This window comes from Lygodium microphyllum, chromosome 21 (assembly GCF_053477565.2).
Source record: "Lygodium microphyllum isolate KBCC chromosome 21, Lygodium_microphyllum_v1.1.10, whole genome shotgun sequence".
Classification (NCBI taxonomy): domain Eukaryota; kingdom Viridiplantae; phylum Streptophyta; class Polypodiopsida; order Schizaeales; family Lygodiaceae; genus Lygodium; species Lygodium microphyllum.
Window position 1 is genome coordinate 131,983,177 of NC_141155.1, and position 555,625 is coordinate 132,538,801.

Here is a 555,625-nt window from a genome sequence, read left to right on the forward strand (position 1 = left end):
TCTGGTTCAAGTCGCTTGGGTGATGGTGGCAGGTCACTTGCTATTGTTGGCATTGGGGATGTACGGCTACACTTCTCTACTGGCAATACTTTTTTGTTACAAGATATACACCATGTACATGCGCTTACATGCAGTCTTATGTCTGCAGGGTAGCTTGATGATGCTAGGTTTCATGTATCATTTGGGGATTTTGCCTGGAAGATCGCATGTGGCAGACTTGTGCTTGCTAGAGGTGCCAAGGCTCGCAGCCTCTATCCTCTTGTAGTTGATAGGTCAACTATTGACCATGTTTTGTCAGTGGGTTCCATCCCACATGTATCTCTTTGGCATGCCCATTTGGGCCATATGTCCTTGAAGGAAATGAAAATGCTTTCTAGTTTGCAGTACTTATCGCCCCTTGACTATGCATATTTTGATTCATGTGAGCATTGTCTTTATGGCAGACAAACTAGGAATACGCATAAGAAGTCTGGTAGGACACGCATGAGTGAGCCCCTGGCATTGGTACATTCAGATGTCTGTGGGCCTATGCCCTATCAATGTATGGTTGGTGCAAAGTATTTTGTGACGTTCATTGATGATTTTTCGTGTAAATTCTAGGCTTATCCCATTAAGCTTAAGTCAGATGTCTGGCCATGTTTTAGAGATGGCTTGCATTGGTTGAGAACCAGACTGGGCATAGGCTGATAAAATGCCTTAGGACTAACAATGGGAGAGAATATGTGTCACGTGCCTTTGAGAAGCTATGTGACGAGAGGAGTATTAAGCATCAGTTGACCGCCCCCTATACCCCACCCCAGAATGGTTTGGTTGAGCGGATGAATAGGACCATCCAAGAGCGTGTATGCAGTATGCTTAGCCATGCATGCCTACCACAGAGCTTTTGGACTGAGGCATTCAGTACAGCTGTGCATGTCATCAATATATCACCTTCCAATGGTTTGGATTTCCAGGTTGTAGAGGAGGTATGGATTGGGAAACCTCCGGTCTTATGCGCATCTATGTGTCTTTGGATGTGAGGCATTCTGTCATGTGCCCAAGGACAAGCGTAGTAAGCTAGATCCTAAGAGTGTCAAATGTATTTTCCTTGGCTATGGAGATGCAAGCGAGATGGGTTACCACCTCTGGGATCCGCAAGCATGGAAAGTCATCTGCAGCCATGATGTTATCTTCCATGAAGACAAGATGCATAAGCAGCCTGAGAAGGTGGTAGAGATATGAAGGGTTATATTCCAAGAGGAGCCACATGCTCCTACATAGCCAGTTGAACAGCGTGCAGCAGCAGTTGGTACACATGGCCAGGGTGTTGGACAAGATGCTAGACATGCAACAAAGCCTGCAGTGAGACAGTTTACTAGAGCTAGACGTCCACTTGATCGATTTGAGCCCTCGATGCATTATGTCTTGGTTACAAATGCAGGAGAGCCTCTCACCTATGATGAGGCTATGCACATGGATGACAATCACTCCTGGGAGAGGGCTATGCAATCTAAGATGGACTCCCTGCATAAGAATATGACTTGGGATTTGGTTACATTGTCTAACGCCAAGAAGGCTTTGCCATGCAAATGGGTGTACAAGCTAAAAAGTACCCTTGGGCACCCCAAGCTGGCTTATAAGGCAAGACTTGTTGCTAAGGGTTTTAAACAGGAGCATGGAGTTGACTTTGATGAAGTATTTTCTCTTGTGGTCAAGATGACCACCCTGCGCTTGGTTTTAGCCTTAGTCACGCAGCTTGACTTGGACATGTATCAGATGGATGTCATGACTACATTCTTGCATGGAGATTTGCATGATGAGATTTACATGGAGCAGGTTAAGGGCTTTGTAGAACCTAGTAGGGAGCACCTAGTGTGCAAGTTGAAGAAAAGTCTTTATGGCTTAAAGCAAGCACCTAGGGAGTGCTATCATAAGTTTGATGCCTTTATGCAATCACAGGGCTACAGCAGGAGCGCTATGGATCCGTGCTTATTTTGGTACTTTTATGTGGATGATATGCTGATAGCAGGGAAAACTCATGATGAGCTGGATGCTCTTAAATCTCAGCTAAAGAAGAGCTTTGAGACGAAGGATTTGGGATAGGCCTCTCACATTCTTGGTATGCGCATTAAGCACGATAGGTATCAGGGACTCCTCTACCTCTCACAGAGTGAGTACATTCATAAAGTCCTTGAGCGTTTCTACATCTAGGATGTGAATCCTATTGGCTATCCATTACCTTCTTATGTGAAGGTTTCATAGGCTGATTGTCCAAAAACAGATGAGAGCAGAGGGCCTAGATGGCCAAGATCATCCCTTATGCATCGGCCATGGGTAGTTTGATGTATGCCATGATAGCCACTCGTCTAGATATTGCCTTTGCAATTGGTGTTTTGGCATGCTATATGGCTACACCTGGCAAGAAATATTGGGATGCCATGAAGGTATCATGAGATACATGAAGGGCACAGCAGATATGTGTATTTGCTATGGCAGTTAGGATATAGGAGTTGTGGGTTACATAGTCTCCGATTATGAAGGGCATGCAAATAGTAGGAAGTCCACTTCTGGTTATGTATTCACCTATGCTAGAGGTGCTGTCTCTTGGATGTCCAAGGTTCAGAAGTGTACGACTCTCTCTACCACTGAGGCCGAGTATGTTGCAGCCACTAAGGCTTGCAAGGAGGCCATATGGTTAGGCCATTTGGTTCATGACCTTGGGATTGATTCTATACCTACACTGCATTCGGATTCTATGAGTGCTATTCAGCTAGCCAAGAATCCAATCTTCCATGCAAAGATGAAACACATTGAGATGAGGTATCACTTCATATGTGGGATTGTGGAGGACAAGTCTGTTGACCTAATCAAGATCTCCACTGACAAAAATCCTACAAATCTACTTGCAAAAAGCCTCACTACTGAGCGCTTTGCCTTCCTTAGGAGATTGATGGTGGGCATTGGATGAGATTATGTTTTTCCTCGTCTTGTTGTACATGTGTACATTGTATTGTCTTTTCTTTTTCTTTTCACTCCTCACTGGGGTAGATTCACCTTTAAGTGGGAGGTTGTTGGGGGTAAAGGCGCCTTTGCCTAGCCACCCGTGTATTACTACACTGACATTACCCACCACTGCACGCTGCAGGTGGTAGTCGCCTATCACTGTCACTTTATTCTTTATTCTTTTAGTGATAGTCTGAATAAAGGAAGGCCCAGTCACACATTGTGACTGTTGGAGTTCCCATTTGGTCTCTCTCTCTTTCTTACTCTTGCTCTCCTGCCATAGCTCTTCCAAGCAAGCATCCATCCTTCTCACCTTTCACTACCTACTTATAAGATCCAACATTCCCAAACAAAGAGCCCTTAGAATGTCCACATTTCTCAAGAGGTGTCCCTATGCTCCAACTTTGTTGCTGCTTATAAGCTCCAACATTCCCAAACAAAGAATTACCTACTTCATAGCTATATTGATGTTGAAAAATATGGCCATAACCAACTTTACCCATCCTTAGAGATGATCTCAAGTTGTGGAGTTTGGAAAATTTTGGAATGCCTCAAAGATTGATAGGCCATTGGCTATCTTCCCTACTGGTTTAGACTGATAAGTTGGTGTACTATTGAGCTAAAAGCTTCTTAGTGAAGGTAACGAAGCTCTTGACATAGTATTAAAGTAGCTACATTCTTATGGATTGTTGGATATCTTAAAGATAGAAAAGGGTGGTTCTTAGGAGGACTTTGCAAGTAGATATTATCTCCTTCTAATTTAGAATGATTTGAAGAACCAAAAGGAAATTGCAAAGAGTAAGTAAATTTCTCTCTATTCCCAATCCAAAGTTTCGTCCTTGAACAAATCATAAATGCAATTTTGGATGCAACAAAGATTGAAGCAAGGCACTTAGAGTTGGAACATAGCCTTTAGGTGCCAAGCTATGCTAAAGAGAGAGGTTCTTTGTCTCAATATCAAGATGAAACAATGCCACAAGCACTTTTTCAAGCAAGTGGTGTCATTTTGCCACAAGTTTTTTTTTTTTTTAGTGTGCTAGCTCCTTTGCCAAAGCTAATGAGATAGCCCAAATGTTTACTCATGAGAGGTTGCTGCAAGATTAGCGTGGTCTCTTGAGTCAATTTGGGAGAGATATGTCTCTAGTTCTAAACCACGTCTATGGGTCTAGTGTGATGAACTAATTAGTATTTGCATTAATGTGCATATGAGATCACAAATATTCCAACAAACAGCTTGAATGAATTTCTTCCTCTAGAAATTTTTTAATTATTGCTCAGTTACCTAGATGCCACATCAAGTAAAGATGGGGCTTCCAAAAGTGTTCATACTATAGATGTATGTTCAACTAGTCTTCCGGCCAATCTTGCATATATGAATGCACAAAACTTCATTCAACTACTAAACTACTGCAAATGCTGCTTCAAGATGTGGGATTGAAACTGTAAAAAGAATATCCTTTACTACTCACAATTCTTTGAAGCATCTTCCTCATGCATAACATACTCATACAAGTCTTAGGAGCTTGAGTTTATCTTCAAACTAGTGATTGCACACTATTAGCTCTAGCATCAATGTGTCAAGAAGAAGCTCTTCAAAACTAAACTTCCTATAGGTACCAAATTTTGAACTAGACAATGTGACAAACAACATGTTGTAGGTTTGCGTTATGGTTTCTAGTTATAAGGTTAAGTTGGTTCAAAGCAAGAACGAACCACATAAGAAGCACATGCCTTACAAACAAAATATCCCTACTCTTAAAACATGCTCCTTATTTTTACTAAAATGAGAGATGTCCACCACATAGATCTTGCATCATAATGGTAATATGTTTCCGCCATTATGGAATGAACTTCTTGTAAAAAGTGGCTCTGGCAATGAGAATCTTCAATTCTTCAGTGGTAGAATAAACTTTACAAGCAGCCATTGAATTCTTCTCCTCTTCACAATGTCATTTTCTTCATTTTCAGCCTCTTCTAATGCTTGTTGATGGCAATATTCCCCGGTTGCGCACCAAAACATGGAGCCCCAAGAGGAACACCAAGAAAATAGGGGATCTACTATAAGAAAATCTATCTTGTATCATTAACATCTATCTTTTTCATATGCTATGTTGATAGATCCAATAGTTTCCACAATACTCTTGATCTTTAATACATAGTAATTGATGGATAGATTCCCTCTTTTAACTTGATTTATCTTTGACTTGAGCTATAGATTTCTAGGCTTTGTGTTTGTCTCACCTGGCTAGATTGTTCCAATTAGTAATAAAGGTTTCATATTCATATAAATAAACCATCATAGTATCTATGACACTCTCATAGATAGCCAATGCGTCACTTTACTCTGTGTTTACTCCCAATCCTACTTAGCCTTTATCTATCTGATAGTAGTAGCATTCTACTAAGGGACTTCACATACCATAGCCATGTCTCCTTCAATGTAATTTCAAATGTCTTTTCCATTTAGAAAAATTTTCATCCTAAACTTCCATTCATGATAAATATTCTTATCAAGCTTCTCATTGATAATCTGGTTAAAATTATCATATAGAAACAATTTCCCCATGGCTTTAACTTGAACCAAATTGATTATGCTTTTCATATTATTCATAGAATTCATCAAGAAACCACAAAGACACAATAAAATACACCACTTTGAATGGAAATCATCACATATTATTCTTCTTTAAAGGTTCCATAGCTTTCTCTTACAATCTCTCACTCACAAATACATTGTTTTGCATAGAATTGACTATCTCTCACTCTCACACTCTCGCATACATTCTCTCTCTCAATTGTATAATGACATAATCAAGAATAATCTTTCAACCCCTATTATGTCGTGGATACCCCTTCCAAGATTTATGTCTAGTATGAAAGGTCACCAAGACCACTATAGTATCCCTTGAGAGCTCACTACTGTCACTTCACTTCAGTCTTTACTTCAAGTCTTCAACAACTACTTCTTTCACTTCTTAGAGCTAATTTGAACTTATATTCATCTCTTCCCAAGATTGAAAAACTTTTCCAAGCTTCACATTCATCCATCATCACACTTACAAAGGCATACAAAACAGAACAAAAACAGAAATAGAGGCTCTACAAAAGCTCAAGAAAGGGTTTACAAAAAGCATCAAAAAGCCTCTAGCTCAACTGAATTCATTCCAAACCATCAAGAATCAATCAAAAAGCTTCCAAACACTCTTAAAATTCATCAATCATCATTCTAGCCCCTCATATAGAAGCAAAATGGAAGGTCAACAAACTCAAATAGAACCAGTTAGACATTAAGAGGACATCAATAGAACATGTCGGAACATAATATCTCCACTATAAAACATCATGAGCTTTCAAAACATAATAAACTTCATCAAAAAAACTCTCAAACACTTCCAAAACAACTAATCACCATTCAAAATCAATCAAAAATCAACCATTCAATCCACAAAAACAACAAAAATCAACCAAAATTCAATCATTTCAACCCTCAACAATTGGGAGCAACCAACATGGTGGCATAATATTCTAGATACTAACAACTATGCATGGTTCACTTTCTTTGGGAAAGCATGAAAGGTACAACTTCTTGAATATACCTAATATCAATACCAAGGACCTAGAGAGTGCCTACCTATTCTAGCCTTGAGACTTGGTCGCTTCCTCCATTGGCTTCGTCAAGACCTTTACTAATTATCCAAATCTAGCCTTTCTCACCCCATGCAACTATATGTGGCTTCTTATTATCCCAATGTGATAAAAGCTCACCTTGTCCAAGAGAAGATTATTACAACTATTGATTGATGTGAAAATCCTAATTGACCCCATAATGCCATGGCTGGGCTCATTCTTTATGCAACATTCTTACCACCATAGTGTTTGTAGTTCTTTAAGGACATGAATGAGAATCACTTTACCTATTACTCTTATCCCTTTCTTCCCCAATCCCCAAACCACGTGCAACTAGCAATCAAATGAGCATATATTGAGTGAGGCCCACCACTCTCAAGTATCACTTCATGAGGACTAAATTGAAAGAAGAAAGAGAAAATGAAAAAAAAAAACACCAAAAGAAAGTAACATCTTAGAATAGGTACATGCAATATCTTTACACATAAGGGTCCTCAAGTTAGGGACTCCTAGTGGCTTTCATTGTGGCAAACTCTACCCGTAAACCCCTAGCATATTCCCCACATTACAATGCAAGGCACATCAATGCAAGATACCCTAGATTTGCATAGAAGACCTATCACATTAGATACCCTTGTAGCACACCCACCTCATATAGCAATTAGTGCCTCAAAGTGTGAAGCATACCTAAGAAGTCTTGGCTCTCCTAGTTAGGCACAATCTCATTTGATACTCTCTCTCTCTCTCTCTCTCTCTCTCTCTCTCTCTCTCTCTCTCTCTCTCTCTCTCTCTCTCTCTCTCTCTCTCTCTCTCTCTCTCTCTCTCTCTCTCTCTCTCTGTGTGTGTGTGTGTGTGTGTGTGTGTGTGTGTGTGTGTGTGTGCGTGCGTGCGTGCGTGTGCGTGTGCATGTGCGTGTGCGTGCGTGCGCGTGCGTGCGTGTGTGTGTGTGTGTGTGCGTGAATCATGCATTGAATGTAATAGCTGCAAGTTTAATTTTTTGTTGTGTTTTGAAGTTCTTCAAATATTGCATAGAATACTTTGTTAGTATATTGGGGTTGATCCCATTAAAAATATTTTTTTACATGCATTTTATCTCATAAAATAGAATATTTTGCTTGGTTGCATATTTATAAGCTAATTAATGTTGGGTTTATTGTTGTCATCTTGGCTATTAAAATATCAATAGAATCTATAGGTTGGTGTGACTCATTTGCTCTAGAACAAAGTCTACAACATTAACATTTACATTTAAAGGCATTGTAAGCAATATAAATCTAGCCAATGCAATTTGTTGATCTAACATGTGTGATCATCACTCTATTTGCATGAAAGGATTATGATCAATTTGGAACCAGAATGTAATCTATTGATGTAATTTGTGTGCTCAGGTTGACACTAATAGATGAATGTTTTGCATATTTGTAATCTATTTGTTGAGGTTAAAGCACTTATAAGTTGGCAAACTTGTTTGCATGGATAAATGCATGCATGCTTCTCCACATGGTTTGTGGTTTCTAAACCTCGTTTGTTGTGCACAAAAAGAAGAAATATGAGAATTCCATCCCATAGAGTGCAACCCCAAATATACTCCAAAAGAAAATGAGTCTTTAGTGGGCCAACAATAAGAGGAACAATGTTTTTACACTGTCTATGCTTATGTGTTTTCCTTTTGAAAGGGTTTGACTAAAGTCTCATGTGTACTAGCTATTATGTCATGCAAGAAGCTAAAAAGAATTTGAGTACCCAAAGGTGAAATGCTTCTATTGCACAAAGGAGGAACTCCATATTGAGAATGGCCTCAACTTAGAGGGAAGCTCTATCAACACATCCATTAGGAAGATGTACCTGAGTTTGAGTGGCTAAATAAAGATCGTTTGATGAATGACTATTTCTTCTATTTGAATATTGTGATGTTAAATTATGTGAATGAACCAAGTGCAATAAGATGTGAATTTTACATGCCACATGGCAAATGGACCAAGGGTTTAATTGTACATGTTGTAATCAAACCTTGTTAAAGATTGCAAATTGTTATACCACATGGTCTATCGAGAACCACCACTGAATAATGAGATCACTTAAAAATGTATAGTATGTTTTTCATATAAGAGATGTAGTGCAACCCAAGCAAACCCCTCTTCCCATGAAATTGCTTGGGTGGTGTTTGAAGAGTTAGTTTTAGAGCATTGTAAGATTGAGTCTAGGGCCATAGAAAGAAATATGGAAACTTGGAGACTTTCAAATGCTCCAACTACAAGTTCATCAATCCACATGTCAAACAAGGAATTAGATAAAACACACAATGTTGGCTAATATCAAAGAAGAGAATGAGAAGTAAGACACAATATCCTTATTGCATAAGGAGATATCCAATGCACAAGTGGCACATGCTACATCATTAGTTGTAAAATCAAAGGTCGATCTTTAAGAATTATTTATGCTCTTTTTTTAAAGAATAGGGTTTTAGGAGAAATGAGATAATGTGTTCAGAAGTGAGGGAGTCTCAAATGTCATTGTAGTACTAGTGTCAAGGATAGAGCTACTTCAAACAAATAAAAAATATCTCTCCTTGGTAGGAGACAAAATGAGAATTGATGCTAAAATCTTTACCTTCCATGAAAACTTGGCTTTATTGGGTGATGGTAGTTCACGAACAAAGCTTGGTATGAAAGTCCTAAAGGTAGAATTTTCATATTATTCATGTTAATTATCATATTATGTAAATCATATTATTCATGCTCATTTTTAAATATAGTGCAAGGTGATGTATAGAGTACTAGGTAGTTGTAAACTATAATGATAGGTAGTAAATGTAGTATTCAAGTAATCCTAGATTGAATTAATAGGTAGTTAAGGTTGAATTTAGGCTAGGTAATGATAGATTGCAATGGAAAGTAGTTAAGTTAGATTTAAGACTAGTTAAGCAATAATAGACCACAATGACTAGTTGTTAACGTAGAATTTAGACTATGTAAGTAACCTCAAACTACATCTGATAACTAGTGCGAGGTAAAATTAACACTATTAGGAAATCAAAAACTACAATGGAGTAATGCAGAATTTAGACTCTACAACAGGCTACCATAGACTATAATGACAAGAAGTTCAAGGTAGAGTTTAGACTACATGGATAATCATAGAATTCCATGACTAATTGTTAACCTAGCACCTATACTACTTTCATATCACATACTACATGGATAATCATAGACTACAATGACAAATTGTTAAGGTAGAATCTACACTACCTTCATATCACAAATACCACAAACTACCGTGACTAGTAGTCAATAGGTGGAAGTTAAGACTACCTAGATATGGAAAAACTACAATGACTAGCACTTAAGGTAGAACCTAGCGTACCTAGGAAATCACAAACTACATTATATGTGGTTAACATAGAATAGGATGCAGACACTTTTCCTTAACTACTTGTCAACAAGTTTGTCCTTACCTTAACAACTTTGTTATTTTACCTTAAGAACTAATCAATGTTTGTCGTTACCTTAACAACTTTTTAATTTTAGTTAGGTACAATAGGATGTGGACAAGTTCCTTTAAGTACTGGTCATTATGTTTTTCCTTACCGTCACAACTTTGTCATTATAGATATAGTAATTTGTGATATACCTATTAAGAAGTAAGATATCCACTTCTCCTTGTATTATCTTGGGGACCTTTTTTTGTGTGTACTTCAATACAACTTAATTATCATAGTTGGGATCTATAGAAATATTCCCTTTTATGAGTTGCAAATACTTATGCTTTTCTTTCTTAATCTACAAGAAGACTTGGAGTCATTGTTGCAAGTAGATCTATCATAATACATGAAGGCTAAATTTTATGATGGCTTGCTAAAAGCAATCTCTATGTATTATCCAATATTAGAAGCTAATTCAATTGATGCAACAGAGAAGCAAAGAAGCTCTTGTAGATCATAGGATGACAATACATGCCATTCAAACTGTGATGATGTGCATTCATTCCTCATGCAAAAAATAGACAAGTACTTAAGGAAACCTGTCCACATGAGACAAGTAGAGCTTTTCCCTATGACGGTGGTACTAGGGGGGGTTCACAACAACACCTTCAAGTGTTCTCAACTGCCTATCTAAGACCAGATGTACCAAGGGGGACCTACCGATCCATTGCGCTGAAGGTTGAAGGAGAAACGAAGGGGATAGTTGAAGTTGAGGAGCAAAGAACGCCACAAGACCTACCGAAATGATTCATAAAGTATAGGAAGAGTGAGAGAGTAGCAATCTTGCTAGGAGCCAAATGACATGGTTAGACGAGTGAACCAATAGAAGGACCAGCCAAAGTCAAGGAGGTTAATCTAGCTAAGGAAGGGGAGATGCCTCGACCTGTCTTTATAGCTGATGACTTGATTGAGGAGGAGAAATCCAGTCTCACTGCTCTCTTACGTTGAGACAAGTAGAGCTTTTCCCTATGAAAGGCTTGATAGAAAGCTAGGAATAGGGAAAAGCTCTATGAAGGTGGGAACCACTATTCACAACAATATCTTCAAATATTCACGAGACTTGTGAAATTGAAAAAGGTTGAAGGGACACCAAGTTATCCTAGCCCAACAAGTATCATACCAAGCACATTTGTTGATGCAAAAGTAGACCTAACGTGCTTAAACTACTATATGTACTACTTGAAGAAAAGAATAATAGTTGCCTTGGAAGTGATTTTGTCAAGCTGATGGAGGAAATCTCATAGCAAGGTGTTGATGTAGTCAACCAAATAAAAAGAGATGTAGAGAATGTATCTCATGAAGGTAGATTCCTTGATACTTTTGAGAGATTTCATAGAAGCTTCAAAGAAACATCAATGTAATGCTCTTAGTGATCAAATTTTCACTTCTATAGCCTATATAAGGATCTCACCATTGTTGAAAAACTATCTATAAGGTACTTTTGGACAAAAAAAGAACAACTTACAAGGTGGTTTTGGACAAAAGAAGAAATTCTGAACAAAACATGAATATATGAAAAATCATGTTACATCTCTCCAAAACTACCTTACATATAGTTTCCTATGTAGAACTACCTAACATATACTTCAATAGCATTACATGTAGTTCCCTTTTGTACAAAATTTCCTATGTGTAGTTCTAGACAAAAGGAGAACTATTTATAAGATAGTTCTATACAGATGAAGAATCATTTTCCTATGTAGAACTGCCTAACATATACTTTTACTACAATACATGTAGTTTTCTTTGGTGTAGAATAGGGAGTTCTTCTTTTGTCTAGAACTACACTATAAATAGTTATTTTGTCCATCTTATATCCAAGACTACCTTATGACAAGTCCTACTTCTATGTAGAAACCTTATATGTACCATTTTTTGTCTAAAACTACATTGTAGGTAGTTCTTATTTCATTCCACCTACCTTATAGGTAGTTCTCATGTCTAGAATCGTCTTATTAGTAGTTCTTTAATAACTATGAAACTTTTATATCTAATTTTTTTCAAATGGAACTATAAGGAAAAATATAGTAAATCAAGGTCTAGTCCAACAGTTTGGGGGAGAAAGTACACCAAACACCAACTCATCAAAATCTAGCAACTACTACCTCATCTTCTACACGAGACATTGGACCTAACAAAGTACTATATTAGATCCTATAGATCATCCCACCCATAACTCTAAGTTTAAAGCTTGCAAAAGTCATAACACTAGCTATATTCTATGCAAAAAATGTAATGGCTAGACTATCTTCTTTCTTACCAAATGTGCCTTCAACGAACTTGTACCCATTTCTAGGTTTCAATCAAATGATATAAAAACAGTGTCATGCATTTATATTTTTGTTTAGATACTATGAACAGTCCCAAAAAAGAAGTCCTACATAACTCAATGTCTTTTTTAAACAAAAAGGAAGAAATCCATGCCACCAATAATTGCAGTCGAGGAGATTAAGATTGAGTGAGTCCCCCCTAAGTATGTCCTCTATTGAAGTTTACTAGAAGGGATAATGTTGCTCAAAATCACCTTATACTAAACATGAATCATGTCTTTACTACTTTCATATAATTGAGAATGCCAACATTTCAACTATAGATACACATGAATATACTGTAATGCATAAATTAGGTTCCAAGTACGTGATGGTTGAATGTGTAGGTGCATGAATTTATGATTTGCAAATATTGTGTATGATCATACTAATTAAAATTTGGGGCTTTTTATGTGTTTGATAAAATGGGAGGTAGGAGGCTCTTTATATGTAATTATGTAATATCATTCTTAGCTTGGATATGCCACTGGGTTGATGTATACATCTCAAGTTCCACCCTATGAAGGAACCTGGAAAAGAGAACATGTGCTTGTTTTGTGAATATTAAGTGGTTGGTTTGGATGAGAATTATGTGAGGTAGTGAATTATGAATTTCAATCCACCAAGCCCATATTTTTTAAAACCCTACATAATTTCCTAGGACTACTTTCACACTACAAGGACGAGGATGTCTTACTTATCAATGTCAATTAGTACACATGCATGTACAATAGAAAAGGAACTTTCATTACACTGTACACTCATTGAGGAGCATCCATGAATAGTGTGACCATGTGACAAAAGACCTAGCACCATGGTTAGAGTAGTTGATGTTGGCAAAGGATCATCATTCTTTCCAGTAAGTTTTTTGAATAGGAAAACCAAATCTGTCAAGGATCAATTTGTGGACAAGTGTATCATGAGGGGGGAACCAAAGTGTCCTATGAATTCTTAATGAAAGCACATCTGCCTTAGGGATACGGCCTTGCATATGAAAGTTTACATCGAATATGAATTCAATGCTATGTATGTTAATACAATGTTAATACCTACTCGTGCTTTCATGAATCACTGTTTTATAATACCCTTGATTTTTTAACTCGAAGATCTTCAAGCCAATAACATATGATACCCTATTGTAATAGGAGTGTAATAGTATCGATGTATTGCATAAAACTTACTATTCTTTATCAAGTTCATATTTAGAATTCTATAGACGTGGATTTTAGTGTGGAGCACAATGTGACTTGAATTAGTTTCATATATATTATTGTAGTGTTAGTAACACTCCTACTGTAGCTTTGAGATAGCAGTACTTTTTTGAATGCTCAAAGAATTTTAATGGATCAAATTAGAAAGGAAAGAAATTACAAGAAGTTTGGATGTGACTATTCCATGTTACTGTATCTATTGTAGCTAACTTTGAAATATGTTTAGAGGTAAAGAACTTCAGTATTGTGAAAATAGTTGTACTTCTTTTAATGTTCAAAGAACTTTAACAAATTGAATTTTAGCCAACCTCTAGTTGAGGCATGATCACCAACTCCATTCTCTCAGCTTATTCTTTCCTTGTCTATCTTCATGGGACTCCCTAGTTGCCTTATTGTAACTCTCTTATCTCATTTCTTTTTAAGATCTCTTTTTGTACTTCTGAGGTTTTAGCATTCTTTTTGGACTACTTTGATTCCATTTTCACTTCAATCTCTTCTTTGAGATCTACCCTTTCCTTAGACTTTCTAGATAACTTCACAATATCCTTGGATTGCCTTAATTCCTTTTCTTGTTGAGAGTTCTCTGGTTCTAACCTCCTAGACTCTCCTCCTTAGGTTCTTCTAGCTTCCTTGAGTTCATTCCTTCTCTAAAGTAGCATTTTGGCCTTAGACCCTAATGTTGGTTTTATTTTTTGCTTTGCTTATTTTGATTCTCTAGCCTCATATGCTAGTTTTTCTTTTTCTTATTGGTGTATTATTCTAACTCCCTTTCTATAGAAATCACCTAAACCTTGGATTTGTGCAACTCCCTCTATATTAGATGATGTGTGAGGGTCCTCGAGAGCATCTCTGATGGGTGCCATCAAGGCTCATTTGGGATATGAATCTTTGGATCCTTAGGTTATCTTTTGTAGCTTGATTACAACCTCATGCCTCCAACAAATAACTATTCAAGTTCCAATTGGCTACAAACTCAATAATTGGTTCCTCTATTGAGCTTTGGGGACTCTCAACATAGTGGCATTGTTGTGCATGCTAGAAAGTACATATATGGAAGACCTGTGGGTTTACCTTGTGTTTGTGATCTTCTATTTTATTGATTAGTGCTTTGATCTACTTCATTTTGACACAACTAAAGTTTGAATTGACCAATGTGGCCTTGCTTTTGATGTATAGTACAAGTTTCTTCCTTATACAAATCACATATTCTTAACTAGCTTTGTCTTCTTTTTTTACCACCTTTAACTTTTTACATTTATTCTTCAAAGATTAGGGTTAACATGCTGATACATGCTTGACTACTAGGCAAAAACCCTCACTAGCGTGCACGGTTGAGGATAATAAGGAGTGTTGGTAGGGTTTAGTGACCTAATGCCTAGGGTTTGATTGACTTGAGCTCTAATGGTCAAAGACTAGTAATAAGAATTGAAGGCTCAATGAGACTAGAATCTGTTATTTGATCAATGTGGGGCAACTTATCCAAGCCTTTATTGCTCTCTATTAGTGGTAGGTTTCCAAAGAATTTGTGTCTCTTCTTGTAGGATTCTTCTTTAGGAGTAAATGGACTTGATCTCAAACCTAAAGTCACAAGCAAAATACAAAGCAAGTAACCATATTTTTCATGGATACAAAGTATGTAACCATATGTTTCCTCAATGTCTTGGAGTCTTAAACAAAGGATTGGCTGGTTCCTTTGCTCGTAGATCTTGAAAACACTTGATTTGTTGTTGGTAATCAAAATTATGTGATCTCAATTCAAGGTTTGCACAAACAATATCCCTTCTCATGCTATAATGGATTCTCCCATCACTTTGTCTTGAAAATATCCATTTCTCCTTTGCACACTCTTTCTTCCATTCTCTTTTTATAGTCTCATGCTTGATCAAGGAGATTCTAACCCTGTAATACAACTTGAGTGGTGACGAGCCTTTGCCCACTCTAGTAAGTCGCAAAGCAAATAAGACATAGGCAAACATTATGGAGGGAGTTAATGTTATCGCTCCTCACTTGGTACTACATATTGTTTTTGTAGGTAGAAGCAGCCGAGGCTATTACAATCACAATAATTGTTCTTGCATTGCACTTTATGATCAATGAGATCACACATTGAATACAATAAACATGTGCTTCTTAGATAATGTGAAGATTGGAGCAATAAAGTTGATCGTCTTTATAATGCATGCATGCATATTGTTGGGGAAGCGTAGGAGAAGCTTGTCATCTTGCTAGAGTTTTTGCCAAGTTAGAACCTCTAAAATTGGGCCCAATGTTCGAATTGCCTTCTTATAAATGGTCTTAGTATTTTAACTTCTCTTCTTCTTTTTAGTTGCTCACGCTCTTCTTTTAATTGGTTTTTTGTACTATTAAGTGTTATTTGACTAACCGTGATGTCTTTCGAGTTAACTCGTGATAAAATCAAAACGTGTATATGGGATTCATGGATTTCAAGGGCTACACTTGAATGAGTGATGGTGTCCTTCAAGCCTATTTGTAGGATATAAATTAACTCTATGATTACATTGCCAAGATTCTAAGTAATTGTGATTGCATACATAAGCCATGTTTTGAACTTTTTAAAAAACAAGTGTTATCTTGAATGGGTTTTCTAAGTCTCTTTGTCTCACCACAATGGCAAACTAAAGTTGAGAGGTAGCTCATGATAGTAATGATTCCATTACCATCATGGATCTTATTACCTATGGATTCTTTGGAGTGAACATTAGGGTGCCAATTGACTTAGTCAGTGTCCACACATTTACTCTGAGTATTTCAATGGGTAATAAACTTCACTTTGGTGATACAAAAGCTCCTCAAACTCCTTTTCAAATTGGTTTGTCATGGAGGAAAGACTCGGAGACATTGTGGTATGTACTAATATGCTCAAGTGCTTGTTCTTGAAGCGCTTCTTCAATCATAGCTTTGGAATGTGACATGTACCTTCTTGAGGTGTAATTGTTAGTCAATCTATGTTGTATTGATAAACTTGATGAATACCACCATGAGACCACCACACATTCAAACCTTACCTGGGTCCATTCTCTATGTACATACCTCCTTGTTCCATTGGGAGTTACCCAGATCATCAAGTGTGTCTTCAATGAGATTGATACACCATTTGTTAAGATTGATTTGTTACATGCCCTTGCAAACATGTGGTCCAAGGAAGATCCAACAACAACATTAGCAAATCAGTGTGAGCACATGGCACATCAACTTCATTAAAGATGACTTGATGGTCTATCATCATGGTTGACAAAGGATGAGCAAAGGCAACTCAACATAGAGGTGGAGGAGTGGAAGCAATAGGAGGTAGTACAAGTATTAGCAGAGGCATGACTAACATCGCATTTTGGGAGTGGTGATTAGAGGTCATTTAAGGCTTACTTCATAAGTAACTTGTATTTTATATCTACTATTTGTTCTTTTCTTGAATATTAGGCTTTGAACAAATGTATTGTTATAAGCAAAATTTAGGAAGCATAAACTGATAAGGATATGACTAATTTGGAGACTATGGAAAGAAATATGGCATTTGCACTCATATAAAGAAGTTATGGTCAAAGGGGGGGGGGGGGGGGGGGGGAAGAGTGGGTGAGGTATGCACATTTGTATACGATCTCAACAATTCAAGATAATTTAATAAGTTACTTGATATGAACTCGACTTGCTTATTGTATTTGTTTTTGTGTGGGATGAAGCCAAGGAGCCACTATGCATGGACAAAAATTCCGATCAAAGATTAGTTGTGGCTTTCTAGTTTAGATTAAAACAACAAAATTTAGGATAACATTGGTCTAGAGTGAAGGAGATTATACCATATGGAATGATATTTCCATCCCAAAAATGGATGGACAAATCATGATGATTTCTTAAGCCTATTAATAACGACAACACATCATGGATTCATCCTCCTTTTGAATAGTTCATTAGTGATGGAGAAAGTATCCCCTGGGTTGGTGGTCATAACGATTGAAAGATCATTGAGAGCAACCCTATCCCAAATTTGCAAAGAGTTCCTTGTTATCGTGAAGTTATTTGATCCCTAAACCCTTGTGATTATAAGTCTTAATGGCAAAAGCTCACATGCAAGGTGAAGACACTTCAGTCACTCTTGTGAATTAAGGATTGTCTGTGGATCGATGGAGCAGCGTCGGATTCCCAGCTCGGAGGAGATCGAGGAGACAGAAGCACACACCGTTTCCCGTCTTTTGGCCACCCCCACCCCAGAAGCTATGGAGGTACGAGAGCGTCTCTCTCTCTCTCTCTCTCTCTCTCTCGCCCCCGCGCCCCCCATATCAATGTTGGAATATTTACATTCGACTTTAGGTCATCCAAACAAAATGGATACAAGTCTCACATCAGGCCTTCTAGCCAGCCATGAAAATCTTGTCAAGCACAAGTCAAAGCTAAAAGGCTACTATAAAATAACACATAAGTCTCGTGTTGGCTGCAGAATTGGAGTAGAGCAAATAATATCTAGCCAAGTAGAAGCCACATTAGGGAGGACACTCTGCTTGTTGAAATCATGGAAGAAATATGCCATAAGGGTGATCCTTGAACACGGGCCATATGACCATGAATACTCGAAGCCAAGTTAAAAATAAAGGCATTATGGATATGCCAAATGTGCCAGAGAGCTGTCCATTTGAGAAATCAGAAAAGGCAGTGGGCAGAATCTCAGTGCAAAGAAGAAAATGAAGACATCCTGCCCAAGACCCAAGAATGGATGGGCTTCTCTTGTTGATGAGTTGCTGATGTCTACACATGGGAAACAAAACTCCAAATCTGTCTCGCCAGAGGGCAAGAGATGAAGAGGTGAATCGGTTTCTCATCACAAGTAGTGCAAAGACACAATGGCCCCGCGAGATCTTGCGGGCACATAGGATATTCGTAGTAGGAAGATCACCGATAAGAAGTCTCCACACAAAAACTTTTCCTTGATAAGGAATCTTGGACCTCCAAAATTGAAGAAATCTATCTTGCCACTTTTCTTTGTCATCTTGGGTATGCCAAACTTTATTTGCTTTCTGAGTGACCCATTGCTTGTCCTCTACCATCTTATGGTAGATCTGATAAGTGGGCCTTTTCTAAAAATTATATGATTTCACAAACATCCAAACTTGCCACGATTAAATAGGTTGAAAAGCAGACAATGGATTATATCATTGAAGCTCGTTTCGTAGGGTCGACTAGATTTGGCTTTAGCCTCTAGGCACCTGAGAATGCTGACATATGCACTAGAAAGAAATAAAGACAGGAGTGCCCAAGAATGACATCATGTATCGATTGTAGCCCCAATTGAGGCATGCGATTAAATTTTCTTTATTTGGCCAATGAAGTAGCTTGGATGTGGCCAATACTTTTGCTTCTAATGAATTAGCCTTCTTTTAGAGATCAAGAGGATACCAAATTGTAAAGTGTAGTCTCTCTTGCTGCCAAGAGGCAATTAAACGAGTCAGAAGAAATGATTGAGACAATTTAAGGGGCCTCGTAGAATTCAACACATGCCATCAAGATGCTCAAATAATTGTGTGACCATAGGAGATACTAGTCTCCTTGATGAAGAATTTTGCAACATCAGTCCAAGGATGAGTTTGGATACAAAGGGCTTGCAAAAGTGCCATTCTCAGAGTTGTTATGTGAAGATTAATATCCAATAAAGCATTTATGTCCAACTGTTTCGGAGTAGTAATGTACTGGCAAGGTATCCACATCTAACCCAAATGATTGTCTTTCTTTTTCCATAACATAAAACAGATAGGTTGCACCAATTCCAAGAGAGACTTCTCGGTCCAAAAGAAAGTAGGAGTAGGAAATAAGAGACAACACTAATCATGATAGATTGTGCCACTTTGAGTTGCACATGAAGAGGCCAGCCCTAAGATTTTTAATAAAAAGGATGGATTGCAACCACACTCTAATATTGGGAATCAAAAGAATGGCTACCCCCTCATGGAAGGCAGCAGTCAGCTGTAATATGATTTTGTCTCCATGATTGCCACCATAGAATCATCATCCAGTAGAGAGCTTGCTTTTCCATCATTTGCATGTGCGTAATCATGCATAAGGTTATTCGCGCTAGCAAGCATATATTGAAGAGTTTGATGTGTTTGCGAGGAAGGGATACACATAGCTTCCTAAGACATGCCACCTTGGTACTTGTCCCCTTGCTCTTGCAAAGGAGGGCAATTGCCCTACTATGGGGGTTCCAAAGCATCCATATCTGTAGGTTCCTTCACTATCTTGCAACGTTTGCTTGCTTCATCACCTCCAGCATCTCTAGGGATGTCATCATCCTGAGATTCCTCATCTGAATCCAAATCATCTTTACCTTCTACCCCAACCAAGTGTTGATCTAGAAAATCCATATCGATACCACAGGAGGTCTCCATCACACACATGCTCTCTCACTCTATGTGTTTTCCTTTGAAGCCGCTTCCTCACTCATTGTGTTGCTTCTCTCTCTCTCTCTCTCTCTCTATCTATCTATTTCTATAGTGCAGGGATTCCAAGACACGCAACAGATAGGTATGCTCCCACAACAATCTTTGTCTCAGAGCTTTTGATGATGGTTTGTGCTGCTATTGTTCTCTCTCTCTCTCTCTCTTTGTGCATACAAGGGCGAGCCAAGAGAAAGGGTATAGATAGCAATTTGATTGCAGGTTTTAGGGCATAGGTACAGTAGATGGGCCGCAGAAATTGGCTTGTAGGTCAGGAGTGGGAGCCTACCCAACTGCAACAGACATACTCTCTCTCTCTCTCTCTCTCTCTCTCTCTCTCTCTCCGTGCAACAATTCTCTCTATTTGTGCATGCAAGGATAGGCCTTTAAGGAGTGCAGATAGCGCATAGGGCACATTATTAAGCGTGTAAGTTAGGACTGGTCGCCCCATAGGTGCAACCTGCAGATGCTCGCGTTTTGTTCTCTGTTGCACTGTGAGGGCTTCATTATAGGGTAGTGTGGCTGCAAATCCGGTTGAATACAGGGCAAGCAGGAAGGCAAAGCGAGTGCGTAGTCTCCATCATCGCTCTCTCTCTCTCTCTCCCCCCCCCCGCAAGTGGTCTCGAGTGGGTTGGTCATTACTATCGGCCATGTGGTTCTGAGTGGTTGGGCTATGAATGTTTCCAAAAGATTAGGTCTTTGGACATTCCAAGTTACTAGATCTTGTGCAGGTTGATATGAAAGTGCACTTTTATTTCTTATGTTTCTGGGGCTGTTGGCACATATGGAATATGAGGAATGCATTCATCTTTGATGCTTCATCAGGAGTGCAAAGTTATATGGTCCGCTTGAAATGACTTCTTCATTGGTAGCTTGACTTGATTGAGTTGGTGGATATTCTTCCTAGATAGGATTCGCTTTCTTGGCATGTTGCAGTTTGTTACGCCCCCCTCTAGCCCATCTATTTCCTTTGTACTTTGATTGTGATGTCTCAAAGAGTATTTGTTGAGTCTAGGCCTAGAGCCATCCAACATCTTGTAATCTTGTACTTTATTCGTGATTAATACAATAAACTATTATGGAGAGAGAGAGAGAGAGAGAGAGAGAGAGAGAGAGAGAGAGAGAGAGAGAGAGAGAGCTGTGGATGCAAAAGGGAGAGCGGCGATCTTGTAGTTTTCCTCTTTATTCATCTTAATTCATCATGAGGCTTGCTTTATGGAATGTGAAAGGGGTTTCGGTGGCTAGCAAGTAGTATAAGCTGTGGAGAACTATCTTCTTTACAAGTCATTGGGATATTTTTTGTGTAGTAGGGCATAAACAGTACTCATTGGCCAGTTCCACCTATGTTTATAAGGACTTTACTATGTTCTTTAGTGGTGGACTCCTCATAAATCCAGAGTTATGTTGGCTGTGCGGTCTTCATTACAGCCTTCTTTGGTCCATTTGGATGTTCGGGGCAGGTTCCTGGCCATGAAGATTATGTATGAGGGGGAGGTCTTGTGGTTGGTAGGTGTGGAGGCTCCCAATACAGCCCGTGATCATTGTCAGCTTTGGGAAGATTTGCAATCCCTTTTCATGGCATGTTAGGGGCTTCTTATGGGTGACTTCAATGTCAATGTGTCTATGGATTAGGCGACTTTGCCAAACTCCGGTATGGATGGTCTTGAGCGTCAAGGATGGGATGCTATGGCTGACTTGGCTTTGAAACAGGACATGTGGTCATGGTCTCATCCTTATGAGTTAGGATTTACATACCGATGTCTTCAACATTCGGAAACCTAGGCTCGTTTGGATAGAATGTACATTTGCCAAAGTGATTCTTTTCTTCCAACTAAGATTGACATGTGGGTGGAGAGGCATCATGTCCTTTCAGATCATTACCCCTTGGTTTTGGAAACGACTCATCAACTCGTACATGCCTTCAAGGCTTTGCTCGCTCGCTTGCCTTTATATTTTAATCAGTCCTTTCTATCGAGTGATTAGCTCCTTGGGTGCATGCAGTAGTTGATTGATGAGTTTACCACACAGGTTTTGTTTGGGGGTATTAATGCATGGCTTGTTTTTAGGGATAATGCTCGAGCTTTGTCCTGATAATATGGTATTCAGAATGCCTCTGCTTTCGTGCTGAATTGCATTATTTACACTCTTTGCTGAAACAATTGGTCAATATACAACAGGTCGGGGATAATTTTGATGACTTGGTCACATGTTCCGAATGGTTGAAATGTAGAGTCTAAGCTCTTTAAGAGGAAGAATATGTTAAGTACAAATTGTTTACTTGTTTGGATGCTTTGCATGATAATAATTGTCAGACTCATCATATTTTTGCTCATCTACACTAGAAATATGCCTAAAAGAATATTGTGCAATTGATGAATGAGTAGGGTGATATGGTTATTGAGCCCACATCTATTATTCAGACGTGTCTTGAATACTATAGATTGTTGCTAGGTCTGCATGAAGTTATTTCCAGTTTTGTTCATTCTCCTCATACATACATTTGTAATATGGTTCGAAATCAGGTAAAGCCTCGAATGGCGAGACTTGATGGAGGTAGATATTACAGAGGAAGAAGTGCTGTCCCATTTTTCATGTAGAAAAAGCTTGGGTTGGGATAGCCTTCCTAATGAGCTGTTCTCGGCCAATGTACAACAACTTAAGGACCCATTGACTTACCTTTGCCAACATGTGTGGAGATCTGGATCAGTGCCTTTGGATTGGAAAATTACAATCATTCGCTTGCTGTCCAAAGTTTCTTCTTTACACACTTTAAAACGGTGGAGACCCATTTCTATTATGGGTTCCTTGTACAAAATATTTTCCAAAGTCATTGCCAAGAGATTGCAAAAAGTGTTTCCATAGCTGATTCATCCACGTCAGTATGGTTTCATTAAGGGATGGAATATCATGCATAATATTTTGAATGTTCAGATGGGGATTGATAATGCCAAAGCTTTTAGCCAACAGGTGATTATGATTTAGTTGGATATTAAAAGGCTTTTGATCATGTTAGCCGGTCTTTCATGTGGCAATTGATGTCTACCATGGGCTTTTGTCCCTACATGAGTTCTCTTATTGACACCATCAACCAGGATGCAGTGGCACATGTTGTGCTTAATGGGGGAGTCATAGATGAAATTGCTTTATCTCGTTTCCTTTGCCAAGGATACCCTCTTAGTCTTTTATTGTTTGCATTGGTCACTCATCCAATTCTCTCTTTGTTGGATCGGTTGGCCAATGATGGGGAGATTGTTGGTTTATCTCTCCCTAGTGGTTCCCAACTTTCGCGTCAATATTTGGCAGATGATTCTTTTATGTTCCTTAAGGTTGACCGAAGCAATGCTAATCGAGCAATGGCTGTTTAGCGTTTGTTTGATTTGGCCTTGGGCCTTCACATTAACACTAAAAAATCTACATTGATCTCTTGTACAAAGAGTGATTTGCAAAAATTGGGTTGATAGGGAGTTGCTATTTCTAAAGGGGATATTACCTGACATTTGGGACATCCCATTGGTGTGGATGTTGCTCCTCGAGCATTGCTTGATTGGATGTTCTCTTGAATCCATGATAGGTTTATGTATTGGAAATCACAAGGTTGGCTTCTTCATGTGCGGTTAAAAGTGGCTTAATCTATCATGATTAATATAGTGTCTTATTTTTTACCCCTGCTTCCCTGGACCAAGAAGTCTGTCTTGGAATTGGTGCAACCTGTTAAGAAGAGTGCTAGGGTTTGCACTGAGGACACACAGAGTGTACGACCATGACGACAGAAACACAAAGACATAGACACAGACACAAAAAGCAAAACTCAAACCTTGAACGCAAAACTCAAAACTCAAATACAAAAACTGTGCAGGTTGGTTGACCTTGGAGATGATGGACAGTAGGCTGAGCAGCAGTCTAGGACAGTTTGGAGTAGTCGCCAGCAGCTGAGAGCCGTCGCCTACAGCAATGGACAGGCTGAAGATGACGTGGCTGCAGTTGATAATGGTTGGACAGTAGATGGAGGCGGGCTGCAGGCTAGAAACTGGGCGCCAACAGCAGCAGAGGGTGTGTGGACTGGTGTAACCTGCAAAACAAGGATGATTGGTGAATGGGGGCAACCTGTCTATTTATCGATGTGGAAGGGCGCCCCAAAAATTAGGGTTTCCACTAAACTTTCTCGAACCGCTCCCCGTTTTAGGGTTTCTACTGAACTCTCTCGAACTGCTCCCCGTTTTAGGGTTTTACTCTAAAAGAGCATTTTTAGTGTGTTTTGGGGCTGTTTAAGAGGCTAATGAGCAAGTAATGCTATAAATGAATGTAAGAAGGCTAAACACAAACATAAGAAGGGAGAGAGAGAACACAACTCTGAAGTGAATGAATGCTGTAAATGAATGTAAGAGTGTACACTGTGCTCAAGGGCAGAGCAATGTCGGAGTGTGACGTCCATCGAAGATGGATCCCAAGTCTGTGACCACGAGTTGGAGTGTAGGAGTGCTGAATAGTGAATGGCAGTAGGCTAGTCACCAAAATGCAGCATTTTGGAGGTTGGAAACTGGTAAATGCAGCAGTGTACCACCAATCGGGGGCTGGAAACTGTGCATATTCTGCTATAAACAACAGGCTGAAACAGTGTTTGAGAGTGTCAGGGCCTGCAATGCTGAAAACGCAGGCTGGCTGACCATGGAGATGATGGACAGCAGGCTGAACAGCAGTTTGGGACAGTTTGGAGTAGTCCCCAGCAGCTGAGAGCCGTCGCCTACAGCAATGGACAGGCTGAAGATGATGTGGTTGCAGTTGATAATGGTTGGACAGCAGATGGAGGCGGGCTGCAGACTGGAAATTGGGCGCCAATAGCAGCAGAGGGTGTGTGGGCTGGTGTAACCTGCAAACAAGGATGATTGGTGAAGGGGGGCAGCCTGTCTATTTATAGATGTGCAAGGGCATCCCAAAAATTAGGGTTTTCACTAAACTTTCTCGAACTGCTCCCCGTTCTAGGGTTTCCACTGAACTCTCGAACCGCTCCCCGTTTTAGGGTTTTACTCTAAAAGAGCATTTTTAGTGTGTTTTGGGGCTGTTTAAGAGGCTAATCAGTAAGTAATGCATATTTTAGCTCAACACAACCCATCTGCTTTATGTTATGGAAAAAGAAAGGTAATCATTTGGGTCAGGTGTGGATATCTTGAGAGCATATTAGTACTCCAAAACGGTTGGGAGGAGCTACTCTATTGGATGTCAATCTTTATATGAAAGCTCTGAGAATGTCACTTTTGCAAGCCCTTTGTTTGTAGTCATCCTTGGACCAATGTTGCAAAATGTTTTATTGTGGAGATTGGCATCTCCCATGGTCACATGGTAATTCGGGCATCTTGGTGGCACGTGCTGAATTCTACACGACCTCTTAAAACATTACAATCATATCTCCTAGCTCATCTGATTGCCTCTTGGCAAGATATTATTCAATTTACATTTTTGTGTCGTCTCGATCTCCAAAAGGAGGCTATTTCGTGACAAACAGAAGTGTTGGCCACTTCAAGGCTGCTTGATTGGCTAGATAAAGAATTACAGAGAAAGAAATTTGATTGGATAGCTAGATTGAGATTACAGACGCTACGTGATGCTATCATTCCTGGGTAGTCTTGTCTTTATTCTTTTTACTGCATATGCTAATACTTTTGATTTTCTAGAGGCTATAGCCAAATCTGGTCGACCCTGCAAGATTTGCTTCAGAGCTATAATCCATTACGTGCTCTTCGATCCACTTTACCTTGGCAATATTGGATGTTTGTGAAACTCGATGATTTTCGGAAAAGGTTGGCTAATCAAATCTACCATAAGAGGGTAGAGATAAGCGATGGGTCATTGTGAACGCTAATACAGTTTGGCATGCTTGGGATAGCGGATAGAAGTGGCGGCACAGATTTCTTCAATTATGGAGGTCCGAGATTCCTTATCAAGGGAAAGTTTTTGAATGGAGGCTACTTTTTGGTGGTCTTCCTACTGGGGATGTCTTGCATGCCTGCAAGATCTCACATGGCCATTGTGTCTTTTGCACTACTTGTGATAGAGACATTGATTCATCTCTTCATTTCATGCCCGTTGGCATGACATATTTGGAGCTTTGTTTCCCGTGTGTGGACCTCAGTGTGTTGGGCAGCAGATGCCCATCCATTCTTGGGTATTGTGCAAGACACCTTTCTCGTTCACTGTGATCGGATCATTCTAGCTCTTCCACTTTCTCAAAGGGACAACTCTCCATCACATTTGGCGTACCTGTAATGTCTTTATTTTTGAGTTGGACTCATGTATTTGTGGTTATGATTTCAGCGGACCTAGTCCTCCCTGATGTGGCTGCTCCTTGGTTGGATATGGTTCACTTTACTCCGATTGTGCTGTCTACATGCTATTTGTATGCTATGTTCTAGTGGCCTTTTGGCATGGCTTGTGTTTGACATGATTTTCATGGCTGCCCAGAAGGCACAGAGAGAGAGAGTTTTTGCTCATGTAGTAGGTTGTTCCGATAGCTTGATGGCTTCGTTAGAGTTGTTTCCATTCCGTTTGGGTTGGCTTGATGTAAATATTTCCATACATTGAAATACACTTATTCATGAGAGAGAGAGAGAGAGAGAGAGAGAGAGAGAGAGAGAGAGAGAGAGAGAGAGAGAGAGAGAGAGAGAGAGAGAGAGAGAGAGAGAGAGAGAGAGAGAGAGAGAGAGAGAGAGAGAGAGAGAGAGAGAGAGAGAGAGAGAGAGAGAGAGAGAGAGAGCGACAGGGACAGAGGATCGTGGAAACGCGCCGCCACCTGACATTTTCCTGACGTGTCTGGCCTTGCCGCTGTCGGGGTCACGTGCCCGTGTCTAGGCCTGCGCTGCGGGGCCTGCTGCTTGTCGCGCGCCCTTTACTGGCCCGACGTCTGTCCTTGCCGTTGCCCCTTGCCGCCTACCCTGCTGCCCGTCCCTCCTGTCGCCTGGATGTGCACTTGTTCCGTCGCCCTGGTCCTTCCCTCCTGTGCCCGTTGATCGCCGTGCTAGCTTGCTGCCCTACTGATTGTCTTTGTCCTCCCTAGCTTCGGCCCTGCACAGTTGCCCGCCCTGATTCGACCCTTTTTTGCCACGACGGGGAAGCGGCCCGTCACACCCAGGTTGCCACACAACGAGCGTGAGAGCGTGAGCCAGCAAGGGAACGAGGCCTTCTTTGCTTGTGGACGTGCCCTCTTTGCACAACGGCCGTCTGTTTCTGCGCGCACGCTTCCTAAGCCCCTTCGTCAGTTCAGTGCAGGGTCCGTTTTGCTTGAGAGAGAGAGAGAGAGAGGCCCGTGTGTTTCTGCCTCTCGTGAGCTCCACTCGGCCTTGGACTAGCATACGTAGTGATTCAATATGGCTGGTCTGGATCTGGCTTTTATAGACCAAACGGTGGCAGCTCTTGGTTCGGACTCTGATACCGAGGAACCAGAGGATATGGTTTTGTGCACAGAGGAGATGCCCCCTGCTCCTGACTTCCAGCCTGCGAGCAAACGCACCAGCATACTTCGAAAGAGACAATGGATCATCAGGATCGTTCCTATGCTCAAGTTGCTTCTGATTCTGTGGACTCTTAGGATGTTGACTGGGAGCATTTGTTGGAGTTTACCAACACTCTGCTTGGCGATTATGTTCAACATAATCAGGAAGTCTTTTCTAACTCTGCAAAGGAAAATGTTCTGGAAGCCACTGTGGACCCGAAAAATGTCTTGCGCTCCTTTTCAGTGTTTTATGAATGTGCTGTGATACTCTTCTTCACTGGTAGGATCCCACTGCTTTCCCGTATTCGCCAGTGGCTGCACAGTCTGCTACAAGGGGAATGTGTTGAAGAGATTTTTGTTGGGCCCCGAGGTTTTTTTGAGGTGCTGTTGAAATCTGAGATGCACCGTGCTGCTCTCTTGTCTAAATTGCCATTGTTCTTTGATCGTTGTTTGGTCCATGTTGTGCCATGGCGCCCAATGGCAGATTTTCAGCCCCTACTGCAACGTGAATGCCCTGTGTGGGTTGAAGTGGAAAACTGTCCGGCTGTCTATTGGCCACTGTTAAAGGACGCCATGGCCGTTGTGGGCACTGTTCTGGTCCCCCCAAGCCTAAGGGCCATGAATCGTAACCGTTTGTGCATGTTATGGGACACTGCTAGGAAAAGGCCTGCTTGGTTACATATTAATTGCTTTCGCATGCATCCTTTACATTTTCGTTTGAAATGGGGCAACTTTGCAGGACATTGCTTTTCGTGTTGAAAATGGGGGCATTTTATGGCTGAATGCCTAGAGAAGCACCACACTTTAGATGCTGAGCATGTTGCGTTGCCCATGGAAGATATGGTGTGTGATGCTCCGTCGTAGGATGCCACCTAGCCACCTGAAGTTCTAGATAAAGGTAAACAATAGGTTTCGGGTTTGGATTCCCATGGTAATGACTGGGTAGATGTACGCGCAAAAAAAGGCAATAAGCTTGTTGTGCTGGCATGGTGGATATTGTGCCTACTACTGCCTCACATGCGTTCTTATATGCGCAGGAAAGAAATGTTGTCTTCAGAGCACTCTGCTCCTGCTATGGTTTCCTCTGCTCCTCGTCAACAGCCCACTAGGAGAGTGTATTCGGATGGTCCAAAGGTCCACATGCTAAGCTGGCTTTTGATACTAGAGGTAACGTCATTACTCCATGGGATCGTTGTTATCCCTGTTCCATCCCCAAGACAGCGGATATGCCGTCTACCTCCAAATCTGGTCGTCAGAACTCTTTTGCCGTGTTAGCTGATTTTTTGGATGAGGGAGTCCTGGACATTCTGGCAGAAAAGGTCAAATTGAGGCAAGCTGTGCCTCATACCTAATTTTCTTTTGAATACACATGAAGATAGCCACGTGGAATGTGCAAGAAATTTGTTCTCGCCATAAGCAACATGCCATGTGGATTGTATTGCATGAGAATCAGTGGGATGTCTTGTGTGCTGTTGAGCACAAGAGTCATGGTGAAGCAGGAAAAGTTGTGGATTGACATGGCTTTCGTTTGTTCTATGCAGGGACACATGCCAGGCAGTATTCTGGTGTGCTCATGATTGTACATGAAAAATATCAGCCTGTTCTTATTAAGAATGATGTACATGGCCGCTTTGTGGTGATTGAAGTTTTATTCGAAGGAGAGATCTTATGGTTACTTGGCCTCTATGCTCCGAATGATCCTTTGTCTCGTCGGGAGCTTTGGCATACTTTGCAGACTTGCTTGTCACTTGGCAGAAGGGGTTTTTTGATGGGGGATTTTAATAGGTGTGTTGATTCTTCATAGTCCACATCAGGGCATTCGGTAATGGATGTGCCAGAAAGTCGTATGTGGCACGAGTTGGCTCTTGCCGTTCTTAAGCAAGATCTTTGGTCTTGGCTGCACCCTTCTTCTACAGGGTTTACTTTCCATTCTGCCCAGTATGCAACAACATGGTCGCGGTTAGACCGCATATACATCATGCAGAATGATGATTTCCTTCCTGAGATGCTCGAAATGAAAGTGTTGCAGCAATATGCCTTGTCAGACCATTTCCCTCTACAGCTTGAGCTGCTTGCACAACCCATTGCAACTTTCAAGCAATTTCTGGATAGACTCCCTTTGCGTTTCAACTTGTCTTATTTGAAACATGCAATCTTTCAGGGCTATATGCAGCAATTGATTGATTGATTCTTATTGGACTTCTCATCTCAGAGCACTGCTTCGTTTGAACAATTGCTCTCTAATGTGCAGTGGGTTGCTCGGCAGTATGGGATCCATCATGCCTCTCTTTGTCAGGGCGTCGACAAGCAGCGGAGGACCTGCTGGCTTTGGTTTGTTCTTTGCTGGTGGACACTTCAGATGATGTATTTCTGCTGTCACTGGCAATGCGTGTGGCTGATCTTATTAAAGAGTTTTAGTTGAAATCTTATCAGCATGTCAAATTGCAACATCTGACGGAGACTTTGCAAGATAGTGCTTGCCAGACTCATAAGTTCTTTCGAGCTCTCCATGCCTCTCCTGCTCGAGAGAATATGACTAGACTCCAGGATGCAGAAGGTCAAATGGTCCTTGATCCGCAGACTACTGTGAATATGTGTAGGAATTATTTCCTCGACCTTCTTGGTTCCACTTCTCCACCTTCAGGCCAACTTACTCATGCTCGTTCAATGTTTTATGATTTGGTCTGCAATCAGGTTCCGCAGGACATGCAAGCTACTCTGGAGGCAGATATTTGTGAGGCGGAGGTTATGGATGTTCTGTTACACTTGCCCAAGGATAAAAGTCCTGGCTGGGATGGTCTCACCAATGAGTTCTTTGAGATTTTTGCCATCCAAATCGCGAACAACTCGCGAAACCATTGACGGCTTTGTTTTAGCAGGTGTGGGAAATGGGGATCATGCCTTCCTCATGGAAAGAAGGTCTTGTTAAACTGCTTCCAAAAGTTCCTTCGCCGTCTATGTTGCAACATTGGCGCCCAATTTCTTTGATGGGTTCTATGTATAAAATCTTTTCTAAAGTAATGGCGAATTGGCTCCATAAGCATCTTCCTGCCATTGTGCATCCTCTCCAGTATGGTTTCATTAAGGGCCGAAACATTCTGCACAATGTATTAAATGCGCAATTGGCGATTGATTATGCAAGGCATTCTAATCAGGAGGTCGTACTGGTTCAATTGGACCTAGAAAAGGCTTTTGATTGTCTGGACTGGTCTTTCATTGCAGAACTTATGTCTACTATGGGCTTTGGTGCTCGGATGTCTTGTTTGATCTACACTATCAGTGTTGCAGCGTCTTTGCGAGTCATGCTGAATGGAGGCGTTACCAAGCCATTTGTCCTTGCCCGCTCTGTCAGACAGGGGTGCCCTTTGAGTCCTCTCTTCTTTGCCCTTGCGACTCATCCAGTTTTTTCGATGTTATCTCATATGGCAGCTTCTACTCAGTTGGCTGGATTGTCGCTTCCCTCTGGACAGCACTTCATTAGTCAATCCTTAGCTGATGATAGCTTTATGATTTTGCGTGCGGACAAGGATAACCTTCGCAAAGCATTAGATGTTTGGGTTCTCTTTGGTCATGCTTCTGGTCTTCACATCAACACTTTGAAATCAGCCATTCTCAGCTACACGGAGTCAGATTTGCAGTCATTGGACTGGTAGGGAATGGTTGTTCCCCGTGGCTCCATTGTCAGATATCTTGGGTACCCTTTGGGTGTTGATGTTTTCCCGAAGCAGCTACTATAGTGGATTTCACAGAAACTGGCGGCTAAGTTTCTGTATTGGAAGTCTCAGGCCTGGCCCTTCCATGTTCGCCTCAAAGTAGCCCAGACAATTATGCTGCCCATGCTCACATATTTCTTGCCATTGCTGCCCTGGACTACTACTACACTGAATGCTCTTACTCAGTCTATTCGTTTCATGTTATGGAAGAAGGATTCCTTGCATGCAGGCATTTCCTGGATTTCTTGGTCGCATGCGTGCACCCCCAAACGCATGGGTGGAGGGGCTATTTTAGATGCCCAAACTCATATGCTGGCACTCCGCTGGTCTCTTTTTTGCGCCATGTGCTCGGATCATCATCCATGGGTCGTTATAACCCGTTATTTTCTTGAGGATCACGGGCTTCTGCATGGTAATACCCAAATCCGGAGTTCTTGGTGGCATGTTCTTAATGCTGATTCTCGGTTCTCCAGTTCTTCTTCATCTCTGCTTGCCCATTTGGTATGTTCCTAGAGACTGGTCCTCTGGAAGGCTTAGTGGCATCCAACGGAGGATCGCTTAGCTACTAATTCCTTTCAATTGGAATTGTTGGCAGTCTCGCGGTTACTTTCGTGGGAAGGTAAACATGAGCTTCAACCAAAATTCAACCGCATGGCACGTTTGGGTTTAACTTCAGTGGCGGATGCCACCCTTGCCAGTCGTAATGTGTTGATATCGTTATGTACAGCCAGGAGGCTTTTCAGGATCCCTCGTAGATACATGCATTTATGGGAACAGCTTTTGATGGTGCTCCAGAGCAGAGAACCCTTTCCTGCCCTTGCTTCGCATCGTCCCTGGTAGGATTGGGACTTTGTAGGCCGGCTGAATTTAGAAAAGGCTTCAGCTAACCAGGTGTATCATATCTTCTGATTAAAGATCATCAATGGCTGGTTACTAAAGCTAATACTCTATGGGGATTGCATAAATCACGGTCATGGTGGAGGGTCAGTGTGATGGAGGGCTGGTTGAACAAGACACCCTTCAAATATAAGGTCTTTCTTTGGAGGGTGATGATTGGTGGTCTTCCGCTTGCTTCAGCTCTTTCCAGGGCGTCGAATCTCCAACGGCAACTGTTTCTTTTGCACCACCAGTGTGGAATCCGCCCGTCATTGTTTTATTTCTTGCCCCCTTGCTAAGAAAATCTGGTCATTCTTGTCAGCCGTTTGGCGAGTGGTGGTTGGTTTCTCGCTATGCCCGTTTGATTGGGTTTTTGTGTAGCCCAAATATCCCACACCGACACAGCCACATATGAAGATCTTGTTTCACTTTCTTCGATATTGGGGCTGTTGGCACAACTGGACCATTCGGAATGCTTTTCTTTTTGATTCCGCCTATAATGTTTAGTGGCATATTGCTAGGCTTAAAGGTCTCTTGTATTGGCAGATAGATCTTCTCCGGCACTCTGACATGCTCTCTTGGGAGGACTTACGTCCCTGGCATATGGCAATTTCCTCTGTGTCTTTGCCATGACTTTGTAACTCTTTGGTCTTCTGGTTCTTGTAGAGAGTCAGTGTGTACACACGATGGGGTAGAGCCATCGTGTATCTTGTAATCATGTAAACTTGTACCTTTTTCGTAATTAATACAATTACCTTTTACGAAAAAAAAAAGAGAGAGAGAGAGGTTTGCTTGAAGGCTAGGATGATTAGATAGATGGTGACTGATTGGATACTCGAATGACTTTTTTATTACATAAGTGTGGTGTGATAATTACTAAATCTGTCATATTCTAAAATGTGTGTGTGTGTGAGAGAGAGAGAGAGAGAGAGAGAGAGAGAGAGAGAGAGAGAGATTCCTAGCGTTGTGACCTGACATGAGCCCCGCCACTTGTATTCCTTGCGTAGCCTGTACTGTGTCCGTAGGTCTGCGCAATCCTACCCTGTCCTGTGCACAGAGATCTAGTGGCAGTCCAGATTGTGCGTCATCACAGGTCCCACTAGTTATCTGTGCAGGTGTCTGGACTCAAGGGCAACTGCAAATTCAATAGCAGCAGGGCAGCATACCAGTGCAGGGGCAAGCGCGGCAGAACAGGCAGATTCATTGACCTGCAGTAGAGAGAGAATGAGATAGACAGAGAGTTTTGTTAATCTGTTACTTCTAGTGTTGTCATTCTGCTATCTCCTAGTTGTGAGCTCCTGTCAGAGTCTGACAGAGACATGGGAGCTCTGGCATTTTAGTGTGCATTCCCCTAGTTCTGTGAGCATTTTTCAGCATCTCCCAGCTTGGGCCACTCTGTCTGACATTGTCCTGTCTCCTTGATTTTGTTGCCACACCAGCTGCATTTTTTTCTGCATTTTTAATGTAGCCGATTGCAGTCAGGGCCAACTGGTGGCTGGTCAGCTAGCATCAGGTCAGCCAGTTTTGGTCCTTTTCTACTATTTATAGCAGGCTGGCTGGCTGGCGCAGATCACGTCTCTTGCAGGCTGCTCCTCCGACTGCAGGCACACTCTATCGTCTTTGGAGCTGTTGCTGCCATAATCATTTCAGGTTAGATTTGGTGCCCTCATTGATGCCTTGGGTTGCGTGCAAGGATTGATCAATCCATCTGTTTGTATTCAACATTTATTTCAGTCAGTCAGATTTCTTTCTTCCTTCATCTTCCTGTTGTCTTCTTTTTCTGTGTTCTAGTTCCTTCTTTTGTTGCGCACTCTCACATGGTATCATCACCAAACAAGAGATCACAGAGGAGCTTTTCATCGTTGCAAAGACCACCTCACAAACGCAACTTTCCAGGCATTAGATGACTACTCTCCCCTGTTTCCAGTCTTCCTTGCTACCGAGGCAACATCATCTGAGCGATAGTCCCTGATTGTAGGCGATAGCTCTCGGACACAAGTGACACCATCTGGTTGCAGGCAACACCATTTGGGTTTATGAGTTTACAAGATTTTGTCTTGGTTCATGTTCGCAGATTGAAGATTGCGGCAGAGGTGTGGAAGAAGCTTGTGTCTCTTTATCATCAAAAGATGTTTGTCCATAGCATCTCTTTGGAGAAGAAGCTTCGAATGCTCGGTATTGATGACTCTCCTTTCATGAAGGATCACATCAACAAACTGGAGGATATGTGAGACGAGCTTTTGTCCCTTGGGAGGATAATATCTTTGGAGGATATGGCTACGATTCTATTGACTCAACTACCATCTCCTAAGTACAATGTCTTCTATACCAGCCTTTTAACTTCAAGGATTTGAGATACTTTTTTTTGGGAGGACCTTTCATCGTTTGTCTTGGAGCATTATGAGCATCTTAGATAGTTGGGAACTAGTGGAGTAAAAAATAATAAAGCCCATGATTAGTCTTAAAAGCCATTTTGATCTCATCACCCTCCCTCATGTGTATTTGATGATAGCTAGAGCGCAGATCAATCTTAGTGAAGAATTGTGCCCCTTTCAACTCATTTAACAAGTCATCAATCCATGGGATGGGATATTGGTTCTTAGCTGTAATCTTGTTCAAGTTCCTATAGTCAATACACATATGGAAAGAGTCATCTTTCTTCTTGACTAGCAAGACTAGAGATGCGTAAGGTGAGGAACTTGGTTCAATAAACCCCATCTCAAGTAACTCTTTGACTTGCTTTGCAACTTCTTCACGTTCACACTTGGAGAGTCTATAAGGTGGCTTGTAAGTACTAGGGGTGGGAAGAAGAAGGGGAAACCATAGGCTAAGAAATAGGAGGACAAAAAGGAATTAGGATGATTCTAAGGATGAGAAGAAGAAGCTCAAGTGGTCACTCTGTGGAAAGGGCACTTATCCTAAGGAGAAGTGTTGGTAGAAGTACCCCCATTTGAAGCCTAAGGAGGGGTTTAAGGATTTGAAGGCTACATCCGCTACCATTGAGTTCGTCCTTGTACACTTGCTTTAGGTGAAGGATACAACTCTTGCTTCTTCTTCTAAGGAGCAACCCCGGATTGTGGATAGTGGGGTCTCTTCCCACATGAATTACCGATAGGATTGGCTTTAGGATATGTGATCTAGAGGAATCTCATTAGTCCCTGTGTGTAGAGTGGGACCCTTCCCTTATTGCCTGATCAGCATTCTTCTCTAACCAAAGTCCTCTATGTACTAGATTTGGGCTTTAACCTTCTGTATGTTTACGGTCTTACAGAGCTAGGTACTCAAGTCATCTTTACCTAAGATGCAATTATGTTGGAGGATGCATGTTTAGGCGTTGCTCTTTGGACAGGTACATAGGACGGTAGACTCTACACACTCATAACCCTTGCTATGGGATCTTCATATGAGCTTGGACTGCTTTGGCATGCTTGTTATGGGCGTTTGAATCTTGATGCTATTCGGCTGTCTTACGTAGCTAGGTATCCAAGTCATCTTCACCCAAGATTCAGTAAGGGTGGAGAATGCATCTTCAAGTGCTGCTCTTTGGATAGGTACACAGGAGGGTGGACTCTACACACTCACAGCCCTTGCTATGCAATCTTCACATGAGCTTGGATTGCTTTGGTATTCTCGTTATGGGCATTTGAATCTTGATGCTATTTGGTGGGCTTCTAGGAGGCAAACGGTTGAGGGACTTCCTGATTTTCCTCTTGTTCACTCACTATGCTCTAGTTACTTGAAGGGCAAGTAGTATAGGCAACTTCATCCATAGGTTGCTACTCGGAGGGCTTCTACACTACTTGAGTTGATACACATCAACCTTTGCGGACCTATGGGCACGGACTTCCTTGGGAAGGCCAAGTACTTTATGTGTGGCCCTATTTCTTGGAGTTCAAGAGCAAGGCATATTCCTGTTTTTGCGAATGGAAGGTGTTTGTGGAGAAGCAAACCTTCTTCAAAGTTTGTAGTGTTCAAGCTGATCATATCGTCGAGTTTTATTCTAATCTATTTTTTGAGTTTTGCAGGGATGAGGATATTCAAGTGGAATATTTTCATTCAAATACACTATTTGAAAATGGTGTGGTGGAACGTGCCAATCGGACCATGTTTGAGATGGCCCATCGATGTTGGAGCATAGGAGTCTTTCCCATTCCTTATTGGGTGAGGTTGTGGCTATTGTGGTTCACATCCGCAATCGGTCACCTACTTCGGCATTGTAGGATATGACTCTCTACCAGGCTTTCTTTGGGAGGAAGCCTTTTGTTTCCCACTTTCACATCTTTGGATATGAGGCATGTGTCCATGTGGACAAGAAGAAAAGGTGGAGCAAACTTGATTCGAAGTTGGAGAAACTTATCTTTGTTGATTATAGTACAACCACAAAGGGCTAGCGGCTCTATGATTTGTCGCCTCGTAAGATTGAGGCCAGTAGGTATGTGATCTTTGATGAGGCTACAGCCTTTGAGGATCTGATTGCTTAAGCTATACATGTGATTCCTTGTCTTCGATTGACCTCTACCCCCCGCGCCCAACAACAACCGAGAAAATACCCAACCGTCAGTCCTTCCCTTCCCTCTAGGTTACCCCTTGGCACCACTCTCGATGATTGAGTGCCCTCATTGACACCTTGGGCTGTGGGCTAGCGCTGATTAGTCCACACTTTTGTATTTAGCATTCATCTTCAATCAGTGCAGATTTCTTTCTTCCTTCTCCTGCTGTCTCTTTTTTCCTCTCTCTCTGTGTTCATGTTTCTCTTCCATTGTGCACTCTCATAGATGCTCCTATTGTTGATGGCCCTCAAGCAAATGAGGCCCCAGTGCGCCCTATTTTGGATAAAGGGAAATGACCTATATAGCCTTTGGATTTGCTTGACCAGGATTGGGTTGATGTCTGTGCCAAAAGAGGGAAAAAGTATGATGTGCGCTCGATAGCAGCTTTGCCAAGCACTTTGCAAGACCCCTTACACACTTTATGTGCATCCCAAGGATAAGATCGTCGGTATCTACTGCTAATGCTGCAGTCTCTATAGGTCCTTAAAACTCTCCGATCCGAAGCCCTTTGTTGACAGCTCTTGGGACCCTCTTGTGTAGCTTGCTTTTAATCCTTGTGGTACAATGATCACCCCTTAGGACTGTCAATACCCAACGGTCGTTCCAAAACAAGGATATGATCTCTCTAGTTCCAAAGTGGAGCGTAGGGACTTTGAACTCATTTGCAGTATTGGTGGTTGACTTTCTAGACAAGCATACTCTTGATATTTTGGTTGTGAAAGTGCAGTCGTGGAAAAATCAGCCTCGATAATGAACTCCTTTAATCATGATATATGAGGATCACCTCTTGGTATGTGAGTGGCATTTGTTGATGCAACTAGTAGCATGATATGTGGCGCATTTTGCATGACAATCAATGGGATGTGCAATGTGCTATTGAGCATAAAAATCATAGTGAAGCTGGAAAACTTGTGGATCGCCATCGCTTCGGTTATTCTATGGAGGGGCTCAGCTCGACGCTATTTAGGTGTGCTTATGGTCGTGAATGGCAAATTTGAGCCGGTCCTTGTCAAGAACGACATCCATGGCCGCTATCGGGTTGTTGAAATCCTATTTGAAGGGGAGGTACTATGGCTGGTAGGCCTTTATGCACCAAATGACTCTTCGTCTCAATGGGATTTGTGGGATTGGCTAACAGCTTGCTTGTCTCTTGATTGTTCGGGAATATTGATGGGAGATTTCAATATGTGCATTCATCATTCATAGTCTACCTCCGAGCACTCAATGATGGATAAATTTGAGAGCCATGTGTGGGATGATTTTGAGATGGTTGTTTTGAAGCAATATATTTGGTCTTGGCTCCACCCATCGGATTCAGGTTTCATTTTTCAATTGGTACAATACTCTGCCACATGGTCTCGCTCTTGGACTGCATGTATGCTATGCATGATGATCCTTTCCTGCCAGAGATTTTGGATATCCAAGTGTTGCAACAATATGTTTTGTTAGGTCATTCCCCTTTGCAATTTGACATGCTTGCCCGCCTTGTTGCACCTTTTGCACAATTCTCGGGAAGACTCCATTGCGCTTTAGTTCATCTTGTCTAAGGCACCCAATCTTTAATGATCATATGGAGTAGTTGGTTGATAGGTTTCCACTTGATTTCCTAGTAGGGGGCAGTGATTCTTTTGAGCAACTGCTCCATAATGTATAGAGGGTTGCCATGCATTATGGTATTCATCATGGCTCTCTTTGCAGGCAGTGTCAGCATGTTGAAGTAATGCTAGCATTTGTCCACTCCTTGTAGATTGGTTCCCCAAATGATCCGTTCTTGCTACCATTGGCCATAAGGTTGACAAATCTCATTCAACGATTCTAGTTGAGATCTTATCAACAAGCCAAGTTGCAAAGCTTGACAAAGAATTTACAAGATGCTTTGTGTCACTTACATCAAATTTTTAAAGGCTTGCATGTCTCTCTTGCTGGAGAAAATATGGTGCACCTCCAACATGCACACAACTGAATGGTTATGGACCCATAATCCATTGTGCGTATGTGTAGAGAATATTTCCTTGACTTTCTTGGTACTTCGTCTGCTCCTACGCAGTAGATCACCAAGGCCCTTTCGACTTTCTATGCCATGGTCAGGGATCAAGTGTCTTGATCATCATCATGATCAAACTATAGATTCTATTGATTGATTCAATTCTTCCTGAAGAGTGATCAAAGTCTTCAATATGTGAGCATGAACCAAGAGAGAATCCTATAAACTCATAAAGAGGAAAGATCAGGCTTTGGAGTTGAGCCGATCCCAAAGGGTTGCATGATCCATCGATGACCCATGGGTAGGGTCCTCCATAAATTGGGGAACAAGGAGAGAGAAACTCCCAAAGGTCAAAGGTGTCAAGAATACACTCCACCTTACATGACCACAGAGAATAATTGGAACCATCCAACTTGTCTTCTTTGGGCAAAGAAGGAAGCACGTGCACTTATACACCGAGTGCCATATAAGACATCTTCAAGCCGAAAGACTGTGCCTTATGAGAAACATATAGGGAGGGAGGAGAAGAGGGGTGCTTTGAATGGGGAGTTCGCATAGGGGACATAGACCTCTGATAATCTTACCGTTGCTCAGAGGAATGATGAGAAGCCTCATCCTTTGAGATAGTAAAACCGAAGAACTGGTGTTGAGACATCCTCAAGAACTTGCAAACACCCCAAAAACTGCATTTGACGAGTAGATAGGAGGAAAATAGGAGAAATGAGCTGTCGCCAGTACCTAGATTGTATCACTTATGTCTAGGAGCAGTCGCCTATTGTGAGGAGCAGTCGCTAGGGGCGGAGGGGCAGAAAAATCTGCTTTTTGTTGCCTGGACTGGAGGGCAGTCATGTGGGCAGCTGAGGGGTCTGAAAGCAAGGGAAAGGAGTCACCTAACCTTGGAAGGCTGTGTTTGCAGCAAATGCAAATCTGGGACGGTGTGCTGGGCAGTTTCGAGGTGGTCTTTGCAATGAAAAGCTCCTATGTGATCTCTCGTTTAGTGATGATATCATATGAGAGTGTGCAATGGAAGAAGGAACTCCAACATAGAGAAAGAGTACATCAGGAAGATGAAGGAAGAAAGAAATCTGCACTGATTGAAATAAATGCTGAATACAAATAGATGGACTGATCAGTCCCTGCACCCAACCCGAGGTGTCAGTGAGCGCACCGGATGTGGCGTGAAATGATGATGGCAGCAGCAGCACCGATGACGGAGGAGTGTGCTTGCAGTCGGAGGAGCAGCCTGCGAAAGAAGTGATCTGCCTCAACCAGCCAGCCTGCTATTTATAGCAGGAAATGACCAGAACTGGCCGACCTGATGCTGGTCTACCAGCTGCCAGCTGGCGGACTGCATTTAATGCAGTTAGCTGCATAAAAAATGTAGAAAATAATATAGTTGACATGGTGAAAATCAGGGGGACAGCAGGACAATGTCTAACAGAGGGGAACAGCCTGGGGAATGCTGAAAGTAATACAATTGACATGATTAAAAATTAGGGGGATAGGGCCATGTCTGACAGAGGGGAACAAGCTGGGAAATGCTGAAAACTGCTCACAGAACTTGGGAAATACACACTAAAATGCAAGAGCTCCCATGTCTCTATAAGATTCTGATAGGAGCTCACAACCAAGAGATGATAGATTGACAACACTAAAAGTGACAGGCTGATAGATTTCATGTGGGAATGTCATGCGGCATCTAGGTAACCTCTTGGGCATTGATGTTCAGCCCAAGGAGTTGTTAGAATGGATTTCTTGGAAATTAGAGGTAAAGTTTATGTATTGGAAACCGCAGGCTTGGCCTCTCCAAGTTCACCTGAAAGTGGCACATTCCATTATGGTTCCTATGCTCACATATTTTTTGCCACTTCTACCTTGGATTGCTTCCACCTTGAGGGTTCTTTGTCACGGGGATGTGAAGTTTTGAGATGCTTTAATCTTGTTGATAACATTTGATTAAGTTACTAATTAGATGTGCAAGGTTGTCTAGCACATGTGATGCACATCGCAGTTATTTCATGGTAATAGGCCAAGGACCCCGAGGATGTAATGGGTGTCAAAGGCAAAAGTTGTGATAAGTCATGCTAGTTGGGCTTTGGTGGTCTGTTGGTGCTAGTTTTACCCTAGGATAGTTGTTTGGCCAATTAGTGTTAGTGGTGAGACTAGGGACTAGCATTAATTAGCTAATTAATTGATGCTAGTCTAAGGCCAACAGAGGTTGGAGACCACTCTAGATTGCAAATAACCTAGTCAATTTAATTATGGATGGGCACATTTAATTTTGGGCAAGGTTAGAAGGGATGAAATTAAATTTCAAAATTATTTAATGTGAGGATAATGCGGTAAATTGGGTTTAGAAGGCTCTCACTTGAAAAAAATACCCATGCCAATTGAGATAACGTTTTTGGGGTTTGGTTTGAGTCATTCAAGGGGTTTTCAGCTTGCATGAGGGAGAGAGAAGGTGTTGCAAATCATAATTTGGATCAATTTTATATCATAATTCGGATGAGTTTTCAGCCATTTTCTGCAGGGGACAGCAGTTGGAGACCCTAGGGGATTAGGTCATAGTAGGAGAAGGCACATGAGGGGCTGGCGATATCATGAGCTAGCTTGCAAGAGCGTTTTGGTGCTCACAGGCTGCAAGTGATTGCATTTCTTGTTGGTTGAAATAGGCAATAGGCAGATTGGAGGTTTCCTCCACGAAGAAACAATGAACTTCTCTCTCTCTCTCTCTCTCTCTCTCTCTCTTGCATCCTCTCACCTCCATTCAATTCTCAGAAGATCTCAACTTATCTCAGCCAGTTGGAGCAAGCCTTAGCCATATTTGGTGGACAACAAAGAGAATGTTGTTGTAAACCCTAAATTTTTGTAGAAAATAGGGTTTACCAGCCACCTGAGACACGTGCCATCAATAGAAGGCTTCATACACTAAATTCAGCATCTGAAATGTGTGGAATTATTGGGGAATTTTGGTGCTAGTTCATCTATTTGGATATGGGGTAGCATTTGGCCAGATGGGGTCCAATTAGAGCAAGTCTTGGGTGGAAGACAAGGGGCAAGTTGCCCAAATTGTATATTGATTTTTGGAACAGCATAGAGCTTTTGGACTAGCCAAGGAGATTGTGGAATCTCGGCTTATAATCAATCCATTAGCAATTGAAGATAAAGAAATACCAAAAGGGGCGCCGTTTTGGGCCCAACAAGGTGTCCACTATCCAAGATTTTGAAGGTAAAGTGTGCATTTTAATTTTTGTTTTTTATTATTTGTTGTAATTAAGTGCTTGATTAGGGAATTATCACCCCTCCACCGAAGGAAGGCTGGTTTCATGGTTCCATTGCCAGGATACCACTCAATCCTTCGATTTGGTAGGCTCGATGTACTTGTTTTCAAGCCAAAGCTTTGTGCTAGTTTTGATTCTTGTGCTCAACTAAGAAATTACAGCAAGATGTCTTCATACAGTGAGATGGAATCAAGCAGTGATGAGGCCTCTTAGTATGGACATTCACTCGAGAATGGAGGAAATGCAATGCCTAATCTTGGACAAGACTCAGACCATGGACAACAAACTGAAAATGTTGTTGTTGGGCAAGATGCATGGATTTCAAGGCATAATGAGGCTGATGACTAGCAAAGTAAGAGGAATTTGATTACCAGTTTAAGAATTGAACGAGGATAGTAGCAAATCTTTTTGTTGAATTGGCAAAGGATCCTCAATTGACCTAATTTTTGAATGCTCGGAAGCAGGATAGCAAGAGCAAGAAGAAGCAGCCATCTTCTGTATCTTTGGGATAGTAAGGTGCACCAAATGTAATGCCAAAGTTTTTACTTGAAGCTTCCAAAGAGGCCAATGAAGCAAAATAATTGGTATCTATGGGGCAAGGAATACAGATGCAAGGTTAACATGGAAGTGCCAATCCGATGGATAATACATGCTATGATAGGGCAGCTAGGATACTTTGGCGGTAGCACGAATTTCTATGCAATGGATGGTCAGGGTTGCATATAGGAATGTATGGCACAAATCCCTATGGTACGTGGCAATCAATGCATGGTGTGCAAGGCCTAATGTATGTGGGTATGACTGGAAATGTGCAAAACCCTATGTATGGCAGCATTGGCTTGATGCTTAGGGCACAAAGTAGCATGTGGCTCATGGAATGAGTGTTGGTCATGCAAATGGTCCATTTGGTGTTGGTTTTGATGTAAATTCAGTAAATGTACCCTTTTTGCAGTAGATAGTGTATGACAACTTGACACCCAAAGAGCCAGTAAAGGATCATGATGAGGGTGGAAATACAGTGAAGTTTGAGTCCTTCAGTGGTGCACAAGATAGCCTTAAAGCTTCGACTTTCATTTAGCAGTTTGATGCTGTATATTCAGGGGGAAACTTCATCGAATCCTTTAAGATTCAAAAGGCAGCCACTTTATTGAAGGGGAATGCATTTCAGTGGTGGTCCATGCCTTTGATGCAAGGTAGAGCACCATCAACATGGGTACAATTTAAGCAAATGTTTGTATCGAATTGGTTAACAAGTACCTTTGTTGTGGACATCATGACGGCTTGGAACAAGCTAGATGTTAAGGAATGTAAAAATTTGGAGCAATACAAAAAAAAATATTGGGATGCATTTTTGCTTGTCACTTCTTATTGCCCTATACCCCTTTATGACCAAGTGGAAAATTATGTATGTGGGCTGCCCAAAGGAATGAGGGATTTTGGCATTAAATCCACCATGTCAAGCATGTCTTAACTCATAGAGATTGCTGCTATAGCAGATGCTTTGTTGCGTGGAAAGGATTCAGGCATCCTAGAAACTTGTTTAAGGTTGAGAAAAGAGGCAGAAATTGAAAATTAGCTTGAAAAGAGGTCAAAACAGCAAAGAAAGGGCTAGAAAACATTGGCAATTGATGGCTGCAAATAAATGATCTATTTTGTGAATAGGAGAGCCACATTGCAAGGGACAATCCCAATAGGTAGCAATGTGGAAAAATAGAAAATTAGGGTGATTCCAAGGAAAATAAGCTTAAAACATCAGTGGGATTGGTGCCCTATGTTGTTAGTGATGAGCCCAATGATGATACTACTGAGTTGTGTATAGAGCATGGGGAAAAATTAGGGATCCACATGCATTGATATTATTTGATAATGGTGCACGAGCCAACTTCATCTCTGTAGACATGGTAGCCCGTCTAGACATTAGAGAAGATGAGATGGGACCCATAGGGGAAGTTAGAATGGTATATAAGGGCCATGCAGAGCCTGTCACACTGCTCATTGGAAAGCTTCAATTGCATACACAGGGATATGTGGACAGCAAATAGTTCTTCATTTCTCCACTTGAGGGTTGTGATGTATTGCTTGGTATACTGTGGTGTCACAATATGCATGTGGTGATTGATTTAGGTGCAAAAGAGATCACTATTGAGCATAAGGGAAAGACTCTTATACTTGATGTAAAGTTAAACGAGAAATTTGTCCCTGTTGTATTTGCAGTTGCTATTTCTAAAGTAATGAAAAATCATCTTTAAGCGTACTTGGTTTTTACTAAGGATAAGGATGATAGCGAGAATGTTGGGAATATGTCTACGTTAGAGAAGGATTGCATGTCATTTCTGAAAATGTATGTTGATTGCTTCTCTCAATCACTGCTAGGCCAACTATTACATGAAAGGCTTGAAGATCATGGCACAGATCTTATCTCTTGTAGTAGGCCACCTAATAAGGCACCCTACAACGTCAGTGATGCTCAACAGGAGATTATGAGTCAACTGAATGAGCTGTTAGAAAAAGGGCTAATTCAGATCAGTTCATCTTCTTTTTTTCTCCAGTGCTTTTGGTGTAGAAGAAGGATGGTTCATGGCGTATGTGCATTGACTATTCTTTGGATCGATGATGTTATGGATAGATTGCAAGGGGCAGTCATTTTCAGCCGTATAGATCTAAAAAGTAGGTATTATCAGATACGCATTAGACTAGGGGATGTGCTTGAGATAGCTTTCAGAATATTTTTTGGGTTGTATGAATTTCTTGTCATACCTTTTGGACTCATGAATGCTCTTGCCACATTTAATCAGATGATGAATTGCATCTTTAGGTGACATAGAGGATTTGTGGGTAATTTCATTGATGACATAATTGACTATTCAAAGAATTAGACAGAGCATAGAAAGCACTTGGACATTGTTGTTAGTAAGCCTTGTAAGAATAGGACAAGAAAAGTGAATTCTTCTTGCATGAGATCCACTTTTTTGGGCATATTGTATCGGCTGGTAGTATTTGTATGGGCCCTACAAAGGTTGAGGTAATATGATCATGGCTACCTTGGAAGAATGTACATGAGATCCGTAGCTTCTTGGGTTTATGTTCTTACTAGAGGAAGTATGTACATGGGTTTGTTGAAATCGCATCTTCATTATATGCTTCACAAAAGAAAAATGTGCCATTTAGATGGATAATAGTAAAAATTTCAGCATTGGAAAAGTTAAATGAAAAGATGACTGCAGATCTTATGCTTGTGTTGCATGATCTAAGAAAGTCATTTGTGGTTTTGTGTGATGTATGTGGTAACAACATTGGGACTTGTTCTTATGCAGGATGGCTGAGTTGTGGCTTATGAGAGCCGAATTCTCCACGGTATAGAGAAGAATTTACAAATCTATGAGAAAGAGCTCTTTGCTATAATTTATGCATTGTCTATGTGTAAACATTACTTGTTGGGGGATTGATTTTACAGCACAGATAGACAGTCAAACTTTGAGGTACTTTTTGACAGAGAGAGTTATTAGAGAAGCATATGAGATCTTAGATGGGGAATTTTTTTCTTTATGGTTCATTTTTAGATTGTACATATTGATGGTACAAAGAATGTTGTGGTTGATGCACTGTCACATAGGCCACAAATTTCAGCCATCAACATGATTTATCACATTGAATTGGATACCATGAAAGAGGAGTACGTTGATGATTCGGACTTTGCTAATGTTTATGATTAGCTTTGCAATGGCCAGAGGCATGAGCACTTTGTACTACCAGATGGATTTTTAATGATGCATAGATGACTGTGTGTCACAAAGCAATTTGAAGCCTAGAGTTATCATTGAAAGTCATGCTTCTATGATGCAGGACATAGAGGTATTGATGCCATAATTAGGGCAGTGGAGCATTTCTTTTATTGGCCAGCTTTGAGGCATGTTGTAGAGCAGTTCCTTAGGACATGCATCATTTGTTAGAAGGTAAAATATGATAGACAAAAGATGTTGAGCTTGTTGTAGTCCTTTTCTATTCCGTATAGACCTTGGTGCATTGCAATGGATTTTGTTTTTGAGCTTTCTAGAACACCTACAAGGAATGATGGAATATGGACTATCATTTGCAGGTTTATCCATTTCATTTTGGTGAGGAAAAAAATAAAGGCTGATCATATGGTATGATTATTTTTGTAGCATATCTTTAAGTATCATGGTATGCTAGAGTCAACTGTTAGTGATTGAGACTCTCAAATGACCAATTTATTTTGGATACGGTTGTTTGAGAATATATGTACCGTGTTGACATTCTCATTATCCTTCCATCCATAGACAAATGGTCAGTCTGAGGAAGCAAATTCCTTAGTGTTGGATCTTTTGAGGTGCCGTGTTTCAGACCACAAGATACAATAGGAGCAATATTTGCCATTGATTGAGTTCGCTTACAACAACACAGTGCATAGTTTCATTAGCAAAGCTCCATTTGAGATGGCGGCAAGAAGGTACCATCTATCTTGTAGACTAAGGATAAGATCTTTGAGGCTAATTGTTATGTGGAAAACTTGGATGTAGCCTATACAAAGATAAAATATACACTTTAGAGGTTACAAGAAAAGCAAAAGAAGGCAACTGATGACATGCTTTGCAGTTTGTAGAGGGTGATTATGTATTACTGGATTTTCAAAAGGCAAGACTGAAAAAGATGAAAGGAAAGAGAGATTGTATTCGAAGTTAAGTAAAACCAGCCTTCCTTCCGTGGATGGGTGGTAAATCCCTGATTACAACTTAATTACAACAACAAACAATAAATGCAAACTTGAAAATACAAATTAACCTACCGATCTTGGACAATGCACACCCGATTGGCCCCAAAATTGGTGCCCCTTTCGGTATTTCTTTAGCTTTATTGAAGAAAAAGTTGATTTACAATGGGATTCTCTCGATCCCCTTCGCAGTCCAAACTCCCCTTACTGTCCAAAGTGATTAACAAGTCTTCAATCTGATTTGCTCTTTAATTCAGGCACTTAATTGACCTTCACCCATTTCATAGACATATAACATTTAATTAAGTTACTAATCAAATATGCAAGGTTGTCTAACACATGTGATGCACATGGTAGTTATTTCATGGTAACAAGCCAAGGACCTCGAGGATGCAATGGGTATCAAAGGCAAAAGTTGTGATAAGTTATGCTAGTTGGGCTTTGCTGGTCAGTTGGTGTTAGTTTTGACCCTAGGACAATTTTTTAACCAGTAAGTGTTAGTGGCGACACTAGGGACTAGCATTAATAAATTAATTAATGTCATTATAAGGTTCAATAGAGATTTGGGGACCACTCCAGGTTGCAAATTGTCTAGCCAATTCAATTATGGATGGGCATATTTAATTTTGGGTAGGGTTAGAAGGGCTGAAATTTAAATTTAGAATTATTCAATTCTGAAAATTAATTTAATGGTTGGATAATGTTGAAAATTGCATTTAGAAGGTTGCCACTTGGCAAAAATACCCATGCAGACTGAGGAAACGTTTTTGGGGCCTGGTTTTAGCCATTTAGGGAGTTTCCAGCTTGTGTGTGAGAGAGAGAAGCTGCTATAGATCAGAATTAAGACTAGTTTTCAGCCATTTGCTATAGGCGATAGCAGCCAGAGGCCCTAGGGGATCAGGCCATAGTAGGAGAAGGCACATTAGGGGCTAGCAATATCATTAGCTGGCTAGCGAGAGCATGCTGGTGCTTGCAGGCTGGAAGTGATTGCATTTCTTGTTGGTTGAAATAGGCAACATGAAGATTGGAGCTGAATTTTCTCTCTTTGGCATTCTCTCACCTCCTTTAGTCAATTCGTAGAAGATCTTAGCTTATCTCAGCCATTTGGAGCAAATCTCAGCCAAATTTGGTGGATAACAGAGGGAATTTTACCATAAATCCTAAATTTCTGCTAAAATTAGGGTTTAGCAGCCACCTCGGGACATATGCCATTCGTAGAAGGCATTGTATACTAAATTCAGTACATGAAATTTATGGAATTATTAGGGAATTCAGATGCCAATCCATCCATTGTGAATTTGAGGTAGCATTTGGCTTGTTGTGGTCTAATTAGAGCAAGTCTTAGGTGAAAAATAAGGGGGAAATTTTCCAATTTGTAGGTTTTGGATCAGCCAAAGAGATTGTGGAATCTTGGCTTGTAATCAATTCATTAGCAATTGAAGATAAAGAAATACTAAAAGGGGTGCCAGTTTTGGGGCCAATAGAGTGTCTATTGTCCAAGATTTTGAAGGTAAAGTGTGCATTTCAATTCATGTTTATGTGTTGTTTGTTGTAATTAAGTGCTTGATTAGGGAATTATCATCCCTCCATTGAAGGAAAACTGGTTTCAGTTCTTATTGGGCATATTCGCTTTATGCTATGGAAAGGGTCACTTTACATGTAGGTGTCTCATGGATCTCTTGGAGCCATGCTTTGCGCTCCTAAAAGTATGGGTGATAGAGCTATTTTGGTTGTACGTCCACATCGCTCGTCGGTGGTCTCTCTTTTGTGCCATTTGCACTGATGTACACCCCCAGGTCTTTGTTGCTTGGTTCTTTTTGGAAGAGCAGGCCGTGGTTCATGGTAACATGAACATTCGTGGTTCGTGGTGGAAAGTTCATAATGTTGACGCCTCCTTTTCGTTATCCTCTTCCTTCTTGCTCTCCTAGCTTGTCTTCTCATGGAAGTTGCTCTGTCAAAATGCCTAGTGGCACCCTGCGGTTTGGCTGCTAAGTCTTTTTAGATGTAAGTGCTGGTAGTATTGAAGCTGATTTTGTGGGATGGGAAGCAAGAGACTCGTCCTAAATTTAATTGCATGGCATGACTAGGTTTATCTTCTATTTTTGATGCCACTCAGGTGACTCACTAGGGGTTGATGTCTTTCTGCATCTCCAGGAGGCTTTTTGGCATCCCTCCAGGTTACAGGGACTTGTGGGACCATCTTGCGAAGATGCTGCAACTAGAGAGCTCTTTCTTGGCCTTGTTCCTAATCGACCATGTTATGATTGGGACCTTGTAGGCTGACTCCAATTGGAAAAGGCTTTGGCTGATGAAGTATACTATCTTATGATTAAGGATGACCATTGATTGGTCACCAAGGCCAATACTGTTTGGGATGTATACAAATCTCGGCATTGGTGGAAAATGACTTTTATTGAGGGTTGGTTCAATAAGACACTATACAAAAGTAAAGTCTTCCTTTGGGGTGTCATGGTTAATGGGCTGTCTCTTGCCCCGACACTTGCAAACCGCCACATCTCAAATGGTGCTTGTTTTTTCTACCTCACCACTCCAGGAAACATCTTGCCACCGTTTTCTTTTGTGCCCTTTGATACAAAAAATCTGGTCCATGTTATTTGCAATTTGTTGGGATGTGGTTGGTATGTTGGTGTACCCTTTTGATTGGGGGGTGTTAGATATGATCAATGCCCCACCCTCATTAGGTGCCACCAATGATCCATGGTGCTCAAAGTTGTAAGGCCCCCATTATGAGGAGAAGCCAAATGTGAGCCCGGACATTGGTTGAGTCCTGACTTTGTATATCAGATGAGGTCTATGTGACCGGATGGCAAAAAGGTGACCGTTGTGGGTCTAATCTTTGGGTTAGATGGAGTGGTTAAGCTGGTAGCAACTCGAGGCATATTGCATCGAGTTGCGGGGTAAGGGAGTTAAAAGGGGCCTCTATTTTGGGGTCCGAGGGCCGCGGAAGCGGCCCTTGGCTTTGGCCCCCCTAGCAGGGGTCCGGGGGCAGCGCCCCCGGTCCGATGGTAAAGGGAATATTCCCTGGCCGACTAGTGGAGGCTTATATGGTAGGTCGGTCAGGCCAACCTTACGGCCTTCGCAGGCTATAAAAGCTAAACCCCTTCATAGCCATCGATCATTCATCTTTCACCCAGTCAAAGGAGTTGTTCCAGCTAGCCTTAAGCTCTTCACCTATCTTCTGTCTAGATCGCCATCTAAGCTTCACACAGTGGAAGCGCACGGGTGGATAGAGCCATATTTGTATCAATTGTTTGGAGCTAAAGAATTTACTGATTCTCCTCTTATCTGTCGTGTACTCTCTATCTCTTTCTCACATTCTGTTCACTGCGCTGTGTAATATTTTACATGGTATCAGAGGCCAGGGGGCTCTAGAGATCGAAGAGTGTGCAAGAGGCAAAGGCTTCAACAGCAAAGAGAAACTATGTCGACTTTCGAAAGCGGCTCTGGCGCATCTGGAAGCGGTGCAGGAGATGGTGCTGTTGTACTGGCTATTCAAACACTGAGGATTTGTCCACCAACCTTCAGCGAAGGCAAGTTAGATGGTACAAACTACACCTTGTGGAAGTTCAAAATTACAACTATCCTTGATTCTTATGAGCTTCTGGAGACTGTGTTGGGGACTGACGCAGAACCACAGCCTACCCCCGACCCATCAAATCCTAGTGTGATGATTTCTCCGAATGCAGATATTCTACGAGCTTGGAAACGAAGGAATGCAGATGCATTGTGTGCCTTAGTTACAAGTTGTTCTGACAGTGTTCTGACTTTGATTCAGCATACAACCAAAGCGTCAGAGGCTTGGAATGTACTAAGGAGTCAGTATGAAACACGAAACCAAACAAGGATTCAAAACTTGGAGAATCAACTAGCAGCGGAGAAGTTTGTTGAAGGAGAGACGGTTGAAGCATTCATCACTCGGATTAAGAATCTGCGCGACCAGATGGCTGGCGTTGGGATACAAAAGACTAGTGAAGAGCTAGCTCGGAGGTGTCTTCGGATTTGTCCACAAAAGTTTGATGGACTAGTAACTGCCCTTAATACTCAGGTGAGACCTCAAGCTTTGACTTTTGAGGAGTTTTGTGCATTATTAATGGAGGAGGAGTTGAGGCTGAAAGCTCGAGAAGGAAGTAACAATGGAGATGCTACATTCTCTGCCAATGCAAAAGGCAAAGGTGGTTCCTCCACCAAAAATGATGGTGACAAAAAGAAGAAGGGTGGCAAGAAGAAGTTTCAAGGAGAGTGCTTCTACTGCAAGAAGAAACGACATGCAATTGCAGATTGTCGTGTCAAGAAGGCAGATGAAAAGAATGGTACCCTTAAAAGTAAAGGAAAAGAGACAGCCAATACGGCTAAAGCAGAGTTGGAATTATTCATGGCGACCATTGAGGAAGTGTGCTCCTCAGCGCAAGAAGAATCTACCATTGACTCATGGGTGTTGGATAGTGGGGCCTCCCGTCACATGACCAACAAGAAAGGTCTATACAGTTCTATGCAGCCTCTACAAGAATCCATCATTGTGACGGTTGGAAATGATGCTAAATGCCCTGCTGCGGGCATAGGTACTATTTCTTTTGTTGCTGCAAATGGTGAAGTCAAAAGGCTTTCAAATGTGTTGTATGTTCCCGAAATCAGGAGAAATCTGTTATCAGTTACTGCCATAACTGATCTTGGTCATGAAGTGAGGTTCAAGAAGACAGGTGCAGAAATTCTTGATAGTGCTGGTACAATTGTTGGCAAAGGAGAAAGAAGGAACAACCTGTATGAGCTAAGTGCTCTTACAGCCACCGCTGGAGTGGGAAAAAGTAAGCTTTGGCATGAAAGGTTTGGACAATCGGATTTGCAGTGTTGAAGGAGATGCAAAAGCAAGGTATGGTTGCTCACCTACCTACAATAACTGAATTGAAGGAACCATGTGAAGCTTGTATGATGGGCAAGCAATAGAGAAAGGCATTTTCACAAGAAAGCAAGAATAGAGCACAGGCTCCTCTAGAGTTGGTGCATGCTGACTTGTGTGGTAAGATGCCTACACAGGCCTTGGGGGGATCTTCTTATTTTATGTTGATTATTGACGACTACAGTAGGAAGATGTGGGTGTACTTCCTTCGTGATAAGGCTCAAGCTTTTGGTAAGTTTAAAGAATGGCTAAAACTTGTTGAGAATGAAACAGGGAAAAGTGTGAAGAAATTTAGAATAGATGGTGGTGGTGAGTTCAACTGAAAGGAGTTTGAAGGCTTTTGCAAGAGCAAAGGGATCAAGCGTCAATTGACGACGCCTCACACACCTCAGCAGAACGGTGTTGTGGAATGTAGGAATCGCACTATTGTTTAGATGGCAAGATGCATGCTAAAGGGCAAGGGATTGCCTAACCATTTTTGGGCTGAAGCTGTTAATACTGCAGTCTACATTCTAAATTGGAGCTACACAAAGGCTCTCAAGGGAAAAACACCTCATGAGGCTTACACTGGTAAGAAACCATCTGTCTCACATTTCAAAATTTTTGGATGTGAATGTTATGCACATGTTCCAGATGAGAAGAAAAACAAGTTAAAACCAAAAAGCAGAAAATGTATCTTCTTGGATTATAGTGATGAGCAGAAGGCTTACAAATTATATGACCAAGAGACAAAGAAGATCATCGCGAGCCGTGATGTGGTGTTCAAGGAGGAGCCGTATACAGTGGAGGAGGAGAAGGCAAGTTCTTCCACTTTATCATCAAGCGAAGAAGTAGTCCACTATGAACCTGTCCCGAGAGCTATTCCTATCCTTAAGGAGGAGGAAGCATTATCTTCAGACGATGAGGAAAAAGTTCACCAACCTGACATCACCCCATTGGAAAAGCCATTGCCGCGCTGGGTGAAGTAGCTCTATGAGCACAATAATCCTATGCCTGCATCTGTTGAGGAGAAGGCAGACGGACCAAGGAGGTCTCAGAGAATAGAGGAGCAAAGGAGGGCTTTTGCTCACATAGTCAATATGGCCTTGATGGTTGAGATTATGAGAGAAGTAAAGGAGCCAACTGACTTAGAAGAAGCACTTGCAGATCCATCATGGAAGGCTGTTATGCAAGCGGAGTATGACAGCATAATGAAGAATGACACTTGGGAGCTAGTGGATGGACCAGCAAAGCGGAAGGTTATTGGCACCAAGTGGATTTGGAAGGTAAAGTACAAGGCTGATGGTACCTTAGAAAAGTACAAAGCTAGACTAGTTGCCCAAGGATTTTCACAAGTTGAAGGGTTTGATTTTCAAGAGTCATTTGCCCCAACTGCCAGAATGACCACTATTCACACGGTACTTGCAGTGGCTGCCCACAAGAAGTGGCTAGTATATCAAATGGATATTAAGTCAGTGTTCTTAAATGGTGACCTCAAGGAGGAGGTGTACGTGGCTCAGCCACCAGGGTTTGAGGTCCCCCATTCTGAGAACAAAGTGTGTAAGTTGAAGAAGGCATTATATGGGCTGAAACAAGCCCCCAGAGCATGGTACCAGCGGATAGATAAGTTCTTTTCAAACCTAAACTTCAAAAGATGTGCCTCAGATGCTAACTTGTATGTTTACAGGGATGGTAAAAAGTCTGTAGTGATTGTCCTATATGTGGACGACCTTCTTATTACAGGTGACTATGAAGATATGATCAACCAAACTCGAAAGGCTTTGAGTTTTGAGTTTGAAATGACAGACTTGGGCTTGCTGCACTATTGTTTGGGGATTGAAGTCTGGCAAGAGCCAAGAAAGATCTTCATCTCTCAGAAGAAGTATGCATGGGAGATCTTGAAGGCATTTGGCATGACCGAGTGCAAGGAGATAGCTACACCTATGGAGGTGAATGCAAAGTTATCCGTCGAGGATACATCAGCACTAGCAGACATTGGGAGGTATAGGAGGTTGGTCGGCAGTCTGATCTACTTGTGTAACACCAGACCAGATATCAGTTTTGCTGTTGATGTTTTGAGCAGGTTCTCAAACAAACCTCATGAGAGTCATTGGAAGGCTGGGATGCGGGTGCTTAGATACTTGAAGGAAACTCTTGACTATGGTATCACATACAGTTTCAAAACTTCTCTTGTGGGGAACTGTGACTCAGATTGGGTAGGAGACAGTGATTCCAGGAAGTTAGTTTTTGGTTATCGTTTCTCTTTGGGTTCAGGAATTTTATCTTGGATTAGTAAGAAGCAGCCAATAGTGGCATTGTCTTCTACCGAAGCAGAGTACAAGGCAGCTTGTTTTGCTGCATGTGAAGCAGTATGGTTGAGAAGGATTCTATGGCATATGGGAGTGCAGGATGAAGAACCAATTGTGCTGAGATATGACAATCAGAGTTGCATCGCCATTGCCAAAAATCTAGTGTTTCATGCACGCACCAAACATATAGAGATCCAGTATCACTATGTGCGTGATTTGATGGAGGATGGGATAGTGGAACTGGTCTACTGTCCAACAGAGGAGAATGGAGCAGATATCTTCACCAAAGCACTTACGAAGGATCTGCTTCAAGTTCATCTTCAGAGACTCGGCATTGGGCCCAGGAGATAGTTCACCTATGGGTGGACATTGAGGGGGGGTGTTAGATATGATCAATGCCCCACCCTCATTAGGTGCTATCAATGATCCATGGTGCTCAAAGTTATAAGGCTCCCATTATGAGGAGAAGCCAAATGTGAGCCCGGACATTGGTTGAGTCCTGACTTTATATATCAGATGAGGTCTATGTGACCGGATGGTACAAAGGTGACCGTTGTGGGTCTAATCTTTGGGTTAGATGGAGTGGTTAAGCTGGTAGCAACTCGAGGCGCATTGCATCAAGTTGCGGGGTAAGGGAGTTAAAAGGGGCCGACTAGTGGAGGCTTATATGGTAGGTCGGTCAGGCCAACCTCACGGCCTTTGCAGGCTATAAAAGCTAAACCCCTTCACAGCCATCGATCATTCATCTTTCACTCAGTCAGAGGAGTTGTTCCAGCTAGCCTTAAGCTCTTTACCTATCTTCTGTCTAGATCGCCATCTAAGCTTCACATAGTGGAAGCGCACGGGTGGACAGAGCCATTTTTGTATCAGTTGTTTGGAGCTAAAGAATTTACTGATTCTCCTCTTATCTGTTGTGTACTCTCTATCTCTTTCTCAGATTCTGTTCGCTGCGCCGTGTAATATTTTACAGGGGGTCCAAATACCATTCTCTGGCATAACCACATATGAAGATTTTGTTTCCATTTCTCTGTTTTTGGGGTTGTTGGTACAATTAGACAACTCGGAATACTTTTATTTTTGATTCCACATTCGGGGTGCAAACTCACCTTGCCAAGTTAAAAGGTCTTCTATTTTGGTAACTTGGCCTTATTCAGTATACTGATCTCCTTTCCAGGGAGGACTTGGTTCCATGGCATACGACAATCTCTATTGCTTCTTTCTTGTGACTTTTGTACTTCTTTAGCTATCTAAACTTTTGTAAAATGAGTTTATACACGATGGCCTAGAGCTATCCTATATCTTGTAATCATGCAATCTTGTACTTTTTTCGTAATTAATACAATTATCTATGATGAAAGAAAAGAGATAGAGAGAGAGAATTGTTAGTAATAGTCCCAAGTCTATTCTAAGCTCATAACAGAAGCTTGTTGGTAAGTGTAATGTGGTGGGTTATTAGTGATATTCCTTAGTCTATTTTATATGCTCATGATTGAAGTTTCTTGGTAATTGAGAGAGAGAGAGAGAGAGAGAGAGAGAGACCCCTTCTGCACCAGCGCCCAGTTGCGGCCTTGTGGTTGCAGCCCTGCAGTGCCCTAGTTTTACAGGTACCTACAATGCCCTGACACTCTGCACCGCCTGTGCCTGATCCCTCGGCGCCTGCCCCGTTGACTGCTCTGCGTCAGCGTGCAGGCCTGCTGCAGCTGCGTGTACGCCTCACCTGTGGTTGACCCGTTGCCCGGCACCCCGGTTCATCTGCGCGTGTTGGTCCGGTTCTCCGTTGCAGTCCGGTTGCTGCATCCGGATGGTGCATTGATTTTGCAGTCCCGCCTCTGATCAGAGAGAAGCATGGTTGGCCTGGATATGGCTTTTATTGAACAAACGGTAGCCGCTCTTGGTACGGATTCTGATGCAGAGGAACTGGAGGATATGGTGCCGTGTACAGAGGAGATGCCGACTGCTCCTGACTTTCAGCCTGCGGGTAAACGCCCCAAGCCTACGCCCGAAGAGATAATCGGTCATCAGGATCGTTTGTATGCTCAGGTGGCCTCTGATTCTGTGGATTCCCAGGAAATTGACTAGGAGCATTTGCTGGAATTTGCCAATACGTTGCTTGGCGACTATGTCCAGCATAATCATGAAGCTTTTTCTGACGCGGGAATTGCAGAGGTTCTGGAGGCAACGGTGGCCCGAAAACGGTCCTGCGCTCTTTTTCAGTGTTTTATGACCGTGCAGTTATACTCTTCTTCACTGGCAGGATCCCAGTGCTTTCCCATATTCGCCAGTGGTTGCACCATTTACTGCAAGGGGAGTGTGTGGAGGAGATTTTTGTTGGACCTCGAGGCTTCTATGAGGTTCTGCTGAACTCGGACTCTGAGCTCCTGTCCAAACTACCATTATTCTTTGATCGCCGCTTGGTTCATATCGTGCCATGGCGCCCTATGGCAGACTTCCAGCGCCTGCTTCAACGTGAATGCCCGGTGTGGGTTGAGGTGGAAAATTGCCCGGCTGTTTATTGGCCATTGTTAAAGGATGCCATGGCCATTGTGGGAACGGTCCTGGTCTCCCCAAGCCTAAGGGCAATGAATAGAAACCGTTTGTGTATGTTATGGGACACTACCAGGAAGAGGCCTGCGTGGCTGCGCCTTAATTGCTCTGGCATGCATCCTTTACATTTTCGCTTGAAATGGGGTATCTTTGCGGGACATTGCTTTTCGTGTGGTAAATTGGGACACTTTATGGCCGAATGCCCAGAGAGGCAACCGTCTTCCGATAATGTACATGTTGTGCCGCCCAAGGATGACATGGTGCTTGATGCTCCCTCACAGGAGGAAACCTAGCCATCCAGTGTTTTGGATAAAGGTAAACAACAGGTTTTGGGTTTGGATTCTCATAACAATGATTGGATAGAGGCACGTCCCAAAAAAGGTAAGAAGTTGGATGTTGCTTTGCCGGATTTTGGGCCTGCTGTGTCACCGGATTCAATGCGCACGTATATGCGCAGGAAAGAAATGTCCTCTTCACAGCATGTTGCGGGTACTATGGCTCCTTTTGCTCCCCGTAATCAGTCTACGAGGAAAGTATATACAGACGGGCCCAAGGGCCCGCCTGCTAAGTTGGCATTTGATTCTAAAGGCAATGTGATTACACCCTGGGATCGTCGTTATCCCCGCGCCACCCCTAAGACAGTGGATATCCCATCTACTTCTAAAGCTGGTCGGCCGAATTCTTTTGCAGTCTTAGCTGATTTTCTGGATGATGGTGTCCTTGACATTTTAGCAGACAAGGTGAAATCGAGGCAAGCGGTGCCTCCTTCCAGATTTTTCTTTTTTCAGATATATGAAGATAGCCACGTGGAATGTGCGAGGCATTTGTTCTCGCCATAAGCAACATGCCATGTGGACTGTCTTGCATGAAAATTAGTGGGATGCCTTGTGTGCGGTGGAGTACAAGAGTCACGATGATGCAGGAAAAGTGGTGGATTGCCATGGTTTTCTCTTATTTTATGCAGGGACACATGCTGTGCATTATTCTGGAGTGCTTATGATTATCCATGAGAAATATCAGCCTATTCTTATTAAAAATGATGTGTAGGGCCGCTTTGTGGTAATTGAAATTTTATTTGAAGGAGAGATCTTATGGTTGCTGGGTCTCTATGCTCCGAATGACCCTTTATCTTGCCGGGATCTTTGGAAGACTTTGCAGAGCTCCATGTCACTTGGCAGAAGGGGTTTCGTGATGGGAGATGTCAATATGTGTGTTGACTCTTCCCAGTCCACTTCCGGGCATTCGGTGATGGATGCTTCGGAAAGCCAGGCGTGGAATGCCTTTGCTCTTGCGGCTCTTAAGCAAGATCTATGGTCTTGGTTACATCCGTCCTCCCCAGGGTTTACTTTTCATTCAACACAGTATGCATCTACATGGTCGCGGTTGGACCGAATGTACATCATGCAGGATGATGACTTTCTTCCTGAGGTGCTGGAAATGAAAGTATTGCAGCAACATGCCTTGTCCGACCATTTCTCTCTCCAACTTGAGATACTGGCACAACCTATTGCACCTTTTATGCAGTTGTTGGATAGACTCCCTTTACGTTTCAAGTCTTCTTATTTGAAGCATTCAATCTTTCAGGGCTATATGCAGCAATTGATTGAGAGATTTTTATTGGACTTTAACTCTGAGGGCACAGTTTCTTTTGAACGTCTAGTCTCTAATGTGCAACGGGTCGCTCGCCAGTATGGGATACATCATGCCTCTCTTTGTCGGCGGCGTCGCCATGCAGCGGAAGGCTTACTGGCTTTGGTTCGTTCGCTTTTGGTGGATACCCCAGATGATGATTTTCTATTATCACTGGCGCAGCGTTTGGCCGATCTTATTAAAGAATTTCAGTTGAAATCCTATCAGCAGGCCAAATTACACAATTTGACTAACAATTTGCAAGATAATGCTTGCCAGACTCATAAGTTCTTTCGCGCCTTGCATGCTTCTCCTGCTCGAGAAAATATGATCAGACTTCAGAATTCAGAAGGTCGCATGGTTACTGATCCGCATACCATTGTCGATATGTGCAGGAATTATTTTTGGGATCTTCTTGGTTCTTCTTTGTTGCCTTCTGACCAGGTTACGTATGCACGTTCAGTTTTCTATGATCTGGTCTGCCATCAGGTTCCACTTGATATGTGAGCTACCTTGGAGGCAGATATTTGTGAGGAGGAGGTTATGGATGTTTTGTTACATCTGCCCAAGGATAAAAGCCCTGGCTGGGATGGCCTCACCAATGAATTCTTTGAGTGCTCGGCTACGCAACTGGTGAAGCCATTAGTGGCTATGTTTCAGCAGGTCTGGGAAACAGGGGTCATGCCTTCCTCTTGGAAAGAAGGCATTATCAAATTGCTTCCAAAGGTTCCTTCGCCGTCAATGTTGCAACAGTGGAGACAAATTTCATTGATGGGCTCGATGTATAAAATCTTTTCCTAAGTCCTGGCGAATAGGCTCCACAAGCACCTTCCAGCTATTGTGCATCCTCTTCAATATGGTTTCATTAAGGGACGCAACATTCTGGATAATATCTTAAATGTGCAAATGGCCATTGACTATGCAAGGCACTCTAGCCAGAAAGTGGTATTGATTCAGTTGGATCTGGAAAAGGCCTTTGACTATTTAGATTGGTCTTTCATTGCTGAACTTATGTCCGCTATGGGTTTTGGGGCGCGGATGTCCCGATTGATTTACACAATTAGTGCTGAGGCTTCTTCGCGTGTTATGCTCAATGGTGGGGTTATAGAGCCATTTGTCCTTGCACGCGCAGTGAGACAGGGTTGCCCTTTGAGTCCTCTCTTCTTTGCCCTGGCGACTCACCCGGTTCTTTCAATGTTATCTTCAATGGCAGCTTCTGATCAGCTGGCCGGTTTGTCTCTTCCTTTGAGGCAGCACTTCATTAGCCAATCTTTGGCTGATGATAGCTTTATGATTTTGCGTGCAGACAAGGACAACATTCGCAAGGCATTAGATGTTTGGACACTCTTTGGTCATGCTTCGGGTCTTCGCATCAATGCCTTCAAATCAGCCATTCTCAGCTACACGGAGTCGGATTTACAGTCATTGGGTTGGCAGGGTCAGGTTGTTCCCCGTGGCTCCATTGTCAGGCATCTTGGGTACCGGTTGGGTGTTGATGTTCGGCCAAAGCAGCTACTGGAGTGGATTTCACAGAAACTGGCAACTAAGTTTATGTATTGGAAGTCGCAAGCGTAGCCCTTTCATGTCCACCTCAAAGTGGCGCAAACAATTATGCTGCCAATGCTCACCTATTTCTTGCCATTGCTGCCCTAGACTCCTACTACTTTGAAGGCTCTCACGCGCCCTATTCGCTTCATGTTATGGAAGAAGGATTCCTTGTATGCAGGTATTTCGTGGATTTCGTGGTTACATACATGTAACCCCCAAATGCTTGGGTGGTGGGGCTATTTTGGATGCTGAAACTCATATGCTGGCCCTTCGTTGGTCACTTTTTCGTGCTCTGTGCGTGGATCATCACCCGTGGACCATTATAGCCCGTCATTTTCTGGAGGACAGCGGGCTTCGACATGGCAATACACAAATTCGGGGCTCCTGGTGGCATGTCCTTAATGCAGACTCTCGGTTTTCCAGCCCCGTCTCCTCTCTATTATTACATTTGGTCGGCTCCTGGAAAGCAATGCTCCAAAAGGCGAGCTGGCATCCAGTGGAGGACCGCTTGCATGCTAACTCCTTTCAACTGGAATTGTTGGCAGTCTCAAGATTACTTTCGTGGGAAGACAAACATGAGCTTCGACCAAAATTTAACCGCATGGCCCGTCTAGGGGTGACTTCCGTTGCGGACACCACCCTTGCCAGTCGTAATGTCTTCGCATCGTTTCGTACGGCCAGGAGACTTTTCAGAATCCCGCGTGGCTACCGTGACTTATGGGAGCAGGTTTTGCTGGTACTTCAGGCCAGGCAAACTTTTCCTGCCCTTGCGGTGGATCGTCCTTGGCAGGACTGGGACCTTGCAGGCCGGTTGAGTCTGGAAAAGGCCTCTGCTAATCAGGTGTATCATCTTCTGATGAAAGATCATCAATGGCTGGCTATTAAAGCTAATTCTGTATGGGGTTTGCGGAAATCTCAATCATGGTGGAAGGCAACGGTGATGGAGGGCTGGTTGAATAAGACACCGTTTAAATGCAAGGTCTTTCTTTGGCGGGTGATGATTGGTGGTCTTCCTCTTGTCTCGGCCCTCTCCAAGCGTCGAATCTCGAATGGAAATTGTTTCTTCTGTACCACTACTGTGGAATCGGCCCGGCATCGATTTATTTCTTGCCCGCTGGCCAAGAGGATCTGGTCGCTCTTGTCACAGGTTTGGCGTACAGTGGTGGGGTCCTCGCTCACCCCGTTCGATTGGGTTTTTGTGCGACCAAAATACCCCACACCGCCACAGTTGCATATGAAGATCTTGTTTCACTTCTTCAGATTCTGGGGATGCTGGCACAATTGGACCACTCGGAATGCCTTTCTTTTTGATTCCGCCTCTAATGTATCGAAACACATTGCCCGGCTTAAAGGTCTCTTGCATTGGCAGATAGATCTCATTCGACACTCGGACTTGCTTCCTCGGGAGGACTTGCTTACCTGGCATATGGCAATTTCCTCTGCGTCTTTGCCATCACTTGTGTAACTTTTGTGTGGCTTAGTACTGGGATCTTACACGTCGGCTTAGAGCCCTCGTGTATCTTGTAATCATGAAAACTTGTACTCTTTTTTTTGTAATTAATACAATTACCTTTTACGAAAAGAGAGAGAGAGAGAGAGAGAGAGAGAGAGAGAGAGAGAGAGAGAGAGAGAGAGAGAAAGAGTGTGTGTGTATGTGTGTCTGTGTGTGCATTAATGTCTCTCTAAAGGCCAATGTGGCCTATGAGACCAAAGCAATACATATAATGATGTTGTGTTTCTCATGTGGAATGAGAAATGATAAAAAACATACCTATAAGACTAAAAATGAAATATGTTCTAAAAAAGGAAAACATGTCGATGATCTAAAAGTAAAAGTAGGAAAAGGAAACTCTCCATCAATGAGATGTGTGTTCTCTAAGGAGATGTATCTTTGCATGACTGAGGCATCTTGGCATCTGTATCTTGTGGTGCTTAATGATGGCTCTAATTTGTTTGTGGTGTGGATATCTAGGCTTTCGTTTAGGTGTACGAAGGTGCTTAGATTGGTTGAGTGCTAGTGCTTTATCCAAAGAAACACCCACAAAAGATGAGGTCCAATAATGATATACTACCGTAGGTTATGTGGTAGTAGATGTGGTGTGTGCCATGCTTGGTTGTGTGGCAATGAAAATGTCAGTGAATGCTCTTTATCTATGTGAGTCGAGCTTTGGGGGATCTCCTACTCTGTAGAATAGCTGCCCTATGTCTTTGGAGCTTTGGGAGGAAGAAACCCAAGTATCTCTGATTCTCAAACTATATGATTTGTCTTAAGGGTCCAAAACCCTCTCGAAATTGACAATGGTATCTGTCTCGTATATTATAATATACCGTGCGTTGGCAAATGTAGTATTCCTTTGTCTCTGGCTCTTTGTCACATAGTGGGCATATGTGTTTTTGTGTTTGTATACCCTTTCATTTGTCTGTCTCAATCCTCAGGTGGTGGGATGAGGTGCAAATTTGACCAATAACTGTGCGCAATCCATGAGGTAGCTGTGTATCCATGTAACTAGGCCAAGTGATGAAACCATCCTTAGATACTTGAAGGAAGTGGATTTGGTAGTCATCCTTGTGCCATGGGGAGAGGGGGGTCGGATCCAAGTCTTCTCTGTATCTAACCTCAGTATGTTTACTCTGATCACATGGTTTAGCTCTGATCGACTTAGGTCAAGTGTAGGGCAATCCGAGCTATAGTCAAAGGGCAATAGTTTGTCAATTTGCAGTCCATGTAGACTCATCCATGCACTCATTTGAGTATACTAACAATGTCTAGCACCATTTGTTGCTAGCTGTCTAGAAGAGGCCAGGGCTAGCCATGGGTATCTATCTTGGGAAAGTTCTTGTCATGAGGATATGTATATTTGAAATCTCACTTAACATGTGGATTGATTTTTAATCACATGGTTAAGTAAATATTGCGCATGTGAGGTGTATTTGAAATCTCACTTAACATGTGGATTAATTTTTAACACATGGTTAAGTAAATGTTACGCACGTGAGGTGTAATTGGGGTTAGGGTAAATTTATGAGCCCGAGATCCGAGGAAATCACAGGCTGTCAAAGGCAAAAGTTGCTATAAGTTATGTTGCACAAATACTTGGTGGTATTTGGTACCAGTTGTTCGTCTAGGTCATTTATTTGGCCATAACTATTAGTTGGTGACACTAGAGAAGTGGCGTGCAATGGTACTTGACACCAATCTGATGGTCAAAGATGATGTAGAGACACTCGAGAATGGAAGTTGCCTAGCCAATTTAATTATTAGCTGGTTAGATTAATTTTTTGGGCACATTAGATTAATTTACAATGTTTAAAATTGAAAATTAAGATTTAATTATAAATAATGCTAGAAAAATCATGAAAGGTTGCTACTTGTAAAAAATGCTTATGCAAGATTGAAAAACGTCCTTAGAGATTGGAGAGAGGTGTTTTAGTGCATTCAGCTTGCAAGAGAGAGGGAGGAGATGCTATTAGTCTGATTTGCAGCCATTGGAGGATCTTTTGAGGTAGCTAGGGGCAGGAGAAGACCAATCTACAACAGGCAATAGCATCTACAGGCTGTTGAGACAGAGCAACAACAATAAATGACCAATTCTAATTTTCTTCAATTCTTCGTAAAGAAAGTGTGAAATTTCTCTCTTCTCAACATTCTCTCTCATCTCCCAGCCTTGCTTCGAATTTTACAGCATTGAGATCACCAGACGTTGAGAAATTTCAAATCTCTCTATTGTAAACCCTAATCTGTAGTTAGTAGCAGCCTTGGGAAGTGTGCTAAAAATCGGAAGCTCTGAGACTTGGATTCAACATGGCTGAAGCTGTTTTTAGTCAAATTCAAGTGGATGGACTAGCAAATCAATGACTTTGGGGCATTTTTCATCTCCATCAAAGCGGGTGAAGGCCAATTGACTACTCGAATCAAGGGGCAACTCAGATTGAAGACTTGCAGGTCATTTTGGACAGCAAGGGGAGTTGGAATACTGAAAGGGATTGGGAAAATCCCATTGTACATCAACTTCTTCTTTAATTAAGTTAAAGAAACACTGAAAGGGATGCCAAATTTTCAGCCAATAGGGTGTCTATTGTCCAAGATTGTGAGTTATTTTACATTTCTCAATTTTGTAATAAATGTTGTTGCTGTAACTAAGTTGTAATTAGGGAATTACCACCCATACACGAAAGGAAGGCTGGTTTCAGCTCCCATAGTCTATATATGAAAGTCATTGCTTGTACCAAGGCCTCAACCACCATGGATGATGCTCCCAATTCAGCTATGATAATCTCATGTCAGGTCGAGCTCTTCGCTTGTATCATATGTGAAATCATCATGACCAGTGGTCTTTCCATATATTCCCGCCTGTCATTCCTTCTGTGGTCTATCTTGGTCTCCCAAAGGCTGTCTCCTTGTGTGGAAAATATTCGGACCTCAAATAGCTTCCCCCTATAGGAGTGTTGGTGTAACCAAGGTGTCAAAAAGCCATGGTTTGGTGCGTGGTTCATGAAACTGTATGTGAGCACATTGCCTCCCCAATGCACCTAAGGCTGCATATGCTTTTGTCAAATGAACCTTTGATGTCTCTCTCCAAGAGAACTATGGTTCCTTCAACGTGGCCCCCAAATAAATATATAACCTGACCATCTCCATTGGCTTTTGTTGAAAGTAAATTGGTGCTTAGGTCTCGTCACCAAGCAGCTGAAGTGTTAAATACCATAATTTTATTTTTCCCAAGGTTTTACCTTAAGGTCTATATCTTTGCAAAAAGCTGATAATGCATCCAAGTGTCTATTTAGTCCCTCAGGTGAGTTAGATATAAGTACAATATCGTCTGCGTAAAGGAGTAATGGTATTAGCACTTTCAGCCCCACCAACTGTGTTCAGATATTCTGAAATTTCATCTATGTACAACCCAAATAGTGTCGGTGAAAGTGGGCAGCCTTGTTTCATCCCAATCGTGCTATTGAGTGCACCTGAGATGCCCTCAGGTGTCCGTACTCTGCTTGTCACTGTCTCATACAAGGCATAGATACTCCACTGTATCTCTACGGGCACATGAGTGTCTTGCATTCTTCTCATGAGTCTAGCACATGGCATTGTGTCAAAGGCCTTGTGAAAGTCCACAAAACAACAGTAGATCTTTTTCTTGAATGCCTTTCCTTCTTTGATGATTGCCCTCCATGTAAATATATGGTCTAGAGTTGTATATCCCCTCTTGAAGCCAGCTTGGCCTAGAGAGATGGATACATGGATACCTTTTATGGGTGTGAGAGAGAGAGAGAGAGAGAGAGAGAGAGAGAGAGAGAGAGTTAATGCATCTAAACTGGCCCTTATCAGTTGCATTGAGAGTGATCTTGAGGTCTTAGGTTGGCAAGGCAAGGTAGTTCTTAAAGGCTTTGTTTTCAAGCATCTGGGTTATCCTTTGGGGGTGTAGGTTTCACCTAAAGTGCTAATGGATTGGATATCCTGCGGCATTATGGATAAGTTTGTATATTGGAAGTCACAAGTTTGGCCTTTCCACATAAGATTGGAAATAGCTCAAGCAATCATGGTGCTGATGGTTTCATATTACCTACCCTTGCTCCCTTGGCCGAAGTCTAATTGATGGGAAATTACTCAACCCATCTGGTTGTTGCTTTGGAAAAAGGATTCTACATGGTTGGGCATATCTTGGATCTTCTGGCACCATGTTTGCACTCCCAAAAATAAATGGGTGGTGGGGTTGTTTTCGGATTTGGAGACACATATGATTACTCTCCATTTGTTCTAGTCTTTGTGTGAGGGTAAGCAGCCCTAGTCTTTGATTGCCAGGTCCTTTCTGGAGACTCAGGTTATTAAGCATGGGAACACCAATATTACTGCTTCATGGTGGCACATTGTTAATGTTGAACATCCTCTTCATCTTAAGTCTTCCATGCTTTTGAATCATTTGGTCCACTCTTGGAAATTGGTCCTTGCTAAATCTTCTTGGCATCCACCTCTAGATCGGGAGATGCCGAACTTTCTAAGAGCTGAAGTGTTGGTTGTTTCGAAACTTCTCACCTAGCAAGGCAAATAGGAACAAAGGCCAATGTTGAATAGGATGACGCGCTTGGGATTGGTCACACTATTGTTGATTCTCTTCTATGTGCAAGTGGGGCTGTCATGTCTTTAGATCAGTTCAATGCTACTTTCGTGTTCCTAGAGGCTATTGCCATTTGTGAGGCTCCATGCCCCCTTGGCAAGATTGAATAATTAATGGTTGGTTGTATTTAGGCCATGCTTTAGTTAATCAAATATACCATTTGCTTAAATGTGATAAGGATTGGCTTGCTCAGAAGGGCAACACCATTTGGGGTCTCTAGAAAGGTCAAGTGTGATGGAAATATGTGCTGATGATAGGCTAGCTTAACAAAATTCCTTTTAGATACAAGGTCTTCATATAGCGAATTTTGATTGGTGCTCTTTCTCTTGCGTGTGCACTTGCCAAGTGTTGGATTCCCAATGGTTGTTGTTGTTTCTTTTGTCAATGAAAAAAGGAACCAATCGGGCATGAGTGTCACTAAAAATTCAGCAAGTACGAAGGTCACAACATTACATTTAGTAAGTTTGGACATTGGCCATTCTTATGCTTTTGCTGTGTGTTGTGCGAATGATCCTTTTTCACATGCAAAAATCAGATATGTTTGTATGCTTTAAGCCTTCTTGGCCGTGGCTGAAAATGGTAATTACACTCTGTATAGATGGAGGGGAGGAATACATATCATTAGAGTTTAACTTTCTTGGCTGAAAGGGACATTAGACATCAATCTACTACGGCTTACACACCTCAACAAAATGGTGTGGCTAAAAGAAAGAATTGTACTTTGATGGAAATAACACATTGCATGCTTTCATACAATAAGTTGCTCGCAAAGTTTTGGCTTGATGCTATTATGTGTGCAATGTATGTGCTGAATCATAGCTCCACCAAAGTATTGGCTGAATGTTCACCTTATGAGGCTTGGAATGGTTGGAAACTAGTGGTGTTACACATTCATGTCTTTGGTTGTTTGGCATATGCTTTGGTGCTATAGCTATGAAGATATAAATTGCAAGTCAAGGTTGTCAAATGCATTTTCATTGGTTACACTGTGGAAAGTAAAGAGTATTCCTTGTACCAATCCTCCACAAACAAGATTTTTGTTAGTAGAGATGTAGTATTCATTGAATATGTTGGTCAGCCCTTCATGGGCTGCAAAAATCAGCCCAATGTGGGGCCTATGGATATGTTTTGATAGTTTGTTGCCATTGTTTCAGCAAAGTGCACCTGATTTTGGTTAATTTTAGCAACCTATTGAGGGTTTATAGTGGCAAAATCAGCAACAAACACATGCTGAACAACGGCTTGATTTCAGCCCATTGATCAAGGCATTGTTGATATTCGAGAAACTAAAACAGTACGTGGATGGCCATTAGATACATTACAGGACAACAAATAGTCCACTCCAGCTCCCGGTAGAACTAGAGCAGCTATTCGCCATGCACATGGTAACTTGGTTGCACAAGCACTTGTAGCTATTGCTTACAATGAGGAACTTGTTTCTTTACGTGATGCTTTAGTGGATGAGCATTGGATGGCAGCTATGTAGTTAGAAATGGACTCTATTCATAAAAATAGCACATGGGAAATATGTGACTTGCCTTATGGTAAGCATGCTATAGGCACAAAGTGGATTTACAAACTAAAATATAGATCTGATGATAGCATTGATCATTGTGACTTATGTCTTGTTGCCTAAGGGTATGCCCAATAGCATGGGATTGACTATGATGAGATATTTGCTCTCACTTCATGTATGACCACTATTCACAGTGTTATTGCCTAAGGGTATGCCCAATAGCATGGGATTGACTATGATGAGATATTTGCTCTCACTTTATGTATGATCACTATTCACAATGTTATTGGCCTTGGTTTCCCATTTTGATTGGAATTTGGCATGTACATTAGTTGGAAATGAAGATTGATTTTTTGAATGGTGATCTTTACGAGGAGGTTTATGTCACAACCTCTTAGCTTTGTTCAAAAAGGCTAAGAGAGCAAAGTGTGCCGATTGCATAATGTCCTTTATGGTTGGAAATAGGGACCTAGGGCATGGTACGAAAATATATATGCATATTTGATTTCTCTTGATTCTCATTCTTTATGTGGAGGATATGTTGTCGAGTGGACCTCATGAGGATAGATTGCAGTCTTAACGATTAAATTGCAGCATGCTTTTGATGTTATAGATCTTGGCCACTAGCAATATTATCTTGGCATACAATTTAATGCAATTGAGGGGGACATTATTTTGTGACACTCTGAGCACATTGGGCAGCTCCTTGAGCATTTTAAGATGCATGACTCCAAGCCTATCTCTACTCTAGTTGAGACAGGTCTCATGTTTACACTGGAGGATGTAGGAGATTTGTTTGATGCTTGTTGGTTGTCTATTGTATTTGTGTAATATGTGGCCGAATATTCAATTTGGAGTATCTTAGTTCGTGTGCTTTATGCACAGCCCTGATACTACACATTGATAAGCAATCAAATGTGTCTTTCGCTATCTTAAAGACACTCAGACATTGGGCCTTTTCTATCCAAAAGGGACTTCTCTTTGCTTGTATGCATTCACAAATAGTGATTGGGCTAGTTGTTTTGACATGTAGGTGTATACTAGTGGTAATTGTTTTATGCTTGGCGATTCATGTATCTCTTGGTTGAGCAAGAAGTAGTCTACCGTGGCTCACATACCTTTTGGTCAATCTTAGTGTGGGATAGTAGCTACCCACTCCTATTTGTAGTGACAGTTAGAGTGCCATGGTAGTTGTGAGGAATCACATTTTTCATGCTCACACTAAGCACATTGAGATGCATTATCATTATGTTAGAGAGAGGCTCCATGTAGGGGAGATTTACTTGTTTATGTTCCTATATAGGACAACTTAGCAGATGTATTTACAAAAGCTCTCTTTGAAGAGAAGTTTGAATATTTTGGCGAGGCTGTAGGCTTGATACCATTTGGGGATTGATCTTGCCTATTCCATATGTATGTTCACATCATTCACTCGAGGGGGTTTTGTTACACTCATCATGTTCCTCGGAAGTTGTAGTGTGAAGGCTCCCTTATCCAGAGACACTTTTTACCTTCTAGTTGGAGAAGGGTTTTCCTCCCATGTAAATGCCAATTAGTGGGTGTGGTGCTTAGTACCTTAGGGATTGTACTTTCTTATCATTCTCACGTAGTGGATGTGACATTCTAGCCTACTCTCTTGCTGCTCACTTGTTCACTATGTGAGTCTGTCTGCGCACGCACGCGTGTTGTTGAATCCTAAACTAATAGTAATTAATACAGTTACCCCTTATGGAAAAGAAAATGAGGAGACCATATTGAGAGGGGAACCAACCCCTCCCCCGTTATAGGGTTCCATTGAAACAAACCACAAGCATAAGTGCTTAAACCAAGGTTGATTTGCTGCAAATCTAGAAACTAGGGCTTTGCAACCCTAATATTTGCATACTCAAGGCATCAAGCTGATTTGCTTCTTTTATGCTTTGATTGATCAAGCTGAGTAGATAGTGCTCCTTAGATGAGTTTTTGATAGGTGAATACATAGCATGTGGTTGAAATTTCAGCAATAGAGCTTGTGAAAGTGATGAAAGACACCTCCAATATATAGGTCACGTTAATTGCTATATCAATAAAAAATGAGTAATTCCCCGCATTAGGTCATGCGAATCAGCTAGGTAAGCATGGGATCAGCTTGCTTGTCTTTATCATGTATCCAACGAGGCATGTGTTGCTTACCTTTATAAGCAACTTGAAGACTTTCATGGATGAAGGAGGTAATGTTGATTCTTATCTTATAAGTATTAAGGATCTTAGGAAGCAATTGCTTAACATTGACGATGTTGTTCTTGACAATCATCTTTGGTCTAGTACATTGAATCATTTACTTGAATCTTATCAACCTTTTGCTACAACTTAAAGGTTATTGACAATGAGAAATGAATTCAACTATACCTTCGACTAGCTTGTTTTTCACTCATTGCAGGAAGAGCAAAGCCATTAGAATTGCAATGATACAATGAATTTAGAGCAAGCTTTCCAAGCACCACAAAGGAAAGGGCAAATCTCATGGTTGATCCAAGTATGCTGGTCAAAACTTAGCCACTACACATGCTGGCTATGGCTTCTCATCCTCTCATGTTGCTCCAAAAATCAGCCTCTTCACACACGGGTTACTCTTCAGCCCATTTCAAATCAGATCAGGTTCTAATTCAAAGAACAAGCGATATAAGTATTTCCAAAAAAAAAAAGGCATGACATTATTGAATATCATAAGTACACGGCTTCAAGGAAGAAGAAGAGGGAGTCCGACCTTGTAGGGATGAATAAGACTCCCAACTTCACTTAGTATTAGGATAATGCATTCTTCATCCCATGGCAGTATAATCCCTTCATTCATGATTGGTATTTATCAGTTTTTGATGTTGTTAATACTTGATATTTTGATAGTTGTGCTTCTAGGCACATCGCTTCTTGTAAATAGTTTTTCTTGTCTCTTTCTCATGTTTCCAAGGGGGGCGTTCTTATGTGCGCCAATAATGCCTCGTATGCCAGAAAAAGCATGGTTCAAGTGCAAGTCATCACTATTTTTGGTACTCCTATGCTCTTGGAGGATGTCTTATATGTGCAAAGCATTAAGAAGAATCTAATATCTCTTCAGTCATTGGCAAAAGCCTACTACAGGCTTGATTCATGTGACAAACAGCTTGCTGCAAATTATATTGATCATGCTTTTTCAGCACATGATTTGCTTATTGCAGCCGCTCATTTATAGCATTAGAGGTTTAGCTACCTCGGCTACCAAACATTGCTGAAGGTATGTTCTTAGAATGTAGTTTGTGATCTTCCCAAGATACACATGCCAGGTAATCATACTTTGGTTCTCTTTTCCCAGGATGCTTGAGTTGGTGCCCCTTCTAGATTGCATCTTATCGTATACAGTCCTACGCAGACACTATTGGAGGCTTCTGTTACTTTGTAACTTTTATTGATAATTATTCTAGCCATACTTGTAATTTGGCTGAATTTCTTTCATCCTATAGCATTACTCATCAATGGAACAATTCTTTACTCGGAACTCCTATAGCAAAATAGAATACTAGATTGAAAGATTTGATCTCATGGAGAAGGCCCAATGCATGCTCAAAGTAAGAGCCTTATAATTTTTGGTTGGATGTAGTCATGTATGCCGCTTACATTTTGAATAGGTGCCCTACAAGAGACCATCACCCCTCATGAGGCTTGGACAGGCTCTAAGCTTTCTATTTCTCACATGAGGACTTTTGGATCTTTGGCATATGCACACTGGCTTCTCAAAACAGGCATAAGCTTGATGACAGGTCTGTCAGGTGCACATTCATTGTTTACAACGCTGAAAGCAAAGGCTATTGTTTGTTTCATCCCTCTATTGGCAACACTACTATCAATAGAGACATTACTTTTACTGAGCATTCCACCATGCTTTTGCCCGTTATCAAAACAGCCCACTAAGGATGCCTTTGACATATTTTACAGCTTGGTTCCTTTGTTAAAAAATGGTTCTATAGTTGATGGGCCTTTGAGGCTTCAACTCCAACTATTGTAGGTCATTCTCGGTCACCTAATCAGCCTGATTTTCAGCAGAAAATTCAGCGTGATTTACCAAGATGATTGATCTATTTCTCATGGTGCTTTGGAGTAGGCGTGCATTGAAATTCAGCTGCCAGAACGAATTCCCAATGGCTGTTGGAGACCTTATAAGAAAAATCAACATGGGTCGACTGGGGGAGGACGGGGGGGGGGGGGGGGTGTTCCAAGGGGGAGTGTTTGGTGAGCCATTGGTGAGTGTGTTTTGGGGGAGGACGGGGGGGGGGGGGGGGGGGTGTTCCAAGGGGGAGTGTTTGGTGAGCCATTGTTGAGTGTGTTTTGGTGTGCTATTGAATGCTAAGTTTTCTGAATCAAGGCTGAGGTGTAAGTCAAGAGCACCTGGCTCTGATACTATGTGAGGAAATGCCGGGGAAAATAGAGAAGGTTAAAGGTGTAGAATGTATGGGACACACAATTACACAATGTGATGAATGCTTAAATTAAAGAAGGGTGTATAGATATGAAGAGAAGATACAAAAGGGCCATTTGCCTCCCTATCCCAAGGATTAGGGCTGGTGCTAAGCTGGTGGAGGAGTTGGAGATGCTGGAAATAACTTCAAGAATGTGTTGTACGTAGACCAATCCCAAATGCAGCAGCAACAAAGAGCCCAAAAGAGAAGAAAAAAGCATTGGGTTTGATTCTTTGAGTCCCCTTTTGGAGCAGAATGATGTTGCATATGGGATTTGAGAGTAGTTGGGAAGGTCTAGAGTTTGAGGGAGATCTTACTGGAGTTCTGGACGAGGGCGTTCAAAAGATCAATACCTTTGTTAGGGGTGAAACTAGGAAGGGGCTTGAGACTTTAGAAGAAGAATAGTCTGGGAGATAGTGTGGTGTATCTTTAGGGATTTTAGGGGTTTCATATATAGAAGCAATGATTGCAAGTCACACACTTGGAGCTTCTTTTTTGGCTCGGGACAAATTTATGGAGCATCTTTCCATTGTCAGGAGGGGATTTGGAGGTTGAGACACTTGGATGGCAGCATAGCAAAGGAGCCTCGTGATGTCAAAGAGGTAGCCAGCTGGCTTTACAAAGACTTGCTGATTGTAGAACATGTTTCCAACAGGTTATTTCAGGCCAGAGTTATAACGAAGGAGTGCACGAGGAGTAGTCACCCCCCAATTCAGTGCTTTTCATGCGATTTCTTTCACAGTGGAGAAGCTCTTGAGGATTTTGGGAGATTTGGCAGCAGGGTATTTTGGCATAGAGATGACCTGTGTACCATATTCCAACAAATCAATTGAGATTTATAAGCTTGTTATCTTAACTAGGGATTATTGTCGTTATGGTGACTACGATTACATATTTCGAAGTTTCTTGGAATAGATCAAGCTTTTATGCTCACCACTTAACTTTTTAAAGAAGTTCTAAATGAAAATAGCCATCTAACTTGTGTTGAATTATGGTGTGGCAGGATTTCTATGGTAGATTGGCAAATAAAAAATATTATTCTGGGCTTCAAGTAAAATTTATGGGCCCAGAAATGGGAAAAGGTATACTTATTTGTGAATATAGTATTGTTTAACACTATCATTTATGACTTTTTATTTTCTCACATGATGTAGGTTCCTTCATCCTGGTGTCCTTACCATTAGTTTTCCATATGGTTCACCGAGTGGGGCTGTTTCACTGTAGCCTTCTATGCTGGCTGATATCTTTCATACAAATAGTCTATGTAGGTTTTCAACTCTAGTTATTTGTGTGGATAATGGATGAACAAGGTTATTTCTTTGCATGCTCAATGTATCTACTGTGAGGATACACAAGGATTTGCAGAGAAAACACAGGAAGTGTATGAGCACAACTAGCAGAATGGATTCTAACAAGGCACAAATGAAGAAGAGGACAATGAGGAATGAATGCTGAATGAATGAGCGATCAGTAAGGAAGAGATACAGTTGGGTTCTCAAGGAGAGGAGGTAGTCCAACTCTTGTTTTTTGTTTTGAGGGAGTATTGGAGGGTGTCGTCCTCTGTGGATGGATCCTAAGTGCAGCAAACCACTAATCTCAAGAAATCTCATGTAGACCACTTTGGCAGCAGCTTAGAGGAGCAACAATTGTAGAGAACTAGTGAACAAGGGGTTACATGGTTTCTAAAGAGGAAGGTATTGGATGCAAATCTCAGTGCCCAACACCCTTCATCAGAATATGGCTTGAGAGGAGAACAAGACTATTATGGATATGGCTCATAGTGACATGGAATGGCCATTTCCTAGCGCCGCCCCCCACCCATTCCAGCTATCCCAATCCCATCCCCTTGTTGGAGCCCCCTTTGATGGTAACACGGGATGGCAATTCTAGTTCCTGTCTCTGTTCCCGTTCCCATTCCCAAAACCCATCCCGCGTCACTATGATATGGCTAGAGCCATGCTGTATTGTAGGAAGATGGAGTAGAAGGTATCAGCGTATTGTCTGTTACTTCTGCCATCATAAATTGCAGCCCTATTTCACCTTTGGATGGAGTTTTTCTCAAGGTGGCTTACCCTCAAGAAGGCTTACACACAAATTCTTCTACATTTTATTGAATAGAAATAGTTTGGGGTGAAGAAGAAGTTGGGTGTCAAGCTTGCAACGGCCTTACATTAGTACAATACAGTTTTCAGGCCTATGGGCTTTAGATCTTGACACTAGCTCTATTGTTATCTGTAGGTATGTTGTTTTTGATTAATTGTTAGGGTAACCCATCCTCACCCTATGCCATTCACTTATTTCTTTGATAAAGTGTCCCTCCCTCCTCCACACAAGCATCCTATCCAGGTGGGACACAACCATCCTCCCTCTTCCCGAGGTTCAATATCACCTCTTCCAGTCCCAGGGTATAATCATACTTAGCTCTGGTGGATATAGCATGACACTTTCTAATAGAACTGCTGTTTAGGAATCTTATCTTTCTACATTTTAACTAGTTTGTCGTCACTTTGTACATTTGCTAAGATGGAAAGGAGATACTTGTCTCTAATGATGAGCAACTGTGGCTTGGATCTGCTAAAGGTAAGGAAGTTGAGAACATTGCCTATGTAGACATGGCATGTTGCTTTGCATAGTGTGATTGTCTCATTTCATGTGAGCCCTTTGACTTGTGGGATGATGTACCGGTGCTTTTGATGTGACATTGATATATCTTTGCCTCTACTTTTGCCAAGTAGTTGCGCTTCTTCCTCTCCACAAGGTGTTTGAAGAGCGTTCTTGCTTGACAATGTGGCCGAGTTCCTAGCTCCACCTCTCTTTGTAAGTGGTTGTGAGTAACTTTGCAATCATCATCATACTAGCTATTTTGAGAGAGAGAGAGAGAGAGAGAGAGAGAGAGAGAGAGAGGCCTCTAGATGGCTTGTACAAAGCAAATTGCTCGTAAGTCAATGGGAGGCAAGGCTCCCGGGAAGCAACTTGCCAGGTAGGTTGCACATAAGTTGGCTCCTACGACAGGGGGAGTCAAGAAGCCACATAGATATAGGATTGGTACCGTTGCTCTCAGGGAAATTCATAAGTATCGGAAGAGTACAAAGCTCGTGATCCATAAGCTTCCTTTTTAGAGATTGGTCCGTGACATAACCTAGGACTTCAAGATTGATCTCCATTTTCAGTGTCATGCCATTCTTGCTCTTCAAGAAGTTGTCGAGGCTTACCTTATAGGTTTGTTTGAGGACACCAACCTTGGTGCAATTCATGCCAAGAGGGTTACAATTAAGCCTAAGGACATTTAGTAGTGAGAAGGATCGGTGGTGAATGTGGCTAGAGTTTTTTCCTAACATCTTGGGTTGATGATCCCTCATGTACAATCATTGCTTGCAGGCAATTATCACATACGTAGCTTCAACGACCCTTTATTTGAGGGGGATGAATGCAGAAATAGTGATTCTATTCACATCTTAATTCAGCTGCAAGCTTTGGTTGATTTTGTCCACTTGATCAGCATTAACATTTGCTTTTGCACTTGAAAAAAAAGAGAGAGAATTATGGGGGGAGAGAGAGAGAGAGAGAGAGAGAGAGAGAGAGAGAGAGAGAGAGAGAGAGAGATTTTACACACGTTGGCTTAGAGCCCTCGTGTATCTTGTAATCATGTAAACTTGTACCTTTTTTTCGTAATTAATACAATTTCCTTTTACGAAAAAAAAGGGGAGAGAGAGAGAGAGAGAGAGAGAGAGAGAGAGAGAGAGAGAGAGAGAGAGAGAGAGAGAGAGAGAGAGAGAGAGAGAGAGAGAGAGAGAGAGAGAGAGAGAGAGAGCTCGTCGATGGCGCCTGCTCATGACTTGCCGCCTGTGCAGCTTCAGCGTCATCAGTTGCCCGGTTCCCCCTGTGTGTAGACGGCATAGGCCGTCGCCCGTCTGTCGTTCGTCCTGGTGGCTGGGGTCCCGGCTGTCGTCCTTCCGCCTCGTCATCGTTTCGCGCGTTGTCGTCCTTCCTTCTCGTCGTCGTTTCGCGCGTCTTGCTCCTCGGCGCCCTTCTGGTACGTCACGAGTTTCCTTGCACTGACTTCCTGCCCACTTGCGTTGCCACGACTGCAGACGCCCATCTGCCTTCAACCTCTCTTCTGTTCGCGGGTGCGCCTGGTCGTTTTGCTCCCTTCTGTAGAGGCGCCGAGTTGCGGTCAACCCTAAGCCCCACAGGCGTCAGAGAGGCAGTGTCCCGTCCAGTGAGCTCGTTGCTCTGTACAGAGAGAGAGAGAGAGAGAGAGAGAGAGAGAGAGAGAGAGAGAGAGAGGCTGAAGGAAGCAAGCAGGCGAACAACCAACCACGCCAACCAAGCAAGCACAGGAGGGCACGCGCTCACCAGCAGAAACAGATCAGCGAACTAATCTGCTCCTGTACACACACACACACACACACACACACAGAGAGAGAGAGAGAGAGAGAGAGAGAGAGAGAGAGAGAGAGAGAGCAGACCATCGGCTCATGAGAGAGAGAGAGAGAGAGAGAGAGAGAGAGAGAGAGAGAGAGAGATTTTACGAAGAGGAGAGAGGCGATCGATGGCAGAACGTGATGGCGTCGCGGACCTGCCCTGATTCACCTGCTGCATCGACCTGACGCTTCGCCTGCTGGCTGTGTCTGGCACTGTCTCCCTCGTGGCCAGTGACTTCTGTGAAGGCACGCAGACCTGTGGGCCGGCAGTTTTGCCCGCGTCTGTGGTCGTGTCAGCCCCGTCCCACTGGCCTGACGCCCTGACGTCCTGTCCCAGGCAGTTCTGCTATCTTGCTCCAATGCTCTGCCTTGCAGTGGCCATCGCTGCACCAATCTTCTTGTGCCCTCCTCCCCTTGGAGCTCGTCTCTGTTCCTGCGACTGTTGACAGGTTTGAAGGGCGTCTTCCTTGTGGTTCGTGGCTCTCCACTTGACCTACGCAGGGTCTGTTCCTGGCGTCCTGCTTTGCTTTCGGTGCCCCACTGGAAGGCAGCAGCAGACTGTCCTCTGTTTCTGCACCTACGCAGACTGACGTGCACCGCTGGACAGGCCATGACTGAGGCAGACAGACGTGCACCTCTGCCTCACGAGAGAGAGAGAGAGAGAGAGAGAGAGAGAGAGAGAGAGAGAGAGAGAGAGAGAGAGAGAGAGAGAGAGAGAGAGAGAGAGAGAGAGAGAGAGAGCTCGCCCTCTGTGTGAAGACAGCAGTATGGCTGGCCTGGATTTGGATTTTCTTGACCGGACGGTGGCAGCCCTTGGCCCTGATTCCGATGCAGAGGAGCCGGAAGATATGGTGCCATGCACGGAGGAGTTGCCGCCGAGTTCTGAACAGCCGCCTGCCGGCAAACGCTCCAAGCATACGCCTGATGAGCCAATGAGTCCTCCGGAACGCTCCTATGCGCAAGTGGCCTCTGATCCTGTGGATTCGCAGGAAATTGACTGGGAGCATTTGCTGGACTTCGCCAATACTCTGCTCGGCGATTATGTCCAGCATAATACCGAATCTTTTTCTGTTGCGGGAACGGATGATGTGCTGGAAGCCACGGTGGACCCCAAATCAGTCTTGCGATCCTTCTCGGTGTTCTATGACCGTGCAGTTATACTTTTCTTCACTGGCAGGATCCCAGTGCTTTCTCATATTTGCCAGTGGCTGCACCATCTATTGCAAGGGGAGTCTGTTGAGGAGATCTTCCTTGGACCTCGCGGGTTTTATGAGGTCCTGTTGAAATCGGAAACACATCGCGCTGAGCTCCTGTCCAAGTTGCCGCTATTCTTTGATCGCCGCTTGGTTCATGTTGTGCCATGGCGCCCCATGGCCGACTTCCAGCGTCTGCTTCAACGCGAATGCCCGGTGTGGGTGGAGGTGGAAAACTGTCCGGCGGTCTATTGGCCCATGTTGAAGGATGCGATGGCAGTTGTGGGAACAGTGCTGGTTCCCCCAAGCCTCAGGGCGATGAACCGCAACCGTTTATGCATGCTATGGGACACGGCCAGGAAAAGGCCCGCGTGGCTTCGCCTCAATTGTTCGGGCATGCATCCTTTGTATTTTTGCTTAAAATGGGGCAACTTTGCGGGCCACTGCTTTTCATGTGGTAAATTGGGGCATTTCATGGCCGAATGCCCTGAAAAGCAATCGTCTTCGGAGGATGCGCAGGGTGTGCTGCCCAAGGACGACATGGTGCTTGATGCCACGCCCCAGGAAGCCCTTCAGTCTCCTCATGTCATGGATAAAGGCAAACAACAGGTCCCGAGTGTGGATTCCCGTCGCACTGACTGGATTGAGGCACGTCCTAAAAAAGGTAAAAAGTTGGATGCAGGCCTGGCGGATCCTGGGCCGCCCGATTCCTAGGATTCCGTGCGCACGTATACGCGCCGGAAAGAAATGGCCACTTCACAGCAGGCTGCGCGTCCTACGGCCCCGTCGGGCCCCCGCAATCAGTCTCCAAGGAGAGCCTATACCGACGGCCCCAGAGGCCCACCTGCCAAGCTGGCGTTCGATGCCAAAGGAAATGTTATTACACCCTGGGATCGGCGTTATCCCCGCCCCTCTCCCAAGGCAATGGATTTCCCTTCTACCTCCAAAGCAGGTCGCCAGAATTCTTTTGCAGTATTGGCTGATTTTCTGGATGAGGGTGTCCTGGATGCTCTCGCGGAAAGGGTGAAATCGAGGCAGCAGGTGTCTCGTTCCTGATTTCCTTCTTTGAGGATACATGAAGATAGCCACGTGGAATGTGCGAGGCATTTGCTCTCGCCATAAGCAACATGCCATGTGGACCGTCTTGCACGAGAACCAGTGGGATGTATTGTGTGCAGTTGAGCACAAAAGTCACGGTGAAGCAGGAAAAGTGATGGATTGTCATGGATTCCGTCTGTTTTATGCAAGGACCCATGCTACGCACTATTCGGGCATGCTGATGATTGTCCATGAGAAATATCAGCCTGTCCTTGTTAAAAATGATGTGCAGGGCCGCTTTCTGGTGATCGAAGTCTTATTTGAAGGAGAGATTTTATGGCTGTTGGGCCTCTATGCTCCGAATGATCCCGCATCCCGACGGGATCTTTGGTCCACTTTGCAGGCCTCCATGTCACTCGGCCGAAGGGGGTTCTTGATGGGAGATTTCAATATGTGTGTTGACTCTTCTCAGTCCACTTCAGGGCATTCGGTAATGGATATGCCGGAAAGCCGGGTGTGGAGTTCCTTTGCTTTGCACGTGCTCAAGCAAGATCTTTGGTCGTGGCTTCACCCGTCTTTTTCAGGGTTTACTTTTCATTCCGCACAATATGCAACTACCTGGTCGCGACTGGACAGAATATATATCATGCAGGCCGATGATTTTCTTCCCGAGATGCTGGAAATGACGGTCTTGCGGCAATATGTGTTGTCGGACCATTTCCCCCTCCAGCTTGAGATGCGGGCACACTCTATTGCACCTTTTGTGCAATTCCTGGATAGGCTCCCTTTACGTTTCAACTCCTCTTATTTGAAGCATTCAATTTTCCAGGGCTATATGCAGCAGCTGATTGAGAGGTTCTTATTGGAATTCGCCTCTGAGTGCTGGCCTTCATTTGCACGGCTGCTCTCTAATGTGCAGCGGGTTGCTCGCCAGTATGGGATCCATCATGCCTCGCTTTGCCGCCGACGTCGACATGCAGCAGAAGACTTACTGGCTTTGGTCCGTTCCTTGCTCCTGGATTCCCCTGATGATGATTTTCTGCTGTCTCTGGAGAGGCGGTTGGCTCATCTTATTCAAGTGTTTCAGTTGAAATCTTATCAACAGGCCAAGCTGCACAACTTGACGGACACAATGCAAGATAGCGCCTGCCAGTCTCATAAGTTCTTTCGCGCCTTGCATGCGTCTCCGGCTCGCGAAAATATGACCAGATTCCAGGATTCGGAAGGTCGCATGGTCACGGATCCGCAGACCATTGTCACTATGTGCAGAAACTATTTTATGGAACTTCTTGGTTCCTCTTCCTCGCCTTCTAGCCAGGTTACGCATGCCCGCTCGGTCTTCTATCATCTAGTCCGCCAGCAGGTTCCAGTTGATATGCAAGCCGCTTTGGAGACGGATATTTGCGAGGAAGAGGTTATGGACGTTTTGTTGCACCTGCCAAATGATAAAAGTCCTGGCTGGGATGGTCTCACTAATGAATTCTTTCAGACCTCGGCCACGCAGTTGGTGAAGCCATTGGTGGCCATGTTTCAGCAGGTGTGGGAAACGGGGGTCATGCCCTCCTCATGGAAAGAAGGCCTTATCAAACTAATTCCAAAGGTCCCTTCGCCGTCAAAGTTGCAACACTGGAGACCAATCTCTTTGATGGGCTCCATGTATAAAATCTACTCCAAAGTGTTGGCGAATCGGCTCCACAAGCACCTTCCAGCTATTGTGCATCCTCTCCAATATGGTTTCATTAAGGGCCGCAACATTCTGCATAATATCTTAAAGGTGCAAATGGCTATTGACTATGCGCGGCACTCCGGTCAGGAAGTGGTATTGATCCAATTGGACTTGGAAAAGGCGCTTGATTATGTGGACTGGTCTTTCATTGCAGACCTCATGTCGGCTATGGGCTTTGGTACCCGAATGTCCCGATTGATCTACGCCATTAGTGCTGAGGCTTCCTCCAGAGTTATGCTTAATGTTGGAGTTACAGAGCCATTTGTCCTTGCACGCTCGGTTAGACAGGGTTGTCCTTTGAGCCCTCTCTTCTTTGCCCTGGCGACTCACCCGGTCCTTTCAATGTTATCCTCCATGGCAGCCTCTGCTCAGCTGGCCGGGCTATCTCTTCCGTTGGGTCAGCACTTCGTTAGCCAATCTTTGGCTGATGACACCTTTATGATTTTGCAGGCGGATAGGGATAACATTCGAAGGGCATTAGATGTCTGGACACTCTTTGGTCAGGCCTCTGGGCTTCGCATCAATGCCCTTAAGTCAGCCATTCTCAGTTGTACGGAGCCTGATTTGCAGTCCTTAGGCTGGCAAGGCCAGGTGGTTTCCCGTGGCTCCATTGTCAGGCATCTTGGATACCCATTGGGGGTGGATGTATGGCCAAAAGCCCTACTGGAGTGGATTTCACAATAATTGGCGGCGAAGTTTATGTATTGGAAGTCGCAAGCGTGGCCATTCCATGTCCGCCTCAAAATGGCCCAGACAATCATGCTTCCAATGCTAACGTATTTCCTGCCTTTGTTGCCATGGACGCCTACTACTTTGAAGGCCCTCATTCATCCCATCCGTTTCATGCTATGGAAGAAGGATTCACTGCAGGCCGGCATTTCCTGGATTTCATGGTCACACGCATGTACCCCTAAGGAGGAGCTATTTTGGATGCACACACTCATATGTTAGCTCTCCGTTGGTCCCTTTTTCGTGCCATGTGTGTGGATCATCACCCATGGACCATCATAGCCCGTTATTTTCTTGAGGACAGCGGGCTCCGCTATGGCAACACACGGCTTCGGGCCTCCTGGTGGCATGTCCTTAATGCTGACTCTCATGTTTCCAGTCCCTCTTCCTCTTTGTTACTGTACTTGGTCGGCTCTTGGAAAGTGGTGCTCCAAAAGGCCCGTTGGCACCCAGTAGGGGACCGCTTGCAGACTAACTCCTTTCAGCTGGAATTGTTGGCAGTATCGAGACTCCTTTTATGGGAAGATAAACATCAACTCAGACCAAGATTTAATCGCATGGCCCGTTTAGGTGTGACGTCGGTTGCGGATGCTACCCTTGCCACTCGCAATGTCCTCGTATCATTTTGGACTGCTCGGCGACTCTTTAAGATCCCCCGTGGATACCGTGATTTATGGGAGCAGCTTTCGTCGAAGCTTCAGGGTCGGCAACCCTTTCCTGCCTTGACTGTGGATCGCCCTTGGCAGGACTGGGACCTTGCAGGCCGCCTGAGTCTGGAAAAGGCCTCTACTAATCAGGTGTATCATCTTCTTGTTCAAGATCACCAATGGCTGGGAGAGAAAGCTAACACTGTTTGGGGACCGCGGAAATCGTTGTCATGGTGGCACAAAACGCTGATGGAGGGCTGGCTAAATAAGACACCTTTCAAATGCAAGGTTTTTCTTTGGCAGGTGATGATTGGTGGTCTTCCTCTGGCCTCGGCCCTTGCCAAGCGTCGTATCTCGAATGGCAATTGTTTCTTCTGTACCACACCGGCGGAATCGGCCCGACATTGTTTTCTCTCTTGCCCGCTCGCCAAGAATATTTGGTCACTCTTGTCGCACATTTGGCGCGTGGTGGTGGGATCCTCGCTACCTCCTTTCGACTGGGTTTTTGTGCGCCCGAAGTATCCCGCACCGCCACAGTTGCATGCGAAGATCTTATTTCACTTTTTTAGATATTGGGGATGCTGGCACATTTGGACCACGCGCAATGCTTTTCTCTTTGATTCGGCCTCTAATGTACCCCGACATATTGCCAGGCTTAAAGGGCTCTTGCATTGGCAGCTAGATATCATCCGACACTCCGACTTGCTCCCTCGGGAGGATTTGCATCAGTGGCATATGGCAATTGCCTCTGGGTCGTTGCCATGATTGGTGTAACCTTTTCAGTGCATTACTACAGGGCTTCCCCACACGTTGGCCTAGGGCCCTCGTGTATCTTGTAATCAGAAAAAAGAGAGAGAGAGAGAAAGAGAAAACCTCTTCACATGATGGCTTTGTGTCATCATGTATCTTGTAATCCAGTAATCTTGTATTTTTTTCGTAATTAATACAATTACCTTTTACGAAAGAGAGAGAGAGAGAGAGAGAGAGAGAGAGAGAGAGAGAGAGAGAGAGAGAGAGAGAGAGAGGCTTGCGTGTCTCTGCCTCCCGTGCTCTTCCATCGGCTTCTGACCGGCATACGTACTGATACAAGATGGCGGGCTTGGATCTGGATTTTATAGACCGAACAGTGGCAGCTCTTGGTCCGGATTCTGATACGGAGGAACCAGAGGATATGGTTCCGTGCACAGAGGAGATGCCGCTTGCTTCTGACCTCCAGCCTGCGGGCAAACGTACTAAGCATACCTCGGCTGACACAATGGATCATCAGGATCGTTCCTATGCTCAGGTTGCTTCGGATTCTGTGGACTCTCAGGATGTTGACTGGGAGCATTTGCTGGAATTTGCCAACACTCTACTTGGCGATTACGTTCAACATAATCAGGAAGTCTTTTCCGACTGTGCAACAGAAGATGTTCTTGAAGCCACTGTGGACCCGAAACATGTCTTGCGCTCCTTTTCAGTTTTTTATGAACGTGCGGTGATACTCTTCTTCACTGGTCGGATCCCACTCCTTTCCCGTATTCGCCAGTGGCTGCAAAGTTTGCTACAAGGGGAATGTGTTGAAGAGATTTTTATTGGGCCCCGGGGGTTTTTTGAAGTGCTGTTGAAATCTGAGACGCACCGTGCTGCTCTCCTGTCTAAACTGCCATTGTTCATTGATTGCCGTCTGGTCCATGTTGTGCCATGGCGCCCAATGGCAGATTTTCAGCTCCTGCTACAACGTGAATGCCCTGTGTGGGTTGAAGTGGAAAATTGTCCGGCTGTTTATTGGTCACTGTTAAAGGACGCCATGGCCGCTGTGGGCACTGTTCTGGTCCCCCCAAGCCTTAGGGCCATGAATCGCAACCGTTTGTGCATGTTATGGGACACTGCTCGGAAAAGGCCTGCGTGGTTATGTATCAATTGCTCTGGCATGCATCCTTTACATTTTCGTTTGAAATGGGGCAACTTTGCAGGACATTGCTTTTTGTGTGGAAAATTGGGGCATTTCATGGCTGAATGCCCAGATAAGCACCACACTTCAGATGCTGAGCATGTTGCGCTGCCTATGGAAGACATGGTGTGTGATGCTCCGTCACAGGATGCCACCCAGCCACCTCAAGTCTTGGACAAAGGGAAACAACAGGTCTCGGGTTTGGATTCCCGTGGCGATGACTGGGTGGATGTACGCACGAAAAAAGGCAACAAGCTTGTTGCTGGCATGGTGGATACTGTGCCTACTGCCTCACCAAATCCCATGTGTACGTATATGCGCAGGAAAGAAATATTGTCTTCAGAGCACTCTGCTCCTGCTATGGTTTCTTCTGCTCCACGTCAACAGCCACCTAGGAGAGCGTATTTGGATGGTCCAAAGGGTCCACCTGCTAAGCTGGCGTTTGATACTAAAGGTAATGTCATTACCCCATGGGATCGTCGTTATCCCCGTCCCAACTCCAAGTCAGCGGATATGCCATCTACCTCCAAAGTTGGTCGTCAAAACTCTTTTGCTGTGTTAGCCGACTTTTTGGATGACGGAGTCTTGAACATTCTCGCAGAAAAGGTCAAATCGAGGCAAGCTGTGCCTCGTACCTGATTTTCTTTGGAATACACATGAAGATCGCCACGTGGAATGTGCGAGGGATTTGCTCTCGCCACAAGCAACATGCCCTATGGACTGTTTTGCATGAGAATCAGTGGGATGTCCTGTGTGCTGTTGAGCACGAGTCACGGTGAAGCAGAAAAAGTTGTGGATTGCCATGGCTTTCGTTTGTTCTATGCAGGGACACATGCCATGAAAAATATCAGCCGGTTCTTATTAAGAATGATGTACATGGCCGCTTTGTGGTCATTGAAGCTTTATTCGAAGAAGAGATCTTATGGTTACTTGGCCTCTATGCTCTGAATGATCCTTTAGCTCGCCGGGAGCTTTGGCATACTTTGCAGACTTCCTTGTCTCTTGGCAGACGGGGTTTTTTGATAGGAGATTTCAATGTGTGTGTTGATTCTTCACAGTCCACATCAGAGCATTCGGTAATGGATGCGCCAGAACGTTGTATATGGCAGGACTTGGCTCTTACCGTTCTTCAGCAAGATCTCTGGTCCTGGCTGCACCCTTCTTCTACGGGGTTTACTTTCCATTCTGCCTAGTATGCTACAACATGGTCGCGATTAGACCACATTTACATAATGCAGAATGATTATTTCCTTCTTGAGATGCTCGAAATGAAAGTGTTGCAACAATATGCCTTGTCGGACCATTTCCCTCTCCAGCTTGAGCTCCTTGCACAACCCATTGCACCTTTCCAACAATTTTTGGATAGACTCCCTTTGCGTTTTAACTCGTCTTATTTGAAGCATGCAATCTTTCACGGCTATATGCAGCAATTGATTGATCGATTCCTATTGGATTTCTCATCTCAGGGCACTGCTTCGTTTGAAAGATTGCTCTCTAATGTGCAGCGGGTTGCTCGGCAGTATGGGATTCATCATGCCTCTCTTTCTCGGTGGCGTGGGCAAGCAGCGGACGATCTCTTGGCGTTGGTTCATTCTTTGCTGGTGGACACTCCAGATGATGTATTTTTGCAGTCACTGGCAATGCGTCTGGCTGATCTTAGTAAAGAGTTTCAGTTAAAATCTTATCAGCAGGTCAAATTGCAACATCTGATAGAGACTTTGCACGATAGTGCTTGTCAGACTCATAAGCTCTTTCGAGCTCTCCATGCCTCTCCTGCTCGCGAGAATATGACTAGACTCCAGGATGCAGACGGGCAAATGGTCCTTGATCCGCAGACTATTGTGGATATGTGTAGGAATTATTTCCTCGACCTTCTTGGTTCTACTTCTCCTCCTTGAGGCCAAACTGCTCATGCTCGTTCAGTTTTTTATGATCTGGTTCGCAATCAAGTTCCGCAGGAAATGCAATCTACTCTGGAGGCAGATATTTGTGAGGAGGAGGTTATGGACGTTCTGTTACACTTGCCCAAGGATCAAAGTCCTGGTTGGGATGGTCTCACCAATGAGTTCTTTGAGATTTTTGCCACCCAACTCGCGAAAGTTCCTTCGCCGTCCTCATGGAAAGAAGGTCTTATTAAACTGCTTCCAAAAGTTCCTTCGCCATCCATGTTGAAACAGTGGCGTCCAAATTCTTTGATGGGTTCTATGTATAAAATCTTTTCCAAAGTAATGGCGAACCGGCTCCATAAGCATCTTCCTGCCATTGTGCATCCTCTCCAATATGGTTTCATTAAGGGCAGAAACATTTTGCAGAATGTATTAAATGCGCAACTGGTGATTGATTATGCAAGGCATTCTAATCAGCAGGTCGTACTGGTTCAATTGGACCTAGAAAAGGCTTTTGATTATCTGGACTGGTCTTTCATTGCAGAACTTATGTCTACCATGGGCTTTGGTGCTCAGATGTCTCGTCTGATCTACACTATCAGTGATGCAGCGTCTTCCCGCGTCATGCTGAATGGGGGCGTTACCGAGCCAATTGTCCTTGCCCGCTCTGTAAGACAGAGATGCCCTTTGAGTCCCCTCTTCTTTGCCCTTGCGACTCGTCCAGTTCTTTCGATGTTATCTCACATGTCAGCTTCTTCTCAGTTGGCTGGATTGTTGCTTCCCTCTGGACAGCACTTCATTAGTCAATCCTTGGCTGATGATAGCTTTATGATTCTACGTGCGGACAAGGATAACCTTCGCAAAGCATTAGATGTTTGAACTCTCTTTGGTCAGGCTTCCGGTCTTCGCATCAACGCTTTGAAATCAGCCCTTCTCAGCTTCACGGAGTCGGATTTGCAGTCATTGGACTAGCAGGGACTGGTTCTTCCCCGTGGCTCCATTGTCAGGCATCTTGGGTACCCTTTGGGTGTTGATGTTCCCCCAAAGCAGCTACTACAGTGGATTTCACAGAAACTGGCGGCTAAGTTTATGTATTGGAAGTCTCAGGCCTGGCCCTTCCCTGTTCGCCTCAAAGTAGCCCAGACAATTATGTTGCCAATGCTCACATATTTCTTGCCATTGCTGCCCTGGACTACTACTACATTGAATGCTCTTACTCAGTCTATTCGTTTCATGTTATGGAAGAAGGATTCTTTGCATGCAGGGATTTCCTGGATTTCTTGGTCGCATGCGTGCACCCCCAAACGCATGGGTGGAGGGGCTATTTTAGATGCCCAAACTCATATGCTGGCGCTCCGTTGGTCTCTTTTTCGCGCCATGTGCTCGGATCATCATCCATGGGTTGTTATAGCCCGTTATTTTATTGAGGATCACGGGCTTCTGCATGGTAACACTCAAATCCGGAGTTCGTGGTGGCATGTTCTTAATGCCGATTCTCGCTTCTCCAGTTCTTCTTCATCTCTGCTTGCCCATTTGGTGTGTTCTTGGAGACAGGTCCTCCGGAAGGTGCAGTGGCATCCAGCGGAGGATTGCTTAGCTACTAATTCTTTTTAATTGGAACTGTTGGCAGTCTCGCGGTTAATTTCGTGGGAAGGTAAACATGAGCTTTGACCAAAATTCAACCGCATGGCACGTTTGGGCTTAACTTCGGTAGCGGATGCCACTCTTGCCAGTCGCAATGTGTTGATATCGTTTCGTACAGCCAGAAGGTTTTTCAAGATTCCTCGTGGATACAGGTATTTATGGGAATAGCTTTTGATGGTGCTCCAGAGCAGACAACCCTTTCCTGCCCTTGCTACGGATCGTCCCTGGCAGGACTGGGACTTTGCAGGCCGGCTCAATTTAGAAAAGGCTTCAGCTAACCAGATGTATCATCTTCTGATTAAAGATCATCAATGGCTGGTTACTAAAGCTAATACTCTATGGGGATTGCATAAATCCAGGTCATGGTGGAGGGTAACGGTGATGGAGTGCTGGTTGAACAAGACACCCTTTAAATATTAGGTCTTTCTTTGGAGGGTGATGATTGGTGGTCTTCTGCTTGCTTCAGCCCTTTCCAAGCTTCGAATCTCCAACGGCAACTGTTTCTTTTGCACCACCAGTGTGGAATCTGCCTGTCATCGTTTTATTTCTTGCCCCATCTCTCAGAAAATCTGGTCATTCTTGTCGGCCGTCTGGCGAGCGGTGGTTGGTTTCTTGCTACGCCCGTTTGATTGGGTTTTTGCGCGGCCCAAATATCCCACACCGACACAGCCTCACATGAAGATTTTATTTCACTTTCTTTGATATTGGGGCTGTTGGCATAGCTGGACCATTCGGAATGCTTTTCTTTTTGATTCCGCCTTTAATGTTCAGTGGCATATTGCGCGGCTTAAAAGTCTCTTGTATTGGCAGATAGAACTTCTTCGGCACTCTGACATCCTCCCTCGGGAGGACTTACGTCCCTGGCATATGGCAATTTCCTTTGTGTCTTTGCCATGACTTTGTAACTCTTTGGTTGTCTAGTTCTTGTAGAGAGTCAGTGTGTACACATGATGGGGTAGAGCCATCATGTATCTTGTAATCATGCAAACTTGTACCTTTTTTCGTAATTAATACAATTACCTTTTACGAAAAAGAGAGAGAGAGAGAGAGAGAGAGAGAGAGAGAGAGAGAGAGAGAGAGAGAGAGAGAGTGTCCCCTTAGACCACCGGGGGTTTGTTCTACCGCCCTGATGTCAACATCAGGCCTTGCCTCGACATCTCACCTTGGCGACCTTTCACACTACTGCTTCATCGGATTTAATCGGATCTGCCCTAGCGCTATCGTCTTCTGCCTGTGGTTAAACAGGTAAACCCTATTCGTCCTGCAGCTCTGCATGCTTTGTGTTTTCACAGGCTTGCGCCTCGGATCAGTAGCGTCGGTGTCTGAGGAGGGTCACGCGCAGTCTTCTGGGTCCTCCTCCCTTTTCTGAAACGCAGTGGGTCACGCCTACCTGCCCTGTTAAAAGCCTTGTAAATTGACCTGCTCTTGCATTCCTTGTACATAGTCTCTTCTGCTCAACCTACAGATTTGGCATCCCTTTTGCCTGTGGCGTCTGCGTGAACGACTGAAGGAGAGAGAACTCCTTTTGCACCTAATATTCCGGCGTAGAGTGTTTCCACACAAGGCGTGCAGAAGTCACTCCTAGCCCAGATCTGGTGGGACACAGCCTGTTTAGTGTACAGTGACACGTCTTGTGATCACCATCTACTTCTATAATGGCGAATCTGCAGGAATCCAATGGTATTGATATGGCCTTTCTTGATCAGCAAATTGGGCAAGGGAATGACAAAGACTTCGTCAATCCAGATGGTGATTCCTAGGCTGATGAGCTCAGGCCATTGCAGGAAAGTGAAGAGATGGGCAAACGCCGTAGGATGTCAGTTGAAGAACCGGTCTTGGGCCCGAATTTGTCCGAGCCAGAGGTTCATATTTCCTGTTCACAGCTCGATGGTTCTTTACAGTTTATGCTGGCCACTGCCAATCATCTTATGTTAGATTATGTCCATTGTAATTGTTGGGTATTTGACTCACGCACGCCTCACTTGCGCTTACGCTCATATGGGAGTGTCGGTGATCAGTAGGACACTGGGGCACTTTTTACTCTCGGTAGGAGAGGTTTTTTCCCCCAGACTTATGGTCTTATTGTCGTATGTACTTATGTGCTTATGTTACACACATTTGGGCACTTAGTGTGTGTCGGGTGTGAACACCCCCTACAACCCTAAGGTTTAAGGGTTGTACTTTGTACTTTCTGGTTACACTCATTCAGTCTATTCTCTTGGGTGTCGTGCTTCAACTCTGTCTCTCACTCTCACACTGTCTACTCAATCCCAGCTGCACCTCGATCCTTCCATCTCACATTTGGTATCAGAGCAGTCTTCAGTCTGCAGTCTGCAGCCCACGCCAGTTCTGCTCCAGGCCGTCAGCTCCAGCTGCCAGCGTCAGCTCCAGCCGCCAGCGCACAGCTCCACCTGCCTGTCCCAGCGCGCCACCAGCAGGAGCCGTCAACGTCAGTCTCGTCCGCCCAGCCACGTCGTCAGCAGTCAGGCGCCACGTTGTCGTCAGATTCCACCAGTTGCAGCTCGCATCAGCCTGCTCGTCCGCCAGGGCGCAGCTTCCTGCGCCGCCTGTCGTCCTGTCCGTCAGATGTCAGCCTGCTCCACGTCTGTCTGAAGCGACGCCAGCTGCAGACGTCACTCAACGTAAACGTCTGCTCGCGATTGTCCAGCCCGCCCGCCCGATGACCAGCCAGCCCGCCCGCCCGACGACCAGCCACCTGCCACACTGCTCGCGACTGTCCAGCCGCCCGCCCGTCTGACTAGCGACCTGCAACTCTGCTTGTCCGCCCTGACCACGTCAGGTGTGTTTTTCTTAAAAAACAAAATTTTTTAATTTTAGTCCAGAATCAATTTCTGGCAGAGGAGGTTCATACGCAGCAGGGACCGCAGGCACAGCACAGGTGTGAAATAAATTTGATGCAAATTTCTGGACTGGATCATCAGAAATTTTGGGGCTTTTGTGTATTTTGGGGACAGTTGCATATGAACTGCTGGTACAGTCACAGAAAGACTGTTTTGATAGAAATTTTGGCAAAAATTTTGGGGATTTTGATATAACAGTGTTGCAATGCACTGTTTGCACCTTGGGAAGCGTGCATCAAAAAACAGTTTTTTGACAGAGTACGCCCTTGCACATTTATTGCAGAAGCGTGTTTGCTGCAATTTCTGAAAATTTGCAGATTTTCAGTTCATACTGCTTTGACATTGCTCATTTTGTCTTTGGAAATTTGTCATCATGGCAAATCAGGGAGGTGATGTCTTTACGTATGTATCCAAGGAAGACAGATTGGACGGAAACAACTATTCGCTTTGGTAATTCATGATGAAGAATGTATTAGTGGCCAAGAATTTATGGGATTATGTCAGTGGAGAGGAAACTCGACGGGGAGTTGTAGCTCCCGTTACTCCTTCTCCCCATGGCGCACGTGGACAACGGGGACCTCAGCCACTTCCTCCAAGAACTGCAGCTCAAAAAGCTTGGGATACACGTGATGCACAGGCCTTGTCGCTGATTCCTCTGGCAGTTCAGCGGTCTATCATACCTCATATCCGTTCGGCATCTTCTTCACGAGATGCATGGTTGACTTTGGAGCATATGTTTGCAGGAAAGAATGAGACTCGGATCTCTTTCTTGAAGAAAGAGTTGGAAACTCTGAAGATGCATGAGGGTGATTCTATGCAGGATCACTTAAATAAGATTTAGGACTTGAGGGAGTAGCTCATGAATGTAGATGAGTATTTTTCGAATGCACAGTTGATATCCACCACCTTGAATTCCTTACCTCCTTCGTACTTGTCTTTTCATACTGCATTGAACCTCACCATGAGGATTGCTGAGCACCCACTCACTTTTATTCAGCTGGTTAGTTTGCTTCTAGAGGAGGAGCAAACACGGAAAAATAGTGGTATGGATGCTATAGTCTCTGAGCACGCTTTTGTGGCAAGACAGAAAGGCAAAAACAACAAGGTGAAAAATGCTCTATAGAGTTCTGGTACTTCGGGCACATCGTAGAATCAGACACAAGGGGGGATGCAAGCTAAAAAAGGAAAATGTCATTATTGTAAGAAGCCCGGCCACTATATCACTGAGTGCAGGAAGCGCATTGCCAAAGAGAAGAAGAAGGAGTTAGGAATGTCTGTTTCTACTACTCCTTCCACTGCTAGTGAGTCCGCGTCCTTTGTTGTGGACAGGGACTATTGTTTTTACACTTGCAGTTATGACATCTCTTGGGCCGATAGAGCACTTAGCTCTACAGAGGATGCTGACACTTGGTTCTTTGATAGTGGTGCTTCTAGGCATATTATATCTCGCAGTGATTTGTTTGCTTCAGTTAGTGCATCTCCTGTTGGGAAATCGGTACAGTGTGCCAATAATGCATCATACCCTATTCGTGGTATTGGGGAGATTCAGCTCACAACCATTGATGGCTCTATTCTTCGCCTGCAGGATGCTTTGTTTGTGCCTGGAATCAAGAATAATTTGCTTTCTATTTCTTCTTTGGCACGTTGTGGTTTGCAGGTCACCTTTGATGATGACCATTGCATGGTTAGAGAGAAAGAACGCATGACTTTGGTCTTGACATGATCTTTGTGTCATGGTTTATATGAGTTGGATGCTCTTTCAGTAGATCAGTCGGCATACTTGACATCCACTCTTACTCCTGCTATGATACCGGCGGAGTTATGGCATGCTCGTTTGGGGCATGTAAACTTTGGCAGCTTGATGCTTTTGCAGCGTACTCAGATGCTGGATGGCTTACCTCTCTTGGAGAGACCTCCTGAGCACTTATGCGAGGGATGCATTTTGGGAAAAATGCATCGGTTCTCATTTCCTCGTGATATTGCCTTCAGAGCAACAACCAGATTGCAGTTGGTGCATTCAGATGTTTGTGGGCCTATGCAGACCATGTCATTGGGCGGTTGTTATTATTTTGTGACATTCATTGATGACTTTACACGTTTTTGCTGGGTCTACTGTTTGAAAAAGAAGTCAGAAGTGTATAATGCATTTTTGGCTTTCAGTGCACTTGTTGAAAATCAATTTGGATGCAAGATTAAGACTCTCCGTTCAGATCGAGGGGGGGAATACATGTCCTCTATGCTGAATTTTTTTTTGCAGCAGAAGGGCATAGTCCATCAGTATACTAGAGCCTATACTCCACAGCAGAATGAGGTAGCAGAGAGGAAGAATTGGTCACTCATGGAGATGGCCAGATGTATGCTGAAGGCAAAGAGCTTGCCTCATAGTTTTTGGATGGAAGCAGTCATGTGTGCTTGCCATATTTTGAGCAGATGCCCTACCAAAGCCTTGAAGACCATCACACCATTTGAGGCTTGGAACAGCCGTAAACCTTCTGTTGGTCACTTTCGTACCTTTGGGTGTCTTGCCTATGCCCATATTCCACAGGTACTTAGAAAAAAATTGGACAACAAGGCTGTTAAGTGCATTTTTATGGGATATAGCAATGAGAGCAAAGGCTACAGACTCTATGATCCCGTTACAAAGAAGGTTTTTGTCAGCAGTGATGTTGTTTTTGATGAAAAATCAGAATTATCCTTGGCTGGTTTGGATACATATCAGGCTGCCCGTATGTTTTTGAAGGGCTGCTGCCCATTACTTTTGGTGATTCAGCTGGAGGTTCAGAAAATGAACCTAATGTTCAGCCAGCTGCTCCTATGGAAAGTGCAGAAATTCAGCCATTGGCTGATCGGAATATTCAGCATCATGCTGAAACTGAAATTCAGCAAGAGCTTGCACACAGTCAGGATGCTAGACAGCTACCTAGATGGTATTTGCAGACTATGCAAGATAGTCCTTTGGATGCACCCATGGTTGGTCGTACTAGAAGGCAAACTCGTTTGCATGATTCAGCACATACCATGGAGTTTATTATGGCAGCAAGTACTTTTGATAATGAAGAGCCTGAATGTTATGAGGATGCATAACACAGTGTGCATTGGATGGCAGCTATGCAAGCTGAATTATATTCTATTACTAAGAATCAAACTTGGGATTTGGTGTCCTTGCCATTTGGGAAGAAAGCCATTGGAACGAAATGGGTCTACAAACTGAAAAGAAAAGCAGATGGATTCATTGATAAATACAAGGCACGGCTTGTAGCTAACGGCTACGCACAGAAAAAGGGCATTGATTATGAGGAGAAATTTGCTCCTACTTCCCGTATGACAACCATCAGGTCTATGATTGCTTTGGCTGCACATTATGGTTGGACAGTGCATCAGCTAGATATCAAGACTGTATTTTTACATGGGGAACTTCAGGAGGAAGTTTATGTACAGCAGCCCATTGGTTTTGCAGTTGAAGGCTTAGAACATTTGGTATGCAAGCTCAAAAAGGCACTATATGGTTTGAAACAAGCTCCTAGAGCTTGGTATGCAAAAATAGATGCTTTCTTGCTTGGTCAGGGGTTTCTAAACAGCTCATCTGAGTCTACCCTTTACGTATGTAAAGAAGGGGGATCTATGCTGATTATATGTCTTTATGTTGATGACCTTTTGCTCACTGGAACACATGCTGATCAGATTTCAGCATTCAAACAAAATTTGCAGCAAACTTTTGACATGTGTGACTTGGGAGTTTTGCATTACTACTTGGGCATCCAGCTCATACATAATGCTCGAGGTATTAGGCTATCACAGTCAAGGTATATTGGGCAGCTTCTTGAGAAGTTTGGCTTACAGGATTGCAAGCCAGTTTGTACTCCCATGGAACCTGGACTGAAACTGTCATTACATGATGACAGTGATTTGTTTGATATACATACATATGCTCCTGCAGTTGGATGTCTTATCTATCTCGGCAATACTAGGCCGGACATACAGTTTGCAGTTTCAACTTTGAGCAGGTATATGCATCAGCCACGTATGTCACATTGGCAAGCTGTCAAGCGTGCTTTTCGCTACTTGCAAGGTACTCGTTCTCTTGGGTTGCTTTATGCCAAGGGGGGACCACTACAGTTACATGCTTACAGTGATTCTGATTGGGCTGGTGATTATGATACACGTCACTCCACTAGTGGCAATTGTTTCTTTCTTGGCTCTTCTTGCATTTCTTGGCCTAGCAAGAAACAATCCACTGTTGCCACATCATCATATGAAGCTGAATACAAGGCAACTTTCACTACCACAGTTGAATGCGTATGGCTTAGATGCTTGCTAGCTGATTTTGATGTATCTGTTACGGAGCCTACTCCTTTGTTCACTGACAGTCAGAGTGCCATTGCATTGGCACGGAACCCAGTGTTTCATGCTCGCACGAAACACATTGAGATCCATTATCACTTTGTCAGAGAGAGGCTACATGCAGGTGATATTAGCCTTGTCTTTTGTCCTACCACCAGTAATGTGGCAAACATCTTCACCAAAGCTCTTCCTCGTGACAAATTTGAAGCATTTCGCGATGCTTTAAATTTGATATCCTTTGGTGGCGGATGATCCTTGCACTCTTGATCACTCTTCACTCGAGGGGGGTTTGTTGGGTATTTGACTCACGCATGCCTCACTTGCGCCTACGCTCATATGGGAGTGCCGGTGATCAGTAAGACACTGGGGCACTTTTTAGTCTCGGTAGGAGAGGTTTTTTCCCCCAGACTTATGGTCTTATTGTCGTATGTACTTATGTGCTTATGTTACACACATTTGGGTACTTAGTGTGTGTCAGGTGTGAACACCCCCTACAACCCTAAGGTTTAAGGGTTGTACTTTGTACTTTCTGGTTACACTCATTTAGTCTATTCTCTTGGGTGTCGTGCTTCAACTCTGTTTCTCACTCTCACACTGTCTACTCAATCCCAGCTGCACCTCGATCCTTCCATCTCACAGTAATGAGGATAAAGCTAATGCACTACCGGATGGGGAACAAGTAGTTGCAGTCATGGGAACCGACCTGGTTTTATAGTAGATAGCTGCTTTCCATGAGAGGGCAGCCATATTTTATTTCACTGGAAGGACTTCTTTGATCACCCGAATTCGTGCTTGGCTATAGTCTATGCTTGCCAGTTTTGAACAGTGCTCCGAAGGTATTTGGGGCGTATGCAGGTCCCCCTGGTGGAAGAGAGATATGATGGCTCAAAGGGGTTCTTTTTCATTCTGTAGAAGTACATGCTCTTATTATGCAACGCATTCCTCTGTTTATGGATGTGCAATTAGTTCATGTGGTCCCTTGGAGACCCATGGCTGAGTTTCAAGAGGTGCTGAGACAAGCATGTCCTATTTGGGTTGAGGTGGTGGATTTCCCTACCCATCTCTGGAGACTCCTCCCTTTGTTTTTGAGATCCATTGGGGAGGTTTTGGTAGAACCTCGGCTGGCTTCCCGCAATCAGAATAGAGCATGTATGCTTTGGAATATAGGGAAACCTCGCCTGACGAAGATTCGCTTTGAGGTTCCAGGGTTACAAACATTGGTGTATGAGCTGAAATGGGGTACTTTTGCAGGACACTGTTTTCGATGTGGTCAGTTAGGCCATTTCATTTCGGAATGCAACAAAAATATGGAGGTAGGGCGATGCCCCATGGACCCAGATATGGAAATGCAAGACCATCTCCCTCGTGAGATGTTTCAAAAGCCTGTGGCTGATCATGAGCAGCTTTCCCAACAAGGCCAGGATGATGGCCAGAAGGTCATTTCCCATGGTGGTGGGGAGCGTGCTTTGCATGCGGATTGGCGAAATTTGCCTCTTCAGGAGGATTCCTGGGTTACTGTGGTTCGTCGTAAGGCAAGACAGGATTCTCGCCCCATTCCTGCCCATCTTCCGCTGCCCCCTATTACTCAAACCTTTCAACATAGAGGAAAGGGGTTTTATATGAAACCCCAATCTTTGCGCACTTCGGCGGTAGAAGATAAAAAACCTTCTGATTTTGCCTTGCGATTCGATTCGCGTGGGAGGCTTGTGCCTCCTCGGGATGGTTTCCGCTCCCAACACCAGCACTTCCCTTCCCGTGCTTCCATTGCCGGTTTGTAGAAGGCAGATCTTGTTGATGCTATCCGAGGTGAAATGGAGAGATTCCAGGCTGCCAAAGCTATTGGTGTAAAAGGGAAAGGAAAAGCGGCAGTTCAGTAGTTCTTTTCAATTGTGATTCATCATGAAAATTGCTGTGTGGAATGTGAAAGGCATTTCTTCGGGCAGAAAACAATATCGGTTGTGGAAAGTGGTGCTAGCTGGAAAATGGGATGTTTTCTGTGCTGTGGAGCTTAAACAACATGCTTTGGCTGGATCTTCATATGTATATAAGGATTATGCAGTTTTCTTTAGTGGTCGTCCTCCACACAGATCGGGAGCTATGTTGGCTGTTAAATCCTCCCTACAACCATCATTGGTCTCTCAAGACCCACGTGGCTGATTTTTGATTCTCGAAATAATTTTTGAGGGAGAGGTTTTGTGGATGGTAGGCATGTATGCTCCTTCTAATGTAAGGGAATGTTGTCAGCTTTGGGAAGACCTGCATTGCCTTGCCATGGCTCGTCCAAGCTTTGTTATGGGAGACTTTAATGCACGTGTTTCTATACAACAGTCGACCTCTCCGCATTCGGTTATGGATGGTCCTGAGCGACAGGCTTGGGGCGCTCTTGCAGCGGCATCTTTGAAACAGGACATGTGGTCCTGGATATATCCATCACAAGCTGGATACACTTATCGTTCTTGTCAGCATCCAAACACTTGGGCCTAACTGGATAGGATATATATCTGTCAAAGTGACTCTTTTCTTCCTGCAATCATCGATATGTGCGTGGAAAAACAACATGTTTTGTCAGATCATTACCCTCTGGTCTTGGAAATGAGCCACATACCTTTTCATGCATTTAAGGCTCTCCTTGCACGCCTTCCTCTTCGGTTTAATCAATCTTTTTTGCAGCACAATCAGTTTTTGGAAGGTTTTCAGCAATTGATAGCCTCTTTTAGCTCTAGGGTCCTCTCTACAGGGATGGAAGCATGGGCGGTTTTTAGGGATAATGTGCGAGTGTTATCCCGACAATATGGTATTCAGCATGCTTCCTGCAGCATGCTCAATCCTTGTTAGCTCATTCCTTGTCTCTGTGTCAGACTGGGGACTCTAACAATGACTTGCTCACATGCATTGAATGGCTGAAAGGAAGGGTTCAATCTCTTCAAGAAGAGGAATATGCAAAATATAAACTATTGGCCAAAGCTGAAGCTCTACATGACAACAACTATCAAACTCGTCAATTTTTTGCTTGTCTACATCAGAAATATGCCTTGGAAAATATTGTGCGCTTAAAAGATGGTCAGGGTGATATGGTGATTGATCATGCCTTCATTATTCAGATGACTGTTGACTTTTACAGGGCCTTGTTGGGTCTGCGAGAGATTCTTTCCGATGCTGATCTCTCGGCTCGAACATATATTTGTGACCTGGTTAGTAATCAGGTCAAACCAGAATGGGTGAATCTAATGGAGGCTGATATTTCTGAAGATGAAGTGGAAGAGTTGTTGTCTCACTTGCCTAGAAGGAAAAGTCCAGGTTGGGATGGGCTTCCTAATGAGCTGTTTTCAGCCCATGTGCAACAGCTTAAGGATCCATTAACACGCTTATGCCAACAGGTGTGGAACTTTGGTATGATGCCTATGGATTGGAAGAAAGCTGTCATCAGATTGTTGCCCAAGGTTCCCTCTTCGACTTCTTTGAAACAATGGAGATCCATTTCTGTTATGGGATCGTTATATAAAATCTTCTCTAAAATTATTGCCAACAGATTGCAAAAAGTTTTTCCGCTCCTCATTCATCCACAGCAATACGGTTTTATTGAAGGTCGGAATATTATGCACAACATTTTGAATGTTCAGCTCGGAATTGACTATGCCAAAGCATCTAGCCAGCAGGTCGTTATGCTTCGACTGGATATTGAGAAGGCTTTTGATCATGTCAGCTGGTCCTTCTTGCGACAATTAATATCTACAATGAGTTTTGGGGCCCGTATGATTTCTCTAGTTGATACTATCAGTCAGGGTACTGTGGCCCATATTGCTCTTAATGGAGGGATTATTGAGGAAATTGCCTTATCCCGGTCTCTTCGGCAAGGCTGTCCTCTTAGCCCTTTGCTTTTTGCTTTGGTTACTCACCCCATGCTCTCATTACTGGATAAGTTGGCAGCTCAAGGTGAGATAGTTGGCTTAACTCTTCCTGGCGGTGACCAGCTTGTGGGTCAATCTTTGGCGGATGATTCTTTTATGTTCCTCAAGGCAGATGGTATTAATGTTAATCGGGCAATGGTGGCCTGGAATCTTTTTGCTTTGGCATCGGGTCTTCACATTAATACTCAAAAATCTATCCTTCTCTCCTGTACAGAGAATGATCTGCAGGCCTTGGGCTGGAATGGAATTACGATCACAAGGGGCAATATAACCAGACACTTGGGATACCCTATTGGTGTGGAGGTTGCTCCTCGAGCCTTGTTGGATTGGATGGCCTCCCGAATTCATGACAGGTTCATGTGCTGGAAATCCAGAGTTGGCCACTACATGTTAGACTAAAAGTGGCTCAATGTATAATGATCAGTATGATCTCATTCTTTCTGCCACTACTTCCTTGGACAAAGAAGTCCATTTCTGATATGGTTTAGCCTATCAGATTTATGCTCTGGAAAAAGAAAGGTAATCGTTTGGGACAGGTATGGATCTCCTGGCAACATGTGACCACTCCGAAAAGGATGGGGGGTGTAGCTTTGTTGGATGTCAATTTGCATATGGCCACTTTGAGGCTTTCCTTGTTATAGAGTCTATGTACTCATAGTGTCATCCTTGGTCAGACATTGCTAAATTCTTCATAGATAAAACGGGCATCTCTCATGGTAGCACTGTTATTCATGCTTCTTGGTGGCATGTTCTTAACTCTATGAGGCCTTTAAAGGTCTCCCAGTCTTTTCTTCTTTCTCATTTGATAGCTTCCTGGCAGGAGATGCTTCGTTTCGTACTTTGGCGTCCCCGGGATATTCGTAAAGAGGAAAATTCGCTACAAGGAGAAATACTGGCTTGCTCAAGGTTATTGGATTGGCCACAAAAAGATTTGTAGCGTGACAAGTTCAATCAGATGGCTAGGTTGGGGTTGCAGACAATCAGTGATGGTGCTATTCTTGGGCAGGCTCGTCTTTATTCCTTTAGGCGTATTCATCAGTGCTTTTGGGTGCCGCGTGGATATAGGGACATTTGGTCGTCTATACAGGACAGTCTTTAGAGGTTTTTTCCTTTGCCTGTATTACAGCCATTGGATCCTTGGCGTGACTGGATGTTTGTGCTTCCTGATGATTTTGGGAAAAGGTCAGCTAATCAGATATATAATTAGATGGTGGAAGCCAAGAAATGGGTCATGGGGAAAGTGAATAGATTATGGCATCGTAAGGACAGTAATAAGAAGTGGCGGGAAAGATTTATCCAGCTTTGGAAGTCTAAGGTCCCGTATCAAGGAAAAGTGTTCATGTGGCGGTTGCTCATTGGGGGGCTTCCAATGGGTGAAGTGCTCCGCGCTCGAAAGATCTCCGCTGGCCATTGTGTTTTCTGCATTACGTGTGATGAGACATTGCTTCACCTCTTTGTCTATGCCCTTTTTAAGTTCAGATTGTTCTTGCCTATTTCATTTTCTCAGATGGACAGCCCTGTGGCATATATGGCGTACTCGCAATGCCTTTATTTTTTGATTCAGCATCGGGCATCCATGGGCATGTGGCCCGTGTGCAAGGAATAGTCTTATGGCAAATCTCCTCTATGATGTGAGCGGACCTGGTTCTTCCGGATATTGCTGCTCCCTGGATGGCGATTGTTCGCTCCACTCCAACTACTTCTTCTGTGTGATCTGATAGTATTGTTCATGTAATAGGTTGTTCTCAGAGAGTGAGAGTGTGTGTGTGTGAGAGAGAGAGTTTCTCGGATGACCTGATGGTTTGATGCAACAGAAAGTAAGAGATACACGGTGAAAATGCTGACCTGATGGTCTGATGTAAATATTTACTACTTAATTCAATTATCTTCACGAAAGAGAGAGAGAGAGAGAGAGAGAGAGAGAGTGTGTGTGTGTGTGTGTGTGTGTGTCATTAGATATATCATCAAATGATGGAAGCCAGGAAATGGGTCATGGGGAAAGTGAATAGGTTATGGCATCGTAGGGACAGTAAAATGAAGTGGCGGGAAAGATTTATCCAGCTTTGGAAGTCTAAGGTCCCGTATCAGGGAAAAGTGTTCATGTGGCGACTGCTCATTGGGGGTCTTCCAACGGGTGAAGTGCTCCGTGCCCGAAAGATCTTTGCTGGGCGTTGTGTTTTCTGCACTACAAGATGGTGCTGCCATCTCAGCTCCATGTATCACATGTGGCATTGAGGGCTTACTCTTGGGAGATCATCAACACTCCCAAGTGTCTCCATTTTCGCCTATCCATCATAAACCTCCCCTCCATGTAGCAGCGATTGCTTTGCTGTAGCACAAGGTATGGTTTAAGAAAACATTACATCTTTAATACATCTTTTGGTCTCAAGTATCCCATCTTTTTGTCTCAACTATCCCAACAATACCATTGCATAATCCCTATCTTCTCATAGAATTCCATCAAACTAGTGCTAGAACCTAATCAAGAGATCCATCTATTATTCTTGAATCTTAGTATTGTTCACTTTACAATTGTGAACAATCTCTCACTGCGACAAGCAATAGTTCATCAATATGAATTAGTTGGAAATTCCTAGGGCACTAGTCTTAAGTCTCTTTCCCTTGTATCAGTCCTGATCCTCACATTTCCAACACCTTTCCCTAGGGTGATGTCAGAGACGATCATCCACACACTAAGGCCATTGTAGATGTACCTGTGTGTAAACCTTTAGTTGTCGCGTTGCATCTTATGGTAGGTTTTGTTATCATAATCTAGAAAGTCACTGTCCTTGTGCCTACTAGTTAACCCTTCATGCCATTTCACTTAATCTACCATTCTTCTTTCTTTTTAATCTCTACCTTTTTTGTTCTTTCATCTTCTTTCTTTTGGAGTCGCTGCACTTCTGCCCTAATTCGAGTGATCTCCTCAACCGCATTTGATTGGATTTCTCCCTCTTCCAACCTGGGGTTAAGTTGTATTTCAGCCAGCTGCTGTTTCAGTGATTTGATTTCTTCGTCTTGTGCATCCGTTTTCTGCTCAAGCTTTTTAATCCAGTCAGTTAACTTCCTGTTGACTGTGGTTAGTCCATTGTCATACTCCCTTTTAATTTTGTTGATAGCATTGGTGATTAATAGGTCAATCTGCACCTGTTCCATTTTGCTGGCAAAGTTGTTTACGATGATTCAGAGCTGCAATCAGCCATTCTGGTTAGAATAGGACTGACAGGATGAATGGCAGGACTGAAGGAGTCAGGTCAGGGACGGTCAGGGTAGGGGCAGGGTTTGGGTTGGATGAATGGCAGGACTGAAGGAGTCAGGTCAGGGATGGTCAGGGTAGGGGCAGGGTTTGGGTAGGTTGGAGGTTAGGGCAGGGTCAGGTCAGGGAGCAGGCGGGGGAAGTCTGACAGAGGGGTAGGGGTAGAGGCAGGGTCAGACAGAGAGTGTGGGGGTAGGGGCAGGGTCAGGGTTAGGTCAGCAGGGTTAGGTCAGACAGAGAGTGCGGGGGTAGGGGCAGGGTCAGGGCAGGTCAGACAGAGGGGGTGGGGCAGGGGCAGAGGTGGGGCAGGTCAGGGCGAGGGTGGGGGCAGGGGCAAAGGCGGGTTAGGGCAGGGCGGGGCAGCAGAGAAAGAGAGAGAGTAGAGTAGTTTATTATCGGCCACAGAAGGTCAAATTATGACCCATGGGACCTTTCCAGATATACAATGATTCTCCTCCCCTATGGTAGGAAAGGGTAGCTATGGTGAAAGAACGATCTATGCAGCGTGGTTCTCCCAAAAGCATAACATGCAGGTGATGAGAGCCCCTAACTTCGATATAGGAGTAGTGGTCAAAAACTGGTGAAGTGGCCCCTGTAAAAGGATATCAAAGTCAGCTCGTATGTGTGCATATGCTGGGCATGTCATAATCATGTGCTCCTTTGATTCTACACTCTGTAGTCCACACAGCTTGCATAACCTCGTCTCTCTTGCCTGTCCACTCCATGCACCTGTCTCGATCAATAAAGTGTATGATCGAGTTTGAAGTCGTGTAATACTCCGTCTAAATACCACTGAGAGCGGGTTGGCTATGTATGGCTGAGTGTGTGCCTCTATTGTGTGGTGCCTTTGCCTGCATGTAGGATTCCCAACATGAAGAATAGATATACATACTGTAATAAGCAAGTTTGCAATTTGCTCCCTTGCTTTGATGTTTTGCTTGATACGCCCATAAGAGGTCTAATTGAAATGTGTCCATGCATACATCTTCGGATGCCATATCTAGATATCTATCCACTCCCCACCCTTTAAACTATTTTCGCATATCCAACACCCATCTTGTTGAAAGCACTTTACTTTTCCACGTTTTCTGTAAGGGTGTGCTAGCATCCCATACCCGTTTGGGGAGCCTACTATCATGCATTTGACGTAGTTGGGTGGCATATCTCAGTACTTGGATCATAGCATGTACCTCAATTGGCCGACGGCTAGTTTCCAAAAGCATAAGTATATATGGTGTGGTGCTTTTGATGCCCAAATGTCTATGAATAAAAGCTTTTTGCAGCTTCTCAATGTTGTTCCATGCAGATGAAGAGATGCTCCCCCACCACACTTCCACTCTATTTAATACTGTTCGTAGAACATATGCATAAAAAATCATATAACGTAATTTTCAGCATTTAGTATCTGTACGGCTGCAATCGTTTTCAGAGTGATAGTACTTGCTTTTCCCTGTCACTAATCACCGCTCCACACATATATGCTATCTGTGGTCTGTAGGTATCTCAATTCCCAAGTATTTGAAAGTAGATACTACCTCTATAGACTGTCCCGCATAATGCACTTTTGGTAGGGTCTTTGATTGCTTGGTGTGCACAACCATTAGCTTTGTTTTTGATACATTTATTGTCAAACCATTATCTTGACAAAACCGTTCAAGAATCCCCATGAACTGTTGCATACGTTCCCCAGTATATGTAAAGAAGACCACATCATTTGCATAAAGCAGGAGCAAGATGGCAAACATACCAATATGTGGGCTTTTGGCTTCCTCTTCATTCATAGCCGTGAGAAGTATTTTTCTCTAGCTTATCAATGCATAAACCAAATAATGTAGGGGAGAGCGGACAATCTTTTTTGACTCCCATATTACTCTCAAATACTTGTGACAGCCCATTGCGACCTTTGAGGCGGCATACCACTCGTTGATATATCATGTAAATTCCCATACATAGATCATTTGGGACCCCTAAGTCTTGCATTCCTTGCCATAAGCCAATCCTTGGTACAGTGTCAAAAGCCTTCTTAAAATCCTCAAAACAACAATACAAGGTTGCTCCCTCAAGAAGCTGACTCTCATCCATAAGCACACGTAAAGCAACCAAATGGTCTATGGTGTTATGACCAGGGCGAAAACCTGCTTGTCCATAAGCTCGTTTGTTATTACTTTCTTCCCATTTACTCAATTGCATTTCCAGGATAGTGCTGAATAGCTTTGCCATGGTTGAACTGACCATAATCATGTTGTAATTTGTGAGAAAATTGCGATCTCCTCCCTTAAACAACGGTTGTATTCAATTCTCTTGCCATTCTTGGGGAAAACCGTATGCAAAAGCATGATGTATCATATGCAACATAAATAGTCTTGTCTCCTTTGTTGTCCATTTCAACATCTCTGCATTCAACTGCAAAGTATCACATGCTTTGCCATTAGCCATCTTGTTGAGGGTTGCCTCCAATGTTTCTAAAGTGAATAGAGCACTAAATGATTGCGCATGTACATCACATTTGATGGGCTGTACCCCTTTATGCATGTAAAATTCTGTAACATACGATAGCATGTCAGCATCTATAAAATCCCCCATAACACTTAACCGTTTGGTTTGCAATTTTCTCCATGCAAAGTATCACATGCTTTTCCATTAGCTATCTTGTTGAGGGCTGCCTCCACTGTTTCTAAAGTGAATAGAGCACTAAATGATTGTGTATGTACATCGCATTTGATGGGCTGTATCTCCGCATTCAATTGCAAAGTATCACATGCTTTTCCATTAGCCATCTTGTTGAGGGCTGCCTCCAATGTTTCTAAAGTGAACAGAGCACTAAATGATTGCGTATATACATCACATTTGATGGGTTGTACCCCTTTATGCATGTAAAGTTCTGTAACATACGATAGCATGTCAGCATCTGTAAAATCCCCCATAACACTTGATCGTTTGGTTTGCAATTTTCTCCATGCTTACCTTGGACATTTCTCAAACTCCCTAGCATCTTCACTTTCTTTGGCCACTACATATCATCGTCGTTTTTTTACGCGTGAGAGCATTATATCGTTTTCTGTCTCACTTCGTTCTTGTCCCTTAGGGAGGATTTTCAGCTTTCTACGTGCAACCTTTCCACACTCCAATCCCACACATAGAGCCTCCACCGGGGTGATACCTTGGAACAGTGGGTATGATGGTGAGTGTCGTGAGACCAAAACTTGCCTCCAAAGGGAAGTAGCGTTGGGATCCACTACTCATAGGCAAGCACAACTGATCATTAGAGCATTTCTAGTCCAATTGGAGAGAGACTTATACCAACTATTCTTGAGTCAGGACTCTAGAGAGGCATGGCGGCTTCTCAGAGAGCATTGTCCAACCACACCCATCACGTCACTAGGTACATTGGAACAGTACGTAGCTAGCGTCTACACAGTAGTAGGCTAGCCTTCTCTCTTGGATCCACTAGAGTCCTGCCCAGAGACCTCCATCTTCATTATAGAGAGGAGAGTTCATGAGGCTATTGATAGACTTAGTAGAGGTAAGGCACAGGACCATGATGGATTAGTATGCGAGCACTTGATTCATGCTAGAGACTTGGTGGCAGAGTTCCTAGCTTACATGTTTAATAGAGATATGTGTGAAGGCCTCCTAGAGAGTTGGAGCACAAACACAATTGTATCTATCCTCAAGTCAGGAGATCCCACTCTACCTAGCAATTAGCAGATTATTATGGTTGGACACACACTCTCTAATTAATATGCCTCCATCCTTGAGTATGAGCTAAGTAGATGGGCGAAGATGTGGGGGCTTAGAGCATAGGGATAGGTTGGCTTTAGGAAAGGCTACTCTACATTGGATCATATCCTCACACTCAGAGTGATCATTGAGGAGGGTAGGGCCCATGGGCGATGGATCTATTGTTGCATTGTGGATTTTCGCAAAGCCTTTGACACAATGGTGAGAGAAAAATTGATACACAGACTTAATGCTATGGGAGTGCCTAAAGAGCTTAGTTGGGGGTGATTTTGGCACTATATGAGAGCATTGTTGGTAGAGTATGGATACCCAAGGGCCTTTCAGCTCTTGTTCACTCCACCATTGGGATGAAGCTAGGATGCCCCCTCTCTTCAATACTATTTGCCCTATACATTGATGAGCTTGCTGACTACATATCCCAAGGAGGGGATAGAGGAGCTTCACTAGCTGGCACTTGGATATCTCTCCTCCTATATGTGATGATATCATACTAGTAGTTGACTCCCCATAGGGGCTACAAAGACACCTGGATGCAGTACACTCTTATGCACTAGATAGTGGGCTTTCAACAAACCTTGGTAAAACCAAGGTGATGGTGTTTAACACTACACCACAGTGGGTTAGGAGATCAACACCCAAACTGACATATGGATAGGAGGAGTTGGAGTATGTGGATTCATATACATGCTTGGGAGTGCTATTCTTGGCCCATAGGCCTACACGTCCGTACACTGGGATGGTGCGGGTTAGTGATATGAGATGCCAGCTCTTGGGACATGGTTGTGATCTAGTTTGCAAAGGGTGAGCCCATTTGGCTCTTTGGCTAGGAGGCGAGTCTGATGTCCACTCCCTGTAGGTACGTGGATATAGCTTGGGTTGTCTTATGTTTAGGTTGGATCCTAGGTGGACATCCCGTACTTATTGTTAGATAGCCCAATCAATCACAAGAGGTCAATAGTTGAAGCATAGTTTGCATGCACAAGCAGCAAAAAGAGCAAAGAGAATAGGACAGTGGTGAAGTAAGTTTAGTGTGAAAATATGAAAACCAACACAAAAGTACCCTCTCTCGAGTTGAAATTGCAAAACACAGGTGTGATTATGAGCAGATCAGCAAAAAATGCAGGCTTACCATAGTCAAGAGCAGGTCCAGCCCAAAACACAAGTTACTAGCACTTTTGAATCAGAAAAACAAGTTGTCCAGCTCAGAATAGAGGCCAGTCAGGATAGAGGTTGCCCAGGAGATCAGACTCAAGGTGCAGCAGTTCCAACAGAAGTAAAATACAGCAATTGCAGACCTGGAACAGTCAGTAAATAGCAGCAAATAGCATGAGATTCAAAGATTCTAGCCATCTGATACTAGTTGTGAATGCACAAATGAATGGAAGCATGAAAAGACAGTATGGACAGTGACACAAAGAACTGTGAGAGATGAACACAAGCACTCAGAATGAATGGGCAATGGAATCTATCAAGGGAAGCATGAGATGAGCAATACAATATCACTAGGGTACCAACACAGTGACCAGCAGTGCCTGTAGGGTCCCCCTCTTGCAAGGATACAGTGGATGCAAGATGATAATGGGGAGGAGATGTGAATCCTATATATAGGCTGTAGAATGCCACCCTAGACAACAGTTTGGCCATAAAATGAGCTGGCCAGCATTAAAATGTGCCTTCCAACTGCCCAAATAGGCACCCATCTAAAAGCCAAATAAAGTGCCCTGACACTCATGATTCATGAAATATACACTGCTTAAATGATCAACTGTACCACATTTCATGATTCTTTGTCTGAAATCGGTAGTGGAAAATCTAGAATCTTGTATGTTTGGATTGCACTTGAACAACTCACAATCATCCACTTACATTTCATTGCATGCAAGAACTTTTCTATCATACAAATCTTTCATAAACTTTTTTGATTCATGGTAGGTGTGTTTGCTTCCAAAAACTTTAAAAAAGATGAACTTGTTCTTAAAGAACATGTACTTGTTGGGGCTCAACATGCTCAAAACAAGGTAAGCAAGTATTTCTGGTTTCTAGCATTTATTCAATAGTGTTACATTCAGAATGTCTGATTTGCTCAACTGTTGAAAGATTGAGGCAGTACTTATCGTGTATGTCTTGCATCTCTTGCTTTATAGCATGCTATAAACCTTGTATGTTGGCCCAATGTGAAGTCATACTTTAAAATGTCAAAGGACACGATTTCTCAGGTTTGTTTGATTACAATGAGTGCAATATCTGGATTCTAATTCCCAAACTTTAGGGTGGTGAAATGGTTTTGGGCTGCTTAACAAGTTTAAAAAAATATGAACCGTGCCCAATGTGAATTATCCCACATATTAGTGGGCTCATAGGCTTTGAAGTTATTAAATGTGGACTTTAAAAAAGAAAAAAGGTAAAAACTATGATAATATTCGAAATTGATGGTGTATGTTTGTGAAATATTTTTCTAGGAGGAGAGATGTAAGGGGAAGATCCTCTTAAAATTGAAATAGCTCTATGAAGAGGCTAATGAAGGGTTTAAAGCCTCTAAAGATTTATGAGCAGTATCTTCTAGTGATGCCTTTGGGATAGTGGGCGGCCATAGAGTGTCTCCTACTTCCTATGGTTTGTGGCAAAGGGGGTCTCATAGTCGACAATTGGCTGGCCTAGATGCAGCTAGATGAATTTTGTGCCTGCTGCAGTGAACAGCTCCTTGAGACTTCAAAGCATTACCTATGGACATACTTGATGCTAATGTTTGTAGTGATGAAACATAGAAAGTAAGATCACGACACAAACACAAAGACTTAGACAATTACATACAAAACTCAAACCCTAAACACAAAACTCAAACACACAAACAGAGAAAGAGAAAGAAGAGGAACTTTAAAGTGAATGAATGTTGTAAATGAATGTAAGAGTGTATAGAATGCTCAAGGGCAGAGTTGAAGTGTATTGAAATGTGACATCCATTACAGACAAATGCCAAATGCTATAATGACCAATTGGAGGTGTTAGAGGGTTAGAAATTGCAAAACGTTGATCACCAAGGTAGTACGCAGCCAGGTGTTTAAAACCAGCCTTCCTCCTCGGATAGGGTGGTAAATAACCTGATTAAGCACTAATTACAACAAGCATAAAATTCACATAAGTGAAAATACATACTTCGCCACTGTAATCTTGGACATTGGACACCCGATTGACCCCAAAATTGGCACCCCTTGCAGTATTTATTTATCTTATATTGCAAATGGAAGGAGTACAACAAAGATTCTCTAATCTCCTCTGCTAATCCAAGTGCCCCTTGCTGTCAAAATTGACCAACAAGCCTCCAGACCAATTTGCCCCTTAGTTTGCTTGGGGATTGACCTTCACCCTACTCCTTAAAAGACAAATTCAGCCCCAAATTTGATATTGGTTAGTTGGTCTCTTGTTTCTCCAAAAATTCCTCAAATTTAGTTGTTAGAATTCAAGTCCTAAGCCCTTAATTTTGAGCATGCATCATGAGGCAACTGTCAAAACCCTAATTTGTGCTGTAAATTAGAGTTTACAGTAGACATTGATTGAAATCTCTTTCTTTGATGGCTCAAATTGTTGGAAAATGCTGAGATAACTTGACAAATGGTTGGGATATGAGAGAGAATGTTATAGAGAGAGAAATTTTAGAGTTTGATCACGAGAAACATTGAAAAGCTACTGCTGCCCTGCTCAAACAGCCATGGAAGCGGTCATCTATGGTTAAGGACCACAGGAAAGACAGCTGCCCCCTCTTGTATGTTGTCATCTGCACTGAAAGGATCTTTGGCTGTTGTTATCTACTCCTGGAGAGCTCCAAACTATTATCACATGCTATAAGGTTGATCTCTAGTGGCTGCAAATCACATTAGTAGCCTCTCCTTGCTCCCTAAAAGCTTCCTTTTCTCTCACACAATGATTGCAATGCACTCCACTAGCCCCTAAAAACGTTTTTTCCACTTACATAGGCAAGTTTTTTCCAATGATAGCATTCTAATCCCAATTTTCAATAATTATTATAGTGCTAAAAAAATCAATTTCACTTGTCAATAATTAAATTGACTAGGCCAAATTATATTCCAAGTGTCCCTGAGTAGTTATTGACCCTTAGATTGGTATTAATTAATTAATTAATGCCTAGTACGTAATGTCACCATTGACATTTTTGAACTGCTGCTAGAACCCATTGGATACATCCATAACTCACATTTCTCAACTGTTCTAACTCCACAACCATAGTAAAGTATATTCTCAGTAGAAACCATGGCTGAAACTATCAATGGCATTTACTAATATGCTCTTGTCCATAGAACTAGTTGTAAATCATTGAAAATTGAGTATCAACTAATCACATTTTGATCAGAGAACTGATCACAAACTGCTGCACATGTGACCCCAAACTGATCACAAGCTAATTGCAAAAACTGATGAGTAACTAATGCAAGCGCTCATCCCAGAAGTAAGCATAAATGGTTCTCAAACTAATAAAAAACCGATCAAATTTTTTGTCTCAAAAGTAAGGCAAAAACTCATGCCAAAGCGATCATAAACTGATGCAAAAAAGTATAGTTCTAGTGCCTAGGTGAAACTCATACTCATTTGCATACATCTCACAGTGACTAGTACATTGAGTAGTGACCTCATGGCAAACATAATGTAAGCATAATACCTTGGATGCATGCTAAATACATTCAAGATCCACTACATATGAGAGTTGTCCATAATTGGTAGAGTGGAAGTGCTATCTCTCCCTTGAGCATCAGGGAATACTCCAGATCCTTGTTTTGAGCTTGAACTGAGGTCGGCTGTAACTGAAAGGCATCTAGGTAAAGTTACAACAAATGAGGATGGTTTGCTAAGTCATCCTCTTCCATCCACTTTGCATCTATTGGTGAAAAAATATTAAGGCTTCACCAAGAAGCAAATGAAAACTTTACTTCTAATTTTACTTGCCTCGAAACCTCCTCTAGGTTGCAGGCTTTTCTTTCCCTTAAGCATTGCGATACTTTTACATTGTTGTAATTTCAGCTTAACTAATATGTAACATTGCATCCGGTTGACTAGCCCCTCATGTGTATCTAACATGCTAGGAGTACTAGATGCATAAGAAAATATTCTTGTTTGCATACTTTGGACCATTGCAATTTGATTGTGCATGGGAATTTGCATACTGCCAGTCATACCAAGATACATTTTTCCATACATTATATGCATTACTAGTAGCATTTTTTCTCATGACCAATACTATACGGAGCATTTGCATAACCAACATTAATACCATGAGTCCCGAATACAATGGGCTACATATATGCATTGCCAAACTTGCCACTTTGTGTCCCAACATCATGCCAGCATTGCTATACATGGGGTTATGTATATTACCAGCCATACCCGAATACATTGGGCCTTGCATACCATGCATTGGTTGCTGCATATGATAAGGAGTTGTGCCATACATCCTTGTATGTGGTTCCAAGCCCACCATAGCAAGGAAACTAGTGCCACCACCAAAGTACCTTGACTGCCCTATCATTGCATACATGTCCTGCTACCCAAAAAACATTGGATTGGCGCTTCCATGTTGACCTTGCATATGCACCAATTGCCCCATTGACACCATTTGCTTATGCTCACTACCCACATTTAGAATATCATGCTATTGTATTGGCTCTTCCTTCGGTGCTTCTTGTTGTCCCAAAGCTCTCGAAGATGATTTCCTCTTCTTGCCTTTGTTACTCTCCTTTAAGGGTTCAAAAAGCGTATAAATTGAGAATCATTTGCCAATCGCATAAAAATTTCAGTTTTGCTGTCCTTAGCAGATCTTTATATTGGTCATCAAATTTCTCTTCTTCTTGTAGCATGTTACTCATGTTGCGTATAAGGTTTTACCTTGTTACCCTTGTGTATTTATCTTATTAACTTAAGTGACATTGCTATTTTAGCTCTATACATGTGCTTTATCATTTGTAGTCCAAAATAACCAAAGATAATTTTTTATTTCGTACTAATAGTATATGGTATCTTATAAAATCTCAAGATACCAATTAGTATCGTATTTTATCATATCGTATTGTATCATACCTTTCGTACCTGACAACCTTACTTGCTGGTCGTGAGCTTCAAGAGACCTAGAAGGACCCATCTTTTGTCCGAATCCCTTGTTCTCAGCTTGTTCTGCATGCTCCATGCCTTGTCCAAGATCAGGCATTGTATTTTTTCTAACACTTTGTGAACTTTGAGATTGAGAGACATCATCCCTGCTTGATCGCATCTCACTATTTGAAGACATTATTACTGTAATGCTCATCTGAATACAATTTCAGCAGTAGAGCAAACATTCTGACCTTCAATCAAGTGTCTCAGGGCCACCAATTCGAGGGATTGAGTAGTATCCCGGCAATGGAACCATGAAACCAGCCTTCCTTCTTGGATAGAGTGATAAATAACCCGATTAAGCACTAATTACAATAATCATAAAATTCATATAAACTGAAAATGCACTTTTTACCACTTTAATCTTAGACATTGGACACCCAATTGGTCCCAAAATTGGCGTCTCTTGTAGTATTTCTTTATCTTTTATTGCAAATGGAAGGAATACAAGTGAGATTTTATGATCTCCTCTGCTAATCCAAGTGCCTCTTGCTGTCAAAATTGACCAGCAAGCCTCCAAACCAATTTGTCCCTTGGTTTGCTTGGGGATTGGCTTCGCCTTGCTTCTTGAAAGGCAAATTCAGCTCTAAATTTAATATTGGCTAGTTGGCCTCTTGAATCTTTCTGAAATTCCTAAATTTTAGCTACTAGAATTCAAGTCCTATGCTGTCAATTTTGAGCACACATCTTGAGGTAGCTGTCAAAACCTTAATTTGTGCTGTAAATTAGGATTTACAATAGAGATTGATTGAAATCTTTCTTTGATGGCTTAAACTGTTGAGATAACTTGAGAAATGGCTAGGGAATGAGAGAGAATGCCAAGGAGAGAGAAATTTCAGAGTTTCATCGTTAGAGGCGCTAGAAAGTTATTGCTGCCTTGCCCAAACAACCATGGAAGTTGTCATCTACAGCTTAGAACCATTAGAAAGATTACTATCCCCTTCTGTATGCTGTCATTTGCACTAGAAGGACCTTGGGCTGTTGTCACCTACTCTTGGAGGGCTCCAAACTACTATCACATGCTATAGGACTGATCCTTGGTTGCTGCAAAGCACATCAACAGCCTCTCCTTGCGCTCTAACAACCTCGTTCTCTCTCATAATGGCTAGAATAGACTTCCATCAGCCCCTAAAAACGTTTTTTTCACTTGGATGGGCAAGTTTTACCAAGTGGCAACCTTCGAATCCCATTATCAAGCTTATTAAATTGATTTTCAAAAAATTAATTTAATAAATATTCTATTGCTCAAAAAATTGATTTCACCGGCCAATAATTAAATCGGCTAGGCCAATTTGTCTTCCAAGTGTCCTTGAGTAGTTATTGATCCTTAAACTAGTATTAATTAATTAATTAATGTCTAGTCTCTACTGTCACCACTGACATTAGTGGCCAGTAAATTGGTCTAAGCCCACAAGGTACCACCTAGCACTTGTTAGATATAACTTATTACAACTTTTGTCTTTGGCACCCATTGCATCCTGGAGGTCCTTGGTCTATTACCATGAAATAACAGCCATGTGCATCATATATGCTAAATAACCTTGCACATTTGATTAATAACTTAATCAAATGTTATTGGCAAAATTAAAGCATCTCAAAATTTCACGTCCTCATGAGAGTGATAGTAGAGGAGGTGGAGGATGATGCAGGCGACTACACGAGCTATAGAAACATAGGTCGATTCAGCTTGCTGCCAAGGCTAAAATTATAAATGCAAGTTGATCCGGGTGTCGATGATAGAGAAATTGCAAGTAGTTGAAAATATAGCAATATGAGGCCTCTAGGCAGCAAGAGGTGACTGCAGGGTTGGAGACACCATGTTTCGGAGAGGGTGGTGCTATAGAGAGCATGGGATGGATAGTTGAGGGAAGGTGTTTGATGGCTGAAATTTGCAAGTGGGAGTGGGAAACTTGCACACAAGGATGGGGCTAGGTGGTGGGCAGCATGCCTATTTATAGATGTGAAAGGAACCTCCCAAATTAAAGTTTTGCATGTGGGACACAAAAAGTCTCTAGAACTGCTCCTTGCTTGATGAAACTTTTGGTTATTATTGTTTTGGGGCTGTCTCAACGGGCTAATCAGTGGATAATGAATTTTCAACTCAACACATGTGGGGTGGCATAGTTGGTGTGGAGAGATTCCTACTATCTACTCTGTTGAGCAGTGCCTAGCCTAGATGGTGCCACCTATTGCATGAGATAGAGATGTAGGACATGATCCTCATTGAGGTTAATTCATGTATCATGGTGGGCTTGGAGGCCTTGGCTAGCCACTAGGTACTAGAAGTTACTGCATCATGATTAGAGATATGGGAGCTTATCATGAAACCGGTCTTCTTTTTAATAGAAGGGTGGGAAACCCTAAAATACATTGATTTACAACAATTCACAGCAAGTATAGTACTCATAAATAAAAGATAAATTGAAAACAACATTTTACTACTTTACTCTTGGACAACCCACTTGATTGGCCCCAAAACTGGTGCCTCTTACGTTATTTCTTTAACTTGTATTGCTATGAATCATAGTACACTAAGATATAGAGTAATCTCTCTACAAATTCTACAAATTTCAATAGTTTGGGCTGTCAGCAATGACCAGCGGCATCACGATCCGATTTTCCCCCTTGATTTTGACACAATTGGGGCACAAATTGAATCAAGAACACTTGCATGGGGGTCAAGACAAATGTGGATGTGCAATTCCCTTTAAATCAGCTATAATTTCTTCAATTTCAGCTTCTACTTTGATCCTTGGGCCTCCATTTAGTGGGCACATTACTAGAGGTAGCTGAGAAATCCTAATCTTTGCTGTAAATTAGGGTTTTCACAGCAAGTGCATTATTGTCCATCCTCAATCTGTTGGGAATGGCTAAGGGTTTTCCAAAGACAAGGAAAAATGGATGAGGAGAGGGAAAATTATGCATTTCCAACCTTAAATAGTGACCACTATAAAATCCTCAAATTTGCTCCTTGACTTGAGCACGTGCAGTTACACATTAGGTCTTCTACACTTGCATGTGGGTTACCTTGGCCATCGATGAGCAATTTTTCTCAGATCTGCTGTAATTTCTCAAATTTTCAACAAAGCCCCTTGTTGCATGGCTGAGACTTGATGGCACTTTCTTGAGAGTGCTGAGAAACCCTAAATTTTATAGTAATTCAGAGCTGTACCAGCAAAGTAGAGCTGACAAATATCAGATCTGCTGAGGGAGAAGACATGGGCTGTTGAGAAACCACTTCTTCAATTTCCCCACTTCAGTTAGGGTTTCACATAAACAACTCCAAAAAGGGTTGGTGTCCTCATTTTGGTCATTTCATCAATGGGCGACCACTCAATGATGGGCCACCCTAGATAGCTTATGCCTATAAATAGGCCGTTGCTTCATTCATTCTTTACCACCACCACTTTACCACTTTTGTCATTCTTCACCCCTCTTCTTTCATCACTCTGACACTTTTTCCACCACTACTCCCCATACCTTAGTGGAGGACATTGCAGCCCGTGGCCACCCTTTCTCTTCTCCTCCAAGAGCCCTGTTCCCATCACCTTTCAAGCAACTTCTCTCTCCCACCTGGGGCATCAATCTGCTTGTGTTTTGGTCTTCTCCACCTCGTGTCATCTTCCATCAGCTTGGCATTAGCATCCTCCATCTCCAAGCAGTGTCATCATCTTCATTTGGTTGTTTGGAGGCCTTCCCCTTGCTTGGTGTCATCATTCCCAGCTTGGCATCGCCACCTTCTTCCTGCAGCAATCTTGAGCCCCTGGTATTTGCATTTTGCAGCCTCCAGACATCCACCACATCTCGCGTCATCATCTAGCACCTGGCCTTAGAATTTGGGCTGTTCTCCCTATGTTTGATAGCTTCGACACACTCTGGGAATTACCTTTTTTGCCCAGGCCATTTCCCCAACATCTGAGGACTGCAGTTCTCTCCCTTGACAATTGGTGATCTTCTTCATCTCCGATGGCATTAGAGGAGTGCGGTTCACTCCCTCGACAGCTGTCCTTTACCTTTTGAGGAGGCCCTTATGGAAAATATAACAAGCCACACCTTTTTTTGCAAGAAAAGGGAGTGTTATGGGTAGTATATGAGGCTTTAGGACTTGTATGACTCAGGCCATGTTTGTCTGTATTTTCTCATAGTATCAAATTATGACTTCTCTTTGCAATCTCTATTCCCTTGTCATATAAGGAAGGGAAATCATTTGAATCAAGCGAGTTATTGAAGTTTGCAATCTCTCGCTATTGGACATAGGGTTGTGCGTTCTCTCTCTTTTGTGCGGCAATCATCCCTTTGTTTGTTAGATGACAGGACCATTGGAGATAATATTTGTGATAAGAAACCCATTGCTTGATACACCTTATGATGTGGCCTTTTCTAGGTGCACCACCAAGATAGGGTCATTGAGAATGGGTTTAGAGAGACCCATTCCTTCTCTGGGTGCTCGACTAGGTTGGGGAGAAGGATATAGATGAGTAGGATTATAGCGGAGCTAGTTGCCACTTAACATGAGGAAATTTGATGTTAGCTCCATACCTAGGAAGATCATGTTCTACCAATGGTTAGAAGGACATAGGATCTTGGCAATTGGTACTTGGCTTGGCTATGGCATGTTTCATGTGGCATGTGCTAGATATGGAGAGCCAAGACGAGAGTTAGAGGCATTGTCTATGGGATTGCCTCAGGGTGTGGAGGAGACTATCATGGACAGCTGAGACTTGTTGAGCAACCAAAACTACCACACATATTTCATTCCTCTTTTTCTCTGGATGTTGGCATCTTGTTCCTTATATCCTTTATGTTTGCAATTTGAGGCAACTGCCTAACACTTCTCATTGCTTGTACAGGCTGTCAAATCTATGTTTTGTCTCGTTGGAGATCACTTGATTTTAGTAAACACAAAGTTCAAGAAAGTTCTCCCCTGTGCCATAAGTTTGAAATGACTAGCATGGGCACAACAGCTGGTAGTAGCTTGGGAGCACAAGCTGATGTCCATGAGCCTTCACACAAGGAACTAGGAAGGATAAATATAAAGCTGCCCACCTTCAAGGGGCTAGCCACTAAAGATCTTGAAGACCATGTCCATTGATTTTGTAACTTACGTCAAAGTAGAGGGGTAGATAGGGAAGATACATGTCTCATACTATTCCCCTCCATCTTGGAGGACACAACGGATAAGTGGTATGGCCAGTTTCTGGAGAACCACTTTGCGACTTGGGCATCCCTCAAGGATGAGTTCCTTAAGGCTTAGTGTTCAGGAAAATGCAAGGATCGCATCATTGAAGAGATTGACTCATTGAAGTACATCAATGAAGACATTATCCAATCTTCTCACACAAGCAAAAGTTTTAGTAGCATGCCTTCCGACTTACCTTGGTGACTTTATGGTATGGCAATGGGTCACTAAAGCACTTTCGCCAAGCACTCAATAAAAGATTCTCAAAACTTTGGATGCCGTTGTGAGCCTGGATGCATTTCAACAATTGGCAGCAAAGATCGAGAATGCATGCAAGCTCTCCTTACAATCAAGCAGGTTCTTGTCATCATCATTGCATAATTCTAATGATATGGTTGCACAATTAGCACATGAGTTGCTAGCCTTGAAAATGGAGAAAACACAAATAGAGGAGTGATGTGCGATAGAGCTCTTGAGAAAAGAGATCAAGGAACTCAAGAGTGCAACTACTTTTGGTGTAATCGTTATCACTCCTTGGTGTGTCCAATGTCAACAACAAGGGCACGTGCCGAGTGAGTGCCCTCGGCGTAAATTCTAGAACTTTTGTTGCAAGATGGGACATGAAGATTGTGAGTGTTACTACCTCAAGGGCCTTAAACCACTTCCCTAGGTAAGTCCAATAAGTTCATTTGTACCCCTCTGTCTTTCTCACCAAATTCTCATTTGTAGCAAGGCAATAGTTCTTATTACTTAGCATCTCACCTCATCTTTCCACCCTTCACAAATCCCCTTTTGCAGATTACTCCTCTTCCACTCACATATGCTATCTCTTTCCTATTACCTCGGGGGGTTTACTATATGTATATCCTCTACATCACGTGTGTTCAAGGCCTATTTATAAATATCCTTATCTACGAAATTTTCTTGAATAAAACATAACACTTTTCTATTCAATTTGTAAATAACCCCTTTATATTACACCCTTGTGTATGTAAAAAATGTATAAAAATGGTATTTTAAAAATACCTTATTTGAACCCACGTGATGCACACATATATTCATGAGTGGCCTTCTCAAGCCTATCTCCCTCCACAAGATCGAGGGCTCCTTGTAATCCCTCTGACTATCCCATATTGTGGTATAGGTATGGATAATACGAACATAATCAAAGTAGATGCACCCTTCCAAAAGAAACACCTCCATGCCGGTTTTGCCCAAGTTCTTATGACCACCATGCTCGAGACTATTCCAAAACCAAAAAAGCACAAGCATCTCAAACCAGAACTTTGATATCACTTCCCCTACCACTAGCACACCCACTCCCTTGGTGGCTATCCTCACATGAGCACAAGCACAAGCAGAGGCTCTTGAAAATTCTTCCAATCTCGCAGAAATATCCCCATGTAGTCCCTCCACTTCCTCCTTAGAAACTCTACAATTCCCACAATTTTTTTTTGATAAGGTCCCTCCAATAAACTCTAAACTATCAACACTGTTAAATGAATTCGTAGCAAGAGAAAAATACTCACTATCTTTCGCAGGGAAGGCTATCACTGAGGCACCAAAACAATAAGAAGGCTACAATGTTATAGAAAAGGCTTTTTGGTAAACTCAAGAGTAGTTATGTCATCCATCCCTAATGAAAAACTTGGCCAAGGTCCTTGATGATCGGCCACCAAGTGAAGCTTTGCTCTAGGAAATTTGCAATGGTAAGGGGCTTCATCTCTCTTCCCCAAGCTTGCATTTTGAGTCCTCTAGTTTGGGAATATGGATAATGTTCTCGATCAAGTCAAGAGTCCGCAATTTAACCCAATTAGTACTCCAATATCTACTAGCATCAATTGTCACCTAGTGTTGGACATTCTTGTCATTGCTGAATCTTGTAGCCCATGACTTTTGGTTGAAATTGAAGGGCATGCTATTAAAGGGCCCATAGTGGATGGTGGATTAGGAGTGAACATAATGCCTAAAACAATACTTTTAACATTAGGGCTTACAATTACTTGACCCACCCGTTCTGCCATTAGCGTAGTAGATATTCGGGAAGTGCAATCCATGGGATTGGTTGAAGGGGTTCTAGTGCACATACAAGACCTCCAATTCCATATGTCCTTCCTTGTAGTAGACATTCCAGCCATGGAAGGACCGTAACCACTACTTTTTGGCCACCATGGTTGCGCATAGCTAGGGTATGCCAAGATTGGGACATAGATGAGCTCTGTATTAAGCATGCCAAGGGGCTAACACCATTGCAATTAGAGAAAGGGCTAGACTCTTCTTTTGTTATGGTACCTATTGTGGAAGTGGTCACATCCACTTGACCAACTAGCCCCTAGTCCTTAGATGACTTGGTCCTCTTAGACTGGCTAGCAGCATTTTCATGCAATATGGTGCAAATAAGCAAGCTTCCCCTTTCCACTCCATTCAAATGAAAAAGAGTGACCATTGCAAAACTCATATAAAGCCTTAGTTGTAACACCTCATTTGACTTTCAAAGATGCCTCTAAAAACCTAGAGCTTAGTATCACAAATGTAGAAAACTCTTCATATAAGGCAAACAATCACTAAGAGGATAGCACCAACATAGAAAGTATAGAGTACCCTGATTCAAAAAACCTCTACCTAGAGAAATCTATGGGATCCCAACTCGAAACTTCCTTGGATTTCGGGCAGATTGATCATTGGGAATTAGACACTCTTCACTTTGATTGTCATCGAGGCAAAGGATGCCATCCCTTGCTCAAAACATGTCCAACACGGCAGAAAGCACCTTCTCAACATGAATCATTAGGAGCACTAGTAAACTGACCGTGCCTTTTTCTAAAGAACCTAGAATTGTAGACATGCATGCTGAATATGGTAACTTACCAGCATCTTGGCTGAGGGATACTATTGCAACACAGAAGATTGATGATACCCTTGTCCATGATCAGCAATTCTTATACAGGTAGTAGAAGAAGGTCAACCATTGGAGTTGGAACGATTCCAAGACATGCTATGGGAATACAACATTGGCAACCTAGAAGTCCCAAAACCCATCTTGCTAGCAGCATGCCTATGGGAAATCCCTTCTCATCTTGAAAAGTTAACCTCTTTTTATCACTCCTTCGGAATTTTTGCATGGAGCTACGAGGATCTTCTAGGTATTCATTCTCAATATGTCCAACATTGTATTTCACTCCACAGTGATGTCCGTCTGGTACAAGGGCGTGCATATAAGCTTAATCCTAAATATGCATTAGAAATCAAGCAAGAATTGGATAAAATGCTCGACGCAAAAGTTATCACCCCTATATAGAACTTAGAATGGCTTGCACCTATCGTAATTGTTTCTAAAAAGAATTAAAAAATTCGAATTTGTGTTGACTTTTGAGAATTAAACGAGGCCACAATCAACGATGGCTTTCCCTTATCTTTGTGATAAAACATGGATCTAGAGCATAGCAATGACTATGGAGGATGGAAGTCGATAACAAGACTCATAGTGACATAGACAAGAAGACAAACTATTGCTCAAGTGAATTAGGTTCCAAGATGTAAGCTTGCACTCATAAACACAATCTTGAGCTAACTATGACAGAGACACAGAACGAAGTACAAAGTACAAAATAGCATTACATTGAAAAGTAAACCAAGTACATGTCTTAATAGCTTTTCAGCTTCTCCACTCTCCTCACCATGTATATGGGATTCAGGACATCTCTTCCTGGAGCATACATCATTTGTTATTTCTCAGCACCTCCCCTCAAATGATGAGTCCCTACACTTGTTGGCTTTTGCTCCCTCACATGATAACATGGCTTGGGAGACTAGCTCATAGGCTGCTTAGTCAAGTTAAAGCTTGAGACTTTATATGTTTGGCAAGGGTTTTTACAAAGCAAATCCACTATGGAAACAAATTTCTTAGAACAATCTGTTGGAGTTGTTGATGGTAGTGGAAGCATCTTCTTCTTCTTCTTCATTCATGAATTGACTTTGGTGGTGGTCATTTTGCATCTGTTATGCTTTTTTCTTGTGGAAACATTCATTGGCTATATGGCGAGTCTTACCACAATAATGACATATCATCTGACTTTTGTTGTCAGTGTTGAATCCTTGACCTTTTCCTTTGGGTCCAATAGCTCCTTTGGTGTATAAGAGATTTTTGCTTGAGCTGGTCTCTTTTACATCTTTGCTTTTAAATTTGCTTTCTCCATCAAGCAGTGAGTGCTCAATGTCTTTGAGTGAGAGACTGGAAACATTACTTAGTGTTGAAACAAGGTTCTCATACGGTTCATGATTAACACTGGCAAGTAGCACTGCTATTGCCTTATCCTCATCAATGTTCTTTTTAAGGGTTGCTAGCTGAGTTTTAAGGCTCTTGAACTTATTGATGTGTACAACCATAGATGAACTGTCTTTTACATCCAACTTATAAAATTGCGTAAGTAATTTTACCTTTGAGTTCTTTGCTTGTGCACCAAAGATTTTCTCAAGTTTTTTGCATGCCTTCTTTGCATCCTTGATGCCAGAGATGTGGTGTAATACATTATTTGATAGACCCCAGGCAATAATACCTAGAGCTTTGTTGTTCATATTCTTCCATGCTTTTGTTTTAGACTGGTCTTGTGCAGCATCTTTCTCTTTAGCATCTTCTGCATCATCTTCTTCAAAGAGATCCCAGAGGTCTTTCCTCATGAGATGATACACGGTTTTTTCTTTCCAGGTGTGGACGCCTTCATCATTAAACTTTGTTGTTTGCTCGAGTTCAGTTATCTTAGAAGGAGGTCTTACCATGAGAACACTCAGGTAGTAAATTGAGACTTACAAATGGATTTGAACAATAAGGCTTTAAATCATTACACGTGCTGAGAATAGACTTTTGAGTAGCTGAGGTAAAATCAGTGAATGGCTTGTTCATGAGCTAAATACACAGTGCCAAGAGATACTGATTGAGTATCAGGAGATACTATTGATGTTGAGTCTTCTTGTTGAGCTAGATGTTGTTGACTTGATTCTTTCAAATCTTCAAAAATCCTCAAAGACTTGTCCTCCTTGTTGATTAATTAGTGTCATTGAGTAGATGAGAGTTGCAAGGGGTCCCTTGAGTCTTCCAACTAGCAAGGATAAGCAAATAAGGTGAGAAATGAAGCTTAGTCACTTTTTGGCTTTGGTGGATTGTGATTAGGGTTCTCAACCCCCGACTGGCTTTTCGCCTGTAGCAGCACGTACACATAGTCAAATGACGAAAGATTTGATGGAGAGATGGCCCATATAGTAAGCTTCAAAATGCCCTATGCTTGCAGGGAGAATCGTGGCGTGTGCACGCAGTAGTAGTGGTACGAACAGAGGTCGGCCCAGTCTGGACAGATTTGACGAGTTTTCATAATGCTGGAGGTATAGTGCACGAATGTTAGCAACTAAGGTGCCAGAGAGAAGCTCCAGGAGCAGGAGAAGAAGTTTGCAGAAGAGATCTCAGTGAGATATTGCCTGTATTGGGAGATTCAGGGGCTCCAAGATGAGTGGGTGCAAGTTGGCTATGGTGGCCAAGTAGAGATGTGTGAGAATGAATTAGGAGATGAACTCATACACTTGTCCTGAGCTGGAGCTGAGCTGTGAGAAGTTGGGGAAGCAGGGAGAAGAGCAAAAACGGATGTTAAGCCATGTTCGATTGGCTCTGATACCATGTGACAAAGAGCATAGCACTGACTATGGAGGATGGAAGTCGATAACAAGACTCATAGTGACATAGACAAGAAGACAAACTATTGCTCAAGCGAATTAGGTTCCAAGATGTAAGCTTGGACTCATAAACACAATCTTGAGCTGACCATGACAGAGACACGGAACAAAGTACAAAGTACAAAATAGCATTACATTGAAAAGTGAACCAAGTACTTGTCTCTATAGCTTTTCAGCTTCTCCACTCTCCTCACTGTGCATATGGGATTTAGAACATCTCTTCTTGGAGCATACATCATTTGTTATTTCTCAACAACCTTACATCGATAGAGTATTAGAAGATGTAGCTAGTCATGCTCTCTACGGTTTCATGGATGGCTTTGGTGGCTACAACCAAGTAGACATACATATAGATGATCGGGCAAAGAACCCTTTGTCACACAATGGGGAACATTCCAATATAACAAGCTTGCTTTTGGGCTAAAATCGTAATCTTCCAGCCATTCCTTAACAATTTCCTTCGAAAATTTTTGGATGATTTTTTTCTTTTCTTAGTTGACAAGGGAATGATGCTGCTCGAAACGTTGGAGTTACATCTTCAGCAACTTGAAAAAGTATTTGAGTGATGTAGAGAAAGGGGACTAAGACTCAATCCAGGTAAGTGTCATTTCCTTGTAACCAAAGCAACTTGAAAAAGTATTTGAGTGATGTAGAGAAAGGGGACTAAGACTCAATCGAGGTAAGTGTCATTTCCTTGTAACCAAAGGAACCTTGCTTGGCCACATTATTTCAGCTGATGGTCCCACCCTTGATCTCGCCCATGATCCGAATAAAATAGTCACCATATTAAAGATGCATATCCCCACATCAACAAAGGCAGTGCACTCATTTCTAGATCACACTGGATATCACCATCAATTCATGAACCTATATGTATATATTGCCCATTCTCTTTCCCGACTCCTTAGTCCTTCATATCCCTTCAAGTTGTCTTTTGAAACTAATGAAGGCGTCAAGTATCTTAGACGACACCTTAAGCACCCATCTTAATCACCTGTGATTGGACCAAGACCTTCCATGGTCTCATAGATGCAAGCCTTCTAGCAGTAGGAGCTACCCTCACACAAACTGATTCCTCGGCCAACATCGATTGCCTTGTCTACTATGCTAGTCATTTGCTTAACAAGGTTGAACACAATTACTCCACAACTGAGCAAGAAGCATTGGCTATTGTTCACGCTTGTCTGAAATTTTGACATTATCTTTTAGGAACCCACTCTATCGTGATTTCAGATCATCAAGCTTTAAAATATTTACTTAATAATCTCAACTTTCTAGTCATGTTTGGAGATGGTTGCTACTTTTGCAAGAATTCAATTTTGAGTTATGGATCAGTTTGAGAAAACACCATAATATGGGTGACCATCTTAGTCATGTCATGAGTAGAGAGACACCATTGTCTGAAGGTCTTGACCCAGATTGTCGAGACGGCACGCGCTTCAAAATTACTTGCTTGCACTTCCAAGTAGATGTAGTATTGGCTTGGTGTAGGGATATCACAAACTTGTTGACACATGGTTCATTTCCGCACCAAGCGTCCGCAACGGACAAGTGTCGTTTTCAACTCAAGAGCCTCCTATATCAATTGTGTGGAGGAAAACTTTATCACCGAGGCCCAGACATGGTTCTTCGAAGATGTGTGCACCCCCATGAAGCTGAAGATCTTGTGTTAGATGCTGGAGGTAACCACTACTTAGCTTATGATACCACTTTTAAAATCTTACAATCTAGTCTTTGGTGACCTAGTTTGTTCCAAGATTGCAAGCAATATGTTGAAAATTGCAACGCTTGGTAAAGATGTGGATCCAAGCCTACAAGGAGTATCTACTTACCACTTTATGTCTCCATTGTGTGGTGGCCATTCGCTTAGTGGGGCTTGGATTTCATCGGGTCAATCTCACTAACCACCAAGAAGGGTAACAAGTGCATTTGGTCGTGAGCAACTTTGCTATCAAGTGGACCAAAACCTCTCCCTCTAAAGACGCTATCGCCTCTATAGTTGCAACCTTCCTCTACTTCCAGGTGTTCTCTTGTTATGGTTGTCCCCTTAGTATCATGGTGGACAATGGCACACACTTTAATACTCTTATCAATGATCTTCTTAGTCGTTACAAGATTTTCCATCGGCAACCTTGTGCCTATTATCCACGTGCCAATGGCCAAGCAAAAAGCACCAACAAAACATTGTGTCATCTCCTCCTCGGCACATGTCACTCACATCCCTAACATTGGGATGAGGCTTTGCTTTTGGTTGCTTATGGGCATACGATACGACTCCAAGCCCTCCTTGCGCTTGCATGTTTTGGAAGAAACTTGCATTCATGTTGACTAAGCCTTGAATGCCGTCTAACAATAGTGGAAGGCTTGGCATGATTGCCACCTTCAAAAGCTGAGCCTTCACATTGGAGACCTAGTCCTCATCTACAATGCTAACTACCTTCCCAAGAAGCCTAAGTTAGTTCTAGGATGGGAAGGTCCATACAAAATCATCGATATACTTTTCGATGGAGCAATGGCATTGCGAACACTCCATGGCATGTCCCTACCCTTGGTAAATGGGTCTCGAGTAAAGACGTATCTCCTTGAGCCATGAAATTCTTGCTCTCATCTCTCTCTCTCTCTCTCTCACACACACACACACACACACACACGTGCAAGAAAAAATAGTATCTCCGTACCCTATGTACTCTCTTTCTCTCTCTCTCTCTCTCTCTCTCTCTCTCGTGCGCGGATGCACACACAAAACAATTGTCTCGCCATACCTCTATGTATTTGCTTTTGCAAGTATGCCCATGACTTCACCTCGCATATACATTGCATGTACCTTTATTTATTATTATTTAAGAAGGAAGAGCAAAAGAGAAAGGGAGAAGGGACCACTCCTATGTGCTCTACCCCTTGCCTTTCCCCGACCTATCCCCTGACTGCCTTGCTTTCTACCCACCCTCGACTGACCCACACCATATCCCCCACCTTGCCCCTTGTCCTTGCCTTTCGATCCACCCCCTGACCCTTACCACCCACTTGCCCCCGACCTCACCTACTTGTCTTGCTCTTCCAACCCGCCCCACCCTCGTCACATGGACCTGCCCCACCCTGTTGACCCACTGACCTATTTGCTTTGTCCTCCCTTCGACCCACCCCAACATCCAACATTTGCACCTTGCCCTAATTTAAAAAAAAAACAAAGTAGAAGAAGAAGAAAAAAAGAAAAAGAAAAAGAAAAAGAAGAAGATTCAGAAGAAATAGAAACAACAGAGAAAATAAAAAGGGAGGGGGGGGGGGCAGTAACAAGTTGTTCTACGTTGCCATGGAGTTGTAAACGAGCCTAGTTGCACCATTTGTAGAGCCATTTGAGGTGCTTGACTTGAAGGTAGCTTCCATGTTGTCTATGGTACGGCGAGTCCTCTCTTCAAGGTCACTACCACCTCCTCAATCTACACTTTCAATGGAACTTCTCAATTCTCCCACAAGTCACATAGTCTTCACCGCTTCTCTAGAGACATGCGCCACTATTGAGTATGTTCGTTTTGTGAGCATGCTTGGCATTGGCCCTTCTCTTTGGCCTACTCGTGGTGATTCGATATTCCTCCTGTCCCGTCCCATTGGCCCAACACAAAATCCCTCGGGTGCCCCTCCCAAACTTCTCTCCACACTTTAGGAAGTCCGGGGATCTTCATCCCATTAAGAGGACAATGAGGACAGTTCCTCCACAGATACTTCTACGAGCACCACTGGTGACATTGGCTAGGGTTGTCATGTTTGATGGCGTCTAATTAGTACAATCCGATACTAGTACGGTACTAATTGGAGTAATAAATCTTAGACTTACGTCCGATGCTTCAACTTGGCTTGATGTGGACTCTCCTTTAAGCCACTTCTTGAATTCATTTGATACGACTATTTTTTGGAGCTTGTTGTGCGAACATCATAAATAAGGTTGTCACGTCCGATGGCGTCTAATTAGTACCGTCCGATACTAGTACGGTACTAATCGGACTAATAAATCTTGAACCTACGTCCAATGAAAAAAAGTGTGTATATAAATTTAATACCTAAACTGAATGTTGGGACTCAAAGTAATACACTTTAAACATTTAGAGACTTTATGCTAGGACTTTACATATTAAGAGCTTGAGAATAGAGAGGATGGCCGATGGAGAGCTTGAAAGTGGAGGTAGGGTGGAGATATGGCGAAGGAGAGCTTGAGGGAGTGGGGTTAGAGAGCTTGAGCAGAGAGAGTTTGAGAATAGAGAGCTTAAAAGTTGAGCTTGAAATTTGAATTTGAAATTAGAGAGGGAGAGAGTATATTGCTAGAAGGGAGGAGAGAGAGAGAGAGAGAGAGAGAGAGAGAGAGAGAGAGAGAGAGAGAGAGAGAGAGAGAGAGAGAGAGAGAGAGAGAGAGAGAGAGAGAGAGAGAGAGAGAGAGAGAGAGTCATCCCCGTTCCATCCCCAAGACACTGGATACACCGTCTACCTCTAAATCTGATCATCAGAACTCTTTTGCCGTATTAGCTGATTTTTTGGATGAGGGAGTCATTGACATTCTAGCAGAAAAGGTTAAATCGAGGCTAGCTTTGCCTCGTTCTTGATTTCTTTTTTGAATACACATGAAGATAGCCACGTGGAATGTGCGAGGCATTTGTTCTCGCCATAAGCAACATGCCATGTGGACTGTATTGCATGAGAATCAGTGGGATGTCTTGTGTGCTGTTGAGCACAAGAGTCACGGTGAAGCAGGAAAAGTTGTGGATTGCCATGGGTTTCGCTTGTTTTATGCAGGGACACATGCCATGCATTATTCTGATGTGCTTATGATTGTACATGAGAAATATCAGCCTGTTCTTATTAAAAATGATGTACATGGCCGTTTCGTGGTGATTGAAGCTTTATTTGAAGGAGAGATCTTATGGTTACTTGGCTTCTATGCTCCGAATGATCCTTTATCCCGCCGAGATCTTTGGAATACTTTGCAGACCTCCTTGTCACTTGGCAGACGGGGTTTTTTGATGGGGAATTTTAATATGTGTGTTGATTCTTCACAATCCACATAAGAGCATTCGGTGATGGACACTCCGGAAAGTCGTGTGTGGAACACGTTTGCTCTTGCCATACTTAAGCAAGATCTCTGGTCTTGGCTACACCCTTCTTCTACAGGGTTTACTTTCCATTCTGCGCAGTATGCAACTACATGGTTGTGGTTGGACCGCATGTACATTATGCAGAATGATGATTTTCTTTCTAAGATGTTGGAAATGAAAGTGTTGCAGCAATATGCCTTGTCGGACCATTTCCCTCTACAGCTTGAGATGCTTGCACAACCCATTGCACCTTTTAAGCAATTTCTGGATAGACTCCCTTTTGCGTTTCAACTCGTCTTATTTGAAGCATTCAATCTTTCGGGGCTATATGCAGCAATTGATTGATAGATTCTTATTGGACTTCTCCTCTGAGGGCAATGCTTTGTTTGAATGATTGCTCTCTAATGTGCAACGGGTTGTTCGGCAGTATGGGATCCAGCATGCCTCTCTTTGTCGACGCCAGTGGCAGCAGAAATACATCATCTGGAGTGTCCACCAGCAGAGAACGAACCAAAGCCAGTAAGTCCTCTGTTGCTTATCTTCATTGTTCTTGTGACCATATGTTGACCAACATTAGGTTCCTCTTCCTTGTTCAGTCTTGACATCTAGGGTTGAGAGGAGGCTTCTACTCTTTCTTGGTATTCTACCGGTTTCAGCACTTATCTTTGATATCAGCCTCCCTTGTTGTACCTTCTTCTCTACATTGCATGATCTCATTATCTTCGACATCAGCCTCCCTTGTTGTACCTTCTTCTCGGCATTCCATGATCTCATTATCTTTGTAAAAGGCGCTTGAGCAAGTGAACAATTTTTCCACGAGAGACATTGTCCAAGTGGCACATGCTACATGCGCATTCTCATCATGTAGCATACTACTATGCATGTCATTGTGTAGAGCACACGGATCCTGAGCTGTCTCCACTAGCAGTTCTTCACTACCTTACCAATACCTCCCTATTCTTCATCACCCTTTCCCTCATCATTGACATCCTTGAGAACCTTTGTTTAATGCCTTGTCCTCTTTGGAGTGACTACTTGAACTTCCTTGGTAAGATAACCATTGTCTTTGTAGTCTTGGTAGGCCATTGGGCAGCCGGCCTGCACCCTTTGTCTGAAGCCTTGGCTACTTTGGGGTGGGATGCCTTGTGGTGAAAATTGGGCTTAAGCTTGAAGAGTCCCTTCTTGATTCTAGTTTTGGGTGCGAGAGGCGGTGTCGAGCTACAAATTCATTGCGTCTTGATCAGCTCTTTAAAACAGCTCCAAGACAACAAATTACCAAAAGTTTCATTAAATGGGGAGTGGTTCTAGAGAATTTCTATGTCCCACATGCAAAACCCCTTTGGAAGGATCCTTCCATGTCTATAAATAAACAAGCTGCCCATCATTCAGCCTATTCTTTCTCCTAGGTTTTAGCCATTAGTCCTCTTCCACTAGTTGTCAAGTCCCTAGAGACTATAGCTACACGGTCTACAGTCGTCGCCCAACCTCCCACTCCTATCGGCGATTGGTTTCCATCATCTACATCAAGTCTTTTTTGTATTTTCAGCACTTTTCTTCACCACCCTTTGTCGAGACTTGTGGTTATTGCACTCAGGATCCATATCCTATGGACGACACACATTGATACCTCCCTCAGCTTGCTCCCATGAGAATCACTGACTATTGGACAGCTTTGCCCTTTGAGCATTTTGTACATTCTCTCCTTCATTTACAACATTGATTCATTCACTTTGAAGTCTTCTTTCTTCTCTGTTTGTGTTTGTGTTTTTGAGTTTTGTGCTTTGCATTTAGGGTTCGAGTTTTGCACGTCACAGCTTGAGTCTTTTGCTTCAGTCTCGTTGTACTTTCTGAGTTTTCTTAGTGCAAACCCTAGCATATCTTCACTCCCCTTTGGGTAGGAGACTAACTAACTTGTTGACATGCTGCATGATATCTATATGGAACTTATGATCTCGTGAAATATTTGTTGTAGGGAGTTCTTCACCTCATCCTAGTAGGCGAAGAAGAAGGTTCTGGTTAGCCCATCCTCTCCGTTGCATTTTTGCCCATCTTGTGATTGGAATGTGTGGAAAGGCTCCTCCTCAAGGAATGGAGAAAGAAGGAATGCCCCATCTCCGTTGTCACGAGGGAGGGGATGTAGTCTCACACCTACTTCATGCATTGAAACACTGGAGCAGAGACAAGCTTTTGGTGAAAAAGCTGTCTATAGAAGTTAGTGGCTACTTTGATCACCTTGCACTTTCCACACCTAGAAGGAAGCTAATGTGCAAAAAGAGAACTTTGTCCTCCTATCTTCTAGGCTCACAAGAGCTGTTTAAGCCCACAGCTCCTAGGTGTGGAGGATGGGATCATGAGGAGACTCCTATAGTAGCTTTTGTATGGCTGCTAAGTCCCATCGGAAGGCCTTCTCCACCTCCCAACACTATTTTTGGGCATAAAGGGTTGCCTCTTGAGACAAATCTTACTCGACTGTCCTAGGGCTGCTACTTCCTCCTTTGCAATCCCTCCATCCTGTGGCCACTCCCTAGTCCATAGCTGCAATTTGCCTCCTCACCTCCTCATGCTCGAGGTTGAGTAGAATATGATAGGAGTGGGGATCAAGGGCTAAAGTGGGGGTATCCAGTGTGAGGAGAATTGGAGCATGATCTCAAAAGGTGGTCCTTGCTAGCTGAACCACCTGCCCTTCCCATATGCAAGCCTACCCCCACATAGAACTTGTCTAGCCACTTTTGAGGGATGTCATCTAGCCTCCCATACCCCCAGTAGAAGTTTAGAGATCCATCTTGCCTAGGTAAAGCTAGGTCCCTCGAGGCACCATGGGCTTTTACTACAAAGATAAAATCCTCCCAAGCCTCTTGCTACTCATTTGCCGACCTTGGAAGTCTAAACCTTGGCCCTAATGGTCTCCATATTGTTGATATAACAATCGAGGAGTCCCAACTAGCAATCCACTCAAAATCCCATCCAAGAGCCCGTGCATGCGCAAGCTTTCATGGGTGCATACACTTTAAGGATCTCAATGCATGCATCCCCAATGTCTAGCTAAAGCCATAGGACTCTATTTGCAACAATTGTTTCATGGTCCCATGCATAGGAAAGAAGATTTGGGCCAATAGAAGTGCATACTTCACGACTTTTGCCATGGGTGCCAATAGACTCATAGAGTAGTCCGAGTAGATATGAGAACCACCTAGAAGAACCTTACCCACTATGCTGGTTTGGGAGGGTGTGAGTTTATGCTCATGTAGCCTGCATGAGCCAAGCTGAGAGGCGCGCATTAGAGGTTTGATGGTATTGGGAAGCCTAGGTGAATGGCCACTCAATCACATCCCTTGATAGTATCCAGCATGGTGAGGCATGGAGGAGGATACTAAGGTGTGGGATCTCTACTCTTGTCCACTAGTTAGTGTCCATCACACACGTCAGCCACTGCTCCAGGAGTAACTCCAATGTTGACTCTTCAAGCCATTGAAAGACATGCTCCAACACTTGGTCCCTTAAGACCTCCACCTGGCTCTATGTCCAATGTTGATGCTTCAAGCCATTGAAAGACATGCTCCAACACTTGGTCCCTTAAGACCTCCACCTGGCTCTATGTCCAATTTTTACAATGAGAAGTCTCAAGGAGAAAGGAGTAACTTAGCCCTGTTGGGAGGGGCCAACATGTATGCCGTATCACCCCATGAGTTGTGGATTACAAAGATCCCCACCTCTAAAGGCATAGGAACTCCCCATGACCAGCAACTCTCATGTATGTCAAGGGGCTGCAGTAGAAGACCTCTTGTTGTAGGAGGTGGCTGTCGAGAAAAGGTGCTGCCTGCTGAAGGGGCAGAGGTACTAGATGCACCATGTGAAGGCCCCCACTCGACTAGTGTTAGGGTCGAGGGCACGTGGGTGAGGCTTATTGTGTCCTACTGGTGGAGGTCTAGGTTGTGTTGGGGGGAGTGGGTGTGCTGGTAGGGGGTGGGGGTAGGGTGTGTGTGTGTGTGTGTGTTGTAGTTGAGTGGAGAATGGAATCCTTTGGAGGGGGCTCCATGGGGTCCCTGGGGGGAAGGGGGGGTGTGCAGTTTTAGGGAATGGAATGGGAGGGAGGGTGGCATGTCAAAGTGGAGGGCGGATGTGGGGGTGTAGGGTGGTGTGACAAATCAAGGGGTGGGGATGCGGGTGGGATGTGTAGGTCGAGGGGCAGATGGAGGGCTGCGATGCGCTTCTGTGGTGGGGGTGGCTGCTGCTGCAAGGGGTCTTGCTGGTGGGGTGCCCCAGTATGACCACCCACCCTTGGCTGAGGCTGCTGGTGCTGCTAAGGGTGCCCAGGCCGTGTCTACCCCCTACCCCAGCAATGCTGGACTCTGGTGAGCTGTCATCCTCAACCTGTGCAATCTCCTGCTCTGTGGCCATATTCCCAAAGTGTGTACACTCTGATTGCCTGAAGCAGCAGGGAAGTACGGCGCAGGGCAGAGACAGCATGGCATAAGCGGTGGGAGGCACATGAGAAAAAGTTGGAGGTGGGGGGGTGCTGTAGCTGGCTTTGTGTGGAGGGGGCAGTACCAGGGCAGGTAGCCCAGGGCAGAGCAGGTAGCACTAGGACCAGAGGGAGGTGGTGCAGGCTTCAAAAGGGGAGGCAGTGGGCGGCAAGGAGGGAGGAGTGGCAGGTGGAAGACCAGGTGACAGGCACAGTGTCAGCAGTGTTAACGGGAGGGGGGACAGTTCACATCATGTCCCAAGAGCAGGCAATCAGTTCTGAGAGTTATGTAAAGAAGTAATGCTTTAGAATGCTACAGATATGTACATGGAGAATATCAGCATTGGTAAGCCATTTGCAATTTAAAAGTTCTGGTAGTCTTAATTTATTTGCCACTGATTTAAGTTTCGATATTCTGAACTGGATCTTTAGTCTGCAGGAATGGGTTATTTTCACATCAACACATGATGATATGATCTTATTGATATTTGGGAGTAATGGGAGACAGTAAAGTCATGGAGGCAACAGCTTTCTGATATGTTTGCATAAAACCTTTGTCAGCAGCCTTATCTAAGCATATTTGCATTCTAATAATGACCTTGACAATGTTTCTAAAGTAAAAAAAACAGGTATAAAATTTAAAAGATAACTGGGTATTTAATTAGTGTGCACTGAGTGTTGATTCTGTGTGAACAGTTTAAAGCGTGATATTGGTTTCATACTGTTTTGGCTTGTACACAAGATCCTGGCAATCACAAGTTCTTCATGTTTGCCTGAGCAGGGTTATGCTTTGGTTTGCAGTTTTTGCTTCTGCTTCATTGGCTCAATAGAGATGCAAATTGGTAGGCACCTTCTTTCAGCAAGGCAGGAAGAGAAACATACGAGCTCTGACAGTGGTGAAGGTGCATCAGTGAGTCTGGATGCACGATCAAGCTCAGATTCTTTTGATGGGGATAATGTGGATTGTATTGAAGGGAACACAGGGGAAACTAGTCTCCCATTATCTCTTATTGAATCACTTTTGAGTAAGAGCTTGCAGCTCCCTTGGTCAGATCACTTCACATTACCAGTGGTTGTCAAGTGTATTGGTGGCTGTGAAGATGAATACTTTTGCAGGTACAAACTCAACATGTTCTGTTAAAGCAGAACGAAAAGCTTCTAGGCTGTACTAAGTGAAAATTTGGCTACAGAATTTATTGAATTTAGTAGCCTGCCTTTCTGCAGAGTATTAGCAAGTTATAAGCAGTAATACTGATTTGTTAATCCCTTTGGCAGTGATACGTGTGCAAAGTCAGCATGGGAATCCTTCCATTCATTGCTATGCACAGGGCCAAATTCACTCTGCAAGGATAAGAATATGTTAAGGAAGTTTCAACACCATGCGGATGGTATGCATAGCCTATCAAATTGGTCCTTCCTGATTCAACAATTATATTCACTTCCAACAGAAGCCTATATTTGAAATAAGATGCATCGTTTTAATTGATTCTTATGAGCAAAAAAAGAAATTGCAAACTGTGACTGAATGTGACAGTTCATGTTTTGTGATTGGCTTAGTGTAGCTTGGTTGAAGGCTATTGTAGAAACAGAGTCAAAGTGACTGGGTACAGTGTGTGAATACATGAATGCAGCATGTAGAGCTTGGTAGCTTGAGAAAGCAAAGTAGCTCCGCAAGGCTAGGTAGCTGTGTGGTGCTTGTTCAAAACAGGCCTGAAATATCTGATAACCGGAACTACAAGTTGTGGTTTGGATAACATCACATGGACACATATCTTTAGATGTGATATCAGCATAGAATTATCAGCATAGAATGCATAAAGCTACATTCCAGTTGTTGTGTGTGGGTGCCCATTTGGCACAAGCAAAATGTGTGAATATATGATGCCCACACCAAAAGGTCATAGCTGCCAGGAACAGAAGGCATGGGTAACGGCATAAGCATGGAGGGCCCATTCGGGGACTGGAGGAAACAAGATGACCACCCCAAGTTTAATTTGGTAGCATGTTTGGGCTTGATCTCTATTGCAGACTCTATCAGCTTGCAATGTGCTGATGTCTTTTCACATCACCAGACAGGTTTTCTGGATCCCTCATGGATACTGTGATTTGTGGGGCAAGATCTCGATACAGTTGCAGGGCCGATAGCCCTTTCCTCCCCTTGATTCAAATCATCCTTGGCAGGATTGGAGTCTTGTGGTTGACTGAGCCTCGAGGATGCTTCAGTTAACCAGATATCTCACCTCACAGTTAGAGACCACCATTGGTTGGTAACCAAGATGAATGCTGTCTGGGGGCCACATAAAAACAAGGCATGGTGGAAATTGATTGCTATGGAATAGTGGCTCAATAAGACTGCTATGGAAGGGTGGCTCAATAAGACTCCATTCACATGCAAAGTTTTTCTTTGGAGAATGCTTATACTACCATTGTTTCAAATGGCCATTGTTTCTTTTGTACTACCATTGTGGAATCTTCCTGCCATAGATTTACTTTGTGCCCATTAGCCAAGAAGATCTGGTCGTTCTTGTCTAACATTTGGAGAGCGGTGGTGGGACCTTTGCTGTGTCCTTCTAATTGGGTCTTTAGTAAGGTAAGGTATCCCACTTCAGTCTAGCCACATATGAAGATTCTGTTTCATTTTCTTAGGTTCTAGGGCTGTTGGCACAATTGGGTCATCTAGAATGCCTTGAGCTGTCATCCTCTTGTTCATCGGTCAGATCTGAGTGCTCACCTGCAGTTGAGGAGATATTTGCTGGCCCACATGGTTTCTATGAGGTTGTGCTCCTCTCTGCTTCGGCACAGGATTTCCTTCTCCATCAACCTCCTCTTTTCTTTGATAAGCAGTTGGTACATGTTGTTATGTTTGCTCAAGCACGCCTGTCCAGTATGGGTGGAACTGGGCCCTTCTTAATGATGTAATGACTTCAGTGGGTCACATGCTACTGCCCCAAGGCTGAAGGCAGCAAAATGAAATAGACTGTGTATGCTTTGGAACCCTGCGAGAAAGAGACCCAATTGGTTGTGCTTACATTGCACTGGTATGCGACCTCTTTGGTTTCGGCTCAAGTGGGGTACCTTTGCCGGCCACTACTCCTGTGGCCAATTGGGTCGTTTCATGGCCGAATGCCTACACAAAAAGACTACCTTTGCAGATCAGCCCATGGATAAGGACCTGAACATGTCCCCCACCTTATGCAGAGCAGCAAATGATTCAACTTAGTCAATCGAAAGGCAAGAAACCAGCTCCTTCTACAGATCCAGAAACCCAAGGATGGATGGAAGGCCAATGTAATAAGGGAAAAGCGAAGGATACTTCTGTGCCTTCAACATCTACCGACCTTCTGCTTCGTAGGATCCCCTTCGCACTTACTGATGTCACGGAGACAAATCATTTGATGCACCCTTTATAGGAGCTCCTACTATTGTCAAACACATGCCAGGCTTCAAATAGCAACTGCAATATCAACGGTTGTACTGGTTGCTGTGTGATCGTGGCCCATAGAGAGAGGAGCTACGTCCCCCTAAAGAGAGACAACAACATAGCACGCTTGTGACCCTGTAGCCTAGCTGACTTTTGATGCTACTGGTAGAGTTGTCATTCCATAGGATCACCAGTACCCAGGTTCCACTTCCCACACTGTAGATGTGCCTTCATCTTCACGGGCCGAAGAACGGAGGCCCAACCCCTTTGTGGTGCGGGGGGGATTTCTTTGAAGACATTGTGCTTGAGACTTTAACAGCAAAGGCATAGGCCGAGGCATCAAAATCTTGATCTCTTGTCTGTCTAGTCCCGGGGTGCCTCTTGCACTCTCATCTTTTCCAGATTACTAAACCCATTGTATTTGGTTCACATATGATGTCCTAGCGCCTGCACTTTGTAATGTACCTTTTTTTCCTAATTAATACAATTACCTTTTACGGAGAGAGAGAGAGAGAGAGAGAGAGAGAGAGAGAGAGAGAGAGAGAGAGAGAGAGAGAGAGAGAGAGAGAGAGAGAGAGAGAAGAGCGTGGGGAGATGAAATGACGGAGAGAGAGAGAATGGCTGGCCCGTTGCACGACCTGTCGTCGGTTGTCTGGCCCGTCGCTTCCATCGCCTGACCTATCCGCCCCTGTTCGCGCCTGTTCGGACCCGTCCGCCCTGGTTCGCGCCAATCCGCCTTGGTCCGCACCCATTTGCGCTTGTCCGGCCTGGTTCGCGCCTGTCCGCCCTACTTCGCACCCGTTCACGCTTGTCTACCCTGCTTCACGCCGTCCGCTTGCATTGCGGGCCCTGTTGAACGTTGCCTTGTCCCTGCCCTCCTCCGTCGACTGTCCAGCCTTGCCAGATTCACCTGTTTCTGCCGCCCTGACGCCCTCTTGCCCTGACGCCCTGTTTCTGCCGCCCTACCCGCGCCGCCCTGTCAACTTAACCTCTGCCGCGGTCCGAGGCGCCGCCTGCGTGTGCCCCTCCTTTCGTGCAGAGGCGCCCAGCTCCTGTGAAACCCTAAACCTGACCTTCGTCAGAGAGGCAGCGTCCGGGATCGCGTGCCCTCTGCTCTGTACACAGAAAGAGAGAGAGAGAGCGAGTGTGTCGGTCAGTCCTTCTGTGAGATCAGTTCGTCACACACGATGGCTGGTTTGGATCTGGATTTCCTAGACCAAACGGTGGCAGCACTTGGCCCGGACTCTGATGCGGAGGAACCCGAGGATATGGTTTCGTGCACTGAAGAATTGCCCCCGGGTCCTGACATCCAGCCTGTGGGCAAACGTACCAAGCACACCCCGGAAGAGATAGGCGTTACTCCGGATCGTTCCTATGCGCAGGTTGCTTCGGATCCGGTGGACTCTCAGGAGGTGGACTGGGAGCATCTGTTGGAATTTGCCAACACTCTGCTTGGTGAATATGTTCAACACAACCAGGAAGCCTTCTCTGCCTCTGCTCCAGACGATGTTCTGGAAGCTACCGTTGAGCCAAAAACTGTCCTGCGCTCCTTTTCGGTATTTTATGATCGCACGGTGATACTCTTCTTCACCGGTCGCATCCCGCTGCTTTCCCGTATTCGCCAATGGCTGCAGAGTCTGCTACAAGGGGAATGTGTTGAAGAGATTTTTGTTGGATCCCAGGGTTTTTTTGAGGTCCTTTTGAAAACGGAGACGCACCGTGCTACTATTCTGTCTAAACTGCCTTTGTTTTTTGATCGTCGGTTGGTTCATGTGGTTCCATGGCGCCCGATGGCAGATTTCCAGCGCCTCCTGCAACGTGAATGCCCTGTGTGGGTAGAAGTGGAAAATTGTCCGGCTGTTTATTGGCCGCTATTAAAGGATGCTATGGCCACTGTGGGCACGGTTTTGGTCCCTCCCAGTCTCAGGGCTGTGAATCGCAACCGCTTGTGCATGTTATGGGATACTGCACGGAAACGGCCTGCATGGTTACGCCTCAATTGCGCCGGCATGCATCCGTTACATTTTCGTTTGAAATGGGGCAATTTTGCTGGCCATTGTTTTTCCTGTGGACAGTTGGGGCACTTTATGGCTGAATGCCCCGAGCAACAACACGTTTCAGATACAGCTCATGTTGCTCCGCCCATGGAAGATATGGTGTGTGATGCTCCGTCGTTGGATCCTACCCATCCGCCCCAAGTTCTGGCTAAAGGTAAACAACAGATTTCGGGTATGGATTCCCGTGCTACTGATTGGGTTGAAGTACGCGCCAAAAAAGGCAACAGGATTGGTGCAGGCATGGAGAATACTGGGCCTTCTACCTCACACGATTCCATGCGAACATATATGCGCAGGAAGGAAATGATTTCGTCAGAGCGCTCTGCTCCTGCTATGGTTTCTTCAGCCCCCCGCCATCAGCCCGCCAGGAAAATGTATTCGGATCGTCTCAAGGGTCCATCTGCACAGCTGGCCTTTGACACCAGAGGCAACGTCATTACTCCGTGGGACCGTCGTTACCCACGTTCTAACCTCAAGCAAGCCGATATGCCGTCAACTTCCAAATCTGGTCCTCAGAACTCATTTGCGGTGTTGGCAGATTTCTTGGATGAGGGAGTCCTGGACATTCTCGCCGACAAAGTCAAATCGAGGCAAGCTGTGCGTCGTACCTGATTGGGTTTTGTTTACACATGAAAATTGCCACGTGGAATGTGCGAGGAATTTGTTCTCGTCACAAGCAACATGCCATGTGGCCGGCATTGTATGAGAATCAGTGGGATGTCCTGTGTGCTCTTGAGCACAAGAGTCACAGTGACGCCGGTAAAGTTGTGGATTGCCATGGCTTTCGTTTGTTCTATGCAGGAACACAGGCCATGCGTTATTCGGGTGTGCTCATGATTGTACATGCCAAATATCAGCCGGTTCTTATTAAAAATGATGTTCATGGCCGCTTTTTGGTGGTTGAAATCTTATTCGAAGGGGAAATCCTATGGTTACTTGGCCTCTATGCTCCGAATGATTCGTTATCTCGCCGGGAGCTTTGGCAGACTTTACAGACTTCCTTGTCACTTGGCAGACGCGGCTTCTTCATGGGGGATTTCAATATGTGTGTTGATTCTTCCCAGTCTACATCGGAGCACTTGGTCATGGATGCGCCGGAAAGTCGTATGTGGCACGACTTGGCTCTTGCTGTTCTTAAGCAAGATCTTTGGTCCTGGCTACACCCGTCTTCTCCAGGCTTTACTTTCCATTCGGCTCAATATGCCACAACATGGTCGCGGTTGGACCGCATATATATCATGCAGAATGATGATTTTCTGCCTGAGATGCTCGAAATAAAAGTGTTGCAGCAATATGTCTTGTCAGACCATTTCCCTCTGCAGTTCGAGTTGCTTGCACAACCCATTGCCCCCTTCAAGCAATTTCTGGAGAGACTCCCTTTGCGTTTCAACTCCTCCTACTTAAAGCATACTATTTTTCAGGGCTATATGCAGCAAATGCTTGACCGATTCTCCTTGGACTTTTCCTCTCAGGGCACTGCGTCATTTGACCGATTGCTCTCTAATGTGCAGCGGGTTGCTCGGCAATATGGGATCTATCATACCTCTCTTTGTCGGCGCCGTCGACAGGCAGCGGAGGACTTGCTGCTTTTGGTTCGCTCCCTACTGATGGACACTCCGGATGATGCATTTCTGCTTGCACTGGCCCTGCGGGTGGCCGATCTTATTAAAGAATTCCAGTTAAAATCGTATCAGCAGGCCAAATTGCAACATCTAACAGAGACCTTGCAAGATAGTGCATGTCAGACCCATAAGTTCTTTCGAGCTCTCCATGCCTCTCCTGCTCGAGAGAATTTGACCAGACTCGAGGATGCACAAGGCCACCTTATCCTGGATCCCTAGACTATTGTGCATATGTGCAGGAATTATTTCCGTGACCTTCTCGGTTCTGCTTCTCCTCCGTCAGCCCAAACTACTCAGGCCCGTTCGGTCTTTTATGACCTGGTCCGCAATCAGTTACCGCAGGATATGCAAGCTACTCTGGAGTCAGATATTGGTGAAGCAGAGGTTATGGATGTCTTGTTACACTTGCCCAAAGATAAAAGTCCGGGTTGGGATGGTCTCCCCAATGAGTTCTTTGAAGCTTTCGCTACCCAACTGGCGAAACCATTGCAGGCTCTATTTCAGCAGGTGTGGGAAACGGGGATCATGCCTCCCTCATGGAAACAAGGTCTTATTAAACTGCTTCCAAAAGTTCCTTCGCCATCTAAGTTGACACACTGGCGCCCCATTTCTTTGATGGGTTCCATGTACAAAATCTTTTCCAAAGTAATGGCGAATCGGCTCCATAAGCATCTCCCTGCCCTTGTGCACCCTCTCCAGTACGGTTTCATTAAGGGCCGAAATATTCTACACAATGTCTTGAATGCCCAATTGGCCATTGATTATGCCCGGCATTCTAATCAGGAGGTGGTGTTGGTTCAACTGGACCTGGAAAAGGCTTTTGACTATCTGGACTGGTCTTTTGTTGCTGACCTTATGTCCGCTATGGGCTTTGGTGCTCGGATGTCTCGTCTGATCTACACCATTAGTGCTGCGGCACCTTCACGAGTCATGCTGAATGGAGGTGTTACTAAGCCTTTTGTCCTTGCCCGTTCTGTCAGACAGGGGTGCCCTTTGAGCCCTTTATTCTTTGCCCTTGCGACACATCCAGTTCTTTCCATGTTATCACATATGGCCGCCTCTTCCCAGCTGGCCGGACTGTCGCTTCCTACAGGGCAACATTTCATTAGCCAATCCCTGGCGGATGATACTTTTATGGTTTTGCGTGCGGATAAGGATAACCTTCGAAAAGCATTGGATGTTTGGGGTCTCTTTGGCCAGGCGTCAGGCCTTCGTATCAATCCGCTCAAATCAGCCATTCTAAGCTGCACGGAGTCGGATTTGCAGTCCTTAGACTGGCAAGGTCTGGTTGTTCCTCGAGGTTCCATTGTCAAGCATCTTGGATACCCATTGGGGGTTGATGTTCCCCCGAAGCAGTTCCTGCAGTGGATTTCTCAGAAGATGATGGCCAAGTTTATGTACTGGAAGTCTCAGGCCTGGCCTTTTCGTGTTCGCCTCAAAGTAGCCCAGATAATTATGTTGCCAATGATCACATATTTCTTGCCATTGTTGCCCTGGACTCCTACGACTCTGAATGCTCTCACTCAGTCTATTCGCTTCATGCTCTGGAAGAAGGACTCATTGAATGCAGGTATTTCCTGGATCTCGTGGTCGCATGCGTGCACCCCCAAAAGCATGGGTGGCGGAGCTATATTAGATGCCCAAACCCACATGCAGGCACTCCGTTGGTCCCTTTTCCGCGCCATGTGCTCGGATGATCATCATCCGTGGGTCGCTATCGCCCGTTCTTTCCTTGAGGGTCATGGGCTTCGGCATGGCAATACCCGACTCCGGAGTTCTTGGTGGCACGTTCTTAATGCGGATTCGCGGTTTTCCAGTTCTTCTTCATCGTTGCTTACTCATTTGGTGTGTTCTTGGAAACATGTCCTTCGAAAGGCTCAGTGGCACCCAACGGAGGATCGCCTGGCTACTAACTCTTTTCAATTGGAATTACTGGCAGTCTCGCGTCTACTTTCGTGGGAAGGTAAACATGAGCTTAGACCACAATTCAACCGGATGGCACGGTTGGGCCTGTCTTCAGTTGCGGATGCCACCCTTGCCAGTCGCAATGTGCTTATCTCGTTTCGTACTGCTAGGAGGATTTTCCGGATCCCCCGTGGTTATAGGCCTTTATGGGATCAGCTCGTGACGGTGCTCCAGAACAGACAACCCTTTCCTGCTCTTGCTTTGGATCATCCCTGGCAGGATTGGGACCTACAAGGCTGGCTGCCTTTCAGCAAAGCTTCAGCTAATCAAGTGTATCATCTCCTGATTAAAGACAATCAATGGCTAGTTACTAAAGCAAATGCTTTATGGGGATTGCGTAAATCCCGCTCGTGGTGGAGGGTCACTGTGATGGAGGGCTGGGTTAACAAGACACCCTTTAAATACAAAGTCTTTCTTTGGAGAGTGATAATTGGGGGTCTTCCGCTTGCTTCGGCTCTTTCCAAGCGACGAATCTCCAATGGCACCTGTTTATTTTGCACCACTACTATGGAATCCGCCCGCCACCGATTTATATCCTGCCCCGTTGCTAAGAAGGTCTGGTTATTTTTGTCGGCCATTTGGCGAGGGGTGGTTGGTATCACACTGCGCCCCTTTGATTGGGTTTTGGGCCAGCCTAAATACCCTTCTCCCGCACAGCCACATATGAAGCTCATGTATCATTTTCTTCGCTACTGGGGCTGTTGGCATAACTGGACCATTCGGAATGCTTTTCTGTTTGACTCCGCCCATAATGTTCAGCGACATATTGTAAGGCTTAAGGGCCTCTTGTATTGGCAGTTAGCTCTTCTCCATCGTTCTGATTTGCTCTCTACGGAGGACTTCTGTCCTTGGCATATGGCAATTTCCTCCGCATCCTTGCAATGAAATTGTAACTTGTAGTACTTAGCACCTCTTCGCATGATGACTTGTATTGTCGTCATGTATCTTGTAATCAAGTAATCTTGTATTTTTTTCGTAATTAATACAATTACCTTTTACGAAAAAAAGAGAGAGAGAGAGAGAGAGAGAGAGAGAGAGAGAGAGAGAGAGAGAGAGAGAGAGAGAGAGAGAGAGAGAGTTGGCAGCAGCTTACTGACGAACAGAGGCTGTAGACACCTACGCACAAACAAAGAAAGCAGATCCGCCTCTGTACACAGAGAGAGAGAGAGAGAGAGAGAGAGAGAGAGAGAGAGAGAGAGAGAGAGAGAGAGAGAGAGAGAGAGAGAGAGGCCTGCGCCGTTTCTACCTCCCGTGAGCTCCTGGCTCAGCATCTGACCTGCACAAGTGGTGATACAACATGGCTGGTTTGGATATGGCTCTTATAGACCAAACGGTGGCAGCCCTTGGTCCCGATTCTGATACAGAGGAACCAGAGGATATGGGTCCTTGCACAGAGGAGATGCCCCCTGGTCCTAACTTCCAGCCTGCGGGCAAATGCATCAAGCATACTTCGGAAGAGACAATGGATCGTCAGGAACGTTCTTATGCTGAGGTTGCCTCTGATTCTGTGGATTCTCAAGATGTTGACTGGGAGCATTTGCTGGAGTTTGCCAACACTCTGCTTGGCGATTATGTTCAACATAATCATGAAGTGTTTTCTGACTCTAGAATTGAAGATGTTATACTCTTCTTCACTAGTAAGATCCTAGATGCTTTCGTGTATTCGCCAATGGCTGCACAGTTTGCTACAAGGGGAGTGTTGAAGAGATTTTTATTGGGCCCCGAGGCTTTTATGAGGTGTTGTTGAAATCTGAGAAGCATTGTGCTGATCTCCTATTTAAACTGCCATTGTTCTTTGATCGCCGTTTGGTCCATGTTGTGCCATGGCGCCCAATGGCAGATTTTCAGCGCCTGCTTCAACGTGAATGCCCGGTGTGGGTTGAAGTGGAAAATTGTCCGGTTGTCTATTGGCCACTGTTAAAGGATGCCATGGCCGTTGTGGGCACTGTTCTGGTCTCCCCGAGCCTCAGGGCCATGAATCGTAACTGTTTGTATATGTTATGGGACAGTGCTCGGAAAAGGCTTGCTTGGTTACGTCTTAATTGCTCTGGCATGCATCCTTTGCACTTTCGTTTGAAATGGGATAACTTTGCAGGGCATTGCTTTTCGTGCGGAAAATTGGAGCATTTTATGGCCGAATGCCCACAGAAGCAACCGACTTCAGATGCTAAGCATGTTGTGTTGCCCATGGAAGATATGGTGCTTGATGCTCCATCGCAGGATGCAACCCAGCCACCTAAAGTTTTGGATAAAGGTAAACAACATGTTTCGGGTTTGGATTCCTGTGGCAATGACTGGGTAGATGTACGTGCAAAAAAAGATAAAAGGTTTGATGCTGGCATGGCGGATATTGTGCCTACTGCTTCACAAGATTCCATGCACACTTATATACGCAAGAAAGAAATGTTGTCTTCAGAGCACACTGCTCATGCTATGGTTTCTTTTGCTCCCCGTAATCAGCCTACTAGGAAAGTATATACCGACGGTCCAAAGGGTCCACCTGCTAAGTTGGCTTTTGATACTAGAGGTAAGGTGATTAGCCCATGGGATCGTCGTTATCCCCGTTCCATCCCCAAGACAGTGGATATACCGTCTACCTCTAAATCTGGCCGTCAGAACTCTTTTGCCGTGTTAGCTGATTTTTTGGATGAGGGAGTCCTTGACATTCTAGTAGAAAAGATTAAATCAAGGCAAGCTGTGCCTCGTACCTGATTTCCCTTTTTGAATACACATGAAGATAGCCACGTGGAATGTGAGAGGCATTTGATCTTGCCATAAGCAACATGCCATGTGGATTGTATTGCATGAGAATCAGTGGGATGTCTTGTGCGCTGTTGTGAGCACAAGAGTCATGGTGAAGCAGGAAAAGTTGTGGATTGCCATGGGTTTCGCTTGTTTTATGCAGGGACACATGCCATGCATTATTCTGATATGCTTATGATTGTACATGAGAAATATCAGCATGCTCTTATTTAAATGATGTACATGGCCGTTTTGTGGTGATTGAAGTTTTATTTGAAGGAGAGATCTTATGGTTACTTGGTCTCTATGCTTCGAATGATCCTTTATTCCGCCCGGATCTTTGGAATACTTTGCAAACCTCCTTGTCACTTGGCAGACGGGGTTTTTTGATGGGGGATTTTAATATGTGTGTTGATTCTTCACAGTCCACATCAGAGCATTCAGTGATGGACGCTCCGAAAAGTCGTGTGTGGAACGCGTTTGCTCTTGCCGTATTTAAGCAAGATCTCTGGTCTTGGCTACACCCTTCTTCTACAGGGTTTACTTTCCATTCTGCACAGTATGCAACTAAATGGTCGTGGTTGGACCGCATGTACATCATGCAGAATGATGATTTTCTTCCTAAGATGTTGGAAATGAAAGTGTTGCAGCAATATGCCTTGTCGGACCATTTCCCTCTACAACTTGAGATGCTTGCACAACCCATTGCACCTTTTAAACAATTTCTAGATAGACTTCCTTTGCGCTTCAACTCGTCTTATTTGAAGCATTCAATCTTTCGGGGCTATATACAGCAATTGATTGATAGATTCTTATTGGACTTCTCCTTTGAGGGCAATGCTTCGTTTGAACGATTGCTCTCTAATGTGCAGCGGGTTGTTCAGCAGTATGGGATCCCCATCATGCCTCTCTTTGTCGGTGGCTTCGACAAGCAGCGGAGGAGTTACTGGCTTTGGTTCGTTCTCTGTTGGTGGATACTCCATATGATGTATTTCTGCTGCCATTGGCGATGCGTTTGGCTGATCTTATTAAAGAGTTTCGGTTGAAATCTTATCAGCAGGCCAAATTGCAAAATTTGACTGAGAATTTGCAAGATAGTGCTTGTCAGACTCATAAGTTCTTTCGAGCTCTACATGTATCTCCTGCTCGAGAAAATATGACCAGACTCCAAGATTTAGAAGGTCAAATGGTCATTGATCCTCAGACTATTGTGAATATGTGCAGAAATTATTTTCTAGACCTTGGTTCATCTTCTTCACCTTCTGACCAAGTTACTCATGCATGCTCAGTTTTCTATGATTTGGACCGCAATCAGGTTGCACATGACATGCAAACTACTTTGGAGACAGATATTTGTGAGGCGGAGGTTATGGATGTTTTGTTACACCTGCCCAAGGATAAAAGTCTCGGTTGGAATGGTCTCACCAATGAATTCTTTGAGGTTTTTGCTACTCAACTGGTGAAACCATTGACGACTATGTTTCAACAGGTTTGGGAAACGGGGTTCATGCCTTCCTCATGGAAAGAAGGTCTTATCAAATTGCTTCCAAAAGTTCCTTCACCGTCAATGTTGAAACATTGGAGACCAATTTCTTTGATGGGTTCGATGTATAAAATCTTTTCCAAAGTGATGGCGAATCGGCTCCACAAGTATCTTCGTGCCATTGTGCATCCTCTTCAATATGGCTTCATTAAGGGCTGAAACATTTTGCATAATATCTTAAATGTGCAAATGGCTATTGACTATGCAAGGCACTCTAATCAGGAAGTGGTATTGAGTCAATTGGACCTGGAAGAGGCTTTTGATTATTTAGATTGGTCTTTCATTGCAGAACTTATGTCTACTATGGGCTTTGGTACTTGGATGTCGCGCTTGATCTACATCATTAGTGCTGCGTCTTCTTCACGAGCTATGCTAAATGGCGGTGTTACCGAGCCATTTGTCCTTGCACGCTCTGTCAGACAGGGTTGCCCTTTGAGTCCTCTCTTCTTTGCCCTTGCGACTCATCCGGTTCTTTCCATGTTATCTTCTATGGCAGCTTCGACTCAGTTGGCTGGATTGTCTCTTCCTTTTGGGCAGCACTTCATTAATCAATCTTTGGCTGATGACAGCTTTATGATTTTGCGTGTGGACAAGGATAATCTTCACAAAGCATTAGATGTTTGGACACTCTTTGGTCAGGCGTCTGGTCTTCATATCGATGCTTTCAAATCAGCCATTCTCAGTTGCACGGAGTCAGATTTACAGTCATTGGGCTGGCAGGGACTGGTTGTTCCCCGTGGTTCCATTGTCAAGCATCTTGGGCACCCTTTGGGTGTTGATGTTTGGCCAAAGTAACGACTAGAGTGGATTTCACAGAAACTAGCAGTCAAGTTTCTGTATTGGAAGTCACTGGCTTGGCCCTTCCATGTTCGCCTCAAAGTGGATCAGACAATTATGTTGCCAATGCTCACATATTTCTTGCCATTGCTGCCTTGGACTACTACTACTTTGAATGCTCTTACTCAGTACATTCAATTCATGTTATGGAAGAAGGACTCCTTGCATACAGGCATTTCATGGATTTCTTGGTCACATGCATGTACCCTCAAACGCATGGGTGGTGGGGCTATTTTGGATGCCGAAACTCATATGCTGGCACTTCGTTGGTCTCTTTTTCGTGCCATGTGCTTGGATCATCACGCGTGGGTCGTTATAGCCTGTTATTTTCTTGAGGATCACGGGCTTGTACATGGTAATACCCAAATTCGGAGCTCCTGGTGGCATGTTCTTAATGCAGACTCTCGGTTTTCTAGTCTTTCCTCATCCCTGCTTGCTCATTTGGTATGCTCTTGGAAATTGGTTCTCCAGAAGGCTCGGTGGCATCCAGCGGAGGACCGTTTAGCTACTAACTCTTTTCAACTGGAATTGTTGGCAGCCCCGCGATTACTTTTTTGGGACGGCAAACATGAGCTCAGACCAAAATTTAACCGCATGGCACGTTTGGGCTTGACTTGAATTGCAGAAGCCACCCTTGCCAGTCGCAATGTGTTGATATCGTTTCGTACAGCCAGGAGACTTTTCAGGATCCCTCCTGGATACAGGGATTTATGGGGACAGCTTTTGATGATGCTACTGAACAGACAACCCTTTCCTTCCCTTGCTTCGGATCGTCCCTGGCAGGACTGGAACCTTGCAAGCCGGCTGAATTTGGAAAAGGCTTCAACTAACTAGGTGTATCATCTTCTGATTAGAGATCATCAATGGCTGGTCACTAAAGTTAATACTCTATGGGGATTGCGTAAATCTCGATCCTGGTGGAGGGTAACGGTGATGAAAGCTTGGTTGAACAAGACCCCTTTCAAATATAAGGTCTTTCTTTGGAGGGTAATGATTGGTGGTTTTCCGCTGGCTTCAGCCCTTTCCAAGTGTCACATCTCCAATGGCAATTGTTTCTTTTACACCACCAGTGTGGAATCTGCTCGTCATCGATTTATTTCTTGCCCTCTCGCTAAGGAAATATGGTCCTTCTTGTCGGCAATTTGGCGCGCGGTGGTCGGTTTCTCGCTACGCCCGTTTGATTGGGTTTTTGGGCAGCCCAAATACCCCACACCGACATAGCCACATATGAAGATCTTGTTTCACTTTCTTAGATATTGGGGCTGTTGGCATAACTGGACCATTCGGAATGCTTTTATTTTTTATTCCGCCTCTAATGTTCAGGGACACATGGCCAGGCTTAAAGGTCTCTTACTCTGGCAGATGGATCTTATTCGGCTCTCTGACTTGCTCCCTCGGGAGGACTTACTTCCTTGGCATATGGCAATTTCCGAATCGTCTTTGCCATGACTTTTTGTAACTCTTGGGTTGTTTACTTCTTGTAGTGAGAGAGAGAGTTCTTGCACGCGATGGCGTAGAGCCACCATGTATCTTGTAATCATGTAAACTTGTACTTTTTTTCGTGCAGAGAATTTAAAGGGCAGACATGTGCAGCCCTTAACAGTACTGGTGTTCTCAGTTCGGGCTCTCAGATGTGAAGGGCTCTGACACAGCAGACAGAAATCTGTGCTTCAATTTATGTGTACCTCAACAGTGAGAGAGACATGCACACTCAGATTGAGTCTAGCGCACGAGAGAGAGAGAGAGAGAGAGAGAGAGAGAGAGAGAGAGAGAGAGAGAGAGAGAGAGATTTCCACGCCTCGTTCATCCACATCAATATGGCTTCATTAAATTCCGGAATATAATGCACAACATCTTGAATGTTCAATTGGGAATTGACTATGCCAAAGCTTCAGGTCAGCAGGTGGTTATGCTTCAGCTTGATATTGAGAAGGCTTTTGATCATGTTAGCTGGTCTTTTTTGCGACAATTAATATCTACAATGGGATTCGGTCCTCGCATGATTTCTTTGGTAGATACCATTAGTCAGGGTGCTATGGCTCGTATTGCACTTAATGGAGGGATCACGGAGGAAATTGCCTTATCCCGGTCTCTTCGGCAAGGCTGCCCTCTCAGCCCTTTTCTATTTGCTTTAGTCATGCACCCGATGCTCTCATTGTTGGATAAGTTGGCTGATCAAGGTGAGATAGTTGGCCATTGCTTCCTTGGACTAAGAAGTTCCTTTTGGAATTGGTCCAACCTATCAGATTCATGGTGTTAAAAAAAAGGCAATCATTTGGGATAGGTCTGGATTTCATGGTAGTATGTCACTACTCCGAAAAAGATGGGGGGGTGCAGCTTTGCTGGATGTTAATTTGCATATGGTTGCTTTGAGACTAACCCTTTTGGAGGCCCTATGTATACAGAGTCATCCTTGGTTAGATATTGCTAAACTTTTCATAGAAAAGATTGGCATATCTCATGGTAACACGGTTATTCATGCCTCATGGTGGCATGTGCTCAATTCTTGGAGGCCTATTAAGGTCTCTCAGTCTTTTCTCCTTTCTCATTTGATTGCATCCTGGCAAGAGATGTTACGTTTTGCAGTTTGGTGCCCTCCTGATAGTCGTAAGGAGGAGAATTTGCTGCAAGCAGAAGTACTCTGGCCTCCTCCGGGTTGTTGGACTGGCCGGATAAAAATTTGCACAGAGAAGTTTATCGGATGGATTGTTTGGGGTTGTAGACTGTCGTTGATGGTGTTATTCCTGGGCAGGTCTGTCTTTATGCTTTTAGGCGTATTCGTCAGTACTTTTGGGTTCCTTGTGGATATAGTGACATTTGGTCATCCATATCATCAGATGGTGGAGGCCAAGAAATGGGTCATTGGGAAGGTTGATAAACTATGGCATATTCAGGATAGTAAGAAGAAATGACAAGAAAGATTTATACAACTTTGGAAATCTAAGGTTCCATATCAGGGTAAAGTATTCATGTGGAGGCTACTCATTGGGGGTCTTCCACTCGGGGATGTGCTGCATGCCCAAAAGATTTCTGCTAGTCGTCGTGTTTTCTGCACTCCATGTGATGAGACATTGCTTCATCTCTTTGTCTCTTGCCATGTTGCTCGACAGATTTGGAGTCTTATTTTCTGCGTGTGGTCTTCGGCGACTCAACAACAGATGCTTCCTCGTTCACGGATTATGAGAAACATGCCCTCTATGTCTTCTTTGCCTTCAGATTATTCTTGCCTTTTCACTTTCCTTAGGTGGGCAGCTATGTGGCATATTTGGCGCACTCGTAATGCCTTTATTTTTGATTCGGTATCAGGCATCCATAGTCATGTGGCCCGTGTTCGTGGTTTAGTGGATCTCTTCTATGATATCAGCCGACCTGGTTCTTCTTGACATTGCTGTGCCCTAGTTGGCTATTGTTCGCTCTACTCATGCTGTCCATTTGGTGTGATCTCTTAGTGGTACTCATGTAGAATGGTTGTTCTGATAGCTTGATGGCTTCAATACTGTTATTTTCCTTTTTGTTTGGTTGGCCTGAAGGCTTGATGTAAATATTTCCATACATTAATATACTCTTATTCACGAAAAAAGAGAGAGATTTTAGTCATGGTGAATATGTATATGTCAAATGGTATCGATGTAGCTTTTCTTGACCGGCATATAGGACATGGGGATGATAAAGATTTGGCGGAATCGGATGGTGACTCATTGGCTAAGGATTTTGGGCAGTTTTTGATGGATGGGGATGAGATGGGTAAATGTTGTAAGATATTGGTTGATGAACCAGTATTATGTGCTCCGAATTTGCCTCAGTAAGATGTTCATGCTTCATGCTCACAGACTGATGGGTCTCTTCAATTTATCCTTACCATTGTCAACAATCTTATGTCAGAGTATGCTCATACCAATGAAGGTAAAGCGAGCTCTTTACCGAAAGGGGATCAAGTGGTTATTGTCATGGAAACTGACCTGGTTTTACAGCAGATTGCTGCTTTCCATGAGAGGGCAGTCATCTTTCACTTTACGGGAATGACTCCTTTGATTACCAGGACTCGACTTGGTTGCAATCCATGCTTGCACTTCTGATTCTGCTTTGTGCTTTGATGCTCGTGGGAGGCTTGTGTCTCCTTGGGATGTTTTCTGTTCTTAGCAACAACAGTTCCCTTCTTGTGCTTCGATTGCTAGTTTGCAGAGGGCGGATCTTGTAGATGTGACTTGTAGTAAGATGGAGAGATTTCAGGCAACTAAAGCTATTGATGTTAAAGGGAAAGGGAAAGGGAAAGTGGTGATTTAGCAGTTTTCTCTTTTGTGGTTTATCATGAGACTTGCTTTATGGAATGTTAAAGGCATTTCTTGGGGCAATAAGCAGTATTGATCGTGGAAAGTTGTGTTAGCTGGAAATTGGGATGTTTTCTGTGCTATGGAGCACAAACAACATGCTTTGGTAGGATCTTCTTATGTATGTAAGGATTATACAGTTTTTTTTAGTGGTTGGGTTCCATATAAATTTGGAGTTATGTTGGCTGTTAGATTGTCCTTGCAACCATCCTTGGTTTCTCAAGACCCTCGCAACAGATGTCTGATGTTGGAAATCCTATATGAGGGAGAGGTTTTGTGGTTGGTGGATGTGTATGCTCCTTCTAGTGCTCGAGAACGCCGTCAGCTTTGGGATGACTTGCATTGCCTTGCCATGGCTTGTCAAGGTTTTGTTATGGGTGATTTTAATGCATGTGTATTTGGAATCAAGTGACTTCACCGCACTTGGTCATGGATGGTCCTAAGTGGCAAGTTTGGGATGCTCTGGCAGCTATGTCTTTGAAATAGGACATGTGGTCCTGGATGTATCCTTCAAAGTTTGGATATACTTATTGTTCTCTTTAGCATCCAAATACCTAGGACAGACTTTATAGGATCTGCATTTGTCAGAGTGATTCTTTTCTTCCTGCAGCCATTGATATGTGGGTGGAGCGATAGCATGTCTTGTCAGATCATTATCCTTTGGTTTTGGATTTGACCCATAGACCTGTTCATGCCTTTAAGGCTCTCCTTGCTTGTTTGCCTCTATACTTCAACTGAACTTTTTTGCTGCAAAATCAGCTTTTGGAATGTATTCGGCAATTGATTACTTCTTTTAGCTCGAGGGTCCTATCTGGAGGGATGTAAGCATGGGCTGTTTTTAGGGATAATGCATGAGTGTTGTCTCGACACTATGGTATTCAGCATGCTTCCTCTTTACGAGCTGAATTGCAGCATGCACAATCTTTGTTGGCCCACTCATTGTCTCTGTATCAGTTAGGGGATACTAGTGATGACTTGCTCACATGTATTGAATGCTTGAAATGTAGAGTTCAATCTCTTCAAGAGGAGGGATATGCTAAATACAAATCGCTGGCTTGAGCGGAAGCTTTGCATGATAATAATTGTCAATCTCATCAGTTTTTTGCTTGTTTACGCTAGAAACATGCTCGGGAAAATATTATGCGTTTGTTGGATGAACAAGGTGTTATGGTGACTAATCCTGCTTCCATCATCCAAATGTGCATTGACTTTTATAAATCTTTGTTGGGTCGATAGGAGATTCTTTCTGATAATGGTCACTTTGCTGGTTGATACATTTGTGATTCGGTTAGTAATTAGGTTGAGCCAAAATGGAATGATTTGATGGAGGTTGATATTTCAGAGGATGAAGTGGAGGATATGTTGTCCCATTTACCATGAAGGAAAATCCCTGGCTGGGATGGGCTTCCTAATGAGCTGTTTTCAGCCCATGTTGAGCAGCTTAAGGCAGGGTTGTTAGGTACAAAAGGTACGATACGGTACGGTACGATAAAATATGGTACTAATTGGTACCTTATGATTTTATAAGGTACGGTGCAATATTAGTACGAAAAAAAAACAAAAACTTGGTTATTTTGGATTATAGATAATAGAACACTTGTTTAGAGCTAAAATAGCAATGTCACTTGAATTAATAGGATGAATACATGAGGATAACAAGGGAAAACCTCATGCACAACATGCGCAATGTGCTAGTAGAAGACAGATGGGAGTGTATATGTAATACATCAAAGAACAAAGCAAAGTTTAGGGTGGATGGACAAACAAGCTCTTCATTCTTTTTTTTTTTTTTGTGGGTGTGAGACGAGAGAGAGAGAGAGTATATTGACGTCTCTAAAAGGCCAATGTGGCCTATGAGACCAAAGCAATACATACAATGATGGTGTGTTTCTCATCTGGAACAAGAAAAGATGAAAAACATGCCTATAAGATTGAAAAAATGAAACAGTGTCCTATAAAAGGGGAAACATGTCAATGATCTAAAAGTGAGAGTAGAAAAAGGAAAACTCTCCATCAATGATATGTCTGCTCTCTGAGGAGGTGTATCTCTGCATGGCTGAGGCGTCTTGGCATCTGTCTCCTGCGGCGCTCAATGATGGCTTTAATTTGTCTGTGGTGTGGATGTCTAGGCCTTCGTCCGGGTGGGCGTGGGCTCCTAGACCGGCTAAGTGCCACTGCTCGATCCAAAGGGACACCTACAGAAGATGAGAGAGAGAGAGGGGGGGGGGGGGGAAAGGGACGCTCTTGGAATTACATACTCATCTTGGAAGTTGAGAGAGAGAGCGAGTGTGTGTGTGTGAGAGAGAGACTTGGAATTATGATAATAAACATAAGGCTTAGTCTTTAGGAGTTGGAAGATACTATATGGTCTAGTCTTCAGAGGCAAAAAATAACTTGTTTTTTGGTACGAAATGGTACGGATACGTACGGTACGGTACGGTACGAACCGTACAGAACGAACTAGTCCATATGTAGTATGAATGCAACTATGGCTTAAGGACCCATTAACTTGCGTGTGTCAGCAAGTGTGGAATTTTGGTAGGATGCCTTCAGACTGAAAGATTGATGTCATTCGGTTATTGCCTAAGGCTCCCTCTCCGCCATCTTTGAAACAATGGAGACCCATTTCTAGCATGGGTTCTTTGTATAAAATCTTCTCTAAAATCATTGCCAACAGATTACAAAAATTATTCCCGCACTTGGTTCATCTACGTCAATATGGTTTCATTAAGGGTTAGAATATAATGCATAACATTTTGAATGTTCAGGTGGGGATTGATTATGCCAAAGCCTTAGGTCAACAGGTTGTTATGCTTTAGCTTGATCTTGAAAAGGCATTTGATCATGTTAGTTGGTCTTTCTTGCGGCAGCTAATGTCCACCATGGGATTTGGTCTTCTCATGATTTCTCTTGTTGATACCATTAGTCAGGGTGTTGTGGCTTGTATTTCACTAAATGGAGGAATCACATATGAAATTACCTTGTCTCGGTCTCTTCGGCAAGGTTGCCCTCTCAGGCCTTTGCTATTTGCTTTGGTCATTCACTCGATGCTCTCATTGTTGGATAAGTTGGCTGATCAAGGAGAGATTGTTGGTTTGTCTCTTCCCCAGTGGTGCTCAACTTTTGGGTCAATCTTTGGCTGATGATTTCTTTATATTTCTTAGGCTGATCGTACTAATGTTAATTGCGCAATGGTTGCGTGGAATCTTTTTGCTTTAGCATCGGGACTTCATATTAATGCTCAGAAATCTACATTGTTTTCTTGTACGGAGAATGATTTGCAGGCTTTGTGTTGGCATGGAGTTGTGACTTCTAAAGGAGACATAACCTGACACTTGGGTTATCCTATTGGTGTGGATGTAGCCCGCCTTGCCTTGCTTGATTGGATATCATTCCGTATTAATGATCGGTTCATGTACTGAAAATCTCAAGGTTGACCTTTTCATGTGAGACTTAAAGTTGCTCAATGCATCATGATCAGTATGATCTCGTTTTTTCACCCATTGCTTCCTTGGACTAAGAAGTCTCTTTTGGAATCTGGTTTAGCCTATCCGATTCGTGTTGTGGAAAAAGAAAGGGAATCATTTGGGCCAGGTGTGGATTTCGTGGTAGCATGTGACTACTCCTAAAAGGATGGAGGGAGCATCTTTATTGGATGTTAATTTGCATATGGCTCTTGAGACTAGCACTTTTGTAGGCACTATGTGTAGAGAATCATCCCTCGTCAGATATTGCAAAATTTTTCATAGAAAAGATGGCATCTCTCATGGTAGCACGGTTATTTAAGTTTCTTGGTGGCATGTACTTAATTCTACGAGGCTTGTTAAGGTCTCCCAGTCTTTTCTCCTCTCTCATTTGATTGAATCTTGGCAAGAGATGTTACGTTTTGTAGTTTGGCACCCTATTGATTTTTGTAAGGAGAAGAGTTCGCTGTAAGGAGAAGTGCTGGCTACCTTCAGGTTGTTGGATTGGCCTGATAAAGATTTATAGCGAGATAAGTTTAATTGGATGGCTCATTTGGGGTTGCAGACAATCCATGATGGTGTCATTCTTTGGCAGCCCCCTGTTTATTCTTTCCGGCGTATTCGTTAGCACTTTTAGGTGCCTCAAGGATACCATGACATTTGGTCGTCCATACAAGAGATTCTTCTGAGGTTCTCTCCTTTGCCTGATTGACAGCCATTGTCTCCTTGGCGAGATTGGATGTTTGTGCTTCTTGATGATTTCGAGAAAAGGTCAGCTAATCAGATATATTATTAGATGGTTGAGGCCAAGAGATGGGTCATTGGAAAGGCTAATAAATTATGGCATATTCAGGACAGCAAAAAGAAGTGGTAGGAAAGATTCATCCAACTCTGGAAGTCAAAGGTTTCTTATTAGGGTAAAGTGTTCGTGTGGAGATTGCTTATCGGGGGTCTTCCAACTGGGGACATATTGTGTGCTCGCAAGATCTCCGGTGGTCGTTGTGTATTTTGCACTGCATGTAATGAGACATTGCTTCATCTTTTTGTCTCTTGCCTTGTTGCTCGACAGATTTGGAATTTTGTTTCCCATGTGTGGTCCTCAGTGACTCAGCAGCGGATATCAGCTTGTTCGTGGATTATGGGAAGGACGACTTCTATGTCTACTTTGCATTTAGATTAGTCGTGCCTCTCCCATTTCCTTAGATGGACAGCTTTGTGGCATATTTGGCATACTCGGAATGCCTTTATTTTTGATTCAGCCTCGGGCATCCATGGTCATGTGGCCCGTGTTCGTGGTTTAGTGTTATGGAAGATCTTCTCTATGGTTTTAGTTGATTTGCTTCTTCGTGACATTGTTGCTCCCTGGCTGGATATTGTTCGCTCCACACTAGCTGTCATTTTGTGTGATATTTGTGTGAGTCTTGGTAACCTTTCATTTGTGTTTGTTTTTTCTTAGCTGACCTTATGGTCTGATGTAAATATTGCCACTTAATTCAATTATCTTCACGAAGAGAGAGAGAGAGAGAGAGAGAGAGAGAGAGAGAGAGAGAGAGAGAGAGAGAGAGAGAGAGTATATTAACGTCTCTAAAAGGCCAATGTGGCCTATGAGACCAAAACAGTACATACAATGATGATGATGTGTTTCTCATCTAGAACGAGAAGAAAGATGAAGAACATGCCTATAAGACTGAAAAGGAAATGAAATGAAATGAAATAGTGTCCCATAAAGGGAAACATGTCAGTGATCTGAAAGTGAGTAGAGAAAGGAAAACCCTCCATCAATGATATGTCTGTGAGAGAGAGAGAGAGAGAGAGAGAGAGAGAGAGAGAGAGAGAGAGAGAGAGAGAGAGAGAGAGAGAGAGAGAGAGAGAGAGAGAGAGAGAGAGAGAACGAAAAATTGTTTTAGCAGGTGTGGGAAACGGGGATCATGCCTCCCTCATGGAAACAAGGACTTATTAAACTGCTTCCAAAAGTTCGGTCGCCATCTAAGTTGACATAGTGGCGCCCAATTTCTTTGATGGGTTCAATGTACAAAATCTTTTCCAAAGTAATGGCGAATCGGCTCCATAAGCATCTCCCTGCCCTTGTGCACCCTCTCCAGTATGATTTCATTAAGGGCGGAAATATTCTACACAATGTTTTGAATGCCCAATTGGCCATTGATTATGCCAGGCATTCTAATCAGGAGGTAGTACTGATTCAACTGGACCTGGAAAAGGCTTTTGACTATCTGGACTGGTCTTTCGTAGCTGAACTTATGTCTGCTATGGGCTTTGGTGCTCGGATGTCTCGTCTAATCTACACCATTAGTGCTGCGGCGTCTTCGCGAGTCATGCTGAACGGAGGTGTTACTGAGCCATTTGTCCTTGCCTGTTCTGTCAGACAAGGGTGCCCTTTGAGCCCTTTATTCTTTGCCCTTGCGACACATCCAGTTCTTTCCATGTTATCACATATGGCCGCCTCTTCTCAGTTGGCCGGATTGTCGCTTCCTACAGGACATCACTTCATTAGCCAATCCCTGGCGGATGATACCTTTATGATTTTGCGTGCGGACAAGAATAACCTTCGAAAAGCATTGGATGTTTGGGATCTCTTTGGTCAGGCGTCAGGCCTTCGTATCAATGCGCTCAAATCAGCCATTCTAAGCTGCACGAAGTCGGATTTGTAGTCCTTGGACTGGCAGGGTCTGGTTGTTCCTCGTGGCTCCATTGTCAGGCATCTTGGATACCCTTTGGGTATTGATGTTCCCCCAAAGCAGCTTCTGCAGTGGATTTCTCAGAAAATGGTGGCTAAGTTTATGTATTGGAAGTCTCAGGCCTGGCCCTTCCATGTTCGCCTCAAAGTAGCCCAGACAATTATGTTGCCAATGCTCACATATTTCTTGCCATTGCTACCCTGGACTACTACGACTCTGAATGCTCTTACTTAGTCTATTTGCTTCATGCTATGGAAGAAGGACTCATTGCATGCAGGTATTTCCTGGATCTCGTGGTCGCATGCGTGCACCCCCAAACGCATGGGTGGCGGAGCTATTTTAGATGCCCAAACTCACATGCAGGCACTTCGTTGGTCTCTTTTCCGCGCCATGTGCTCGGATCATCATCCGTGGGTCGCTATAGCCCGTTATTTCCTTGAGGGCCATGGGCTTCTGCATGGCAATACCCAAATCTGGAGTTCTTGGTGGCATGTTCTTAATGCTGATTCGCGGTTCTCCAGTTCTTTTTCATCGCTGCTTACTCATTTGGTATGTTCCTGGAAACACGTCCTTGAAAAGGCTCAGTGGCATCCAACGGAGGATCGCTTGGCTACTAACTCTTTTCAAATGGAATTACTGGCAGTCTCGCGTTTACTTTCGTGGGAAGGTAAACATGAGCTTAGACCACAATTCAATCGGATGGCACGTTTGGGCTTGTCTTCAGTTGCGGATGCCACCCTTGCCAGTCGCAATGTGCTTATATTGTTTCGTACAGCTAGGAGGCTTTTCAGGATCCCTCGTGGATATAGGCCTTTATGGGAACAGCTTTTGACGGTGCTCCAGAGCAAACAACCCTTTCTTGCTCTTGCTTCGGATCATCCCTGGCAGGATTGGGACCTACAAGGCCGGCTGAATTTGAGCAAAGCTTCTGCTAACCAAGTGTATCATCTTCTGATTAAAGATCATCAATGGCTAGTTACTAAAGCGAATGCTTTATGGGGATTGCGTAAATCCCAGTCATGGTGGAGGGCAACTGTGATGGAGGGCTGGTTGAACAAGACACCCTTTAAATATAAAGTCTTTCTTTGGAGAGTGATGATTGGGGGTCTTCCACTTGCTTCGGCTCTTTCCAAGCGACGAATCTCCAATGGCACCTGTTTCTTTTGCACCACTACTATGGAATCCGCCCGCCACCAATTCATTTCTTGCCCCGTCGCTAAGAAAGTCTGGTTATTTTTGTCGGCTGTTTGGCGAGGGGTGGTTGGTATCACCCTGCGCCCCTTTGATTGGGTTTTTGGCCAGCCCAAATACCCTACTCCCGCACAGCCACATATAAAGCTCATGTATCACTTTCTTCGATACTGGGGCTGTTGGCATAACTGGACCATTCGGAATGCTTTTCTGTTTGACTCCGCCTATAATGTTCAGCGGCATATTGTGAGGCTTAAGGGCCTCTTGTATTGGCAGTTAGCTCTTCTCCATCGTTCTGATTTGCTCTCTACGGAAGTAAAGAGAGAGATTGGGAGAGAGAGAGAGATCGTCTGTGGCGATGGCAACCCTGCGTAACCCTCCTTGCACGGCGAAATGATTCCAGCCTCGTGCCCCTGCCTTCTCGCGCAACATCACGTCCATAGGCCTGCGCGACTCTGTGCGGCCATTGTGCGCAGGACTCAGGCAGAGAAAGCGAGAGAGAGAGAGCGCGAGAGAGAGAGGGAAACTAGGACGCTGTCACCTGCGCTGGCCCTTGGTGCCTGCCATCGTGACCTGCCTACTGCCTACGTGGCCCGCCAATGTCACCTGCTTACTGCCTACCCGTAATCGTGCTGTGCTGCAGCGTGGAAGCCCTAACCAGAGTATCGCAGAATCGCCAGGATCAAAGGTTGTGCTTGCAGAATACGTCCCTGCACAGGCCGGGAAACGACAATAACAGGGACAGACAGGTAGACATTTTACAGGGACAGATCTGTGCCCAGGAGGCAGCAGATTACTGACGAGCAAAGACTGTAGACAGTTCATTCTGCTGTTGCACGTGCAATCTGCCCCTACGCACAGGCAAAGAAAGCAGATCCGCCTCTGTACACACACACACACACACACAGAGAGAGAGAGAGAGAGAGAGAGAGAGAGAGAGAGAGAGAGAGAGAGAGAGTTGTTAAAGTGGAGATACAACATGGTTGGTCTGGACATGGATTTTATTGACCAAACGGTGGCAGCCCTTGGTCCGCCGGATTCTGACACAGAGGAATCAGAGGATATGGTTCCTTGCACAGAGGAGATGCCACCTGGTCCTGACTTCCAGCCTGCGGGCAAACGCACCAAGCATACTTCGGAAGATACAATGGATCATCAGGATCATTGGGAACGTTCTTATGCTCAGGCTGCTTCTGATTCTGTGGTTTCTCAGGATGCTGATTGGGAGCATTTGTTGGAGTTTGCCAACACTCTACTTGGTGATTATGTTCAACATAATCATGAAGCGTTTTTAGACTCTGAAACTGAAGATGTTCTGGAAGCCACTGTGGATCCTGAAACTGTTTTGCGCTCATTCTCAGTGTGTTATGAACTGTACTTTTCTATATTCGCCAGTGGCTGCAAAGTCTACTACAAGGGGAGTGTATTGAAGATATTTTTGTTCAGCCCCGAGGCTTTTATGAGGTGCTGTTGAAATCCGAGAAGAATCGTGCTGATCTGCTGACTAAACTGCCATTGTTTTTTGATCGCCGTTTGGTCCATTATGTGCCATGGCGCCCAATGGCAGATTTTCAGCGCTTGCTTCAACATGAATGCCCGGTGTGGGTTGAAGTGGAAAATTGTCTGGCTGTCTATTGGCCACTGTTAAAGGATGCCATGGCCGATGTGGGTAGTGTTTTGATCCCCCTGAGCCTAAGGGCCACAAATTTTAACCGTTTGTGTATGTTATAGGATACTGCTTGGAAAAGGCCTGCTTGGTTACGTCTTAATTGCTCTGGCATGCATCCTTTGCACTTTCGTTTGAAATGGGGTAACTTTGCAGGCATTGTTTTTCGTGTGGAAATTTGGGACATTTTATGGCCGAATGTCTAGCGAAGCAACCGACTTCAGATGTTGAGCATGTTGTCTCCCATGGAAGATATGGTGCTTGAAGCTCCGTCGTAGGATGCGACCTAGCCACCTAAAGTTTTGGATAAAGGAAAACAACATGTTTCGGGTTTGGACTCCCGTGACAATGACTGGGTAGATGTACGTGCCAAAAAAGGTAAAAGGTTTGATGCTGGTATGGCGGATACTGTGCCTCATGCTTCACAAGATTCCTTGCGTAGGAAAGACATGTTGTCTTTAGAGCACACTACTCATGCTATGGTTTCTTCTGCTCCTCGCAATCAGCCCACTAGGAAAGTATATACGGATGGTCCGAAGGGCCCACCTGCTAAGTTGGCTTTTGATGCTAGAGGTAATGTGATTACCCCATGGGATCGTCGTTATCCCCGTTCCATCCCCAAGTCAGTGGATACATCGTCTACATCTAAATCTGCTCGTCGGAACTCTTTTGGCCATGTTAGCTGATTTTTTGGATGAGGGGGTCCTTGACATTCTAGCAGAAAAGGTTAAATCGAGGCAAGCTTTACCTCGTTCCTGATCTTCTTTTTGAATACACATGAAGATAGCTACGTGGAATGTGCGAGGCATTTGTTCTCGCAATAAGTAGCATGCCATGTGGAGTTTATTGCATGAGAATCAGTGGGATGTCTTGTGTGCTATTGAGCACAATAGTCACGGCGAAGCAGGAAAAGTTGTGGATTGCCATGGGTTTCTCTTGTTTTATGCATGGACACATGCCATGCATTATTCTGGTGTGCTTATGATTGTACATGAGAAATATCAACCTGTTCTTATAAAAAATGATGTACACGGTCATTTTGTGGTGATTGAAGTTTATTTGAAGGAGAGATCTTATGGTTACTTGGCCTCTATACTCCAAATGATCCTTTATCCCTACTGGGATCTTTGGAATACTTTGTAGACCTCCTTGTCACTTGGCAGACGGGGTTTTTTGATGGGGGAATTTAATGTGTGTGTCGATCCTTCACAGTCCACATCAGAGCATTCGGTGATGGTTACTCCGAAAAGCCGTGTGTGGAATGCGTTTGCTCTTGTCGTACTTAAGCAAGATCTCTGGTCATGGCTACAGCCTTCTTCTATAAGGTTTACTTTCCATTCTGCGCAGTATACAACTACATGGTCGTGGTTGGACCGCATGTACATCATGCAGGATGATGCTTTTCTTCCTGAGATGCTGGAAATGAAAGTGTTGCAGCAATATGCCTTGTCGGACCATTTTCCTCTATAGCTTGATATGCTTGTTCAACCCATTGCACCTTTTAAGCAATTTCTGGATAGACTCCCTTTGCGTTTCAACTCGTCTTATTTGATTGATAGATTTTTATGGGACTTCTCCTCTGAGAGCAATGCTTCTTTTGAACGATTGCTCTCTAATGTGTAGCGGGTTGTTCAGCAATATGGGATGCATCATGCCTCTCTTTGTCGGTGGCGTCGACACGCAGTGGAGGAATTACTGGCTTTGTTTCATTCTCTACTGGTGGAGACTCCAGATGATGTATTTCCGCTGCCATTGGCTATGCGTTTGACTGATCTTCTTAAAGAGTTTCAGTTGAAATCTTATCAACAGGCCAAATTGCACAATTTGACTGAGAATTTGCAAGTTAGTGCTTGTCAGACTCATAAGTTCTTTCGAGCTCTTCATGCATCTCCCGCTCGAGAGAATATGACTAGACTCCAGGATGCAGAAGGTCAAATGGCCACTGATCCTCAGACTATTGTGAATATGTGTAGGAATTATTTTCTAGACCTTCTTGGTTCTACTCCTTCACCTTCTGACCAAATTACTCGGTCAACAGGTTCCATATGACATGCAAACTACTTTGGAGACAGATATTTGTGAGGCGGAGGTTATGGATGTTTTGTTACACTTGCCCAAGGATAAAAGTCCCGGTTGGGATGGTCTCACCAATGAATTCTTTGAGGTTTTTGCAACCGGTCTGGTGAAACTATTGACGGCTATGTTTCAGCAGGTTTGGGAAACGGGGTTCATGCCTTCATGAAAAGAAGGACTTATCAAACTGCTTCCAAAAGTTCCTTCGCTGTCTATGTTGAAACATTGGTGACCAATTTCTTTGATGGGTTCTATGTATAAAATATTTTCCAAAGTAATGGCGAATCGACTCCATAAGCATTTTCCTGCCATTGTACATCCTCTTCAATATGGTTTCATTAAGGGCCGAACCATTCTGCATAATGTCTTGAATGTGCAAATGGCTATTGACTATGCAAGGCACTCTAATCAGGAGGTGGTATTGATGCAATTGGACCTGGAAAAGGCTTTTGATTATTTAGACTGGTCCTTCATTGCAGAACTTATGTCTACTATGGGCTTTGGTACTCGGATGTCTCGTTAACTCTACACCATTAGTGTTGCAGCTTCTTCGTGAGTTATGTTGAATGGTAGTGTCACCGAGCCATTTGTCCTTGCACGCTCTGTGAGAGAGGATTGCCCTTTGAGTCCTCTCTTTTTTGCCCTTGCGACTCATCCAGTTCTTTCGATGTTATCTCATATGGTAGCTTCTACTTAGTTGGCTGGATTGTCTCTTCCTTTTGGACAACACTTCATTACCCAATCCTTGGCTGATGACAGCTTTATGATTTTGCGTACGGATAAGGATAATCTTCACAAAGCATTAGATGTTTGGACTCTCTTTGGTCATGCTTCTGGTCTTCATATCAATGCTTTGAAATCAGCCATTCTTAGTTGCACGGAGTCAGATTTGCAGTCACTGGACTGGCAGGGAATGGTTGTTCCCCGTGGTTCCATTGTCAGGCATCTTGGATACCCTTTGGGTGTTGAGGTTCGGCCGAAGCAACTACTAGAGTGGATTTCATAGAAACTGACAGCTAAGTTTTTGTATTGGAAGTCACAGGCTTGGCCCTTCCATGTTCGCCTCAAGGTGGCTCAGACGATTATGTTGCCAATGCTCACATATTTCTTGCCATTGCTGCCTTGGACTACTACTACGTTGAATGCTCTTACTTAGTACAGTCGTTTCATGTTATGGAAGAAGGACTCCTTGCATGCAGGCATTTCATGGATTTCTTGGTCGCATGCATGCACCCCCAAACGCATGGGTGGTGGGGCTATTTTGCATGCTGAAACTCATATGCTGGCACTCTGTTGGTCTCTTTTTTGTGCCATGTGCTTGGATCATCACCCGTGGGTCTTTATAGCCCGTTATTTTTTTGAGGATCACGGCCTTGCGCATGGTAATACTCAAATTCGGAGCTCCTGGTGGCATGTTCTTAATGCAGGCTCTCGGTTTTCTAGTCCTTCTTCATCATCCTTGCTTGCTCATTTGGTATGTTCCTAGAAATTGGTTCTCCAGAAGGGTCAATGGCATCCAGCGGAGGACCGTTTAGCTACTAACTCTTTTCAACTGGAACTGTTGGCAGCCTCGCGATTACTTTCTTGGGAAGGCAAACATGAGCTCAAACCAAAATTTAACTGCATGGCGCATTTGGGCTTGACTTCAGTTGCAGATGCCACCCTTGCCAGTCGCAATGTGTTGATATCATTTCGTACAGCCAAGAGGCTTTTCAGGATCCCTCGTGGATATCGTCATTTATGGGGACAGCTTTGGATGGTGCTCTAGAGCAGACAACCCTTTCCTGCCCTTGCTTCGGATCGTCCTTGGCAGGACTGGGACCTTGCAAACAGCCTGCATTTGGAAAAGGCCTTAGCTAACCAAGTGTATTATCTTCTGATTAAAGATCATCAATGGCTAGTTACTAAAGCTAATACTGTATGGGGATTACATAAATCTCAGTCATGGTGGAAGGTAACTGTGATGGAGGGCATGTTGAACAAGACACCTTTCAAATGCATGGTCTTTCTTTGGAGGGTGATGATCGGTGGTCTTCCTCTTGCTTTAGCCCTTTCCAAGCGTCGAATCTCCAACGGCAAGTGTTTCTTTTGCACCATCAATGTGGAATCGGCCCGTCATCAATTTATTTCTTGTCCTCTCGCTAAGAAAATCTGGTCACTTTTGTCAGCGGTTTGGCGAGTAATGGTTGGTTTCTCGCTAAGCCCTTTTGATTGGGTTTTTGCGCGGCCCAAATATCCCACACCGGCTCAGTCGCATATGAAGATTTTGTTTCACTTTCTTAGATATTGGGGCTGTTGGCATAATTGGACCATTTGGAATGCTTTTCTTTTTGATTCGGCCTATAATGTTCAGGGACATATTGCTAGGCTTAAAGGCCTCTTGCATTGGCAGATAGATCTCATTCGGCACTCTGACTTACTCCCTCGGGAGGACTTACTTCCCTGGCATATGGCAATTTCCTCTGCATCTTTGCCATGACTTTTGTAACTCTTTTGTCGTTTAATACTTTATAAATATAACACCCATTACGAAAAAAGAGAGAGAGAGAGATGCAATGAAAGGAAATATTAACTTCTGCAAAAGGCCAAAATGACCTATTAGAGCATGAGTTACAATCATGTGTATGATGGTACAACTGTTTGAGCAAAATATGTAGCACAAAGCAAATAAGAAGGAAACTAAGGCTGTGTGTAAAACGTAGAAGTCTATAGTTCCTGGTGGTACAATCTCATGTTGATATGGAGGGCCTAGCTCTAGATCAAGTGATAATCTAGTGGAGAAAGGGAGGGTAGGTAGGTGGATTTAGGTCGGCATATACAACAGGCCCAAATATATGAATAAAGAATCATGTTTGCTCTCTCATTTTTCGCGCTCTCACTATATCTGGTTACAATTTGAAGTCCATGTAATTTCGAACAATTCCCCCTGCTCCATGTTGCTTGGAAAAGACATGTATATGGTCAGATTAATTGCACTATCTGCAAATCTGTCACAGAGCAGAGGCATGCTGTACACTTTGCCACATGCTTGTAGACAAGTTGTGGATGGGCAGACCCATCCCTTTTTCGGCCAACTGTTTGGCAAGCTTTTGGGCATGGTACATTACAGTTGATAATATGCATACTCTGTTCTAATGTGTGTAGTCTTTTTTCTGCCTCTTTAGCCAGGGAAACTTAGAGGGAGAGTGAGCTCCCAGCTCATTGTCATAGGAATGGAGCTTCCCTTTTTGCTATCTTGTGAAGATGCTCCAGTGTGGCACATGTCAGATCTATTGGCTTACCAAGTTAATGTAGCTAAAAGGTAGCTATACTAGATAACTTATTCAATCTAGCATCAGTGCATGGAATCAGGAACTTATTTGGATCTCTAACTATAATGAGAATGTTCAAGGGATCATGTTACTAGTCAGAAAATGAATAGTACACAATTGGGACTTCTCTTAGTTAAATTGGGTCAGGACATTGCCATAGACACTCTCCATACAATTTCTGTACTAGACATTCTCGCTAAAGAGAAGCCAGTATGGAAGACTTCCTTTCATTAGTTGGGATCCCTGTATGTAAATTTACCTTAGTGATCTGATCTTTGTCACTCCATTTTTTCAATGGAAATCTCTGTTCTTTTTGGAAGAAAAGAAGACAACCAATGCATGTCCACCTTGATTTATAGGTACTCTACAGCAGTCATATTGGAGAGTGAAAGGATGGTATACCTTTGAGTACATCCACAACAAAAGCCAAGGACCACTGGAGCCAGAGAAACATAAGGCTTGCACCCCATCAACACAACCACAAGCTCATGGTATCCAGTATCATGTGGTATCCATCAAAATGGCCTTATAACAGCACCTACCAACATTAGCCCACCCATGGACCAAACACACCACATTTAAGAGCACCTCATGATAATTGGAACGTCCAATATCATATGGGATCCATCAAAACGGCCTTATAACACCACCCACCAACATCAGCCCACCCATGGACCAAACACACCACAGTTAAGAGCACCACATGATAACTGGAACGTCCAACTATTAACATACCACCATGAATGACAGGGCCGGCATCCACCAAATGCTCAATAAGACATCTCCATGTAGCCAAATTGAATAGCCAAGTACCGGAATGTGTGACATAAAACAAACATGCATAATAAGGTGAGATACAAGCATGGAATAGTAAAGGAGGTATCACATATTGATGTATGTCACCAAAACAATAAGTTTTGCCAATGCTTGTAGAAATAATAACATGTAGCTCATCCAAAAAAGAGTGAGGAGCATCAATTTCAGTGATCTGCTAGAGGCCAGGTCTATCGATTTGTGTTTTGGGTAGCCTTCTTTTAAGGTATTTGTAGCTTGTTATATATGTAGATACTACTTTCTGATCCTCTCACGTGTCTCTTTGGTTGTTGAATTTGCAAACCAAATGCCAGTGTAAAGAACTCACAATATCACAAATTCAAAGGCAAATTATGGTCTAACACATTCTTTTAAATGCAGAAACAAACGATATTTTTCATCTAGCAGCCAAGGTATCTTCTGGTAACTAGATCCATCACTCTTTTTCAAAGACCTTTGACAAATAAGAAATGGGCCAAAAAAATCATTTTGGTGAAATGTGGCTACAAATCCTAAATGTTAACCTCAGTTGTGTTAATTGACTCATGTGCTTACAATTTTAATTAACGGTTTGGGACATGCCAAGCAGTTAACTGATTGTAGGAAATGGGTGAACATTCATCAGTTTGATGTACATAGCTTTCTTCTGGCAGGTTATATCTTCTACACTTCTTAGAGTGGTGAAACTAGAAAAGGAAACAATGGCAGCTTGTTGTGAAAGCACATCCTTGGCTTACAGAAAAAAGGATGCAACAGAAGCTTTACTCATGGCCTGGGAGCCCTTTTCCATGGGTCATAAGCGCTTGTATGTTCAGGATTTGTGTCAAGCTAGAGGCTTCCTTCTTTTAGAATAATTAAACAATCGATGAAGTCATTCTTCTGCTTTGATTGGTGTAATGCAACTTTCAAAATAAACCATTTCTTTTTCTGTCATTGAATGTTGTTAATACTGTACTTTAGTACGCTAGAGATAGATCGAACAAACTTGATGAGTAAAGACAAAAGGTAAGATGTGGATCGCTTCCGAATATTAAGATCTCTTTTTTTCAGGTGGTGGGAATCTGTAGCCTTACCTTCTGATCTGCAACCCAAGGATGAGTTGGAGTTTCGAAATCAGATCAAAGAACTGGCCTCAACTGTGGGTAGCCTGTTTACTTGTGCTCTTGAGAAGGTTTTAAGTGATCATAATATGTGGTGTTTTGTCATTATCTTGGTTTTGTTGAAAGCATGTGTTTAAGTAGAGAAATATGCAAGGAATCAGCTGGATAGATTCTTAGTTAGAAACAAGCTGAAAAATCATATAGATACAGATTCAAGCTTAAAGCTATAGCTCTTTTTCTGCAAATTGTGATCCTTACTCTATCGTTGCAAATAGTGCTCGGGGAAGGGGAGAAAGAAAGAAAGAAAGTCATATTAGTCTCATGAGAGGCTGAAATAATCTATGAGACCAAAATGATGGGTATATCATCTACAAGATCTATCGTAGAGTTATGACTTCTCTGTCTCCACCTCTTGCATATGGCATCTTTGACATATCTTGTCCTTGTTAGAATTTTCAGAAATATGAAGATTGAAATGTTGATAAATTAGTAAACTATATGAGAGATTCACAACAAAAAGAATGCACAAAGAGTTGGATAGCAAGGAATCTCTCCTCTGATCATTATTTGGCTTCTTTGTTCATGAAAGTTATATTGCATGGTTTTGTTGGTGGCATATATCTTCACAATTTCCTATTTCTATTATTAAAATAATCTCTCTTTAATCATCCTAGAGTTATTCACCCTCTGGGTGACTTTCACCAAATATATATTTTTCCAAGTAATATGGGTATTCATCGAAAGGACTTGACAAGTACAGTAAATCATGACACTTAACATATCCAAAATAATCACAGCACATTGTTGTTGAGGAAGAGAATACACAATAATTAAATCTTTCAATTATCTCTCTTAATGATAAGCTTGTTTTCATTGAGGCCTATCATGTATCTGAAAAACTCAAACTTAGCTTTGCCAAGTAGTTTGGTGACGATGTCTATAGCATGTCCATCAATTGAGCAACACACAAGCTCAAATTTCTTTGATTGAACCTTCTCTCAAACAAAAGGAGGATGAAAGAGTGATCTTCTAGCAAGCTAGATACAACTTTGATTATGACACGTATACTGAGTTGGACCAATCCGAGCATCAACAATCTTACTTGACAATCTCCTTAATCAAACACATTCACAAAGTACATTCTTTATTGCATCATACTTTGCTTTGTACATGACAATGCCATTGTAGATTGCTTTGTACTCTTCCAAGATATTGTACCAGATCCAAAAGAAAACGTAGATGTTCCTATCATTAGTATTTACTGCCCAATTTATATCAAAAAACCTGAATAGTACTAGATTATATATTGAAATATATTTGATGTTCCTATTGCAAGTGCCTTTGGAGTATTTAAGAATATGCTTTGTTATCTTCCAATGAAACTCTTTTGTACCAGGTACATAATCAAAACATCTATGACACATGCATCATATAGCAATATCTTCCTCTTTCCACCCTCATTGGATAACCAACTAGCATGGACACTCTTAGGGAGGTTAATACTTGGAATTTGAGCATGATCCTAGGGACTTATGTTAGCTTGTATAGAGGTCTAGGATTTTGGGTTATGTAAATGCATACATCAAATGCATAACATGAGATCCCAACACACAAATTTACATCCAATTTGATGCCTCCCCAATATGCAATTGGTTGCTCCCACCATTTTAACCATCTTTGTAAGGGTTTCATGTTTTACAAAGTCACATGGCTAACCCACCAATTTTTAATTACATTTGCCTACTGAGTAGCTTGTTGAGTCATCCTTGCATGTCTCCATGATTTGCACAAGTCTATATGATATCTCTGCCTATTTGAAGCAACTAATTTCTTGGTGTATTTCTGTTGCCTTTACTCCCAATGAAAAAGACAAGACAACTCTCTCCCTTCCATTACATTCTGAGGCCCCTCATTATACACTATCCTTATAGCCAACTAATTTGCCCCTACCTCATCCAACAAAGTCGGGAGGGTCATACCCACATTGTTCCACGACATTGTTTAGAGTCTTCCAAAACAACACTTGAGATTCACAATCCTCCCTTATCTCACATATTTCTATTACCTGTAATGCTCTCATAATATATAGAATTACAAATTAGTTCATAGGAAAAGATATTATCTGCATAATAGTGCTGATCAAAGAAGCCTAAGGGATACTCACCAAGGATTGTATACTAAGCACAACATTGTTGCCCAACCATTTATATGGTGAGTGTAATCAAAGTGCACCCATGCATTTCTAGATCCCTTGTGCCTATTCATTGCATGCAATTAACTAAATCCACCCTTTAAGTAGGACCTTTTGTAGACATTTTAAACAAATAACATTTGTCCTTAGCTCCTCTCTAACTAGGAAATCTGCTTCCATGGAAAAATGGAAACAAGCAATGTCATTGCGGTTGTAGTACATTGTTGTACCTGTCACCAACTAATGTACCTTGTTTTGGCCTTTTCTTGTGAGATTATCCCCTTAAGACTATTTGGCAGTCAAAACAGATCTTGTGAATTACCAATATCCACAACATAGTAGCAAACAAGATGTTAAAAACATTTGGATCTAACCCTTTGTTTTGCATTAGTGGCATCCTTTCTTTGAGGAAATGATTGAAATCTTTGTCAGTTGTTGCCAGTGAGTCATCTTCCTTGGTAATAGATTGGAACAACATTTGATGTGCAACCGGCATTTGAACTTTACGAAAGGACCTCACTTCTGAATCTTCAATACTGTGCTTACAAGCTTTCATTCTTTCTCAATATTTCCCTTCGTGTTCCTTGTTGGACATTATGAATGCTCTCCAACGTGTATAGCCAATCACATCATGCTATCATCTAATGGTAGGACATAGTAGATCATGCAATTACAAAATGCAATGCAAGACACAACTTTTTGACAATAGTGACAAGTAATGCTTATGTTGCCTTCTACTACACGATACCCCTTGCTAAACTTGTCTATTCACGTGGCCATGAAAATAAGTGTCATTATATCCTTTTTTATTTGCATAATACAGCCATGTTACCTTGTGACACTTGAGACTACCTAAACAATAGCGCAAGTGCACAATACACTATATGGCCATGTTTGATTGTGAAGGCCTAGTCTAAACAAGAGCTTCCATTCCAACCATCCATTTCTTTTTTCCAAATGTAGCTGGTGGCTCAAAACACATAGTACCATTATATACAATAGGAAGTTCATCAACTTCGACTGAGAGTTTATACATATCCAATAGCTTCTTTATTTAACTAGCTCCTAGGCTTCTCTTAATCCAATCAATAACCGATTTGCTATCCAAAATGGTATTTTCTTCATTTTGACTATCAACATGTAGTACAACAATAGCTTTCTCCAAAGACATTCTCTTACACACCTCCAATTCTTTGACATCTACCTCCATACAATGAGATTCTCCATCAACACACACTTGAATTGACTTGCTCCCACTAGGTGTGCTAGTTACAATTGTGTTGATTTCCTCTTGAGATGAACAAAATGTCAGAGATATAAAGACATTCATTTAAATGTAGTATTATACTTAAGCCAAAAGAAAACGAGACAAAAAGAAAAAGTGAAATCCATACCAAAATCCAAGGGTACAATGCGTTCAAGAATGCTAAAATAGAAGTAGCTAGCCTTCTCTTAAAATGGTAAAAATCCCTAGCATGCTCAATCATAACATAATGCACACTCTCATCCCTTGCATAGGGAAACCTATTCACCCACACCTAGGTGCAAGGTAGAAATAAGCACCGTGCATTTGGCTATTAACCCACATGGTAGGAACTACATTAGGTTTAGCTATCATCCTTACAAGCTGCACATCCTATTCTTAGTTTAAGTGGCTAACCTTCATACTTGATAAGTTCTAGGCACTAGCCACACCCATAAACCTTGGCCACTCACCTTAGACTATTCCCATTAGCATTAGTTTAGGAGCATGCCTTCCCTAAGACTTAGCCAATAACATGCATGTAGCTGCACAATAGCCCCAAAACTATTCATAGGCACATAAGCACCTCATAAGGTTGACACAAACCCTTGGCACATAAGCACCCATTTTCTCTTTCCAACCACGATGAAAAAGGGCATGGGCTGCCCTTATCCTTCTTTCCCTTCTAGATTCATGAAGGTTTTTGGAGCATTGAACCCACTAAGGGAGAAAATGTGCCAAAGTACTATGAAGACAAAAACTCAAGCTACTATGACAACCACTTTTGGAGACCTTACCATGTTTGTGATAAACCAAACAACGCTCTTAAAGATTGGAAGCTATCGATCAATTCTACCTTTGTATCTTGAAGGAGCTACATGGATGGGTTTTGTTTTGTTTTAGTTTTCTTTCTCTATTTGGCTTCCTCTCTTAATGATAACTATAAGGATCATGTGTAACACTATAGCATATGCATGTTTCCTTTAGTGTAGCCCAAAACTATAGATGTAAATGAAGTCCATGTAGATAAGAGCATGTATCATGTATCTCACCTTGCCATGATGATCAAAATGATGTAAAATTCTATTGTAAAATAAGGAAGCGAAACCATAAACCTTGCCTCATTTGTATGCATTGCCTTGTGAATCCATATTGATTTAGGTTTGGTCCCTTGCCAATATTCAAGGGTGGTGCCCTTCTCAATTTCTTGGGTTGGTTGGCTGGGTGATTAAGATGAGATATGGGTTTCCTAAAGTGCTATTGGTTGCCTTGTTGTTGGTGTGTTGGTACCATACATGTTTGGGTTCTAGCTAAAAGAGGCTGATGGTGTGCTCTACTAACTCTTGACAATGTCCTTACTAGTAAGTGAAATACCATATTTGTAAGAATGTATCCGTGAAGTATCCATACCTCAACTCACTCTTTGAGCCGTTTTGTGTGTGTGTGTGTGTGTGTGTGTGTGTGTGTGTGTCTCACTCACTCACTCACACACACACACACACTCTCTCTCTCTCTCTCTCTCTCTCTCAGGTCAAATGCAGGTCATCAAGCCACAAATCCCCCTCATCATGATCATCAAGCTACAGGATTGCTCCTCCGCGCACGCGTAGATAATGAAGGAGCTTGTGTTGGGAATAAAGGGCCATTGTGCCTTTTATATGTGCATGGGTGTGAACACACCCTTAGCACATTTGTACTTTCATATATATATATATAAACCTAAAGAGGTACACTCGTCATTGTACCCACAAGTCGTGCTCACTCTCCTCTTTACTCTGCACTCTCTCTCACTCTCTCTCTCTTGTGTGGAAGCAGTGTGTGTCTCGATCCTCTTTGACACTATAGGGCCTAACAAACTAGTATCAGAGCGTTGGTTACGACGTTCGCGTTTCTAAGGAGTGTCAGGTCGCAGGATTGACAAAAGTCTGCAAATAGCACTATACAAGTGAGGCAGAACAGGTCACATGCAAATGTCACGTGTAGCACAAGTCGTGCAGAAGACCAGCAAACAGTCATGTAGAGGACCAGCGGCGCCAAGTGAGCAGGTCGAGTAGAAGACGGCGTTAGCTAGTAGTCGAGCAGAAGATTAGCAAGACCAGCGGGCGACGAGATCTGATGGATCACGTCAGAGACGGGACATGCACGCGACCAGGACCAGGGCCCGGGACTTGCATGCGACCAAGAAGATCGACGGCGTTGCGACTGGACGAAGGGAGCTGACACCATGCGATGGGTTGGTGACGGGCGACCACCTGCACGGGAGGTCAAGGGACCCCCCCTTCGCGCGCGCGCCCCCCCCGGCCCCCCCCCCCCCCCCAAGGTCACGTTCCTTTTTTTGTTTCTTTAAAAAAAAAGTGTTTACCCCTCTTTCTTGATGGGGGTTCGCACCCATAATCATAGAGTATAGATTTGTGTAATCTTGCCTCGAAAATTTGGGGCTTTTCTCGGATTTGGGGATTGTGATGTAGAGCAAGACCATTTGTCTTAGAAATTGCAGGAATTTGTGACATTTTGCCGCCGACATTTGGGGCTTTTCATGTACATGCAAGAATTGGGCTGAAATTTACCCAATTTCTTGACATTGATGCACATCAAACCCCGTGCAATTTGGGGCTTTTGCTGTTTGGGCAAAATTTGTGCGCCATTTGGTCATTTTATGTACATGCGGGTTTAATTTCATGCAATTTGGACATCTAGCACTTAGAAAATTTGGGGGTTTTGCTGAAATTGCTCTATTTTGGCAAAATTGGTCTATTCTATGTATGTCAGAGACAGTGCAGATGTATGGTTGATGCTTTGAGGACAAAATTTTGGGGCTTTTGACCGTGCGCGTCAAATTTTGTGCCCATGGGTGCATGTACAACAGAAATTGTAGCTAAAAATTAGGACTTCTCATGTAATGTGATATATTTGCCCATGAAACAGCTGTAATCAGTTGTGGAGTGTTGTAGCACAAGGTTTAGTGCTTCTGAAAATTTATCCGCAGATCTGAAATTTCTGCTTTAACATGGTCATTTATTGCTGGTTGATACTTGTTTGTACCTTGGTCACTTGTGTGACAGTTTGGGCCTGCACTTGCTGAATTTTTTTGTCACATTTTGGCTGAAAATCATGGCTGGCAGCAGTGACAGTAGTAATCTCATGCACATTAAGAAGCTTGAAGGAGCACATAACTTTGCAGTCTGGCAAAAACAGTGCTATAATATCTTGTTGCAGAAGAAGCAGGCAAAGTCGATTAAGACCAAATGGGCAAAGCCTGTAGATATGGAACATGAAGATTGGGATGAGTTAAATGAGCTTGCACGCTCAACCATCGAGCTATCGATTTGTGATGCTTTGCTATTCAACATCTAAGGTTTGGATTCTACTTATGTTATTTGGACTCGACTGGAAGAACTGTATGCATAGAAGAGTGCCGCAAGCAAAGTGTATTGGCTAAAAAAGCTTATGGATGCGTGTATGAAAGAGGGTACAACAATGTCTACTCACTTGAGTGAGTGTAACTCCATTTTCAGCTGGCTGGTTGGCTTGAAGTTCTTGATTGATGAGAAATTTAAGGCTACGTTCTTGCTTTGCACTCTGCTAGAGAGTTGGGATACATTCAGGATTGCTATGAGCAATTCTAATGCAATACTTTTGTATGTTGATGTAGAGAGTGCTCTACTCATGGAAGAAATGAATCGGCGGAACAATGCATTGTAAGTCTTCCAATGTTTTGCATACTAGGGGCAGATCACGGCAGAAAGGAAAATTTGATAGCAAGGGACACAGTAAATCACATGGGAAGGATGTTGAATGCCATCATTGTGGCAAGAAGGGTCACTTTAAACGTGACTGCTATAAATGGAAGAAAGAGAAAGGAAAGGCAAGAAGATAGATGATAGCAAGGAAGAGAAGAAAGAGAGAGAGCTTAAGAAGAGCAATGCCAAAATTGAAGAGGTGAATGTAGTCACTCATGATAGTGACAGTGGGAATGACGTACTCTTTGTCTCTTCACACTTTGGTACTCATGCTTTACTTGCATATATAGATGATGACATGCATACTTGGATTCTAGATTCAGGTGCTTCTTTTCATATCACCCCTCATTGTGAGTGGTTTTCTGACTATACAAGGGGTTGACATGGTGTTGTCCATCTCTTGGGGACAACTATGCATGTGATATTGCAGGTATTGGCAATGTGCAGTTGTATTTTCAGCATGGTTCTGTCTTCACACTTCAGCATATACGGCATATACCTCAGCTCAAGAAGAACTTGATTAGCACAGGGCAACTAGATGATAATGGATTTCATACCACCTTTGGTGATGGAAAATGGAAGATCTGTAAGGGATCTAGAGTGATTGCCAGATGTTGTAAAAGTAATACCTTGTATCCTCTCCATGTATCTAGTGTGAGTGATCATGTTGTTGCCATGACTGAGAAGCCAAGTGTTTCTTTGTGGCATGGCTGGTTAGGACACATGAGTCAAACTAGAATGAAAGTGCTTTCTCATTTGGGTTACTTGCTTTGTCTTTGTTATGCTGATTTTGAGCATTGTGATCATTGTGTTTATGATAAACATGCACAGATGTCTCATAAGAAGTCTCTTTTGTTGAAAACTTTTGCTCTAGAGTTAGTACATTCCGATGTATGTCAGATGCCAGGGTTATCTTTAGCAAGTCACTGTTGAGGAATGAATTCTTCACGTCCATATGCTGCAATTTCTAGCCTCTAGCAGCAGCCAAAGCAATCAGAGTGCGTATGGTTGCCATCTTGGCAACAGGGCTGAATGTTTCCTCATAATCAAGTCCATACTATTGGGCATACCCCTTAGCAACCAACCTGGATTTGTACCTTTCCACACTACCATTCGACTTGCATTTGATTTTGTAGACCCATTTGCAGCCAATGGTCTTTTTCCCTTTAGGCCTTGGCACAAGATCCCATGTTTTATTTTCAACCAACGCATTCATTTCTTCATCCATAGCTGCACACCAGTTCTCATCTTTTACTGCTTCAGCATATGTACCTGGTTCTTTGATCTCCATCACTTTTGTCATGTAAGCATAGTGCTTTGTAGAGTAGCCACTATACGTCAACCTCTCAATAGGATATTTGATCCTCTGCGAGTGTCTAGGTTGTGATGCACTACTCGACGGGATAAAGAGGGAGCTCACTGCTCCTCATAATCCACCCCAAGATGGAGTTGCAAAGGGTATGAATCAAACCATACAGGATAAGGTCCGTATGATGGTGTCTTATTCTGCATTACCGCATGGTTTTTGGGCAAAGGCTGTTATGACAGCCGTACACTTGATTAATCGGTCAACAAATAGATCTTTTTTTTTGGGGGGGGGGGAAGGGGGGGGGGGGTGTTTCCCCCGAGAAGCATGGTCGAGCAAGCCACCTTCATATATCTTGAAAGTATTTGGTTGCGAAGCATTTGTGCACATACGTAAGAAAAAACAAACTTGAGCCAAAGTCCGGTAAATGTATTTTCCTAGGATATGGTGATGAAGGTGAAATGGGGTATAGATTATGGGATCTCAAAAAAAGGAAAGTAGTACGCAACAATGATGTTATCTTTCGAGAAGATCGCATGCATAAACAACCCAATAAGACTGAGGAGGTCCGTAGGGTTGTATTCCGGGAAGAAATACCTTTTGGACAGCAAAATGTGCCAGTTGTACAGCAACAAATACCTGCTATAAATGAACGTGCAAATGCAAAAAATAATGCTGGAAATGATCAGCTAGCTATTGTCCATTCATTCCTGATGCAAACAATGTGGTTGATTATGTCATGTTGACAGATTGTGGTGAACGGTCTTGCTTCAAGGAAGCAATGGACAGACAGGACATCAAGAAATGGTATAAAGCCATGTTGTCAGAGATGGAATCTCTTGAGAAAAATGGCACTTGCGAATTGGTGCAGTTGCCTAAAGGGAAAAATACCCTTCTATGCAAATGGGTTTACAAGATGAAGGTCACTTCTGGTTCCTCGCCAAAGTACAAAGCAAGATTGGTTGCGAAGGGATACAAATAGAAACATGGAGTTGACTCTAATGAGATTGTCTCTCCTATAGTCAAGATGACTACATTGAGAACCATTCTGGGCTTGGTTGCAGCTGAAAATATGAAGCTCATAGAGATGGATGTAAAAACTGCATTTTTACATGGTGATCTACATGAAGACATACATATATACAGTAGCCTGAAGGGTTTGTAGAAAAAGGGAAAGAGAAGATGGTATGTAAACTCAAAAGGAGTTTGTATGGGCTAAAACAAGCACCAAGAGAATGGTATCATAAGTTTGATACATTTATGCAGTCTCAAGGTTTTCATAGAAGTCAAGTGGATCATTGACTGTACACCAAGAAGGTAGTAGATGGCAGCTTGATTATCTTAGTTCTGTATGTCGATGACATGCTGATTGCTGGCAGGGATACTCATGCCTTGGACTCACTGAAGCAAAGTCTTCATGGCAGCTTTGACATGAAGGATCTTGGTGATGCAAATCACATTCTTGGCATGTGAACACTCAGAGATAGGTCAACATGATTACTCTATCTATCTCAGCAAGAGTATATCTCCAAGGTTTTGCAGATTTTCAATATGGAGGGGGAGAAAACAATTGGGGTTCCATTGCCTCCATATGTGAAACTTAGTGCAGAGGACAACCCTACATCTGAGGCCAAGAAAAAAGACGCAGACGATGGGGCGGCTGCCATTCCCCCTTTTTTTCTATAGATTAAGCCATAAACCTTAATTATCCACTTAGACTGAGTAAGCCATATGCGTTTCATTGTTGGCATGTGGTCATAGCATGAAACAAGTCTCGACAACCGCTACTGTGAGAAGAATAATTTTAGATGGGGCTAATGTGTTCGCAATAATCCATTTAAGTATGTGGTCATACTAATTTTTGAGGAGAGGGTGATGTTGGATCTATTTTGAAGTGTTATTTGGATTATGAATGCTTGATTAGGCCTAAAGATATAGATATCCCGCTGTAAAATTGAAAGCGTATGTGCATGTACAAGCCTTCTTAGTAGTCACACAAATCAAGAAAAGGGAAGGAAACATTTATATTTTCTATGAGCAAAAAGAGAGAAGTGACCCCAATGTCTTGCAAGGTCTAAAGTGATGCAGGTGATCATAATTAGGTCATAATTAGTGTTCTCAATGGTAAGAGCAAAAAAGATAAATGAAAGAAACGGATGGCCTAAAAATTTGCAATAATTATGGGCAATCATAATCATTGCATGATTGTTATTGTTAATATTAATGATATGAGAAAAAAAGAGAGAAGAAAAAACAAATATCTTTTGATTCTAATTGATATGGCTTATGATTCACCTAGCGTATCTTTCGGTTGTGCTTCTCATCTAATGTTGATGGATGACTTATTTATGCTCTAATGGTGTAGATTTGACAGCTTATGTAGGTTTCACAGCTTATATCTAGCTCGTGTATGTGGATAATGAGTTTTTAGTACTCCAAATACAATAGTTGGTTTGAGAAGATGCCACCCTCATGGGATGGTGTTAAAGTATCTATGTATGGCATAAGCTTGATCTTACATAAACTTATGAGCCTAGATTTAGTCTATGACCTTACATGCATCTTCCCTAACTATTCTCATGGCTGCCGTAGCTTTTGTATTGATTCCAATATTAAGTGTATTCATTCAAGCTCAAGGTAGTGTATTGTAAGAGATAGAAGGTCGATGCATTGCATAATAGTAGGACCTAACTAAATCCCATTTTGGCATAGGATGTTGTGAATTCTTACTTCAATAGCTTTTCATTTGTGTATTGAAAAAATGGAATTGTAACTATCTCGAGTTATGATCACCCCCTCTTGCATTTGTCTATAAAATTGCAAACCTTTATATTGTCGGTCTTACTCAGAATATGCAGAGAGCATTATATTCCATGAGACAGCACTGCATTTTGACAATCTATCAAACGTATTCTCTACTTCTAGAATGTTTTGCACTTGTTGTATATGTTTAAAAGTGTAGTACAAACAAAGAAATCTGAAGTGAATCCACTCTTTTGGGCATCACCATGTAATGCCTTTCAATTTCAATGCACATGACAAAGTTCAATCGGTCCTCACGAATGGAACTTTGAGCCTTCTTTGCAAGAGTACCACATGCTTGAATCGTCATAAAAAAGGTTTGTTGATCCAAATCCATCACCTCATCATCCATTTGTCTGAACAATAGCAAAGCCTTCACTTCTCCATCATGTTCAAAATATGCTAATATCATTGCATTCCATGATGCCACATTCTGCTCTACTAGATAGTCAAACACTACCTCAGCTTCCACAAGGCTTCCACATTTGGAATAAACAATCACTAAGCTACTTCTAATAAAAACATTATCGGAAAGGTTCTTCATCTCCACATCAACACATAGATACTAGGCTTCTTACAAGTCCAACAAAGTTGAACATACTTTGAACAGACTAACATAAGTGTATTTGTCTGGTACCACACCACGAACTTCCATAGAGTGACACATTTGCAGTGCTTCTTGACCTTGACCATAGTCACTCTAGCCAGATATCCTGGCTATCCATTAAAAAAAATTCGACCAGGCAAGAACAAAAACACATGTTGTGCATCCTCAAGAGCACCAGAGTGAGCCAGGTCTAGCACCAAGTGCTCTCCTACTAGGATTGTGAGCTCTAGTATATGTAAGAAAAAATGAAATCTTGAAAATGGCTAGATATGCAGTGTTAGGTAAAGCAATCCCTAGTTGATCCATGGAGGGCAATGTATGCAATGCCATGATCAATTGTCTCATATCACATCGTTCCCTCACTTGCCCTCTTGGCCTTTCACTACTGCTATTGTTGTAATTGCCTTAGTCCCATTGATGCTGTGAAGTAAAAAACTAAACTATTAGACTCGGTCTCTTCATTGATCTTGTGCTTAAAATGAGCAACTCATAGTGAGAGACTAATGTGATTGTGTAATGTAAGAAAAATGTTAAATTAGTGTCATTTGCCAAATATGTGTGAAATTGATCTAAAATAATGGATACACAAGATCAAATACAAGCAATATGATGATAGAGAGAGAGAAAGAAAAAAAGAAAGATCTATTAACGTCTCTAAAAGGCCAGAGTGGCCTATGAGAGCATAACCAATACAATTGGTATCATCATCTCTCACCAGATAAGAAGAGAAAATTTATGTATAAGTTTACATGGTATATTGGAATGAGATGCATGGAAACTGAAAAAACTGAAAAAACTGAAAAAGTTGGAAAAAGACCTAAGTTTAAAAAGATCAAGAGTGTAAGGTATCTCCCCTCAGTCTATGGAATCCACCAAGACTCTGCAAGCCACCTCGGATTGAGTCTTCATGCCAATCTGCCTCTGTACCGAGCTAGCTTGATGCAAATGTGGCGCATATGGGCACGCCTATGTTGCCGTGTAGGTACTCTAGGGCGTTGTGCTTTGCGTAGCGTTATAGCTCTGTCAACTGTGATGTCTCCTGATGTTGTATCTCGGTAACGCCTATCAGTAGGAGATGTAGTGTTTGGGGTGGTCACGGCTGGGGGTTCAGCTACGCTGAAGTAGTCTGTAACTGCTCTCTGGAGGGGTGGATGATGCTGGGGTCACCTCCTATCGTGTAACAATAATGCTCTACATCGTTGGAGCTCCAACAAGAAAATGCCCAAACATCTTTGGTCCTCATAGTCCATCACCCGTCTTAGTGGTCCAAACTCAATGAGAAGTGTTCAAGAACTACATAGTTTGTTTGTGACATTCTCAGGATTGACATAAATGAAGCTACAATCTCATACATTTTGAGTTGCACCAAATTATCTCTTGCCTAAGATTTCTTTTTTAGTGAAAAATGACTAATAGAAATATTAATCTATATCTTGAATGTCATCATGAATTTAAGCCTCTTGGACTTGAGCTTTTTTAAAAGGGGGATAAATTTCCCTTGATAACCTCAAATCCTTTAGAAAGAGCTCTGAACTTCTTAGATCTATGATGGACCAAATAAGAGGTTTGATGTTTGCAAATTCTTTCAAAAGAGCTCTAAACTTCTTAGATCTACCATAGACCACATTGTTCCTAAATTGTCCAATTGCTCTTAGGGTGACCATTCAAGGAAGTTGCTAGAGTCTCCAAGATTTAGTCTTGCTCAACTTTGCCTCATTCCTAATACCAGTAGTAGCAACATCAATACTTTAAAATGGTGATAGAAGTAAACTCTCATCCAAGTTAGTCTCAAAACACATTCCAATTTTTGGATCCCCAATCCCCCCCCCCTCCTCCCCTTTTTCCCCTCGAACATCAAATGTACCAACACAAATGTTACACCTCTCTCTCACTCTCAAGAGAGAGAGAGAGGGGGGGGGGAGGGAGGGAGAGCGAGAGGAGAAAAGGTGGGAAAGAGGGATTTTAAGTGTGTACTTCGATAGTGGTTTTAACTTGCAATAAAACAATAGAGAGAGAGAGAGAGCACCCGCTCGTGACTTGCTGCCTGTGCAGCTTCAGCGTCATCCGTTGCCCAGTCCCCCTTGTGTGCAGACGGCATAGGCCGTCGCCCGTCATTCGTCCTGGTGGGTGGGGTCCCGGCTATCGTCCTTCCGCCTCGTCATCGTTTCGCGCGTTGTTGTCCTTCCGTCTCGTCGTCGTTTCGCGCGTCCTGCTCCTGGGCGCCCTTCTGGTACGTCACAAGTTTCCTTGCGTTGACTTCCTGCCCGCTTGCGTTGCCATGACTATAGACGCCCATCTGCCTTCAACCACTCTTATGTTCGCGGGTGCGCCTGGTTGTTTTGCTCCCTTCTGTAGAGGCGCCCAGTTGCGGTCAACCCTAAGCCCCACAGGCGTCAGAGAGGCAGTGTCCCGTCCAGTGTGCTCGTTGCTCTGTACAGAGAGAGAGAGAAAGAGAGAGAGAGAGAGAGAGAGAGAGAGAGAGAGAGAGAGAGAGAGGCTGAAGGAAGCAAGCAGGCGAACAACCAACCACGCCAACCAAGCAAGCACAGGAGGGCAGGCGCTCACCAGCAGAAACAGATCAGTGAACTAATTTGCTCCTGTACACAAAGAGAGAGAGAGAGAGAGAGAGGCTGAAGGAAGCAAGCAGGCGAACAACCAACCACGCCAACCAAGCAAGCACAGGAGGGCACACGCTCACCAGCAGAAACAGATCAGCGAACTAATCTGCTCCTGTACACACAGAGAGAGAGAGAGAGAGAGAGAGAGAGAGGCCTGCTTGTCTCTGCCTCCCATGCTCTTCAATCGGCCTCTGACCGGTATACGTACTGATACAAGATCGCGGGCTTGGATCTGGATTTTATAGACCGAACGGTGGCAGCTCTTGGTCCGGATTCTGATACGGAGGAACCAGAGGATATGGTTCTGTGCACAGAGGAGATGCCGCCTGCTTCTGACCTCCAGCCTGCGGGCAAACGTACTAAGCATACCTCGGCTAACACAATGGATCATCAAGATCGTTCCTATGCTCAGGTTGCTTCGGATTCTGTGGACTCTCAGGATGTTGACTGGGAGCATTTGCTGGAATTTGCCAACACTCTACTTGGCGATTACGTTCAACATAATCAAGAAGTCTTTTCCGACTCTGCGAAGATGTTCTCGAAGCCACTGTGGATCCGAAACATGTCTTGCGCTCCTTTTCAGTTTTTTATGAGCGTGCGGTGATACTCTTCTTCACTGGTCGGATCCCACTCCTTTCCCCGTATTCGCCAGTGGCTGCAAAGTCTGCTACAAGGGGAATGTGTTGAAGAGATTTTTATTAGGCCCCCGGGGGTTTTTTTAAGTGCTGTTGAAATTTGAAACGCACCATGCTGCTCTCCTGTCTAAATTGCCATTGTTCGTTGATCGCCGTCTGGTCCATGTTGTGCCATGGCGCCCAATGGCAGATTTTCAGCGCCTGCTACAACGTGAATGCCCTGTGTGGGTTGAAGTGAAAAATTGTCCGGCTATTTATTGGCCACTGTTAAAGGACTCCATGCCAGCTGTGGGCACTGTTCTGGTCTCCCCAAGCCTTAGGGCCATGAATCGCAACCGTCTGTGCATGTTATGGGACACTGCTCGGAAAAGGCGTGCGTGGTTACGTATCAATTGCTTTGGCATGCATCCTTTACATTTTCGTTTGAAATGGGGCAACTCTGCAGGACATTGCTTTTTGTGTGGAAAATTGGGGCATTTCATGGCCGAATGCCTAGAGAAGCACCACACTTCAGATGCTGAGCATGTTGCGCTGCCTATGGAAGACATGGTGTGTGATGCTCTGTCGCAGGATGCCACCCAGTCACCTCAAGTCTTGGACAAAGGGAAACAACAGGTCTCGGGTTTGGATTCCGGTGCTGATGACTGGGTGGATGTACGCACGAAAAAAGGCAACAAGCTTGTTGCTGGCATGGTGGATATTGTGCCTACTGTCTCACCAAATCCCATGCGTACGTATATGCACAGGAAAGAAATATTGTCTTCAGAGCACTCTGCTCCTGCTATGGTTTCTTCTGCTCCCCGTCAGCAGCCACCTAGGAGAGCGTATTTGGATGGTCCAAAGGGTCCACCTGCTAAGCTGGCTTTTCATACTAAAGGTAACGTCATTACCCCATGGGATCGTCGTTATCCCTGTCCCAACTCCAAGTCAGCGGATATGCCATCTACCTCCAAAGCTGGTCGTCAAAACTCTTTTGCTGTGTTAGCCGACTTTTTGGATGGAGTCTTGGACATTCTCGCAGAAAAGGTCAAATCGAGGCAAGCTGTGCCTCGTACCTGATTTTCTTTGGAATACACATGAAGATCGCCACATGGAATGTGCGAGGGATTTGCTCTCGCCACAAGCAACATGCCCTGTGGACTATATTGCATGAGAATTAGTGGGATGTCTTGTGTGCTGTTGAGCACAAGAGTCACGGTGAAGCAGGAAAAGTTGTGGATTGCCATGGCTTTCGTTTGTTCTATGCAGGGACACATGCCAGGCAGTATTCTGGGGTGCTTATGATTGTACATGAAAAATATCAGCCGGTTCTTATTAAGAATGATGTACATGGCCGCTTTGTGGTCATTGAAGTTTTATTCGAAGGAGAGATCTTATGGTTACTTGGCCTCTATGCTCCGAATGATCCTTTAGCTCGCCAGGAGCTTTGGCATACTCTGCAGTCTTCCTTGTCTCTTGGAAGACGGGGTTTTTTTATGGGAGATTTCAATATATGTGTTGATTCTTCACAGTCCACATCAGAGCATTCGGTAATGGATGTGCCAGAACGTCGTATATGGCAGGACTTGGCTCTTACCGTTCTTCAGCAAGATCTCTGGTCCTGGCTGCACCCTTCTTCTACGTGGTTTACTTTCCATTCTGCCCAGTATGCTACAACATGGTCGCGATTAGACCGCATTTATATCATGCAGAATGATGATTTCCTTCCTGAGATGCTCGAAATGAGAGTGTTGCAACAATATGCCTTGTTGGACCATTTTCCTCTCTAGCTTGAGCTCCTTGCACAACCCATTGCACCTTTCAAGCATTTTTTGGATAGACTCCCTTTGCATTTTAACTCGTCTTATTTGAAGCATGCAATCTTTTAGGGCTATATGCAGCAATTGATTGATCGATTCCTATTGGATTTCTCATGTCAAGGCACTGCTTCGTTTCAAAGATTGCTCTCTAATGTGCAGCGGGTTGCTCGGCAGTATGGGATTCATCATGCCTCTCTTTCTCGGCAGCGTGGGCAAGCAGCGGAGGATCTCTTGGCGTTGGTTCATTCTTTGCTGGTGGACACTCCAGATGATGTATTTCTGCAGTCACTGGCAACGCGTCTGGCTGATCTTAGTAAAGAGTTTCAGTTAAAATCTTATCAGCAGGTCAAATTGCGACATCTGACAGAGACTTTGCACGATAGTGCTTGTCAGACTCATAAGCTCTTTCGAGCTCTCCATGCCTCTCCTGCTCGCGAGAATATGACTAGACTCCAGGATGCAGACGGGCAAATGGTCCTTGATCCGCAGACTATTGTGGATATGTGTAGGAATTATTTCCTCGACCTTCTTGGTTCCACTTCTCCTCCTTCAGGCCAAACTACTCATGCTCGTTCAGTTTTTTATGATCTGGTCCGCAATTAGGTTCCGCAAGAAATGCAATCTACTCTGGAGGCAGATATTTCTGAGGAGGAGGTTATGGACGTTCTGTTACACTTGCCCAAGGATAAAAGTCCTGGCTGGGATGGTCTCACCAATGAGTTCTTTGAGATTTTTGCCACCCAGCTTGCGAAACCATTGACGGCTTTGTTTCAGCAGGTGTGGGAAATGGGGATCATGCCGTCCTCATGGAAAGAAGGTCTTATTAAACTGCTTCCAAAAGTTCCTTCGCCGTCCATGTTGAAACAGTAGCGTCCAATTTCTTTGATGGGTTCTATGTATAAAATCTTTTCCAAAGTAATGGCGAACCGGCTCCATAAGCATCTTCCTGCCATTGTGCATCCTCTCCAATATGGTTTCATTAAGGGCAGAAACATTTTGCACAATGTATTAAATGCGCAACTGGCGATTGATTATGCAAGGCATTCTAATCAGCAGGTTGTACTGGTTCAATTGGACCTGGAAAAGGCTTTTGATTATCTGGACTGGTCTTTCATTGCAGAACTTATGTCTACCATGGGCTTTGGTGCTCGGATGTCTCGTCTGATCTACACTATCAGTGATGCAGCGTCTTCGCGCGTCATGCTGAATGGAGGCGTTACCAAGCCAATTGTCCTTGCCCGCTCTGTCAGACAGGGGTGCCCTTTGATTGCCCTCTTCTTTGCCCTTGCGACTCATCCAGTTCTTTCGATGTTATCTCACATGGCAGCTTCTTCTCAGTTGGCTGGATTGTTGCTTCCCTCTGGACAGCACTTCATTAGTTAATCCTTGGCTGATGACAGCTTTATGATTCTACGTGCGGACAAGGATAACCTTCACAAAGCATTAGATGTTTGGGCTCTCTTTGGTCAGGCTTCCGGTCTTCGCATCAACACTTTGAAATCAGCCCTTCTCAGCTGCACGGAGTCGGATTTGCAGTCATTGGACTGGCAGGGATTGGTTCTTCCCCGTGGCTCCATTGTCAGGCATCTTGGGTACCCTTTGGGTGTTGATGTTCCCCCAAAGCAGCTACTACAGTGGATTTCACAGACACTGGCGGCTAAGTTTATGTATTGGAAGTCTCAGGCCTGGCCCTTCCCTGTTCACCTCAAAGTAGCCCAGACAATTATGTTGCCAATGCTCACATATTTCTTGCCATTGCTGCCCTGGACTACTACTACACTGAATGCTCTTACTCAGTCTATTCGTTTCATGTTATGGAAGAAGGATTCTTTGCATGCAGGCATTTCCTGGATTTCTTGGTCGCATGCGTGCACCCCCAAACGCATGGGTGGAGGGGCTATTTTAGATGCCCAAACTCATATGCTGGCGCTCCGTTGGTCTCTTTTTCGCGCCATATGCTCGGATCATCATCCATGGGTCATTATAGCCCGTTATTTTATTGAGGATCACGGGCTTCTGCATGGTAACACTCAAATCCGGGGTTCTTGGTGGCATGTTCTTAATGCGGATTCTCGCTTCTCCAGTTCTTCTTCATCTCTGCTTGCCCATTTGGTGTGTTCACGGAGACAGGTCCTCCGGAAGGTGCAGTGGCATCCAGCGGAGGATCTCTTAGCTACTAATTCTTTTTAATTGGAACTGTTGGCAGTCTCGCGGTTAATTTCGTGGGAAGGTAAACATGAGCTTCGACCAAAATTCAACCGCATGGCACGTTTGGGCTTAACTTCGGTAGCGGATGCCACCCTTGCCAGTCGCAATGTGTTGATATCGTTTCATACAGCCAGAAGGCTTTTCAAGATCCCGCGTGGATACAGGTATTTATGGGAATAGCTTTTGATGGTGCTCCAGAGCAGACAACCCTTTCCTGCCCTTGCTACGGATCGTCCCTGGCAGGACTGGGACTTTGCAGGCCGGCTCAATTTAGAAAAGGCTTCAGCTAACCAGATGTATCATCTTCTGATTAAAGATCATCAATGGCTGGTTACTAAAGCTAATACTCTATGGGGATTGCATAAATCTAGGTCATGGTGGAGGGTAACGGTAATGAAGGGCTGGTTGAACAAGACACCGTTCAAATATAAGGTCTTTCTTTGGAGGGTGATAATTGGTGGTCTTCCGCTTGCTTCAGCCCTTTCCAAGCGTCGAATCTCCAACGGCAACTGTTTCTTTTGCACCACCACTGTGGAATCTGCCCGTCATCGTTTTATTTCTTGCCCCATCTCTCAGAAAATTTGGTCATTCTTGTCGGCCGTCTGGCGAGCGGTGGTTGGCTTCTCGCTACGCCCGTTTGATTGGGTTTTTGCGCGGCCCAAATATCCCACACCGACACAGCCTCATATGAAGATTTTGTTTCACTTTTTTCGATATTGGGGCTGTTGGCATAGCTGGACCATTCGGAATGCTTTTCTTTTTGATTCCGCCTTTAATGTTCAGCGGCATATTGCGTGGCTTAAAAGTCTCTTGTATTGGCAGATAGATCTTCTTCGGCACTTTGACATGCTCCCTCAGGAGGACTTACGTCCCTGGCATATGGCAATTTCCTGTGTGTCTTTGCCATGACTTTGTAACTCTTTGGTTGTCTGGTTCTTGTAGAGAGTCAGTGTGTACACATGATGGGGTAGAGCCATCGTGTATCTTGTAATCATGCAAACTTGTACCTTTTTTCGTAATTAATACAATTACCTTTTACGAAAAAAGAGAGAGAGAGAGAGAGAGGAGATGATCGAGCGATGGCAACTTGACCCTTTGCATTGACTCTGTCGAGGCCTGAACACCTGCACAATCCTGCTCTGTGTCAACGCGCAGAGGCAGAGAGAGAGAGAGAGAGAGAGAGAGACACGCGTGACCATGGCGATGGCAACCCTGCGTGACCCTCCCTGCACAGCGACTTGATCCCAGCCTCGCGCCCCTGCCTTCTCGCGCAGCATCACGTTCACAGGCCTGCGCAGCTGTGTGCGGCCCCTGTGCGCATGACTCAGGCAGCAAAAGTGACAGAGAGCCAGAGCGAGAGAGAGAGAGGGAATCGAGGTAACTGTCGCATGCGCTGGCCCCTAGCGCCTGCCATCGTGACCTGCACACTGCCTGCCTGGCCCGCCAACGTGACCTGCATACTGCCTACCTGTAATTGTGCTGCGCTGCAACGTGGAAGCCCTGACCAGAGTCTCGCAGAATGGCCAAGATCAAAGGATGTGCTTGCAGAATACGTCCCTGCACAGGCCGGGAAACGACAGTAAACAGGGACAGACAGACAGACATTTTAAAAGGACAGATTTGTGCCGAGGAAGCAGCAGATTATTGACGAGCAGAGACTGTAGACAGTACATTCTGCTGTTGCATGTGCAATTTGCCCCTACGCACAGACAAAGAAAGCAGACCCGCCTCTATACAGAGAGAGAGAGAGAGAGAGAGAGAGAGAGAGGGTTTACGAAAAAAGGGAGAGAGAGAGAGACTAGAGAGAAAGAAAGAAAGAAAGAAAGTTATATTAACATCTTCTAAAGACCAAAACTGGCCTATGAGACAAACTGTGATACAACTAATGAGGTCCAGCTATCCAAAATAAAAGTGCTGAATGAAAAGCTAAAAAACTGGAAACTGAAAATACGGTGCTGTGAGTGTGATAAGTGTCGTGTATGTGTATGTGCGTATGTAGCTCTGGTACTCCAGATAATGGCTACAAGAGGGGAACAAATGTCGGTTGTGATAGGGGAACGACTGTCGGCTGTGATAAAGTGGTGCGATGTGTATATGTAACAGATGCAGGGAGATATACTATCCTGGGATGTAGTAGCAGTCGTCGAAGTCGCTAATAGCAGGTGATCCCTCCTGGATGCAGGATGTGGTACATCGGCGGTGGAGAAAGAGCAAACTGGAGATCTGAGATCCAATGTGTCGAGTGTCGTCGGACCTCAGTCTGCTGTCAATGTAGATCAAGAATCCTCCGGATCTCCTGTCGGTGTGGCTGTGGGGTCCGAAACCCACGGATCCTCGTGCGGCGTCGGGTACGCTGGTCCTCAGCCTGCTGTAGTGTGAGCCCGGAGGTCTGGCTAGAGGCTGGTACAGTAGCTCTCACTCTGTCTGTCTGAAAGAACTGTGTAATAGTCGTCTGGGTGGGCCCCTCTCTGACTGGGACCCGCTGTGTGCTCTGCTCTCTAATGTGCCATGCCTCTCCCAGAAAACGGCCAAATGATCTCTGATCCATATCAGTCATACATCCTTGAAGTGAGCTGCTCAATGTGTATCTAGATCTCAACTCTGAGTATGCCGGGCATCTAAGAACAAAATGCTCCTCACTCTCCACCTCTGATCTGCAAAGGGGGCATATCCTCTCCTCCCGTGGGATGCCACTGGCTCTGCCACTCTCAATCATAAGCTGATGTGATAATGCCCTGAGCTGTCCAATAAGAACTCTCAATCGATGTGGCATATAGATCTGCATATATCTCGGAATCTCTATGAATCCCTGCTCTGATATGCTCAAGAACTGTGTATAATAATGTGCCATCTTCGATGGCAGTGGCTGTGCAGGGCTGACCCATGTCCTCTGTATATAAATATGCCATATCTCCTGTCTGATGACTCTGTTCCTCTCAGAGAGAGAGAGGGTGTAAGTGGGATCCTGAGTATCATATAGAAGAGGTGGGAGTCTATCAATGTCTAGCCCATGTCTGTCAAACCAAGCTCTAGTCTGTGCATACCATGATGTGGTATCCCCCGCTCGAGCCATCTCCTGAGATGCCATATATGCTCTGTATGCAATGCGATCTCTGTCCATATCCTGAAATCTGTGTAGGAAGCAGACAGTCTGAAATAATGCCTCGACTAGCATAGGCGGTGTGGCAAGCTCTGCTCGCACAATGTCATGTGGGACTGAGGCCTTGCTGCGAATCAATTTAGATATCATGATCACCTGAGGTCTCTCCATCAATGTCCATACATAATCGGCAAGGCCTGGCCCCCATATAGCTGCTCCATACATCAGTGCTGGAGTGACTAGAGTATCAAAGAGCCACCCCTTGGTGCGGGGCTCCTGGAAATGTGCCTGATGACACTGTCGCTCCATAAGAGCCAATGCTGAGTATCCTCTAGTGAGGCGGTCACGAGCTGCCTGTGTCATCGAGAAAATCCCTGAAGCTGCTGTAAAGGTGACTCCCAAATATACATATCATCCACTGACCTCAATACTCTCTCCTGCTGCCATGAAAATACTCTGTCTGCATATCTAAGCTTATGTATGGAATATAAGAACCTTCGTTTTACCAAGGTTCACTGTCATGCCTCTCTGTATGCAAAAATCATCCAATGCTAATAAATGCTGCTATAATCCCTGAGCTGAATCTGAGACCAACACAATGTCATCTGCATATAGTAAGATATGAATTGTGGCTCCACTGAGATCTATACCTCCACCGGCTCGCTGTTGAATAAACTCTGCTATCTCATCAACGTATAGCCCAAATAGAGTCGGTGAGAGTGGGCATCCTTGTTTCACACCAATGGTGCTCACAAGGGGATCTGATATACCTCCCGGACATCTGACTCTGCCAGTAACCCGCTCATATAGTGCATAAATACCCCACATCATGTCATCGTCCATCCCCAGATCAAGTAGGCGTCTGAAAAGCCTCTCTCTCAGAACTATGTCAAAGGCTTTGCGGAAATCCACAAAGCAACAATACAATCTCTGTTTCTTCACTCGTGTCTGGTCGATCAGACAACGGAGAGTGAAGATGTGGTCTGTGGTAGAAAATGCCCGTCTGAACCCTGCCTGTCCGGGTGTGCACATGCACTCTCTCTCTGCCAGCGTGCTGAGCTCCTCCTCCATCACCGTGCCATAAAGTTTGGCCAAAACTGGCCCAATCATGATGGTCCTATATGTGTTAGGATCCATAGGATCCCCTGACTTGTGGATAGGTACAATGGTGTGCTCTATCGACGAGTCAGGGAACCCCTCAGACAATGCACGGTTGAAGAGGTGAGCAATGAGTGGAGCCAATGTGTCTCTTCCATATATAATATGCTCTGCCTGAAGATCAAACTGGTCTCGAGCGCGGCCATACTGTAACCATGAGATAGCATGTTTCACCATACTAGTGGTGAAAAAGGATGAAATACCCGGTCTCGGTGTACATGGTGTGGGTATCAGCGGCTGTGCGGGTACATGATATAAACTCTGTGCGTATCCATGCCATACTGCAGGGTCATGTATCGGTGTAGGTGAGCATGGTCCTTTGATCTGCCTCCATGCCTCTGCACAATCTCTGCTCATAAGAAGGTGGTATATATCCCAATATCTCTCCTCCTCCCATTCCCGCTTTTTATGGCGGGTCAAGCCGTGCATGCGTCTCTGCACTCATCATCATACCACCTGTTCTGTGGCATGGTACCGGTTCGAGGGGGGTGCGTGTATGTGTGATGTGGAAAACTGAGTGTAGCAGAATCATGCAGAATGCGTGTGATATCAGTGGTCAGTGTATCAAGGGGTGCGCATGGATCAAGTGACGTGATGTGCTCCTCCAGATGCTGTAAGAGAGAGAGAGAGCTGTTAAAGTGGTGATACAACATGGCTGGTTTGGACATGGATTTTATTGACCAAACGATGGCAATCCTTGGTCCGGATTTTGAAAGAGAGGAACCAGAGGATATGGTTCCTTGCACTGAGGAGATGCCACCTGGTCCTGACTTCCAGCCTGCGGGCAAACGCACCAAGCATACTTCGGAAGATACAATGGATCATCAGGATCATCGGGAACGTTCTTATGCTTAAGTGGCTTCTGATTCTGTGGATTCTCAGGATGTTGACTGGGAGCATTTGTTGGAGTTTGCCAACACTCTGCTTGGTGATTATGTTCAACATAATCATGAAGTGTTTTCAGACTCTAAAACTAAAGATGTTCTGGAAGCCACTGTGGATCCGAAAAATGTTTTGCGCTCATTCTCAGTGTTTTATGAACAATGAAAATAAAAAAGAAAGTGGAGAGAGAGAATTTAGGGTTCTAAGTTACAATAAAAGAATACAAATTGGGTGAAGAACAAGGGGGGGGGAGAGAGAGAGAGAGAGAGAGACCTCGCCTGACAAAGATTCATTTCGAGCTTCCAAGGTTACAAATGTTGGTGTATGAGGTAAAATGGGGGTGTATGAGGTGCCATTTCATTTTGGAATGCGACAAAAATATGGAGGTAGGGCAATGCCCTATGGATCCAGATATGGAAATGCAAGACCACCTCCCTCAACAAACGATTCAAAAGCCTATAGTTGATCCTGAGTAGCTTTCCCAACATGGTCGTAATGAAGGCAGGAAGGATGTTTCCCACGGTGGTTGGGGAGCGTGCTTCGCTTGCAAGTTTCTGAATTTGTCTCTTCAGGAGGATTCGTGGGTTACTATGGTTTGTTGTAATGCCAGATAGGATTCTCGCTCCACTCCTGCCCATCCTCTGCCACCCCCAATCACTCAAACCTTTCAACGTAGAGATAGGGGGTTCTATATGAAATCTCAATCTTCACATGCTCCGCCAGTAGAAGATAAAAGGCCTTCTGATTCTGTTTTGCGCTTCGATGCACATGGGAGGCTTGTGCCTCCTCGGGATGTTTTCCACTCCCAGCAACAACTGTTCGCTTCCCGTGCTTTCACAACGGGTTTGTAGAGGGCAGATCTTGTTGATGTTATTCGAGGTGAAATGGAGAGATTCGAGGCTGCCAAGGCTATTGATGTGAACGGACAAGGGAAAGCAGTGGCTCAGTAGTTTTTCTTATTTGTGATTGATCATGAAAATTGCTCTGTGGAATGTGAAAGGTATTTCTTTGGGAAGCAAGCAGTATCGATTGTGGAAAGTGGTGGTAGCTTGAAAATGGGATGTTTTCTGTGCTGTGGAGCATAAACAACACGCTTTGGCTGGATGTTCTTATGTATATAAGGATTATGCAGTTTTCTTTAGTGATCGATCTCCGCAAAGATCGGGAGTTATGTTGGCTGTCAAATCCTCCCTACAACCATCGTTGGTCTCTTAGGATCCTCATGGCCGATTTTTGATTCTTGAAATAATTTATGAGGGAGAGTTTTTGTGGATTGTAGGCGTGTATGATGCTTCTAATGCAAGGGAACGTCGTCAGCTTTGGGATGACCTGCACTACCTTACCATGGCTCGTCAAGGCTTTGTCATGGGTGATTTTAATGCCTGTGTTTTTGTGGATCAGGTGACCTCTCCGCATTTGATTATGGATGGTCTTGAGCGACAAACTTGGGATGCTCTTGCAGCAGCATCTTTGAAACAGGACATGTGGTCCTAGATGTATCCTTCACAAGCCGGATATACTTATTCTTCTATTCAGCATCCGAATACTTGGGCCAGATTGGATAGGATTTACATCTGCCAAAGTGACTATTTTCTTCTTGCAGTCATTGATATGTGGGTGGAAAGACAACATGTTTTGTCAGATCATTACCCTTTGGTCATGGAAATGAGTCAGAGATCTATTCGTGCATTTAAGACTCTCGTAGCCTAGTTGCCTCTTCGCTTTAATCAATCTTTTCTGTAGCAAAATCAGTTTTTGGAAGGTGTTCAACGCCCACGGCATCACGTCGGAGCGCAGATGACCAATTCCACCCTCCCCCAAAGGGGAGAGAGTGTAGGGGAGTTAGGGATGCTCAAGCAAGCATGCCCTTGGACAAGCGGCGAGCGCAAGTTGCGTTCAAAGACTCAATGATTCGCGGAATTCTGCAATTCACACTACGTATCGCATTTCGCTGCGTTCTTCATCGTTGCAAGAGCCAAGATATCCATTGCTTAGCATTGTTGCATTTGTTTTTCAATCATCCCGAGGGGAGAAATCTCGGACAAGACAAGGTTTATTAAGTTCCTCTTGCCACCCCCATGTGCGAGGAGGGGCAAAGGGTTTATCAAGGCGGCAGCATGCCCAAACGGACACAACGGAGGGGGATCACCCCGAGCAAGGGAGAGAGGTCGAAGGCGTCCCTCCTTCCTCCTCCACCCGCACGGTCGCGGGACGACTTCGAAGCATAGCCTTCCCCACTGTCACCCAACTCTGACGAAGGAGAGACGATGCTGATTGCGCCTTCGAGCGCGATCCCTCACGGACATTCCACGGTTTGCATTGTTCTCACAGATGTGTGTCAATGATCCTTCCGCAGGTTTACCTACGAAAACCTTGTTACAACTTCTCCTTCCTCTAAATGATAAGGCTTAATGAACTTCCCACAACGTCACCGGTGGCGAACCACTAGTGTCGCTGCAAACTTTACCAGACCATTCAATCGGTAGGAGCGACGGCGGTGTGTACAAAGGGCAGGGACGTAGTCAACGCAAGCTGATGACTCGCGCTTACTAGGAATTCCTTGTTGAAGATCAATAATTGCAATGATCTATCCCTATCACGATGAAATTTCAAAAGATTACCCAGACCTCTCGGCCCAAGTGGTAAACTCATTGAATTCATCAATATAGCGCGCGTGCGGCCCAAAACATCTAAGGGCATCACAGACCTGTTATTGCCTCAAACCTCCATGGCCTAGATGGCCATAGTCCCTCTAAGAAGTTGGCTACAAAGAGGATCCTTCGTGTAGCTAGTTAGTTGGCTGAGATCTCGTTCGTTAACGGAATTAACCAAACAAATCACTCCACCAACTAAGAACGGCCATGCACCACCACCCATAGAATCAAGAAAGAGCTCTCAATTTGTCAATCCTTACTATGTCTGGACTTGGTAAGTTTCCCCGTGTTAAGTCAAATTAAGCCGCAGGCTCCACTCCTGGTGGTGCCCTTCCGTCATTTCCTTTTAAGTTTCAGCCTTGCGACCATACTCTCCCCGAAACCCAAAAACTTAAATTTCTCATAAGGTATTGGTGAAATCATCAAAATAACATCCGTCAATCCCTAGTCGGCATCGTTTAGGATGGTATTTGATCGTCTTCGAGCCCCCAACTTTCGTTCTTGATTAATGAAAACGTCCTTGGCAAATGCTTTCGCAGTAGTCCTCTTTCATAAATCCAAGAATTTCACTTCTGACAATGAAATATAAATGCCCCCAACTGTCCCTATTAATCATTACTCCAGTAGCGAAGACCAACACAATAAGGCCAGAGTCCTATTGTGTTATTCTATGCTAATGTATTCAGAGCATAGGCTTGCTTTGAGGACTCTAATGTTTTCAAAGTAACATCGCCGAATGCACGTCCCAGCTAATTCCAACAAAAAGGGCAAGGCGATCAATGCACACCAAAGTAGGCGGACCACACGCCCCGTCTCGAGATCCAACTACGAGTTTTTCAACTGCAACAACTTAAATATACGCTGTTGGAGCTGGAATTACCGCGGCTGCTGGCACCAGACTTGCCCTCCAAAGGATCCTTGTTAAGGGATTTAGATTGTACTCCTTCCAATTACCAGACTTGTAAAGCCCAGTATTGTTACTTATTGTCACTACCTCCCCGTGTCGGGATTGGGTAATTTGCGCGCCTCCTGCCTTCCTTGGATGTGGTAGCTGTTTCTCAGGCTCCCTCTCCGGAATCAAACCCTGATTCTCTGTCACTTGTCACCACCATGGTAGGTCTTTATCCTACCATCGAAAGTTGATAGGGCAGAAATTTGAATGAAGCATCGCCGGCACTGAGGCCGTGCGATTCATGAAGCTATCATGATTCACCGCGTTACTGGGCAAGCCCGCATTGGCCTTTATCTAATAAATGCGTCCCTTTCAGAAGTCAGGAGTTGGTGCACGTATTAGCTTTAGAATTACTACGGTTATCCGAGTAGCAAGGTACCGTCAAAGAAACTATAACTGATTTAATGAGCCATTCGCAGTTTCACAGTACAAGAGAGTTTATACTTACACATGCATGGCTTAATCTTTGAGACAAGCATATGACTACTGGTAGAATCAACCAGGTAGCTATCTTTCGTTACATGAGCAGCACCACTGCTGTGCGTTCCGACTCCACATCAAGTATGCCTGCGGGGCAGAAAGGCACGACCTTATCACCAATGTGTTGTTCTTGATGTAAAGAGAAAGAGAGGAGGAGCACGAAGGCTCGAGAGCATACGGAGAGAAAAAGAAAATGACAAATGGGGATGGGAGGAGGGTATGCTTTCGTTTCCCACCATGGACCAAGCTGCACACAATCACGTGCATTGGCGATTGCCACCACCACGCACGAGGCCTGCTCTGCGTTGTCTTGTCTGCCACATTCCAAGCTCCTGTTGAGTCGAAAGACGATGGAGACGCTCATGCATTCCATCGTTTTGCGTCAACAAGAGCCCGTCATGAGGTGCACTCAACCCCACCGGGAACAAGCCTCGCCGACGAAGGCACACCTCAATCACATCGTTCCATCGGTTTCAGTCCATCCGTATCGATACAAGCCGCATAATATTCACGCGACGAGGTTCACCGTTAGCATGCAGAACCATGGATCTCGAACACGATCTTGCCACCAATGAGACACGTATTCAAGGCACCACACTTCTCTCCTCACCGCCTAGTGGGCACTTGTTGACCGCCACGACACGATGTCCTCGCAAAAACTGAGAGCTTCTTTTAGCTTGAAGGTCCTATCTACAAGATGGAAGCATGGGGGGTTTTTAGAGATAGTATGCAAGCATTATCCTGACAATATGGTATTCGGAATGCTTCTTCATTTCGAGCGGAATTGTAATATGCTCAGTCTTTATTAGCTCATTCCTTGTCTTTGTGTCAAACCGGGGATTCCATGGATGACTTCCTCGCATGCATTGAATGGCTGAAAGGCAGGGTCCAATCTCTTTAGAAAGAGGAATATGCAAAATACAAACTGTTGGGTAGAGCCGAAGCTTTACATGATAACAACTGTCAAACTCATCAATTTTTTGCTCGGCTTCATCAAAAATATTCCCGGGAAAATATTGTGTGCTTAAAGGATGGGCAAGGTGATATGGTAACTGATCCTACCTCCATTATTCGGATGACTGTTGACTTTTATAGGGCCTTGTTGGGTCAACATGAGATTCTTTCCGAAGATGTTCTCTCTGCTCGAACACACATTTGTGACTTGGTTAGTAATCAGGTCAAACTAGAATGGGTGCCTTTAATGGAGGCTGATATTTCTGAAGATGAAGTGGAAGAAGTGCTGTCTCACTTGCCTCGAAGGAAAAGTCCAGGTTGGGATGGACTTCCTAATGAGCTGTTTTCAGCCAATGTGCAACCGCTTAAGGACCCATTAACTCGCCTGTGTCAGCAGGTGTGGAACTCTGGTATAATGCCTTCAGATTGGAAGATTACTGTCATTAGGTTGTTGCCGAAGGTTCCCTCTCCGACCTCTTTGAAACAGTGGAGACCCATTTCAGTTATGGGATCGTTAGATAAAATCTTCTCCAAAATTATTGCCAACAGATTGTAGAAAGTATTTCCGCACCTCATTCATCCACGTCAATACGGTTTCATTAAAGGTTGGAATATAATGCACAACATTTTGAATGTTCAGCTAGGAATTGATTATGCCAAAGCTTCTAGCCAGGAAGTTGTTATGCTTCAGCTGGATATTGAGAAGGCATTTGATCATGTTAGCTGGTCATTTTTGCGGCAATTAATGTCTACAATGGGATTTGGGCCCTGCATGATTTCTCTAGTTGATACCATCAGTTAGGGTGATGTGGCTCGTATTGCTCTTAATGGAGGGATTATAGAGGAAATTGCCTTGTCTGGGTCTCTTCGGCAAGGCTGTCCTCTCAGCCCTTTGCTGTTTGCTTTGGTAACTCACCCGATGCTCTCATTAGTGGATAAGTTGGCAGCTGAAGGAGAGATTGTTGGCTTAATTCTTCCCGGTGGTGACCAGCTTGTGGGCCAAACTTTGGCAGATGATTCTTTTATGTTCCTTAAGGCGGATCATATTAATGTTAATCGGGCAACGGTGGCCTGGAATCTTTTTGGTTTGGCATCGGACCTGCACATTAATGCTCAGAAATCCACCCTTCTCTCTTGTACGGAGAATGATTTGCAGGCCTTGGGCTGGAATGGAATTGCGATCCCAAGGGGCAATATAACACACACTTGGGATATCCTATTGGTGTGGAGGTTGCTCCGCATGCCTTGCTAGATTGGATGGCATCCCGAATTCATGATAGATTCATGTACTGGAAATCTCAAAGTTGGCCTCTACATGTTAGACTAAAAGTGACTCAATGTATTATGATCAATATGATTTCGTTCTTTCTACCATTGCTTCCTTGGACTAAGAAGTCCCTTCTGGATTTGGTCCAGCATATTAGATTTATGCAGTGGAAAAAGAAAGGCAATCGCTTGAGGTAGGTATGGATCTCATGGCAGCATGTGACCACTCCGAAAAGGATGGGGGGTGTAGCTTTGTTGGATGTTAACTTGCATATGGCCGCTTTGAGGCTATCCCTTTTGCAGAGTCTTTGTGTTCAATTTCATCCCTGGTGAGATATTGCCAAATTCTTCATAGAAAAGACTTGCATCTCTCATGGCAGCACCATTATTCATGCTTCTTGGTGGCATGCCCTTAATTCTACGAGGCATATAAAGGTGTCCCAATCTTCTCTCCTTTCTCATTTGATTACATCTTGGCAAGAGATGCTTCATTTTGCAGTTTGATGTCCTTCGAGTACTCGTAAGGAGGAAAATTCACTACAAGGAGAAATAGTGGCTTCTTCAAGGTTGTTGGATTGGCCACAATAGGATTTGTAGCGAGACAAGTTCAATCGGATGGCTAGGTTGGGGTTGAAGACTATCCGTGATGGTGTTATTCTCTGGGAGCCCCGTCTTTATTCTTTTAGGTGTATTCGTCAATACTTTAGGGTGCCTCCTGGATACAGGGACATTTGGTGGTCCATACAGGACAGTCTTCAAAGGCTCTCTTCTTTGCTTGCATTACAGCCAATGGATCCATGGCGTGATTGGATGTTTATGCTTCCTGATGATTTTGAGAAAAGGTCAGCTAATCAAATATATCATCAGATGGTGGAAGCTAAGAGATGGAGCACGAGGAAAGTTAATAAGTTATGCCATCTTAGGGATAGCAAAAAGAAATGGCGGGAACGATTTATCCAGCTTTGGAAGTCTACGGTTCTATATCAGGGTAAAGTGTTCGTGTGGAGGCTGCTCATTGGGGGTCTTCCAACAGGAGAGGTGCTCCGTGCTCGAAAGATCTCTGCAAGTCACTATGTTTTCTGTACTACATGTGATGAGACATTGCTTCACCTCTTTGTCTCTTGCCCTGTTGCGCGACAGATCTAGAATTTCATTTCCCGTGTGTGGTCCTCGGTAACTCAATATCGCATACCAGTTCGTTCGTGGATTATGGGAAACATGTCCTCTATGCCCTTTTTGCGTTCAGATTGTTCTTGCCTATTCCATTTCCTTAGATGGACAACCCTATGGCATATATGGCGTACTCGCAATGCCTTTATTTTTTATTCAGCATCGGGCATCCACGGGCATGTGGCCCGTGTGCGTGGATTAGTGTTATGGAAAATCTCTTCTATGATGCCAACTAACTTGGTTCTTCCGGATATTGTTGCTCCTTGGTTGGCAATTGTTTGCTCTACTCCAAGTGTTCCTTCTATGTGATTTATTAGTGATGTTCATGCAATAGGTGTTAGATATGATCAATGCCCCACCCTCATTAGGTACTACCAATGATCCATGGTGCTCAAAGTTGTAAGGCCCCCATTATGAGGAGAAGCCAAGTGTGAGCCCGGACATTGGTGGAGTCCTGACTTGTATATCAGATGAGGTCTATGTGACCGGATGGCAAAAAGGTGACCATTGTGGGTCTAATCTTTGGGTTAGACAGAGTGGTTAAGCTGGTAGCAACTCGAGGCACATTGCATTGAGTTGCGTGGTAAGGGAGTTAAAAGGGGCCCCTATTGTGGGGTTCGGGGGCTGCGGAAGCGGCCCCTGGCTGGGGGGTCCCAGGGGGGCCAGCGGCCCCCCTGGCGGGGGTCCGGGGGCAGCGCCCCCGGCCCGATGGTAAAGGGAATATTCCCTGGAATATTCCCTGGCCGACTAGTGGAGGCTCATATGGTAGGTCGGTCAATAGGCCGACCTAACGACCTTCGCGGGCTATAAAAGCTAAACCCCTTCGTAGCCATCTCATACTCATCTTTCACCCAGTCAGAGTTGTTGTTCCAGCTAGCCTTAAGCTCTTCACCTATCTTCTGTCTAGATCGCCATCTAAGCTTCATTTAGTGGAAGCGCACGGGTGGACAGAGCCATCTTTGTATCAGTTGTTTGGAGTTAAAGAATTTTACTGATTCTCCTCTTATCTGTTGTGTACTCTCTATCTCTTTCTCAGATTCTGTTCGCTGCGCCGTGTAATATTTTACAATAGGTTGTTCTGGTTGTTCTGAGAACTTGTAGGCCTCATGTAAATATTAGACAAAGAGAGAATGTGAGAGAGAGTATGCTGACTTGATGGTCTGATGTTATAGAAAGTAAGAGATACAAAGAGAATGTTGACTTGATGGTTTGATGTAAATATTTACTACTTAATTCAATTATCTTCACGAAAAAAAGAGAGAGAGAAAGACCTAGGCACCTATTACCTTGCTCTTATGCCAAGGCAATACAATGTATGGTGAGGAGAGTGAAGTTGAGGAAAGTGAAACACAATGTGTGGTGGAAAAAGTGAGGGGAGACAATGCCGTGTGATAGGGAAGCGAAGTTGTTTCCCTCACACCTTGCTTTCCGTGCATGTGAAGCACGCAAGGAACGCTAGTGTAGGATTAATTGATACAATCTATACTAAAATTCATGAATCTACAAATCCACCTCTTATCCTACATGGAACGCATAGAGTGATTTGCAAACGTGCATGCTTTCACCCCACCCACTCCCCCCTCCCTCTCTCTCTCTCACCATATCCTACATCCTTACGTTTGGTGTATTCAAATCATCATCACTCGAGCATCAACTATGAGTGTCTCCTCTCAATGGACCCTTAGACCACCCATGAGAGACGTTCTTGCTTGGAGGAGAGTACAATGTTTCTAGAGAGTCCTATTGATCAAAGTGGGATACTAACTAAGAGATTATTATGTTGAAAAATGTTTGCTAGCACAAAGGAGACTTTGCCTAAGAGATTGCATGCATTAGAATATTTAATTTGTGCTCAAGAGAGTGTACGTTGTAATTATATGGTATGTATGTTTTACTAGTTTTTGGTTGGTTATGTTGAGAATATGCCATGTTGGTTTTGTTTTCTTGATGTGTGTTCATGTAAATGCAAAGAGTCATACTCTTTCAGTAATAGTGAAGAATTGATATTTTCTTTTTGTGTCACTTCATGTCTATATTTTGTATGACTATGAATTAGTAATCATGCTATAAATGTATGCATCCAAATCATCCTTGACCTAGGATACTTCCATGTGGGGGTATTTTGCATAGAGATATTTATATGTAGATTTGGTACATTGCACAAAAAAGCTCGAAAAAAAAAAGAATCGATTACAAAAGAATGAAAATGAAAGCTCACAAAAATAAAATCCCTCTCTAGGAAGACCCAAGGACACAAGAGGGCTGACTGGCTACCAAACTTTTGTGATACGAATAATTGGAACCTCTTATTAATCACCAAGGTAAAAGTTGGAACAAAAGTCTAGAACTTCCTATCACACTGTGTATTGCAAGCATTCCAAGGATAGTTGATTGTGCATTCATCTCTAGTGCTTCTTGAGGCACCTCGTGCAGTTTCTTTGAGTGTGTTATATCCACAACGAGGATAGTACACTCTTGGGACTCCACACAACTAGATCAGCTACCTAGTTACATGTAGGATAGTACCCCGTGCAGCTTCTTTGAGTGTGTTATATCCACAACTAGGATAGTACACTCTTGGGACTCCACACAACTAGATCAGCTACCTAGGTTACATGTGGGGTCATGGTGAAGAACCTATTTAGCTTTACAAGGCTAGAGCCTAAGCAAATTGGCCCAACATAGTTGTTTTTGTAGTGAGGGTAGATTGAACGGAAAAGAGGACCTACATTGTCATTAGCAAGAGAAAGCCCGCCAAGCAAGGGTGAGAAGGGTGATTAAAGAAAAGAAGTTGAGAAAAGTAACACAAAGGGGTTAGAAAGCAAACAATTCAATTGAACATCACTAGCACAAGGAAAGTCACGTGACATTAACATGTTGCTGATTGGAAAATCTAAAGCCTAACTAAGCATGAGAGGCACATGAGTCATACGAATCGTAATTGAACACATTGTCTAGAGAAGGTGAACACAATTTTGCATATACTCGCATTTGAAATTCTTGGAAAGAGAAGCGCATGCACTACTAATCTGGCAAAAAAACACAACTAAGCAAGAGCTTTAAAAAAACATGGGAGGAGAAAGAGAAAGTGTGAATTTACTTGGCAAGCAAACAGGAAACATAAGAATTGCACATTTGAAACGGTATGAGGAAACAACAAACCACATCAAAGTCAATATAGGTAAAAGGGGGACAATTATGTTACTAAGAACAACCAAAGGGAGACGGATTAGATTGAGAGCTTGTGGGAGATCAAAATAAGAAGCGATTGTACCAAGCAATAGATCTCAAAAAGGAATCATGAGGATGCAACAAGGAAAACCCATCCCAAACAAGGAAAAGACAGAGGCTATAGAACTCAAAAAAGCCATGCTAGCCAACAAGGGCAACTAGGTCACGCAGGAACACCTGCACACTGCATTCTGATTGCACTCACTCTGAATAGAATGCAACACCATCAAAAGACCGACATGAAGGCAAACTAACTCAATGACCCTAACCTTGAATGCATTACGAAAAGCATTGTACAAATGAGTTGTAATTCTAATATGTGAACTGCGTCCAATAGCACAGCTAGAATTCAGAAGATTGGGATTATAGACTTGGATCCAGAAGATGATGAGATAATATCTTCTACCTACCTTAGGGTTAAACTTACTGAAAAAAGAGTATGTTGTTAACGCCCTTATTAACGAAGGAGCAGACTTTAATATTTTAATCTACGAGGCATGGACTGAATTAGGCCACACCAACCAATGCAATCATCAAACCCTATGGAGGAAAACTATATTCTCTCTTGGGAAAATGTAAAATCCTAACAACTATTGAGACCGAGAGTTCTTTCATCCTAGGCCTAGTTTTATGTTTAGATTTGTTTTTCTTACATTAAGGAGGCATCTATGTGTGGTATGATAGAGGTCCTCTTATTACATAGGTGGTGGTTTGGGTAGCCACAACCAACAATTTCCTACATAGTACCCTTGAGCTAGTAATACCGATAATGGAACCCGTCATTGCGTACTAACTCTTCACCGATATCTTTGCCAACAGGGTTTTTTCCACGTTTTTTTTTTTCGTAAAAGGTAATTGTATTAATTACGAAAAAAGGTACAAGATTACATGATTAGATGATTACAAGAGACACGAGGGCCCTAGGCCAACGTGTGGGAAATCCCCGTACTAATGCACTAAAAAGGTTACACCAATCATGGCAACGACCCAGAGGCAATTGCCATATGCCAGGAATGCAAATCCTCCCGAGGGAGCAAGTCGGAGTGCCGAATGAGATCTAGCTGCCAATGCAAGAGCCCTTTAAGCCTGGCAATATGTCTCGGTACATTAGAGGCCGAATCAAAGAGAAAAGCATTGCGCGTGGTCCAAATGTGCCAGCATCCCCAGTATCTGAAAAAGTGAAATAAGATCTTCATATGTAACTGTGGCGGTGTGGGGTACTTTGGGCGCACAAAAACCCAATCGAAAGGAGTTAGTGAGGACCCCACCACCGCGTGCCAGATTTGCGACAAGAGTAACCAGATATTCTTGGCGAGCGGGCAAGAAAGAAAACGATGTCGGGCCGATTCCGCAGTAGTGGTACAGAAGAAACAATTGCCATTCGAGATTCGACGCTTGGAAGGGGCAGGAATCCCATCGCAAGATGGACCTACATTTCCACGTTTTTCTATGGTTTATGTAGGTCCATCTTATATCATTGGCATCACTCCTCTGATTTTTCATTTGAAGAGTAGTCATGTTGAAAGGTTCTCTTTCTTCATTGTGTACTCGAAGCAACTCTTCAAGTGTTTCCTTACTTCTCTCACTAGTTGGTATTTCTCTTGGGTCAAAGATTTTCTTCTTGTCTTTCCCTTGAGGATCAACAAGATCACCCTTGTTGAAAGTTATAATTATCCTCACATTCAAAAGCTCAGATGTATCCGTAGCGCTACATAATCAACCACGCATTTTCTTGCTCGCATGAGGGCTCTACCGAGAAGTATTTTCTTCAAATTTGGAAGCACATAAAATAAGATGGGAAGGCTTTGTCCTATTTTGAGTCGTATGATGAGGTTGAACCCATACTCAGCTTCAAACATCCATTGTTTTTGTTTTGGCCATTTGTCCTATTTTGAGTTGTATGATGAGGCCCGGCTTCAAACGTGATTTCTCGTTGTCATCTAGCCTTGTAAACCATATTCTATCTTTGTCGCTCAAGCAAAGTCTGAAGGCCTAAGCCTTCTTGTCATCAATGATGAGGTTGTGCATCTCGCACACCTGCCCAAATTGCTCTACGAAGTTGTAGGGATCATTCCTTGCTTTGTACTTTTCCGTTTGCTTTTGGCAACCAAGAGAATCTTCGCTTGGTTCTTAGAACCAGGCATGACACCAAGCCCTGCCAATAAAGAATTAGCTATGTGTTTTCCAATGTGAAGGGCATATGAATTATCTAATAGTTTGGGCTATACTAAGCGGGTGATTGAGTTAGTAGAGGTTTCTATGACATTTGCATTATATAATTGTCTCCTTATGTCATAGATATCTCACTACATTTTTCCTTCTTGCACTAAGTGGCTATTGTCAAGTCCATCAGCTTATCTAACATGTCTTTATGTCAGGACATGTGAAGCTCCCTGTCCGTCGCATCACTTTTTTCGCCCCCGTCGTTTCCCTCACGCCAACTCCCGCCTGCTCCCTCACACCCCCCCCCCCCCCCCCGCCTGCTCCCGCCCTGCCTGCTCCTACCCAACCCCCTCATGCTGCGACCACCCTCGCCTTACCCAAACCCCCCCCCCCCCCCCAGCCAAGCAAGGCTATGTGCCAGTTCCCTCCCCCCCCCCCGCCTGCAGCCCCGGCCCCATCTGGCAGACCCACCACCTGCATAGAAAACAGCATTTCCCCCCTTCTCGTAGCATGCTGCATTCTCCATCGTCTAGCATCGAGCCTTCGATGTATCTCGTGGGAAGCTTTCCATTGGCAAGCAGTTAGCTAGGGCCGTCACCTTTTGTATTAGGCAAGGATGGAGAACATGATCTTCATCATTGAGTTTGGGTCGTGTGCAGTGGTCGGCTTGGAGGCTCTACCCATCCGCCAGGTATTGGAGACCACAGCAGACCGTTTGGAGGTATGGGAGATCGTAGGGAGTCTTACTGGATGGCACATCTGGAAGGTGCGTTGCTAGGAGGTTTTTGGCAAGGAGAGACTTTCTGTATAGGCGACTTTGGCAAAGCTCTAGACCTCCATCATCCACTCCCTCTGCGGCCGATGGGACCAGGTGCAGAGCAAGTCTTGAGCTCGCCAGGAGCTCCGTTTTCACTTCATGCGCACCTGGGGCGGCTAGAACCTGTTCTTCATGATGCAGGCAGGCAGCCCCAAATGGCAATACAGCGGCCCCCGCCCCCAATGGCTTCTTGCCCCCATCCCCCCCAGACCGCCTTGAGAGGCTTGTACACATGATTTATTTATGACCTTGCACCAGCTCCAGCTAGTCTGTCGAGCATGAGCATTCCGTTGTAATCAGTTTTTTAGAGTAATATAATCAGCCACATTTTACTTGCAAAAAAAAATCTAACATGTCTTTATCTTTTCTGGCCCACTATGCTATATTGGTGCTCTAATCGTATGGATGATACCTCACTAACGCCCCTGTCAGTAGCAGCCTGAAAGCTATCTCGTGCATCTTTCAACTCCTTAGGTGTGTCTTTCAACAACACCTCCTTTTCCATTGTTATGTATACCAGCAAAGTATCCAGACTATGTTTTTGGAGTTCATTTCTCAAACCTAAGATGAGTCAGTCTGTCATTTGTTCAGTTGTTGTTCCTTCGAAGTTTCTGAGCTTTGCCCTTAAGGTTTTGATTCATTCTTTTGCATACTGTGTTCCTTTCGCTGTTCAGGCAGAGCTCTGCATTAATGCCTCTAAATCAGCTCTTATTAGTTGCGTAGAATGTGATCTTCAGGCTTTAGGCTGGCAAGCTGAGATGATGTCAAATGACCACTCACAGGTGCTCAATAAAGCCTTATGAAGCTCTCGAACAAGCCATATCAAGCTCTTGCACAAGCACAAAGCATAAACCCTGATGCATACCTTGATAGGAACAATGGCAGCCTTTCTTCTTCAATAAAGACTCTTATCTTCAAGCTCTAGATCTAAACTCCTTCAATGTCATACTCTAGAGAGCCCATTATGTTGGCTCTGATACCATGTTCAAAGATAAGAGAGACAAAGTGGAGCCAAAGAGTGAGCAGTCAGCTCATCTCATTCATCTTCATTATTTAGTCTCTACTAACATGAAAGAGATAGTACAACCAGGTTACCACTAACCATGACAATCAATACTGACTTATTTAATGTCCACACATGAGTACAACTAGACACAGCTGGTGGTAATGCCGGTCACACACATATACATATGAACAATTGAGCTTGAAGTCTCAATAGGGTGTGACCTATTACTCTCTCGAACATAGTGTTATAAGCCTAGACAGCCACACAAAGTTTCTTGTCCCAATCTTGCTTACCCTCAGATACAGTCTTGGATAAAATCCCTACAAGCTACTTGTTGGTACTCTCTGCTTGTCGATTTTCTTAGGGATTATATGGGATGGTTTTATTATGTTTCATTTTCAAAGTTTCAATCAAGGCTTCTATGACCTTATTCAAAAAGTGTGTCCCACAACCAAACACTAGTTCTTTAGGTGGACCAAAACAACAGACAATTTGTTCCATAATAAAACTAGTTGTTTTCTTGGCATTATACTTCATCCTAGCTCGAGCTTCAAACCATTTTGTAAAGTAGTCCATTGCCACAATGATATATTGGCTCCGTATATAGTAGATGAATGATGTACATGTCCAACAAAATTGATGCCCCACTTCTCAAAGTATGCAATCTCATGGGTACACTTGAAGTAAGAGTGACTACTACCTATACACTAGGAAGGCTAGGGATGGTAGTCTTATGATCTTGATTCTCTATGTGGATGACATGCTAATTGTTGGGAACTAACTCATGGATGTGGATGCAATCAAGAAAGGGTTATATGAAACCTTAGATATAAAGGACTTGGGAAATGTTGTTCACATTCTTGGCATGTGCATTATGTAAGATAGAGGTAAAAATATACTCTATTTGTCTCAAAAAGAATACATTATGAAGGTATTGGAGCATTCCAATATGGAAAGAGGAAAAGCAAACAATGTTTCATCGCTTCTATATTTGAAACTTAGCCAAGAGGATAGCCCCAAGTCAATAAAAGGTTGACAGATAACACGAAAGTCAAGGACTCACTCAATATTAGCAACCTTCATACGTACTTGTACTACCATCTCTGTTATAGAATCTGAGATACACGCTTGCCTTTCTTATATACTTAAAATATATATGGCGAATATTATGTTGGCACAGAGGGAGAATAGATGAGAGAAAAGAAAGATGTAGAGAGAGAGGTAGAAAAATTGAAAACACACTAGGGACTGGAAGATGGGCCAGTCCCCCCCTTGTGGAGTTATATTATTGATAAGGAGCAAGCTCCTCCATTACACATAAGCCAGTTCTTACTTGTCGATCTTGGAAACAAGATCATGGTTCCTTGCACGGTATACAATCGGCTAAACCTTGCACAACTTGGAAGTTGGCACCTTTTGATCCTTCTAGAGTCTCCTTCTCTCCTACACAATATGTGTAGGGCTCTCCTCTTGGAGCTTAATTTCAGCAGAGCTTCCGCAGCACTTGCACCTTCTCTTCTCCTCTTGGAACTTGATTTCAGCAGAGCTTCTATAGCACTTGATTTTATTTGCAAACATTTGGGCTATCTTTTGGCGCTAAATTCTTGGCTAAGAATTTGCTTGAATAGATTTACTCACAAATAACTTTGTATATTCAAAAGCAAACCTGGCCTTTCTATGTATGTTTGAAAGTCACTCAGACTATTCTGGTGCCAATGGTTTCATATTATTTACCATTGCTTGGTCAAAGTCTAGTATATGGAAAATCACTCAATCTTTTTGGTTTTTGTGCTTGAAGAAGGATTCTACAACACTTTGCCATTTCTTGGATAACTTGGAATCATTTTTGCACTCCAAAACAAATGGGAGGTGGGACTATTTTGGATGTCATGACATGTATGGTTGCCCTTAGTTGGTCTCTCTTTCAAGATTTGTGAGGGATGGCAACCTTGGTCTTTGGTTGCCGGGTGTTTTCTTGAAGACCAAGGTATTTTGCATGAAAACAACAAGATTCCAGCTTCGTGGTGGCATTAATTATTATTGATCAGCCTGTTTGTCTTAAATTTTCCATGCTCTTGAATCACTCGGTCCATTCTTGGAGATTGGTACTTGCCAAATCTTCTTGGCATCCTCCTCCTAATCATGAGTAGGCAAATTCCTTACGAGCTGAACTGCTGGCTGTTTCAATGCTTCTTTCATGGGAAGGCAGATAGCAAGAGAGGCCAATGTTGATCAAAATGGCGCAACTAGGGCTGATTAATCTTGCTGATGCACTTCCACCTGTGCATGCTGCTGTCATGTTTTTCAGATCTTTCTTTTGATTTTTTCATGTTCCCAAGCACTATCGTCCTTTCTGGGACACCATTTGAAGTTCCTTACATGCTTTGTAGCCCTTTCCCCCCCTTTGAGCCATTGTATGATTGGATGATTAATGATCTGTTGTGTTCCGGCAACTCCTTTTCGTTAGTGCGGCAATGAATTAGATATATCACTTGCTTATGTGAGATAAGGATTGGCTGGCTCTGAAGGGAAACTGCACTTGGGGTCCCCATAAAGGCAACACTTGGTGGAAATCCACGGTGGCAATGAATTAGATATATCGCTTGCTTATGTGGGATAAGGATTGGCTGGCTCTGAAGGGAAACTGCACTTGGGGTCCCCATAAAGGCAACACTTGGTGGAAATCCACGGTGATGGTGGGTTGGCTCAATAAAACTCCTTTTAAATACAAAGTGTTTATCTGGGAAATGTTGGTTGGTGCTCTTCCCCTTGCCTCTACACTGTCAAGATGCTATATCTCGAATGGTTGCTACTTCTTTTGTTCAACAAGTGAAGAAACTTCTCATCATCAATTTCTTTCTTGTCCAGTGGCAAGAAAAGTTTGGTCTTTGATGTCCGCTGTGTGGTCTTATGTGGTAGCTTCCAAAGGACTGAATCTTTTGGGCAGCCCAAATTCTCAGATCCTGGGTAGCCACATATGAAGGTTGTCTTCCACTTTTTGTGCTATTGGGGCTGTTGGCACATATGGACTGTGGAGAATGCATTCATTCTTTATTCTGCTTCTGGAGCATAAAGTTACATCCCCCATTTGAGAGGCCTTCTGCATTGGCAGCTTGACATCATTGAGCTAGCAGATATTCTTCCTCGAGAGGATTTGCTTTCTCGGCACACTGCAGTTTCTTTGATCTCCTTGTTGGTTGCATAGGCCGTTGGTACTTGTCATTGTTGTACTTCTGAATTTTGTGTTATAGTAATTAATATAATTATGCTCCACGAAAAAGAAAAAAGCCAGGTGTCCTGTAAATAGGGAAAAAGGTGGGACAAGATCTATAAGTGAGCAGACATAAAATGATCCATCCAGAAGGGGTTACCAACTCAAAATATGGGTGTACACAGCATCCATGCAAGGTTTTTTTCTACATGAAAATACATGTATAACTGTTCAAATCGCTCATATGTGATGGTAATGGATCAGATTTCTAACAAGTGGTATTCATAGACGTTGAGATTTCCTTGGGTACTGTAGGGCTGGAAGTGCCACTAAAATTGAAGAACATTTAAAACTTGCTGTTATTTATGTATGGGGCTTGGTACAGTTGACATCTGGTTTTATGTATGAGGAATTCAGGACATGAGAAGCAAAGGTTGCATACTTAGATTGCCATATTTCATCTTTTGTGTTTACGAAACGTACGATGGATGTGGTCTACTGCCTTGTTCTTTTGCTGGCTTTTTATCTCAGATATTAACACAATTTTCGGGTTTGCATCACTGCTCATCATTACTTCAGTTGACTTTCAACTCTGCATCTGTAAGTTCTTACTGGTTTTGCAGTCACTGGATTTACTGAAGGGTGCAATCTTTCAAGAAGATTATGCTTCTTGTATCCTTTTTTCTTTCAAAGGAGCCCAAATGCAACATTTTGATACAAAAATGGCTGTCACCTTGGATTCTTTTGCTTAACCTTATGGAAGTATTCTCACTACAGGTTTATGGGAGCATTATTGGCATGTTCGAGCTGAATAACTTGTACTCTTTTTCCCTAACAATGCAAATGCAAGTAGTTGATTATGCACCATATTCTGGTTTGCTTCCTGTCAGGCTTGTTAACGCTCCACCACTTAAGAAATCTACTAATCTGATTAAATGTATATGCTTTAGGAAAGGCCTCTGGACTTTTGTAATGTTCTGATGTGAAATTTCTTGAACCAAAATGCTGATGTTTCATAGATTTACATTTAAGGCGAATTGAAGGTGAATGAACATGAATGGTTCGTTAGTTAGAAAGTAATTTTCCTTTCTCTATTTACCTATGTTGTATTGCAACTTCTTATGTAGGAGTATCTTTCCACATGTTATGTTTTACAGCCTTTGCCCAAATGTGTAATATAATTTTTCTTCAATTCTAATGCAATGCCTGCTGCTAGGGACCTTGTGGTTGCATCACCTGTAGAAGACTACTTTATTTTCATAGATGATCTTCCAGTGGCAGAGAAGGTATGAAAAGAATGATTAGGGCTATAAATTTTTACTTTACTATAGCTCAGTGATAGTTGTGTGCTCATAAATCAGGTGGAGGCCCTCAAGGTGACAAGACCTATATTGGATGCATTGGGTGATGAATATGACATACCATGCCAAGGTCTGATTCAAAGGTTTTGCTTCATTTGAATTTTCATGAAACTGTGTATATTGTCAATGGCAGAAAGTATTTGACATGATCTTTAGGTTCTGTGTGTAACAGATGTTTGCTCACAAACGAGATACTTTGTTTGATGTGCAGTACATTCAAATTAGAAACCAGTTTTTCAGCTGTAATTATGTACACTTGAGTCTTATCATCATAACCCAGTGAATTGCTAAGGTTCCCAAGGATAGCAGGAAAGTTGCTATTATGAAGAGGCTTTATGTAATGAAACAATAGGAGCATAAATGGAAGTGAACTCATTTTACCAATCTATTTAGTAGGCATTTCACAGTTATGACATGTCTACAAGGATCATTGTACACAACTAGCAGCTATAGTTCTTGTCTGAGAAAGGCCAAATTCCATTTTTTGAGCTACCCATCTGCATCTAGCACATCTCTTCCTTTTTGCTTTCCCCTGCCCCATCCCCCCAAAACTGGCGCCCCAAAAGAAAAGAGACTTCTATTAATTAACACAACAAAGGTAGAAATAGAATGCAATCTCTATAAATTGCAAATTACAAATAACCATAAGGCTGGATACTGGCGATCATGTCCCATTCATGAGAATGGCCAACTGCCCACTATGTCTACAATAATTGTGGAGTGGAAATACAGCCACCAGCACAGTGGTCCTTCACTAAGGAGATGGTCAAAGATGGGATCTGCAAACTACATAATGGAAAGAGCAAGGTGAAGAAAGTCTAATGGCAGAGCATTTCTCACATGCTTGTGACATATTAGCACCCATATTGGCATGTTTGTTCAATAAAGTTTATGTGAGGGATTGAGTCAGTCTAACCATAGTGTTGTTGCACTCTTTTAGAGCGGCACCCTTTGGTCCCTAATAAAACCATCATGATTGGCCACCCTCTAGCCAAGGTATTATTGGGCTAAAATTTTCATTATAGATTGATTAGTTCTCAATAACATCCCCAAAATTCAAATTAGCAAACTTTCAGTAAATAAGAAATGTGTGCCTAGAGAGTGTCTATGTTCCATAAGCCAAGGAGCCATCCATCTATAATTAGACAGGCTGCTTACATGCCTTAGTCCTATTTTGCAAATTGTCAGTATGTGTCTATGCTGTCTACCCTCTGTTCGTGGAGGATATCTCAGTTTGAGCTTATGTCTACTGCTGATCTACACGTGGCACCCCTGCTGTCCAGCCCTCTCCACCTGCTGGCAACTGTCCAGAGGCTATCTACATCAATCAGCTGGCTGCATTTACTGCTGCAGACACCTACCAGCCTGTGTTCGACGCAGTTTTGCTGCCACCTAGTGCTGACGTCATTTCTACAGCTGTGCTTTGCTGCAGCAGTTGTCGTCTGATTGTTTGGACTGATTCTCATTGTTGGGCTGTGGTTTGCTGCTGCCAAATATCTGTGAAAACTGTCTGCTGCATTTGGGATCCATCAAAGTACAAGACTCTCTGGCTCATACTTTCTACCTCAGTCCTTGAGACATAAGAATTCAAGAGTCTATATTTACTTTGTATTGTGTGTTTGCTGCTTTGAGCATTGTATTTATTCATGATTCATTTATTTAGCTTCTGTGTTTATTATCTCTAAGTTATCCTAACCCTAATTGTGTCTTTTATCACGCTGTGCTTTGTCATATGATTGTGTTTGTTATCTGTAGATGAGCATTTCTTCACATGGTATCAGAGCTAGGTACTCATTGAAGAAATCTAGGCTTTTGATCAAAGAGTTCATCATCAAAACCAAGTTTACAAAGAAAAGATGACTTCGAACACTTTCACTCCACAAAATCCGATGCCAAGAATAGAGCAGGATTAGGCTTCATGGCTTGCTTAGTGAGGTTCTAACAATAGTGGAGAGACATCTTCTATCATGGTGTCTGCATACCCTATGAGGTCTCATGGGCCAAGTATAATTTGATCCTCTTGCATCGAGCCCAAGAACTATTGAAAGGTAACATTGCTTATTCATCCTTGGATTTTGCACAAAGGTCTAATGATTTTGCATGAATAATGAAACCTTTATATGGGATTAGCCATCTTATTGGAGAGAGACATAAAGTGCAAACCTTCGTTTACTTCCTCTTCTTTTATTCCAGTGTGAGATATAGAAGTGTTTATTTCTCATGCCACTTCAGTCTCTACAAAGTTCTATGCCAAGAACTGAGCAAGAGGAAACTTCATAGCTTGCTCAAGAAGGTTTAGACACTAGTGGAGACACATCTGTCTATCATGGTGTTTATAGACCCTATGAGGTCTCACAAGGTGAGTACAATTTGATCCTCATGTATCGACCACAACAACAATTGAAAGGTAACATTGTTTAGTCACCCTTAAATTTTGCATACAAGCCTACTGATTTTACACAAAGAATGAATGTCCATATGAGACTAGTCATCCTATTGAAAAAATAGACAAAGTACAAACCTCATTTACTCTCTCCTAGGTACATAGGAAAGTGTTTACTTCTATTTCCGTTCCTTGTTTCTACTTCCTTGCAAGATGTTGATGATATTCAAGAAGGGACTCGACAGTTTAAGTCTTGAAGAGGACAAATACTTCTATATAAACACAAGAATAGTACTTCCTTCAAGTTTTGTTTCTAAAATCATTATCATTTCAATTTCTTAAAATGAATTTGTGGATCGAAAGATAGAGTGGTCTGAGCCATTCTGAATTAGCATGTGACATATAATGTAATCAAAAACAAACCAAGCAATCCACAATAGCCTCAAGATACTCTTTAAAAGAGCATCAGCTTTGATATCATGCAAAGATATACTAGGGTTTGCAAAAGAAAACACTCAATATACAACCATGATTGAAACACAAAGAACTCAAACACAAATGCAAAAAAGCAAAACACCAATATACGAATAGAGAAGAAAGAGAATTTTGAAGTAAATGAATGAATGTTATAAATGAAAAAAAGAGTGTATAAGATGCTCAAGGGCAAAACTATCCAATAGTTAATGGCTCTCCTAGGAGCAAGCTAAGAAAGTAGTTGGAGTATGACATTCATTGGAGACAGATCTCATGTATTGTAACCACTAGTCGGAGCTAAGATGATGTTGAAAGTGGAAGGGCAGCAGTTTGCAACAAGCTAGATACCACAACGTAGCAATCTTTAGGCCTAGAACTAGTAACTGTGGCAATGTAATCACCTAAAGATGATGGTAGCGGATCACCGAAGGGTGTAGCAAGCTAGGTGACAACAAAGAAAGGTGAAGATAATGTTGAGTGGGTGTGCAGTGCAATAAACACAAACTATAACATGCACTGCAAGTGGCTGGACAATAGGGCAATTTGTTGTTATAAACACTTTTGTGAGAAGGGGTAGAAACTAGTCACAAGTAGTTGAAATTAGTAGATGGTAGCAATGGACAACGCACCAAGGGATGTTGATGACATGGCAACAATTTTAATGGGATGGATAGCCATTGGAGGGAGAGAATGGCTAAAACCTACATGACAAGGGATAAGGCTAAGTGGTGGGCAACTTGTCTATTTATAGATGAGTGGATCCTTCAAAGGCATAAGGCTGTGTGGTGGACAATTTGTCTAGAGAATTTTGATTACTTCAAAGACATTATCATTTTTGTATTATTGTATCCTTATCCGTATCATCAGGATGATCATGATTGTAAAAGGGTGCTTGGACAAGTGAACAAGTTCCTTGTGAGGACACTATCCGAATGGCACTATTGCGTAGTATTTTGCATGAGCATCATATTTTTCATTGCCCTTTACATTATTCCTTGCATTAGCATTTTATTCTTATAAACATGTATCTATGTACATTTATTCATTTTTTGTTGAAGAGTGGTCAATTCTAGATCCACATCGTAATCTCTCTTTTGAATTTCTACACATACTTTCCACATTTTTGCTATTCATCAATACCTAAGGTGGTCGAGATAGCTTGTTTGTTTTTATATTGTATTGAATCTAACCATCCCTTTCGTTCTCCCTAGGGGCACAATTACTTAATAGGGTGCAAATCATTTCTCGAAAAAAAAAAGTTCAAAATGGTTCCATCTAGCTTTACAAGTCCTAGTAGGTCCAAATAGTTTTAGGCATAGAAGGCTCTCAACCATCTCCTGACGCGACAATTCATAAAGAGAGTCATAGCCAAGATGTCCTAAGCAAAAATGCCAAAGATGCTTAGAGTCTATGGGCTCTTGTGTGGTGGCCAAGGCCTAGAAGCGATGGAACTCCGAATCATCGGTGCTCAGCTCGGTAAGAAAATGGGTCATGTGGTAAAGGCCATTAGGTTGTGTCTTGCCGCAAGCAATCACTAAACCAATCTAAGAGTCTAGGACCTTGATTGTGGTAAAGTTTACCCCAAGTTAGGAGACACGATAGACATCATCCTTCTTAGACCTTGGTTCCAATGGCAAAACTAACGTGACCCTGGGCTGAGGAGTTCTTTCCTACACAGATTCTCACAGCTGCAAGGGCTCGAAAAATAAAAATGTCCTCTATAGGAGTCATGTGATGGATAGCTCTACTATCCACAAGCTAAACAAGTGGTGTTGATGTGCTCAATTGTAACAAGTGGGCCTTTGCAGTCACTGCATTAGGAGGCAACTCGCAAATATGAACAAGACTCACATCAACGTCTCTAAGGATATGATGTGGGCCTCTGCAAACTAGTTAGACAAACCCTCTAGAGTTGAGTAGTTCATCAACTATAATGGCTAACCGGTAGCAGTGTGGATTTAGTCTTGCCACTACCTCTGCTACGGGTTGCCACAACCTTGCTTCCCTTACTAGGGGTTACCCAACTGGGATACAGGGGTCTAATTCTTGGATTTTGGCTGTGTGCCTCTCTTACTACACAAAATGGAGATATTTTCTTGACAGCTTATTAAGAAACATAGTAACCTTATCATCTGAGGACTTAGGAGCCCCAAAGGTTGAGAACTTAGTGAGGAGATGCCGATACTCAGTCAACTTGACTTGCAAGTCATCCTTGTCGGTGATTTTAAAATTTTGGAGCTCATGATCCAAATTGATGCAACTGGTCTATCTCAAGCCGCATAGCAACCAGTCAAGTGTATCCAATACTTGGATGCTAAGTTGAAATGCTAAAGCTGAGAGTGAAACTCAGGCAAGAAGCCATGTATAAGCTCAACAACGGAGATGTTAGAAGCCTTCCAGGAGCGAACAACCTCATATGGAACGAGTGCAAGATCATGTTGGAGTTCCAACCCTTGCACTAAATCCTATAGGTTCTAAGAGTCTAAGACATGCGTCATCAAATTAGACCAAGTGGTGTAGTTTGACCCGTTGAAACGAGTTTTGTTATCAAAAGCATGCTTGGCAGATGAGGAGCTAGAACCATGAAGTATGTATGAAGAGGGAAAGGTGGGGTAGGGTGGAGGGTAAAACGGAGGTGGTGATGGTGGATAAGAAGAAGTAGGGGGTAATGGTGGATAGGCAAAAATAGGCTACAAATGTCCAATGACTGCCAATTGAAGCGAAGGTATCGAAACAAACATAGATCTATATGATACCGAAGGTGGAGGTGGAGGCACTGGGACACGATAGCCGTGTCCAAATGTTGGTTGGGGTCTTCATGCATTGGGGACAACAATGAAATTTTTACAAAGACTATGAGAGCTCTTGCACAAGAGATACTCTAGATGACATTCACCACCTCCAAATAACTAGCAATGAAGGGTGAGAGGGAATGCTCATATTTATAGATTGCCACTTGGATGAGCTCTCATGGATTGGACTTTGACCAGCTCCCACTATTTGACTATAGGTTAGACTACCCCCACATTGCCCCTCAACCAATCCAAGCTGAATTCAATTATTAGAGTTAATATTCTAAGGGTTGAGAAAGGGAGGGTTGGACTCAACCACCACTTCCTCTAGGATTGAAGATGGAATTTTATCAAAGCTAACTCTTGTGCCTCTTTGAAGGCAAATATATCATTTGACTAGTGTATAAACCTCCAATGAAGAAGATATTTAGCTCTTTGAGCACTTGTGCTCTAATACCATGTCAAGAAACGTGTCAAGATGGTATGTACTCATACCATATCAGAGAGAGAGTAGGGTTTGTGGGGAGAAACATAGAGTTTATGGCAGACATTAAAAGAAGAAAACTCGAAAGAAGTGTGAAGAATGATGAACATTGAATCATGTTGATACAACATATCAAAGCTCTAAGATGGCTGCATTGTCCTAGCTAATTAGGTGGTAGCACTTTTAGGAAATCTGCATAGTGAAGGGAGCAAAACGGAGTCCTTTGGGTAATAATGTATCAAGGTAAATGTTGAATGGTGAAGGACAGCTATAGAGGGAGGGAAACATTGTCCTCAGATGCTGTCAGAGAGTTGAAAGAAGATAACTAGCGACCACCGCACTCTGGAGTTGCAAGAACAACATGGTAGTTTGCTGCCTCTGGCTGACACGCAATAGTAGAGGACCCAATAATAGCAAAACGCAGCACAATGGCGATGCAAACTACCTATGGGAGATGATTCAGATGCTGGAAAGGTGCAAGACTACAAAGCGCAAAACTTGGCCAGTGGGGAAGATGTTGCTTGTAGCAATCCTATCGGTGAATATCAACCAGATGATGCACACCAGCTATGTGGCAGCATTTGACTTGTAAACACAACCTGCATTGAGTGAAACGGGTGCAAGGCAACAGATAGCTATGCAGGATCGTCCAAAATTGAGATGTCCTCCAAGTAGGGGTGTAGACAACAATGCAAAGGCTGAGGAATAGAGTGGAAACTAATGGAAGAGAGTGATCTGATGGAGAGAGTCTATGAATGAATGTGTTGAATGAAGGGAGTCAATGCCCTATTCACAAGGCTAGCTATCTCATATGGTGCCCCAGAATGTGGCCGCTCAACCCTTTTTGGGGCTGTAAATGTGAAATCAAAACGTATGAAGGAAAAGAAATGAACTTAATGAAATGGGTTTCTCAAGATGAAAGACATCTCTCAATTTCAAGATACTGAAATGGAAGTAAAAAGTAAAAACTTGAGGATCACTTGTGCAACATGCAAGCTGCCATTATAGCGGACATGGCACAAATGTTGCCAACAAAAATGGCAAAGGGATTAATGCAATGGAAGAATGAAATCCATTATGAAGTATGGGTGCATTTCCTCCTTTGGAAGGTTGAAACATACAAAAACATGAATGCCCAGCTCATGTGATGGAAAATCTCTTGAGAAACCATATCATTCAGTACATTTTCCCTCCTACATTTCTATTTTTGGTTTCCATTTACAACCCCAAAAAGGTTTTTTGTGCACCTTCAAAGAGTTAAGACGCCACCCAAGAGACTCCACACATTCATTCACCTCGCACTCTTTTCTTCTGATATTCTCTCTCCACCATCTCTCTCCAAACTCTCCACTGCTACTCACACCTCTTTGGAGGACATTGCAATTCGTGGTCAGCTTCTACTTTCTCCTACCCACCTATCATCAATCGCCCTATCTCCATCAGCTCCAAGATTGCATTTTGGTGGGAACTCCTACTGGCGTAAGCATCCATCAGTTGGCGATAGCTTTCCTCTACTCGGTGACCATCCTCCACAATTGGCATCAGCATTCTAGCTACAAGCATTCGTGTTTTGCACCTTGGTCCTTCCTCTTCTACTTAGCATCAATTTGTTGGCTGCATTTTATAGCTGGCACTCTCCCTAGCTTCAAATCGGCTTCGGCAAACACTCCATACCCTTCTAGAGGTTGCATTTTGCAGCTAGTAGACCTCTACTGGCTACGTTCATACTTCCTCCGCTTTGCTATTTGGCACACTCAAAAGATCGAGTATTGCTAGTGATCATCTTTCTCCTCTCAAACGGCATCTAAGAATTGTGTTTCGCTCCCGCAACAACTATACTTCATCTTGAAATTACTTTGATATCCGACTACGAGAGAATTGCATTTCACTTCCTTCACTATGCAAATGTCCTTCAAGTGTCGTTGCCTAATTCAAATAGGACGGTGCAGTCATCTCTAGAGCTTCGGCTATGCTGTATCAACTTTGTTCACTTAGCATGATTGAGTGCTTCATCTTTTTCTATGTTTTCTGAGTTTCTCTTCTCTCTTAATGTGTGTCGTACACACTCTGTGTTTCTCCCCACAAACCCTATTGTCTCTCTGGTTTGCTTTCATATAGCAGTCATTTCTTGACATGGTACTAGAGCCAAAGGTGCTCGAAAGCCCCGAAAGATCCTCTATTTCGGAGAAGGCAAAGACAAGTTGCAGGTTCAACATCATCTTTTGATTTTCCCCCTTATTTCCGTTGCATTATAAGGAGATATATTTCTCTTCTTCTCCCTCTCACCGTCCCTTTTCCAAGTTGACAAACTAGAACATGGCTGCTTCCTCGACAAATGGAAAGTCTATTGGGTGTTCTTATTGCAAGAAGAATGGTCATACCATCGAAAAATGTCAACTTCAGTATTTTCTCCCCACACCACCGGACTATATGCATCTACCACCAAGCCATTTGTGTATGGCACATCCCCCTTCTCGGCCAGAAGGATTATTCAACTATCAAATTTTTATTCTCAAGGCAATGAGTCCTTTGTTAACCTCAGCACTAGAAGAAACCTCAATATAAGAAGAAAGCAGAAAAAGTGAAAAAGCGCAAGTTGGGTTACCTAAAAGAGGTGGCCCAAGAGGGAATCGGATGCAATAGAAGAGGTAGGATGGAGAACGACTAAAAGAGAAGGGCGGTCTCTAAAATCAAGTCAAAGGCAAAAGCACATTTTTAAACCCAAGGCGTTTCTAAAATTGTTGTAAAAGAGCGCTAGGCTCCCTCTTGTGCAAATTGTAAAAGGTAGGTAGGCATTAGTAAAAAAAGGCAAATAGAAGACACATAGAGGAAAAGGGAAAAAGAACCTTGCTACAATGGCCGGTCATGTAAAAAAGAGGATAAGGGATAACCGCCCAAAAGGAATTTAGAGTTTTGTATATAAAGTTGAAAAGTGAATGAATAGCTCATTCTTTGGTGTGTGGCAAAGTGGACTCTTCTTCTTCTCTCCTCCTCTTCTTTTACTTGCTTGCTTGTAAGTGCTTGAGGGAGGGAGTATGAGTGAGTGAGAAAGTGAGTGTGTGAGGGTGAGGGATCTTGGAGGTGAAGCCCTCCACCATCTCCTTTCTTCTTCTTCTCTTCTCTCATCTCGCGCGTGGCTATGGAGGATGAAGCTTGGAGGGAGAGGCTTGAGGATACTTGAGCTTGCATCACGAATCGTGGAGCTATCAGAGTGCTTGAGAGAGCAAGCAACTCAATCAGGCATCAAGGTAAGTTGACTACATTCATAGAGAGGGATAGCGCATCAACTATGCAAGAGGTAGCCATTAGTGCTCGCTTGAAACGCTTGAAGAAATAAGCGGTCTGTGGGTCTTGGCAGTTGAGTGAGAGCTCCCTTTACATTTTGATTTTGTTGCCAAGACCAACGGATTCAAGGTTGAGTGCTCCGCACTTCAAATTGAGCATCAAAGTAAGGGTTTTATCCCCGAACTAGAGCTTGAGATAGATAGGAGGTTTTGGGTTTTTAATCCGTGCTACAAGTATTTTTTGTTTTTGATGATTAGTTGGGTAGGAGAAATTATTTCAGTACTTTGCTTTTGATTTTTGTTGCATTTAGAGTAGGTTAGGATCGAGAAATCGAAGCGGAAAGCTTAGGGTTTGCTGCTGTAAAACAGGCCCAAACAGAGGATAAGCAGGGAAAAAATAGAAAAAATGAGTGATTAGATGTGTCGGAATAGCAAGGGGAGTGATCGGTCGATTAAGATTGTGTCCAACAAGGATTAAGATCTCGAGAGGCAAGGGAAAGCCTCATATTTGACTCGACATTATGAGAGAGAGAGAGAGTTTGGAGGCCCCTACTTGGCAACGGAACGATCAAGCTAGACCGGAGGTTTTCGTGACATTGAGGTATATCAGACCCTTCCTCCACTTCCCTAGTTGTGTTCTGGAAAATCTAGAGGACTAGCATTGTTCGTACTAGTAGCATTTGATCGAATCATGCTTGAGTTGTCGTTTTAGCCGTCGAAATCGGACGGCCGTATTAGTGTCTGATTCTCGGAATCGAACGCTCGGACCACCTTGTCCAATTTCCAAAATCGGACACTTAAGATCAGACCTACCACGTCACCACTCGGACAACCCACCCCTGTCCAATTCTCTGAATCAGACAGGAGGGAATTGGACACACCACCTCGTTTGATTGAACACTCAACTATTCAATCATGACAATCGGACCATACAATGTGACACAGTGACCTGTCCGATCAGACACCAACCCGAATCAAACCAAGCGTCCTTATCTGGTTCCTAGAATCGAACATATTAAAATCGGACCACCCCACGCTGTCCGATCGGACACACCCTGTCCGATCGTGACAATTGGACTTGACCCTGTCCGATTCCTAGAATCGAACATTGGTAAATTGGGCATCCGATTTTCAGAATCGGACTCTGGTAAATCAAACACAGCCTGAGAGACAAAATCTAGAAATTTGACAAACCCTGACTAATGAAGAGTGTGACCGGCACTGGGAGAACTCACCAAACGTCTTACAAACAGTTCGAGACCTATAAACCGTAGCCAAATGGTCAGGAATCGTGCGACAGCACATTTCCACAAACTTAACGTGCTTAGCATTGTAGGCTGATTATAAGACTCCAAATTGACCATGAACAATCTAAAGGACACAACAAAGACCCTAGCAAGCGGCAAGGAAGGCCACAAACCGAGCTTAGCGCCCCATCAAGCCACGAGCATAAGCGGGAGTGCGGAAGCTAAATAGTCTTCTTGTCTTCACACTCGTACTGTTTTCAGTGCTTGAAGTTCACTTGGTAACAGCCAAAAACCCAACTGTGCAGTGCACGGAAAAGAGTACACCCACACACACTTAGTGACTGTAAGTTAAGAAGTGCTTGTAAATAACAAGAACTCACCCAAACATAACCCAAGAATGAACCCACCAATAGGAGGAGATATGGAGACATAATTGGGTGATCGGAACCCTAAGCGTAGCACCGAGAAAAAAGACGCAGCAGGGAATCCAAGAGAAACAATCACCATTGGAGGAGTGGATCTACCCGATCTAATCAATCTCATCAGCAACTTGGTGGAGAGAGAGACGGCGGACATGGCAGAGACAAGTACTAACCATGGACGAGATGAGAAGCTCAATCTAGGAGGTCTCCCGAGAGAAATCTAGTGGCTGGTCGCCAAATTACGATCTACAAGCGCGGACAAACCACCATGGCAAGACGTTTAAGAATATCATGTCGGACCTAGGAGAGGAGAGGAGACTAGTGTACAAAGCTTTGCAAAGCCTAGTGACCTACAATCAGGAACAACAAGCTAGGAGCTTGTGGCAGAACATGGAAGATGCATGAAATTCAGCGGGTGCTAGCGCTAGCAAGTAGAAATAGGACGGGTCTAGATGCCGAGAGGGAAAGACCGTTAGAGGGAAATCTTACATTGAGTGAGCTTCTCATGAAGCGACTATTAGACAATACTTCCGCCGAGCGAAGTGCCACTGCAATGGCAACGTCCCTAGTGCGACTAATGAATGTTAAGCAAAGGGATAAGGAGGATATCTGGGATTACATGACCCATGTGAGGAGTCTCTTCAAGAGAATCCCTACTAGCCAGCGACCAACCGAGAGAGCAGTGTCCACTGTATTCATTAATGGAATACGAAGCGAAGAGCTCTACAAGGCCTTGGCTGACAACTCAAGCTTACAACGAGACGTATTGACGAAGGTCTTTGAAAAGGCCATTAGAATGAACGACCAGCTCAAGGAGACAAATTTCAAGAGCTCGAATCGAGAAGAGACTACCTCTAGGAATCCCAAGAGAGCTTCAAGGACAAGCAAAAGATCAGGCCCAAGTACTCAGGATAAAGGCAAGGGCACTAACTCAACCCATAAGCTAGCAAAGATGAGGATGGAGCTAGCTAGATTACAAGAAATAATGAGACAACCAACACGCCCTCACGTCTAATGCATATATTGTGGCGGAAACCACCTACCAACTGAGTGTTAGGATCTTCGGTCCTGACCTTGTGCCAATTGTGGTAGGTTTGGCCACAATACCATGCATTGCAAACTGTCGAGGAGACTCGTTCTCACAACCATAGAATCAACCATACCTAGCGAATACGCCGCCAAACTTCTTTGGAAGGGGAGCCCCATTGGCTCTCCCTGATGCCAAGCTAGCCATTCCTAGGATGGAGATAAACCCTACAAGCATACCTAGGCCAAAAGGAAAGCCTCATCTTCTAAGTTCTAAGGCCTTAACCATCAAATTCAGTGGGGTCCTTACGGCCATTATCACGAATTGCGTCTCCTCACACCTATGTAACTTAAACTTGCAATGACACAAATGATAGTGGGGAAACTCCTACCATCGCCCCGTATCATTTGTTAGCAAGTGATACATACAATGGCACTAATAACATGGAGAATCTTGTTATCGTCCTATGTCATCTGTTAGCATGTGTGGCATGCAATCAAGGTCGCTTGCTTCTTGCGAGAGGGGGGTATGTCACCAGGTGGTGATACTTTTTGCAGTTGCTTTCCTTATTTACTTATATAAATATATTTTTTTTATTCTTTTTAGTTGTTGTTGCTTTTTACCCCTAGAGTTCTCTTGGATTAAGCCGGGATCTTTGCATGGCCAAAAGAGGCAGCCGTTGGGATAAATTGGACTAATGGTTTGTCTAAGGCTTGGGACCAGATTGAATGGGCACTAAAGAATAGAATGCCAGTGGTTTGGGATTGTGTGCTTAGCCACTGGAGACTATGCAAGACAATGAGCGTAGTCAAGGCAAAAGATGCACTTGTGAGAATGCTCACGGAATAAAAGTCACCATAACTGAGCCACATTACACTTTTTGATGTGGTTGCAATGATAAAAGTTGCTCATAACAACTTGAGGAATGCAAGGGTCACTATCCCTAAAATTTAGGAAGTTACTATTGTTGGACCCCAGAATCTGTTCGCGTCATTATCTTCGTTTTTGCATGAGGATTAATTCTTTGGTCTGTGCTAAGTTCAAATTTTGCACTGATCATGGAGAATTTTAGATCGGAAGGTTTAAATAGGAAAATTGTTACATGTATGCCATGTGGCACAAATTTCCAAAAGAGAGAGAGAGAGAGAGAGCATTTATAAAAAAACGTAATAGGCATGAGGGGCAGATCTTAGAATGAAGTTTTGAGGAGCTGAGGGCAAATTGCTACAAGTTCATCAATTATAAAGAGTACTTCTTCGTCTCTGACTCGTGTACGGAGGTAGAGCTTGCTCTCTTTGGTCAACTGTCTCTCTATTCTCAGAGGAAATGCTCTGCATGATGGGCTGATTCCATCGAATGTACAGCTCTGTGTTTTCTTTGCACTTTTGCTGAGGCAAGAACCTAACTGTCCAAGTTCAAGAGCAGTTGTTGCCTTCTCCAATGCAAGAAGTAAAGAAAGTGATGACCATGCCACACGGGAACAGGGTTTTTCAGCTCTGATTTAGTGCTGTTTGTGGGACTGTTTTACTGTTGGAATGATGTCAAGGTAAAAGGGATGTTCTTTTGGATATGCTAGACAGTAAAAACAGTAAATACAGAGTTCTGTAGACTGCAATTCTGCACATGAATCATTAAGTTATGGTCACAGAAAATGCTTTCCTAAAAGGGATGTTGTTTTGGATATGTTGGACAGTAAAAACAATAAATACAGTTTCCTAAAAGGGATGTTGTTTTGGATATGCTGGATAGTAAAAACAGTAAATACAGAGTTGTACAGGCTGCAATTTTGCGCATGAATCAGAGTTATGGTCACAGAAAAAGCTTTCCTAAAGGGCATGTTGTTCTGGTCATGTTGTACTTCCCTTATGCAGCTGGATTTACTCAAAAAAGATGAAAACCAACTGTTCACAGGTTATGTATTTTGGAACATTTCATTTTTGTAACTTTCCATCTTTTAATGATAGAGAAATACCGATTGGGCGCTGGTCTTCAAGGCCAATCTGGTGTTGAGCAAGGAAGTGAGGTTTCTGTTTGTGTGTGTGTGAAAAGACCAAGTGTTAATTGAAGAAACTACCGCTTTATGTGAGTCATAGACCAATTCTAGTAGACTAATTCATTGTGAAGGGTTCTTACGGACTTTTCACAGAGACCGCGGCACTGTTACCTTGCGAGAGGGGGAAGAGACTCACCAAGTACAGATTGTGCTAACCACAAACTTGGTAGAAAGGGCCCTAGGATTAGCCGGTAAGGTGGAATGGAGGTCAAAGAGAGATGTGTATGCCATACTAGGAGTGGACAAGGTGAAGGTTCATACAAACGATGGCATCAACTTGGCAGATATCCTCGACCCTAAGATTCAACTCCAAGCAATAATGGTGCACGCATTGTTCTCTAGTCAGAGGTACAACACCATCATGAGCCAAATTAATGTCCCTTTGCTAGAGAGCATCGCAGCACGATCACTGGATGAGGTGAATGTCAATGGTTTCGTCAGAAAGACCATGGATACCTCGGCTAAGACCCTAGCAACAGGAGAAGGACTAGTAGGAGAAGAGTCCCCAGCTACCAAGGCCAAAAGGAAAGCCTTATCTTCTAAGGCCTTAACCATCAGATTCGGTGGGGTCCTTACGGCCATCATCACGAACTGCGCAAGGCTACTATGAGGTTAAGATCCGTATCTGGGTACCTAAAGCCACGACGGCCAAAGGCACTCCTCAAAAGCCACCCTCAAACTCAACCACACAAAACATCCAAACAAGTCAAGCACTCGGGCCACAAGAGAACCAGGTTGCTAAGTCCACAGAACCTCCAAAGCCTAGACCAGCAAGGCCTAAACCAATCTATCGCCCTAAACCGCAGCCTGCTACTAACAAACCGCCTAAATCAAGTCTCGTTAGTGTCCCTCAAACCTCAAAAGCACCTAGTGGCATGACACCCGTAGCTCCAACCAAACCCACCGAATAGGAGGCCAAGCTGCAATCTCAGGAGCAAATCAAGCAGCAACCATCAGCTGCTGCTGCACTCTCAAGTTGTGTCAAACCTCAACCATCTACCGGCCTTAGACCCTCTTATGAGCGGCGATCAATTCTAACCTTGGCCACAGACTTAATTGAAAACACGGGGGATGACTTGGTTGCTTGCCTTAGATGCTTGGATGCTACTTTCATGACACTGGCTAAAAGCTACGATCGACTAGACTTAGGTCTGTTGAAAGAGTCTATAGCGGCGGAAGTGTGTACACTCCCTTGCCCTTGGGAGGAGTCGGAATTTGTATTCGTTAAGGCTTCCAAAGCAACGGAGGAGTTAGTTGCCATTGAGATATCCAAAGAACAGGCAATCAAACAGCGTCTCATTACCTCGTATAACAAGAACATGATCATGGCCACAGATCAGGAAATCGAGGAGTCGAAACAACTTGTTGACAACGACTCCTCTTTCTTGCGGAAATGGTATGCTCTTTGATTGCAATGGGAGCTAGTGGGATGCCAAATAATGGCCAACGCTGAGTAGCAACGCGCAATCAAGGCATCGAAATACGACCCAACCTATGTAGCTTCCACTTCCTACAGGGTGTTAACTATCATCCGTAATCGACCCCTAGAAGAACACATTAGGGGACACCCCTATTTAGATCATATCCTCATTGAAGAGGAGCTGCGCATTGCTAGCAAAGTTAACTTTGGTGACTTCTTGCTTTATGTCCTCACTTACATTACGCATGTAGGCATCCGTCCTTTCGACATGGACAACTATGCTAATTTAGAATATAATTTGAATTTCTATGCTTGGCTCATGCAAAAGTAAAATACTAAGATTATGTGCTGAAGGCCCTTCATCCTCTAACCCTTTAATCCTAGAAAGGATTCTTCTCATTTCAAAGGGGGGAGGGGAATCAAACCAAACACATAAGGAAAACAATAAAGGAAATGCACACATCAATGCCTAAATGAAACAACTTGTGATTGAGAAAAATATCAATAAAATTTAAAATCAATAGACTACTTGAAGGAAAATTCTACTACATTTCAACATGTAGTCATTTCCTTCTATTTGTAATTATTCTGAAAAACACTAATGCTAAATGTGGCTTCATGGCAAACACCCATCATGGCAGGCCAAGAAAAGACGGGCAATTTGCCTTTTTCAAAAGAAGAGCAGGCAAAATACGGCCTTTCGGTGGAAACACAGGCATTTAACCAGTTTAAGTTCCGACATATCTTCAACCTAAAAGACGTGGCCATCGAAGAACAAGTGTGGGCAGATCATCAAGCAGTGCACTCTGCAAAAATACATGGAAGCCGTGGGCCAAGGGGTAGATGTCACCAGGTGGTGATACTTTTTGCAGTTGCTTTTCTTATTTACTTATATAAATATTTATTTTTTTATTTTCTTTTGTTACTATTGCTTTTTACCCCTAGAGCTCTCCTAGATTAAGTCAGGATCTTTCATGGCGAGAAGAGGTAGCCATTGGGACAAATTGGACTAATGGTTTGTCTGAGTCTTGGGACTAGATTGAATGGGCACTGAAGAATAGAATGCGAGTGGTTTGAAACTGTGTGCTTAGCCATTGGAGATGGTGCAGGATAATAAGCCTAGCCAAGACAGAAGATGCACATGTGAGAATGCTCACGGAGTAAAAGTCACCGTAATTGAGCCACATTACATTTTTTTGATGTGGTTGCAATGATAAAAGTTGCTCAAAACATTTTGAGGAATGCAAGGGTACCATCCCTAAAATTTAGGGAGTTACTATTTTTAGACCCCATGTTCGTGTCATTATTTTCCTTTTTGCACAAGGATTAATTCTCTGGTTTGTGCTGAGGTCAAATTTTGCACCGATCATGGAGAATTTTAGATCGGAAGGTTTAAACAAGAAAATTGTTACATATATGCCATGTGGCACAAATTCCCAAAAAAGAGAGAGAGAGCATTTTTAAAAAAAAGTAATAGGCATGAGGGGCAAATCTGAGAATAAAGTTTTGAGGAGCTGAGGGCAGATTGCTGCAAGTTCATCAACTATGGAGAGTATTTCTTCGTCTTTGACTCATGTATGGAGGTAGAGCTTGCTCCCTCTAGTCAACTCTCTCTCTATTCTCAGAGGAAATGCTCTGCATGATGGGCTGATTCCATCGAATGTTTAGTTCTGTGTTTTTTTTTGCACTTCTGCTGAGGCAAGAGCCTAACTGTCCAAGTTCAGGAGTAGCTCTTGCCTTCTCCAATGCAAGAACTAAAGAAAGTGATGACCATGCCACACAGGAACAGGGTTTTTCAGCTCTGATTTAGTGCTGTTTGTGGGACTGTTTTACTGCTGGAATGATGCCAAAGTAAAAGGAATACTCTTTTGGATATGCTAGACAGTAAAAACAGTAAATACAGAGTTCTGTAGACTGCAATTCTGCACATGAATCATTGAGTTATGGTCACAGAAAATGCTTTTCTAAAAGGGATGTTGTTCTAGATATATTGGACAATAAGAACAGTAAATACAGAGTTCTGTAGACTGCAATTCTGCACATGAATCATTGAGTTATGGCCACAGAAAATGCTTTCCTAAAAGTGATGTTGTTTTGGTCATGTTGTACTATCCTTATGCAGCTGGGATTTACTTAGAAAAGATGAAAACCAACTGTTCATAGGTTATGTATTTTGGAACATTTCATTTTTGTAACTTTCCATCTTTTAATTGATAAAGAAATACAAAGAGGGGCGCCTGTCTTCGGGGCCAATATGGTGTTGAGTGAGGGAGTCAGGTCTATGTTTGTGTGTGTGTGTGTGTGTGTGTGTGAAAAGACTAGGTGTTAATTGAAGGAACTACCACTTTATATGAGTCATACACCGGTTCCATGGTTCCATCTCCGAGATTTGAATTCTTTTCTGTAAGAGTTTAAGCTGGAACTATTTTGGGTGAAAAGACCACACACACAAGTTTTACAAAGATTACAGGACTAGAGAGATAGCAGACATGGATAAAGGCAAAGGAAAACTCCCTCATGAAGAAGAGAGTTCTTCTTCTGCTCATAGACGCCGAAGAGAGAGTATTGGTGCACAGTTGTGAGCACCTTCTAGAACCAAGATTGAACCACAGGATGAGGAGCACAACTCCTCAATATGGTTGGCTCTTTTGAACAGCTTGTAAAGAATCCTTGGAGTGAAAATTTTTGAAGTCACATAATGAGGATTCTCGGGCTGAGTCATCACATCATACTATGGAGCGCTCAAAAAGGCAAACCTCTAATGTGCGTGAGCATGTGGAAAAGACAGCAAACATGGAGACAAGTCCAGTGCAACAAGAAGCACAAGCACAGGATCAGGGAGTGAATGGTCAAGGCAGTTATGCACAGCAGACTATTCCTCCTCAGTTTGCTATTTATCCTGGTTACTTTGGTGGTGGATCAATTTTTCAAGCAATGGCTGGATTACCCACGGGTTATCAGGAATACTTGCCCAAAGGGCCACCAAAAATGATGCCTATTGAGGCAGTGAACCCACTTTATGCTAATATTGGTCTACATCCCGGTTATGTGACTTTGCAAAGTCCTTATTTGATGCCTGGAGTACAAAATGCAGCGGCTGGTTTTTTTCAGCCTAGTGGGCATATGGCAACTATGACAGGTGAAATTAATGCTGATAATACACCTAAGGGACTCCCCTTTTTACAGCCACCTGTCTATAACAACCTGACACCAAAACGTGCAAAGCCTAAAGACTATAAAGAGGGTGGTCATGCATTAAAGTTTGAAACCTTCAGTGGTATGCAAGATAAGCTGAAAGCTTTGACATTTATACAATAGTTTGATGCAGCTTACACTCAATGGAATTTTACTGAGACTTCTAAGGTGCAGAAGGCTACAACTTTTTTGAAAGGTAATGCTTTGGAGTGGTGGAACATATTGTTGGTGCGAGGATATGCACCCGCTACTTGGGTCCATTTCAAACAGTTGTTTGCAGCCTCATGGTTAACTAACACGTTTGGAGTAGATGTCATGACTGCATGGCATAAATTGGACACGGCAAATTGTGTAGATTTAGAAGAGCACAATAAGAAATTTTGGGAAGCACTTTTGCTCGTGAGTTCTTACAAGACAGTTCCCCTATCAAAACAAATTGAAAAGTACTGTTGCAGTTTTCCCGAAGCCATGAGGGATTATTGTACCAAGACTAGGGTTACAAACATGGTACAGTTAATTGAAAATGCTGGTATGGCAAATGCATTGTTGAAAGAAAAAGTTGACAGCTTTAAAGGCAGTGAAAAGAAGGATTCTCAGTTTAAGCAGGATCCTAGCAAGAAAAAGAAACAATTTCTAGATAAAACCAGCTTTACAAAGAAGTCTTTTTGGAAAAAAAGATTTCAGCAGCAACCTCAGACTTCTTTTAAACAGGGCAAAGGACAGAAGAGGCCACTTTTTGGCAAATCGTTTGAAGAAAGAAAGGCTTTAATGATGGCTGGGGAATGCTTTATATGTGAACAAAAAGGCCATATTGCTTCTAAGTGCCCACAGCAATCTTCTAAAGATGCGTAGGATAAAGATGCGCCAAGTAAAAAGAAGCCCAACATTGGCTTAGTGCCTGATATGGTAGGAGATCAATCAGCTGATGATGCTACAAAATTGTGCAGAGCTTGGGGAAAGATCAGAGATTCCACAATGCTTATTTTCTTTGATCCTGGAGCTTGTGCAAACTTTATCTCACCAACATTGGCAGCTAAGCTGAGTATACATCCCGAGGAAATGGGACCAGTTGGACAGGCTGATTTGGCATGCCCAAGACATATTGAACCTGCCAGCCCCATTCTTGGCAAACTCTGTATTTACATTCAGAGCTATGTGGACACAGAGGAGTTCCATATTATGCCTTTAGAGGGTTGTGATGTTCTGTTGGGTATTCCATGGTGCCACAGGAAGCATGCTATCTTGGATACTTACAATAGGACAATTACTCTTGTACATAGGGACAAGACTCATGTGTTAGATGTGAAGCTTAAAGGAGAGTCTGTCCCAGTTGTTTCTGCTTTTGCAATTACTTCTGTAATGAAAAATCATATTTCTACGTACTTGGTTTTTGCAAAGAAAGTTAATGAAGTTGACAGTAATGTGTTTCTACTAGATGAAAGTAGAAGGGCTTTCTTGGATAAATTCAGTGAATGTTTCTCAGATTCGTTACCGGGAGAGTTACCCCTTGAGAGGCTTGAAGATCATACCATAGATCTTATTCCAAGGACTAGTCTGCCCAATAGGCCACCGTACAGGGTCAATGCAGCACAGCAAAAAGAGATTATGAACAAGTTAATGAGCTTTTAGAGAAGGGACTAATTCAGCCCAATAGTTCTCCGTTTTGTTCACCTATGTTGCTAGTTCAGAAAAAGAACGGATCTTAGCGAATGTGCAATGACTACAGAGCCTTGAATAAGAACACGATCAAGAATAGATTTCCGATTCCGAGGATAGATGACATTCTTGATCAATTACAGGGAGCAGGAATGTTTAGCAGGGTAGATTTGAAAAGTGGGTACCATCAGATCAGATTAGGCCATAGGATATCCATAAGATTGCTTTTAGAACAATATTTGGTCTCTATGAATTTTTAGTCATGCCGTTTGGATTGACCAATGCTCCTGCTATGTTTAACAGGATGATGGATAGAATTTTCCGCCCTTATTGAAGTTTCGTTGGCACATTCTTTGATGATATGATTATCTATTCCAAGAATGAAGAGAAACATACAAAACACTTAGTTACAGTCTTTAATGAGCTTAAGCATAACAGATTGCTCATTAATGGCAAGAAGAGTGAATTATTTTTGGAAGAGATTCACTTGCTTGGGCACATAGTTTCTAAAGATGGTGTGAAGATGGATCCTGCAAAGATAGAAGCAATTGTCTCTTGGCCAGACTTGAAAACCGTTCATGATGTCTGCAGTTTTCTTGGCGTATGCTCTTACTACAGAAGATTTGTAAGACACTTTGCAGAGATTGCTTCTCCTTTACATGCGTTGGAAAAAAAAGATGTCAAATGGCAATGGACTGACAAAGAGAAATCAGCATTTAGATGTTTGAAGGGGAAAATGACTATAGATCTAGTACTTATTTTGTCAAATCTGTCTAAGCCGTTCATAGTGCAGTGTGATGCATGTGGAAACAGCATTGGTGCTATATTAATGCAGAATGGCCGAGTTGTGGCATATGAGAGTAGAGTACTTTTTGTGGTTGAAAGGACTTACCAAATTTATGAGAAAGAGTTATTGGCTGTGATCCATGCACTTTCTAGTTGGAAGCACTATTTGCTTGGTGCTGATTTTGTAGTGCAAACGGATCATCAAACACTTAGATACTCTCTCACACAGGCTAAATTGTTAGAGAAACACATGCGCAAATTTCCTATCTATGTTTCATTTTCAGATAGTGCATGTGGAAGGCAGGAAGAATGTAGTTGCAGATGCCTTATCTCGCAAACCACAGGTGTCAATTGTTTCAATTTCTTATCACCATGAATTGGATGATATGAAATAGCAATATGCTGATGACGAAGATTTCTTTGAAATCTATGAACAGTTGATCAATGGCCAACATCATGATCATTATGTGTTCAAAGAAGGCTTTATCATGATGCATGGAAGATTGCGTTACAAAATAGCTAAGGCTAAAAGTTTTATTAGAAAGTCATGCTCCACCGTATGCAATACATCGTGGTATTGATGCTACAGTCAAAGCAGTAGAGACTTTCTTCTATTGGCCAGCCTTAAGATCTAATGTTGATGCATATATCAGATCTTGCCTTGTATGCCAAAAGGTCAAATTTGATAAACAAAAGGCATCAGGGTTATTACAACCACTGCCTATTCCAAAAAGGCCATGGGAAAGTAGTGCCATGGATTTCATTTTTTATCTTCCAAGAACTTCTTCAGGGAATGATGGAATTTGGATTATCATTTGCAGATTCAGAAAGCAGGCAGATTTCATTCCTGTAAGGAAAAAGGTTAAGTCAGAACACATGGTAAAGATATGTATGCATAATATCTTCAAATACCATGGAATGCCACGGTCAATTGTGAGTGATAGAGACCCAAGAATGACTAGCTTGTTTTGGAAAGCATTGTTTGAAAACATGGGCACTATGCTGAAATTTTCATCTTCTTTCCATCCACAAACTGATGGACAGTCTGAAGAAGCAAATTTGATTGTTTTAAATCTACTGAAGTGTTATGTTTCAGACCATAAGACTTCTTGGGAACACTACTTGCCATTGGTTGAGTATGCATATAATAATACAATGTACTTATCTACTGGCAAAGCACCTTTTGAGATTGTAAAAGGCAGAAAGAAATTGCCTCCCATTTTGTATACAAAAGATAACATTTTTAAAGCAGATCGTTATGTAAAAGATTAGGAAGAAGCATATAAAAAGGTCAAGTATGCCTTAGAAAAGTCACAAGCTAAACAGAAAAGAGCTGCTAATAGTTATTGTCAGGAACTCTTGTTCAAAAAGGATGACTGGGTCTTATTGCGTTTTGAAAAGGCACTTTTGAGAAAACAGAAGGGCAAGGAACGTTTGTTTCCAAAGCTGAGTATGCATTACTATGGCCCTTTTCAAGTCTCAGAGAAGATCAATGACGTGGCATATAGGCTGAAATTGCCAGAGAATTGAAAAATTCATAATGCATTCCATGTGAGCCTATTGAGGCCTTTTATTGGTGAAGTGCCAGAAGATATGGTTCAAGAGGAACAGCCTGAAGTAGAGGAATTAGATGAAATTCTAGTTCCTGAGCAGATCCTAGCACATAAGGATAGGAAAGTGAAAGGTAGAGTTATAAGAAGATTCTTGGTGAAGTTCAAGAACTTTCACCAATGGATGCCAAATGGATGGAAGAGGCTGAATTGGCAGATTTGCCTCAGTTATTGCAACTTTACCGATAAGATTTCTTACTGGAATCTACAGTGACTTAGAATGCTTTTTGAAGCAATGTACATTCTCTATTACAGTTGAATACTGCATCTCATTGAATAATGCACAATGTATGGTTTACACTTATCATTAACATGTGTATCATTAAATAAAATCTCAGTGCTTTGAAGTTGTATTTATTACACTTTAGTTGAATGATTATACATGTTGTGACACTAATAGTTCGGGAAAATGTGCTATCGCCCTGTGTTGCATCCGGAAACATGTATATTAGAAAGGTTCCTAGTAATCATAGTTGGATACAGGATGTGATCCTCCACCTGTGTGAGACTTGAACTTGCAATGACATAAATGGTAGTGGGAAAACTCCTACCATCGCCGCATGTCATTTGTTAGCAAGTGATAAATGCGATGGCACTAATAACATGGAGAATCTTGTTATCATCTTGTGTCATCTGCTAGCATGTGTGGCATGCAATCAAGGTCACTTGCTTCTTTCGAGAGGGGGAGTATGTCACCAGGCGGTGATACTTTTTGCAGTCGCTTTTTTTATTTACTTTTTTTTTTTTTTCTTCCCTTTAGTTGCTATTGCTTTTTACCCCTAGAGTTCTCTTCGATTAAGCTAGGATCTTTGAATGGCCAAAAGAGGCAGCCATTGGGACAAATTGGACTAATGGTTTGTCTAAGGCTTGGGGCCAAATTGAATGGGCATTGAAGAATAGAATGCCAGTGGTTTAGGACTGTGTGCTTAGCCATTGGAGATGGTGCAGGACAATGAGCCTAGCCAAGACAGAAGATGCACATGTGAGAATGCTCACGGAGTAAAAGTCACCATAACTAAGCCACATTACACTTTTTGATGTGGTTGCAATGATAAAAGTTACTCAGAACAATTTGAGGAATGTAGGGGTCACCATCCCTAAAATTTAGGGAGTTACTAGTTTTAGACCCCAGAATCTGTTCGCGTCATTATCTTCCTTTTTGAACAAGAATTAATTCTCTGGTCTGTGCCGAGGTCAAATTTTGCACCGATCATGGAGAATTTTAGATCGGAATGTTTAAACAGGAAAATTGTTACGTGTATGCCATGTGGCACAAATTCCCAAAAGAGAGAGAGAAAGCATTTATAAAAAAACATAATAGGCATGAGGGGCAGATCTGAGAATGAAATTTTGAGGAACTGAGGGCAGATTGCTGCAACTTCATCAGCTATGGAGAGTACTTCTTCGTCTCTGACTCATGTATGGAGGTAGAGCTTGCTCCCTCTTGTCAACTCTCTCTCTATTCTCAAAGGAAATGCTCTGTATGATGGGCTGATTCCATCGAATGTACAATTCTGTGTTTTCTTTGCACTTCTGCTGAGACAAGAGCTTAACTGTGCAAGTTCAAGAGCAGCTGTTGCCTTCTCTAATGCAAGAACTAAAGAAAGTGATGACCATGCCACACAAGAAGAGGGTTTTTCAGCTCTGATTTAGTGCTGTTTGTGGAACTGTTTTACTGTTGGAATGATGCCAGGTAAAAGGGATGTTGTTTTGGATATGCTAGATAGAAAAAACAGTAAATACAGAGTTCTGCAGACTACAATTCTGCACATGAATCATTGAGTTATGGTCACAGAAAATGCTTTCCTAAAAGGGATGTTGTTTTGGATATGCTGCACAGTAAAAACAATAAATACAGTTTCCTAAAAGGGATGCTGGATAGTAAAAACAATAAATACAGAGTTATGCAGGCTGCAATTTTGCACATGAATCATTAAGTTATGGTCACAGAAAATGCTTTCCTAAAAGGGATGTTGTTCTAGTCATGCTGTACTTTTCTTATGCAACTGGGATTTACTTAGAAAAGATGAAAACCAATTGTTCACGGGTTATGTATTTTGGAACATTTCATTTTTGTAACTTTTCATCTTTTAATTGATAAAGAAATACCAAGAGGGGGCCCAGTCTTCAAGTCCAATATGATGTTGAGCGAGGGAGTGAGGTCTCTGTTTGTGTGTGTGTGTGAAAAGACCAAGTGTTAATTGAAGGAACTACCGCTTTATGTGAGTCATAGACCAGTTCTAGTAGACTACATCCATTGTGCAAGGTTCTTACAGACTTTTCATAGGGACTGTGGCACTATTACCGTGCGAGAGGGGAAAGAGACTCGCCAAGTATAGATTGTGCTAATCCAGACTTGGTAGAAAGGGCCCTAGGATTGGCCAATAAGGTGGAATGGAGACCAAAGAGAGATGTGTACGCCATGCTAGGAGTGGACAAGGTGAAGGTCCATACAAATGATGGCATCCGCTTCACAGATATCCTCGATCCTAAGATTCAACTCCAAGTAAAAATGGTACACGCATTGTTCTCTAGTCTGAGGTACAACACCATCATGAGCCGCATTAATGTCCCTTTACTAGAGAGCATCGCAGCATGATCACTGGATGAGGTGAATCTCAATGGTTTCGTTAGAAAGACCATTGAGACCTCGGCTAAGACCCTAGCAACAGGAGGACTAGTAGGAGGAGAGTCCCTAGCTACCAAGGCCAAAGGAAAGCCTCATGTTCTAAGGCCTTAACCATCAGATTTGGTGGGGTCCTTACGGCCATCATCAGAGAAGCCTTGGGGCAAGGGCAGAGAGAAGAAGAAGAGGAAGGAGTTGGAGAGATACCACCAATATCACCTCCTCAACAAGAGCAGTAGACGCAAACGAGTGAAGAGACAGAGACTAATGATTAAGGGGAAGGAGAGTTGCAGACTGGCCAACAGAGGCATAGGGAGCAAAGGAGGAAGGTTCACAGGGAATGACGGAAGAAGAAAGGAGGAAAAAAGAAAAAGCACATTTGCAGAGGGCTCGTAGGGAGTCCAAAAAGACCGAAGAAGAGAGGATCAAGAAAGCAAAAGAAGAGGCAGAAAAGTTGAGAGAATAATCAAGAAGGTCCGAGGAGGAGATAAAAGGAAGGTAGTTGAAGAAGTGGGAGAGCTGAAAAGAAAGGAGGATAAGGATATGGCTCTAGCTATGCACCGATCAATAGAGCAGTAAAGCAGGAGAAAGAAGCTGAACACCATGAGCCCGCCAAGAGGGAAAGGGCCAAGCTTGAGCACCCATGTGCCGAAAATCACACCACCTCCTCCAAAAGAAGGCAAGGTCAAGGAACCAATCATGCCTAGTCCTACCCTCCTAGTGTCAACCACGCCCACAGTCAACCACCCAGGGCTCCACTCCAAAAGTAGACTCCAGCAATGTCTTAACCTAGGTGCAGTACCTTGTAAATAAGGAGATGACCCAAGGGATCGGAGAAGGTGCCCAAGTGACAGAAACCAAGAGACCGGCTGTAGCTGATTTTGAGTCTAGGCAAGATTTAAAGAGGCGGAAGGTGGAAGCTTCTACCACCTCCATATCCACTACAGAGCTGTCGGCTAAGGAGTATGATGAATATGTAAAATAGCTGCTGTCGCAATTGGAAAAAGCCAAGAAAGAAAAGAAAATAGCAACAGCAGAGCTTGAATTTGAAAAGGAGGCCATGGCCACATTCCTGTTTGGAGAAAACATGCCAAATAGCCATGGCCCAAAGGAAAATTAATGAGCTAAAGGAGCAGCTACGGGCTAAAGAGAAGACGGAAGCTGAATGGCAGGCAAGACTGGAAGAAGAAACTAAGGCCATACAGCGCGTGCGAAGACACGACGAAGAGATCGTGGGGCTATATGAAGATCTGAGCTAAAATGGAAAAGATCACAAAAGCCACAGAAGAACTAGAGGTGCTGAGGGAGGAAAGAGCACGCAGGTACAAAAAAGAGGTGGAAATTTTGACACAAGAGGCAAGCTCCGCACAGGAAGAGCAGTAGAAGCTGAGAGGAGAAATGGAAGATCAAGAACAGAGGCTAACAGTGCTAACTCAGAGTCAGGGGGAAAGCCTTGAGGACGTGAAGTGGAGTGCGAAAGAATGGGCCAATCAGAACAAAAGAAGAGTTAAAGCCTTGGCACACTATCTAGCTCAGGTGGAGAAAGACAAAATATTGGTTGAAAGCAGAGCAATGGCCGTCCACATGAGTTTCAAGGCCCAGCAAGGCAACTTCCTCAATACACTACTCAATGTCACTCAAACACAGAGAGACGAGGCCGTTGAGACAGTAAAGAAGAAGCTTGGAATTGCACGCACGGCCTTGAAGGCAAGCCTACAGATGCCGGCACAACCAATGGGAGTTCGCCTAAGCTCCAAAGAATAAAGAAAGTATCTATTGCAAGAAGGTCTGACCCCACAAGAGGTGGACGCATTAGGGTTCACCAAAGGGGTGCAACAGGAAGCCCGACAAGAGGAAGAGGCTAGACTGAACTTCGAAATGGGACCTCATGAAGAGGAATTAATCCCACCACCTCCTTTTCTACCCCCAGAAGACCAGCAATCAACGGACACCTCCGTCGAGAGGTGGCAAATCCTTCACCTGCAGTTTGTGTTTTTGCATTTTGTGTTTAGGGTTTGCAGCCCCAAAAAGGGGCACCATCCTAGACTGACTGTGCCTATTTATAGACCACTCTCTCATTCATTCATCACGGCTAATTCATTTAGTGTGTCACCTCTTCTCTCCAACTTCTCCACTGCCGTTACACCCCTTCAGGAGAACATTGCGGTTCGTGGTTCGGGGCTGTCTTCATCATCTTCCTTATGCTACGGCACCCTTGTTTCCTTGTATCACATTCACTCCATGCTTCAAAACTTCATCATTCTATTCATAAGAGTTTTTTTTTTCTTCTCTTCTCTTCTCTTCTCTATGTTTGTCGAGTTCACTCTGTGTTCCTCCTCGCAAACCCTACTGTCTCACTAGTACGTCATCTTTTGACATGGTATCAGAGCCTGGTATTCTCTCAGAAACTTAGGTCTTTGATCTAAAAGCTCTACACAATAAGCAAGAACAATAGTAGAATCAAATGACTTCGAACACAACAACACCGATTCAGTCTCCAAGACTAACTATGTCGTGAACTGAGCAAGAGTAGGCTAATCAGCTTGCTCCACAAAGTTTCGACATAGTGGATGACACTTTTGATTACGTGGAAGAACAGCTAGGCAAGCTGACCTCTGAAGAATATAAACTGATCATAGCTTATAGACAAAAGAAGATTGAGGAGCTCGATCAAAGAATTGTCCTTCAAGAAAATATCCTAAATGAAGATATGCATGAATTTCTCTCTTCAGATTTTGCACGTAAGTCTAATGATGTTGCAGGACCGTCAAGACCTCCATCAGGTATGGGCCCCCTGTTGGAAAACAAGACCCAGAGTATGTTCATTTATTTCATCCACTTCCATCCACTCCAATGCAAGGTACATTAGATTCATCTTTTGTGTCTTATTCTTTTACTTCTTCTGATTTACAATATTCTAGTAAAGATCACGTGGAAGAAAAAGTACAGTGTGTTGACTACGGAAAAGGTCCTCTTAAGGACCAACTCTTGTATGTTAACACACGTCGTGGGGATTATAAGAAAAAGCCAGGTACCTCTTCTTCTAATCTTCCTTCTTTTCAGTCTACTTCACAAAATCAAAATGAATTTGATGTTCGTTTTTCTTCATTGCATATTGCATCGTCATCTTCACATTTTCATTTCCAATCATTAAATGATAAAAATGAACAAAATACATCTCCACCTCATACACCTCATTTTCAGTCTTTCTCTCTCCTACAGGCTGTCCTACCTGCGTTTTTAGTCTTTATCTCTCCTGCAGGCTGTCTTGCCTGCATTTTTAGTCTTTATCTCTCTCTCACTGTTGTCTACATCAGATCCAGCTTCTCACTGCTGCATTTACTGGTGTTCGACATCCGGAGACTGCCTTGCTGCGATTCGGGATCCGTTCGGAGTACGACACTCTCTCCAGCTCATTACCCTTGCCATGATTTTTGAGATATAGGAGTTCGAGGTTCAGTATTCATTCACTGCATAGTATGTTTACTGCATGAGCATCGTATTATTCAGTAGTTATATCACTTCATTTATTCACTGTGTTCATTGTCTCTGAGTTACCCTAACCCTAACTGTGTTCTTTTATCAATCTGTGCTTTGTTGTACGGTTTCTGTTTATGTTTCTGTATTAGGGTATTTCTTAATATGGTATGGTTCCTATGCTCTACAACTCCATTCTGAGAAGGGAAGTTGGGAGAGGTGAGCTCGCGAGAAATGCCATGCTGTTGTAGAAACTCGGAGAACTCGTGGGAGATAAACTCACTACCACTATCACTCCTCATGCAACTGACACGATGACAAGTCTAGTTATGAACAAGTAGCACCCAAGCAGAAAAGTATATGAAAGCATCGGATTTATGCTTGAGGAAGTACACCCACAAGTATTTAGAATGATCATCCACTATCAAAAATAAGTACAGTGCATCATTCAAGGCAGTAGTGGATGTCGGCCCACAAAGATCAACATGAATCAATCTAAGAGGCGCCTCAGTTTTATGAGAGGACTGCTGAGGAAAAGGGGGTACGGTGCTGCTTCCCGAGCTGACAAGCTTTATAGACATCTCGAGCGAGCTTCAAGCATGGAAAGCCCTCAACCAACTCACAGTGTGACAACTCATAAAGTGAGTCATAACCAAGATGTCCCAAGCGAAAATACTAAAGACGCTTATTGTCCCTAGGCTCCCGAGAGATAGCTAAGGCCTAAAAGCTATGGAACACGGAGCCCTCGGCTGTCGGCTCGGTCAGAAAGTGTGTCATGTGGTATAGGCCATTAGACTGTGTCTCACCGCGAGCAATCACTAAACCAGTCAGAGAGTCAAGCATCTCAACTGTGGTCGCTATAAAAAAAAACCGCTCGCCCCAACTAGCAAAGTTGCTGAACAGATAACAAGTTCACCCCAAGCTGAGGGATGTGATATACATTGTCCAGCGTAGCTAGATCCGGACCCTTATCAATGGCAAAACTTACGCAACCTTGTGCGTGAATCTTAACTGAGGAGTTGTTTTCTACGCAGACCCGCCTGGCTGCAGGGACTCGAGTATAGAAGATGTCCTCTATAGGAGTCATGTGATGTGTAGCTCCATTGTCCACAATCCAAATAGGAGCTAAAGTACTTGGCTATGTCGAGTGGGCCTCTGCGGTAACCGCGTCGGGAGGCAACTCATAGATATAGACGAGACTCACATGTGATGTCTCTATGGAGACGATGTGGGCCTCTGCAGACCAATCAGACAAGCCCTTTGGAGTTGAGAATGTTGTCGACTGAGATGGCTGTGCGGTGGCAATGTGAGTCTGACCTTTAAACTGCCCCTTGCCATCACCTTGCCTCCTCTGTAGGGGTTTGCCCGATTGAGGGGCGGGGGTCTGAGACTTAGGTTTTGGTGTTATGCCTCTTGCCTTTGATCGACACTCGTCGTCAAAATGGCCAACCTTTTGACAATGTTGACAATACCTATTCTTTTTAGGTACATTCTATCACCCAGGTTTGAGAGATTGGGATGTTCCTTGTGATTCCTCGGATTGATTTTGCTTTTGATTTTGATTTTGAGTTTGAGTGGAGGTTTGGTTTTGTTTTTCCTTCCCTTGTTACCTTTTCTGAGAATGAGCAATAAGAGTTCCCCTCTGAAGAGGAATTCATATGAAACTGATCGAACAACCGTGTGTAACGCAATAGCTGACACTCAAATTCATAGAATGTAGGCATGGTAGGTTTTAAATTATGCCTTCCACAAAATTGGAGTATTTCCTAGGGAGTTTATTTAAGAACAATGTGACTTGATCGTCAGAGGACTTAGGAGTCCCCGTAGTGGAGAATTCAGCAAGGAGACGCCGAAACTCAACTAACTTGACTTTCAAATCATCCCGGTCAGTGATTTTGAAAAGCTAAAGCTCATGGTCAAGATTAATACAACGGGTCCTATCCCGAGCCGCATAGCGGTCAATCAAGTGTGCCCATCACTCTGATGCTAAGTCAAAATGCTAAAGGTGAGAATGAAACTCAGGCATTAAGCCTTGCATTAGCTCGACAATAGCGGAGGCATTCCTAGCCTTCCATGATCAGACGACCTCGTATGAAACAAGTGCAGGATCGGGTTGGAGTTCCAACCCCTGCACAAGATTCCATAGGTTCTAGGAGTCAAGGAGATGTCTCATCAAGTTCGACTAAGTAGTAAAGTTTAACCCCTTAAAACGAGTCTTATCATTAAATGCATGCTTGGCAGAAGACGAGCTAGAACCATGAGGTGTCGAGTAGGTAGGGTAAGATGGATGTGGGGGATAAGATTGTGAAGGGTAAGATGGTGGAGGTGGATGTGTCTAATAAGAAGGAGGGGGAAAAGATGGGTAGGCAGAAGTAGGTTGTGAGTATCCAATGAGTGCCGATTGAGGTGGAGGCACTGGAACATGAATGTTTCCATAAGGTGCTGGTCTATGTGAAGGCACTGTGACATGGAAGCAATGTCCAATGTGAGGCTGAGGCACAATAGTATGACTAGAAGGTCCACTAGGGAAAGTCATGGAGGCAAACTGTGGAGTCAACTGATCCACACTCGAGAGAGACTGGGGGAATACCTAGGTTGCAATGATCCCAAAAGTGTGTGTGAAGTAGGTGGAACACCACCCGGCAGAGGTAAGGATGAGATCCTAAAGGATGTGCCTATGTTTTCATAACCCCCCGGTGTGATGTGCGGTGTGACATAAGGTGTCTGAAATGGAAAAGTGAATGGTGTGAATGGAAGTGGAGAAGCAGCGGATGAATGTGGTGGGATGGGTGGGTTTTGAAAATGAGGTGTATGAGGTGCAAATGCATTTTGTTCATTTTTATCATTTAATGATTGAAAATAAAAATCTGAAGATGATGATGCACCATGCAATGAAGAAAACGAAACACCAAATTCATTCAGATTTTGTGAAGTAGACTGAAAAGAAGGAAGGTTAAAGAAGAGATACCTGGCTTTTTCTTATAATCCCCACGACGTGTGTTAACATACAAGAATTGGTTCTCAAGAGGACCTTTTCTGTAGTCAACAGGATGTACTCTTTCTTCCACGTGATCTTTACCAGAATATTGCAAAGCAAAAGAAGTAAAAGAAGAAGGCACAAAAGATGAGTCTAACGTACCTTGCATCGGAGTGAATGGAAGTGGATGAAATAAATGAACATACTCCGAGTCTTGTTTTCCAACAAGGGGGCCCATCCCTGATGGAGGTCTCGACGGCCGTGTAACATCATCAAACTTACGCGCGAAATCTGAAGAGAGAAATTCATACATATCTTCATTTAGGAGATTTTCTTAAAGGGCAATCCTTCGATTGAGCTCCTCAATCTTCTTTCGTCTATAAGCTATGATCAATTTATATTCTTCAGAGGTCAGCTTGCCTAGCTGTTCTTCCACGTAATCAGAAGTGTCATCCACCACGTCAAAACTTTGTGGAGCAAGCTGATCAGCCCACTCTTGCTCAATTCTCGGCATAGTTGGTCTTGGAGACTGAATCGGTGTTGTCGTGTTCGAAGTCATTTGAACCTATTGTTGTTCTTGCTTCTTGTGTAGAGCTTTCAAATCAAAGACCTAGGTTTCTCAGAGAAGACCAGGCTCTGATGCCATGTTAAGAAATACCCTAATACAGAAACATAAACGGAAACCGTTCGACAAAGCATAGACTGATAAAAGAACACAGTTAGGGTTAGGGTAACTCACAGACAATGAACACAGTGAATAAATGAAGTGATATAACTATTGAATAATACGATGCTCATGCAGCAAACACACCATGCAGTGAATGAATATTGGACCTTGAACTCCTGTATCTCAAGGATCAGGGCAGGGGTAATGAGCTGGAGAGTATGTCGTACTGCGAACGGATCCCGAATCGCAGCAAGGCAGCCTTCAGATGTCGAACACTAGCAAATGCAGCAGTGAGAAGCTGGATCTTATGCAGACAGCAATGAGGAGAGATAAAGACTAAAAACGCAGGCAAAACCGCCTGCACGAGAGAGAAAGACTGAAAACGTAGACAGCAGGTGAGAGAAAGACCAAAAATGCATACAAGACAGCCTACAGGAGAGAGAAAGACTGAAAACGTAGGCAACAGGTGAGAGAAAGACTAAAAACGCAGGCAGGACAGCCTGCAAAAGAGAGAAAGACTGAAAACATAGGCAACAGGACTGTGATGACATGGTAGGCTGTACGGCAACAGGTCCACACAAGAACAACAGTTGCCTAACTGAAATCAGCTCCAAACTGCGTTAAGAGGGCTGGAAATCAAGCACCAACTGATGCAGACATCTATTGCGCTGATGTGGAACCTGCTATACTCTGCTGTCCGTCAACTGTACAGGAAATGATTTTCTAACACCCCCTCTCAGATCCTGGATGGGTCAAAAGATTGAGGGATCTGGAATGCTGTTGAAGAAAAACCTAGGGAAGCGCCTTCATAAACAAATCTGCAAGATTATCCTCCATCTTGCAATACTCCACATCAATGGTCCCTTCCAGAAGCTTCTCCCGAATGAAGTGATACTGGATCTCAATGTGCTTCGTCCGGGCATAAAATACAGGATTCCGTACCAAGGCAATGCAACTCTCATTGTCGCACCGCAAAAGAGTAGGACGAGTCTGGGGGCAGCCAAGCTCCTCCAACAATCTCCGAAGCCACACAACCTCACATGTGGTGGAAGACAGCCCAATACTCCGCCTCAGTAGAAGAAAGGGCTACCGTGGGTTGCTTCTTGCTACTCCAAGAGATAACACCTGTACCACCCAAGGTAAAACAATAGCCCGTAGTAACAGCTTCGATTGAGATGTCCTCTGTGAACGGGGTGTAGGCAGCAAGGTGAAACACCTTAAATTTGCAAAAACGAGATTAAGATAAGAGTGAAGGGCTAGCTGCCAATTTATAGAAAATTAGGGTTCTAGATCCTCTCCCTCTTAACTCTCTCGATCCGCTTTCCATTTTAGGGTTTTGGCTAAAATAAGCCTAAAATAAGCATGTTTTGGGTTTGTTTAAGTGACTAAGTGTATTTCTTAGCACAACAGAGGAAGCCAGGAAAAGATTGAATACTAGACGAATAATAGGACCGATTGCACCTGTTCCACCAACCTTAGATGAACTCCGAGCCAACTTCCACAGAGATCCCATCGTTTGAGAGCAACAGAAAAGTGCATAGCAGCCTTTTGATCTTAACTTCCACTTCCTCACCAACTTGCTTCGAGTCCTTCCCATTAAGGTGGTGTAAGAGGTAATTACCATTGGAAGCAGGCTAGGAGACAAATGGCTGAAGGAGAGAGCAAAACCCCACCCTCTGGGGTACAAAGGGTGCGGAATTTTGACAGGACAAGCTTTTTGAGGTCTTGAGATCAGTGCCGGGCTACAAGTGCCAGCCTATATGGAGAAGGCATCTCTGTGACATAAACATGGACACTTGGGTGGCGTTTTGCAACACTCTCTCATTTGAACGCAACAACCTGATATTTATGCCATACCCACGATGAATAGGAGTGGATTTTGACCCCAATGTCCACGGCTGGTACAACTTCCCCGTAATCTACAACGCAAATTGTACCACACTAAAAGAAGCCCTTATCTTTACCCTAGAAAATCTGGGTGACTCTATCGTCTGTTTTGTGGATGAATTCTCCTAGTGCCCCAACCCTGCATTCATTACTACTTGTAATTACCTTAGGCTACTTAGGATACTACTTAGGCAAAAATCCCACCCCCACGAAAAGGCAACCTTCCACCCCTTTTCTTTGATCCCAATGCCATAGACAGCTGCAACATAATGATATGCACCACTTTTCTTCCCTCGGTTTGTTTACCCCTTCTAGAGGATAAGAACAATAGTCGCTTTACGTGTTGCAATCATCCATTCCTCTCTACCACCACTCTGCAAGTCCGTCTGAACCTAAAAGGATACTTGCAGAGTCGGCAATTCCTAAATAAGTCTCTTAGGCCCCCTTCTCCACTCTAGTTCTCGTCCTGCCTATGTGATTTATATTTATAACAAAAAAAAAAAAGAAAGAGAAAGAGAAAGAAAGAAAGAAGGAAAACGAAAGCATAGATGAAAAGCAAAAATCACAACCAACAGCAGTTTAGCCCATATAGGCCACGGTCACTGCAACTAGGGGTTCTCAAGTTAGGTGCGTCCAATTGCTTCGGTCGGCCTGCTCTGTTCCTAACCCCCTAGCCTCATTTTGATTCCCCACTTCACACTTAGGGCACATCAAGGGCCGAACATACCTAGGGAGGTAACACTCGCATATGGTTAGACCTATCATCCTAAGCTACCCGTACCGCACCTCCCTTATGCACAAATTGGGTCCTTAAGTGTGGGGCAATACCCAGGCTTTGCCTATGGTTCTTGTTTGTGGTTCGTCCCACTAGTACAAGCACAATGCACCACACGGAAACCCAAACACATCCCCAAGTAATGCACCTTCTTTTCTATTCAGATATAACAAGGGCTCCAACCCCCAGCTTTGAGGGCCCCATCATCGATGCAAAGTGCTCCTGGCCTTCACCACCTTAACCGGGTGATCCGTTTCTTCCCAAGCCCAATTTCCCTGAGACCCCATCATCATCGACTCACACATCCGCCCTTTCTCATCAAACCCAAAAGGAATTTAGGGTTTTGTATATAAAGTTCATTCTCTTCTCTTGCTTGTGAGTGCTTGAGTGAGGGAGTAAGTATGTAAGGGTGAGGGATCTTGGAGGTGAAGCCCTCCACCATCTCCTCTCTTCTTCTTCTCTTCTCTCGTCTCATGTGTAGCTATGGAGGATGGAGCTTGGAGGGAGAGGCTTGAAGATGCTTGAGCTTGCATCACGAATCGTGAAGCATCGGAGTGCTTGAGAGAGAAAGCAACTCAATCGGGCATCAAGGTAAGCTCACTACACTCGTAGAGAGGGATAGCGCATCGACTATGTGAGAGGTAGCCATAAGTGCTCGCTTGAAACGCTTGAAAGAATAAGCGGTTTGTGCATCTTGGCGGTTGAGCGAGAGCTTCCTTTACATCCTTACAAGAAAAGGAGGATTGTTAGGTGCCACAACATCATGGAGACCCCACAATGCGCTACGGAGGTTTCTCCCACCTATTTTCAGGTCCAATGGCTTCTTCGGCCACAACCTGTTGTTCAATAATCCTATCCACCGAGAGATAATGATTTTTCGATACTGTCGTCTCATCAGCTTGCTCCTTGCCCTATAGAGGCTATTCAACTTCTTCCTCTTCTTTAGCTCTCCAATCTGCTCCTCTGAGAGACAATGAGTATTGTCCACCCATGGCTCCACAAGAGCTATCTCTTACCTCCCCTCCCTTGGATTGCTCCACAAAAAGCGATTCCAATGTGGGGCATTGAGGAGATTCTATGTGACACCCCTCCCTCCTCTCCTTAGGTTTGAGAGGCCACCTTTGGGAGCTACGTAGCCTCTATTCCATTGAAGTCTCAAATACCTTCTTCAATACCGTCGCCGGCGTTTCCTTCGACTTTTGATGTTTCAAAGGTCACGATCCATGAGTTGTTGTTTTACAAGGTATGTGCTGAAGGTATTTCGTCTTGCTTGAAGGAGAGGTTGTCTGGGTCCTATCTGAAGCATCTAGAGGTTTCATTGACTACATTAAAGAGAGCACTGATCATCAGTGTGCTGAAGACTTGCTGAATACACCCCCAGGCTGCATCAGGTGATTGCTCCTGCTGTCCTAACTGTTCCCCATGGCTGCTAATCAATAAAATAATCACTACTCAAGTGATCTACAACTTGCATACACACTTTGGAAGGTACTTGAAGGTCCTGACATGGCAATGCATTGATGGAAGCTTAGTTTAAAGGTTATGCACAGGTACACAGACCTGGAACAGAGAATAAACTGCTGTAAACGGTGAATATACAGCATACACTGGATCTTGATTGAAGCATTAAAGCTATCGGGCATGCATTCTTAGCTCCATTGAAGTGTAGATACATCCTGGAAGACATATGTATTGTGCCTTACGCATTTGAGTTGCTATTTCTTGAAGAAAATACTCAGATCTGGAATTGTGTGGCAGGCTGAAAACTGTCATAAAATTGTGGACAACAAGCTCTCATCGGTCTTGAAGCATTACATAACACTGGTTAGCTTTTGTCAAGTGTATGACATGACATATGTATGCTGAATGTCTGGAGGACTGAGATGAGCATAGAATGCTCATGAAAGCTGAAGTCTGAGCTGGAAACAAATGCATTGATATTATCTTGGCCGGTTACAAACAGGGAATGCATTCTATGACATTGTCTGTTGAAGACAAAGTGTCTATGGTTTTCTGTATGGTCATGTATTGATCCCTACACACAGTAGTACATGTATGAAGTGGTTTGAGGATCTTTTGAGCTGGAATAAACCTTGGTTGAGATGTGTATTGGCTGACTGCAATCTACAAGCAGGACATTTGACACTTGTACTTGATGTACATGAACTGAATAGTGCCCATATGATTATGTATGGACTCCTGCATGAAATAGCAGATGTTTTTGGATGTTTTGATGTATGTAAAGTCACTCCTCAGGTTGAAGACTTTCCAAATGGTTATCTATTGCGCATGAGCATATCAAGTGCAAATGTAGTAGTGGTGGCAGATCTATGCTTAGATGTGCAAAAGGCATGGGTTATCAACTTCTTCACAACACTGCCAGTTGGCAACGTGGTTAATTTTCTGTCATTAATAAGTTCATTTGAACTCTCTAGATACTCTCTAGAAACAATTTTTTGCATGGGTTGTGGTTTTGAAAGGGGATAGATAGCTAGGATAGTTGTGATCAAAATGTATATTGTTCTGCATATTTGAAACTACCACTGAGAATCGAACATATCATGGCAAAAATGTCTGGAACTCCAATGACATGGCAGTACGAAGTAAGTCAGCAGACTGGACAGCTGCATTTGTGAACATGCATAACTGTGAGAGGATTATGATGTAGAGAAGCATGATCTGCTCATACCAAATAAGAACAAACATGAGCAGGTTCTTCAGACATTCTCAACAATGTAACAGTGCATAGACATTAAAGTAGAAAAGTGAGATCTATATTTATATCTAATAAGATTGTTGCAAGTTATTTTTACATTATACATGGTGATTTGAAAGTGATATAACGGTTCATTAAGCCCATACGCACATTTTTTCTCACGAAGTAAACTTGAGTTGCAATTTCAAAACATGTGTAGTTTCATCCCATTGGATGGGACTTTCTCTGATCAGTCCCTTTGTCAAAGGGACAGCCTTCTTTAGCTTTGAATTTTCCATCATTCACTTTCCCTAGATTATGAAGTAGCTGTTAATATACTTACTTTTTGCTGCACAGGAACGGCCTTTTTCTCTTTGCATAGCTGTATCAATCATTCATGTTTCCCTAATATCAGAGCTTTCAAGAGGGACGAGGTAAGTTTCTTTTGATTGTAATGCACTTTGCAGGATTGTTGTAAACTATGTTTTTGGAGATGAAACTTGGAAACCACAAAAAGGTTAAAATGCTTCATGGAGGATTGTATCTGTGCTTCATTAAGGTAGAATAGGCAGTCATTATGGCTGTTATTCCAGAAATTCATGTTGGTATCTTAGAGATTAAAGGCATGATGTCTGGCGTAGCACTGGCTTGGTGAAGTCTGACTCAGTCTTCTGCTTATAAGCATGCTTGCTTACTTGTCAGTTGATTTGATAATGTTCAAGAAAGACAAGTCTTTTGGCAGAAATTTTCCTTTATAATTCCCATTCTTTCAGCACTTGAAGATTGTGTCTTGCACAGTTTTCCCCCACTTCTGAATTTTTCAAGGTTCCTGAAACAGATCTGCCTGGAACCTGCAAGTTTCGGTCTTTAATCAACCTGTGCTGAAGGGTTTATTTAAGTATTTCAGTTACCAACCTTCAGAGATGGAATTTACCATGGTTTTGGTTCCAATAATGTTCAGACAGGACATATTTCAGTGTTCTATGTTACAAGAAAAAACGGTTTTTTTCTGGTGGAGTAACAAGACATGTCCAGGATTTTTTTTAATTGCATTTATGTTGTTCAGCTTGATAGTTTTTGACATTACATGCCATATCTGCTTTTTGTTGCTCATATCCAAACATTTGCATTTTTTGGCTTACTTTTCCATCATAATGTCAAATACCTTTGTACTTATTTGTTTCTATTTTGACCCTTACAACAGGAGCCATTGTAGCCCTTTGGGCTTTTTTGAAAATAAGAGGAGAGATCCAGGAGGAAAGGAGGGTGGGGGAGGATGGGTTGTTGGTTGTCGCGGTGGGTTGTGTCAAAGGCGATCATTTCTTTTGTCAATATGTGGCAGGCATGTGGTTCACCACACAACCCTGTGAACAAAGAAGTCCCCCCAAAGTCCTGGTCAACCAAGTCCCCAAATGGGCAGCTACAGGCATGCATCCAAGGTTCACCCAAAGCAGGTCCACAATTTCATGTACATCAACAGACATGCCATCAGTAAGGACAGGCTCCTTACAATCTTTTCTTTTATCCCCGAGACCTTAATGGCTTTAATCCCAACTTTTTCAAAGGTTGCTATTCCTTTTGTCAATATGTGGCTGGAGCTTTTTTCTTTGGGCATAGTCATGGGGCTCATCACAAAACCCTTTCCTGCCTAACGACCCTGTGAAAAAAATCCCCCCAAAGTCCTGGTCAACCAAGTGCCCACATAGGCAGCAACAGACATGCATCCAAGATTCACCTGAACTGGGTCCAGAATTTCATTTCCATCACAGATATTCCATCAGTAAGAAGGCTCCTTGCAAGCTTTCCTTTTATCCTTACAACATTCATGCATAACATCAGATACCAGCTACACTAAATCTGAAGCATGAATAGGGCCATCCATCACAAGCTTTTACTTTTCTTTTTGAGAAGCAATGTCCCGTACATACATTGTAGGTGGCTGAGAAATGGATGAAATCATTGTGAATCAAATGAGAGAGCAAATGCTATACTTGCTGAACCCACATATGCTTTTTCTTTTGTGTAAGACTATGATACTGAACTATATCATACCAATGTACAAAGATAGCTATGCTCAGTGCAAACAAAATGAAAGTCAAAAATATTGAAAAGAGATGGAATTCTGGTCTTCATCAATATCCTGAAGTCTGTAGCAGTCATGCAGATATTGCTGCAAAGATCTCCTAAAGAAGGTAAAAGTATCAATGGTAATGTCACCAAAGACCATATGATTATGAGATTTCCAAATGGCCTAAACTGTCTAAATTCTCATCCAGGCAAAAAGCTGGGTATATGCCCTCAAATTTACAACGTCTAGATACCAGATCCTCCAGTAGGACTATGGCTGAACTATTTCGCATAGGGAAATCAATAATTGTAGATGGCTAGGGTTAGGGTTTTCCCTACCCTATAGTCCAATCACACTCATCTACCCTTATCCACTTGAATACATTGGGTTCATATGCCTATCTCTCAACACTCCCAAGAGTTATGTCTGATATGAAGAGTCATCAGAGCCACTACAGTGTCCCTTGGAAGCTCATCAATGTCATTGTCACTTCAATTCAGGTCTTCATCATCAACTACTTCTTCTGCTTATTTGAGCTATTTCCAACAAAGTATCTAAGGGTTTGTAATCTATCATACTATATTTCTTCAGCATCTCTAGTGCATATCGCCTTTGCATTAGCCACAGTCCATTAACTAAACTTACAACTTCAATACCAAGAAACAACTTTAGTTCTCCTAAATCCTTCATATCAAATTCAATTTTTAGCATGGTCATAACATCTGTTCTATCTCTCCAAAAAGGATACTTCATGTTCATTATGGATCTCTTTTTATTATTGATTCTACTACTATGGGAAACATGACATATTAATTTAATGGTTATATAATTATCATTCTATTCTTGTCAACATTTTGGTTTATCTTGTTGATGACATAACCTATCAAGTCAAAGGTATAGGTGAATTATATCTTGGTATTCTTTCTTCAACAAGAATTCTACGTGGAGTTTTACATGTTCAAGATCTATAATGGAATCTTCTTTCAATTGCAAGACTTGAGGAACTTGGTTTCTTTGTTGATTTTGACTATACCAAGTGTCGGAGTGAGAAAGATGGCCAAACCATAGCTTTCACTCCTTGAAATGATGAGCAAGCACAATCTCAGAATGCAATTTCCAGCCAAGCATGCCATAAGGAAAGACGTGATTTAAGAAAGGGTTCACATCTCCGAATGGCCTTCAAATTTTTCCTCTACCATTTCAATGGCTTATTCAAACCCATAGCAAATTAGAATGATCCTTTATCCAAGGTGAATGGAGAAGGTGTTGACAAACAGAATTAGCAGACTACAATTGCAAGGGCAAAGGTCTGCAAAGATATGATGTATGTTGCAAACCCCAATCACCTAGGCTAGAAGCTGAATCAAGAGGAGAAACTGGTTCAAGTGGTTTTATAGGATCTTGTGTTTTCCTCCAAAGTGGCCTGTAATGCATACCCAATCCATAACAAGTAGACACAGCAACAGAGCAAATGACACAACCATCAGCATCCACAACATCTTGGATTGCAAACAATGCCTTTTTGTGCAATAAAGCTCTCCTTGGTTCATGGAGAGCTAAAGGAACATTCAAACAATCCACTCCAATATATGCTTTCAAGACACTTAGAGTTAGCTTGTTGAGTTTGTTTGTTAATCCATTTGAGGTTTACGAGAATCGTTTTCCAACTCATAGTCAATTTAATGGAAAAAGGACATCCATCAATGTTGCCTTGAAAATTTCCAAAGAGCATCCCAATGAGACATTGTGCTATTTCGAAAGGAGATTTATGTACATATTAACACACATTGCAACTAGCATTCAAGACCAAGTATGCCATCAATGGTAAAATCCAACTGACAATGAAGCTTTTGTGGCCAACTTATGATAATGAATGTCGAATATATTAAGCTCACCATTGGGAGAGTGTAATTTATTAACAGCCAAAAGTTTGAGACATTTCTTGCCTATCTTAGTTTTTCAAAAGGCCTTGATGGCTCTAGATATAAATGCATCAATATCCACTTTCTCCAAATAACAAGAACTAAATAAATGCCATGATGATAGGTTGAGCTTTTGGAAGACAAATATGCAAAAGCCAAGTGGACAGTGTCCAATAGTCTATTTTAGCATAGAGTGTATGTATAAACCAATCAATCATTTATCAAAATTATGAGCACACATTGCAACTAGCATGCAAGACCAAGGCTACCTTTATTGGACATATTAAATCAATAATATGAAGCTTTTTTGGCCAATATATATTAAAATTGTCGAGCTAAAAATGCATTCCAAACTAACTAGCTCTTTAAAACAGCCCCAAAACATGTAAATTACGAAAGGTTCCACCATTTAGTCTATCCTTATCTTGTAGGTTTAGGCCATCAGCCCTCTCCCACTAGCTATCCAACCCCCAATGTCTGTTGCTATGTGGTCTATAGCTATCACCTAGCCTCCTACTACTGTCGGCGATTAGCTACTACCATCATCTTTAGGAGGTTACATTGCTACATTTACTAGTTCCAACCCTAGAGGCTGCTACATTCTGGTTTTGAGCCTGCTGCCCTTTCATTTCTAGCATTGACTTGTCCAGTTTCCTTTATACTGTCACTTTGTATGGACTTAAACTCACTAAAGTTCTCTCCTTTATTGAGCTCCATAAGACAATATCAAACAATTCATATATGTCTACTAGAAACTTTGCAAGGCTTGGCTTCAAGATGACCCAATATTTGTCTATCTCAAGTGTTTAACTAGTAATGACCTCTTTTGTTTGAGTCATCTATGTGAAATCACCATCCAAAAAATAAGCTTTATTGTTGTTGGGGATAGCTACAAATGAACCTAGGAAAATGTGAGAATACATATGTATTACTATGAAAGAAAAAATAGCACGTTGGCTTTTGTTATCATAAAGGTTTACTTGCTTATGTCACCTTTGCTCTTAAAAATCTCCCCTCTTCAACGGAGCGATACAAGTATATAGCCCTAAGAATGGTGTGGTGGTGCAGGCCAATCAAACCATGCTTGAGACAGATTGTGGAGCATCATGGTCTCCCTCGCTTCCTTTAGGGTGAGGCAGTTTATACAATAGTTCACATCCACAAGTCCTCAACCTCAACTTTGCAAGGCATGACTCCCTATAAGGCTTTCTTTGGAAAGAAGCCTTCCATCTCTCATTTTTGTATCTTTAGGTATGATAGTTATGTCCATGTGGACAATAAGAAATAGAGCAAGCTCGACGTGAAGTCAAAGAAATTTATCTTCATCGATTATAGTGTGATCACGAAGAATTACAAGCTCTATGATCCAACTAAGAGAAAGATTGAGCTAAGTCGAGATGTGATCTTTAACAAGGTTGCAATTTTTGATACTCCCATTGAGGGTGATACTTCTACATGTGGTTCTTCATCATCAAGTGACCCCTCCCCATTGTTAGCTCCTCCTCTCTCTTCTAGGTTACCTTTTGATACCCCTGAAGGGAGTAGGCTTGCAGTGGAAGCATGCAAGCAAACGCAAAAGCTATGGTGGAAGGAGCAAGAGCAAGAGCAAGAGCAAGAGAGAGAGAGAGAGAGAGAGAGAGAGAGAGAGAGACACACACACATACAAGATGTGGAAACTCCAGCAATCACAATGTGTGACCGGCATTCCCTTTATTCAAATATCATTGAAAGAATAAAGAATGAAGTAACAGTATTGGGTGTCCGCCACCATCAGTGTATAGGTGTGCAGGTACTATCCGTGCAGTAATACATGGGCGGCTAGGTATATGCGCCTTTATCTCCAACAATCTTCCACTTAAAGACGAATGTGCTCCTAGTGAGAAGAGAACAAGAAAAAAGTGACAAAGTACAAATGTACATATATACAACAAGATGAGGAAAGATGTCATCTCATCCAATGCCCCTTAACTTTCTAAGAAAGGCAAAATGCTCCCTTGAGTCTTTTCGTGAGCAAAACTACAGGATTTTGGTCAGTTGAGATCTTGACAAGATCAACAGACTTGTCCTCAACGACCTCTCTGATGATGAAGTGATAACGTACCTCAATGTGTTTCATCTTTACATGAAAGAGCGGATTCTTGGCTAAAGGGATTGCACTTATAGAATCCGAATGAAGTGTAGAAACCACATTAGTAATACCAAGATCTGTCACCAAACGGCCTAACCAGAGTGCCTCCTTGCAAGCCTCAATGGCTGCAATATACTTGGCTTTGGTAGTAGAGAGGTCCGTGCATATCTACACCCTAGATATCCGAGAAACAGAAAACATAGCCAGAGGTGGACTTCCTACTGTCTACATGTCTTGCATAATCAAAGTCAGTGTACCCCAAGACTCCTATATCCTATCCACCATAACATATGCACATAGTTATTGTGCCCTTCAGGTACCTCGTGATATCCTTGAGGGCATCCCAATGTCGTTTGCCATGTGTAGCCATATAGCATGCCACAACTCCCACCTCAAATGCTATGTCAAGGTGAGTGGCTATCATGACATACATCAAATTGTCCACGACGGATGTGTAAGGGATCTTGGCCATTTTAGTCTTTTGCTCATCAAACTGCGGACACAGACTGCGGACAATCTGTCTAACTAACCTGCACATGAGAAGATAGAGGAGAGCCAATAGGCTTACATCTTGCATATATAACTGCTAAAGAACTTTCTAAATATACTCTTGCTATGATAGATAAAGGAGCCTCTTAGAGCGATCGCGTGTGATGCCTGTCCTTAGAATGTACGAGGCCTCCCATGTCCTTCATGGGACAGGCCTCGTAACTGCCTCAGCCCAAAAGTGCAAGGGGACTTGTCAATCAAGTGTACGGCAATAGTAGCTGCCTCAGCCCAAAACAGTGCAAGGGGACTTGTCAATCAAGTCCTGCATCAATAACAGTGCAAGGGGACTTGTCAATCAAGTGTACGGCAATAGTAACTGCCTCAGCCCAAAAGTGTTGGGATAAGCTTGTGTGGCTAAGCATACTACGGACTTTTTCCTGAATCGTCTTGTTCATACTTTCAGTAATACCATTCTGGGGAGGAGTGTAGGGGGTGGTTAACTAACGCTTAATACTCTACTCGTCGCAAAACTGCTTTAAAGCTTTTGAGACATACTCACCTCCATTATTTGACCTTAGGCATTTCAACCTATACCTAAACTGGTTCTTAAAAAGAGCAAGCCAATGTTGACACGTAGACAAGACATCCGATTTTTGCTTAATAGGGAAAGCCCAGACCTTATATAAGTAATCATCAATGAACATGACAAAGTACTTCGCACCACCCAACGTCTGACAGGGCTTGGGACCATATATATCCAAATAAACAAGAGCCAAAGGCTCATCCATGCGCTTCATGTCAAACTTCTTATACATACTACATGTTTATCTATCATATAAACAATGATCACAAGACTCAAAACACTTATAGTCTAGGGACAAAAGATATTGCAAATTGGTAAGCATTTTCATTCATTTCAAAGACATGTTCCCAAGGCAACAATACCAAAGAGATACATGTGGAACTACAACTATAGCCAAAACATGGTCAACTGACCCAAATACAAGCAAAGGATAGAATATACTAGACTAAGCACCACGGGTAATAACAAGATTTCCGCTGGAAATCTTCCATGAGGAATCACCAAAAGAGATAATATAATTTATATCATCCAAGGTGCCAGTAGAGATAAGACTCTTCATGAGAGCCGGTACATAACGTACATCATGAAGAAAACATACTCTGCTTGAACCAAAACATAGCTGGATATCACCAATACCAACTATCGCAAATGCCAATTCATCACCCAAACAGATAGATCCAATCATACTGTGATAGGAGTGAAACCACTCTCTATGAGGGGTCACATTAAAGGAAGCCCCTAAATCTATCAACCAACATTGAGTATATCCTAACAAAGTATCAGTCAGTTGTGAAGAGTGAACATACTGCCTGAACCAAAATGTAGTTGGACATCACCAATACCAACCATCTTGAATACCAAGTCATTACCCAAACAGACAAATCCAATCATACTACGATAAGAGTGAAACCACTCTCTATGAGGAGTCACATGAAAGGAAGTCCCTAAATCTATCAACCAACACTGAGTATATCCTAACAAAGCATCAGTCAACTATGAAGCATCCAAAGAAGAAGTTGCCAAGATAAGATCATTAGATACATCGGACTACACATTGATCTCCTCAATTTTCACACTAGACTTACTAGACACAATGCTGCGATCATCATTCTTGTCTTGCACTATACCCTTTCTCTTTTCCTTGCGCTTGCCTTCGCGCATTTTATGGCACTATGGCCAAATATGACCTACAAACTGGAATTACGGTCACATGACTTACTACGAGACTATCCACATGTCCTAGATAGACTTATTAGAGTCTCTACCACGGCCATTTCTATCCTACCAGCCTCTCATAGTCAATGCATGTGACGTACAGGAAGCATCCACATTCTCTATATTCACCTCTTATGTCAAGAGGGCACTCTCAACATCTTGCAATTTCAGCCCATCCTTAGCACATAGAGCTATACGAAGAGTATCCCACGACTCAAGTAGATTAGCAAGCATAAATAAGGGAAACAAAGTATCCTTGAACTCGATCTCGTGCGAAGCTAAATGGCTTATGATAGAGTGAAACTCATTTAAATGTGCAGACATAGAAGTCCCTTCCTTCATGCGAAGGTCCATCAACTATTTCAACCAATACATTTAAGATGCAGGTCTCCGCTTATTATAAAGATTCTTAATTTGTATCCAAAGCTCATATGTAATCTGATTTCGAGTTATAACATTGTAGTAAACCTGCTTAGAGAGTGTTAAAATGATTGTGGACTTGCATAGCTCATCCCAATCCTCAACTGCAATGTTTTCTAGTTTGACACCCCCATTTTTGAGTAGTCTAATTTGCAATTTCTACACTAAAACTTGCCATATCAAGGTCTTCCACTAGCTCTAATCAGTTTCTCAATATTGAAGATAAAACTATCACGAGAATCACTAGCCATAATGAAGCCAAGTACACAAAAGTGCAAGACGAGCTGTTGTAATACCCTGTGAATCAGCCCCAAAACCACTACTAAATCAAGCAGGAGATAGGAAATACTGCCAAAGTAATGAGCTGTCCACAAACTGTAAGCAAAAGACTGTCAAGTCCAAGTGATTGCCCTCAAATAGAATGCATAGGACTGAAATGACAAGTTGTTGTAATAAATTGCAGCAACATGCCAAAAACCAACTATGAGCAACCAAGAAAGAAGAACACAGGAACAACTGGCACTAAAGACTTTCACAACTGCAATGTGTTAGGAACCATATATATAATAGGCATAGACATCATGTACAAGGTAGGTCTCAAGGTTAAACGAAGAGAACTACTAGATGCATAACCCACTGATCAAAGCTCAATACATGATCCAAAAGTATATAAATACCACTGACAACACCTTGACAGACATAAGTACCAAGTCCAAGCCAAGAGATCAAATCAACCCACGATAGGTTAAGTGCATCTGATAAATATCAAGAGATCATATACTTGTCACAATGAGTCCCAGTGTCTCATTGTAATAAGCTCAAGCTCAATTGCATAAACCAAATACTCTATACTATATCCAAGTGTCAATGTGGCTCAATACGCAAAGCTGAGTAGCCCCCATTGAAGCAAAAGTCGAATGCGAAAGGAGCAAGCAAAGCTCAAAACATCTTGTGAATGACATCCAAACATCCAAGATCCATAGAGCATACATTCGGAAGTATTGAATCCAAGTAGACTGTAAGACTCTGACTGTAGCGTCCAAATAGCATCCAAGGACAGAAATGACAACCAATGTCAAGCATCCAAGCTTCAATCTCAGCTTAGGAGCATGTCATAAACATATCCATAGGCATACATAACAACCAAAGTGTCGGTACATCGAATATATGGTACCCAAGTAGCTTCAAAGCATAATGACCATAATCTTTATCGGACAATTGCTTGCTGTCCACTATGACCAGCAAGGATATGACAATCATCAAAACCGAGTAAATGCAAGCTAAATCAAAGCCCAAAAGCATTCTAAGACATGTATCACGCATCCCCGAGCGTCAAGCGAATATTTGGCATCGATACCAAGCCCTAGAAGCATTAAGTAACAAGAGACATATGCTTTTCTTAGATAAATGACATTCAGCCTTGTTATTACAGCAATGAAATCTCTAAGAAAACTGAACCAAATGTATGCTCAAATCAGCCCAAAAGCATAACCATACCATCAGGCACCAAAATAGCATCCCTACAGCATCAAATATGCATTATGGAATTTACTGTTTGCTGTCCAAATCAGAACTGTTCTGTTCTGTGTGAAATAGAGAACAGAAAACTGCACAAAATCAACTCTCTAGGTGCCTAGATTTGTAGCTCTCGTCGGGCTCTTCATTTCTAGTTGTAAAACGCCTAAATCCAATACTATATGCAAAAGATATGGCCAAAATACGACTATTGTCAAACTATCATAATTGTCCACGACTTCTATAGCATGCTTTGTATCCACTCAAAAGGGATAAAATGGCTGCTCCTCAACTCAATAAGCACTCCACAAGGCTTAACTAAGCCTGGGAAAGCTCCTCAACAAGCGTGGAGCAAGTTGGAACAAGTCGGAAAAAGGAAAGACTCAATGCATACCTCCAGAGAAAGAAACAATAGTTGCTATGAAACCTTGAGTTGAAGCTTTGAATTCGGGCTAAAGCAAAGGATGAAGAAACTCCTCAAATGGTTGGCTCTGATACCAGTTGAAGGGAGTGAGCTCGGAGTGAAAGCACACAAGTGGAAGCAAAAGCTATTGTGGAAGGAATAAAAACGCGAGAGAGAGAGAGAGAGAGAGAGAGAGAGAGAGAGATATGGAAACTTCAACAATCACAATGTGTAACCAGCCTTCTGTGTATTTAAGTGTCACTAGAAGAATAAAAAATGAAGTGATAGTGATGGGTGTCCACCACTTGCAGTGTACAAGTGTATAGGTATTGTGAGTATAGTAATACATGGGTGGCTAGGCACAGGTGCCTTTATCCCCAACAACCCCTTCGTCATCTGCAACTCCCCCTTCTTCTCCTCCTCCTCCTATTGCCTCCATTTGACCTTTGATAGCTCCTCCTTCTTCTTGAGTATTTCATCTCCGTTTCCATCTCCTCAATTTTTTCAATGCATATTGAGCTGTCAAAGAGGGAGCCCTATTTTCTAGTGAGGGGAATGTACCTTTACCTAGTGAGAGGAAGTCCCTATTACAAATAGATGTTTTTTTCTAGTGAGGGGGATGTATCTTGACCTAGTGAGGGGGAGTCCCTATTACAAATAGATGCTTTATAGGTAGCGGAGGCCTCTAGATCTCTATTGCAATAAGATCAAGCTTGCTATTATTCCGCAACGCTATCAACACCTTATGGCAATAGATAGCAGCTTGAACTGAGATATCCTCCACGAATGGGGTGTGAACAGCAAAGACAAACACCAGAAAACAAGAATGGAGCTGAATGGTGGGCAGCCTGTCTATTTTTAGAAGTGTGGAACCTCCCAAATTAGGGTTTGGCTTATGGGACACATTCAATCTCTAGGAAGGCACACCGTTTGATGAAACTTTTGGTAGTAATCGAGTTTTGAGGCTATAATAAAGAGCTAAACAGTTTAGAATGCATTTTTTAGCTCAACATAGAGATTATACTAAAGGAGTTTGTAAGGAATTGAAGTGTCAAGAGAGAAGACCATTATGGCACCCAAAAGGAGCATTACTCAAGCAAGACAAGAAATTGCAAAAAAGAGTGAAGCTCCCTTGTCACCAAATAATGTATAGGTCCCATGCCTTGTTGAGTTATTGCTTGAAGCCCACACCAAATGTGGGAACCTTTGGGGTCCACAAATCTCGAAATGGTAAAGCACATCTATTGGCCCCCTTGGACAAGCCAAAGAACTCCTTTCTTTGGACTACATTCTTTAGGAGAAAGTGTTGGAGGTCATTAGTCACCAAGTGGTGATGAAGTGCTGGTGGGTTAAAGTTGGTGTCGAAGCAATGGCCCAAATGCTTGATGGACATCAACTGATGTGCTAGAGCAAAGTTCTGGCATCTCTGCATTCTTCTACATGCCATCAGCACCTCCCTTTGGATATAATTGAGTGGCTGCGCACCCAAGTCACTCAATACTACTTACTAACAAAGGCTCGACCTAAGGCTTGGATGATGGAGACACACTTCACGGTTCAAGGGGCAAACGATACACCCCTACTGCATCCATGGGCTAGTGTGTGGGAGTGGAATTTGCCTTCTAAACTAGAAGCAAAACATTGTTGTATGGCATACAATCTCTCCTCCTCCTCTATGTCTACACCATCAAGAACCTTTTCAGCCAATCCTAGAGTTTTCCCATTATCATACACCTTGCATCTTGAAACTTGAATAGCCTCCACTTCAATGGAGCATGGCATCCTAAGAAGCTGAATGTTTAATAGAAGCTGCAACCAACCCTCGTGGAGGTATGAACATTTGGATACTCTAGGAGTAGAAGCTCTCCTCTCCTCAGGCCAGCATAGTCAGAAAGGTACTAACGGAAGATCTTTCACCTACTAGGAGTACTCAATCAGCACCCATGGGCAGATGGACGAGTGTATACTCCAGTTGCCACAAGTCTATTGTCCTATGTAAGATCATGTGGACCATCATGCTGGGCATGCCTTGTGGGTCAAGCTAGATCTTTACATGGGCCCAACACAACTAGGGAGCCAAATTCACAGGCTTTAAGGTCAGTATGGCAGAGTAGGGTCTTGTCCAGAGGGGATGATGATGTTGGCCATTGGATTTTACAAATGTTTGTCTTTGCAAGACTAGATCTCATCTTAAGTGCTTTGTTATAGGGAGCAGGTTTGGGATTTCATCACGTCACTTGTCATTGATGAGATGGGGTAGTCCCTCCTTACACCCTTCACAGAGCAAGAGATGCTTTGAGCCTTCCGAACATAGGATGCGATGAAGTGCCATGCCCAAGAGAGGACACACTATCTAGGACTTCCTTTCTCACCATCTAGTAGGTGGAGGACTCTCTACTACTGGCCTTTCAAAAAATATTCAGCTCTAGAAGAATGTCGGGTAGTTATGTTTGTTGGCCTCAATCGTCTCCTTCCTAAAGCGAGGGACAGACTGGACAGTATCTTCACTTTCTTTGAGGCTCTGGAGTTAACCCAACATAGTGGACAGGGAATTGCAATACTTCTTCCAGATTTTGAGAAAGCCTATGACAAATCCACAGTAGTGGATCAGTCAGGTCTCAAACTTTACAGGACAGCCAGCCTCAAAGTGATCATAGCAGGCCAGAAAGCAGGGGAGTTCCAGTCACCAGTGTGGACAGAGACAGAGTTACTAGACTCAATGTATGTAGGTGACATAGCCTTGTATTTTGATGATGAGTTGAGGTTGGAAAGGGTGAGGTTGACCTTGGACGTGTTTTGCATTTTAGCAGATGTGAAGAGCACCTAGTGTAAGTGAATTGGTTTTCTTAATGATCCTGATTCCAGCACAGATTGAAGGGTCCACTTGCGCTTCAAATGGGTAAGTAAAGAGGCAAACAATCCGATATCTTGAATTCGATGTGGAACTTGACATCGTACAGCCCAACAATTGGCACCTGTGTCAGATTCCATTTGGCAGAAGTTGACCTACTGGAGCACAGTCCATCTTTCACTAGCAAGTAGAGCTCTAGTGATCAACCAAACCCTACTTGTCATCCCTAAATATAGCTTCATGCTGATCCTCCATTTCAGCCACTCTTAGTTGTCCCACTTGGTTTGGAATTTCTTGTCGTCCAATTAGATAGGACCAGGAATTCTCGAGCTAAAGCGGCTTGGCAAGCCATGATCAAACACTCAGAGCGAGGATTGAGGAGTATTGTCCCAAAGTACCAAGATCAGGCCCTTTCAAGCATGCTCATTGCTGATGGTCCAGACTTGCGCCAGTGGTTAACTTGGAAGCTTCTTTTGCAGGAGAGCTTCAAGGAATGTCAACCATATCTTCGAAGAGACTGGATACCCTCCCTAAAGTGGACCTTCATACAATACTAACCACCTTCCCCGGATCCTCTTTGTTGTGCAGTTTGTTACGAGTTAGGCAGCACCTACAGAAGGTGAAGACTTGGGGACCCTTCAACAAGCAGTGGGAGGCAGGGGCTAGACAGCTGGAGTTTGATGCAATGATCCCACTAGAGAGCAACCCCCCCCCCCCCCCAAAAAAAAAAAGAGAGTCTATGCAATCAGGCCTCAGCTTGCAGCAGCCAAAGTTTCTACCCCTTGGCATTCCTGTGAAGGTAGCAAGCAAGGTCAACAGCACCGCCAAGACCCTTTCTTCACAAAATAGGAAGGTGGCAGGCAAGCTTTAGCTTTCCCCAATCTCCCTTGGAGGATCCGAGTCATTGGACTACAAGGGAACTCATGGAAGCTAAACTTATCTCTCTCCTGGTCAGACATCCAGGAGTGGTGGTTATAGATCTTGGAGGGCCAAGCCTTGCATGAGTTGGATTGGGACCTAGGAGAGTGTAGCTGGCTTGCTTCTTCAGTTTTGCAGGGGGCAGTTTCTTCACATATGTGGCACAAATCAGCAGACATATTTTGATGCAAGATGATATGGAATGGGCTCCCACTCGTAGCAGACACTGGACAAAGCACAGAAACACAGACCCCCTCAAAGGCATTTTCTGGAGATTCCTTTGGGATAGCTGACCACTAAGGAGGGTCTTGTACTTCCTGTGGCTGGTCGTTCACGGGGGTCTAGCAGTTTAGGTAACTGGTTGGCTCAGATGCAACAGGAGTGGGTTGCAAATGTTGCCCGCAGCAGCACCTGGAGACCCCAAAGCACCATTGACTGTGAAGTAGGGGGCAACCATATGGAGTAGACCAATCGCTTCCTGCTGCAGGTATTCTCATGGGTGCCACTAGAGGAACTAGAACCATGCTAGAGTAATGCTGGAGCCAGGGCACTTGCTAGAGCAAGGACCAAGGTGCAGGGAGAGTAAGAACAAAGACACCATCGACAGGGCACCTGCCAGTAATGGGCTTACTGTCCTGGTAAGCAGCATGTGATACCAAGACAGCAAAACCCTGTGATGTGGTGTATCAAGAATGTACAGAAAACTGATACTGTCTTCATGGTGGAGCAATATCTGAGGAAGAAGAAGAGGGGATGAGAGGAATGCAGTGTTTGGGAGAGTTGCTAAAGTTCTTGAGTTGCCTGGAAGTCATCTGGATGAATTGGACGTGAGGAAGTCCAGAGGCCAAGTCAGCTCAAAAGTCTGTTATTCACTTCTGGTTTTTGCCAAATTCTACTAAGTTTGAATGACATATTGTGGTCTGTCAGTTCTGTCCAAACTGTGAGATGGGTGAACGTTAAAGAGCTGTAGCTGAAGATCTACCTGCTGAGGATGATGACTGCTGAAAGGATGGTGTGGGGAAACGTTCTGGATGGTCAAAACTGAGTCAACTAGTTGCTGGCGCAAGGTGGTTTGATGAAGCAGCCCTTCATGTAGGGGGGTGTCGGATATCAAATTTGTGAAGAAAATCTCTCCAGTCTTTTATGGCTTAATGTTTGTTGTATTTAGTTCATCCTGGGAGAAGGCTAATTGGGATTTTACTAAACCGATCATCTGACAAGGTATGTAAGTTTCAATGGGGATTTTACTAAATCCAAGGTGTGTAAGTTTCAATGTAGTAAACCCATCATCTGACATAGGTATGTAAATTTCAATGAAGTTTTTATGGCTGAAGGATATAATAATGTGCTAGCAGAAATATTCTATGATAATGCACTGAGAGACGCATGCACATGGATTTGCTTATCTCCAGGACAAAGATGGTCAGGCTGTGCTACTTGCTTCAAGACCAATCAAAGAGGGTGATCAGGTTAAGTGCCTGTCCTTGATATTCGTTCTTTGTCTTTCTTAGCTCCTATGCAGAGTTGTTTGAGAAAGGCCTCAAATTGTAATATTGAAGAACAATCATTTCAATACCATTTGACAGACAGCTACATTGGCTTATTTTTGTATTCAAATGGACCTGTGACTTGTCTCATTTTAATTCAGCAGTTCTGGTGGCAAAAGAAAGGAGACCCAAATTAGCTGGTTGCAACTTGACGTTGCACCTCACAGCTTATTTACTAAAGTTGTGAGTTTGTGTCAGTGCAGATAACGATATCATATATTGATGAGAACTGCCCTTTGGAAGAGAGGAGAGCCATGCTCAAAGACTATGGCTTCACATGTACCTGCATCAAGTGTGCTGAAGAAAGTGCTCTGAATATGCCTTGGAAAGCAGATCAAAGGTCAAATCCTGCACCGAGCCCGTGTTAAGATGGAAGGAGCCTCTACTTTGAGAGGCTTCCATATGCACACTCTCTTCCAATGAGAAGCACAGGAAATCTTGATGAGAATGGGAGGAGTCTCATCTGTGAAAAGGACTTCTTACAAATATGCCTTTCTTGACTGCAACAAGCATGTCCAAACAATTAACTCAAAGCAAATAGTTGAAGGTTAATGAGATGTCATATTTCCTGCCCCATCATTGAATAGAAAAGCAAGAGTATTTTTAATATTGTGCCCTGTTACAAGATGCCAAAGGATAGTTTGAGCTTTGTGATTTTTGCTAGTCCATAATGGATCAGATGTCACTTGTTACAAGCATGTATGTTGCCTAATAGTTGTTGTTTGCATTTGGATGTCGATTTAAGGTTGGACTTGAGAGCTGTATGTAGAATGGTATTGATTGCTATTTGCAATGCTATGGGCAAGGACCCCATTTCACAGTAGAATTCCACAGAAAACTCATATTGCAGATCACTTAATGATCATGGTTTGTGCGTCAATTATGTTGTGGTAATAATGTATCATTAGGTACATATATCCACTATTTGTTGCACCCATGCTTATCGTGTCAAGCATTGGCACTCTCATCGCTTTAAGAGTTAGAAGTGAACTATGTACATGTGGCAAGTATGCCCAAAGAATACTTGGATCACTTCTATTGATTATTGCAAACCTTGATGCTTGACAACCAATATATAGACATAGAATCTCAGGAGTAAAACAACCAATTGCCTATTGCCCAATGCATTGATAAATGTTGTAATTATCAATATAGGTGTATATTTTTTTTCTCCTCCTTAGATAACAATGGACTTAATGTTCTAAATTGTTCCCCCATTGTTTCTGCTTCCTTCTAAGTCTCAATTTTTTGAGAACGTTAACATATTGCAAGTATTGGTGACTCTAGCAACTATAAAGATTCTTGTTTCACTTGCCTTGAGTATATTGTCCCATACCACATCATTGGGTACATAATGTTTTGACACTAGAAAAAATCCTTCAATTATCCTCTATTAAAAGATTTATTTTGGTACTAGTAATATCTTTTGTTGTGTAAAAATATCAACAATCTCCTTTCCAATGGCTACCGGCAAGCATGCAAAAGCCAAGCATCAACAAGGATTGTCAATAAAGTAGCAAAGCAATTTCCAAGGCAGCAACAATGGTGCAAATGAAAGGCAAAATAACAACACCCATCTCTTCTCACTTTTCCATATCATGTTTGAACAATCTTTTGAGAAGATTGACCATAATAGACATCATCCTAGTTCTTTTCATAGTAGGATAGATACTTTGTGTGCATAGATGGCTTCTTTTTAAAGCACATTGTCTTCCCATGATCAAGTATATTATCAGTTCTATTTCTTATATTTGTCTCATACTTCAATTTAACCTTTGATTTGATGATATATTGTTTTGTTGTTGATATGAGTTTTCACACATAAATGATATTGTGGCAAAGGATTTTAGTTCTACAACATGTACGTACATAATATAAGTGTATCTAAAATTTTGTCACATCCTAATGCATGTAAGCATCCTCAATTTATTGTACTTGAGAAAGTGCATAAGCAAGGTTATGTGATTTTTATGCAAGATCTCAAATGTGAATCACATCAAAGAATTTTACATTTTTCTAGCATGGCTCATTGCTCAAGTGAATTAGGTTGATTATTTTTGGTTTTTTGTCTACATGTCTTAGCAAATCAAGCACTAAGCCATATATAAAAAGCATGTTGTAAAGGTTTCCACCCAAACTCTCATTGCATTTCAAATATGGCATATTCATTAAGTAAAATTTGGAATCTTTGTATTTTGATTTATGACGACATGTGTTACCCAACCAAGATGTAATATGAAATTTTGAGTAGCAGAAATCATGTGTTTTTAAGTACTTTTTGTTAAACCTTCAATGGATGTGTTACCTTGGCACTTCAACCATGCAAGCCTTTTTTATTAAAAATTTTAAGTTGTAGACAAAACTATGCTCATTCATGAGTCATTTGAATTTATTCTATTATCTTCTTTACTTGAAGACCTTGAATGGAGAATAACAACCAATCCTTAAGTCCTTGGCTCAATTTGTTCAACTCAAGTTTTTGGGAGAAGTGATCATACTAAAAATGTGTGAGCTTGATGGTTCTCTCGTTATGTGACCTTCAATATCTACATTTTCCATGAAGGCCCAAAGGATTTTGTAATCTTTATGATACACAGGCTTGGGTACAAAAGGTTCTCGTGCAATTGAGCATCCAATGTAATCATCGTTGCTTTTTAGTACCATATATTGACATTCTAATTTGGATGTTCCCTCTAAACACATTACGAAGTTCCTTCAGTAAGGCATCTTCATGCAATTAAACTCTTACACCACTCGAGAGAGCACATCTATGTTTTGATTACACTTTCTAGATTTGGATAACTTGCCAAAACATGGAGTAGGATTACTTTACTTCATTCGTCTTGGCTTGATTTAAGGTAGTACCAAAAAATAAAACTTCTCAATTGTTTCAAATAAGTGGATGCTTACAAGAATGTTACCATTGTAGGGTGATTGTAATTCCTGTATGTAGAGACCATTTGACCTAGCCTTATACAAAGACTCTTGATATCAATCAAAGCACTAACCTCTACGAAAACATCTGAGTAGACCTTAAATAGCTAGGGATACCATGTCGAATTTCTCAATTTATATTTATACAAATTTGTCAAGATTGAGAGAGACTTGATATCAATCAAATCAATTATCTCTATGAAAAACATCCATCTTAATAGGCCTTAATGAAAACTTGCAAAATAGAAAAAGCAAAGACACTCCATAGTGGCATATATTACTTTATAGGCATTGTCCACATTCCATTATGAACAGAAGTAGAAACCAAGGGTTTGATTACATCTACTACTTTATTCAAGAAGTTTTGTAGTTTGCAAAGTAGCCAATTAATCCTCTCATTAGTGAATTCATCAATAGTCTACTACAACCTACATTCAACTATAACCAAAAATTGTATACAATTTCATCAATCCAAATTCCTAAGGACCTAAATGAAATTTTAATAATTAAATTTTGTATCTTTTTGAGTAAGCTTTTAACCTTGATCCAAGGGCTTTACATAATATGTTGCAATTCTTAAAGCATCACTTCCAATGCTTCATTATGAGCTTTGCATGGTTTTTGAAATATGGTTATTTCAACCTAAGCTTGTTTACCAAAGGTATTGCATGATAATTATTTGAAAGAGAATCTACTTTGTGGTACTTCACTAGCTATGTATTATGTTAAATAATAATGCATACTATTCTTGAGCCAATGAAAATTTTATATATCTTATTTGAAGCACATATATTCCTAATGTCTATCTAAGAAAACCTTACTTCCTTGAAAAGACATTGCAAGATACAAGAAGCAACTCCATATATGTTTTAAGACACCTATATTGTAAAATGCAACTCAAATTTGAACTTGCATACAACTACTATAACAAACTATGTAATTAGGATAAACTTAAAAGGTAGTCAAAGCCATTACAAAAGCATAAAATAAAGACCAATTGTTTTCTAATGTGTTTCTATCCAAAAGGTTTCGCCAATGCTCAACTTTGAGGGAGAATTTATAGGTAAAATCATCAATGTGCTTCTCTACTCTCATAAATTCCTTTTGGATGAGAGTCATTTTCATTCTCACATGATATTTTGGTTCATATTACTCTAGTAGAAGACCAACATTCTAGACATTTGGGCATCAAAAACACCACACCATATGTACTTATGCTTTTGAAAACTGGCCATCGACCGAATGAGATAGATACTATTATCCAAGTACTGAGATATGCCTCCGAAGTACATCAAATGGATGACAGTAGGCTCCCCAAACGGGCATGGGATGCTAGCACACGCCTATATAGAAAAGTAAAGTGCTTTCAATAGGATGGGTGCTAGATATGTGAAAATGGTTTAAAGGATCGGGAGTGGATAGATATCTAGATATGGCATCCAACGATATATGCATGGACACATTTCAATCATACCTCTTACAAGCATATCAAGCAAAACATCAAAGCAAGGGAGCAAATGGCAAACTTGCTTATTACAATATGCATATCTATCCTTCATGTTGGGAATCCTACATGTAGACAGAGGCACACATGCAGCTATACATAGCCAACCCCTCTCAGTGGTATTTAGACGGAGTATTACACGGCTTTGAACTCGATCACACACTTTATTGATAGAGACAAGTGCATACAGTGGACAGGCACGAGAGACAAGGTTATACAAGCTATGTGGACTACAAAGTGTAGAATCAAATCACATGATTATGACACGCCTAACATATACATACATACGGACTGACTTTGATATCCCTTTACAAGGGCCACTTCACCAGTTTCTAACCCCTACTCCTATATTGAAGTTAGGGACTCTCATCACCCGCACGTTATGCTTTTAGGATAACAATGGTACATAGATCATTCTTTCACCGTAGCTACCCTTTCCTACCATAGGGGAGAAGAATCATTGTATATCTGGAAAGATCCCATGGGTCATAATTTGGCCTTTCATGGACGATAATAAACTTCTCTCTCTCTCTCTCTCTCTCTCTCTCTCTCTCTCTCTCTCTCTCTCTCTCTCTCTCTCTCTCTCTCTCTCTCTCTCTCTCTCTCTCTCTCTCTCTCTCTCTCTCTCTCGTGCATGCATTTTGTGTGTGTGTGTGTGTGTGTGTGTGTGTGTGTGTGTGTGTGTGTGTGATTCTTCATGACTATCATTTCCAATGAAGGATGGGTCATCATTCTTCTGTCTATATTCATTGAAAAACATTTTATGAAAGTAAGAAAATTGCTTAGGTTTAAATGGCTTGAACCTCAAAACCCCCTAGCATTTGTTAAAACTCCATTCCACACACTATTCATATTTTCTCAAGCAGAAGAAATTACACCACAAATTTAATCACTATGTTATAGTTACCTCAACCTTCCATCAATGACTCATAGAGAGGTCTTGAAATCAATTTAATGCCCTATACTTAAGAATGATAAACTCATAGCTCACCAACTTCATAACCATTGTAATTGTACATACACTTGTTTCAACAATTTTCACCAAGAATTAGCAAAAGGTTACAAGACTAACCACAATTCTACAAGAATTATCATAAAGTCTAACCACAACTCAACAAAAATATTAATTCCCAAGCTGCATTCCAATTACAATGATAAGATGATCAAGGCTAATGTGAAGTTTCATTAACCCATGCAAGGTTAAGTTGATTGCTAATGTCACAAACCTACAAGAATGCAAAACTCATTGTAATACCTATGAATGCTATTTCAATTATTGCTCTAAATGACCATCCCATGTCTCATGGAATTGTTGCAAAACCAAATAATAGGATTTGAACCAAACTATTTTCAATTTATCAACTCCTACCAAATTTTCCAAGTGAAAAAGCAAAGGAAATGTCCATGCATTGTAACCAACCGATCAAAGCCATTACAATGTGACCAACTATATGGAGCCAACTTGTTAATTTCAATCAATGGTAGTAGTACACGGCACAAATATCGAGAATGACCTACATGTAGCAATGTTGAAGGGCCAAAACCAACGATGCACCATCACATGGCCATCACCTTTAACCCCTACATAAGAGGTTCTTACACAAGCAATAGGCTATACATATGCCAAAAGTATTAAAGACATTTCGTCTAAGCCAAGAGTATTAAAAAGTATTATTAAGGCTATACAAATGTACACAAACATCAAAGTTTGCACAACCAAACCATCATTTGCTCTAGCCCAACCATTAACTAGGTTCACCAAAATGTCCTTTATTTGCCAAGTGGCTCCAAATCATTCCATGAAGCTTAAACAAGCTAGTCTTGTTTCATAAAAGCAAATGATGATCATGATCTATGCTTGTACATTAAACTTAATCCTCAAATAGCATGGCAAAACATAGGGTTTTTTTCTTTCACAACCAAGTACATTAGCTTGATAGTTTTTAGCCAACAAACTGTATACTAGTAAGAAGGATTTTGATCAATAAAGTTCACTAGTAGCAAGGTCTAAAATGCATAAGTTAACCATCAAAATCATGCAACTAAGCATATAAAAATAACCAAAATTAAAATTAGCCGTGCATAAAGAAATAATATATACATATCATGTCAATGTTGTATCTCCAAAGTTGAACCAATGAAGCAAATACATGTGAACTAACTAAATGAGATAGTTTGATCAAAGTTGAACCAATGAAGCACCTGCATGTGTAAACCTAGTAAATGAGATAATTTTATCAAAGTTGAACCAATGCACCTACATGTGTGAACCAACCAAATGAGATAATCTGATCATGCAATTGATGGAAAACCTTCAATGCATTTGCAAATCACCATCTTTGGATAATACACCAACTTCATATGAGGCTATACTATGAATATGACAATTCAACAATAAGCAAATATGATTACCTCAATATGAAGAAACATAGTTTTAAGGTTCTAGGTGTAGATCTTGATTCTATATGGCATGAAGTTTTCATCCTTGCTCATCTCAATTACTAAAACAAGAAATGTGTCTTTTAACTCCAACTCTCTACTAAGCATATCCTTACTTAACCCTTCAAAGAACACACCCCTCACCAATGGGGTAGTGGCGCTCCAATAATCTATTAAGCATATCCTTAACTCTTCAAAGAACACTCCCCTAACCAACAGGGTAGTGGTGTAGTGAACCATGTGTGGGTTGAGTTCTATGGGGGTGCAAGTTCAATCCCTACGTCTCATATGCCCAACAACACAAATCTATTTGCATCCAAGAACACTCCCTCAACATCACTTACCTTTAGTATTTTAAATATTGTGATCATTTAGTTGATCCAAACAATTTTAAAACTCAAAACCTCAAGTAACAAATATAGCAACTTGCCTTGAATCTTTAAAATGTCATCAATACTACTACGTTGTTGTTTCTTATCGTCATCATAAAAGTTTATTCCAAATTCGCACCTGCGATACGACCACCAAACAATAAGTTACCAAATATATTCTTCATGAAACCTTGAATACTCAATCAAGCAACTATATTAATAGACCCAAACATGCAATTGTGTAACAATGGGATGTTTTCTTTTTGTGTGAATAGCTTCCTTAAGTGGATTATAACTAAAAACTTTGATATCCTTGCCCTATATGCTTTTAAGGCATCTAGAATTCTCTCTCTCTCTCTCTCTCTCTCTCTCTCTCTCTCTCTCTCTCTCTCTCTCTCTCTCTCTCTCTCTCTCTCTCTCTCTCTCTCTCTCTCTCTCTCTCTCTCTCTCTCTCTCTCTCTCTCTCATGCGCACGCATGCATGCATGCACACATATGCACGCACATGTGTCATTATTTTGAACTCGTCCCTAATCTATTTTTCATTCATCCCTCTACATTTGTTGAAACAAATATAAATTTTATGAAAGCAAGATCAATTGCTTAGGGTTTAGAGGGTTTGAACCTCAAATCAACCCAACCTTTGTTGAAACCCCATTCTATATTCCTAAATTCAAGGTTTCTCAAGCATAAGAAATTACATCACAAATTTAACCACCATGGTATAGTTAGCTAAACCTTCCATGAGTGACTCATAGAAATGTCTTGAGATAATTCCATGCCCAATAAATTAAAATAATAAGACTTCTAGCCCACCACCTTCGCAACCATCATAAGTACACATACACTTGTAGCTTCATAAATTTTCACCAAGAATCAACAAAAAGATTACAAATACTAACCCCAATTCACTACGAAAACTATTAATTCCCATGTTGCATTCTACTTACATAACAAGGCAATCAAGGTTAACATGAAGATTCACACCTCCATCTAACCTGAAGTGGATTGCTCATTCCATAAAGCCACCAAAATGCCATTCCCCTCATAATGCCTTTGCATCCATTTTAATTAATGCTCCCAAAAACTTCCCCAAATTCCATTACATTGTTGCAAACCAAGTATTTTCAATTTATCAACTTTAACCACGTGTACCACGTTAAAAAGTAAAAGAACCCTCCACACATTGTAGCCAACCTGTTAAAGCCATTGCAATGTGACCAACAATATGAAGCCAACTTGTCAACTTCAATCCATGATACTAATAGATGGCACAACTCTTGGGAAGGTAACCTCCATGTAGCAACTTTGAAGGGTTGAAACCAACTATGCACCATCACATGGCCATCACCTTAAAAACCTACACAAGGGATCTTACACAAGCAAAAAGCACAAGAGGATCTTACAACACCTAATGAAACACCTTCTAGGGTATCTGATAACTCAAGGCTATGATTAATCAACTTCCTTAGCAAGGCATTATGAAGAATGAAATTTGGTCCTAAACCTAAAGAGCAATGATGGCAATCTTAAAACCCTTTCATTCAAGGCAAAAATGTGAAAATGTATTAAGGCTATATATGAAAGCATCAAGAACATCCATACAATTAAACCACCATTTGCTCTAGCCCAAACACCTACTAGCTTCATCAAAGCATCCTCTACCTACCAATTGCCTCCAAATCATCCAACTAAGCTTCAATAAGCAAACCCTATCTGACAAAAGCAACAAATGATTCGATCTATGCTTCTGCATTAAACTTAAGCCCTCAATATCATGGCAAATTGTAAGGTCATTTTGTTTCGAAATGGAATACCTTTTTTGAAAGTCTTTTATCAACAAACTATACACTAGTTACAAGGATTTTGATCAAGAAAGCACACACTAGTAAAAATATTAAAATGCACAAACACCATCTTCATGTAGCTAAGCCCATAACAAGGTAAAGAATAACCATGTCTAGAGCAATAATGTAGACAATATCATGTTGGTATTACAGCGCTAAAGTTGTATGAATGAAGCACCTACATGTGTAAACCAAGCAAGTGAGATAATTAAATAACCCAATCAATGGAAAACCAACAACGGATTTGCAAATCACCAAGATTTTTGGATATGTCAACCTTAAATTAGGAAGCTATACTAGGAACATGACAATTCAACAATAAGCAACTACCTATATATCAAGAAAAGTAAGTTCCAACAAGCTCTCAAAGCCTAGGTCTTGATTCTCTATCACATGAAGTTTTCACACGCACGCACTTCACTTACAAAAGTGCTCTCTTAATAAACAAACAAGAAATGTATATTTCAACTCCAACTCCCTATTCAACATGTCCTTACCTAAGTCTTCAAGAAATATACCCCACAAAAAATACCTACGTACACTATTATAAATATCACAACTATCAATTTGTTGATCCAACCCAATTTAAAAGTTAAAGCCACAAGCAACAAATATGGGCAACTTGCCTTTAGACGTCGTTTGTACCACTTAGATGCCACTTCTTTATCATCCTCATAAGAGTTTGTTTCTAACTCACACCTGCAATATGATGACCAAACATATGCTTCGTGACAATTTCCAATACTCAATTCAGCAACTAATTACCAAACTCAAATATGCAATTGGGTATCAATAAAATGATAATATTCCAATTAGTACCATAACTTGTTGAGATGGAACTAGGTCAACTTTACCATAAGCATAGATCTCTCTCTCTCTCTCTCTCTCTCTCTCTCTCAAGTCAACACCAACCATACCAAAAACTACACATATTCAATGTTTATGTAGAAATTTGAAGCAACTACAATGTAATGTGCAAAAACAAGCATAGTCCATTCCTTTTTCAACAAACAACCTACCAAGGCATACAAAACACATGAATAAATCACTTCACATAGTATTCATATGGTACATTATATATGCCTACATACACACAATTTATACATACAAAAATGCATACATGCATGCATATTTACATACAATACATACAAATATTCATGTACATACGCATGTACTTGTACACGTGCACATTGTATGGGCAATGATTACATACATACATGCATATACACACACACTTATATGTGTATATACATGTAAACTTCGTGTGCATGCACATGCATGCACACCACATACACACATTGTATATACGTGTTAGAAGTGCATTCCCATGCATATGCACCCTATAAAATCATAAATGAGTTCAAATATTTTCTTATTCATGTATATGCATTTGTATATATACATGCATGTCTATAGATATACATACGCAGTACATATTTCCATGTAACTAAACAAGTAGGATGTAACCAAACAAGTAGAATGTAGCCAAATAAGTGGGACTAAATAGCAGATGTATATTTCTATACATATGTGTGTACTGTTTATTACTATACAACAAGTAACAGATATATGTTTTGTAATATATACATGTATTATGCATGTATATACATACATCTCTACTTATTTGATTACATAGAAATATATACTACATATATATGTATAGAAATATACATCTGCATTTTGGTAACATCCGCTACTTGTTTGGTTTGACATATATACTTATGGATGTAAGTGTGTGTGCACATGTGCTTATGGATGTGTGTGTGTGTGCACATGTGCATACATACCTATGGATGTACATATGCATGTCTATAAATATATGTGCATATGTAGCAGATAGCAGGTTCATAAGAGTCAACATAGCTTACATTCAAGGCAGCCCTTGCCACGTGATAACCCATCATTAACATACAGAGCTGCACCCAAAAATGTGTCTCCATTATTATTGTGCATGCACCAAACATTTATGTATGTGTATGCATCCACATGTATGTATACAAGCATGTATGCACATATGTACATGTAGATAATGTTGTGTGCACCACACACATTATACACTCTGATTACATGTCAGTGTGTATTTGCAACCTGAAAAACACATACCTACATACATGCACACATGTATGAGATTGAAGCTACCATGATTAAAGAATGATATACTCAAAACTAACCATCAGTTTTAACATCACCCCAGGGAATAAGCAAACAAGACACTCAAATTGCAATGGCTGCCATGTTAAGACAGCTCTCAATGTACTGGAAGAGGTTTTTCATTGCTAGTCAACATTTTGCACAGTAGAGCAACTAACCATCCTACCAGACAGTTGATGGCCCGGCATCATCTGCCCTAAACAAGTAACCATTACATTGGTGTACTATAAAGGTTACTGTTCTGATATAACCTGCAATTTCAAGCAAGCAATCATCACTAGCCCAACCAAGAGGATAAATTTCCCCATACATGCAGTCACTTTAAACTTTTCTTTACCAGTCTACTAGGCATGCATGTGCATCTCCAACACATACATACACAAATACATGAATGAGCATGCCACTCACTTGGGCGTATGAATCTTCATGCCAATCAACATACACTATACAAAACGTGTACATATTTGAAATTTCATATGTGTTCCCCTTCACTGCCAATGTACACTCGGTACCAGCTGCAACAGGATACTCTACTCTTTGTTATGTTTGGTCAAGTGGAGTACTTTTGTCTATTTAGAAAGCTTAAACACAAGCACTCATTGTTGATACTCCACCTTTTCCCACTTCTTTACAAGCGAATCCATAAAAGCTGGACAAATTAATAGACCAAAGGTGGATACTCCTGTTTGTACATTCATTTCTTTAGTCCCATGTTAAGTATAGCCAATTGAATGGACCCATGGTTACCCCGAAAAGAAATAAGTAAATCGTAATAATTGCACTTCTCCTTTGGATCTTGTCTCTGTCTACACAACCTCATTTATGGATGCATGTATCTCTTCGACAAAAAGGTTGCTCCACCAGTGCACAAAAGGTCAAGACTAAGAAGAGAGTTGTTTTTAGGATGCTTGGGACTACCTTATTCCTAAATCTTCTCTTTTCAGTTGGAGCCGGGCAACGATGAGTGACCCTCTCTTGAGCATCTCACAATCTTTACTTGTTAATTGATAGCCTTTATAGGCATCTATGTGCCTTGATATATTCAAGAACATCTTCGGGCCTATTTCCATGGGGATGGTGAGTTTTGGACATACCACCAAAAACGATTTCTTGAGGAGTGCATGCCAGAAAAGTAGTTTTCTTACAACTTTTTATCTAAGTATGGCATGTACTAATCAGGTATTTGCACGAACACACATAGCACGGCCTCTGCCTATTATCTCCCAGCCAAATCAGCCAAATACAATGCACTTACGGTGACGTTTCCTTCCCTATATAACGCCTGCTAAGCAACTCCAATGACAGCAGAAGTGTGCAGACAAGTATGAGAAAGTGCAAGAGAATTAAGCAAATAAGTAAGAGGGCGTTTCTGCCCTCTATCCATGAATTCTTGAACACATGAATGGAGGCATCCCCTCCATGCCCCCAAGAAAAAACAATTTTAAACGACCAAAAAAATGCAGACCCAGAGACAGGGCAAAAGATGAAACAACAAAAGAGAGGAGCATTTTAAGGATTCCAACTCCTGTATGACCAGATCACATTTATTCCCAATGGCTGTACACGAGTGAAATTATGTGACTTAGAAGTCCTGGGTTTATTTTATACTTTGTATTTTCACCTCAAAGAAGGTTACTGGTGAAAATATGAAAGGGGAGATTGATAGCAAGGAAGCACATACAACAACACCATATGGAGGTGAGAGACTCGAAAACCAAATGCAATCAACAATACAAAAGGCTATTCAGAACTAAGAGAATCCAATGGCTATTTCGGAGAGAAATTATAAACCTTTCCAAATACATCAACTTTTGAGATGAGGAGATAAACTTCTAGACCAATTTTCTTATCATATCAACCACTGCTAATGCAAATGAGTGAGAAAACCACCCACAGAATTAGCCACAACTAGAACCTTCATGAATTACAAGAAAGAACAATATAATGGGACATCCATGACGGTCCAACTTTCTGCACCAACTTAGCATTATGACTTAAGAAAGTACTTTCCACACCCAATGTTGTTAAAATCTTGCACTCCCTCAGAGCTGACTATATGCACTAGAGACTACAGCGAGCTTTTCGTTCTGTGTGTAAAAAGTAATATTACACTTGTCCATCACATCTCTTGGCCCACAGCTTATTTCATACTGTGGGCTGACTGCATCTAGCCTAGCTCTTCCTTATTCATTGTGTAATGACATTTTGAATATGATAAACAAAGTGTCATTGCTAGTCGAGTTCTCTACCAAATACAGTACCTTGTGTCTGTAGAAAAACAGATACATACATTATGAACAAGTAATATGAGGCCTGCAGAAGATAAGAGATGAGGTATCTGCAGGTGGAGAGGTGGCTTTGAAATGCAATACCTGAGAACCAACACTAGTTTGTCTGATGCTTCAAAATCTTCTCCTGCTGTGGATGAAGCATCTATGACAAAAATGGCTTGTTGCAGTACCAAAATACACCTTCAGAATGCAGTACAAAACATCAATCCCATAAACAAGAAAGCTTTTAAAACACACTTGACAAGAGCAGAGATTCAGTACAAATAGAGCTTTGAGAACAGTGCCTCACCTTTTGAGTAAAAAATCTCACTTTGCTATGGCAGAGCAATCAAGACAAAAACGATCTACGCCCAACAAAGGTGTCAAAGACCTTTACAGCAGCATCTTCCAAAATGAGTTTATTACTGCAGTGAAATAAACCAAAAAGTAACTGCATCATTTGTAACAAATTGAATGATGCCCCGACACTTCCAACGACACGAAAGTGGCACTGAATCCAAGTAGTTCCTAGCCTGATTGTTCCCAATGCTGGAAATTGATTCTTCACATAACAATAAATTGAGTGGAGAGGACTGGCAACTATACCCCTCCGCTCAATTCAAGGATCCCCTGCACCTGTATGAATAATGACTTTCAACACAGAGAGCCAACAGATAAAACTACATGTTCAAACAAAGACAGTCTACAAGCATTCTGGACACCTCCCATACCTTGAAGAGCCACAACAACAGGGTATTTTTCTTTCTTCAATGGGGAATTTGTAATCATATGTAAGCTCCTCTCCAGGTGAGATATGCTTCTTAGAGTAGATGAATACCCTTTTCTGCCCCTCAACTGTAATTATCTTTGTGTAACAATTGGGCTGTAAAATAGAAAAGAGAAAAAATGGATACAATCATCCTCAACTGCTGTATCAAGCATAGCTTGTAAGCAACTGATTATACTACTCACATTGCAGGAATGATTTATAAACCGTGCAAGACCACCACGCTTTGTCGCATCAACCTGCTTATCACATTGGACACTGACTCAAAACCTCCAGAAGACAACAGAATCTTCCAGCTAACACATGAAATGACCACCACGCAGATGATGCAATTAGATCTTCCAGCTAACACACAAAATGACCACCGCGCAGATGATGCAATTAAATCAAGTGCTCTTTGTACTTTTAATCTGGATTCTACTTACCACAAAATCATTATCAATTCGAAAGAGGTAGCTACTGCCAATACCCATCTTCTCATACAGATGCTCCCTGAAGTCAGCCACCTAACCCACATGAGGACATCAGTAACCACTGCAGGTTTGATGTGTTGGCTCAATGCAAAACATATTTAAAATTATTTCAAAAACAAATTGGATATCCAGTATCACTACTATCTAGAATTAAACCCATAATGAATATGTCTCATACCTTGGACCTTACAAGTTCACCCACGTACTCTATGACAAAATCTCCTGCTTCAATTGTCTCAAGGGCAAAAACCCCCCAATTATGAATTTTGCTCCTCTCCAACTTCAATTTCTTTTTCCTTGCCTGTCAGTAAATAGCATTGCATACCATAAATAGCATCACATGAACAGACCACAAGCACACAGAAAATGCAGCACACCTTTAATTGAGCCAGCCTTAATGCAGGGGTCCGTTCGGTAGCAGCTGCCAGTTGACGAAGCTGAGCTCGGTTGGTTCGAGCTGCTTGCATACTATTTTGCAATCCAACCATGCCTGCATATGAATCCTTCCATTTCTTGGGCAGACCTAACTTAGCCCCCTTGGTGCATCGTCTGCTTCTCGACCACTGAAGCCACGCCCATCCATCAATAGATACCCGTGCACAGCCATCATAAAGTTGGCCTAATGGAGACACATTTTGCAGTATATCACCTCCATGACTACGTCTAAAGACAGACTGTCCCAGCTTATGCAAGCCTCTCTTCAACTGTTTCCCCTTCACCACTGATGTAAAGTGTGTGAGAGATTTTGCACGGTCCTGCTTCTTGCAAGACAATTGGACCAATGGTCCATTCTGGCAACACGAGATTGCTGCAACTGCTGCTGCCACAGGAGATAGTAAAGAAACTTACAACGTATGAAATCAGACAAAATGCATTTGCTTTTCTTCCGGAGCTGCAACATCAGCAAGATTACCTTCAGTTTGAGTGTTCCTACCACATTCATCTTCCAATGTTTGCTCTCCACAAGTATAAGAATTAGTTGCTTCAGAAGTGCCCTCACTTGTCTCAAGATCCTTAGCCAAAGCTCCCACTGAATCTGACAATTCATTTGCACTAGTTTCAGAAGTACCCTTGCTTGTTTCATCAAAATCAGTTGGTAATGCAAGCTCTGTATCTGACAACTCTTCAGTGATCTTTTCAAAACTGCCATCACTTGTTTCAGGAACATTCACTGATCTGGCCTGTGAATCTGATGACTTGTTTGCAGCCTTTTCCGGATTTTCAAGCTCAAGAAGCATCTTCTGAGCCTTTAACAAGAAAGGCAGAACTCTTGACCAGCTCTGATTTGCTGCACTTTCTTTTTCTGGACCCATCCCAATTTTACCGTGCCCAGAGTCAAGCGATTTTGACACAGGATCCTTATTGATTGCAGAAATACCAGCTTTTGCTAGATTAGTACAATAATTATTTACAACTTGTGATGCAATTGCAGCACCTTCACTTGCAGGGCTTTCAGTCACAGCAGCAGCTGTACAGTCACATTGCCGAAGTGCATGAGACTTTTCTGTATTCACAGACTGAGGTACGTCTTCTGAACTGCTGACTTCTGTTTCACTCATGGGTTTACAAAAATCAATCTCGAAAGCACTCCCTTCAGCAGCATCATGATGTTGGGATTTAGCTGCCTCTTTTGGTAAGACTATCTGATTTGACAAGCTCTCACTAATGAGGGCGCTCAAAATCGTTCTAGAATAACTCCTCCTTACTGCTGCAAGCAGCTCATCACGAACCAATGATATGGCCTTCGATTGGACAAGATCAACTGATTGTTCTTCATTACTATATGCTCTTAGAACACTGCCATTAGCTGCTCCAATTTGCAAAACACGCTTGACTGAACCTTGCGGCACAATCCCCTGAAAAGCCCCACCATGTGCAGACGGAACTTCAATCGCTGCTCTCTTCCCTGTGAAATAGCTAGATTGAAATGGTCCAGCTGCATATAAAATATCCTTATCACAGTTTTCGTATCCTGTGTTGTTTGAAGTTGCAAAACATGGCATACCTGTTACTGTTGCTGAGCTACTAGGATACTCAGAAACGCCATTTGAAAATTTTTGCTTCTGATCTACTGGTATACCTACTGGGACCCCTATACAAACACTGGGAACAGTAACACCTGCTGAAAGATGACTCTGCATTGACCGCATGTACTCATATCCATGTGCTTTTTGAACATTAGTAAGTTCTTGTGCTTGATTTCTCTGCCACAAGTTTGATGAAAACCCCTCATTCATTTCCACATGTGACATGCATGTTTGTGAGATGTGCGCGCCGATATAATGTGCATCACGCAGATTCCCACAGGTAAAACATTCTGGTGTACAGATCACATGACCGTGAGCATAATATATTTTAAAACTCCAATGAACAGGTACTAAAAAATCAGAGTAATTCTTAAATAAGCTTTAAGTCTTTAGTTTGCACTAATACCTGTGACTTTTCCTTGAAAGCTAGTCTTTGCTGCTGCTGCAGAAGCCTCAAATCCAGGAGGAATCAAGCCTTCAGGATCAGTAATGTCTGAAGATTCAGAGTCAACAGCTCGCATGATCCTAGACACTCTATTTAAAGGGTTAATTGATCCTGCACTATCTGTGTTTACTTCAGGACTCTGCGTACGGCTGTTCAAACAATCATCCTACACAATTTAAGTGTCTCTATCAGCATACTAATTTGAAAAGTCGAACCCCAGATGACAAAATGATTCCAACTGACAAAACAACTACCAGTATAATACAGGCCTGCTACCAGAAAGATTAATGGTATACGGTTATGCTTACCCTATGCTCACCCTGACTTACACAAGTCCTAAAACTGCTTGAAATAATACTAGGGTTTTCCATTACACTTTGTTTTTTGAAAAAGAGTACCTGTTGAAGATACACCCGAGGTCTTTTACTTTGTAAATCAGGATCAGGTTCACATGAATAATGCCATCCACGACTCTACAGTTTCCAAGTGTGTTTGGCAGATGACAACAACAGTTAGTTTAAACAACTTGGACCAGTAGCAGAATTCAAGATAATCAGAGAAAGAGAGCCGTTGCTAAAACACCTTAACATCTGCCAGCACTGAAGTTTGTGTTTCATTCCTGGATGCATTTGTGTTTGAATCTGCTGGCTGATCAAACAAAGACTTCAATGGAACAGGCTCATCAAGTTTCCCCTGATGGACACGATGCACAGGTAGATTCTTTGGAAGGAACCCATTTCGCAGGCCATCACAAAGCTGCTTCAAAGAGTAAGGTCCACACATTTTTCCGTGCTCATTTAAATACATCCATTTTGAGCTTTGGGGAATCAGTTTTTGGTTTCCCTTTAAAATATTTGGATACACCTTGTGATCCTCACAGTCACTTGCTGAAGCATTGGTATTCAGACCCATAAAAGGCGAACCAAGTCTTGATCGAGTAACTGCAGGCATGGCAGCTCTGAGAATGAACAAATGTTCAGAAACATCAGTTAGCACATCATATAACGGAGAAAATAGCACCACTGTGAACAGTTGGAGATTGGAAATTACCTCCTTGGATGTTTAAAATCATTAAAAGTTTCAGCTACATTTGATGTACTCATTGCAGCTGCTGCCCTAGGATTTGACCTTTGCAAAGTTTGCCTATGGTATGGGGACTCAAACAACTTTTGTCTTTTATGCCCAGATGTAGGATCATGTTCCCAGGCCAACCTACGTTTAGAAGTAGCTTCATGGATGTTGAATGACTGATCATCCCTCTCATTTTGAAGAAACTGTACAAAAACCAGTCATTCAGAACAGTATAAACACTTAAATGATGTAGCACCGAAATTACTAGGAATACGCATAATTTGCTGCCCCTTGCACAACAACAGAATTGGCCAATTTAGATAGTCGTGTGGTAGATAAACGTGCAAAGGCAATTTGGTGCCCTGTACAACAGAGTTTGCTAGAGTAGATAGACGTGTGGTAGATAAATGCGCAAAGGCATTTACAAGTGCACATACACATGCAAAAACCCCTGAGTCAGACTTGGAGCAGCAATGACCATGCCATTTTGCCGAATCAACTTCAGTCCATTGCAAAATACAGGGATCACCAACTAACTAGTAAACAAGATAAACTATGAGGCATTAAGGTCCTGCTATGGCACCAGTATCCAAGTCAGCATAGTAAATCATCCAGCAAGGCAAGGCTGGGGGAAATCAACTTTGAACATACAAACAAGCATGACAGTGTTCACATCAGTTCAGTTCCCAGCAACCATCTGTAATAGCAGTGCTGTGTGAAAAAATCAACACCAGACCACACCACAACCAAAATCGGCAGCTGGCAGCTCAGCAGTATTCTCCCATTTTCCTAGGAGTTACATCGCATGTATTGTATTCGACCATTCATACTACAATCTCCATGTTTGTGGTGCTGATTCAATTAATGCATCAATAGTTAGTGGAGCTAGCAAAACACACATCCCAACACAACGAACAGCAAGGAACTCAACCAGCTATCTGTCACACGAGTTCTATTTGTGACCTTCACCTTGAGCTCACAAAGAGGCAAATAAGAGAAAGTGGCGCATCTTTGCTCTATGGTGCTAATAATATACCCTGTGAACATCACAAAGATTTTAAATCAGAAACTAACCTCACTAGGAGAGGGAGAGTGCCATCCAACGTTTTCATTGGCTCCAGCACTGCAATAATGCGGGTGGCTACCATTTGAATTTGGTGGCCAGCGGTTCCTGTGTGATCCACTTGACATAGCTGTAGTAGTAACTAGATTCTAGGGCTCAGAACAGCCGCACACCCTTTTGACAAAGGTCTGACAACTAACAAAAGGAAAACAGCATCGAATCGTTCCTCTGGACAAGGGACCGAGTCCTAGCCTCCTCCTGTCGCCGGGCGTATTGCAAGACCAGGAGTGTGGCGTTGTTCCGGGCTCAGAAGGTGACAAAGGCCTCTCCAAGGACGCAAAAGGCCTGCTATCTGAGCATAATTGAGTAATCTGTTCCTTTTCCTTTTCCTTTTCCGCCTTCCTGCGTTTCACTGATTCAGCCAGAAGGCAATCCGTTTTCTCTCCTACCGGCTCCTGCGGTCTGTCCCTTGTTGTATCAAAGAGCTGTCTAGATAAAAGAAACATACATTCCTGCATCATGTGGTATCATGGGGCAGAGGACTCACCTGGTCGGGCACACCTGCCGCGTTCCGACTGATGGCTGAAATCAGAGAAGCCGACGATTCACAGGATTGGAAACCCTACTGCAGAAATCCTTCCGTGAATAGGTATCGCCTACCTTGCTTGTGACGCAAGCTCAGACAAAAACAGGCTTGAGCAGGAAGCTTTTTCTTTATTAGATTTGCTCTCTTTCAATAAGATTTTGCCTTCTTTTGGCGACAGGAAATTTGGATTTTACTTATTTTGACAGGAATTTTGTTATTATTAGCTTGAGATCGAGTAATCTCCCAAAAAGAAATTTCTTCAACCTTTTTTTTTTTTAAATCCCAATTATGGGTGATTGTATTAATTGCTGTGAATACAAGAGTCACAACTTACAAGAGAACTACATGTGTATAGACATGTGTTCAGACAAGTTGCAATGCAACATAAACAAAATAGAGGGAGGGGCAAGTAGTTTATTCTAAACAAAGAGAGGGAGGGAGGGACCGCGAATGCAATGTTATAACAAGAAGGCACATAAACAAATAGAATTACGGTGCTTGTAGTGGTTGTACATGAATGAGCCTGTTATGGTTTTGTGTTGAAAAGGATCTCATGGTTGTAGAGAGAGCACTTAGATGTTGAAATCCTACTTGCAAAAGGGGAGTGTGGCAAGAGGAAGCGAGTAGGGGCAAATAGGGAGATGCAATGGGCTTGGAAGTCATGTCGCTCTTGGCCAAAATAATCTATAATGCTTGTCACAATGAGTAGTAGAAATAAGACCATGAACCTCTATTAAATGCCCAAGTTGTTATTGCCAAGCCTACTAATGCCCTAGAACTAGTTATGGTAAACCTTGCTCTAGTTTATCATCTCAGCCATTACCATAATTGAGATGGCCATTATAGTGATTGTTGTAATCTTTGAATCCATGATGTGTGTATCGAATGAGAGTGCAACCATCTAGGAGGTGGCATTGTGCTCTCAATTCCATTTGGAATGTTGCCTGCATTCAAGACCACCACTTCTTTGAACTTGGGGATCGTATATGTTAACCTCAACACGACCAAATAATTATCAAGGGTCACAAGATGTGAAAATATCAAATGCCACACATGATTAGTTGCTTATAAGGATTATATACACACATAATTTCTAGTGCAAGAAGGGCACACATAATTAGTTGCTTATAAGGATTACATACATACATAATTTCTATTACAAGAAGGCTTAAGTATTTCCAACCAAGTAGCTCCATGTCACATCCAGATGGATTTTATCACTGTCGTGCCCACTTTGATGGTGATTCGAGTACATGGTCATTTGCAATGACGACAACAATGCTCTTACATGCTCTAAAAGCCCTACCAAGCTCGCAAATCTTACAGTGATAGGCATGCATGTTGGTCTTCACCATGATGCTTGACTTTTTGCATGATGAATGTAAGTATAAGGATCTTGAGGAATTCTCATCATTGAGGGGGGCAAATAAAACATGGTATTATTGGTTGTTTATTATGTCATTTTCCAATGGCATATCAAATAGTTAAAAAGAGGGAGCTTGTAGTTTATTAAGTCATTCTCCAATGGCATACTAAATAGTTAAGAGGGAGCTTATGGTGTGACAGTTAATGTCATCCTCCAAAATCATCATAGAAGCAAGTTGCCAGCATCATTATGTGGCAATCAATCCCATCGTCAAAAACCATCATAGTGAAGCAATTTGGCACCATTACCACCTCCAAATATGCTCTTTGGTATCTAATGTTAAGTATGACTCTTATGTTCTTTGTTACTTCTTTGTTATCTATATGTTGCTTAAATCTAGTTGGAGACACATCACAATAATAAAGAGAACCCAACTTTGAATTTTGTATGAGGCCAATACACTCTAACTCCTAACATTTGTTCCAGAACATAAAAAGTTGAACAAATGATGTTCATGCACACACATGTGGTCTTGTTTGTACATTGGCTTTTATACTTGATGAGATTGGTCTTGTTGCACAAGGCTACCTATGGACATCATAACACTATTGGTAACATCGTGCGCATGTTAGACATGACATGTGATGCTATTGGCCACAACATCAATGGCCTATGCAACCATGTGGGGAAAATGGAATTATGCACCACCTCTCTTCAATCCTTGTCTCTTCCTTTGTGTCAACCACATTAGTATTGTTTAATCATGTTTCCGCATATTCATAATATATACATGCATATACTTATATATCTACCTAATTTGAGAGACAAATATTGTTCATTATCATTTAAAAATGCTTTTGCAGTATCTTTCCCCCACAACATACGATACAAAATGGTGATTCAACATAGTTGCACAATTAAGCTCTAAGGTAATACCACTTATGAGGGGTACCTAGTGCAAACTATCAAAGCAACTCAATGTGAGAACGAAGGTGGTGTGTTCAAGCCTAGCAATTGCTCATCAAGGCTACTCTATGTGTGAGCAAAGGGACTATGTTCAAGCCTATAGGGGTAGTACTTATATTAGCCCTACTTGTATGGTGTAGGATCCCTCATTATAGTCATTGGCATGTATCTTAGCCCTACCTATATGGAGCAAGACCCAATAGTTCCTTCAATAAGAAGCATACACTTTTGTAGTTAAATCACATAGGAGCATCACTCGATGAACTTTCTTTAGTCCAAGACTCTTGCGAATGTAGAAAAATAAATATAATGAAAAAATGAATAAGATTGGTTATCTTCTATTGGTTCTTTTTTTTAAATAATTTCTTATAAAATTGCATGAGTTATTTACTCATACATACAACAAGGCAAATGGATCTACCACAACAAAATGAATCATAATAAACTATTAAATTTATCAAAATTTGTGGATTGAATGGAATGCTCTTAGATATGATGTGTATTTACTTTATAGTTTGTTGCTCATTTGATAAGTTTATAAAAAAGTTATAGTTGTCCTAACCATGTGGCAACCTACAAAGTGCATTGACTTACATATGGAAATACAAGGTGTGGGTACCTCCAATCAATTGACATATGTTATGTATGGTGGAGAGATGGCATGATTTGGGGATGTATATTGCCCCCTTGCCAAGATGGATGATACCTTTCTATCTAATGTGTTGATGTAAGACTTGTCTCTTTGTTAGCATTGTTGGATCATCGGAACCCAAGTTGATAATCATAACTTATCTCTTCAACATTTTGAACACCAATCTTGTTGGAGGCCTAAGGTCAACCATCAAGGTTCCCCATCATGTTGTCTAACTTTTCCAGCAAGATTAAGGGATTGATCAAGGATTGAGTGCAACTATTGGTAGGCTGATCTGTTGTTCTTATGACAAGTTCACCACTACTAGATTGGTTGCATACTTGCTTTTCAGAGTGGACTTTAAAGCAACTGTAATTCTATGTGTGAGTGTGTACATATTCAATTGGCCGTCAGATCAGGCTTACAAGAGCATCTGGATGAACTAGCTAACTAAGGATCAACAACTCAAAGTGGTGTAAGTGCTCGTACTTACTATGATAATCTTACAAGGCAATTGATTAAGGGAGTGATATCAAACAAGCATACTCAAACAATAAGCGAGAAGAGGGAACAAAGTATATGCAACAATAATCATTATAGGAAACCAAAAAGATGTTTTTGGCACAAATATAACTCCTATCCATAATCATAACCTTAAAATTGTCACCACTACTTTGTTTTTTAAGTATCAAATTTGATTATACAACATTGCATGACTACATGGCATGACATCAACAATGAGGAATATCAATAATCATTCTTATATCTTGGTTGCCCCCAATCGATGATGTCTACCCAAGAAATCTCTACTCTTCAACCCAAACCTACAAGGATGCTTACAATTTTTGGCCAACTCTTTGTATAAAGCAAAGTTTGAAAATGGTTCAAGAATAAGAACTCCTCTTGTAGTTTAAGAACGAGAGTCTAACTCCTCCTATCTCTTAGTTAATAAGGGCGAATTCACATTAGTCTAGACAAGGATGACATACAAGGACATATGGCCTACATGGCATGTGCTTGTGCATTGAAAAAGTGTCAATGTAAGCAAAATTTTGGCCGACTCTACCCCTCACCCAAAGAGTGGACAAGTTCAAAAGATATAGTTTGGGTGTTTGAACCAATGAGCTCATTTGAGCAAGTAGTGTACTTTGTGACCTGCCAACCTAAACACGACATATGTAAAGCCAATGCTATATGATAATAACATTTACAAAACATGGGTGTAAGCAAGATGCCCACTTCCTTTTAGGGAGAGGTAGTCTATCCAGATTATTGTGTGAATCCACCCTAACATCTTTGTAGGCTTTTCTCACATGCCGTTCAAAGAGGTGGGCATTGTCCAAAGGTTTGTGTTTAAAGAGATTGTGTCATGTCCATGCTACCACTCACGAGAGGTAGACAATTAGGTAATAGAAGTATAAACAATTATCTCAAAGCTTTCTCAAGAGTGGCTTGTAGCAACTATTGTGGCTATGAGCTATCAATAGTTGATATTATTGTAGCTACATGCTACTAATAGACATAGCATTATCACAATTGGAGCTAAAGTGTTGTGTTGGAGCAATTGGCCTAGGCGGTGTAAACATTGCATTAATAAGCATGTGCCTTTACAAACCATGCCAACATGTTAAAAGCTCTAACATGTTAGAAGGTGGGGGAACTCAAGAGAAGGGGTTTGAGGATAGAAGGGCATTGAGGTAGAAGATAGGTGGCTATCTAGAGTGCAAGTAGATCACGAGGACAAGTTCTTAGTACATGGCACAAATAGCAATGGCAATAAGAAATATGGCATGTATTTATGTGATATGTAAGATACCTATTGGATTGATTGTTGTTACACTTCTTCTTCTCCTTTTTCTAAGAATTCTTCCGAATGAGCTATGCATGGATGGGTATTGAGTAGTAGCTCCTCTCTCTCTCTCTCTCTCTCTCTCTCTCTCTCTCTCTCTCTCTCTCTCTCTCTCTCTCTCTCTCTCTCTCTCTCTCTCTCTCTCTCAGGAGCAATCACAAGTATTGGCTAGCAATGACCATGGGAAGGACGGATAGCAGCATGCATAGATTGAACAAACAATAGCGCACATATAGGCAACATGTCCATTAGCAAATTGAGTGAGGGAGAGGGGGACGATTAGCAATGGGTCGGGATGGAGCAATAACCACTAAGCACACAACAACCAAGCATGAGGGAGCGGAGCGCAATGGCCAATAACAAGTGAGGATGAAGCACAGTGAGAGGAGCAAGTGCAAAGAGGAAAGTCGTGCATTGCATTTGGATAGATGTGCCAACAGAGATACCAATATATATTATATCATTAAATCAAGAATATGAGAGAGAGAGAGAGAGAGAGAGAGAGAGAGAGAGAGAGAGAGAGTGTGTGTGTGTGTGTGTGTGTGAGGTGCCTCCTCCATCAAGTTAGGAGGAGTCCTCTAGTAGTTGATCAAAGTTTGTGTCCATGCAAATGCTACCTAATCTCCTTGTAGGAAATGTCAAGCTTAGTTGAATATGGAAATCCTGATTCTACTTCATAAGGGAAGCATGGATAGGTCCCCCTAACAATAATGTAGGACCCAACTAAGAAATATCACTTTTTTATCAATCAAACGCGAGGGTAGGGTTTGTTAACTCAATATTTAGTGCATGACAAACAATTTAAAATTAATATTTTATTTTCTAATAATATGATCAAAATCATCACACTGCAAAGTGGTACAAAAACCATCTATTTGTAGAGAAGACACTATCTAGCCTAGGATAGGACCTTCCAATCCCATAGGATTAGGCTATATGTGAGCCCACTCCTTCTATAGACAATAAAAGTGCTACTAGCTCAGAGACTGCCCAAGCTTCCTTGAGCCTCTAGAGCCATCCTACATAACAAGGGCACTTATCACATAGCCCTTTCCCATGTACGGTGCTTGAGCGATCAAAAAAATCAAAAACATCTACCTCCCTCAAGGGCATAGGACCCCCACCCCTACAAATGAGTTTTCCAACATTCTGCAAATGCTAAGGAGAATCGGACTATAAATCCCAATGTCTTGAACCACCACAATCCTCAATATGTATGGCTATTATAAGCATTGAACCACAATAATACATTCTCAATACTTCTCAAAAACAAAAGTAGCCATAGCTATAAAACGTTGTTTTTAGAGCACTTTTAAAATATGTGATTTATAGAAACTACCCTTTTCAATCCCATGTTCTTTTTCTAAGAATCAAATAAGAAATTCTAAGGTGTTTTAATATCTCCTAACTATATTTTCAAGTAAAGTACAATCGTATTCAATTTTAAGAAGAAAAAAAACTCATCCTAGATCCTTTTTCTATCACTTGTGCTTTATTTTTTTGGTTATCATAGAATTAGGTGTGAACGACCACAAAATAATCGTGAAAATTATGAAAATTTGAGAAAATTTATTGGAATTAAAAAATAACCTATAATTAGTACACCAAACCTGATTATCATAACTTGACCATCCATCATTATTGCAGAGTATGATTGAAACCTTGATGGGAGCACATATAACCTCTTGATGGTGCTTCAAGGTCATAAAAATAGTCTTTTGGGCACAATTTTCATGAGCACATGTGAATAGACCTTAAAATCCAAGTCTACTATTACCCATGGATAAAGCAAGGCTACAACAAGCTTCATAATTTTTATTGGATTGATTTGATGTTGTTTGGTCAACCTTCTGGGACCTTTTGGGGCTTCTCTATATAGAAACTTGGCTTATAGTATTTACATTTTCTATGAAAGGAACAATCAATGAACCCGTCGTTACGAATGCCATTAAGAGGACCCCCCAAGATAGAAAAAAGTACCATTCGAGGATTTGCTAGTTCACCAATCATTGATGGTTTCGAAACTGCAAGACCCACAATACATGCAAACATTTCAAAAATGACTACTGGAAAAATATATAATGTGTCATTAGGCCAAGTGGCTCCTCCAGAATTAATTGTGTCCCATTCCCTTAGCTAAATTTTCTCTCAAAACAAAATCATTACGGTAAAGTTCTTAGCTATTTCTATTTGTTAGATTTTCCCTCTTTTGGCATTTGGTGCAAATCAAGTTGTATGTCCTACTAGCAACCTGCACTTGCATCATTGGATACCTCTTTCCTTCTATCTTTATTTGATTGCAAATCAATGAACCTCCTTGAATAGGATTTAAATCTATGACCAATTGGTTAATAGCCAACCACTCTATTGCTGTGAATTTGAGTGTAAGATAGTGTAAATAAACTTTAAATAATGTAACACTTAACGTTAGAGAGAGAGAGAGAGAGAGAGAGAGAGAGAGAGATGAAAGTGCCATCATCCTGGAATGCTTAGGAGTTCGTGATTATAGCATAGTGCACGATTCTTTAAACAACTAGTGGATTTGGAATCATTGCATCGAGAAGATCAAGATGCTCCAAAGGTTCCATGTGATTTGAAGGGAAGAGAATCAATGGTTTTTTGCTTAAAGGGGAAGGTCTATATAGAAAAGGGAAGAGGAGGAGCCTAGCATGCTTTTAGCTTTCCTTGCTTTTTTGGAAACTTATTTTTTTGAATGTACATAGTTAAGTGTGTCCTCCTGAAACTACACCTCTTCTTTTGGCTTGTTTTTAGCCTTCTTTATTTTTGTAGAATTTCCCTTCTCTGAAATTTTTTGTTTGAAGAATGCCTTTACATTGTATATTGTGGGTAATGTGATTTGAAGGGAAGAGAATCAATGGGAAGGTCTATATAGAAGAGGGAAGAGGAGGAGCCTAGAATGCTTTTAGCTTTCCTTGCTTTTTTGGAAACTTATTTTTTTGAATGTACATAGTTAAATGTGTCCTCCTAAAACTATGCCTCTTCTTTTGGCTTGTTTTTAGCCTTCTTTATTTTTGTAGAATTTCCCTTCTCTGATATTTTTTGTTCGAAGAATATGCCTTCACATTGTATATTGTGCGTAACCCCTATTATGCACCCAATGTTAGATTTAAGTGCTGTAAAATTGTAGAGTGACTAATTTCTCGAGATGAACGCATCTATACTAATATTTTTTATCATCTTTAATATTTAATGAGCCAATTTTAAATGTGCAATTTTTTATCATATTTGATCATTATGGGTTAAATATTTCTAAGTACCCCTATGCTTTTTAATGTGAAAATATGAGAATGTGTCGAGCATTTACATTTCATCAATGAAGTCACTTTTCCAACCATTTTTACACATAAATTAATTTGTTTCAAAAAATGTACATTGTTTTATTTAAGTGGAAGATAAATGGACATAATATACTAAGTAATGGGGATATTACATCTTGCCCTCTTAGAGAAATCGAGGTGTCCTCATTTTAAGAGGAACTAGGAGTGTTCTTTCATAAGGGTTGCCTCATTAGCCCAAGTAGCATCCTCTTTAGGGTAGTACAAGGTGTTCCCTTAAGGTGCGAGTCCTTAAGGTTTTTTCCTTATCTTTAGGACCTTCTCAAGTTGCATTTTCAAAACTTCTTGGATAGGCATGATTATTTGTTCATCATTAAGTACATGCTCGAGGTTTGGGACATAACTAGGCTTAAGGGAAATATATTATGGAACTTCAGATGGAGTGGCAGCTTAAGCTTGTAGGCTTGTTTTTCCATCACCTTAATCATCTCGTAAGTTCCTTGATACCTTGGAATAAGCTTATTGTATTTTCCTAAAGATGGTGAGCTCTTTTTTAGATCTCATCCTTAAGAAAACCATATCACTTGGATGTTCCTATGGACCTTTCATGATTAGCATAAGACTTTTGCTTATCTTGGGTAGCTTTGACATCATGTTGGATAACTTGCATTTTTTGGTCCATCTCTTCAAGCGTGGCCTTAGATGCTTCCACCTTGAGAGTGGAATGCAAGAAATTCAGAGGTGTACAACATCCTTGCCTATATAAGGCTTGAAATGGTAGCATCGTGATTATCTACTAATTAGGTAAATCATAAGCTAATTCTACAAGAGGAAGATGCTCAATCCATTATCTCACTTATCTGCCATAGTAAGACTTTAAGATATCTTTGATGGTTTGATTCACCCTCTCAATTTGGTGATCAATTTATGGGTGATATATAGTACAAAAGCATAATTATGTTTCGATGGTTTGGTTCGCCCTCACAATTTGGCAATTAGTTTGTGGATGATATGTGATACTAAAACATAATCATGTTTCCATGGCTTGAAACAAGCAAGTCCAAAACTTAGAGGTGAACTTGGAGCCTCAATCATTGACTGTGCTCTTTGGCAATCCATGCAATCCAAATATTTTTTTGATGAAGACTTAAGCAATATCAAGTGACTTATAATTCATCTTGATTGGAATCAAATGTGTAACCTTGGTCACTCTATCCACCGCTACTATGATGGAATCATACCCATTAGCAGTAGTAGGTAATCCAACAACAAAGTCCATACTTATGGATCCCCATTTCATTTGTGGAATTTCTAGGGGTTACAACTCTCTAGGCATTTTGATTCTTTCTATCTTGACCCATTTGACAATCAAGCATTGGGTTACATATCTTAGCACATCTAATAGATTTTCGGAACTACATTGAGAGTTTTGGCATATCCTAGATGTTTGGCAATTGGATTGTCTTGAGCTTCGCATAAGATTTTAGCCTTTAGTTCATGTCCTTTTGGAACACAAAGGTGATGGTAATACAAACAATGATTTTTTACATGAAAATATTTAATATTGTCTCTCTCCTTGTTGGAACCTTCATCTTGGAGCACTTTAGTCACACGAGCTCCTTGTATTCCTTGTCCTAAGAAATATTGTGGTGTACAAGCTCAAGGGCATGTATTATTAGGCACGGATATAGTTTGAAAGCTTTGAACCTCAAGAATATTATGAAGAAAAGCTTTCCAACTTAAGGCATCCACAACAACATTGTCATTTCCTGGTTGATATTCTTCTTTGCCTCATGTTCAAGTCAACTTGGGTGAAAATCTGCTTAAGACTGTCATGTTCTATTAGTAAAGTGAATCTTCTTTCTACTAGATAATGTCTCCATAATTTCAAGGCATGGATTACTATGAATATTTCAAGGTCATAAGTAGCATAGTTTGACTCATAGGGTTCTAGTTTCCTCAAAGTATAGGTCATTGGTCTACCTCCATATTATCATAGTGTTCTTCTTCAAGAGATTTGTTAAGGGTACTTCAAAAGATAATAATTCTTAATGGAGATTCTATACCATCCTATCAATTCCAAAAATCATTGAATTTCCTGACTATCTTAGGTATCATCCAATCTAGGGTTTCCTTTATCTTTGCAAAATCTATCAAGATTTTGTTAGCGGAGATGATGTAACCTAGGTATTCAAAAGTGTCAGAAAAGAATATGCATTTGCTCATCTTTGCATAGAGTTGATTCTCTTGGAGTATTTGCAATTAAATCCTTAAGCGACCTTCATGATCCTCCATTGACTTCGAGTATACCAATACAACATTAAATAACACTAACACAAATCCCTCTAAATACGGTCGCAAGACATCTTGCATTAGTCGACTGAATGTTGTTGGGGCATTAATGAATCTGAATGGCATAACCAAAAATTCATAACGACTATATCTAGTACTAAATGTGATATTTGGAAAATCCTCTTCCTTGATTCGGATTTGGTAATACTTGGATCTTAGATCTATCTTGGAAAAGACCTTGGATCCATGTAGGCAATCTAGACGATGGTTACCATCCCAAACATAAAACGTGCAATTTGACAAAAAGGCCCAATTGGTGTCGCTAATATCTGCCTCAATGTCCTCATGCTTCTTTAGCCAATGGGGATCCCACTCAGTTCTAATCATATCATCAACCTCCTTGCACTAGTGTCCTGGAATCTCTAATGGCACTATAAATATACCCATCCCTCTAACATACCCCATTGCTAAAAAAGGTTTCCGAGAGTTGCTTGTACCTCAATGTGACTTGCCTAATTGTAGGCATGGAAACCAAACGACATAATGGGATGGGTGGCAAAGGGGTGGATGTCTGCATCTGAATGAGATGATGAAGTAATTAATGTTCAATCAGTGTAAATAAATAAAAACCATAATCTAAATCATGTTGCCATCTCTTACAAGCACTCACCGTCAACGTTTCCAATTTATCTTCTATTCATGCTTGCACAATACGTTTATCGCAAGTGACTATGAGAGTGGTCTCGTTAGTCGTTTCACTAGCATTTGGCATGCGCTTCTTTTCGATTCTTTGTGTTTGGTTCTTCTTGGGTTGCATATGGTCACGCCCTTGTTGTGCACTAAAGGACTCGATGCTTTGATGGTCATTGCTTTCCTCATCAATATCACTCTCCGCTAGTACGAGCTTTCTCTTGCCCTTCCTTGCTTGCGTCATCGAAGCATGCCCACCTTTTCCTGATGTCACTCCTTCCCCACATGCAATTGCAACGATTGCTTGTAGCTTGGTAGAAGTCAATGATCGTGTTTGTGTTACTCTTCCTCTCGCTCTTAGAGGGCGACTCCCCCCTTGTGATTGCATGTTGCCGGTGGCAATAGCCTGTCGTCCTGTTGTAGATCGTGGAGGCAAGACCGAGTCCTCGGGAAACTCATCCGATCGCCACTCTCTTTCTTGCAAACAATGATGCAAAATAGGATAAGAGGGGAGAAATAACAATCACAACAAAAATCAAGAGAGGATTTGCTTACCGTTTGTTCAATTGGCCATTGCACAATTGCGTTTTCCTCAATGTTAATCTTAGTATTGCCTTTGCCACGGGCCTTTACACCCCTCTGATGCACAATGGTGATAAGAACTCCCACTTGTCCAGGGAGCAAGCTCAGTGAGGGGAACGTTTATCGAACTAAACCTTTTGCAATCCTTTCATCGCCCTCATAAAGGGTGACATGATCTTGTCTTTTGAAATCAGATTTGGCCATGATAGAGGGGCTTAGGGTTACTTCTTATAAATATATTACTTCCTCAATTTCCTGCCAATGAAATACCAATTGAGAGAGAGAGAGAGAGAGAGAGAGAGAGAGAGAGAGAGAGAGAGAGAGAGAGAGAGAGAGAGAGAGAGAGAGAGAGAGAGAGAGAGAGAGAGAGAGAGAGAGAGAGAGAGAGAGAGAGAGAGAGAGAGAGAGAGAGAGAGGGGAAGAGATTACATTGGGGAGAGAGAGAGGGAGGGAAGGAAGAGATGACATTGGGATAAGAGAGAGAGAGAGAGAGAGAGAGAGAGAGAGAGAGAGAGAGAGAGAGAGAGAGAGAGAGAGAGAGAGAGAGAGAGAGAGAGAGAGATACATGGAGAGAGAGGGAGAGCAAGAGCGAGGGAGAGGGAGAGAGACAGAGAGAGGGGGGAGGAAGGAGGAGATAGAGGGAGGAAGGTGGAGAGAGAGAGAGAGAGTGTGTGTGTGTGTGTGAATGAGAGAGAAAGAGAGAGAGAGAGAGAGAGAGAGAGAGGGTAAAAGCCTGGGATAGAATGGTGAGATAGAGTATGTGTGATTGTGTCAGAGAGAGAGGTGTGGAGAGAGAGAGAGGGGGGAGAGAGAGACGGAACCATACTAAGGGTAGGGGACAAAAAACAAGAAGTTGAATTGCAAGGGGAAGGGGGTTCCTTTTAAATACAAAGGAGAGAGAGTGAGGGAGGGAGAGAGAGAGAGAGTCACATACTGAGAGTGGAACGATTTGCAATGTGAAAAGGGGGGAGGATGGGTCCTTTTATAGGTGAAGGAGAGAGAAAATAGGGGGAGAGAGAAACAGTGATGGAAGAGGAAGAGTATATGATATGTGCAAATTTTTCTCACCAAAAAGAGGTCACTGCAAAACCCCTTGTCTGACAATTTATTTTTTCAATGACCCATTCTTGGATAGTAAAATTTGGCCCAATAAGATTTGTGGTTTTTTTTTGCCCATTAAGGGGCTGCTAGCGACCCCTTTGTGGCGAAAAAACAAGCCACAAATCTGAGAATATACAGCATGGGGGGAATAGGGACCAATAAGATATGGGTTTTTTTAATCTTATGTGAAAAAAACATGTACCCTATTGGTCCCTATTCTCCTCATACAATATATTCTTGGATATGTGGTTTGTTTTTTGGCCAAAAAGGAGTCACTAGCAGCCCCTTATTAGGCGAAGAAAACCCACAATCTAGTTGGGTGAAAAGTTACTCTTGCAAGGAATGGGTAGGTAGAAATTTTTTTCATTTGATAAGGGGTTGTCGGTGATCCCTTTTCAGCGAGAAAAAATTACACACATCACATGCCCTCTCTCTCATCACCCTTTCTCTCTCTCCCCCCATTTTCTCAACTAATTAACAAATATTTACTTAATTAACTTTACGAGCGAAAGAGAGAGATATAATTTTCTAAATAGTTGGTCTTTACACTCCTAGAAGGATAATATGAGATAGTCATACAAAGTATAAGAAGCTTATACACACTTGTTCAAACATTACTTTATTCATGTTCTCTCTCTCTCTCTCATCCCTCTCCCATCACTTTGTTACTCTCTCTTCCCTTGCCCAATTAGATTTGTGGTTTTTTTACATCCATTAAGGGGTTGCTGGCAACCCCTTTTTGATGAAAAAACAGACCATGAATTCGAGAATATACAGCATAGGAAGAATAACAACCAATAGGGTATGTGTTTTTTTTCCACTCTTGGGTGAAAAAAAAAAAACCTGTACCCTATTGGTCCCTATTCTCGGATTTGTGATTTTTTTTCTCGCCAAAAAGGGATCGCCGGTAGCCCCTTATAAGGCGAAGAAAACCTGCAAATCTAGTCGAGTGAAAAGTTACTCTCACAAGGAATGGGTCACCAGAAAATTTTTTGTCCAATAAGGGGCTGCCTGGTGACCCCTTTTTGGCAAGAAAAAATTACACACATCACATACCCTCTCCCTCTCATCATCACCCTTTCTCTCTCCTCCCATTATCTCAACTAATTAACAAATATTTACATAATTAACTTTATGAGTGAAAGAGAGATATATAATTTTCTAAATAGTATATCTTTACACTCTTAGAAGCATCATATGAGATAGTCATACAAAGTAGAAGCTTATACACACTCGCTCAAACATTGCTTTATTGCTTTAAAAATACACTCGTTCAAACATTGCTTTATTCATGTTTTTTTCTCTCTCTCTCTCTCTCTCTCTCTCTCATCACTTTGTTACTCTCTCATCCCCCATCACTTTGTTACTCTCGCTTCCCTCGCCCAACTAGATTTGTGGTTTTTATTTTGCCCATTAAGGGGCTGCCGATGACCCCTTTTTGGCGAAAAAACTAACCACAGATCTGAGAATGTACAACATGGAAAGAATAGAAAAAAAAACATGTACCCTATTGGTCCCTATTCTCCCCATGCTGTATATTCTCGGATCTGTGGTTTGTTTTCTCGCCAAAAAGGGATCGCCAGCAATCCCTTATTAGGCAAAGAAAAGCTCGTATCCTATTGGTCCCTATTCTCCCCATGCTGTATATTCTCGGATTTGTGGTTTGTTTTTTAGCCAAAAAGGGGTCATCGACAGCCCCTTATTAGGCAAAGAAAACCCACAAATCCAGTTAGGCAAAAAGTTACTCTAGCAAGGAATAGGTTTCCATTACTTGGTTAATTTTAATAAACAATGTGTGTATACATTCTAAAGAAATTTGATTTATGTTACACATTTTTAAAAACTAGCTCTAATGATGAAATTTTCTCTACTTATGAAGATAATTGTTATTATTAATGAGGTATTATATACCAGTTCATGGAAAAAAAACTTGAGAAACCCTCCCGAGAATAGCTTATTAAAAACTATGTTTATAGTATAGAACAACAACAAGAACTAGTCTAGTGGATAGTCACTTGCAGTTAAGTGCACTTAGGTGACGACACTACCGGGATGGGTGACCTCCTGGGAAGATTTTCCTACAAGCTAGTGAGAGCTCCTCATGCACAGCCAACGATGCCAATGAAGCCTTCATAGCCCATTGCCAAGTATGCCAAGGTCTACGCCTTCGTCGCCACCTTAGTCATGTGCCTTGGAGTGACATTCGATATCGTGGGTTGGGTTGGTTAAGGGGGCCCTAACGCCCCCTTCCTAGCAGGTTTGTGGGTTGGTTGGGGAGCCAAGGGGGTCTCTGATTACAAAAGAAGGTGGACTAGCCCTAGATTTTGTGCGCCTTGGAGTGATGCTCGACGTTGTGGGTTGATTAAGGGGGTACCAGCGCCCCCTTCCTAGCAGGTTTGTGGGTTGGTTGGGGAGCAGAGGGGTCTCTGATTACAAAAGAAGGTGGACTAGCCCTAGAGTTTGTGCACCTTGGAGTGATTGATGATGTTTAGGGAGATCATGGTACTTAGGGAGTCCATAGTGCTTTGATTGTGGATGCCTAATAAAAGTAATTCTATCACGGGTACTAACTTTTGAATATCAATCATGTATGCATTTATTTGTCCTTAAAAGTTTTCCATCTATACATTTCACATTGTCCCTTTGAAGTGTGTCATAGGAGTAGAGTCCACTTCAATAACTTTAGATGGGTTTTCACATCTTTGTACAAGCTTAAATTTAAGTGGAAATATAGGTCAGCCTATTCCTAAATTGGACTCAACTCAAGCGAGTCCGAAAACATACATTTTCTAGATTAACCATCGCACTCTCTCGAAATTCTAATACATTTGAGTGATAAATAACGCCATACATGATTTCAAAAAGCATCCACATAGAGTATACTTCATTACTAACTTACCAAAGTAACTTAATCATCAACATAAGTTGAATACCTAAAATATTTAACACAAACAATAGGGCTTTTCGGTATTTATAAAGATTTATGATTGTAGATTATTTACCATGTCACTATCTCATAGATCCTTTCCCTATGGAAAGTTTCAACATTTATTTCACCATGTCTTGGTAGTCTTTCATGTACATGACAAATAACATATCTTGATGGTTCCTAGGAATAACTCCAACATCTAGTTCTAAAAGTAGACCTTCTTTGTACTACATCAATTCTTTTAGACAAGCACTATCTATAACATTTGTTGATATACCCACAACATCTTATGTATGGGCTCATTACCCACCAATAGCTAGTAGCTATTTATCAAAAGCAACAAACAAAACATATATCTTGATTTCCTTGTTTGTTTAGCCCATTGAGTCCTCCATAGCTCATAATGGAGAAGGAAGTTTTGGCTAGTATAGATCCTCATATGTGACCTACTCCATGGCAAAAAATTACTCATATACCATGACTCAAGAAGGACAAGGTTGCAATACATTCGAAGGAATGAATATCATTTATAGGGCCTCAAATATGGCTTCTCTATACAAAAAGTTATCTAGTCTTAAGGCTACTTGGATACATCGATGGAAAAATACCTTGCAAGCATGCTACTTTCTCATCTCAGATTTCTTGTGGGTTTAATGTGTAGACTAGAGTCAGTGAAAAATAATTAATAAAAATTCATTCAAAATGTTTTGTTGATTAATTAAATCATTTTATCTATCAACTACTTAACTTTAAAAACCTTGGCTCTGATACCACATGTGAGGTGCCTCCTCCATTAGGCATGGAGGAGTCCTCTAGTAGTTGACTGAAATTTGTATCCATGTACAATACTAAATCTCCTCACAAGTAACATTAGGCCTAGTTGGACATAGAATCTTAGTTCTATTTCATATTGGAATTGTGGACAGGTCACGCCTAATGGTAGTCTATCACTCACCTAAGAAAATCACATTATAATCAATCAAAGGTGAGAGCAAGGTTAACATCACGCTTGGTTCAAAGAGAGTGAGAGATGAGGGAGACTATAGCTCAATCCCCCTATCCATAAGGTAAAATCTTAGCTTCGACCCCTTAAAATGATATTAAACCTGCTAACCAGTCCTATAAATTTGGGAGGGTGACAAACTAAATAGCTCTATCTAGTATTGGAAAATTACCAGACTTATTGGGTCCATCCAAGCAAAGGTGTTGATTGTTAAGATGGAAGGTTCCCACTTTCCTTAGTTGGGCTTGCTTTAGTTTTCTTATTAGGGAAGAAATACCATCACACTGTTTTGACACATAAAAGCAGCTTCCTTTTATCATATCATTAAATAGGGTTGGTTAAACACAATCTTTAGTACACAAACAATCTTTTGAAAATCAATACTTTATTTCATAAATATATAATCAAAATCATCACTCTTATGGGCTGTCCAACAAACTATTGAAGACCTAGAGTCCAAAATGTGTGTGTGTGTGTGTGTGTGTAAAGAGGTCCAAAAAATGTTTTTGAGCAACTTGATTTGTGATGGATATATATATGTGTGTGTTGTGCATAGAGGCACACAAAATGCCATGGGCTATTTTTTTAGTATGTTGCAAGAAGAAGTTTTTCTAATTCCTCACTAGTGATATTTTATAGCCAACAATGTTTTTTTTGTGTGAAGTGTGGCCTAGGGCACAAAACACATTTTGTTGTTGTGAAGCTATGCTTTGTTGGCCTAAGTGCAAAGTGCCTAGTTTGAGATGATTAAGTACACACAAGTGCATTACTGCTTCTTATCTCACATGCAATTGTTAATTTGCACATAAATTGTAGGAAGCCTATAATGTCTATAGATAGGAGACCTTATGTTTGCCCATCTCCACTTAGTGGGCATTCACAATTTCCCACCCAATGACTTACATTAATGATGGATCTAGATACCATGCCTAGGCAATCCATGTAATAACAATGTAAATGTAAATGGCATGTAATGTCTATAGATAGGAGATTAATGTTTTCCCATCTCCACTTAATTGGCACTTTCACAATTTCCCATCCAATGACTCACATTAATGATCAATCTAGATACCATGCATGGGCAATCCATGCAATAACAATGTGAATGACTAGCGCAATTACTCACATATTCATGCTCCATGCCAATAATTAGAGAGAAGTTTCTAGTAGGTGGTAACTCAAAGGCAATGCAACCATAATAAGAGAAAGTGAGTTCATTAACAACTAATACTTTCCATGCATTGTAAAATGCAATACGAAGGCTACTCACTTTTGATCAAAGTTGAATGTGATCAACTACACTCAAGAAAGCTATTGTGGAGGCCCTCCTTGGAGAACATATTTCCTTTTTTGTCCAACCTCTTGTTCATCAATAACCACAACATCGATAGGCTCCAGCTATATTTTATAGAAATGCATGCTCCTAGCATGAGAACATATCCTTAGAAAACCATCCTCCAAAGTCAATAGTTCTAGCTTCACATGCTTAGCTTCCATGCATTGTAAAATGCAATATGAAAGCTATTGGCCTTTGATTGAATTTGAATGAGATCAAAGACAATCAAGAAAGCTATTGTGGAGGCCCCTCCTTGGAGAAAATATGTCTTTTTTTGTCAAACCTCCTCTTCATCAATGACCATAACATTGATAGGCTCCTATTGTATTTTATAGAAAGGCATGCTCCTAGATTTGAGAAAATATCCTTACAAAACCATCATCTAAAGTCAACAGTTCTAGCTTCACATGCTTTGCTTTGAATGCGAGTGGATGTAAAGAAAATAGGATTCTATATATCTCAAAATGTTTTAGGATTTCATGTCCCCCAACTGCAGTAGATCTACTACTAGAGTAGATGACAAGCTTGGTCTAAATAGAAGGGCAATATATGGCCATACAGTTAATAATATTTTCAATGCATCTAGGTTACATTGTAGAGCCATAAAGCAAATTGCAAGGATATAGAGTAGATTATGAATAAATTGGAGTAGATTACAATTGGAATAGAGTACAAAGCATGCCAAAAAATTGTGGAGAGGAACATTAAAAAATAGAGAGCAAAGCAAATTGAAAAAAGCTCATAAAAAAGAGAGGATATTGTTCACCTTCCACCACACATTAATGGCATAGCCTTTCATTGATATTATATCATTGATTTCCATTTTATAGTGCATTCTCCAGTTATGATGCAAATTGTAGATTTGAATGCATATTATATTTCCAAAATCATATGACAAATGATCATTAACAAATATCATATAGATATAAAGCTAAAACTATAACCTAAATATTATATTTTGTTATTTTCCAAGTAGATAAATATATTGTGTTATTTAACTAATCACTTTGTATTTTAATTCTTTATGTTATTAATAATAAAACAAATATTCACAAAAGCTAAAGGTTTTGTTATTTTCAATGTAGACTAGATATATTCTATTATTTAACCAATCATATTAGGTTATTTAACTAATCATATTGTCTTTTAATGATTTATCTTATTAATCCTCAAAGAAATATCACATTAAAATTCTTAAAATATTTTATAACTAGTAAAAAATATGAGACCAAATACAAAATATTATATGCAATGCACATTAAGTATTCAATGGTCCCTCTTCACCATTGATTGTCAATATTCCATGCAACTCGAGCTAGTGGTAAGTGTGAAATTCTAGAGGTATTCATGTATGGGTTTCCCATTGGAAACGGTTTTCCATAAAGTTTATGATTTTCAAAATCAAATTGAGGAAATATATAAAATATTGAAATATATCACTCTTTTTCCAAATTTGGGAAGGTGGAGGTGGGCCTTGAAGCGTTTTCCCAAAAATGGGAAAAGCTTTCCTTTAGAGAAACCCTTGTGGGGGGTTTCTTAGTGGAAGGAGGGTTTCTTCTAGAAAACTGATAACTTCCACCTACGTGACCTTGGGGGATTCTTGGTTTTTTGGAAGAACCTTTTAAAAAATCCCTCCCAACAACACCAAATCAAAATAGCTCTAGAGCTCTCTCCAACTCCAACCCATCTTGTCTCTTCCTCTCTCCATCTCCATCTTTATCATTCTCCATCCCTCCCCCCTTCTGTGTGTGTGTATGTGTGACATATCCCACTACCTTGCACACTTGAAGCAACCTGCACTAGTCATCTTTGTTATGTCTATCACCTCCATCAAACTCTAGTCATTACTACCAGACCGGATCCACTAAAGTTTGGTCATCACCTCCATTGCATTCATCACAACTTGAGCTTGGGTTGGTCATCTCCATTGCCTTCTTTGCCTCCTTTGCATCCACTAAAGTTCGGTTGAAGGTAAGCACCATGTTCTATCTCCCTCTCTCATGTGGTGCCTATTGCTTCAAGTGTGCAAGCCAAAGAGAGAAGGCAAGGGAGAGATGGAGATATAAGGAACGAGAAAGGGAGATAGAGGAGAGATTTATTGTGTTTGATATATGAAGATGTCATATGTATTCTTGAGATAGAAGGAATCGAAAGAGGGATAGAGGAGAACTCTCCCCCTTTGCCTCCATCACCTCCATGATGAAACTCGCCTCCATTGGACACTCATTATAGGTATGCATCCCATCTCATTTTCTTCTCTATCTCCCTCTGTCCTTCCCTCTAGCTCTCTCCCTTCTTTCCTCTATCTCTCTTTACCTCTCCCTCTCCCCCTCTTCTTCCCCCCTCATCTTGGACAGTTGAACTGTGGGCTACTCCAAGTGTACAGGCCAAGGGGAGAAGGAGAGCGAGAGAGGGAGATAGAGGGAAGGAGAAATGGAGTTTGAGGGTAAAGGGAGATAGAAGCTAAGACAAAACGACATGCCACAATTTGAGAATTGATTGATGTTTCTTCCTTGACCTTGAGCTCATATGGCATCTTGAAGATGGAGAGGCCAACATCGTTAGTTAACCATAGGCAAAGTGCTATGGATGATAGCCATGATAAAGATGAAGGTTTTCCCTTTCATGGATCCTTCAAGGTTGCAAGGATTTTTTAAATGGACGATAGCAATGAAAAAGGTGATTCATGTCCACTTATGCATAGATATAGATAAAGTAGGATGCAAAATGGAGATTTGTAAATAAATGTTGTAACTATGCTCTCTTTTGGTCTATGTTGGCCTACAAAATTGAGATTGTGGTCTGTAGTTTTGTAACTATGCATAGAAATAGATCCAATGGCACACAAAATTGAGGTATGTAGCATCTTCCTATCTATGTTGGCCTTACCATGGATAGGAGGTTTTTAAATAGAGCACAAAATTGAGGTATGTAGCATCTTCCTGTCTATGTTGGCCTTACCATGGATAGGAGGTTCTTAAATCGAGCACATATCTCTTCAATTTGAAGGAGTCAATGTGATAGCTAGACGTTTGGGTGAGAGGTCCAAATCAGTTGCCTTTGCTATACTTGATCTTTGGTGACCTTGGAAATTCCTTTCTAGAGCCTAAAAACTTTAAAAGTTAGTTTGTTGCATATTTGAGGATGTGATTATGAATGTGATGTATCTAAACATTATATTAATAAAATGTTATTCTTGGTCCTTTTAAATCTTTCTTTTGATATTCTCAATTATTGTATTAAGTTGAAATAGAAGTGCTTGTATCTCTTCAAAATTTAGAAGTTCAATTACTCATGATCTATGGATGAATGAGAAAGCTAGACTCCTTAGTAGATGTAGAGGGAGCTCTCGCTCAACTGCCAAGACCCACAGACTGCTTATTCCTTCAAGCGTTTCAAGTGAGCACTGATGGCTACCTCTCACATAGCCAACACACTATCCCTCTCTACAAGTGTAGTGAGCTTACCTTGACTCCATATTGAGTTGCTTCCTCTCTCAAGCACTCTGATAGCTCCACGATTCGTGATGCAAGCTCAAGCATCCTCAAGCCTCTTCCTCCAAGCTCCATCCTCCATAGCTACGCATGAGATGAGAGAAGAGAAGAAGAAGAGAGGAGGTGGTGGAGGGCTTTACCTCTAAGATCCCTCACCCTCACACACTCTCTCCCTCCCTCAAGCACTTACAAGCAAGCAAGCAAGAGAAGAGAAGGAGAGAAAAAAAAGAGTCCACTTTGCCACACACCAAAGAATCAGCTTCTCGTTCACTTTTTGAGTTTATATACAAATCCCTCATCCCTTTGGACACCCATCCCTTTTTTTTTACATGACCGGCCATCATGGCAAGGTTCTCTTTTCCCATTCCCTTCTAGTTGCCCTTTCTCTTTATCCATGCCCTTCTACCCTTTACAATTTGCACAGGAGGGAGCCTGGAGCTCTTTTACAAAATTTTGGTGACACCCTTGCATTTTAAAAATGTGCTTTTGCCTTTGACTTGGCTTTTGAGGCCGCCCTTGCACTTTCAGTCGTTTCCCTTCTTGCTTCTTCCGTTGTGTCCGATTTCCTTTTGGGCCACCTCTTTTAAGTGACCCAACTTGCGCTTTTCCACTTTCTTATTGTGTTGAGGTTTACATTACCCCCCCTCCTAGTTTAGTGCCAGTCCCATGGCACTGATGGGGGTAGTAGTCGGAAGGTGGGATGGGTGTAGCCAGATGGATTTTTTGAGTTTATAATCAAGCCCTTGTGGGGGATCCTGATGGATGGACCGACCCTTGAAATTGAAGATGAAGTTGGGGTAGGTCCCTCTTTGATGTTGGCATTGAGTGGATCTATTCTTTGAAATTGAATATGGTGTTTGACGGATCCTTGCTTGGAGAGAGGCTAATGGGCGGATTTGTTTTTAAAATTGAATACGGTGTTGGACAAATCCGTCCTCTTGCCCTCTGCGGTTGCCTTCAAGTTGTCTTATCCCTTCACCTATGTTCGTATAGAGTTCACCACTTACATCGGAGAAAACATGTGTGGCTTGTAAAATGAATTACATTGTGCCTCGCACTTTCCTTGCGAGAGCCCTCGGGAGTTCTCCCTCATCCTTGAGAGAGCCTTGCTAGAACATTCGGTGCTCTCCGTCATCTTTGGAAGAGTATCCTTCATCCTTGACAGGGCCTGTTAAGATAGTTGGAGCTCCCTCTTTTTTTGAGATTGCCTTCTTTTGCATTATTCCAAATGAGCTTCTTCATTCACTTTTTGACTGGGGCTGCCTCGGTCTGCCTTTGCCTTGCTTCACCTGCATGGTGACATTGTCACATAAGATGATCCCTCTCTTAGGTGGGTGCTAGTTCAAGGACACTTACGATTTTGAGTTGATGAAGGTTCGATGAGAAAGGGCAGATGTGTGAATTGATGATGATGGGGTCTCAAGGGAATTGGTCTTGGGAAGCAACGGATCACCTGGTTAAGGTGGTGGAGGCCGTGAGCGCATTGCATGGATGATGGGATCTCCGAAGCTAGGGGGATTGGAGCCTTGTTTGTACTTGAAAAGAAAAGAAGACTCACTGCCTGGGGGTGTGCCTGCCATTTGGTGCATCCTGCTTATGCTAGTGGAATTGGGAGTTGGGTCGAACCACAAGCAAGCCTAGGTATTGTCCCTCACTTGAGGACCCAGTTTGTGCATAAGGAAAGTGCGGTGCATATAGCTTAGGGTGATAGGTTTAACCATAGGCGAGTGTTACCTCCCTAGGCATGTCCTGCCTTGATGTCCTCTAAGGGTGAATCGGGGAATCAAAATGAGGCTAGGCGGTTAGGGACGGATTCAACCAACCGAAGTCACTGGACGCACCTAGCTTGAGAACCCCTAGGTGCAATGATTGTGGCCGGCAAAGCTGTGCCTTTTTGAGCAAATCCCCTAATACCCTCTATGATGCATCAGGAGAAGAGGACCGGGGTAAAACCTAGGAGTACCACTGTATCTTTAAAAAAAAGCAAAGATAAAAAGTGAAGAAATCACAACAAACAACAGTTAATTTTGGGAAAGTTGTACCTACCATGCTCCTCGCTATTGTAGTCCACTCCGTGCCTGTGAGGGTAGGGCATATAGATAGGATCATTCCTCTCTTCAGGGAGTGTGCCATAGAATGCCATCCATGCATCAAGGTTCATGTCCCAGATTCTCCTCCGTCACTTGGGTTGTGCTTCAAAGCCTTGGACCGTCTTGGGGATGTGGTACACCTTGTCCTGCCAATAGTTTGGAGCTTCCCACCTCCATCGAGTGATCACTATGCTCCGCTCCGCAACCCATCGATTTGCCAAATTGTTGGCCATTTGAATTATTATGTACACTACTTCCACAGGTAGGACTCGGTCTAGGGCCCGTGGGTAGAGGAATGATAGTTCGAAGGGTCGGGTTTGGATTTCTCCTTGCTCCCAAGTGCTCACCTCCAAGGGCTAGTTGTGACATGATAGCAAATCTCTGTTGCGGCATGGGCTCTCCAGGAAGCTATTGGGGATGTGCTCTAGTTCTTTGTTGTGCTTGCTCCACCAGTTCCCATCTTATTCTCCTAGCAGCAATGATATGCTCTAGTACTTGACTGCCTTCCAGATCTTATTGGGGTTCATCTGGCAGTGGTGGGCTAAACTCCCAGACGTGTTGCTCTTCTTCTAGCTCTTGCTCAAAATCCGGCCCTTCCTTTGGGGTTTGAGTTGGGGGTGGATGCGGTGGCTCCTGCTCTTTAAAGACTACTCCTTTAGCTCATTCGTGGAGAGGCTAGCTTGCCGCAAATGCTAGCATTGTTGTTTTTTTGTTAGGTCGATGCCGGTGGGGAGAGCTCGCTCATGCAGGCCGTACTTTAAGGCTTTGGTGGTCAATTCTCGCTTCCTTTTCGTCCTCTCCACGGAATCCTCACCCTCTGCTTGTGTTACATGGAGCATTGTGCCCAAGAAGGCCTGTCGTTGCGCTTCTGAACTTACTTCTGTGGCTTCAGCCCTAGCCTTTGCCAACATCCGCTCACATTTAGCTATGGACAAGAGCTCAACAAGTTCTTGCACTCGTTCAAAGTTTTGCTCTTCCCACTTTTTGGCCCTCTCTTCCAACTCCTCCTTTCCCTTCTCCATGCTTTGAAACAACATCATCACCACCTGCTGTGGTGTCCATTCCACACATCTAGCACGTGTATTTTCTCCTTGTTGCGGTGGTTCAACTACTACTATGCTATCCTCTAGGTTTGTTGTGCCACGTATAGCTACATGGAAGTTTCTGACAACCTCTTGGATAGATCTTCGTTCCTCTATGCTTGTTGGTTTCCTTCCTGTCGCGCTGTCGTTCAGACTCGACCACGTCTTTTATCTCCTCCACGTCCTATTTTAGATCTTCCAACTCTTCCTGCAGCCTTTGGGTTGCTTGCTCGATGGCTTTTTCCCTCTCTTTCTCTAAGAGTTTGATCTCCCTTTCTAGTCTGCCTTGCTCCACCAACTCTAGGGCAGTCTTCTTTTTCAGGTCTTCTATTTCCTTTTGGTATCTCCATGCCCTCTCCTCTGTTGCAGCCTCTAGCTCTTCCGTAGCCTCTAGGATGTTGTTCATATTTCCTTGCAGCTCCTCACCCAACTTTACTAGTTCCTCATTGAGCTATTGTAGGCTTATGCGGCTCCATTTCTCCTCGACCCACTTTGTTTCCCACTCTCCTTCTTCTCCTTTCTTGGTTTCAAGCTGCTCTTTTAGTTCTTGGATTTCTTGTGATGCTTTACTACCTGGCGGGTTGCTTCCAACCTGAGTGCAGCTGAGGGGCTTCTCTTTCAATCTCCAGCTCGGCTACTATTTCTCTCCTCTTCTCCTTAGCCTTCTCTAGTTGTGTTAGGAGCTCTTTGACATAGTCATCATACGTTGTGGCAGCTTGTATTGTAGGGGATGTTGTAGTCGTATAGGCCTATAGCTTCTGCCTCTTGGGATCTTGCCTTGATTTAGGATCAACCACAACCAGTCTTTTGGCTCTTGCAAGGGGGGCACTTGCTTTCGAATTCGGAGATATCTCTTGTATCTTTGTCACCAAAAATTGCATCATGGACATCAAATTGCTCGTGACCATGACGACTGCAATTTCTTGGGTAGTTAGTTGGAGCGCCGGACATGAAGATTGGGGGAAGGAGGTGCATTGGGGCCTTACCCTTGCCCGTTACTATTAGGACTGCTTCGACTTTTGAGGCCTTGGCACTGTTGCTTGGCTCTCCTTCCCCTCGAGGGCTCATGGTGGTTGGTCCTTCCATGCCCAAGGTCTCCTCCATTGACATGTGTATGGCCTCGAGCATGTCCTCATCTTCCTTTCTTCTCAACTCTTTTGCCTCTTGCTCTGCTTTTCTCCTTCTCTCATCTTCGGCCCTGTTGGACTCTTTTTGGGCCCTCCTCAACTCGGCCCGCTCCTCCCTTTTCATTGTTTCTTTCATCTCCTTCTGTAGCTTTGATGGGGTTCCCTTCTTTAGCGCCTTTGGCTCTCCTTAGCCGGACTGCATTTCCTGCTCTTCCCTATCACTTATAGTCCTTTCACTAAACTGCACTTGTTCATGGTGAGGCAATCGGTTAGGGGTCTCCCCTACTCCCTCTTCACCTTCCTCTGTGTCCTTCAAGGCCTCTTAGATGATGGCCGTTAGTAGGATTCCACCAAACCTCATGGTGGATGCCTTGGAGAAGGACTTTCGGGCTGATCTTACTGTGGAGGCTGAGGATTCCCCTCCTGCCACTACTGTGCTGGTGGTCAAAGCTTTCGCTGAGCTTTCAATAGTTTTTCACATGAAGGCATTCCAATTTATTTCATCTGGGGATCCAGTTGTGATGCTCTCCAACAATGGCACCCCAATTTCATTCATAAGGGCACTATACCTTTGATAAAAAAATAGAGCATGGACAATCTTTGCTTGCAACTTGATCTCAGGATTTGGGATGTTCATCCACTATGCATACGACGGCCTTGTTCATCCCTAGCATGCTATACACATCCCTCTTTGGGTGTCGCTCTGTCCTGCTAGTCAAACCTAGGGCCTTCTCCACCACTGCAGGGCTCAATTCCACCTCTACTTGGTGGGCTTCTTCCCCTTTCTTGATCATCACTGTGCCATAGTTCCTTTTGGCATTGAAGCTCCTCAGAAATTCCATGCACTTGCCATAGTCAACTGCCTACCCCACCTTCTCTACATACTTCTATAGGCACTGCACTGGTCCATCGGTTGTTTTATGGGCGGCTCTTTCATGATGGCATCTTCTAGGTTCATGGCGTGCTTGAATGTGAATTGACTGTAGCCCCTCGTTTCCACCCTCAAGCCATACTTAGCTTGCTCTTTCTCCGTGAATGGAAGCTTTCTACCTTTATCTTGCTGTGCCATTTTAGGTTCCTGTCATATATCATGATTCACCATTAGCATTCTTAAGACATTTTCTTATTGGAAGATAAATAGGATTTGATCATGCTTTAAGCATAAAAAGAGAAATTTTCCTTCAAGTAGTTCTATTCATTTCCAGAATTTTATGACACTTTTCCTTGATTTCTTGTTACTTCACCTTACCCCCTCCCCCCTTGGGAATGAGAAGAATCCTTCCTAGGATTAGGGGTTGAGAGATTAAGGGCATTGAGCGCGTGTTCTTGGGGCTTTACTTCCGCATGAGCCAAGTATAGAACTTTGGATTGTATTCTAAATTAGCATAGTGGTCCATGTCAAAGAGGCGGATGCCTGCTTGAGTGATGTAGGTGAGAACGTCTATGAGGAAGTCACCAGAGTTTATTCGATTGGCAATGTGTAACACCTCCTCAGTTAGAATTTGATCTAGATAGGGGTGGGTTAGGAGGTGCTCTTCTAGGGGTCGATTATAGATGGTGGTCAACACCCTATAGGAGGTTGGAGCTACATAAGTGGGGTTATACTCTGAGGTTTTGATGGCTTGTCGTTGCTCAATGCTAGTCATGATTTGGTATCCCTCTAGCTCCCATTGAATTCAGAGAGCATACCATTTCCTTAGGAAAGAGGAGCCGGTGCAAGTGAGCTGTTTTAACTCCTTGATGTCTTTGTCTGTAAAGGACAGTTTTCTTGTGATATAACACGATGAGGCATCAATTTCGTGTGTGTTCTTTGGAGACCTCAGTGGCAATTAGCTCCTTAGCTACGTCAGAAGCTTTAATGAATACAAATTCTAATTCTTCCCAAGAACAAGGGAGTGTATGCACTTCTGTTGCTATAGCCTCATCCAAAAGACCTAAATCAAGCCTGTCATAAATTTTAGCAACAAGTGTCATAAAGGTAGCATCCAAGCATCTAAGGCAAGCAACCAAGTTATCCCCCATGTTCTCGGTAAAGTCCACGGCCAAGGTTAGAATTGATCTCCACTCATAAGAGGGTCTAAGGTCTGTAGGTGGTTGGGGTTTGACTGAATGAGAGTTCAGCAGTAGAGCTGATTGTTATAGCCTGAGTTGCTTCTGAGGTTGTGGCATGGTCTCTTGTTCAATAGGCTAGTTTGCAGTTGCTAATGGTGCTTCTGAGGCCTAAGGGGCACTAGTAGACCTAGGTTGAGACAGTTCATTATTAGTACCAGGTTGCAATTTTGGCCGATAGATTGGTTTGAATTCTGTGGGCCTAAACTTCGGAGGTTCTAGGGATTTAGTAGCCCGAGTCTCTTATGGTATGAGTGCCTGATCTGTCTTGATGTTTTGCGTGATCAAGCTTGAGGGCATCATTTGAGTAGGACCTTTGGTCATTTTGGCTTTAGGTACCCAGATCCTGGTGTTACCCTCAAAGTAGCCTTGTGCTTGCAATAAGCTCTTGGGGATCCATCACTGTTTGACTGTACGTCGATGTCTATGGTTCCGTCTTGGCCTTCTAGGTTTTGAGTGTGGGTTCTTAGCCTTAAGGGGTCGGGGGTCTGTGTGTTCTTAGGTGGCAAGTTTTGATGTTTAGGCATCCATTAAAGCCTTGGTTTATGGGCCTCAGCTTTGGCTCTAGTGGTTCGCTCGTCTTGGGGTTTGGTAGGTGGTGACAAGTCACGACCCCCCTCCCTAGACTTGATGGTGGGTTTCTCTACTGGTGGCTTTGTAGACTTTGAAGGAGTCGCGTAGCCCTTGTTGAAATCAATGACTATATGCATGTTGCCTAAGGTGAGGTGAATGCGTTGGGACTCGTAGTGTGCATTGCAATGAGCTTGCTTTTTAAACATGCATCCTAATAGTGAGTCCGTACCTACATCTTTAGTGTTTGGCAGCACATAAAAGACCATTGGTATGCTCTTAGACTTGATAGAGATTGCAACTTTGCACTTTCCCAAGAGGGCATATGATTGGCCCCCAAATGGGACAAGTTTGGCATTAGTGGGTTGTAACTGCAAATTGCCAATTTGGATCCAATGCACATGAGATAGGACATTAAAGTCAGCTCCCTCATCGATCAGTGCATTAAGGGTGGTCGTGTGCTTGGTAGTGACCATCATGCTTAGGTAAGCTAGTTCTACCTTTTCCTCATTCTCATCTTCAATCGTCATAATTGTGGCCACTTGTGTGTTGACAAGGGGCTCGAGCATTGGAGGCTCATGTAATGGGTGTGTGGGAGGATAACACTTCTTGATGCAACTACCATTGAAGAAGCCTATGCCCTCTCCTTCAGGGTTTCGAGTTCCACATTACCAGGTTTGTTGTGGCACGGACCCTGAAAGGCCCTAGCCCTCTAAACTTCATCTTCTTTTTATGACCCTTGAAAGAATACAAGAGCAATAAGTCTCCCTATTCGAAATCTCGTTGTTTGACATGCTTATCAAACTAGCTTTTGCATCTCGCCTTCTCGCATATTAACACATGGGTGGCGAGAAGTCGATGATAGGTGTTCTAGCTCAAGTAAGCGCTCTCTGTCCATGCCTCATTTCCATCCCATCTCTCTTGATGAGCGATTCTCAAGCTAGGAATAAAAAACTCTACAGGTAGAATTGCTTCAGTTTCGTAGGTCAACCCGAAGGGAGTCTGTCCCACAACCATTTTATAAGCTATGTGGTAGGCTGATAAGGCTGCCATGAGTTTGTTATCCCAATCGTTGTGCGAAGTAGAGACTACCTTGATCAGGACGTTTACTAGAATTTTATTCATAGACTCAACCTGGCCATTAGCCCGAGTATAGTACGGTGAGGATTTCTGATGAATGATTAGAAAGGTGGATAAGAGGTGAGCGATCACTTCATTGATGAAGTGTGTACCTTGGTCACTAACAAGTTCGATATGCCAGCCGAATCATGAGATCACCTGCTCCCAAAGGAACTTGGCAGTGGTCATGGCGTCATTCTTTCTTGTAGCTTGTGCTTTCATCCACCTCGTGAGATAGTTTGTATGGCAAAAATGATGTATTTCACTCGCAAGTATTGTGCTCTAGGACTGATTGGCCCAATGAAGTTGATTCCCCGCTTCTTGAATAGTTGCCTTGTAATGATCGGACCATCTTGTCCTTGCGAACTGGTACCTTGGTCATTTGGCACTCATCATAGTGCTTTACGAATCGTGTTGCGTCACGAAAAAGAGTAGGCTACCATAGCTAAGATTGCAACACCTTATGGGCTATTGTGTCTTCACTGAAATGCCCTCCTGCTATTCTGCCATGTGCTTTTGCAAGTGCATCTTGCATTTCATGCTCGCACACACATCTATGCAGCAATATGTCTTGCCCTAGTCGATAGAGTTGGCATGCTACTAATTGATAAGGTTGGACTTTGAGAACGAGTCGCCTGAGTCGGGCTTTCTCTATTAGTTGTTCAGGGAGCCCGTGCTCAAGCACTTGGGACTATGTCATCTGTCCAATAAGGCATCAAATCAGCTCTAAACAAATCTCTTTTGCTAAATAGACTGAATAGATGTGCATTAGGTAGTTCATATGCAATGCCTTGTCCACAACGGCTTCTCCTGTGGGGATGCGAGACATGTGGTTGGCCATATAATGCTGCTTTCCTTTACGGACGACCATGGAGAAGTTGAATTCTAAAAGCAGAAGTAACCATCGAGCTATGCATCCTGTAGGGAGAGCAGGGCTTGATGGTCAACAGAAAAGGTAAAAGGCATAGCCAAAAGATAATCTCGAAACTTCTTTACAGCAAACATCATGGCTAACCCCTCTCTTTTCATTGTTGAATAATTCATTTCTATATCCGTGAGTTGTCTGCTAGCAAAGCTCACATGATAGTCTAAGTTGTGTTCACCAATCTTGCACACAACACTGCTCCTACTGCAAATTTAGAAGCATCAATGTGAACATGAAAAGTGATTGTCGAATCTGGGGCTTATAGAATTGGTGCAGTGGTTAGAGCCTTTTTCAGTTGCTCGTATGCGTGTTGGCATTCCTTAGTCCATTCGAATATGACTAGCAGCTTGTATAGAGATCTAGCAATCAATGCATAGTTCAACACAAACCACCGATAATACCCTGTATGGCCTAGGAAGCACTGAACTTCCTTGTAATCAGTTGTTGGTGGTGGAAGATCGATGATAACCCTAACTTTCGAGAAGTTGGTGGCAATGTTGTTCTTTGACACCACGTGCCCTAGGATGCATTCGTGCTTCACCCAGAATTGGCACTTAAGGGGTTCAACGAGAGACGATATAATCGACACGGTTCAAAGATAGCTTGGAGTTTGTCTACATGCTCCTTCCAAGTGGAGTGAACATACAGATCGTTGATGAAAACCTCTGACTGCTTCCTAAGCATATCCTTGAATATAGCACACATGCTCCAGTCTCTGGAAGGTATTTGGTGCGTTAGTCAATCCGAAGGGCATGACTATGTAGGCAAAGACTCCCCACTCAGTGGCAAAGATGGTCTTGCGCCTATCATCAAGGTGCACTTGCACTTGCTTGTACCTCAAGAAGCCATCCAGGAAGCTGTAGACCTCTTTACCAACTACTCTTTCGAGCATGTGCTTTGTATATGGCAATAGATAATTATCTCTCTTCGTAGCAACATTTACCTTCTTGTAGTTGATGCACACTCTGATATTCCTGTTCTTTAGTATAATGACTATGGGTGAGACCCAGTCTATGTGCTCAATCTTGTAGATGAATCCTACTCTCATTAGCTTATCAATTTCCTCCTTGACAGCATGGGCATGCTTTGGATTTATGGGGTACAGATGCTGCTTGATCGGCGTTGCGTTGGGTGCCATGGGTATATTGTGAGTCATTACACTCGGATCTACCCCTTTGAGTTCCTCCAGGAACCAAGTCAAGATGTCTATGTCCTCTTGCAAGATAGTAATGAAGCTTGCTTCCTCTGCCTTGGTCAGGTCATCGGCTATAAAGATAGATCGGGGTATCTCCCCTTCATTGGCCAAATTGACCTCCTTAACCTTGGTGGGTCCTTCTATTGACTCGCTTGCTTGCCCCTGGCGTTTGGCTCCTAGCAAGATCACTACCCTATCGCCTTTCTTGAACTTGGTGAATCTCCTTGGTAGGTCTTGCGGTGTTCTTTGCTCCTCCGTGTGTGCATCCTTAGGTTGATTCCTCCTTTCCTCCTTTAACCTTTGGCGCTTGAGGCAGATGGGGGCAAGTCCCCTTTGGTGCGTCTAGTCTTAGAAGGCCGAGGTAATTCACGATCACTATTTGAGCTTACTTTTGATTCGAAATTGAACTCTCTAACTTCGCTCGAAGAGGGAGTCTCTCTCGGTAGTCATGGCTCCGAGGTGAATCCATCTCAAGCAATGTTGTGGCACTTGGTTGGGCTAGGCCTACTTGCTCAAAGTTTATTGCACCTATGTGTTTCAACCATGTGCGATCGCAACCCATGCACATGACTCCTTTTTCAATACTAAAGGTAGTTTCCTTGCGTGGTTTGGAGTCTGCTCGTATTTGCTCTATCACATGTCCCTCACTTTTGTACTCTATCATCGTGGCAATCTCTCCTTCACTCCCGTCACACTGAAGGAACATCAGTCCTCCTATTCGTCGTTAGAGCTATCTTCATCTGACTGTTCATCATTTCCCAAGTCTTGATATGTTCCGTCCTTTGCGTCGGTGGCTAAGGTCCAATTGTACATCAAGTCTAAGTCATGCACTTTGGTCCATTGCCACTTAGGTTCGTTTAAGAGATCTTCGAGTGGTTTAAGGTTTGCTGACGGGTTTCCAGCTTACTTGTTGGTTAGGTGTCCTAAGATCTCATGGAGCTCTTGCATGTTGTTTGGTACTTGGAATGAGATTGAGTTGGGTCCTCTTTACACGCTCCTAGCCATCATGCGGATTGCCACCGAAGGCTCTTCTTGGGTCTTGCCAATTGCTTCAACAGCTTGCTCTTATTCCTTGTTGTCTACAAATGGCAGGTCGATTGTGGCAAGGACATGCATCTAGTCTCGCTCGTCTTTAGGACAAGGGATATACTTAGTTAGCGGCTAGTAAGATCTTCTATTATGGCCGTCACCCTTCAACATAGTGGAGATGGCATCTAGGTCAACCGGTGTGGTCTTCCAAGTGTCCATCTCTACTCTTACCTCTTCCATTCGATTGTCTATGAAGATCAGTCCATTGCCCTAGTCTTTTATGACTCTCACATTGTGCATCTAGGGTCGGCCTAGCAAGATATCATAGTCCACTCTCTTCATGACTATAAAATCAATTGAGAATTGGACTCTTGATAATTTTATTGGCCAATTCTTTAATACGCCAAATGGCTTCACTTTCATTTCATTAGCCAATGTGACATTAAACCTGGTTGTCTTGATTGGTGGGTTACCCCAGGTCTGGAGCATTGTATGGCTAAACACACTGACTCCCGCTCCCATGTTTGCAATTCCTTCCTTGTGGTATCACCTAAAGCTAAGACTGGCAAGACAGCATGCATTTCAACGTCCTCCCAGAAAGCATTGATGTGCAAGGATTTTGGCACTGAGTGCATCGTCAGACTTGGTATCTACGTTTCTGCGTCGTGTTTGTTCAAGTCAACGGCACCTTTCCCCATTGGTCCTTCAACCCACTGTTTCAGCTCCTACCATAGTGGTCGATGCTTCCTAAGTAGATCTCCTAGCCTTAGCTAACATCACAAGGGTTGCTACTAGTGAGGTGAGGAGATTGCTAGCTGCTTGCCGCACTCCTGCCTTTGCACTTCCTGGCCAATGGCCTTGGCTGATTTGTTGGCCTATAGCATTTAGGCTTTGTTTATGCAGCACTATTTGTGGTGCCATCGCATCTCTCAATTTTAGCCGTGGAGGTGACATGGGCATGCTTATGGTTGAGAGATCATCAATCTCGTCCTCCAATATGGACTCGACGTCTTTTAGGTGTTCCTCAACTTCTTTCACCCACTCCATCACCTTTTCGATGGCTTCGAGTTGGTGCTTTGGGTTGGGGTACTCCCTGACCTTCGCACTTTCCTTCTCAGCCATACTTAGGGCTAATGTTTTTGCTTATGTGTCTATCACTTTCTTTCCTGCAGGCTGCATCGTGGCACTCTCTATTTTTAGCGTGACCTTTGCGTCCAGTTTCTTCCTCCTTCTCCTATGCCTCCTCTTTCCGATTGAGGTTGCATCTAAGTTGCTAGGCCCTGGCAACGATACGCCAGCATGCTTTGTATGTGCACAGGTCATGACATGCAATAGGATAGGTGTGGCCTCCCCATTGAGTGTCTCGACACCGAACAACCCCAATGGGGCCAATGGCTCGTTTAGAGGGGGGCTTTTATCTAGGGCGATCAACAAAGAGGTGTGTGATTCCACATTTAGTGTATCTCTAATCAACCTTGTCTCAATTTGCTTGCTCCCATTTAGGGCAACGCGAAGAGGTATGTCTTGGGTGACCACAAGTCCAACATGCGATTGGCTCTTGGGTCTACCCTCCTAAGCCTTTACCTCTTCCTCTACCTAACGCCATCACTGGTACTAGTCGGTAGTCCATAAGGACTACGCTGCTCTCTTCGTTATACGAGACGTAAGGGTGCACATAAGGTTCTTCATTGTTTGGCTCCTCCACGTAGTGGATTGGAGCATCACTTGGTGTATGGATCACGTAGGGTCCAGGTGGTCTAAATATGCCCATAGGGTTTATCTCCATCCTAGGAATGAATGGCTTGGTGTCATTGGGTGCCAGGAGAGCCAATGGGGCTCCCCTTTCGAAGAAGTTTGCTGGTCTATTCGCTAGATATGGTTGATTATGTGGTTGCGAGTATGGGAGTCTCTTTCGATAGTCTGCAATGCATGGCATCATGGCTGAACCTACCACAAATGGCACAAAGGCAGGATCGAGGGTCGGTAGGTGGTTCTTGTCACAATAACACATTGGACATGAGGGGACATTGGTCGTGTCATCATCTCTTGTAGTATAGCTAGCTCCATCTTCATCTTTGCTAGATCTTAGCTTGAGTCAATGCCCTTACCTCTATTCTGAGTACTTGGGCCTGATCTTTTGCTTGTCATCATTGAAGCTCTCTCAGAATTCCTAGAGATAATCTCTTCTCTATTTGAGCTCCTAGAGTTTCTCTCCTTAAGCTAGTCATCCACTCTAATGGCCTTTTTAAAGACCCTCATCAACGCATCTTGCTGTAAGCTCCAGTTGCTAGCCAAGGCCTTGTAGAGATCTTTGCTTCATATTCCATTAATGAATACTGTGGACACCGCTCTCTCGGTTTGTCGCTTGTTCATTAGGATTCTCTTGAAGAAACTCCTCACATGTGTCACATAATCCTGGATATCTTCCTTGTCCCTCTGTTTGAAATTCATCAGCCGTACTAGCAAGTTGTCTGAGTACTTAGCCCTCCAAGAATCTCTTAATTAAGAGATTCTTGAGGTCATTGAAATCGTTGTGCTCTACGGCATCTAGAAGGGTGTACCAAGTCCTTCCCTTGTCACTTAAGCATAAGCTGAAGGCTTGCGCTTCGTTGAGCAAGATCGTGAGGCCATTGGCTTCATAGACCTACTCGAACTACTCCACAAAGCTATTGTCGGGCTGGCATTTGTCTAACTGCTTTGCGACTATAGGGATTTTAGATTGGCTCTTGGGGCCTTGAGTAAATCCTACTCCTGCAAGCAACTAGATTGCCATTGCAGTGGCACTTTGCTCGGCAGAAGTGTTGTCTAACAGTCGCTTCATGAGGAGCTCACTCATTGTAAGATCTCCCTCTAGTGCTCTTTCCCTCTGGCATCAGGACATGTCCTATTTTTGCTTGCTACTGCTAACACCCGCTGAATTTCATGCACTTCCATGTTTTGCCGCAAGCTCCTAGCTTGCTATTCTTCCTGATTGTAGGTCACTAGGCTTCGCAAAGCTTTGTGTGCTAGTCTCCTCTCCTCTCCTAGGTCTACTATGACATCCTCAGATGTCCTACCATGGTGGTTTGTTTGGGCCTATAGGTCATAGTTGGCGACCAACCATTGGATTTTAGTCGACTTGGGAGACCTCTTAGGTCGAGCTCCTCATCCCTTCCATGGTTAGTGCTTGTCTATGCCATGTCCATGGTCTCTCTCTCCACGAGTAGATCCACTCCTCCAATGGTGACTCTTCCTTCGGGATTCCTTGTTGTGTCTTCTGCTTGGTCCTACACTTGGGGTTTCGATCACCTGACTATGTCTCCAGATCTCCTCCTATTGGTGGGTTTACTCTTGGGTTATGTTTGGGTGAGTTCCTTGTTACTTACAAACACTCCTAAACTCAACTCGCTCGGTGGATATGTGCATGTACTCTCTTACGTGCACTGTGCAAAATTAGGCTCTCGGCTTTTCAGTGCATGTTAAGTGACGAAATTGATGTGGGGTGCAAATGCAAAACATAGAATGCAACTCACGCTATCCCCCTTGTTTGTTTGCAGTGTACTATGGCTCTAGGTGTGTTCCCTAGCTGCTCGTAATAATTGTCTAGGGTCTCTACTACTCCCCTCTACTTGGTTAGGGCAATTCTATGCTCTGTGAGTTGGTTCCGATGTCGATTTTGATTGGTTCTAGTCGAAGGGTAGTAAAATTGCCCTAGTTCTGTTATGCCCTGTTGGTCCGATTTCTAGAGTGTCAAACGGTCACTCTGGTGGTCTAGTCTCGACTCGAACCTGTCCGAGTCAGTCAACTGGACACAAGTTGGTTCGACTGATTGGATGGTTTGATCGGCCGCCTGACTAGTCCGACTCGGGTGGTTCGATTCGGACTGTTCGACTTACTTAGTTGGATGGTCTGCAAACTCTGGGAGTCAGATGCCGATTGTTGGTCTCGTCGACTATAGCGGGCACAACCCCGAATGCCGGTGTGATCGATGTTAGAGATCCCTAGGGTTCGTTGCAAAAACTGTAACCCTCCAAAACTACTGATTAGAACACAAGGAAGGCCTTGAACTACCTGGATTGCAAGATCGGGCTCAAAATTAGTGCGCTCATACCTGCAACTCTCTCCCTCTCCCCCCCCCTCTCTCTCTCTCTCTCTCTCTCTCTCTCTCTCTCAGAATACAACAGTTGCAAATGAGCTCTTCCTTGACCTCTTGGGTTATACATCCTTCCTTGGCTAAGGCTCGATCTTTCCAATCATTCTCCTAGTGACATAAATCCTTCCAACACTCTTTTTTCCTGATCTGTGCCCTGTTTGGGCCTATTTCACAGCAACAAAACCCTACTATTTCCTTGCAAGTAATTGGTCATAATCTACTCTAAATGCAACAGAAATTCAAAGTAAAAAACAGTAATGCTCCCTCCCACTTGCCTAATCATCAACAACACAAAATACTTACTTGTTTCGAAGATTAAACTCCCAAATCTCCTACCTATAAGAGCACTAGAACCCTACTTTGACGCTTGATTCGAAGCGCGCAAGCACTCAAGCTTGAATCTGTTGGTCCTAGCAATGGAACGAAAATGTAGACGGAACTCTCGCTCAACTGCCAAGACCCACAGATTGCTTATTCCTTCAAGCATTTCAAGCGAGCACTCATGGTTGCCTCTCACATAGTCGACGTGTTATCCCTCTCTATGAGTGTATTGAGCTTACCTTGATGCCCGATTGAGTTGCTTCCTCTCTCAAGCACTCCATTAGCTCCATGATTCGTGATGCAAGCTCAAGCATCCTCAAGCCTCTTTCTCCAAGCTCCATCCTCCATAGCCACATGTGAGATGAGAGAAGAGAAGAGAAAAGAAGAAGAAAAGAGGAGGTGGTGGAGGGTTTCACCCCCAAGATCCCTCACCCTCACACAATCACTCCCTCACTCACTCACACTCCCTCTCTCAAGCACTCACAAGAAAACAAGCAAGAGAAGAGAAGGATAGAAAAAGAAGAGTCCACTTTTCCACACACCAAAGAATCAACTTTTCATTCACTTTTTGAGTTTATATACAAAGCCCTTATCCCTTTGGGTACCCATCCCTTTTTTTTTCATGATTAGCCATCATGGCAAGGTTTTCTTTTCCCATTCCCTTCTAGTTGCCCTTTCTCTTTACCCATGCCCTTCTACCCTTTACAATTTGCATAGGAGGGAGCCTAGCGCTCTTTTACAAAATTTTGGTGATGCCCTTGCATTTTAAAAATGTGCTTCTGCCTTTGACTTGGCTTTTGAGGCTACCCTTGCACTTTCGATCGTTTCTCTTCTTGCTTCTTCTGTCACTAAATTGATTGCTTATTACACATTCTCTATTTAGTAAATTTATGTCAATAAATTAATGACCCACTTTTAAGTGTTGATGATGATCTAGCATAGCCATGAGACCATTTAGAGACTAGTATTCCTAATGTATCACTTAATGGGGTGATTAGAACACTATGGCGCGGATATTTGGTACAGGCAGTACAAGTTATGAAGGGGGAAGGAAGTGTCTGCCAAGTGTAAGAGTGTATACAAGAACCAAGGAGTTACACATAAATGAAGAGGAAGTGCATTAGCATTGTGTATATGTATAAATGAATTCTAAGAAGAGGAAGTACATTAGCATTGTGTATATGTATTTATGTGTGCATTCGGGGATGCTTGGGAACGTTTACTTGTGTGTTATGAGCATGGCATTCATTTGGGGTCATCCTCTCCCTTAGAAGTTAAGGTTTAAGCTCTTTTCTCTCTTAATGAATTAAGGAGATAAGTAATTCTTTCACTAAGAAAGACGAGAGACGTGATCCTCTTTGGAGCCCCAAGAGAGACACCAAGGAAAAGGGAATTCTACTACAAGAAAATCTATCTTGTAACATCAACAAGCTTTTGTTTCATTCTTTAGAGAACCACAACAAGGAAAAGAATACCAGTAGCACAAAATCTTCACGCAACATCATAGATACAATTCTCCCATGACTTTATCTTCAACAAAATTCATCATTCTCTTCATTTTCTTCATAGAATTCATCAACCAACAAAGAGAACACAAAAGAAACACCACTTTGAATGGAAATAATCACATAGTATTCATCTTCATTATCTTCATAGTTTTCTCTCTCAATCTCTCATAGATAGATACATTATTTTTCGTAGAATCACCTATCTCTTGCATACGACCTCTCTCACAATAGTACACTCTCAACAGTACATCAAAACCTCACTAAAACACTCAATAATCACTCATAATAATTCTTCTTAGGTCATGTATACACCTCCCAAAAGGTGTGTTAGATGCAAAGAGGCACCAGAGATATCATAGTGTTGTGTGAGATCTGGCTTCTATCACTGTTCTTTTGTAACCTTCTGTGAATCTTCATCAACTACTTCTTCACTTAAATTAGCTTGAATAGAGCTTCCATTCATCCTTTTCTAAGACAAGAACACTTCCCAAAACATCCATACATCCAATATAATACTCGATAAAAACAAACAGAATAGACCACATAACAACATGACAATAGAAGAACAGAACTACAGAACCTTATAGAATATCAACAAAGACCATAAAAACCACAAAAACCAAACCAAAATCAAATCAATCTTTCATAAACCTTTTAATAGAACCTCAACCATATCTTAAAACATCCATTCAACCATCTCAACTACCATTCAAACATACTCAAACCATTCCAAACACTTCAAAACATATTCAAATTCAAACAATCAATCACAAAAATCAACCATTCAACAACAAAAATAACAAAAAATTAGCCCAAAAAAAAATCATTTCCACACTTAACATATCTCCACACTTAGAAAGGTAGCGCCCTCACGACCTCAGAAAGAAAAGGAGAATAAAAGCTCTATAATATATGCTATAAAGAATCTTCAATCCATCACAAGTCACCAACTACTATCACTTCCCCAACATATCAGCTTCATAGAACCTATATCTAAAACATGTATGAAAGGAAAACCAATAGTACCAAGAACCATTCAAACATCATAAAACCAAAATAACTCAAACTATTAAAGGATATATAAGTTCGGCATCCAAGTCTTCAACTGCAACCATGTTATAACTAACATCATCAATCTTCACAACTTCATCTTCATTCACTCCACACGATCAAAAACAAAAAAAAAACACATCACCCAACACAAAAAATACCCATATACAAATATAGTCTGAATGGCATGGATCCCCAAAAATTAGAGAGCAAAAAGAAGTTTCCATTAAGAAAAAAAATGATACAATCATGAAAAGATTCACTGCTAAGAAGGATGAAGGTATCTCTTCTTAAATTGCATACTAAGCTTGAGGTGCTCCAGAGCTTTACTCTCATCAACAAAATGCCGAGGCACATTCCGGAGGAACTGTAAACAATACATTGTTTCCAGTAAGATAATGAACCTGGTAGGGAAGGCTTGTGCAAAGTAGTACAGTATGTCCATTTGAGCAATAGTCACATCCACATTAGGATTGATGGTCAATGGGGGGCACCCTTCCGAGCATTCATATTTGACTGCTGATGCATGAAAGAAAGATACCAACAAAAATGAGCTGCAAGATGGACAATGGTATCCTCAAAAGTAACATGCACTCTAGCAAAACGAAGGTAAGAGTTCGAACATAGTGCAGACGTATCCCAAGACCCTAGAATAAGAGGCCAATTAAATATCGATCCTGTCATAGAATCATGCAGTGTCCATTGTCTTTGAGGAAGAATGCCATGATCATAACCAGGAGTATCCAGCATTGACTGATGAGGAATGTTAATATAATCGGAAGGAGAGGGTAATGGAACAAGAGGAGAACATTGTAAAGGGGGATAAGACAAATCATAGAATGAGGGTAAATGAAGTGATAAGGAAGGTGGAAAAGATGGAGAATTCAACAAAAAGGTTTGAAGGGAATTTGCTTAGAAAACAAAAGGAATAGGAGGAGTAGTAAGTGGAGGTTTAGAAGGGGTAGGTGATAATGTGGGATCGGCAATAAAAGGACAAATGGTAAACAGAGGAATATGAGGAGATCCAGAAGGGGTAAAAGATAAAAGTGAAATGGTATCAGGAATGGAGGAAAGAAGGGAAACATAAAAAGGGAAACGATACACCATAAGAGAATAAGAAAGGGGATTAGCAGGATCCAATGGATAAAAAGAACAACATAAATTAAGATCTTGGAAAAAGGACTCAATAAATAACGGATGATCAGCAACAATAAAGCTCAACAACTAAGTTTGTAATGGCTGGATATCCAATTTATGAAATACACTCTTGAGATGATGAAGTTCCAAAGCATTAGCCTCCAAAGGTGGGTGCCAAGCATGTCCTCTGCACCAAGATGTCAGCTCATGATAAGTCTTCAAATTCTTTGCTACTAGCAGAAGCTCAACTGAATGCACATACATGACAACTTGCAAGATCACATCTCCCACATGAACATTTAAGTCCTCCTCATCAGGGATTTTCAAATGGCCTGTAAGATACATGAAAGATAACAACTGCACCTCATGGGAAACCAACTCATCCATGAATCTATCAAATACAACTCTTAGTAAGTCTATAGACCACAGATTTGACCACACATCCTCTGGAGGTTCTAAATCCACGTTGCTTAAAGAAATATACAAGGCAAACCTCTGTTGATTATATTTGATCCAAAAGGATGGAGGAGGAGATACCAATTCAGTATAACAAATAAAATCTTGTTGAATACAATCCATACGTTGCTGAAGGCGGCAGTCCACTTTAGCAAAGAACCCATCACAGAGTTTAGCTTTATGTTGAAACTGATCAAGCTCCTCTTTGAAAGAAAAAACAGAAGATACAGGAGCTGGAGGAGGAATAGAAAAAACAACCACCTTTTGGTGAAGTTCTTCAATAAGTTTCTTTTGGGAATCTACAGTTTTCTGAGAGTACTGCAATTGACCCTCACTAGTGCCAAGTTTACTAGCCAAAGTGACCATTTCCTCAAGGGCACAATTTTTCTCAAGCATCAGAGATGCATTCTCCTCCCCCAATTTAGCGACCTTAGATTCTAGCTCTTGAATGGTTGCCTTTTGCAAGTCTATTAAGGCTGTGGCAACAATCATTTGTTTATGGATGTCACTGAGCATAGCCCTTTCTGAAGACAGATCCTCCAGTGCCTTACTCAACTGACTGATTAGGGAATCCACCTTGCCTTGCATGGAAGTGTAAACACTTGTGTACAGTGTCTCAAGGCAAGAAGTGAGGGGGGTTTCTAGAGTAGACTGGACACTTGAAACCATCTGTGGAAGCATGGGTCTAGATAATATGGTTTGTAAAGAGGAAGGGATCTGCGAATCTAGTTGTCCTTCCCTTTGTGCTGCAAATAAATTGGTACATGAGAGGAATGAAGGAAGGACATTGCCAGAAACAACAGGAGTAGATGCTTGTACATGGGAATCTAGTACAAGAGGACTGGAAGGACCCTTCATACAAAGGTGTTTCTGTTGAAAAAAAGCAACATGGGACTCTTCATCTTCTGAATTAGGTTGCATGGATGGAGGAGAAGGGACTGAAGGTGGAGGCTGCATCGGTAAAGGAGTAGGTTCAGGTATTGGTACACCACCAGGAGGAGGTGCAAAAGCAATAATGCACTGTAAGAAGGTACCATATGAGACATTACTGAGTTGACCCTTCCATACTGCTGAAAATGTTGATCCATTTTGGATAGTAGAAAGCCTGCCCAATTGATCTTATCACCCTCTAGGATCTTCATAGAAACTGTGAATAGTTCCTTGGATAGATACTTAGATACATGTTTGCCCAACATAAACCGGTCCTGGAGGAACTGACATAGTTGCTTCCATACGGGAGAAGAGATATGGGCAACAGATACCCTTGAACTGTTAATAAGCTAGTTGAGAAGCAAGGGGGTAGAAGTTTCCTTCTTCAAGAGCGTGACAATCTCTTCAGCAGTAAGTAACTGGTTACCACTAGGCGCAAATGAAGTAGAAATGGGCAAGCACAGTGCTTCATTGATATTAGCTATAGATAAATAGAAGGTGCAATTATAAACCAGACCAGACTGGTTTTTATAAGAAGTCAAGAAGGAGTAACAAAGCTTCTAATCCACAGGCGGTAATGTGAGGGCAACAAATGGTCGGAGGCTTGCACATTGAATGCAATCTACCTCTACAAGGAGGGATAATCATGGACTATGAGGGGAACATGCTGTACCATGATTAGAGGGGTAGAACAAGGTGCCATTCAAACTATAACAACCCCCCCCCCCCCCCCCCCTCCCCCACACACACACACACAAAACCAGGAATAAAAAGAGAAAACATGCAAAATCCATAAACAAAACCACCACTAAGACCATCGACAGGAGAAAGATTTATGACAAGACTGACTGGAATGGACCAGACCATCCCAAGCAAACCACATCCTACAAAAAATTCGACATGACCTATGCACATATGCGACTGAAAGCTTTGTGATATGCATAACAATCAAGCACCCTGATCCTCGTAATCAAACACACAACAGAAAATAAAAGTGTCACGCATACCATAACCCAGACATAGACTCAAAAAGTCATGACGGAATCAAAAACTCTGACCAAAAATAGAAAGAACATCGATCAGAGACTAATAATCCCAAATCCCATGTAACATTCAGTGTCCTACAGTGCGGTGAAGTGGGTGGGTGAAACTAATGACTCATTTTTTTAGATGATCAATTAAGCATAATTCATTGTTAATTTAATCCGTTAATGCATGGTGAGTCAGAAACATAGCCCAGCCCCTCTTAGACTGGACACAACTTAATTTGACTCGGTCTCTACTAATGCAGTTTATTTTTACAATTATATGATGTGTGGCGCAAAGCACATGCATGTGTGACTTCGAGGGGTTCATTTAAATTAAAATTTAAATGTGTTTGTAACACGTGTGCATATGCACTTGTGAATGGTTTTTAATTTAAAAAAATAAGTGGGTTATAGTGCAAAGGTACGCGTGCAATAGCGGGGTACCTTTTACAATTAATGTCCAGCTTATTTTATTTACAATTTTATGATGTGGATTCTGTTAATTTGGTGTGTGTAACGGTTAGTTGATTTTTATTACAATTAAATGTGTGTTATGGTGCGTGTGGGAGAGGAAAAAAAGATAAAAAATCTGGTAATGAGTGGGGCTGTTTGCAAAGTCTGATACCACGTCCTCAAAGATGGAATGCGCAATCCACGAAAATCCACAAAAAAACTAATAGAAGGTCGACTAACAATAGTTGTCCTACCATACAGAAAAAATAGAAACCAACTAACACCTTAACCAAACAAAAAAATGATACACAAGACCAAAATAAATAAAAAATTGATGTGAAGGATAAAAATTTGATCAATTAAAGGGGAGTGTGTTTGGTGTTTTTTTCTTGTCAATGAGGGGGAATGTGGAGTGTGATAAAAAGATACATGAGCAACATTTTGGGTTTGTGTGGTTTGGATTCTGCTTTATGTGGTTTTATTTGTTTGGTTTTGTGGTTTTTTTTTCATTTTCTTTTTACACCATGACGGTATAGTATGAAGATGTTTTGTTTTGTTTTTGTTTGATTTGTTTTTGTAAAAAAAAAAACCAAGCAACAGATGTTTTCCAACATGAAGACTGGAAACCATGTTGTTTTAGATTTTTAAAAAATTATCAATCATGTTTTTGAATTTTCAAAGGATTTTAAATGATAAGTACATTTTTATAAAAAACCAAGAAACGGATGTTTTCCAACACAAAGGCTGAAAACCATGTTGTTTCAAAATTTTGAAAAATTGTTGATCATGTTTTTGAATTTTCAAAGGATTTTAAATGATAAGTACATTTTTATAAGATTTTCCATGAAAGAATTCTATTCCAAAAAAATATGTTGAAATTTTCCATTCTATTTTTTTTTCCAAAATGTGAAAGAATATAAGTGTGATTTTTTGGAATTTTTCTTATTTTAACGTAATTTTTGGATTTTTTATGAATTTCCATCATTTTATGAATGATTTTGGCCAATTTTAAGTTTTTTCAAAAATTATTTAATGGCATTTTTAATGGGAAAAAATTTACATAATGTGGAAAAAGGTTTTTAACAATTTTTTTGGTAATTTTTTGAATTTTTAATGATTTTTTAAAATGTTTTTAATGATTTTTTTCAAAATTTTAAATGTTTTTTATGGATTTAATGACTTTGAAGGGATTTTTAGGATTAAAAAATGAATACATGGGTATGGATGTGGGAACAACATCGATCTCGCACACCCATGAACGAGTTTGACGTGCATCCTCGTGCGTGAACACTCGCGAAGACCATGAACACACCGACCACACACGGAAACCACACACAGCTGTGTGTGAATAGTCGCTACGAAATCGCGAAAGCACACGAACACGTGGAAGCGGTTGGAATTGAGGTGTGGCTAGAGGGGGGTGTCAACGAGGGTGAATGGGGGAAAGGTGGGAAGGGGGGGCTTAGGAGGAGGTGGGATTATGAGAGGGAAGGGGGGATTGGTATGGGGTGTGGAGAGGGTGGGTGTTATGGGGGGGGGAGGGGGGGGGAAGGGGGGTTTAGGCGGAAGAGAGGAGGGCCAAGGAGGCAGTGGCGGCATTAGTGCTGGCGGAAGAAAGAGGAAAAGGAGGGGGAAGAAGAAGAAGAATAAGAAGAAGAAGGAGGAGGAGGAGGAGGAGGAGGAGGAGAGGGGAGAGAGAGAGGGAGGGGTCGGGGAGAGAGAAGAAGAAAGAAAGAGAGAGAAAGAAGAGGAGAGAGAAAAGAGAGGAAGGAGAGGGGGAGGAGGGAACCGTTAGGGAAGGGGGGATTTAATTTCTTTAATTATTTTTTAAAATATAAAAGTTTAAAAATAAAAAAGAAAACAAGGTAGCCCCCCTCATCCTATGCACATGCAGGAGGTGCGTATATACGTAAAAACATAAAAGATTTAATAAAATCCAAACTGTGCATTGGAATGAAATACTGTAAAAAAAAAAGTGCCGGAAGGCAGGGGGAAGACAATGGAAAAATGCAACACGGGGTCCAAGGAGAATGTAGGGCGTTCACATGGGAAATAGGTGAAAAACGAGCCTAAAAGTGCATAGGGGGATTAATATAAAAAAAATCCTCTCATTGAAATGAAGCGCGAAAAGAAGGAGAAATGTGCAAAATAATGTGCTCGACAAAGCTATTACGTCAAAACACTGTTCCAACTGAGATAGGATGTGGGCACATGGAAAAAACCCAAAAAATGGACTCGAAAATGGACTCAAAAATTAATATGGGAATAACCGAGTACCGAAATGAAGGGTAGTAAAAATAAAAAATGTTCGAGGGAAGGGGAGTCACAAGGTTGTCACATTAAAACTCATTTTCGGGGGAAGGAGGAGGGGTGCACATGCGAAAAACACAAAAAGACACTCAAAAACACATTGAAAAATTAATAACTAAAAATCTAGCAAGCAAAAAAGGGTGGATAAAAAAAGAAAAATGCGGGAAAATATTGGATGGACATAGCTATCAAATTGAACTGGAAGTTTGATAAAAATAGGGTGTGGGCACATGGAAAAAGGTAAAAAATACACACGAAAATATCTCAAAAACCCGCAAAAATTAATAATTGATGAACCGTACATTGGAATGACAGGGTGTAAAAAGGAAAAATATCATAGGGAAGGTGTAGGGCAAGGCTGTCATGTCAGATTGTTGTTCCGAAGCAAAAAGGATGCATTCACATGGAAACACATCAAATTGATGAAAAATGGCTAAAAAATGAATAACTCAAGAATCGTTTGGCAGAACAGGGGTTGGAGAACTTCAAAACGAGGGATAAAGGGAAAGAGAGAAGGAACAACCCCAGGAGTGGGGTGAAAGTGAAAGGGTGAGTGGGGAAGGAATCCATTAGGGTAAAAATAGGTCATGGAAGAGATGCATGATCAAATTGAGGCATATATAGGGGGGATATACATCATAGATACGCAAGGACGCGTCCCCACACTTAAAACCTTAACGGGAAGGGTAAATCAAACATCAAGGACCTAGGACCACACATCAAACCAACTGATGACGTCCCCACACTTAAGACCTAACCGTCTAATAAACAAAAGGTGTGGCGTTAGAAAAAGTTGGCTCATGTTGGAGAGAATTGAGGTTGACTATCTATGTTGCATACTATGTTGGAGTCGGATCCTGGAGAGACCAAGGCGTCTTTGCAGCATATACACATCTAGCAAGGTAGGGACCATGCCGTAGCAATACCCAGGGAGGCAACTTTGTGGAGGGAATCGCGGAAAACCATGGATGGCGAAGAATATTGCACTCAGCTCACGGTTACTCAAAGGGAATGAAAGAATAGTCACTCGCTCCAGTACTAACATCACTCAAGTGAATCATGATGAAAACCCAAATCTCACACCCGGGTTAGGAATTGACAAGGGGGATGGTGCAGAGGGAGTATGCCAGGGTACACAGTTGATGGTGTATTAGTGCATCCAACCTCGTTTGGCATAGGTGCAAGAAGCAGGAAGACGAGGGAGCCTGATAGTGCAGTGCATAGTTGAGGATGACGTGTCCTGTGGTGATAGCATAAACCAATCCTGTGTGTCTATAGGGAAATGAGAACGTACCTAACTCCAATTGTTGTAAGGTCCCTCAATCTCACCTCTCATTAATTGATTTAGGAAACACCAGTTACACTCAACCCCCCTCTGTCTCACACTCTGGTGATAGATACAGGAGGGCAACCCGTTCCTAAAACCCATTGATGTTATGCTCATAGTTACTTGTGCAAAGGTTGTATGCCTTGTGCGCAATTGATGGTGCAACTGTGCATCCCGCCCTATGTCGGCATATGGTGTGAGAAGGAAGGAACGGAGCCTTATAGTGCAATGCACATGAACAGATCATGTGTTGTGCATTGAGAGGCCGAGCCCGTGCGTGCAATACTCCATTCACACATTGCATCTCTCTGTTAAATGTAAAGGGCAAGGACTCGTCACTCACCCACCCTCTGTCTCACACTAACTGATAGATACAGAGGGCAGCCCATACTCACATCCCCATCCGGCTAGGATGAAATCTCGCATGATTCAAGGGGTTGTCGATGAAGATCGCTTCATCTATTATTGTCATCAGGGTGTTGAAGATGAGGTATATCCAGGGAGGCAGCCAACACATTTGGTACTTCAATTGGGTTGGAAAAGAGATCGTATGTTGAAGGGGTCAGACAGATTGATGAAGTTGCAAAGATAGCGCACCAAGGGAGGTGGCTTGAAATTGTATCTAAAGAAGTTCCGTTGGTGAGTTAGCTCTCTTGAATTGTGGGGTGTTACCACCTTTTTCATAGCCAGCTTCCCGCCCAAGTGTGTTTACCACCTTTTCTTGGAAGGAGGTCTGCTATGACAGGGAATTGCTTCCTTTTCTCCCATAACAGTTTGCTTGTTTTTTTTTTCCTTTTATTTTTTTATTCTCTTTTTTTTTCCCTCTTCTTTCCTGCTCCCAAGGGTGTTTTCACCTTTTCTTAGTATGATAGGGACCGAAGTCCTTTTCTCCCATGATCGATATATTTTTATTTTATTTTATTGCATTTTTTTAAATCGTCGACGAATGGCAGGGACACCATGTATCAGAGCCATCCTCGCCACCTCTGCTTGATCAGATGAGAGGAGAACATAGTAGGAATGGGAGGTGTCTGTGAGGGATTAGCAGAAGGATGCCGCCCCATAAAGAAGCACATAATGGCTATCAGTAGCACAAGGAGAAGGACAATGCGACTCCCAAAAGGGAAAGGGTGGGTCGACTGTGATTGTCAAGATCCCTAGGGAGGGAAGTACTTCTTCAGGCGATAGCCATTGATCAGGAAGGGATTATCAGAGGCATCAACTGTTTGGACTTGGACTGAGCCATTCGGATTGATGACAAATACCTTATCAGGACCCATCCATCGTTGTTGAAGCTTTCCTGGAAACTTGCCAAATCAAGAATCATAAGCGAGAACTAAGTCACCTTCCTTGAACTCCTTTTGCTTGATGAAGTTGTCATGATAGACCTTTCTGCTAGCTTGTGTGGCTTCCATGCATTGTAGGGCCATCCTGTGGATCTCATCAAGACACTCCAAGTGCAACAGACAGCATTGCAAGGACTCAGCATCTCCCAAGTGTTCATTGATGGCCACTCGTAGGGAGGGCAACTCCAATTCAACACAAAAGACGGCTTCTATTACATAAACCAACTGGAAGGGGTCTATCCTACAGCTGCTTTATGGGAAGTTCTATACACCTAGAGGGCCTCTATAAGTCGATCATCCCAATCATGGCAATGTGCGACAATTGTCCTTGTTAGGATTGAGTAGATGATGTGATTGGTGACTTCAACTTGGCAGTTGGCTCTGGGGTAATAGAGGGTGGAATTGAGATGGCGAATCTTATATACAGTTCTACAAATTCTTCCATGATTTTGTTAAGAAAGTGGGTATCTTTGTCATTGACAAGCTCTAAGGGATTGCCAAAATAGGCGATGATATTCTCGTACAGGAACAAGGCCATGCTATTACTATTGTCCCGCTTCTTCATAGCTTTAGCTTCACACCACTTGGTGACATAATCCATACATACCAGGATGTATCTATTCTGCTTTCGTCTGGTGGGGGGATCGATTGGACCCACGAAGTCGATGGCCCACTTCTCGAATGGCTTCAAGGAAGGATAGGTTGCAGTGGCATGGCACTAGACTTGGTGGGTTTCCCCATCCATTGACATACATCACATCACTTACAATAGTCATAGGCATCCTTATGGAGGGTCGGCTACTAGTATCCTCTCTTGATAGAGCCTTTCTGGCTGTTACTTCTCCTACAAAGTGGCCTCCACATGGCTCTCATGGAAAGCCTTTGAAATAATCCCAATCTCATCGCTTGCAACACATCTTTTAAGCTTCATTTTTACCTTTTGTACAGTGCACCACCTAACAGGGTGTAGGGGGATTAATTCTAACAGACTCTTCTTCTTTTCTCAGCTAGAAATGCCAGGACGATACTGTTGGGTTGCCAGTAGGTTAGCGATGTCTGTATACCAGGGAGTGACAATTTTGACTAGAAATAAGGACGCATCTGGGAGGTTCGAATCATCCTACTCCTCTTTTGCATTCTATGGGATACACAATCGATGATCAGCTAGAACATGGGAATGACCATGTTTGGTGATTACCTCGAAGTTAAACTCTTGGAATAGAAGGAGCCATCTCATCATTCTTCCCTTCACATATGCTTTGTTCATCAGGAAGGATAGGGCCTCATGATCCATGTAAAATTTGAAGTGAGTTGACAACATGTAGTGGTGAAACTTCTCTTGGGAAAACACCATTGCCAAGCATTCCAGCTCTGTCACTGTATATTTATGCTCTCTGTCAGTGACTTTTTGGCTTGCATAGTAGATGGGCTGATCCAACTTTGAGGAGTATTTGTAGCATAAGACTATGCCTAAGCCTTCAATGGATGCATCAGTGTGTACATGGAACTTCTTCATCCAATCAGGAGGTTGTAGGTTAGGTGCCTCAACCAGGCATTGTTTTAGAATGTTGAAGGCCTGATCAAAATCCTCTGTCCAAATGAACTCCACATTCTTCCTTAGAAGCTTATGCAGGGGGGCTACCTTTGTTGCAAAATGGGCTATGAACCTTTTGTAGTAGCCCACATGGCCTAGAAATCCCCTCCACTGTTTGAGGTTGGTTGGTGTTTTCAAGGCTGCAATCTTCTCAATCTTTGCAGGATCTGTTGCTATCCCTTGTGTAGAGACAGTGTGGCCCAACAAGACTCCAGAAGAGATTCAAAAGATGCATTTGTCGGGGTTGAGGGAGATCCCATACTCCCGGCATCGATCAAAGCATTGATCCAAATGTCCCCAATGTTTAAGGATCAAACTATAAACACATAAATCATCCAAGTATACCTCAATGAAGTCATGTAGATGATTTTGAAATGCGGCCATCATGACTTGTTGGAAGATAGCAGGGGCATTGCAGAGCCCAAACAACATCACTTTGTAGGCATAGGTCCCCCACGCTGTTGTGAAGGTTGTCTTGGACTAATCTTCTTCTGCTATCTGCACTTGGTTATAACCACTGAATCCATCCAGGAGGGAGTAAATTTCATGGCTTGCCATCGTGTCCAATAGTTGGTTAGTGAAAGAGATAGGAAAGCGATTCTTCTTCGTCTTTGAATTCAACTTGCGGAAATCCACACATATTCGCAATTGGCCATTCTTCTTGGGTACGACTATGATGGGTGAGATCCATTCACTGTTGGCCACTAGATATATGAACTCAACTTCTAAAAGCTTCAACAGCTTTGCTTTTACTAAGGTAGAGTAGTTTGGGTTCATTTGCCTTTGTCGTTGCCGTACAGGCTTGGCATCAAGCTCTAGATTAATGTGATGTTGACATATTGTGGGATAAATCCCCTTTAGATCTTTATAAAACCATGGAAATACATCCAAGTTCTCTTTCAATAAGTTATGTAGAGTCGGTAGTTCCTCTTCTAGCAAGCTGCTACCCACCTTTAGGTGGCATCTAGAGCCATCTGCATCCACCAAAGTCAATTGTCTTTCACCTTCAACTTCATGGGTGAAGGTCCCACGGACTGCTTCTGGATACAGATCCAACTCCTTCAAGGGAGTGGTGTCCTTATCTGATGTTCCACTAGAACCGACTTATTCTTTGGGTTGCTCCTCGAGATGATGAAATGGGATTAGGGCTGTTTCAGGTTTGGTTTCAAAATTAGTGACCTTTTGGCTCAAGGACTCATATTTTGATGATGCATCTAAGAATGTCACATAACAGGGATGCTCTAATGTCTGTTGGGGCCATTGGATTGGTGATTGTTGGCAAGGTGTATCATTATTATCTTTTCTTGGGAAGGATGGGTGAGGGTGGCAAGAGCCACTACTGAAAGACAGCTTCTTCTTTTTAATCCATTTCTTATAAAGATTTTGCATATGAGAGGATCCATTTACCAGACCAAATGGTACCATTGCCAATCTGTCCCACATCATGAGATCTTCTTCTTGTGCTTTTGGGAGGTCCTCCTCATATGTATCCTCTTCAAATGAGATAGATTCTTCCAGTTCGCTTTCATAACCGTCTTCCTTAGTACCATCTTTGTCCTCTTTGGACTCTGTCTCTGTAGGAGCTATGTAAGAGAAGAACACGTTCTTTGTTTCATCTTCTGCCTTTGTCTCTAGCTTTGCTTCGGTCATGTAGTAGGGAGAGCAGTACATCCAAGCCTTTATCTCGCTATCAAAGGCAATGTCAAAAGTCATTCCTGGTTCATGCAAGAAGTATTCACCTATTGACAGGGACTTTGCATCTTGAGGAAGTTGGCTTATAGTGCCCACTGTTAGGGAATGTGCCTTTGTTTTCTTGGGAAAGATCTGTTTAATAACCTCTTCACCTCTTGATGTACCATCTGTTATTTCATTAGAGGAGTCAATTACAACTTCGATGGACGTGGATCCATTGACTTTTTGCGATCCATTCAACTTCAATACTACTTTGTTGGGTCCTTTGCTTAGGGTTAGCTGCCTAGGGTTAGGGTTCCTTTGAACCAATCTATCCTCGCTCTTGCTTCAAAAATCATGGTCTCCCCAGAAGCAGAGGGTATGAGGTCCCATAAGAATTTGGTTTCATCACTAGATACGTCAGCCAATAGTCTCTTCTTGCCAGGGTTGTCTTCATGTATGGGAGAATGCCCAAAGGCTTGATTCTGCTCTGGTCTTCCAGTTTGATAAGCCACTATGTAGGTTGCATACCTTGTAGGCCTAGATCCTTCATTGTGACATCCCTCATGATGTTTACTTATGAGCCTCCATCAATCAGTGCATCTACAATGAAGCAACCTTCAATCCACACGCCAATCTCTAGAATATTGGGATCTAGGAAGGCATTGGCTACATCCACTTCCTTTATAGACTCTAGAGCCTTATTGGTCTTGATTGCTTTTGAAGGAGCAATCCTTAATTCACATCTTTGAGTCAAGATGTTTTTGAACTTCTTTCGACAGCCGGGAGACAGCATCAACAACTATCGAAATGTTAAATTCAGTTAAAAAGTGTGTAGGTTTTTAACCAAGTCATATTCTTTGATGGGCTCCACGGGCTTCTCTAGCTTGCTAGAAAATGGGGCTACGCCCATTTTCATCTTTCCTTTTTCTTCTAGCAATGGTTATGTAGCAAGCTAGAAGAAAAAGGAAAGATGTAATGTAGTGCTCTGGTACCTTCTGTGGCAATGTAGTGCTCTGTACTATATGGTTTTGTTCTGTACTAGTCTGCTACCCTTCTATTGGCAGGTTGAACTTCACAGTCTTGGTAGGAGGATTGTTCTATTTTTGGACAAGTGGTTCCTTCTATGCCTTCTGCTGGCTATTAGTGGCATTGGCCTTGACAAGGGTTGGATTGGGACAGTCCTTTGCAATGTGGCCTTCTCCTTTACATTTGCTACATAGAGGTTTATAGTCCATTGACCTTTTAGGGTTTGGACAATTTGGCGAAATGTGCCCCTTTTCTCCGCATCTATAGCATTCAACTTCAGATCTCAGACTGTCGTTCTCTATAGCTCTGGGATGGGAAGCTCCTTGGTCCAAAATTAGATCCGAACTCCCTAGGCTTTGGCCCGATATCTTGGGTTGTCATCTTCGACTCTAGTAGATTGAACCTTGCGTCTTCATCTCTCTTCCATTTGTCATGCATCTCTTTTAGAGAGTAAATATCTTTCGTATGGTTCTTCCTCAAGAAACATGAACAGAAAGCTCCTGGGATAGTAGGTTTGCAGGTACATTCTGTGGCTAAATGTCCTGGTCGATGGCATTTTCCACACCATGTATTGGATCTGAGGGCATCTCGCACCACTCCTGTGGGATTAAACACACTAGCAGTGTTTACCTTCAGAGTTTGTAGCAGCTATGTCAACACATCCATGAGTTCCTTCTTGATATTTGCAATTGAGTTAGATAAGTATTCCTTCAATCTTTTGCCTCCTGCTATGTTGGTATCAGAGTTTTGAGACGTCTTTGTTATCACTGCATAGACTGGTTGAGTTGATGCAAAGGGTCCTTTGTTCTAGTTCTAATTTAGGGCTCTTGTCCATACTATTGGCTTGTGTTGATTCCAGTTGGTAGGATTCCATTGCTAAGGCTAATTCACTATTTGAGGGACTGTCTGAGGCCATTGGGATAGTTGTGGAGCCATCATGGGGGGCATTGTCTATTGCCATTGTGGAGTTGGTGCACTGTATTGAGGCATTGTGGGCATCTGTTGGTAGGGGTAGGGAACAATTCGTGGGACTGTATTTAGTGGATACGCCATTCCTGACATTGTAGGAGGTAGAACTCCTTCTCCTAGGGTCATTGACAATCTTGCCTCTACTTCATCATACAGTCTAGCACCTTCCACTGTAGCTTGCAGATTAACTGGTCTTCTCAATTTCACAAACTTGAAAACTTTTGGTTGTAGACCTCTGAGGAATGCTCCTTTTTGGATGCCTTCATCCAAATGATGGTTGGTCCATCTCTTCAAGATGGATTCCATTCACGAGACATAAGCTTCTACTCTTTCTCCAGAGGATTGACTTAGGTTCATGAACTCCTCTTGCATCTGCTCTTCAAAATCTTCACGCCTGAATTTAGTAAGGAAGGCCAACTTCAGGTCGTCCCATGTGCCAAATGTTCATGTTGCTTATCTCTCATACCACTAAAACACCATGCCCTTGAAAGTGGCAGGGAATATTGCTAACCAATTCTCAGGGGTTCTTGCATTGTTAGCCACACATGCTGCCATAAACTCTGCTACATGAAGATCAGGATCTTCATTGTACTTTCCCTTAAAAATTGGCAATGGGACTACATTTGCTGGCATGTCATCAATATTTCAAGGACGAATCTGACTAGGAAGGGGACCTTGAGTTGCCATGGGGACATTTGTAAAGAGTGCTTTTAGGGCGTCAAATGAGGCTTCTACTGCAAGCTTGTTCTCGGCCTTGATTTTTGCCTTCTCTCTTCTCACATACATCTAGACTCATTATAGTGCTTGCCTCTCAATTGTGTCATTCATCAGGGGGTTGGCTGCAACCAGTTGGTTTGGACTCAATAGAACAGAATTAGAGGGAGCTTCAGTCTCTGTGAGACTCTCTATGTTTGCTTTACAACATATCAAAGCACGTTATAATCCTATACATGTGGGACCTTATAGTATTCATTGATTTCAGACGCAAGGTAGGTTTTCGTATGCTCCACGGGGTGAGATGTGTTGTGATGTACATTTTGTGACTAATTACAATATCACCCTCAATTTAGTTATTGACTATGTCAGAGGTATCTTTATGTACATGCTCAACTACTGTGTTGGTAGTGTTGGATGTATTTTTGATGCTATGGCACCACTGCCATGTAGAAAGCTATCAATTACACTGATTAGAGTCATGATTATGCTAGTGTTTTTTCCCGTGAGCATGGTATTCGTCAATAGTACCAAGTGGATAGAAAAAAGTAGGATTTTGTTAGATATAAAGCTGTTTTTATCGTTTGACTCCATCATATTTAGACCTTCAGTTAATGATAGCTATCCTTATTGGGACCACATTTGTTAGTACATGGACGTGACAACAAGGTGCTCTTTGGGATGTTTACTTGTGATACATATGTCTTATGTTGATGATGCAGGTGATGCTCTGCTCCATGAGATGATGGAGAATTCATGTGATGCACTTGATAGTGGATCTATGGCCTTTGATGTGCCTATATTGGAGGCCATTCAAGAGCATCCTATATATAGTAGTTTAGTTGATATGTTTGATTTTGATAATGTATATCATTTTGGGCCAAGTTTACTATTTCTATTAGAGGATCTTAAAGAGTGGGAGGATTTTTGTTTAGATATTATGTTTTCTTAAATTCTTTTGCATTTATTCTTACTTAATTTTATTAAATAAACCTTTAAAAAAATATATATCCAAATTTGTTTATATTCTTTGATTTTTAGGTTCTCAGGCACTTTAGTTTAGTTAGTGTATATGTAGTTAGGTAAATAGTTGCATGTAAGATTGGGATACTCCTCACTGCTATAAGTTCATGACAAGGAAGTTTGTCTAGGTGGCCACTTTTATAAGGGATTTTCCCTCTTTATTGATCTAACCTGCTAATGGTTTCATGGTTAGTGGTTGAGTTCTATGCAAATTTGATGATTGTTACAATTCAAAAACCATTACATGCTTATCTCAACAATACTTTGGAGTTGGAATTGGAGTTGCAATGTTCCCTTTTATGTATAGGTTGTTTCGTTACTTAACCTAAATGCATCTATGCTCTTTTGAAATGAAGAACACATAAGGACATATCAATTGGCTATAATGATTTAGCATTTAGGAATAGATCATTACTAGAAAAAAACAACTAAAAATACCTAAATACATATGTCAAGGATTTAATATACAAGTGAGTTATACCAATATGGGATGGGATATTAGCACTAAGCAATTGAAGGGGATGGTGTGTGTGCATGACCTAGTGAATTTCATTGTATATGGTGCTTGATTAGGAATCTAATAGAGTTTATTCCCTTCTCTTTATCGTTCCTTTTCAATGTAGGGTAGTTAGGCAACAAGATTCTCTCCACGAAATTTTGACTAGGGGTAGCATGGATGAGAGATGTTAAGCTGGTGGGTATCTTTATCTTTCATTTTCCTAGGCAGAGCGACTAATATTACGTGCTAGATTAGATTCCTCGAGCAAAACTATAAAGCTAAAATATTTAAACGTTCAATTTAGTGATGAATTCCTAGTCTTCTGGTTGTTTCCTTTAAGAAAAGAGATTTAAACCCAAGTTAACATAAATTAAGTTCAGGAGAGTCTATCTATTTATTCTTCCAAAGAAAAAAGAAAAAAAAAACCTAAAGACTAAAGGGTTTTTTTAAAAACCAAAAGAAGATAACCATTGCCTCTGAGGTCCTGGTAGGCTATAGGGATTTCCTTGACAGGTGCCTTGCATCCAATGCCTTGCATATCTTTGGGATGGGGCCTTTTGAGATGAAGAATAAATATATATAATCTTTTGACCCCATGAAATAAAACAAAACAAAAGAAAGAAACCCAAAAAAAAAAAGTTAGGAGTTAGGGAGCGACTGGTTGTTCCAATAGGACATGGAGGGGTAGTTGTTCAATCCTCTCTTTGGTATTATAATATTAGCTTGCCTTGTATGGATTTTTTATTGGGCATGGTCCTTATTAATGATGCTATTTTAGAATCAATATTTCTAGTAGGAAAGTAGTGTGGCATTTTCTTGCCTAGAGGGATTATTGTTATTTAGCAGCTCTTCTAGAACGCTTCCTAGTTGGTATATTGCATGCCATGGATGAAACTAAGTTTTGCACTTTAATGGGGAGAGTGAGTCAAGGGACAGTTAGATTGCACATGTTTCAACCTTTTTTAAATGTCATATTTCATTTGTTTACTTACTCTATAACAAGACACTTGTATGTTTTTCTATCTTTTTAGCGTCTACTAGTCTTTGATGTGTGCTTTTGTAGACCTTGTAGCTATGCTCGTGGGGATGCTGAGAAAGTATTTATTTTTCATATTTTGTAGTTATTGGCTCTGAAGCTTTCATGGATGTTGCCGCCGTTGAAGTAGTTATTAAAGACTAGAGTAGTTCCCTATTTGTTAGTTCACAAGAGTTCATTGCTTTATAACTGCTTATTTTGAGCTATTTTTACACTATTTTTAATTCAAATTGAAGGGATATGGCTCTATATTACACAATATTTTTCAAAAAAATTTAACAGAAATAAGATCATAAAGACGTCTTTGATCATGTTGAGATGGAGTTAGAAGTAGAGAGTTGGGATATTTTAGACAGGGAATTTTAGGGACCGAAAAAGTAGTAAGTAGTAGAAGACCAATACAAGGAGAGATTTTTAGTGGAAGCAGTGGATATTTTGGAGACAGGAAGTAATGTGAGTATAAGTTAACATGCATGCATAGAATTTGGGTCAAGAAGCCATGGGTGAGGTAAAAAATAGACCAGAGATGTGGAAGGGTGTTAGAAAGATCCGATTCAAGTGGGAAAACCTTAAAATTTGAAAAAGAAATAATCAAGAAGTTGGAGGAGGATGTTAAGGGAAGAAGAAGAAGGTTGAGAAAGAAGAGAGAAAATCATCAAAAACTGGGTGCTATATTCGAGAAGTGTGTTGATGGATTTTTTGCAGCATTTGGCATCACTCTCAACATCATTTGGCTGCAAACAATCACTTCTCTCATCTCCTTCCTTATCATTCCATTCTTGAAGACTATTCTTCAGTGTAGGGAGCGAGAGTTACAATAGGATTAAGGGAGAATTGGAGGATATTAGTGAAAAACAAGGGATAATAGAAGACTTGGATATTGTTGAGTATAAAGCGAGAGGAGGAGCAAGCACCAACATCATCAAATACGATCAAAGATCTTCCTTTTCTTCATTAATCGAGTATGTCAATTTCTATTCAAAATTAAAGAAAAATATAAAGTTTTAATAGATTTGGCATCAAATGTATGGAATTTATGATCTCTCTGTTTTAAATGGATGGAAAAGAATTGAATTATTGCATTGTATGAATCAAAATGATGAAAAAAAGTTAAAAACTCTATTTTTAGGTCTTAATTAAGAAATATTAAGAATTTTGAGCATTATTAATGGAATGTGAGTTAAAAAAGAGTAAATACATAATAAAATGAACCTAGGGATGAAATTTTATCTTCTAAAAATGAATCCATTAAAAGATATAAGCATTTTAGTGGTAAAAATGGTAATTTTTAGTTGTAAATAGGGATAATTAAGAGTACTAATGAAGAATTAAATGTGAAACATTTTTAAAAAATCTGAAACATAGTCAAATGCATCTCCTATCAAGTTTTAGCTTTAATAGATACCAAAATTTTAAGGTTGAAAATAGTAATTTCATGTATTTTTATGAGGTAATTAGTGAATATTAGAAGAAAATGAGGGTATTTACTGATGCCAATTGATGTAAGGGCTACATTTATTATAGATATTATCTGGTGAAGAGGGTTTAAGGTTTTAGGTCCAAATAGTATTATTATGAATATTTTCATTTTTTAGTATAAATAAAGATAATTTAATAAGTCTAGATAAGGAAGGAATTTGTGGAAAGAATGAAAAGGAACTCTAGTTTATTTCTTGTTCAGATTTTGCTATTAAAATTTCAAGGTTAATGGAATCCATTTATAAGTATTTCCTTTGTAAAATGATGTTCATGGCTGAAGTAATGATTAGTGTATATTAGTGGTTTTACTTGAGTATTAACAAATGTTAGTGACGATTTAAGAGTTTTTAGATAAGTACTTTCTCTGATTTAAATGCTAAGCAAATTGGGTTTGATATGTTAGGGGTTTTGGTTCAAAATGAGGGTTAAATAGTAACATTTGCAATATTGTAAGGAACTTGAATGAGATTGTTGGTTGGGCGAGACGACAATTGGACTACATAAGGAAAAGTTAGGATTTCTTTTATATTGTTCATTTGGGGTTAAAAATAGTGAATAAATTCACTTCCAATCCTTAATTAAGTCAATGGCTTTACACATAGTCATCTTGCCTGTTTATCAAGGGGTCTCTTACGGGGCCATCATTTTTTGTGCATTTATCAAGAGAAGAAAGCATGTTAATTAAGGAGAAGAGGGGTGGTCTTGGTTGTTTTACTAACTTAAACATGACCTACAAGGGAATAAATTTTAAGGTGGAGATGACACACTAAAAAGAAATAAAACATGGAGGGAAGATCTATAAGATATTTCGATTACCTAAAACCAAACTTCTTCCAAAGTTCAATATCCATAAAAGGGGCCAAATAATAAACCACCATAAGCATCACATGAGCAATATATAAGGAGTCTTCCCTAAGAGATGGGGAGAAGCTATAGAACTTAGGATTAGAACTTTACACCTATTTAACTTTGCCGTAGTGCTTAATTAGTTATTTTGAGATTAAGCAAAATAATTATCAACCTAAGCAAATGAGACTCTGATGAACCATTACAATAAAGCTTTCTTACGAGGCTTCTTCCTCAAATTACCACAATATATTTAGTGAATTATCATAGATAAGGCAAGGGATTCCGGATTAGTGGATGGGGGCAAACACTTTGGACCTCAACTATGGATTGATGTTGAGCAAGTGTGCACTTGGAATTTGATGTTTCAAGATGAAGCAAAGGGGATTGTGTTGCTAGCGTCAATGAAGCTATTCATACTTCTATCTAGATTATGAACAAAACTCCCAGAGCTACAGTTCATGGAATGATCTTCGAAGAATGCTTTATAGGCAAGAAGCTTGATGTGTCACACTTGAAAGTGTTTATTTGTATTGCATATGTTCATGTGCCAAATGAGATGCAAAAGAAGCTTAATCCAAAGGCTTAAAAATGTATTTTTATTGGATACTCTTTAGAGCAAAAAGGGTATGATTGTTATAACCGTGTGTCATAGGTGAGTTCAGAGTGAACATGGATGTTATTTTTTATGAGATGAGCAATTGGTATACATCTAGTGGTAATGCATTAGATGATAATGATGATGATAGTTATGAGTAGAAAGAAAAGCAAGAATTATGGAGCCTTAGTGAACCAGAAATATCATTTGGACTACATCTACAGTTAGCCCTTGGTCTGGTAGCCCCACATCCTCAGGTTGATCTACAAGTGTTGCAAGTAAAGATAAAGAAAAGAAGAAAATGTTGGATGGCAATTATGCATATATTAGTCATTTGGGATTTGATAGAAATTCTAGTGGTTCAAAGAGTTTGAATGATGAGCCTAGTGTAACAATCCGAATAAGGATAAGGATTGTCATTACTGCGGGAAGTATGGTCATATTGCCAAGGACTGCTGGAAGAAGCAGGGCAATTAGAAGGGCAAACAACATGGACATTTTGCTACGTCCAGTCATGCAGATGATGCTTCAAAAGATAGATTGTTTGCCATGCAGTATGTGAAAGATAGGGTTGCTGAAAATCCACTAATGATGTAGTATGGTACATTGATTTAGGGGCATGGAACCACATGACCGGTGATTGGTTCAGTGACATGGTAGCTGAAAGACATGTCTATGTATGCACAGGTGATGACACACAGCATAACATTGAGCATAAAGGCAAAGTGCCTCTTGTGGTTCATGATGGTAGAAAGAAAATTTTGCACGATGTACTACATGTCCCATCGATAATGAAGAACTTACTATCTATAGGTCACATGACGGAGCAAAATTGCAGGTTAGGTTCAATAAGCATGGATGCTTTATTGAAGAGTTTGGAAATGGATGCAAGTTGATTGCTCGTGGTCACAGGAATGGCAGAATGTTTACTCTTGATGCCACTTTGCCAGAGCTGAATTCAGCTATGTTTTCCCATGGTTCTGGCACTATCAGAAATTTGGAAATTTGGCATAAGAGAGTGGAACACGTGAATTTGCAGAGGCTGCAAATTATGCAGAAAAAATAGCTTGTTATTACAGGTTTACCCAAGCTCCAATGCACAGACATTGGTCATGTATGCGATGCTTGCCAGTTTGGTAAGCAGTTGAGGTTGCCATTTATCAGGAATGTGAGGTAGAGTACACGTCTGTTGCAGTTAGTGCACTCTGATGTTTGGGGGCCAGCCCCCATAATGCATCTATGGGAGGCTCGAAGTACTATGTGACATTCATTGATGATTACAGTCACTATAATTGGGTGTATATTCTGCAAACAAAGGATGAGGTGTTTGTTATTTTTCAGCTATTTAAAAAGCATGTTGAAAAGGAATTTGATTGCTATATCTCTTGCTGAGATCAAACAGTGGTGGGGAGTATGTGTCAAAAGAGTTTGACATTTTTCTGGCTGAAAATGACATACGTAGGCAGCTTGCCTGTAGCTATACTCCACAATAGAATGGAGTGACTGAGTGTAAGAATAGGGTATTAATGGAAGTTGCTTGTGCCATGATGAACGAGAAGAAGATGCCGCTCTATTTTTGGGCTGAGTCTGTTATGACAGCCATGTATATCTTGAATCGGATTCCCACTGTAGGTATTCATGAGATGACACTGTTTGAGAAGTTGTATGGCTATAAGCCGGATGTAAATCACATGAAAGTCTTTGGCTGTCTTGCTTATGTGCACATCCTAGATGAGAAAAAGAAGAAGTTGGATCTAAAAGTGCATAAGTGTGTTTTCATTGGATATTTGCAGGAGAAGAAGGCATACAAATGCTATGATCCCTCTACCAGGGAGATTTTGGTGAGCAGGGATGTTATCTTTGATGAGATGGCCTCTTGGTATGTATCACCAGGTGCAGTGTCTTTAGATACGCCTTCTACTCATGTATCTACAGTTGATTCGCAGTAGAGTACTCCTATGATAGGTCCTAGTGGTCAGATAGTATCTCCTTGGACAGGTAGATTGAGGAGCTATGGCTCACCGTCCACTAACACCACTATGTCAGCGAGGGGGAGATACGATGTAGTGGACAACAAAGGAAAAGGAAAAGTCATCGATGATATATCTGGTGTGATGACACCTAGCAGGATGACTTCAAGCTATGACTCAACTAATAGTCTAGATAGTGAGCTTGGTATTCCGACTGTGTATACACTTGGTACTAGGTAGAACATGTACATTCCGCCTCATGAGAGAGGGGAATCAAGTAGTGCACCACAGCTTAGACGATCACAGAGTGTCAGGTATCTTGTGGATAGGCTGACTTATAGTGGCTTTTCTGCAAAACATTTTTCTTATATGACAAAGGTGACAGAGATCAAAGAACCAAGTACATATGCTGAAGCAATAAAAGATGAGAATTGGTGTCCAGCTATGGATGAAGAAATGAATGCCTTGGCTGAAAATAAAACATGGGATCTTGTGCCACTGCCTGAAGGGAAAAAGACCATTGGCTACAAATGGGTCTACAAAATCAAATGCAAATCGGATGGCAATGTGGAAAGGTACAAAGCCAGGCTGGTTGCTAAGGGGTATGCCTAACAATATGGACTTGATTATGAGGAAACATTCAGCCTTGTTGCCAAGATGGCAACCATACGCACTCTGATTGCTTTGGCTGCTGCTAGAGGCTAGAAATTGCAGCAAATGGACGTGAAGAATGCATTCCTCAACGGTGACTTAGCAAAGGATGTCTATACGGATTAGCCGCAATGGTATGTACACTTGATTTTCAGCACTACGTATGCAAGCTAAAAAAAGCATTGTACGGGCTGAAGTAGGCTTCGAGAGCCTGGCATGCAAGGATTAGTAACTACTTGCAAAGCTTGGGATTTGTTGTTGGCATGGCTGATCACAGCATATTTACGAAAAAGATTGATAGTGGCTTGGTAGTGCTAGTCATATATGTTGATGATTTGATAATCACTAGTGATGATGACTTGAGCATACAACATGTAATGAAGATGCTGAAAACTGAATTTGACATGAAAGACTTATGTGATTTGAAGTATTTATTGGGCATTGAGGTGGTTACAACTGAAAATGGTTTATGGTTGATGTAGAAGCACTATGCCATGAAAATGCTGAAGAAGTATGGCATGGCTGAATGCAAACTACTGGATACACCTCTTGATCAGAATGTAAAGCTAGACATGAGAATTGGGGCTGAAGTTGAGGATGTGACTATGTACATGTAGATGGTTGGTAGTCTGATTTATTTCACCATCACTAGGCCTGACTTAAGCTATGTTGTAGGGCTCATAAGCCAGTTTATGCAGAAGCCCAGAAAGTTGCACTTGGATGTAGTTAGACACATTATGAGATATGTTAAGTCCACGGTAGATTATGGGTTGTTCTATGTGAGAGATAAGCCCTTGAAACTGGTTGGATACACGGATGCAGATTGGGCAGGATGCTCATATGACGGTAGATCTACAAGTGGCTATGCTTTCGGGTTTGGAAGCAGAATGATTAGCTGGAGCAGCAAGAAGTAGCCTATGATTGCTTTATCGAGTACTGAGGCAGAGTACAAGGGTGTTGCACTAGCAGCATGTGAGATTGCATGGCTGCTCAAGCTTATGGCTGATTTGGACATATAGATAGATGCTCCAGCGACTTTGCTATGTGACAATCTTAGTAGTGTACTCCTGGCCATGAATCCAGCATACCATGCCAGGACAAAACACATTGAGGTACACTATCACTTCATTAGAGAGATGGTTCTTGTAGGGAGAGTTGATCTCATGCATGTGAAGACTGATGAACAGGTTGCGGATATCTTTACCAAGTATTTGGGTAAAGATAAGTTCAGTGTTTTCAGAAAGTTGCTTGGTGTGCAGCTCTTGTCTTGAGCTTGAGGGGGAGTGTTGAGACTTCAAGCTCGTATGGTGTGTGATCGTTGACAAAGTCTTAGCTGTGTCTAGCTGTATCAGCAAAAGTGTGGGACATTAAATAAATCGGTGACTTTAGACTTATTCAATACTTGGTGTGAATGTTCTTATAGACCTTAGTGTGTTGTAATCATTTGATATATATGGGTAATTGAACATAAAGAAGGTGTGTGAGCATACGGCTCCCCACAGTTGTTCCAATTCTCTGTCTCTGTCTTTCTCACTTTTAACAGAGTAGATACCCTATTAAAAGATTTGGTTTTGAAGGTTATGCAGCTCACCATTGTGCTTATATGGTAAAGGTAGTTGAGGATATTGAGCCCACTTGTTTTGAGGATGTTGTTGGTCATGCTCATTGGGATGTAGCAATGGCATGGGGGATTCACTAGTAGTAATAAGGAGACGTCACCTGTGTGCAAGAAATATATGAAAATACCCCTTATCTACCCCCTATTTATGGGACCTTACCTTATAAAATGTACATTCCTTCCCTTAAATAACCCCCCTCCCTTACACTCACGTGGTACCATATGGTAAACCCTAGTGGACCCCTCGGGAGCAATGGATAAGGAGATGGCTGCATTAGAGGCCAATAAGACTTGGGATTCGGTACGCTTGCCTAAGGGCAAGAAAGCTATTGGTTTTAAGTGGGTTTACAAAAGCAAGCATAATGTAGATGGTTTGGTTACCAAGTATAAGGCTAGGTCAGTTTTGCAAAAGGCTATGCTCAAACATATAGCATAGATTATGAAGAGACACTTAGCCTAGTTGCTAGGATGGCAACTGCTAAATTGTGTGATTACTTTGACAGTAGCCAAAGGTTGGAATTTGCAGTGAATGGATGTCAAGAATGCCTTCTTACATGGTGAATTGCAAGAAGACATGTATAGCAGCCAAAAATTTATGAGGATTTAGAGCATCCCATATATGTGTGTAGGTTAAAGAAAGTGCTCTATGGACTAAAGCAAGCACCTAGAGCATGGTCTAACAAGATTAGAGAGTATCTTGTCAAAATTGGCTTTTATGTTTCTATGCTAACTAGTACTTTATATGAGAAAGAGAGATGTAGGCTTGGTCATCATAGTCATCTATGTGGATGACTTTGATTATTACAAGTGATAGTGACAATGGGATTGTTAAAGTTAAGGACTTTTTGAAGAAGAAGTTTGAGATGAAAGATTTGGGTGAGTTGTGGTACTTTCTTGGTGTATTAAGATGATCAAATGTGATGATTGTATATGGCTATCCCAAAGGCAGTATGGTTTGGATATGTTATCCAAGTATGGTATGGCAGCATGTAAGCCTCTTTCAATACCAGTGGAGCAAAATGTGAAGTTGTGCTGATGTTGGTGGTGACACATATTGAGATATATGAGGTTCACTTTACATTGCATAATTTTTATGAGATAGGTAAGGATATACAAGTGTTTGGATACACAGATGCAAATTGGACTCATAGTATGTCAGAAAGAAGATCTACCAATGGATTCATGTTTTCCCCTGGTACTACAGTAAAAAGAAACCTACGATTGCTTTATCAAGTACACAAGTTGAGTATAGAAGTGCTGCTATGGCAACATGTGAGGTGGTATGGCTACAAAAGTTATTGGGCGATTTGGATGTGCAAGGGGATGGTCCAATTGTTATTCACTATGACAACATGAGCAACATACAGCTAGCTAGAAACCCATTGTTCCATGGTAGGACAAAACACATTCAAGTGCACTACCACTTTGTTGTTCAAAGATAAGAGAGACAAAGTGGAGCCAAAGAGTGAGTAGTCAGCTCATCTCATTCATCTTTAGTATTCAATATCTACTAACATGAAAGAGATAGTACAACTAGGTTACCACTAACCATGACTAACTATGATTAGGTCAACATCGACTTATTTAATGTCCCACACATGAGTACAACTGGACACAACTGTAGATAATGTCAATCACACACACATATGAGCAGTTGAGCTTGAAGTCTCAACACTCCCCCTCAAGCAGAAAACTAACTACTATACTCCAAGTAGCTATCTAAAGTGGATAAACTTCTCTTTACCAAGTGATTTGGTAAATATATCTGCTATGTGGTCTTCAGTCTTCATATGCAACAAGTCAATCTACCATGCAAATACTATTTCTATGATGAAATGGTAATGAACCTCGATATATTTGGATCTAGCATGATAGATGGGATTTCTAGCTAACATCACACTACTGAGATTATCACAATGCAATCTGACTTTGCTATCCAACTGTATCCCCAAGTTATTTCACAGTTTCATCAACCAAACTGCTTCACATGCTGCTAATGCTCTCAGGGGGGTTGGTCAACAATATGTACCTCTAGCACGTGAGTTCAAAATAAGGATATTTAATATCCCTAGAATCTACATATTTACAAATACAAAATGGTGAAAATTAAGACCTAAAAGTTAACCTACAAAAGGGGTTTTTTAATTAATAATTTTCCAGAAGTTCCTATTGCAACTTGGGCATGTGGGTATCATGGTTTACTTGGAACAAGGGAGTTTTTGCATATTGTTAAAGTTTCAATTCCCAAAGATGGCATCCTACAATTTTTAAAGCATGTGAGAGTTTTAGTTTATTAGCATTGCTCGTTAGGGTATATGCTTATACAATGGTGCGATGGCAAGGTGGTTCAAGCCCCAAAAAAATTTACCCAAGGTTAATTGGAGTTAAGTGTCCCATTTTTTTGAGTTAAGATTTGTGGATTTGGTAGTTGAAAATATGCTACTTTTTTTATAGCACCTTCCCACGATCCCTTTCTCCAACTCACACCAAGCAATTATGGAGAACGTCAGGCTCTTTGTGTGAGTTTCATAACTTTTGCATATTTGCAAAAGTTACGAAACATCACTGATCGTTTCAAACTTTAACACTCGATGGACAATTAATGGAGCCATAGTAGTGTGTAACGACTGTAACAAAATCAGATATGACCTTCAACACCCCGTCAATTGATTGCGTGAGAAAGTGAAGTTGAAAATCATAATGTTCATTATCCTGTTCTAAGAAGCGGCCGTCGAAAGGTGCTCTTAGAGCCTCTTCCCACACAATTTTAGTGGGGGTTTTGAGGCCCCACTATTACCACTATTCAAGTGTCCCACCACAGTGATATTGGGAGCCCTAAAAAATAGGGTTGCTAAAAAATTTCCAATGATGGAAAGAGTAGGTGCAAACACAATGGAGCTATTCACGCAGGGGTTTTTTTTGGGGGGGGTTTTCAAAATCGGGGGTTCCCCCTAGAAACACTCCCACATCGGTGACCCTCCCAAAAACCCTTTCCAAGTTTAGACTTGACCACGTGTAAACTATTCACGTTGAAGGAAGTTTTTTTGCTTATTATTATTATAATATGTGTAGGGCACTATTTGCGTTGAAGGAAGTTTTTTTAATTATTATTATTATAATATGTGCACCCTGTGTTGCTTGGATCAATCGACAGGCCGACCATTGATCCATTTTGAGAGAGAGAGAGAGAGAGAGAGAGAGAGAGAGAGAGAGAGAGAGAGAGAGAGAGAGAGAGAGAGAGAGAGAGAGAGAGAGAGAGAGAGAGAGAGAGAGAGAGAGAGAGAGAGAGAGAGAGAGAGAGAGAGAGAGAGAGAGAGAGAGAGAGAGAGAGAGGATTACTTGGTGGTGCTTGCAAGGTACCTAGGTTTTGAAGGTACGATGTTACCATTCCTAGCCTATTAAGAAGGAGGAGAGATCAACAAGGAAGAGGATCGAAAACGGAGAGGATCGAGCTGATGCAGTCGACGCAGATGAAGATCGGAGAGATGAGCTAATGCATTTGGCATAAGGATGATTACTCCATGAGGTGCCTCTTCCAACTCGATGCCTCTTTCTATCTTTGTCTGTGCATGCATGGCAAGCATTTTCGCCAAGTGTTTTCCTTCTTCCCCAACTCTCCTTTTCATTCTCTGTCCTCACCTCTCTCATACTTTCGTGCCTTCATATCCTTGATCCATACCCATGGAAGCTAAATGTTTGCCCGATGGCTTGTAACCTATGTACAAACATGCCTTCATTTCCTTGGCATCGTGCAGGAACAATGATAGAAGGTTGAAGTTTTGAATGGTTTTACATTATCCTTGTTAGGAGCTCACCAATGTCTTGTGACTCGGCATTCAAGTTGTAACTTCTGGGCCTTTGGGATTTGCCATATAAGAAGTGGTGCACAAGACATCCCTATGGTTGTAGCTGTAATTTGGCCATTCTAGGGGATGTAGTATTTTTTCCCTTGATGACCTGGGACATGCAAGCTATCCTTGCATTGATTTGGCTTGTAAGTAGTTTTTTCATCCAGTCCTCAGAAAGGAAAGAATTACTCTATTCATAAGCATTTTACTTATGTAATTTTTCAGATGCCATCTGGCATCATATTACTTTTATGTACATACAGGTTCAACCTTGGAGTGGCCTGAACATCCCATGTTCTATAAGGTATCCAATATGATATAAAATGTATAGGTTACTGATTGATTCGAATAACAAAAGTACTACCTATTTTACTGGTCATTTGCTCCTAATGTATTGGGCTTAAATAACATCACATTGTAACCTGCCTTCATTTATCATTGGGCTTAAATATGTCTACAAGCCACTTCTCAAACTAAACAGTTAGTTTGTTGGCAATCTCATATAATCATGGAATGTTACTGTACTTTTGCATTCATTCTCTAAGTTATTGTTATAATTCACATATGTATTTGTAGGTAGGTAGGTGTGAATTTATATATACACATTTGTGTGATGTACACTGTTGTGTTATTATGTAGTCAACATTGAATAGCATCACAACGAGAGTTGCCCTACACTACCCTTGCCTTAACAGGTATAGTAGCTTGTCCAAGAATTGACTAACAAAAGAATCTAGTAAGTGTGTGTGTGTGACATATTTATGGATATTTTGTTTCTATGCAAGTAGATTGTACAAGTTTATTCTGTGGTTTTTTTTACATAGGAGTCTTGGCACCATGGCATTCTTTTTTAGGATTCAAGTGGTCAATGGTGAGAGCAAGGAGGAAATAGGCCTTGTTAGAGTCAGAAGAGACATAGGCCAACCCACATTCTCTCATGTTCGAGAACATATTGAAGGGGATGAGCTTCTCTTGGAGCCTTTTGGGTTTCTTGATGAACAAGGGTATGCATTGACCAAGTGACAAGAGGGACGATGGACAATCAATGATCAGCTCCTAGTTCGCATCAAACAAAGCTTATGCAATGTAGAGGAATCTCTCCCTCCCCCTCCAAATAAAAGACATTGCTCTCAATCGATTTGTTGATGCAAATTGTGAGGCTGAACCAAATATGACTACAAAGCTAAGTAGTAAACTATTGAGTCTAGATATTCTTGAAGTTTGGCAATGAGAATGTGAGAGAGTTAGTTCAAAGCTCAAAGAAATGGCAATACCGAGGGATGATAGGTTTGAGCTGCATTCCAAAGACTTTGATGGGGCTCCTTGTGTGCGAATTTGGTGTCGCGAATGTAATGAGCTTTATGGTAAAGGCTCGATAGAAGGCAAGATAACAGCTTACAATTGCTTCTCTAATTTCATGAGGTTCCATGTCTTGGAGAGTAAGAAGCATGAGCTCAAGTATATGGTTGCTCAAGGATTGAAAAAAGAAAATATTCCCAAAGGAGTACCTCAATCGACAAAGGATGATAAGACACAAATAGAAGAAGCAATAGAGAAGTTGCATTCTTATATGGCATCAAATGAAGGTACTATACCTTTCTTTCGTCTCCTATCTCTTTTTATGTTCAAAAGTTTTATTATCTTTTTGAATTGATTCTTACTCAACCCTTTCATGTTAAATTTTTTGTAGATTGGGATTTTGAGTTGATTGAAGCTACGTTACACGACTTTAAAGAAAAAAATCACGTGAAGATGAGATGCAAGATTGATGATGCATGGCTGCGATTATGTCCCTCAAGGTTAGATCTCTACGCAATCCTCAATGAGCACACAAAATCAAATTCTCACATAAAGTCACCGATGAAGAGCAAGGAAAGTTCAAAGGCAATACTCACAGGCTTGCGAGGTCGCCCTCGAAAAGATACGGAGCACGATCCAAAGCAAAGATCTCTCACAAACTTCTTAGTCTCAACAAAAATAGGAGATACAAGTATGAGTGCTTTCACCCCCTCTTCTAGTCATGATACAGAGACTAGCAATTGGCTAGTAAATTTGAACTTGCTTTGTTGGGGTCTCTGGAGCCATGAAGTTAAGGTAAACAACAAGTATATTAAGATAAAGCCCTTCTTAGATGATCAATGTGATGGAAATAATTGGTTTGCTGAGCCACACACCAAGGTAACCTTACAAGATGGAGGCACAAACTTTCATGTGAATGGATGCTTTCGTCACATTAACTGCCTACGCATTTCATAGGATGGGCATCCATTTGAAGGATTCACATGCCACCATTGCAAAGGGATAGTTAAGTCGTCTGACTTTAAAATGAGATTGTATAGAGATGAGAAGGTTAAGACCAAAAGAGGATATAGGGGACTGGGTGCGGAAGAAGACTAGATTATCTTACAAAGAATGAGCTTAGAATGGCATCTATTTCTGCTAAAAAGCAAGTAAGGGAATTCAGCATGTAGCTATGGTGGAAAAAATCTCAAGTTGTCATTCTTTTTGTGAGAGTCTGAACTTTAAGAGAAGCCAACATAGAGTCTCTTAATCGTAAGGATGTAAAAAGGTTCTGCAACAACATAATTGAAGCCCATAGGTTGGGCAAGTTTGGTGGTAAAGTTGCCTTGTGGGACTTTCTACAAGACTTTTCCACAAACATGATTAGGTCAAGTTTGGGACAAAGATATAGCAAAAGCACAAAGGTGATATTTGAAGTTGCGAGGATGTGGGGGGGCCCAAGGCTACATGATTTCCTAAGTTCCAACCTTAATGGACCCTCTTTATTAACAACAAAGAGAGGGCAAAGACATGCCACTCAATTTGTACTAGGCATACACCAGTACATTTTTTATGTGATTGCTGAAATCTATCAAGAGGAGAAAGAGAAGCATGGCATCATGTCGAAAGTTCCTTTCACTTTAGTGGCTGGTATGCTCTTGAGAGAGGTACTTGAGATAGCTGGCATGTTCTTGAGATAGTAATAAAGTACATGACAGTAATAAAGTACATGAATTTCTCTTAACAGAGTCTAACAGATTTCTCTTAACAGAGTCTAAGAAGGCCAATGAACTATTCAAAAAGGCCTCCAAATGCTTTTAACAAGCTTTAGATGAGGTATTGCCAGCCTAATTGTCATTGTTGAGATTTATTAGCTTTATTGAGATAGGCTATCACAATAACTTGGGTTCTTGTGTATCCAGGAACCTTGTAATGATCTTTACAAGAAGGCTCTAGAGATGTTAGGACAAGTATTTGGCATGGATATCTAAATACATTATTAAAGACATTAATAAAGTACATGACAGCTGGTGTGCTCTTGAGAGAGTGATGGAAATCTTTCAACTTATTCTTTGATCATGTTTGATGGGACACATGAAAGGATGATACATACTGATGTGTTGTTTGGGTTGTCAAAACGGTTGGTTAGGACTTGCATCTAATTGTTCTGGTGTGATGCATGTTCTCAGAGGACTACGAAGGAAAATAATAGTCTCAATTTGTTGTGATGTAATAGTTTCTACTGCCAATGCTATATATTCAAGGGTCTAGCTTCACCTTTTTGTTTCCATGATAAATACTCAACCTTTCTGTTTCCTTGATAAATAGGATGCAAGCTCGGGAGGGACTTCTCAAATGCAAGGCGTTGAATCTTTCACCAAATGAAATATAGAAACTTTTACCAATAGTTGATGCAAGCTCATCAGATTCAAGTTTTCATGAATTTGAACTTGAAGTCTTACTTATGGACTCTGTTTAGATGTAGAGGAGTGGTGGAATACTGTTTGTTGGAAAGAGTTTCATATGTGCAGACTAATCTCTGATGACAAATGTTGCAGGTGCCTTTAATAGTGTACTGGAATTGCTGGTATGCAGTGGTTGAAACCTCCCTGAAGCCGTAATGATGATGATTCTAGAGGCATGGAAAAATGACCCAAACATGGAGCCTTATCAGAAGTCTTTCTATGAGTACTTCTCTGCAATGATGGAGCCGTGGGATGGGCCAACTCTTATAGCTTGTATGGAATGACTCAGTTTATCTAGTTGTATGCTATGTTGAAGGTTTTGAGATGCCTCTAATGTTGAAGGTCTCTGGAGCCACCGGCAAGCTATGGCGGTGATCTATCTGCATTGCATTACAAATCAAAGTTTGGGAGATTGGGAAGCATGTCAAAGGTCTCTGGAGCCACCAGCAAGCTATGGTGCTATATTGCATCACAAATCAGAACACGGACTCTAAAAGCTTGGATGCAAGTTAGTGCTGTGAGTGATGGTCTTGCAGATTTGACAAACTCATTGAGCTGAGTGGCAAGCATGGCTTGTTGGATATAGGTGCCATCGATTATTGCTTTCTAAAGAGTGGCTTAGACTTGGGGCTTCTTATCTACCAGGATCACCGGGGAGCCTTCAATGATGGTTCAATGTGCAGCATTGGGAAGTGCCACAATTGTAGACCTACAGAGCACTCTCTAAAGATCTACAATGTTAACAATCAGCAGCCTCTTTAGAAGAAGCAACAAATAGAAGGCTTCTGGGATTGATTCTCATTGGAAGGGAGCTCACGAGGCAGATCTTTAGCATCATTTGGTGCTAGCAAGTGCTGCTTTGCAGTCGGTCAAAGGTACTTCCACCTTCATCCATGCATTGGCCTTTGAAAATCCAGGCCGAAAAGATTCATATGAAGCCACTAGACCTCCCATTTCACTTCCTTCTGACTGTTTCGTTAGTTGCAAGCTATCATTTGCAGGTTCGGTACATTGAATATCAATTGTGTCCTATTGAGTCGGTGTAGCTCCACTTGCAACTGACAAATTCAGGTCTATTGCACTTTACAGAGGGAAAAGGGAGTCCATGCCTTGCTGGCATGCCACCCCTCTAGTGGCAAGGACTTGGATCTGGCTAATGCTGACTATTGGTAACCTCCCTCATTTGTTGAGATCAAGTTTATATGGCCAATAACTCCTGCACCAACCTTAACAACCATCGTCTACTATCTCAACTTTGGCCAAGGGACCAATGCCAGCACACAAATTGCAACTTGTAGTAGACAGAAGGTGACGAGACTGCTTATTGATTTTCATGCTCCCAGAGGCATGCATCAAAAGTTTCTTAAAGCTTGTATCTCTATGTGCTTCAGTCTTGCATTTGGAGGTGCATAAAAGATGACCATGGTGGTATCCTCTAGGATGTAGGTTTTGGAAGGATTCCATTTAATATTAAAAAAATCCCTCCCTTTAATAATCAGACAAGGCAATCTGAGATGGACCAGCTGGTATACAAAGCTTGACATTCCTTGTAACTCTTTGGAAACTGATGTAGAACAGGTAAGGCACTAGGAGGAAGAACATGTGCAATTGAATTCACAATCCCCAAGGCAGCAAACCATGGCTTCACAACTGTTGAACCATCAAATGAGTCTATGAAGATCTAGCCGATGAATAGGTGATCCATTGTGAGCAAAACCAGATCAAACATGGCCAAGGGACTGTGATGCAAGGGCTTCTACTTGTAATGGTCATCTAAAGCTTCTTCATCAAGCCTTGAAAGTTCAGAGTAGTAGTAGCAGGAACATCTAATAATTCAAAGGAATATCCTGAAGCAGCAGCTAAAAGCTTACAGAAGCTGTTCTTGCATGAGAGAGTTGTGGAGAACTATGATAATATTCAGAAAGGTGGGAATGATGTTCCTAGCACCAGTTATGTAGAGATCAGGAAATGTGTTCTATGACATCATTCTCAGGTTCCATATCACAATATTACAGGGCATGGGGACATGTTATGCATGCACCTAATACTACTCAATTAGTTAGTGATCTGCATACATCCAGCGTTGCCATAGAATTGACTTCATTGCTAGTGGTGCAGACCAGTAAGATTTCAACTAAATCTTATTCAGGGGTGTCATCACTGATGCAAGAATTAGACGCAAGGGCTACATCCTTTTCAGCTATAGAACTGATTCCAACTTCAAATATCTACCATAGAAGCCATGGAGAAAGGCCAGATGATGTTATCATTTCAATGATTGGAAGGAGGAGAGTTGGAAGCTTTTTGTCCTTGGAGATATAAGGCATAGCTAGTTCATCTGTTCCAATAAGATATAAGGAAGATTTGAAAGGACACATTGCACATGTGGTGAAGAACTTTCATATGACAGACTTGATCATTAGAGACTTTACTCATTGCTATTGTGGCATCTTTGGATTCTTCAAATTTGATGATTGTACTTAAAGAGAGACTTTAACCTTCTGACGTTGTGAAGTTGGCAAGAGGGTCATCTATGCTCTTTGACAGGAGGGGTTTTATAGAATGTAGTAGAAGCATTTATGTTTGAGAGAGAGATGTCACGATCATGCTAAACAATCTCCATACCGGGAAATTAATGCAACAACCCAAATCAGTCCTCCCAAAAGTACTCCTAATTGATGCATGGACTCCAACATTACAGCCATATATTGCTAAATCATTACAACAATTAAACCCCTATTGTTTAGTGGACCTTTTTGTTGTATGACAATTAGACTACTGCAAAGCAAAAATTGGGAGTATTATGGGCTTATTTGCTGAGATTATGCTTGGATTATCAATGTACTTACTGATTTGAAGCATTTCTCAACTTCATATGGGTGGAAGACATTGTTCATGAGGTAAAACAAGGCCAAAATAGAGTAAAAACGGGGTGCAGAGTCCATTGTGGACAGATCTGGAAATCCTTTTACAGAGGGGGCTATTTCTACTCCTAAATTGAAACCAGCCTCATTTGAAGCTAGACATCATAGGCTTCAAATAGAGCTATTATTTGTTCCATTTGGACTTGCATTCATCAAGTTATGGTCAAAGTTGTGTCTATCGATATTTGGGATAGCATGCATGCAAAAAATAATCTAGCAAGTGTGGCAAGTGATATTAGGGAGATGAAGATGCGTATTCAATAGTATTTTACGATAAAACTAGTATTTTGTATTTATTACATAAGGGTCTCTTAAATTCTTGTATTAAAAAAATAAACTTACAAAAAGGAATTTATAAATTATGGTAAAAAACACAGAAGGGTCAAACAAATATCACAAAAAAGGGTCACATAGGGATATATAAAACATGCCATGAATGCACATGATATATAGGATTTGTATAGAGTGACCCCCCGAGCTAATACTACACCCCTGTATTCCACTTTTGTGCTAGACAAAGCAATGGTAGGCTGTTTCTTACTACTCCAACTGATCATACTATTGCCCAAACAACCAAATGCATAACCATTGGTTGACCTCGTGTCATAGGCACAACTAGCCCGATCAACATCATGGTAACCTGTCAAGTCAATGGATTTCCCATACTCATAAAACATCCCATAATCTGCAGTACTCTTCACATATCGCATAATCCTCCTGGGACTACATCTAGATTTGGCTTATGAGGCTTCTGCATGAATTGATTAATCAGCCCCACAACATAACTCAAGTAAGGACGAGTGATAGTAAGGTAGATCAAGCTACCCACCATCTGTCTATATATAGTTACATTCTCTATTTTAGTTCCAACATCAATTGCTAGCTTGACATATTGATCCAAGGGTGTCTCCATAGCTTTACACTATCATGCCATACTTCTGTAATATATCATGAGCCTACTATTTTTGCAACAGGCATATACCCTGTGGTGCAAGCATAACTTCAATCCCCAAAAAAATACTTCAGTTCTCCAAGATCTTTAACTTTAAATTCAGCCTGTAGCAATGATTTAATTTCAGCAATCCCTTAATCATCATCTCCAGTGATGACAAGATCATCTACATAAACCACCTGAAAAACATAACCATGATCTGTCTTCTTTGTGAATAGACTGTGACATGCATGAGCTATCCATGCTACTGTAAATAACTGCTTATCCGACAATTCCATGCTCTCAATGCCTATTTCAGCCCATATAAAGCCTTTTTTAGCTTACACACATATGTCAAAAAATCAGGATGAACATAGCCTTCAGGCTGCTCCATATACACTTCTTCAAGCAATTCACCATTCAAAAAAGCATTTTTAACATCCATCTACCATAATTTCTAGCCCTTGGACGTTGCCAATGCAATGAGCATTCTCACTATTGCCATCTTGGAAACTGGACTGAAAGTCTCTTCATAATCCAACCTGTACTACTGTGCATATCCCTTTGCAACCAACTTGGCTTTATGCCGTTCTTTTGCATTTTACTTTGTAGACCCATTTGTAGCCAATTGGTACTTTGCCTTCAAGCAACTTGACCAAATCCCATGTTTCATTTTCAGCCAATGTTGCATATTCTTCATCCATGGCAGCACACTAATTCTCATGTGCAACTGCATCATCAAACTTTGTAGGTTCTTTGCAGCCTGTTACTCTAGTCATGTAAGCGTAATGATGGGCTGAATATCCACTATATGTCAACCTGTCAACTGGTTTTTTGACTCTTTTAGACCTTCTTAACTACGGATTGCCTCTCATGAGGTAGCACATACCGGCTATGCCTTACACCAGGCATCATAACTAAAGGTATTCCCAACTCATTATCCAAATTGTCACTGCTAGGTGACTCATATCCTAATGTAAGTGGACCAATCACATCATCAAACACCTTTTCCTTTCCTTTATCCAATCTCCCCCTCACTAACATATCTGTGTCAATGGATGTAGGAGTATGATTACATAGTTGTCCTATCCAAGGACTAATTTTAGATGAAGCATCACATGTAGGACCACTTATAGAAGTACTCACATTGAAGAAGAATTTTCAGCATTAGTAGTGCTGGCCGATCCATAAAAAACCACTGTAGTAGGATTACCATACCATGAAGCCAGCTCATCAAAAACTACATCTATGTTGATCAAGGTCTCATGAGTGGATGATACATAACATTTGTAAGCTTTCATGTCTTGTGCATAACCCAAAAAAATACTCTTGATAGCTTTTGGATCCAATTTCTTCCTCTTTTAATCAAGAACATGCACGTAAGCAATGCAACCAAACACCTTAAATGCTTAATGTCAAGCTTGTGCCCATACAACTTCTCATAGGGAGTTACATCATGAGTCCCAACTGTAGGAGTTACATCATGAGTCCCAACTGTAGGAGTTCTATTCAGCACATAAACAGCAGTAACCACTGCTTCAGTCCAATAAGCATTTGGAAAACTCTTTTCATTAAGCATTGCCCTTGCTGATTCCATAAGCATACAATTTTTCCTCTTTGCTACACCATTCTGTTGTGGTGTATAGCTGCAAGTAAGCTATCTTTTTATACCATATTTGGCAAGATACCTGACAAACTCTTTGGATACATATTCTTTTCCTCCATGTGATCTTAAACATGAGATATAACAACCCAATATGCTTTTTGAAGTCTTTAAAAGCATCAAACACCTCATCTTTGTGTTTCATAATGTACAACCATGTGTATCTGCTGAAATCATCAATGAAAGAGACATAATATCGAGCACCACCGAAAGAAGCATTATGAGATGGACCCCATACATCTGAGTGTACTAACTGCAATGGACAAGAATTGTTGCTGACATGTCTCATAAAAGGACACGTTGCTTGTTTCCCGAACTGACAAGAAAAGCGTACATGTCCAAGATCATTGTATTTGAACTTGGGTAACCCAAGTATAACCTCTTTTTGCTGCATAGATTTCAGCTTTTGAACATTGATATGCCAATACGTTTATGCCAAATTTCAACATCTCGTACAACTCCATCATCATGGGCAAACATGGGTGCCTTCAATTCTGGAACAGGTGCATTCAACGTAAACATTCTATTATCCCTTCTGCCTTAAGAAATCAATTTGCAGCCATTAACATATTCCCCAATAAAGCATCCATCGTTATTGAATCTAACTTGTAGATTTTGCTTTGCCATCTATCCGATCGACAAAATATTTTTAGTGATCGATGGTACATGAAGCACATCATGTAGACTCTTTTTCTTGCCGTCAAGCATAAGCAATGGGACCACACCTGTATGTTGAATATCATGCTGGGTATCATCCCCAGTGCAAACATATTCATGAAAACGTGCAACCAACTCATCAAACCATTCTCCATGGGGTGTCGTGATTAGAGGCCCCTGAATCTATGTACCATTTCTCATCTCTGCCTTGCTTCGGTACATTCTTTGATACATGTTGCATAGCAAACAACCTGTCTCCTTGATCATCATGAGCATCACTACTGCTCGAGGAGTCCAACTTATAGGACATGTAAGATACCACATGAGTTCAAAAGAAAGGGTACTGTATTTAGTAAAACTTATAGGATTATATTTACAAAAGGCATTTTCTAATTATAACTTGAAAAAAATTTGTAAGTTTAGTAAAGTAAAAGGGGTCATTTTAAGGCCTTATAGTATGTAAAGAAAGGGTATTTCCTAATATTGTATGAGTGCACATTATATAGATGGTTTCTTATAGGTGGACTCCCCGAGCGCCACTGGAATATGCATAATTTCCATGTTGTATGCCTTTTGCTTTCATGTCTACTTGCTTCTTATGATAATCTTTGACAATATGCCCATATCTACCACAATAATGATAGTCTTTGTCCCTATTCGATTGCTCATTTGACTGCCAGGATCCACCACCTCTGCCTCTAGGTGGTTTCCCCTTGTCTCTAAAGCTGACATATCCTCACTAGCCCTGCATATTCAAGCTATTCCATGCATTCTGCTACTATCCATAGGTATTTCAAGTGTCTCCTCAACCTCGAAAAGAACCACGGCTTGTGCCACCTCTACCATGATAGCTAGAGTAGAGAATAGTGTCTTTGCCTTTGAGACGAACTGGAACTTGTGTTAAGACCAAGCTTTACTTCTTCATGCAATAGTAATGCAAGTAGTTCATCCCAATTAGGAGGTTTTACTCTTACAGAAATAGAAGTATCAAATGCCTTGTACTCCTTACCAAGCCCATTCAATGTCACTGCAATCATATCATTCTTTGAAACACTAGACCCAATAGTAGCCAACTAGTTGGCTATGGTCTTTATCTCCGTCATGTATGCATGAATGCTTCTGCCATTTCTAGACATATTATTAAATTGCTGCTTAAGCTATATCTTCCTTGCATGCGTGACATTACCATAATTTTTCATGAGTGTATCCCAAGCATCTTTTGGGGAACGACAATTGGTAATCTACATAGCCATTGAATAAAAAATGCACAAAGAGAACCAATGTAGTACTTTGCTAGCTCTTTTCGACCACTGTCTTGATCCTATGTTGGATTCCGTTCAGGTAATTCGGGTTCATCTTTAGCCGTTGTGCATAAATCCTAGTATCCTCTGCCAATAAAAAAATTCAACATCCTAAACTTCCATAGTGTGAAGTTCTTGTTATCAAGCTTATCACCGATAATTTGGGTGATGTTATTAGTGCCCTGAGTATTTTCCATATTGCAGCAGATAGTTTTTAATCAATGCCTAACTTTACACAAACCAAGATGTCTTATTGACCAATTTTAGCCTTAAGCTTTTATGATAGTTTTCTACAAAAAAATCCTTGCTGAAATCATAGTGTTTCAGCCCACAAACATGTCAGATACATCCACAATCAAGTGGCATAGCATGTAGATACATCAACCAATTCATAGAGCATGTAGTTGTTGCATACCCTGTTTACATTCAATCTTACAAATAGTAGAGAAACATACAGTCTGCAATCAACAACCAGTAAATGACTAGCAGCCTTTTCTCAGTCAAAATAGAGATATTTATGTGTCAAACATGCCCCAAAACATTCTAGACATTTTCCATTATATGCAGGAGTCCATACATGACCTTTCAGACACAATGTAGTACATGTACAACAAAGTACAAATACCAAATATCTTCCTGGTTGATAACAGTCAGCCAATACATAGTCAAAACAAGGGCAATCTAAGCTCAAAAGCTTCTTGAATCATAGCATACATATACTAACACATGTAGAGACCAAGACATGATCATATTGACATTCATACATGCCCTGTCTTCAAGAACCAATATCATATAACTCCTGTACTGTTTATGTACAACCAATAATCATGTCAATGCAATTGATTTTCAGATCCAAAAGTTAGCATTCAATGCTCTTTTCATTTCATACAACATCCAACATACATATGCCCATAAGTAGGGTCCACAAATACTATCCAATGTCATAGATTGCTTCAAGAAGTAATAGATGCTTGTTGTCCATAGTTCATGACAGATTTCTAGCTTGTTAAAACCTTCCAAAGCTTAGCATTTGACACTTTAGAACCATGGTCAAATTCATGAGAATAAGGGCATATATATTGTTAGGATGAAAGCCACCAGTGCCTTGGAACCACCTGCTGTTTACTACAGTAAACAACCAATCTACACATGTCTGTGCTAAATATCTCAAAATCTGTGAAGAGTTTGAAAAAACTTTCTTCTACAAAGTTATAGACCACGTCAAAACGGTCAAGAATTGCAAGCCATTTCTCCAAAATCCATTTTTGTAGCAAGATATGGCTTGTGCAAAAAAATAGGCTATAGGCACAATCTCAAACTTTGATGAGATTTTTTCAGATCTAATGTCTTTGATGTCAAATGGCCACTCACATGTGCTCAATGAAGCCTGATGAAGTTCCCAAACAAGCCATAGCAAGCTCTTGCATAGGCACAAAGCATAAACCCTGATGCATACCTTGATAGGAACAATGGCAGTCTTTCTTCTTCAGCACATAATCTTATCTTCAAGCTCTAGATCCAGACTCCTTCAATGCCATGCTCCAGAGAGCCCATTCATGTTGGCTATGATACCATGTTCAAAAATAAGAGAGACAAAGTGGAGCCAAAGAGTGAGCAGTCAGCTCATCTCATTCATATTTATTATTCAATCTCTACTAACATGAAAGAGATAGTACACTAGGTTACCACTAGCCATGACTAGGTCAACACAACTTATTTAATGTCCCACACATGAGTACAACTAGACACAATTGTATGTAATGCCAGTTTTACACACATGCATATGAGCAGTTGAGCTTGAAGTCTCAAGGTTTGTGAGAGAGAAGATACTTATAGGAGAGATTGACTTGGTCACACATGATCAGATAGCTGATATTTTCACACAAGGCATTGGGTGCAAAGAAGTTTTAAAAGTTTCAAAGCTTACTTGGAGTTGCAGAGATACAATTGAGCTTGAAAGGGAGTGTTGAAATGGAAAGATCAGCATGTGCAGATGTTGATGATGGACCACCTGGCTAGATGGGTCCACATGTCTACACTTAGCACGTCGGTGGTCATTATAATCCTCACATGGCCATTGACTTATCACTTATTATATTTAGTTTGTTGCACCTACCTATAGCTAGTATAGTTATAGTGCCAGTCGATTAGTATAGTTAGTTATGCACTGCTTGACTTAGTAGGTGAAAGGGAGAGAAAGACTGAAGCTTCGACTCGAGAGCTATGTGGGAGAGCAAGAGCAAGAGAGAGAGAGAGACAAGAAATGGGAACTCCAATAGTCACAATATGTGACCGGCCTTCCTTTATTCAAAATGTCACTAAAAGAATAAAGAATAAAGTGACGGTGACTGGTGCCCGCCACCTGCAGTGTGCAGTGGTGGTGACTGTCAGTGTAGTAATACACGGGCGGCTAGACGGAGGCACCTTTACCCCAACAACCTCCCACTTAAAGGCGAATCTGCCCTAGAGAGGAGTGAAAAGAGAAAAAGAAAAAAAAAAGACAGTACAATATGTACACATGCACAACAGGATGAGGAAAGACATCATTGTCCTGGATGGTTCTATGAATATCCGCTCAACCAAACCATTTTGGGGGGTGTGTAGGGGGCGGTCAACTGATGCTTAATACCCCTCTCATCACATAACTGGTCAAAAGCACGTGAGACATACTCACCCCCATTATTTTTCCTTAGGCATTTTAGCCTATACCCAGACTGGTTCTCAAGCAATGCAAGCCATCTCTGAAACACAGCCAAGACATCGGATTTCAGCTTAATGGGATAAGCCCAAACTTTCTGTGAAAAATCATCTATGAACGTAACAAAATACTTTGCACCACCCAAAAACTGACAAGGCATGGGCCCACAGACATCTGAATGTACCAATGCCAAGGGCTCACTCATGCGTGGCCTACCAAACTTCTTATGCGTAGACCTAGTCTGCCTACCATAAAGACAATGCTCACATGAATCAAAACATGCATAATCAAGGGGCGGTAAGTACTGCAAACTAGAAAGCATTTTCATTTCCTTCAAAGACATATGGCCCAAACGGGCATGCCAAAGAGATACATGTGGGATAGAACCCACAGAAAAAAACATGATCAAGGGAAGAAGCTGATGCAATCAAGGGGCAGAGACTGCCAGCCTTGGCACCTCTCGCAATCACAAGTCTGCCACGAGTGATCTTCCATGCAGAGTCTCCAAAAGATACATGATAACCTGCGTCATCAAGCTATCCAACTGACATGAGACTACGTGTCAAAGCAGGTACATGACGTACATCCTGCATAACAAAACTGCTGCCAGAAGGAAACTGTAGTCTAGCATCACCAATGCCCACAATATCAAGAGAGCTGTCATCACCCAAGCGCACAATACCCGAAACAGTATGATATGAATGAAACCACTCTCGGCAAGGTGTCACATGAAAGGATGCACCTGAGTCCAAGAGCCAACACTGTGCATACATAGAGTGTATCTCTATCATATGCAAAGCACTAGAAGAAGCTGCAAGGATATAATAATCATCATCAACATCCTCAGGTTGCATAACATTGATCTCTTCAATTTTAACACTGGACTTTGCAGGCACTATGTTGCGATCATAAGACTTATCCTGCACTTTGTCTTTCCCCTTATCTTTGCACCTTTCATTGCACAATTCATGGTATTGTGGCCTAATATGGCCCTTTTTCCCACAATGGTGACAAGTAACATCTACATTTCTGCCACAGGATTTGCTACGTGACTTCCCACAAGACTTGGATCGAGATTTTTGAGAATCCCGTCCACAGCCACTGCCACTGCCATGCTTTCCATATCCATCATTCCTGCCTCTAACTGTCATAGCATGCGACACATGAGAGGCATCCAAATTCTTACGGTTAACCTCTTCTTGCAGAAGAGCACTCTCAACATCAGATAATTTCAAGGTAGCAGTAGTGGCACATAATGCAGTGCGGAATATATCCTATCAAAATCGAGGGAAAATGGCAAGGAAAGTGGAACCAAAGTTGTTGCCCACCAAGTACTAGTGAAAGTACATCATTTCAGAGTGTTTCAGCATGAAAAATCCATGTCAGTCCATACATATATGCTTGTTGTAATAAATTTCAGATTTCAGTAAAAGAGAGCTAACAATGCCAGAATCGGATCCCAAGGCAATCAGATATTGCTAAGACCAAAGCTGGCATCATGCGGGCATAGCATAAGCATATGACGGTCGATAAGCATGAATCCAACACCCAAGTATGTCATACAAACATCTGCTAGTGAGTAGGCACACCCCCCAGTCAATGGGGCAAAGTGTTCCTGCCACCACTACCAAAACTTGACACAAGTAGGTGTCAGTTCACAAAGATATGGATCCAAAACTGAGACTTAGCTCATAAGCATACATGAACTAAGACATATGATGTATCATCCAAAAATGTAAGAAGTCCCAAAGTCTCAAGTATTTGTAACTGCTCAATGGCATGTAACGGTTCAATGCATAAAAGTACCACCTGCTCAGTGTCTGATAAGATTCAAGAATGCTCCCACTGGCACAAAATCCGTATGTATGAGCTCAAGAGCTCAAGCCAAGGCAAGACACAATGCCAATGACATAAGTCCAAGACAATATATCAATAGTACATCCCGAACATGTAGGCGGTAGAGCATCCGTAAGCATGTAAGACATCAAATACATCCCAATCCAAACTCTGACAAGCCAAGTAACATCCAAGGCTACTCCAGATAATCCAAAATGCATCCAAGGTGGAGCTTCAATGAGCACTCAAGCTCAACGTATGCATAGGGTAATTAACTGTGACATGAGCATCAAGCCGTAGGCAATGGGTATGCATAAACCCAAGAAGCATCACTGTAAAAGCATATATCAATGTCAATAAGTGCGGGCTGAAATAAGCTCAAGCTTCCAAAAGCACCCGGATTCAATGACAAGCTCAAAGTCGTCCCTCGATGATCAATACATCATAGCATAACCCAAGACATACATCCGGAACCAAAAGGCATATGTCAAAGCATGAAAGATAGCTTCAGTCCAAAAGTATTCAGCATACATTTACTGTTATAAAATGTGTATTCCTAGACCCAAAATCAAGCCAAAATCATAGCATTACATGTAGCTTCAATCCCCCAATCAATCGGGATGCAATAGGCATCAAATCAGTTATGTAGTCATGCCCAAACAAGCATAGGCATACAAATACATGCTATCTTAGACCTGAAATCTATTGCAAAAGATTCTGTCATCAGAATTTGGCAAATCCGACATCACCATCGAGTCCGGAGCGTGCCAAAACCCCAACTTAGACTCTTACCTTGCCTGAATCGGCCTGAGATATGACAAAAAGAGTGCTTTTTGGGCCAAAATTTGAAACATACGCAAAAAAAACGTGAGCTGGCTGGGGGGGGGTCTGCTATCCCACGTGTCAACAATGGGGCCCAAAGGGGGCACAAATGAGGGCCAAAGAAGGCCTACACCAAGCCTCAGCAAGCCTTGATAGGCTAGAAGCAAGATCCATGTGAAGGAAGCTTCAAGAGGTGTGAGCTATGGCTGCTCACAACTTGTTTATAGCCTGTGAGACCTGAGAACTGAAGTAAAACTCTGAAGAAAATGATCAAATATCTCTGATGTAATGCCCTCAAGGTGCCCAACAATGCCAGGAAGGTGCTTGGGAAGCCGGGGAGTGACGGGAGCTCGAAGAGAATGAGCTATGGTTACCGGGAAGGAGACCCAATGCGAGTGGGAAGTCGATGGGAAGCTAAGAATGCCACGAACCAAGCTCAAGAGTCGGGAAGCCGAGCTCTGATACCGGTTGAAAGGGAGAGAAGGACCAAAGCTTCGACTTGAGAGCTATGGTGGGAGAGCAAGAGCAAGAGAGAGAGAGAGAGAGAGAGAGAGAGAGAGAGAGAGAGAGAGAGAGAGAGAGAGACAAGAAATGGAAACTCCAACAGCCACAATGTGTGATCGGGCCTTCCTTTACTAAAAGAATAAAGAATAAAGTGACGGTGATGGGCACCCGCCACCTGTAGTGTGCAGTGGAGATGACTGTTAGTGTAGTAATACACGGGCGGCTAGGCGGAGGCGCCTTTACCCCCAACAATAGGCCACTTTCCTTTATGTTGTATCTTATCTATACTTTGTTTACATTGTATTATGTGTGGAAGAAAAAGAAAAAAACCAGCAAGAAAATGTTTTGGTCTCCATCTCTCTTCTTATATTCTTGAGTGAGCTTTCTCTTGTGTGTATGGTGTGTGTTTGGCATAGCAGCCCAAGCAAGTCCCCCCACCACATGATTCTTGACACTCTTTAGCACAATAGATAACATACTTATTAGCAAGCTTTTCAAGGTATCCCCAATACCCATTTCCAAATGAAGGCCTTTTTCCCACTATAACTACTCTTTCATACGGTACTATTTGCAATACTTGGCCTATAGACCTACAATGCTTTGGGTACCAATTGGTTGCCAATTGCCAACAATCATTCATCAAAAGTAATAGCTAGAAGATATAACTTGACTATCTTTAGTTGCTCAACCCAATGGATCCTCCATGATTCATAGTGGAGCAATAAGTTTTGGTCTATGTATATGCTCATGTGTGATCTATTTCATGGCTACATGTCACTTATGTATCACCTACCTTGGCAAGATTGCAAAACATTTAGAGGAATAAATATTTTCAATATCTCAAATATGGCTTCTTGATACAAGAAGCCGCCTAAGTCTAACACCAACTGACATATCAATGAAAAAAACTCCCTTAATTGTATAGCCTCTTCATCTTTAATTTCCTATGGGTCATAGTGCACTCACTAGAACCAGTGAAAAACAAACAATCAAGATTTAAATAGGTGTTGTTAGTTAATTAATTTATTTTATTCCTTGATCACGTATGTTTTAAATCATGGATCTAATACCACATGTAAGATTCCTTCTCCAATAAACCTAGAGGGGTCCGCTAGGAGTCCATTGAAATCTACGCACATCACCACCCAATCTTTCCTTGAGAAATGATGAAGTTAGTTCAGCATGGAAATCCTAGTTCTACTTCATAAGGGAAGCAAGATAAGTCACCCCTAACAATAGTCTAGTGCCCATCTAAGAAGGATCACTTCACAACTAATTAGAAGCAAGAGAGTAGGGCTAACACTACACTTGGTTCCAAGAGAGTGACAGATGAGGGAAAGTGTACTCAACTTCTCTACCATGAGGTAAAACCTCAGCTTTGCCCCCCCTAAAATGGTGTTAAGGGTTAAGGCCATAACTATCCCATCAAATTCAAAGGGTTGGGTGTTAATAATTCTATCAAGTGGCTAAGAAAGATAGCCAACTTATTGAGTCCACCCATCCATAGAAACTCAATCATTAGTACGAGGCCTTTCACTTTCCTTGATAGGGTTTGGTTTAGTTATCTAATTAGAAGAGCATGCTACCACGCTATTGGTACATATAAAAATATATTTCTTTTATTATCATATTAAGTAGGGTTCATTAATGCAATTTTTAGTATATGACAAACGCTTAGAAAAATAGTGCTTTATTTTATATAATATATTAAATCGTAACTCCCCATAGTGGTACAAAATCCCTCTCTCTGTGTAGAAGACAATCGTCCCATCTAGAATAGGACCTTTCGATCGCGCAATGTTGGGTGGTATGTGACCATGCTCCTACAAAAAATAGGGAATTTACTCGCTCAAAGCCCCGCTAAGATTCCTTGAGTCTCCAGATCCATCTTATATAATAGGAGCATTTACCACTTGACCCTTTGTCCTCTCAAGTGATTCATGACCAAAAAACCACCTACCTCCCACAAGAGCATAGGCCTGCAAGTGAGTCTTTAGCATTCTGCAAATGGTAAGGAGCATTGGATTAGGGATTAAAATGTCCTACATCACCATAATCAATAAGCCATCTAGCTATTACAAGCATATAATCATAAGATAATATTTTTCATCATACATCAAATACAAGAACAATCATAACCATAAAAACAATGTCTTTAACATGCTTTTACACATGCCGTGCATAAAAACTAGCCTTATCAATCCCTTGTTATCTTACTAAAATGAAAATATTACTTGTAATATTTATCTCAATGTTTCATAAGTTATCTTTCAAGTAATTTGTAGGCAATATAATTTAAGAAGCGAAAATACCAATTCCAGGTGCCTTTTTACACTATTTCAGGTTTTACTCTTTTATTTTCCATTAAGGTTCATGTGACCACACTCATAAATTCAAGTTTAAAAATATGAGAATTTCAAAGAGCTATCCAAATTTGACCAAATTAAGTTATGAATGTCCTTAAATCGAGTCCCAATGGATCCTCAAGCCAAAACATCTATTTGACTTAGATGTAGAGCTTGATAATGAGAGTGATTCCTCTTTTAAGATGCATACATCAAGAATAAATGTTAAAAGAAGAGTTTAAATCCTTGATCTTTGTGATAAAAATTTAGTATTCATGCTCCTTGCTCCAAGAATCTATTTGACTTAGATGTAGAGCTTGATAATGAGAGTGACACCTCTTTCAAGATGCATACATCAAGAATAAATATTGAAAGAAGAGTTTGAATCCTTGATTTTTGTGATAAAGCCTTATTCCTCATGCTCCTTACTCCAAGCATGAGCTCCCATAAACTCTACTCTATTATTACCAAACTAAGAGGGAGGCAATGGTGGAATGCACGGTCGGAGCTATGGAGTGCAAGAGGATTGATAGAGAGAAGCACATAAGAGAGTTTAGTGGGTATAATGAATGGTATCCTTATTTTTTATTATATATACTTATATATAAGTGTACAATGTGTACTTCTTCAAGGGGTACCTAACAAGCTATTGTTGTGCCCTTTAGCCCAAAATCATCCTAATTCTAGTAAATGCCATCATAGTACCACAAAGTAGAGAAGAATTGTAGTGGGAGCTTACGCTCGACTGCCAAGATCCACAGACCGCTTATTGTTTCAAGCGTTTCAAGCGAGCTCTAATGGCTATCTCTCACCTAGCCGATGTGCTTCCGTTCCTACGGGTGTAGTGAGCTTACCATGATGCTCAAATGAGTAGCCTCCTCCCTAAAGCACTTCGATAGCTCCACTATCCTAGATGCGAGCTCATGCAACCTCAAGCCTCCTCCTTCAAGCTCCATCCTCCATAGCGGCGCGCGAGACAAGAGAAGAGAAGAGAAGAGAAGGGAAGAGAAGAGAAGAGAAGAGAAGAGAAGAAGAGAGGAGAAGATGGAGAGCTTATCCACCCTAGTCCCTCACCCTCACACACTCTCACACTCCCTCTCTCAAACACAAGCATACACAAGCAAGAAGGAGAGAAGAAGAGAAGAAGAAGAAACCACTTTAGCCACACACCAAAGAATGAGCTTCTCATTCACTTTTTGATTTTATATACAATCCTTAAATCCCTTGGGTACCTGTTTCCTTTGTATATGATTGGGAATCTTGCTAAGGTCCTCTTTTCCTATTCCCTTCTAGTTGCCTTATCCCTTCACCTATGTCTGTCTAGATTTTACCATTTGCACAAGAGGGAGCCTGGCTCTCTTTTACAAAATTTTAGTAGTGCCTTTGCCTTCAACTTGACCTTTTCTGCTTTTGGCCTTTCCTCTCTTATTCATTTATCGAGCCATCTTTTTTTGAATTATTTCGTATTTTTTAATTTTATTTTTCCCATCTCGCATCGGGGTTAACATTACCCCCCTCTTAGAAGTCCCATGGCACTTACGGGTCTTTGTTGATGAGGACTTAGTGATTTGAAGGGTGGTTGTGTGAGTTGATGATGATGCCTTGTGGGGATTGGTCATGGAAGAGAAGCTTTTGCAGTGGTGGAGGCCGAGGGTATGTCAAGTGGATGGTGGGGCCTCCGATGTCAATGGTTGGTAGCATTTGTATTTACCTGCAAAAGGAGAAGAAAAGTACGCTGCCTAGGGGGTGTGTCTACCTTACCATGTGTTGCATTGTGCTTGTGCTAGTGGAACTGGGAGTTGGGTTGAACCACAATTAAGGCAAGAACCACAAGCAAAGCCTAGGTGTTGTCCCACACTTGAGGACCTAGTTCCTGCAGAAGGGAGGTACAATGAGTGCAGCTTAGGGAGACAGGTCTAACCATGAGGGTGACCTCCTTAGGTATGTCTTGCCCTTGATGCATCCTAAGCAACGTGAAATGTGGAATCAAAATGGGCTAGGGGTTTAGGGATGGAGCCGACTAACCAAAGCCACCAGAGGCACCTAACTTGAGGACCCCTAGGTGCAATGACTGTGGCACTCATGAGTTTCTTGCTTTTTCTTGTGATTTTCTTCTCTGTTCTCTTATTCTTTTCTTTCATTTTTCTCTTTTCTCTTTCTTTTGTCGTCCTTTTTTAAAAATTATAACAATGAACTAATCTTCATTAGCATGGTCATGAGAGGGAGAAGTTGGGTGGTTTAAGAGACTTAGTAAGGACACTTTTCCCCTACATATATCCTTTTAGGCCCAATTGAACGTTGAGAGGAATTGTGGACAAAAATGGGTGGTTGTAGCTAGTGAAGCTACTATCATTCATGTCCTCTAAGAGGGCCACACAAAAAGATGTTAAGAGGGTAGCGCACATCATTACCTAGCCATTGAACAACTACCCATGCCAGCCTTGAGATGTTGTCCCTGATTCTCCTTCCCCACCTTGGTTGGCACTTCCATGACCTTGTTCTCCCAGTACTATTCCCCATAAAGTAGGATTCTTCTCTCTTTCAGAAACCCACCTGTCTCCCAGCCTTCTTCCTACATTAATCACCTCTTCCACCACCTTGGTTGATAGCACTTTGCTTAGTGTAGTGGGGAATCAGAAATTAAAGTCAAAGGGTTCACGGCCATTCTCTTTATGCACTATTGGTTGAGCTCTCAACCTCCTCTATGCCCGGTCCAGCATATTCATTCTCTTCTTCTTGATTTTTGCTTTTCTTTCAGCAGTGGTGTCTACCTCCTATTGTACTTCTGGCCATGGAGAGGGAGGCTGTGGAACTATCTTCTCATCTTGCTACCCCGTTTCAAAGCTTGGTCTTGCTTCTTGGGTCAACATTTGCACCTCCTCTCCCTTGTGTTCTTGTGGCTATCCTTGAATCCTAGAGAGTCCACTTCTTGGACTCTCAAACCTACACTTAGCAAGTAGCTTCTTTGATCCTTTAGGCTTGGGCTAGCTCCTACTACTTGTGGTTGGATGTGAAGCCCATGTCTTAGATCCCTATGGGTGATCTCCAATTTTTCTTTAGTGAATCAATGGCCTCCTCCTCTTCCGATTGTTTGACATCCAAGATAGTACTGAGGAAGGCACATTGTTGGGCTTCCAAGCTTGTTTGCGCGGCCTATGCGCCCTGCTTTTTGCTAGCATCTTATCACCTTCTGCAAGGGCTAGATAGCTCGCTAGGTCTTTTACTCTTCTTTCACTCCTACCCACTCATTCATATGCTCTCCTTTTCATCTCTTCCAAGCTTTCACTATGTGTTTGAGCTAAGTTCATTATTCTTTGCTCTTGTTCCTCGATTTCTCTTTCTAGCCTCTTCTACTCTTCTAGTTCTAAAACTACCCTCTTCTCCAAAATTTCTACATTTTCCTGATATCCTTAGGCCCTCTCTTCTTCTCCTGCTTCAACTTCTCCATGGCATTCTGGACTCTTTTCATCTATCCTTGCAATTCTTTGTGTTGCGGGATCAAGAGCTTATACTCCATTTGAAATCCTACCATCTCCTAATTCTCATCTTCAAGCCTTTTTTGCGAGCTTTCCTCTTGCTTTTCCTTAGCTCTAAGCTCCGCCTTTAGCTCACTTATTTCTTTTTTATAATCAGCCACTTGGCGGGTTCTCTTGAGTTGGAAGGCCACTACTGTCTCTTTTTCAGCTTCTAACTTGGCAATAGCCATCTTCTTTTCCTCCTTTGCTCTCTCTAGCTGTGAAAGGAGTGCTTTGACATAACCATCATAATTAATGGATGATGGCAATGCTATAGGGATAGTCATTGTGGATGCTTCTATCTTCTGTCTCTTGAGATCTTGACTTGACTCAGCATCTGCAACAATTACTAGTCTCTTTGTTCCCATTACTAGGGTTCCTTCAATTGCATCCTGAGCTATCTCTTTTTTGACAAGGAACTACACCCAAGCCATAACATTACTGACATCTATTGTGGTTGAAGTGCCTTGGGTGGGTGTAGAGAGACTGGGGTGGTAGGCACTAGGACAGATGGAATAGGATCAATCAATCCCTTGCCCTTGCCTTCTATTTATTGGGGGTGGCATGATTTCTGGCACTTGGGCACTTGTTCCATGTCTTCTTCTCTATGTGGGCTCATGGCAACCAGCTCCTCCTGCCTGGACTGTTACTCTATTGACATGTGTGTGGCTCGAGCTATGTCCTCTTCTTCATTCCTCCGTAGCTCTTCTATTTCTTCTTTTGCTCTCTTCTTCCTCTCCTCCTTGGCTCTCTTAGACTCCTCCTCTATCTTCTCCAACTCGGATTTTTCTTTTCTTTTCCTTTCTTCCTCAGCCTTCTTGGATTCTCTTTGTGCCTTTTGCAAGTCGACTTTCTCTTTCTTCCTTCTCTCTTCTTCTGCCTTCTCTTGGGGGGTTTTCTTCTTGGACTTTTTAGCCCCTCCATGGCTAGACTGTGTTTATTGTTCTCCTTCTTCGTCACACACAAATCTCTCACTAGACCGTTCTTACTCATGGTGGAGAGGTGACTTTTCTAGTATCTCATCAACTTCTTCTTCACCTTGTGCTTCCCCCAATGCCTCCTTGATGATGGCAGTCAAGGCCCCACCAAATCCTATGGTCAAGGCCTTAGATGATGACCTTGTTTTTACCTTGGAGGCTGGGAACTCTCCACCTGTGGGTCTTCCACTTGTAGCCAATGCCTTTGCTGATGTCTCAATGGTCTTCTGCATAAAGCCATTCAAGTTCACTTCATCATCTAAAGATTTGGTTGCAATTATTTCTAGCATACATCGACACATTGATTCTGCTCATTAGCGCATTGTACCTTTGGCTAGAAAACAAGGCATGGATCATCTTGGCTTGTAGCTTGACTTCTGAGTCAGGGATAGTAGCTAAGCCGATGCCATCATTAGTGTAGACTAGAACTTTGTCCATTCCTAGCATGTTATACACATCCCTTTTCGGCCATCTTTCAACTTTGTTGGCCAGCCCCAACACTCTCTCCACCAACTCCAAGGTGAGCTCAAGTTCCACTTAGTGGGTGGCTTCTCCTTGCCATACAGCATGGTGCCGTGGTTCCTGTTGAAGGTACAAAGGAACTCTGTGCACTTACTATAGTCCACCACTCGACCAACTTTCTCCACATACTTCTGCAAATTGCATTGATCCACAATCTGCTTTATGGCCTACTCTTCCATGGCTACATCTTCCAAATTGAGGACGTGCCTGAACTTGAATTGGTTGAAGGCCCTTGTCTCCACTGAGAGGCCATACTTGTTCTTCCTCTAAGAATGGCAACTTGATGGTTTTCTCATGTCCTGCTATTGTAGGTGCCTATCATGAAGCCATAGCTCACCATTAGTGTTCTTCAGATAATTTCTTGCGAAAAGACGCGTAGAAAATGGTTGTGTGCTTATGGAAAACTAAAATGCTTAAGTACAAAAAGATAAATTTCCTTCAAACATTCCATGCATTCCCCAAAAAATTTATGACACTTTTCCTCAATCATAAGTTGATTTTTATCCATTCTTTTTTGCTTTTGGATGTTGATTGAGGTTTAGGGTTTGTTTTTATGCTCCACATCTTATCTCCTCCCCCCTTGGAAATGAGAAGAATCCTTCCTAGGATTAGAGGTTGAAGGGTTAATGCCATTCAACGCATGCTCATAGTGTTTCACTTTCGCATGAGCTAAGTGTAGAAGTTCAGGTTGTACTCCATGTTAGCATAATGGTCCATGTCAACAAGTCTCAGATGTCTATGTGGGTGATGTAAGTGAGGACATCCATTAGGAAGTCACCAGAGTCTATTCATTTGGCAATGTGTAACTCCTCCTCAGTCAAAATGCAATCTAAAAATGGGTGGGTCATGATGTGCTCTTCTAGGGGTCAATTACAAATGGTGGTCAACACCCTATAAGAGGTCAGAGCTACATAAGTTGGGTCGTGCTTCGAGGTTTTGATTGCATGTCTCTGCTTAGCATTGGTCATGATTTGGCAGTCCTCTACCTCCCATTGAAGTCGAAAAGTATACCAATTTTGCAAGAAAAAGGAGTCACTTTCTACAAGCTGTTTCAACTCTCCAATTTCCTGGTCTATGTGGCAAGGACCGTGCTCTTATCATATGATGTGATGAGTCATCATTTGTGCACTTTCTCATGGGAAATCTCAGTGGCAATCAACTCTTCAACTACCTAGGGAGCCTGAACGAATACAGATTCTGATTCTTCCTAATAGCAAGGCAATGTCTGTACCTTCGTTTGCTAAAGGATCTTCTAAAAGGCCTAGGTCTAATCGGTCATAGCTTTTAGCAAGTGTAATAAATGTAGCATCCAAACATTGAAGGCAAGTAACCAAGTCATCCCTCGTATTTTTCAGCTAAGTCTGAGGCCAAGGTAAGAGTTGATCATTGCTCATAAGAGGGTTTAGGCCTATGAGCAGTCATTGAGATGGGGAGATACACTTGAGATATTGCAACCCTCTTTGGAACATGCGACGTTGGTACAATTGGGGTAACAGCTGCCATGAGTGCCCGGCATAGAGTGTAACCCAAAAAGAGGAAGTGGCTAAGATCATGCTTTGGCCCATTCGACATGGGCACTTGCACATGTGATTTTTGCTTTTGGCAGCGTGGCTTTGTCGTGGCTCTTTGTGGGGTCGATGGTCTTGCGATGACTTGGGCATTGAACAATTTTGCACAAAGACATATGTCATCCTGCATCCACTTGTCACTTCATGAGAGTATATGCACGGCATATGCCGCAACTAGAATAAACCAGTGCAACACAAGTAGACATCACTTATCTGAATTCCATGGTGTTGGCTTAGATACTTATCACCTGCGCTTGATTAGCTTTTTTCTTTTGCTAAAGACGTGAAATATATTAAATACAAATATGAAAAGTTTGTACAATCGGGGAACATGTCAGCACTTAACCATTTAAAGACAAAAAGTCATGGCCAGGTAGCTTTTGATAAGCCCTTTATACAACATGGGGCTACTCTATTTGTACGAGTCGGGGCGAGTGGGTGGTCAGGTGACAGAGGCTGTGCTGGTGAGGGGCTCCTGTGAGGCTAGGCGAGGAAAATTTCGGGCGACTAAGGCTGTGCTAGTGAGGGGCTCCTGTGAGGCTGGGCGGGGAAAATTTCGGCTGGGACCCGGATGGTATAGTCCCTGGCTGCAACTATTTCCAAGATGCTTTTAAACAATGCATCAAATTCCTAGTTGTCTCAAGCTACCCTCTCCTCTTTCGAACACCTAGTGCCTGAGCGTCTGATGGGAGCCTGCACGACTGGTGTTGCCACACCTCGTGTGCTCCCTTGAGCCCTCTTCCCCTTGGCTTGGGTGGTTTTTGGCTTGCGTCCTGGGCAGTGTCGTTTAGGGCCTCTTTTCGGCGTGTACCTCTTTAGAGTAGGCATGTAGCATTTTGGTGGGGGCGCTTGTGATGCATGCTTTCTTCGACGACGAATAGGGTCCTTGCAAGCTAGCTTCATTGGGTGCTCCATGTCGGCTACCGTAAGGGGACCTGCAATATGCAAACCGAGGATTAGGCCTTGAGGTAGGATAAAACTATTCGCATGGAAGGGATTATACAGTGGGTCATCAAGTGCACATGATGAGAAGGGGAGAGGTGAGGCATGCAGTGTCTGTTGTAGAGGGATAGCCCCCATGATGATGTTCATTTGGCCTCCAGCCATTAGCAGATCTTCACTCATGCTAAGTTGCGTGGATTGGTTGTCATGGAGTGGGGCAGGGCTCATCCTCGGAAGGATAGACCGGAAATGGGGAAAGGTGTATAGAAAGGGACGGTACCCTACCTACACCCTCAGAGATGTTGGTCAGAGCTTCCTATGGTGGTGATGAGGGTTGCATGCCCTCCATCTGGAGGTGGGAATGGTCACACAACTTCTAAATGTGTGGTGAGAGGAGGACCTGAGGAGCTTAGCCTGTTGAATCCAACTCTTTTCCCTGCACTTGACTATCATTGCTTGTGTGTGTTGACATTGTCTATACAGGGTCACAAAATTCATTGTTTATTTATGTACATATTTACAAATCCGTGTCACTTCTCGAGGATAAAAGCCAATTTTAGAGCTCCATGGAGTGTGGCACATGCATCTAGTACTTGTGGCAGCTTACTCAATACCGATAGATATTTTGCAACATTGAGTAGCATGGAACCTTGTCCAAGTCTATTGGCAATATGTAACTCCTCCTTAGTGAGAACCTTATCAGACAGAGAGTTCTCTTGGCTAATTTCAGCTAAGTCTATACCCCGAATGGCAGTCAGCACCACTCGAAAGGAAGTTGGTGCCACATAGGTTGGGTCTCTTTGAGACCGCCATTTGGCCAATCGCTCCTCTGAGACTGTCATGATCTGGGCTCCTAGCTCGGCCATTGCAATGCGGTTTTCACACCAACGTTGTTCGAATTGATTTCGACCCTCTAATTATCGCTTTAGTTGCTCTATCTCTAAGAGGTTTGGTTGGCATAGCACATCATTGAATGTTACAGTTAAGCGTAGCTCGTCGGCTTCCTCGTCAGAGATGAGTCGCATGCGTTCATACAGGAGCCTGTTATAGTGCTCGTCAAGATGTTCTTGCTCTTCCCAAGATAAGGGAAATGGTAAGTATTCTTCAAGCTGCTCTTTAGGGAATGTGCCCATGTCTGCCAGGACATAGACATGTGCGAACACTTTGAGCTTAGCATCCAACTCGGTTAAGAATTCTGCGACACTTCTATGTTCAATGAGGGCTTGCTTGGTTGCTATCTCATGCAAGGTTCTAGGAGTTTGCCTAGGTTTTAGCATAGATGGGGGCTCAGGCCTAGACGAGCAAGATTGGTCAACGCTAGGATTTCTTATGCTCTTGGGGTTTCCATGTTTCTCCTGAGGCTTCGTTATTGCGTCATGGTTCTCCTTGGATGTGACTGGTATACATTTGTCACCCTATTGTGATAGCGTTGTATCCACTCTTGATTGGTCAATGCGGGTTCTGTTGTCGGTGGATTGAGTGTTGCAAGCAACTGTTGATGGTAACGACTGCTTTGATTTTTCAGAGCACATAGATGTGTTTGAGGCTTCATTGCTATTAGGAGAGGCATCAATGGGGTCATTGGTGGATGGACTCGATGCTTTATTCCTCATCTCTCCAGCGCTCTTGGTGTCAATGTTCTTGGGGTCCACAACCACCTGTAACTGCTATTGTTTTCGTTGTTTTCTCCTCTTTTAATGAAGATGCATCTCTCAATGGCTCAGGACCCTGGACTAGGTTAACCATTGATGTGCTTGGTTGGGCCTCAGCATTCTCTTTCTCTAGTGTATCCTTCTGGGACATAGCCATGGCCTACTGAATAGCCTCGCTAGGTTGTGAGGGTACAACTGCCTCCTTTTTTGGAGAGTCTAGCTCTTCCCTTCTGTTTAACTCCTCCAGCCTAGACTTTAGGCTCTTTGGAAGTGCTAGAGTTGTCAATGAAGTTGGTTGTGACACCTCCTCCACGGGTAAACTACTAAGGACACGTCCGCAAGGGGCATTGTCACGGCCAAGGGCTGTGACTACTGTGATCCCTGATTGGAAGTAGTAGCAGCTAGTTCAGTGGACTTGCTACTATTGGTGGATTGCAGTGTCAAGTCCTTAGGTCGATTGGAAGTGATCATCTCTTTTGTTGTCCTTAGAGCATTCACTTGATTATTAGTTGAGCTAGCCACGGTGGATTGCACAGGCATATCCTTAGGTTGAGAGCTAAGGGTAGTGTCGTGTCCTGCCTCTTGGACATTTGGAAGCTCTGATGTAGGTAGAGATTGGGATTGAGTAGCCGCACTTGATGACTGTTGTGCTTCTTGTGTCAGTTTAGGGGAAGAGGGTGTAGGAGACTTGGGACTCCTAAGTGGCTTTGACATTGACTGGGAGATTTGCTCATGGTTGTTAGATGATTTTGCTATTTGCTTTGTTAAGCATTTAACCTTGCCATGAGCAATGTTGAGCCTATGATGCCTGCTATCCTCTTGGGGAATCAAAGGCTCCTTGTGCACTAGTGGCTTTTAGGTATCCTCAACGATAACATCTACTATCTACTTATCAAGCACACTAGGCTGAGGATCTACTCTCCGATTGGTCCCGTTTGGTTTGCCCTTTTGAAGGGTCTTCCAAGGAGGGTTTCCTTCCCATAATTAACACTATTTGGAGGAACATGAAATAGGATAGGCAAGCTTTCAGTTTCAATTGTCGCAAGGATTTTGCACTTCCCTATGAGTGCTTGTGGGTATCCCCCATAAGGGCTGAGAGTTGCATTAATCAGTGTGAGCTTTGGTTGGCCTAGTAGGGTCCATGCTTCATAGGTCAAGATATTAAAATATGATCCTTCATCAATCAAAGCATCGATAGTGTGCTCTCTTTTCGTGGTGAGTTTGACCCTAAGATAAGCAGGTGATACTATGTCTTTGTCTTCCGGGTCTTGGCTTATAAATTTAAGCCTTTTGACAAATGCCCTTGAGTCCCCAACTGCACTACCAGATGCGGATTCTCCACTGATGTCTTGGATCGTCATTGTAGTGCTATTCAAGGAGCATCTATCATCAAGAGTGTCATGTCTAGTCATCTTCGCATTTGTAGCTTGCTGATGTTGCATTTTGCTCTTACTAGACACGGTCTGAACACAATGTCTTTGTGTTCTCATGGTATGGCCTTTTTGCCCTTGATGGCTAGATTGGCCTGTTGAGGTTGTAGGGCCTCTTTTTGTCTTTGTTTGGGTGTGGGCTTCTGTTTGCTGCTTTGTAAGTGAAGATCTATGATTGTATAGAGCCATTACTACACTAGGGCCTAATCCAGAGGAGCTGTCACGACGCGCATTTTCTCTCCAACCTACTTGGGGGAGGTGCGAAGGGGGTAGAGCCCCCTCTCCGGGGGTTCGGGGGGGCAGTCCCCCTAGCCCACAGGGCCGTTACGGTAAACACCATGTGCAATTTGGAGGACCGTTTATAGCCAAATTTTGAACTACTTGCTCTAAGTTTCAGCCCAGTGATGGATCTGTGATGTGCCTTTAGCTCATAGCCTTTGGGGTCAATTTCGGGGTTTAGATGCGTCAAAATTTGTGTTCTAGATACTTGTCCGATTTTGATAGTTTTCTGTCTAATTCTCAGATGTTTGATTATTAGAATTGGAATTTGATAGGCATCCGATTCTGAGCCGTCCGATTCCTTGTGTCCAATTTCCAGGGTCCAAGTGTTCGATTTTGAAGTCCGATTTTCAATGTGTCTGACTTCTAGGGTTTGAGTGCTCGATTTTGAGACTGGGTCCGATTCTCACAGTGGTCCAATTCTGGGAATCGGATTAGATAGCGTGGTCCGATTCTAGTAGTCGGACGGTTCGACCCCGAAATTGAATGGTCCGATTCTGGGAATCGGACAGACTTGTTCGACGATGCAGATGATGGCCTGCGGGTTGCGCGTGATGCCTCAAGTTCAACGCCTACTCCACGGAATCATCCCGTGCCTTCCAAATAGGTGCAAAACAATAGAAGTAACTACTAGGCATACCTGGTATCAATGTGGCATTCGAATCGATCAGCACTTCAATGATCTCCCCGTAGCTCTCTCTCTCTCTCGCTCTCTCCCTTGCTCTCAAGCTCACTCTCTTCTCAGAAGGCAAGATGTCAAATGTGGCTTTCCTGGTTCCCTGGGCCTCTTATTGCCCCATCCCAGCCTGCTGTGACCTCAGAAGTTAATCCCTCATACTCTTCCAACCACAAATCTGAATCTTTGTCCCTATTTCCCTGTTTCAGCCTATTATATAGCAATAGAAAACCCTACTGTTTGCTCCAATGTTTTACTCCTATCCTTCCTAAATGCAAGAAAAAATTATAAGAAAAATACCTACACTACTCCATCATGCTTTTCCAAGTCCAAAATAACAAAAACCTACTTGCTAAGGAGATCGAATACCTCTTCAAACTCCCTTGCTTCCTACCTATCTACCTCAAGCACCGGTTCCGGGAAAACCCTACTTCAATGCTCGATTCGAAGCGCGCAAGGGCTCAAGGTTTGAATCTGTTAGTCCTGGTAAACGGAACCAAAATGTGGGAGCTTTCGCTCAACCGCCAAGACCCACGGACCGCTTATTGTTTCAAGTGTTCCAAACCGAGCACTAATGGCTACCTCTCACATAGCCGACGTGCCATCCATATCGACGGGTGTAGTGAGCTTACCTCCATGCTGATCGAGTTACCTCCTCTCCCGCGCACTCCAGTAGCTCCACGATTCAAGTGCAAGCTTCAAGCAAGCTCCATCCTCAAGCTCCACGCTCCAAGCTCCATCACCGCGAGCAAGAGAAGAGAAGAGAAGAGAAGAGAAGGAGATAGGAGAAGATGGAGAGCTTCTCCTCCCTGGTCCCTCACCCTCACACACTCACTCCCTCACACTCTCACACTCCCTCTCTCAAGCACAAGCTCAAGCAAGCAAGAATAAGAAGAAGAAAAAGAAGAGGAGAGCCACTTTTGGCCACACACAAGAATGAGCTTCTCATTCACTTTTCAACTTTATATACAAAACCCTAAATCCTTTTTGGGCGACCATCCCCTTATCCCCTTTTTTACATGGCCGGCCCTTTTTCCCATTGCCCTTCTATCTTCCTAGCTTCCTTTCCACTGCCCGTTTACATTTACAAATTGCACGGGGGTGCTCCTTGAATTAAATCATGATGTGCTTGCGCTCTTTTACAAAAGTATTGACTTACGCTTTTCCTTGTGCGCCTTTTTTCCTTATTTAGGACTTTTCTGTGCTTCATGTGTTTTTAGATTTTTCTTGGCGCGCCTTCGTCTTCCGTTTCACTTTGCCTTGGCCTTTGTCTTCTGCTTTAGCTTTTCCAAAATTTCCACCTTGTTTGTCTGAGGGTTAACACTTGCATTGATTTGGCTTGTAAGCAGTTTTTTCATCCAGTCCTCAGAAAGGAAAGAATTACTCTGCTCATAAGCATTTTACTTATGTAATTGACATTTAGTTCAGATGCCATATGGCATCATGCTACTTTTATGTACATACCGTTCAACCTTGGAGTGGCTTGAACATCCCATGCTTTGTAAGGTGTCCAATATGATATAAAATGTACAGGTTATCGATTGATTCGAATAACAAAAGTACTACCTATTTTACTGGTCATTTGCTCCTAATGTATTGGGCTTAAATAACATCACATTGTAACCTGCCTTCATTTATCATTGGGCTTAAATATATCTATAAACCACTTCTCAAACTAAACAGTTAGTTTGTTAGCAATCTCATATAATCATGGAATGTTACTATAATTTTGCATTCGTTCTCTAAGTTATTGTTATAATGCACATATGTATTTGTAGGTAGGTAGGTGGGAATTTATATATACACATTTGTGTGATATACACTGTTGTGTTATATGTAGTCAACATTGGATAGCATCATGATGAGAGTTGCCCTGTACTACCCTTGCCTTGACAGGTATAGTAGTTTGTCCAAGAATCGACTAACAAAAGAATCCAGTAAGTCTCTGTGTGTGTGTGTGTGTGTGTGTGTGTGTGTGTGTGTGTGTGTGTGTGTGTGTGTGTGTGTGTGTGTGTGTGTGTGTGTGTGTGTGTGTGTGTGTGTGTGTGTGTGTGTGTGTGTGTGTGTGTGTGTGTGTGTGTGTGTGTGTGTGTGTGTGTGTGTGTGTGTGTGTGTGTGTGTGTGTGTCTCACATATTTATGAATATTTTGTTTCTATGGAAGTAGATTGTACAAGTTTATTTTTACATAGGAGTCTTGGCACCATGGCATTCTTTTTTAGGATTCAAGTGATCGATGGTGAGAGCAAGGAGGAAATAGGCCTTGTTAGAGTCAGAATAGACACAAGCCAACCCACATTCTCTCATGTTCGAGAACAGATTGAAGGGGATGAGTTTCTCTTGGAGCCTTTTGGGTTTCTTGATGAAGAAGGGTATGCATTGACCAAGCGACAAGAGGGACGATGAACAATCAATGATCAGCTCCTAGTTTGCGTCAAACGAAACTTATGCAATGTAAAGGAATCTCTCCCTCCCCTTCCAAATAAAAAACATTGCTCTCAATCGGTTGCTGCAGATGCAGATTGTGAGGCTGAACCAAATATGACTACAAAGCTGAGTAGTAAACTATTGAGTCTAGATATTCTTGAAGTTTGGCAATGAGAATGTGAGAGAGTTAGATCAAAGCTCAAAGAAATGGCAATATCGAGGGATGATAGGTTTGAGTTGCATTTCGAAGACTTTGATGGGGCTCCTCATGTGCGAATTTGGTGTCACGAATGTAATGAGCTTTATGGTAAAGGCTCGATAGAAGAAAAGATAACAGCTTACAATTGCTTCTCTAACTTCATGAGGTTCCATGTCTTGGAGAGTAAGAAGCATGAGCTCAAGTATATGGTTACTCGAGGATTGAAAAAAGAAAATATTCCCAAAGGAGTACCTCAATTGAAAAAGGATGACAAGACACAAATAGAAGAAGCAATAGAGAAGTTGCATTCTTATATGGCATCAAATGGAGGTACTATACCTTTCTTGTATGACATGATGGATATGTTGCATACTGTTGGGAGTTTGAATAGGCTTGCCTACTTGGAGTGTAAAGAGAATGGTCCTTTTTTTGCAAGAGCGCACAAGAAGCAAGAGCATGTTTGGAGGGAGTTGAATCTCAAAGACAACATGCCAGAAGCTAATCTAGGAGACTATGATTGCGTATCAAGTGATGATAAAATTATTGATGCTTTGAAGAAGGGGCTGAAAAGTGCTCATGAAATGTGTGAATGATTACATGTAAAACCAAAGGGCAAGAATGAAATGAAATGGTGGCTTGAGCCTTGGTCAATTAGCTTTACAGATGCATATGCACAAGAATCTGACTCAGAAGAAGAAGATCAACCAGGTAGTCAGGATTCAATAAATAGTGAGGATAGTGACAATGATGCATGCTTGAATGAGATTAGACATGTAGTGGATTCTTTGCTAAACGAACAAGAAGCTGTGAACCCAGTTGTTTCTACTGAGGGTAAATGTTTCTTCAAGTCTACATTAGTGAGTCAGTTCAATGGAAATCCCACACTCTCAAAAGATAGACTTACTGGGGTTCACCAAGGAGTATACTATAACAAGGAAGAGAAGCCTTTGGCTATGTCAAATGAGAATCTATTTGGGATAGGATCAGATTGTGCTGTATACTTTCAAGAGGACACAACAAGGAAGAGCACAAGAAAATGCAAACTAAGCTCTTTGCAAATTAAGAAAAGGACACATGCTATATGGTATCTTGTAAGAGTGAAAAAGATGAGGAGAAAGGTCAGAGGGGGTTATGTGGAGTATAGGAGAGGGTTCAACCTTTCAGATAGGCCTTCAGGAGTGGAAGTCCAACTTGGATGGTACCAAAAGACAAAAGGCTCACGATGCTTTACATATGACCTTACGGATCTTGCTATGATAGACATTGATAGTATCATTGCCTTGGCAAATCTGACCTACGATTGCAATACAAACAAGTACAAACTAGATGAGAATGATTGGAATGTTTTCAATGACTTTGTGAAGGGGCATTAAAAACATTTGGTATGTTTTTCTTCTTTGTACTTTTATTAATCTTTTATTACACTTTATTTCTTCTTTTTTCTCATACAAGAAGCACAACTTTGTGGTTTTGCTTGGAATAGAGTTGGCATGATGGAGTTCTTTGTTTTATCACTTTTGTAGGACCTTGAATCAAACAAGTTTTTGGATACACATTTTTGAGATGGGATTTAGACTTGATGTGATAGTGCAAATCTCACACGATTACTATATCTTCGCATGCGGCAAATAAAGCATCGAGTACTATACCTCTAGGGTTATTATAGCAAAGATTTGCACCAAGGTGGAGAAAGGGGATTTAACTTAGTACTTAAGGTATGTTTTAGTGTGCATTATCATAAGCTTTGAATGCAAGCGAGAAAATGGGTTCTAACTCTATTCTTTGTCATGTGTTGCAACAAGGTTTTCCAGGAATATCTGGCCATGTTGTATATTCTTGTGTTGTTTTGGCAGATTTTGGACTCATTCTTGTGTTATTTGACGGAAGACCCATTTTCCATGCTGGCTTTCTTTTGCTGTTAAATGCATGTTACCTCCCATAATTTTAATATCAAGAACATCATTAGGTAATTTCTCCAGTCGTTTGTACATGTGTATGTTGTCAATGTCAGTGGCTCATAGAAATAGATGCAATGTAACAAAATTCTAAACTGCATTGTACTTATTTTCAGATGGGATTTTTGAGATGGGATTTAGACTTGATGTGATAGTGCATGCTCTCACACGATTACTATATCTTAGCATGCTACAAATAAAGCATCGAGTATTACACCTTTAGAGTTATTACAACAAGGTTTTGCACCAAGGTGGAGAAAGTGGGTTTAAATTAGTACTTCAGGTATGTTTTAGTGTGCTTTATCGTAAGGTTTTGAATGCAAGTGAGAAAATGGGTTCTAACTCTATTCTTTGTCATGTATTACAACAAGGTTTTACAAAAATATCTGGCCATGTTGTATATTCTTGTCTGGTTTTGGTAAATTTTTGGACTCGTTCTTGTGTTATCAGGAACATCGCCAGGTAAGTACAATAGTCGTCTTGTACATGTGCATGTTGTCAATGTCAATGGCTCAGAGAAATAGATGGGATATTGTTGTCAATGTCAGTGGCTCATAGAAATAGAAATGATGGAGTCCTTTGTTTTGTTACTTTTGCAGCACCTTGAATCAAACAAGTTTTCGGATACACATTTTTGAGATGGGGAGGGGCCCTTCTAGAGTTGGTACAATTTCAGTAGGGCCACAAATCTATCAACATGGTGGAAGGTAGTACAATGGAGATTCTTATATTTTAGTTTTATAGCTAAAGTGTGCTTGGTCTTAGGTGCTTAGGCAATGCCCATATTTCCCATGGGTTTCTCTTAACACACTGTGGTGCTTGGGCAATTGTCATTGCTGAGATTTATTAGCTTTATTGAGATAGGCTATCAGAGTAACTTGGGTTCTTATGTATCCAGGAACCTCGTAATGATATTTGCAAGAAGGCTCTAGAGATATGAGGAAAGGTATTTGACATGGATATCTAAATGCAATATTATGGTTTATCTGGACCTGAGAGGTAATAAAGTACATGGCAGCTCATATGCTCTTGAGAGAGGTACTTGAGATAGCTGGCATGTTCTTGAGACAGTAATAAAGTACATGGATTTCTCTTAACAGAGTCTAACAGATTTCTCTTAACAGAGCCTAAGAAGGCCAATGAACTGTTCAAAAAGGCCTCCAAATGCTTTTAGCAAGCTTTAGATGAGGTATTGCCAGCCTAATTGTCATTGTTGAGATTTATTAGCTTTATTGAGATAGGTTGTTACAATAACTTGGGTTCTTGTGTATCCAGGAACCTTGTAATGATCTTTACAAGAAGGCTCTACAGATGTCAAGACAAGTATTTGGCATGGATATCTGAATACAGTATTAAAGACAGTAATAAAGTACATGATAGCTAGTATGCTCTTGAGAGAGGTAAATCTTTCAGCTTATTCTCTGATCATGCTTGATGGGACACATGAAAGAACGATACATACTGATGTGTTGTTTGGGCTGTTAAAAGGGTTGGTTAGGACTTGCATCTAATTGTTCTGGTGTGATGCATGCTCTCAGGGGACTACGAAGGAAAATAATAGTTTCAATTTGTTGTGATGTAATAGTTTCTACTGTCAATACTATGTATTCAAGGGTCTAGCTTCACCTTTTTGTTTCCATGATAAATACTCAACCTTTCTATTTCCTTGATAAATAAGATGCAAGCTCGGGAGGGACTTCTCAAATGCAAGGCGTTGAATCTTTCACCAGATGAAATGTAGAAACTTTTACCAATAGTTGACACAAGCTCATCAGATTCAAGTTTTCATGAATTTGAACTTGAAGTCTTACTTATGGACTCTGTTTAGATGTAGAGAAGTGGTGGAATACTATTTGTTGGAAAGAGTTTTGTATGTGCAGGACTGATCTCTGATGATGAATGTTGCAAGTGCCTTTGATAGTGTACTGGAATTGCTGGTATGCAGTGGTTGAAACCTCCCTAAAGTCGTAATGATGATGATTCTAGAGGCATGGCAAAATGACCCAAACATGGAGCCTTATCAGAAGTCTTTCTATGAGTACTTCTCTGCAATGATGGAGCCGTGGGATGGGCCAACTCTTATAGCTTGTATGGAATGACTCAGTTTATCTAGTTGTATGCTATGTTGAAGGTTTTGAGATGCCTCTAATGTTGAAGGTCTCTGGAGCCACCGGCAAGCTATGGCGGTGATCTATCTGCATTGCATTACAAATCAAAGTTTGGGAGATTGGGAAGCATGTCAAAGGTCTCTGGAGCCACCAGCAAGCTATGGTGCTATATTGCATCACAAATCAGAACACGGACTCTAAAAGCTTGGATGCAAGTTAGTGCTGTGAGTGATGGTCTTGCAGATTTGACAAACTCATTGAGCTGAGTGGCAAGCATGGCTTGTTGGATATAGGTGCCATCGGTTATTGCTTTCTAAAGCGTGGCTTAGACCTAGGGCTTCTTATCTGCCAGGATCACCGGGGAGCCTTCAATCATGGTTCAATGTGCAGCATTGGGAAGTGCCACAATTGTAGACCTACAGAGCACTCTCTAAAGATCTACAGTGTTAACAATCAGCAGCCTCTTTAGAAGAAGCAACAAATAGAAGGCTTCTGGGATTTATTCTCATTGGAAGGGAGCTCACAAGGCAGATCTTCAGCATCATCTGGTGCTAGCAAGTGCTGCTTTGTAGTCGGCCAATGGTACTCCACCTTCATCCATGCATTGGCCTTTGAAAATCCAGGCCGAAAAGATTCATATGAAGCCACTAGACCTCCCATTTCACTTCCTTCTGACTGTTCCATTAGTTGCAAGCTATCATTTGTAGGTTCGGTACATGGAATATCAGTTGTGCCCTATTAAGCTGGTGTAGCTCCACTTGCAACTGTCAAATTCAGGTCTATTGCACTTTACAAAGGGAAAAGGGAGTCCATGCCTTGCTGGCATGCCACCCCTCTAGTGGCAAGGACTTGGATCTGGCTAATGTTGACTGTTGATAACCTCCCTCATTTGCTGAGATCAGGTTAATATGGCCAATAACTCCTACATCAACCTTAACAACCATCGTCTACTATCTCAACTTTGGCCAGGGGACCAATGCCAGCACACAAATTGCAATTTGCAGTAGACAAAAGTTGATGAGATTGCTTATTGATTTTCATGCTCCTAGAGGCATGCATCAAAAGTTTCTTGAAGCCTGTATCTCTATGCGCTTCAGTCTTGCATTTGCAGGTGCATAAAAGATTACCATGGTGGTATCCTCTAGGATGCAGGTTTTGGAAGGACTCCATTTAATATTTAAAAAATCCCTCCCTTTAATTATCAAACAAGGCAATCTGAGATGGACCAGCTGGTATACAGAGCTTGACATTCCTTGTAACTCTCTGGAAATTGATGCAGAACACGTAAGGCACTAGGAGGAAGAACAGGTGCAATTGAATTCAGAATCCCCAAGGCAGCATACCATGGCTTCACAACTGTTGAACAATCAAATGATTCGACTAATTCCCTGTGAAGATCTAGCCGATGAATAAGTGATCCATTGGGAGCAAAACCAGATCAAACATGGCCAAGGGACTTTGATGCAGGGGCTTCTACTTGTAATGGTCATCTAAAGCTTCTTCATCAAGCCTTGAAAGTTCAGAGTAGTAGTAGCAGGAACATCTAAGAATTGAAGGGAATATCCTGAAGTAGCAGGCTAAAAGCTTACAGAAGTTATTCGTGCATGAGAGAGTCGTGGAGAACTATGATAATATTCATAAAGGTGGGAATGATGTTCCTAGAACCAGTTATGCAGAGAGCAGGAAATGTGTTCTGTGACATCATTCTCAGGTTCCATATCACAATATTACAGGTCACGGGGACATGTTATGCATGCACCTAATACTACTCAATCAGTTAGTGATCTGCATACATCCAACGTTGCCATAGAACTGATTTCATTGCTAGTGGTGCAGACCAGTAAGATTTCAACTAAATCTTATTTAGGGGCGTCATCACTCATGCAAGAATTAGACGCAAGGGCTACATCCTTTTCAGCTATAGAACTGATTCCAACTTCAAATATCTACCATAGAAGCCATGGAAAAAGTCCAGGTGATGTTATCATTTCAATGGCTGGAAGGAGGAGAGTTGGAAGCTTTTTGTCCTTGGAGACACAAGGCATAGCTAGTTCATCTGTTCCAATAAGATATAAGGAAGATTTGAAAGGACACATTGCACATGTGGTGAAGAACTTTCATCTAACAGACTTGATCATTAGAGATTTTACTCATTGCTATTGTGGCATCTTTGGATTCTTCAAATTTGATGATTGTACTTACAAGAGATACTTCAACCTTCTGACATTGTGAAGTTGGCAAGAGGGTCATCTATGCTCTTTGACAGGAGGGGTTTTATAGAATGTAGCAAAAGCATTTATGTCTGAGAGAGAGATGTCATGATCATGCTAAACAATCTCCATACCAGGAAATTAATGCAATAGCCCAAATCAGTCCTCCCAAAAGTACTCCTAATTGATGCATGGACTCCAACATTACAGTCACAGATTGCTAAATCATTACAGCAGTTAAACCCCTATAGTACAGTGGACCTTTTTGTTGTATGATAGTTAGACTACTGTAGAGCAAAAATTGGGAGTATTATGGGCTTATTTGCAGAGATTATGCTTGGATTATCAATGTACTTACTGATCTGAAGCATTTCTCAACTTCTTATGGGTAGAAGACATTGTTCATGAGGTAAAACAGGGCCAAAATAGAGTAAAAACAGGGTGCAGAGTCCACTGTGGACAGATCTGGAAATCCTTTTACAAAGAGGGGTATTTCTACTCCTAAATTGAAACGAGCATCTCATTTGAAGCTAGACATCATAAGCTTAAAATAGAGCTATTCTTTGTTCCATTTGGACTTGTATTCATCAAGTTATGGCCAAAAGTGTGTCTATGGATATTTGGGATAGCATGCATGCAGAGAATAGTCTAGCAAGTGTGGCAAGTGATATTAGGGAGATGAAGATGCGTATTTAATAGTATTTTACGATAAAACTAGTGTTTTGTATTTATTACATAAGGGTCTCTTAAATTCTTGTATTAAAAAAATAACTTACAAAAAGGGATTTATTAATTATGGTAAAAAACACAGAAGGGTCAAACAAATATCACAAAAAAGGTCAGATAGGGATATATAAAACATGCCATGAACGCACGTGATATATAGGATTTGTATAGAGTGACCCCCCTGAGCCTAGTGCTAGGACCGACAAGAACTTATACATCTCCATGCCTTCCCAGAAAGCGTTGACATGTAAGGACTTGGGTACTAAGTGCAGGGTCAAGCTTGGTATCTACATCACTGTGTCATGGTCATGCAAGTCAACTACCCCTTACTAAAGTGGTCCTTCCATCCACTGTTTCAACTCTTGTCACAGCATCAAATGCAACCTAAGCAAGTCTCCTAAGCTTAAAGTCACTAGAATGGTTACTAGTGTCGTAAGAAGATTGCCAATGGCTTGCTTATCTCCTGATTTCTACTCCTTGGCCAATGGCCCTGGTAGCTTGCTAGCCCATGGCATTCAAGCTTTGTCTGTTTGGCACTACTTGAGGTGCAATGGCACCTCTCAACTTCAGTCTCACGTAGGTGAAACCAATGTGCTCACACTAGAGAGATCATTGATTTCATCCTCCGAGATGGGCTCGGTATCCTTTAAGTGTTCTTGGGCTTCTCTCACCCATTCCTTGATCTTATCTATGGCTTTGAGTTGGTGCTTCAAATTGGGGTACTCCCCAACCTTAGCACTCCCTTTTTCTGTAGTCTTAGGAGCATATGTTTCTGCCTCTACGTCTGTGACTTTCTTCCCTACGGGGGTAGTGTCATAACACTCTCAGTTTTAAGCATGACCTTTGTTTTGCTTTTCTTCTTCCTTTGCCTATGACTCTTCTTTCCTATTGAGGCTTCATCTAGGTTGCTAGGCCCTAGCAGTGATATGCCAACCCACTTCGTTTGTTCTTGGGTCATAACATGCAACAAGATGGGTGTAGCCTCTCCGTCGAGTGTTTTAACTCCAAATAGTCTCAATGGTAATGATGGAACGATTGCCAAACTAAAGGATGGTTTTCGTCTAGTGAAATCAACAGATAGGTGGGTGATTCCACACTCTGCTCATCTAAGGATAGCCTTTTCTCAGTTGCCTTTCTCCCTCTCGGGGCAGTACAAGGAAATGTGCCTTGGGTGACCACAAGTCCACGGCTCGTGGGTCTTCCCTCCTTTACCTCTACCTCTACCTCTACCTAATACCATCATTGGCACTGGTCGATAATCCATAAGGATGGGATTTCCCTCTTCATCATATGAGACGTAAGGGTTCACATATGCCTCTTCATCATTTGGCTCCTCTACATAGTGGACTGGAGCATTGCTTGGTGGTGGGTGGTCTACAAAAGGTCCAAGAGGGCTAGGTATGCCTCTGGGGTTAATTTCCATCCTAGGGATGGCTAGTTTCACGTCATTAGGTGCTGGAAGAGCCAATGGGGTTCCCCTCAAAGAAATTCGGTGGCCTATTCCTTAGGTACAACTAGTTTTAAGATTGCGAGTATGGAAGTCTCCTTGGAAGTCTACAATGCATGGCACCATTACCAAATCTATTCGACAAGTGTAATGTGAAGTGCTCTTGAACCCAAAATCCCAGTGATGTGCAAGAGTATTGGCAATAAACTATACCTCTTTCAAAATGTCTGGTGATTGTCAATAAACTCTAGCTCCAACCTATCCAATAATTGAATGTCTAAATCACTCTTTCTTTTTCCGATGATTGTCAATAAACTCTAGCTCCAACCTATCTAAGAAAACTCCAATCTCGACCAAGACTATCAAGTTTCCATACTCAAAAATCCAAACAAAACCTAACCTAGACAAATACAAAAAATTCAACTATAAAATAATTAACAAAAACACTTACACAAATGGCTAAGCTACAAAATCCTTCCGAACTAATGTTTTTTTAGGGAATTTTTAGTGTATACAAAAACACTAGATAGTATTTGGGGACCAGACCCCTAGACGCAAGCCCAAGGCTTGGGATCCCATCCTAATCAAAATTCATATGGTGAGTCCACATGCAAGATCGAGACCAAGACTCTTAACACTCTGCTAGGAGGTGGTTTCCACTGCAATGCACACATTGAACATGTGTTCTTGCAATCTAGCTAGCTCCATCTTCATTTCTACTAGCTCTTGACTCTAGTCAATGCTTTTTCCTTTATCTTGGGTACTTAGGACTAACCATTTGCTAGATGTTGTGGCCCTTTCTGAGGATCTAGAATTAGCTTCATCTTGATTAGAGCTCTTGGATCTTCTCTCCTTGAGCTGGTAGTCCACGCATATGGCCTCTTCAAAGATCCTAGTGCGTCTCTTTGCAAGCTCGAGTTTCTTGCCATGGGCTTGTAGAGTTCCTCATTGCATATGCTGTTGATAAAGATTGTGGAGACCACTCTCTGTGAGTTGTTCGTTAGTTAGGATTCTCTTATAGAGACTCCGCATGTGGGTAACGTAGTCCCTAATGTCCTCTTTGTCCTTCTGCTTAGCATTCATCAGCCGAACCATGAGATTGTCAGAGTACTAGCCTCAGAGAAACTCTTAATGAAGAGATTCTTGAGGTTGTTGAAGTCGTTGTGTTTCTGTAATGTCTAAGCTTGTGTACCATATCATACCCTTATCTCCTAAGCATAGACCAAAAGCTTGCAAGCGCTAAGCAAGATCAGTGAGACCGTTAGCCTCATAGACCTACTCAAATCGCTCTATGAAACTATACAAGTCATTGCCTGGCTAGTATTTGTCTAGCTACTTTACACTATAGGGATCTTCGATTGGCTCTTGGAGCCTTGGGTGACTCCTAATCCTACAAGTAATGAGGTTTCTAAGGCTGCCATGCTTTGCTCTACTGATGTATTATCAATGAGCCAATTTGTAAGAATCTTTCTTAGCGTTAAGTCTGCCTCTAGTGCTCTCTCTCTCTCTCTCTCTCTCTCTCTCTCTCTCTCTCTCTCTCTCTCTCTCTCTCTCTCTCTCTCTCTCTCTATCTCTCTACTTTAGGTCATATTCAATTCTTATTCTCTAGGACTTCTCACATCTCTATGTCCTGCCACAATTTCCTAGCTTGCTACTCCTAGTTGTAGCCTACGATGCTCTACAACACCTTACTTGCTAATTCCCTCTCCCCCTCGAGGTCTACAATGATGTCCTATGATGGCCTACCATGGTGGTCCATCCAAGTTTGTAGATCGTATTTACTCACCATCTATTGGATTTCAACTGGAAAATCTCCCAAGTCGAGCTCGTCACTTTCTGATTTGCACTGGTTCCTGCCATGTTTGCAGCCTCTTGCTCCACCAAGTTGTTGATGGCATTGATCAAGTCGAGCAATGTTGCACCTCCAATGGTGTCAATCCTTCTATGCATCTGGCTTTCCATGTCAAGTCTCTCTCCTGGTCCTATAGATTGGGATTCTTGATAGCCTGTCTAAGTCTAAGGGCCATCTCCTATTGGTGGGTTCATTCTGCTTATTATTTTATGTCTGAGTATGTTCCTTTCTTTATTGCAAATGACCCTCAACTTATGTACACTCTAAGCATGGCTGGTGTTCTTTCCATGCTCTATGCACAATCAAGATTTCACTTTTTAAAGTGCACTTCAAGTGTCAAAAACAATGTGGGGAGTGAATGCAGGATGATAGATATAGCTCTCGCACCCCCTTCTATGTTCTCAGCCGAATATGGCTCCAAGCTCAATTGTTATCCACTCTCAATGGTCTCTAGGGCCTCTATGACATCTTTCAGCTTAGTCAAATTATAATCGGGTTCTACAGGTCGATTTATGGTGGCTCTAAGCAGGGTGGACAACTAGTGAGCCAACTAGCGTTGCTTCTAGGTTTGTAGGTCACACTGTGTGCAATCAAGAGGCTCCACGAGCCGTCCAATGCATCTGGAGGGTTACCGGAAGGTTTCCTTGTTACAAAAGGTGCTGTGCTTTGCACGAGATGCACCGGATCAATCAATTTTCATTGTCATTCTTTGGTCTGATTTGATAGGGTCTGACCATTTCTTTATTGCATGCAAGATAACCAACATCTCTTGGTCATAAACATTCATAGATATTTCCTTATCTGTAAACTTGTCACTTCCAAAGGCAATCACTCCATGCTACTATAACAAAACAGCCCCAATGCCTCAGCCACTCGCATCACATTGTATGGTAAACTCCTTCAAAAAATCCAGGCATACTAGAATAGGAGTAGAAGTAAGGAGTTCCTTTAACTGGTTGAAGCTACATTATTTGCAAGAGCATCCCAAAAGAAAGCTTCCTTCTTCAACCTATCAATCAAAGGAGCTAAATAGCCACATAATGCTTGATGAATCGGTGATAAAAGGAAGATAGACCAAGAAATCCTCTAAGTGAAGTAGTTGTAGTAAGTATTGGCCAATCTTTACTACACTGCACCTTCTTGGGGTTAGCCTGGATCCCTTTTTCACTAACAATATGTCCCAAGTATTCCACTTTAGTCTGCATGAAAGAGCATTTCTTCTCCTTAGCAAAGAGTCTTTGATGCCTCAATATATCAAAAACCTTCCCCATGTGTGATAAATGGTCCTGAAGGGTCTTACTATAAATCAAAATGTCATCAAAGAAAACCAAGATAAACTAAAAGGTTTCTTTTCTAGACCAAGGTTGTAGGTATTGAGGATATAGCAAAGTGAGCTTAGTCTTTGTGGCCATCTCAGAGTCCTATTGTCCTTAGAATATTATTTTCCTTTGGTGGCTTATTGGGTGTTACCACCCTCACTAAAATTCTACCTCAAATTTTTGGTGCCCTCATTGAGAATCCTTTTGTTCTTTTGGGTTAGACACATCACTCAAAGCCACGATGAAGATGGCTCTAACTACTTAAAGGTTCTTTTATGGGCAAGTTGATAAGAATGTTAAAGACTGGATCATATTGGTAGAAAATGAGATGGATTAATTAGAGATTTTTAAAGGATGAGACTAGTTATATGAAGAAGAGGGTAGTGTATTAAGGGTGACTAAGCCTTTAGAATTCAAGGAGGAAGATGTGTTGCCATGTTTGTTTAGAGATACTAGTAGAGAAGGGGAAAGGGAAGTTCCTAGTTGTTAGTGATGAGCATAAGTTGAGTGTCAATGTGGTACAAGGAGAGCTAGAAGACTTGGATAAAAGGAGTATCCCATGTAAGGAGTTTTCTTTGCAAGAGGTATGGTTCCGTGGAGAAACTCCTAGTTGTGTTGTTGAGGGGGAGATCCTAGATCAGTTGAAAGTCGAAGGAGAAACTCACATTGAGCCTAATTTTATTAGTAGAGCTGATCATATTGAGTTAAAACATGGCAACTCTATTGTTAATTTATCTTATGTGTAAGGACTTAAAGACACTTCTTGTGTTTTAAAAAGCCATAGTGAGAATGAAAAAGCTTTAGAGAGTGTCCTAGAGTTAGATGAGTTTATTATTGATGTTTCAATAGGACCTTGCAAAGGTATAGAGCTAGACAATCCAATTCTAGTAGAAACTTGCAAATAAAATGGTGGATATGATCCAAGATCAAAATTGATGGGATTAAAACTTGTACCTAGTGTTGAGAAGTTTTATAATGATCATCAAGAATTTATTCTAACTTGAGTCAATGCTTATAAGAAAGATGCTGAAAATGAGTGCCTATTAGCCATAGATTAAAAATTTGCTCACATATTTTCTATAGATTTAAGATGTTATGATGCTAGTCGTTTTATAGAAAGTGACCATATAGTTTAGTGAAGGATTTTTTGATGGAGATACCCTTGCAATTGTGTGCTTGAGATGGTGAGATTTTTGTTGAGACTGAGGTGAGTGGGCTTTTGAAATGCATCTTATAGATGGCCTATCATTGTTTGGTGATGATGTAGCTGGTAGTGAGTCTCTAGAGTCTACCTTGCAAGAGGTATGGTGCCCTAGGGAGATTAGACACCAAGTTGAGATGTTTGATAGAGTGGGAATACATGTGTATGGATATAAAGAGAGCCCTTGTTTGTAGATTAAAATGTGTGAAGAGGATTTAGGTAGCATTGATGATCCCGTAAGTGCATCTTACGATGCATTTTATAGCCTTAATAAAGATGAGTCATTAATTGATGATTGGGGATTTGACACAAACCAGAGGTAGAGATAGATGAGAAGATGAGAATCATGATAGAAAGAGCCATACTAAGACTATGAAGACATAAAAATTTAGAGAAAGAAGGTGAAGAAAATGAGAGTGTAGATCATGCATTAAAAGATGCATGGGTGGATAAAGAGCTAGAGGTGATGCAAGAAAGTAAAGATGTAGAGAGAGAGTCTCCCAAGGACCTTATTACGCATGAGTTATAAGAAACCAATGCAGAGAGACCTAGGTCTCCATTACTATTTGAGTGGTTAGGGATGCATTCAAGGATCTTGGGAGAAGAAGAGAAAGAGACCAGTCATGTTGATGATATTTTTCTTAATGTTGCCTATGGAAATGTACTTAACAATGAGCATGAAGTTAATATATGTAAATGCCAAGAATATGAAGAAAATGAGTTTAGTGTTGATGTTATGCAAATTACTTTAATAGACAAAAAGAGAAAATTTGGAGGTAAGAGACCAACTTAGGCTAAAAAGTTTTTAAGTTGGAATTTTTTTAGAGTGTGCAAATTGTTGCTTACATGTTAGGATTGGTGGTGATAGATAGGGTTATGAACTTTATGTGACTGTAGTGTCATGGGCCCAAGAAGGAAAAATAAGCTTGAAGGGGGTTTCTTATGTGTGTTTGGTTTTAAGAGATGTTTAAGGTGAGATAGAACCTTAGAGAAAGTGGTGCCAAAATAAGTATTTCACAACATAAATGTTCCAAGGTTGGGGGCAAAAGATGAGGGATTTTTTGCTTATGATCATTTTTGACCTAGAAACAATGAATAGGATGGGATCAATATCACAACTTGTATCTAAAGACTAGATAAGAAATTCCTATGGGAGACACAAACAAGGAGGGAAGGTTGTGTATATATAATGGGTCTGTGTTTCTGCTAGTTTTTGTAGGGAACAGGAGAATGAGTCAAGCAATAGGTTGCAACTAAAGGTTTGATTTTGTAAACCCTAACTACTACACGCACGAGGGGATTTCACTATGCACATCACAACACCTATTTTTTGCATTGCATTGGGACTCCGAATACCCCTTCTTTTTGAAATACTTCCATACCATGGAGGGAAGATGCATTTTATTGTAATATAATGAAGCAATGCACAACATGAGGCCTACTGAATATACCCAGCAAAATGTAGATGCATCTATGTGAGAGAAAGCACCTTTCATTGTACACACACCATTAGCACTACACAAGGGGAAAGTTGTCACTCAATAGGAACCCAAGGGATAGAGAGTAAGTGGAAGGGAGAGTTGAGGGTCATGGAGGTCTCCATCAACTGTGAGAGGGGTTATGATTTAGATTCATTATTTCAATCAAGAGAGATTGTTAGAGGATGGGCCGAGTGCTATTTTTTAATCCTCTTGAGAGGTGAGGATTTGAGAATATTAAAGCACTAAAGCTTAACTAAAGAACCTATTGTGTATGTATTTATGCATGTAGGCACTAGATATGCTAGGGACACAATCTTCTTTGCATTTGTATTTCTCACATGAACATCAAATGCATGAAGTGCATTTCATATATTTGAAAGCTACATTATCTTAAAAAGTATGGTATTATTAAGCAGTAAGTACATCAATGGCATTGGTATATTTGCTAGGAGCACAAGAATCATGTAGGAGTCTTTTCGATGTGCAGTTATTGTAAGAAATTGTGCTTCAATTCGCATCCATGAGCATTATAAGGGGTTTTTGGTGGAGTGTAGCTTCAATCATCATCTTGAGGGGAGAGGATGAGAAGGTTGTAATTTAGGTTTTTGTTTTAGTAGGGATTCCTAAGTAAATATGGCCTATTGTGCTAGAGGTGTATCTAGAGTAATATTTTTGTTGCATATTTTTTATTTGGGCCTATTACATGTGACTAGTACCTACATTGCATATAAAATGTGTTTGGAGTGCTTGTAATCTCGAGTGCATGGTGGGTATTTATGGTGGCTTGTTTTTATTGTGTTATACATGATGTACGTGCTATGATATAATGGGATTATAGATTGTGTGTGGGTGGGAAACTAGTGTGGGTCTTATAGGTCTATAGGTTATGTATTTGTATGTATCATGTGCATGTGTGGTTGCCCATATGTGCTTGCTTGTTCTTGTATATGAACAAGGGCTATGAATCCCTTATCCAAAAGGCCTAAAAAAGTATCTAGCTATAGAATATGAAGAAAAGAGGGGTGAATAAGGTGGCCAACTAAAAGGCCAACTCTTCTAGATGATAATGGAAGCAGGAGATAGGTATCAAAGAGGGTGAATGAAGAGCCCAATTTGGGCCCACGAGGGGGGGGGGGGGGATTTAATTTGTTTGGTATTATTTTATCAAAACCTTTCAAGGGAACATCACACAAAACAACAATTGTAGACTAGCCTCCATAACTTGACCATGAAGAGACCACTATTAGAGAAGTTACTTAGTACCATAAATAGTTAGTTGAATATCTTGAAATTTTATATAAATATAAAAACCATTTTATCAAAGAATCCTAGTGGATACTAAATTCATCTCACTAACTTTGACATATAATTATTTGATATCCACATAGCACTCATAGCAACATTAATGTCTAATGGGCATCAATTTACGACATGAGACAATGTTCCAAGAAAATCCATGGTTGCCTGATTTTCATAGGGTATCTACAAAGTGCACTTTTTTTTAAATTTTATCAATTGAGGGAATTTTCCTTTTAATCCCAGGGCAATGTCATGATAATTTCTATGAAGATGATTTTTAGTATTTATTTTTGAGGATTTTCATTTGTCCATTTTGTGTACAATGGTGACTTCTTACATGTGTACATGTGTGCGACATTGATCGCATTGTGCATGGTAGATAGATGGTAGGAAACTAACATGCTTTTGTAGTGAGTAGATTATTAGATGGAGTTATGTGGATTAACTATTTTGAGTGGAATTCATTTTAATGCATAAGGATTCATTATTTTCTCTAGTGTAGGATTATTGTATGTGCATGCGCATAATTTATTTGTGGTTGTGACTTTTGTGCAAAGCATAAAAGGCTAGATAATATTTTTGTAAAATTGTACAATATGTTTATTAAATAGGAGTTTGAAAGTATTAGGCCAAAAGCATTCCATTCATGCAATGAAAGTAATAGCCCTAAAAGGATGCTTTTTCAATGCATTTTAAGGCATCTATAAATACATACAAGGAGAAGGTGCACATCCATGCATGGGGGATATTGTACCCAATCTTGTGTTGTATTCTCTTCTCTTATTTTTCTTCTCTCTTGCAATTTGTGAGTTCTTTCAATTTCTTATCAATTTGACTTATGATAAACTAGTCTTGCATAGAACAAATAGTGACCAAGATGGGATTTCCTCGCAAGATAGCTAATCTTCCCTTCATACTTGGGAGCACTTTGCATACCTTTGTTCTTGCAAAATGGTACTCTACTAGAACCATTCAAGGTGTCAAGAGGAGTAAGGAAAGGTTGTGTGCTAAATCCATTATTATTTGCCATCCCTAGTCATCCCCTCTTTTTCTTAAATGATAAGTTGATTATTAATAGAGAATCCAAAGGAGTTAGATATGGGGGAAGATTTTGGCTAGGCAAGGCTTTGCACACAATCTCTTGATGATCTTAAAGGTAGACAAGCATAACCTTGAGATGGTGGAGAGGATACTAGAATTTTTATAGGAAGGAAGTTCAATGCAATATCCATTATGGAAAATCATCTTATTAGTATCACCAAAGAGGACCTACTTGTTCTCAACTAAAAGGGTTGCATCATTGAAATAGGTTATATCTTCAGGTACCTAAAATTTCCCATTATTTTGAGGGTAAAGGCACCTATACCTACATCACTTTGTATTTACTTCATACATTGTGACCGCACACCTATAAATTGTAGGTGGCGGGGGTGCCCATCACCATCACTTTATTCTTTATTTTTTCAATGACTATTAAATAAGAAAAAGCAGATCACACATTATTGTGATTGCTGGAGTTTCCACATCCTGTGTCTTGCTCTCTTGCTTCATCCGCCATAGCTCTTGCTTTGCTCTTGCCCACTTGTGTGTTTCCACTCAGGATTTACCTTTTAGGCTGGTATATTAGAGCCAACCATTTGAGGATGTTTTCCATCCTTTGCTTCAACCACCTGAATTCAAAGCTTCAACTCAAGGTTTCATGGGAGAGGTAACTTCCTCCTAAGGTATGCATTGAGTCTTTCCTTCTTTTGGCTTGTTTTAGATTGCTCCTAGCTTGGTCAAGAATCTTTCCAAGGCTTAGTTGACCCTTGTTGAGTGCTTATTGAGATGAGGAGTAGTCATTCTATCTATTTTGAGTGGATACATAGCATATTGTAGAAATCATGGACAATTATGGTAGTTTGACAACACTGTCGTATTTTGGCCATAACTTTTGCATGTGGTATTAGATCTAGGCATTCTATAGCTAGAAACAAAGAGTGTCATGAGAGCTATAGATCTAGACACTCAGAAAGTTGCTTTTATGTCATTTTTAATTCTTTAATTCACATAGAACATGACAATTTTGGTTTGGATAGCAAATAGTAAATTCCATAATATATGTTTGATGCTTTGGGGGTGCTATTTTGGTGCGCCTGGATGGTATGATTATGCTTTTGGGATGCTATTTGGATTGTTTAGAGTTTGATTAGCTCATTTTTGCAAAGGCTTATTTCTATCATAATAGTTTGTACAACAAGCATACAATAGTGAGCTTCATGCTTTAAATGCCTATTGTGCCTACATGGTATTTCGGGTATGCTACATGTCTATAGTGATGTCTAGCATCAATGTATGAGTTTTGATATAGTTATGAAATGTGTTGATACTTGGATTTGAGCTACATTTGATGTACTTGGGCTTTGATAAGTTGCTTTGAGCTTTTATACTTACTTACAAGTATTGAAGCTTCATTTTACACTTATGCTCTTGGATGTATTTGTGATGCACTTGGGCTTCCCAAATGCTTTGATGTATATGTATTGAGCTTTTCCTGCTCACTTTGCATTTTTGATTTTCTTCTAGTGAGAGAACCTTGTACCCACCTAGCAGATCTTTGTTCTCTGAGACAGTGGGACTCTTGGTTCAGGTATATGCTCTCTTGTATGCTATTGGATGTAGTTACCTCCGCTTATGGGCTGATTTGATATTGTATGCTTTGGACTCCAAGACTTACCTCTATTTGCCATTTGTGAGTGATGTATATTCTTATGGAATGTATGGTTTACTAACACTTTAAGTTCATGACAATCTTTGGTTCTAGTGGTCTATCCTTAGTTAGCTAGTTGCATTCTTTTTATCTTGGTTGTTGCTACTCAGATATCCCTGGCAACGAGAGTGTGCTTTCTTGGCTATTTTCCCATAGTTGGATTGATATATACTACTATTATTATTTTAATATTATTGTACTTACAATTTTTAGCATTGTTTTGGAGAGTAGACATTGTACTTTGGCAGTTTATTGCTTGTATAGTTGGTGGATAGCTCTATACTTTGGTCTTCCCTTTCGTTTTGCCTTTATTTTGGATGAGTTTTGGGGGTTGATTTACAATTGTTTATAGCAGCTCATTCTTTTGGATTTTACATTGGCACACTATCATTATGGTTAATTCATCGAATGATAATACTATTTCTAATATTGAAAGCTTAATGTGGCACAAACTTCACATGTTTGAAGATGCAAATATGGTAGGTATTGATTCAAAAGAAGCAAGCTAGGCCTTTGAAAACCAAGAGTGTAAAGCTTGAAGGCATTGATAGGGATACTTGCGATGAGTTGCATGAGCTATGTAAATCCACTCTTATATTGTCATTATCTAAATAGGTTCATTTTAATGTTGTGGCACCTAAGGATAATGCTTGACAGTTATGGAAGAAGATATGTAATCTTTATGATAAGCAAAGCCTTGCTTCACAAATGTATTGGTTGAAACTTCTCATAGATCTTTTCGCAAATGTATTGGTTGAAACATCTCATAGATCTTTTCACGAAGGAATAGACTAGTATGTCCACATGTTTGAATGAGTTTCACTCGATTTTCAACCTATTGACTTTGCAAGGCATTGAGTTTAAGGATCATCTTCCTTCCTTGTTCTTGCTTGTGGCACTTCCTAAGTCATGGGACACTTCCCATACAGGATGGTTTGAAACTCCAAGAGTTGAGGGTGCCTTACTCATAGAGGAAATCAATAGAAAGAATGTGGATGAAGCTCATAGTTCTCATGCATTGACTATCAGGGGCAGACATGATAGTAAGAGTGGTAATGACCGCCGTGGTAGAGACTCACAGAGGTCTCAATCTCATGGGCAAAGTCTCGCACTAAGTCCTATGGTCGTAAGACATGTCTTACATGTCATTATTATGGAAAGAAAGGTCATATTAGGCCACAATGCTATAAGATGCACAATGATAAGTGCAAGGAGAAAGGCAAGGACAAAGTGTAAGATGAGTCTGATGATTATAGCATTGTTCCTAGTAAGTCCAGCATGTAAATTGAGGAGATAAATGCCTTGGAGCCTGTTAACCCCAAGTCGAGATGGCGGAAAATGGCGGAAAATGAAGGAAAAAGTGGAAAAAGCATGAAAGAATAGCAAAGACATGCAGGCGACCTCTAAAAGCTAAGTTGAGACCAAAGGCGCAATTTTAAATGAAAGGCGCCTCAAAAAACTTGGAAAACTCTTGTAAAAGAGCGCCAGGCTCCCTCCTGTGCCAATTGTAAAATATTAGTCGGGCATAGGCTAGAGGCATAAGGCTAGAAGAGGAAAATGGAAAAAGGACCTTGCCACAATGGCCGGTCATGTAATAAAAGGGGATGGGTACCCATGTGATTTTAGGGCTTGTATATAAAGTTGAAAAAGTGAATGGAAGCTCATTCTTTAGTGTGTGGCTAACAAGAGCTCTCTTCTTCTTCTCTTCTTCTCTTCTTCTTGCTTGTGTGTGCTCTTGAGAGAGGGAGTGTGAGAGTGTGAGGAAGTGAGTGTGTGGGAGTGAGGGATCAAGAGGGTGAAGCTCTTCACCATCTCCTCTTCTCTTCTTCTCTTCTCTTCTCTTCTCTTTTCTCACACACGTGGCTATGGAGGATGGAGCTTGGAGATGGGAGAGGCTTGAGGATGCTTGAGCTAGCATCAAGAATCGTGGAGCTATCGAGGTGTGTGAGGGAGGAAGCTACTCACATCGGCATCAAGGTAAGCTCACTACACTCGTAGGATCGACGGCGCATCGGCTAGGTGAGAGATAGCCATTAGAGCTCGCTTGAAACGCTTGAAGCAATAAGCGGTCCGTGGGTCTTGGCAGTTGAGCGTGAGCTCCCACAACATTTTGGTTCCGTTGCCGGGACAACAGATTCAAGCTTGAGCACTTGCGCGCCTCATATCGAGCATCGAAGTAGGGGATTCATCCCCGAAACGGAGCTTGAGATAGGTAGAAAGTTTGGGTGTTTTTTATATTCAAAACAAGTATTTTGGGATATTTTGGTTGTTTGATGATTGGAAAACACGAAGAATTTATTTCAGTTTTTTGCCTTCGATTTTTGTTGCATTTAGCGTAGGTTACTTAGGAAATCGAACCGGAGAAGGGTAGGGTTTACTGTTTCAAAACAGGGCAAAAATCGTGCAAAATTTGGTAAAACGCTCGCAAGTGATGCCTAAGATCAGCAAATGAGTGATTGGGGCATCAACACCACACCTGGGAAGGGGTATAAGAGCCAAGAGGCTAAGGGAGAGCTCATTTGTGCCATTTCAGCGAGAGAGAGAGAGAGAGAGAGAGAGAGAGAGAGAGAGAGAGAGAGAGAGATAGAGAGCTCCAACCCGCATCGATTCGATCGCATCACTGACGCGCTTACCGGCCCGTTCAGGTATATCAATCTCTCCCTCTACTCCCCTAGATAGGATCTGGAAGTGCATGGCCATTGTGCTTGGTTAAATCTTGTGAATCGATCAAATTTGTATTCGCGCTATTTGCGTGCGCCGCACTCGACCTGTCCGAGTGGCCTTCTCTGGGCCGAGTCCTAGAATCGGCCCTCGGCCCCTGTCACTCGGCCCACTCAGCCCAAACCCTAGTCGGCTCTTGGACCGCGGCTCTCGGACCGTCTGAGGCAGACCATCCGAGTCCACCCATTCGGCCCGTCCGAGTCAAACTTTCGACCACGTGGCACATTCGGCCTCGACCCGTCCGAACGACCCGTTCGAGTCTCAAATTCAGCCCTCGGCCACTTTCCACATTCGGCCCTTGGTCCAGGTGCCTCGGCCCATCCGAATCAAATCCAACTGAGTCAAACCCTGAAATTCGGCCCTCGGCCTTGTACCTCGACCTGTCCGAGTGACCTACTCGAACCCTGCAATTCGGACCAGTTGGTCCGAGTGCAAATTTTTATCAAATTTTTCAAAAATTTGACCTGACCCAGCTAAAACGCAACAGTGCAAACTATCGAAACCCTTCGGGCGCTCAAAACTTGATTCTAGCACACATAATAGGAAAAAAATCATAGCGCGCAGCCGCTTAGCAGCTAGAAGTAGGCAGTTGCGAGACCCAAGGACTTAGACGCGAACCGCTGAGCTGTAAAACCTAACTGACCAAAAACGAACAAGGCGACATACGAGAAAAATCCTAAACCCTGAAAACGGCCAGAAAATTGATCTACAAGCCTATCAAGCTCGAAACAAGCGAGAGTGCGTAAGACGCTTAGGAATTGCTTGCTGCACTCACATTGAATTTCCGCACTTGAAGTACACTTAAGAAAGTTGAAAGCCTGATTGAGCACAAGTGCACGAGAAACGACACATGCACTGAGTGATCATAAATTGAGGTTTGTATTCAATAACTAAAGGAACTCACTCAGATAAACCACTCAAGGAACCCACCAATAGGAGAGGACCCAAGACATAGACAAACCATCAAAGCGCAGATTAGGACCAAGCAAGGGGCGCCAACAACGTGGATTTAACAAGTCTACTGAACCTGATCGACATCTTGGTGGAGCAAGACAACTCGACAATGGCAGAGGAAAGCTCAGACCACAGGTTTGATGAGGAACTCGATTTGAACGTCTTCCCAGATGCTATTCAGCAGTTGGTAAGCAGTTACGACGCACACGCCCGGTATGAGCACCGCGGTAGGACAACAGACGCTATCATCGCAGATCTAGAAGAGGAGAGAAAGTTAGCCTGCAAAGCAGTGCAAAGCATAGCCGAATACAATAGGGATCAGCAAGCTAGAAGCCAAAGGCAAAGTACGGAGTTGCGTGAGGTGCAGCGAGTGTTGAACTTAGCAAGTAGAAACCGAACAGATCACGAGAGAGCCCTAGAGGGGGACTTGACATTAAGCGAGCTTCTCATGAAGCGACTGCTAGATAACACAGCTGCAGGGCAAAGTGCCGCAGCACTAGCGGCATCGCTGCTTGCAGGACTAGGGGAAAACCAAGGCTCAAAGAGCCAGTCCAAAATATCAATCGTTGCCAAGCAACTCGACAAGTACCAACCCCATGATGACCCATACAGCTTTGTTGAGCAGTTCGAGGAAGTCTGCAAAGCCAACGGCCTCAATGACCTAACTCAACGCTCGCAAGCATTCGGGCTTTGCCTAGGCAACAAGGGTAGGATGTGGTATACGAGCTTAGATGCTGTAGAGCGTGCCAACTTCAATGGCCTCAAGGATCTCTTCATTAAGAGATTTGTCGAACCTGGATACTCCGATAATCTATTAGTACGCTTGATGAACGTCAAGCAGAAAGAGAAGGAGGACATTTGCGACTACATAACCCACATGAGGAGTCTCTTCAAGAGAATCCCTTTGGGCGAGCGACCGACTGAAAGAGCAGTTTCGATTGTATTCATCAACGGAATTCAAGACGAGGAGTTATATAAGGCTTTGGCAGGCAATTCAAGCTTGCAGCGAGATGCGATAGCTAGAGTGTTTGAGGAAGCCATCAGAGTCGATGATTAGTTGAAAGACCAGAGCTCCAGGAGCTCGAACGTAGAGGACACCAACTCGCGAGGTTCAGAGAGAGCGTCAACCTCTAGTGAGCGATCAATCCCATCATCCCAAAGATAAGGGGAAGGCCACTGAGACAGTTGGCTGATGTCAAGATGGAATTAGCCAAGTTGCAAGACATGTTGAGATGACCAACGCGCCTGCACGTCCAATGTGTGTACTGTGGCGGAAACCACTTACCGGCCGAGTGTCAAGACCCTAGGTCAAGACCTTGTGCTAACTGCGATAGGTTTGGCCATGATGTCGCGCATTGTAGATTACCAAGAAGACTTCCGTACTCGCAACCCTATGGCCAGCCTTACCTAGCTAACAGGCCGCAACCATTCTTTGGAAGGGGAGCCCCATTGACCCTTCCTGCGCCTAACAATATGAAGCCAGCTGTTCCTAGGATGGAAATAAATCCTACGAGCATCCCTAGACCGCCTGGTCCTTACGTGACCCATCCACCGAGCGATGCTCCAGTGCACTACGTGGAAGAGCCAGGTGAGGAAGAAACTTACATATACCCTTACGTCTCGCATGACGACGAGGGCAACGCTATCCTCATGGACTATCGACCCATGCTGGTGATGGCATTAGGAAGAGGACGAGGTAGAGGCCTAAGAGGGCAGATGCAGGATCCAATCATCTGTTGGACTTGTGGTCACCCTGGTCATGTCTCATCACGCTGCCCTGAAAGAGAGCAGCAAAACAGAGACAAGGCTGACCAAAGGTGCGCAGAGTGCGGAATCACCCATCTCTTCATAGATTGCCCAAAGCGAAAGCCATCTTCTAGCTCGGCCAACATACCATTTGTCCTGTTGGGGCTATTTGGTGTCGAAAACCTCGATGGGGAGGCCACACCTATCCCATTGTGGGCCATGACCCGAGCCTAAACGAAGCAGGCCGACATCTCTCTACCAGGACCTAGCAATCTTGACACAACCTCAATAGGGAAGAAAAGCCGCAGGCGGAAAAAGAAGAGATCGGAAGCTAAAGTCACACTAAAAACCGAGAGTGCTGCAACTCTGCCTACTGGAAAGAAGGTTTCAAACGCAGAGGTAGAGACTTCAGCCCCTAAGACGGCCGAAAAGAGAAGCGCTAAGGTAGGGGAATACCCGCATCCAAAGCGACAGTTAGAGGCCATAGAAAAGGTGAAGGAATGGGTGTGAAGGAGGCTCAAGAGCATCTCAAGGACGCTAAGCCCATCATAGAGGACGAGATCGATGATCTCTCTAGTGTAAGCACGCCAATATCACCGCCTCAACCTAAGTCGGCAGAAGCAACCGCACCACAAGCAATGCCGCTAAGACCAAGCCTAGATGCTATAGAGCCACAGATCAGTCACGGCCATTGGCCAGGACAATCCAGGTTAGGGGAGAGACGAGTATCCAACAATCTCTTGACCATGCTAGTGACTACCCTTGTAATACTTAGCCTGGAAGATCTGCTTAGGTAGCATCCTACCCTATGGCAAGATCTTAAGCAGTGGGTCGAAGGGTCACGAGAGCAGGTCACAGCAGACCCTCAAGACCATGACGTAGAAACACAAATACCGAGTTTGACGCTGCACTCTATGCCTAAATCCTTGCACGTCAATGCCTTCTGGGAAGGTTCTGAGATGCACGCAGTCTTACCGGTCCTAGCCCTAGGCGACACAACAAGAAAGGGAATCGTAGACACAGGAGCTGGGGTTAGTGTGCTTAGCCACATAGTGCTTCAGACTTGGGGAAACCCGCATGTCGAAACTGCTAGGTTTAATGTCACACTAGCAAACGGTATGAGAGTAAAGCCATTCGGGGTACTCAAGAATTGGCCAATGAAGATTGCAGGCGTCCAGTTCTCTGTTGACTTTATAGTCATGAAGGGAATGGACTATGATATCCTATTAGGCCGACCCTGGATGCACAACGCTAGAGTCATCGAAGATTGGGGTGACAGCTTGATCTTCCTTGGCAACAGAACGAATGCCGTAAGGATAGAGATGGATACTTGGAAGACCTCACCAGTCGACCTAGACGCCATCTCTGCTATGCTCAAGGGTAACACTCAGGTCAAGGAGTCCTATGGGCCCTTAACCAAGTATATCCCATGCCCAGAGGATGAGCGGGATTGGATGCACGTTCTTGCTACAATTGACCTACCATTCTTAGATCATGAAGCATATGAGCAAACCATCAAAACGATCGACAAGCCTAGCAACACACTCTCTGTACCAGTCTGCATGATAGCAAGAACCCTTCGGGGAAAGCCTAAGCCTGTCAACTTCCAAGTCCCAACTAACAAAAGGGAACTCCATGAGATGCTAGAATACTTGACAGACAAGCTAGCTGGCAATTCAGCTGCAAACTTCAAACCACTCTAGGATCTCTTAGGTGAATCCAAGTGGCAATGGACCAGAGTGCATGACTTAAACCTCATATATAACTGGGCCCTACTCCTTGACCAACAACAAGAGGTGTACCAAGCCCTAGGAGATGATGAGCAGTCTAATGAAGGGGATTCTAACGATGAATACGAAGACTGCCAATCCTTCAGTGATGGAACTGAGGGTGAGGTAGATACCGTAGAATATGACACTGAAGGACAAGAAATAGAGCAAATACGAGCAGACTCCAAGCCGTAGAAAAGAAATATCTTTAGGATAGAGAGAGGGGTCATGCGCATGGAATGTGACCGCGCCTGGTTGGAACACGTAGAAGCCATAGACCTTGAACAAGCAGGCTTAGCCCAGCTAGGGACGACACCAATCCTTAGGACAGAATCGCCATCTGAACTACGTCCACCAGGGGAGACTACCTCTTCTAGCGAAGACGGGGAGTTTGACTCTGAGTCGGAGGTTGGTTTGGACAGTGATCCGGAAATCCCTAGGCCACCCACCACGAGACTAGATGCACGAAGGGGGACCTACTCACCCACCTGAGGAGCAGACGGTTAAGGCAGGAAAAGGTAAACCAACCCAGGGATACGCGAACGGAAGAACAGTGAAAACCACAGGACCTCCCTAAGCGCTTCACGAAATTCAAAAAAGGGGATAGGGTAGTAGTTCTGTTAGGTGCCAAACGTTAAGGACAAACCAACGAACCGATCGAGGGACTAGCCAAGGTCAAGGAGGTGAATCTGGCCTACGAAGAGGAAACATCCTGACCAGTCTTCATTGCCGACGACTTGACTGAGGAAGAAGAAACTAGTCTTGTCGCTCTCTTGCCAGAGTACGTAGACGTATTCACCTGGTCCTTGGAAGAGCTTAAGGGATAGACCCGAGTCTCGTGACTCACAACATACCCATGACACCAGACGCAACGCCGGTCAAGCAGTGACCGTACCCTATGAATCCAAAACACGCTCATGCTGTTAAAGAGGAAATTGACAAGCTGATGAGAGCGGGATTCATTTACAAAATTGAGCACACAGACTGGGTATCACCCATAGTCATCGCGATGAAAAAGAATGGAAAAACCTGAGTGTGTGTCAATTACAAGAAGGTGAACACTACTACGAAGAGGGACAACTATCCATTGCCATACACCGAGCACATGATTGAGAGGGTGGCAGGCAAGGAAGCCTACAGTTTTCTGGACGGCTTCTCTGGGTACAACCAGGTGCAAGTGCATCCTGCGGACAGCAGGCACAAGATTGCCTTCGCCACTGAGTGGGGCGTCTTTGCTTACATAGTCATGCCTTTCGGGTTGACTAACGCCCCTGCCACTTTCCAACACCTCATGTGCACCATCTTTAAGGACATGCTTCGTAAGGAGTTAGAAGTCTTTGTCAACGACCTGTGTGTCCATTAGACCTGGATCGAATACTTAGACAAACTCCACGCAGTCTTTGAACAGTGTCGCTTATATCGTCTCTCCTTGAACCCCTTAAAGTGCTAGTTTTGGGTAAAGCACGGATGCATCTTAGGGCACGTGGTGTCGAAGAACGGCATTGCCACTGACTTCTCGAAAGTCAGGGTTATTGTTGACCTTCCACCCCTAATTAATTACAAGGGAGTTCAATGCTTCTTAGGTCATATGGGGTACTATCGGCGGTTTGTACTGAACTATGCGTTGATCGCCAGACCATTGTATAAGCTACTGATTGTCTTCGAGTGGACCGAGGCATGCCAACGAGCGTACGAAGAGTTGAAAAAGGCTCTAACCACAGCACCAATTCTACGAGCCCCAGATTGGACCATTATCTTCCACGTGCACATCGATGCTTCTAAGTTTGCCGTGGGGACAGTGTTATGCCAACCTGGTGAGTATAACTTAGATTATCCAATGAGCTTTGCTAGCAAACAACGCACTGAGATGGAAATGAACTACTCGACAACAGAAAGAGAGGGATTAGCCATGGTGTTCGATATGAAGAAATTCTGGCATTATCTATTGGCCACACCCTTCATCTTTTTTGTGGACCATCAAGCCCTGCTCTATCTAGTAAACAAACCTTGTGCTACAGGACGCATAGCTCGATGGCTCCTTCTACTCTTGGAATTCGATTTCTCTGTGGTTGTGCGGAAAGGAAAACAACACTACATGGCTGACCATATGTCACGCATTTCCACGGGAGAAGCCGCTGGACAAGGCATCGTTGATGAATTACCCGATGCCCATCTATTCCACCTATCCAGCGAGAGAGATTTATTTAAGGCTAATCTAATGCCATATTGGGCGGATAACATTGTCCAAGTACTTGAGCACGGACTACCTAAGTGACCAATAGAAAAAGCCCGACTTAGGTGCTTAATCCTTAAGATCCAGCCCTATCAGCTAATTGCAGGCCAACTCTATAGGCTAGGGCAAGACGGATTGCTCCGTAGATGCATATGTGAGCATGAGATGCACGATGTCCTCTCGGAGGCACACAGCGGCATTGCGGAAGAACACTTTAGCGAAGACACGACAACATGGAAGGTGCTGTAGTCTCAACTATGGTGGCCCACGCTTTTCCGCGATGCCACGCGATTCGTCAAGCATTGTGACGAGTGCCAACGAACAAAAGTCCTGATTCGCAAGGATCTGATGGAGTTGACCCCAATTATTGCTCGACAACCCTTCGAAAAATGGGGAATCGACTTCATAGAACCCATCAGTCCCGCGGCGCAGTGCTCACAAGCCAAGTACATCATTGTGGCCATGGATTACCTCACGAAATGGATAGAGGCAAGAGCCACACGTAAAAACGACGCTAGGATGACTGCCAAGTTCTTATGGGAGCAAGTGATCTCGCGATTCGGCTGCCCCATCGAACTGGTCAGTGATCATGGCACGCACTTCATCAACAAAGTGATAGCGCATCTCCTGCCCACCTTTCTCATTATCCATCACAAATCATTGCCATACTACCCTCAGGCGAACGGTCAGACAGAATCCACGAATAAGATTCTCGTCAATGTCCTCACCAAAGTAGTCTCAGCCTCACGTAGTGACTGGGACAACAAGTTTATGGCAGCTTTGTGGGCTTACTGTACAGCTTATAAAACGATTGTCGGTCAAACCCAGTTCAGGCTGACCTATGGAACAGAAGCAATCCTACCCTTAGAATTCTTTGTTCCTAGCCTGAGAATAGCCCTTCAAGAACAATGGAAAGGGAAGGAGGCATGGACGCAATGCCTGGTCGAGCTTGAACGCCTATCAGAGACCCGTCTTCTAGCCACCCATGCCCTTATATGTGAGAAGGCCCGTCGCAAGAGTTGGTTTGACAAGCATGTCAAGCAGCGCGACTTTGAACAGGGTGACTTAGTGCTCCTCTACTCCATTAAGGGACATAAATAGAAAATGAAATTTCGAGGCCTTGGACCCTTCAAAGTTCGTGCGATCTGCTGCACAGGCAATGTTGAACTCAAAACCTTAGACGGTGAGGGAATAGGCTTCTTCAATGGCAGTCATGTCAAGAAGTACTACCCTCCCACCCATCCTTTGCATGAGCCCTCGATGTTAGAACCGCCTGCACGAGTGGCCACAATCACTAAAATTGATGACAAGGATGAGGAAGCCGTAGAGCCCGCATACCTCCATATAACGGTCACTGCAAAACAAACTTGCGCTTTCAATGCTTTGATCGATGAGGGAGCAAACTTCAATGTCCTAACTCGCGATCATTGGACAAAACTTGGCAGACCACCACTTCAGCCCACGAATGCTAAATTAAGCCCATATGGGGCCCATTCTTACACATTGCTCGACAACTGCAAAGTAGCCGTTTCTATCAATTCTGAGACTGTCGTAATGATTTTTAACGTGTTGCCAAATGATAAAGACGCAAGCACGGAGTCACTGCTAGGGCGCACTTTCAAAAAGCAGACTCACTGCAATGTTGATTATGAGTCGCAGCGCATCCACCTCGCAATAGGCAATGTTCGCATTGTCACAGCTTTCAGCAACAAGGGTTGCGCGACCTCATCACTATCTGCAAAGCCACCGATAGAATTCTCCATAACCAAATCTAAGGAGGGGGGTAGTGCGCGGCTGCCACCTCCCAGAATTCAAGAACTCCAGCCCACAGTAGCAAAACATAAGGCTCAATAGCCTAGATTTCAATGGAAGCCTAAGCAACCGCAACCGCCGCCTAGGAGTCGATGCTCCTATCCTCATAAGACCAAAAACTCTAAATCTAGGAGGCCAAGACGTAGTCACAGAAAGCGCCGCATGATCAAGCAAATATGGGTCCCTAAAGCCCTCTTACGTGCGCAAGGCTACTACCAGGGAAATATTTGGCTGTGGATCCCTAAGGCCCACACGGCCAAAGGCACCATTCATACACCGCCCTCAAGCTTGATCAAACCACGTTCCATAAACCCTAAAAACCACAAGCCGCCGTGCTCTCCTGAATCACAACCATCCGCCTCATCCACGCCTAGGCCCAAGAGAGTCCCACAAGCCTATCGGCCCAAATCACAGGCTCCGTCATAAGAGTCGTCACCCACCGAAGTCAATCCGCCTCCCCAACTCCAACCTAAATGCAGCAACCCGTCCGTCGTGGCTGCTCCTAATCTACTCAACATCCAAGTGGCCCAACCACAAACTCACGAACCCTCCCAACTGCCCATCTTCGTTGTCAAAAGCTCTTGTTTTATCAAACCTCAACCACCTGTCAGCCTTACACCCTCCTATGAACGAAAATCCTTTTTAGCGCTAGCCACTGACCTCGCTGAGGACACCGAGGATGACATGGTAGATTGTATTAAAAGACTAGATGACACTTTCGTGTCACTCGCGCTAAGCTACGATCGCTTGGACTTAGGTCTATTAGAAGAACCCTTTGCAACTGAAGTGCAAAATATGCCTTGCTCTTGGGAAACCTTTGAATTCGCGTTCACAAAAGCTTCTCGCTTCGCTGCTGAGTTGCTTAACAGCGAAATCTCCAAGGAGCAAGCCATCAAACATCGCCTTATCACGTCATACGATCCCCGAACCACTTCTGCTATCACTGACCAAGAAATCGTGGAGTTATCACAACTCACTGATACTGGATCACCTTTCTTGAGGCAGTGGTACGCTCTTAGGTTGCAATGGGAAGTTAAAGGATGTCACATAATGACCAACACTGAGCAACACCGCGCCATCAAAACAGCAGAGTATGATCCCACTTACGTCGATCCCACCTCATATAGAGTGTTAACCACTCTTCGGGGCCGACCCATGGAAGAACACATCAAAGGACACCCCTACCACTATCGCTTGTTGACTGAGGAAGAGTTACACATTGCTAGCCGTGTCGACTCTGGTGACTTCCTCACAGATGTTCTCACATACATCACGCAAGTGGAACTTGGACCCTTTGATTTGGACCGCGAAGCTCAATTGGAATACAATCCAAATTTCTATATTTGGCTTCTTCACAAGTAACTCCTACACCAACATGCCGAAAGCCCTTGACCTTTTGACCCTCAATCCTAGGAAGGATTCTTCTCAAGATGGAAGGGGAGGGGGTAAGGTGAAATGAATCAGATGAGAAATGAATCAAAGGGGGTAAATCAAAGCAAAATCAATGAAAAACATAAACATATATTATGAAAAAATGGATGGGGTAGGAAAATGGGCATGAAAACATTGAAGTAAAGGGCAAAAAGTCCAAGTTTGAAAAGGAAAATCTACATTGCTTCTTAATGAATTCATTCAAAAAGCATAGAGTTTTTCTTTTCCAGCAAGCGAATTAATATGTGGAAAGCACTAATGAAAGTTACAATTTATGGCAGGAACATAAAATGTCGCAGCAAGACCGCGCCCACCAACTCTCGTTCACAGACGAGGAAAGAGAGAAATGCCGCATCCACCTAGAGAACCGCACCTTCAGCCAGCTTAAGTTTCGAATCATCCACAACGTAGAAGTTGTGGTGGCCAAGGAGGAAGCAGCTAGGAGGGTGGTTGAATAATGCAACCTCACGAAGTATCTTGAAAAGTTCCCGCAGGAGCCGAACCACCTAAAGTGCATGGAGTTCCTCAGAACATACAACCCAGATCAAGAATGTGGCACTGTGACAGTGGGCAGAGGAGAAAATGCAAAGCAGGTACAGGTCCGCTTAGACCCAGCCTTAGTAGAGAAGGCTTTGGGGTTGGAGCCAAAGACGGAGAGGAAACAGAAAAGGGATGTTTATGCCATGCTTAAAATGAAGAGGGAAGATGTGCTCACAAATGACGGCATAAGCATCCAAGATATCCCCGACGCAGAAGCCAAGATGCAAGCAAAGCTAATACATGTGCTCTTCTCTAGCCAGCGCTACAACTCATTGATGCATCGAATTAGCATACCTGTGCTCGAGAATGTAGTAGCCCATACCCTAGATGAAGTGGACTAGAACATGTATGTGCGAAAAACGATCGACCAAGCAGCCAAAGCATTGGCCCTAGGAAGTGTACCAGCAAGAGGAGAATCTCCAGCCTCTAAAGCTACAAAAAGAAAAAAAGCCTCCTCCAAAGCTTCCTTCATCAAGTATGGAGGTGTCTTGACTGTGCTCATCCAAGAGGCAGTGAAGGAAGCACAGGATGCAAAAGAAGGAGAAGGAGAAACGCCAGAAAGGTCGCCTCCTCACCAGGACAAGGATAGGTCCACCGATAGAACTGAGACAGAGGAAGAAGGGGAAGAACAGACAAGCAAAAAGGCAACCAAGAAGCCCAAAAAGAAGACAACGTAGAGAAAGAAGAAGGATGACGAAGGCAGAAAGAAGGAGAGAGAAGACTTGGAAAGGGCAAAGAAAGAGTCCCTAAAAGAGGCCAAGGAGAGAGAGAGGAAGAAGAGACAGGAGGAAGAGAAGGAGAAAGAAAAATTACAGAAAGCAAAGAAGGCATCGAAACAGGAAGCAGAGGAGAAGAAAAGAAAGGAAAAAGAAGAAAAAGAGAAAAAGAAGGAAGAGCAAAGAAAAGCAGAGGAGGAAAGGAGAAGAAAGGCTGATGAGGAAGATGAAGAACTAAGAAGGAAGGAGGAAGAGGACCTGGCTGAAGCCACATGCCGGTCCATCAAGCAACAAAGCCGAGCTGATGAATTGGGGAACTTGAGCCCACATAGAGAAGAAAGGCCAGGGCCTAGCACACAGGTGCCAGAGATCGTGCCACCTGCTGTTGCAGTCACTAAGGGCAAGGGCAAGGCCCCAATTCACCCAATTCCTACCCTCCTGGTGCCTTCCACTAAACCCACCACCATCACCCCTAGCATCCTGACCAGTGCCGACGTGTCAAATTTCGTGGCATGGATGCGATACTTCATCAACAAAGAGTTGGCCCAGGCACAGAAACCACGGCCACAGGAAAAAGAGGCCAGCTCTACTGATGCGGAATCCAAGCAAGATCCTAAACGGCAGAAGGTAGAAGCCTCAACCTCACCCATCCACACAACGATGATGCCATCGGCTAACTACGATGAGTACATCGCCGAACTGCTCTCCCAATTGGAGAAAGCTAAGGAGGAATGCAAGATAGCCATGGCTGAGTTGGCAGCTGAGAAGGAATCAGTAGCCACCTTCCAGTTGGATAAAACGAGGATGATGGCCATGCAGCAAAGGGAGATCGCAGATCTCAAACAAGAAATAAAGGCTAAGGATGACAGGGAGGAGCATTGGAGACAGCAGCTCGAGAATGAAACACAGGAGCTAGTGAAGATGCAAAGAGAGCACAAGCTCCTAATAGTGCAATACCAGGAGCTCATTACGAAATCTGCTCAGGTTGATGCTCTTGTGGCTGAGATGGAAGCTAGAGATGAGGAGAGAAAACAAGATATAGCGAAGCAGCAAGAAGAAATTAGATCAACTAAACTCTGCAAAAGAAGAGCAAGAGAGACTGGTCACGGAGCTGGAGGACCAAGAGCAAAGGCTCATGACACTAACCCTAAAGCAAGGAGCGAGCATGGAGGAAATGAACAGGAGAATAGAGGAGTGGGCTGTGCATAATGAAAAGAGGGTGAAGACACTGGCACGGCGCCTTGCTCTGGTAGAGAAGGAGAAAATCATTGCAAAGAGCAAGGCGAAAGCCGCCCAAGTGGCCTTCGGTGCCCAACAAAAAGCCTTCCTTGACACCATCATGGACACCACCCGCTCAAAGCAAGAAGAGTCATTGGAGGTGACACAAAGAAAGCTCAGCATCGCACGTAGAGCCTTACATGCTAGATTACAGATGCCACCCCAACCTGCGAAGGTTAGGCTAAGCTTGGACGAGCAACGAAAATACCTATTGCTGGCCGACCTAACCCCCCAGGAAATCGACGCCCTCAGATTCGAAGAGGAAGCACCACAGGGAGAACGGCAGGGGGAGGAAGCAGAACTTGAGATCACGACATGAACCAATTCAAGGAGGATGTAGTCCCACAACCCCCCTCGCCGCAGTCTCAAGACCCACCACCGGAGGACCCATTTGCAAAAAGACAAGCCACATCTAGGGAAAGACACAGAAAGCTAGTAGAGGAAGCCATGAAACAGCTGAGAGCCAAACCAGCCGTGCTACCGTCCACACTCCTCCCACCTTGCCCTGATGATATCCCCATTGGATTCCATGCAGAACTAGTGCTGTGGGAGAAACAAGAACAAGAAAATGATCCATTCACCTTTAGTTTTCTCCTACCCAACAGTCTGCGGAGGGTCTTGCCGCTCAAGGTGATGGATGAGGTGATCGCGATTGGTGGCCGGTAGGGGCAAAGATGACTAGAAGAGCGCCAAAAAGATGAGGTGATCGCCGATTGCTGACAGAACAAAGTTTTTGAAGTTCCACACACTATACAGGGCTACAAAAGCCAACCCCTGTGGAGGAGGCGAGTATACGACATCAGTATGCTCGCCTGGATGGTGTTTTGTAACACCCTGCCATTCGAGCAGAACAACCCCACCTACATGGCATACCCTCGAAGGGTAGGTGTGGATTTTGATGCCACCCTCCATGGGCGGTACGACTTTCCTATTATTTATAACTCTAATGTAGTATCCTTCGAGCATGCCCTTCTCTTTAACCCTGAAAGCCTAGATGATTCTATGATACACTTTCTTGCAGATTTCTCCTCATGCCCTAACCCCACCTTTGTAACAACCTATAATTACCTTAGGTTACTTAAGCTACTCCTTAAGCAGGACCCGACTCCACAAGAGCGCGGCCTACCTCCCCTCTTCTTTGACCCTAACTCTATTGATAGCTGCGCCATGGCTAGTCTTATGATGAGGGCTAGTCTCCTCCCCTCTTTTTGCCTAGCCCTCCTAGAAGATATGAATGACAGCCAATTCACTAGGTGCAATCACCCTTTCCTCTCCACCACTTCTCTCCACGTCCGCATGAATCTGAAAGGATACATGCAAAGTTACCAATTTTTTAGCAAATCCATTTGACCCCCTTCCCCTCCTCATTCAGATGAAGAAAATTAGGCATGGCTATCATTCCACAACTGCGGCTATTTTTATTTTTATTTTTAAGAAAGAAAGAAAGAAAAGGAAAGTCAAAGCAAAGAAAAGAATAACATGAAAGGAAAAGCACACAAGCATTCACTTACAAAAGCACTTAAACACCACATAGAGCACTATCACTGCACCTAGGGGTTCTCAAGTTAGGCGTGCCCGGTGGCTTCGATCGGGGGGCTCCGCTCCTAACCCCCTAGCCCTTTTTACTTCCCCACTTCATGCTTAGGGCACATCAAGGGTAGGACATACCTAGGGAGCTAACACTCGCCTATGGTTAGACCTGTCACCCTAAGCCACTTGCACCGCACCTCCCTTAACACAAATGGGGTCCTCAAGTGTAGGACATCGCCCAAGCTTGCCTGCCGTTTAGACCCACCTCCCCATTCCACTAGCATGAGCACACTGCACTAACACAATAAGGTAGACACTCCCCTTAGGAAGAGCACCGCACCTTCTCCTTTCAGGCATCACACAAGCGGCAAACCACCAACTTCGAAGGCCCCCGTCAACCACTCACTATCCATCTGGCTTCCCTGACAAACATCAGCTTCCACACGCACCTGAATCTACATATGGCCCTTTCCTTTACACCATCATTGCCCAAGTGCCTACCACCCTACAACAACACAGAAGTGCCATGGGACTGGCATCCATCTCGGAGGGGGGTAATATTAACCCCAAGTCGAGATGGCGGAAAATGGCATAAAATGAAGGAAAAAGTGAAAAAAGCATGGAAGAAGAGCAAAGACACGCAGGCGACCTCTAAAAGCTAAGCCGAAACCAATGAAAGGCGCCTCAAAAAACTTGGAAAACTCTTGTAAAAGAGCGCCAGGCTCCCTCCTGTGCCAATTGTAAAATATTAGACAGGCATAGGCTAGAGGCATAAGGCTAGAAGAGGGAAATGGAAAAATGGCCTCGCCACAATGGCCGGTCATGTAAAAAAGGGGATGGGTGCCCATGGGATTTTAGGGCTTGTATATAAAGTTAAAAAAGTGAATGGAAGCTCATTCTTTGGTGTGTGGCTAACAAGAGCTCTCTTCTTCTTCTCTTCTTCTCTTCTTCTTACTTGTGTATGCTCTTGAGAGAGGGAGTGTAAGAGTGTGAGGGAGTGAGTGTGTGGGAGTGAGGGATCAAGAGGGTGAAGCTCTTCATCATCTCCTCTTCTCTTCTTCTCTTCTTCTCTTCTCTTCTCTTCTCTTCTCTTTTCTCACGCGCACGGCTATGGAGGATGGAGCTTGGAGATGGGGAAGGCTTGAGGATACTTGAGCTAGCATCAAGAATCATGGAGCTACCGAGGTGTGCGAGGGAGGAAGCTACTCACATCGACATCAAGGTAAGCTCACTACACTCGTAGGATCGACAGCACGTCGTCTAGGTGAGAGATAGCCATTAGAGCTCGCTTGAAACGCTTGAAGCAATAAGCAGTCCGTGGGTCTTGGCGGTTGAGCGTGAGCTCCCACTACAGAGCCTGAGTATGATGATGATTACATCTTGGCAGCTTCTTCTCTTGATGAGTCGATTGATGCCTCGTCTACTTTTTCTCAGTGTTGGCTACTTGGTTCGAGGGCTTCTTTTCATGTTACCTTGTATAAAGATTGGTTTTATTCTTATCACGACATGATAGATTCTGTGAGACTAGGAAATGAATTGGCATTGGATATTATTGGCATTGGTGACGTTAGACTGTATTTTGCTTTAGGCAACACCTTTGTTTTGCATAATGTATGCTATGTTTTGCAGTTACCAAAATCCAACAATTGGATAATGCAAGGTACCGTGTATCTTTTGGTAATTCCACATGGAAGATCACTCGTGGGAATCCATTTTTGCCTGAGGTAGCAAGGCTAGTAGCCTCTATTTCTTACTCATATCTAGGTCTATTGACCATGATTTGGCTATGGCTGAGATATCACATGTATCTTTATGGCATCATCGCCTTGGGCACATGTCCTTAAGTGTAATGAAAATGGTTTCTCCATTGCAGTATCTTCAGCCCCTTGACTACAAATGTTATTATTCATGTGATCATTATCTTTAAGACAAGCAGACATGTAGTTCTCACATAAAATGTGTCGCATTATGCACATGAGTGAGCTATGGCTCTTGTTCATTTTGATGTATGTAGTCCCATGCCTTATCAAATCACTAGCTAGTGTGAAGTACTTTGTGACTTCTGCATAAGGTATGGGCATATCCCATAAAGTAGAAATCAGATATATTGACTACCTTTCAATGTTGGCTTGCTCTTATTGAGAACCAGTCTAGGTATACGCTAAAATAACTAAGATCAAATAATGGGGGTGAATATGCCTCTAAAGCATTTGAGGAGTTTTATGATGAGTGGAGTATTAATAATTGTCAATTAATTGCCCCTTACACTCCACTCCAAAATGGTATTATAGAGCACATGAATAGGATGATTCAAGAGAAATTCCATAGTACGCTTAGCCTAGCATACTTACTGCAATATTTTTGGACTAAGGTAGTTACTATTTTCGTACACTTGATAAATAGATCCCCATGGACTGCCATTGGTTGTCAAGTTGCAAGTGAAGTATAGTCTAGAAAACCTCCATTATATGCTCATTCACGTGTCTTTGGATGTGAGGCTTTTTACCATGTTTCCAAGGACAAACACAATAAGCTAGATCTTTAATAAGTGAAATGCTTCTTTCTTGGTTATGGGGATGCATGTAAGATGGACTATCATTTATGGGATCAGTAGGCTAGGAAGGTCATTCATAGCCATGATGTTGTTTTCCATTAGAAGAAGATGCATATGTAACATGAGCATGTAGTTGAGGTACACATAGTGATATTTCTAGAGGAGCCTCCTGTTACTGTACTACCATTCTAGTGGCCCATGATCATGATGTTGGATGGGATATACAAGCTCCATAGCCTATTTTGCGATAATAAACTAGAGATAGATGTCAATTGATCAATTTGTGCCCTCCATGGAATATGTTATGGTAACAAATGCTAGTGAGACTCTTACCTATGATGAGGCCATGCACAAAGGTGGTAGTCACTCTTAGGCCCATGTAGTCAGAGTATGACTCCTTGTTAAAAAAATCATATGTTGGATTTAGTTCATTTACCCAATAAAAAACTTTCTTTGCCATGTAAGTGAATGTACAAGTTGAAGAGTACCCCTCGACAATCTAAGCCAGCATATAAGGCCAGATTCGTTACAAAGGGTTTTAAGTAAGAGCATGGTGTTGACTTTAATGAGTCTTCTCTTCTATGATTACGATGACTATCCTACACTTAGTATTGGCTTTGATTATACAATTAAATCTGGACCTTTATCAAATGGATGTAAAGATGGCTTTCTTACATAGAGACTTGCATGATAAGATTTATATATAGTATCCTAAGGGCTGTGAGGAAAAAGGCAGAGAGCACCTAGTGTGCAAGTTGAGAAATATTATTTATGGCCTTAAGAAATCACCTTGGGAATGGTACCACAAGTTTAATGCTTTCATGCATTGACATGGATATACACATAGTGATATGGATCCATGTCTCTACGCAAAGAAGGCTCGTGATGGTAGCCTTATTATCTTGGTACTTTATGTGGATGATATATTGATTGCTGGGAGAGCTCATGATGAGCCGGATGCCTTGAAAAGTCAACTCAAGAAGAGCTTTGAGATTAAGGAAATGAGACAAGCCTCACATATTATTGGCATGTGTATCATGTACATGATCACTCTAAGGGGCTTCTTTACTTACCATAGGACTACATACAAAAGGTCCTTGAGCACTTCCATATACAGAATGTTAAGCGTATTGGCTATTCTTTAGCTTCCCATGTGAAGGTCCATCAAGCATATTGCCCCTAGCTCGATGAGCAAAAGGTTGAGATGGCCATGATCCCTTATACATCTACAATAGACAATTTGATATATGCCATGATAGCCACTCATCTAGACATGGCATTTGTAGTGGGAGTTATGGCATGCTATATGGCTACACCTAGCCAACAACATTGGGATGCTATAAAGGGTATCATGAGATATCTGAAAGGAACTATAGATATGAGCATTTGCTATGGTGGTTAGGATACTACAGTCATGGGTTACACTGACTTTGATTATGCAGAACATGCAAATAGTAGAAAGTCCACCTCTGGATATGTCTTCACTTTTGCTAGAAGTGTTGATTCATGGATGTCAAGGATGCAGAAATGCACATCCTTATCTACTACTAAGGCAAAGTATGTTACAACCACTACTAAGGCATGCAAGGAGCCCCTATGGTTAGGATATCTAGTGATAGACCTTGGTATTACTATTACTCCTACATTGCATTCTGATTCTATGAGTGCTATTCAATTAGTCAAGAATTTGGTCTTCCATGTGAAGACAAAGCACATTGAGATGCATTATCGCTTCATTAGGGAGGTGGTAGAGGACAAGTCTATTGAGCTTGTCTCAAGATCTCAACTAACGAGAATCTTGCAAATCTGCTCACTAAAAGTCTCTCAACGCAATGTTTTTCCCTCCTTAGGAAGATGATGGGCATAGGATGAGATCATCTCTACTCCTTGTCCTATTGTAATTTATATACATTTGTACTTTGTCACTTTATACTTGTTCTCTCCTCACTAGAGGTACATTCACCTTTAAGTGGGAGGTTGTCAAGGATAAAGGTGCTTGTGACTGCATTGCCCTATATTTACTTTACACATTGTGACCACACACCTATACATTGTAGGTGGAAGGTACCCATCACTGTCACTTTATTCTTTATTCTTTCAGTGACTATTGAATAAGAGAAGGCTAGTCACACGTTGCGACTATTTGAGTTCGCACATATGGTGTCTCTCTCTCTTGCTCTCTTGCTCCATCTACCATAGCTCTTGCTTTGCTCTTGCTTCCACTCATGTGCTTTCACTCGGGCTCTACCTTTTACATTGATGTGGAAGTTAGTGAGTCAAATAGGGCAAAATAAGTATTGGAAAAATCAAGAATAAAGTCAATAGTTGAAGCCCATAGCCTAGCCCTTACATTTGAAGTTTGAGTTTCTCAAAATCTTTTTGTCCCTTTCACTATGGTTTTACTTGCCTTTAACATGCTAGAATGCATTGTTACAAAAATCTTAGGATTCAATGCTTGAGAAATTTACCTAGGTTGAGCATGATAATGCCAAGTGTCTTACTCCCATTTCATTGTGAAGGGAGGCGAGCCTTGAAGTGGAAGCATGAGGAGTGGGAGCAAGAGCTATGGTGGAAGGAGCAAGAAAACAAGAGAGAGAGAGAGAGACACATACAATGTGGGAACTCCAACAGTCACAATGTGTGACTGGCCTTCTCTTTATTCAAATATCATTGAAAGAATAAAGAATGAAGTGACAGTGATGGGTGCCCGTTGCCCCTGCAATGTGTAGGCATGAGTACTATCAGTGTAGTAATACACGGGCAACTAGGCAAATGCGCATTTACCCCCAACAACCTCCCACTTAAAGACAATCTGCCTCAATGAGGAGTGAAAAGAAAAAAGAAAAGACAATACAACATATACATAGATACAACAAGATGAGGAAAGATATCATCTCATCCAACACCCATCAACCTCTTAAAGAAGGCAAAGCACTCTGTAGAGAGGCTTTTCATGAGCAAGTCTACAGGAGTCTAGTCAATTGAGATCTTGACAAGGTCAACAGAAACTCAAATGTGGTGCAGGCAGTGAAGGATCAAGTGGATACTCTACTAAGGACTTATGATGAGTACTCTAATCACTCAAGCTCCCTAATTAATAGACATAAAATTGAACTTATATGTCAGACTGGATGGCCCACCAAGATGGTTGGAGCATTATGGATTTGAGATTATTAAGAATTGTGAAATCTTCCATTATCTAAATGTCCCTTGGGGTTGGGCATGACACAAACATAGATATTCCAATGGTTCCTCCACAAGCTATGGATAAAGTACACAACTGGACCTAGGGAGCATACTCATTTGGTGGGAGATTGGTAATTTTGGGCACAATGCTAATCTTGAGCATTATATTCATTACTTTAATATTGGCCTCTTCCGTAAGCTATTGTGGGAAGAAGGAGCAAATTTTCGAAACTTTATTGTGGTCCTACCAAGGCAAGGAACAATGACATGTACTGTCCTTAGAGTTGACCACCACTAATAAATGACCTCACAAATGAAGTGATACCTCACCTCAATGTGTTTTGTCTTCACATGGAAGACCGGATTCTTGGCTAACTAGATAACACTCATAGAATCTGAATGCAAAGTGTAGGGATATCATCTGCAATACCAAGGTCAGCAAACAAACAACCCAACCAAATGGCCTCCTTACAAGCCTCAGTGGCTGCAACATACTAACCTCTATAGTAGAAAGGGCCATGCATTTCTACACCCTTGATATCCATGAAACAGCACCTCCAGCAAAAGTGAACACATAGCCAGAAGTAAACTTCCTACTATCTACATGTCCTGCATAGTTAGAGTCAGTGTATCCCACAACTCTTGTATTCTGGTTGCCATAATATATGCACGGATCAGCAGTGCCCTTCAAGTACCTCTCATGATACCCTTCATGGCATCCCAATGCCTCTTGCCAAGTGTAGCCATGTAACATGCCACAACTCCAATTGCAAATGCAATATTTGGACGGGTGGCTATCATGGCATACATAAGACTACCCACTGTAGATGCATAGGGAATCTTGGCCATCTCATCCCTCTGCTCATCTGTTTGTGGACAATCGGCCTGTGATACCTTCACATGAGAAGGCAATGGACAACCAATAGGCTTCACATCCCACATATATGGAAGCACTCAATGACTTTATGGATATACTCCTTCTATGTGACAGATAGAGTAGTCCCTAAGACCTATCACACATAATGTGCATACCAAGTATATGAGAGGCCTATCCCAAATCTTTCATCTCAAAGCTCTTCTTGAGCTGAGCCTTAAGAGCATCTAGCTCATCATGAGCTTTCCCTACTAAAAGCATGCCATCCATATAGAGTACCAAAATCAGTAATGAACCATTATGGGCTTTCTTCTGTACAAGCATAGATCCATAGCACTACGACTGTAGACTATATGAATGGATCAAATTTGTGGTACCATTCCCTAGGTGCATGTTTCAAGCCATAAAGACTCTTCCTCAATTTGCGCACTAGGTGTTTCCTACCAAGCTTTACAAACCCCTTAGGTTGCTCCATGTATATCTCATCATGCAAGTCCCCATGTAAGAAATCCATCTTGACATCCAAGTGATACAAGTCCAAGTCAAGCTGTGTAGCCAAAGTCAAGACTAAGCATAGGGTGGTCATATTAACCACAAGGGAGAAGATCTCATCAAAGTCAACACCATGCTCCTGCTTAAAACCCTTTTCTACCAATCTGGCCTTACATGCCAGCCTAGGGTGTGCAGGGGTACTTTTCAACTTGTACACCCACTTGCAAGGCAAAATCCTCTTGCCACTAGGCAAGGAAACCAAATCCCATGTATGGTTCTTATGCAATGAGTCAATCTCAGACTACATAGCCCTCTCCCAGGAGTGGTTGTCACCCCTGCGCATAACCTCATCATAGGTGAGAGGCTCTCCTGCATTTGTAACCAAAACATAATTTATGGAGGGCTCATAATGGTCAAGAGGTCATCTATCTCTAGTAGAACACCTCAATGCAGGCTATGTTGCCTGTCCAATATCCTCTCTAACATCCTGGCCATAAGGATTGGTTGCTAGTGCAGGCTGTCTAGCTGGCTGTGCGGGAGCAGGGGGCTCCTCCTAAAAGATAACCCTACGTACCTCAAAAACTTTCTCACGCTGCATATGCAATTTGTCCTCATGGAACACAACATCATGGCTATGTATCACTTTCTGCACGCCTGCGAATCCCAAAGACAATATCCCATCTCACATGCATCTCCATAGACAAGGAAAATGCATTCCATACATTTAGGATCCAACTTATTGTATTTGTCCTTGGGCGCATGGTAGAAGGCCTCACATCCAAAGACACGCAAATGAGCATATGAGGGAGGCTTTCCTATCCATACCTCCTCTGCAAGGTGACCTATTAATGAGATGCATGATAGTAGAGATTGCCTCAGCCCAAAAATGTTGTAGTAAGTGTGCTTGGCTAAGCATACTACTTACGGACCCTCTACTGGATAGTCTTATTCATATTCTCAACCATATCATTTTGGGGAGGGGTATAAGGGACGGTCAATTGACGCTTAATACCCGCTCATCACAAAACTGCTCAAAGGCACGTGAGATGTACTCACCCACGTTATCAATCCCTAGGCATTTTAGTCTATGCCCAAACTAATTCTTTGCAAGAGCAAGCCAATGCTAAAAGACGACCAAGACATCAAATTTCTACTTTATGGGATAAGCCCAAACCTTACGTGAATAATCATCAATAAATGTGACAAAGTACTTCACACCCCTAATCATTGACAGGGCATGTGTCCACATACATCTAAATGCACAAGAGATACATTGGGATAGAACCCACTGACAAAACATGGTTGATAGTACCAAATATAACCAAGGAGTAGAGGTTGCCAGACTTGGCACCTCTTGCAAGAACAAACTTGTCACGAGTTATCTTCCATGCAAAATCACTAAAGCATATATAATAGCATGCATCATCAAGCTACCCACCAGCAAACATAAGGCTTTTAGTTAGGGCAGGTATATGATGCACATTATGCTGAACAAAAGCTATAAGAGGGAAGCTATAGAGTGACATCACCAATGCCAATAATAGCAAGAGACCGATCATCACCTAAGTGCACAATACTGGATACACTGCGATAGGTATGAAACCACTCACGGTAGGGGGCGGTAGGGGGTCACATGAAAAGACACACCTAAATCCAAGAGCCAACACTGTGCATGCATAGACTAAACCTCAGTTAGTTGAGAGCATCACATGAAGAGGCTACTAAGATGTAGTCACCATTGGACTCCTCAGGCACTGCATGACATTTATCTCCTTAATCTTTATGCTCTGGACTTTGCAGAGATAATGTTGCGATCATTGGATTTCTCCTACACCTTTTCTTTCCCCTTTTCTTCACACTTGTCATCGCACATCTTATGGCACTGTGGCCATATGTGTCCTTTCCCACAATAATGGCATGTAAGAACATACTTACATCCACGGGACTTGCTTGTGTCCACGTGACTTAGACCAAGACTTCTGAGAGTCCTTCCTATGATGATCATTATCTTTTTTGCCACTTTTGCCACCTTTAATGGATAAAGCATGTGAACTATACGAAGCATCATTATTTTTCCTGTTAATTTCTTCAGTCAAAAGAGCGCTCTCTACATCTTTCAATTTCAGCCCATCAAGTTTGTTGGTATAGATCGCCGTGCAAAATGCATCCCAAGACTCAAGTAAAGTACTAAGCATGTCAATCTTTTGATAAAATGATATGAAAATGACTAAATTTTTTTAGTAGTATCATATTTATCATCTTGAAAAGTACCTTGACTTTGAAAGAAAAATTAAAAGGGAACCATAATAGAAGTACACAAAATTTATCCACCATGTAAAACTTAGTATTCAGTAGTATGAGAATCCATATACACATGTTGGTGAGATTTTAAAACTTTTACTAAATTCATAGTAATTGAAAAAATGATAGATATTTCAACAAGAAGAGGTAAAAGAAACATGGATAAATTTCATTGTTGTAAGGCATTCACTCTTCTTCACCTTTCTCTTGTGTTGCACCATCATGCATATGCACGTAGTTTTATCTCTAGTAGGCATAGTCAACACTCTAGATTGGCCATAGAAGAAGATGGCTTAGTCATACAAAGGATGCAAATTATCTTCAAACTCAATACCCTGTTGAAGCATATTCTTCATGATAGAATGAAACAAGCTAAAGTGAGCAGACAATGGGGTCCTCTCCTTCATGAAGAGATCCATCAATTGTTTAAGCTAATACATCTGTGAAGTAGGGTTCTAATTTGCATAAAGTTCTTGAATCTTTTCCCATAGATTTCGTGCACTCTAATCTTCATTAATCAACAACATTATTGTGGACCTCTTTAGAGAGTGATAAAATGAGAGTGGACTTGCATAGTGTATCTAAATCAGCCCAATCATCATCATCCATGTTCTTGGGTTTAATACATTTGTTTCTTAGTGGCTTAATCTACAATTTCTGCACCAAAACCTACCATATTTGAGACTTCTAGTAGCCATAGCTAGTGCCATCCAACTTGGCAATGTTAAACAAAGCCATATCTTTGAGATGACAAGCCATAATGAGTAAAATAGAGATAGACTATGTAAAAAATAGTATGTTGTAATTAGCAATAAACAGGCCAAAACCACTACCAAAACAAGCTGAAAATAAGAGAAACTACTAAAATGACCAACTATCCACCAAATAGTACCAAAAGTACATCAAAATGACATGATTAAGCTTAGTAGATATATGATAGTCTGCATAAAATAGCTTCTTGTAATAAATCACACCAATGAGAAGAAGAGAGCAAACAATGAGCTAACAATTATCCAAAGTCAAGTATGACTGCCAGGTCAAATCCTACATGAAGTAGGCATGTAACAAACACTATAGCAGCCAAGAACCATGAGCCAAACACCCAAATGTGTCAAAGCAATTGATGTCAATAGAAGGATACAAGCCTTGGCATAAAGAACTCAAAGAGTAAGCCAAGCTAGGTGTATGGCACTGATAGGACCTGAAAAAGGTTGGTGTATGCTTAAAGAGAATATGGATCAAATCGGCCCAAAAGCATCCAATGCAAACAAGTATCTATCAAGAGCATAGACATGTAAGAGATCCCAATCTCATCTACTCAAGAAGCTCAACTGCATAAACCACAAGCTCTACAATATCCAGAGATAGCATGAAGCTCCCACTGGTAGAAAGATCAATGTCAATCAAGCAACTGAGCTCAAAGATAGTATGTGAATACATAAGGCATCATGGAGCCAAAACCGTATATCAACGAAGCATCCATAGCAAGGGATCGGTCAGCATCACCTATAACATCCAGTACATCATGTAACAGTCAATGTCTAATCTCTAACAACCCAAATAAGCATCCAAGAGCTCCAAAGTATGCAAATGAATGCCCAAGTAAAGCTCCAAGTGGCAATCAAACACAGACAATGTAAGAAGCATTCATTTCTGACATATGCATCAAAGCATGCACCAAAGGGTCAAGCATAGACCATATGCATAATGATTGTCACAAAGCATGCCACTGTAGACCAATGTAAATCAAATGCCAACCAAGACAGAGCTCAATCAAATCTCAAAAGGCATTCCGGAGCAATACAAGACATGTGCCAACCTTTGTATACATCCGTATAGTCATATGAGTCACTCGGGAAGCACCCGTGGTGACCAATAGGTAGAGCATACACTAACCAAATAAGCTTCAGCCTTGGTTATTATAGTAATAAATTCACTGTCAAATTTAAGTAAATTAGTCTTCAAATCAAACTCAAAGCCACCTCAAATCATGGGCATATGATATACCAATGTACTAGCATTAATGGTACACATCAATAGTGCATATAGAACACGTGAATCATAGCCAAAAGTAATAGGCATATAAAATCCCTGTTAAAAGAGGTTCAGCCCTGCTATATAGAGTGGTGAATACACTATCAAACCAAGCTATTTCACTACCAAAATCAACTCCAAATCCAACCCATAACATGAACATGGCATTCCCATACATGTAGACATCACCGTAGCATAACCGGTCATCATCATAAGACCAACAAAGCTTACCATAGAAGCATCAAATAGAGTGATGCCCTGTATTTCCAGCCAGCAAATTCCTTTATTCAAATATCACTAAAAGAATAAAGAATGAAGTGACAGTGATGGGCGCCCAGTGTAGTAATACACGGGAGGCTAGGCAGAGGCACCTTTACCCCCAACACATTGGAATGCCTATAAAAGAATTGGATCTTAAGAGGTCTATAACTCTTAAGCTTAGATATAAGGAAGCGGATGCCATAAGAGTGAGGCTTCTCAAAACTTGATGGGAATATGACATTCCCTAGACACACAAGACAATGGACACTGTATTTTGGAAGGACGTGAAGTTATGCAATAGCTGGGGCCTAACTAGTTTGGATGTTATTTAGAAGTGTATGGATTCATTCCTAATTTAATCAACTCATGGCTATAGTTATTGGACAAGTCAATTCGGAATGTTAAAGCTAGTGCCATTTAGAAGAAAGAAAATATTTTTTAATTGTAAGAGTGTAAACCACCCCTTACTATTATAGTATTAGGAAGAAGAGGAAGATCATTAGCCAAAGAAAGGCATGCCATCGGGTTCTTGCAATTGGGCATGTTCTTATCTTTAAGGAATGCAAAGACATATGTAAAATCTCTAAATCCTATAAATTAGCATGGGATTTGGTTGCATCTCATATCAAGAGACTTTTTTGCAATGTGGGCCACTACTATGGGTTTAGTTCACTGCACCTCAAGATTGTTGGTAAACAAATTAATGAGAGTATAGTTCTAAAATTATCAAAGCTCTCTTAAATTATTGGAAGCCAAAGATAGGTAGGGTTCATAGGGCTTTGAAAGTAGAATTCTCCTCAAGCTAACTAATGGGAGTATTGAAAGCATTTGTCACTAAGCTTGCCCCACAAACATAGGGTTTTTGCCTAGAAATTGGTTCTTGGAGCATTCATGATAGCCATAAGTTTGAAGAAAAGAGGCTCATCTAATAAGACTTGATGCTACAACAAGGAAGAATCCATAAGTTATCTATTTTGGAATGGTTGCAATGCTATCAAGGCATGGGGTGAAGCCCTACCTTACTTGGGCTTTTCAATTAAACTCGAGTAAGCATCGCTTTTTATATATGAGGTACATGCAATTGATTGATAAGTCATACACCCTTGCCTTCAATCCATTCGAATTCTAGTCCTTTAATGCATGTAGGAGGCAAGACTAAAAAGGGTGTTTAAGGTCCTTAGCTTAGAAGTAAAGTAGGAATAGGTAGCATATACAGTGAGATGGTATCAAAGTATGGCATGCATGCTAGGTAAACTAGACAGAGAGGGATTTAGCCAAATTGTTGAGGCCTTTTAGCTAAATATATCCTTAAATTTTCTAATATGATGTGATATACTATGTATAATACTAATTCACTTCTAAAACTTAGCTTTATGGCATTGCCTAGGTGGAATTGTTGCTATCATGGCATTTTATATATCCAACATTCATGTCCTATCATTGTGACTATTCTCACAACAATGGTCTATATTGTAAGAAAATGTGCCCTAATGTCCTGGTGTACTCACTAAAGTCCCATAAATAGAAATTATATTGTTGATCTTAAAAACTAAATTCAAGGTTGTAGATTCCAATCTAGCCTCATGCACACCCTTTCTTTTCAATGAAGAACTTACTTCTTGGATTTACTTTGTCAAGTAGATATGGAGGCAATCTATACATTTGATACTTAATCTATATGAAGCTTACAAGTCTATAATTTAGACTACTGATTAGCATGCAACCAACAAAGTCAAGTATTTTCATAATACCAAGATAACATAGATAGTCTTGGGTGTAACATTAAAACTTAAGACAATGTATGTTTTGTTATAATTTTTTTATAATGCAAGTCCATGGATGTCTTGCCACTTTGTGGGTTGTGCAAGCGTGAGAAAGAAACAGTAAGACTTCTTTTTTGGGAATGCAGGGAGGTACGAGGAGATTGGAGACAACTATAGACTTGGATTAGAAGAGCAGGCTTCGCTAATCAAATTGATGACAAGATGGTGTTGTTTGGTGACCGAGGCAACAAAGATTACCAGACGATGAAAATGTGGAATGTAGTTAGAGCGGTGACTCTCCAAGAGATATGGAGAATGAGAAATGAGAAATTTTTTGGCGGGAATAGAAATACTTTAGGCCCCAATGATCATTGGACTAGACTCAAGGGAGAAGTTTTTATAGCACTTAAAGGTTGTCGGACCACATATAAGGTTTTTAGAGTATTCTATTAATCATTGCCAAGGACTTAGGACTATTGTCTTGAAATTGGCCTAACTATAGGCTTTGTATATTCCTTTTTATTCGATATTGATAATGTTTTGCTATAATTGAGCTATGATAATATTAGTTAATATGGATATTTTCATGTACATATTCACAAGTTTTAAAAGTTAATTTTTTGCTTGGCAATTTCCAACATTATGACTTGAAAGTGCAAGATGTTTAGCTACTTAAACAAAACATTTGAAGTTGTTGCTTCTACATTTCTTACTTAGTTAGTGCCTAATTGATGCATGAACATTGTAAAAGCCTCATAAGCTATTGAAAGTAGTGTTCTAGGAACAATAGCTATGCAAGCTACATGAATAGTTTTGATGATACATGGAAAAGTTGTTCCGATAGCTATGAGATAGGTAAACCAAAATCTAAAAAGGTGTCAAGAAGCATCTCACTGATTGTAAATCATGATAGAATTAATGAGCATGTCAACAAGTACCTATCTAAGAAGAGCAACAGTTAAAAATGCCAATTTCAAATAAACGTGATAATAATGCTAGCTTTATAGTACCATAATTATCATAGCATGATTGATGAAGTTGGAAAATGCAAAAGGTAAGAAAGCTAAACTAATAATTTCCCATATAATACTTAAATATTGGCTGTGGGTTGAAAACACAAAAGCTAAAAAGGGTTAAAGAAAAGCTCCACTTCAAAGAATTTATGCTATTTTTCACAACCATGCAAAGTGCACAATTAAGCTCCATATTCATATGAAGAAAGTCTTAAAGAAATACAAAATACTTTGGTTCTTGCAAATCATATTCCAAATTCTTATTTCTTTAGCATCTCAAATATAGATATGCTTCTTGAAATTGGTAAAACTAGCACAAATAGTCATGTGATAAAAACTTGTGGTAGGCCATTGAATATTGGGAATCTTAATACTTAAGGGAAGTTACATGATCGCATAGGTGGAGATTATTGTTGGCCACACATATTCCAAAGTTCCTTAATAATATACTAAGTAAAAAGGACATAAATCTAAATCAACACTAACTATTCTATTCAATTATGCTTCTTAGTGTGAGGCTTGATGTCATTAAAAATATTAAAATGATAACATCTTTCAAGCTCATATGTTTTTGTATCAACAATACCCAAGTAAAAAGGACATAAATCTAAATCAACACTAACTATTCTATTCAATTATGCTTCTTAGTGTGAGGCTTGATGTCATTGAAAATATTAAAATGATAACATCTTTCAAGCTCATATGTTTTTGTATCACCAATACCCAAGTAAAGAGCATGCATAGGTTATTACATCCTTTGCTCTTGAGATAAAAATATAAAAAAGTCATATTGGATTGTAACGCACATGATTTATGAAGCTTGTGGTGGTAAATGCTAGAGAAGCAAGCATGTTCTGCATCAAAGATTTACTAGAGAAACAATAATCTTATCTATGATCTCATTTTGGGCTTAATTGTGTTCAAATTTTAGGTTTCTTACAATTGAATGACAAATTACAAAATGAGTCTCTAAGTTTTAAGATAGAATGTTTGAAACCTAGGAACCTCAAGGCAATTAGCTCTAAGAAGAGCAAAACCACTGTGCAAATGTTGAACTTTATGTTTGTAATGTGCTAAGTTGTATTAATAATCGATGATAGATTTACATAACATAAATGTTGAGCTTGAAACTTTTTTGGGTTGCCTCCTAAGGCCTTAGTGTTGAAGGGAAAGGGGCTATATTACTATAAACATTAATGAGTTATAATGATTACTATTATTTTTCTTGTTCTTTTAGACTTTAAGTTACTAAAGCCATTTTGGAAGTCATGTCTATGCACAATATTGAGTTCAAATTATAAGTATTCTTCCTCTTGTTCTTCTTGGCTCTAAGTCGTTAGGGCCATTGTGGCACTCATATTTCTATTTAGAGGTTGGTAGTAGGTCCTTCTATTTATTAATATAGTTATGAGGAGAAGGCCAAAAGCTTATTATGTGAGCTCCCTCTTCTTGGAAAGTGCTATGACTTCTACCCTCCTCCTCCTCCTCCTCCCCAACCTACAACAACCTTTGACATGTAACAGCATCTCAACAACAATATCACATTTTGAAGTCCTACCCACTTTAGCATTCATTTCTTGAACCTTGAGAGATGTAATTTTTCATAAGTTGTTTATATAATGTATTCCCTTTCCTTAAGTTTCATAATGGATTTCTATGATGTTAAATATAACTCTTCAAATTTTTATTAAGTCTCATGCATTATGGATGCTCTAAAGTTTTTACATAATATACCCTAACATTTGCTCAAGTATGCCTTACTTGTGAATTTGGGAACTGTTTTCCAATAGTATTCAAGTGTTAAAAACTCTCCTAAAACATGATGCACCAAATCCTAAATAATATAGATCATACACATTTTATTAGGCTTCCATATGATTTAGCCATAAAATTATGTTATTAAGGCTCACTTAGCCATTTAAGGGTTTGATAAGTTGCACAAACTAAATGAATACATAAACTCCATGGTAACATAAATTAATTGTATGTCTTGAAAATTGGTTGATATTCCTAATAAAATAGACTAGATATTTACAAATGTTCTACATATCTACAAGTTGAACAAATGCCTTGGACATCAAGACATTGACAAAGAAAGTTGCTCCATCGTCATCTTGGACCATTGTGATCATTTCACTATGCTTCTTAACCTTCAACACTTGAAAGAAGCAAGGAAAATGTGAATCACCTTCCAAATCCCACTTGGCCTTTAATTGCACCATAATCAACTTAATATCACTCTCGATCCTTAATGCGATACTCAACATCTTGTAGGATGCATACAAAGCAAGCATCATTAGGCGAAGAGGAAGTGCAGTAGAGTGGCAATATGTGATAAAATAAAGAGCTTGACATCTACATTTAGCTCTACTCCTTCCGTAGGTTTTGGAGTATTCATATTAATCACTTGATGGTTGCAATTCAACTCTCAAAAAGGATCTACATGCATCACAAAAGCTTCCTTCCAAAATCTCTTAGCCTTGCTTATGTAGAGGACAATAAGGAGGCAATAAGTAGGATCTACAAACAAGAATAACCATGTAGACTGCTTCCATTGGGGTGTGGTCAGATCTTACGATATTCAAAAGAATCAACATCTTAGGCTTTGGGGTCAACTACCAAGAGGCCTAAAGGCTTATTGACATAAGCATGGTCTAATCTTGCAAGCATCTAGGCCTCACCTTTTGGTGATTATGCCAAGTAAAAAATTGTTGATTCTCATCAATTGAAATGTGAATCATGTCAACAAATCAGCATCAGACAAAGAGAGTCCCATGTATACTTTTCTTCTATAAGCATGGTACAAGTTGCATGCATGCAATCTATCTCCGCTGTCTCTTATCATGTTGAAATCCCCAATTAGGAATGTGCTTAATGCCACAATACTTTCATTTATAAACTTCCACTTAATTTGCTCAACTACTAGAAACATGAAGTACATGTACAAAAATGACCTCTATCTCTTATTGCCCCAATTTGATTGTGATAGCTAGTAAATAACCTTCACCATCTTTACACTTGACTTTAGGCTTCTGTGTATCTTTAATTAGTATCAATATACCTCCTTTTCCTCTTTGACATGGCAACTTGAAGCAATCAAAGAGGGGAACACCCGTTTGCTACTTTTTTTTCAATTATTCCATAAAACCAGAAATGACATCCAACTTACATGTGAACAATCACCATCTAGGTTGCCGTGTTGACTCTTAATTTGGTGCAAAGGCAATGTGTTTACCTTCTTCCTCCTCAAGATCATAGTGCATATTGTCGTTTTCTTCTTAGAGCATAAGCCTTGCATACCTTCTAGGTAATAATAGATAGCTTTAAGACTCTTTGTATAGAGAACACTATTAAGGCATAAAAGACCTTTCTCTTCCGTGTTGACTATTAGGAGAGGTGTTGTTGACATGAAGGAAATGCATAAAGTTGTGTGGTGCATGCTCAAAGCGTTTTTCAAGAAGAAAAAATATCTAGTACCAAGAAAACCCGTTTCCATAGCTTTACTATGTTTTTGTATCTTTATGTACTCTAAAGCACCTCCATTTCCAACTTGTAGCCCCTTTCCAAAGGAAGCCACTTGCATGGGATGCTATCCCTTGTCTTAGGTAGGTCCAACTTGGCATTAAATGCATTTCATGCCTCTAATGCTTTAATTGTGTAAAGGCACTTTCATTCTCCATTCTCTTTTGAGTGTTGGGAAAAATTACGAGTTCTCTCTTAACTTTCTTCTACTTTATTCTATCATTGACATTCTATACTATTCTAAATCTTAATGGTCATACAATTGCACTATAGTTTTTAAGCTTTATGCATCCTATTTGGTTAATGTTTCAACTCAATAAATTGCATAAATAATATTGGATGAGGATTGTTTATTTCAAGAATGATAATTGCCAACTTGTAATGGAAGTTTTTGATGTGTGTGTGTGTGTGGGTGAAAAACTATGGGCTTAGCATGCATGATGGATTGTACTTAGGCCCATGGATAAAAGAGATAAGGAGAAGAGATGAAAAATGAGACCATGTGCTATTGGTATTCAAATTTCTATGGTACTTGATGCTCTTTGTAAATGTGATATAGCAATGCTCCATGTGTGCATGTGTATGCCTAAAATAGTTTTGCACAACTTGATACATATTAAGTAAAGACAAATATAGGGGTAGAGTGTGTGTGTACAAGTGAGAGAGAGTTCACACACACACACACACACACACACACACACACACACACACACACACACACACACACACACACACACACACACACACACACACACACACACACACACACACACACACACACACACACACACACACACACACACACACACACACACACACACACACACACACACACACACACACACACACACACACACACACACACACACACACACACACACACACACACACACACACACACACACACACACACACACACACACACACACACACACACACACACACACACACACACACACACAGTGTGTGTGTGTGTGAGCGAGTGAGCGTGGGTGCATGCATGTGTGTGTGTTGTGAAGTATGTGAGACAAAGGTGAGTGAGGGATATCCATATTGATGCGAGAAATCATACATTATTCTCATGGCAAGTTTCATTGTCATCATGGGATCAAGAACAATCTTGGCACCAAGGAGAGATGTGTGCAAGGCAGTGCATGCCACTCTTCGCCTTTTTAAGAAACTCACATTTGACCACCATAGCATGATGGCCTTCCAAGATCACTAGAGGCTCCTTTAGTCAAGCCATTTGACAAACCTCACCTTTGCCCTCCCTTGCATCTCTAAGGATGTTTCAATGAAGCAATTATACTATCTACATAGATAATTTTGGTTGCAAGTTAGCACTTTATGCTAAGGATTTTGGTTGATGGTGTCACTTGATCCGATTATGTGTGTGTCTCTTTGCAAATTGACTTGCACAAGTTACAAAAAAGTCATCTTTATAATTAGCACTCCAATACTCTACACAAAAATGAAACTTTCCACTACAAACACATGGACAAGGCACCAAGCTTTGGGAGAGGTAGTTGAAGCATGCTTAGGGGCATGGTTAGAGATTGAGTTCTGTGGATGTGAATACCAAATTGAAACATCAAGAGCAAGCAATTTGCAAAAAAACATAAGGAAACTTGAGAAGGGAATCAACTAGAAGAGAAAGAGAAGAGGGGGGGAGTTTTGAGAGAGAGAGAGAGAGAGAGAGAGAGAGAGAGAGAGAGAGAGAGAGAGAGAGAGAGAGAGAGAGAGAGAGAGAGAGAGAGAGAGAGAGAGAGAGAGAGAGAGAGAGAGAGAGAGAGTCTTACTCACTCACTCACTCTCACTCTTTCTCTCTCTCCTCTTCTAGCTAATTCCCTTCTAATGTTTTTTGCAATCATGCTTCATTAACTCTCCCAAAGGTTGGTGCCTTACCCATGTGTTTAGAGTGAATTTTTTTTATTTTCAGTGTAGAGTATTGGAGTGCTATTTATAAAGATGACTTTATTGTAACTTGTGCAAGTAAATTTGCAAATAGACACACATCTAATCCAATCAAGTGACACCATTAGCCACAACTATATTAATTTGAAATCAATTAAGACAAAATTGTAAAGAGAAATAAGTTAATGACACCATCAACCACAACCCTTAGCATGAAATATTGATTTAGAACCAAAATCCTCTATGGGGATAGTGTCCTTGCTTCACAAAACACTCCTTGGAGATCTAGGGGAGGGTGAAGGAGGTGTGGTTTTGTTGAATGGCTCGATTGAAGGAGGCCATGGTGGTCTTCCAAGACCATCATGCCATGTTGGTCAATGTGAGTTTCTTAAGTAGTGAAGAGTGACATGTGGTGCCTTGCACATGTATCTGTTTGGTGGTGAGATTGTGCTTGATACCATGGTTCTTAGTGTTAATGAAATTTGCCATGAATAATACCATGGTTCTTAATGTTGATGATGAAATTTGCCATGAATAATGTTGGTGGTGAAATTGTGCTCGTACCATGGTTTTTAATGTTGATGATGAAACTTGCCATGAATAATGTATAATAGCTTGCATAATATATGTATATCCCTTGCTAACGTTTGTTTATCTCTCTCTCTCTCTCTCACACACACACACACACACACACACACACACACACACTCTCTCTCTCTCTCTCTCTCTCTCTACAACTGGGGGTTTTGAGAGAGAGAGAGAGAGAGAGAGAGAGAGAGAGAGAGAGAGAGAGAGAGAGAGAGAGAGAGAGAGAGAGAGAGAGAGAGAGAGAGAGAGAGAGAGAGAGAGAGAGAGAGAGAGAGAGAGAGAGAGAGAGAGAGAGAGAGAGAGCTTAGCCTATCACTATATGTCATTCACATACACAAAGAACAAACACCTTAGTGAGGGTGTTATCTGCTTTACTTTTTGTGAGTAAAGGAAAGCAATCATGCAATAGCACAATTGCTTCCCTTTGCTCATAAAAATGTGAAGCGAGCAACTAAAGTAAATTCAAGTGCTCGACCACGTTTATGTTTCAAAAGATGATTTTAGAATATTCCAAACATGACCTAAGTTATTATTACTTATTTCTATAATGGATAGTGACTTTCAAGTCAATTCTTACCACATTAAAAATGATGTTAAATTTAGACACTGTTAACTACTAGTGACAACATGTGTGCACCCTCAATTGGATTTGCATGATAAGTAAGTGCACTACTTGACTAGGTACATGTGTTGAGATCGAGGGACAAAACTTGAATGCGTTTAAATGATAATATGACATAATTCCAAAAATAAAAAGAAGAAGCTAGATTCCATATGTTAATTGACAAGGTATCTTGACTTCCTTTAGCACTTACATCCGTTTCTCAAGGAGAGTCTTACATACCAACTCATAAACTTGGCACAAAGCTTTCTACTCGATTTATTATAGACCTTTGCGATAAAGATCATCACATGCCAATGGAAAGCTCAACTTACAAAATTGAAAGTTTCACAAGGATGTCTTGACAATACAAATATTGTGTGCATAGTTGGAGCACAATAGAGGGGGAAAAAGAGGTTCTTCATCTAGGGCATGGCCCTCTTTAAAGAAGGTAGAGGTGGACGTGGTGATTATTTATCCTCGCTCCATGATTGCATATGAAAGCCCAAGATTGAAACATCTTCGTATTAATATGGAGATTACTTATCCTCGCTCCATGATTACATATGAAAGCCCGAGATTGAAACATATTCATATCAATATGGAGATTGTTCAACAAGAAGTTGGCCACCACATCAGCTTCTTTTTTATCTACTACTTCTTTTAATATACCCTACTTTGATGTTTTAAAAAGAAAAAAGAAAGAAGGGTTCATCATCTCACATAGCCTAGTCTCATAATTCATTGGGAACAAAGTATTGGGAATAGGAAAAGGGATCATGTTTAAACATATTCAGTCTGTGTGTAGTTTCCACTCTCCACACAAAGGTTTAAGGGAGTTGGATTTAAGGAAAGTAATTTCTTGACAGTGAAAAGCTGAAGCTTCTAAGTTCTTTGCCTTGCTTGCCGTGGAAAGTTCCTGTGCCCTGTGTGTGTGGAGGCTTTGAGTCTAGCACAATTTACAGACCATCAGGAATAACAGGACATCTGGGATTACAGTTTTACAAGAGGAATTGACAGGTCATCAGAGGATACTTGACATCAGGGATTGGTGTCGGGAAAAACAGGCAAGGAAGTGGGCAAGTATCATTAAGTCTCACATCATAGACCGACTTCCCTCCCCCTTCCCGAATCCCTGCCACTTTGCGTGAGGCGTTTGTTCTCTGTCTCAATTTTCGCTTATTATCAATCTTTCTTCATTGGGCTGCCAATGGTGGTGGGCTCACCATCATCATAGTCGTCATCACCATCCTGGTCTTTGTGACATCTCGGGGCTGCCTCGTGAAAACCCATGTTTTAGATGTGCGGGATGTACCCCCGTTCTGCCACAACCTTCTTGTCAGGGGATCGCTCTCCCTTGCTGCTTCCCAGGTCAGGCTCTGTTGTTTCCTGATATTCATGATGTGATCAATTACTGGGTTGCAACGTCATTGCTCTTTTCTGCTGAAGCCATACATTTGATGAACCAGGACCGAAAAGCAGGATCAATTAAGTTATGCCTTTGAGTGCTGCTTTATGTTAAACCAGTAGATTGTCTGTGGATCACATTCTGTGTACCTGATGAGTGCGAATGCTGTGGAACCAGAGAATCTACCTGTTGGATTGTTTTTAGCCTCTCTCAAACACGCCTTCAGAATGCAAAGAAGAGAGATTCGCGTTTTCTTGGATAAAACTGTAATATACTCAAAGCATATACCCGTTACATGAAGGCATCACTTGGGAGTATGCCAAGCGGCTAGACTTTGTTCGACTTACTCCATAAGACTCCTCCTTAAGGCCTGTAAGGTGTTGCAGGTAGAGCATCTGAGGTACTATTTGCTAGAAATGAGATGCGCCCCTTTGGCCTTTGCAAGCTCTTCTTGGTCTTACTCCACAAACAAACGAGTTTCGCTTTTGTGAAGATCCCACATTGCTTCACCGAATAGATGAACCTAGAATACTAATTTTGGGATAAGAGGTTCTCAGCTGCGGCTATGCTCATGGGATGTAAATACCATATTCAAACATTACATATTACTTTGTTCTCGTTGCAGAAGTAGATTGCTGGGAAGAATACTGGCAGATGTATTTAAAATATAAAAAAGCTGGAGCTTTGCTCTTGGCGCACAATCATTTGGTATTCTTTTGAGAACACTCTTATCCTAGCTTTGTTAGTGTGTGTGTTGTACACCCTGTGGCTTCTCTATTTGCCCGGCAAATGCTCCATGAGAGAAGGTATAAAAATGAAGAGAAAATATGAAGGGGCAACTAGCCTCTCTATCTTGTGGACAGGGACTGGTGATGAGCTGATGAAGGAGTTGGAGATGCAGGAAACAGCCTGAGAGTGTGTTATACCTGAGAGGGATCCCAAATGTTGCAGCACGCCACCCGTGATAATATGGCAGCCTCCAAAGGCTGGGAATGATCGCAGCAGTCCTCCAGGATGCAAAATACAGGCTCCACAGGCAGCACGTTGATGATGATGGCGTCCACAGGCTGTAGGCAGAAAAATGCAGGGGGTAGGCAGCGTCACCCAGCAGCAGGACAACCTCAACCAGCAATGTCTTGATCAATGGCAGCATGAACAGCAGCAGCTTCTCTTTGGCATGGGAATAATGGCGATGTGATAAGTAAGAGGTCCCTGTGAGGGCAGTGGCTGAAAATGCAGCAGGACAGTGTAGGTGATGAGATGCTGACAGGGATGATGGTGATGATAGGGTGAGTGTGTGGAATAAAGGGATTCAGCAGTGATTGCCCATGCCTGTCCTTGTTTAGGACTTGAGCTTTTTGTCCTGCCAAATAGTTGAAATATGTTTTTCTTTGAGATAATTAGTTTTAGGGCTGATTTGGAGTTTAATTAGGCTAAAACATTTAGGTTAATCTAGGCCTTAAGTTTGCTTGTACAACACCTCCTCTTAGGCCCAAAAAGGTGCCCAAGGAAAAAGAAAGCATAACTTCACTCTCATTTACCCAAAAAGTCCCACCCCCAAAGAGACCAGGGTATCGTACCAAGAGTGTCACATAGGCTGAAAAGGTCACAGAGGTGATGGATATCTTCTATCGAGTAGTCCAGGTTGGCGAAAGGCGATGGAAGCCGAGCTGGCGGCTATTGAGCGGAATGGCACTTGGTTCCCTGTGTCTCGTCCCTCTGCTGCCATTATCGCCAGTCAGAGGACATCATTGCCAGCTTGTCACCATTAGTTTTGAGCCTGTATTTTACACCAGCAGCCTGCTTTTTCTCCCTGAGGAGGCCAGCCAGCTTACATTGTCATCACCATTTTTTGCTGCCTATGGAGCTGCATTTTCAGCCAGCCTGCCAGCCTTGCATTTGCTGTCCAGAATCATCCATGACATGATTTAGGAGAATTGTGTTTTGCTCCCTCCATTGCTGCCCATGACATCATTAGCTGTGGTGGGCTGTTGTTACTGGAATTTGAGATTCTTCACAAGGGCAACACTCTCTTAGAGTTGTTCCTAGTGTCTCAGATATCAGTCTCAGCCCACCTTTGCATGGTCCTTTGAGACACAAAGGTTTGGGGGCCCCATTGTATCATTTACATTCCTATATAGTGTACACTCATCTTCATTGAGCATTCATGAGACCGTGTTCATTGTGTTGTCATGGTTAAGCTTAAAAAGGTGTATCACACATTAAACCTTAATTAGCTCATTTAGCCATGCCCAAGACTCAAAGTTCAATGCTAAGAGAGTGTCTGTGTCCCATAAGCAAACCCCCACACTTTGTTCAGTTCCTCATCTATAAATAGATGGTGTGCATGATCACTAGCATCCTTTGTCATTTGGTTCCAGCCTGCCCCATCTAGTTTATGCCATCACGTGGCTGCCAGCTTCATCACTGCTGCTGCCACCATGTTTAGCCCCTGCTGTCGTCATCTACAGTTGCTGCCTGCCCATTGGGAGGATGCTGCCCACTATGTTTTCAACCCAACTGCTGACATGAGCTTCATCTGCTGCCACATGACCTTTAGGCTGCTTTGTTTTGTCTTCTGCCATTGCCGGCATGCTGGTCACTGTCTATTGCACATCGGACCACTGCCCTGACTGCTGCAGCTTCTGACAGCCTGTCCCTAGCTGCCACCCTGCTCTTCCAGCCACGTGGACAGCTGTGTTTTCAGGTCTGATCAGTCACTTGCTGCTGGATAGCTCCTGAAGGACACACATTGCTCAAACACTCAGCTGCAGGTTGGGTTTTTTATGTGTGCCACTTCTCCACCATGACTTAGCTTCGACTGGTGTTCTCAGCACTTGGGATTGGTCTCTGATGTGGACGTCTCACTGCAACACCTCCCTCATCTTGCTCCCACAAAGAGCCGTGGCTGTAGGCGGTTGGGCAGCTTTGCCATTGAGCATTGTATACATAATCTCATTTACATTCAGCATTCATTTAGTTTCATTAGAGTATCTACTAGTTATTGTGTTTTAGTCACGTGCGCACATTGTATTTAATCTTAGTGCAAACCCTATTATATCTTCACATAGTATTAGACTTGGTGCTCTACTGAAGAGTATCTTGCAACTATCGTGGAGGCTTGGTTTGTGTGAGATACATGAGCGGCATGTAAACAACTTACAATAGTTGAGATGGGAAGAAAGGCTCTAAATACAAAAAGCACAAAACCAATCGTACGACAAAGTACAGACTGATAAATTAGAACACAGTTAGGGTTGGGGTTAGGGTAACTCAAAGACCGTGAACACAATGAATAATGAAATGAATGAATAATGAATATACAGTGCTCATGTAGCAAACACACTATGTAGTGAATATTGAACCTTGAACTCTCGTATCTCTAGGATCAAGGCAGACATTATGAGCTATAAAGTGTAGCGGACTCTAAACGGATCTTGAATCGCAGCAAAAGTAACTTGCGAGTGTCGAACACCAGCAAATGCAGCCAAGGAAGACTAGATTTGATATAGACAGTAGTGCAAGAGAGAGAAAGACTAAATATGTAGGTACCAGAGGAGAGATTTTGAACGATAGTTGTTAGGTGAAAACGTAGCAAAGGTGAGAGAATGTCAGAACAACTAGAAACTGCAAACACAGCATTTAGAGGAGAGAGAAGATTAAGGTGATAGCTGCTAGCCGATGGCGACAGCACCAAACTATAGGCGACAACTCTTGGGACCTAGTGACAGCTACAAATAGGTGAGGAAGGCTGGAATCAGACACTAGAAGGTAGCAGGTGGTTGGTGAAAGCTCTAACCATAGTCACCAGAAACGTTTTGTCATGTTTTGTGTTTTGAGGTTTCGAGGTTTCGTTTCACATTTTGTTTTGTTGACCACCTTGAGGTTTCAAGGTTTCAAAAAATATTAATTATAAGATTAAAATTATTAGTTATATATACAAATGATAAGTACATATAATCTGAGCCCTACATAGACTCTAGAGTTATAAGCTTAAAGGCTAGAATATGAATATTCATTTCAACTTTCATTAAGATTCTAAATTATACTCATTTAGAGATCATGGCAACCATGGCACGTATTTGAGCACGGGTCATACGTTGGAAGTGTAGCTCATCCTCTTGAAGGAAATCATAGGTAATATCCTCATCAGTGCACCTCTGGATGAAAGCAAGATCAATTGCCTCTCCTCGTCGTAAGCTGGCCTCCAGCTTGGCAATGACCTTGCTATCAACTATAGTATCAGGGAACGGTCGTCTCGAGGCCCCAGAATGTGGGAACACCGTCCCGAATAGATGGGCCGAATGGGGACACCAGAATGGGATAGGGACGTCCCCTGTTTTATCCCCAAGAGCTGTCTCCCCATCTCGGCTGTCCCCTACCCCGTCCCCTTGTTACATCCCTTGTTAGGAGACGTTTTTTACTTCTTTTTTTGAGTGGGTGTCTTTTAGGGGGTGGTTTTTTAGTATGTTTATTGGTAGTATACATTCACCCACACAGTAACATGGGACCAGTTTTGGGGATAGGGATGGGTCCATGGGGACAAGAATAATAAATTGCCATCCCTTGTTACCATGAGAGGGGGCTCTAACATGGGGATGGGACTGGGACAGAAAGCTACAAAATGGGCATTCCCTATTACTATACCCACACATCCATCCACCACATCACATGCATACATTTTCAAATGCTATTTATGTATGTTGTTCCCTCGCGCGTCCCACCCCCCGTCCCCATTCCTTGCTTTTAGCCATCCCCCGTCCCCGTCCCCGTCTCCATTCCTGTTCCCCGTTCCATGTTACTATGCTATCAACCTCTTTTACCCTTCACTGAACACTCCTCTCTCAAGAACTTGGCCTTGTAGCTTCTCCAATAAGTGTAGATTAACATTCACATAGACCAACTTCTCTAATTGGCCTATGCTCAACCTATAAAAGAGGGCTTGATATTTGTGAGATTTTAGAAATAAGCATCTACATGACTGAAGCACAAATTCACAATGCATTTGAATTTACCAATGCACATATATGAGATTGAAAAATAAAAAAAAAGTTTTCTTTTCTTGGTATAATTATTTGTACATATGCTCCAAATATGCTCTGTTGCACCACTAGTACACTCTTGGGAGAGCACACAAAGAGTTAAGGAGTGCACTTTGGACGTAAGACAACCATTTATTCACTACCAAGACACTGTAAGGCGTCTTTTCTCTTGCCTAAAAGCGACCTCTCGTACAAAATGATCATGATGATGCACAAAAAGAATCACCTTATTCTCAATCCTATTCATAGTCTAATAGTAATAAAAAATTAGTTTATACATATAATATATTACATATCGACGGTCACTATTCGGTATTTATCAATGATCAAAGTTACACACATAGCAATAAATTATTAGTTATAAGCTAGAGAGAGAGCTTATCGATCTCTTTTCTCTGACTGAAAGACTCAATCAAGGTACTGAGTCCATCCCGACAAGCTTTTTATCACTCTAATGGTTTGGATCCTTATACAAAGGATGGAGGAGGTATGAAACAATGTGGATTGGTTTATGAAAACCAATCTCATCTCTCATTCCATATATGGGCGAGATTACCAATTCTATACGTTGCATGAAAACTCTCATTAGTAGCTTTCATTAGCAATTTTATAAAATGAATGTATAAATTAATATTTAGTATTTAGCTCTGTGTAGACAAAGCACAGCAGGATGACATGGCCTTATAAAGCTCATGTATATAATGATAAAGTAAGCTCATGGTACATTCCTCATGATCAAAGAGCCGTAAGATAAAATAGAGGGGTATAATGGCTTCTTTGATAGCTTGCGTCTCATCCCAAAATCCATTACTCAAGATGCAAGTTGTTATTTCTCATGCTTTGATAGTTCAACTCCCACTCCATGCATTCAACTTCTCACTACATACGAGATGACGAAGAGAAACTTTTGTTTGCATCATTCTAAACACATAAATAAAAAAATAAGACGCAAAACACTTAGAAAGTTAAAACATTTATTTTATGCCAAATTCCAATGTGCATGTTGATGGCAGATGCATCATGCAATGTAATTATAATATATAATGAAAATCATAAATAATTACTTACTAATGAAGCACAAGAAATAAGTAGTTGAAATACATCTTTGCTGGCTTCACAAGGTCGTAATGGCAAACAATTCTAAATAGAGCTAAAGCCAAGGACTTGCGAGTGATAAAATTAATTATATGTAAGGCTTTCTCCAAGGTTGGTTCTACCCAAGGAAGTGCTGTCATATTCTCCATCATGAGATTGAGTGAGTATGAGGCACATGGAGTTCACACAATAGTGGGATAGTCCCTCTCAATGTACTCACTAATCTTGGTACAATTTGAGCAATTAACGAAGATAATGATGCGAACAAATTCTGGGATCCAAAAATAGTAACTCCCTAAATTTTAGGGATGGTGATCCTTGCATTCCTCAAGTTGTTCTGAGCAACTTTTATCATTGCAACCACATCAAAAAGTGTAATGTGGCTCAGTTACGGTGACTTTTATTCCATGAGCATTCTCACATGTGCATCTTGTGACTTGGCCAGACTCATTGTCCTACACCATCTTCAGTGGCTAAGCACACAGTCCCAAACCACTGGCATTCTATTCTTCAATGCTCATTCAATATGGATCCGGTCCCAAGGCTCAAACAAACCATTAGTCCAATTTGTCCAATGGCTGCCTCTTTTGGCCATGCAAAGATCCCGGCTTAATCCAACAGAACTCTGGGGATAAAGGGCAATAACAACTAAAGAAAAGAAAAATAAAATATTTATATAAATAAATAAAGAAAGCAACTGCAAAAAGTATTATCACTTGGCGACACAAACTATACCATATGCATACCAATTCGCAATGACTAGAACACTAAATAGTGATTCGAATGGCAGAAATATTATTAGCATATAGTACCCTGGATGCAAACCAAGTACATTTGAGATTCAGTACATAACTGAGTTGTCCATCACTAGGGGAGTGGAGGTGCAACCTCCCCTTTGAGCACTAGGCAATACTCTGGACTTTCTATGATTTGCTAAATATATCTAAAAGAGCCTGATCCAAAATCGGCTCTAATTGAAAGACATTAAGGTGAAGTGCATCATTGAGGATGATCTACCAGGTCACCCTCCTCCATCCAATTGCATTTTTTCATAGGTGAAACAATGTTGAAGCTTCACCAAGAAGCACATGGAAACTTTAACTGTAACTTTACTTGTCTCAAAACCTCTACTAGATCCTAGGCCTTCTTCCCTCTTGAGCATTGTGATGCTTTATACTTTCACATTGCTACAATTCCAACTTACTAATATGCATCATTGCATCCAATTGACTAGTCCCTCATGTGTACTTGACATGCTACGAGCACTAGAAGCACTAGATACATTAGAAGACATTCTTGTTTGCATACTTTTGACCATTATATTTTTCCTCATGATCAACACTATACAGAGCATTTGCATGTACCATACTCGGATACATTGGGCCTTGCACACCACGCATTGGTTACTACATACCATAAGTAGTGCTACACATTTCCATATGTAGTTCCTGACCCGCTACAGCATGAAAACTAGTGCCACCACGAAAGTACCCTGGTTGCCTTTGTTGTCCAAAAAGCATTGGATTGGCACTTCCAAGTTGGCCTTGCATATGCATCAATTGCCCCACTGGCATCATTTGCTTATGCTTACTATCCACATTTGAAACATCATGTTGTTGTATTGGCTCTTCCTTTGGTGTATCTTATTGTCCTGAAGCTCTTGAATACAATTTTCTCTTCTTGGCTTTGTTGTCCTCCTTTAAGGGGTTCAAAAAGCCATGAATTGAGGATCATTTACCAATCGCACAAACATTTTAGTTGCTGTCCTTAACTAATCTTAAACTAGTCATTAAATTCCTCTTACTTTTGTTGGTCATCAGCTTCAAGAGACCTAGAAGGACTCACCTCTTGTCCAATTCCCTCATTCTCAGCTTGCTGCCCATACTGATTGCCTTGTCCAAGATTAGGCATTGCATTTCCGCCAATACTTGTGTGAATTTTTAGATTGAGAAGCATCATGCTTGCTTCATCCCACTCACTATTTGAAGACATTCTTGATGTAATGCTCAACTGAATATAATTTCAGCACCAAAGCAAACCTTATGACCTTTAATTAGGTGTCTTGGGCCCACCAAGTCAAGGGATTTGATGGTGTCATGGCAATGGAACATTGAAACCAGTTTTTCTCCTTGGAAAGGGTTGTAAATAACCCGATTTAATACTAATTACAGCAAGCATAAATTTCACATGAACTAAAAATGCAAATATTACCACTAGATCTTGGACCCTGGACACCCTATTGGTTGCAAAACCGGCGCCCCTCGTAATATTTATTTATCTTATATTCAAATTTAGCTCCAAATTTGATATTGGTTGGTTGGCCTCTTGAATCTCCTTGAAATTTCTCAATTTCAACTGTTGGAATTCAAGTCATAGACCCTCAGTTTTGAGTATCGTCATGAGGTGGCTGCCAAACCCTAATTTTTGCTGTAAATTAGGGTTTATAACAGAGATTTTCCATTATCTTCACCTTTGATGACTCAAATGGTTGGATTCTACTGAGATAATTTGAGCGATGGTTGGGGGATGAGAGAGAATGCTGTGGAGAGAAATTTCAGAGTTTCATAACAAGAAATGTTGAAAATTTGATGTTGCCTTGCTCAAACAGTCATGGAAGCTGTCACCTACAAGTGAGGACCACCATAAAGGTTGCTACCCCCTTTTATATGCTATCACTTGCACTAGAAGAACCTTAGGCTGTTGTCACCTGCTCTTGGAGGGCTCCAAATTGTTATCACATGATGTAGGAATAGTCCCTGGTGGCTGCAAATCACATCAGCAACATCTCCTTGCTCTTTACTAACTTTGGGATGCTATAACTTTTTCTGTCCTAAACAAAATGGGAGGATTAAGTGCTTTCTTTGAAGAGGAAAAGTAAGCTTCTATTTGAATAAAAAACTTTGTCAGTTGAAGGTTTCTAGCGAAAGTTATAGCAAATTTAGTGATAGTAGGTACTGCAGGACTGCACTACCATTACAGGGCATAAAGGTTAAAAAAAGGCTCTGGAGGAGCATGCAAAAATAAGAGATTCTCTCTTGGAAAATAATACTCAAAGGTCTTTGGATGATGCTCAAGTGTATAGGGAACTTAGTCAATTGAATGCCACTTTGTGTGAGCATGAGTTTTGCCATTGTTTTAGTGAGAAATTATTGGATGCCATGAATCACCTGATCCCTACAAAGCTTAGAAAAAACGTTAGAGCAAAACTAGCTACCATAGTTGGCTCGTACACCTCGAACCTTGAAGGACATTTGCGCTTCAGTAAACACCTCCACTTGTAGAAGTTGGAGTATGTCTCACTCTTGTACTTCAAGAAGTAAAGCCACACATATTAGCTGAAATTATCAACAATCAACATCAAAATCTTGGTCTTTCCAAGGGAGGCCGTGCCCATAGGTCTGCATAAGTCATGTGGACAACTTGAGCAGTGTAGTAGCCCTATAAGTGGCAACTTGTGGATGAGGCCGACTATGCTGCTTGCCTTGTAAGCAGCTAGGGCACAAGGTGTAGGAGGAAAACTTGAGAAGTCTGCATAGCAAGGGCAATGAGCTTATAAAGCCTACCATCTTGAGTACACCTATCCAAAGAATAGAACCTATAGAAGAGTCCTCAAGGTCTCAACATCCTGGGTAAGGACCACAGGAGTATCTAGCTGTGTCAAACCCTGGATAGAAGGAAGGTCAAATCCCCCCCACTGGCACCAATTGCTTTAAAAAGTGCATATTAATCAAGGATCATTTGCCAATTGCACAAACATTTTAGGTATTGTCCTTAGTTGATCTTTAAATTGGTCATCAAATTCTGCTTCCTCTTGCTAGTCATCAACTGCAAGAGGCATAGAAGGACCCAGAATTTGTTCTAAATCAAAATTAACTACTTGTTGCACAAGGTGAGTGTCTCTTCTTGGATCCCGAGCTATCTCCACTGGTTGTACATAGCTCTACACCCTTTTACTTCGTCATCGATACCCTTGTGGGTAGTTGAATACATTCTATCTTTTTTGTGATTTGTGAGCCAACGATCCCTTTCATCGATGGGCACAGTTTCATTTATAAATTTTCACTTAAAAAAAGTTCAAAGTGATTTTACATCACCTTTGTACGTCATGGTAGGCCATTGGGCAGCTAACTTGAACCCTTTGTGTGATGCCTTGGCCTCTTTGGGGTGGCCCTTTGGACTCTGGAGGGAAGATTATTGGGCAGCCATTGACTGATGCCTTGTTTGCTTTAGGGTGGGACCCTTCGTGGTAAAATGGGGCGAGCTATGCTTGGCAATTCCTATTGGTTCCAGTTTTGGGCGTAAGAGGGGGTGTTAAGATTAAAAATGTGCACTACACATTAGATCTTAATCAGCTCATTTAATGACCCCCCAAAACTCAAACTTTAATGCTAAAATAATGTTTGTATCGCACAAGCAAACCCTAACACCGTGGTTGGTTCCTCATCTACAAATAGATGATGTGCATAGTCATTGGGATCCCTTGTTATTTAGTTCTAGCCTGCCCCATCCAGTCAACACCATCACATAGCCGCTAGCTCCATTGCCTACTACGGCCATCATCTTTCAGCCCCTAACATGGTCATCTAAAGCTGTTCCTGCCCTTCTAGAAGCTGCTGCTTGCTGCATTTTCAGCCCAAATGTCTGTTGAGATACCAAAGTCACTAAGCTCATTGTATTCCATTAATTCCTATTTTGGTTTCCATTTACATAATACAGCCCCATAAAGACTTTCTCTGTATCACAAAAACTTTGAAATCTTGTTGTCATGGGCCGCAAATGTGAAGTCCACATTAATCCCTTGTATTGGTTGGAAAGCTTCACCTAGATCTTTTAAGGGAAGATGGTTGAAATATTTAAGTGAGCATATCATGTACAAGAAGTGCAAGATAGTTGCAACACACACTTTGCGAGAAGTTAGTTTTGGTTTTGGAAATCAGTCTCTCCTCGCTCAACAATTTTTTAAATGTCTGACCTCACTTGGTTTATTTGACCCGACTTAAATTTTTACTGCACCTCATTTTGTACCAGTGATATTGTTCTCTGAATTATAGCTGGTAGTGGTCAACTTGAATCATGTTTGATCTAGTTTTCAACTGAATATATAGGAGATGCTGGCAAGAGTTGGGAGAAATGCCTTTCATAACTCGAAACTATCTTGATTTCTTTACTTGATTGGCTTCATCTTTGTTCTAATGGAGCTTCGCCTGTCCACTCATGAGTGATTTTTTAATGCGAGGAATAAACGCTATAGATGTCTGCCTCCTTTCTAGGTTGACGAACATAAGGCAATGTGAATGGAATGATGAATAATAATTTGGATAATAATCTGAGTCTTTATTGTTGAATGCTAAGATGTATAAAGAGATGCATATTTTGTCTACTCATGATAGAAAGTTATGACTGAGTCAACTGTTAGAAAAAACCTTTGCAGACAATCTCATTCTTCATGTCTCAGCACAGACTCGAGATCTGAACTTCGGTGATTTTATGGTGCAGAATCTATGTTCTGCAACATATGGTTTTATTCAATCCATAACTGTCTGCAATAGTCAATATCTGCACAAGAGGAGATCTCCAGGGGTAATCCATGTGATTCAAAAGCACCATAATCAGCATGCAGCTCTACCATCATGCTTTTTCATTGAATAGCCTGAAAGTGAGACTAGCTTTGGAGGAAAAGGGAATGGACTACATATCACACAGTTTGAATCCTTTGAAGGGGAAGGATTTGAGTCCTGACTTGTTCAAGGTCAACCCTGATGGTAAATTGCCAGTTTTCCAAAGTGGGAACCTTACACTCGTTGAGACCCTCTCCATTATGCGGTAAGTAATTGTGATAGTCAATTTAGTGATAATTTAATCATTCTGTAGTTTCTATCAATGGCTGGGTGTACCTTTTTTATTGGCCTTTCTCATTCTTTTTGCTTTGAATGTAACAACAATTTCTGGATGTTATCCATTGAATGAAACCACTCTTCTTGATCTTGAATTATTTGATATGTATGAAAGGGGATTATGTTTATGTAGTTTTATACTAAACTTTCACAAACTAGAGAAAACAGAGTTAATGAAGTTTTGTTCTTCTGCAGGTTTATTGACAGTATAAATGGACCTTTAGGTGGTCATGATGTGGACAAGGAGAGACTCAATGAGTGGATGCAACGTATTGATGAGTGGGATCCCAAACTTTTCACCCTAAGCCATATACCAGTGAAGATTCGGAAATACTTTAGTAGGTTCAAGCGCAGGGTGGCAATTGCACAGATGGCAAAGTTTCCAGATTTAGCTACGAAGTACCACTTGAAACTGCACAGGGCATATGCAACAGATGAGATGATGATGGACACACAGGCATTGGAAGACAACAAGCAGCAGCTTGATCTTTTGCTGGACATAGCAGAGCAGCAGCTGTCAACCACAGAGTGTTTGGCAGGGGATACTTTTACCATGGCTGATGTCATGTTCTTACCTGTACTTGGATGGTTAAAGCTCTTGGGTGTGGAAAAGGACTACATTTATAAGAGACACAGTTTGTCAAGGTACTGGGCCAGGTCAAAACGACGCTCCAGTTATCGAGTGGTAATTGGGAGGTACTTCGGAGGGATAAACAGATACAAGACCTTGTTAACCACTGCACTCAATGTGGCCTTCAGAGACTTCTTCAAAAAATATTAGAGTATATAGAGTCAATACATCAGAATTAGGTGTGGCTAGAAAAGAGAATTATAAGCCAAGAATTGGACCTGTTTCCATTTTCAAAGTTAGACTGATCATTTCTTTGGCAGAGAGGGATCAGGGAGCTAGTCAATTCCATTCATTTTCTTTAGAGCAGCTATAACCATGCCCAGTCACCTGACATATTTCTGTATAATGGAGCTTTCCTCTCACATCTTCCATTGTAGAGGATTTGGAAAATCACTGCAAGGAACTTAGGAGTCCACCCAAATACTTGTTCCATAATATATTCTTGTAAACCTGTAAGAGCATTTATTCAAATGTTGATGAAGCAAAAGAGAGTCTTGGAACTGAGAGTTTATCAAGGAACTAGGGGCTCGTCCCTGATACTTAACAGTCTTGTAAACCTATAAACCGGCTATCAAGTGTTTGAATTATGGGGCAAGGGAAGGCAAATAGCTGAAATCTTTTAGGTGTCAATTGTTGGATATGTTAGATGAGAGGAAGAGGGAACTGCTCTGTGAGTAGCATCATGGAACTAGCAAGGCTGTTTATTATCACATCCATTGTTGCATTGCCATGAGCACTTAACTATAACACGCTGTGTGTGAAATGTAGGAGTCCAGAACTACAGCATAAAAATGATTGGTTCTACTTTATGTTTCTTTGGGGTTTGGGGAGGTCTCTGTCATCTTGGCAAGATGCACGCTTCACATTTGAGTGTTTTAAAAGTCATATAATTGCTTGCCTGAATACCTCCCATTTGACATTCTCAAGTGGGAGACTGCAAAGTCCTCCAAGCCTTGATCTTGTTTCCTACTATGCATCTTAGACGTGCCATATGTTTATGCATTCTCATTTGTAGAGTTTATGGCCAACATATGAGTGTACTTGCACTCCATAAACACAATTTAAACAATTGACTCTAAGTTACATACCATATATTCCATCGAGTTTAAGTAAAGACAAGTATTAGAGGAAGCAGCTTTATAGAAGTACATAAGTGCTCAATTAGCCATATGTGCATTTACGTAATAAATATGTGTGCATAATTCGCATGGTAAAGGTAGCATAATTCAAAACTCGTTGCCTTGGTCAAGTTGTAACTAGGCAGTTAGTCAAAATGAGGGAAACAATACATTGGGTGCATTATTAAGCAAACAAGCTGCCCTTTAAGAGAAGGTACTTGTTGTACAGGAGGTTCTAGTAATTGCATTGCATGAGATTTCCCTAGATATACTTTTGTAGCCATCTTTTGGCTTGCCAAATGCCTCAATGCTTGAAATACAAGCTTGGTGGTCTTGGTCTTGTATCCATTGCTAGGATCCTAGCCACCTTCTTGATAACGTGCACAAAAGTAGAAGGAACAAGTGTGTGCTGCTAGTGTTCTTTGGAACAATGCCCTTTTTGTTTCCAAGAAGGGCTCGTACTGCTACTTTAATTCCCAAAAGCAAGGGCTCTCTCAAGATTGTTCTTTTAAAAGAAAGAGAGAATTTGGACAAAAAAGTAAACTTAAGCTGAACTAAATCGGCTCTTAAGAAGTCTAGAAGTGGGCCACTTAAGTTAGCTGTGGGTAATTTCTTAGCTGAACTAAATCAGCTCTTAAAAAGCTTAAAAGTGGGTCATTTAAGTTAACCAGGGGCAATTTTAAAAGAAAAACTGCCTTGTAACGATAGCATTGTAATAGCAAATGCCCTATCAGGCAATGCTAACAAAAAGTGTTAGCATAAGACTCTCCCAATCCTCTCTGGCAACTCGTATGCAATCAATACTTACTTCCATGTCCAAAAATGCCAACCAATAAAAGGCATCTTGTAAGTTGTCATCCTTCATCAAGCTCTAGTTTTTTTCTACTTTACTAAACGTCTAACAGGATGGCACTACTCTCTCACATAGAACCCTTTTCCATTCTTCTTACATACTGAAATCTTTTCTATTTAATGCTTACATGTAGTGATTGTATTGTCTTCTGGTGCACCTCCTTTTTTCATTCAACGCTTTCTATTAGATTTCTCTTTTTACCTCAATACTTCACAAATTGCTACTTATTTCCACATTATGGAGGACCGTGAAGTGTGCAGGAAGTTCTTCGAAGAGAGAGGTTGGCTGTGTCTATTGTCTTCGAAAAGAGGGAGATGGGTTGTATCTGTTCTGCATTTCTGTATGGTTTTGGGAGCATTGGCCACTTGTCCTCCTCGCTTGTTTCACCTGCATCATGCTATTAAGCGTTTGCCAGCGACATTATGTCGTCGGAAAAACTTGAATGCGATCTCACACATTGAGCTTGGTGTTGGATGGAATCGGTTAAAGCTTATAATTATATAAAATTGTTGTCGCATCGAGTGGGTGTATAGCTCAGTGGTAGAGCAATCGGCTGCAGTCCGATAGGTCACCGGTTCAAGCCCGGTTGCGCCCTGATGGTCCACTGCACGCCAGCGTATTCATTCTTATTGCCGACGTCGTTGCCGCTTTGTTGAGTAAGTGAGGAGGGAATATTCTCCTCAACGAGGACTCTTGGCACCCCTTTTGCTGCTAGTTATGATGGGGCAAGGGAGATGTGTTTGTCATGTAGCAACTCCGATGTGTATGCCTTTCCTCTTTGTGTCCATTGGGGCTTGTGGAGCAAGCATTCATAGTGGGTCTGCTCTTATGTCATTGTACCCAATATCCACCTTATCGAGTGTTTTTTTAATAAAAGGAGTCTTGTAGGTCTTTTCCAGCCTTTGTAATGGTATTCTTTATTTTTAGAATCTTTTATGCAATTTTAAAAATACACTTTTGGGAGATAGTGGTACACTTGTGAGCCAATAATGTAACACCTTTTAGCAAACCAATGACAGACACATAAGCAAAGATTCTCAGCATCTTCCCCATTTTTTATCACATTACCAGCCCCAAGCTATTTGCCTTTTGACACTTGTTTCATAATTTCCCCCCTTACCCTAAGGAAGGTATCATATCTTTTTTTTTGTCGTACTATTCATTCTTACGATTATTTTTGAATGTTTCCTTGCATATATCCGTGAATTTCTAACACTCTTTGCTATCATTGAAGGCTACATTGTGGTGTTGATGATCACCTGCCAACACTATTTGCAATTCTCTTCTCACTTTTATTAATAGGTAGCTTCCCATTATTGGCCATTCTCATTAATCATGTCGATAGATAACTTCGCTGCTCCAAATTTACTATTTACTTTGGCTCCATGTGTTTTTTTCATTATTGATGTAGAATTGGAAGAGCTATATGCAAATAGGTATATATCTAAACTTTGTATTTGTTCTAATATATGTGTAGATATTGTGTAGAATTTATGTGTTGTTTCTTTATCAAACCTTATCCATTCGTCTTCTTCTTTATAGGTCTTTCGTAATTGTTCAAACAACCACAAGAAAGCACATCATTTGGGAATTGTGAAATTAGTATAAACTTTGAAAATGATTGAATAATTAAAAGTTGTATTTTAAATTTTAAGAAAGAAGAAAGAGGACTCCTTGTAGTTTGTATGTGTTGATGCTATATGGTTACTGATCCTTTGCATGTGTAATTCATGGCCTTACTTTTTGGCTTTGGAATACATATTGATGCCTTTGCTATGCCAACTATGCATAGGTTTGCTCTTTTAGTCACTCTTGAAAGCATATGTGCTAGTCCTATTGCAAATGCATTTCTTATATGTATGACAAATTTTTGGAAAATAATAGCTTTCTATTCTTTGTGACCAAAGAGTATGTATGCTAGTGTCAATGAGAATGTCAATTTATAGAACCATTTGCTATCCAATGAGTAGCACTAGTGTTTGCTTTGGTTGTAGAGTTTCTTGGTCAATAGAATTGTTACTTGGATTCTACCCAACTTTGTTCCGTTTTGTCTAGTTTGATAATTTAAATATTGTGCAATTTACAATGCCTGTAGTGAGTTCAATATAATATTTTTTGTCATCATTGCGGTTTCTTCAATTGCTATTTCCTCTATCTCATGAAAGTTCATCTACACCATCCACTTTTGTAGCATTAGTTCCTTGGTTGTGTTTGTTTGAAATTGCACTGCATGGATTTCATCTTGGGTGTAGCATTCGTACAACAATTGCTTGTTGTCATTGTACATGTGCTCTTTATGTGTACATATTATTGTAGTTTTCAACTCATTGAAACATGAGCTAAGAAAAATGACTATAGTAATTATTAAAGATGGTAAAAAAAGTATCACATATTTGATTCTATCATTGCTCTATGCTTAAAGTTGCATTTGGCTACTATTGTGTGTAGTGAACATCTCATCTAGAAATACTATTATAGGCAATTAGTTGTAGGCTTGTTTGGGCAACATGATAACTCGCAACAGTTGTAAACCTTTTGGGCAGTATTGCACCTTAAGGATCAATCTCTTTTGGCGTGTGAGGAGAATGATGCTGCACACATAAGCTATCAAAGTGAAGACAAAATCCATAATAGACCTCCTAGGGTCTACAGTCCCTACAAATCAACATCTACATATCCAGGAACTGATGCGTCTTTCCTTCATGTGGTAGATCCCCTACAAATCGACATCTACATATCCAAGAACAAATGCATCGTTCCTTTTGAAGCATATGCACATAGACCTAGTGCTATTCAAGTACCTCAGTATACTCTTCATTGCCTCCCAATGCTTCTTACTAGAGTTGCCATATACATGCTAACTATTCCCTACATAGGCAATGTTTAGACATGTAGCAACCATGGCATACATTAAGCTACCAACTACAAATGCATAAGAAATCTTGGTCATTTTAGCCTTCTACTCATCTCAATGGGACTATCCGCTTGGCTAAGTTTCAAATATAGAGGCAATGGAATACTCATAGCCTTCTCCCTCTCCATATTGAAACACTCTAATACCTTTCCAATGTATTCCTTTCCAAGACAAATAGTGCATCTTTTTGTCTCAATCTTGCATAATGCGGATACCAAGAATGTGATCAGTATTTCCTAAGTCCTTCATGCCAAATGTTTCATGCAACCTTTTCTTTAAAACATCCACATCCATAACAAACATCCCAACAATCAACATATTGTCCGCATAAAGAATCAAGATCATAAGGCTATTGTCACGAGCCTTCCTAGTATGTAGGCAATAATCAGTCTCACTTCTAGTATACCCATAAGATTGCACAAAGCATCAAAATTATGATAATGTTCCTTGGAAGTCTATTCCAAAAACCATACAAGCTCTTATAGAGCTTAACACCAACTGCTTCTCGCCTTCCACAACATGTACTTAGGCAATGTATTAAGATGGAGATACCTTTGGCTTGTAGACCCACTTACATGGTAGTGTATATTTTACCCTTAGACAAAGGAATTAACTCCCAAGTAGTAGCATTCTTGTCCAAAAAATCCATATTTGACTACATAGTTCTCTTCCATTTTATGACTAGCGTCCCTAGTCATAGCATCAACATGACAAGAAAGCTCACTACAATCCATGACCATGAAATACTCTAAAGACGGAGTATATCTATCTAGAAATTTTGAAACCCTTGTAGACTTGTATGAAACTGACTCAATAGAAGCATTTGGCTATCCCACCTATCCATTCTATAGGACATGATGTTATCCACTATCTTGAGTGACACTCTTACCTCAGCATTAGTAGGTTGTCTAAGCCTTGTATCATATGGAATAGGTCACACAATCTGTTGGTGTGCTGGCTATCCATCCTCTTGAAACACCACATTGTGAATATCCAACCATTTTGATAGGTTGCTTCTACATCTTATCCTCATTAAATATAACATCATGGATGCATACTATACTCTTAAATTTAGGATCCCATGAGCGATAGTCCATTTCATTTAACTCTCAATAGTAGCCAAGAAAAATACATTTCTTGGACTAAGGACCACGCTTACTCCATTTGTTCCTAGATATATACTTATATGCCTCTCATAGACAAATACTTATTCATAGATATGCATATATGTCTCTCACAATCAATTTATGCAAATGATCATAACTAGGTCTCTTAATTAAAGAGGATACATAAAAGACATCATATCATCATTGATGTAGGCATTTATCTCCTCTATCTTTTTGTTGCTTTGCTCTTCCTTTTTGCAATCATCCTTATTTTTCTTTTTACCCTTTTGCTTGTTCTTCCATGTGTAGCAGTCCTTTATTATGTGTCCCTTCTTGTTACAAAAAATAAAATAAAATCTATATTATTTTTGCTATGTGACTTGCTTCTCGACTTGTCTCTCTCGTGAGAGTTTCCCTCGGGCATTTGACCTTCCTCTCACAATAATAAGTGGATTGGAGCTCTTTGATTCTACATCGTTCTTTTTATTCACCTCCTCAATTCACTAAGCTAAGTACTTTCAACATTAGTACTCATAAGTCCACCTATGGGTGCAGAGTTATTAATGGTAGTCTTGAAAGTATCCCAACTCTCAGGCAAGGTGACTCACAAGAACATGGTCTTCATTGAATCATGAAAGAAAATTTTGTGATATGTTAGGTGATTGAAAATAGTATTGAACTCAGTGAAATCCCCTCCTCCATGTGGAGATCAATGAATTTTTTAAGCCAATTAACCTATGTGTTTGCAATTTCTTTTTCATACGAGCCATTAAGCTTTTTCCATACACCATATATACCTTTCATGTTTTTAGATTAAAATACACTTGGATCCATGTCCTCAAACTTAATCCCATTGTATTTGATTGGATTTACCTACTTCTTATGGATCAATACATTGTAGATTTACTCTTTTCAAAGTGTGTACCATCAAGCTTTTCATTATATATCTAAATGAAACATTATCATTTTGAAATGAAGGGAAATGGCACAATAGAAAAAATCATACTTTATAGTACCCATGAGAAAGTCCTAAAAATCATATTTATGTGTTCACAAAAAAAATTTGCTCTTTCAACTGCTTTCTTAGAGAACATTAAATGTGAGCATGAAGGTTCCACACCATTATCATAGTGAGAAAATAATAGTCAATTTTGAATCATAAGTAATCATGAGTATGAGATCCAAATGTTTAGCCACTAGAAAGAACCATCATTTTTCTAACATAAAAGTCATCTTATAAAATTCAGAATCACAAAAATTCATATTTTTTCTTAGATTGGATTATACTAAAGTTGAGTAGTATCTAAACATTAAATGCATCCTTTTTCCAAAATGTGGTATATTGGATTCAAGTCACATTAAAAGGAGATCAAAATTTTATGATGTTTAAGGGAATATCATTAAGAGAAGCATGCAAGTTACCCAAAAGGCTCATAGTTGTGTTTCATGCCCTTATGGAGAGCATTTCTATTGAGCATTCCTTAAATTTTTATCGTTAAAATGAACATGGGAAATCTAGTAGAGTTTAATAAGTCAGTTTGGGAACTATGTGGAAATGACTTGGGTGATCTCCTTAAATAAAGAGGGATTAATAAATTCATTTCCAAATATTTAATTAAAATTTAATATGATTTTTTAAATCATCACAAAGCTTATCATTTCTTACAAGCTTGGCTAAGGCTCTAGCTTTGAGAATAATATATATTCATATTTTCATCAATTTCTTCATAAGCATTAGTATGATTCTATCCAAGCAGATCGACTCTTACATTTATTTCCATTTAGAGCAACCATAGCCATGCCTAATTGATTCACCTATAATCTTTGTCATGAAATTTTTTTAAAAAAGCTTGGCCATTCCATTTGTTCTCGTTTGGAGCAATAATAACATGTGTAAGTACTTTGCTTATATATCTAAGTGGCTTTATTCATGAAGATATATTAACTCTCTAGACTTTGACAACAAAAGAAATATCCTAACTCTCATGAAGAATTTTACTCAATATGAATTTTATCATGAAATCTAGAGCACTAGCCATAACTTTGTAATGAATACTAAGCATTGTGAGAGGGAATACTATTAATGAGGCTTAGAGTGACAAATTAGATAACATACATTGTGCACACATAGGTCCCCAACAAAAGGTTTGATAAACTTTGCTAGAAATCCATCAAGCCTTATGGATCTTCCCTTTTTCGTTTGAAAGTCTACATCAAAATTCAATTCTTCAAGAATGGAGGCATGGTCAAGGAGAATCGTTGTCCCCATAGCAATATTAATTAGAATGATGAATAGAAAGGTTCCCAATCATATAGAATACTCTTCATAGATTAGGTATTGACTAGTGCATTTTTCTAGCGAGCTTAGCTAAGGAAGCTTTTGAGCCACAAAATAATAAAGATAAGCTTTTATATCCATTGTGAGCCATCTAAGGCTTGTAAACATAAACTAGTTCAATCCATTATAACAAGATAATATTCTTGCCTTAATTGTGAAAGACACAACAATAGAGACATCATAACATTATATATGAGTAACTATGACAAAGATGATTATATATGAGAGTAATAAGTCATACTTAACACTTTTCATGAATGGAGTTTACAAAACTATGTAACTCTAAATATCTTGTAAGGCATGAAAAGCAACATGATTGTGATTATCTATGCCCAACTAATGTTGGTAAAGCTCCTTACACTATTGATCAAGCTCCCCACATCCTCCCCACATCTTGCAAATACGTCAATTACCATGTCTCTCTCCTCAATAAAAGTATACAATAGCCACCTATACAAAGTATTCCATTAGTTACTATCAAATGTTTTACACTAAGCATTAGACAAATTTATTATTTGCATCTTTGAATATAAACATTACCTCTAAAAGTGTGATTGGCATTCCAACCCTCATTATAGATACTAATCGCCTACTTTGGTATGCTCACATGGAAAGCTCTTGTTTTGCTCCCCTAACATATTCAGCTTTATATTGAAGGGGGCTCATAAAACTCCCTCATCGCTATCCCTCCTCATGGTGGGCCGACAATATCCCTTCTTTGAGAAGATTATGATAATGAGAGTCCTCACCTTAGTAGTAAGAATTGGTTTCATTTCTATGGGCCCATCACTTGATATAACACATGTCAATCTCAATAGAAAAGAATGTGTATGTTACCTCCTCCTCATTCTCATACACATGTCTACACTCTACTAGCAAGGTCAAGATTCTGTAATGATAAATCCTAGCCTTCTTTGCATGCTTTGCAACAACACTTAGATGGTCTGCGATGATGCATATCACAAACATCCCTCATTAGCAACATATGAACTAGAAAATATTGCAACAACCCTACTCTCAGAGAAGCAAAGAAATGATTCCATCATGGATAATCTAAAGACCCCATCATCTCCACAATAAGACCAATACGAAAATCAATTCATACGAGCTTTTGACCACAATCACACATGGCTCTCTCCCATGGCTCAATGTACTTTCAATATTCTCCAAAAGTCATCCACTCTACACAATGTAATTCATGTGAAGATGCTAATAATAGAAATTGAAAAAAGGTATAAAGAATCTAAAACAAATTTGAAATACCCACATGGTACGTTGCTCTACAATGGTTGCTATGTCATCTACATTCCTGGTCCTTGGTTATCTAATCTCTCATCCAAGTGTCTTTTTGTGTGAGACTCTTGTCCTAACACATACAAGACATCCTCTCTCCTCTTGCTACTAGTGGAACCCAACTTAGTCTCCATCTGTATGAGCCTATTTGTGTGAGACTCTTGTCCTAACACATACAAGGCATCCTCTCTCCTCTTGCTACTAGTGGAACCCAACTTAGTCTCCATCGGTATGAGTGTATTTGGGGTACTTATGCCATCGCTCTCTACCTCTTCTTCATCATGTTCATTATCCTCTTCTCCTTCCTCCTCCCTATTAGAAGATATTGTTAACCTTTTCTAGAGAGGGGGAGTGTTAGAATGATGGGATATACTCATATGAACATGTACTTAGAGAATATCTAGAAAGACATATCTAGATATTTAGGAGAACTAGATAAGATGGATCTAAAACATATGGAGGATGCTTCAATAAGAGAGCCTACCATATGCACAACTTTCTTGTATATATATATGTACTCTTACCTATTGCAATATAATTGTGCAATTCATGTCACGATGACCCAACAAGAAGCCTAGTCATTGGTTTGAGCATAGGAAAAAGGTAACTCTTTGAGTGCACAAACATCATGGCCACCTTGGTGTGATGAGCCAAGAGCACCATCATTAAAACCAATCGAAAGGATAGCTCACATGTCCAAGCATGATTAAAGACATCAATTTATTGCCCAAGTGCAGGAAAAACAATTGTCTCAAGAGCACTAAGAACACAATCACTAACACTTCAAGAGCACCGATGAGGACACAATCATTAACATTGAGCCTGTTTCACATAGCACATCAATGAGTTGATTTGATCGCACTGACCACTGTTGTTCCGAGCCTACGAGATCGACGTTGGCTAATTATCCCAAAGAGCAACTTTGCTTTGTAAAAGTGCACTAAGGGAGCCTTTTACCCCAAAGGTATTGGAATGCAAAGGTAAAATTTGGGAACATCACCTTATAAGACCGAGGGCTTGACTCAAACCATAGTGCTAGAAAGAAAATTGTGAGCACCCACCAGGAGAAGAAACTACAATCACAAAACCGGTGGGGCAAATCAAGAGTCACAACTTGGGGCTAAGGTAATCACACTTACATTTCCAAGATATCTCCCTCTTTGCTTAATTAATGAGAGATTTTCTTTTTTGTGAAACAAGTTAACCGCGTTGGGGAGTAAACATTAAAACATCTTGTTGTGAGTCTCTTAGGTGTGGGAAGTGACCCAAGTTGTAATTTAGACCTTGGCCGCTAACCTTGAATACCCCTTGTATCGCCTCACAAATGTGACTTCTAAGAAGTCCTAGGAAGGGCAAGGACATTGACACACCACACCGATCACCACCAAACTTAGTAGGGACCCGCAACATCAATGTGCACGGTGGGAACTCAAACCATTCAACTGACATTGCCAACACCTCGAGAGTTACAAACCATACTATTGGAACGTTAAAACCACTCAAGTGCCAACTAGGGATTAGATCAAACGTGATTGAAGTTCGATAGGACTTCACACACCACCAAGGACTTTAATCCACAACAAGTGGGGTCTAGGATTGATTCAGGGCCACACGACAAGTGACTTTTCAAACAAAGGGTAGTTGTTTTTAAGGGGCTTGGCAATTGAAAATAACTACCATAACACCCTAGAAACTAGTTCACACCCTTAGGGATATTAAAAGAAGTAGCTTGGCTAGAGGAAGAACCATAAGAGTAGAGCCTCACTCATTACACTCATGCAGTGTAACGGAGGCTTGAGGATACTTCTATTTCTTGGAAGGGAGAGATTGAGCTCATTGCACTAGAGACCAATACCAATGTTGTGAGAAAGATATCAGTATCACTTTCATAACCATCTCTAAGTAACTTTGGTTGAAAGATCCACGTTGGTTGCAACCATAGGGACACCATAGGGGGAGATTTGAGTGTGAGACCAACCCGAGTAGTAAGGAAGCTAGAGCTAAACAAAACTCTAAAAAACATCGAATCAATGATACCACACACACATCAAAGTAAGTAACAGTGACAATATACAATCTTGTGACCTTGAGGAAAGAAAGTACAGTCACATGTAAGAAGAGAATATTGATTAGGGCAAGAGACTAAAGAATTCGCAACTTGAGAAGTAGGAGATAGAAAAGTGTACCTTCACAGGGAAAAACACCACAAGAAAGGCACCAAGGACTTCCTAGGGATTAAAAGACTATAAAGCCATTAAGAGAGGGTGCAGATCCTTGACTCGACCCTGCAAAAATGATGCATGCAACAAAGTAAAATCGAAACAAGGAACTTGAGTGATAGGAGCGTTGAAAGAGAGAAGGTCAGTCTACACATCTAAACCTTGAAGAGAACTACCATACCAAAAAAAAGAGACTCGAAGTGCCATCCTAGCCATTGAGGGCTGCAAGGCAACAAAGTAAAACACTTGCAGGTGCTAATTCTACACCTAGTTGACCAAAAGCAGAGAGTATTCGAAGCTTGCAAAGAATCCCCATAGGAACCCCTAGCACCTTATATAGGCTCAACAACCTCATTGAAATGCTTGTCACACAAGAACACCTAGAAACCATGGTAAGAACAAGTTCAAACATACTCATGTCAATTTTCAGTTGTTAGTGTCACTCTATCACCAACATACTCATGTCAAACATAGAGGAAGAGAGGTAGAAGAAATCATAGCAGACATAGAGGCAGAAAGGAAACTCAGAAGGGACCTCATTAGGAAAGTTGCAAGATTTACACGCAACCAACAAGTAGACAAGCAAAGCAAGGAGACCAAACTAGGACAAACCCTCCGTGCATCTTGGATTTGGCAGGAGGAACCACCACATGAGAAGAGGCAGGAGAAACAGGAACGCCTGATGCAGAACTAAGCCCATCCAAGCTCTTGCTCAAGAGATTGCTAGACCACACGTCAATAGAAAAGGGTAGTGTTGCACTAGTTATGACACTTTTCACCAGCTTGGGGACAGCACCTGGGAATAGGAGCCAAACAAAAATACCGATAATCACAAAATAAGTGGACAAGTATAGGGAAAGAGATGACCCTTATAGCCTCATTGAGCAATTTGAACAAGTCTGTGATGCAAAAAACCTCATGGATGCAAATAAGAGAGCATAAGCTTTTGGGTTGTGTCTTGGGCAAAAAGGCCGGACTTGGTTCACAAGCCTTGATGACACTAAGAAAAACAACTTTGATATGCTCAAGAACTTGTTCATCAAGTGCTTCTCAAAGTAGGGTACTATGATAACCTGATTGTCAAGATCATGAATGTGAGCAAGAAAGACAAGGAGGAGATTCGAGACTATGTCACCCATGTGAGGAGTCTCTATGAAAGAACCCATGAACTTGAGAGACCTACGGCCAAGGCAGTGTCAAAAATGTTTATCAACAAGATAAAAAATGAAGAACTGTATAAGGCCTTAGCAAGCAATTCAGGTTAACGTGAGATGTCTTGGCTAACGTGTTTGATGAGGCCATAAGGATAGACAATCTGCTAAAGGAAAGAAGTAGAAAAACCTCATAACCAACAAGAATCATTAATATCCATAGCAAAAGATCCACCATTCGTGTAGTGAGAAAATGACTTGTGAAGCTCAAGAGAAGGCAAGAGTATAGATTTCTCTTAGGAGATGTAAGCTTCAAGATGCTATGCAAAGACCTACAAGGACAAACATTCAATGTGTGCACTATGGCAATAATCATTTGCCAACAGAATGTCTAGAGTCAAGACCTAGGACTTGTGACAATTGCAGTAGGTATAGGCATGAAGCTATGCATTGCAGATTGCCTCAATGCTTGCCATACCAGCAACCCTATTAGCCACAATATCCAATGAATCACCCTTTCCAGTTTGGTTGAGGAACTCCATTAGCTCTACCATCTCTAAATGAGCAAAGGCCAACTACACCAAGGGCATACATTAAACCAACAGAAATACCTAGATACCTAGAGAAAATCATCATGTTGCCTTAGAGTGATGCTCCCATGCATCATGCAAAGGAACCCCTCGATGAGGAACCATGTGTCAACCCCTACATCTCATATGATGAAGAGGGAAACCCAGTCCTCATGGACTATAAACCCATCCCAATGATGACATTGGGTAGAGAAAGAGGGCGTGGATTCAGAGGAATGCAGTCACACAGAAACCAGTGACATGCTGGAATTGCCATCACCCTAGACACATCTCCTCCCAATGCCCAAAAAAGAAACAAATGAACTAAGACAAAGCTAAGTTGCAATGCCTTGAGTGTGGCATAACCCATTTATATGTTGATTGCCCAAGAAGAAAGGCATCAACAAGTGGCTCTAATATTCCATCAATTCCCTTGGGACTGTTTGGGAAAGAGACTCTCGATGATGATGCAATGCCCATACCACTTAATGTGATAACCCAGGCACAAGTGAAGCAAGCTGAAGTGATAGTGCCTAGACCTAGTTACATAGATGTATCTTCCATCGACAAGAAGAAGAAGAAGAAGAAGAAGAGAGTGGAAGGAAAATTTAATTTAAAAAGTGATAGTGTAACAACGTTGACATCCGGAAGGTAAGTGCTCAATGAAAAACCCGGGACATCTACACCAAAGACCAAGAAGAAGGGGAGTGCTAAAGTAGGAGAGTACCCCGACCCTAGGCATCAAATGGAAATTATAGAGAAAGTGAGAAGATGGGTAGAAGAGGCTCATGCACACATGGGAGAATCCTTACCAGATCATGAGGACCATGGCATATCTAGCATAGAGCCACCCTCCTTGCCACCAACCTACTTGAGAAAAGTGACTAGATATGGGCAAGAACCTCACCCTCAACCGGAGGAAACCACCTTGCAGCAACCCAACCTAGGGATGGGAACTCAACCTCCTAAATGACGAACAACCAATGAGATTGATGTAGGACTACTATCAACCCTTGGGTGTCAACACAGGTGTCATTGCCCCTTGGGGCAACTAATTAGGAAAAATCGAGGGTTGTGGAACACCTTTAAGGCATGGGTAGAGGGACAAGAGAAAACTATGTCACCAAATGGAGCCGAATAGTGACACCTACAAACCTAGTGTGACACCATCTCCAGTGGCAAGATCACTACAAATAAATGCCTATTGGGAAGGGACCAAGATGCATGTCGTCCTACCTATGATGGCATTGGGGGATACAACACAAAAGGCATAGCAAACACATGAGTAGGATTGAGTATCCTTAGCCGCACTATACTACAAGCTTGGGGAAGTCCATCGGTGGAAACTATTAGATTCAATGTGACCTTGGCTAATGGTATGAAAGTTTGACCATTTGTAGTGCTTAAGGATTGGCCAATCAAGATAGCCAAAGTGTAATTTTTTGTGAATTTCATCATGATGACAGACATAGACTACAATATCTTACTGGGAAGACCTTGGACAAGAAATGCCCGTATAATAGAGGACTAATATGCTTTGGAAATAGAAAGAAATCAATGTGAGTGAAGATTGGACATCTAGAAGACCTCACCCACCATTGACCTTGATGCCATCTCAAACATGCTCAAAGGAGGATCACAAAGCAGCCGCAACTACAATCCATTAACGAAGCATGTACCCTGTCCAGAGGATGAGCGGGATTGGATGCACGTGCTTGCAGCCACCATCGACTTGTCATTCTTTGATGTTGAGGATGACTACAAAAGGGCTGTGCAAAAGGCAAGCACCTTCACTACCCAAGCTAAATCTCATCTACCAAAGGATGTGTGGGAGCTCTCGCTCAACCGCCAAGACCCACGGACCGCTTATTGCTTCAAGTGTTTCAAGTCGATTACTAATGGCTACCTCTCACATAGCCGATGCACCATCCATCTCTACGGGTGTAGTGAGCTTACCCCATGCCTGATCGAGTTACCTCCTCTCCCAAGCACTCCGATAGCTCCACGATCCAAGTGCAAGCTTCAAGTGAACTCCATCCTCAAGCTCCCCGCTCCAAGCTCCATTGCTATGAGCAATACAAGAGAAGAGAAGAGAAGAGAAGAAGAGAGGAGAAGATGGAGAGCTTCTCCTCCCCGCTCCCTCACCCTCACACACTCACTCCCTCACACTCTCACACTCCCTCTCTCAAGCACAAGCTCAAGCAAGCAAGAACAAGAAGAAGAAGAAGAAGAAGAGGAGAGCCACTTTTGGCCACACACAAGAATGAGCTTCTCATTTACTTTTCAACTTTATATACAAAACCCTAAATCCCTTTTGGGTAGTCATCCCCTTATCCCCTTTTCTACATGGCCGGCCCTTTTTCCCATTGTCTTTCTATCTTCCTAGCTTCCTTCCTACTGCCCATCCACCATTACAAATTGCACGGGTGAGAGCCCGGCACTCTTAAAATAAATCATGGTGTGCCTTGCACTTTTTTATAACATTATAGACTCGCACTTTTTTTTCTTGTGTGCCTTTTTCCTTGATTTAGGACTTTTCTGCACTTCTTGTGTTTCCAGATTCTTCTTGGCGTGCCTTCGTCTTCTGTTTCACTTTTGCCTTGGCCTTGTCTTCTGCTTTAGATTTTTCAACTTTTCCACCTTGTTCATTTGAGGGTTAACAGGATGACACCTTGCCTATGGTACCTCTGTGCATGTTGGCATGAAGCTCGAATATGAAACCATCATCCATGACTTATCATATTCTATCGAATAAACTAGAGCTCCACAAAATCCTTGAGTATCTAATGAGAGAACTGGCTCACAACCCTACAGCTAACCTAAAGCCTCTTAGGGATCTCTTAGAAGAAACAAGATGGAACTGGACTCAAGTGCATAATTTGAACCTACTATACAATTGGGCTCTAAGAAAATAAAAGTTCATAGGATGATGAATCAGAGGAGAATGAGCTCGTTGGAAATGCAATCCACACTTGCTAGAGAAAACTAGCTCACTATTGGTGCCATAGTGATGTGGTGAGACTAGGTTTGAATCCTAGGCCAAATGAAGGAAGATTTCCATAATTGGATAAACTGAAGTTCACATTCATCACTTAAAGGTTTTGGGGGCTAGATGGCTAGCCCAATTATAGAAAACTTTTGATTAAGCACACAATGGCGTGAACAATACTAGGATGGGTGACCTCCTAGGAAGGGGAGGTACAAGGGCCCCCACCCAGTTTCTACCTTGGTATCATATCTCAGGTTGCTGAGCTTGGGTGGTACTAGGACCTCAACCAAGGTGTGGCTTGAGGGGGGGTGTTGGAAATGCAATCCACACTTGCTAGAGAAAACTAGCTCACTATCAGTGTAGTAGCCATGTGTTGAGACTAGGTTTGAATCCTAGGCCAAATGGAGGAAAATTTCCATAATTGGATAGACCAAAGGTCATCCATTACCTTAAGGTTTTGGGGGCCAGATAGCTAGCCCAATTATGGGAAACTTCTGGTTAAGTGTGCAATGGCATGAACAATACTAGGATGAATCACCTCCTGGGAAGGGGAGGTACAAGGGCCCCCACTTAATTTCTAACTAGCCTTCGGAGTGGGAGGATTTTGATTGACTTGTATGTGGATTGTGACTCTAGAAATGAGGAAAGTGAGGAAGAAGTAGAAACCATAGACTATGACATTGAGACAGGAAAACCATTGAGTAGATAATTATGGACTCTAAGCAGTACCAATACCTTCAGGATAAAGAAAGGGGTAATGAGGATGTATTGCGACTAGACCTAGCTAGAACATCTAATTGTAGTGGATTATGAGTACACACTGCTAAACTAGCCTATTTTCACAACTTTATATAAAGTAGGATTAGCATTTAAGCTCCAACCACCTGATGAGACTCCTTTCAGTGAAGGTTGTGAATTTAACTCAGATTTTGAAAAGAATGGTAAGATTAGAATGTGCATAAACTACAAAAAAGCCAATGCAACAACCAAGAGAGATAACTATCCATTGTCATACACTGAGCACGTGCTTGAGAGAGTGAAATGAAAGGAGGCATACAGCTTCCTAGATGGGTTTTCAAACTATACTCACATACAAGTCCACCTTGATGATAGGCACAAAACAATATTTGTCATTGAATGGGGGGTGTTTGCTTACATAGTCATGCCATTTGGACTGACTAATGCTCTAGCCACCTTCCAATGCCTCATGTGTGCAATCTTCAAAGATATGCTCATGAAGTGGTTAGAAGTATTTGTTGATGACCAGTGTGTTCACACCAATTGGGCAGAACACCTAGAAAAACTTTGCATAGTCTTTGAATGGTATAGGTAGTATTTGTTGATGACCAGTGTCTTCACACCAATTGGGCAGAACACCTAGAAAAACTTTGCATAGTCTTTGAACGGTATAGGTAGTACAGTCTCTCACTAAATCCTTTAAAGTGCTAGTTTTGGGTAAAACACGGTTGTATCTTAGGGCACATTGTGTCAAGGAATGGAATTTCCACCACTAACTTGTCAAAAGTAAAGGTGATTGTTGATCTTCTAGCTCTAACAAACTATAAGGGAGTTCAATGCTTCCTAGGCCATATTAGATACTATTAATGGTTCCTGTTGAACTACGCCTTGATGATTGCTAGACCATTATACAAACTACTGATTGTATTTGAATGGAGAGAGGAGTGCCAACAACAAGCCTATGAATGACTTAAAAAGGATCTAATATTAGCACCTATCCTACAAGCCCCCCAGATTGGACCATTACCTTCCATGTGCATATTGATGCATCAAAATTTGCAGTGGGAGCAATGTTGTGCAAACTTGGTGAACATGACATTTTCCCAATGAGTTTCACAAGTAGGAAGCTCACTAATGTGGAGATGAATTGCTCAATAACATAGCACGAAGGGTTGGAAATGGTGTTCTCTATTAAAAAGTTTAGACATTACCGTTTGACTATACCATTCACCTTCTTTGTTGATCATTGGGCATTACTTTATCTAGTTAACAAGCCTTGTGCAACTAGACACATTGTGAGATGGTTGCTACTCTTGTTAAAGTCTGACTTTTCAGTGGTTGTGAGAAATGAAAAATAACATTACATGGCAAATCACAATCCTGCATAACCATAAGAGAGCCTATTGGAAAAGGTATCATGGATGATTTTCCTGATGTTCACCTTTTCAAAGTATTCAATGAAAAAGAGCTTTATAAAGCAAACCTCGTGCCATATTGGGTAGATGATATAGTGTAGATTTTGGAGAATGGGATCCCTGATTGCCCCATCGAAAGGTAGAGACTAGGACAATAAGGAAAAATGATGCAAGAACCACTGCCAACTTCCTTTGGAAGCAAGTCATCTCCAGGTTTGGCTACCCCATTGAGCTAGTTAGTGACCAAGGCACTCATTTCATCATTGAAGTAATCATGCACATGTTGTCCACCTTCTTGGTCATCCATAGAAAGTCATCACCGTACTATCCCTAAGCCAACGGTCAAGCAGAAACTATAAACAAAAAAGCAGTCAATGTGTTAACAAAAAGTGTCTTCTTCACGAAGTGATTGGGACAATAAGCTCATGGTAGCCTTGTGAGCGCATCGCATAGCCTACAATATAACTACTGGATAAATGCCATTTAAGCTAACCTATGTAACGGAAGTGATCTTGCCGGTCAAGTTCTTTGTCCCAAGCTTGCAAATAGCTGTTCAAGAGAGATGGGAAGGCCAAGAGGCAAATGTTTCAATGAATTGGAAAGACTGTCACACATCTGCTCATTTGTGAAAAGGCATGAAGGAAGGGCTAGTTTGACAAGCATGACAAACAACACGATTTTAAAAAAGGCAACTTAGTGTTGCTATATTCGATCAAGGGCCATGAGCAAAAAATGAAGTTTTGTGAATTAGGGCCATTTGGGATTCATCAGATCAATAAAACTAGCAATGTGGAGCTCGAAACACTAGATAGGGAGAGAATTGGCTTCTTCACTAAAAGCCGCATCAAGAAACACTACTCATCTACACACCCACTATACAAACTCCCTATGCTGCTACCACATATCAACATACAAGCTATGTCAATCACTAAAATTGACTTGGAAGATGAGGAACCTATTGCACCAGCTTGTTTGCGGCTATGTGTTACGACTGCACAAGACCATGTTCTTGATGCACTAATTGATGAGAGGGCTGGCAACAACATCCTCACATATGAGGATTGCAGCCATCCACTTGATCCCAACCAATGTCACAATCAACCCATATGGGGGAAAGCCATACTCCTTGCTAGAAAAGTGTAGTATCATGAGTACCATCAAGACTGCAAGCCTTCCTCTTATCTTTTATGTGCTTCCAAACTTTAAGGAAGTGGGAAAAGAAACATTATTGGGATGGACTTTCAATAAAAAAACTTAATGCAATGTTGATTATGAGACCCGACGTATTCGTCTCACTCTCTCCAATATTAGGATAATAATGGCTTTCAACAAGGGCACCCAGGCCTCAACCATGTACCACCACCAAGGTTTTCATTCGTCACCAATTCTAGTGAGGGGGATAAACAAATATTGCATGAATTAAAACAAGTTTAGACAACCAAATAGAGGCCTCTAAGTGAGCTAACCACTGGTCAACACATCCACACATGATTTAACACTAAATGCTATGGAACTTTTATCTCTAGACCACATAAGCCTCACACACACTCTTGGAAAAAACAACATAGAGGGTGGCACTATGGTTGAAGGACACTTGTAAGGCCACGTTGGGTTCCCAAGACCTTGTTCCATGCCTAAGGATACTATGAGGGTAACCAGTGGGCCTATGGATGCCAAAGCGCCCCATCATGAACAAGACTACAACTTCCACTCTTCATCTACCACAAAAGCTACTAGTGACCCTATTGTTATTGAATTGAATTATGTGCTTTCCTGTAGCAAACCCAACAAGGCACCAAGACCCCACAATCAAAGGCATAATGGAACGACTTCATGACACCGCAAGAAGAGCCAAAAGCTCCCCATGCCACCCACTACCATCATCTCCTCTCACAAGTGGAGGCCTAAGCATTTGGAGACTGCAACCCTCCCACACATATCCATGCAAGCTACACAACTAAACTCCAACTGGCAAACTTTGGAGACAAGTATGCCTTCACCCCCATAAAGGGCACCAAACACCACCATTCCCAATTCACCTACAACAACCACAACAACTCTAAATGTAACAACAGTAGATGACAAATAGGAAAATCCTCCAACGAGGGTTAGGTAAAGGTACATCATTGGTAAGTAACATGAAACCCAAACTGCATGTTGAGTTATTGTCCTCTTACCTCAAACCTTCCATTGTAGAGCTTGCTGTAAACATGGCTACTCATACTGGTGAGAGTATTGTTGACAGCATCCGTTGCCTTGACAATACCTTCACCCTATTTTCTCACGTATAATAGCTCAAATCTCTCTTAACCACAATTTTTTCCCTTTCTTACAAGCATACCAAAAATGGCTAGAGTCAATGAAAAGGTGGTCTGTGAGAGACATGGAAAGCCCCAAATCCCTTTTACAGATGCTAAACAGGCAAAGTACAATTGTAGACATCCTGCGAAATGGAGATCTGAGGTACAAGTAGATACAAAATCTCATACATGTGGTGGACGATGAACAAAAGGCAAAGGAATTGGTTGAACTATGCACCCTAACAAAGTATGTGGAAAAATTTGGAGGCAAGGTCAACCACCCTAAGTGCACTCCTTACAAATTATGATGGAAAAAAGAAAATAGGGCCCATCATAGTGCAAACTGCTTAAGGGTTGCAAAAGGTGAAGATTCCACTTTTATCATGTTTGATGCATAGGGCCCTATGATTACCACAATACCCTTTCAAACCAAAGACAAAGAAAGATGTGGTGGCCTAGTTCAATTTCACGAAGCAATAGATGAGAACCAATGGAATCAAGTTCAAGGCTATCCCAAACCCTAATTTGCAACTACAATCCAAGTTCATCCACACACAGTTCTTAGGTGCTCTACACAATGCTGCCATGACTAGGATCCACCTCACCATGTTCAAGGATTTGGTGTCAAGAAACCTAAAGGATGTAGACTTGAATGCTTATACAAGAAGCACCATCCATGAGTAGCAACTACACTACTCAATGAGCCACATGCTCCATAGAGGTCACAGTGGGAAGTCGTAAATCCACCAAGGGAAAGGCCATTGGGAGAGCAACTATGGTTGCCTTTGGAGGAATACTAATAGCCATTATTGGAGAAGCACTAAATGATCCCAACACCCCCAAAGAAGTAGTGATAAGTGCCCGAGAGGATATAGCCATGTCCAAAGCACAAGACACCATGAGCAAGATAGGATCCAGCAAGGACAACATGAGCAGACATACGAAGAGGAACCATCCCAAGCCACTCTCAGCAGAGAAAAGGAGAAAAGGAAGAGGAGACATATAGACCCAAAGAAAAAGGAAGACAAAGGAGGAGAGGAGAAAAGGAGCAGAAGAGGCCCAATAAGCGGAGTTGGAAGCCATAAAAAGGCAAAAAGAAGAGAGCCAGAACCAAAGAGGAGTCACATAAGGATGATCAAGAGAAGAGCAAGGAAAAGGGCTGTGGAAAGGAGGAAAGAAGAAGGACACCGATAAGAAGTAGGGTGAATAGGAGAAGACTCCATTAGAAGAACAAGATGCGCTAGAGACTACCATGGAGGAGTCTAAAAAGGTTGAGGCAAAATGGCAAGCCAAAGAGAAGAAATCTGAAGAGGAATATCACTTGGCCATGCAAAACTCAGTAGAAGAGACACGTTGAAGAGAAGACACCAAGGGAAGCTTCACCCGAAATCATCCAACTAGGCACTAGTTCAAGTATGGATAAAAGTACAACAAGTGGAGAAGGCTACAAGTTAGTAGAAGGTAAGGTGAATAGCAAGATCAGCAAACTGTGCAACTACAACAAGATGAGGAAGAAGTAAAGCAGTTGAAAGAGAGGACACTCAAGCTTGTAGAACAGTGGGAGGAAGCCAACAAAGGCAAGAGGACCTTAAGAAGATCATAGCCACACTCACCCATGAGAAGGAAGAACTTCAATGAAGCAAGGAAGAGCATGTTTCCATTATAGAAGCTCTAATGAAGTGGCAAGAGTGAGGGCTAGACCAAGCTAGGAAAAAGATCGATCATTAGGAGGCAAAAAGCTCAAGACCCATGTAAGACCTTGCTTACAAATTAGTAAAGGCAAAGCATGATAGAAATTCGCTGCCAACTTGGAGAGGAAAGTGATGAGGCTTGGATGGCCTTCTTTGGAGCATTGCCTGAAGGATGAGGAGATCATGTGTATCTACCCTACCCATGAAGGCATGGAGTTGACTACAACCATGAACTACATGGGAAATATCACTTTCCCTTGATATTCAATGTAAAAGCCAGAAACCCTAAGGACAACCTCAAGTTCCAAGAGTGGGATCTGGCTCCCTCATTCAAAAGTTTGTAAACACAATCCAAAATTTCAAACCTAGCTTTGTGGCAACCTATAATTATCCGAAGCTCCTGCTATTGTTGTTGAGTAAAAAGAGAGCAACAAAGAAAGAGGGTCTATGTCCCTTGTTTTTTTATGTAAATCTAGGCATAGGCGGATATGCTCATACTCAGAACTACTATGCTATTTGCCTTTTGCCTAAATCTTCTGGAGAATATGAACAAGAGAGTAGGCTCCCCTTCTTGCCTTCAACAATGGTGAATACCCACTAATATGTTAAGGGATACATGATGAGTAAAGCTTTTCTAGAAAAATCCATGAGACCCCTACTCCCGTCAACCCGAGATCAAAGGAGGGGTAGGGAATAGTTATGCATTATTATCTGGAAAAAAAATAGAAAAGAAAAGAGAGCCTTCACCTCCCCCACCTCCCCTCATTTTCCTTCACGTTCATTCAAGGTCCTCAAGGGCAGGACATCTCGAGAAATTGGCAGACTTGTCTCCTTGAATATCACCTCATTGCACCAAAACTTCTCACTGATTGTGTCCTCAAGTGTGAAACGGGCGGGGGACCTAGGGAATCTTGATTCTCCTAGCACAAGCCCATCTCCCAATCGATATCCACCCACTAATACCCCACCATTGCACAACTTTTCCCTATAGTTATTTTGAGTTATTTTGAAGACCTAGAAGCAATCAACAACCACCCTTTCCTTCTCAACAGAGCAAGTAACTTCTTACCTCCCCATGTACGTCCGAAGCACCTTCACCAATGCCAAGGAACTAGCACTTGTTTAAGAGGGAGGCAATCTTAACCTTTTTGCAAAGAAGCTGCAATAAGTGGGAAGCAACAAGCTATTAAAGTACACCAAGGGAAGCCAAAGATTGAAAAAGTAAGAGGCGCAAAATTTGAGGAGCATTCAAGAGTGAGGGCCTAAAAGAATAATGACTGCATCCACTTGGCAAAAATTCAAAGGCTACAAGAAGAGAGCTCATCAAGCTAAAAATCTAAAAAAGACAAAAATAACATAAAAGCATCATGTGCTCTAGAAAAAATAAGAATTAAGAAAGAGAACCAAATAAATTTTGTGAAATCATTTTCAAGCGCCGAGCTCACTCTCGTGAAAATTGTAATTCGTGTGCATTTAATGGCGCACAAGTGAGTGAGTTTGGACAATTAGACAAGACACTGGGCTCAAAGATGGGCATCAAGAGATTACAGGCAGTGGACACCTTGAGATAAGAGTTCCAACCCAAGTTTAAATTCAAAGGTCACATATATATGGTGAGAAACCTTATTGTAAATCATTCCTACAACTAATGCAAAGCAAGCTTATCTCTTTCTTCTCCACTATCTTTACTTCCATCTCTATATAGCCATCTCATGCTTGTAGAAGTTCTAAGAAACATGAGAGCTTGTGAGCTTGCTCTCGGTCTTTGTTGCATTACTCCATTGCTTCCCCTCACCTTCAAGGGATCTTCCATGTTTATGAGGTGGAGGGTAGAGACTGTGTTGAGAGAGAGGAGGTGAACTCACATGAGCTTGGAGGAACAAGCAACAGAGGCTGTATCCCTACGCACAAAGGGCAAAGGGTGAGAAGTGCAAAGCTTGTCACAACGTGCATCAATGGATTTGTCTGAGCTTCGGAGCTTGCCTGGATTTTTAGACTACACGAGGTGAGTTCTCTTGCACCAACCAATATTCTCAAGTTGTCTTCTTGCTCGACAAACTACAAATGTGTATTTGACAAGTCAAGAGAGTGAGATGAGATGGTAGGAAACCTTGTGGGGTGAGAGACCATGAGCAAACTTGACTTGAGGGAGCACATGATTCATATATGTCATTCCATCTAGATCTGGCATGTAGGCAAAGTGGCACGTAGGCAAAGAAGAAAGTGGAAAAGCACAAGTTGGGTCACTTAAAAGAGGTGGCCCATAAGGAAACCGGACACAACAGAAGTGTTATAAGATCTAAGATATACGCTCAACATTCTTATATAGTTAAAAGGTATATGGTGAATATTATGTTGGCGCAGAGAGAGAACAGATGAGAGAAAAGAAAGATGTAGAGAAAGAGAGAGAGATAGAGAGATTGACAACACACTAGGGACTGGAAGATGGGCCAGTCCCCCCCTTGTGGAGTTATATTATTGACAAGGAGCAAGCTCCTCCATTACACATAAACCAGTTCTTAACTTGTAGATCTTGGGAACAAGATCATGGTTCTTTGCACAATATACAACCGGCTAACACTTGCCCTTGCGCTTTTGGTCTTTTCTCCTCTTCTTTCTTTAGTCGAGCTACCTTTTTTCCGCCTTTGCCCTACATCTTTTTTATTTCCTTTTGCTTCCTTCGTGTTGGGGTTAACAGCAGACAAGGCACCAATGCCACAAATGGCACCAATGCCACAAAGAACTCAAACTACAAAACCCATAGAGCCTCAAACGCAAAAGCTAGCAGAGACTAAACAAGTCTATTGACCAAAACTGCACCTTGCTACTCACACATACCTCAGCCAAGTCCTACTAGTGCCCCTAAGACCTCACTAGCATCTAGTAGTGCGGCACCACCCTTGACTCTAACCAAGCCCATCACACAAGAAACCCAACCTCTCCTATACAATATGTGTAGGGATTTCCTCTTGGAGCTTGATTTCAATAGAGCTTCCGCAGCACTTGCACAACTCGAGGGTTGGCAAGCTTGAACTTACACAGATCCTTGCAGAACTCAAAAGTTAGCCCCTTTGATCTTCTTGATTTCTCTTGTTCTCTCCTACACATATGTGTAGGGCTCTCTTCTTGGTGCTTGATTTTCAACAGAGCTTCCACAGTACTTTGTGAGACCCGAACCGCCTTCTCTCCTCCTCTTCCATGAATGCAAAGTGATGCTTCCTTCACCTCCTCCACACCCAAGGAGAGCCTCCCTTTTATAGGCTCCAAGAGCTTCTCTTCTTGGAGATATACTTGAGTGCTAAGATTGGAAAGGTTGATCTTCATGCAAGATGTGACTGTTCTAGGACCTACTCTGCAACACCAATTTTGGAATATCTCTCAGTGTGTTGTTCGGATGGAAAAATGTCCAACACAAAAGTTGTAGGTCTCGTCGTTTCTTGAGCCATAGATAAGGAGAGGTCACTAGATTGCCATGTGCCTCAACCTTAAGATTGACTTCCACACAAAATCTTGTGTCATCTTAGACCTTAAAAAGAGAAAATCACTTCTCTCCTCACTTCCAGAGGATCACGTCTCTCATCTTTCTTAGTGAGAGAATTACCTCTCTCATCTTTCTTAGTGAAAGAATTACTTCTTTCCTTAATTCATTAAGAGAGAAAAGAACTTAAACCTTGACTTGTAAGGGAGAGGATGACCCCAAATGAATGCAATGCTCATTACACATAAGTAAACATTCCCAAGCATCCCCGGATGCACACATAAATACATATACACAATGCTAATGCACTTCCTCTTCTTAGAATTCAATCCATCTTCATTTATGTGTACCTTCTTGGTTCTTATGTACACTCTTACACTTGGAAAACACTTCCTTTCCCCTTCATAACTTGTACTGCATGTACCAGATATCCACGTCACAGTGCTCTGATCACCCCATTAAGTGATGCACTAGGAATACTAGTCTTTAAATGATCTCATGGCCATGCTAGGTCATCATCAACACATAAAGAAAAGTGGATCATTAATTTATCGACATAAATTTACTAAATAGATAATGTGTAATAAGCAATCAATTTAGTGACATCCCTCTGGCTTCTAAATAGTTGAACTCAACTATAGAGGGAATACGTAGTCCTTAAGAAGATCTGGAAAGTCTTGTAGTTCTCTCTCAGTCATAAACTGAGCGTCCAATGGGTGTTAATTCTTAAACTTAACCAAATACTTTCGTAATACCTTACATGACCTTAGAGTATTGTCCTGATGGTGTATAAAATTCTTTCAGGCACAAAGAACTCTTCTGTTTTTTTTATGTTAAGTAAATCTTCCTTGATTGGTTCCATTGGAGGCTCTCCAATATATGGGTGTAGCAAACTTATATGGAAAGAATTATGAATGTTTCAATGACTTGGTAGATCCAAACAAAAAGTCACATCGTTTATCTTATCTATGATCTTGAAAGGGCCATAATAGTGATTAGAAAGCTTAACCACTTTACCCTTTTGACCTTTTTGCTTCCTTAAGCGAGCCTTCTCAAACTTAAGAAGAACATACTGTCTCAACTTGAAATCTAACTTACAACTATGCTTATCAGCTTTGCGTTTATGATTCTCTTGTGTCCTTTGAATAGCGGCTTTTACTTGAGTGAAAGTTGTATCAATGTCTCTAACAAATTCATCTGTTGCAAAGATCTTATCCTTTGTAAGAAGAATGGGTGGTAAATGAGGCTTACCATAGATTATTTCAAAGGGTGCCTTACTAGTACTAGAGTGCATCGTGTTATTGTCTACAAACTCTACTAAAGGCAAATAATTTTCCCATTCTCTTTGATTATTAGAGACATAGGATTTCAAAAGGTCCAGAATAGTAGAATTAGCACTTTCACTCTACCCATCCATTTGAGGATGATAAGAGGATCTATGCTCTTCTTTAGACCGTGAAAATATTAGAATGTCATCAAAGACACCTGTGAACTTTGAGTGAGGTCTGAAAATTATCTCTATCATTCGATTGAATGTGGTGGGTGCATCAGTTAAACCAAATGGCATGACTAAGAACTTGTACACTCCAAACAATGTACGAAAAGCTGTCTTATGAACATCTTCAGGTGCTATCCGTATCTGGTGATAGCCGCTCTTGAGATCAATGCAACTAAAGATACTAGCCCCTTGCAACTTATCCAAGATATCATCTATCCTTGGGATAGGAAAACGATTCTTGATTGTGATCTTGTTCAAAAATCTATAGTCTATGCACATGCGAAAAGAATTGTCTTTTTTTTAAACAAGTAAGACTGGAGAGCACTATGGAGAAGAGCTAGGTTAAACTAACCCTTTTTCCAATAGTTCATTTACTTGTTTTAGGATATCCTTTTGCTAACTTGCACTTACTCAGTAAGGCGGTTGGTTAGGTGGTGAATTGCCTGGGATAAGATCAATTGTGCGATCTTTCGGGCGCTTAGGAGGTAACTCTCTTGGGTGTGAATCACCAAAACAATCTTCATATTGTTTAACAAAATCATATCTAGCTTGATTAATTAAAGAGAGGGGTTCTTTTAAAGTCTAAGACTTAGAAGCATTAGTTGGTATTGTGTGTTCATTAGAGGCATCAAGTGCCCTTCAATCATTAGCTTCTTTTGACTCTTTCACAAAAATCATGTATGCAGAAATAGCTTTCTTCATTTCTTTAGAAATGCTAACATGACTAACCATTGGCACATGCCAATCTCCAGCATCAGCAACGCATACTATGTTTCGACCCTTGAATTGAAATGCAAGGGTCCTCTTAAAAAAATTGGGAAGAGGTCTAATCTTGTAATTCCAAGGCATATCTAAGATAACATCACAGTTACAAATGGGTGCAAGTAGAAAAGATTCTTGGTCACGGTAATCCCGAATTCTAAGATTCAACTTTCCTTGGATAGGAGTAGAATTGGTTGTAAGTCCTTTAAATGCCAAACCTGATCCAATTGGTGTTCCCAATTGATCCAATGGAATTTGTAGCCTTTCAGCAATATATGCTGACACAAAATTATCTATGGATCCTAGATCAAAGAGTATCAAAACTCATTGATTGTTGAGTGTCCCCCAACCCTTTAAGAGTTTTCTCTTCTTCTCATTTGAATGAGTGTTAGCTTGCACATCGGAATAGAATTTGAGGATGGCGGAGGAGGATCTTTAATCACATTTGATTCCTTCCTTTTTTAGGACAATCAAGCTTCATATGCCCTAACTCACCACAAAGAAAGCACCTTCCTTCCTCTTTGTACTTTCATATCTCAAAGGGTGAGAGATACTTGCGCTTCTTCTTGTTACCCTGTGGCTTTGAATATTGGTCATGGGTAGAGGTAGGTCTTCTTCGATTAGTCATGTCTCTTGGTTGATCATAGAGGTGCTCTTCTCTAGCTCTATAAGAACTCATCTCCAACTTTCGAGATGTACCAGGTGCGTGCAAACTTTCGGCTATGATGGCACACTCCATCATGCAAGATAAGGTTTCATGTGGATACACCTTCATGTTTCTGTGTAAATGAGGGAGTAGGCCAGCTTCAAAGTTCCTTTTCTTCTCTTCATCGTTGATCTCCATGAAAGGAGTAACCTTGAGAAGAGTGGACCAAAACTTGTCCACATAACTAGTGACCTTCTCATATTCTTTCTGGCCTAGCCAATCCCACTCCTTGATATCATTCTCAAAATCAGGAGGCAAGAACCGAGCATAAAACTTCTTCTTGAACTTTTCCCAAGTCATAGGTTTCCTTCCCTCCAAAATGAGAGCCAACTACCAATTGCTAGCGGTGTCTTTCAAGTGCATGCCCACATGCCCGAGCTTGGACTTTTCTGAGAAATTACCATTAGAAAAATCAACTTCAAATTGCCTAACAAAGGCTAATGCCTTAGCAGGATCTCTCTTACTGGAGTAAGAGTCAAACTTTATGTCCTTATCCCCAGACTTGGAAAGTCTTAGTCTTCTTAAGCTTGCTCCTCTTATGGTCCCTCTTTGTCCGTTTGTGGATTGCATGAGACTTAGAACCAAGAGAGTAGGAACTAGAAGATGAGGAGGAGGAGGAGAAACTTGAGTAATCAAGGGAGCAGCTGGTTTGCTGAGGGAAATGACTTCCTCCCTCACTCAAGGTGAGGTCTTTTTACTCTCCTTGACCTGAAAGTCCTTCTTCCTTCTAGGAAGATTCTTAGCAAATGGACGCTTTGTACCTTCACCATCAATTGGTGCAATGGTGTTTCCTCCAGTATCACCATCTTTTGGAGGATCCGGTCCTTCATAAATAGCTTCTTCCCTTGCCCTTAAGCTGTCAATCAATTGATGTACTTCGATAATCTCCATCAAGCTATGATACTCTTGTCAATTGAGCCTGTAATTGCTCACTTGTAGGCACTTCATCAAGTGGCATCTTTACCTTCTTCTTGCAAGGATCACCTTTACTTTGAGAAAAGCAAAGAGACCACTCTAAAACCACTGTTATAAGATCTGAGATATATGCTCGACCTTCTTATATACTTAAAATATATATGGTGAATATTATGCTAGCGTAGAGAGAGAATAGATGAGAGAAAAGAAAGATGTAGAGAGAAAGAGAGAGATAGAGAGATTGATAACACACTAGGGATTGGAAGATGGTCCCATCCCCCCCTTATGGATTTATATTATTGACAAGGAGCAAGCTCCTCCATTACACATAAACCAATTCTTAACTTATAGATCTTAGGAACAAGATCATGGTTCTTTGCACAGTATACAACCGACTAACACTTGCATAACTTGGAAGTTGGCAGCTTTTGATCCTTCTTGAGTCTCTCCTTCTCTCCTATACAATATGTGTAGGGATTTCCTCTTGGAGCTTGATTTCAGCAGAGCTTCTGTAGCACTTGCACAACTCGAGGGTTGGCGAGCTTGAACTTACACAGATCCTTGCACAACTTAGAAGTTGGATCCTTTGATCTTCTTGATTTCTCTTGTTCTCTCCTACACAATATGTGTAGGGCTCTCTTCTTGGTGCTTAATTTTCAACAGAGCTTCCGCAGCACTTTGTGAGACACGAACCGCCTTCTCTTCTCCTCTTGCATGAATGCAAAGTTATGCTTCCTTCACCTCCTCCACACCCAAGGAGAGCCTCCCTTTCATAGGCTCCAAGAGCTTCTCTTCTTGGAGAGAGACTTGAGTGCCAAGAATGGAAAGGTTGATCTTCATGCACGATGTGGCTATTCCAGGACCTACTCTGCAGCACCAATTTTGGAATATCTCTCTGTGTGTTGCCCAACACAAAAGTTGTAGATCTCGTCGTTTCTTGAGCCATAGATAAGGAGATTTCATTAGATTGCCTTGTGCCTCGACCTTAAGATTGACTTCCACACAAAATCTTGTGTCATCTTAGACCTTGAAAAGAGAAAATCACTTCTCTCCTCACTTCGAGAGTGTTGAGTGTGGAAATGATTTGTTTTTTGGGCTGATTTTTTATTGTTTTTGTTGGTGTATGGTTGATTTTTGTGATTGATTGTTTGAATTTGAATATGTTTTGAAGTATTTCGAATGGTTTGATTATGTCTAAAGGGTTTATGTTGGTTTTTTATGAGGATATGTTGTTTTAAAGGGTTCTGTGATTCTCTTTGTTTGGTTTTGTAAGGTGTGATTTTCTTCCATTTTGTTCTATTTGTTTCTGTTCTAGTAGTTGACATGGTTGAATGGATGTTTTGAGAGATGTTTGAGGTTGTGTTAAAAGTTTTATGAAAGATTGAATTGATTTTGGTTTGGTTTTTGTAGTTTTTATGTTCTTTGTTGATCTTCTATAAGGTTCTGTAGCTTCTGTAGTTCTATTCTTCTGTTGTCCTATTGTTCTGTGGTCTGTTATGTTTGTTTTTTTTGAGTGTTATGTTGGATGTATGGATGTTTTGGGAAGTGTTCTTGGTGCACAGATCGGACGCCGTATGCTTGCGTAGTGAATACCGAAAGGTCCCCAAGAACAAAAGAACTCTACTTTTTGCACAAAACTCAAAATAAAAAGCATGCACGACATGAACAAGAGACCAATTGGGTGCAATCTTCCCCCATGCCTTGTGCGAGCGCTCCACAAAGCATGTATTTTATGTATTAATCATCTTCAAGCTCAAATAATAGCCCAAATTACAAAATAGCAAGCTAAAGCTTTTGAGTTTGCTTTAGCACAAAATAGAAATAAAGCTAATGGGCGGTGCCCAAAGAGTCAGGCGTACCCAATACAATGTCCAAGTATAAATAACATAATCATGCGCCCATGCGCATACAAAATAATAAATAAATATCCAACGCCTCAATAAATAGATGCGACAAAATATAGGCGCCATGCCTAAGGTATGCGCCCATCAAAATATAAGTGATAACTCGAATACTCGCTATCCTTCAATGCTTTCCTCCGCCACTGCTGCTATCTCTACACATCAACTGAAGCATTCACAATCGTTAGTAAAATAATACAATTAAACCGACAAAAGTGAATACCTAGCAGTCTTCAGCTACATAAATAAATCAACTGGTTAGAAATCAATCCTAACCTTAATTTATTACGAGTGCGCACTCTAAACTCATAAACATTTATTAATTTAATATGCATTTTGCGGAATCACCTGCTATGGAATCACCCATGTACACACTAAATTAATGAAACGCCCGAAAAGGATAGGCGTCCCCATCAACTTCTCGCACAAAGAATCCACTTTGTGTATGAGCCCCGGTCATCAAAGTTTACGAAATCCACCATAAAACCTCACGGAATCCACCGTGGCATGGAATCCACCGTGAAATATGCCTCCTGGCATCATACCCCCGGGGTGGGATAGCAATTGACCTCAATTGCTATTAGCTCAATGTGGAGCTAGCAGAGTGGGGAAAGCATTTAAGTCTCTAGCGTGCATCCATTGGGCTTCTTCTACATGATGGTTCTTAAATTTGACTAGATATCTAGAATATCTTCGGCCAGTTCTAGTGGTCATAAAGTCAGTGTCTATGATAGCTTTAGGTTCAAGTATTTCAGTCTCTTCCTCTAACAAAGGTGGATTTTCGTAAACAGGGTGTACAAGTAATTGGCCTCTAAAGGGTCTTAATAAACTAATGTGAAATGTATTATGAATTTTCCACTGAGGTGGTAATTCTAACTTGAATGCATTGTCATTAATTTTGTGAATGATCTTAAATGGTCCATATAATCTAGGTGCTAATTTGACAACGGGGTGTCTATCTACACTTTGTAATCTACGTTTTTCTATTCTCAACCAAACATAGTCATCAACTTTAAAATTCATTGCTTGTCTTTTCTTATTGGCTTGGTTGGTATATGATTGCTGGGCTTTGGCAATCATGTCTTTAACCTCATCAAAAATATTAGTGTGCATACTAGCAATATCATCAGCACTCTGAATTCTATTTGATAAAGATGCAACAGGTGTAGACAATCTATAACCATAAATCACTTCAAATGGTGCTTTCTTTGTAGATGTGTGTGGTGTATTGTTATATGAAAACTGTAATAAATGCAAGTGTGTGTCCCATGTCTGTGGTTTAGAAATAGTGTAAGCATGTAAAAGATCTAGAATAGTACTGTTAGTGGCTTCTGTTTGTCCATTAGTTTCAGGATGAAATGTAGATGAGAAATCAATTTTTGTTCCTAAGTTATCAAACAAAGTAATCCAAAAGTTGTTACAAAATCTAGAATCATGATTAGAAATAATAACTTTTGGTAATCCATGGTTAGTGAAAATAGTTTTCAAAAACAATTGTGCTGCCTGTGATGCTGTTAAAGTTTTCTTACATGGAATGAAATATGCTTGTTTACTAAACCTATCTACTACAGTCCAAATCATATCATGGTTAGCTTTAGTATTAGGTAAACCAGTAATGAAATCCATAGAAATTTGTTCCCATGGTCTTGATGGAATAGATAAAGGCATAAGTAATCCATACCATTTACCATGATGTCTCTTAACTCTTTGACAAATCAAACATTCAGAAACAAAGTTAGATACATTAGTGTCCATATATGGCCAATAAAAATCTTCAGTTAATGTACATAAAGTAGATATGATACCTCTATGACCTTGGTATGGAGGACAATGAATCTCATTCAAAACAAAAGATCTGAATGGAACTGTAACACATAATCTATTTTCATAAAACGTGAATCCATCATTATAAGACAGTGAATCAATAGGAATCCAGTTATTTCCAACTAATTTATTCCAATCAGCATGAAAAGTAATGTCCTGATGATAAGTATATTTCATAGGAGTTAAAAAATCAAATGATATAACAGGAATATTATGAATGGCAAGTCTTCTACTTAATGCATCGGTCATTACATTTTCTTTATCGGGTTGATATTGGATAATCGGATGAAAACTCTGAATAAAGGCTGCCCATTTGATATGTCGGTCAGATATTTGAGGTTGGCTAAGTAAATGTCTAATACTTTGTTGATCGGTCTTAATCATAAATTCAGAACCCATTAAGTAGTGTTTCCATTGTCTTAAAGCTTGTACTACAGCTAATAATTCTTTATCATATGTGGAATATTTAAGTTTGGAGGGTTTCAGTTTACAACTAGAATAGGCTATAGGATGATTGTCTTGTATAAGTACGGCTCCTATTCCAGATCCGCTAGCATCAGTAACTACTAAAAAGAATGGTCTATTAAAATCAAGCAGTTGTGATACAAGAGCATGGGTTAATGCATGTTTCAGTAAGTCAAAGGATTTATGTTGATTACCGGACCAATGATAAACAATACCTTTCTTTAAAAGTTTAGTCAAAGGCAAAGCAAGTAATGAAAAATTACGCACAAACTTCCTGTAAAAACTAGCAAGACCTAGGAAAGATCGTAACTCATGCACATTTTTAGGTATAGGCCAGTTCAATATTGCTTCTATTTTCTTAGGGTCAACCTTAATACCATCTGATGATACGATGTGACCTAAATATTCAATTTCTGTTTTAAAGAACTCACTCTTTTCCGGATTAGCATACAGTTGATTATCTTTTAATAACTTGAAAACCAAGAACTAATGTTCATAATGTTCTTTCTCATTTTGAATAAACACCAAAATATCATCAAAGAAGACAATAACACAATGCTGATATTTCAAAAATATACGGTTCATCATTCTACTAAATGTAGTAGGTGCATTAGTCAATCCAAAAGGCATCACTAAAAATTCATAATGACCAAATTGTGTCCTAAATGCAGTCTTGAATATGTCAGACTTATCTAATCTCACCTGATGATAACCAGATTTAAGGTCTATTTTACTAAATATGGCAGAACCTTGCAGTTTATCCATAAGGTCATCGACTCTAGGAATTGGATACCTATTCTTTACTGTGATCTTATTTAAAGCACGATAATCAATGCACGTACGATAGGTATTATTTTTCTTCTTTACTAACAAAACAGGTGCACCAAATGGAGAACTACTAGGTCTAATCAATCCTCTATTTAGTAATTCCTCAACTTGATTTTGAATTTCTTTTTGCTCTATCTGGTTATGCATATATGGTGCTTTACAAGGTGGTTGTGTACCAGGAATCAAATCTATTTTATGGTCTTCTGGACGTGAAGGAGGTAAACCAGGTGGTAGATCTTCTACAAAACAGTCTTTAAAGTGTGCAAGAAATTCTTTATGCCTAGGGTACATATGATTTTCTTTAACTTGCAGTTCATTCACCCAAATGAGATAAGATTTACTACTTTTGCGTAATGCACGTTTAGCTTGAGTATGAGAAAGCAGTGGGAAAGCATTAGCATGCATACCATACAATGTAATATGTTTTCCTTGAAAATGAATATTAATTGAATGTGTGGAATAATCTATATCAGGGTTATGCTGATGACGCCAAGGCATACATAAAATAGTATCACTGGACTGTAATGGTACAACTAGAAAATTCCTTCTTTCAGTGTATTCACCAATTTGAATTTCTAAGTCATGCACTTCTTGTGTTCCATTATACCTTGTGCCTAAGAATGCTGCTTTAATGCGATAATGCGTAGGAACAGTTTGTAATTTCAATTCTTTCACTAGCTTTGCATAAATAAAATCATGAGTACTACCATCATCATGCAAAATAATCTTTTCTTTTCCATGCACTAAACATTTCATTGTCAATAAAGAATGTGGAGTTGGCATACCTGGTAAAGTATCCGAAGGAGTAGTAATGTCCTCTTCATCTTCCGTGAAATCAGGCATTTCTTCATGTTCGTCATCTTCCATTGCTCCAAGGTGGTTGATATGGACAGGTGGCTTCTTCGAATGGCAATTGGCTGCTAGATGTCCAGGTTGGTGGCATTTGTAACACACTATAGGTTTGGCTTTGGATACATTGTTTGCAATAGCAGGAAGTCTAGGAATATTAGGATTTGGCTGTGGAATGGGCTTGTGGTTTTGGTTGGTATTGGATGGTAAAGCAGGTGGTTTTGTCCAAGTTTTACGAAAAGATGATGAAGGAAAACGACCTTGATTAAATCTTCTAAAATTTGAGCTGAATTGCTTAGATCCATAGTTACCATTGGCTTGAAATTGTTGTGGACGCTTGTCTCTTCCTCGAAGCTTGTCTTCAGTGTCATGAGCTAAAGAAATTGTGTCTTCAAGAGTTGCAGGCTTGAACATATTGACTTTAGCGTAGTAATGCCCAAGTAATCCAGACATATACTTGCGCTTGTGTGTCACTTCAGGTACGTCTTCAAGCATGCACAACTGGAGTAATGCATTCCAAAAGCGTTCAGTGTACTGAGGAATAGGCTCACAATCTCGTTGGAAGAATGTCCCATTGCTTTATGGCTTTTTCATGAAATTGTGGAGGAAGGAAATTCTGCATAAACTTCTTCTTGAAATTCTCCCAAGTAGTGGAACAATCTATACTCTTACGAACCACGGTCCACCAAAGAGATGCTCTATCCACTAAATGATTAGTGACACACTTGATTTTATCTTTTTCTGCGTATGTTTCCTCATGAAAGTAATCATCAAACTGACCGATGAATGCAAGAACAGTTTTTCCATCTCTAGTGCCATTGAAAGTACGGAATTTGAAATTTCTTTTACTTATCTTTGTTTCCTTGCGGATGGATTGAGCTTCGAGAGTCACGTCGATGGTACGTCAAATAAGGTCTTCAGATTGAGGTTCCTCTTTGTCGGTAGTCGATCTTTGTAAATTAGCCAATTGAGCTTGCAATGCTTGCCAGGCTCGTCGTTCTTCATCCAACTGCATCATAATTAGGTCCAGCTTTTGCTCCATCGTAGGTTCAGGAAGATCGCCTTCAGCCATTAAATCATCCATATGTGGTTCCATCATCCTGCAAAACTTCAAAAGACCTCACACTCTCAAAATTCAATTAGTGGGATGAGCGTAGCTCAAGATCGGGTGTACAAGGATTATACATTTTTGTGTGTAGCTTTCACAATCTTCATCTTTGACTATGGCGAAATTTATAATCTTTGAAAAATCTGCATTTTATCCTTCTGCTGTGCTGAAAATGGTTCAGCAAACCTGCGTATGCGAACAGTACCTTCCAATGAACAACTTTGCAGTTTGGAGTTTCTGCATAGGAACAGTCCTTCTATGAGTTTTGAACAGAAGTCAGTTTTGACTTCAAGTGACTTGTCTGACTTGTAGAGTTGCAGACTTATGTGACTTGCAGAGTACCAGAACTTGCAAAACTTGAGTGCTTTAGCAGACTTGCAGGATTTAAACTTGGAGGACTTTGAAGACTTGAATAGTTGAAAAGCCTTGGATGACTTAGAGGATTAAGAAGCTTTATGCTTCTTGATCAATCGACGATTTTGAGGACATGAATATGTCCTCAGCGGAAATTTCAGCGCCCTAAAGTTCCTGATGTCCCCGCAATTCAACGTTTTGAAGCTTTGATAAAGCTTCAAATTAAACTAAGCTTTTAAACTTTAGGATTTAAGCTTTTAAGCTTGCAATAGATATGGCTTATCTCTGTAACTCCACGACTTGTATGAGAGGATGTAGGAGTGGTCCTCCGTCATTGCAGGCCGGTCCTTCGCGATCTGAAGATGGAAACAGAGGTTCTTGATCGCTAGGAATCCACTCGTATCGACCGTTCGCGATGAGATTAACCGTAGAGCTCGATCGTTCCAGGAGCTCCACCTTTGCACAAGATGGATAGCGATTGGAAGCTCTCGATCTCAACTTCGCTTTGATACCACTGGTGCGCAGATCGGATGCCGTATGCTTGCGTAGTGAATGCCGGAAGGTCCCCAAGAACAAAAGAACTCTACTTTTTGCACAAAACTCAAGGTAAAAAGCATGCACGACATGAACAAGAGACCAATTAGGTGCAGTCTCCCCCCATGCCTTGTGTGAGCGCTCCACAAAGCATGTATTTTATGTATTAATCATCTTCAAGCTCAAATAATAGCCCAAATTACAAAATAGCAAGCTAAAGCTTTTGAGTTTGCTTTAGCACAAAATAGAAATAAAGCTAATGGACGGTGCCCAAAGAGTCAGGCGTACCCAATACAATGTCCAAGTATAAATAACATAATCGTGCGCCCATGCGCATACAAAATAATAAATAAATATCCAACGCCTCAATAAATAGGCGTAACAAAATATAGGCGCTATGCCTAAGGTATGCGCCCATCAAAATATAAGTGATAACTCGAATACTCGTTATTCTTCAATGCTTTCCTCCGCCACTGCTACTATCTCTACACATCAACTGAAGCATTCACAATCGTTAGTAAAATAATACAATTAAACCGACAAAAGTGAATACCTAGCCGTCTTCAGCTACATAAATAAATCAACTGGTTAGAAATCAATCCTAACCTTAATTTATTACGAGTGCGCACTCTAAACTCATAAACGTTTATTAATTTAATATGCATTTTGCGGAATCACCCATGTACACACTAAATTAATGAAACGTGAAAAGGATAGGTGTCCCCATCAACTTCTCGCACAAAGAATCCACTTTGTGTATGAGCCCCGGTCATCAAAGTTTACGGAATCCACCGTAAAACCTCACGGAATCCACCGTGAAATATGCCTCCTGGCATCAGTTCTTGTCTTAGAAAAGGATGAATGGAAGCTCTATTCAAGGTAATTTATGTGACAAAGTAGCTGATGAAGATTTACAGAAGGTTACAGAAGAACAGTGACAAAAGCGAGATCTCACAGGACACTATGATGTCTCTGGTGCCTCTTTGCATCTGACACACCTTTTGGGAGATGTATCCATGACCTAAGAAGGATTATTATGAGTTATTATTGAGTGTTGTAGTGAGTTTTTTATGTAATATTGAGAGTGTACTATTGTGAGAGAGATTATATGTAAAGTAAGAGATAGCTAATTCTATGAAAAACAATGTATCTATCTATGAGAGATTGAGAGAGAAAACTATGAAGATAATGAAGATGAATACTATTTGATTATTTTCATTCAAAGTGGTGTTTCTTTTTTGTTTCCTTTGTTGGTTGATAAATTCTATGAAGAAAATAAAGAGAATGATGAATTTTGTTGAAGATAAAGCCGTGGGAGAATTGTTTCTATGATGCTGCATGAAGTTTTTTTGCTAGTGGTATTTTTTTCCTTGTTGTGGTTCTCTAAAGAATGAAACAAAAGCTTATTGATATTAGAAGATAGATTTTCTTGCGGTAGAATTCCCTTTTCCTTGGTTTCTCTCTTAGGGCTCCATGTTTTTGGTGCGCAGCCAGGGAAACCTGCCATCAACAAGCACAAATAGAGGATGAAAATGGAAGAAGTGGCACTGTTAAAGAGAAAGAAAAGCAACATAGAGTAAAGTTCCTATCACTATTGAATAATGGGAAGATTTCCTTTCCAAGGCCACATTCTACAAAAGATTCATCCCCCAATGGAGAAAGTACAATGCCATTCTGATGCGGTCCCTCTGTGATGGTATGTGTCCACTACCTTCTGAAGCTGCCAAAACTTGCATCATAGTAGCAAAGTTCCTCCCACAAGACTGAAGAGTAGAATAGAGAGAATGAGTATCAATGGAGGATTTGGCATTTATTGAAGAATTTCCATACATCATCAAGTGGGAGATCGTGAAGAAGCTTCAAGAGTCATGGTTAGTGGAGGTTTATGAAAACAAGAAAGAAAAGAGTTGGCATTTGTTCGTAGATGCTGAAGAGTAGGACACGTAGGATACTTGGTGCACTGACAATCTCCTATTTGTTCAATTAATAACCCACTGGAAATTGGTAGACAGAGTGTTCTTCACAACAAACACTATTAAAACCATCAGAAGCTGGCATTATTATGATGATGGCACAACAATGATTCTCAAAAGAATGAGTTTTGATACCTTCATAACAGAACATCTTCCTCTCTGTAGTGGTTTGAAGGCTAAATTCAGAGACGTAGAAAAGAAGGAAGTGGAAGAAATGTTGGCCAGAGAGTCTCACAAAGACTGAAGCTCCCTCTGATTCTTTTTTGTTGAGTCCAGACCAACTGGTTGCAGCCAACCCCCTGATGAATGACGCAATTAAGAGGCAAGCACTAGAACAAGTCTAGAGGTACGTGAGAAGAGAGAAGGCAAAAATCAAGGCCGAGAACAAGCTTGCAGTAGAAGCCTCATTTGAGGCCCTAAAAGCACTCTTTACAAAAGTCCCCATGGCAACTCAAGGTCCCCTTCCTAGTCAGATTCGTCCTTGAAATATTGATGACATGCCAGCAAATGTAGTCCCATTGCCAATTTTTAAGGGAGAGTACAATGAAGATCCTGATCTTCATATAGTAGAGTTTATGGTAGCATGTGTGGCTAACAATGCCAGAACCCCTAAGAATTGGTTAGCAATATTCCCTGCCACTTTCAAGGGCACGGTGTTTTAGTGGTATGAGAGATAAGCAACAGGAACATTTGGCACATGGGACGACCTAAAGTTGGCCTTCCTCACTAAATTCAGGCGTGAAGATTTTGAAGAGCAGATGCAAGAGGAGTTCATGAACCTAAGTCGGTCCTCTGGAGAAAGAGTAGAAGCTTATGTCTCACGAATGGAATCCATCTTGAAGAGATGGACAAACCATCATTTGGATGAAGGCATCCAGAAAGGAGCATTCCTCAGAGGTCTACAACCAAAAGTTTTCAAGTTTGTAAAATTGAGAAGACCGGTCAATCTGCAAGCTGCAGTGGAAGGTACTAGACTGTATGATGAAGTAGAGGCAAGATTGTCAATGAGCTAGGAAAAGGAGTTCTATCTCCTACAATGTCAGGAATGGCATATCCTCTAAATACAATCCCAAGAATTGTTCCCTACCCCTACCAACATATGCCTACAATGCATCAGTACAGTGCACTAACTCCACAATGGCAACAGACAGTGCCCCCCATGATGGCTCCACAACTATCCCAATGGCCTCAGACAGTCCCTCAAATAGTGAATCAGCCTCAACAGTGGAATCCTACCAACTGGAATCAACACAAGCCGACAGTCCGGACAGGAGCCCTGAATTAGAACTAGAACAGAGGACCCTCTACATCAACTCAACCAGTCTATGCAGTGATAACAAAGACGTCTCAAAACTCCGATACCAATGTAGCAGGAGGCAAAAGATTGAAGGAATACTTATCTAACTCAGTTGCAAATATCAAGAAGGAACTCATGGATGTGTTGACATAGCAGCTACAAACTCTGAAGGTAAACACTGCCAGTGTGTCTAATCCCACAGGAGTGGCGCGAGATGCCCTCAGATCCAATATATGGTGTGGAAAATGCCATCGACCGGGACATTTAGCCACATAATATACCTGCAAACCTACTATCCCAGGAGCTTTCTATTCATGTTTCTTGAGGAAGAACCATACGAAAGATATCTGCTCTCTAAAAGAGATGCATGACAAACGGAAGAGAGATGAAGATGCAAGGTTCAATCTACTGGAGTCGAAGATGACAACCCAAGATATCGGGCCAAAGCCCAGGGAGTTCAGATCTAATTTTGGACCAAGGAGCTTCCCATCCCAGAGCTATAGAGGACGACAGTCTGAGATCAGAAGTTGAATGCTATAGATGTGGAGAAAAGGGGCACATTTCGCCAAATTTTCCGAATCCTAAAAGGCCAATGGACTATAAACCTCTCTGTAGTAGATGTAAAGGAGAAGGCCACATTGCAAAGGACTGTCCCAATCCAACCCCTGTCAAGGCCAATGCCACTAATAGCCAACAGAAGGCGCAGAAGGAACCACTTGTCCAAAAAGAGAACAATCCTCCTACCAAGATTGTGAAGTTCAACCAGCCAATAGAAGGGTAGCAAACCAGTATATAACAAAACCCTATAGTACAAAGCACTACATTGCCACAAAAGATACCAGAGATAGTTCTAGTAACAGAACAAGAGGTCTAGAGATAGATGATATGGAAATACCTCCAGAAATAGAAAAAGTTCTGATGCTACCATTGCTAGAAGAAAAAGGAAAGATGAAAATGGGCGTACCTCCATTTTCTAGCAGGCTGGAGAAGCCCGTGGAGCCCATCAAAGAATATGACTTGGTTAAAAACCTACACACTTTTAAACTGAATTTAACATTTTGATAGTTGTTGATGCTGTCTCCCAGCTACCGAAAGAAGCTCAAAAACATATTGACTCAAAGATGTGGATTAAGGATTGCTCCTTCAATAGCAACCAAGACCAATAAGGCTCTAAAGTCTGTAAAGGAAGTGGATGTAGCCAACGCCTTCCTAGATCCCAATACTCTAGAGACTGGCATGTGGATTGAAGGTTGCTTCATTGCAGATGCACTGATTGATGGAGGCTCATCAGTAAACATCATGAGGGATGTCACAATGAAGGATCTAGGCCTATAAGGTATGCAACCTACATAGTGGCTTATCAGACTGGAAGACCAGAGCAGAATCAAGCCTTTGGGCATTCTCCCATACGTGAAGACAACCCTAGGAAGAAGAGATTATTGGCTGACGTATCTAGTGATGAAACCAAATTCTTATGGGACCTCATACCCTCTGCTTCTAGGGAGACCATGATTTTTGAAGCAAGATCGAGGATAGATTGGTTCAAAGGAACCCTGACCCTCAGCAACTAACCCTAAGCAAAGGACCCAACAAAGTAGTATTGAAGTTGTATGGATCGAAAAAAGGCAATTGATCCACGTCCATCAAAGTTGTAATTGACTCCTCTAATGAAATAATAGATGGTACATCAGGAGATGAAGAGGTTATTAAATAGATCTTTCCCAAGAAAACATAGGCAAACATATCTTTCCCAAAAAAACAGAGGCACATTCCCTAACAGTGGGCACTATAAGCCAACTTCCTCAAGATGCAAAGTCCCTGTCAATAGGTGAATACTTCTTACATGAACCAAGAATGACTTTTGACATTACCTTTGATAGCGAGATAAAGCCTTGGATATATTGCTCTCCCTACTATCCAAAGAGAACAAAGATGATACTGAGGAAGACAGTTATGAAAGCAAACTGGAAGAATCTATCCCAGAGGACACATATGAGGAGGACCTCCCAAAAGCACAAGAAGAAGAAGATCTCATGCTGTGGGACAGATTGGCAATGGTACCACTTGGTCTGGTAAATGGATCCTCTCATAAGAAAAATCTTTATAGGAAATGGATTAAAAAGAAGAAGTTGTCTTTCAGTAGTGGCTCTTGCCACCCTCACCCATCCTTCCCAAGAAAAGATGATAATGATACACCTTGCCAACAATCAGCAATCCAATGGCCCCAACAGACATTAGAGGATCCCTGTTATGTGACATTCTTGGATACATCATCAAAAGATGAGTCCTTGAGCCAAGAGGTCACTAATTTTGAAACCAAACCTGAAACAGCCCTAATCCCATTTCATCATCTCGAGGAGCAACCTAAAGAAGAAGTCGGTTCTAGTGGAACATCAGATAAGGACACCACCCCTTTGAAGGAGTCGAATCTGTATCCAGAAGCAGTCCATGGGACCTTCATCCATGAAGTTGAAGGTGAAAGACAATTGACTTTGGTGGATGCAGATGGCTCTAAACGCAACCTAAAGGTGGGTAGCAACTTGCTAGAAGAGGAACTACCGATTCTGCATAACTTATTGAAAGAGAACTTGGATGTATTTCCATAGTCTTATAAAGATCTAAAGGGGATTTATCCCACAATGTGTCAACGTCACATTGATCTAGAGCTTGATGCCAAGCTTGTACGGCAATGACAGAGGCAAATGAACCCAAACTACTCTACCTTAGTAAAAGCAGAGCTGTTGAAGCTTTTGGAAGTTGAGTTCATATATCCAGTGGCCAACAGTGAATGGATCTCACCCATCATAGTCATACCCAAGAAGAATGGCCAATTGCAAATATGTGTGGATTTCCGCAAGTTGAATTCAAAGACAAAGAAGGATCACTTTCCTATCCCTTTCACTAACCAACTGTTGGACACGATGGCAAGCCATGAGATTTACTCCCTCCTCCTGGATGGATTCAGTGGTTATAACCAAGTGCAGATAGCAGAAGAAGATTAGTCCAAGACAACCTTCACAACAGCCTACATAGGTGATGTTGTTTGGGCTCTGCAATGCCCCTGCTATCTTCCAACAATCATGATGGCCGCATTTCAAAATCATTTGCATGACTTCATTGAGGTATACTTGGATGATTTATGTGTTTATGTTTGATCCTTAAACATTGGGGCATTTGGAGCAATGCTTTGATCAATGCCGAGAGTATGGGATCTCCCTCAACCCCGACAAATGCATCTTTGGAATCTCTTCTGGAGTCTTGTTGGGCCACATTGTCTCTGCACAAGGGATAGCAACAGATCCTGCAAAGATTGAGAAGATTGCAACCTTGACAGCACCAACCAACCTCAAATAGTGGAGGGGATTTCTAGGCCATGTGGGCTACTACAAAAGATTCATAGCCCATTTTGCAACAAAGGCAGCCCCCTGCATAAGCTTCTAAGGAAGGATGTGGAGTTCATTTGGACAGAGGATTTTGATCAAGCCTTCAACATTTTGAAACAGTGCCTGGTTGAAGCACCTATCCTGCAACCTCCTGATTGGATGAAGGATTTCCATGTGCACACTGATGTATCCATTGAAGGCTTAGGCACAGTCTTATGCCGGAAATACTCCTCGAAGTTGGATCAGCCCATCTACTATGCAAGCCAAAAATTCACTGACAGAGAGCATAACTATACAGTGACAGAGCTGGAATGCTTGGCAATGGTGTTTTCCCTAGAGAAGTTTCGCCACTACGTGTTGTCAACTCACTTCAAATTTTACATGGATCATGAGGCCCTATCCTTCCTGATGAACAAACCAGATGTGAAGGGAAGAATGATGAGATGGCTCCTTCTATTCCAAGAGTTTGACTTTGAGGTAATCACCAAACATGGTCATTCCCATGTTCTGATTGATCATCTATCGTGTATCCCATAGAATGCAGAAGAGGAGTAGGATGATCCAGACCTCCCAGATGCGTCCTTGTTTCTAGTCAAAACTGTCACTCCCTAGTATACAGACGTCGCTAACCTACTGGCAACCCAACAGTATCCTCCTGGAATTTCTAGCTGAGAAAAGAAGAAGAGTCTGTTAGAATTAATCCCCCTACACCCTGTTAGGCAGCGCACTATACAAAAGGTAAAAATGAAGCTCAGAAGATGTGTTGCAAGCGATGAGATTGGGATTATTTCAAAGGCTTGCCATGAGAGCCATGTGGAGGCCACTTTGTAGGAGAAGTAACAACCAGAAAGGCTCTATCAATAGAGGATACTGGTAGCCGACCCTCCATAAGGATGCCTATGACTATTGTAAGTGATGTGATGTATGTCAACGGATGGGGAAACCCACCAAGACTAGTGCCATGCCACTACAACCTATCCTTCCTTTGAAACCATTCGAGAAGTGGGCCATCGACTTGGTGGGTCCAACTGATCCCCCCACCAGACGAAAGCAGAATAGATATATCTTGGTATGTATGGATTATGTCACCAAGTGGTGTGAAGCTAAAGCTATGAACAAGCGGGACAATGGTAATAGCATGGCCTTGTTCCTTTACGAGAATATCATCACCTATTTTGGCAATCCCTTAGAGCTTGTCAGTGACAAAGATACCCACTTCCTCAACAAAATCATGGAAGAATTTGTAGAATTGTATATAAGATTCTCCATCGCAAGTCCACCCCCTATTACCCCAGAGCCAACTGCCAAGTTGAAGTCGCCAATCACATCATCTAAATCCTAACAACGAGATTGTCGCACATCGCCATGATTGGGATGATCGACTTATAGAGGCCCTCTAGGTGTATAGAACTTCCCATAAAGCAGCTATAGGACAGACCCCTTCCAGTTGGTGTATGGAACAGAAGCTGTCTTTCGTGTTGAATTGGAGTTGCCCTCCCTATGAGTGGCCATCAATGAACGCTTGGGAGATGCCGAGTCCTTGCAACGCCATCTGTTGCACTTGGAGTGTCTTGATGAGATTCGCAGGATGGCCCTACAATGCATGGAAGCCACACAAGCTAGCAGAAAGGTCTATCATGACAGCTTCATCAAGCAGAAGGAGTTCAAGGAAGGTGACTTAGTTCTCGCTTATGATTCCTGATTTGGCAAGTTTCCAGGAAAGCTTCAACAATGATGGATGGGTCCTTATAAGGTATTTGTCATCAATCCGAATGGCTCAGTCCAAGTCTAGACAGTTGATGCCTCTGATGATCCCTTCTTGATCAATGGCTATTGCCTGAAGAAGTACTTCCCTCCCTAGGGATCTTGGCAATCACAGTCAACCCACCCTTTCCCTTTTGGGAGTCGCATTGTCCTTCTCCTTGTGCTACTGATAGCCATTATGCGCTTCTTTATGAGGCGGCATCTTTCTGCTAGTCCCTCACAGACACCTCCCATTCCTACTCTGTTCTCCTCTCGTCTGATCCAGTAGAGGTGGCGAGGATGGCTCTGATACATGGCATCCCTGCCATTCGTTGCTTCAAAGATGATTTTAAACAATACAATAAAATAAAATAAAAATATATCGATCATGGGAGAAAAGGACTTCAATCCCTATCATGCCGAGGAAAGGTGGAAACACCCTCAGGAGCAGGAAAGATGAGGGGAAAAAAAAAAGAGAATTAAAAAAATAAAATGAAAAAAAAAACAAGCAAACTGCTATGGGAGAAAAGGAAGCAATTCCCTGTCATAGCAGACCTCCTTCCAAGAAAAGGTGGTAAACACCCTTGGGCGAGAACCTGGCTATGGAAAAGGTGGTAACACCCCACAATTCAAGATAGCTAACTCACCAACGGAACTTCTTTAGATACAATTTCAAGCCACCTCCCTTGGTGCGCTATCTTTGCAACTTCATCAATCTGTCTAACCCCTTCAACATACGATCTCTTTTCCAACCCAATCGAAGTACCAAACGTGTTGGCTGCCTCCCTGGGTATACCTCATCTTCAACACCCTGATGACAATAATAGATGAAGCGATCTTCATCGACAACCCCTTGAATCATGCAAGATTTCATCCTAGCCAGATGGGGATGTGAGTATGGGCTGCCCTCTGTATCTATCAGTTAGTGTGAGACAGAGGGTGGGGTAAGTGACGAGTCCTTGCCCTTTACATTTAACAGAGAGGTGCAATGTGTGAATGGAGTGTTGCACCCACGAGCTTGGCTTCTCAATGCACAACGCACAATCTATTCATGTGCACTGCACTATAAGGCTCCATGGCCTTCCTTCTCACACCGTATGCCGGCACAAGGCGGGATGCACAGTTGCACCATCAATTGCGCACAAGGCATACAACCTCTACACAAGTAACTGTGAGCATAACATCAATGGGTTTTAGGAACGGGTTGCCCTCCTGTATCTATCACTAGAGTGTGAGACAGAGGGGGGTTGAGTGTGACTGGTGTTTCCTAAATCAATTAACGAGAGGTGATATTGAGGGACCTTACAAAAATTGGAGTCAGGTACGTTCTCATTTCCCTATGGACACACGGGATTGGTCTCTGCTATCACCACAGGACATGTCATCCTCAACTATGCACTGCACTATCAGGCTCCCTCATCTTCCTGCTTCTTACACCTGTGCCAAACGAGATTGGATGCACTAATACACCATCAACTGTGTCTCCTGGCATACTCCCTCTGCACCATCCCCCTTGTCAATTCCTAACCCGGGTGTGAGATTTGGGTTTTCATCATGATTCACTTGAGTGATGTTAGTACTAGAGTGAGTGACTATTCTTTCATTCCCTTTGAGTGACAGTGAGCTGAGTGCAATATTCTTCGCCATCGATGGTTTTCCACGATTCCCTCCACAAAGTTGCCTCCATGGGTATTACTACTGCATGGTCCCTACCCTGCTAGACGTGTACATGCTGCAAAGACACCTTGGTCTCTCCAGGATCCGACTGCGACACAGTATGAGACATAGATAGTCAACCTCAATTCTCTCCAACATGGGCCAACTTTTTCTAATGCCACACCTTTTGTTTATTAGACAGTTAGGTCTAAAGTGTGGGGGCATCATCAGTTGGTCTAGTGTGTGTTCCTAGTCCTTGATGTTCAATTTACCCTTCGCGTTAAGGATTTCATGACCTGCTTTTACCCTAATGGATCCCTTCCCCACTCACCCTTTCACTTTCACCCCACTACTGGGGCCGTTCCTTCTCTCTTTCCCTTTATCCCTCGTTTTGAAGTTTTTTCCTATGACCACCCCCTAGTTCACCGGAACCCAAATCCACCCTTACAACCCTGTTCTTCCCTTTGAACTGACTATTTTTCCTTTTCTCCAACCCCTGTTCTACCAAACGATTCTTGAGTTATTCATTTTTTAGCCATTTTTCGTCAATTTGATGTGTTTCCATGTGAATGCATCCTTTTTGCTTCGAAACAACAATCTGACATGAGACCCTTGCCCTACACCTTCCCTATGACATTTTTTCTTTTTACACCCTGTCATTCCAATGCACGGTTCATCAGTTATTAATTTTTGCGGGTTTTCGAGATATTTTCGTGTGTATTTTTTACCTTTTTCCATGTGCCTAGCCCTATTTTTATCGGACTTCCAGTTCAATTTGATAGCTGTGACCATCCAACATTTTCCCACATTTTTCTTTTTTTCTCCACCCTATTTTGCTCACTAGATTTTTAGTTATTAATTTTTCAGTGTGTTTTCGAGTGTCTTTTTTGTGTATTTCGCATGTGCACCCCTCCTCCTTCCCCCGAAAATGAGTTTTGATGTGACAGCCTTGTGATTCCCCTTTCCTCGAACATTTTTTATTTTTACTACCCTTCATTTAGGTACTCGGTTATTCCCATATTAATTTTTGAGTCCTTTTTTGAGTCCGTTTTTTGGGTTTTTTCCATGTGTCCGCATCCTATCTCGGTTGGAACAATGTTTTGGCATAATAGCTTTGTCGAGCACGTTATTTTGCACATTTCTCCTTCTTTCTGCGCTTCATTTCAACGAGCGAATTTATTTTTTTAATCCCCGTATGCACTTTTGGCCTCGTTTTTCACCTATTTCCCATGTGAACGCCCTACATTCTCCTTGGACTCCCTGTTGCATTTTTCCATTGTCTTCCCCCTACCTTTCGGCACTTTTTTTTTACAGTATTTCATTCCAATGCACAGTTTGGGTTTTATTAAATTTTTTATGTTTTTACGTATATACGCACCTCCCGCATTGCGTGTGAACATTCGCATTTTTTTAATTTACCAATCCTCTAATGCGTCCGTCACACCGTTTGCCCCCATGACGGTATCACGGCGGTCTTTGAGTCCCACCACTGCCTTTCTTTTTAACCCCGCCTCGCACCTGTGCGTGGGATCAGAGGGGCTACCTTGTTTTCTTTTTTATTTTTAAAAATTTATCTTTTAAAAATAATTAAAGAAATTAAATCCCCCCTTCCCTGACGGTTCCCTCCTCCCCCTCTCCTTCCTCTCTTTTCTCTCTCCTCTTCTTTCTCTCTCTTTCTTTCTTCTTCTCTCTCCCCGACCCCTCTCTCTCCCCTCTCCCCTCTCCTCCTCCTCCTCCTCCTCCTCCTCCTCCTCCTCCTCCTCCTTCTTCTTCTTCTTCTTCTTCTTCTTCTTATTCTTCTTCTTCTTCTTCCCCCTCCTTTTCCTCTTTCTTCCGCCAGCACTGCTGCCGCCACTGCCTCCTTGGCCCTCCTCTCTTCCGCCTCCCACCTCCATTCCTAGCCTTCCCACTACCCTCCGCACACCCCCTCCTAAACCCCCCTCCCCCCCCCCCCCCTAACACCCACCCTCTCCACACCCCCCTACTAATCCCCCCTTCCCTCTCGTAAACCCACCTCCTCCTAAGCCCCCCCTTCCCACCTTTCCCCCATTCACCCTCGTTGACACCCCCCTCTACCCGCACCTCAATTCCAACTGCCTACACATGTTCGTGTGCTTTCGGGATTTCGTAGCGACTATTCACACACAACTGTGCATGGTTTCCATGTGTGGTCGGTGTGTTCATGGTCTTCGCGAGTGTTCACGCACGAGGATGCACGTCGAACTCATTCATGGGTGTGCGAGATCAATGTTGTTCCCACACGCGTACCCGGGTATTCATTTTTTAATCCTGAAAATCCCTTCAAAATCATTAAATCCATAAAAAACATTTAAAATTTTGAAAAAAATCGTTAAAAATATTTAAAATTTTGAAAAAACCATTCAAAATTCAAAAAAATTGCTAAAAATATTTTTCCACATTATGAAAAAATTTTCTCATGAAAAATGCCATTAAATAATTTTTGAAAAAACTTAAAATTAGCCAAAATCATTCATAAAATTATGGAAATTCATTAAAATTCCAAAAATTACATAAAAATAAGAAAAAATCCAAAAAATCACACTTATATTCTTTCACATTTTGGATAAATTTTTAGAATGAAAAATTTCAATATATTTTTTTGGAATATAATTCTTTCATGGAAAAATCTTATAAAAATGTACTTATCATTTAAAATCCTTTGAAAATTCAAAAACATGATCAACAATTTTTCAAAAATCTGAAACAACATGTTTTTCAACCTTCGTGTTGGAAAACATCTATTTCTTGGTTTTTTATAAAAATGTACTTATCATTTAAAATCCTTTGAAAATTCAAAAACATGATCGATAATTTTTTAAAAATCTGAAACAACATGGTTTTCAGTCTTTATGTTGGAAAACATCTGTTTCTTGGTTTTCTTTTTTACAAAAACAAATCAAACAAAAACAAAACAAAACATCTTCATACTATACCATCATGGTGTAAAAAGCAAAAGAAAAAAAAACCACAAAACCAAGCAAATAAAACCACATAAAGCAGAATCCAAACCACACAAACCCAAAATGTTGCTCATATATCTTTTTATCACACTCCACATTCCCCCTCATTGATAAGAAAAAAAAACCAAACAAACTCCCCTTTAATTGATCAAATTTTTATCCTTCACATCAATTTTTTATTTGTTTTGGTCATGTGTATCATTTTTTTGTTTGGTCAAGGTGTTAGTTGGTTTCTGGTTTTTCTGTATGGTAGGACGACTATAGTTAATCGACCTTCTATTAGTTTTTTTGTGGATTTTCGTGGATTGCGCATTCCATCTTTGAGGACGTGGTATCAGACTTTGCAAACATCCCCACTCATCACCAAATTTTTAATATTTTTTCCCTCTCCCACATGCACCATAACACACATTTAATTGTAATAAAAATCAACTAACCGTTACACACACCAAATTAACAGAATACACATCATAAAATTGTAAATAAAATAAGCTGGACGTTAATTGTAAAAGGTACCCCGATATTGCACGCTCACCTTTGCATTATAACCCACTTATTTTTTTAAATTAAAAACCATTCACAAGTGCACATGCACACGTGTTACAAACACATTTAAATTTTAATGTGCTTTGCACCACACATCATATAATTGTAAAAATAAACTGCATTAGTAGAGACCCAGTCAAGTTAAGTTGTGTCCAGTCTAAGAGGGGCTAGGCTATGTTTTCGACTCACCATGCATTAACGGATTAAATTAGCAATGAATTATGCTTAATTGATCATCTTAAAAAATGAGTCATTAGTTTCACCCACCCACTTCACCGCACTATAGGACATTGAATGTTACATGGGATTTGGGATCATTAGTCTTTGATCGATGTTCTTTCTATTTTTTGTCAGAGTTTTTGATTCTGTCATGACTTTTTGAGTCTATGTCAAGGTTACGATATGTGTGACACTTTTGTTTTCTGTTGTGTGTTTGATCACGAGGATCAAGGTGCTTGATTGTTATGCATATCACAAAGCTTTCAGTCGCATATGTGCATAGGTCATGTCAAATTTTTTGTAGGATGTGGTTTGCTTGGGATGGTCTGGTCCATTCCAGTCAGTCTTGTCATAAATCTTTCTCCTGTCGATGGTCTCAGTGGTGGTTTTGTTTGTGGATTTTGCAGGTTTTCTCTTTTTATTCCTGGTTTTGTGTGTGTGTGGGTTTTTGATATAGTTTGAATGGCACCTTGTTCTACCCCTCTGATCATGGTACAGCATGTTCCCCTCGCAGTCCATGATTATCCCTCCTTGTAGAGGTAGATTGCATTCAATGTGCAAGCCTCCGACCATTTGTTGCCCTCACATTGCCGCATGTGGATTAGAAGCTTTGTTACTCCTTCTTGACTTCTTATTAAAACCAGTCTGGTCTAGTTTATAATCGCACCTTCTGTTTTATCTATAGCTAATATCAATGAAGCACTGTGCTTGCCCATTTCTACTTCATTTGTGCCCAATGGTAACCAGTTACTTACTTCTAAAGAGATTGTCACGCTCTTGAAGAAGGAAACTTCTATCCCCTTGCTTCTCAACTAGCTTATTAACAGCTCAAGGGTATCTGTTGCCCATATCTCTTCTCCCGTATGGAAGCAACTACGTCAGTTCCTCCAGGACCAGTTTATGTTGGGCAAACATGCATCTAAGTATCTATCCAAGGAACTATTCACAGCTTTTGTGAAGATTCTAGAGGGTGCTAAGTTCAATTGGGCAGGCTTTCTACTATCCAAAATGGATCAACATTTTTAGCGTATGGAAGGGTCAACTTAGTAATGTCTCCTATGGTACCTTCTTACATTGCATTATCGCTTTTACACCTCCTGGTGGTGTACTAATACCTGATCCTACTCCTTTACCAATGCAGCCTCCACCTTTAGTCCCTTCTCCTCCATCCATGAAACCTAATTTAGAAGCTGAAGAGTCCCCTGTTGTTTTTTTTCAACAGAAACACCTTTGTATGAAGGGTCCTTCCAATCCTCTTGTACTAGATTCCCATGTACAAGCATCTGCTCCTGCTGTTTCTAGCTATGTCCTTCCTTCATTCCTCTCCTGTACCAATTTATTTGCAACACAAAGGGAAGGACAGCTAGATTCACATATCCCTTCCTCTTTACAAACCATATTATCTAGACCCATGCTTCCACAGATGGTTTCAAGTGTCCAGTCTACTCTAGAAATCCCCCCCACTTCTTGCCTTCAGACACTGTACACAAGTGTTTACACTTCCATGCAAGGCAAGGTGGATTCCCTAACCAATCAGTTGAGTAAGGCACTGGAGGATCTGTCTTCAGAAAGGGCTACACTCAGTGACATCCATAAACAAATGATTGTTGCCACAGCCTTAATAGATTTGCAAAAGGCAACCATTCAAGAGCTAAAATCTAAGGTCGCTAAATTGGGGGAGGAGAATGCATCTCTGATGCTTGAGAAAAATTGTGCCCTTGAGGAAATGGTCACTTTGGCTAGGAAACTTGGCACTAGTGAGGGTCAGTTGCAATACTCTCACAAAACTGTAGATTCCCAAAAGAAACTTATTGAAGAACTTTATCAAAAGGTGGTTGTTCTTTCTATTCCTCCTCCAGCTCCTATATCTTCTGTTTTTTCTTTCAAAGAGGAGCTTGATCAGTTGCAACATAAAGCTAAACTCTGTGATGGGTTTTCTGCTAAAGTGGACCACTGCCTTCAGCAGCGTATGGATTGTATTCAATAAGATTTTATCCGTTATACTGAATTGGTATCTCCTCCTCCATCCTTTTGGATCAAATATAATCAGTAGAGGTTTGCCTTGTATATTTCTTTAAGCAACGTGGATTTAGAACCTCCAGAGGATGGGTGGTCAAATCTATGGTCTACAAACTTACTAAGAGTTGTATTTGATAGATTCGTGGATGAGTTGGTTTCCCATGAGGTCCAATTGTTATCTTTCATGTATCTTACAGACCATTTGAAAATCCGTGATGAGGAGGACTTAAATGTTTATGTGGGGGATGTGATCTTGCAAGCTGTCATGTATGTGCATTCAGTTGAGCTTCTGCTCTAGTAGAGAGTTTGAAGACTTATCATGAGCTGACATGTTAGGGTAGAGGACATGCTTGGTGCCCACCTTTGGAGGCTGATGCTTTGGAACCTCATCGTCTCAAGAGTGTATTTCATAAATTCGATATCCAGCCATTACAAACTTAGTTGTTGAGCTTTATTGTTGTTGATCATCAGTTATTTATTGAGTCTTTTTTCCAGGATCTTAATTTTTATTATTCTTTTTATCCATTGGATCCTTCTAATCCCCTTTCTTATTCTCTTATGGTGTATCATTTCCCTTTTTATGTTTCCCTTCTTTCCTCCATTCCTGATACCATTCCACTTTTATCTTTTACCTCTTTTGGATCTCCTCATATTCCTCGGTTTACTCTATTCAAGCTAATTTAAGTGAAGAAGTAGTTGATGAAGATTCACAGAAGGTTACAGAAGAACGGTGATAGAAGCCAGATCTCACACAACACTATGATGTCTCTGGTGCCTCTTTGCATCTGACACACCTTTTGGGAGGTGTATACACGACCTAAGAAGAATTATTATGAGTGATTACTGAGTGTTTTAGTGAGGTTTTGATGTACTATTGAGAGTGTACTATTGTGAGAGAGATCGTATGCAAGAGATAGGTGATTCTATGAAAAATAATGTATCTATCTATGAGAGATTGAGAGAGAAAACTATGAAGATAATGAAGATGAATACTATGTGATTATTTCCATTCAAAGTGGTCTTTCTTTTGTTTTCTCTTTTTTGGTTGATGAATTCTATGAAGAAAATGAAGAGAATGATGAATTTTGTTGAAGATCAAGTCATGGGAGAATTGTATCTATGATGTTGCGTGAAGATTTCGTGCTAATGGTGTTCTTTTCCTTGTTGTGGTTCTCTAAAGAATGAAACAAAAGCTTGTTGATGTTACAAGATAGATTTTCTTGCAGTAGAATTCCCTTTTCCTTGGTGTCTCTCTTGGGGCTCCAGAGAGGATCACGTCTCACGTCTTTCTTAGTGAAAGAATAACTTATCTCCTTAATTCGTTAAGAGAGAAAAGACCTTAAACCTTGACTTATAAGGGAGGGGATGACCCCAAATGAATGCAATGCTCATTACACACAAGTAAACATTTCCAAGCATCCCCGAATGCACACATAAATACATATACACAATGCTAATGCACTTCCTCTTCTTAGAATTCAATCCATCTTCATTTATGTGTAACTCCTTGGTTCTTGTGTACACTCTTACACTTGGCAGACACTTATTTCCCCCTTCATAACTTGTATTGCCTGTACCAATTATCCACACCACAGTGCTCTGATCACCCCATTAAGTGATACACTAGGAATACTAGTCTCTAAATGGTCTCATGGCTATGCTAGATCATCATCAACACTTAAAGAAAAGTGGGTCATTAATTTATTGACATAAATTTACTAAATAGAGAATGTGTAATAAGCAATCAATTTAGTGACAGAAGAAGCAAGAAGAGAAACGATCAAAAGTGCAAGGGCAGCCTCAAAAGCCAAGTCAAAGGCAGAAGTGCATTTTAAAAATGCAAGGGCATCACCAAAATTTTGTAAAAGAGCGCTAGGCTCTCTCCTATGCAAATTGTAAAGGGTAGAAGGGCATGGGTAAAGAGAAAGGGCAACTAGAAGGGAATGGGAAAAGAGAACCTTGCCATGATGACCAATCATGAAAAAAAAAGGGATGGGTACCCAAAGGGATGAGAGCTTTGTATATAAACTCAAAAAGTGAATGAGAAGTTGATTCTTTGGTGTGTGGAAAAGTGGACTCTTCTTCTTCTCTCCTTCTCTTCTCTTGCTTGTTTGCTTGTGAGTGCTTGAGGGAGGAAGTGTGAGTGAGTGAGGGAGTGATTGTGTGAGGGTGGGGGATCTTGGGGGTGAAACCCTCCACCACCTCCTCTTTTCTTCTTCTCTTCTCTCATCTCACATGTGGCTATGGAGGATGGAGCTTGGAGAGGATGCTTGAGCTTGCATCACAAATCATGGAGCTAAGGGAGTGCTTGAGAGAGGAAGCAACTCAATCGGGCATCAAGGTAAGCTCACTACACTCGTAGAGAGGGATAGCACATCGACTATGTGAGAGGCAGCCATTAGTGCTCGCTTGAAATGCTTGAAGGAATAAGCGGTCTGTGGGTCTTGGCAATTGAGCGAGAGTTCCCTCTACATTCTGGTTCCATTGCTGGGACCAACAGATTCAAGCTTGAGTGCTTGCGCGCTTTGAATCGAGAGTCGAAGTAGGGTTCCAGTGCTCTTATAGGTAGGAGATTGGGGGTTTTAATCTTCGAAACAAGTAAGTATTTTGTGTTGCTAATGATTAGGCAAGTGGGAGGGAGCATAATATCAAGATCACGGACTTAAATGTGAGCACAAGTTGTAAATAACAACTTCACTTTGGATGAGTGGTAGCCAACTTAAGGCTTGACGGAGGGCTCCAGGAGAAGACATAGTTGTGCTAAAACATGACCAAGACCTTGAGAGCAACAATTGGAGAGATGCATGTACCACCACTATATAACTTAGAGACTTAAGTAACTACATTGATATGGATATCATTGACATGGCTAGAGAGGACCCTAGGATCCCAATAGGATTGACTGACATACAATGAAAGGAAACAACTAAAAGGTAGCTTTGGAAAATCTTGCTATAGGGTAACACTTCATTGGACCAGACCTTATAGCCACCATTAGGCCATTTGTGGGAAACTTGAGTCAAGAGAGGAATGATGAAACTTATACAAACAATGAGCTTTAGGGCAATCACCCAACATGATGATATGACCATTTAAAATTTATGGTGGAGTTAAAACTTTGAATCAAGTGATTGTTTTACAAGTGCATAAATCAATAAGAGATTCTCTCAATTTTAATGATTATATATGTTCATTAAAAAAATCTAGTTGAGCATATTGTCAAAGAGAGATTGCATTGCATTCATTCACAATCATTTGAGAAAAACTAAAAGCTTGGCTACACACCATGTAATAGCACTTGCACCACATGGAAAAAATAATAATGTTCTTTTTAAAGAGAACCCATAACTAAATCAAAAAGGAACAATAAAAGAAGCTAGGATCGACCGACAAAGATTGAGTAAGAAAACAGAGGCCATAAACTATACAATTGACCCCATAGACTATTTTGTTGTTTTTTTTAAGAAGAACACACAAAAAGCAAAGCAAGCTATTTGAAATAGATCAAGAGAGAGGAGTGATAGTGATACTAGTGTCAACGTGCTTTACCCTTCAATGAGAGATCTTCTAGTAACAAACATCAACCTTAAGTAACCAATATGCTGATCACTTCATAAATCCTAGAAGCAAAGAACATTGTCTTCAACAAGGATACCTACCACCCTACTTGATCTCATTGGCATCATCAAAGCTACACAAGAAGAGAAAGTGGCCTTGTCATCCTCGAGCTCTAACCTAAGGATTATTCTTAGAAAATTTCCAATTGAAATCCAGCAATTGCTAATGCAATATGAGTAGAAAGCATGAATTGTGCATGTGGGTAGACCAACACATGAGATCATAACTGAATTAGAAGAAGAGAGAAGACTAGCAAAATACCTATTGTAGTAGGCTGCTAGGTTTAAACAAGCATAAAGGGTCAATATGCAAAGAAAAGAGGTTGAACTTAATTAAGTTTAGCATATCTTTTGTTAGCATTCACCAAGCATGCTGGACTAGGAGCCAATGCAAACATAAAAAGAGCACTCAAAGTTAATCTCACTTCACCTAAACACTTGACCACGCTAGACAATTTAGCCAATGAGTGGAGTAGCATAGCATTAGCTGCTATCTGGATTAGGAATTGCACCCAAAACCAAAGACCAAACTAAAATCCTAATAGTCACAAAACAAATTAAAAAGTACAATATAGGGATGATCCTTATAGCTTTGTAGAGCAATTTGAGCATTTATATGAGACCAACAACCTCTAGGACATTGCCCAATGCACACAAGCTTTTGGGTTATGCCTGGGGGAAAAAAGGTGCACCTAGTTCATTGGTATTGATAATGCTAAATGTAATGATTTTGATACATTGAATGACCTCTTTATTAAGAGATTCTCAAAAGTGGGAGATGTGGATAATCTAACTATCCAAGTGATGAATATCAATCAAAAGGATAAAGAGGAGATTTGTGATTTCATTATCCACATCATGAGTATCTACAAGAGGATTCCAATAACTAAATGACCCACTCAAAAAGTGGTCTCCATTGTATTCATTGATAAGATTAAGAACAAGGAACTCTATAAAGTGCTAACAAGCAATTCAAGTTTACAAAGAGACATGCTAACCAAGATTTCCAAAGAATCAATCCATGTGGATGACCTATTAAAGGAAAGAAAAAGCTATTCAGCCCATGGGGAGCCTTATCATCTATAGCAAGAGAGCTACAATCCATAGTGATTAACAGCTCATAGATATCCAAGACAAAGGAGAAAGTATCAATATCATGCAAGAAATGGTAGGGCTTTAGTTAGAGCTTGTAAAAATTTAGAATGCACTACAATGACCCATGAGGCTACAAGTTGAGTGTGTTTACCTCCACAACAACCATCTTCCATCAAAACGTCTAAATCCACGACCACATACCTGTATGAATTGTGGAAGGGCTACCCACAAGGAGACATATTGCTGATTGCAAAGGAGGCAACAATATCCACAACCTTATCCATAACTGTACTATACACCTAACAAACATTAACGTATAGCTCCTAGGGCAAACATCAATCGAACATGAATAACCAAACCACTCGAACAGATTGTCACCCATTCACTAAGTGTACTCCCATGCACTTTGTGGAAGGGCAACTGTATGTGAAACCTTATGTCACTTATAACAAATAGAGATACTCTAACTTGATGGATTTCTAATTGGTGCTAGTCATCATCTCTTTGGGTAGGGAATGCAAGTGAGGCTTAGAAGAAAACCCACATTAGGAACTTCCAACGTGTTGGACATGTGGCTAAGACACATATCATCTAGATGCTTGAAAAAAGACAAGGCTCATTTGAGATGTTTGAAATGTAGTGTCACACATATGTACACTAATTGCCCTAGGCAAAAAGCCTCCACTAGCTTGTTGATCGTACCATCAATGCCACTTGAACTCTTTAGCATCAAAACGCTCGATAAGGGCGCTACACTAATTCCTTTAAATGTCGTGAACTAGGGCACAAGTGAAATATTTGAATATTACAATGCCTAGACCTAGTAACTTGGAGGCCTCATTCATAAATTTAAAAAATTGGAAGAAAATAAATAAAAGAGTTGAAGAAAAGCTTATGCTCAAAACTAATAGATACATGACATTAACAAAAGGAAAACAAGTTCTCAATGCAGAAGCAAAACATTTCTTTGAAAATGAATGAGAAGGGAAGCACCAAGGTTGGAGAATACCTCAATCCCAAGCAACAATTGGGCATAATTGATAAGGTGAGAAGTTGGGTAAAGGAGGCTTAGGTGCATCTCCAAGATGTTGCACCCATAGTGGAAGAGGAGTTGCATGACTTGTCGATAGTGAGTCTTTCCATTTCTCCTACCTATGTGGAGCTAGAGGCCCGACATATTTCCTCTAGAAGCAAGAGGAGCTATAGTTGAACATCAAATATAACATGAAAATTGAAAATAAAATATCTCCATAAATATGGTAAGAGAAATAGTATGCTAGCTTACTACCTTGACCTCAACACTCATTCTCCAACTCCACAAGTTATCTAATTTTCTACTAGGCCTCCTCTTTTGCTCACTTTGGTTCCTCCAACTCCTTCACTTGTTTCCCTTGTAGTTGTTTCATCTTCTCTAGTTTTCCTTCTACCTCGGATTTATCTTCATGGCTTGGGTGTATTGGCTTTCGAGTTGCATACGGTTTTCCCTTTCCCCTCACACTATTCTTACAACTCTTTGTACCCCTTTCCTTTGTCATTACTTTCCTTTAATGTGGCAAATTCTCTTCTTAGACTGAAGACTTCTCTCATTTTTTGTTGTCGGTGTGCCACGTGAGCTTTTCTCTCCTTTTCCAATGCCTCTAAGGTTGACTTTATCTTCTCATCTAGTTGGTCTCTTTGCTCTTCTAGTTCTTTTAATAACACTTCAAAGCCTTGTATTGGATTTAGTGTAGTCATAGGCAGAGAAATCCCTTCCACCCTCGATGTCATTGGGTAACTCTAGGTGGATGCATTGCATTTTGAGGTTGACTATACACTTGGTTAGTCATTTAAATGGGTGTCCCAATAGTAGCTCATTACCAACTCCTTTGGTATTAAACAACACATAGAAGATGCCCATGGGTCGTCTTGATGGTTAACACAATTTGACATTTTTCCAATAGTGTATAGCGAGTTCCTCTATATGGGTTCACCTTTGCAATCATCCAAGTTAGTGGTGGTTGCCCAATATTCATGTGCGGACCTAAAACAGGCCCAACACTGGCTCTAGGGCTCTATCTAGGCCTCCTATGCTCACCAAACCACCCTCACAACCTCACGGTTAGGAGTGCTTGAAGGCTACATACTACTCTAAATAAATCACGCATTTGTATCAATTGTAGTCCAATAATTTTTCCCTTCCCAACTCTAACAGAGGGAGTATCCAAAATTACAAGTGATCAACACCTCAATTCACATACACAAAGAGGTCCCCCCAGCAAAATGTTGTGGCTCCTATGACTCTCCTACACCCTGGGGATTGGCCCCAGGATGCACTGATGTACACATAGAATACGAATGTAACAGAGTCCTCTCATAATTTGAACATAACAATACAAGAGAATGTATATATTCCTCACTTAAATGGTTTCCCAAGGCATTGCACTAACCTACAACAAAGGGTAATCTTACACTCTCAATGTTAGTCATCACCTAGACATACAATTGCCATGCATCTAAGAATTTATCTTCTGATATCATATTTAAATTGTATATGCAAAATGTATGGCATTTTGTGCTCAAACAACTTAACTAAAAACCAGCCAATGTGAAGTGCATAAACAATATTTTAATTATTTCTTTCTACTAGCGTCGTGCTGTGTTGCTAAGGAACAACACCAAGCTAACCATGCTACTAAACCTCTTAAAACTTATATGAACCATGGCCTATATGCTAGCATATACAAAGAAATCAGTAACTTAATAAAACATCTTTCCATTTCAAGCCTACATCCCCTATCATTTACATTTTGATTGCTTGCACAAATATAGGGAGATTTTGTGACAATTTTTCATAGAAACAAGCCCTAAAACACGCACTTTAACAAATTAAAAAAAAATGAGTCAAATTCTCATGCTTCACCTTCATTATGCATTCACAAAGATTTTGTAATTTTCCATAAATTTTGTATGCATAAAAGCTATTTGTTCTAATTTTTTATTTGACTATTATCCATAAATTTTCCCATTTATTTCATTACTCTTTTTAAGTTTTCTTATTTGTATGACTTATATGAAGTATAATCCATCATCGTACTCATTTTCATGTCATATGAACATCATTTGATCCCCAAAACCCAAAAACAATGCTATTTTCCATTGAATCCTGTGTCTCGGGTTTCGCAAATTTATTATTTTTAATGTACAAATGAATTTCTAAAATTTTAGACATCAACAAATATGTTTCGATCATTTACAACCATATTTTCATCAGATGCATTAACGATTCATCATAAAGACTAAATAAAGATCACTTACTCGTGAATTTGCATACATATGTCTTGTATTTTGAGGAATTGGAGCCACTAACACTATTTCCCAGTTGGCTGATGCATCCATATAACCTGAACTACTTGCTATTACACTTCCCAACCATTATCCATTACCAATTCAATCCTCCCTCTCTCTCTCTTTCTCTCTCATAAACAACCATATGAACAAGGAACAAAGAGGAGAGAGAAATACTGAAATGGGATCTTATTGATTACTACATCATTCTTCGCGATCTCTAAAGCGATTGATAGCAAGAAATTGATGTAACTCAGGCCCAAGAGAGTAAGGGAGATGATTGTAGTCACAAAAAATACATTTTTTTAAACGGCAAAAGCAGCGCTAAAAAAATTGCTCCCCCCTCCCCCCCATCTCGTGATCATTTTTGAGTTTTGTGGCCTTAAGCGAGCTTAACCACTCAATCCTCGAGTAACTAGTTCAAGTTTTTCAAGTTCACACTTGTGCATAAGTGGTTTTGACACGGTTGGAGGGGCAAACGGCCTTAGAATCACAATCTGACTAGACGGATGGCTTTCTGATCAAAATCTATCATCTTGGCCTCCGTCACATGCTTTTCGACTTCTAGATCCAGTAGTTCCTTCATAACACCAAACCTTGTAGCCATTAAATGGGGGGTCAAATGGACTATGATTGACAAATGGACACTTGTGTTGGATTCCTGGCATTGAAATGCATCTAAGAAAGCTCCAGCTCCTTGATTCATAATCGTTTCGTTTTGCACCAAAAATGCCTCTTTTATGAGTCTCGAGGTCCTTTTGTACTTGAATTTCTACTTTAAAATCAGTTATCATTAGCGACCATGGGATAGGCAACTCAGCTGTCGAATCCACGAATTGATCTACATAAACATAAATCATAAAGCACATCAAGCTGCTTCAAGTAAGAATACACAATAGAGCACAAACATAGCTCTCACCCTATCCCTTGACAAAATCAAAGCATGAAGTCCATAAGGGATAGGTCCAACATAATTTGATAGAGGTCCGAAGCTAGTTGCTAACCAACTACTCCAACATAGAACTGCTAAAAAGAACTATTAAAGGAGGCAACTTGGTCTAACTCGCCTACTGAACCTAGGACAATTGGACCAAGAACTCCTACTAAGCGAGGACTCTTATAGCCTAGTCTATATATTTTCTCATTTGATCACATTTTTTCTTCAATATTTTATACTCAGGCATGTAAAACGAAGGGAGTTGATCACATTGTGACCCAAGGAGAATAGGGTATCGGCCTCACGTCCTATCTCAGTACCCAAGAACCTACCAAGATCTCATGAGGTGACACTAAATCATTTTCTTCTCCTCACTTTTAATTTCACTCCAACCATCCTTATTTATTTTTCGACTAAGTGCCACCCTTAGGAAGACAAGGTATTAAATGAGTCATCGCTAGGAACCTACCAAGCCTTCGCAAGGCAATGACTATCTGCTCTTGAAATTGGAACCCCTTTGTACACACTTTCATATTTTATATAGGTTTTACAGATATATACATTATTTGTTCTCTTTGTTGTATTTGGCAGGCTTCCCTAACTGTCTCATAACTAGTAGGGATTCCTAGAAACACTTGTCTAGCGAGCTAGCAAAACAGGGTGTAATAACCCCCCCCCCCCCCCCCCCCCCCCGGTCGATGCCACCAAACAACTAGCAAGAGGGAGGGGAAGCAAAAGAAGACAATGAAGATGATGAGGGAGGAGGGGCACACGTGTGCCACCTCCCTCCCCCTCCCCCACTATCTCTCCCCGAACTCCTCCACCTGGGCGGCCCGAAACTGGCCACCGCCATGCAAGCGTCAGGTGAAGGGTGAGGAGAGGGGCACCGTCACCCCCCATACCACTCCTCCTCCTCCCTATAAAGACCCCCCCACAAAAAAAAGGCGATACCCTTCTCCCCCCTCCCCTTGTCAAACTAGGCAGAGAGAGAGAGAGAGAGAGAGGAAACTTTTGGAAGTTTTCAAGTCCCCCCCCCCTTGGGGGGGGTTCCCACACACTAATTTTGTGAGGCATATAACCAGTAAGCCATCTACCAAGGACGCACACGCAAGGAAAGGTATCCCAGGATGGCCCCCAACAAGCAAAGATTGCCTCATGCCGATGAAAATCCCACAAACACCAACGGAGTTACCAGTCAAGGCGATACGACAAATAACAACTTGGGTTTGGGTGTAGATAATACATCCTTGAATAACTAGGTGCTATTGATAATCTTTCCTAAGTAGCAAATAGTAGATAAAGGAAAAAGATTGGATTTACGAAAGATCATACTTCCTGGCATTGAAATGATCTTACATTGAAATGATCATGTTTTATTGCATGGAATTGAATAAATTGGTGCATGATATTAGAGTTATTTTTGCAGAAGTGCTACATGTAATTCATAGGTCATTCACACTCATAAAATCACACAACTAGCAAAGTTTGCATAAATCCGCACATGAAGAGTAGATATATGTGTTAAGTAACTCATAGAAAGATAAAAATCTTCTTCTTTGACTCATAAAGTTGCACTCTTAGGTGTATGTGCCAATACCTTTTGGTTGTAAGATACATCTTTAGAAAAATTCTAGATTTGATTTATTGAAAGGGATGACATCTCAAGGCGTGTTTAGAAGAGATAGCTTGCATCTCCATATTAAGCATGAATGAATGCACATTACATGGAAAGCATTTGCTCTCAAGGGTGTTAAATCTTGCATCCTGATTATCTTGATATCATAGATATAATTTTGATTGTAATGCGCAAAGGATGTGATCTTCATCGTAATTTGTACTAAAGCTAGCATGTAAGAGGAAAATTCGTTAGGCCATCCTTTCGACGGTAACAAACTAAGAATTCAACCACAGGATAGATCGAAAAGCATTACAGTGGAAGCTAGAGGGGAATGAATTTCGTAATGGATCCTCAAGAGGGTGGAGCTACCCTCAAACAATCCTTGTGGATCTGAGATTGGATTATCTAGCTCTTGCCGAAAACCCAGCCCAAGAGTTATGGAACTTAGGAAAAATTTACCATCCGGTAATTACTGGGTGATGCTAATTGGATGTAAGACCAATTGCATAAATTCTCGTTCTTATTGCATAAGAATAAGAGATGAAACAAGGGTATTCCCTACCCCCACAGTGGGGCATTGCAATTGACATCAAGGCAAGAAAAATCCGAAGGTTGAATGCTAAGCATTCAAAAAGTGAACTCCACCTTAGCACGTGTTTTGAGCACTCGCCCACCTTATTGTATGTGCTTGTAATTTTAGGAGCACTGTCCGTGGAAGGATTATTTGACCTAAGCTCTCATAATAATCTAGTATAATGAATCGGGTTAAATTCCTGGAGGGGCGTGCCAAGCCACCCCTAGCTGGCCACCAACCCTATCCAAGGGGTTCTAAATAACCGTGACTGGAATGTGGACCGAACCCGCCACGAGAGGTCTCTCCATGGATTAGCTTGATCATAGGAGGATGCTTGGATGCCAAGGGGGGACTCTGGCTGTAAATCCCCTACCTCCGGGTCCTACTCAAATGGTCTACATTACTCAATATGGATTCTCAAGACCTTGTTACTAGTGTAAGGGCAGAAACTTGGAGGAAAATAAGGCGCATCCTCACGGATTGTGGGAATTGTCCTATGGACGGGATTTGTATCTCAATTGAAATTTTAATATAAATTTTATTTTCAAGAAATTTGCCTGAACTGTTTCATATCGATGCTTAAAATTACGTAAAGGAACATGTGGCTAACTAGTTAATTAAGGAAGATGCTTGTATGTGTTACCACTAATGTGTTCTTAGGTAAGTAGAAAAATAAAGCTATCAAGGGAAGCAGGTGGACGGAGCCCTCGATGGGTTCATCCTACGACAGGGTGGTCCCAGAGAACTGGGAGGCTTCTCAACTTTCAAATCACAATGACATATTAACCTTATATAATGTAGGGTAGAACACTAGCTCATATCATTTTAGGGGACTAGAATGGAAATTTACCCTACAGGATAGAGAGGTCGTATCCCTCTCGTTTCCCATTCTCTTTGAACCAAGTGCGATATGAGTTTGCTTCAGTTTGGATGCTCTGTGCAAAGGAGACCGTCTCTGATACTAGAAGGCTGTGGAATGACTTGACCATTAGAAACCCAGTAAGATTTAGGTCGATCCTAACAGGGTTGGCCAATATGTTTCGTTACGGAGTAGACTCGGGAGTCGCTAACCAACAAATCCTATGACATTCCATGGGAGTGCGAGGCAGTGTCATTTAGATCAGACTCCCGATGGACTACTAAAACATGTTAAGGTCCTAACACGTTACACATGGTCACTAGAAATACTCTCAAAAATAGCTCTTAAGATGCCCAACAATGTCTTTACAGGAGGTAGACAATTGCTTAAACCTCCCCAAGCACACCTAACCTAACCCTGGGATGTCATGCCTTGAATAACAGTCCCCCACAAAAAGAAAACGAATTCCCCACATACATATAAGCATACAACAGAGGGAAAGGACTCGTAAAGGAAGGACATCCCCTGGACTTGGCCACCAAAAGCTTTTGCGTAGCGAGCCTCCCTCCAGGTATTCTATTAAATTTGTTTAATGCAACACTAAAATAAAATACCATTAACTGCACTTGCACCTAAAAAACAAATGGCCCTCTTAACCTAATGAGATAAATCCATTTCACTGCAAAATAAACGACCCTCTTAGCCTAACAAAAATATAGCTATAAAGCACACCATTCAACAACCTATTATTGCTACTGAAAACAAACCCTTGGTCCCCCATATAAATCATATTGAAGCACAAAACTAGACCAAGGGGATTGGCTGCTCAGGCCCTACACTAAATGCATCAAGTTATTAACCAACCCCCTGCATAAATAGCAAGGGGTGTCCTATGAATATGAGGTTGAATGATCCAATGCATCCATGGTAGAATATGAAGATGGTCAATTGCTACCCGGCTCATAACCCATACTATAGGACATGTTAGCAAGAAGTCCCCATAATAGCCCTAGACTAACATCAGGAGAGGTAATTGTAAAAACCCCTCAAGACCATAGTTAAGAAATACATCTTTAGCAAAAGCATAATTAGCTAGGGAATTTGCAATGCGATTTCATTGTCGAGGAATCAGTTTGGCAAGTCACTACCTCAAAGATCTCGAGGGTGTCCAAGGGTGCATGATGATGCATCCTTAGAATGGGATCTCTCACACTATAGGTCCTATTCAATTGGTTGATCACTAATTACGAGTCACCTTTCACCAATACTCAATGAATACCACCATGTCTAGCTAGATTTGACCCCATAAGCAAGGCCTTATATTTCGCCATGTTATTCATAAAAGCAGTGTCTAAATACACTTCCATTTTTAAAACCACTTGATGATGGGGATCTTTTATGACAACCTCAACACTGGCATGCTTAGAAGGTCCTCGAGAAGTTCCATCAAAATATAATTTGTAAACCTAGGCTTCATTGATGTAACCTGCCATGGCAATTGACCTACTTGTACTTATGATAGTCAAAGTCTAATCGAGAGAGAATATGTAAGACAAGTACAATCCCACTTTCCTCACCAAACTCAATAGGAATGTTAATAAGAACCCTGTGACAATGGTGGCAATAGACCTTAATATCCCAGGTGAAAGATCCGTCTTTCCACTTAGTAATGTGATAACCCTTACTCCATCGGATCACTTTGCCTTGGTAATAATGCTGCTTTAAATATGGATGCTCAACATAAGGATTGATTTTTTCCATCCAATAGTCTTGGTATCCTTTGTAAGTTTAAGCTGGATGCTGAAGGACCTACAAAGGCACCAAGTCTCTGACATCAGCCCCTATACATAATAGGGATTCAATTTATTGAAGTTCACTTTAGTTTTAAACTCTACCCCTTGCAAATCCGTTAAAAAGGCTATAAAACTGTTATTTCCTATACAAACAATTATATAAAAACCATTCCATTTGGCTTCCAACTTGCTTGAGAAAAGCTCATGATGGCCATCATAATGTAAAACCAATTGACCTTTAGCAAATTTATACCTTGGCATGAATATCATGAAGCATTTTCATCCACTTTTTTCCTACTTTCTAATGTAACAAGGCTTGTAACCGAATCTCATCAAGATGTGCAAGGGAAATGAACCTTTCTTGTAACACTTCCTCTTTACCTAGAGACTAGTTTAGAGCAAACCTTACTATAAACAGCTCAATCTCCAAAGGTAGAATACACTCTTCCCCATATACTAATTTAAATGGGGTATGGCATGTGGCTTTTTTAAATGTCATATTATAAGCCCAAATAGCCATATACAACTTTTATCCCAATCCTTCAGACCTTTAGATATCTTCTTGGATAAAATCCCCATAAGCTGCTTATTGGTACTCTCTACTTGCCCATTAGCTTGGGGGTTGTAAGTCATGGTCTTATTATGCTTAACCTTCAGCGCTTTTGTCAAAGCCTCAATCACTTTATTCAAAAAATGTGTCCCCCAGTTAGACGCAAGCTCTTTAGGTGGATAAAAATGGTAAATAATTTGCTCCAAAATAAAACTAGTCATTTCCTTGGCATTATCTTTTATCGTAGCATGGGCTTTGGAACACTTCATGAAATAGTCTATTGCCACAATGATGTAACGTTTTTGTGTAGTTGACGAAGGATATATAGGTCTAACGAAATTAATATCCCACGTCTCAAATGGTAGTATAGCCATGATAGGAGTCAATGGGCACTTCCTATTCTACCTATTATCATCTCTTTGACATGTATCACATCTCTTAACATACGCAAATGCATCCTAAAAAATAAATGGCCACCAATATCTAGCTCTCAAATCTTTCTATGCAGTCAACCATCCAACAAAGTGCCCTCCACAAGCGGAGTCATGACACTCTTCCAAGATAAATAGAACCTCATTTAACACATTGGCAATAAACATCATCGACCCCTTGCTGATATAGTGTTTTTGCAATCAAGGCAAACTTTAAGGCTTATTGCCTAATTCCTATTTTTAGCCTTCGACAAAGCAACTCTAGCCTCTCCTGTGGATAGATGGTGTGTTATATATTCTTTCTCTTGGTCATTGAGTAGGCTTAAGTGCCTCTTTCTTGGCTTTTGACTTCTTCTTTGGCAACTCCTTATTGGAGTCAGCTTTGGACCCATCAACTTTTAGAGAACTGTCTTCCACATTAAGATTAAGGACTTGTATCCCCTTATCATCCTTGCTAGGGTTTATCGCAACAAGTTTTACATTATCTCTAACGCCTTCTTCAACCTTTTGTCCTCTTGTAATGGCTCATAAATTGGAAACCTCAATGGTGTTGACATGTACAGCTTCAACTGCATAGCTCTTCTACTATAGCTTTTCCTCTTTGCAATATTTTCTTTGGTCCCTCATCCTACTGAAGGTTATTCCCTTATGTTTAATGATTAATTGGACTTGATTGTTTGTTCCCTTGCTGATGAAGAGAGCTAACCTTACTCTAGCAAGTACTAGCTAGATGGCTGGACTTCCCACATATGTTGCATTTAACATTAGGGCAGTTCCTCAGAAAGTGTTGACCACCATACCACTTACAACTAAATCTTGATGGACCACCCTCTTTAGGATGTTGACTTTCTATCAAGTTTTGTTGCTTCTTTAGAAAATTAACATCCATGGCTATTTGTCTATATTGTTCCATTAATCGGTATAATGCTTCATCATGTCCTTGACTTTGCCAAGGAGATTTGATATACTAGACTCATAACCATGATCATTTGCTTGCCGTGAAGATGGCCTCTAACCACCTGATTAGGGATCAATCGCTGCTAATTAATTGGCATGACATTAGGGTTCATCATCTGGCTTCCATTATTTAGTGAAACCATTTGGCTAACCATCAGTATAGGAACATTAAGAGGAGCCAGCGGCATGGGCGTATTCCCCATTATGCTTCCTCTTCCATTTACATTGGTCATAGGTGTACTAGTCACACCTTGACTTCCATTGATCAATACTAAATTATTTCGAGAATCTAGACTAGAATTCGGGTTTATCCTAGATGCATAGGCCACTTATAAGTGAGACTCTACCTCTTTTGCTAATGTAATAGTAGTGTCTATATCAATAAGAGCAACACTACTCAACTACACTTGGATATTGAAGTCAAATCCATGTAAAAAGTATTGCAATCGGGCATTAGATGGAATAGAAATAGAGGTTTGTTGCGAAACACCTCTTTCAGTTTCTTGTGAGCATTCTCATGAGGCTCTTGTCGTGTTACATTCAAAACATGTAGCCAATACTAAGCACCTCTCTCAAGGGCAAACTCTCTTCGAAAGACTGTAAAGAATAAGTCAATCATGGTTATGGTTCTAGCTTCCAAGCCATGGTACCACATTGGAGCTCTCTTCTTTTTAAAGTCATATTGAAAAAATATCATGAGATGTCCTTTGTGCTGAATTCAACAATTGAACATTAATTTCTGGAGCTCACGGATGTGAAGTTATGGATCTTCCTCTGCCAACCCATTAAACATGGGTAAAGGAAAACCTAAGGCTAGCAAATCCGACGTTCTTGAAGGTATTGAAATGGATTGTGCCATCATGATGATCGTGTTTGCTCTAAGGGTTTGTATAAGTGGGGTTACACTCCCACTCAAAGTAGATTGACTCTTCGAGGAAAGGGGAACGCTAGAGCTTCCTCCTCCCCCTGACAAACTGACTGGGATATTACTTAGTTCAACAAGCCCTCTCTTTCTCAAGGATATCAGACTACTATGCTTTAGGAGAAAATACATTCTAATGATGTCAGCTTACCATCTAGCCCTTTCAGCTCTTTCTTGATGTTGAGTCTTGGCTTGACAGTGTCTATCAGAAAGTAATGGACCCATTTCAATGCTCTTTGGCATAAACTGGCTAAGATTTGAAAACTGCCACTTTTTCAACGGCTCTAGACAAAGGCACCACCTTTCGAGACCTAAAATGGACCCGACACTAGCTCTTGTTGAGATTTGCAATCACATCCATGCTACCTCTTTGTAAGAGCAGATGTGGGCTAAGGACACGCAGGCTGCAGGAATCCCATAGGCATACAAAGAAAGACTGGCACCTACCCATCTATATATAACATTGTACTTGGTTGTCACTTTCATATGAGATGAATGCAATGGTATTGTCACTTTGTTATTCAACATAGTGTACTTGTTTCTTGTCTTTTGTACTTCAGTCAAATCCCTTGGTCTCTATCATGTCAATGCCTTCATGTGTCTAGTCAAGGTCTATGAGCCACCATAGCTACCATGCTCTAGATCCCGTGTTTTTACATGGTATCAAAGTGCAGTTGAGCATGGCTTAGCATGGTTTAGGTCCTCTCTCTACTCTCTCACCTCTCCTCCATCACTGGCCAGCTCAAGGCTTAACTAATGACCTCATTTTCCCAACTCTACTTTCACCAATCTGCCATGGCAGCCATAGCCACACAGTACCTACATCTATTGAAGCTTCTTGATCTCCTCATCTAGGCCATAACTCTTGAAGCCTTCTTCTAGGGATATCTCCTCTAGGTTAGGATGCGACCATTCATCACATCACATCTCGACATTACTCATTGCAGGCTCCAGCATTGCATGTTTTCCCAGTCATTGTTGCCTATTCACGCCTATAGCCCCGTTTGTACACCCTGCACAGTCCGTACGTGCAATGATCTTGTCCAAGATCATAGGGCTTTGGAAGCCCATTAGCCAAGATTCATTCTTATATAAAAAGTTTTGGAAATGGTTGAGTATACATTGCACACAAAGTGAAAAATCAGGCTGCCCCCAGAAACCCTCATGCAAACTCCATAGCCAAAACTCAAAAGCTTCATCTCTCCTTCATTTTCTCTCTCTTTCCAATTAAATCAACCTCCTATCACTCTGATCTGACATCCTACTCAATTCCCATCAATTACTTTGGCATCAAATCCGCAAGGAGGGGAGATCTTGGCAGATTTGCAAGCATTTCAAGAAGATTCAAGCATAGTGTCTCTTAACACTTATCCAATGACTCTTGTCACTCGTGTCAACTTTGGCTTACATCAGATCTAAGATTTTTTGGCTTAACACTTATCCAATGACTCTTGTCACTCGTGTCAACTTTGGCTTACATCAGATCTAAGATTTTTTGGGCCACTCCAACATCAAATCAAGGAGCGGAATACAACATTGAAGATCCTAGAAATTATTGAAGACCTATTGAAGATTTTCCAAGCATCTAGCTCCACAAGTATCTCATGATACTAGTCACTTAGTGCTTTTTTGGGCACTTGTGCTTATTAGCACACTTAAGATCATTTCTTCTGCTGCTAAAATCTGAGAATTTTGGAGCTAATTTGTTGTTGTTCCTGCAACTCCAACATGGGCAAGGACTCTCCAATAGTGCGCTTTAAGGGGGTCGAGTTTCACACCTAGCAGACCCACATCAAGCTTATCCTAATGAAGAAGGGTCTCTAGACTATCACAAGTGGCAAAGAAAAGAAGCCTCATGATGTGGATCTAGTAGTCACTTGGCAAAAGAATGATGATAAGGCTCAAGCCACTATCAAACTGGAGCTAGATGATAGCTATATCCACCATGTGGATAACTGTGGTACTTCACATGATACATGGAAGAGACTTGACACTTTGTTTGGCACACAATAAGTCATCAAAGTATGGTCTCTTGATTGAATTTTTCAGGCTTGACATGAAGTCCAGCACATCACTTGTCACACATCTAAATTACATGGAATGACTTCTATCCTAGCTTACAGGAATCAACATTAAAATGGAAGAAGATGTATGCATTGGTGTCCTACTTAAAAGTTTGCCTCTTGAATATAATAATATATCAACAACCTTAATCAATATGCCAAATCCTGAGCTTGTTGATATCTAGGCATCACTATTAGAGGAGGAAAAGAAGCCAAAAACTTAGGAAGAACCAAGCACCTCTAGAGATGAACAAGTGTTATATGTTGGCAATAGGTATAGAGGCAAGAAGGACTAGCTTTTCTATGATTTTTGCAAAAGGACCAAACACACTAAGGAGTTCTGCCATGCTAGAAAGAGGTCCCATAAGGCCTATCTTTTGCTACAGTAAAAGAAGAAGAAGACCATGGAACAAAGGAAGAAGAAGAAGAAGAAAAAGACCACCAGGAGCAAGCCTCATCAGTCCTTCTATGCCTACTCTGATAGATTGTTTTAGCCTTGTAATGTCTAAATCCCGAATGCTTCTATCATAAGCTTGTAAACTCCTCATGTAGCCTTGTATTGTAGCCTATGTACACTTTGTGAGGCCCCTGTTATAGCCTCTAGATGTCCACCATGTTTGTGGTACCCACACTTAGCCTTTTCTACAATAGTCTCTTGTGTTTTTGCCATGTTTATGGTGTGCCCACACTTTGCAAGTGTTGCTTTTACTAAAGTCTCTTCACACTTTGTACTTCTGGTTGTGATTGAGGAGGGGTGTTGAGATTTGCAATCACATCCACGTTGCCTCTTTGTAAGAGCAGATGGGTTGAGGACATGCAGGTTGCAGGAATCCCATAGGCATAGAGAGAAACACTGGCACCTACACCCATCTCTATATAACATTGTACTTGGTTGTCACTTTCATATGAGATGAATGCAATGGTATTATCACTTTGTTATTCAACATAATGTACTTGTTGCTTGTCTTCTGCACTTCAATCAAGTCCCTTTGTCTTTATCATGTTAGTGTCTTCATGTGTCTAGTCAAGGTCTATGAGCCACCATAGTTGCCATGCTCTAGATCCCGTGTTTTTACAACTCTAGGGCTCTAACTGAACCTCCTATGCTCACCAAACCATCCTCATGGATTCATGGTTAGGAGCGTCTGGAGGCTACATACTACTCTAAATAAATCACACTTTTGTATCGATTGCAATCTAACAAATTTTCCCTTCCCAACTCCAATAAAGGGAGTATCCAAACATACACGTGATCAACACCTTGATTCACATACACAAAGATCTCCCCTCCCCAATAGAATACTATGGCTCTCCTAGGGCTCTCTTACACCCCAAGGATTGGCCCTAGGATGTGTTGTCTTACAGATAGAATACGAATGTAATAGAATCCTCTCATTATATAAATGTAACGATCGAGGACACTGTATATGCCTCACTTAAATGTTTTCCCAAGATATCGCACTAACCGACAACAAAGGGAAATCTTACACTATTAACATTGGTTGTCACCTAGACACATAATTGCCATGCATCTAGGAATTTATCTCTTGATACCATATTTAAATTGCATATGCAAAGTGTATGACATTCTGTGCTCAAACAACTTAACTAAAAACTAGCCAATGTGAAGTGCACAAACAATCTTTTTATGATTTTCTTTTACCAGTGTCGTGTTGTGTTGCTGAGGAGAATAACACCAACTAAACCATGCTATTGAACCTCTTAAAACTTATATGAACCACGGCCTATATGCTAACATATGTAAAGAAACTAACAACTTAATCAAACATCTTTTCATTTTAAGCCCACACCCCCTACCATTTACATTTAGATTGCTTGCACAAATGTAGGGAGATTTCGTGATAAATTTTCATAGAAACAAGTCCTAAAACATGCACTTTAACACATAAATAAATGCAAACTGAGACAAATCCTCATGCTTCATCTTCATTATACATTCAATAAATATTTTTTTTATTTTTATGCATAAAACTATTTTTCTCTAAATTTTTTCCTTTATTTTATTTTTTCCATTTATTTCAACATAAAGTATTAAATTTTCTAAGTTTTTTTATTTGTATGATTTATATGAAGTGTGATACATTATCATATTCATTTTCATGCCATATGAACATAATTTGATCTCCAAAATCCAAAAACTATGCTATTTTCCACTAAATCATGTGTTTCAGATTTTGTGGATTTATTATTTTCAATGTACTGAAAGGAAAATGAATGAAATTTTGAAGTTGCAGACATTAGCAAACATGTTTCAATCATTTGTAACCATCTTTTCGTCATATGCATTAATAATTTATCATAAAAACTAAATAAAGATTACTTATTCGTAAATTCGCATATGTATGTCTCGTATTTCAAGGAATTGGAGCCGCTGACACTATTTCCCAACCTCACTTGATCTACTTGCCATTACACTTTCCAACCATCATCCATCACCGATTTGTCAAATCAACCCTCTCTCTCTCTCTCTCTCTCTCTCTCTCTCTCTCTCTCTCTCTCTCTCTCTCTCTCTCCCTCCCTCCCTCCCTCCCTCCCTCCCTCCCTCCCTCCCTCCCTCTCCCTCTCCCTCTCCCTCTCCCTCTCCCTCTCCCTCTCCCTCTCCCTCTCCCTCTCCCTCTCCCTCTCCCTCTCTCTCTCTCTCTCTCTCTCTCTCTCTCTCTCTCTCTCTCTCTCTCTCTCTCTCTCTCTCTCTCTCTCTCTCTCTCTCTCTCTCTCTCTCTCTCTCTCTCTCTCTCTCTCTCATGAACAACCAGATGAACAAGGAACAAGGAGAGAGAAATAGGAGAGAGAAATATTGAAATTGGATCTTGTCGATTACTACATCATTCTCCACGATCACTGAAGCGATTGATGGTGAGAAATTTGATGCAACTTAGGCCCAAGAGGGTGAGGAAGATGATTACAATCACAAAAAATGTATTTTTTAAATCGAGAAAGTGGCACTAAAAAAATGCCCCCCATCTCATGATCATTTTTGAGTTTTGTGGCCTTAAGCAATCTTAACCACTAACTCCTGAAGTAACTAGTTCAAGTTTCTCAAGTTCACACTTATGCATAAGTGGTTTCAACCTGGTTAGAGGGGCACATCGCCTCGGAATCGTGATTCGATTGGATGGGCAACTTTCTAGCATCGAAATCTATCACCCTAGCCTCTATCACATGCTTTTCAGCTTTCGGATCCAATAGGCTACTTCATAATGAAAGGTGAGAAGGATCGAAGCTTGCTTGGAAGAGGTATGGCGAGAGAGCAAGAGCAAGAAAGAGAGAGAGACCAAATGGGAACTCCAACAGTCACAATGTGTGACTGGGCCTTCCTTTATTCAAACTATCACTTAAAGAATAAAGAATAAAGTGATAGTTATGAACGCCTGCCATCTGTAGTGTGCAGTGGCGGGTATACTGTCAGTGTAATAATACACAGGCGGCTAGGCAGAGGCGCCTTTACCCCCATCAACCTCCCACTTAAAGGTGAATCTGCCCTAATGAGGAGTGAAAAGAAAAAGAAAAGATAGTACAATGTACACATGTACAACAGGATGAGGAAAAACGTAATCTCATCCAACGCCCATCGATCTCCTGAGAAAGGCAAAGCGCTCAATAGTGAGGCTTTTCGTAAGCAAATCTGCAAGATTTTCATTAGTGGAGATCTTAACAAGGTCAACAGACTTGTCCTCCACAACCCTACGTATGAAGTGATACCTCACCTTAATGTGTTTCGTCTTCACATGGAAGACAAGATTCATGGCTAGCTGAATAGCACTTATAGAATCCGAATCCAACCTAGGTATAGCATCAATCCCAAGGTCATGAACCAAATGGCCTAACCATATGGCCTCCTTGCAGGCCTCAGTGGTTGCAACATACTTGGCCTCAATGGTAGATAGAGTCGTACACTTTTGAACCCTGGACATCCAAGAGACAGCATCTCCAGCATAAGTGAATACATAGCTAGAAGTGGACATCCTACTATCTACATGTCCTACATAATCAGAGTCTGTGTACCCCACAACTCCTGTATCCTAGCTGCCATAGCAAATACACATATCTATTGTGCCCTTTAGGTATCTCATGATACCCTTCATGGCATCCCAATGTTTCTTGCCAGGTGTAGCCATATAGCATGCCACAACACCAACTGCGAAGGCAATATCTGGACGAGTGGCTATCGTGGCATACATCAAACTGCCCACGGCCGATGCATAAGGGATCTTGGCCATCTTGGCCCTCTGATCATCTATCTGCAGACAATCGGCCTGTGAAACCTTCACATAAGAAGGTAATGGACAGTCAATAGACTTCACGTCTTGCATGTGGAAATGCTCAAGGACTTTATGAATGTACTCCCTCTGTGAGAGGTAGAGTAGTCTCTAATGCCTGTCGCGCTTAATGCACATACCAAGAATGTCATAGGCATGTCCCAAATCCTTCATCTCAAAGCTCTTCTTTAGCTGAGATTTAAGAGTATCCAGCTCATCATGAGATGTCTTTGCCATCAGCATATCATTCACATAAAGTACCAAAATAAGCAATGAGCCATCACGAGCTTTCTTCGTGTAAAGACACAGATCCATAGCTCTCCTGCTGTAGCCCTGTGACTGCATAAAGGCATCAAACTTATGATACCACTCCGTAGGTGCTTACTTCAAGCCATAAAGACTTTTCTTCAACTTGCACACTAGGTGCTCCTTGCCAGGTTCTACAAAGCCCTTAGGCTGCTCCATGTAAATCTCATCATGTAAGTCCCCATGTAAGAAAGCGGTCTTGACATCCATATGGTACAAGTCCAAGTCAAGATGTGCAACCAAAGCCAAGACCAAGCGCAAGGTGGTCATCTTAACCACAGGAGAGAAGACCTCATCAAAGTCAACACCATGCTCTTGCTTAAAACCCTTTGCTACCAATCTAGCCTTATATGCCAGCTTGGGGTGTCTAGATGTACTTTCAGCTTGTAGACCCACTTGCATGGCAAAGCCTTCTTGCCCTTAGGCAATGCAACCAAATCCCAAGTCATATTCTTATGCAAGGATTCTATCTCTGACTACATAGCCCTCTCCCAAGAGTGACTATCACCCCTACACATAGCCTCATCATAGGTGAGAGCCTCTCCTGCATCTGTAACCAAGGCATAATGCATCGAGGGCTCAAATCGATCAGGTGGACGTCTATCTCTAGTAGACTGTCTCATGGTAGGCTCTACTACATGTCCAACACCCTAGCCATGTGTACCAACTACTGCTACAGGCTGTCCAACTAGCTGTGCAAGAGCATGTGGCTCCTCCTAAAATATAACCCTATGTATCTCTACCACCTTCTCAGGCTACCTATGCATCTTGTCTTCATGGAAGACTACATCATGGATGCAAATGACTTTCCGCGTTTGCAGATCCCAGAGGCGTTAACCCATGTCACCTACATCTCCATAGCCAAGGAAAATGCATTTGACACTCGTAGGATCCAACTTAGTCTGCTTCATCCTTGGGTACATGGCAAAATGCCTCACATCCAAAGACAGATAGATGCGCATAAGACGAATGTTTCCCAATTCATACCTCCTCTGTAACCTAAAAATCCAAACCATTAGAAGGTGATCTATTGATGACATGCACAATTGTACTGACTGCCTCAGCCCAAAATCTCTATGGTAGGCCTACATGGCTAAGCATACTGCATACACGCTCTTGGATGGTTCTAGTCATCTGCTAAGCCAAACCATTTTAGGGTGGGGTATAAGGGGCGGTCAACTGATGCTTAATACCCCTCTCATCACATAGCTGCTCAAAGGCATGTGACACATATTCTCCCCCATTGTTAGTCCTAAGGCATTTCAACCTTTGCCTAGTCCGTTTCTCAACCAATGCAAGCCATCTCTAAAACACAGCCAAGACATCTGACTTAAGCTTAATGGGGTAAGCCCAAACTTTATGCAAAAAATCATCAATGAACATCACAAAATACTTTGCATCACCCATAGACTGACAGGGCATGGGCCCACAGACATCCAAATGTACCAATGCCAAGGGCTCACTCATGTGTGTCCTACCAGACTTCTTATGCATATTCCTAGTTTGTCGACCATAAAGACAATGCTCACATAAATCAAAATGTGCATAGTCAAGGGATAGTAAGTACTGCAAAAACAAGAAAGCATTTTCATTCCCTTCAAGGACATATGGCCTAAATAGGCATACCAAAGAGATACATATGGGATGGAACTGACTGACAAAACATAGTCAACAGAGGACCCATCAACTACAAGAGGATAGAGGCTGCCAGCCTTGGCACCTTTAACAAGCACAAGAGATACATATGGGATGGAACTGACTGACAAAACATAGTCAACAGAGGACCCATCAACTACAAGAAGATAGAGGCTGCCAGCCTTGGCACCTTTAACAAGCACAAGTCTGCCACGTGTAATCTTCCAGGCAGAATCCCCAAATGAAACATGAAACTAAGCATCATCAAGCTGCCCTGCAGGCATAAGACTACATGTAAGCACATGTACATGACGTACATCTTGTAACATAAAAGTACTACCAGTAGAGAACTGCAGCCATACATCCCCAATGCCAACAATAGCAAGTGACCTATCATCACCCAAGCAAACTGAACCAAAGACAATGCGGTAGAAATGGAAGCACTCACGGCATGGTGTAACATGAAATGAAGCATCAGAATCCAAAAGCCAGCACTGCGCATACATAGAGTGAACCTCAGTCAACAACATAGCATCACAAGAACTAGCTGCAAGTATGTGCTCCCTATTGAAGTCATCAACCTGCATGCGCCATGCATCCTTAGTGGCTTTATCTGCGATTTTTGCACCAATACCTACCAAACTTGGCTCTTCCAATAAGCATAATTCGTACCATCAAGCTTAGTGATGTTGAAGATAGCACTATTAATGGAAGAAGATGCCATACTGCAGTCCAAAACGGTACAGACAGTTCAAAATGGCTTGCTTTTTTCTGTTGTAAACAGCCAAAATACCACAAAAACCAAGGCAAAATGACCATGAACTAATAGCTAAGGATGCTGCCCACCAAGTACCATCAAAAGTACATAAAATCGGGATGATTCAGCATGAAAATTCCATGTCAATCCATGCATAATTGCTTGCTATAATAAATTACAGCTAGGTACAATGAGAGCAAACTGTAGGAAAAATGAATGCACCAAGTCAACTGTCAAAGCATAACCAGCACCAAGCAAGCATAAATCAACATGTGACAGTCATACAAATATCGAGCAAATACCCAAGCATATCAAATGAATCCGTCAGTAAACCGGCACACCCCCTGTGTAATAGGAGAAAGTGTACACAATACTGGCAATACTTGACACAAAGAGGTGTATGCTCAGGGAGTGCAAAGCCCAAATCAAACCAAATACACTTGTGAGGACCACCGCATATGAACCATGCAACATCTAAGTGAATATCCCAATCTCAAGTATCCGAATGCTCAAGTAGCATAAATCGCCTGCTCAATGTCTGTCAAGCATACCAAGATGCTCCCACTGGTACAAAAGTTGTAAATATCAAGCAAAGAAGCTCAACAAGGGCATATGATAGCATTAGTGCCAAAAGATCTAAGATCAAGCATCAATAAGACCTCATGAGCATATAGGCCATGTAGCATCTATACATTCCAAAAGATCTAAGATCAAGCATCAATAAGACCTCATGAGCATATAAACAAAGTACATCCATAAGTACATCACAGATGAAGATTCCAATGCTAGGTGAAGCAAGCTCAAGCTCAACCAATGATTCGAGAGCAAATCCAAGCTCTATGTTGATCCCCGAGAGTCACCACATCAATGTATACATCCAAGACATAGTGTGAATCCAACAAGCATATCCAAACATAAGTAAATAAGTTTCATCCCTAATTATTCGAATAGCAAATAAACATCCAAAACTGAGCAAACAGTGGCTCAATCCAAGCTTAAAACCATAGACAAACCATAGGCATACTTTCCATGTGTATAGGCACCAAGGCATAATCGGACATTAAATGACTATGTAGCATGAGCATAAAGTGTAATGACAGAGGGCTGCCCTATTTTGGGCTGCCTGTGGACTATGTAAAATATTCAATGACTGAGTAAATTCAGTCCTAAATGCATCTCACATCGTAGACATACATTCCACTAGCATTCGGGGCACATTCGGGACCAACCAAGCAACCAATATCAATGCCAACCAAGCATAAACATAAAGTGCTGATGTAACATTGATTGTGGCTGCCTATGGACTATGGAAAATAGTCTTGGACTAAGGTAAATCAGTCCACAAACCAATGCCAATGATAACCACCAAAGTCGAGCATCAAGGGGGTGTTCCCAAGTTCTAAATGAAGTGTTTTCAAGTTACCAATGAGTGCCAAGGGAGGGATGAAGTAAAAAACAAATTTTTTTGTAGGTCTTCAAGCTGGCCCCAAACTAATCTGGGGCCTATGGAAGGGCTGGGCAAGGTCAAGGCAAGGTTGGGAGAGTAGTCAAGGACCACCAGAAGCTCCCTCTTGAAGGGCAAAGTCACTGGTAGAGAGTTGGCATCACAAGAAGCAAGAGGACATGGCTGCCCTGCTTCACAAAACCTATGGACTGAAGTAAAATAACAAAAGAGAGATCCAATACCTATGAAGGAATGCCCTGAGGGTGCCCAAATGGGCCGGGTAGGTGCTCGGGAAGCCGAGGAGTGATGGGAGCTCAGGAGAGTTGGCTATGGCTATTGGGAAGGAGACCCAATGAGTGTAGGTAATCGATAGAAAGTTGAAGGAGTTACGAACCAAGTCGGAATGCTCGATCAACCATGCTCTGATACCAAATGAAATGTGAGAAGGATCGAAGCTTGCTTGGAAGAGCTATGGCAATAGAGCAAGAGCAAGAAAAAGAGAGACACAAAATGGAACTCTAACAGTCACAATGTGTGACCGAGCATTCCTTCATTCAAACTGTCACTAAAAGAATAAAGAATAAAGTGACGGTGATGGCCGCCCACCACTTGCAGTGTGCAGTGGTGGGTACTATCAGTGTAGTAATACACGGGTGGCTAAGCAGAGGCACTTTTACCCCCAACACACAATGCTAAACCTTGTTGCCATTAAATGGGAGCTCAAACAGACTCCGATTGACGAATGGACACTTGCATTGGATTCTAGGTGTCGAAATGCATGTAGGAAAACTCTAGCTCCTTGATCCATAACTATCTTGTTTTGCACCAAAAATGCCCCTTTTATGAGTCTCGGGGTCCTTTAGTAGTTGAATTTTGGCTTTAAAATCCGCTCTTAATTCATCTAGTCGTTATATAACATAATGCTATAATTATCACCTTTATTGAGATTAGGGCATTGACCATGTAGGATTTCCTTGCTATTAACACGACTCTCAAATAAGTTGTTTGCATGGGGTTTTCATTTTTAGGGTCAAGCTTAGTGATTCTAATAGCCCGTATGGCAATAGGCGACAGTGTCATTTGGGGTCGTGCAATGAATGTGTTGGTGGAAAATATTTCTTGATTAGACTCCCATTGAAGAAGCATGTTGCTTTGTTGTCTAATGTTTCAAGCTCAATATTGTTGGTTCTATTAATTGCATACACTCAAAAAAGAACTATGCCTCAAAATTTCATCTTTTGCTTGTGTCCTTTGATGGAGTAGAGCAAAATGAGGTTGCCCTACTCAAAATCCTATTTTTTGATGTGTTTATCAAACCACGCCTTCATTGTGCTTTTTTGTAGATAAGAGCATGTGTTGCCAATAATCATATTTCAAATAATCATTCTAATTCCATCAAGTGGTTGGTCCAAGCCTCTTAGCCTTTCCAACTTTCATGTACAACTACTTTTAAGCCAGGGACAAAGAATTCAATTGGCGTGATTGCACGAGTACCATAGGTCAATTTAAAGGGGGTTTGGCCAATTGTAGTTATGAAGGCTATGCAATATGCCCACTATGCTAGCGTAAGTTTATTGCCCCACTTGCTTCGAGAGGTGGAGACTAACCGTAAGTTTATTGCCCCACTTGCTTAGAGAGGTGGAGACTATTTTGGTTAGGATGTGTATTGGGATTTTGTTTGTAGCTTCAACTTAACCATTTGTTTGGTAGTACGTGGAAGACTGTCAATTTAGTCACAAATGTGGACAACAAGTGCATGATCACCTCATTAATAAAGTGCATACATTGGTCACTCATAATCTCAATGGGATAGCCAAATTGTGAGATCACCTACTCCCATAAGAATTTTGTTTCTATTCATGCATCATTCTTTCACATGGCTCTAGCCTCCCATTTGGTCAAGTAATCAATAGCAATGATAATATACCTAGCCTATGAATATTGAGTTATAGGACTTGTAAGCCCCACAAAATCTATCCCCTATTTCTCAAATGGTAGTTGTGAAATTATTGGTGTTGGCTCCATCTTATCCTTTCTAACTAGAACTTTTCTACACATACATTCATCATAGTGCTTGATGAACCTTGTAGCATTGTGGAATAGGGTTAGTCACCACAATTGAGATTATAAGATCTTTTGAGTAGTGGAGTCCCCATCAAACTGACCCCCTACAATTCTTGTGCACACTTTTACCAAAATCAATGAAATTGAGCCTTTTCTATTGGTCAATTAGATATTCTATTTTCCTTGTTCTCAACCATGTCATAAGGAGTGAGGTTGCCTTTAAAGATATCCTCTACTTTAGAGATCTTGAATAAATGTGCATCAAGAAGGTCATCTATGATGCCATTTCTAATGGCTCTCCATCATTGGGTATTTGAGACAAATGATCAGCCATGTAATATTATGTTTCTTTTCATACTACTATTGAGTAGTCAAACTTGAGAAGCAGAAGCAACCATCGAGCTATGCAATAGTAGCACATGGCTTGTTAACAAGGTACAATCAAGCCTAGTGGTCGACAAAGAAAGTGAATGGCATTGCTAGTAAATAATGATGAAATTTCATCATTGCAAATACCATCTCCAATCCTTTTCTCTCAGTGGTGGAACAATTCATTTTTATGTCCATGAGCTAGTGGCTAGTAAAGCTCATTGGGTAGTCCAATTTATGTTCTCCAAGCATAATACCACGGTAAACTTTGAGGCATCAATGTGCACATGGAAGGATATGTTTCAATCTAAAGCTTGTAGAATTGGTGCTATTGTTAGTGCCTTCTTTAGCACCTTGTAAGTACATTGGCATCCTTCAATCAATTTGAAAATGATCAACAACTTGTGCAAAGGTTGATTAATGCATATTTTAGTACAAACAATCAATCATATCCAATGTGGTTGAGAAAGCATTGAAATCCCTTGTCGATCATTGGTGGTGGAAATTTGACAATGACTTTGACTTTCAAGAAGTTAGTTACAATGCCATCCTAGAATACCTCCGTGTTTGACCTAGAACTGGCACCTTAAGGGGTTTAATGAGAAACCATATTGCCTACACCATTCAAAGATGGCCCAAAGTTTTTCAAGATGTTCTGCCCAATTGGTATGTATGTAGAGGTCATCCACAAATACTTCCAACCATTTGTAGAGCATATGTTTGAAAATTGTGCGCATTAGCCTTTGGAAAGTGATAGAAGCATTGGTTAGACCAAAGGGTATTACTATATATGCGAATACATGCCATTTGGTGGCAAAAGCTATTTTGTGCCTATCAAATGAACTTATATCTAGTTGTAGCCTAAAATCCAAGAGCCAACACTATGCATGCATAGACTAAGCCTCGATTAGCTGAGAGGCATCACATGAAGAGGTTGCTAAGATGTAGTCACCATTGAACTCCTTAGGCTTCATGACATTTATCTCCTCAATCTTTACGCTAGACTTTGCAGGTATAATGCTGCGATCATTGGATTTCTCCTACACTTTTTCTTTCCCCTTTTCTTTGCACTTGTCATCGTGCATCTTATGGCACTATGACCGTATGTATCCTGATTTCCCACAATAATGTCATGTATGATTAGACTTACATCCCGGGACTTTGCTGCATCTATGTGACTTAGATTAGGACTTTTGAGAGTCCTTCCCATGATGATCATTATCTTTATTTGCACTTCTACCACCTCTAATAGATAAAGCATGTGAATTGCGAGAATCATTATTATTTTTCATGTTAGTTTCTTTAATCAAAAGAGCACTCTCTACATCATCATCCATATTCTCGGGTTTAATACCTTTGTTCCTTAGTGGCTTAATTTGCAATTTATGCACCAAACCTGCCATATTTGAGATTTCCAAAAGCCATAGTTGGTGACATCCAACTTGGCAATGTTAAACAAAGCCGTATCTTTGAGATGACCAGCCATAATGAGTCAAACAGAGGCAGACTATGCAGAAATAGCTTGATGTAATTAGCAATAAACAAGCCAAAACCATTGCTAAAACAACCTGAAAATAAGAGAAATTGCTAAAATGACCAACTGTCTACCAAATAATACCAAAAGTACATCAAAATGACATGATTAAGCTCGGTAAATACATCACAGTCTGCATAAAATAGCTTGCTATAATAAATCACAGTAGTGAGAAAAAGAGAGCAAACAATGAGCTAACAGTGATCCAAAGTAAGTATGACTGCCAGGTCAAATCCTGTATGAAGCAGGCATGTAACGAACACTGTAGCAAGCAAATAGAAGATAGAATCAAATCAGCCCAAAAGCATCCAATGCAAACAAGTATCTATCAAGAGCATAGACATGTAAGAGATCCCAGTCTCATCTACTCAAGAAGCTCAATTGCATAAACCACAAGCTCTGCAATATCCAAAGATAGCATGAAGCTCCCACTCACTGGTAGAAAGATCGATGTCAATTGAGCAACCAAGCCCAAAGATAGCATGTGAATGCATAAGGCATCATGGAGCCAAGACTGTATATCAACGGAGCATCTAGAGCAAGGGATCGATCAAGCATCACTTATGACATCCAGTACATCATATATAACAGTCAATGTCAAATCTCTAACAACCCAAATAAGCATCCAAGAGCTCCAAAGTATGCAAATGAACACCCAACTGAAGCTCCAAGTGTCAATCAAACACAGACAATGTAAGGAGCATGCATTTTTGACATATGAATCAAAGCATGTATCGAAGGGTCAAGCATGGACAATAGGCATAATGATTGTCACAAAGCATGCCACTATAGACCAATGTCAATCAAATGCCAACCAAGACGAGGCTTGATCAATGCTCAAAAGGCATTTTGGAGCAATGCAAGACATGTGCCAACCTCAGTATACATATGTGTAGTCATATGAGTCACTCGGGAAGCACCCGTGATGACCAATAGGTAGAGCATACAATGACCAAATAGGCTAAGCCCTGGTTATTACAGCCATAAATTCATTGTCAAAACTGAGTAAATCGGTCCTCAAATCGAGCTCAAAGCCACCTCAAATCATGGGCATATGATATATCAATGTACTAGCATCAATGGTACACATCAAGAGTGCATATAGAACACCCAAATCATAGCCAGAAGCAATAGGCATGCAAAATCCATGTTAAAAGAGGTTCAGCCCTATTTATACAATAATGAATACATTGTCAAACCAAGCTATTTCACTACCAAAATCAACTCCAAATCCAACCCATAACTATTCAAAGATAAGAGAGACGGAGTGGAGCCAAAGAATGAGCACTCAGCTCATCTCATTCATCTTTATTACTCAATCTCTATTAACATGAAAGAGATAGTACAACTAGGTTACCACTAACCATGACTCGTGGTTGGGTCAACACTGACTTATTTAGTGTCCCGCGCATGAGTACAATTGGACACAAGTGTAGGTAATGTCAGTCACACACACGTACATATGAGTAGTTGAGCTTGAAGTCTCAACACTCCCCCTCAACCTCAAACTAACTGTTGAACTCCAAGTAGCTGTCTAAAGTAGATAAACTTTTCTTTACCAAGTAATTTGGTAAATATATCTGCTACCTAGTCTTTGATCTTCACATGCAACAAGTCAATTTGCCCTACAAGTACCATTTCTCTAATGAAATGATAATGAACCTCAATATATTTGGATCTAGCATGATGGACGGGATTGCTAGCTAACATCACACTGATTAGATTATCACAATCCAATCTGACTTTGACGTCCAACTGTATCCCTAAGTCATTCAGCAATTTCATCAACCAAACTACTTCACATGTTGCTAATGCTACACCCCTGTATTCCATTTTTGTGCTAGACAAAGCAATGGTAGGTTGTTTCTTACTACTCCAACTGATCATACTGCTTCCCAAACCAAATGCATAACCACTGGCTGACCTCCTGTCATAGGCACAATCAGCCCAATCAGCATCAATGTAACATGTCAAGTCAAGGGATTTCTCATACTCATAAAAAAACCCATAATCCGTAGTACTCGTCACGTACCGCATAATCCTCCCTGACTACATCTACATGTGGCTTATGAGGCTTCAACATAAATTGACTAATCAACCCCACTACATAACTCAAGTTAGGACGAGTGATAGTGAGGTAGATCAAGCTGCCCACCATCTATCTATACATATTTACATTCTCTATTTCAATCCCAACATCAATTGCTAGCTTAACATTTTGATCCAAGGGTGTCTCCATAGCTTTACACTCTGTCATGCCATACTTCTGCAACATATCATGAGCATGTTGTTTTTGCAACAACCATATACCCTACGATGTAGGTATAACTTCAATCCCAAGAAAATACTTCAGCTCTCCAAGATCTTTAACTTTAAATCCAACCTGTAGCAAGGTTTAATTTCAGCAATCCCTAGATCTCATCATCGCCAGTGATGATAAGAACATCTAAATAAACCACCAAAAAAACATAACCATGATATGTCTTCTTCATGAATAGACTGGATCTGCATGAGCTATCTAAAATCCATGGTGTTGTAAATAACTACTTATCTGAGCATTCCATGCTCTCGGTGTGCCTGTTTCAGCCTATATAAAGCCTTCTTTAGCTTACACATATATGTCGGAAAATTAGGATGGACCTAGCCTTCAGGCTGCTCCATAACTACTTATCTGAGCATTCCATGCTCTCGGTGTGCCTGTTTCAGCCTATATAAAGCCTTCTTTAGCTTACACATATATGTCGGAAAATTAGGATGAACCTAGCCTTCAGGCTGCTCCATAACTACTTATTTGAGCATTCCATACTCTCGGTGCTATTTCAGCCTATATAAAGCCTTTTTAGCTTACACACATATGTTAGAAAATTAGGATTAACATAGCCTTTAGGATGCTCCATATACACTTCTTCAAGAAATTCACCATTCAAAAAAGCATTTTTAACATCCATCTGCCATAATTTCTAGCCCTTAGATGCTACCAATGCAATGACCATTCTCACTGTTACCATCTTGGCAACTGGACTGAAAGTCTCTTCATAATCCAATCCCTATTGCTGTGCATATTCCTTTGCAACCAGCCTGGCTTGATACCATTCTAGTGAACCATCTGACTTGCATTTTACATTGTAGACCCATTTGCAGCCAATGGGTACCTTGCCTTCAGGCAACTTGACCAAATCCCATGTTTCATTTTTAGCTAGTGCTGCAAAATCTTCATCCATGGTAGCACACCAATTCTCATCTGTCATTGTATCATCAAACTTTGTAGGTTCTTTGAAACCTGTTACTCTAGTCATTAGTCATATAAGCATAATGACGGGGGCTGAATATCCACTATATGTCAACATGTCAACTGGTTTTTTGACTCTTTCAGGCCTCCTTAACTGCAATTCACTCTGAGCTTGCCTCTCATGAGGCAGCAAATACCTGTTATGCCTTACACCAGGCATCATAACTGAAGGTATTTCCAACTACAGTCCAAATTATCATTGCCAGGTGACTCATATCCTGTTATAACCGAACCAATCACATCATCAAACATCTTTTCCTTTCCTTTATTCAATCTCCCCCTCACTAACATATCTGTGTCAATGGATGTAGGAGTACGATTACACAGAACTATAGATGAAGCATCACCTATAGGACCACTTATAGAAATACTCGTCACTGAATAAGATTTTCCAGCATTATTAGTATTGGCTGATCCATCAAAAACCACTACAGTAGGATTACCATACCATGAAGCCAACTCGTCAAAAACTACATCTCTGCTGATCATTCCTTGTGTACATTCAATCTTACTGATAGTAGAGAAACATATAGTCTGCAATCAGCCAACCAGTAAATGACCAGCAACCTTTTCTCAGTCAAAAGTAAGATATTCATGTGTCAAACATGCCCCAAAACATCCTAGACATTTGCCACTATATGCGGGAGTTCATATGACCTTTCCAAGCATATTATAGTACATGTACAGCATGTACAGCAAGTACAAATGCCAAATATCTTCTCAACTGATAACAACCAGCCAATATGCAGTCAAAACAAGGGCAATCCAAGCTCAAAAGCTTCCTAAATCTTAGCATACATATGCCAACACATGTAGAGACCAAGACATGATCATACCGACATTCATACATGCCCTGCCTTCAAGAACCAATGTATAGCCAATAATCATGTCAATGCATTTGATTTTTAGCTCCAAAAGTCAACATTCAATGCTCTTTTCAATTCTTACAACATCCAACATACATATGCCCATAATCAGGGTCCACAGATACTATCAAATGTCATAGATTGCTTCAAGAAGTAATAGATGATTGTTGTCCACAATTCACGACAAATTTTTGGCCTGTTAAAACCTTCTAGAGCTGAGTATTTGACACTCTAGAACCATGCTCAAATGCATTATAATAAGGGCGCATGCATTGTTAGGATGAAAGCCACCAGTGCCATGGAACCATCTACCATTTACTGTAATAAACATGCACTCTACACATGTCTGTACTAAATATCTCAAAATCTGTGACAAATTTGAAAAAACTTTCTTCTACACGATTGTAGACACGTCGATTCTCCAAAACCCATTTCTGTAGCAAGATATGGCTTTTGCAAAAAAACGGGATGCATGCACAATCTCCTTTGATGAAGTTTTTTCAAATCTAATGTCTTTGATGTGAAATGGCCACTCATATGTGCTCAATGAAGCCTTATGAAGCTCCCAAACAAGCCACAACAAGCTCTTGCACAGGCACAAAACATAAACCCCGATGCATACCTTGACAGAAACAATGGCAGCCTTTCTTCTTCACAGGAGAGACTCTTATCTTCAAGCTCTAGATCCAGACACCTTCAATGCAATGCTCCAGAGAGCCCATTCATGTTGGCTGTGATACCATGTTCAAAGATAAGAGAGAGAGAGTGGAGCCAAAGAGTGAGCAGTCAGCTCATCTCATTCATCTTTATTATTCAATCTCTATTGACATGAAAGAGATAGTACAACTAGGTTACTACTAACCATGACTAACTGTTAGGTCAAAACCGACTTATTTTGTGTCCCACACATGAGCACAACTGGACACAGCTATAGGTAATATCGGTCACACACATATACATATGAGCAGTTGAGCTTGAAGTCTCAACAATAACACGTGCATAGCATTCCCATACATATAGACATCACTTCAGCATGACTGGGCATCATAAGACCAACAAAGCTTACCATAGAAGCATCAAATAGAGTGTTGCCTTGTATTTCCAGCTAGTAAACCTCAGCCAAAATAGAGTAAATGAAGTGGTTAAATCAGTCTAAAATCAACTCCAAGCAATGATATAGCATCCCCAAATATATAAGCATCAATCGGGCTTAATCGGGCATCATCCAACCAATAGCAATGATTGTAGACATCAAAGATAAGTGCTTCCTTGTTTTATGACAATTTATGGAGTATTATAATAGTACAAAACTGAAGCTTAGCACACAAATCGAATGCCAAGAGTGGAAGGATCAATGCCAAGCATCAAAACCAAGTGTATAGGTGCTTGTATTGCTGCCCAATGAAGAAGATATGTTGTAGGAGATGAAAAGTGTGAGTTATTGCTAAAAAAGGGCCTATTCCACACAACATGATGCTGCACCAACAAGGTGAGGGCTATGGGGCCTGCTCCAACTTACTTGAGAAGGCTCAAAGAGTGCCTAAGAAAAATGCAACCGATAGGAAGCTCAAACAAAGTGGATATGGTTGCCAACAAAGAGATGACTACTATAGGTATTTGAATGGAAGTTGTCGGACTAAGCTCAACGAGCTCGCGAAGAAGAAGGCTCATATACCAATTGAAGGGAGGTGAGCCCTAAAGTGGAAGCACAAGAAGCGGGAGTGGGATCAAGAGCTATGGTGGAAGGAACAAGAGCAAGAGAGAGACACACACACAATGTGGAAACCCCAACAGTCACAATGTGTGAATGGCCTTCCCTTTATTCAAATGTCGTTGAAAGGATAAAGAATGAAATGATAGTGATGGGCATTTTTCACCTACAGTGTGTAGGTGTGGGTACTGTCAGTGTAGTAATACACGAGCGGCTAGGCAAAGGCGTGTTTACCCCTGACAAGTATCTCTATCTACATTGGTCCTTTGATCCACTTTTTCAATTCATTTCAGAGTGAAGCACTCTATTTCAATAACTATTGTAACAATCCATGCATAACTATGTTCAACTCCAAAAGCAACTAGATTATGAAGTGCAACAAAGAAACGTCCTAACATAAACCTGGCAATAACAACAAACCACATTGGAAGTCCTCATAAAGTGGCAAAACCAAGGGCTAGAGCTAGCTAAGAAAAAGTGACTCAATGGGAAGAAAGAAATGTTAATGCATTACAAAATGTGGCCACCCCCATAGCACAAGCTTAGTGTGAAAAGAACATCGTTGTTGAAAGAGCTAGAGCAATATACTTAGTAATGTAGGCTCAACAATAAAGCTTCACTAACATGCTTCTTAAAGTGTGGAACCCATGTGAGAATGACACAATGGGCAATCTCAAGAAGAAGCTGCAACTCGCCAAGAAGCACAATCTGGCAATAGGAGTTCCCTAATTGGAATACAACATGACAAGGGGAGGGCATGTACTATGGCCTAATGAAACTGGACTCTGAATAGATAACCTAAAGATGATTGGGATAGTCATCATTGAACAACCACCCAAAACATAAAAGAACCACCATCATCACCCCTTGCACTTAAGATAGATTGGTAATAGGGAGAACATGAGCAACAACTATCCCTACAGCTAGAAACCACCACAAAGATGGAAAGAAAACTCACTCCTCCAAAAGGAGTCACAGAAACCATGCAAAGAATAATGGAGAGGGTAGAGAAAAGTAGAAGAAAACTCACTACCACATCTCAACTAGCACCAAATGTATCATTTCCATAGAAAGAGAAGTACATCTCAATCAACTGGGATAGGGAGTTTAACACTTGGGAGCAATGTGAAGCTCAAGAATTCCCATGTAGATTACATTCAAATTTTCATGGACTCAAAAAGGTCTTACCACTAACAATGATGCAAAAAATAATTCATATGTTATTAAGACTTGGGAAGAAATAGCCAAAGCAAAAGACTCAAAACTCTAGATTGTAGCAATGAGAACCGATAGATTATTGGAAAAACAAAATATTCGAGGTACTAAAGATAGTAAAGGGCTACGAATCTCAACCATCTTAGAGAAGGAACATCTTGGATGACAACATGGAATCCACAAAAATGATAGATATGATTTTCCCCTCATTTTTAATGTTAATGCAGAAAACAAGCCAGAGAACAATCTCGGGTTTCGAGAGAAGGACTTGATTCCTTCTTTCAAATAGTTCCTGGAGGATTTTCAGCCTACCCAAACCCCACTTTCATTACTACGTGTGATTATTGAAGGTTACTTCTCCAACTACTCAACCAAAAGAAGGCGACAAAAGAAGAGGATCTACACCCACTCTTCTTTGATGTGAATGCAAGGGTAGATAGATATGCCATGGTAAGGTTACTCCTTCATGCAACATTGCTACCAATGTACTACTTTAAATTGCTAGAGGACATGAATGTCAGCCAATTCACTAGTTGTATCCACCCCTTCCTCCCATCAACACTGTTGGCTACAAGATCCGCACTAAGAACCTACACGATGAGTAGAGCATGCTTGGAAAGATCATTGCAGCCACTCATCTAACCAACACCAAGAAAGTAAAGAGAGCCACAATAAAGCCCTCATCATTTATTTGTATCATTATTATTTTTCATCCAAATATTAAAAATGCACAAAAGAAAGAGTAAAAGAAAAGAGAGTCTCACACATAATCATAACACCCAAGGAGCAATAACCCTCAGCCCTTCCCCACCTCACAAACTCAAGAAACCTCAAGGACACAACATTTTGAGAACATCGCTAGACCTGTCACCTTGAGCTTTGCACCGTATCTCCCCTAGCATCAAATGGATCCTCAAGTGTGGGATGACACTCCAAGCTTTCAACCCATCTCCCACTTGCACTCACATACACACATCAATCACAACATGGTAAGACAAACACTCTCTCAAGAAGTGTACACATTCTTCTATGGTGAGTTGAAGCTTACAATTCAATCCTCATTCAATCCATCTCTCCTAGCTACACTCACAAATGCACAACAATTACATCACGATAAGGAAGACACTCCCTTAGGAAGTGCATACATTCTTAAGTGGTGAGAACTCAACTTCAAGATCAACTCGATTAAACTAATAATATCAATGGCCCACATCATCCCATTCTCTATATTCTTTACCTCAATAACAAGTCCACCCCTAAAGATTAAATAATTCTTTACCTCAATAACTCGATTCTTAAGGGGGAGGGAGAGGGAGAGGGAGAGGGAGAGGGAGGGAGGGAGGGAGATAGAGTGAAAGACCAATGTGGATAAGATCTTGCTTCTTCTTCTTCTTCTTCTTCTTGAAGCTTGCTTGAGGTGCATTGCAAGTATCATGGACCCATCGATCGCCCTTTTATAGACAAATTACAATGAGAAGGTAAATCAATGAGTTCACTATGTTCATTTGGAGAGTTGCAATGGTCAGATGAGAGGTAGCCATAGCCATGTTGCTCAAAACACTTGAAACCATAACCACTCTGTTATGTCCAGTATGCATGGGTTGTGAAAGCAATGACAAAAGATACTCGAGTCGTGGCATTGGAAGTACTTGAGTGATTATTATCGAGTATAGAAAGTTTTACACAAAGAGTATTCTAGGGTTCCCAAAAGTGAACTTTATCCCATTCTCAAGCATATAAGCCTCCTATTCCACTACATGGTGGGAATACAAGCATCATTGAGTGACCGATTCCATCCTATGTCTAAGCAATGGAACAAAAAATGTTAGGCTATGTACACAATGGTTGGGACATTGGGTCAACTCTTATTATTTCAAGAGTTTTGATACTCGTTGATTTTATCACCTCTAGTGTACTTAGCTCATATTCTAATCTTAAAGCCACTTATTCTCTCTGTCCTAAGTAAGAAAGAAAACTAACAACCAAGAGCTTACAATAGACTCACCTTCGCACATTGTAGTTTGAATGTCTTCAAGGCCCATTAGTAGCCCCACGATTCAAGTGATGTTCCTTTGATCTACTCTTGCTACTCCAATGTGATTGATATGATTTGTAATAAGCACTCCATTGAAAAGAGGATAATATAGAGAAGAATGAGAAGTACCAACATCGACCTCACACTCTTATCTCTCACCCTCTAAGTGATGGAAGAAGAAGGGGAAGAAGAGAATGAGAAGTACCAACATCGACCTCACTCTCCAAGTCCCTCACTCTCACACACTACTCTTTCTCACTCTTAACAAGGTGCTCAAGTGGATAAGATGAGAGCAAGGAGAAGGGTTACTCCCAAATTTGTACACACAAGAATGAGGTCATATATTCAATTTTTAGCTTTCATACATAGGTTTAGGTTTAGGGTTTCCTCCAATAAGTTAGGGACCCTATCCACTTTTTAGGCTCTTGATCAATCTCCTTTGATTTATGCACATACTTTATGTTCATTAGACCAATCCTACCAAAAGTGAATAAAAGCTTAGTGTCGACAATCTCACATAGTTGTGAGCCTTTCTAACTAACTTTGGGATATCTTACAATTTGCACAAGACCAAGCCTCACTCTCACATAATGTTAAAAAATAATAGCATAATCCAAAACATTATACATCGCAAATAATTGAAATAGTATAATCCAATCCACAAATTAATCATTTCCAAAATAATATTAGCACTTGCATATACATGCTTCCATCTAAATTTGCATCCTTATTTGGTATTTGAGGTTAATATTGTAAAAAATTGTCATAATAGTCAACTCCCAAGAGGACCGACAAAGATCTACTAAGTTGACCAAGGACTCTTGAGAATGAATGAGGAGGTCCACTCGTACAACAAGAAGCAACCCATCTTAGAGCTTTTATGCAAGGAACTCAAGAGGGATAAGGTACTAGTTGTCAAGGAAATGATAGAGCTATATCTGAGACTAGATGGGAGTTCTTGCAACTAGTTGCTCAATAGCTTGAAGATCTCCCACATCTAAATGGAAGAAGAAGGCAAGGAAATTAAGGAGATCATATCCAAAATGTAAGAAATCAAAGAAATGTGGAGGAAAAATGAAGACGCTAGAGTAGAAATGGCAAAAGTCATGATTCAAGAAGAGTAATAAAGATCAAAGTCTACCACCACCCTTACAAGAGAGTTAAGAAAACATGCTAGGTGAAATCACAATTGAGGGAAACCTTTATAGGTTTGTAAATGAAAATTGAAATAAGCTTCACAAAAGTAGCCACAAGAATGGAAGAAAATACTAGTAGGGAGCATGGGGAGATCCTTAAAAAAGATAGCCTCAGACTTAGTGAGTTCCTTGTATTGTGAAAGCTGATTCAAAGAACAGGTACTAACATGCAACCATGTGATCCCTCTAAGAAAATGTAGCACAATGCCATCATCATGGCTTCAAGAGCTAGATTTGACAATGTAAAGGAACTGAAGGCCTAACTTGGACTTACTGCCAATACCTCATAGAAGTTAGATTTTTGCAAGGGATTCAAGACCATGGCCTATGATCTTGCAAGAGAAAGATTGACAAATCATCTCCACCTTACACGTTATAAAGATCTCAACCTAAGAAAATTAGGATTTTGGTCATCTTTAAAGTCAATCGACATCCACTTGCCCTTAGCAGAAAGCACAGCTATGATGGTAGAGCCACTCAAGGTCATGATGCCCACCACAAATTATGTCAACTCCATGGATTTTAATACACCCATGGAAGGGATAAAAGAGGAAGAAAATACTTAAAAGTAGCTCCTGCCACTCAAGAATATTACAACAAGATGAGTGGGATTTTACAGTCCCAACCAAATTTTTTTGATAAATCGCTAGAATTTCTAATACCAAAGGCACTAGAGGAAGATCTAGAGAAAACCTTACAACTATCCTAAGAGAGATAGAGAGATGAAATTGTAGTGCCATTTGACTTTAACATTTATTAGGAGAAAAAAATCATATGAATTCAACCCATGAGCACAATGTAAACTTTGATCAAGATAAGGGAATGCATAGTTGAGAAGTGGCTCAACAACAAGACATAGAAACTTTTATGTAGCCTCCAAGTTCCCAGTGAACAAAATAACATCTTGGAATGAAATCTAAGGAAGCAGGGAAGCAACATCCAAAGTGTTGATATGCTATCTTAAAGGCAACAAGCACATTTGGTTTACTTTTTGTTGTTCACCTCCTTTTGAGTGGGTTGTTGTGTTCATTTTCATATCTTAGGAGATACAACAAGACCAACACTTCACAAAAGATACATTTTTTGTAAAATACCTAATGTGCAAGTTGTGGCACCCACAAATATCTATTTGTTCTAGACCAAGGATATCAAATTATTTGCTGGTAGTTTTTTCAAGAAATTTAGCAATTGCCTAAACCCAACATTCATCATAAGTTGCAATTATTTCTAACTACTAATTAAGTTATTTTACAATAATCACCCATGTTGTATGAAGATGGCCTACCAACTCTCTATTTCAATAGAAATGTTGGCATAGAATGAGTCGCAATGGCACACCTCCATCTTACAACACAACTCCTCCTATCTTCTTCTAATGCCCTACTAGAGGAGATGCTTGATAGCTAGTTTACTTGTTGTATGCATCACTCTTATCTAGAGTCCTTAAATCAAGTTGAGGGAATTAATAAAAGAGTACTTGATCAGCAAAGGGCACTTGTCCAAAACACTTAGCCACTCTTTAAGTCACAAATTTTATTCAAAAAAGAATAAAACATAAAAAATAAAAAATAAAAAATGATAAAATGCACCAAGCTAGAGTAGAGACACACATGCTCACTACACTTAGGGGTTCTCAAGATTAGACAACCTAGTGGCTTTGAATGGCTAGCTTCATCTCTAAGCCCCTAATCCCTTTTTTCTTTGAAGGCACAGGCTCAAGGCACATCAAGGGTAGGACCTTCTAGGCTTCTCAGCTAACTTGTCATCTTGAGCTTAAAATTGCACGACTAAACTTACACCAATTGGGTCCTCACATGTGAGGCAACACTTTGAGCTTGGTTTAGGGTTCAATTCGTCTTCTAGTTGTAGTTGCATAAGCGGAATCTTCACTACACATTAAGGTAGTCACACCCCCAAGAATGCACATTGATTGCAGGTACCATTGAAGACTAAGAAGATGATCCACCAACATTAGTGCCCATGCATTCTCCATGTCTTCTAGCCTTTATTTATTTTAAAAAACACCAGCAAAGACAACTACCACTCCTCCAATAAGAAGACTACACCATAGCTATCCCTAACATTGAGCTTCTTCCCTCGATGTTGAGTATCAAGGGACTTGCACTCACCAAGGAAGGGGATAAATGTTAACCACAAGATAAGAGCAATAAGGACAAAGCAAGTCAAAGGCCCAAAAAGACATATCACAAAATATCAAGGACAAGTACTAGGGTTACTTTTAGAAGTTTTTTTTTTTTGGAGGTTAATCATGTTACATTGAGAACTTCTAAGCTGATGACAAAGTCATTTTATAATAAATTATGAAATTTGGGTTCATTCTCATGCAAATTATAATAATTTCGAAAGTTGGGAGCCTTGTAAAACAATTTCTAAGATCCAGGCTCACTTCCATGCAATTGTAATAATTCCCAATGTTAGAAGCCTTGTAACAAATGTAGAATTTAATGTATGAAAATTCCATTCATTTTCTAAATAATTAGGATAAATTAACCTAAGTGATATGCATGCATTAGCATAAGAATTGGTTACAAGCCATAAAAGTAGGTAGGGTGCTCGATATTTGGTGGAAACCCTAGCCCTAATGCTAATGTATAAAAGCCAAAAAGTGAATAGAGGCCTTATTCGTATGTGTGTAACTTTGAACAACCTCTTCTTTTTGCTTCTTATTCTCCATCTTGTACTATTGAGAGTGATGGGGAAGGTAAGTGAGAGAGAGTATGTGTATGAGTGAGGTATGAACTTAGAAGCTCATATCCATCTCTTGCTTCTCACTTCTTCTTTCTATTGGTGAGAATCCGAGAGTAGAGTTGGTATGAGAGGGAGGGTTGTGAGTGGGAGTGATAGACCCAAGCAAGGTGAAGCTCTACTATGACTACATCTTCCCCATCTTTTTCTCCATCCTCTCCTCACAATGATGGCATGCTTGTTGCACATCCAAATAGGAGTGAAGCATTGTTTGAGAAAAACATCGAGTGGCTCATGGAGTCATTTACAAACTTTCCAAGCTTCAACTACAACAAGGGAGGTCCGTAGGCGAGTTTGCTACCACTCAAGACTAGTATTGTATTCTTGCTTTCTAGAATAAGGAGGGAGAATGCATCATTGTTTTGGAGATAGAGTGTAAGATAAATAGGTGAAAGATATTTATGTTTGATGTGGTCTAAGTTCTTGAACTAATAAGAGCTCCATTTAGACTCCCATTGTTGCATGTAAAGGCTAACATGCGTAAAGAATGTATTTAGGAGCTAGTTTCATTGCCTAAAGGCAAGCATGCATTACCATGCAAATGGATCTATAGGCAAAAAAATTTACCATTAGATGTATTAACTAAGTATATGACAATATTGGTAGCCAAGGTTTAACCAAGAGGAGGGGATCGACTTTAATTCTCCACCAATGGTCAAAATGACCACTCTTTGTACAATGATTGCACTAGTCGTCAAGGAAGACATGGAGCTTGTCCATATAGATGTAAAGACAACCTTCTTGCATGGGGACTTGCATGATGATATATGTACATGCAATAGCCAAAGAGATTTGTTGTGTAGGGCAAGGAACAATTGGTAAAAGATTGGTATGTAAGCTTTACTAAAGTTTATAGATAGATTATTATCTCTACACAAAGAAACCTATAGATGGTAGTCTTGTGATTCTAATTCTTTATATGGATAATATGCTTTTACTAAAAAATCTTAGAATAGACACATTGAAAAAATAGTTGCATGAAACATTTGGCATGAAGGATTTGGAAAATACTTCACATTATTGGCATGAGGATTATGCAAGGTAAGCACAAGAAATTTGTCTTTTTATCTCCAAACTTGTACATTGGGAAAGTACTTGAGCATTTCAATATGGAGAGGGGGGGTGCTATAAGTGCTCCATTGTCTCCATATATAATTTCAACCAAGAGTAGTCCTATAAGTCAAATGAGAAAATGACTAAAATGGAATCCATTACTAGTATCTTGGTGTATGCTATGGTAGCTACATGGCTATATATTGCTAATGTAGTGGTAGTGGCTAGCTAGTTTGTGGCAAATATTGGCAAGAAGCATTGTGAATCAATGAAGAGTATCATGAGATACTTGAATGGTACAATATCTATGTGCATTTGCTTTGGAAGTGAGAGGGAAGCAATAGTGGATGTGAGATAGAAGCTTTGAAGTGCAAGAGGGTTGAGAGAGAGAGAGAGAGAGTAGCATAAGTGAGTTTTATGGGTACAATGAATAGTATCTTTATTCTTTGTTATCTTCACTTATATATGACTATGCAATGTGTACTATTA

The 555,625-nt window shown here is 41.6% G+C and overlaps 3 protein-coding genes, 1 long non-coding RNA gene, 3 other non-coding genes and 1 pseudogene across 20 annotated transcripts; 4 read left to right on the forward strand and 4 right to left on the reverse strand.

Moving 5' to 3' along the window:
* The first annotated feature begins 17,527 nt into the window (after positions 1-17,527).
* On the forward strand, positions 17,528-265,107 carry ATXR2 (histone-lysine N-methyltransferase ATXR2). Of its 7 annotated transcripts, XM_087661179.1 has the most exons (17): positions 17,528-17,848; positions 45,252-45,291; positions 72,692-72,770; positions 72,843-72,952; positions 106,948-107,033; positions 132,416-132,730; positions 132,890-133,002; positions 165,725-165,756; positions 165,997-166,148; positions 166,394-166,481; positions 209,260-209,308; positions 209,400-209,454; positions 209,853-209,922; positions 209,998-210,067; positions 248,292-248,368; positions 263,859-263,915; positions 264,197-265,107. In XM_087661179.1, the coding sequence occupies exons 2-17, from the start codon at positions 45,253-45,255 to the stop codon at positions 264,359-264,361; spliced, it is 1,557 nt and encodes a 518-aa protein (XP_087517305.1). In that variant the 5' UTR covers positions 17,528-17,848; position 45,252; the 3' UTR covers positions 264,362-265,107. The 7 variants fall into 7 exon arrangements, with proteins under 7 accessions (XP_087517305.1, XP_087517304.1, XP_087517307.1 ...); XM_087661178.1 differs by lacking the exon at positions 45,252-45,291; XM_087661181.1 differs by lacking the exon at positions 72,843-72,952 and having other exon boundaries at positions 17,529-17,848; positions 132,396-132,730; positions 264,197-265,105.
* On the forward strand, positions 74,601-74,978 carry LOC148018564 (histone H3.3-like; annotated as a pseudogene).
* On the reverse strand, positions 192,579-192,731 carry LOC148018565 (5.8S ribosomal RNA). Its single transcript, XR_015687799.1, has one exon. It is a non-coding gene; the product is annotated as a 5.8S ribosomal RNA (ribosomal RNA).
* On the reverse strand, positions 193,072-194,844 carry LOC148018566 (18S ribosomal RNA). Its single transcript, XR_015687818.1, has one exon. It is a non-coding gene; the product is annotated as an 18S ribosomal RNA (ribosomal RNA).
* A 5,335-nt stretch (positions 265,108-270,442) lies between the features above and the next one.
* LOC148018567 (uncharacterized) lies at positions 270,443-275,000 on the reverse strand. The gene is made up of 4 exons (XR_015687733.1): positions 274,956-275,000; positions 272,438-273,786; positions 271,301-271,380; positions 270,443-270,633 (listed from the first exon to the last, which is right to left on the reverse strand). It is a non-coding gene; the product is annotated as an uncharacterized LOC148018567 (long non-coding RNA).
* Positions 275,001-276,995: 1,995 nt separating this feature from the next.
* LOC148018568 (uncharacterized) lies at positions 276,996-284,115 on the reverse strand. 5 transcript variants are annotated; one of them, XM_087661405.1, is made up of 16 exons: positions 283,922-284,115; positions 283,386-283,836; positions 282,291-282,514; positions 281,823-282,198; positions 281,639-281,713; positions 281,202-281,406; positions 279,682-281,085; positions 279,146-279,585; positions 278,947-279,069; positions 278,721-278,801; positions 278,481-278,537; positions 278,240-278,391; positions 278,115-278,144; positions 277,819-277,933; positions 277,611-277,709; positions 276,996-277,506 (listed from the first exon to the last, which is right to left on the reverse strand). In XM_087661405.1, exons 2-13 carry the CDS (start codon positions 283,500-283,502, stop codon positions 278,123-278,125), a joined length of 3,276 nt encoding a protein of 1,091 aa, XP_087517531.1. In that variant the 5' UTR covers positions 283,503-283,836; positions 283,922-284,115; the 3' UTR covers positions 276,996-277,506; positions 277,611-277,709; positions 277,819-277,933; positions 278,115-278,122. The 5 variants fall into 5 exon arrangements, with proteins under 5 accessions (XP_087517531.1, XP_087517533.1, XP_087517529.1 ...); XM_087661407.1 differs by having other exon boundaries at positions 276,998-277,506; positions 277,819-278,144; positions 279,682-280,674; positions 280,774-281,085; XM_087661403.1 differs by having other exon boundaries at positions 276,999-277,506; positions 277,819-278,144; positions 283,922-284,114.
* Positions 284,116-442,836: 158,721 nt separating this feature from the next.
* LOC148018569 (glutathione S-transferase TCHQD-like) lies at positions 442,837-456,602 on the forward strand. Of its 4 annotated transcripts, XM_087661214.1 has the most exons (4): positions 442,841-443,447; positions 443,546-444,773; positions 455,118-455,444; positions 455,711-456,602. In XM_087661214.1, exons 3-4 carry the CDS (start codon positions 455,236-455,238, stop codon positions 456,294-456,296), a joined length of 795 nt encoding a protein of 264 aa, XP_087517340.1. In that variant the 5' UTR covers positions 442,841-443,447; positions 443,546-444,773; positions 455,118-455,235; the 3' UTR covers positions 456,297-456,602. The 4 variants fall into 4 exon arrangements, with proteins under 4 accessions (XP_087517342.1, XP_087517341.1, XP_087517340.1 ...); XM_087661215.1 differs by lacking the exon at positions 443,546-444,773 and having other exon boundaries at positions 442,840-443,447; positions 455,082-455,444; XM_087661213.1 differs by lacking the exon at positions 443,546-444,773.
* A 2,038-nt stretch (positions 456,603-458,640) lies between these two features.
* On the forward strand, positions 458,641-458,712 carry TRNAC-GCA (transfer RNA cysteine (anticodon GCA)). The gene has a single exon. It is a non-coding gene; the product is annotated as a tRNA-Cys (tRNA).
* The last annotated feature ends 96,913 nt before the right edge of the window (positions 458,713-555,625 follow it).

Bases quoted from the DNA above. Each gene is read 5' to 3' on its own strand.
- ATXR2 (XM_087661178.1), top strand. From the start codon at position 17,750: ATGGAGCAGCGTCGGATTCCCAGCTCGGAGGAGATCGAGGAGACAGAA. The intron at 17,849-72,691 runs GTACGAGAGCGT...ATGGTGTGGCAG, and splicing joins CCACCCCAGAAGCTATGGAG to GATTTCTATGGTAGATTGGC. The intron at 209,309-209,399 runs GTATCCTTTTTT...ACCTTATGGAAG, and splicing joins TCAAGAAGATTATGCTTCTT to TATTCTCACTACAGGTTTAT.
- LOC148018568 (XM_087661405.1), bottom strand. From the start codon at position 283,502: ATGTCAAGTGGATCACACAGGAACCGCTGGCCACCAAATTCAAATGGT. The intron at 279,586-279,681 runs GTAATCTTGCTG...CTGTGGCAGCAG, and splicing joins TAGGAACACTCAAACTGAAG to CAGTTGCAGCAATCTCGTGT. The intron at 278,802-278,946 runs GTATGAGACATA...CATGTGGGTTAG, and splicing joins GTGAACTTGTAAGGTCCAAG to GTGGCTGACTTCAGGGAGCA.
- LOC148018569 (XM_087661215.1), top strand. From the start codon at position 455,236: ATGCAGCTCTACCATCATGCTTTTTCATTGAATAGCCTGAAAGTGAGA. The intron at 455,445-455,710 runs GTAAGTAATTGT...GTTCTTCTGCAG, and splicing joins GAGACCCTCTCCATTATGCG to GTTTATTGACAGTATAAATG.